Source organism: Neoarius graeffei, chromosome 7, assembly GCF_027579695.1.
Source record: "Neoarius graeffei isolate fNeoGra1 chromosome 7, fNeoGra1.pri, whole genome shotgun sequence".
In the NCBI taxonomy this organism is placed as follows: Eukaryota; Metazoa; Chordata; class Actinopteri; order Siluriformes; family Ariidae; genus Neoarius; species Neoarius graeffei.
In genome coordinates, this window is record NC_083575.1 from 31372882 (window position 1) to 31852881 (window position 480000).

General features: G+C 42.3%; 7 protein-coding genes and 1 long non-coding RNA gene across 28 annotated transcripts in view; 5 read left to right on the forward strand and 3 right to left on the reverse strand.

The window, feature by feature from the left end:
- The window catches only part of arid4b (AT-rich interaction domain 4B), a 201151-nt gene extending 154850 nt beyond the window's left edge, over window positions 1-46301 (forward strand). For 7 of the 8 annotated variants that reach the window (XM_060925500.1, XM_060925499.1, XM_060925501.1 and 4 more), the window contains 11 exons: window positions 1316-1413; window positions 1590-1779; window positions 5672-5883; window positions 16105-16287; window positions 21217-21301; window positions 21388-21592; window positions 38786-39973; window positions 40424-40537; window positions 40758-40985; window positions 41132-41278; window positions 45312-46301. In XM_060925500.1, the coding sequence (XP_060781483.1) occupies window positions 1316-1413; window positions 1590-1779; window positions 5672-5883; window positions 16105-16287; window positions 21217-21301; window positions 21388-21592; window positions 38786-39973; window positions 40424-40537; window positions 40758-40985; window positions 41132-41278; window positions 45312-45448 (2787 nt within the window). In that variant the 3' untranslated portion in view covers window positions 45449-46301. The remainder of the gene's footprint in view (window positions 1-1315; window positions 1414-1589; window positions 1780-5671; window positions 5884-16104; window positions 16288-21216; window positions 21302-21387; window positions 21593-38785; window positions 39974-40423; window positions 40538-40757; window positions 40986-41131; window positions 41279-45311) is intronic. The other variant, XM_060925504.1, reaches the window with a different exon arrangement.
- Window positions 46302-74091: 27790 nt separating this feature from the next.
- On the forward strand, window positions 74092-138325 carry mlh1 (mutL homolog 1, colon cancer, nonpolyposis type 2 (E. coli)). Of its 2 annotated transcripts, XM_060925507.1 has the most exons (19): window positions 74092-74407; window positions 76009-76099; window positions 78444-78542; window positions 78817-78890; window positions 90927-90999; window positions 112884-112975; window positions 113065-113107; window positions 113198-113286; window positions 120581-120693; window positions 120799-120892; window positions 124384-124537; window positions 124626-124930; window positions 129893-130023; window positions 130166-130274; window positions 130924-130987; window positions 132429-132593; window positions 136800-136892; window positions 136990-137103; window positions 137973-138325. In XM_060925507.1, the coding sequence occupies exons 1-19, from the start codon at window positions 74301-74303 to the stop codon at window positions 138120-138122; spliced, it is 2160 nt and encodes a 719-aa protein (XP_060781490.1). In that variant the 5' UTR covers window positions 74092-74300; the 3' UTR covers window positions 138123-138325. The 2 variants fall into 2 exon arrangements, 1 of the variants encoding a protein (XP_060781490.1); XR_009655024.1 differs by lacking the exon at window positions 137973-138325 and having other exon boundaries at window positions 132429-132597; window positions 136990-137077.
- A 17290-nt stretch (window positions 138326-155615) lies between these two features.
- On the reverse strand, window positions 155616-396477 carry lrrfip2 (leucine rich repeat (in FLII) interacting protein 2). 11 transcript variants are annotated; one of them, XM_060925518.1, is made up of 26 exons: window positions 396130-396477; window positions 332022-332186; window positions 310773-310859; window positions 288539-288592; window positions 288372-288422; window positions 283975-284049; window positions 278075-278116; window positions 274970-275032; window positions 267553-267648; window positions 263296-263340; window positions 261406-261453; window positions 251140-251196; window positions 245463-245531; window positions 245242-245355; window positions 244104-244148; window positions 212049-212183; window positions 208512-208583; window positions 202835-203005; window positions 198398-198490; window positions 175716-175817; window positions 168002-168134; window positions 167709-167758; window positions 164996-165116; window positions 162311-162390; window positions 160166-160270; window positions 155617-157702 (listed from the first exon to the last, which is right to left on the reverse strand). In XM_060925518.1, exons 2-26 carry the CDS (start codon window positions 332109-332111, stop codon window positions 157592-157594), a joined length of 2109 nt encoding a protein of 702 aa, XP_060781501.1. In that variant the 5' UTR covers window positions 332112-332186; window positions 396130-396477; the 3' UTR covers window positions 155617-157591. The 11 variants fall into 11 exon arrangements, with proteins under 11 accessions (XP_060781491.1, XP_060781501.1, XP_060781500.1 ...); XM_060925508.1 differs by lacking the exons at window positions 288372-288422; window positions 288539-288592; window positions 310773-310859; window positions 332022-332186; window positions 396130-396477 and adding an exon at window positions 196300-196392 and having other exon boundaries at window positions 155616-157702; window positions 283975-284094; XM_060925510.1 differs by lacking the exons at window positions 245242-245355; window positions 245463-245531; window positions 251140-251196; ... (6 more) ...; window positions 288372-288422; window positions 288539-288592 and adding exons at window positions 196300-196392; window positions 393964-394043 and having other exon boundaries at window positions 155621-157702.
- On the reverse strand, window positions 322144-324698 carry LOC132888591 (uncharacterized). The gene is made up of 3 exons (XR_009654953.1): window positions 322640-324698; window positions 322408-322525; window positions 322144-322262 (listed from the first exon to the last, which is right to left on the reverse strand). It is a non-coding gene; the product is annotated as an uncharacterized LOC132888591 (long non-coding RNA).
- A 5050-nt stretch (window positions 396478-401527) lies between the features above and the next one.
- On the forward strand, window positions 401528-402925 carry LOC132888834 (zinc finger BED domain-containing protein 5-like). The gene has a single exon (XM_060924928.1). It carries the CDS (start codon window positions 401528-401530, stop codon window positions 402923-402925), a length of 1398 nt encoding a protein of 465 aa, XP_060780911.1.
- A 30382-nt stretch (window positions 402926-433307) lies between these two features.
- Window positions 433308-437887, forward strand: mrpl14 (mitochondrial ribosomal protein L14). Of its 2 annotated transcripts, none has more exons than XM_060924641.1 (3): window positions 433308-433360; window positions 433544-433611; window positions 437366-437887. In XM_060924641.1, the coding sequence occupies exons 2-3, from the start codon at window positions 433550-433552 to the stop codon at window positions 437730-437732; spliced, it is 429 nt and encodes a 142-aa protein (XP_060780624.1). In that variant the 5' UTR covers window positions 433308-433360; window positions 433544-433549; the 3' UTR covers window positions 437733-437887. The 2 variants fall into 2 exon arrangements, with proteins under 2 accessions (XP_060780624.1, XP_060780625.1); XM_060924642.1 differs by having other exon boundaries at window positions 433359-433384.
- Window positions 437888-459593: 21706 nt separating this feature from the next.
- Window positions 459594-475718, forward strand: mgme1 (mitochondrial genome maintenance exonuclease 1). The gene is made up of 4 exons (XM_060925524.1): window positions 459594-460158; window positions 470914-471124; window positions 473376-473508; window positions 473604-475718. Exons 1-4 carry the CDS (start codon window positions 459675-459677, stop codon window positions 473739-473741), a joined length of 966 nt encoding a protein of 321 aa, XP_060781507.1. The 5' UTR covers window positions 459594-459674; the 3' UTR covers window positions 473742-475718.
- A 3375-nt stretch (window positions 475719-479093) lies between these two features.
- Window positions 479094-480000, reverse strand: part of kifc1 (kinesin family member C1) — a 38682-nt gene continuing 37775 nt past the window's right edge. For both annotated transcript variants that reach the window (XM_060925520.1, XM_060925521.1), the window contains 2 exons: window positions 479813-479888; window positions 479094-479706 (listed from right to left, as the gene is read on the reverse strand). In XM_060925520.1, coding sequence (XP_060781503.1) covers window positions 479662-479706; window positions 479813-479888 — 121 coding nt within the window. In that variant the 3' untranslated portion in view covers window positions 479094-479661. The remainder of the gene's footprint in view (window positions 479707-479812; window positions 479889-480000) is intronic.

Genomic DNA, 480000 nt, shown 5'->3' on the forward strand with positions numbered 1-480000 from the left:
CAAATGAGCATCAGAAATAGGCCATGGAGCAATGGAAGAAGGTGGTCTGGTATGATGAATCACATATTTTCTTTTACATCATGTGGTTGGTTGGGTGCATGTGTTTTGCGTACCTGGAGAAGAAATGGCACCAAGATGCACTATAGAAGAAAGGCAAGCCAGTAAGGGCAGTGTGATCCTCTGGGCAATGTTCTGCTAAGAAACCTTGGGTCCTGGCATTCATGTGGATGTTACATTGACACGGACTACCTACCTAAACCTGTTACCTATCTGCTTCGTGCCTTGTGGCACATAAGGCGTTCACAGAATCTCTCCACTTCTCCCGATTAGCCGCCACAACCAGCACCTCGTCCCATGTTCTCCAACCTGACACTTTCCTCTCTTTCTCTACAGTGCGCCTCCAGGTGGTCTCGGGCCATCCTCTCTTTCATTGTTCAGATGAGTGGCCACAGCACCCCTGAGATTTGATGGATTTTCTCTGTTTCCGGTTTCTGTAATAGTGTGTTTTTACGGGAGAGGGTGATCAGCCCTCAGCCCAACTCCCACCCTGGAGGACCAGGGGATCACTCTTTGTCTGGTCCCTACCCTTTGATCTGTTTGGCATGAATGACCCTGCCAGGAGTACAAAGACTCCACCCGACATAGCTCTAAGGCTCACTGGAACATTCAAGCTGCTCTACCACAAACAAGGTGGTGATCCTGATCAGAGTGGACCTACCTAAACATTTTTATCTTATCTTTTCTTCTCTTATCTTATGTTTCTGTAATTTCTGTGTATATCAAAAGAAAGTTCTGCCTGGAAGACCACGGAGAGTGTCTATCTGTCAAACAACCCCTGTGACCAGTGTTTTTATCATCATTTAGCAAAGATGTATATTGTGCTAGCTGTAAATGTTATCAGATTAAAGAGAATTGGGAACCATGAAGCAAACTACACAAATCCCACTTTTATTCCGGTCTCGTTTTTTGAAAATGACCGCAGCATGTTTAAATGTTAGCAGCAGCTAATAACCCCTAGTGGTAGCATGCTTATACACCCACATTTTAAGCAGTGCCTTTTTTTTCCTTCAGCTTATCATTTCCTTCAGTTTTTGTTCATTCAAATATACATGTATTATTAAATTAAAGAATATGTAGAAAACAAATTATATGTATTTTCTTTACTTTTAATTTATTTGAAATGAATAGTCTGAATTTGCTGATCATGCAGAGTTTTAACCAGTCAGATACCTTTCTGTTTTCTGGCTTCTGTCACATTCTGAGTCACTGTTCATTTCTCTCTTCCTGTTTTCTTTTGTCATTCTTTTCATGGCAGATTGAGAGTGGATCTATTTGGAAACAAGTGTATCAAGATTTGGGAATCCCAGTGTTGAACTCTGCTGCAGGCTACAATGTCAAATGCGCCTACAGAAAGTAGGTAGTCCAAGCCAGTTATCATCATACAATAAAAAGCAACTATACTGGATGTCTCCATTTCATAAACTTTCATTAATATGTCTAATTTAATTGACAGTCATTTGTTTTGCAGCCAAAGTTCAGTTTAGTTTAAAAACTTTCCTTTGCAAGTTAGACTTGTGCATGTTCCACAGGTATCTTTATGGGTTTGAGGACTACTGCACCTCAACGGGGATCACATTCCGCACGGACCTCCCATTTAAAGCAACAGAAAGGCCGAGTTCTCACACAGACAGCAGTATTGAAGGCCCAGCAGAGAGAACACACAGTGTTGAGCCAAAACCTGATCCAGAGATATCACTAAGCACAAAAAATATTGTCCAGGTATCAACACCACATCTCACTGCCTTTCAGCTACAGTGTTAACACAAAGGAAATGGACCCATTTAGTGTTTGTAAACAAAAAGAGATGCATGCTCAATCTGGTTGCAAAAAGCCCTGAGTAGCCTAGCAACTTGACACTACTATTATTTATAATCTGACTGAAGTATCTATTAAGAATTTTATTTAGGAATTGAATGGACATAAGCTAAAATGTTATCCACTTATTATTATGGATTAGTACTAAAAGACCAGGAGTGCCATTCGGCTAAACTAACACTTTCAGTTGTAACTCTAGAAGATCCTCATGGGTTGGTGCCCTATCAGTGGCAAAATGATCCAGAGCGGTGGCCTAGTCTGTATTGGTTGGACATATGTATATCTCATAGAAACTCTGAGTATTTATACTAGAGAGGAATTGAAGGATTACAAGTCTCTTGGTGTTTGTGGGCATGGTCAAAATATAATGTTTTATAGTTACATCATCTAGGACATCGTGGGACAGAAAGTAGAGGTGCTGCCCAACCAGACACAATAAACATCATAGTTAAGCTAGTCAAGTTAGCTAACTAAACGTCTTCATTATAGGAAATCACTCAGCAAGAATGTGATATAGCTATCGATCATTAGATAGCTAGTTTATTGTTGTAGGCAAGTTATGTAGATTTGTTAAAGCAATATAAATTTGGCATGTTGGTGAACATCATGTGCTAGCGAATCAGACTATATCTGGTTCTGTGAAGTGTTGTACCTACCAAGAAGGTCGGTCCACTGTTTCCTGAACAATAAACCATGGATTAACGAGCACTTTAAAGCCCTCCACAACAGGAAGAAGAGGGCTTTCATTGCAGGAGACAAGGAGGAGGTCAGGTCGGTCCAAAAAGAGCTGAGAAGGGAGCTGAGGAAGGACGAGAACAGCTAGAGGGCAAGCTACAAAAGAACAGCACCATGGAGGTTTGGGATGGATTAAACAAGATCACTGGACATTTAAAAAATAAAAAATCAGGTCCAGCCATGGAGGGGACCCAGGAATGTGCAAATGAGCTAAACCTGTTTTTCAACAAGTTCAACTCAACCCCCGCACCCCAGCTCCATATTCTAACCCCCTTTTGCTACTGAGGGTAACACAGGAGGCACCACAGCCCTCCTCCCCCCACCACCAGATATTTGCCACTGATATTTTCTTCCAAAACAATCTGTCCCTCACACCAGGCGACATCTTAACGACCGAATCCCCACCACCAGCCCATTCATCACATCCAGCCAGGGGACATGAGAGCTCTCCAAGCTTCAAATCAACAAAGCAATAGGTCCAGATATCAATTCCAGGGTGCCTAAGGCATGTGCCAGACAGCTTGCAGGAGTGTTCCAGCACCTATTCAATCTCTCCATGAGCTGTTGAAGATCTCCTGCACTTAGGAAAGGATGTTCTAGTACTCTCAATGACTACAGGCAAGTGGTACTGGCGTCACATGTCATAACTATCAAGAGACTGCTTCTGCAGCACCTTAGGCCCCTAGTGAGTGACTCCCTGGACCCTCTGCAGTTCATATACCAGGCCCAAATCGTGTGGATGTCACAATCATCTACCTGATGCACAAAGCTTACACCTGGAGAGGCTGGGAAGCACAGTGAGAAGAATCATATTCTTTGACTGTGCTTATGTGTTGAACACCATCCAGCCCCTATTGCTTGCAGAGAAACTATTAGCCATGCAGTTAGACCACAAAATAAAGGCCTGGATTACAGACCAACAGGCCACAGTTTGTCTGGCTGCAAGGCAGCTTGCCAGATGGGTAATACTGGTGCACCCCAAGGAACTGTACTTTCAACATTTCACCATTGTGGGCTGCATCATTGAGGAGGAGAACAGGGGCTGATAGAGCTTCACCACATGGTGCAGGGAGAACCACCTACAGCTCAATATTAGCAAGACCAAGGTGCTGGTGGTGGACCTCTGATCATTTCTTTTCTAAATATGGAAGAATGGTAATGATGACTTTCTTTACCTTTTATGAACATTATTGTGTAGTTATATTATTGCACAATAATGTTATTTGGCACATATATAATTGGCAACACCATGTGTTGTTAGTCTCCACAAAGCATTTGGAACGGTCATGAAATCCCCCTTCCCCAGCTATGCACTGGAGCATTGGCCTCAAGTGTGATTCATCAGTTGATTCCAAATCCCAAAATGTATCACCCATTACAGATGGCTATAATTATGATATAAAGGAAAAAAAAGTTGATGGCATGCAAAGACGAGGTTGATGGGAGAGTAAGGGCATGTATTTTCTTAAGTAGAGATAAGTGTGAGTTGTTCATAATTGTTTCTTATATGTTCAATATTAAACAGATTTTAAAAAAAAAAGGTATGTATGTATGTATGTATGTATGTATGTATGTATGTATACAGACGACTACTTGATAGTTCATACACTTGAATAGTTTGATCGCCCTTGTTTTTCCAAAAAAAAAGGGCCTTTTCTGTTTTTAGAGCTTAGGTTATTGGTGTTAATTGATAAAAAAAAAAACACAAATCAGCCATAACATTTAAAACCACTGACCGGTGACGTGAATAGGCTCATTATCTCATTGTCAAGGGGTGGGATATATTAGGAAGCAAGTGAATAGTCAGTTCTTGCAGTTGATTTGTTGTAATCAGGAAAAATGGGCAAACATAAGGATCTGCGTGACTTTAACAAGGGCTAAATTGTAATGGCTAGATAACTGGGTCAGTGCTTCTACAAAATGGCAGGTCTTTTGGGGTGTTCCAGGTATGCATTGGTTAGTACCTACCAAAAGTGGTCCAAGGAAGGACAACTGGTGAAATGGCAGAGTCATGGGCACCCAAGGCTCATTGGAGCGATAGCTAGCTCATCTGGTCTGATCCCACAGAAGAGTGCTCCTATTATAGCACAAATTGCTGAAAAAGTTAATACTGACTATGATAGAAAGGTATCAGAAAATGCAGTGCATCGCAGCTTTGCTGCATAGTTGCAGACTGGTCAGAGTGCCCATGCTGACCCCTGTCCACCGCCAAAAGTCAACAGTGGGCACATGGGTGTCAGAACCAGATCATGGAGCAATAGAAGAAGATGGCATAGTCTGATGAATCATGCTTTCTTTTACATCATGTGGATGGCTAGGGGCATGTGCATGTCTTACCTGGGGAAGAGATGGCACCAGGATGCACAATAGGAAGAAGGCAAGCTGGCAGAGGCAGTGTGATGCTCTGACCAATGTTCTACAGGAAACATTGGGTCCTGACATTCATGTGGACGTTACTTTGACATGTACCACCTATCTAAACATTATTGCAGACCAAGTACACCCCTTCATGGCAGCAGTATTCCCTAATGGCAGTGGTCTCTTTCAGCAGGATAATTCACTTTGCCACACTGCAAAAATTGTTTAGGAATAGTTTGAGGAACATGAGTAAGAGTTCAAGATGTTGACTTGGCTTCCAAATTCCCCAGCTCTCAGTCGGCTCAAGCATCCGTGAGATGTGCTTGACAAACGAATGAGATCCAGGGAGGCCCCACCTCGCAACTTACAGACTTCGGGGCAGAGCTGTTTTGGTGGCACAAGGGGAGCCTACACAATAGTAGGTAGGTAGTTGTAATGTTATGGCTGATATGTGTATGTTCAAAAGTGAATAGGTTTAGATTATAGCCCCTAAAAGACACTCAAAAATGCAGATATGGCCTGGGCAAAGTTTGACACTCCTGAATTAAAAACAAAGGGCCAAATTGTGATGGCTAGATAACTGGGTCAGAGCTTACACAAAATGGCAGGTCTTGTGGAGCGTTCCAGGTATGCATTGTCAAGGATACTTAAAACTATCAAGGGGAATTTAGATTTTTTTTTTTCTTTGGAAAATTACTTTTAGGAGGAGAAATCGGAAGAAGCAGGACTTTTTAGGAACAAAATGAACATCAGAAGTCTGAAGGAAGTAGACAGGATCTGTAGTGACGAGGAAGACACTGGTGTTGATAAAGAACCCCACAAGTTCAAATCTGAAGAAGCTGCACCAGCAGAAGATCCATGTACAGAGAATGTGAAGGTGGAAACATGTAAGGACCAGAACATGGAACTGTTACGGTAAGTGTAACTTGCAACACCAGGCTTAACTGTGATTGTCAGCACTATGGATTGTATCAAAAAGGCAAAGAGGAGACATATTTAAAAATGTTACAACTGGAAAAGAGTGAACAAAAGTAAAAGGGACTGTTCTGTAGAATTATACTCTGATAAACTTAGCAAAAGCAGTGACATTGCATAGGTCATTATTCAGTAAAAATATAAAGTAAGCGAGTAAGTTGTTGAAATACTGTAGTTGTTAATAAATGCATTAAAGCACGTTCACCTCCCTTTTATATAACAATTTATAGTTGGGTCAGAAAGTTTCCTCTGTATTGCTAAATTTAGCGTTTCTACACCACATAATGAAGGACCAACTCCTCAGGACCAGTTGTGCCATTGCTCAGTGATGTAAATTTTATATTCCATCATGCAATCAATCAGTTTCGCTTAATATGCAGATTCATATGCAAAATTTATTCTTATAAGAGTTCTACCATGCCATTCTATTGATGGCATAGAATTTTACTGAAAAGAGTGATAGTTTGCTGACAAAAAGCTGAGGGATCCTGCTGTAACGGTGAATGACTAGCTTTTCTCTTTGAGTCTGTTAAAACTAATACAAACTAATACAAAACATTCCACCATCCCCTGAACTTTCTCAGAAAACAAGGAATTGACAGCATCTTGGGTTGACCAGCTTATAATGTATCTTTTGAAATGTGCTTGTCTTTTGCCTTGCTCTTATTCTTCAAAAGGCAGTGGACCTTTTGTCAGATGTTGTATCACCCGTTCTCGATTTTGCAAGGATTTCTTCCTTCATCTGTCTCACTTATCTCTAACCTTGTTGAGAATATTAGCATCCATATGTTGGTGTGTTGTTTTCAGCAAGTGTGTTCACACACTTACCTCTTTTTGTGTTGAAGTCTGAAATAATGCGGCTGATTTGAGCGGACAGGTTTGTTTTAGACATGTATACAGGCATGTATTGTACCGTATGTTGTTGGGTATGATGGCTATCTGTTAGATTTTACTGGTGCTGATATTGCCCCACTTTATATTTAAGTGAAGAAATTAATCTTTGTTTTGAAGCTGCTTGTGGTGTTGTCCCCCTTTAGTCCCCTTCTTTGGTATAACTGTCTCAGGTTTCATGTTCATGTGGAACATTTGAAAATTATAGTTTAAGCACCATAAGAAGATCTTCCAATCAGCTAGCTTTTCATTTGATTTTGAAAGCTCTGAAACCAGGGTCCTGCCTAACACCTAACCTGTTGCTGCTAGTGTGTGGAAAAACTAGGGGTGTGTGTGTTTTTTTTTAATGGGGGGGATTGGGGGTGTGTGGTGGCAACAGTTAGTACAGGTACAGTAGTGCACTGCAGTACTGCCTTGGCTATCTTTTCTTTTGCTATTTAATATGATTGTGAGATTACATATGTTGTGCCCTACTGTGCTAAAGCTGTAGTTTCTTTTAACAAATGTCTACATGCAAGGTTGCTGCCTGTAGTGCCAGCTTAAATAGCTGTGTCACAAATCACAAACCTGTGTGTTATTCTACACAATTTTTGAATATATTGTTAACATCACATGCATTATTAATAATATTGTTCATACGTTTTGTTTATAAATAATATTTTAATCTAGCAATACTCTCATGTGTATATAAAAGTATGGATCTTTATGGATCCTTTAGATTAGTACAAAGTATAATAATAATAATAATAATAATAGCCACAAGCAGAGATTAACAATTCAATAAGTATGAAATAAGAAATGTTGCCAAGAGCCATTTGGCTGAATGTGGCCAACGATTTTGAAGTAACCTAATAGAAATTAAAATCCTGCCACACACACACACACACACACACACACACACAATTTTATATGAGAGAATATTACATGGTTGCGCGAAGATATGAAGTTTATCTTCCAGTGGCGAACGTATATATCATGTGTGAGCACAGCTATATACATTCACCACTCGAAGATAAACTTCATATCTTTGCACTACCATGTAATGTTCATTATATTATATGGACACATCCACAAAAAATACACAAGTTAATCAAAAGAATTTTAATTTTGAACCAGTTCACCATTTTGACAACATGCATCAAGTTAGTGGGAAAACGTTGGGAGTGACCTCATCGGAGTGAAATATCGGGAAGTATTGTCATTCAGATCTGCAATGTATTCCGTATGAAAAATGCGAGTTTTCAAGACGAGAAGATAAACTTCATATCTTCAAGCCAGTGTGTGATTTTCTTTTTATTATATAGACACTAACAAAAAGTACCCAAATTTATCAAAATAATTCATTGATATCCTCACGAGTGACATATAGAGACTATCACAGTGTTGGTCCTCCCTGTCCTGGATGTAGCACGTATGAAAAATACGAGTGGGGTATTTCCCAGTAAAACACTCGTCCATGTAATATTTTATATTTATGTATATACAGTGTGTGTATGTGTGTGTATATCAGGCCTAGAAATTCATATATTTTTTCACCAGCCAGCCGGACTAGTTACCTTCCAAAGTAACTCGCCAAACAGAAAATCAACTCAACAAAATTTGTTCATGTATGAATTTTACTTCTGTCAAAAATAACGCAAAAGAGAGTAGTTACCATTGTTCATGACTAATGTGCATTTATTTCAAGATCGGAGTATTTTGATACTGTTGTTAAATACATAAATGAGAACAACACAGAGCACCATAATATAATATCAACAAATAATAATATATTGGGAAAACTTGGCAACTTGGTATATGAGTATTGAAAACAAATATACTTACTATCATGACTGTAGCACCCAAAATATGTCCAACATGCTTTCTGTATTTAATCATTTATGAGCGAGAAAGCATTAGGAGCTTCATATTGACTAGGAATCAACTTGAAAAAAATTATTATTCCATAAAAATCGTATCGCAGCCAAGGCCTACCCTGCTCCCACGTTTGCTTATAAGTCCTTTGTCGTTTCTCCTCGTACGCTTTACCGGCGGCCTTTTTCTCCTCTTCAGACCGAGGTCGCTTTGTCCCCGTCTCTGGCGGTTTCTGTACACCTTTCAGAAAATTCCACATCGCAACATAGCTTTGGCAGATGTAGATGTAAACAACAACAAAAACACGTGTTTAAATGGGCGATAATGTGGCCACATCTATTGAATCTGATAACGTGATTACCGCGATATTCAATGAGATGCGTTATATGCATGCGCAGTAGTAAAAAAAAAACCGACAGCCTGACTCGTACACGATATGATTCGGAATCCTTCGGTATTTTCCGTCCTGCTGCTAAACACATCGATTAACACAGACATGGCACACGCTTAATATGTGGCAGCTTTAAGCCCCGTTTACACGTAGCCGGATATCTATGAAGACACATATTTATTTATGCGGTTGCACCTCTCATTTACAGGTAAACGGAGGTTTCAGTCACTGAAAACGGATATCTTTGAAAACTCCGGGCAAAGTGGAGATTTCTGAAAACTCTGTTTTCATGCCTGCGTGTAAGTAGTGGAAAACGGAGTTTTAGGTTTTCTCGACATCACGATATGCGTCACAGAACAATATTTGCGTCAGGCGCTCAATATTTTGGTTTGATGGTCTCATGGATGCAACATGGGTGGTCGTCCTTTTTACATATTTGCAAACACTTTTGGTTTGTTTGCATTTGCAAATAGGACTACAACTGCTTTATGAGGAGCAGAGGAGAAGGACTGCGAGGAGGGTCGCAGTTTTTCAGACGCTTTTCCTCCCACCAAGACAAAGGCTCGCTGCTTACCAACGTCGCCGTCGTCATGCCATTTGTATTTTCATGATTCTGATAGGCTAATATGGCTTTATACTTCTCCTTTTCTGCCACCTATATGTTTGGCATGTTCATAACAACGCTTAGCCACGTATCTATGTGGATCCGTGTAAATGCAGATATTTTGGAGAAGGGTCTGGTGTAATTGTGGATATTTTTGAAAACGGAGAGGCAGGGTTATCCATTTCTATACATACCCGGGTACGTGTAAACTAAGCATTAGTTGACTGTGTGTCTGAATCTTCGCTTCATATATATTTTTTATTTTCAACTAGCCAACCAGGCTGGCTAGTGACTAGCCTGGGAAATCCCATGCTGCTTTGCACAATCGTTCCGATCTGAAAAGACAGCATGGAAACTATGGTCTAAAGGCTCGCCTGAGTTAGGGAGCCAATCAGAGAGTGGGGAGGGGTGGAAAGATGGTGACGCGTACTACTCGACAAACGGAAGCTTGTAGCTTATTTGGGACTGTTTACGGATCACATTTAACATGGCGGCGAGCGATACGAACCAAACTTTCGATCAAGCTTTAGACACTGTTCTGAATAGTTTAGAGCGAAAGTTTGTTTTAAAACGGCAGTAATCGTTCGGTGCCATTGTTTTCCTATTTTTGTTTTGCCTTCTCTTTCCTTCTCTTCTTCGTCTTCTTCGTCGCTCTAACTATGTCACCGGGTACAACTGCCATGATTGGCCATGGGCCATGATTGGCCATATGCCAAATGATAGACATTCGCAACATCCAATAAACGGCCGTTGACGATCGTAAACCACACCTCCCCTACGAGAAATTCAATAGGCGGATTCCAGACCATATTTCACTTGTGATGTGGTCTGGTGTTAACCAGACTAGCTAGTGACAGGAATTACCCGCCAAATGACAAATTAAGTCGCCTCGGGCGACCGGACCACCGCAAATTTCGAGCCGTGTATACTGTATATGTGCGTGTGTTTATGTACTTGTTTAGTAAGCTGTTAATTGGTCCAAAAACACTTATTGGCACATGCTTAATATTCAAGTTTAAGAAACTTAAAATTCAAGTTTAAGTTTCGATAAATCCTGACGGATCATTGACATTACTCTTTAGATTGTTTCTGATGTGGGTTTTTTCCATGTAGGTCTGACCCGCCAAATGCAGTTCACTTGGGTGGTCTGCCATGTTTAAGCTAAAGCTTACCTTAACAGAGAAACTGTTCTAGGGAACACTATTCCATAGTTTTGCAGGGGGCAATGCAAAAACATCTTTTACATGCTCTTCCATTTTGCATGGTTATGGGAAAAGAAAGTACACCCTCCTTCACGTCTCTGTTTTTAATTTATCGGGCCGAAACAAGTGTACAGAGGCCTGTTTTTCCAAAAATTTTGCAAGATGAAAAAACGTAGATCTTACAAAATTTTTCATTCATTGGAGCTATTATGAACCTTTGCAAGATCTTACAAAGTTTTTCATTTTGGTCAGTGTACTTCTGGGTCAGTTCCATCACATGGAAACAGGGCTGTAGTGGAGGCTAGATACAGCGGGGAAAATAGGTATTGAACACTTCAACATTTTTCTCAGTAAATATATTTCTGATGGGGCTATTGACATGAAATTTTCACCAGATGTTGGTAACAAGCCAAGTAATTCTCACACACAAAGAAATCAAAACGTGTATGTCCATAAATTAAGTGTAATAAAGTGGAATGACACGGAATAAGTATTGAACACAAAGAAAAGGAGGTGCAAAAAGGCAAAGAAAGCCAATAAACCAGCTGAAATCTGTCAGTATTTAGAAAGCAATCCTGCCCCCTATCAGTGCAATATCAACTGGTTTAGTCCTAGTTGATGGCCTATAAAAAGGTTTCTCATTACCAAGGTATCACACAAGAAGCATCTCATGATGGGTAAAAGCAAAGAGCTCTCTCAAGACCTTCGCAACCTTATTGTTGCACAACATACTGATGGCATTGGTGACAGACGTATTTCTAAACTTCTGAATGTTCCAGTGAGCACCGTTGAGGGCCATTATCCGGAAGTGGAAAGAACATAATTTCACCATAAACTGGCCATGACCAGGTGCTCCTCGCAAAATTTGACAGAGGAGTCAAAAGAATAATCAGAAGAGTTATCCAAGAGCCAAGGACCATTCGCGGAGAGCTTCAGAAAGACCTGGAATTAGCAGGTACAGTTGTTTCAAAGAACACAATAAGTACTGCACTCAACTGCCATGGCCTCTATGCACGCTTACCGCACAATACTCCATTGCTGAAGAAAAAGCATGTTGAAGCTCGTTTAAAGTTTGCTGCACAACATTTGGACAAACCTATGAAATACTGGGAGAATATAGTCTGGTCAGATGAGACCAAAATTGAACTCTTTGGATGTCATAGCACACACCATGTTTGGAGGAGAAATGGCACTGCACATCACCCCAAAAACACCATACCAACAGTGAAGTTTGGAGGCGAGAACATCATGGTGTGGGGCTGTTTTTCAGCATATGGTGCTGGCAGACTTCATATAATAGAAGGAAGGATGAATGGAGAAATGTACCAAGACATAAGATAAGAATCTGCTGCCATCTACCAGGATGCTGAAGATGAAATGAGGGTGGACATTTCAGCAAGACAATGATCCCAAACACACAGCCAAGGAAACTCTCAGCTGGTTTCAGAGAGAGAAAATAAAGCTGCTAGAATGGCCCAGTCAGTCACCTGGCTTGAATCCAATTGAAATCTATGGAAAGAACTGAAGATCAGAGTTCATAGAAGAGGTCCCCGGAACCTTCAAGATTTGAAGACCGTTTGTGTGGAAGAATGGACCAAAATCACACCTGAGCAATGCATGCAGCTAGTTTCTCCATGCAGGAGACATCTTGAAGCTGTCATTACCAACAAAGGCTTTTCTACTAAGTATTAAATTAATTTCAGTAAGCATGTTCAATACTTGTCCCCTGTGTCATTCCACTTTATTACACTTAATTTATGGACATGTACGTTTTGATTTCTTTGTATATGTGAACTACTTGGGTTGTTACCGACATCTGGTGAAAATTTCATGCCAACAGCCCCATCAGAAATATATTTACTGAGAAAAATGTTGACATGTTCAATACTTATTTTCCCCACTGTACATGTAAACAGCATTTACACACCACCTACATTTCTGAAATAGCAGTATGCATCTCTAAATAGACTTTACACCCTTCTAAATAGAGTTTACACAACTTTCAAATTTGATAGTGTTAGTTTTTCTTATTGTTTTACCAACACAAGCCATAATATATTTTTATAATATATGCATTCTTAGCATTTACAGTATCTAGACTGTGTGACTAATCACATTGTCTCTTGCTAGAGGGTATGCATATGACATGACCGCATGTGGATGCGGTGTCATTGCAGTTATGGCAGAATTGCACTTATTGGGGAAACCATGGCCTAATGGTTAGAGAAGCAGCTTTGGGACCAAAAGGTCACTTGTTCGATTCCCTGGACCAGCAGGAACGGCTGAAGTGCCCTTGAGCAAGGCACCTGACCCCCAGCTGCTCCCCAGGCTGCTCTAGGTATGTTGTACATCGCTCTAGATAAGAGCGTCTGCTAAATGCCTGCAAGCATTCAAGTTGAATGCTATGAAAAAAACCACAAAAACGGACCTACAAAATGGATTTAATGTCTTTTTATATTTGAGACCAATCTAAAAATTCTATGAACCTCTCCTGCTGGTGTGTGCGTTCCATTGTTGTGTACTTTGCAAAAGTATTTATTTATTAATTTTAAAATAAAGCTCCATGTCCCTTCCAGAGTGCCATAAAATCGTGTGGTCCTCACCAGTTTCTATAAACAAACAAATAGCCTCAGGTGACGACAAAAAACACAACAGATTTCAATATGTAGTCATTTTTTCCCAAAATGTAAATCAACATTGAGAAACCAGGTGGAGAAAATAACTACAACCTATAATTCAGAAACATGCTGAACCACCTTGAGCAACAAAAGCCTGAAGTAAACGTAGAGTAGAGGAAAAAAATTATGGAATCACCTTGTAATTTGCATTTCTTAAACAAATACCAGCACAGCTCTAAAAATGCAAATTATTCTGCAGTTAAGCGTGCGTACAGACCTTAAAGCCAAACAAAACCCCAAAAATAAACTCCTATATACTGACAGATAATATCCATACAAGATATGTTCGAGTGTTCATTTGTTCATCTTTATACCTGTATACCATGGACAGATTTTATTTAAAAAAAAAAACACAATGTCCCTGGGCGCTGCCATCTTACTCTCTCCAAGGTTCAGATATCACGCTCTGAGGACAAATCGTGACGTCACAGACTCCAAACATGACTTTCCAACTTTCCAAGCTCGTGGACACATTGCTTCTAAATTGTTGTAAACAACCCTAAAGATGCCCGAGTGGCAAGCGTTTGGGTGTCAAAATAAGCCCCGATCATTGATCATTTTATGTGACCTGCTTTTGTTTGCTTTTTTCAGTGAATAAAAACAATCTTTTTAGACCGCAAGAATCATGTTGCTATCGCAACAGGATTGTTTACTAGTATCTGTTTCAGTACTGTGTATGCACTATATAGCTGGGTGAGATTTAAACTTCATAAAAGTGAAGTCTGTTGATTCACATATTTTGTTGCCAGTGAAAATCACATGGTTACAGAAAAATTCTGATTAGATTTTTAGAATTAGAAGCTTTTATTGGGGCGGCACGGTGGTGTAGTGGTTAGCACTGTCGCCTCACAGCAAGAAGGTCCGGGTTCGAGCCCCGTGGCCGGCGAGGGCCTTTCTGTGCGGAGTTTGCATGTTCTCCCCGTGTCCGCGTGGGTTTCCTCCGGGTGCTCCGGTTTCCCCCACAGTCCAAAGACATGCAGGTTAGGTTAACTGGTGACTCTAAATTGACCGTAGGTGTGAATGGTTGTCTGTGTCAGCCCTGTGATGACCTGGCGACTTGTCCAGGGTGTACCCCGCCTTTCGCCCGTAGTCAGCTGGGATAGGCTCCAGTTTGCCTGCGACCCTGTAGAAGGATAAAGCGTCTAGAGATAATGAGATAAGAAGCTTTTATTGCTCACGTATATTACAGCACAGTGAAATTCTTTCTCTGTGTTCAGCCCATCTGAAGCAGTGAATACAAAGAATTCTCTACTATTCTTTGTATGGTCATAGTATGCAATTTCGAGCATAGCATATTACAGTAGCAGAAAATTCCGAGCATAGACTAACAAGCCTTGTCCACATTTGTATGTCTTCTTGCTGCTCTAGGCAGCAAGCTTTGAATTTTAATATGGCTTACATATTTCATCTGAAATTGCTAACATATTACAGGTTGGTATGGAACCTGTCAGCTATTGATGCTTGGGTCTGCCTGCTAGTGGGTAGTACTTTTACTCCTGATTTACAAAGGCACAGAGGTTTGTGTACATAAGTAATTATCCATTCATTTTAACACCATCTTACTTTTCAGTCTGCACCCTGCCACTGCAACATGGGTGTACATGCAAATGTATACACTATGTTGGGTCTCTCCAGGCTTATCCACAAAGGGCTGTTGTAGCTGTCACTTTTCATTTAGGTCAAATAGAGGCCACACCTAATAATTGAAGACCAAGGTGAATTGATTGGTGGAATCAGTTGTTAAGCCTGCATTGTCGCTCAGAATAAATGGAGCAATAGCTGACATTGGCTAAGTTGCCAAAGGTCAACATTATGGATTTGGATACCCTTACCTGAAATTAAAGACAGTTACCTAGAACTAAACTGCTATACCTTTAGCTAGTATAGATTTTGATTGTTGATGAACCTACAGCAACTTTATTCTGACACAGAACCTATGCGTCAGTCACAGTCTGTTGAAACCAATAGGTGAATTTTAAATTTCAGCTTTGACTAATGCAAGCTGTGTAACTTTGAGTTGTCGAAGCTGAAGCCTGGCATTAAAAGAGCATTAATGAGACTGCAGCCACTTTGCTGTGAAACCAGATGCTAAGGATCAAGTGTTAATTAAAGATTAAAATACATGTAATCATTCAGCAGATTCTAATAATCAGAAAAGTGCTGTTTGATATGATGAGAAACACGAAGATAACAAAAATAAATGTAACTGCTAATCAAAGTAACTGATGAAAGAGTCAGTGATGATTAAACATATATGAATCTTTAATTTACCCTTGCTTCTTCAAATACAGAATCAAGAGATTCAAACAAGTGAAAACATTATTATTATTATTATTATTATTATTATTATTATTACAACAATAAGTGGATTCAATAAATTTAGGGCTGTAGGATATTCATATTCAACCAAGTGATTGTACTATAGAAGCTGATGGCTCAGTTGTTTATTTATTTATTTTTTTAAAGAGGGTGGAGATGGGTTCTTGTCTATATTCTGGGGCAGGCTTAGGGAAAGGAAGTGCTGAACTGTCTTTCTTGCAGGGATGACAGCAGTCAGGAGTGGGAGGAAGGGGAGGAGTTTGAGTGTTACCCCCCTGGGATGAAGGTGCAGGTGAGGTATGGGCGAGGTCGCAATCAGAAGACGTACGAAGCCACTGTGAAAGAGTCAGACCTGGAGGGGGGAGAGGTGCTCTACCTGGTACACTACTGTGGATGGAATGTCAGGTAAGGCAGGACCCTGGGAACTCCTTATGTATTACAAAAAAATATGGTCGCTCCTGAGAAAAGGATCCGGTTTCTAGTTCAACCCTGATGTTTCTGTCAGCTTTTTCTAGCCCAAGCTCAAAGCATCTTTCTTTCAGTGTGGTGTGTGTACAGAGTTTGTGTGGCCATCTAGTGGTTGATGAAATGAGTTGTGTGTTTCTGACATTTAATTAAACGGAGTACTGGCATTCTGATTATTCATAGGTTGAATTTGTCTGGAAATGGTCTGAGACCATTTAGAGTTATGGAAATGGTGAATCCCCAGCATGACTTTGGTGTCTGTTTCTGATGGATTAGCATCTCTTAGTAATAAGCGCTAGTGTTGGGGGGGGACCGCTTCTATTACATAGCGTGGGCAGGTGGACTAGGTTTTTGCACTGAAGTGTGGGAACACTGTGAAAGGGGTCACTTGTTTTACTTATAACATTTTTCACAAAGCACTAGGGCTTTACAGATTTAGATATTATTTGTGCAATATTGTTGAATACACTTACTATTTAAGGAATAGTTTAATCATAATTTTCTCTTTCAGGACAAAACTCTGCATAATCCTTTATATATTTGTTAATCAAGCTGTCATATTTTGTTCATGTTGAAAAAAGTCATGAACGTTTTCAGTACAGTTATACTGCCAGCTTCGTCTTGACCATGAATATAATGGTGTATTTTGAGAACTGTGTAATGTTTGTTTTAATGTTCTTAAGTTAATAGTTGTAACTAGGGATGCATCGATACAGATATATGGTATTTAATACTGTGCTCATTTACTTGTACTCATAAAATATTTGCCATACCAACAGTGATGCTATATACCGTAACATGAAATGCCAGTGACTTCACATATTTCATGAGTAATGAAGCAGCAGTCAAAGCAAAGCAGACTGCAAACTCTGTGCACTGTGAAAATATCAAGTAGAACGATAGCATCTTTAATAATAAAAGTAACCTGATGAAAGATCTTAAATATAAAACTCAGCCCAAGTACACTGCTAACAAATTACATGAGGTGAGGAAATGTCTACAAGCAAGCCTAGGTAAGTGAAAATAACAGTGCTTACCCAGTAGGTTGTTCTTGATGATCAGTCATTATTGGTCATTGACATGGGATTTCATTGCACTGAAAACAAACATGTTAATTACAACTGTACAGAAGTGCTTTTTTTGACCTAAATAATGTCTGTGACACACATACTTGAAAAACCTGATTGATTAATACTGTAGGCTAATTTATCTCATCTCATCTCATTATCTCTAGCCGTTTTATCCTGTTCTACAGGGTCGCAGGCAAGCTGGAGCCTATCCCAGCTGACTACGGGCGAAAGGCGGGGTACACCCTGGACAAGTCGCCAGGTCATCACAGGGCTAGGCTAATTTATGTCTGAAACATTGTTTAAAGATGTCATTGAATTCCCTTTTAAAAAGCATTTAAATCCATACTTCTATTAACGACTTACAGTGGTGCTTGAAAGTTTGTGAACCCTTTAGAATTTTCTATATTTCTGCATAAATCTGTCCTAAAACATCAGATTTTCACAAAAATCCTAAAAGTAGATAGAGAACCCAGTTAAACAAATGAGACAAATGTACTTGGCCATTTATTTATTGAGGAAAATGATCCAATATTACATATCTGTGAGTGGAAAAAGTATGTGATCCTTTGCTTTCAGTATTTGGTGTAACCCCCTTGTGCAGTAATAAATGCAACTAAACATTTCCGGTAACTGTTGATCAGTCCTGCACACTGCCTTGGAGAAATTTTAGGCTATTCCTCCATACAGAACAGCTTCAACTCTGGGATGTTGGTGGGTTTCCTCACATGAACTGCTCGCTTCAGGTCTTTCCGCAACATTTCAGTTGGATTAAGGTCAGGACTTTGACTTGGCTATTCCAAAACATTAACTTTATTCTTCTTAAACCATTCTTTGGTAGAACAACTTGTGTGCTTAGGGTCATTGTCTTGCTGCATGACCCACCTTCTCTTGAGATTCAGTTCATGGACAGATGTCCTGACATTTTCCTTTAGAATTTGCTGGTATAATTCAGAATTCATTGTTCCATCAATGATGGCAAGCTGTCCTGGCCCAGATGCAACAAAGCAGGCCCAAACCACGATACTACCACCACCATGTTTCACAGATGAGATAAGGTTCTTTTGCTGGAATGCAGTGTCTTCCTTTCTCCAAACATAACGCTTCTCATTTAAACCAAAAAGTTCTATTTTGGTCTCATCTGTCCACAAAAGATTTTTCCAATAGCCTTCTGGCTTGTCCACATGATCTTTAGCAAACTGCAGACGAGCAGCAATGTTCTTTTTGGAGAGCAGTGGCTTTCTCCTTGCAACCCTGCCATACACACCATTGTTGTTTGGTGCTCTCCTGACGGTTGACTCATGAACATTAACATTAGCAAATGTGAGAGAGGCCTTCAGTTGCTTAGAAGTTACCCTGGGGTCCTTTGTGACCTCGCCGACTATTACACGCCTTGCTCTTGGAGTGATCTTTATTGGTCGACCACTCCTGGGGAGGGTAACAATGGTCTTGAATTTCCTCCCTTTGTACACAATCTGTCTGACTGTGGATTGGTGGAGTCCAAACTCTTTAGAGATTGTTTTGTAACCTTTTCCAGCCTGATGAGCATCAACAACGCTTTTTCTGAGGTCCTCAGAAATCTCCTTTGTTCGTGCCATGATACACTTCCACAAATGTGGACTTGTGTGAAAATCTGATGTTGTTTTCGGTCATATTCATGCAGGAATATAGAAAATTCTAAAGGGTTCACAAACTTTCAAGCACCATTGTAGTAGAGGTGCTGCCTCTATTGTATGTTTCAGGCTTTCTCCCCCATTTATGAAGTCTAAACTCCATCGAGACCCACTGAGATCTCAAAATCACACTTTTTCTATACACTGTACACTTTTATTAAAAACCACAATCTACAAAGTTGTCATGATTGTGCAATCTGTAGTTGCAGAGCAAAGTGTTTTGTATGCTATGATACTCATTTTACACCAGCATGGGGAAACAAAATAAACACAAATACACTGCAACCCGGCTATAACAAACTCTTTTTCTACAATTGCATATGACAAACTATGTTCGTGTCACCCGCTTTTAATGATAATGAGTCTGACTCTTAAAAAAAAAAACATCACTGAGCCATGCATTCCTGTTCCCACCAGAGACAAACAATAAGTAATCAAGTCCAGAGTCAAGTTAACAATACATGTTAACACCTTAAAACAAAGACTTAACTAGCCTAGCTTAAGTGTCAGTCACTAACATTTATTGAGAACGGCAATCATTGACTTTAAAAAAAAATCCCTTAAAAGGACTTTATTTTATGAGCTAAAAGCAGTTTTATTTGAGTCTTTACTCTGTAAGCATTGTTGCCGTGGCTACTTGTCACATCTACACGCGCGCAGTGCCATTAGGTCTAATTACTATGCACCTGTTCCGGATTAGAGCGCAATCACAGCATGCGCTTATAAGGACTCCATAAACACACAGACTTTGTGAAGTATACACGCTGTACATAGTGTCTCACCTTACCAAGCCTTTGTTCTGTGTATTGCTTTCCTGGTTTTGACTTGCTTTTGTATTGGACTTTGCCTTTGTGATTACCTCTGATATTCTGTTTGTACCTCACTCAACCATTGTGCATTCCATGACCCTGCCATTGTCTTATGTTTTTGAACTGTTTGCCTGCCTGTTTTTAAATAAATACTCTTCCTGAAATTACATCCGTCATTCGCCTCCATTACATGACACTTGTAAACGTAAAATACTCTCCGTTGAAGACAAATTTCCTGTTCTGGACCATCTAAAGTGTGATGAGAAAGCAACAGATTTGTCTAAAGAATATGGTATCCTGAAAAATTCAATTTCGACTTTTAAAGAAAAAGAGCGCTGAGACTTTGTCTCATTCAGCATTATGGGCTGAAAAAAATGTGGCAAGGAAATGACAGCGAGTATGACTTATTTCCTTTACTTCATAAATATGTAAGTGAATTAAGCATAAATATAAATTAAACACAGTTGGTCTTGTTTTATGTAAGAGTGAGTGTTTGGTGTGACAGGTGGGTCCATTTCAGTATTACAAACTTTTCAGTATAAACTATTTGGTCATCCCCCAAGGAGTTTGTTATAGTGGGGTTGCGGTGTGTACACTTTCTTACTGTCTCACTTCATGTTCTTAAGCAAACATTTTTGTAATTGCTGCTAGCAGATTACTACACACAAAATAGGCTTAGCAATAAAGCCTTTTGAGCAAAGGACACTTAACAATTTGAATTGGACTTCTTTTGGTTTTTTTAAGGTGTTTTACATCCAGAATTGGCGCCGATTCAGAATTAGCTCCCAGTAGAACCTGACAGTTAGGCAAACATTTAAGTAATAAGTAAATGGGAGAGTTAGCGTGGCTTGACTGAGAGGGTGGCATGGTTTTTGATGGGGATTCTTTTGAACTAGGCTTATTCTGTTAATTATAAATATGAAACAGTTAATGTATCTCTTAAAACAAACAAAAAACTAAAATAAATAACCAGAAAAATAAATTCACTTATTCTTAACGGATATTAACAGTTGATTGAATAAAAGTTGCCAAAACAGATTGCAAGCAAAGTATGCTGTTTCTCTTCTCCTGCCAATGGACCTTATAGAAAGGCAGCTGATATGTATCTGGTGTGGACTAACTGAAGTCTTGACATGACTCTTACAAGTCGGTTATTCATTTAGGCATCATAAACTATCAAAAACATTCTCATTCTTAGTCTGAAAAAAAAGTATCGATACATCTCTAGTTGTCATGTATTGAATGTGTATTTTTTTCATGTCTTTTAGACTAGCTGAACTTTAGTGCAGAATATTCACATAACTACTTCTTTCTCAAAAGGTACGATGAGTGGATTAAAGCTGACAAGATTGTCCGACCAGCTAATAAGAATGTTCCAAAAATAAAGCATAGGAAAAAAATAAAGGTAAAAATGTCTAATGCTTACCTGTTTGCATCTTAAAAATTTTTTTCTAAAATGAAATGAAATGATTGGGACTTTCATTTTTTTAGAGCAAAACTGAAAGAGAAAGAGACCGAATAGAGAGTTTAAATGACAGAGAGGACCTTCCTCCTACAAACAGTCGCATCAACCGATCCTCAAAACCCATCTCTGGCAATGATGTTTTTCCCAAAATGGAAGAATTTAAAGACGCAGGTGGCCAGAGGAGTCCTGTTAAAGCCCTCAAGATCACCTCCAATCTCAATGGCCTTCCAGGTAATTTCTGAGATACTGGTCATCATTTACACTACATGCTTTATGTAATCTTTCTCTGTTTCAGTCACCTACATTTGTTTGTATTAGCATCACTGTGAAAACCTGGCATTGTGATCAGTTGGTCAGGCTCAACAGGAATAAATATGTCCTAGCAAGGAAGTCAATTTACTTGAATGTAAAAGGACAATAGATGTGATAAACAAGTTTGTTTCTGGTAGTCCTTCGTCTTGCTTTGTGCCATCCAGAATTATTGGCATGCTTCATGAAAATAAGCAAAAATGTCACTTGCAGTAAGTGATATTTTTGACATTTGTATAGTTTTAAACATTTTTGTGCATTTTATTCTACAAAAACTGTTTTCTAACCTATCGGCACCCATTACAAAATTAGGTTTTTGTTTGTTTTTTTGTTTTGTAATGTAAAATAAAATCCTAAAGCATTTTACATAATGCTTTCCCTAGGTAGAATAACAACACTGAGTTTTGTTGTTTTTTTTTTTTTTTTCCCCTGTACTAACTATAACAAACTATACTAACCGGAGTTGTTATAGTTTTGGAATTTTCATTAATTTTTAGTATTTAATTTTTTTTTTCAGTTTAGTTTTAGTTAGTTTTACAAATATATAATAGTTTTATTTTTATTTTGAGGAATTGACTAGTTTTAATTTAGGGGTTTTTTTTCCATGTTTTAGTTTTTCAGGTATTATGAGGAAAATCTTGATTTATAGAAGCTGAAAATGGTAGGAAGAAAGTATGCATGATCTCAAATATGATTTACAGAACCACTGTTAAAGGTCCCATGTCCTATATTGGGCAAAGCCATCTTATTCTTGTACACCATGAGTTATTAATTTGCTCAACTCACAGTAGAGTCTGGTAATTAACACCCGGAGGTAAATCAAAAGCAAAACTTTAAATGGTCTTTAAATGTTGCCCCGATGTCCCATCTTTCCAATATTAGGTTGATGCAGCAAGTAATCGACTCACCAGCGTGTGGATAAACGATGCAAATTGAACAATGTGTGCTGTGCCTTGCTGGTGGGAGGGTGGTAGAAGCAACCAGATACTCTAAGAAATGCTGCTGTTAGTCCTCGTTTGCGCAATCCATCAACACACAAAGTCAATCTTCTAGTCTCCATGACAATATCTCAGTTTGTTGGTGGCTGTTTTCATTTTTCTCCCCATTAGGCTATTAACTTGAGCAGACCTTGGAGTTTTAAACCTGTATTAAAACAATCAGTAGAAATACTTGAATGAAGTATTGTTGCACAGTCTTATGGAAAGCCTAGTGTCAATGAACATCTGAACCATTACCTCCTCATGCTTGTAATGCTCTTGTGTGGTAGCACATTGTACTGTCCTGTGCAAAGCACTGAGGTGAGGTTTTCTGTTTGTGGGGGTATTGATGTTGTGCAGCTGTCTGACTGAGCTTACGTTAGCAGTCTCCTGCTCTCTAGGTCCCTTGGAACTTTTACATGCTTCTCAGGTGAACTTCAACTTTGTGGGATCCCCCCCCCCCCAGTTTTAGCTGTATCCCACAAATGTCTGAATTTATCTGCAATTTTATTTCATTTTAGTGTGTTGCATTGCTCATTTAGGGTTTTTTCCCCCCAATAGACAATTTTTTCACTGCTAGTTTTATTTTTAGTCTTGATTTTCATTAACTATTTTAACCCTGGTACTAACAAGGTCTGATAAGGTTGGAGACCCGTGTAAATGGTCCGCTCACACATGTTAAACATTTTAAACGTAAGTGTGACGTAAGCTAAGTCTTCTGTCAGCTGAGGCTTTTGTTTATATGGTTATGTACAGCCATGCCCAGCTCTATGTTTATACTGTGGCATTTCTTTTGTCATAATTGAATGGCTAGTTTTATTTGTCTTAATTTGTGGGTTTGTGTTGGCTTACAACCTGGATTCCAAAAAAGTTGGGACAAAGTACAAATTGTAAATAAAAATGGAATGCAATAATTTACAAATCTCAAAAACTGATATTGTATTCACAATAGAACATAGACAACATATCAAATGTCGAAAGTGAGACATTTTGAAATTTCATGCCAAATATTGGCTCATTTGAATGTCATGACAGCAACACATCTCAAAGTTGGGACAGGGGCAATAAAAGGCTGGAAAAGTTAAAGGTACAAAAAAGGAACAGCTGGAGGACCAAATTGCAACTCATTAGGTCAATTGGCAATAGGTCATTAACATGACTGGGTATAAAAAGAGCATCTTGGAGTGGCAGCAGCTCTCAGAAGTAAAGATGGGAAGAGGATCACCAATCCCCCTAATTCTGCGCCGACAAATAGTGGATCAATATCAGAAAGGAGTTTGACAGTGTAAAATTGCAAAGAGTTTGAACATATCATCATCTACAGTGCATAATATTATTAAAAGATTCAGAGGATCTGGAAGAATCGCTGTGTGTAAGGGTCAAGGCTGGAAAACCATACTGGGTGCCCGTGATCTTCGGGCCCTTAGACGGCAGTGCATCACATACAGGCATGCTTCTGTATTGGAAATCACAAAATGGGCTCAGGAATATTTCCAGAGAACATTATCTGTGAACACAATTCACCGTGCCATCCGCCGTTGCCAGCTAAAACTCTATAGATCAAAGAAGAAGCCGTATCTAACCATGATCCAGAAGCTCAGACGTCTTCTCTGGGCCAAGACTCATTTACGGTAAAATGGACTGTGGCAAAGTGGAAAACTGTTCTGTGGTCAGACGAATCAAAATTTGAAGTTCTTTATGGAAATCAGGGACGCCGTGTCATTCGGACTAAAGAGGAGAAGGACGACCCAAGTTGTTATGAGCACTCAGTTCAGAAGCCTGCATCTCTGATGGTATGGGGTTGCATTAGTGCGTGTGGCATGGGCAGCTTACACATCTGGAAAGACACCATCAATGCTGAAAGGTATATCCAGGTTCTATAGCAACATATGCTCCCATCCAGATGACATCTCTTTCAGGGAAGACCTTGCATTTTCCAACATGACAATGCCAACCCACATACTGCATCAATTACAGCATCATGGCTGCGTAGAAGAAGGGTCCGGGTACTGAACTGGCCAGGCTGCAGTCCAGATCTTTCACCCATAGAAAACATTTGGCGCATCATAAAACAGAAGATACGCCAAAAAAGACCTAAGACATTTGAGCAACTAGAATCCTACATTAGACAAGAATGGGTTAACATTCCTATCCCTAAACTTGAGCAACTTGTCTCCTCAGTCCCCAGACATTTACAGACTGTTGTAAAGAGAAAAGGGGATGTCTCACAGTGGTAAACATGGCCTTGTCCCAACTTTTTTGAGATGTGTTGTTGTCATGAAATTTAAAATCACCTAATTTTTCTATTTAAATGAACTCAGTTTAAACATTTGATATATCATCTATGTTCTATTCTGAATAAAATATGGAATTTTGAAACTTCCACATCATTGCATTCCATTTTTATTTACAATTTGTACTTTGTCCCAACTTTTTTGGAATCGGGGTTGTACTTTATTTTTCATATCCTTTAAATAATGTGAATAATACAACACAACTGGTTTCACAAAATTTTCTCAATAGTATTCTCCATGCCTGACCTCGTAAACAAGCATGATATCTGTTTGATAGAGACTACAAAGCAGAAATAAGTTACTTGGATAAGGACATCTGCTAAATGTTGTAAACATTACATTACATTACATTACATTACTTTACATGGCATTTAGCAGATGCTCTTATCCAGAGTGATGTACTACAAGTGCAAAAGTTAGGTCCAAGAAGTGCTGAATTTCTGGAAAAGAAAGTTCTAGTGCCAACTGAACAAGTGACAGAATAACACTATGTGTAATATTCTGCTGAAGTACTAACAATCAGCAACCAGCCAAGGAAAACAAAACAATTCAACCATACAAATGAGCTGACAGAGTACAACTAAATATAGGGGGACCCTCCAACAGCTAACTCCAGGCTAGACAGTACGCAGCCTGGGTTGATCAAGACCGCTAGGCAATTACACAGTGGACAAGGAAGCAGAGGAGAGGTGCATCCTGAAGAGGTGGGTCTTCAGTCTGCACTTGAAGGTGGTCAGGGAATCCGCAGTTCTGACATCAATGGAGATTGGTCATTCAATCAATGGAGAGCCAGGACAGACAGCTGTCTTGAGGGAGCTGAGTAGGAGTGGAGGAAAGGAGGTGCCAGACGACCAATGGTAGCAAAGTGTATGGATCTGGCTGGCATGTAGGATTTGATCAGCTTCTGGAGGTATGCTGGACCCCTTGACTGCCTGGTAAGCTAGCGCCAATGTCTTAAATTTGATGTGAACTGCAACAGGTAGCCAGTGAAGGGCAGCAAGCAGAGGGGTAACGTGGGAGGAATGAGGGAGGTTGTAGACCAGGTGGGCTGCAGGGGTCTGATGGCAGATGCTGGAAGGGCAGCAAGGAGAGAGTTGCAGTCGTCCAAGTGGGAGAGGCTCAGCATTTGGACCTGGAGCTGAGTAGAGTGGGTGGTGAGGAAGAAGCGAATCCTTCAAATGTTATAGAGGAGAACTCTACATGTCTGGGTCACTGCAGCGATGTTTGCTGAGGAGGAGAGTGTGTCATCAAACACCACCCCTAGGTTATTCACACTGGGTCAAGGTGACACAGAGATGTCCCCCAGAGGGATGACAAAGTTCAGGGCTAGAGAGGATGGAGTGGGAATGTAGGTCACCTCCATCTCGCCTGGGTTGAGCTTCAGGTGATGGTTGTCTATCCAGCTCTGGATGTCATGCAGGCAAGCAGAGACCTGTGTGCTATAAGGAGGAAAATGGAGAAACAATTGAGTGTCATCAGCATAGCAGTGGTAGGATAGACCATAAGCAGAGATGATTGTGCTGAGAGACTGGGTGTAGAGGGAGACGAGAAGCGGACCATGGACTGAACCTTGAGGGACATCAGTGATAAGTGGGTGTAGTGCTGATACAGTACCAGACCAGCTAACCTGGAAGGAACAACTGGAGAGGTAGGGCTTGAACCAATCCAGGGCTGTCCTGCAGATCTCCAGAGCTGATGGGGATGACAGGAGGATGGGGTGATCAACAGTGTCAAATGCAGCAGAAAGGTCTAAGAGGATCAGGACAGAGCAAAGGGAAGTGGGACATGCTGCATAAAGTGCCTCACTGATGGAGAGAAGCACAGTCTTGGTTGAGTGTCTGGCTCAGAAGCCAAACTTGGTGAGGATCCAGGAGGTTGTTCTGAGAGAAAAAAAGAGGAGTGTTGGTTAGCAACAGCATGTTCAAGCATCTTTGATAGGAAGGAGAGAAGAGAAACCAGGCGGTAGTTCTGGATGACAAAGGAGTCTAAGGTGAGTTTTTTCAGCAGACTGGTGATGTGGGCCCATTTGAAGGTGGAGGGAAAGTATCCAGAGGACAAGGAGGAGTTGACAAGGGAGGTGATAAATGGGAGGATGTTGGGAGTGATAGTCTGGAGAAGAGATGGAGATTGGATCAAGGGCACAGGTGGTAGGATGGTAAGAAAGCAGGAGCTGGGAGACATCAGAAGTGGAAAGAGGGGGGGAGTGGAGATCAAGGGGGAGGAGACAGGGAGGGGGTGGGAGAGGGAGGCAGGGTTGGTGAAAGAGTTGCAGATGGCCACAGTCTTTTCCTCAAAGAAGACTGCAAAATCCTCTGCAGTGATGGAGGACTGAGATGCAGCTGGTGGAGAGAAGAGAAAATAGAAAACAGTTGACAAGGGTTAGAGATGGAGTTATGAATTTTGGAATGATAAAACTTGATTTTAGCTGATGAGTGAAGCTGTGAACTCAGACAGTCCCTCCTGATAGTGAGACAGGTCAGCTGGGGCTCTGGATTTTCTTCACTTCCTCTCCATTGCTCATAGGCTGCTTATGTTGAAGCAAAGTGTTTTGGACATTCAGGGACTAGGAAGGGAAAACCTTGCTGGCCTGGAAACAAGAGGAGAGTGAAACAAGAGTGTTAAGTGATGAGAGAGAGGAGGGCAGAGAAGATGCAGCAGATTCAGTGGGAAGATTGGAGAAATATTCAAAGGAGGGAGGGAAGCAGTGACCTAAAGGGCAAGAGAGGAGGAAGAGAGGGCGCGGAGGTTATGACGAACTGTAACAGTGGGGGTAGAAGGGGTGGAGAGGAAGAGGGAGGGAGAATGAAATGAAGTGGTGGTCAGACAGATGGAGAGGGGTTTCTGTGGGATCTGAGGCAGAGCAGTTTCTGAGGAAGACCAGGTCTAAAAGGTTGCCAGTTTTATGGGTTGGAGATGAGTGCAGCAGGGAGAGATCAAAAGAGTGGAGTAATGGAAGGAAGGTAGCAGAGTGGGAGGCTTCTAGGTGAAGATTGAAGTCTCCCAGGCCCCAGGAGCATCAGTGGGGTGCTATCATCTGGGAAGGAGCGGAGTAGGATGTCCAGTTCATCAGAGAACCATCACACAAGGCCTGGTGGGTGATGAACAACAATGACAAGCAGGTTAACAAGAGAGGAGACTGAATCAAAGTGAAATTCAAAGGAGGAGATGGAGAGGTGAGAGTGTGGAAGAGGTGAAAACTTCCACAACTGAGAGATTGACAAACCAGTACCACCACCTCAATGACCAGACAGTCAAGGGGTGTGAGAGAAGAAGGTGGAGAGGGCTGCAGGTGTTGTCGGGTGAAATCCAGGTCTCAGTCAGTGCAAGGGTGTGGAGGGACAAAAAGGAGGTGTAGGCAGAGATGAAGTCAGCCTTCCATGTGGCAGACTGGCAGTTCCATAATCCAGCAGTGATCCAGAAGGTGTCAGTGGAGGTAGCTGAAGGGTAGATGAGGTTGGAGACCAGGGCAGAGCTAAAGGGGGGTGGGTGGGGCCATTGCCCCTGGGCCTTGGGCCCTCACCATAGCCGTACAGGGCCCCACCCTTTGACATTTAGGCCCTCCCAATAAATGTGCCTTACGTGATTTCATTGGAAATTCCTTGAAACCTACAAGTTTTCACATGATTACAGACTAGTTGACCTATATATCTCTCATTTTTGCTACACATTCTTATCATGGTTAAAAAATAAATAAATAAACCCCTGTGAAATCAGGATAGTTGAGGCTTTTCTTGGATTCAAGATAACTGTGAACGCATCCGCTTCTGAACTGGAGGGCCAAATTATTAGCTGTATTGAAGGGAATGGCTTAGATCTCTCCAGATGCCGTGGACAGGGTTATGACGGTGCAGCGAGCATGAGCGGAATTTATTCTGGTGTTCAAGCGAGAATAGCAGAGCGGGAGCCCCTTGCTTTGTACGTGCACTGTGCGGCTCATTGTCTGAATTTGGTACTGAATGATTCTGTCAAAACTATCCCAGAGATTAGACAGTTTTATGATGTGGTTGCCAACAGTGTTAAGAGATGGGCATTACTTGCCTACTTATTGAGCCCAGAGAGCAGGGACATAACTTTGAAACGCCTCTGCCCAACCCGCTGGTCCTCCCACTACAATGTGCTTGTTGCGTTAAAGTACAGATATGGAGACCTCATTAAAGCTCTCACTTACAAGCGAGAAAACGAATGAACGAGATGAGGCAGATGCACTTAAAAAGGCCATTACTAAATTTCAGTTCATATTTTTAATCAGCCTTCAGACAAAGATTTTGGAGTGCACTAATGCCATTTCAGTTACTGCAGGAGAAGACCATTGATCTCCTCAAAACGTCTGCATTATTGCAGAATGCTGTATGAACTCTACAGGAGTACAGGGAGCAGTTTGATGAGGCAAAGGCTTCCACTCTGGCATTGGCTGTGAAATGGGGCAGTCAAACGCAATTTGTAGCCACCAGGTTGAAAAAAGTGAAGCGCCACTTTGATCACCTTAACGAAGACAGTCGGCTTTCCGATGCAGAACATTATTTTCGGGTGAATGTGTTCTATGCATGCCTTGATGTAATCATTCAGCAGCTGTCACAAAGGTTTGTCAGTTTAAATCGGACTGCTCATTTGTTTGAGGCTATTCATCCAAATGCGCTCCAGCATGCCAAGGACGAGGAGCCATACGAAGTGGCCCGTCGACTGTGTGATCCCTATAGTCGGGATATTGACTCCAGCTTTCCTGGTCAACTAGTGTCATTTAGGGCTTGTTTCAAGGAGCAGATAGCGAGACACACATCTGTGCTTAGCCTGGCCAGGTTGCTGGTAGTAGATCATCCAGCAGTAACTTCTACATTTAGTGAGGTGTGCACGGCCTTCTTGCTTTTTCTCACTCTCCCCATTTCAGTTGCAACAGCAGAGCTCTCTTTCTCCAAAGTAAATTGATAAATTATCTCAGGAGCGCAATGGGTCAAGAGAGACTCTGTGGAGTGGCCATTTTATCAATTGAGCATGAGCGAGTAAGAGCGCTTAACATCCCTCAAATAGTTGACGAATGCCTTTTTAATGACGAACGCAGGTTTCCGTGTCAGCTTTGTAGTTGAAGACGTGTTTACACAATGAGGGTGTATCATTCACGATTGCTGGATTTTTTTTGTTGTTGTTGTTTAGTGTCTATTTGGAACATAATAAAAAATGAATGGAAAATACAGGCTATGTAGACCTTTTAAAAAAATTTAAAAAAAAAATAATAATAAAAAAAAACTTTGTGCAAATTCTGTTCTAATATAGCCTGATTATATGCCGCAGGCCTTCTGTTTGTTTGCAATTTCGTCATGGCTAGGTCCAAAGGCTACGTTCTTAAAAACTGCTTTTTGTTAGATATAAAAAGCAATTTCGCCGTGTGTGTGGGGGGGCCCCTGATTGGTGTTTTGCCCCAGGGCCTTGTGTGCAGTTGTTCTGCCACTGGTTGGAGAGGCATCACTCCAACCTATATAGGAGGCTATAGCGATGGAAGCACCTTCGGTGGGTAAGAGCACAAACAGGAATGGGGTAGACACACGTATGCCCCTTTTCCACCAAAGCAGTTCCAGGGCTGGTTCGGGGCCAGTGCTTAGTTTGGAACTGGGTTTTCTGTTTCCACTGACAAAGAACTGGCTCTGGGACCAGAAAAACTGGTTCCAGGCTAGCACCAACTCTCTGCTGGGCCAGAGGAAAGAACCGCTTACGTCAGCGGGGGGGGGCGGAGTTGTTAAGACCAACAACAATAACAAGACTGTGAAAGATCGCCATTTTTAAGCGACGAGAAGCAGCAGCTGTACAAACGCGAAGTCATCCATTATTGTTGTTGTTGCCGCTGCTGCTTCTTCCGTGTTGTTTTTGCTTTGATATTCGCACCAAGGTTTATGTAAACGTAGCGCCGTAACTGACATATACAGCGACGTAATGACGTGGCTCCGCTTAGCACCGCGAGCTATGGAAAAGCAAACTGGTTCTCAGCTGGCTCGCAAGTTGAACGAGTTGTGAACCAGCACTGGCTCTGAACCAGCCCTGGAACTGATTTGGTGGAAAAGGGGTAATAATGAACAGGTTATGGCAGTGGTAGGAGAGGAGGAGAGATTTTGGGAAGGAGCATCACTCAAAATCACACTAAAAGCCCTGCTAATTAGCAAATGAAAAACAGCTGATCACTTGCGCAATTGAGGCCCTGTCCACACGGCAATGGATTCAGGTGAATCCGATACAATTGTTTATCGTTTCGGCCTGGCGTCCACACGGCACCGGCGTTTTGGGTGCCCCAAAACGCAATCTTTTGAGAACAGGTTCCAGAGTGGAAAGATCTGGCAACGTTGCCATTGCGAAGTTGTCTGGATGAGTAGAACGGATTTGTTTACGATGACGTCACAACCACATGACTGAGTGCTTCACGCCGGGTAGAAGTGTAACGAACTCGATGCGAGTTGTCAACAAATCCTATAACTTGGTTCATGAAATGCGCTTACAAAATATTTTCACTGTAAATATTTGTGTAATGGTGCAAAGTGAGAGAGAGAGAGAGAGAATAGCCCTTAGGGCAGAGTCAATCCTGCCAGCAAAAATAGGGGAAAAAAAAGGAGCGATCTCACCTCTTCAGATGTTGGTTTAAGTCCTACATTACATTCCTCAAAAAGGGAGTAGAAGAACAAATTAATCCATCAACATGTAGCATTCAATTTATTCCGGACCATTAAAGACGCTGCCTTCCGCGTAGAATCATACGTCATCCTCGCTGCCATATTGGATGGGTCAAAGCGGAGAATAAAGATGCCTCATTCATGTGCTGCGTTTAACTGTACCAACAGATTTACCGTCCAAACGAGATCACATGGGATTACCTTTCACAGGTGAGACTGGAAAAATACTTTTCATTGTATTTGGTCATTATAATGTAATTTTACAAACAGATTTTTCTGACTTTGTGGCTAATATGAAGTCTCGCGCATAATAGTTTATGCGCATGCGTCCTTACTTCTATTGTTCTGGTGTCTCCGAAGGGACCGTCTTACAGCGCCCCTAGAGGTGTGGCATGTGTATTGCATCGTTTTCAGTAAGCGTTGCGTTGCCATATGGACCTGATATTTTACTGATCGTTGCCCATTTGGACGCGATATTTTTTTAAATAACATCTCGTTGCCGTTGTCGTGTGGATGTAGCCTGAAACTGATGGGTGAATCCCATCTAGTAGCTAAGCAAATGTAAACACAAGGTAATGGAGTAGCACGTGCCTAACAAGCAACAGATAAACGCGGAGTATTCAACAGATACAAGCAGCAGATAAACAGAGTATTCTAATCACGAAAACAATCGGCAAAACAGAAAAAATTAGCCTGCTCTAGAAGTATTCCATAGCTCCTGTAGCCAACGACGAATGCACTCAACATTCGTAAATGTCAATAAATAAGCAATTTAAGCTTGGTAGTATAATCCATATATAAAAGTGCAGTAATCCCTGCAAATTATATTATTTGAAGTCAGTCAATCGAAGTTTACATTAGTTAGACGACTTGTGCGCAATTTTACACACAGGCACACACAATTAAGATTTTCCACAAATACCAAATTAAATGTAAATCATTCCTTCCTTTTCATTTCATACAATAATTCATGTGGTTTTGCTCAATTTTTATTATAAATTGCCATAATTCTGGATGCCACTGTACCCATTTGTGTTTAAGGCTGTGAATTTGCAAACCTTGGAAGCACAGGCCAAAAGAAAATAAGAGGGTGGACAGTGGTTTCTTCATACTGGAAAAATAAAAACAATTGGAAGAGCTGTTTACTTACTAAGTAGTGCACCCACCAGTGCACTACTTAACAACAATTTTGCCTACTCAGTGTTCCTAATGTTTCTCATCATAGTTGCTAAAAACTAAACTGATATAACTGGGGTCTCATTTATCAAAGCATGTGTGGAGCAAGTTCTAAATTTGAGCTGCCCATATGCACAAGAAAATTAGTACATCACACATACAGTGGTATGCAAAAGTTTGAGCACCCCTGGTCAAAATTACTGTTACTGTGAACAGTTAAGCAAGTTGAAGATGAAATGATCTCCAAAAGCCATAAAGTGAGATGACTCATTCCCTTTATATTTTAAGCAAAAACAATTTTTTATTTTCATCTTTTACATTTTCAAAATGGCAACAAAGGAAAAGGGCCTGAAGCAAAAGTTTGGGCACCCTGCATGGTTAGTACCTAGTAGCACCCCCTTTGACAAGTAATAGCAGCTTGTAAATGTTTTTTTGTAGCCAGCCAAGAGTCTTTCAATTCTTGTTTGAGGAATTTTCATTCATTCTTCCTTGCAAAAGTCTTCCAGTTCTGAGAGATTCCTGGGCCGTCTTGCATGCACTGCTCTTTTGAAGTCTATCCACAGATTTTCAATGATGTTCAGATTAGGGGACTGTGAGGGCCATGGTGTAAAACCTTCAGCTTGCACATCTTGAGGTAGTCTGTTGTGGATTTTGAGGTGTGTTTAGGATCATTATCCATTTGTAGAAGCCATCCTCTTTTCAGCTTCAGCTTTTTTTTTTTTTTTTTTTACAGATGGGGTTATGTTTGCTTCCAGAATTTGCTGGAATTTCATTGAATCCATTCTTCCATCTACCCATGAAATGTTCCCCGTGCCATTGGCTGCAACACAACCCCAAAGCATGATTGATCCACCCCCATGCTTAATGGTTGGAGAGGTGTTCTTTTCATGAAATTCTGTGCCCTTTTTTTTCTCCAAACATACTTTTGCTTGTTACTGCCAAAGAGTTCCATTTTAACCTCATCGGTCCACAGGACTTGTTTCCAAAATGCATCAGGCTTGTTTAGATGTTCTTTTGCAAACTTCTAACGCTAAATTTTGTGGTGAGGACACAGGTGAGGTTTTCTTCTGATGACTCTTCCATGAAGGCCATATTTGTGCAAGTGTCGCTGAACAGTAGAACAATGTACCACAACTCCAGAGTCTGCTAAATCTTCCTGAAGGTCTTTTGCAGTAGCAGGGGTTCTGATTTGCCTTTCTAGCAATCCTATGAGCAGCTCTCTCTGAAATTTTTCCTGGTCTTCCAGACCTTATCTTGACCTCCACTGTTCCTGTTAACTGCAATTTCTTAATTACATTTCGAACTGAGGAAATGGCAACCTGAAAATGTTTTGCTATCTTCTTATAGCCTTCTGCTTTGTGGGCCTCAACCATTTTCATTTTCAGGGTGGTAAGAAGCTGCTTAGAAGAACCCATGGCTGCTGATTTTCGGGACTAGGTTAGAGCAGCCTGGGTATTTATAAAGCTTTTGAAATTTGCATCACCTGGCCTTTCGTAATGATGAATGTGAACAAGCCATAACCCTAACAAACTAATTAAGGTCTGAGACCTTGGTCAAAGTGATCTGAATGCTCAAATCTCCTAGGGTTCCCATACTTTTGCAAGTTACTCCTTTCCTTTTTTCACTCTAAAATTGTACAAAACCAAAATAATACACCGATATTGCTTAAAATGTTGAAAAGTGTGTTTCATCTTTAACTTTATGCCTTTTGGAGTTAATTTCATCTTCAACTTGCTTAACTGTTCACAGTAACAGTAATTTTGACCAGGGGTGCCTAAACTTTTGCATACCACTGTACGTATGCAAAGCCGTATAATGACCAGTGATGAATCTTCACACATTCAAAAATGATGTGCTAATGCACTGCCACATTGATTTATATTTTTTAAAAAAAAAGCTTCCAAGTCGCTATGTATGGTCAACGACTTCCCTTTAAAAATCACAGTAGCCTGCTCATGGTGCTGCTTGTTATGGATAATATACAGTGGTGCTTGAAAGTTTGTGAACCCTTTAGAATTTTCTATATTTCTGCTTAAATATGACCTAAAACATCATCAGATTTTCACACAAGTCCTAAAAGTAGATAAGGAGAACCCACTTAAACAGATGAGACAAAAATATTATACTTGGTCATTTATTTATTGAGGAAAATGATCCAATATTACATATGTGAGTGGCAAAAGTATGTGAACCTTTGCTTTCAGTATCTGGTGTGACCCCCTTGTGCAGCAATAACTCCAACTAAACATTTCCGGTAACTGTTGATCAGTCCTGCACGTCAGCTTGGAGGAATTTTAGCCCATTCCTCCATACAGAACAGCTTCAACTCTGGGATGTTGGTGGGTTTCCTCACATGAACTGCTCACTTCAGGTCCTTCCACAACATTTCGATTGGATTAAGGTCAGGACTTTGACTTGGCCATTCCAAAACATTAACTTTTTATTCTTTTTTAACCATTATTTGGTAGAACAACTTGTGTGCTTAGGGTCGTTGTCTTGCTACATGACCCACCTCCTCTTGAGATTCAGTTCATGGACAGATGTCCTGACATTTTCCTTTAGAATTCGCTGGTATAATTCAGAATTCATTGTTCCATCAATGATGGCAAGCCGTCCTGGCCCAGATGCAGCAAAACAGGCCCAAACCATGATACTACTGCCACCATGCTTCACAGATGGGATAAGGTTCTTATGCTGGAATGCAGTGTTTTTTCCTTTCTCCAAACATAATGCTTCTCATTTAAACCAGAAAGTTCTATTTTGTTCTCATCCGTCCACAAAAGATTTTTCCAATAGCCTTCTGGCTTGTCCATGTGATCTTTAGCAAACTGCAGATGAGCAGCAATGTTCTTTTTGGAGAGCAGTGTTGGTTGACCTCTCCTGGGGAGGGTAACAATGGTCTTGAATTTTCTCCATTTGTACACTATCTGTCTGACTGTGGATTGGTGAAGTCCAAACTCTTTAGAGATTGTTTTATAACCTTTTCCAGCCTGATGAGCATCAACAACGCTTTTTCTGAGGTCCTCAGAAATCTCCTTTGTGCGTGCCATGATACACTTCCACAAACGTGTTGTGAAGATCAGACTTTGATAGATCCCTGTTCTTTAAATAAAACAGGGTGCCCACTCACACCTGATTGTCATCCCATTGATTGAAAACACCTGACTCTAATTTCACCTTCAAATGAACTGCTAATCCTAGAGGTTCACATATTTTTGTCACTCACAGATGTGTAATATTGGATACACAGATGTGTAATATCATTTTCCTCAATAAATAAATGACCAAGTATAATATTTTTGTCTCATTTGTTTAACTGGGTTCTCTTTATCTACTTTTAGGACTTGTGTGAAAATCTGATGTTTTAGGTCATATTTATGCAGAAATATAGAAAATTCTAAAGGGTTCACAAACTTTTAAGCACCACAGTAAAGCATGTCAAAAGGTCTAAAAATGTCATTACAGGCTTCAGTGACAGTATAAATACTGTTGTATGAAATAGCATAAAGTAGCACAAAGCAAAACTGGTTATTTTCGAATTTTGAGTTTTGTCTAATAAATAAATACAAAAAAATGAGTATGTTTGTGCATTGTATTTCCCCAATTACATTTAGAAACTCTCCAATGGCATGAAAATTCATCATTTTGCTCTTTTCCGCTGCTGCTTTTGGAAATGTAATGTATCACAGTGTGAGCGCTATGAATGAAGATATGACCTATCATTATTCAACTCCTAGTTGGTTGAGAAATCCCAGTATGGTCTCCAATTTCTGTTTGACATCTACAGTACCCATAATTAAAACTGCACTGTACAAACAATCAATTGAAGATTCTCTCCTTATTCTCAGCACTGAGTTTCCAGTGGTACTTACAAACATATTCCCTCAGCAAAGCTGCATGAGCCAAATTTTCAAACAAGACATAATCCCAGTCGATCTTTAAACGTGCCTTACATACAATTTTACTTTACATCCTGTCTGTGTCATCTGTCCATACAGTATCTTGTGAATACTGAAATCAGTAATTACTCTCACTTATGCCGATATAATTGACAATAGATAGTTTTCACTGACGTCACGGCATTCCGGGGAACGCCCTCCAGCCACCATATTGTGGGGCAAACAAAGGACCATCGCCATTACTGGCTACGTTATCTCGGATGAATTTACAAAGTTATATAGTCAGTTTTCTAAAATAAAGATCAATGTTGGCAAAATCAAGCAAACGGAAGTATATGGATACATTGGACGACATCTCACGACAACGGTATGCAGCCAAACTGGCCTTGATTGGGGGAATTGACCCCTACGAAGTGGACAAAGATGCATTTTCAAGTGACCATGCAGGGCTGCCATCCATATCGTACCCTGATATTGTGAACTATTTCGTGAATAGTAAAAGTGCCTACACACTTGACGACCTCAAAGCATACAAGTCGCTGGAGTCATACAATTATTTTGTCTGTGGCTGGGTCCGTGAAGTCCACCATATAAAAACAAGTGACAGTCGTGTCCTAATTATAGCCAAGGTATGTAAACATTGGAATTTTAGAGCTCTCAGCACTGCATATAAATATATGTGTGTATAATATCGAGTTGATTTAAGACTATTATGAATACTGTGCAATATTACTTTGCATCGGAAAGCTGCGCACATTTGCGCGAAGCTGCGCAAATGTGCGCAGCTTTCTGATTCACTGTTTTTTTTTCTCATCCTTATACTTCCTATGTTTCATGGACTGTAACGGATTTGCTTATTTAGTAATTTTAATACAGAATTTACTTTGAAATTATAATCAGACACTCCAACGCCCCCCCAAAAAAAAAAATCGGCTTTGCGCGATTCAGCCGTGAAAAAGGCGGCATCCACCAAAAGGCGCGCTGTTTGCATCCCTGCATACAGAATAGACCTAAAATGTTTTTCAAAAATGACCCTTGCGTGAGTGAAGTGACAAGTGTCAAATAGAAACGTGACAAACGAGCGATATTAAGTGTACATTACAATGTAAACGTACACTCAGCGGTTCCAGTTAGGCATTCTCAAGAGATTGTTTACACGATGTTTTGGTTTGCAAAAACAAACTTAAACACAATTGATTGTTTATTTAAACAACTTACCACTTATAAAATGATCGGAGCAGACTTTGCTGTGTTTGGAAGGCTGATAATCCTTGCAGTTGATTCTCGCAAGCCATAGATTTCTCCTTTGTATGCTGAGTTTATTTGTTTGCTCGCCTTCGTGCTCCCGTACAGTGGGAATTCCATAAAAGCTCCGCTTGACGTCATCATCTGACCTATTACGACAGCTGTGAATACAACAGGTGTGCACCATTGCTAGCTTTAAATAGCCTGCTTGGGTTCTTTTGAAGACTTTGTACTCGCGCGTTACAATGTGTGCTCAGTGACCCGTACGGTAAGCTTGACCCGCAAGATGGCCGCCACTAGGGAATCCCCGACTCTGTGACGTCATGTGAAAACTATCTACTGCAGGGGTGTCAAACCTGATCCATAAAGGGCCGTGTGGCTGCAGGTTTTCATTCCAGCCATGCAGCAGCACCCTGATTTGGCTTATTCAATCAACTGACACACCCACCCTTTAATCAAGGGTGGGTGTGGCTGCAAGTATTTGACTGTGTGAAGACAGTTCAGTTGATTGAATGAGCCAAGTCAGGTGTGCTGCTGCATGGCTGGAATGAAAACCTGCAGCCACAAGGCCCTTTATGGATCAGGTTTGACACCCCTGATCTACTGTATAAGTGGAATGGAAGCTCCTCATAATTACCTTGATATAACACTTTTCTTCCATGAGGTGTTCCTGCATACACATGATGAGGGTTATGCATATGTATGGTTGATAAATTAGGCTCTTGATTCCTGAACGACTATATTTCCTTTAAAATCACTTCACAACAGAGCCACCATTGTTGCTCCACTTTGATGAAGACAAAAGCCTACTCTGACTGTTACTTAAGTTTTGTGTGTGTGTGTGTGTGTGTGTGTGTGTGTGTGTGTGTGTTAGCCCCTGAGACCTCCAAAGATCACAGCAAACATGAGCAGTATGAAGAAGGTGACCATAATAGTGACCATCTAGCAGGCCAGCTAAGCCCTCAGAAAAGAGCTTCTCCAGAATGCCTATATACAGCCCTACAATGGGAAAGCGAGCCATCTAGTGAGAGGGACACAGATTCAGTGAATATGGGTACCACAGAGGTGTCATCCAGCCAGTACAGTCCAGAAACAAATAAACAGTTAGTAACAGAAGGAGAGGCCTCAAGCATCAGGAGAAAAAAAGCTGATGGAACTACTGAATGTACACACAAAATCCAACGTAAAGGCAAAACCAGGGGCAGCAAGTTGAGTGACTGGCTGTCAGAAAGTTCACTTAAGAAGCTGGAAGAGAGAAACATTAGTCCTCGGGATGGAGGCATGCATTCCAGTAGCAGTTCTGAGGATGAGGGTGGTCCTCTTATGGAATCCCAGGCCAAAGAAGAGTTACTAATTCACCACAAAGCCAAGGACGCAACCTCAAAGAAGTACAATGGCCTGAAGGAAAAGGCCAAGGGTGGCCAGTCTTTGGCATTCTGGGAAATCCCTGACAAGCGAGCTAAAATGATATCTGGAATGGATGACAGGACACCTGGCTGCCGTACCAAAGGCCAGAAGGATGTATGGTCCAGTATTCAGGCTCAATGGCCTAAGAAGACTCTGAAAGAATTGTTTTCTGATTCAGATACTGAAGCTGCAAATTCTCCTCCTCCAGTGGTACCTGGCCTGAGTGAGCCTGACCCTGAGCAGAAAAGTGAAACACCTGAGGAGTCACAGGAGAGCCAAGATAAGAACCAGGAGTATCCCAGCAGTGGAAGCAACTCCATCCTCAACACACCACCCACCACACCAGAGTCTGCTGAGGTGTTACGTGAGATGCACTCATCCTCACCACCTCCTCAGAATTCTGCCCTGGCATCCTGCTCTCCAGTCACATCCTCACCAGCTGGGCCTTTGATAGAAGAGTGTGTTGGTGGGCGCAGTGAGTCTGACACTAGTACAGTGGAGATGGATATTGTTAGCTGTGAGTTTCACATGCTGTCTCAGGAAGAGCAGTCAGGATCCCCATCCAAAGCTTTTGATGCAAACCTGTCCAGCAACAGCAGCTGTAGCCTGAGTTTGAGCAGCAGCAGTCAGCAGGAGAGTGAGCAGAAATCCAAAGGTAGGTAATGAGAATTTTATTTTTGCAGATTTTTCTTTTGCTCACATTGCTGCCACACAACTTCAGGGTCCTGGGGTTCAATTCTGAGTCCAGATTCCAGTCTGGGCAGAGTTTAAGTTCTCCCAATTTTTGCATGGGTTTCCTCCAGGTTCTCCTGTTTCACTGTCCAAAAACATACCAGTAGGTGGATTAGCAATGTTAAATTGGATGTAGTTGTGAATGAGGGGGTGTGCATGTGCATGTTGCCCTGTGATGAACTGGTGACACATCCAGGGTGATCTAGTGTTGCTGGGATTGGCTCTGGATTTGCCAGGATAATGAATGAACATATTAGTTTGCCCATCAGTATTATACATCAGTAAGCTACTTCAATAAACCCTCCAAGTCTTAAAAAGATTGAACATGTAACCTTATTGTTGCTTCTCTCTTGCTTGCTGGTTCATTACCTAGTCTCATCATCCAATCAGAAGCGGCCTAAAGACTCCCAGGGAGGTGGAGCATCAAAGAAACACAAACAAAGTCACAAGACCTTGAACTTGCATACCAAAAAGAACCACAAAATAGGTAACATCAATAAAATAATCAACTATTTACATTTGCTGCATATTTTGATGTAAATATTGATGAACAGAACATTTTTTGTAGTTCCTATAATCTTCTGTATGTACAACAGAGAGGGAGGTGGTGATAATAATCATTTGGAATCATGTGCCCAATTCAGTTATGTAAAAACTAATTTTACATCTGACCCAATCAGTTTTAAGAAACATTTCTTACTCTCTAGCCAACAGCAGTGACAGTGAGGACCAATGTCTCATTGAGAACACTGCCAAATCGCTCATGTCCAAGAGCAGCACACAGGATATGAAGGCCATAACTCCACCCAAGGGCTCTGCTCGGACACCCCCATCCCATAAATACCAGAAACAAGGGGACTCGGAGCATCTGTGTCCCAAAGAACAGTATAGCAGCAGCCAAGGTTCCCGTACTTACAAGTGGAGTTTTCAAATGTGTGAGTATTTTACACAGTTCAAGGTTATCCATTTAAAGAACTGAATGCAGTCCCACCTTTAGCTTAGTGAATTCTGTAATCAAATTGTGAATGTGAAATACTTTTAAATATTTGGCCTTATTTCTCTTTCAAACTTGCTTTTGCAGCTGATTTAGAAAAGATGAGTAGCCTAGAGAAGATAGCATTCCTTCAGGAGAAATTGCAAGACATCCGAAATCACTATCTATTGCTCAAATCTGAAGTGGCTTCCATTGACAGAAGACGAAAACGTATGAAGAAAAAGGAGCGGGAAAGTAAGTTTTCAGTTTTCCACGTTTATTTGGCTTTAAAATAACTTACTGTGAGTTTAAAGGGTACCGGTACAGCATTTAAACATGATTGATATTGATGATACAAGTCCTAAATATAATAATGTACACAAGTGCAGTCACCTGTTTAGCTATCATAAAATTAAAAGTCCAAGAGCACATCAAGTTTTATTGCACATGGTCAACCAATATGCGTCCGGGATGTGATGTAAATTTGTTGATAGCCAGGTGCACTTTGGTATACTTGAGTGAGCAGGAATACAAAAGAATTTTAATACAAAAGTGAGCAGGAATACAAAAGAATGTTGTTTTATGCAACACAGTGTGACAAAATAAAGTAGGCAAAATGCATTTGTGCAAAATGTATAATAAATGTATTTTTCACTGCAGGTACCCTTTAAAGAGCAGAATATTAGATTTAATTAAAGAGTATTTACTAATCCAATTTGTCTGAATTGTGTCTGAAATAGTGACTGCATTTCAGAGGATTAAAATTAAAGGAACCTTAAATTTTTTTTTTAAATTGGCATGTTTATTAGAGGCAGCATGGTGGTGTAGTGGTTAGTGCTGTCGCCTCACAGCAAGAAGGTCCGGGTTCGAGCCCCGTGGCCGGCGAGGGCCTTTCTGTGGAGAGTTTGCATGTTCTCCCCATGTCCGCGTGGGTTTCCTCCGGGTGCTCCGGTTTCCCCCACAGTCCAAAGACATGCAGGTTAGGTTAACTGGTGACTCTAAATTGACCGTAGGTGTGAATGTGAGTGTGAATGGTTGTCTGTGTCAGCCCTGCGATGACCTGGCGACTTGTCCAGGGTGTACCCTGCCTTTCGCCTGTAGTCAGCTGGGATAGGCTCCAGCTTGCCTGCGACCCTGTAGAAGGATAAAGTGGCTAGAGATAATGAGATGAGATGAGTATTTACTAATCCAATTTGTCTGAACTGTGTCTGAAATAGTGACTGCATTTCAGAGGATTAAAATTAAAGGAACCTTAAATTTTTTTTTAAATTGGCATGTTTATTAGAGGCAGCACGGTGGTGTAGTGGTTAGTGCTGTCGCCTCACAGCAAGAAGGTCCGGGTTCGAGCCCCGTGGCCGGCAAGGGCCTTTCTGTGTGGAGTTTGCATGTTCTCCCCGTGTCCACGTGGGTTTCCTCCGGGTGCTCCGGTTTCCCCCACAGTCCAAAGACATGCAGGTTAGGTTAACTGGTGACTCTAAATTGACCATAGGTGTGAATGTGAGTGTGAATGGTTGTCTGTGTCAGCCCTGCGATGACCTGGCGACTTGTCCAGGGTGTACCCCGCCTTTCGCCCGTAGTCAGCTGGGATAGGCTCCAGCTTGCCTGCGACCCTGTAGAACAGGATAAAGCGGCTAGAGATAATGAGATGAGATGTTTATTAGAAGTGCCTGAAATATGTGATCTCATGACATCAACAGACCATGGGTATTTTCTGGTAGTACATATTAGTCGTATGACTGTTCATTTTCCTGAGGTAGGAGTTATTCTTCTAGAATTTTGAGGAATAAGGTAGAAAAGTTCAAATTCGTCTCTCTAAAATGCTTATGTGATATCCATAGTTCAGTAAGTAGGCTTTTATTTTCATTCCTCTCATAACAGACAGATGTAAAGTTAGGAAAAAAAAAATTTAGTTCTGCCAGAATCATGGTGCGATAATTAACACGGGACACCATGACAAGAAGATAACACAGTGACGGACATGTCAACAAATACAATAAATACAGACAAGTATACAGTAGTCTCTGAACTATACAATAGACAATGCTGTGAACAAATGTCCGTACCCTCTGAAAATATTGAAACAGTAAGGTCAGTTCCTTTGTTTTTGCTATATACTGAAGACATTTGAATTCAAGATCAAAAGATGAACATGATAAAAGTCAGAAATTCAGCTTTCATTTCCTGATACACTGCCTGGCCAAAGAAAAGTCGCACACAATATTTCACTGGACTACCTTTAGCTTTGATTATGGCCTGTATTTGCCATGGCATTGTTTCAACAACCTTCAACACAGCATTTATTTCCATCCAGATTTGCATTAATTTTTCACTAAGATCTTGTATTGATGACAGGATAGTCAAACCATTCTGTAAAGTCTTCTCCAGCACATCCCAAAGACTTTCAATAGAGTCAAGGGCAGGGCCCTGTGGTGGCCAATTCATGTGTGAAAGTGATTCCTTATGATTTTTGAACCACTCTTTCACAACTTGAGCCTGATGAGTCCTGGCATTGTCATCCTGGAATATGCCCATGGCATCAGGGAAGAAAAAAAAATCCATTGATGGGATAACTTGTGAAAAACTGTGATTCCTGTAGGTTTTATCAGGTAGGGGTACTCCACTACCTAGTGGCAGGTAACGCCTAGTGACGGGTAGAGCCACTGCTTTTAAGCTACAAGGCAAAACGGTATGAATAAGGAAGTATCCGTCTCGTGCTTTGCAGCTGGCAAGCTAGCCTATATATCCTATAAAGGTGATGCTTGTTTATACAGTGGTTGAGTATATTCATATCATTGTAAACTGTGACCAGTGACAGCAGCTGGAGCTAAGGAGAATGTTTGCTTAGTCCCCAATAGCTGGAGACCAGACCTCTGGGGTAACTCAATAAATCTGGAGGGTACAGGACCCTCCTTGTTCCCTCCTTGTTCCATTGTTCCTTGTCTGAACATTATTCCAACAAATGTCACATATACCTTTCGAACAGTACAGGCGATTGAGGTCACAGAAAATACAAGTGCATCAGGTGGCATCTAAGCTTACCTTGGATAATCCAAAGTAAACTGGGTAGACATTGTGATGTTTTTTTTTTCTTCTGTAAGAAAAGCCACATCACTGAGGACAGGTTGGCTAGACCACAAGCTCTTGTTTAGAGACTCACAAGCTAAATTAGAAACTCACTACAGCAGGCAAAAAGTTTGACAAAAACTCTCAAAAGCAGTGTGCCTGTGGACTCACCAAATAAAGTATATTTGTTATTATAAAGCAGTGGAGCAAGTAGCTGATTTAAAAGTTTTAATGTATCAAAAACTTTGCACAAACTAGCTAGGTGAGACAGACATTGGGGAGAGAAATGAGGCTGGACCTCACAGCAGTCCTTATTTGATGATGAGCAACTGCTGAACTGAAAGGAGGTATATAGCTGGTGCCACCCCTTACATCACCAAATATCATATATGCACATTCTCCAAAATCACAAGAATAACCGCATTAAACCTTCTTATGCTTTCCTAAAACAGGGGAATCGTGTAATCAGTAGCCTCAAATTGTAGCTGTAATCCTGCAGCTGCTCACATTATCTCCAAAACTCCCTCATTCCACCACATTACCCGTCCTACAACGATTCCACTGGCTCCCAGTTAAGTACAGAATTGATTTCAAAATTCTCCTTTATACATTCAAGGCCATCCACAATCTTGCCCCCCCCCCCCCCCCCCCCCCAATCTGTCAAATCTCCTCCATATCGCAACTTCCACCCGTTCGCTCAGATCCTCCTCGTCCACTCATCTCACCGTGCCCTCTGCCCGCCTTAGCACCATGGGGAGCAGAGCTTTCAGCTGCTCTGCTCCCAAACTCTGGAACTCCCTCCCACCTGATATCTGCAATATTGATTCTCGTCCTCTTTTCAAATCTAGACTCAAAACTCACCTGTTCAAAATAGCCTATTTGTAATTTGCATTGTTTTTCTCTCTTTTTTTTTTTTAAATTTTGCTGTTTAGTTTCTATCTGCTGTTTAGCTTATTCCCTGTAAATTGCATTCCCCCCCTTTCCATTTTATATTGTGTAGTTTTTATCTGTTTTTTTTTTTTGTTTTATTCTTGTAAAGTGTCCTTGAGTGTCATGAAAGGCGCTTATAAATAAAATTAATTATTATTATTAAAATTGATGTATAGTCATATGTACTTATGTTTTGTATCTCTTAAATATTTAAGTTATAACTATTTTCTATCTCTAATCACATTACTTTGAAAGTGAAGCAAATTTTAAACTTGAGTACTTTTGACCTGAGCAGGTGTAGCAGCAGCGTTGTACTCCTCTGCTTCCTCGCCATCATCGAGTTCACTGACAGCAGCTGTTATGTTGACGCTTGCTGAGCCCACAGTCTCAGGCTCCTCACAGAACTCTGGGCTCTCACTTGAGTGCAGGTGACGGGAAAGATCCTCCTACAGCACATGGCACTTAACCAGCTCCCAGCGAAGCCCCTATACTATGGGACAGAACTAACTCTGATTAATAGTCACCTGACGTAAAGACCTGAGGCACAAAAACGGAGGATTCAAAACGGAGCCACAGGAAGCACTATTTTCTATTGACAACTGTTTCCTCTTCAAGCTAAATGCACTCAAGTGTACTTTTTTTCCTGATAAATTGGGTGGAATAGGGTGTCAGAATGCATACAACAATCTTTTTATGTGTTTTAAGTTTTGAGCAATAAACATGCCATATGTAGACTATATCCTTTCTGTGAAGTGGCAACAATACTGCATTTATAGACAGGAATAACAGTGGCTTAGTTTTTTGTCTGTCTGTCTGTCTGTCCCCTATTAAGACAAGAATGTCTTGATGAATGCCCTGCATATGAATGACCTGCATTCATAGATTAAATCAATTGTGGTGCTCTGTAAAAACGTCTCATGCTCTTATGCAATGCGTTTTACCTTTGTTTCCTTGAAAATGTTCCGACTCAATTAATTGGTTTGTCTGCCATTTCTTGACCAGGAAAAGGCTTGCCATGATGTAGATCTTTATTTATAATGAAAAATATGTATGTGTAAAATACTGAAGTCACCTCCAGTGTTTCCCCATTTGCAGGTGGGTGGCACTCATGTGGAGTCATCTGCCTTTGTAATACATTTGTATATTGAGAGTTGTGTTTTGAGGTAATCTATTTAATATCTTGCACTGTTAATAATATACTACTTTTTGTACAGTTTATACTTTTAAATGTATCGTCTGTGGTAAAACCCTTTTTTTTAATTAAATGGCTTTTTGTGGCACAGTTTTTAGTTTCTGATTTTCATACATGCTTTTTCTTTCCTGTTTTGTCCATCTTCTTTTAGTCTAAACTGTGCTTTTGCTTTTAATGTGATTTTAAAGTATTTTCCATTCTATATATGGACTGTAAAATTGAGACCATATTGAGAGTGCGAATGTGACAAATTCAATTGTATTGATCAAGTACATCACAGGACAGAAGTTGTGTAATTTATTGTATAAATGTAAGCAGCAAAACACCAGTTTTAAATAAATGCCAATAGTTTGTGAGTTCTAATTCTAATTTTGTTATATATTAAAACTCTAAAAGTAATGCATATTTTAAACCCACAGTTTTGCCCTCCAGTTATCCAGTATGTATCGGTACATCAGTTCACCTCAGAGCCAGCATTCTTTAGGATAGGGTCCAGATCTACTGTAACCCTGAGCATTGACTAAAATTGATAGTGACACATACACAGTTTAAACATTAGGGTTAAAACTTCTAGATACTTTCCTGTCCACGCTAAAATTCAGTAACTCTCAGATTACATTATCATTTCAACAGCTGATTTTTACCTATGAGTCTTCAGGCTCCCTTTACATACATTGCTTGCAACAATTGTCTGATAAATGCTGTGTTTCTTCTCCGTATAATTTTGTTTAAAGTTGGGACAGTAAAGTATTTATCACTTCATAAAGGTACCATTCCTTCTCACAGCAGGGGACTGAAGACACCATGTGACGAAGCATTTCAGGTGTTATTTTGTCCCATTCTTCCTGCAAACATGTCTTTAGATGTGCAAAAGCATGGAGTCATCTTTGTCATATTTTTTGTTTCAAAATTCACCACACGTTCTCGATTTGGGACAGAGGGGTCAAGTACCCTCTTCTTCCATAGCCATGCCTCTAATGTGTGCGGAACATGTTTTTGCATTGTCTTGTTAAAATATCCCTGGAAAAGATGTCTTGAAGGCAGTATATGTTACTCCAAAATTTAAGTGTCCGTTTATGCATTAATGCTGCCATCACAGAAGTGCAAGTTACCTTTGCCAAGGGCACTGACACAACCCCATACACACACCCTATATTTTGAACTTTTTGTGTGGGGTGGCCCTTTTCATCTTTGGTCCAAAGCGCACAGTTCGTACAAAAAAAAAAGATCTGGAATAATGATTTGTCTGTCTAGAGTACACATTTCCACTGTGTGATGGTCCATCCCAGATGCTTCCAAGCCCAGAGAAAAGTCAATAGCACTTCTGGATATCCACAAATGTCAGTTAAAACTTTGTAACATAAGGTTTTCTTTTTGTACAGTAAAGTTTTAACCAGCATTTGAGAATATAACTTGGTATTGTAGTGCTTGACAAAAGTTTGCCAAAGTACTCCCAAGCCCATGTGGTTACAGCGGCTTATATATGACTGACGGTTCTTGACACAGCACCGTCTGAGGCCTCAGGGATTATGTTCACCTTAGGTTTGTGTCCTTGCCCTTTGTACGCTGAATTTCCTTCAGATTCCTTGAATTGTTTAATGATATTATGCACGGCGGCACGGTGGTGTAGTGGATAGCGCTGTCAGCTCACAGCAAGAAGGTCCGGGTTCGAGCCCCGTGGCCGGCGAGGGCCTTTCTGTGTGGAGTTTGCATGTTCTCCCCGTGTCCGCGTGGGTTTCCTCCGGGTGCTCCGGTTTCCCCCACAGTCCAAAGACATGCAGGTTAGGTTAACTGGTGACTCTAAATTGAGCGTAGGTGTGAATGTGAGTGTGAATGGTTGTCTGTGTCTATGTGTCAGCCCTGTGATGACCTGGCGACTTGTCCAGGGTGTACCCCGCCTTTCACCCGTAGTCAGCTGGGATAGGCTCCAGCTTGCCTGCGACCCTGTAGAACAGGATAAAGCGGCTAGAGATAATGAGATGAGATGAGATATTATGCACCGTATAGGGTCAAATATCCAAATCCCTTACTGTCTGTCTTTGAGGAACATTTTAAACATTTCATTAAGCTTCTCATGCATTTGTTGCCAAACTGGAAATCATGCCAAAAAGTTGGAAGTGAGTCAATTCAGGGCAATAATAAGGTAAAACTCATTGAAATCACCCAATTTAAATCATGTCATTATTTAAGTATTCATGATTTGGTCCAAAATCAGTCAAAGACGAGGCCTTTTCCGGATACTAATTTTATATCAAATCATGGTCACAATCACCTGTTGATATCAAGCCTGAGTCCTGAACATTTCCAGATGTTTTAATACCAGATTTATTATTACAACTTTCTCAAGAACATAATCCCTAGTTAATTTATCATGCAGATTTCAGGCTATGGATTTACTATATTTATTTTACAGCTAGAGCTTTTTTTTTTTTTTTTTGGCTTTAATTCCAATTGTGCAGTTATTTTCTTTTGTACCTGACCATAGTATTTTCTAATATACATTTAGTTGGTTCTATTTATGTATTTTTTAAATGCAGTATATTCTAATAGCCGGGGCAGCATGGTGGTGTAGTGGTTAGCGCTGTCGCCTCACAGCAAGAAGGTCCTGGGTTCGAGCCCCGGGGCCGGCGAGGGCCTTTCTGTGCGGAGTTTGCATGTTCTCTCCGTGTCCGCGTGGGTTTCCTCCGGGTGCTCCGGTTTCCCCCACAGTCCAAAGACATGCAGGTTAGGTTAACTGGTGACTCTAAATTGACCGTAGGTGTGAATGTGAGTGTGAATGGTTGTCTGTGTCTATGTGTCAGCCCTGTGATGACCTGGCGACTTGTCCAGGGTGTACCCCGCCTTTCGCCCATAGTCAGCTGGGATAGGCTCCAGCTTGCCTGTGACCCTGTAGAAGGATAAAGCGGCTAGAGATGATGAGATGAGATTCTAATAGCCTTATTTAAACCACCACTTAGCATCATTTTACCACGTTCATGATTATGAATGTGGTCTTTATTTGTCTCATGAGCTTCGACCCTGACTGCTTATTTGTACTCCCATGAAAATAAAAATGCTAGTTACAAATGTAATGATGGTCCTATGAACACTTAATGAATAATACTTTATGCTTTTGGTATATGGTATGGTACATGCAAAAGCATAATCAAGTATTGTTCATCCCATGTTCATTGAATTCAACAAATTCACAAAGTGACCGTGATGCAATATTATAAACATCATACACTCGGTGCATCAGGTCCTGAAACTTACACCCTGTGACTCAAAAATGTCGTCCATACTCACACCCCTAGGAAAGGTGATGTTGACCTTGTTGAACCTGGAGAGGTACACAGTGATCAAGCCTAAGGCCCTGTCCACACGGCAACGGATTCAGGTGAATCTGATAAAATTGTTTATCGTTTCAGCCTGGCGTCCACACGGCACCGGTGTTTTGGGTGCCCCAAAACGAAATCTTTTGAGAACGGGTTCCAGAGTGGAAAAATCTGGCAACGGCGCCGTTGCGAAGTCGTCTGGATGAGTAGAACGGATTCGTTTACGATGATGTCACAACCACATGACTGTCAGTGCTTCACACCGGGTAGAAGTGTAACGAACTCGATGCAAGTTGTCAACAAATCCTATAACTTGGTTCATGAAACGCGCTTACAAAATATTTTCACTGCTTTCCAAAAACAAAAACAATCCCGCCAGCAAAAATAGGGGAAAAAAAAGGAGCGATCTCACCTCTTCAGATGTTGGTTCAAGTCCGACAATACATTCCTCAAAAAGGGCGTAGAAGAACAAAGTAATCCATCAACGTGTAGCATTCAATTTATTCCGGACCATTAAAGAATTCTGGAGGATATCAGAATGTTGGCGTATCGGCTTCCATCTACCCCCATTCATTCCTCTTTCCGCATCTTTTGTTTTACGCTACTGATTAATAATCAAAACTTTATGTGGCTGATACTACAGAAGAAGGGGTTTATGCGCATGCGTCTACTTCTTCTATTGTTCTGGTGTCTCCGATGGGACCGTCTTACAGCGCACGTAGAGGTGTGGCATGTGTATTGCATCGTTTTCAGCAAGCGTTGCGTTGCCATATGTACCTGATATTTTACTGATCCATTGCCCATGTGGACGCGATATTTAAAAAAAAAAATCTCGTTGCCGTTGTCGTGTGGATGTAGCCTAAGATACAGCCACAGCAACCATTGTTGACATCCTTTAATTCCAACAGGCCCAAGGGGGGTACTGTCATAACTGCAGTCAATTGACAGTAGTGGGATCAGTGACTACAGCCATACCAGTGGCTCAGTTACATCTTGGTGAGTGTTGTGACATCTGTAACACTTGGTGGCATGCATCACACAGAGTCATTAATGTGACTCAGTATGGTGGCTGCACAGTATTGTGCAGATGAGTAGCTAAGCAGTCTGCTTCCTCATTCGGGTCATGTGACCTGCCACCCTTCACAGTTTCAAAACTTTTAGTCCTTGATCACTGGGTGGTGATTCAGATCAACCCCCAGCCTAATCTACATGAGCAGTAGATTATGGAGTAACAAAATATTTAAATACCATGAGCAACAATGAAAAATATCAATACAACAATGAACTGTAATATTTTATTAGCCCACTTACAATCTAGTATTTTAATAAAATGACAAATGCAGTAATTTTGTGGATTTGTTACAAGTGTGGCTGAATAAAAGTGCCCTCGAGGTTCCATACCGTCTGTAATGCTTTGTATTTAAGTAGATCTACGTAATTTTTTTCATGATACCAAGTATGAATTTGGGCATATTTAAGTAATATTATCTTAATAATTAAGTATATATTAAACAAAATATTCAAAATGCTCATGCTTCTCAATTTGATGTTATTGGGTAGTCTTAAATATAATTCTGGGTTATTCTTGTAGTCTGGACAAATTTTAGTTGAGTTAAATCTACAAAACCTTTTTAAGCAAATGTACTTAAAAAGGCCATAAGTAATCTCAACTCAAAGTGAGTGTAAATTGTTCCTTATATAATTTTTTTAGTAGATTTAACATAACATTGTTACATTGCAGAAGTAGGGTTTCTAAAAATTGCTTTAGCAAGTTCACTTAAACTTATCTGAAGTACAGAAATCCAAAAAGTTAAGTCCATCATTTTCATCAAAATTCACAACTGTTTTCTTCACATAATGCATCCTATTTTTGCATACAAATCGAAGAGCATTTTATCAATTTCTTTTAGTAGCTTGTCGTCAAGATGCAAAGCCACTGATACATGTATGGCAAGCAAACATTTATTAGCTGGACTGAATATTCATTACTGATATCTGCAATGTCATTTTGCCTAGTCAAAAATCTAATTCTAGATATCTGTAATTACATTTTGCATAGTCAAAACTTGAATTTAAGATATTTGTCATAGTTAACATTAATTAAAGACTGTGAAAATCTCTGGGATGGGTATATAGTTTAGAATTATAGGCTGTTAAATTGTAGGCTAGCTGAAATAGATGTTTTAGACCCATGAAAGTAAATATATTAAATTAATTACCATATATACCACTAGTAATGGACAATGCATTTAAAAATATACAAAACACACAACACAATTTAAACAAACAGTTTACTTCAATCCAAGCAATTTCAAGGTATGGTAACTATTATTATTATTATTATTATTATTATTATTATTATTATTATTATTGAGGATACAAATGATTCCCAATCTCCCATAGCCTAAATTGTAGCCAAAGCTGACTTGATGACCTCGCCTAAATGAGTAGCCTTAATCAAAATGTGTAGTCCGCTACACATCACAACAAATTATACAAATTACTGACACTTTGGTAACATTACTATAAGCCTACAGCTTTACATAGCCAGCTACTCTATGGGATAACACACCAATTTGTGTATCAGTTAACTTATGTCATTGAACTGTTACAATTTTCCCTCAGCTGGGTTTCTGTTACAGCAACACTACATCTAGCAACAACTTCAGCTGACTGACTGGCGCTGCACTGAGCTTTCTCTTGCTAACTTTGGCTGCAGTAGGCAACGGTTTGTTAGGTCAACTCAATACAGTGTGACAAGCAATGTTACGTCATATGCATCACTACAAAATGTAGCTTACACATTTAAAGGTTAAATAACATAGATGACAAACAATGTCACGTAGATCTACAAGAAAAGACTACAGTTCACCTGTCCAGGAGCAGATGAAGCGATCTGTCAAAGCTGAATGAATGACTTTAGTTTAGGCAAAGATTCTAGCGCTCTGCTAAAAAGTTGTTCCTCAGCTCCACCAATCAAAATACTGGAAAGGCAGCCAGAGGTATTAGTATTAAAGAAAATAATTATTAATACACACCACTTGTTAGAATACTTTTATATTTCATCCTGACTTGTTGCCAGGTGGACTGGGGCTGCAAATGAGATAATTGTTAGAATTAAGTTATTCTTAACACAATAGAATTTCATTCAGCTTAGGTGCTTTAGAGATTAGATCATAATTTATTAACAGTGTTATATGGGTGCCCTTCAGTAGCATGGTGATGCAGTGGTTAGCACTGTCGCCTCACAGCAAGAAGGTTCTGGGTTCAAGCCCAGTGGCTGGTAGTGGCCTTTCTGTGTGGAGTTTTCATGTTCTCCCCATGTTTACAGTGGTGCTTGAAAGTTTGTGAACCCTTTAGAATTTTCTATATTTCTGCATAAATATGACCTAAAACATCATCAGATTTTCACGCAAGTCCTAAAAGTAAATAAAGAGAACCCAGTTAAACAAGACAAAAATATTATACTTGGTCATTTATTTATTGAGGAAAATGATCCAATATTACATATCTGTGAGTGACAATAGTATGTGAACCTTTGCTTTCAGTATCTGGTGCGAACCCCTTGTGCAGCAATAACTGCAACTAAACACTTCTAGTAACTGTTGATCAGTCCTGCACACTGGCTTGGAGGAATTTTAGCCCATTCCTCCATACAGAACAGCTTCAACTCTGGGAGGCTGGTGGGTTTCCTCACATGAGCTGCTCACTTCAGGTCCTTCCACAACATTTCTATTGGATTAAGGTCAGGACTTTGACTTGGCCATTCCAAAACATTCACTTTATTCTTCTTTAACCATTCTTTGCTAGAACAACTTGTGTGCTTAGGGTCGTTGTCTTGCTGCATGACCCACCTTCTCTTGAGATTCAGTTCATGGACAGATGTCCTGACATTTTCCTTTAGAATTCACTGGTATAATTCAGAATTCATTGTTCCATCAATGATGGCAAGCCGTCCTGACCCAGATGCAGCAAAACAGGCCTAAACCATGATACTACCACCACCATGTTTCACAGATGGGATAAGGTTCTTATGCTGGAATGCAGTGTTTTCCTTTCTCCAAACATAACGTTCTCATTTAAACCAAAAAGTTCTATTTTGGTCTCATCCATCCACAAAACGTTTTTCCAATAGCCTTCTGGCTTGTCCACGTGATCTTTAGCAAACTGCAGACGAGCAGCAATGTTCTTTTTGGAGAGCAGTGGCTTTCTCCTTGCAACCCTGCCATGCACACCATTGTTGTTCAGTGTTCTCCTGATGGTGGACTCATGAACATTAACATTAGCCAATGTGAGAGAGGCCTTCAGTTGCTTAGAAGTTACCCTGGGTTCCTTTGTGACCTTGCCGACTATTACACGCCTTGCTCTCGGAGTGATCTTTGTTGGTCACCCACTCCTGGGGAGGGTAACAATGGTCTTGAATTTTCTCCATTTGTACACAATCTGTCTGACTGTGGATTGGTGGAGTCCAAACTCTTTAGAGATGGTTTTGTAACCTTTTCCAGCCTGATGAACATCAACAACGCGTTTTCTTAGGTCCTCAGAAATCTCCTTTGTTCGTGCCATGATACACTTCCACAAATGTGTTGTGAAGATCAGACTTTGATAGATCCCTGTTCTTTAAATAAAACAGGGTGCCCACTCACACCTGATTGTCATCCCATTGATTGAAAACACCTGACTCTAATTTCACCTTCCAGTGGTCGAAATACTTTTTTCCAGTGTTCTGCAATATTGCAGAATGTCAAAATTTTGTTCTGCAATTTGGAAATATTTTCTGCAAATACACTAGCCTCCATACTACACCCTTCTCAACCTAATAATGCCTATATTTACATCATATATAGCTTTACAACTCATAGCATTACTGTAATTCTTTATTCTCTCACTCTAAAATTAAACGTGTTAACATGGCCACGATCTTTCCTGGTTCAATTGGATATAACAAGCTGAGAATCTTTTCAACCTAAATCAAATTAACACATTACCTTGTCACGATCTTCACTGAAAGTTCTCTGTTTCTGAGTCGGCACCGGCACACCCATGATCTTCGCGGAAAGTTCCCTCTATTTCTGGGTCACCATGATTGCGATTTTCTCTGTAGGCCTCGCTTGACTGCGATGTACCCGCCACAGCAATCCAACTATAACAGCAACTGTCTTCATTTTTGTCCCCCTCGCGGACGCGCGATCTGTCGCTGTTGTTGTTGGAGTCACGCTGGCTGCCGGTTTTGCCGAGATACGACAAAATCGTCCTTGTTTTCTTGGTGTTTTTGTCGGACTCTTGCCCCGAAGAAACAGTCCTCTTCTTGGGAGCCATGTTTGTTGTGCCGCATTGAATTCTGGGAGATGCATGGTGGAAACTGCCGAACACTGCCGAGGTAGTTGTCGGGTCCTCCCGGCGGGTATTAAAAGTGACGAAATCTTACATCGGAAAATGGCAACTGCCCTTATTTGGTTGTCGTCACCTTTTGTTGGTATTACGTAAATATTGATCAACTTTGACCTGGAAAACGCCGTCAGGTTCGCGCAGCGCAGGTTTCAGTTTATTTACAGCACCGCTAGTTTGCTAAATTGAGAACCATTGAATCCCGAGCCTGATTTTTTCATTCTGCAAAATTGCAGGTTGTTTAATTTTTTTTCTGCAATCTTGAAAATCATTCTGCAAAATGCAGACTGCAGACGGGTATTTCGAACACTGCCTTCAAATGAACTGCTAATCCTAGAGGTTCACATACATTTGCCACTCACAGATATGTAATATTGGATCATTTTCCTCAATAAATAAATGACCAAGTATAATATTTTGTCTCATTTGTTTAACTGGGTTCTCTTTAGGACTTGTGTGAAAATCTGATGTTGTTTTAGGTCATATTTATGCAGAAATATAGAAAATTCTAAAGGGTTCACAAACTTTCAAGCACCACTGTATGTGGGTTTCCTCCGGGTGCTCTGGTTTCCCTACAGTCCATCCATTCATTATCTGTAGCCGCTTTATCCTGTCCTACAGGGTCGCAGGCAAGCTGGAGCCTATCCCAGCTGACTATGGGCGAGAGGCGGGGTACACCCTGGACAAGTCGCCAGGTTATCGCAGGGCTGACACATAGACACAGACAACCATTCACACTCACATTCACACCTACGGTCAATTTAGAGCCACCAATTAACCTAACCTGCATGTCTTTGGACTGTGGGGGAAACCGGAGCACCCAGAGGAAACCCACACAGACACGGGGAGAACATGCAAACTCCACACAGAAAGGCCCTCGCCGGTCACGGGGCTCGAACCTGGACCTTCTTGCTGTGAGGCGACAGTGCTAACCACTACACCACCATGCCCCCCAGTCCAAAGACAAGTCAAAGTCTACTTTATTGTCAATACTGCAATATGTACAGGACATACAGAAGATGTAGTTAGGTTACTGGCTACTCTAAATTGTGACTGTTCCCCCCAAGCCTGGAAATGGGAGGGCTGTGGCACGAAGGGCATCTGGTATAAAACTATGCTCCAATTAATCCATGTGGATCAATCAGGCCCACAGGGTAGCGACCCCACACACATAAGTGGGACAAGCTGGAAGAAGTGAGTGAGGAATGGTCAATTTCAGAAACAGTCAGTGTATGACTGAATTATCTTAACAGTGTTCACATAATTAGATAGACGATTTGATGTGTCCTTACATCGCAATCATACTACAAATAAAAGAAGAGCCCTTAGGACAAAATGAAGAACGTACAACAAGAGTACTGTTCTTATGCCGACAGACCTCTCTGCCTTTATTGAGGCTTTGCACCATCATATGGCAATGGTAACTACGCTGCCATGACAGGAGACACGCTTGTAGTGTTTCATTCAGACGAGTTCAGAATCACAATCAGAATTACTTTATTAATCCCTGGAGGGAAATTCAAATTTGCTACCAAGCTCCTGAATCAGAGGAGAAGTAAACATGTCTAAAAATAGAAGAGAAAATCATCTGAAAAAAGAATAAATAAAATAAAATAAATTTAAATAAGTTCAATAACTTGAGTAAAAGCAAAATGAAGTGATTTTATATACAATGATTCCTATATACATATATTGCACCTGAGTTAAGGATACAGTACACATGGTAAGACAGTGTACCACAGTTACGTATACAGTGGCATTGTACAGCTTGACTGCAACAGGTAGGAATAATTTCCTGTGTCTCTCAGTTGTGCAGCATGGAAGAATCAACCGTTTACTGAACATGCTCCTGTGGCTGATCAGCTCCTCATGTTGAGGGTGGGAAGGACAGTCTAAGATTGTTTTTATTTTGGACAGTGTCCTCTTCTCCAACACCACTGTCAGAGAGTCCAGTTCCACGCCTACAACATGGCCGGCCTTCCTGATGGTCTTATTGAGTCTGTTAGTGTCCTTCACCTTCAAACCGCTGCCCCAGCAGACAACAGCGTACAGGATGGCACTGGCCACCACAGACTCATAGAACATCCACAGCATCATTCGGCAGATGTTGAAGGACCTCAGCCATCTCAGAAAATAGAGACGGCTCTGGCCCTTTTTGTATACCGTGTCCACGTTTTTGGACCAGTCCACATTTTACGGAGTCCATTTTACCAGTCCAGTTACAGATAAAACACAATAAAACACGGTGATTCACAGATAAAACACAATAAAATAAAACAAAACACAATACACTGTGAAATACCAATGAATATGAATATGAATATGAATGAATATGAATATGTCTTTATTGTCATTGCCACAAGTACAACGAAATTGAAAGTGCTATCCAGTCAGTGCAAAGAGTCAATAAATAGGGTAAAATAATAGGGTAAAAAGCAATAAACAGTGGCCTAAGCCCAAGACACACAGACCACACACTCACACATACCTACACAGTTCCAGTTGCCTCATTCACACAGTTCAGACATCAGACATCATGTAAACAAATTCTCTGTATGTAAGCAGAGTTCCTTAGTTTCTAGCAGCATTAAGGCAGGTGACTGCAGTGGGATAGAAACTGTTCTTAAATCTATTTGTCCTTGCCCTGATTGCTCTGTACCGCTTGCCTGAGGGCATCAGTTCAAACAGGGGATAGCCAGGGTGTGAGGTGTCTTTTATAATGTTCTGGGCTTTTTTCAAACACCGCAAGCGGTGAAGTTCTTCCAGTGTGGGGAGAGGGCATCCAACAATCTTTTGGGCGGTGTTGATGACGCCCTGAAGCGCTTTCCTCTGAGCTGCTGTGCTGCTTTTATACCAGATGCATATGCAGTATATTAGTATGCTTTCAATGGAGGCCCTGTAGAAACAGACCAGCAGTCTTTGTGTGATGTTGTTCTTTCTGAGTATTCAATTTAATTAATTAAAAGCTTTTCTGTATAAAAATGTCTTCAGCTGCTTTTTAAAAGAGTTACTGGAGTCAGTACAGCATAAGGAAAGTGGGAGAGAGTTCCACAGTCTTGGTGCCACTGCCTGAAACACCCGATCCCCATGAGTTTTGAACTGAGTACGTGGGGCAACCAACAACATCTGACCTGTCGACCTCAGAGCATGAGAAGAATGGGGTTTCAGCAGGTCAGCAATATACTGTGGAACTTGATCATGTAAGGCCCTAAAAGTAAAGACTAAAATCTTAAAATGAATTCTGAAATTTACTGGCAACCAATGAAGAGAAGCCAAGACTGGAGTAATGTGAGATCTTCTATTGGTGCCAGTTAAAAGTCTTGCTGCAGCATTTTGCATGGTCTGAAGACGGTCCAAAGCTGATTTATTTCAACAGGTTAAAAGACTGTTACAGTAATCTAAACGAGAAGAGATAAAAGCATGGATAATCATCTCAAGTTCAGCTTTTGACACCAGCAGTCTGAGTTTTGAAATGTTCCTTAGGTGATAAAAACAGTTCCCAACTAGTTGTTTGGAGTGATGCTCAAACGACATTGAACTATCAAATAAGACACCCAAATTTCTAGCATTTGATTTATCAGAAGAGCCTAGAAAGCTAACGTGTTTTCTGATGTCTGGGACCACTTTGTCTAGAGGTATTATTTCAGTGCACTATTGTTTCTATTGGAGCTATTGTTTCAATACACCCCCAGGTACTTATATTCCTCCACCACGTCCACACTGACCCCTTGGATGTTAACAGGGCTCACCGAAGCCCTGATTCTCTTCAGATCAACCACCAGTTCTTTCATCTTCATCACGTTGAGCTGTAGGTGGTTCTTCCTGCTCCACATGACAAAGTTGTCCACCACCGTCCTGTACTCGCTCTCATCACCACCAGTAATACGTCCAACCACTGCAGAGTCATCAGAAAATTTCTGGAGGTGGCAGGTTTTCTTGCAGTAGTTGAAATCAGTGGTGTAGAGAGTGAAAAGGAAAATAGAAAGGAGCCCCCATACTTGCCAATCCTCCCGATTTCGGCGGGAGGCTCCCGATTTTAGCCTCCGTCTCCCGCCTCCTGATCGGATTTGTTAAAAACTGGATAATCTCCCTGTTTGGGGAAATCCCTACCGCCAAGTTAAAAATACTCCCAATTATGTCCAATCAGAATCGTATGAGAAAAACTGCTGACGTCAACTGATTTTTAACCAATCAATGAACAGAATGACAGTCACTTCCGTAATGTAGGATTGACCCAGGTTGTCTGACATTTTTTACAAGCAGTCATTCATCATGGCCACTAAACCCAATACCACACGGCAAAAATGTGAATGCAAATACCAGGTTGCATGGGAGAATGAATTTCCATGGATAAGCAAATGTTCAACCAGCCAGTTACACATTCTAAGGTAAAGATACCTTAAATCAGAATATAATGGACATTTGAGTGTGAAATTAAATTAGTCTTCCCGACCATTTCAGAAACAAACTGTACAGCTTCTAAAGTGTTTAGTGAAATTTTGCATGACAGAGAATGTGTTTGGTGAGTGTATTTGAATAGTGTGGTAGTGTCTTAGTGCTATTTTGAATTTACGTTTGAAAGTTTTAAGGGAAAGTTTACAAGTGAATTATCTGGAAAGTAATTGATTTTGCTAGAGTTTTGAGGTTTTAAGTGAAAGATTACTAGTGAGTGTATTTTGGTAGTACTAAAATTTTGCATTCGAGTGAATTTCTTTTCGGAGTATATTTTGACAGTATGGTAGTATTTATAGTGCCATTTTTAAATTTTGTTTGAAAACTTTCAGTCAAAGTTTGCAAATGAGCAAATTCTTTTGATGCATTCCGATAGGATTTTGATAGGATTTCTAGTGCTTTTTAAAAATTCTGCTGGAAAGTGTTTAGAGAGAGAGATGCATTTTAGTAGTACTAAGACAGTGCAGTATTTATTTAATTGAGTTATTCTCATCTCATCTCATTATCTCTAGCCGCTTTATCCTTCTACAGGGTCGCAAGCAAGCTGGAGCCTATCCCAGCTGACTACGGGCGAAAGGCGGGGTACACCCTGGACAAGTCGCCAGGTCATCACAGGGCTGACACATAGACACAGACAACCATTCACACTCACATTCACACCTACGGTCAATTTAGAGTCACCAGTTAACCTAACCTGCATGTCTTTGGACTGTGGGGGAAACCGGAGCACCCGGAGGAAACCCACGCGGACACGGGGAGAACATGCAAACTCCACACAGAAAGGCCCTCGCCAGCCCCGGGGCTCGAACCCAGGACCTTCTTGCTGTGAGGTGACAGCGCTAACCACTACACCACCGTGCCGCCTAATTGAGTTATTATTTTGGTTAAAGCTTATTAAAATTTTATTTAATTTATATATGATATTATAGTTCTCTGTATTTTTACATGAGCTTACAGAAGGAAAACATATTTGATGCAATCCAATAATACTTTCATTCACTGTGACTATTTTAAGAAATGATAAACATTCTTCTAAAGCATCACTTGTGTTATTTTCTGTGGGTCTCTGTATGTAGACAATATTCAGGCATTATATTTTTCAGCTCAAAATCTGATTTAAGACTTCCCGTTCATTGTTATTATATTAAAATTCAAGACAAGAGTATTATTTCAGATTTTTCCACTCTGAGCTCTCTCATGCCTGATACATGAATCCCATAACCTATAGTAACTGATAGAACAATATCAACAATTCAAAAACTCTTTAATTGCATAAATTTCAAATGGTTTGCAATGAATTGGGATCCACTGTTTTTATCGTTTCAACCGCACATCATACCCTCGTCCAATTGAAAAGGTCGTTCACGCACTTTTCTCCCCCATGAGAATTTTGAAAAGTTGGCAAGTATGGACAGCCCCGGTGTTGCTGATCACTCTGTCCGACAAACAGCACTGCAAGCGCACGTACTGTGGTCTGCCAGTCAAATAATCCTGTAGCTGTTCTCGTGTAGGGGTGGAGCACAGAAGACGGCAGGACAGAGTTCAGGTTGGTACAGCATTTTATTGCTACACTTTTCAGTCTAACACTTAGTTCGAATTTTCACAGACACACACACACAGAATCGGCGTCTGGTTTGGGGGAGAGCCCCTCTGCTCTCGCTCTCCCTCCTTAAGTAGGGCGCGGTCACTGGGAAGACACACAAACAGGTTAATTGACATCAGGTGTAGTGATTCTGCCACTTACCTTCCCCGACTCCGCCCTCCTGTCACAGACCGGCACTTGACCACGCCCCCGCTGCCACATACCCCCACCGCCCGACTCAGGCCGGGCAGCCGTCCGGCCTGCAGCTGAATCCCCCCCCTTGACAGGAGAGGAAGTCCGCCACGACCATCCACGCCCCCGGCCTGTGGACCACCTTGAAATTAAAGGGTTGGAGTGCCAGATACCAACGGGTGATCTGCGCGTTGGCATCCTTCATGCGGTGGAGCCACTGGAGGGGCGTGTGGTCCAAACAGAGGGTGAAAGGGCGTCCCAGCAGTTAGTAACGGAGGGCGAGGACCGCCCACTTGATCGCCAAGCACTCTTTTTCGATGGTGCTGTAGCGCCCCTCACGCACCGACAGCTTCCTGCTGATGTACAATACTGGGCGGTCCTCCCCCTCCACCTCCTGGGACAACACAGCCCCCAGCCCTCTGTCCGACGTATCCGTCTGCAACATAAAAGGGAGAGAGAAGTCAGGGGAGCGTAAAAGCGGCCCCCCACACAGTGCAGCCTTTACCTCAGAGAAAGCCCGCTGGCTTTGCTCCGTCCACTGGACCGGATCTGGTGCCCCCTTTTTAGTCAGATCAGTCAGTGGGCTGGTGATGTCTGAATAATTAGGTATAAACCTACGATAATAGCCAGCCAGCCCCAGGAACTGTCTCACCCCCTTTTTGGTCTTGGGCCTCGGGCAGGCCGCAATTGCTGCTGTCTTGTTAATTTGGGGACGCACCTACCCATTGCCCAAGTGGAAGCCCAGATACCATACTTCCACCCGCCCAATCGCACACTTCTTTGGGTTGGCTGTGAGACCCGCTCGCCTCAGTGACCTAAGGACGGCCCTCAGATGTTCGAGGTGCCTTGGCCAGTCATTACTGTAGACGATAATGTCATCGAGGTAGGCGGCCGCATAAGTGGCGTGGGGGTGGAGGACCCTGTCCATCAGCCGCTGAAACGTAGTGGGCGCCCCAAACAGCCCAAAAGGAAGTGTGATGAATTGGTGTAATCCGAACGGTGTGGAAAAGGCCGTTTTTTCTCGGGATAGTGGAGTCAAGGGGATCTGCCAGTACCCCTTTGTTAAATTCAGTGTCAAATAAAAGCGAGCCATGCCTAGTCGATCGAGCAACTCATCAATATGAGGCACTGGGTAAGCGTCAAATTTAGACACTGCGTTAGACACTTTTCTATAGTCCACACAGAACCAGACCGACCTGTCGGCCTTGGGAACCAAGACCACCGGGCTGCTCCAGTCGCTGTGGGACTCCTCGATGATGCCCATTTCAAGCATGGCCTCGAGTTCTTCCCGAACCACCATTTTTTTGTGTTCGGGTAGCCTGTAAGGGCGGCTACGCACTACCACCCCTGGGGGCGTCTCAATGTGGTGCTCTATGAGGTTCGTGCAACCGGGCAGGGGCGAGAACACGTCCGAAAACTCGGTCTGCAACTGGGCGACCTCCGCGAGTTGGGTCGGGGAGAGATGGTCTCCACAGGGGACCGGAGAGGTATGTGACGCTAATGCCCCTTTTTGAACCTCCGGCCCCAGCTCCGCCTTCTCCGGAACCACCGACACCAACGCCACAGGGACCTCCTCATTCCAGAGTTTAAGCAGATTGAGGTGGTAAATCTGTAGGGCCCCACCCCTGTCCATTCGCCTCACCTCGTAGTCGACGTCCCCGACTCGCCATGTGACCTCAAAGGGTCCTTGCCACTTGGCGATCAATTTGGAGCTCGATGTGGGCAACAGTATGAGTACCTTATCTCCCGGTGCGAACTCCCTAAGGCACGTACCCTTGTTGTACAGGCGGGCTTGCCGTTCTTGGGCCTGCCGCAAATTCTCCTGGGTTAGGTGGGTGAGCGTGTGGAGTTTTGCGCGCAGGTCCATAACGTATTGAATTTCGTTTTTACTTTGTGAAGGTCCCTCCTCCCAATTTTCCCGCAGCACGTCTAGAATGCCGCGTGGCTTACGCCCATATAATAATTCAAATGGGGAGAACCCCGTGGAGGCTTGGGGGACCTCTTGCACTGAAAACAACAAGGGCTTGAGCCACTTATCCCAATTACGTGCATCCTCACTTACGAATTTTTAAATTATATTCTTGAGGGTGCGATTGAACCGTTCAACTAAACCGTCCGTTTGTGGGTGATACACACTGGTGCGGATCGGCTTAATCCCCAATAACCCATACAGTTCACGCAGTGTCCGTGACATAAACGTGGTGCCTTGATCAGTCAGAATCTCTTTCGGGATTCCAACTCGGGAGATAACGCGGAAGAGCGCCTCCGCAATACTGCGTGCTGAGATATTGCGCAGAGGCACTGGTTCCGGGTATCGCATTGCATAGTCCACCAGAACTAATATAAGGCGGTACCCTCGTGCTGACCGATCTAATGGCCCGACGAGATCCATCCCAATTCTTTTGAATGGGGTCTCGATTAATGGTAGAGGGCGCAAAGGCACTTTTGGAATGGCCGCTGGATTTACTAACTGGCATTCGCGACATGCCGTACACCACCTATGAACATTGCCGCGAATCCCCGGCCAATAGAATCGGGCCATTATTCGGGCTAGTGTCTTATCCTGCCCTAAGTGTCCAGCCATGGGATTAAAGTGAGTCGCCTGGAATACCAATTCCCGGTGGCTCTTTGGAATTAAAAGCTGCGTGATTTGCTCTTTCGTCTGAGTGTCCTGCGTCACTCGGTATAATCTATCCTTTATAATAGAAAAATAGGGGAAGGACGGGGTGGTGTTCGGCGGGAACATTTGACCATCTATTACTCTCACTTGGTCAAACGCATGCCACAGAGTCTCATCTCGTGACTGTTCTAATGGGAAATCCACAAGGGATTCCCCGAGAGAGAGAGGAGGAGCCTGTGGCTCCTCATTCTGACGCGGAGATGACGTAGACGGCTCTGTGACAGCTGCTTCCACCAAGGCGACACCGGGACCTCCCCCTGCTGAAGTATGGCAGGACCCACTTGTCACTAAACGGCTCATCAATTCCCTGAACCCCGGCCAATCAGTCCCCAAAATTATTGAGTGGGTGAGGCGAGGATTAACCGCCGCCTTTACTATAAATTTTTCCCCTCGGAAAAAATGTGGACCAACACCAAGGGGTAGCTGTGAACATCCCCATGCACACACAACACCTTCACCCCCTGTGCTCCCCCCAATGCCTCATTTTGCACCAGGCTTTGGTGAATGGAGGTTTGGTTACAACCGGAGTCCACCAACGCCTGATATGTATCCCCTTGAATACTCACCGGTATGCAATATGCTCCGGCCCGATCGAGGGCAGCTCCTGGCGCGTCGGGGATCCGAACCACCGCGTCCACCTCCATTACCGTGCACTGCTGTTGGAGGTGGCCCGGCTCCCCGCAGCGCCAGCAAACCGGCCCGGGCTTCCTCTCTGCACCGGTGTTCTGGGGCTCACTCACCTGAGGGGGGGGAGAGACAGACATGGAAGGGAGAAACAGGAGGGCACTGCGGGTGTGGTGGGCCGGCTGAGGTGGCGCCGGCCCCTGCCTCCGCGGTGGGGGAATGGGGCGAGGACGGGACACAGGAGGAGAGGGAGAGAGAGAGAGAGAAGAGGAGAGAAGAGAAGAGGCTGTCTGCTGTCCTGCCACCGGGACAGCCGCCAAATGGTCCTCCGCCAGCTCGATGACCTGATCCAGCGACACTGGGAGTTGCTGGCCAAACGCGAACGGCCGGCCGACTTCCTCCAAGCGCAAAGCGCGGAAGCGCTGGTGCTGCTGTTCGGGGGTGCACCCCACACGCTGGAGGACGGCCCAGCGAAGGTCCGCGTAGGCTAGCCGGCGGTCGGCGGGGAGCTGCAGCGTGGCCAGCTGCGCCTCTCCCATTAGCAGGGGGAGGAGGCGTGCCGCGCGCTGATCCATCGGCCACCCCGAGGTCTCCGCAACTTGCTCAAAGAGCGTGATAAATGCCTCGGGGTTGTCCTGCGGGCCCATCTTTGTTAGGGTGAGGGGGGACGGGCCCGTGGTGGGAGCGTTGGTGGACCCCGCCGATGCGAGGAGGTGCCGGAACGCCTGTCGATCCTCTTGCTGGGCCAACACTAGGGCCTCGAACCGCTGTTGCTGCTCCTTACAGAGAGTGACTAGCGCCTGGTGCTGGCTTTGCTGGGCCGTGGTGAGGGCGTGGACCAGGTCGGCGAACAGGGAAGACTCCATGGGGCTGTTTGGCTTCTGCGCTCCAGGTCCTGGGTTTCAGCACCACTGTAGCTGTTCTCGTGTAGGGGTGGAGCACAGAAGACGGCAGGACAGAGTTCAGGTTGGTACAGCATTTTATTGCTACACTTTTCAGTCTAACACTTAGTTCGAATTTTCACAGACACACACACACACAGAATCGGCGTCTGGTTTGGGGGAGAGCCCCTCTGCTCTCGCTCTCCCTCCTTAAGTAGGGCGCGGTCACTGGGAAGACACACAAACAGGTTAATTGACATCAGGTGTAGTGATTCTGCCACTTACCTTCCCCGACTCCGCCCTCCTGTCACAGACCGGTGCTTGACCACGCCCCCGCTGCCACAAATCCACAATCCAGGACCATGGCCAGGACTATGAGGCCACTGGGGTCCTGACCGTGGTCATTTTTAAGAGCTGAAAATACATTTGTATGCTAAATATTCGACTGGATAAAAAAAATAAAGAATAACATTAAAACGTCTCCGTAAAATGTGCATTTTTAATTATGTTAAACGTTGATTCTGTCTTCTGTGTCTGTTTCGTGCACGCGGCTCTGAGACCAAGAACACAAAAGCGAATGAGCGCGCGACTCGGGGGAAGAACGCAGTGCAGTAGACACTTTTTTTTCATGGTAACCATCAGTGCACTTTCAAGCTGTTAAATTTACATTTTTGAAGCAGTGCAGTTGTAGCCTACCTTGTTTGTGATTTTAAAATAAATCATTTGATAAGCCAAAGCAATAGAGTGGAAAGTTTCAAGTGATGTTTACCTTGGATAACTTTGCCTTGTGGGACGGCACGGTGGTGTAGTGGTTAGCGCTGTTGCCTCACAGCAAGAAGGTCCGGGTTTGAGCCCCATGGCCGGCGAGGGCCTTTCTGTGCGGAGTTTGCATGTTCTCCCCATGTCCGTGTGAGTTTCCTCCAGGTGGTTTCCCCCACAGTCCAAAGACATGCAGGTTAGGTTAACTGGTGGCTCTAAATTGACCGTAGGTGTGAATGTGAGTGTGAATGGTTGTCTGTGTCTATGTGTCAGCCCTGTGATGACCTGGCGACTTGTCCAGGGTGTACCCCGCCTTTCGCCCGTAGTCAGCTGGGATAGGCTCCAGCTTGCCTGCGACCCTGTAGAACAGGATAAAGCGGCTAGAGATAATGAGATGAGAACTTTGTCTTGTGATATTAGAGAGGGTAAGAGGATCTTGGTGGGATTGGGTCCTCTGTGTCTGTATCTTGCGTGCATGGGAGAGCAAGAACAGAAAAAAAACAACAAGATAGGGCAGGCTATGACAGTGTACGACCCCCAAAAGAACGCAGTTCTAGACACTGCGAGTGCTCATTCTAGAGCGTGTGCATGGTAACCATCAGCACACTTCCATAAAGCTGTTAAAATTTAGCCTACAGGTTTTCGAAGCAGTACAGCTTTGTTTGTGAACTTTAATAAATCATTCGGTAAGTCAAAGCAATATTTGTAAGAAGGGTTCTGACTTGATTTTGCTGTGATTTTTGTAAAGATAAAAGGCTCAGCCATGCAAAGGCTAAAAACATGGCTTAGGTCCACCATGTCCAATGACAGATTGACAGGCCTAGCATCAGAAAGTGGAAGTGGACCAGGAGAAAGTCCTTAGATGGTGGGATGCCTCTGGTCACAGGAGGATTCAGCTAGCCTTTGATGAAAGAGGTTGTTGTTGAGATTTCATCTCATCTCATTATCTCTAGCCGCTTTATCCTGTTCTACAGGGTTGCAGGCAAGCTGGAGCTTATCCCAGCTGACTACAGGCAAAAGGCAGGGTACACCCTGGACAAGTCGCCAGGCCATCACAGGGCTGACACATAGACACACACAACCATTCACACTCACATTCACACCTATGGTCAATTTAGAGTCACCAGTTAACCTAACCTGCATGTCTTTGGGGGAAACTGGAGCACCCGGAGAAAACCCACGCGGACAACATGCAAACTCCGCACAGAAAGGCCCTCGCCGGTCACGGGGTTCGAACCTGGACCTTCTTGCTGTGAGGCGACAGCACTAACCACTACACCACCATGCCACCCTGTTGTTGAGATTTGTAAACCAATTTTCTGTGGTGCCATTTGCACTAATAATCACTTATTTCTGCCTAAATATTCTTTTTTATTTTGTCATTTCAGTATGCTGAGCTGAAGAAACCAGGAATCTGGGAATCTGATACACAGGCAAACTGTTCAACAAGTTTAAAGTTACCCCTACTCTTTATTCAAACATGGTGGTGTATACTGATTTTTTTCCCAGAATTTTTTTTGTGTTTGTGTGTGTAACGGACGCCAGATTGTTAATGTATCTTAGTTCCATAGGCTACATGGTTAGGATATCTTTTGTCCTCATTGCTTGGGCCAAATCAAACCATTAAACAAGCTTAAATTATTCTTACTCTTGCCACATACGTGATTTTTTTTTCAAAACTGATGATATTCAGTTCAAACACCATTAAAAGTAATTTCAGGAATAGATCTCTTGTGTGACGTGTAATTCACCCCTCTCATTTGAATCTCGTCTCGTCTCGTCTTCTTCTGCTTTATCCGGGGCCAGGTCGCGGAGGCAGCAGTCTGAGCATGGAAGCCCAAACTTCCCTTTCCCCAGACACCTCGGCCAGCTCCACGGGAAGAACATCGAGGTGTTCCCAGGCCAGCCGAGAGACTTAGCCCCTCCAGCGTGTCCTGGGTCTTCCCCAGGGCCTCCTCCCGGGGGGACATGCCTGGAACACCTCCCAAGGGAAGCGTCCAGGAGGCATCCGAAAAAGATGCCCGAGCCACCTCAGCTGATTCCTCTCGATGTGGAGGAGCAGCGGCTCTACTCCGAGCTCCTCCCAAGTGACTGTGCTTCTCACCCTATCTCTAAAGGAGCGCCCAGACACCCTGCGAAGGAAACTCATTTCGGCCGCTTGTATGTATCCGCGATCTTGTTCTTTTGGTCATTACCCAAAGCTCATGACCATAGGTGAGAGTCGGAACGTAGATCGACCGGTAAATTGAGAGCTTCGCCTTTTGGCTCAGCTCCTTCTTCACCACGACGGACCGGTAAAGCGACCGCATCACTGCGGAGGCTGCACCGATCCACCTGTCGATCTCATGCTCCACCCTTCCCTCACTCGTGAACAAGATCCCGAGATACTTAAACTCCTCCACTTGAGGCAGGACTTCTCCACCAACCTGGAGAGGGCAAGCCACCCTTTTCCGGTCGAGAACCATGGCCTCGGACTTGGAGGTGCTGATTCTCATCCCAGCCGCTTCACACTCGACTGCAAACCGCCCCAGTGCATGCTGAAGGTCCTGGCTTGAAGAAGCCAACAGGACAACATCATCCGCAAAAAGCAGAGATGAAATCCTGTGGTTCCCAAACAGGATTCCTTCCAGCCCCTGGCTGCGCCTAGAAATTCTGTCCATAAAAATTATGAACAGAACCGGTGACAAAGGGCAGCCCTGCCAGAGTCCAACATGCACTGGGAACAGGTCTGACTTACTGCCGGCAATGCGAACCAGACTCCTGCTCCGTTCGTACAGGGACCGGACAGCCCTTAGCAAAGAGCCCCGAACCCCATACTCCCGAAGCACCCCCCACAGAATACCACGACGGACACGGTCGAATGCCTTCTCCAGATCCACAAAGCACATGTGGACTGGTTGGGCAAACTCCCATGAACCCTCGAGCACCCTATGAAGGGTATAGAGCTGGTCTAGTGTTCCGCAACCAGGACGAAAACCGCATTGTTCCTCTGGATCCGAGGTTCGACTATCGGTCGAATTCTCCTCTCCAGTACCCTGGAGCAAACCTTCCCTGGGAGGCTGAGAAGTGTGATTCCCCTATAATTGGAGCACACTCTCTGGTCCCCTTTCTTAAAAAGAGGGACCACCACCCCAGTCTGCCACTCCAGAGGCACTGTCCCCGACCACCATGCGATGTTGCAGAGGCATGTCAACCAAGACAGCCCCACAACATCCAGAGACTTGAGATACTCAGGGCGGATCTCATCCACCCCCGGTGCCTTGCCACCGAGGAGCTTGCAAACCACCTCAGTGACTTTGGCTTGGGTAATGGACGAGTCCACCTCTGAGTCATCAGCCTCAGTCTCCTCAATGGAAGACATGACGGTGGGATTGAGGAGATCCTCAAAGTATTCCTTCCACCGCCCGACAATGTCCCCAGTCAAGGTCAACAGCTCCCCACCCGCAATGTAAACAGTGTTGGCAGAGTACTGCTTCCCCCTCCTGAGGTGCCAGACGGTTTGCCAGAATTTCTTCGAGGCCGACCGATAGTCCTTCTCCATGGCCTCCCCGAACTCCTCCCAGTTCCGAGTTTTTGCCTCCGCAACTGCCCGAGCTGCGGCATGCCTGGCCTGCCGATACCCGTCAGCTGCCTCAGGAGTCCCGGAGGTCAACATGGCCCGATAGGACTCCTTCTTCAGCTTGACGGCATCCCTTACTTCTGGTGTCCACCAGTGGGTTCAGGGATTGCTGCCACAACAGGCACCGGAGACCTTGCGGCCACAGCTCTGAACAGCTGCGTCCACAGTGGAGGTAGAGAACATGGTCCACTCAGACTCAATGTCCCCCACCTCCCTCGGAAGCTGGGAAAAGCTCTCCCAGAGGTGGGAGTTAAAGACCTCCCCGACAGAGTGCTCGGCCAGATGTTCCCAGCAGACCCTCACCATACGTTTGGGCCTGCCAGGTCTGTCCGGCTTCCTCCTCTGCCAGCGGATCCAACTCACCACCAGGTGGTGATCAGTTGACAGCTCAGCCCCTCTCTTCACCCAAGTGTCCAAGACATAGGGCCGGAGATCAGATGAAACGACAACAAAGTCTATCATCAACCTCCAACCTAAGGTGTCCTGGTGTCACGTGCACTTATGGACATCCCTATGCTCGAACATGGTGTTTGTTATGGACAAACCATGACTAGCACAGAAGTCCAATAACAAAACACCACTCGGGTTCATCAAAACCCTTATGGAGAAACAATCAAGGACCGTGACGTCGCCCGGTATGGCGCAGCCGGGGCCCCACCCTGGAGCCAGGCCTGGGGTTGGGGCTTGTATGCGAGCGCTTGGTGGCTGGGCCTTTGCCCATGGGGCCCAGCCGGGCTCAGCCCGAAGAGGTGACGTGGGCCCGACCTCCTGTGGGTTCACCACCCACAGAGGTAGCAGTAGGGGGCTGGTGCAGTGTGGATTGGGCGGCAGTCGAAGGCAGGGGCCTCGACGACCTGATCCCCGGACACAGTGGCTAGCTGTTGGGACATGGAATGTCACTTCGCTGGGGGGGAAAGAGCCTGAGCTTGTGCGGGAGGTTGAGAGGTACCGGCTAGAGATAGTCGGGCTCACCTCCACGCACAGCTTGGGCTCTGGAACCCAGCTCCTCGAGAGGGGCTGGACTCTCCACTTCTCTGGAGTCGCCCATGGTGAGCGGCGGCGGGCTGGTGTGGGCTTGCTTATAGCTCCCCAGCTCAGCCGGCATGTGTTGGAGTTTACCCCAGTGAACGAGAGGGTCGCCTCTCTGTGCCTTTGGACTGGGGAGAGGGCTCTTGCTGTTGTTTGTGCCTACGGGCCGAATAGCAGTATAGAGTATCCGGCCTTCTTGGAGTCCCTGGGAGAGGTACTGAGGGGTGCTCAGACTGGGGACTCCATTGTGCTACTGGGGGACTTCAATGCTCACGTGGACGATGACAGTGACACCTGGAGGGGCGTGGTTGGGAGGAACGGCCTCTCATTTAAATATGTCGCAAATTTTTTGGCGCGCGCTTTGCACATCATGGACCTCAGGGATTTTAAAATGCTGCTCCGGCCCTTTCCAGGACACCAGTGGGGCCTCGACCCGCATCGCTGTCAACTTCTCACCCAGCACAGCCGGCCGGATGGTGTCAAAAGCACTGGAGAAATCAAAAAACATGATCCTCACAGTGCTGGCTGTCTTGTCTTGTTATTGATCGGTATGGAAAGGTTTTGCTGCGTTTTTGGATGTGCAGATCGTTTTGAACAAAACAAGGACAGCAGATTGTTTAATTTACCAAAAGCAGACCGCCAGGCTGTTAGAGTCAGTGTTGCCAGATACTGCTGACGTTTTCCAGCCCAAAATATGTTCAAAACCCGCCAAAATGCACTTAAAACCGCCCAAAATGTAAAATGTACTTGATGCCTATCTTGTAAAGTAAAAATATGCAGCTAAAGACCAGTATGCTATTTGTAAATCGAACAACAATGCAAACAACTTCTAAATGGCAACATGAGATCGTCAGTGCTGGAGGTGAAACATCTGCTGTCTGGTACTAGGCTACGTATGGTTGAATCAGATTATAACTTTGCAATCATCTGCTGTGTTCTGAATCCTACATGCACCAGTAGGTGACACACACGCATAATATTATGTAGGCTATGTTAGGCTACGATGCATATCTAACATCTGCATTGCTGAGGTTATTTATTTTCTATTTGTCTTTTATTTATTTATCTTTTAATTTATCCTGTTTGTTTTATTAATTTTATAGGCCTAGTTATTCTGCTTAATTTATTTTTGTCTACATCCATGTATTTTCTTCATCTGTTATCCTGATTTTTGTGGATTTGTTAGATTGTACCTGTTTTATATACTTCAATTAAAAAAAAAGTTAGGCTACGATGCATGGCTGAATGTAACATGAGAAGAGAAAATGGAGAATGGATTGCGTCATTCTTATTTACTAGTTTATGAGTTCAGTTTCTGCACTACATTACACACATTCATATTAGTCTTACAGTTACATCGACATTTTTTTGTTTAAATAATACTTAATGAGATTAATGTTTATTGTTAATGATTAATTTAGGCCAATGCTCGATTTTGGTTGTTTAAAATACCTAAGGGGTACTGGGTAAACTAGGTCTATGACTTGCCTCAGTTGACCAAAGATAGCTGTTTTTCCTGATTTCCTTCGCATTATCAAGAACATCATTCGGCTTAGTTTAATATGGATTGGATTGGATGTAGACTAGTGGACGTAGATAGTACATAGAATGTGCTGCATCAAAGTTCTTCTAAGGCTATACAGGTAGTTGTCGACTTACGACCTATGCGACTTACGACTGATCGACTTTATGACCGTCTGGTTATGACTGCCAAGTGTTTCCCAGCTGAGCTAGCTGAGCGTACAACAGTTTCTGCCCCAGCTCCCGGCAGCGCCTCTCGCCGCGTACAACAGTTTCCGCCCCAGCTCCAGGCACATACGCAGTCTCTCTCACGCTCCCTCGCGCACTCCGTCATACAGTTTCCGCCCCAGCTCCAGGCACATGTGCAGTCTCTCTCGCGCTCCCTCGCACAGTCCATCATACAGTTTCCACTCCAGCTCCAGGCACATGCGCAGTCTCTCTCGCGCTCCCTCGCGCACTCCGTCATACAGTTTCCGCTCCAGCTCCAGGCACATGCGCAGTCTCTCTCGCGTGCTCTCGCGTGCTCTCGCGCACTCCGTCATACAGTTTCCGCCCCAGCTCCAGGCACATGCGCAGTCTCTCTCGTGCGCCCTCGCGCACTCCGTCATACAGTTTCCGCCCCAGCTCCAGGCACATGCGCAGTCTCTCTCGTGCGCCCTCGCGCACTCCGTCATACAGTTTCCGCCCCAGCTCCAGGCACATGCGCAGTCTCTCTCACGCTCCCTCGCTCACTCTGTCATACAGTTTCCGCCCCAGCTCCAGGCACATGCGCAGTCTCTTTCGCGCTCCCTCGCGCACTCCATCATACAGTTTCCGCCCCAGCTCCTGGTTTATGAAATGAGCAAATGCTCCTGCCAGCCCGAGTGCTGCAACAGCTGATGATGACGTAGATGACCCACAGCCAAGCACCAGTGATGCCAGCGGTCACTAAATTTTGTATTTTGCTTTGTTTTACATTTGTATTTTGGTATGTTTCAAACTAAAATGTTTTTTTCTATTTTTCACACCTGTATTTTGTATTTTTTGTTTTGCACATATTAAACTAATTGTACTGTACAATTAACATAGGCCGACGTACAGCCAGATCGGTTTACGACCGGTCAGTCGTAACCAAACACAGTCGTAAGTCGACGACTACCTGTATAAGTGTCTCTGGCTGCATTCTCACACAGAACGTTGGTGCGAAATATTTATAAACATCTGATAAAAACCTGGGAGGCACGGTGGTGTAGTGGTTAGCACTGTCGCCTCACAGTAAGAAGGTCTGGGTTCGAGCTCTGTGGCCAGCGAGGGCCTTTCTGTGTGGAGTTTGCATGTTCTCCCCGTGTCCGCATGGGTTCCCTCCGGGTGCTCCGGTTTCCCCCACAGTCCAAAGACATGCAGGTTAGGTTAACTGGTGACTCTAAATTGACTGTAGGTGTGAATATGAGTGTGAATGGTTGTCTGTGTCTATGTGTCAGCCCTGTGATGACCTGGCGACTTGTCCAGGGTGTACCCCGCCTTTCGCCCGTAGTCAGCTGGGATAGGCTCCAGCTTGCCTGCGACCCTGTAGAACAGGATAAAGCGACTAGAGATAATGAGATGAGATGAGATGAGATGAGATGAGATGAGATGATAAAAACGCGCCGAACTAACGTCAAACCGGCCCAATTTTTGTCAACCAGCCCAGGCCATTTTTTGCCCGCAAAGTAAAATTCAAAAACGCCCAATCTGGCAACACTGGACTTAGAGCGAGGGAAGTATCGCTACCGAATGGGCGGGAAAATCGAGCGTCTGACAAACAGCCCTCCCGTAATCTGATTGGAGGAATCAGAAGGACCCACTTAGGTAGAAAGTTGTTTCTCCTGATTATAAAGAAAGTAAACGGTATAGCTGTAATTTGTTTACCACGGTTGATAGATGAAAATAAGTTTTGCAGCTTATTAGTTCTTTGGTCGCTTTTTTAACCTTTTCGGTAGTGCAACTTGTTCAGAATGAACTAAATAAGCAACTTTTAGTGGTTTTTAAAAAATAAAATAAACTGCCGAGGCTGTGTCTGTAAGTGAGGCGCGATGGCAGGAGTGATCCGGAGGCTGGATGAGATCGTTGTGAACCGCATCGCTGCTGGAGAAGTCATTCAGCGACCTGCAAATGCCATTAAAGAAATGATAGAGAACTGGTGAGATGCGCTGCACCACAGCCTGAGCCTGATGTGTTTATTTCGTTATTAAGCTGATATAACTATAGTTATATCTATACACGCGGGATAAAACTCAGCAACTGCAGAATATTCACATCCACTTTAGAGAATAACCATAATATATGATGTTAAAAATGTTCAGTATCTCTATTTGTGGAGTAAAGCTGTGGAACAGTTTGAATGTGGAGCTCATGAAATGTACAACTATAAACCAGTTCAAAAAAAGGTATAAGGAACAGATCTTTATGAGGTATAGGGAGGAGGAATTACAATAATATTCTATTGATAATATGTGTGTATGAGTACATACGAATATATATATTTGTGTGTGTATGTATATATGTCTCATCTCATCATCTCTAGCCGCTTTATCCTGTTCTACAGGGTCGCAGGCAAGCTGGAGCCTATCCCGGCTGACTACGGGCGAAAGGCGGGGTACACCCTGGACAAGTCGCCAGGTCATCACAGGGCTGACACATAGACACAGACAACCATTCACACTCACATTCACACCTACGCTCAATTTAGAGTCACCAGTTAACCTAACCTGCATGTCTTTGGACTGTGGGGGAAACCGGAGCACCCGGAGGAAACCCACGCGGACACGGGGAGAACATGCAAACTCCACACAGAAAGGCCCTCGCTGGCCGCGGGGCTCGAACCCGGACCTTCTTGCTGTGAGGCGACAGCGCTAACCACTACACCACCGTGCCACCTTTTTTATATATATATATATATATATATATATATATATATATATATATAATAAAATGTGTGTGTATGTATATATGTCTCATCTTATCTCATTATCTCTAGCCGCTTTATCCTGTTCTACAGGGTCGCAGGCAAGCTGGAGCCTATCCCAGCTGACTACGGGCGAGAAGCGGGGTACACCCTGGACAGGTCGCCAGGTCATCACAGGGCTGACACATAGACAACCATTCACACTCACACCTACGGTCAATTTAGAGTCACCAGTTAACCTAACCTGCATGTCTTTGGACTGTGGGGGAAACCGGAGCACCTGGAGGAAACCCACACGGACACGGGGAGAACATGCAAACTCCACACAGAGAGGCCCTCGTCGGTCACGGGGCTCGAACCCGGACCTTCTTGCTGTGAGGCGACAGCGCTAACCACTACACCACCGTGCCATCTCTATCTATCTCACACACATGATTATGATATGGATGTCTGTGTATGGATGGGTATGTGTATATGTATGTACTGTATATATGTATTGTATATGTGTGTATATATGTATAACATAAGTATCTGCATATATGATTTGATTTGGTCGATATTATACCATGTTAGTATGTTTTTTGTTTGTTGCTTTTGTTTTCTTTTGTATATATAGTTTATTATGGCAGAAAGTGACATTTGATTAGTGGTGGTATAGTGGGTTAGGATTTGATAAGCTATTTACTTCTTCCTAATCCTTTCCGAACATTGTTACTGCCTTGTGGCTACGCTATTCTGTTTATGACGATGTTTTGATTATTGCATTATTTTTTAATCTTCTTTACTTTTTGGAATAAATCAATCAATTATATTTATATATGGACATCATTTTACAGTCTGGATGCAAAGTCCACCAACATTCAGGTGACTGTCAAAGAGGGAGGACTGAAGCTGATCCAGATTCAGGATAATGGCTCTGGAATTAGGGTAAGGCCATTTGGATTATCCTGTTAATTTTTAATCGCGATATTTTAGAACTGCAAAGTGGGGAAAAAAATATCTGGACGCCTTTTGTAATAAGTTGGTCAGCTAACTGTGAGTGATGCGCGTTTACCTGCATGTGTATGTTGACTGATCTAAAGCAAATACCTTTACAGCATAACTAAGTTTAAAAATAAGTTCTTTGTTTATATCTGATGCTTTGCGCATCATATTGATTTGTAGTTGAGAACATGTTGACGAGTAGGAATTTCACCCCAAAACACCCAAACCAGCTTAAAGGGATCCTCCAGCAGACTTATTCTCAAACTTAACTTAAAGTAAAAGTTGTTGCAGATTTCAAAAATCAAACCCTCATTTTCGGGGACCAAACAGTGTTTGAGAAAAATGAATTTTCTTTAAAATGCCAGATGGACTTCCTGTGGTGGTGATGTATGTGATGACGTCAGGTAGGGGTCGTTTGGAGCAACTCATCAGTTTATATTCTCTGTTTGCATCGTAGTTTTACAAGTATTTTACTGAATTTGTCACTTTTTAAATAAGTATGCTTCATTGTGTAGCGTATAAATGCCTCAATGATGCTAAAAAGAAAGCACAAGCTGGAACTAGACTGGATTTCCATAGAGAAAATGCAGTGTGCTTGATCAGCTGTGGCAAAGGGTCACCGAAAGAAACTGGATCAGACATGAGACCTTACTCTGTAAAATCTTTTTCCATGATCTAAAGATTGTGTGTGTGTGTATGGCTGCATACTCTAAAATCTTGGTTTAAAATGGTTCAACTTGCAGCACGACATGACATTTCGCGGTCTAAAATCTTTTTTATTATTATTATTATTTACTTATTTTTTAAAAACATGATCTACATGATGCTGGGTAGATTAACAGAGAGAGTGGCATGGTTTAAAACTGATTTTAGAGCGCCCAGTGTGACACGACGCGAAGTTTTTCTCCCGAAACCCCATTCATTTGAATAGGGGAAAAATGAATGGAAGTGAATGGAGCAAAAAGGGATGAGCAGAAATGGAAAAGACGAGTGCGGGTCAGAACCGATTGGATGTATGTGTTGGGGGAGTTGGCCTGAGGTATCACGTGAAGTTTGATGGGTCTCTGATGAAGCGTGTCCAAGCAGGACGATTTGATTCGTGAGCCCCATTCATTCTATCTGGGGGGGAAGACAGGAAAATGATAGAGAGAATAGGTGTGTCGATCCAAAAGCTGCATACAAGCGCACTACACCAGTTCAGGACACTGTAGATCATGTAAAAAAAGATTTTAGAGCATGAAGTGTCATGTCACACTGCGTGTTGAGCCATTTTAAACCAAGATTTTAGAGCGCGCAGCCATGCACATTACGCACAGTACACACTCACTCACACACACTCTCTTTTTTTTTTTTTTTTTTAACTGTTGATCATGTAAAAAAAAAGATTTTGCAGCATGAGGTCTCATGTCTGATCCAGTTTCTGTCAGTGACACACTGCCACAGCTGATCAAGCACGCTTTGCATTTTCTCTATGGAAATGCAGTCTAATTCCACCTTGTGCTTTCTTTTTAGCATCATTGTGGCATTTATGTTATACAATGAGGCATACCTATTTAAAAACTGATAAATTTGGTAAAAGTACTTGTAAAACTAGCAAAACTACGATGTAAACGGAGAATATAAACAGCCGAGTTGTTCCAAGCGACCACTACCTGATGTCATCGCATACGTCACCACTGCAGGAAGCCCATCTGACATTTTAAAGAAAATTCATTTTTCTCAAACACTATTTGGTTTCTGAAAATAACAGTTTGATTTTTGAAATCTGTGACCTAACTTTACATAAAATACGTTTGAGAATAAATCTGCTGAAGGATCCCTTTAAAGCCAAACAAAACCCAAAAAATAAACTCGCTCTCACTGACCGATAATATCCATACAGTACATGTTCAAGTGTTCATTTTATTTTAAAAGAAAATCGCCATCCCTGGGCATTGCCCGCTTACTCTCTCCGAGGTCCAGATATCGCGCTCTGAGGACAAATTGTGACCTGACAGACTCCAAACATGGCTTTCTGACTTTCCGACACAATACTGGGTATTGGATCAGTGCCATGTCTAGCCGATGTGGTATCACCAATGCCTTAATTCCTTACTACATACATACATACATACATACATACATACATACATACATACATATTGTAAGTGTTAGATGTTACTGGCTACCGTATTCACAGTTCTTTATTTAAAACTTTTATTTCTTTTTCCTCTTGGTTTGCTTCTTTTTTCATCATCTTGTCTTATAAAATAGTTACATTTTCCCTCTTCAACTTTGTCTTTGGCAGAAAGAAGACCTGGAAATTGTTTGTGAGCGGTTTACAACAAGCAAGCTTCAGACTTTTGAGGATCTTGCATCTATTTCAACTTATGGTTTCAGAGGAGAGGTATGATTGTATCAGGGGTTTCTATTAGTGTTGGGATCTCACTGGTTTTTGCAATTATGATTTACAGTAAAAGAACCAGATGAGTAAAAATAGAGTAAGCGATACTGAAACTTAACTGACATTTACAGGAAGTCTGAATCCAGTGAAGTTCCAAAGCAAATGACTTTTTTTTTAATTATTATTATTTATTTATGTGTATCTTATTTTTTTAGAAAGAAACTTTTTTTTGGTTGAATTGCAATAAGCTAATTAAGTCTTTTGTTATTTATGGCAGGCACTTGCCAGCATAAGTCATGTAGCCCATGTTACAATTACCACAAAAACAGCAGATGGAAAATGTGCCTACCGGTGAGTACAGCTTCATGCGTAGGATATTTTTCTTCGTTTATCATATATTTAAGGGCAGATGCATTTTTAAACCATCTTTCTCATAATGCAAAACTAATTGATTATCTATGAGCATAGTTTTGTTTGACCTTGGATTTTCAGATGATCACTTTTAACTAGGCTTCCTCACCATAATGACTTGTGCTGCATGTGGGGCAAATTCACAGTACATAAACTGATCAGCTATCAGATCAGTGGTATTCCCTGATGTATTTAACCTGGCAGCACACTTCAAACTAAAGAAAAGTTAATGCAATGTCTTTTGAATGAGAGAGACACTGTGGTTTCAGTACATATGTGGCTGTGTGTAAGCTTTCATGCAAAACTCTTAAGCCCTCAGAATACTTCATGCTGGGACTACATTCAAAGATGCCATTTGAAAAAGCAAAAAAAAAAAAGTTCAAAAATACCTTTTTTTTTTTTTAAAACAATACAAATGGGGAAAAGCTAAGAAAATACCATACAATAGCTGAGAAAGGGATAAATTGGGGATAAAATTAGCTGATGTTTAACATCTTTAATTATATAGAAACCTGCTTTGCAACAATGTCTGTTAAAAATGCTGTTCAAATAAACTTAACATGTTGAGATGAATCAATCTGTAAAAGGTTACAAAGCCATCATTTCCAAACGGACTTGGAAGTGTGTTGAATCTTCCCGGGAGTGACCGACCTGCCAAAAATTTCTCCAATTTCATGTGTGAGAGCTAAAACTGAAGTATAATTGGATGGAACACTGAAGCAAATCCACAACTAAATGTTCTGTTGTGTAGGATTAGATGTCGATATCCCTCGTTACATACTTGAGGTACTGATGAGACTCTGTGGGGTGGTCGATTGAGTGATTGCATCCTTTGGGTTATCAAGTGGGTGCCCTCCTTCATGGGTGTTTTGCTGATAGACCCACGACACCTCCAGAGGGCTCAGCAGTGAATCCCAGCGTCCCAGGTTCACCCCCTAGATGCCATCAACTCCTTTGAGGGCCCAAGTGGAGCCCTTCCTCTTCATCCACAGCCACTGACTCCCCTTTTCAGTAGCCTTGGAGAGAGGTCTTTGACTGCCTGCTGGTGGGCCTTCCCTCGCACGGCCATCTCCCTGAGTAGCCTGGATGTAGAGGTGGCAGGGTTTCCGCTGAGTCTTAAGTCTAAAATTTGATAATCCTAATTTAAGGTCTTAAAAAGTCTAAAATACAAGCATATTTTGCATTGTAGGTCTTAAATGTAATTTTGTGAAGTCTTAAATCCTTACATCCATTTACCCCATTCGCTTTTTTTTGTTAAATGCGTTGGTGATATTCATAATTAGTCATATAGGCTAGGCCTACTTAGTATCAGTAGGCTACGCTGCAAACTACAAATGAGACACAGTGGAATCTGGCGTCTAGCCTGGTTGGCATGGTGATGCACAGGGCATGGTACGCGCTCATTTAGACAGTAGAGCCTAAAAGAAGCGAGAAAGATTGTCACGGTTTGTAGCAAAATGGGCAAATGCAAGTTTAACGACTGCTGGCTTGAACGCAATGATTTCATAGACTGGTTAAAACGTGTACCAAACAATCCGTTTGAGGCGTACTGCACACTGTGCAAAAGAACACTCAAACTCGGCACCCTGGGTGTAAAGGCACTGGAATCGCACGCGAAAGCGGAGAAGCACCAGGCTGCCCATAAAAGTCTGCAACAGTCGCATGCCATCACCCAATTTTGTTCACCATTGTCAGGTCCAAGCACATCTCGAGACGGTGTATCAGCTAACTCCGTGCGAACTGTCACGTTACAACACACAAACTGTATGGAATCGAATGCCTCATCCTCAAGTGATTTGCGGGATGTCTTTGGCTCCACTGCAACTTTAAAAGCCGAAGTGTTGTGGATTTTAAACACCGTGACAATGCATCACTCACATAAAAGCAATGACAAGATTGGGGAGCTTTTTCAGGCCATGTTTCCCGATTCTAACATTGCCCAAACGTTCCACTGCGGCAATGTAGTTCTCTCTCTCTCTCTCTCTCTCTCCATTTAATCAATTTGTTAATGATCTAGCGTAATGCAGTGGTTTTCAAACTTTTTCAAACCCTTTACTAACATCCCTTTCTCCCTCTCTGACCCCCCACCCCACACCCCCATTTTAGTCAGTTTGTCAATGATCTAATGCCATAATGTTCTACTTCATGTTGTGTTTCTGTTCCTCATTAATGCAAGAGCGCACCCTAGGGATGTAATGAGTTCATTGGTGAATGATAATAAATGTTGTTGTTTTGAAAGTAATTCAGGCTCTCCCAATTTTCTTTTTTTTTTTGTGCGGCATAAGTCTTAAATTTAACCTGTTATGGTCTTAAGTCTTAAATTGAACTTGTTCAAGCCTGCAGAAACCCTGGGTGGCTACGAACCCTCTGCAGCCTACTTCCACCAGGCATACCTTCGCTTTCCAGCCTTGTTGTTGCACATTGGCTGCAAGCTCAGCATACCTCAGCTTCTTCCGCTCATAGGCCTCCTCCCCTGCACTCTCCCAGGGCACAGTGAACTCGATGATGTAGACCAGCTTGAGTGAGGCTGACCACAGCACAAGGTCTGGTCACAGGTTGGTGGATGCGATCTCAGCTGGGAAGCAGAGCTTCTGGCCCATGTCTGCCAGCATCTTCCAGTCCCGTGCACCGCCTAGCTGCCCAGTGTCTGGTCTTATGGTGGCGAGGCTTGCTTGACCCTCGCCCTCCTGGACAAATGTTATTGCCTGCCAGTGGGATGACGGGGGTGGAAGGGCGTTGACACTTGTCCGTCGACTTTCCAGCACTGCTGCAAGACATTTTAACACCTGGTTGTGCCGCCAGGTGTAACAGCCTTGGGTGAGGTTGGTCTTGCAGCCCACTAAGATGTGGGGGGACCAAAAAAAAAAGTTTGAGTGGCCTAGCCAAGTCCTGACTTAAACCCAATAGGGATGATGCGGCACAGCCTGAAAAGAGCATTTCCTACCCCAGTGGTTCCCAAACTTTCTCTGCTGGGCCCACCTTTGGTAGATAAGAAAATTTTTGCGCCCCCTCCCCACCCCAGACAAAAAGAGAAAAAAAAGATAAACAGGACACACATACACATTTTGTTTTCAGACTCCATTGCAGTTTATTAATACAAACCTCAATCTTTTTTGAACAAATAAAAGTAAACTGCCATAAACTACAGGTTGCAATATAATAAGTATAACTGTTTTCAAGCACCTTAACTGTGTAACAGGTTTCTTTTTTTAATATTCAACATTATCAATGCAGTTTTCAAACATTGCCTCTCTGCAAAAATGGGTTTTAAAACATGACCAACTCCCTGAGAAGAAAAAAACAAAAACCTCAAGATTTGTTGTGTAAAAATGACACCTTTAATCCTCGCATCTTTTCAGTGACTGGTGTGGGCCTGCTTCATGCTGCAGATCTTCTCAAATCTGGGTTGCAGTTTTGAGATTGCCACTCTGAGTTCATTTTCAATGTTGATTTGTATTTTGTCTTGATTGAGGCCACAGCAGAAAAACCTCTCTCACATAGCTAGGATGTGGCAAAAGGAAGAAGTATGGCCAGGGCTCTCTTACCTAGCAGTGGGTAATCTTTCTCCACCCCAATCCAAAATGCAGCCAGTGTCTTTGACTGAAACTGCAGCCTCATTGTTGAATCAGAGGTGACATCAATGAACTGTTCCTCCTCTGATGTGCTGGAGTCGGCAGGTGGTGTTGCACTGAAGGGGTCACGGATCCAGTCATATTCTTTGGGATCCTGCATCAGGAAATATTTCTGGAAATGGTTCTGAAGGGCAGAGATGTCTGCTTTCATGCATGGGATCACTGTGTTCTGCAGTTTGTTGTCTTCAATGAATGACTTCAGGTTCTCAAATCAGTCCACATTTCCAACCTTCACTCGCTGCAGCCACATCTCAAGTTTTCTGGTGAATGATGCGATTTTATCTGCCAGATGTGGGAGGTGTGTATTTGTGCCCTGCAACTGCAAATTCACTTCATTGAGTTTCAGAAACATGTCACTGAGGTATGCAAGTTTCATGAGGAACTTGTTACAGTAAAATTTGTGGGCAAGATCATTGCCCTCTTCCTTCAAAAAGATGCAGATTTCATCTCGCAGTTCAAAGACCCTGGACAGCACCTTCCCACGTGACAGCCATCGGGACTCGCTGTGAAACAGAACAGCTGTGTGGTCGGAGCCCATTTCCTCGCACAGTGCCGAAAAAATCCGGGCTTTGACAGATCGTGTTTTGATGTAGTTGACGATGGCAATAACGTCGGTCATTACATCATTCAGCTCGGGACTCCACTGTTTAGATGCCAGGGCTTCACGGTGTATCATGCAGTGCATCCACTGCACATTGGGGGAGACGCGCTTGATGAGCGCTTGCAGCCCTGCCCGTTTCCCAGCCATAGCCTGCGCCCCGTCAGTGCAGATCCCCACACAGTCCTCCCATTTCAGGTTGGCCTCTTTCAAGTATGATTCAATGATTTTAAACAGTTCTTCTGCTGTGGCTCTGCCAGTAACTTTTTTGCAGAAAAGCAATTCCTCCCTCATGTCATCTCCATCTATGAATCTGACGTAAGTAATTAATAAACAGTCTTTGTTACTGTCAGTGGCTTCATCCATCTGAAGAGAAAAGCGTCTGTCACGCACTTTGTTATTAAGCCGCTCCTCTATGTCCTTTGACATGTCATAAATGCGCCTGCCGATGGTGTTGTTGGACAGAGGAATAGCCCTTAGTTTGCTGGCTGCAGTGTCATCAAGCATAGTTGATACCATGTCCATAGCACAGGGAAGTACTAATTCCTCCGCTATTGTGTGCGACTTTTTACACTGTGCCACCCGGTAGGCAACTTTTATGTGAGGCGAGTTGAGCATTTGCCGGCACGGATGCAGCTTTAGTAAATAGGGACTGTTGAGCATGGCAGTTTACGAGTTTTTGTCTGAAAAACTCAACTGGCTTGTCTTTGTGCTCTGGATGTTTTGTCTCCAAGTGGCGTCTTGGCTTGTTCGGCTTCAAGCTGTCACAAACTAGCACTTTAAGACAGACAACACACTGCGGTCTCTTGTCATTACCCACCGTTGTACAGGTGAAGCCAAAGACAAGATATGTGTTGTCATATTTTCTTGTCTTTGCCTTGGAATGAACTTGCTTTGGAAGCACATTTGGCGATGCTTCATCCTCTGATTTGCGTTTACGTGGGAGCCCCGCACCCCCCGCCAAAAACTTCTCCATGTTATGCTAGCAGTGTAATTTATTGATTGATTCATTCATTCATTCCATCCGCGCCCCGTGCCCCCCCGCAATGGCTCTGCGCCCCCCACTTTGGGAACCACTGTCCTACCCAAAGGTATACAAATCTGTCAGAATTAAAACAGTCCTCCCCCCCCCAAAAAAAAGTGGGCTAAGATTCTGCCACAGAAATGTGTAAGGATCCTACAAAAAATTTACTTGCCATTATTACCAGATATTAGGCTTTAGGGAATGTTTATTTTTTCAGAGGCGATATGGGTGTATGTGTGTGTGTGTGTGTGTGTGTGTGTGTGTGTATATATAAAATATAGTGTGTAAACTTTTATGATTAGTCAGGGTCACTTTGTGCAATATTGCATTTTGTCTGAAAATCGTGCGCCTCCATTTCCTATGCCAGCAGTAAACTAACAGGAAAATGGAGCCACTCCGGAACTGCCAGCGATGCTGCAACTTTTAATAAAGCCCCTGAAGTGGATGCTAGTATGCTGGCAGTTGAAATGAAAAGTGATTTAGGTAAGAAATGGGAACAAAAATACTCACATTAAAGCCAAACAAAGCCCAAAAAATAAACTCTTTACCGAGCACAGCAAGTGCCCCTGCATGTTTTAATTAAAAATAAGACTTTTTATAATTTATCAGTTTGAAAAGTTATGATATTTCTAAGAATGGGCTTCCCTGGGTGCAGCCGTTTGCACTGAAACCGGATATCCGCTTGTGACAGCTTACCCACTAGTACACTGTTCACCTTAGTACCACAGAGCTATTGAATAAAGGTATCTAATTCTTAAAGTCTCTGGGCACTTTAGCGCAGCTGCTCGTGTGTGTTCACTGCTTCAGATGGGTTAAAGCAGAGCCTATAAATCCCCAAGGGGGGAATTAAAGTATGCAAAAAAAAAAGTCACCAGTAATTATTGACAGGGCTGCTATGTCTGGGATTTAGATATTCTATGCATGTAAGCTTGGCCAAGTGCATTTGACAGATTGTATTACAGTTTATGGAAGAGTCTGAATTATCGCTCACCTCACTGCCTTTCTTTTCTTCCCGTATTTGTAATCTTTTCCCACGTGAAGCATTCCACTGTGAAGTGGTCTTCGTAAACCACCTTGTGCCTGCCGAAGCGAAATTTGTCCACAGTGTGGCCAGTGCCAATGAAATGAAGCCATTTCATCAATTGTAATATCAACTTGTAAAAGCAATATCCTTTGTAGGATTGGGGATGGCAAAAAACTCTTTGCTCTTTGCAGTGATCGGGCTTATTTTTGCACTCAGATATTTGACACTGGCATATTTAGTGTCGTTCCCAACAGTTTAGAACTGATGTATCCACTTGATCTAAGGAGTTTTTATTTTTTGGGTTTTGTTTGACTTTAAGGCATACTCTGGTTAATGACACCAGTGCGTGTTTAGTGACACAGTGGCTAGATTAGGTAGCTAACCATCTGTTAGCTGGTGATGGAAAGACCAGCTGAGTGAAAGGAGCAGGCTATTTCATTTGTTGGAGCTAAATTGTTGTAAAGAATGTAGGGAGAGTTTGTGTCAAATCATACGTGTAGTAAATGGTGATTTTTCTTTGAGTATTAAGCCCTATTCGCACGGGATAAGTATTACCTGTGGACCTCTGGTAATTCGGAATAATTACAGAGAATGTCTGAGTTCTTAGTCCCGTGCGAATGCGCCATGTCCGTAATTTGCCAAGTAATAAGTCCGGCGCGAATTACCTACTGTGTTTTGGCAAAACACAGACGTCCAGTGGTAATACAAGTCCCGTGTGAATGCGCATGTCTGTGTTTGTAATTATTAAACGCACATCTCTTGTACTTTTCTGGAGTGAATAATGGAGGATACGGGCGAAATTTTGATAAACAGCATTTCAGGGGCAAGTGGTAGTAGGCCTATCCCGTATTTGAACCAGATAAGCAGAAACAGCTCCAAGAAGAACTCCAAGAAGAAAGCACGAGGAATCTTCAACTGGATGGCTTGTGTGGCAGCATATGGTAAGGAGCCACGCTAACCCCCATGACACAGCAATACGAAGATATTTTGGTTAACGGAGGGAAGACAAATGTTCGTTTAGCAAAATACCCGGCTATGTGTAAACAGCACCATAAACTGCCTGTTCACTTACATTGTCATCTCGAGACTGTTTTCATTTGCAGTGACCCCGCCTTCTCATTTTGAGAGCGTGGAGCAAACATACTGCATCCCTATCATATGCGTTTCCCCTCTCTTAATTTGGATACAGTGCTATTCTTATGCCTACTGTGTTTTCATCCTACCTTATTAATGCACCATTAATGTACTACAGTAATATGTTGACACTTCCAACATGCTACAACTGTATTGATTGTCACAATCCGGTCACAATGTCTGGAAATTCAGTGAATTACAGACTTTTGCTTATCCCGTCCGAATGCACCACACAATAACACAGAGGTGCGGGGGTAATTGCCAATTACCAGAGGTCCATAGGTAATACTTATCCCGTGCGAATTGTACATTAGACCGTCTGAACTTGCTAGGACCCCCACACATAGGAAGACTGGCAACTGCCTTGAAGGGTCTGTCTTTGTAAACAGTCTTTCTCACTGTAGAAAAGCGCATTTCAAATTGTTTGGATTTGGCCTTATAACCCTTCCCAGATTTGAGTAGCAGCAATTGCCTCTTAGAAGTCATGGCTGATGTCCTTTCTTCTTTGCATGATGTAGACATACACCTGAGTACTCCCGAACACCACACCGCCAAAAGTTCTGCTTATGTAGAGGTCACACACCTGCTAATTACTGTCTTCATAGTTTTTTGGGAAGTTGAAAGGGTGCAAGGTTGTGTTTTTTTTTTTTTTTTTTTTTTTTTTAAGTCGTCACCTGAGGTTATCTGTTTGTATAAAAGTTGGTGAGGATGATGCAATTGTTAATTAGGGCCGATAATTGATAATTAGGGCTTGTTAGCCCCTTTTAATGACAATGAGTCAAAGTCTTTAAAAAATAAATAAATAAAAACACTGTTACGTCCACACATATTGGTGCTCAGACTACAGTACTATGCACCTGTTCTGGATAAGAGCACAATCACTCCGCATGCTTGTAAGGACTTTCTAAACACACAGACTTGGCAAAGTATATGCGCTGTACCTAGTGTTTCATGTTACCAAACCTTATACCTGTGTATTGCCTTATTGGTTTTGACTTTGTGTATTTGGACTCTGCCTTTTCGTCTTTGCCTCCGTCATTCTGTTTGTGCTTCATGTGACCATTGCCTGTTTCACGACCCTGCCTTTTTCTTAGATTTTTGAACTATTTGTCTGCCTATTTGTAAATAAACACCTTTTTTCCCTGCAATTACACCTGTCAATTGCCTGCTTGCATGATGCGCTGACCCATGCGCTCCTCTTCCCAGGAGAGACAAACAGTAAGAAAGTAAGTTCGCAGTCGAGGAAACAATATGTTATCGCTATCAAATGAAGGCTCAACTGGCCTAGTTTGTGTTGATCACCTAACAATTATTGAGAACGGTGATCAAAGGATCAATAAAAGGACAAAATGACTGCTGATACAGCTAAACTTAACATCGAGTTAAAGCACACTGCTGGCATTTTATACTCCCAGCCATGCAGTGCAACATAAATGACAACAACATTGGTAATTTGCAACACATGAATGAACTGAAGGGTGAAGATTTAGAAAACCTAGCGAGTCAGTGGATGGACATTGACAATGATACACCGGTAACCTTTGTCATTTTTGTAACAGACAAAGAAATCATTGCTTCCATTCATGATCCTTTAACTCAATGTATGTTCATTTATACACTCAGTACTTGGTTTGGGCTACTTTACCATGAATTACTGCATCAGTGCAGTGTGGCATGGAGGAACTCGGCCTGCGGCACTGCTGAGGTTACTGAAGTCCAGGTTGTTTTGATATTGGCCTGCAGTTCGTCTATATTTTTGGGTCAGGTGTTTCTCATCTTCCTCTTGACAATACTCCATAGATTCTCTATGGGGTTCAGGTCAGGCGAGTTGGCTGGCCAATCTTCTTTATTTACTGAATTAACTTGGATTGTTTTAATTGTCCTGTTGTGTTTATTAGTCTTAAATTCTGTGTTTATTTTTAGTTGTATAATATGTATGTATTTTTAACATCTTTGTTTGACCTATTGTTAAATCAACTCAATTCAGACAACGTCTGCAATGTTGATGAATAAAATATACGAATATACGATATGATTGGTCATAGTTTTGGCACTGTGGGCAGGTGCTAAGTCCTTCTGGAAAAAGAAATTGGCATCTCCATAAAGCTTGTGAGCAGATGGAAGCATGAAATGCTCTAAAATCTCCTGGTAGACGGCTGTGTTGACGTTGGACTTGATACCACACAGTGGACCAACACCAGCAGATGACATGGCACTCCAAATCATCACAGACTGTGGAAACTTCACACTGGACTTCAAACACCTTGCATTCTGTGCCTCTCCACTCTTCCTCCAGAGTGTTGGACCTTGATTTCCAAATGAAATGCAAAATTTACTTTCATCTGAAAAGAAGACTTTGGACCAGTGAGCAGCAGTCCAGTTCTTTCTCTCCTTAGCCCAGGTAAGACACTTCTGACGTTGTCTCTGGTTCAGGAGTGGCTTGATATTAGGATTGCAACAGTGGGTAGCCCCTTTATTGAAGATGTCTGTCAACGGCAGATAGCACAGTGAATTGTGTTCACAGATAATGTTCTCTGGAAATATTCCTGAGCCCATTTTGTCATTTCCAATACAGAAGCATTCCTGTATGTGATGCAGTGCCGTCTAAGGGCCCGAAGATCATGGGCACCCAGTATGGTTTTCCAGCCTTGACCCTTACGCACAGAGATTCTTCCAGATTCTCTGAATCTTTTGATATTATGCACTGTAGATGATGATATGTTCAAACTCTTTGCAATTTTACACTGTCGAACTCCTTTCTGATATTGCTCCGCTATTTGTCGGCGCAGAATTATGGAGATTGGTGATCCTCTTCCCATCTTTACTTCTGAGAGCTGCTGCCACTCCAAGATGCTCTTTTCATACCCAGTCATGTTAATGACCTATTGCCAATTGACCTAATGAGTTGCAATTTGGTCCTCCAGCTGTTCCTTTTTTGTACCTTTAACTTTTCCAGCCTCTTATTGCCCCTGTCCCAACTTTTTTGAGATGTGTTGCTGTCATGAAATTTCAAATGAGCCAATATTTGGCATGAAATTTCAAAATGTCTCACTTTCGACATTTGATATGTTGTCTATGTTCTATTGTGAATACAATATCAGTTTTTGAGATTTGTAAATTATTGCATTCCGTTTTTTATTTACAATTTGTACTTTGTCCCAACTTTTTTGGAATCGGGGTTGTACTCTCTTTTGAGATATTGTTTGTGAATGTGTTTGGGGGGGGTGGGGGTGTTTATTTTTTAAAATTATTATTTTTTGCGCTGTAGACCATAATTATTAAAATAGAAAAATGCTTGAAGTATTTCAGTTTGCATGTAATGGTCTAGAATGTTACATTTTTCACTTTCTTAAATGGAAAATATTTAACTTTTTTTCACGATATTCTAATTGTTTGAGGTGTGTATGCACACGCACACTCTACAAATTTTATTTATTTTTCCCCTTCTCACAACCTTTACAAATGTCTTCTCTGCAGTCAGTATGCCAAGGCATTTATCCCCGTTTTTTTTTTTTTTTCCCAGAGACCTCCCCCTCTCCATGATTGGTCAAATTTTCACATGGTTTTGTCACTGTGTGGTCACAGGGGCAGTTTAATTTCCTGCTCTGGTCTCTGTACATTGAACCAACACTGAGTACTGGACAACTCAATATACCTCCTCCTTGTCCATCTCTTCATTTTTTGCTTACCAGTATCACTGCCTCATCTCTTTCACAGGCAACTCTGATTTTTTTTCTCCCCCCCTCTGTGTAATTGTTCAATTGATCCTTGGTTTGATCCTCAGTTTGGGTTACTGACTTTGGAATTTCACATATTCATTGTGTTTATTCCCAGTTCTCCGGTTTCCTGCCACTGTCCAAAAACATGTAGGTAGGCAGGTTGGCTATGGTAAATTGCCCCCATGCGTGAGAGAATGGGTGCGTGCATGGTGCCTTGAGATCAAGCAGTTATTGAAGATGAATGAATGAATGTTCAGTTTGATAACTACTATGAAAAGAAGCCCACAACACAGTATTCAGTATTTAATATACCACACACTAGTTTTTGTTGGTAGTTGTATACAGAGTATGCTTTGAAAATGAGCCACTCCTCCAAGTTTCATGTGATTTTGCTGTTCACTCTAAATATCATGCTTTTGTGTTCCTGGTTATTTGAACCTGGATCAAAAGACAGTACGTTGTTGTTATTAGACACCCACAATTGCATTTGTCGGGCTGAAACTTGTCAGGCTCCATTACATTAAACTAGCATTTTAAGACAAGCCCCTGCAAATACAAAATGAGAAATTTGTTTACCTTTTATGACCAGCCACATGTTAAAAATTATTTAAATGATCTAACTGCTGTTGCTGTAGGATTTTTAATTCCCATGCCTCAAGTATAATGATGCAATATAAATGCATACAACAGACATTTTGTTTGTTAGCTGAATATATAAATTAGAGCATTATAATGTGGTGGTATAAAACATCAATATCATACTCAGTTGGCTTAATGTCTGGCTGAAAATATCAACACAAGTCATCAAAGACTCATTGCTTCCTTTTTTTTTTTTAAATGCACAGAGCAAGCTACTGTGATGGGAAACAAAAAGCACCAGCGAAACCTTGTGCTGGAAACCAAGGGACACTGATCTCAGTAAGTCACTATATTTCTTACAATAATAAGTTTGAAACCAACACCTGTTTGAACTGAATTAGTTTTATTGAGTGAGTTTGGGTAATGCAGTTATTACCAGTGGATCTCTAGGATTTTAGTCCCAGATCAAGTGCTAGTAAAGGTCAAAACTGTAATTTTGTAGTAATGATATTTACATTTACACTATTTAGCAGGTGCCCTTAGCCAGAGCAAATTCCAGAAGTATTTTGGATTGTATCAAAAAGATGTTCTCAATGCTAGTTTAGTTGACTTGCTCAGAGACTAACAGTACCATTTAATCTAAAAATCCTGCTGGGGAATGCAAGACAAGGATGTGGTGGGTGGGTGTTTTTTAAATTACAGATGAGCAAAACACTTACTTCAAGTGCTTGGTAAAGAAAGGTTTAGTCTTTGAAGACAGCCATTGATGCAGCTGTTTGAACAGCCAGTTAGGTTAAATTAAGGCCCTGTCCACACGGCAACGGATTCAGGTGAATCCGATACAATTGTTTATCGTTTCGGCCTGGCGTCCACACGGCACCGGCGTTTTGGGTGCCCCAAAACGCAATCTTTTGAGAACGGGTTCCAGAGTGGAAAGATCTGGCAACGTTGCCGTTGTGAAGTCGTCTGGATGAGTAGAACGGATTTGTTTACGATGACGTCACAACCACATGACTGTGAGTGCTTCACGCCGGGTAGAAGTGTAACGAACTCGATGCGAGTTGTCAACAAATCCTATAACTTGGTTCATGAAACGCGCTTACAAAATATTTTCACTGTGAATATTTATTGTGTAATGGTGCAAAGTGAGAGAGAGAGAGAGAGAGAATAGCCCTTAGGGCAGAGTCAATCCCGCCAGCAAAAATAGGGAAAAAAAGGAGCGATCTCACCTCTTCAGATGTTGGCTTAAGTCCTACAATACATTCCTCAAAAAGGGCGTAGAAGAACAAATTAATCCATCAACGTGTAGCATTCAATTTATTCCGGACCATTAAAGACGCCGCCTTCCGCGTAGAATCATACGTCATCCTCGCCGCCATATTGGATGGGTCAAAGCGGAGAATAAAGATGCCTCATTCATGTGCTGCGTTTAACTGTACCAACAGATTTACCGTCCAAACGAGATCACATGGGATTACCTTTCACAGGTGAGACTGGAAAAATACTTTTCATTGTATTTGGTCATTATAATGTAATTTTACGAACAGATTTTTCTGACTTTGTGGCTAATATGAAGTCTCGCGCATAATAGTTTATGCGCATGCGTCCTTACTTCTTCTATTGTTCTGGTGTCTCCGAAGGGACCGTCTTACAGCACCCCTAGAGGTGTGGCATGTGTATTGCATCGTTTTCAGCAAGCGTTGCGTTGCCATATGGACCTGATATTTTACTGATCGTTGCCCATTTGGACGCGATATTTTTTTAAATAACATCTCGTTGCCGTTGTCGTGTGGATGTAGCCTAAGTCTGTTTATTTGCCACATGCACACTCAAGCACAGTGAAATTCGTCCTCTACATTTAACCCATCTGAAGCAGTGAATACACACATGCGCACACCCACACCCAGAGCAGTGGGCAGCTATGCTACAGCGCCTGGGGAGCAGTTGGGAGTTATGTGCCTTGCTCAAGGGCACTTCAGCCCAAGGCCGCCCCATGTTAACCTAACCGCATGTCTTTTGAACTATGAGGAAACCCACGCAGACACAGGGAGAACATGCAAACTCCACACAGAAAGGCCCCCACTGGGCTCAAACCCAGAACCTTCTTGCAGTGCTAACTACTACACCACCATGCTGTCCATGGTGCTTTTAACAACAGACGTTGTCTCAAAGCAGTTTTACAGAAAAATAAATACTTTATGCACTAATTTTATCTCTAATAAATTTATTCATCCCTGATGAGCAAGTCTGGGGTGACGGTGGCAAGGGAAAAACTCCCTCAGACATTACATTACATTACATTACATTACATTACTGGCATTTGGCAAATGCTCTTATCCAGAGCAATGTACAATGAGTGCAAAAGTCAGGTACACAAAGTGTTGAACTTCTAGACAAGAAAGTTCTAATGCCAACTGAACAAGTGATAGAAATACCGAGTGTAATATGCTGTTGAAATACCAATACTCAAACAGCCAAGGAAACAAACCAACCATATAAAGTATCACTAAATGGAGAACTCAAAACCGCTAACCCCAGACCGTACACAGCCTGGGTTGGTCTAAACCGAAATGCAGTTACACAATGGGCAGGGAAGAAGGGGAGAGGTGCAGCCTGAAGAGGCGAGTCTTCAGTCTGCGCTTGAAGGTGGTCAGGGAGTCGGCAGTTCTAACCTCAGTGGGAAGGTCATTCCACCAACGGTGAACCAGGACAGACAGTAGTCTTGAGCGGGCTGGGCAGGAATGGAGAGGAGGAGAGGCCAGGTGAACAGTAGTAGCGGAGCGTAGGGATCTGGCTGGCGTGTAGGGGCGGCTCAGACTCTGGAGGTATGCTGGCTCTATGCTGACTCCAGCAAGATTAACTATGATGGCATAACTAAAAGGGAGAGCCAGAAGGTAACATGGACATGAGGGAGCCGTGGAACATAAAGCAGCCAACCACTCCACTGTCAACAAACCTGAGTGAACTTGTGAGAGTGGGGGGTGACAGCATCCACACATCCCAGTTTACCAAAACATTCTATGCCTGAGGACCCTCCAGATCTACTACTTTACCTAATAAAAAGTTATTAACAAAAGGCTTGATGAAGCATGTATGCTTTCAGTCTAGACTTAAACATTGAGACTGCCTGCGTCCTGAACACTGTTAACTTCCTTCTACTTCTGTCTTGTCCAATTTAAGTAGAAGTTAATAAGGATCCAGTGTCTAATGTCCTTTTACATATTCCTCCTTTTTATTAAGCTGGTTGTTTGCTGATTGTTCTGACTTCAACAGAATATTACCCTAGTTGTTATTCAGTCACTTGTTTATTTGGACTAGAAGTTCAGAACTTCTTGTCCCTGACTTTTGCACTTGTACGGTACGTTGCTCTGGATAAGAGCATCTGCTAAATGCCTGTAATGTAATGTAAAGTTGATGCAACTACTGGAACATTCAGACAGTATGGCATTGCAGTAATCCAACCTAGACGTAATAAAGGCATGAACTAGTTTTTGTGCATTGTGAGGTGAGAATTCATATTTTTATAATTTTATATTGTATCTTATTAGTTTATTATATTATCTGAACAATATTTCTGAGATGAAAGAAGGCTATCCTAGTAATATTATGTACATGAGCTTCAAATGAAAGACTGGGGTCAATAATCGCATAAAGGTTTTTACTGCTATACAAGATGAAACAGAAAGGCCATCCAGAGTTACTATGTAATCGGAAAGCTTGCTTCTATCTGCATGTGTTCCGAGTACAAGTACTTCTGTCTCGTCAGAATTAAGTAGAAGGAAGTTAATAAGCATCCAGTGTCTGTCCTTTTACATATTCCTCAGTTTTATTAAGCTGGTGTATCTGATATGGCTTTGCAGAAACCTACACCTGTATGTCATCAGCATAACAGTGAAAGCTAATACCATGCTTACAAATATTACTGTAGGTGCAATTGCACTCCTCACACGTGGCACCAAAATTATGTAGGTGCAATACCAGTCCTCACACGGGGCACCAAAATTATCTCATCTCATCTCATTATCTCTAGCCGCTTTATCCTGTTCTACAGGGTCGCAGGCAAGCTGGAGCCTATCCCAGCTGACTACGGGCGAAAGGCGGGGTACACCCTGGACAAGTCGCCAGGTCATCACAGGGCTGACACATAGACACAGACAACCATTCACACTCACATTCACACCTACGGTCAATTTAGAGTCACCAGTTAACCTAACCTGCATGTCTTTGGACTGTGGGGGAAACCAGAGCACCCGGAGGAAACCCATGCAGACACGGGGAGAACATGCAAACTCCACACAGAAAGGCCCTCGCCAGCCACGGGGCTCGAACCCAGACCTTCTTGCTGTGAGGCGACAGTGCCAACCACTACACCACCGTGCCGCCCTGATCTCATATCAGTTCATTAATTTTACTAATCAATATTTATATTAATTATTAAATTAACCCCTTCAATGCCCTTGGACGAGTCATGTACGTCATGAAATCTTTTACCACTGTGCCTTATGACATATGCTACTTGTTATAAACGCCTCCTTTTATGTACCTTACATGGCACATTACTTTTACTTCACAGTGGTGCATTACTGTGAGTTGGCCTAGTGGTTAGAGTGTCCGCCTCTCGATCGGGAGATCGGGAGTTCTATTCACGGTCGGGTCATACCATCATAAAAATGGTACTCCGTTGCTTGGAATACATGGACCCTTGGTGTACATTGTGTTTTCAAGAACTAGTAATTCAAGTTTATGGACAGGTTCTCATTGACAAGACCTGTTGCCTTGTTTTTGAAGTTGTTTTTGATTACTAAAGTTATTTTTACTCTACAACAGTGGGTTTTTTTAATTTTTATTTTATTTTAATTTTTTAAAAATATTTTTCAATAGACCCCTTCGCAGTAAACGTCATTCATACGTAAGAGGAAATTGCGTGCGCAGCCTGGACTCAAAAAAGACTCAGCGACGGTAGAGACGAGAAGAAATATTTGGAAGAAATGCCTAGTTGTTGTGTTGTCGGGTGTCAGAATCGTAGCAGTGATGGAGTTAAAATGTACAGAATTCCAGCAGGATCTCACCCATTCCAAAAAAATCGCCGACGTCTATGGCTACAAGCCATCAAACGTGTAGACTGGGATGAAAGCACTATCAAAAATGCGTGGGTTTGCAGCGCCCACTTCATCACAGGTAAGATCAGGCTATTTATTAAATCTTTTCTTTTTTATTCTTTCTAGTCTTCGTTTATTGATGTAGCAAAATACTTTGGTAACGTTTGTCTGATTAGCTGGGTCATATAGTTACACAATGTAATGAATATTGTTTGCATGTTAACTTAGCTTTGCATGCAATTTTGTTTGTAGGAGAGGTCTTGTTTGACTCAAGCAGTCCAGATTTTGTGCCATCATTATTTGTGTATGCCGAAAGTCACAATTTTAAAGCAAGGATGGAAAGGTAAAATTGTGTGCCCTCACTCTAAATGCCAACTTGCGTTGACTGCTCTAACCTAGCTCCCGCCCCGTTCAGTTTCATTTCTGGTCTCTGCCTCTCGCTTTTTACGCAGCTCTGATTTCTCTTAGCTGCACTCTTTACACTATCATTCCTTTCATGCCATTACCTCCTGCAAATTGCTGTTTAGTGTTGGTATTTGCTGTTGTAGCTAAAGCCACATTGCCATCACATCACTGGCATAATTTGATTAAAACAAAATGAGTATGAATGTCCCATTGTTAATCAAGTTGTAGTCTCACTGTAACCAGAATGTTGATGGCAGGCTACTTTTGTAAATAGTTTTTTTTTTTTTTGTTTGACATTTTTTGTAAATAGTATGACTGCCTTCAGGTATCAGAGGAAAACTTACTAACATCGTCCATCCACTCTTTAATTAAATACGGATCCGGTAGGCGATGTCCACTTGTTAGAGTTAACTTATTTATGTAGCATTCTCGATCTTGTAACGACAATTGTTTTGCATAATCTGACAGCTCATAATGCCGGTCTATGGGCAGCGCCATTGTTTCTGAGTCCAGGCTGCGCGCGCATCCTAGCAACGGTCGGTTTGTTTACAAACATGCGAAGGGGTCTATACAAATATTAAAAATTTAAAGTTCTGAACAAGTTGCAGAAAGATTATCAAAATATCCCAATTTTGACTTATTTTTGTCCTATATGCCCGGCACATTACAATTAATTATGGGTGGCAGCCAAGAATTATTCTAGTGATACACTAGATCAGTGAAGGCAATGCGAATTCTTTGATGGCACAGGATGGCTTCAAGTAATACTGCAGCAAAACAGACAAGACACAGTTTCTTTGTAAATATTTAATTTATTAAAATGACAATCAAATGAGGATAATACTGATTAGATACATTTCAATAATACTAGCAGCAGTTTAACAATCAAAGCACAACATGGTGATATGAGGTAGGAATATTGTGTGTTTTTTTGCAGGTAAGTGAAAGCATGCGAAAAAGGTGGGGGAGGGGACTGTAGGTGCTCTCTGTGACTGATTAGACAAAGGATTTTTTTTTTTTTTTAAAGATTTTTTTTGGGCTTTTTTCACCTTTATTGGATAGGACAGTGTAGAGACAGGACAGGAAATGAGCGGGAGAGAGAGACAGGGAGGGATCGGGAAACAACCTCAGGTCGGAATCGAACCCGGGTCCCCGGACTTATGGTATGGCGCCTTAGCCACCTGAGCCACGACGCCCCCTAGACAAAGGATTTTAACAAAAGGTGCATAAATAAACATTGGCCCGTACAGGGATCAAACCTGCAATCTTAGCATTATCAGCACCACGCGCTAACCAACCCTTAGTTTATTGAACTCTGAATGTTGAGATGTATATAATAGTGCGTGTTAAGAAAATGTTAGAGAGGGGAAAAATAAAAAGAGAGAGGGCATGCAAAATCTATCCACCAGAGTAAAACTGAGAAATACAATAACATGATCAAACCAAAACTATGTGATTATTGTGCGCACACTTGTTACCTTAGGTTTAAATGGCACTTTTCACATAAACTAATCAAACTAAGACTAATGTTGCCCAAATGCCAGCCTTACTTGGGACCACTCTCGCGTGGCAACATGAAGGAGTTCCTCAGTGATCTTCCGTTTCAGTGCACTTCTTCTGAAAAGTGTGGTGCACAGCTTCAGTTCAGTTTAATGCAGCTCTGCTATGTTGCAAAAATCCTTCCCAGGTGGCATCTCGTGATCCAGAAGGTCCTTGGTCGAACACTCGTTGGCTGAAGACGTGGAGGGAACCACTTGTCTCTAATCTTCCTGATTTGCGTTACTACGGTGTAGTAATAACGGTAGCGGTTTCAAACACCATGAAAGCGAAACAGCGCGACTGAGGTACTTAACAGTGGCCAGAGGTCTGTACACAACACGTGTTCGTTTCTTCGCGTCCGCAGGCCCTAGTGTCTCCTTTTAATACTGACAGAGCATCTGTCAGAGAGAGACCGCTGGGTTTGGGAGGATGGAGAGAGAGACACTTGCTCAGATTGCCCAATTTATGGGCGAGCTTGCGTCATGACCCACAAAGTGGTACACTACCCAATCATGGCGCAGTGAAAGATGAGATGAGGCGGGTATCATCTGGGGCAGGAACTGAGGGAGTTATGGGAAATGTAGTTGTGGAGATGTGCTGTACTTCCATTACCCAGAGGTAACACATAGGGGGGGGAAAAACAATGGGCCCAAGACAGAACTTTGTGGAAAACCAAACTTTACCTTAGTATGCATAGAAAAAAAATCACCATTTGCATCAGCAAACTGATCTGTTAAATAAGACCTGAGCCAGGAGAGGGCTGTTCCCTTGACTCCAACATTTTCTAGTCTATCAAGGAGAATGGTATGATCAGTGGTGTCAAAGGCTGCACTAAGGTCAAGCAAGGAGACAGCCCTGATCAGAGGCTAATAGTAGGTCATTTACTACTTTAACCAGTGCTGTCTCTGTGCTGTTGATGAGGTTTAAATCCTGACTGATACATTTCATGGATGTTATTCCTATGTAGATATGAGCATAAGTGCTGTGCCACAACTTTTTCTAGGATCTTCGAGATAAAGGGGAGTCTTTGATGTTGGTCTATAATTGGACAGCTAACATGGGTTGAGGTCAGGTTTTTTTAATCAGGGGTTTGATAAATGATAGTTTAAAGGATTTGGGTACATAGCCAATTCTAAGTGAAGAACTTTTTTTTTTTTAAAGAAGTTGTTTAATTTCTTCTGGTATTATCTGAAGAGTTGTGTAGGTAAGCGATCTAGTACAGAAGTTGAGGGTTTTGTTGTGGAAATTAGTGAAATTAATTCAATTTCTCTAAGGGGAGTAAAACTTTCTAATTGCTGATCTGATAGTTATATTGTTAGCTAAAGGGTTACTTTAAATTGTGTGGCCTTAAATTACTAGTTTGAATTTTTGTCAGATATTTTCTGTTATGATCCAGCCTGGAACTTCCAGATCCTGATCTGCGCCTTTGTGCTCCACTCTGCATTTTTTCCCCCCTTTTTCACCGTGTTGTTAGCACACCTGCTTCGTGTTTGTCATCAGCCACTCTATATGAACACAGCGAGGAGATTCACTCAGCGCGGATAAATACCCGCCGTAAGTTTTGTCTAGTTCACGCTCTGTTCCTTGACTTTGTTAATGTTTCTTGGATTACGATTTTTGCCTGCCATTTTTGGGACCCCTCGCTGTGACTTTGACTCGGGACTTTGTTTACGTTTTTGGATTACAATTTGGCCTGCCGTTTTTTGGGAGTAGTTGTTGAGACTCTGGCTCAGGACTTTGTTTACATTTTGGATTACGACTTTGCCTGCCGTTTTTTGGGACTTGTTGCTGTCACTCTGATTGGGGACTTTTTTTCCAGCTCCGTTTTTTTTCTCCCTGGGCTTATCAGTCACTCTGCCCTTGTGTCATCTTCCTGGATTTCACTGAGTGGGTTTTGGACTGTGTTGCTGCACCTGCCACTTGCCTGCCCTCCTCACGAGCCCATTCTTCAGGGATGTTTCTGCTCATTTCCTATAGCTGCACATTGCGTCCTATCTGTTTCCGTGACAGAAATTATCCACCAGACGACTGGAGCCGCCATCCCACCTGCACCTCCCGTTCCGTTCCCAGTCGGGAGCGTTGCAGAGAAGAGGACACTGACCCTATTACTTTGAAGGTTTCTGGCAATCATGCTGAGTCAGTTTTGTTCTATGCCATGAATGACTCCCTTGAGTTTTGTTGTCCTTGGTCTTCCCTGGTTACACCTCTACAATCTCCACATTAACTGGAGTGATGGGACCATCCTTTCTTGGAGTATTTGCTGCCTGGCCTCCTGCTTATCATCTGCTCAGACTCCCCTGGCCCCTCTTGTCACCAATCCTGATGAGATTATTGATCTTTCTAATGTGCATCCTGAATATCTGGACCTTTTATTTGGTGTTCAGCAAGGCTCGCGCCAGCTCTGTCCCTCCTCACCAACCCTACGATTGTGCCATAGAACTGTTACCTAGAACCACAACCACACCTCCCAGGGGTCGTATCTACTCTCTTTCCCCCTTAGAGTGGGAGGCCATGGATAAATTTATCTCTGAGTCTCTAGCAGCTGGCATCACTCACCCATCATCCTCTCCAGCTGGAACAGGGTTCTTCTTTTAGGAAAAGAAGTCACTCAGGCCCTGCATTGACTATCGAGGACTTAACGCCATCACTATCAGGAACTGTTACCCTCTATCACTCATGTCCACAGCCTTTGAATTGCTTCAGGGGGCTCAGGTTTTTTTTACCAAGCTGGATCTCTGCAATGCTTACCACCTGGTACGAATAAGAGAAGATGAATGGAAGCTGGCGTCTAACACTCCTACGGGCCACGATGAATATCTGGCTTTTCTGTTTGTATGTGCCTCCTTGCATGCATTCCCAAGTACTTCAGTGGGGGCACAGCTCCCTCCTAGCCAGTCACCCTGGGGCAGCCCGGACCCTTGCTGTCCTCAGGCCATGTTTCTGGTGTCTGACGATGCGGCGAGATGTTAGGACCTTTTGTGGCAGCCTGTGACATCTGCTCCAGGAACAAGACTAGCAAGCAACCTGCTGTCAGACTATTAAGGCCCCTACCTGTACCTCGCTGTCCTTGGTCCCACATTGCGGTGGATTTCATCACTGGCATTCCCAGCTCCAAGGGTAATGCTTGCATCATGACGATCGTTGATCACTTCTCTAAGGCGGCTTACTTCATTCCCCTCTCTAAGCTGCCTTCAGCTAGAGAGATGGTGGGACTGTTTGTCTACTATGCATTTCGGATTCATGGTCTGCCTACAGACGTTGTGTCCGACCAAGGTCCCCAGTTCTCCGCTCATTTCTGGAAAGAATTCTGTAAGCTCTTTGGGGCCACTTCCAGTCTCTCTTTTTGGGTTACCACCTCCAGACTAATGGGCAGACAGAGCACACCAATCAGAAGCTGGAGGTCATTCTACGGTGCTTAATGTCTGATTCATCTTCCTGGAGCCAGGCCCTCCCTTGGATCGAATACGCCCACAACAGCCTTCCCTCATCATCCATCCGGCTGACTCCCTTCCAGTGTTGCCTCAGTTACCAGCTGCCTCTTTTCCCCGAACAGGAGGAGGAGGCATCTGTTCCTTCAGCCCAAGCCTTTGTCCGACGCTGCCGCAGAGTTTGGGCACATGCCAGACGTGACCTATTACACGCCAGTCATGCATACAAAAGGATGGCAGATTGACATCGCAGGCCGGCTCCTGTCTACCGCCTGGGACAAAAGGTCATGCTGTGTACACAGCCAATCTCCCTCTCAGGGTCCCCTCATGTAAGCTGGCCCCTAGATTTGTTGGTCCCTTTCCCATTTCTAAGGTCACTAACCCTACGACTGTTAGTTTGGCATTGCCCAGATCTATGCGGTGACTCCACCCATCTTTTCATTTCTCTCAACTGAGACCCCTGGTCTCCAGCCCCTTAACCCCCTCCCACCCCCACACTTCCAAGACCCTTCCCTCTCCCAGGATCGTCGATGGAAGGGAGGCCTACATAGTCAGGAAACTATTAAAGGTCCATCAGTATCTGGTCGACTGGGAGGGCTGTAGTCCAGAAGAGAGGTGTTGGGTGCTGGTGCGTTTCATCCTTGACCCTGCGCTCATCAGGGATTTCCACCGCAAGAACCCAGGAACCCTGTCTGGGATGCCTAGAGGCGTCCGTAAGGGGGAAGGGGAGTACTGTCACGATCCAGCCCAGAACTTCCAGATCCTGATCTGTGCCTTTTGTGCTCTACTCTGTATTTTTCTCCCCGCGTTGCGTTAGCACACCTGCTTTGTGTTTGTCATCAGCCACTCTATATAAACACACCGAGGAGATTCGCTCAGCGTGGATAAATAAGTTTTGTCTAGTTCACATTCATGTTCTGTTCCTCGACTTTAACGTTTCTTGGATTACGATTTTTGCCTGCCATTTTTGGGACCTCTTGCTGTTACTTTGGCTCGGGACTTAGTTAACCTTTTTGGATTGATTTTGCCTGCCGTTTTTTTGGGACTTGTTGTCACTCTGATTGGGGACTTTATTTTTTCCGGTTCCATTTTGTTCTCCCTGTGCTTATCAGTCACTCTGCCCTCGTGCCATCTTTCTGGATTTCACTGGGTTTTGGACTGTGCTACTGCGCCTGTCGCCTCCCTGCCCTCCTCACGAGCCCGTTACTCAGGGACTCTTCTGCTCATTTCCTGTAGTTGCATATTGGGTCCTATCTGTTTGCGTGACCTCTGGGTCGTGACAGTTTTCAATTTTGTCATTGGAAAAATTCATGAAGTCATTGCTACGACATATTGCAGGTGTGCATGTGTTTGTGATGGTCTTTTTCCTTGATAATTTTACTACAGTATTAAATGAAACTCTTGGATTATTTTTATCATCTTCTACGAGGATGAACCGATGCATTGATCTAGCAGCACTAAGAGCTTTTCTATACTTCAGGAGGCTCTCTTTCCATGCTAATTTGAATACTACCAATTTTGTTTGATGCCATTTACATTTCTAATTTTTGAGTGGTCTGATTTAAGGTGCATGTGTAATCGTTATACCAGGGTGTTTTTTTAGTTTTTTCTCTCTAATCATTTTTCTTTTAAGTGGAGCTATATTATCTAAAGTATAGCAGGCCCTTGACTCTAAACATTCAGTTGCCTGATCAAGTTCTGTTGCATCTGACGGTGATCCAATCCAAGTTGATAACTCTGGGAGACTATTGATGATGATGATGATAATAATAATAATAATAATAATAATAATAATAATAATAATACATTTTATTTATAAGCACCTTTCAAGGTACCCAAGGACACTGAACAGTAAAAAACAAACAATAAAAGCAGAACAATAAAATAACAATAATAAAATAATAAAAAATCAATAATAAGAATAACAACGTTATTAAAAATCAGAGAAAAAGCCAAGCTAAAGAGATGTGTTGATAAAACAGGGAGCCTGTAAATAATAAGTAACAGAATTGACTGGGTAGATTTACATTTTTTGTAGCTACATATGTTGGTGTAAAGAACTTGAAATGCATTGAATTTATAACCAGGTTTTTGTGTTGTGCCTAGATAATCATCATAAATAACTGCAATGCCTCCTCCTCTGCCAGTTAGACGAGGCTGGTGTATAGAACTGTATCCAGAAGGACAAGCTTCATTTAAAGCAACATGCTCCTTTGGTTTAATCCATGTTTCTGTTAAACACAGTACATTATACTCCTGATCAGTAATAAGTTCATTAACAGTTGGCGCTTTAGACATGAGATCTAATATTCAATAGTCCTACCTTTAGCTCAAAGGTGCTGACTGTGCATTCAATATGATTTAATTAGGCTACGTTCACACTGCAGGCTGAAGTGACTCAAATCCGATCTTTTCGCCCATATGTGACCTGTATCCGATCTTTTATTGACAATATGAACGACACAGATCCGATTTTTTTCAAATCCGACCCAGGCCGTTTGGATATGTGGTCCTAATTCCGATTCCTATCCGCTCTTTTCATATGCGACTTCAGTCTGAACCGCCAGGTCGCATTCATCCGACTTACACGTCATCAACAAGCCACAAACGTCACTATTCTGCGCTGAAGTAGGCGGCGGGTCTCTCAAAAAAAGTTACAACAACATGGCGCATAATCACGGGCGCAGATAGAGGGGGGGACTCGTCCCACCCAGATTTAAATTCACCTCGCTCGGTCCCCCCCACTTATAGGGAGGAAAAAACGTCTATGCTGTCTTTCTTTGCATAAGGCAAACCTCACGGAAAAATCAAAAGACTAATTACCATTCGGTTTATTGAGGTGCACGGCAGTGTATACATAGTTGCAACAACTCACATAAAACAAAACAAAGACTGATATTCGGTTGGTTGAGCTGCGCAGACTGCACAGGTTGCGAGCTCGAGCTTGGTTGCTATGGTAACCCACAACAAGTTTGACAGGCATATCGGGGTTGGGGTTGGTTTGCTGGCAGCTTTGTCCCTCCCAGTTTTTTGTCCCTCCCAGTTCAAAAAACGTATCTGCGCCCCTGCGCATGACATCAATGCGAGGGACGCTTCGGGCTGTGAAGGTTCTGAATCTTCTCAATGGAAGGACGCAGAGGTTAGGGAGCCGATTTCCATTTGGGGGGATGCAGCTATTCAAGCTAGATTGGATGGGTCATACCGCAACCGGGCGGTTTTACTTCCGTAAACATTGGCCATGCTCACTGCGTGTGACGTCGTCGTATCCTGCAATGCGCATGCGGAACACTTTTAGGTCGCTTTTCATTCATACTGAGGATCACATACAAGTTGCATATATTTGTTAATGTGAACAACCTCACAAAAAAATAGGAATTGAGCATTAAGCCTTGCAGTGTGAACGTAGCGTTAGATTACTAGAACAAACTCTCTTAGTGTTTCAATACTTTTGTATAACTCTGAGAACAGACGGTCTCAATATAGTGGCATCTGAGTGACTACTCTGGGCAACTAGCAGACGGGTTTTTTTTTTGGGGGGGGGGGGGGGGGGGGCTTGTGGTCTTTGCCGTTCTTTGAGAAAAATGAAAATGCAGAAGAAGGGAAAGAGAAAATACAACAAATAAAAATGGATTTTTTGTAGAAAAGATGAAAAATGTAGATTAAACGCTGAAAGAAAAGAAGACTTGCTGCAAACAATTTGAAAACAGGAAATTTGCCATGTGAGGTAAGATGGAGCACCTGCGTAACACCTCCAGCAACTAAGGAGCAGTGTGAGAAGACTTCCTTAGTTGGAAGAGGGCAGAGGTCATCAATGGATGAAGAAAATGAAGAGAGGAATGTGTTATACAAATATTAGAAAAACAAAGTATCTTGTTTGAATAGTACTTTAGAGCTGCATAGAAGTAGCCTCAGGGTTTTTTGTTTGTTTGTTTATTTGTTTTTTAATATGATATTGAAGAAGGTGTGCTTGTGTGGGTTTTTTTTCCTCCTTTACGTTAAAGGGGATGTGCTATACATGTTTTTCATGCCATACATATTAAATATGAAATAGCTTCACTCTGATTGGCTAATGCCTTTAAAAAGCACTATCAGCCACATCCATGAAATTAGTGGTGTGCAGTTTGCCAAAGATTTCTTTTTAAATGACTCTTTTTATTTAATCATTTGCACTAGTTCACCAGCACGACGGAGTTGTTCTTTTATTCTAATTCAGCTGTTCCCGGTCAACTGCATGCAGTTGGTCGGAAAACTTTATCACTATATAGTGTGCACAACAGTGGGCTCCTAACGGTCAACAAAGAGCATGAAAGCGTGGACTCTAATGAAAATGCCCATTTCAGTTTCTCAAACTGTTCAAAAGTAGCAGTTCACTGAAACAAATCAGACTGCCACCCATTACACTACACGGTTTTCATGTTGCTGTTTTTAGGATGACCTCCAGATGCATGTGTACGTAAACAGTTATTTCTGAAACTATCAACGTTCTATCCATTATCCGTAACCGCTTATCCTATGCAGGGTCACAGGCAAGCTGGAGCCTATCCCAGCTGACTATGGGCGAGAGGTGGGGTACAGCCTGGACAAGTCACCAGGTCATTGCAGGGCTGACACACAAAGACAACCATTCACACCTACGGTCAATTTAGAACCACCAATTAACCTAACCTGCATGTCTTTGGACTGTGGGGGAAATTGGAGCACCCAGAGGAAACCCACACAGACACTGGGAGAACATGCAAACTCCACACAGAAAGGTCCCTGTTGGCCACTGGGCTTGAACCCAGAACTTTGAGCTTTTGATTGTTTGTTTGGAAATTGAGTGTTTTACTTATGGTTTGCAGACTGGCAGTTGACTCCAATGGAGTTGGCACTGCTCCATCTTTCAGTATCAGCTTTGGAGTAAATCCCGTCTGATATGGACCAAAGTTGACAACTGTATTCACTGAAATGTGCTGAGCACAACACAGATGTTGAGCTGAAATTTTCCAAGTTCAGCCAGTCTTTTTTTATTTATTAACTTCTTGTGGAAGAATATCCAGATTTTGTGCATCCTGGAATGGCGCACATGCATTTTCTCCATGACAACTCCGCTTGTTCCTTCTAGGTAGATGGCTTCTCCCCATCTTAATTCAGATTGCTATGAGTGGTCATAATGTTAATGAGGGAAATTTGTATGTCGGAAATATCCACTTTTCTAACTGGTCTGGGGTGAGTTTCCCAAAAGCCTCTTAACGTTAAAAGCATCTTAACGGAGTCACGTGACTGATTCATGGCGGTGCAGACGTGAATTTACTGAGCTCCACTTACCACTCGTTACTTTAATGTTTTCTGGAGGCAAACTATGCTGAACTACGTTAAAACATCGAAATCGGCAGTACCACACACCAGTGATCCCACCAAAGATGCCGAAAGTTCCCCGCAGAAGAAAAGATTCAAGGATTCATCGACTAGCATATCAAGAGCCGAGCTGGAAAGCGCCATCTTAACAGGAGTGAAGCAAGCGCTAGCTGAACAGAGAACGGAGCTAAACACCATTGTCACCACCGCGGTCAAAGCCGCTTTGGATGATGTTCTTCTACCGCAAATATCTGACCTAAGACTTGAATTGAAAAATACCAATGACACTTTAGCTACAACCACAGACCAAATCGAACAGCTTGAGAAATCTGTGAAGCGCGTTCAGTCAAGATGTGATTCTACACAGGCAGTGGCTAGGCAGGACAGGGACCAGGTCACAGCTATGAGGATGGCAATCGACGAGCTACGCAACAAACTGGCTGAAATGGAAGACCGGAGCAGGAGATCTAATCTTCGTCTAGTCGGACTGAGTGAAGGTGCGGAAGGTGACAACTGCATCGCATTCTTAAAGAAAAACCTGGCCAAATGGATCCCTGCTCTCATGGGGCAAGACATCAGGATAGAACGAGCACACCGCGTATACGGCGACAAGTCCGACCGGCCTCGTACAATCATATTCAAACTGCTGGATTACAACGACAGACAAGCCATCCTTAGCGGCACGAGAGCAGTGCCTTCAGTTAAGCATGGCTCGGACACTCTCCGTTTCTTTCCAGACTTCAGTGCTGACACCACCAAGAAGCGAAAGGCTTTCACTGAAGTGAGGAAGAGAATCGAGTCATTTGGGATCGAAACATTCCTCCAATATCCGGCCACCCTGAAGATCACTTACCACGGAAGACAAACACTGTGTCACTCACCAGCTGAAGCAGAGCAGTTCCTCCTCACCAACAACCTCACCTACAGACAGGCTGCCAGCGCTACACCAAGAGGAAAGAGGGGCGCAGCTGTGGACGCCCAGACCTCCGAGATGGATAAAAACGTAGAACTCCAGATGGACACACTCGAACAACCTGCCTTCACCGCAAGCAATGCTACTGAAGTAACATCTGTCTCTCCATCTAGCTAAGTCCGTGAGCTAGCTTAGCATATAGGTATCTGCGTTGACATTGAAAGGCTCTTGATGGTAAGCCGTTTTCTTTTTCTTTCTTGCCCCCCCTTTTTTTTTTTCTAATGATACAGTGCTTTCATTTCGCGTTGTTTGATTCATCATCCTCGCAACGACATTACGACAATGGACTTTTTTTGGCTGGCTTGTAGTAAGCTACAGTAATTTGTTTTATCATTCTGACGAAAAATGCAATATTAAGCCTATTTGCTTTCTTTTTCATTTCTCAACATAATGCCCATGTAACGAGTGGGGTGGGTGTGGGATTGCGCCGCTAGGAGGAGCCATGACTCAATGTTTTCTCTTTTTTTTTTACTGGCCAAAGGGGCTTTTCAAACAGACTCCTTGCGGCTCGTAAAACTTTTGTATATAGTTATGCGTGTTGTTGCTTTTGTTATTTGTTTAGTGTGTCTGGCAGCTGTTAACTTTTTTCTTGTCCGGCTTTGCACGATGTCCGAGGGCAATTTTGTATTACTGTTTCTCAATCCTATGACACTCTAATAGACTAAACCATGTCTAGCTTAAATATTATATCCTGGAATGTGCGCGGTCTTAACACGCCTGTGAAGAGAACGCGATGCTTAGAATTTTTGAACAGAAAATCAGTTTCCATAGCCCTAATTCAAGAATCCCACTTGAAAGAGGCAGATGTAAATCGCTTTCAGAACAAGAATTATAAGTTGTTGGCATACTCTTGTGCTTCCAATAAGACAAAAAGTGTACTGATATTGGCTAAAAGGTCTTTGCAGGTAGCTATAAATTTAGCAGGTGGAGATGACCTTGGTCGTTTTGTCTATGCAGTTATCACAGTACACCACACCAAATACCTACTGTCATCTATTTATGCTCCAAATGACCCCGACCAACATTTTTTTTTAACAATATCATAGAAACGTTACTACAATTCAGTGACCACAATACCATCATAGGGGGGGATTTTAATGCATCCATTCATTTAGGATTAGACCGCTCTTCTAATACACCCAACTCATCTGCCTCTCTGTCCTCTTCTCTCCTAAATACTTTTGTTACAGAAATGAATGTAGTCGACCCATGGCGTATTCAAAATCCCCTTGTGAAAGAATACACTTTTTATTCATCAAGACACAAATCATTTTCCAGAATTGATTATATTTTCGTCAGTACCCCCTTACTTCAGTGCTTCAATTCTATTGACATACTGCCCATCTTGATCTCTGACCACTCTCCCATTATCTGCACTATCACCCCTGTGTCCACAGCTGCCAAACCCTGTAGATGGCGCTTCAATGACTCATTGCTGTATGATAGAATGTTTCAAGATCAATTAAAAACAGGGCTTGTGGAATTCCTGGAACTTAATACAGAGCAATGCCCTAACCCCCAGATGCTGTGGGAAGTTACAAAATGCTTCATACGTGGGTACTGTATTGCCTTTTCTTCAAAAGCTAAAAGACTTAAAAACATACGCTTTATTGACCTGGAAGAAAAAATCAAATCTTTGGAACATGAGCAGGCCCAATCGTTCTCAGATGATGCATGTCAAAAGTTAATGTCCTTGAAACTAGAATATAACCGTCTGTCAATGTCCAAAGCTGAGTTTATTATTCATAGAACTAAACAGAAATATTACTTTCATTCAGATAGAGCTAGTCACCTACTTGCATTGAGGCTGAAAGACTCAGAGTCTAAAGCGAATATAGATCTAATAAGAAATAAAGATGGAAAAATCGACACTGATCCCAGAGCTATTAATAACACCTTCAAAGAATTCTACTCCAAATTGTACTCTTCTGAGGTGGTCCTTGACAAAGATTCATGCAAAAAATTCTTAAAAATCTTGACCTTCCTGTGCTCTCAGCAGAGGATCAAGAAATTCTTGAAAAACCTATAACCCTAGAGGAACTGTATAAGGCAGCCAAGTCACTTAAAAAGGGAAAATCCCCAGGCCCCTATGGCATCCCGCCAGAATTATACCTGGCCGTCTGGGATTTGGTACCGGTAGGTCCTCTCATACTGGGTTCCATGAATTATGCTATAGAACATGGTACCCCTCATCGAGATCAAAACACTGCACTTATTATTTTGTTACAGAAGAAAAATAAAGATCCATTAGATTGCTCTAGTTACCGCCCCATATCTTTAATCAATAGTGATATCAAAATTCTAGCTAAAGCTTTGGTCTCCCATATTGAGCTCATCATGGATAGTCTTATACATTATGACCAAACTGGGTTTCTTAGAGGGCGGCTAGCCTCCGACAATATGCGCCGCCTACTACACATTATCGAACACGCTCACACATATCCCAACACCTGCGCAGTTTTTTCCCTAGACGCGCTCAAGGCTTTCGACAGACTTGAACTTGACTACTTATGGACTGTATTGCATCACTTTGGTTTTGGCCCCAAGTTTATAGGTACTATCCAGACTCTTTACAAAAATCCTACAGCCTCCATTTCAACAGGCACTAAACATTCTGCACCCTTCCCACTTCGAAGAGGATGCCGTCAAGGCTGTCCTCTATCACCTCTCCTTTTTGCTCTGTCATTGGAACCATTAGCACAGGCCCTTAGGCAAAGCCCAGTTATTTCCCCTGTTACATTGTATGGTTCACATCATCACGTATCATTGTATGCAGATGACATAATTTTGTACCTATCCAACCTAAATGTATCTATACCAAGCGTGTTAGAATTATTTAATGAATTTAGTACTATGTCAGTTTACAAAATTAATTGGGATAAATCATCTCTAATGGCCCTTAATACCATCTCACAACACATTAGCCTCCCTACCAACATTGTATTTACTAAATCATTCACTTATCTTGGAATTAAAATAACGGATTCTTTGCCAAAGATCATCCATATGAACTGCAGTGAGATGAGTCAGAACATAAAACTTGATCTGCAGCGATGGACTAATCTTAAAATCTCAATGCAAGCTAGAATCAGTACAGTCAAAATGAATGTTCTACCAAGACTTAACTTTTTGTCTTTTATGATCCCATGCATACCGCCTCCAAAATATTTTGAAGATTTGAACTCAGCAGTATCTAAATTCATCTGGAGTGGCAAACAACCTAGGTTGCGTTTTTCAGTCTTGCAACGCATAAAATTAGATGGGGGGCTTGCACTTCCTAATTTTAAACTTTATTTCTGGGCATTTCAAATCAGAGCTATGCGCACTTGGGCAGACCCTGAAAGTGCAGTACCATGGAGAAGTATAGAATCTGCTCTAGTGCATCCCCACAGGCTCCAAGATTTACCTTTCACAGGGGTTGGGCATCGCAAATCTTATACTAAATTGGGTAGTATTGTTTCATCAACATTAGCTGCCTGGAATAGTGCTGAAAAAGCATCGGGTCTCTCAAAGAAATTATTTACACAATCACCGCTATGGAATAACTTCAACTTCCTGTCAGATCATAAACCTTTTGTTTATCCTCTGTGGTCATCCAGGGGTGTTTTCACGTTTTCTAATTTATTTGATGCAAATGGTTTGCGCACATTCCAGGATATCCAACAAGAATATAATTTACCAGGATTCTCATTCTTCTTGTACCTCAGGTTGCGTTCAGCCATGAAAGCTTATGGTGTCCCATGGAACTCAGCTTTAAATGACCACCCAATGTTTTGTTGGATTAATCCCATTAAGTGTTCAAGGGGTGCAGTCACTAGAATTTATAATTTTTTACTCACTAGCGTTCAAAAACCTATAGATTCTATCAAAATGGGACCTGGAACTTTCTTGGTTGGGATTCAAACCGGATTGGGAAACAGTGTGGTCAAATCTTTGCCTCACTTCTAAAAAATCTTAGTCATGTACTTATCCATTTTAAGACTATCCACCGTTTCTATCATACACCCTATAAACGATATCTCATGAAACATGTAACCCATCCTCACTGCAGCATCTGTAACACAGGAACTACTGGTACATTTCTACACATGTTCTGGGACTGTCCAGTTATTCAACGCTTTTGGAACTATGTCATCCGTGTGTTACGTGATCTCACAGGACTGGACTTTGACTTGGACCCTTGCTTACTTTTGCTTAATGATGATTCAATGTATGATTTTTCTCTGTGTGAAAAAAGAGTGTTGATGTCAGGGTTCACTGCTGCTAAGAAGACTATACTGCAGCAATGGATACACCCAGACACAAATCTTAGAAAATTTTGGATAGCTTCTTATTACTATATAGTTTGTTTGGAAGGTACAACTGCAAAGATTAACAAGGCAAAGGAAACCACTGTAAACACTTGGATGAGCATAGCTACTGCCCTTAACGACCTTCTATGAATACCTCTATCTCTTTGTGTTTGCTGCCAGCACAAGTTAAGTGTTCTGTATTTTTAATTTAATTTTATTTTATTTAGTGCTTTATCCTGAAAGTATCCGTCTTGGGTTTGTATGTATGTTTTAAAGAATATAATAAAAAGATGATCACAAAAAAAAAGCATCTTAACTAGGAGAGAGGGCATTCATTATGCTGCTTGGTCTACCATTTAACAATGATGTGCTGCGATGCTTTTCGGAAAGTCATTACAGACTAGGAAGGTAACAATCTGCTTTGAAAAGCTCAGTATGTCCCCAAGTCACATTGACACATTTCAAAAACAACAAAAATGTTCCACTTTGATATAATCTATAATATATACGTGATGGAGAGGATCACATTTAGGCTAAGACATCAAAGTGATATTTTTGAAGAAAATTGGTCAAAATGGCTCTCTTGTGTGTCAGGTGTAAGACCTGATTTTGTATAATTGGCATACCATTAGTAAGGTCATATCCTCCAAATTTAAAAGGTTTTTTCCCCTTTCCCAAGTGCAGAATCTGTTTTTTCGGTTTAGATGTAAGTGCCCATGCAAAAACAAAGATGTGGTATATAAAAACAGTAAGGGTGTGGGTACATGTGTGTATGCGGTATTTGTTGATTCTGTTGTCTTATTTAACACTTAGATCCTCCCCATGTTATGTGTTTTGTGCCCAGTTGGCGCATGTATGTTGTTTTGTACTAAAAGAAAAACAAATAAAAAGTAAATTACAAAAAAATAATTTTCCACAGCGTATCTGCTTTAAGATGTAAATAAAGCAAAAGCCATTGAGATTTCACAACTTCTGTTATGGTAGTTTTAATAAGGTTTTGGTTGTGTAAATCATCTAGGGTCATTGTGCTTTGCATTTAAATGTACTTTAACTAATGTGACCAGCTATTATTTGACACCTGTTTATTTGCAGGATGTCTGTTCACAATAAATATGATAAGTATATGAATAATGATTGGTACTGCTCATAGGTAGAAGACCTGTTCTATAATGTACAAACCCGAAGGAAAGCCCTCAGAAGCCCCAGTGAAGAATATTCCAGGATTGTGGAAGTAGTGAGTAGGTCTGTCCATTTTGATGCATTATTTCACAAATTGAATCAACAGGAATATATAAATGCATCTATAAGCTTTATAATTTCAATCCTTACAGATATGCCATTCACAATTCTGGGAAAAGCTTTACTGTCAAAAAGGTAAAAATGTCCTTTGTTGAGAATATTCATCATTTGTATATTTGTGTAACCTGTTGAGTAGTTAAAAAAAAATCTCTTGTATTGTTTCAGCAAGGAGAGATGGTGGCTGATGTGAAGACTTTTGCCAATGCCTCTGTTTTGGACAACATTCGTTTGGTGTTTGGAGTAGCACTAAGCAGGTATTAAAATAGTAAAAGGACTTTAATTATTTAAGCGATGGACTTATGATCACGTTTGCTCATGTCTGAGTGCTGGCATGGGCTGTGAAAATGGCATTGTTTAGTCCAAAAGGTTATAGTCAAATTTCTTATCTCTGCTTGAAAGAAAGAAAGAAAGCACAACTTTATTCATCACACACTTGTGAAATTTCCTCTCTGCATTTAACCCATCTGAAGCAGTGAACACACACATGCATACGTGAGCAATGAGCACACACACATACCTAGAGCAGTGGGCAGCCGTGCTAACAGCGCCCGGGGAGCAATTGGGAGTTACGTGCCTCGCTCAAGGGCACCTCAGCCCAAGGCCGTCCCATATTAACCTAACCGCATGTCTTTGAACTGTGGGGGAAACCGGAGCACCCGGAGGAAACCCACGCAGACACGGGGAGAACATGCAAACTCCACACAGAGGCCCTCGCCGGCCGCTGGGTTCGAACCTGGAACCTTCTTGCTGTGAGGCAACCGTGCTAACCACTACAAATAATTTGTAATATTTAGAGCCCTCCAGATTTTCACAAAAATGAAGATCTTGGAATAAAAAAAACCCAATGTGGTTGTTTCTCTCTGAAACTAGTGCCAGAATAATCTCTGCTGACATCAAGTTGAAGCCAAGCTTGTGCAGGTGGTGGAGAGCAACTGCAAATCCTGACTTTGAAAACTGCTGCCACTTTGCTCATGTGTGCCAGTTGTATAGAAACAAGTTTGACAAAAAAAATTCTAATAGTATGCATGACACCAAGCGAAGTGACTACTGTGCTGTGAAGGACTGTGTTTCACTGATCACACCTACTGATGAGCCTTTTCCTTCTTGCAGGGTGAAGCTAATTTCAGGTAGTGGGGGGGGGAATGGAATCTTTTGGATTATATCAGTTTTTCCAATGATAGCTTAAAAATGTAAATGAAGACTTCCGGGTGGGACGGTAGAGCAGCATGGACGTGTAAGACAGGAGCTCCCTCAGGCCAACATATTAAACTCCGCTAAAACCCGAGATAAACGACGGCAACTTTGAAACTGAGAATATGAGCGGAGTACCAACAAGAACAAAGAATAAAAAGAACCCAGACATCCAAGGTAAAGAAATAAATAGATCGATTAACGAGAGCAAGCTAACACCGGAAGCTGGCATGGCCTCGTTTCAAAGCAGCCTGGACGGCATTAGCAAGCAAATTCAAGCCCTGCAAAACGAAATGAAGACGGACCTAAAAGCATTCAAAGACGAAATTACAGTGCAAATGAGAAACGAACTGACAGAACTTAAGGGAGACATTGATCAAAAGTTTGCAAAAATGACCACGGATATTGGTGAACATGATGAGAAGATAAGCGCTGCTCTGACACGCACAGAAGAACTCGAGTCTTGGAGTTATGAAGCAAACGGTGCACTGCAGGACATAATGCAAGAGCAGAAAATGATCATGGTTAAACTAGACAACTTGGAATCGAGGTCCCATTGGAATAATTTACGGGTGTATGGCATACAAGAGGAGGCAGAGTCTGAGAGTGACTCGGTGGCACAGTTTATGGATAAGTGGCTCTGTGAGGAATTTTCCATAAACTCGGACCTTCAGATTCAGCGCGCTCACCGAGCCTTGGCTCCAAAGCCAAAAACGGACCAGCCTCCCAGATCGATTGTCATCAACTTCCATCAGTTTACTGTAAAGGAGATGATATTAAAAAAAGCTTGGGAGAAGAAAACAATCACCCTCGGAAGAAACAGGGTTTACTTCAATCACGATTACTCAGAGAGGACACTGAAACACCGTAAAGCGTACTCCAACATCAAGAAGATTTTAAAGAGAGAAGGCATCCGCTTTCAGACACCTCTCAACAAGATGCGCATCCACTGGTCCAGCGGCGTGAAAACCTACGGCAGTGCAGAGGAGGCAACTAGAGACCTGCGGGAGAGAGGATACGATGTTGATAACGCGGGGACCAACACCGGAGAAACCATAATCGTTGAGAGACTCCAATCGACCGGAACCGCGACATGGAGACGCACCAGGGAGGCTAGCAGATGCGCACGTGAAAAACTTCGTGATTTTCGTCTGAGGGGAAACAACGCTGGATAAGTAGCTCTCACTAAATCTGAGTTAAAATGAACAAGAAAATGATATAATTTGCTAAGGGTAGGTGAAGTTAAATGTAGTTTGCTTTGATGGGTTATAGATAAACGGACTGTTGGCTTAAGTAGGACTGAAACGCAGCTGCAGGGACTGGTACGAGTATATTAATCCTATATGGGTTGAATCTCATTACTGGATGGGGGCCCTTTCTCTGTGTGAGGCTTTCCCCCTCAAAACAAAAAGAGTGTCAGCAGAAGTGGAGGGTTGTTGACATCTCTTTATGGAGGTCCTTTTTTTATATATAGTTCAAATAAGCACTAAACAGTTTTGGAGAGTGTTGCTTGTTCCTAAATGTTTAACTGTAAGCTTGTGGATGAATCTCTACAAAGTTAACACAACTAAGATGGTTTATGGATACCAATCAAGAAGAAATTAATGTGCTTTCTTTGAATGTCAACGGCTTAGGAAACCCAGTCAAAAGAGCTAAAATAATGACCAAACTTAAAAAAAGAAAAGACACAGATAAATTTCCTACAAGAAACTCATTTATCAAAAGCAGAACATGAGAAATTAAAGAGATTTGGTTTCAAAAACACCTTTTATAGTTCACACTCCAGTGGTCGGAAAAGAGGAGTAGCAATACTGATGCCTAATACAACCAAATTTGAATGCCAAAAGGAAATAGACAAAGAGGGAACTTGTATTATTGTAAAAGGGATGATGGGCCAAACAGTGATAACGTTGGTGAACATATATGCCCCACCTGAGAGTAATAAGGAATTTTTCAAGTCACTATTTGACACCATTGCATTGGAAGCAGAGGGCATATGTATATGTGGGGGAGACCTTAATGTTTTAATGGATTATGACATGGATACATCTAGTTTTAAGAGAAATAAGAAATCTATCACAAAACTGGTCAGGAATACTTGGGAGGAGATGGGCTTTTTTGATGTGTGGAGAGATCTACATCCATTGCAGAGAGTTTTTAGTCATTACTCAACACACTCGGTGTACTCTAGAATTGACTACGTTTTTATGCAAAAGGAAAATAGAGATAACATAAAAGACTGTTGGATTGGAGTGGCAGATGTATCTGATCATAGTGCCATCTATCTGAAGATGCACTTAAAATGTAGACGGAAAGATACAATATGGAGATTGAACGTGGGGATATTAAATAATAAATCAGTAGTGGAGCAAATTAAGGCAGATATACGGACTTACCTGGAGGAAAACAATAATGGGGAAACAGATCCAGCTATATTGTGGGACGCTTTAAAAGCAGTGATGCGGGGAAAATTGATCGCAATTACAAGCAATCTCAAAAGAGAAAGAATAAAGCAATATAAAATCTATATAGCAGAATTGAGACATTTGGAACAAACATAAGGGGAGAGGCAAAGTTGAACCAAAAATCAAACAACGAATGAGCGAGGTGAGAAAGGAAATTAATAACCTACTCCAGTGTGAAACAGAAACAAAAGCAAGATATTTAAAGCAAAACTATTATGAATCAGGTCCCAAAGCTATGAAATTGTTAGCGAGACGTTTACGGAAACAACAGGCAGAAACTACAGTCAATAAAATACGCGACCCAAAAACAAACCAGCCCAAATTTGAACCAGTAGAAATTGAAAATATTTTTAGAGATTATTACAAAGAACTTTACACTGAGTCATCGGCTTTAGATCAGAATGATATAAAGACTTTCATCGACTCTCTGGACCTACCTTCAATAGGCACTAAACAAAATGAACACATTACAGCAAAGATAATAGATGAAATCCGGAAAACAATACAAAAATTAAAATCAAATAAGGCACCTGGTAGTGATGGATTTCCCTCTGAGTGGTATAAAAAATTCAGTGAGAAACTATTACCAGTGCTCCACACTACTTTTAATTGGATTATGACTAATGACAGAATACTCCCCTCCTGGTCGGAAGCAATTATTACTGCGCTCCCCAAACCCTTTAAAGACAAAGAATATTGCCAAAATTATAGGCCGATTTCAGTACTAAACGTCGACTACAAAATGTACACCTCAATTATATCAACTAGACTCCAATCATTTGTACCAGACTTAATAGATGAGGATCAAAGTGGGTTTGTTAGGAATAGACAAACACAAGATAATATTAGAACATTGCATATTATACATAAGATACATAAAGACAACATACAAGCAGCTTTGATCAGCTTAGATGCAGAAAAAGCTTTTGATAGAGTCAGTTGGGAATTTTTATATTTAACTTTGGGAAAATTTTGATTCAACATGAAGTCAATTCAATGCATCAAGTCTATATACGTATAACAAACCTACAGCTAGAGTAAAGGTCAATGGCTCTCTGTCAGAAAGATTTGTTTTGGAGAGAGGTACCAGACAGGGATGCTGTCTTAGCCCCACACTGTTTGCCCTATACATTGAGCCATTGGCCCAGATGATCAGACAAGACAGGTCAATAAAAGGTATAGAAATTAATAAAGAAGAGCACGTAATAAGCTTGTTCGCGGATGACATTGATTTATTTAAAAAACCCAGGGAATTCATTTAAGCAGCTTGCACAAACTCTTGACAAATTTGGTTTTTATTCAGGGTGTAAAGTAAATATATTGAAAACTCAAATCCTCATGTTTAACTGTTCATCAAACCAAGAACTTAGGGAATGGCAGATAAACTGGGAAGCAAAATCAATTAAATACTTCGGCATAAACATAACTAAAGATCTTTCCAAATTATATAGTAGTAACTATGAACACATTTAACAAAAACATAAGGGCAGATATTGACAGATGGTTCACTTACCCACTGGGATTAAATGACAGGTTAAATGTGGTAAAAATGAACATCCTACCACGTCTGCTATATTTGTTCCTATCTTTGCCTGTAGATATGTCTAAAGACCAATTTATTAAATGGGATAAGTGCACATCAAGATTTGTATGGGGAGGTAAACGGCCCAGAGTACGCTACACCACACTACAATTATCTAAAGACAGAGGGGGAATGGCACTCCCAAATCTAAAAAAATATTTTCTTTCCGCACAACTGCGTCAACTAATTTACTGGTGTGATGAGGTATATGTAGCTAGATGGAAAGATATTGAAATGTCTGCATTTAAATACCCGATTCAAATAAGTATTGGTGAAACAGAAATCCCCACTTATATTAAAGATGAGCATAATTTTAACCCAGTGATATCCTCTACTTTAGATATGTGGTATTCCACAGTGAAACAATTAAAAATAGGGAAGGAAATTGGACTATTAAAATGGATTGCATTTGATGACAAATTTGCACCAGGGAAATATGATGTTAGATTTAAATATTGGGCAGAAAAATGAATTACAGCTATATGTACAGCTATATGTACAACTATTAAAAGAGGTGAAATGAAAAGCTTTCAAGAACTAAAGAATACACATGATCTAACGAATCAGGACTTGTTTAGATATCTACAAATGAGGGATTATTATATCAAAAGTATTAAAACAGCTGAGGATAAAATACATCCCATCATAAAGCTACTTGTACAAGCTTGTAGCCAATCTATTCCAAAGGCTGTGGCGGTTCTGTATGAATGTTTGTTGGCTTCTAGAATAGATTCAACATTATATGTTAAAGTCAAATGGGAAAGAGAGCTGGGTGAGGAGAGTCCAGAGGGGATATGGTATGATATGTGGAAAACACATCAAATTACAACACAATCTTTGAAATGGAGGGAATTCAGTTGGAAGAATCTAATTCGGTACTTTATTACACCTAAAATTAGAAGTAAACAGATAAATGTTCAACAGCCATGTTGGAGATTATGCAACCACATGGATCCAGATCATACACACACTTTTTGGAATTGCACAAAAATACAACCCTTCTGGGGGAATATTCACTCAGTTCTCTGTGATGTTTTGGGATATATGATACCTAAATCCTGTCTTGTTTTGTACCTGGGTCATTTGGAGGGCACGGTGCATGAAAGTGACCAATATTTGGTCAGGATTCTTCTGGTGGCTGGGAAGAAGACTATTACTAAGAATTGGCTTAAGTCTGACACTCCAAGTTACAAACGGTGGATGACGATCATAGATGATATATTGGTGATGGAGCATCTCACATATAAGTTGAAAATGAGAGAAGATGTTTATATAAAAAGATGTGGGAAATGGTTGACATATATAAGGGAAGACATGATTAATCAGATGTCAGTAGCATTTACTAATACAATCTCACACAGGCTCTGTTTTTGTTTGTTTGTTTGAGTGATTCCACGCTTATGGGTACTGAAATGGGGACATGAACTTATTCACCTAAAACCATTTCTTTTTTTACCATCAGGTCACAAAACATGTAATCTTTAATGAATGATATGTTAAAAGATAACTTTAATTTTCTGAGATGTAATAAAAACATTTATATGCCAGAGTCAAGCCTATGAGTTCCAAAATGATGTCTGTTACATTACTTCTGTTACGATTGTCCAGCTCGCGTCTGTTACAAATTAATTACAATCTAGCTATATACCATGTTAATCTTATTGAAAGAATGTGTATGTTTATTCTACTACACATGTTTATTAATTATATTTGCTAAAACATCACCTTCCTATGTTTCAAAAAGTAATTCTACATTGTTAAAATTGAGAATCTATATGTCCACAACACTTCTGTTACGTTCTGACTTTGGCATATAAATATGTTTTTATTACATCTCAGAAAATTAAAGTTATCTTTTAACATATCATTCATTAAAGATTACATGTTTTGTGACCTGATGGTAAAAAAAAGAAATGGTTTTAGGTGAATTTTTAAAAATAAGTTCATGTCCCCATTTCAGTACCCATAAGCGTGGAATCACTCTTATAGCTTTTGTTATTGTCTTTTGTTTTTTTCCAATACTATTGAGGAGATTGTCTTGTATTGACAACTATGAAAACTAAATAAAGATTGATAAAAAAATGTAAATGAAAAGTGGAGTTGAAATGAAATGATTTACGGGTCTAGAATCTTATTTACATGTACTAAAACACATCACATCCTAAGTGTGATGGATTGTGATGTACTCTGAGGAAAAGCATTTGTTAGATTTCTGAACAGCGAACTCAAATCCTGCTATTGCAAACTAACATAACTTGGGAAGGGAAATGCTGATCTTTGTTCTGAAGGTTCATATCGTGTTATTTACAGGGAGATGATGGAAGTGGAGTGTGAGGATCAGAAGCTTGCTTTCAAATTGAAGGGTTATATCTCAAATGCCAACTACTCGGTCAAGAAGTGTATTCTCATCCTGTTCATTAACCGTGTGTATTTCCTGCATTCTTTTCATGGTTTATGATCATGCCTTATTTATTAACATTTCTTATCAGTAGACATTTGATCACTCTGACTGTGAGATGTTTTTACAGATCGTTTAGTGGAATCCAGTGCCTTGAAGAAAGCAATTGAGACTGTCTATACAGCATACCTTCCGAAAAACACGCATCCTTTTCTTTATCTCAGGTATTTATTTAATCAGGAGCTGGAGATCATAAGTGATCATTTGATTTGCTAAATATACACTTTAAAACAACTACAGAGGTCATTGCTCAGTATATTCAAAAGTTGCAGGATATTGTACTTAAACTAATGAATTTCCCAAAACAGTTCTCAACCACACAGTCTGATTTGATTGAATTGCAATGAAAAGTGTTCTTGCTGTGCTTGTATCCCTCACCAACACTTTCTGCTGACAGCAGGTTGCTAAGTAACAGCAGTGGATGTATTACTCCAAGTTTCTTATCATTACCCAGCAAAATACTATAGCATACAGCTTGTATCATTTTTAGCCTGTTTTGATCAGATCCAGAAGAAGTGTAATAATGATGTGACAGTTAGTTATGACCACACAATCACAACTGGTTTAGATGGGTATTTTAAGTTGTTTCCTCTCCTGCCCTTTATTGTTTTCCTGCTGACCACGGGTTGTTAAGTAACAGCAAAGGTCACGTTCTGTGTTACTCTAAGCACTTTTAGAATTGGTAACCGTATGTTAAACCATTATAAACTAGAAAAGCACTTGGAGAGCGCAGACCTCCGCCAAGAATCCTTTAAAAAAATCCGGGATCCAGAAGGTGATCCGGATCACCACCAAAATTTAATGGATTGTTACTTGTGCCAAGTCACACCTCTGGAAAAAATTTCAGAGCAATCCGTTCATTACTTTTTCCGTAATGTTGCTAAAAAACAAACCAACGCTGCCGAAAACATAACCTCCTTGGCGGAGGTAATAATAATAACTAGAATGCATTTCCGGAGAAAATGCGAAAGTGTGCTTGCTCAGGTGCGCCGCCATGGCGACCCGGCAAGAGAGGCGACCACATGCCCACACAACAAGTTTTGTGTCAACACGCGAAAGTTTGGCCAAGACACAAGGCGGATTCTCATACAGAGATGACAGCCTGGCAAGGTTCTTTACAGGGACATCCCAGAGCATCACTAACATGAAAATGTAGATGTAATTCTAAATCCGTAAAGAGATATGACCCAAAACATGTTTTTGCTCATTGTGGCGCCCCCTAGTGGCCAAATGACACCAAATTTGATGAGGGTACATGAACTGGTGCCGAAAGTCATCTCAACAAATATGGTCTTCATACGTCAAAGCGCTTCTGAGATGTGAGCCAAAATAAGTTTTTGCTAATTGTGACGCCCCCTAGTGGCCAAATGACACCATATTTGATAAGGGTAGTTTGGATGGTGTCCAAAGTCATGCCACTAAATATGGTCTTGATACATCAAAGCGTTTCCGTGATATGAGCTCACTTCCTGTTTGGTGGCTTCGCCATCTATTTTGATTGGCTGCCACGGACAAATGCTTCGACCTGTGAGAGCGAAACGAATATCATTCATTAGGCATGGACTGGAGATCATGTGTGCCAAGTTTCGTGATGATTGGACAAAACATGCAGCCAGGGTCACTCTACCTTCACTTTGGACAAAATTCAAAATAGCGGAAAATCTAATTAGGCGGAGAATGACGTCATAGGGTGCGTTGGAATTGTCTAGCTCCAAGGATTTCAACGGCACCAGACTTATGAAAATCGGACATACGGATCAAAAGTTACGTGCATGAACGCATGTAAGACTGTGATCAGTTGGTGGCGCTAGAGCGTGAGACGTACCAACATGAAACTTGATGAAATCAATCAGGGTCCACTCTATCAGTGTACCAAGTTTCATGACTTTACACCTTATGGTTTGGCCTACAGAAGGAAAAATCTGTTATTTGCGTCGCTTGCCCATTCATTTCAATGGGGAAAAAAATTAATCCTTTAAAAAAATCCAGGATCCAGAAGGTGATCCGGATCACTGCCACAATTTAAGGGTTTGTTACTTGTGCCCAGTCACACCTCTGGAAAAAAATTTCAGAGCAATCCGTTCATTACTTTTTCCATAATGTTGCTAACAGGCAAACAAACAAACAAACCAACGCTACCGAAAACATAACCTCCTTGGCGGAGGTAAAAAGATGCATTACCATTTAGGCTGCTGTGTTAGTTAATAAAAGCTTATAGGCTCTGCAAAATGTTTCACACATCAACGATAACAATATTGTTTCTTTGTTGCCAGTTGTGGTGTAGATATTAAAAACCTAGATCTAGATTTTAAGAATAGAGATTTGAAATGTTCATTGTTTCTTTGCTTTGTTTTCCTTACTTTTTAAACTGCCATATTAAAACATGAAAACAACAAAGTTTGTGGTAACACACTCCCTCTTGCATTCTGTTGCTTTATATTACATTAGCAAAGTATAATTTGCTAATGGAGCCATTGTGTCTTTTTGACCCATTATTAAGCTCTCTAGGCCAAAAATGTACGGAATTCTTCATAGCTTTCTTTTAATGATTACAAGTTCAGTATCAACATTTCAGTCAATATGCCATCCATCCATCTTCTACCGCTTATCCGGATCCGGGTCGCGGGGGTAGCAGCCTAAGCAGAGCAGCCCAGACTTCCCTCTCCCTGGCCACCTCCACCAGCTCTTCTGGGGAAATACCGAGGCGTTCCCAGGCCAGCCGAGAGATGTAATCTCTCCAGCGTGTCCTGGGTCTGCCCCGGGGTCTCCTCCCGGTGGGGCATGCCCAGAAAACCTCCCTTGGGAGGCATCCAGGGGGCATCCTAACAAGGTGCCCGAACCACCTCAACTGACTCCTTTCGATGTGGAGGAGCAGTGGTTTTACTCAGAGTCTCTCCCGAATGACCAAGCTTTTCACCCTTTCTCTAAGGGAGAGCCCAGCCACCCTGCGGAGAAAACTCATTTCTACCGTTTGTATCCGCGATCTCATTCGTTCGGTCACTACCCATAGCTCGTGACCATAGGTGAGAGTGGGAACGTAGATTGCCTTTTGGCTCAGCTCTCTCTTTACTACAACAGACCGGTTTAACATCCGCATCACTGCTGACGCTGCCCTGATCCTTCTGTCCAACTCCCGCTCCCCCTTACCCTCACTTGTGAACAAAACCCCAAGATACTTAAACTCCTCCACTTTAGGTAGCAACTCCCACTGACCTGAAGTAGGCGCTCCACCTGTTTCCGGCTGAGCGCCATGGCCACGGACTTGGAGGTGCTGATCCTCATCCCAGCAGCTTCGCACTCGGCTGCAAACCGTCCCAATATGCATTATTAGTAAATTTGACATGTAAATCTGATGTTTTTATTACACTTTAATTTTTCTTAATTAAGCAAAAGATGGGTTTTCTTTCATTGGTTGCTGTTCCTTTTAATAAAATCGTTATTTTAAGATTTAAAAATAAATCTTTGATTCAAAATATTCAGTTAAATGAGTGGATCTCCTCAGTGCTTAAAAAAAGAGCCATTTAGCTGACTTTACATAAAGTCACCAGTATCAAAATTGAGTAATTTAGGAAGGAAAAAAAAATCATAATTACAATGTGTACAGGTACACATGATAAAATAGTCCATTCAAAAAAAATTTTTTCTTATTTCTTAGTTTAGAAATCGCACCTCATAATGTTGACGTGAATGTGCATCCCACCAAGCATGAAGTGCACTTCCTCCATGAAGACTGCATCATTGCAAGTATTCAGAAACACATTGAGAGTAAACTACTTGGCTCCAATTCTTCTCGCACCTATTTTACACAGGTATACAAAGAAACATCTGTAACTGCATGTTCCTGTATTGTACACTGTGTTTAACTTAATGCATTATACTACTTTGTCTTTTCAACAGACTTTACTTCCTGGGCTTTCAGTATCTGTCAGTGATGTAAAAAGCTCAAGCAGTTCAACAGCTGGCCCCAGTGAGCGTGTCTATGCCAATCAAATGGTGCGAACTGACAGCAAGTCCCAAAAACTAGATGCTTTTATACAGCCAGTAAATAACCCTTCTTCAGTTCCCTGCCTCATAGCAAGTTCTCCAAAACCTGTCCCAGCTGTTGTTAATTCTGAAGCAGAAGTGAATGATGGTCCTGAGGAGTTGCTGGCTAGTGCTACAGACGACATTCAGACTGATGTCCAGTCAGAGGTTCCCCTGAGGTGAGGATGAATGTCTTTTTAAAAGTTGTAATGGTAAGTTAAAAAAAGTACTTTTTAATCACTTTTAAGATAAGCAGAAGCTGCCTTGTTTTAAATTGCTTGATATAGGCACATCTTTCTTCAGGATGAATTTTGCAACCAAAATATGAGAGACTGTAGGTGTCTTTTAAGGGATGCATCAGTTCGATCCTGTGAATCAATTAATTTGATGCAATTAATTTATATTAACTGACATAACAAAGAGCATGCAGATTAACTTGTCTTTAAACATGCCACCATTACGCTGCTTCTGTTTGGCAGAGCTTGGCATTAACTGTGCCAGGATTGAATCAGTTTTGGGTATCTGCCAGTACATACAGTAGTTTGATATTGGTGTCGCATAGAAAACAGACGTTAGGTGCTCTCTGATTTCTATTGTAATGAAATGTTTATTTAATAGTATTTGTAAGGCGAGTAATTTCCCCACAATCTTAAGACAAAAAGGGTTCTTCAAGAGCTTTTTGAATGGTTCATGTTCAAACTTTCTGAAGTGGTTTTATTTGGAACCTTTTCTGAAAAGGAAACCCTTTGTTGTAGTGTTTCTGTAGAACGTTCAACATAATTTTTCCTCTTTTAAGGTTGTAGACAGCGTTCCCCCCCCCCAAGAGTATAGCTTATATTTAGATATTATATTGATTAATCAAAATTCTTTTTTTTTATTGTTAGTCTCCCCCCCCCCCCCCCCCCCAAGATATTTTTGATTGTCTATTTGCAAAAAATAAACTGATACTTGTTGGCAACAACATTTTCATTGGATGCATTTATTTATTTTTAATTATTAATTATTCATTTTTAAAATTTCCTCTCATAATTTAAGTGCTTTAGAGTACTGTATATAAAGAGCTATATACATAGTTTGTTTGGTCGTATTTATTTATGAATGAAGCACATTGGCTAAAAGTATGTGGACACCTGCCCATCACACCTGTATAAGCTTGTTGGACACCCCATTCTAAAAACATTGAGTTTGTGGGTATTTGTGTCCCATTCAGTCAAAATTTGAGATCAGGCACTGATGGACAAGAAGGCCTGGCCGGTGTTCAGTGTAGATGGGGTCAGGGCTAGGCCAAACTCGTCAAACAGTCTTTTTATGAACCTTGATTTGTGCACAAGGGCCAGTCATGATGAAACAGGAAAGAGCCTTCCCCAAACTGTTGTCAAAAGTTGGAGGTGTACAATTGTGTAAAATGTTTGTATACTGTAGCATTAACTTTACCCTTCAGTGGAAATAAATAGGCCCCCCTAGCTGGAACTCTGAAAAATTGCCTCAGACCATTATCCCTCCTCCACCCATCTTGCATTTTTAAAATGCTTAGTGTTGGCTCAGCTATGTAAATTCCTTTCATGAAGATCCTGATGCCCCTCCTAGAACTGCCACCTTATTGTGGTGGAGGGGTTTGTGTGCTTGAATGATCCTAGGAGCTATGTTGTCGGGGGCATTACGCCCCTGTTAGGGTCTCCCAAGGCAGACAGGTCCTAGGTGACAGGCCAGACCAAGAGCAGTTCACCAAAACCCTTATGGAGAATAATCAATCAAGGACCGTGACGTCGCCCGGTATGGCGCAGCCAGAGCCCCACCCTGGAGCCAGGCCCGGGGTTGGGGCTCGTATGCGAGCGCTTGGTGACCGGGCCTTTGCCCACGGGGCCCGGCCGGGCTCAGCCTGAAGCGGTGACGTGGGCCCGACCTCCTGTGGGTTCACCACCCACAGAGGTAGCCGTAGGGGGCCGGTGCAGTGTGGATTGGGCGACAGTCGAAGGCAGGGGCCTCGACGACCTGATCCCCGAACACAGCGGCTAGCTGTTGGGACATAGAATGTCACTTCGCTGGGGGGGGGGTTGAGAGGTACCGGCTAGAGATGGTCGGGCTCACTTCCACGCACAGCTTGGGCTCTGGAACCCAGCTCCTCAAGAGGAGCTGGACTCTCCACTTTTCTGGAGTCGCCCATGGTGAGCGGTGGCGGGCTGGTGTGGGTTTGCTTATAGCTCCCCAGCTCAGCCGCCATGTGTTGGAGTTTACCCCAGTGAACAAGAGGGTCGCCTCTCTGCGCCTTCGGATTGGGGAGAGGGCTCTTGCTGTTTGTGCCTATGGGCCAAATAGCAGTATAGAGTATCCGGCCTTCTTGGAGTCCCTGGGAGAGGTACTGAGAGGTGCTCAGACTGGGGACTCCATTGTTCTACTGGGGGACTTCAATGCTCACGTGGGCTACGACAGTGACACCTGGAGGGGCGTGGTTGGGAAGAACGGCCTCCCCGATCTGAACCCGAGTGGTGTTTTGTTATTGGACTTCTGTGCTAGTCACGGTTTGTCCATAATGAACACCATGTTCGAGCATGGGGTGTCCATAAGTGCACGTGGCACCAGGACACCTTAGGTCGGAGGTCGATGATCAACTTTGTTGTCGTTTCATCTGATCTCCGGCCCTATGTCTTGGACACTCGGGTGAAGAGAGGGGCTGAGCTGTCAACTGATCACCACCTGGTGGTGAGTTGGATCCGCTGGCGGAGGAGGAAGCCGGACAGACCTGGCAGGCCCAAACGTATGGTGAGGGTCTGCTGGGAACGTCTGGCTGAGCACTCTGTCGGGGAGGTCTTTAACTCCCACCTCTGGGAGAGCTTCTCCCAGCTTCCGAGGGAGGCGGGGGACATTGAGTCCGAGTGGACCATGTTCTCTACCTCCATTGTAGATGCAGCTGTTCGGGGCTGTGGCTGCAAGGTCTCCGGTGCCTGTCATGGCGGCAATCCCCGAACCCAGTGGTGGACACCGGAAGTAAGGGATGCTGTCAAGCTGAAGAAGGAATCCTATCAGGCCATGTTGACCTCCAGGACTCCTGAGGCAGCTGACGGGTATCGGCAGGCCAGGCGTGCCGCAGCTCGGGCAGTTGCGGAGGCAAAAACTCAGAACTGGGAGGAGTTCGGGGAGGCCATGGAGAAGGACTGTCAGTCGGCCTCGGAGAAATTCTGGCAACCAGTCCGGCGCCTCAGGAGGGGGAAGCAGTACTCTGCCAACACTGTTTACAGTGCGGGTGGGGAGCTGTTGACCTTGACTGGGGACATTGTCGGGCGGTGGAAGGAATACTTTGAGGATCTCCTCAATCCCACCGTCATGTCTTCCATTGAGGAGGCGGAGGCTGAGGACTCAGAGGTGGACTCGTCCATTACCCCAGCCGAAGTCACTGAGGTGGTTTGCAAGCTCCTCGGTGGCAAGGCACCGGGGGTGGATGAGATCTGCCCTGAGTATCTCAAGTCTCTGGATGTTGTGGGGCTGTCTTGGCTGACATGCCTCTGCAACATCGCGTTGCGGTCGGGGACAGTGCCTCTGGAGTGGCAGACTGGGGTGGTGGTCCCTCTTTTTAAGAAAGGGGACCGGAGAGTGTGCTCCAATTATAGGGGAATCTCACTTCTCAGCCTCCCAGGGAAGGTTTACTCCAGGGTACTGGAGAGGAGAATTCAGCCAATAGTTGAACCTTGGATCCAGGAGGAACAATGCGGTTTTCGTCATGGTCGCGGAACACTGGACCAGCTCTATACCCTTCATAGGGTGCTTGAGGGTTCATGGGAGTTTGCCCAACCAGTCCACATGTGCTTTGTGGATCTGGAGAAGGCATTCGACCGTGTCCCTCGTGGTATTCTGTGGGGGGTGCTTTGGGAGTATGGGGTTCGGGGCTCTTTGCTAAGGGCTGTCCGGTCCCTGTACGAACGGAGCAGGAGTCTGGTTTGCATTGCTGGCAGTAAGTCAGACCTGTTCCCAGTGCATGTTGGACTCTGGCAGGGCTGCCCTTTGTCACCGGTTCTGTTCATAATTTTTATGGACAGAATTTCTAGGCGCAGCCAGGGGCCGGAAGGAATCCTGTTTGGGAACCACAGGATTTCATCTCTGCTTTTTGTGGATGATGTCCTGTTGGCTTCTTCAAACCAGGACCTTCAGCATGCACTGGGGCGGTTTGCAGCCGAGTGTGAAGCGGCTGGGATGAGAATCAGCACCTCCAAGTCCGAGGCCATGGTTCTCGACCGGAAAAGGGTGGCTTGCCCTCTCCAGGATGGTGGAGAAGTCCTACCTCAAGTGGAGGAGTTTAAGTATCTCGGGATCTTGTTCACGAGTGAGGGAAGGATAGAGTGTGAGGTTGACAGGCGGATCGGTGCAGCCTCCGCAGTGATGCGGTCGCTTTACTGGTCTGTTGTGGTGAAGAAGGAGCTGAGCCAAAAGGCGAAGCTCTCGATTTACCGATCGATCTACATTCTGACTCTTACCTATGGTCATGAGCTTTGGGTAATGACCGAAAGAACAAGATCGCGGATACAAGCAGCCGAAATGAGTTTCCTTCACAGGGTGGCTGGGCGCTCCCTTAGAGATAGGGTGAGAAGCACAGTCACTTGGGAGGAGCTCGGAGTAGAGCCGCTGCTCCTCCACATCGAGAGGAATCAGCTGAGGTGGCTCGGGCATCTCTTTCGGATGCCTCCTGGATGGACGCCTCCCTGGGGAGGTGTTCCAGGCATGTCCCCCTGGGAGGAGGCCCCGAGGAAGACCCAGGACACGCTGGAGGGACCATGTCTCTTGGCTGGCCTGAGAACGCCTCGGTGTTCTTCCTGAGGAGCTGGCCGAGGTGTCTGGGGAAAGGGAAGTTTGGGCTTCCATGCTCAGACTGCTGCCTCCCCGACCCGGCCCCGGATAAGCGGATGAAGACGAGACAAAGATCCTGATGCACAATTCTTGAAGAATTTAGTGAAGCTGTTCCAGCACCTTGTGGTGGCCTGACACCTTATTAATCCACTTCATGTTGGGTTTTCCTTTAATTTGACAACTGTTTGTAAATAAAATTTACTAGGTCTTTTGTACAGACTTACTTCACCAGGTATATTTCAGGTCTGTGGGGAAACGTATATTGTGAGTGACGCACAAATATCCACTTATTATTGCTGTACTAGGAAACGACCTCATGTTGATGTTGCTGAGGAAAAGGAGGATGTGACGGTGGCCTGCACTCCCCAGAGACGAGTCATCAAGCTAACCAGCGTGAAGGAGCTGCGAAATGAAATCGCAGAACAAGCTCATAAAGGTAAGATAGTAGAGCAATGCATAGTACATGCCAATTAGTTGTGACTAATTTGTAGTAAAGAGTTGCTAGTTTTTGGAACAGCATGCTTATAAATTATGACGCCTTGTATCTTCATTACCATTGTCTGTTTTTGTACCCACAGGTTTGCAAGAGATACTACATAATCATTCGTTTGTTGGATGTGTTAATCCTCAGTGGTCTCTGGTCCAACACCACACCAAACTGTACCTGTTAAACACCACCAAACTCAGGTTAGAAACTGAATCCACATTTAATCATGCATTAAATCTGTTTTTAATAGTAAAATGTAAAAAATGCTTTGAAAATGTTAATTGTAGAGGCTTTCTAGGCACAACAGAAAAGCATTCACCCTATTGTCTGGCGGTCCCTGTCCAATATGCCATAGCCATTTATTGCTGGGAGCAAAATGTGGTGTATTCTTTGACACTACGTGATTAACTAACCTCCCTCCCGGTCGTAGCAACATGAGCCAATCATGGCTATCTGTGCAGTCATGTATGCGGAAGAGAGCAGATGGTGTTTTCCTCAGAGTCTGACATTGCCCTGTGACCCTGTATGAGCAGCAAATGCAATTGGCTGGCTTCTAGCATGTGTTAGCCTTCAGTCTCTCTGGTTGGTAGCTATAGTATGAGGAGGGGTTGATCTGGCTGGTGGGTGGGAATTGTCAGATGCCAGATTAGGGAGAAAAGGTGGGTACTTTGTAGACAGCAGAGGACTTTCTGGTCTTAAGTTGGTCACTGAAAAGATTTGGCAGTTCATCTAAACAAGTCCTAATAATAAAAAGCCTGTAGTTTTGAATGGCTAAAACAAACATCCAAGAATTTGTATTATGTACATGCTTCATACAGTTGTTAGACTTTTTTTTTTTTTCCTCCCCAGTCAAGAGCTGTTTTACCAGATTTTGATGTATGATTTTGGTAACTTCGGTGTTCTCCAGTTGTCGGTAAGTGTATGGGCATTTTGCATTTGTAAACTGAACATTCTGTCAAAAATTGAGAAAGAAATGTTTAGGAAAACAATTTGGTTACTTCCTATAGAAAATCCTGTTTCTGCCTTTTCTCATTATGCCTTTGCTCCTCATTCTTATTGTGTGTGCAGTAGGGACACTACTAAGCCTTCATAAAAATCATATTAGATATTTAAAATGCCCAACAGATTCCATGAACCAAAGCTGCACGTTTTAAAGTGCATATCACGGGTAAATTCAGGAGCAAGATCAATGTAATTCTCCTATTTTATATTAAACTTTGGTCAAATATATGTAACATTCTGTATTCTCTGCAATTTTTTTACCTTGCGCAATACCAGAAAAATTCAGTTGAAATCAAGCCATTTGAGGCGAATTGGTCCGCCTCTGAAAAAACTTGGCATTTGGATTTCCCGGCAAACATTGATTTTCGTGACGTCGCGTGCGGGACGCCTCCCTCTGAATGCTACGTCAGCGCTGGTTTGTTTGAGAAAACGACCTGGTGGTTTTCTGCAAATTTCTTCAACGTTATCACGTAATTATTAAAATGGTTAACAGATGTATCGTAGGAGGGTGTAGCAACACCAATCATGATGGGATTAGTACTCATCGTTTCCCAAAAGACCGGACAGTGAGAGAGAAACGGGAGCGCTTGGTCTATACAGGCTGTGCACTGAAACCGTGCAAAGCTCGCGCAGCCTGCTGGTGCTTCCGCAGGTGACGCCACAAATCTGGCTCCAGACTCCCTTGGGATTTTTCCAGATGCGTTTTGTTATTTTTTTTTTTTTTTCTGCTGTAGACAGATGGCCTTGTGCAAAATTACCCTTCTGGATGAGTGTGTAAAGAGACGTACTTTCATATAAAAAAAACACGAAATTGGTCCAGAATATGCACTTTAATGTTAAAAGTGTGAAGTATTATTATTATTATTATTATTATTATTATTATTATTATTATTAGAATCTGTCCTTGCACATGACAGTTTAATTTGCTTTTAAAGGAATTTTTTTTTGATTGGGTCAATTATTAATGAATATTTGTACATTGTTTTGAGACAGTTTCATGCTGCAAGTATAGCATAATTTTTTTTTTTTTTTAACCATAAAATTTTGAATTAGAGTATTTATTTACTGGAGGATTTTATAATGTTAGTCCCTGCTGAACTGTTGATAATATACTGATTAAATGTCATCTTGCATTTAAGTATTTGGCTGATGTTTTTATCCAAAGGTACCTACAACTGAGACTAAAACAGGGTATGGTTGAGTTAGGGTCCAGCAATTTGGTGGTGCCAGATTTTGAACTTACTCAACCAAAGCTTTAACCACTGAGTCACCTCTGCCCTATAGGAAGAGCCCATTAAAATGTTTCTCTTCCTGGAGCAGAACAGTATGGATCCAAGTTGTGTTTATTACAGAATCCAGCCCCTCTGTATGACTTGGCCATCTTGGCACTGGACTCAACGGAGAGCGGCTGGACAGAGGAGGATGGGCCTAAAGAAGGATTGGCCCAGTATATAGTAGACTTCTTGAAGAAAAAAGCTGAAATGTTGGAAGATTATTTCTCCATGACGATAGATGAGGTGGGTGAGTTGCATTTATTTTTGAGAGTTTTATTTTTATGCCCAATATTTCAAACTTCTCCATCAGCTTAATCAGCTTTCCATCAGTTTGGCCCTTCACATACATAATCTCTTATAGGTTATGGCCCGAGAGTCCTTCTGGTGCGCACGCCAAAGCGTGCAGGACTGATACAGTGTAACTATTGAAAGAAAATATGAAGTGGGAGATAATGGGGGAATCGACGAACTGCCCAAATGTCAAATCAAATGCCATTTATTAAGTAAATGGGTTTCTTTTTTGCTCTAATAATTCTCTGGTCGTGATTCTTGATTTGGGTAGATGCAGTGGCATGGGGCAACAGCTGGAAAATTTAATTAGATTTGTATAAATCATGTACAGGTATATTTACCACTACATATACTAATAAATATTATAATTTTATCATGGATTGAAATATGCAAATATGAGTGTCCATTTCGTGCCTTGACTCGAACACCGATGTAAATATATTCTAATCAATCTAGATCATTAGCTGGTGGTTATTAACTGATAATTAAAAAAAAAGAAGCATATTTACACGGGTTGTCATCAACTTGTCCACAGCTCTCCTCTTCTTGACAGGGGATGTAAGTTTAGTTTGCACAAACCTCACTCACGGTCACTTTAGATTCGTGTCTTTTCTCGGAATTTCGTGAACTGAATGTCCTGTTGTATATGAATTTCAACATCAAAACACAACACAGCGCTTTCCCATCATTATTTTTGTAAGATTCCTACAACAATATCCAGTTTTGGTGAGTAAACAAGCACGGAGTCAGATGAACTGAAATGAGCCAGATAACCGGGGTTCCATGTGTAACGTCATGCGAGATTATCCCTGAGGCAAGGCTGCCTTTTTCTGGGATCCAAAAGCTGCAATTTATCGATAGTTTTGTGCTTGATAATAAAATGGCAAATTTATATTATTTTCCCCCCTGTTTTATTAATTCATTTTGGTCATTACTAATGATGTATATTCATTTTAAAGCATTGCAGTAAGGCATTACATACACTTTAACCCATCTGGGGATATGAGCACACGTACCCAGAGCAGTGGGCAGCTGTGCTGCAGCGCCCGTGGAGCAGTTGGGCTTTAGGTGCCTTGTTCAAGGGTACTTCAGCCATCAGGACTTTGCTGGTCCAGAGAACTGAACTAATTTTATATTTATATAAATAAAATACACAACACACACACAATTTTATATAGATTGTGTATAATATATAAATAAAAATGTGTGTGTATATGGGCAATTCTTCAGCAGAGAAGCCAAATTGATTAAATTATTGAGCTTGCCTTAACTTGTCAGCTCAGTGATGTTGCTGAAGTATGGAATCCACAGAAAAATCAACTGAAAACTATATTTAAAAAGCATCACCCAAATTATAGCAATGTTGCTTCAGAGAAATCTTGATTTGAATTTTAAGACATGAATTTTTTTTTCTGATGTAATTCCGTTACTTACTTTTCATTCCTCATAAAAGATTTTGCATTCAGAGCTAAACAGCCAATTTTGCCTTTTTTTTGGGTCAAAAGATCCTCCATACAGTGTGAAATTTTTATTTAATAAATCTTGAGTACTGCAACTAAAGAAGTTACCACGTTTTGCCGTGAATGTAATTCTGTTACCAAAGAACTACTCAAGTCTTTAGTAACTGCAGTATTTTTGGTACAGGGTTACTTGATATTGACATTGCACATTTTATTATTGTTGTTGTAAGTGAAGGGTTTATTCAAGCCTGCATTATAATAGCCCAGGGTGAACAATAGCGACAGATCTTCAAACCAATCATGAGTGACTTTTCTTGGTTGTTTCATCCAGTGCTAGTAGGACGTCAGTTCTAGCCATATTCTACAATGACCCTAACCCATAACGGTCATTGCTTGTTTACCGCAATGCATTATGGGTGATATCTGGGCTCAGCTCTGCTATATTGTTTACTTTCGCCTTTGTTAAACACTGCATTGTTCTGTCTCGCTGGTTTTAGTCGTGCCTAAAGTGAATTGTTGTGTCTTACTGTGTCTCCACAACAAAAAGAACACCAGCTAATTTGAGCTTTTATCAGCTGCCAGTCGAAGAGAAAGAAATGGATAAGTTTCATCCGCAATGAAAACCTTCAAACTGGATCGAAATGGACAAGTGTTTGTAGCTTACATTTCTCTGGTGGGGAAAAAGACGGACTTAAACTTTTTCATTTCCATGGTCTGTGGAACGGCCTTCGGTTATAGATGATTATAACAATCGACACTGTTCATCGTCTGAAACTAGCGATATTCCAAAGCCTGTAAAACGAAGAAGCATTCTTCAGCCTTTGCCTCTCAACGTACCGAAGCACTCGGCAGCCAAACGAGCCTGTTGGACCGATAAAACTCACAAACCATGAAGGGTTCTCTTTCGGGTATGTATAATGTTCAGTGTACCTCACTAGCAGCATTTATTGAAGTAAATGCATTTATACTGAACATCACATGGCAGATCAGTGGGTTTCCAAAGATTTTTTTTTTTGTAGTGTTTCCTGATACCTGTTAGCCCTGCGCACTTTGGTGCGTGCATCAGTGAGATTCTCAGGCGCGCTCTGGAGTGCACGCTCGCCAAGCAGACTCTCGCACGCGCGCTGTTAACTATGCACACTTGTGGATGATGAAAGCGCAAACTGTGCACCTCTGAGTATGGTCAACGCACATTCTGCACGAAGTATTACGCCACATCAGTGCGAATTACCGAGCCTTAGAGTCCCTATTTAGATTTCCTGGTTTCCGTTTTTCTTTTTGCCTGTGATATTCAGTTTGTGCCTCGCCCAACCACTTGCTAGATTCACGTTTGAGTTTGCTTGCCGATTTTGGATTGTTTGCCTGTTTGTTTGTTTTTCACTGTTGTAAATAAAGATTCCTTCTGCATTTGCATCCGTCTCCAACCGCGCCTCTGACAATATCAAGTTTTATTTAACTAATCATTAATTTATAAATGTTTTGATGCTGTTCATCTGGGCCCAGGATCACAATGCAATCTTAGACTGAAGTCAAAAGTTGATTTTTTTTTTTTCTTTTTTCTTCCTCTCCATAATAGTTTCCCTTACTGTATCTGTAACTTTCATTGTGCTGGATCAAGATAAAGTACAAGGCTAAGATTTCATCAGAACAAAGCTTCTTAGAAAATGGTACAGTATAACTGAAGATTAAAAGAAACAAATTTAGACTCAAGTCTAAGATTGCGTCGTGATCCTGGGACCTGTAGTCCAGAGGGGTGTTTTTAATAAATAAAAAAAAAAAACCTTACCTTCTCACCAAGCTTGATTTGAATTCCGATTTTCCTGCTGTAAACCCTTGACATGTTGTCCACCTCTTTAAATCCCCAATTTCATTGTCTTCCATGACAGAGCTCGGCAAAATTGCTCCTCATCTCATCTCATTATCTCTAGCCGCTTTATCCTTCTACAGGGTCGCAGGCAAGCTGGAGCCTATCCCAGCTGACTACGGGCAAAAGGCGGGGTACACCCTGGACAAGTCGCCAGGTCATCACAGGGCTGACACATAGACACAGACAACCATTCACACTCACATTCACACCTACGGTCAATTTAGAGTCACCAGTTAACCTAACCTGCATGTCTTTGGACTGGGGGAAACCGGAGCACCCGGAGGAAACCCACGCGGACACGGGGAGAACATGCAAACTCCGCACAGAAAGGCCCTCGCCGGCCCCGGGGCTCGAACCCGGACCTTCTTGCTGTGAGGCGACAGCGCTAACCACTACACCACCATGCTGCCCAAAATTGCTCCTCTCACGTAAAATTAATCTAATATCCTGCTATATCGCTCAACTACCGACCCCAGCGATCCCCCATAATGCATTACGGTAAACAAGTGATGACGTAGTTATGCTTGGGGTCTATTGACATGCTTATTAGGGTCATTCACACCTCTGCCCTCCACCCCTCCCCCTTCCTTCTGCCAGTGATTTTAATTCTCGGCATTTTATGGCACAGGCGAATGTGGGCTTCACAGGCTGTAAACAGCCACTAACTGCTGGGATATGCTGAGGTTTGCAGATGATCACAGGGCTGAACATCTGGTTTTTCATGCGGTGAAATGTGTTAAACTTTACTCCCTTGACGAGGGTAGGAGATCATATTAAAGACTGGAGTTAGATAACCTTGTGATTGTGTTGATTTGTATTTTATTTAATTAGGAAGGAAATCTGACTGGTTTACCACTTCTGCTGGATAACTATAGTCCTGCAATGGAGGGTCTGCCATTGTTCATCCTGCGCTTAGCCACAGAGGTTCGTCCCGTACTGGTTAAAATTGACCGATTTTTAAAACAATTGTGTTTAACTGTACAGTACATAGTGTACCTCAAACCTTATTTTTGTAATTCAGGTGAACTGGGACAATGAGAAGGATTGTTTCCGTGACTTCAGTAAAGAGTGCAGTTACTTCTACTCCATAAGAAAAGAGTACACACTGGAGCCAGAGGAAAGAACAGACCTTGAAGTAAGCAGACCCTGTAGTTGTTTGCTCTTAAGTGAAGCATAAATGGCAATAGCCCATCAAACAAAGTTGCGTAAGGTTGTAAATGATTTTACACAAATTCCACTGACCATTTCCTCATTTATTATATTTGTAATCGTGTATTTTTAATCTTTGGCCTCAGACTTGCATCAGGATGCTGCAAGATTTTCAGTTAATATCAGTATCATTTATAGTAATTTAAAGTAGTATAACTAGTACATGGCTAAAAAAAAAACAACTAAATAACTTAATTATGCATGCAGGAACCTTGTGTTTTACGATTTGTACATTTGAATAGGAATGCACAGATGTAATTGTTTATTCACTTTATTGTGGTGATGAATCCTGCAGCAATAAACATCTGCCTTTTTAAAAATGGCTACCAATAATTTCAACAAAAGGATTGCAAAAGACAAACCTCTTGAACCATCCTAAATCAAAAACTGTGTTCATAGTAATGTTTTTATTTCAGGTTTTCATTTTGTACAGACCTTTTTATGCCATTTTGGTGGCTTCCAAAACAAACCAACAAAAACAAACAATCTTTATTTGCAGCAACCTCAGAAGTAAATACCTTTAATGTGACATCACTCATTTCTCCTGTCTTCTTTTGTTACAACTTGCACTTTGCTGAATGTTTTCCTTTTATTGGCTTATTCACAAGTGTGTAAATTCAGCCTTGCTCCATGTGTTGGGGCATGTTGTATGCATGGAACAGTGGGAGGGAGCTCATCAATGTTCTAGTTTCAAGAAACCTTGTTCATGTGTCAGTCTGTGTGCTCAGATATGTGCTCATTTCAACGAAGTGTTGATGAATAAAGACCATTGATTTAAACTGAGTGTTCTTGTAGGAGGCAGAACCGAGCTGGCAGTGGAAGGTTGAGCATGTTCTCTTCAAAGCATTGCGCTCTTTCAGCCCACCACAACGCTGTAGTGAAGACGGCAGTGTCCTCCATATAGCCCATCTGCCCGACCTCTACAAAGTGTTTGAGAGATGCTAAAAACCCAGTGTTGAATAAATTTGTCACAGTCGTGTGCGTTAGGCTTCATGACTGCTTACTGTCTGTTTTATCCATATTCTGTTGTCATATTTGATGGGCTTTGTTACATGGATTTTGAAGATGAATTTGTTTAAGAAGGGGTTTATACTTGAGATGTTTTCACTTTACAATGTGTTTAAAACCAATAAATATTATTGAATATATTTCAGTGTTTGTATTTGATGGGTTTTGATCTGTCTGTACAGAAGAAAGTTGAATTGACGAAGTATGATCTAAGAATGTAGGCCTCTGCCACCTAGGAGATCTGGGAGCAACAGTCACTGATACAGACACAACTAGTCAGCAATATTTCCCGGGTTATTAAAAGACAAACATGAGTATATATAGTGTGTATATATCCACAGACGAGTGTGTTGTCACTAAAGATACGGTCACGCTACAGCTCGCGATGCTTTGCAATGGGTTATCGATGAAAATGAGGTATTTTGGTGACTATGCATGGCGATATACAGGGGCACTAAAAGTTGTCGTCACACAGCAGGCCTGTCATGTCTTCACACACTCCAGCCTGGTGTATAACTTATAGCTATCCTTACTTTACTGTTACTTACATGCTTGCTAATAACGTTTGAGGCGTTTGAAGAGAATACATCACATACAGCTAAAGTGTATTTTTAAACTGAACAATTTGGAATGTCTACACAAACGTGGGCGGCGCGGTGGTGTAGTGATTAGCACTGTCGCCTCACAGCAAGAAGGTTCAAGCCCAGCGGCTGACGAGGGCCTTTCTGTGTGGAGTTTGCATGTTCTCCCTGTGTCTGCGTGGGTTTCCTCCCACAGTCCAAAGACATGCAGGTTAGGTTAACTGGTGGCTCTAAATTGATCGTGAGTGTGAATGGTTGTTTGTGTCTCTGTGTGTGTCAGCCCTGCAATGATCTGGTGACTTGTCCAGGGTGTACCCCGCCTCTCGCCCATAGTCAGCTGGGATAGGCTCCAGCTTGCCTGTGACCCTGCATAGGATAAGCGGTTACGGATAATGGATAGAACGTTGATAGTTTCAGAAATAACTGTTTACGTACACATGCATCTGGAGGTCATCCTAAAAACAGCAACATGAAAACCGTGTAGTGTAATGGGTGGCAGTCTGATTTGTTTCAGTGAACTGCTACTTTTGAACAGTTTGAGAAACTGAAATGGGCATTTTCATTAGAGTCCACGCTTTCATGCTCTTTGTTGACCGTTAGGAACCCACTGCTGTGCACACTGTATAGTGATGTTTTCCGACCAACTGCATGCAGTTGACCGGGAACAGCTGAATTGGAATAAAAGAACAACTCCGTCGTGCTGGTGAACTAGTGCAAATGATTAAATAAAAAGAGTCATTTAAAAAGAAATCTTTGGCAAACTGCACACCACTAATTTCATGGATGTGGCTGATAGTGCTTTTTAAAGGCATTAGCCAATCAGAGTGAAGCTATTTCATATTTAATATGTATGGCATGAAAAACGTATAGCACATCCCCTTTAATGTAAAGGAGGGGAAAAGAAACCCACACAAACACACCACCTTCAATCTCATAAAAAAAATGAGGCTACTTCTATGCAGCTTTAAAGCACTATTCAAACAGGATACTTGTCCAGGGTGTACCCTGCCTCTCGCCCATGGTCAGCTGGGATAGGCTCCAGCTTGTCCCTTGCAACCCCACTGTTGGGACGGTGCAATGATGCTATATATGTATGTATGAATGATCAATAATTCCCCTCAAATGCATTAAAACAATGTAAGGGCAACAAAGTAAAAATGCTTTTAGAAAAATAAAGTGCAATTACCTGAAACTCTATACAAGTACAGCAGTTAAGTATTTGTTACTTCCCACCTCTGGCCACCATAAATCAATGATAAATATGGATTTGAACTAAAAGTTTGAAATTCATGTTTGTTAAAAGGATCTAAAGATGTCTGCGAAGGTTGGGGAATGGTCATTGAACCTAACTGCCCCTTTCAATAGGCTGTTTCTCAGGAACCAAAAGTCCTTTTTAGTGTGCTGCATCATTCTGCCAATCTGTAACTGAATTTTTAATCATCACTTAATTACTTAAAAACCACTGCTGAAAGCTGATTAGCTGAAGTCAGCTGTGGTTTTTAATTACTTAAAAACTATGGCTGACTTCAGCTAATCAGCTTTCAACAGACATTTCACATCCCGTTATCACAAAACTTGATAAGCACGTTCCTCTGTGGTCTTTTTGTTCTATCTATCTTGGTAAGAACTAATCATTAGGGGCACTATTTGCATTGTTATGATTCTTTGATCAAATGTGATGGGCAGCCCAAATAAGAAGTCATAGAAGTACCAAAATGGAAGCTTTATTATATGGAAGCTTTGTCATATATAGTGTAGAATTCTCACCACTACTCAGGGAACCAAAGGGATGGGCACTGGTCTGATGGTAGTGCTACAGCACAAGCATTTATGTTTTGTCCTATCTCTCAAGAACTGTAAATTGTACACTCAATTTCTTGTTGAATTATACCTCTTATTTCTTGGATAGACCCTGCCCACAAACTTTCTTCTAATTTGCAAAACCTACTTTTGAAAACTAGTCCTAGGATTTTCAGCCAAACTTCACAAATTTGGTGTCAAACTATTCAGGAGAGTCTGACCCTCAATAATTATCAAAAACGTTGATATTTGTAAATAATATGGCCACCACATGTCAAACAATTATAACAAGGCAAAGCATTGCTTCTGTGCATCCAGATGAAACTTGAAAGGTGCATATACGAGACAAGTTGCTGGGCTGATGTACAAAGTTTGGGTTGTGGTCATGCATGGGGGTGGGGCTAAGGTCAGAATTGTTTCTCAAGAACAGTAAGTCTGATCAAGCTGAATTCTCTTTATTGTTCTATGGACCTTGGCAAGGAGCGGCCCCTGGGGCTGATATTTGCTAAAATTGCTTGGACCCTGCAAATTGCTGCTATACTTATTTTTATTACAATAACTATCGTTATTATTGTTGTATGTTCTCTCTCATATTTATTTTTCTTCTTATTCTTCACAATTTTTGCCACCTTCCTCCACCTACAGTTTTTGTCCGAGGAACCTTGTTCCAGCTCTAAAACGTACAGCCCACTGCGAAGAAGTGTCCTTGTAGAATCTTTAATAATTAACATGCTAATGGATAAAAGCGGGCGGCACGGTGGTGTAGTGGTTAGCGCTGTCGCCTCACAGCAAGAAGGTCCTGGGTTCGAGCCCCGGGGCCGGCGAGGGCCTTTCTGTGTGGAGTTTGCATGTTCTCCCCGTGTCCGCGTGGGTTTCCTCTGGGTGCTCCGGTTTCCCCCACAGTCCAAAGACATGCAGGTTAGGCTAACTGGTGACTCTAAATTGAGCGTAGGTGTGAATGTGAGTGTGAATGGTTGTCTGTGTCCATGTGTCAGCCCTGTGATGACCTGGCGACTTGTCCAGGGTGTACCCCGCCTTTCGCCCGTAGTCAGCTGGGATAGGCTCCAGCTTGCCTGCGACCCTGTAGAAGGATAAAGCGGCTAGAGATAATGAGATGAGATGGATAAAAGCAGGCAGCACGGTTGGTGTAGTGGTTAGCGCTGTTGCCTCACAGTAAGAAGGTCCGGGTTCGAGCCCCGGGGCCGGCGAGGGCCTTTCTGTGTGGAGTTTGCCTGTTCTCCCCATGTCCGCGTGGGTTTCCTCCGGGTGCTCCGGTTTCCCCCACAGTCCAAAGACATGCAGGTTAGGTTAACTGGTAACTCTAAATTGACCGTAGGTGTGAATGTGAGTGTGAATGGTTGTCTGTGTCCATGTGTCAGCCCTGTGATGACCTGGCGACTTGTCCAGGGTGTACCCCGCCTTTCGCCCGTAGTCAGCTGGGATAGGCTCCAGCTTGCCTGTGACCCTGTAGAAGGATAAAGCGGCTAGAGGAGATGAGATGAGACGGATGGCACTCATGTATCTGACCTGGTATCTGGTTATTTAGCACAAGTCTTTTAGCACAAGTTCTAAAGTCTCTTAGCACAACTCTGGATTATGGTCACAATAATTGGGAAAAAACAAACAAACCCTCATCTTGATATAGGAAGGGGTTTAGGATGATTGCTTAGGGACTGGAAGCTGGAATTTCTGCTGCTGTGCATGTTAAGGATCAGTTGTTGATCCCTGAAACGTGGACTGAAAATCCGATTATTTGGTGTCTTTGGATATTTGTAGTTAAGCCACAACAAACCTTGAATTGTGGGCACCTTCATAGATAACTTCAGTCACTTCTGATATCACAAATTCAACTAATTGTCAATTATTACGTGTTTGCCAAATTAATTAACTGGGGGATTATGTCCCCCACGGCGGCAGGGGCTGATATCCCACTGTCGCAAGATCCTGTTTTAACCTTGTAGAGGTGTGGGGGCTGGTTCCAACCAAACACAAATGCTCGGGTCTCATATCAGGGGACCTGTAACCTTCGGGGAGCAGTGTTTGGAAGGTACAAATTGACAGGGTCGCACAACCTGCGACAGGCCTAGCAAGCCGGCGGGGAAGAAGAACCACGTGCTCAAGAAACGCAAGACGACACTCCGGATGGACATACACGATGCACATACACGCCGCCCCTTGGGCAACGGGCGCGTGAGTTGATGAACTGGAACTACAACGAACACTCTCAACGGAAACGGCGAACGATCAGAGCGGCAACCATAAATGTCTCTACTCTTAGAGAAAAGGAAGAGGAAATTATAGAAATGATGAAAATGCATAAATTAGAGATTCTTGGGATGTGTGAGACAAGACTTAGAGGCAATGGTGAGAAAATATTGCATGACAACTACAAGCTGATATACAGTGGTGAAGAGGACGGTAGGCACGGTGTAGCATTCATGCTGGCTCCCAACATAGCAGAAAGAGTAGACAGTGTGAGACGAAGAGGAGGAAGAAAGATCAATATATCCTTAAAATTGACGAATTACAGCATCAGTCTTATACAAGTTTATGCACCCCAGACTGGAAGGCCATTGGAAGAGAAGGAGAGTTTTTATGAGGAACTACAAGAGATGGTAGACGAGGCAAAGCATGGAGAAAACATGATAGTGATGGGAGATTGGAATGGGCATGTGGGAAGGGAGAGAGATGGCTATGAGGGAGTTGTTGGAGCACATGGTATTGGAGATAGAAACGACGATGGTAGAAGAATATTGGATTTCTGCTTAGTAAACAATGCTGCCATTATGAACACATTCTATGAGCATCAAGAATCGCATAAGTGGACCTGGTATGGGTGGAACCAAGAGGAGTTGAGGTATACAAGAAGATCGATGATAGACTTATTTATCACAAATAAAAAGAATATGTTTAAAGATGTAAAAGCCATACCATCTGTATCAGCAGACTCAGATCACCGGCTAGTGGTGGCTAAGCTAAATTTGACAAAGCCAAAACAGAATGCAAGACAAGGTAGACTGAGACTCAAGCTGGAAAACCTGAAAGATGAAAATAAGAAAAGAGAAATACAGAACAAAGTTGAAAACTATGCAAGAACACAGAGAGAAGACCAGGTGAATGCACAGTGGGAAACACTTAGAGGAACACTAATGCAGATATGCACTGAAACGTTGGGTACAAAAACCATAAAAGGAACAAAGAAGAAACAAACACCTTGGTGGACAGAAGAGCTTAAGGAGGTTATTAGACGAAAAATGCAGGCTTTCCGGAGATGGATGAAGACAAGGCAGTCACATGATAGAGCAGCATATATAGCTGAGAGGAAAACAGTTGAAGATGTAAAAAAGAGATGTAAGAGAGAGGCTTGGGAGAAGATCGGAAGAGACTTAGAAGAAGATGTAAACGGAACGAAAAAGTTGTTGTACAGTATGGCTAAAAATTACAGAAGAGGTGACGGAGGAAAAACATATGCTATCAACGATGAAAATGGAACCTTACTAGTAGAGGAAGAAAAAAATTGCGGAGCGTTGGAAGGAATATTTTGAACAATTGTTAAATGTAGAAGAGGAGTTGCAATATGAAGCTGAGGGAGAGGAAGAAGCAGCGGAAGAGGAAGAAACAGCAAGTATCAACGAACAGGAGGTGAGAACGGCACTCAGCAGAATGAAGAATGGGAAGGCAGCCGGGGAGGACGGAATACCAGTTGAAATATACAAGGCGGGCGGAAATGAAATGATTAGATGGTTAACATATATATACAACTTGGCTTATGAGCAAGAAGAAACACCAGATGAGTGGCAGTATGGTATAATATGTCCAATTTATAAGAAAAAGGGAAATAAAACAGATTGCAAGAACTACAGGGGAATAACACTACTAACACATGCAGGAAAGATATATGAAAGAATAATTGAGAACAGACTGAGAATACAGGTGGAGGATAAGATAGGAAACTGGCAGCATGGCTTTAGACCTGGAAGAAGTACTGTTGACTTGGTGTTTGCCCTAAAAATGTTGTTAGAGAAAGGATGGGAATGGAACCAAAATAAATACTTGGCCTTTATAGATCTAGAAAAGGCATTTGACAGAATCAACAGGGAAAGACTTTGGAAGATTCTGAAAGATGAACATTATGGCATACAACCTAAATTAGTGAGAATAATCAAGAGCATGTATAAAGAATGTAGAAATAAGGTAAAGAACAGTCAAGTGGATAGCAACTGGTTTGATGTTAAAACAGGGGTAAGGCAAGGAGGAGTGCTCTCCCCTCTGTTGTTCATTATATATATGGACAAATGTCTAAGACACATTTGCGAAGAAAGAACAGATGTAGAAACTTTTGTTTATGCAGATGACGTGGCTGTGATAGCTGACACGGCAGATCAGCTACAGGAGGAGATAGAGAGATGGAGTACAGGGCTAGAAAGAAATGGTTTGAAAATGAATAAAAATAAAACTGAAGTGATGTTTGTAGGACGCAGAAGAGAGGAGTTAAACATCAGGGCAGGGGAACATCAACTTATGCAAGGAGAAAATTATACATATCTAGGAGTATACTTTAATGAAAGAAATGAGCAAGAGGTGGAACTCAATAAAAGGATAGAAAAGTATAATGCCAATGTAAACATGCTGTATCCGATACTAAAAGATAAATACGTACCTAGAAAATGCAAGATAATAATATATAAAACCATATTAAAACCAATATTAACATATGCTGCGGAATGTTGGACACTGACCACCAAGACCAAGTCCAAGGTACAAGCTGCCGAAATGAGAGTTCTAAGACTAATAAGAGGGGTAACAAGAAGAGACAAAATGAGGAATGATAGAATAAGAGAGGAACTAGGAATTATATCACTGTTAGAGGAATTGGAAAAATCAAAACTGAGATGGTATGGACACGTTAAAAGAATGGAGGAAGACAGAAAACCAAGAAAATACCTAGAGTGGACGCCACAAGGAAGAAGACCTGTTGGCAGGCCGAGGAAGAGATGGATGGAGGGAGTGAAGGACGGACTGGAGAGGAGAGGCCTAGAGATGGAACAAGTGGATGAAGAACGGATATATGAAGACAGAACAAGATGGCGACAGATTGTGAGGAGTGACGTCTAGCTGACAGATGAACCAATCATCTACCTGGCGTATGGTGAGAAGAAGAAGGTGAGAAGGGGATTATGTCTCTTGCCCTGCTTGACAGCATGTGTTTTGCTAAGAGCGGAATCAATTTCTAAAAATTTACTCAAAGTCCATTCGATATCACATTACTGTTTTCATATCAAACATGGTGGTTTCAAGATGGCGGAGTGGGAAAATACAATTGCCCATTTTCAATCGGAATCTTGGCAACTTTCATTTAAAAAAACTCTATCAAACATCTTTAAACATGATCAGTAAGTAGTCCTAATAAATATTGTGTTCTTGGATCTTGTGCTAAAGAACATAGGTTTGTGCTAAAAGACTTGTGCTAAATAACCGTAAACCATCTGACATTTCCATTCTTTTTCACTCCTCCATCTTTCCATGCAAACCACTGATTTTTGCCACTCCTTCAGGTTTTAAGGTAGAACTGCCAAACTTTGTTTGTAGATTCAACTGCAGAAACAAAGCACACCCTTGTTATTCGTTCACATTTCCTTTCTCAATTGCTTCCTTTCTTGTTTGCATTAAACAGCCATCACATGCATTTTGTCAAGGAAATGCCCTTTTCTAGTTATTATTATTATTTAAAACACAATGGTCAGCCCAAACCATAAGTCACACCAAATTGAAACAAAAGCACCAAATTGTAACTTGGTGCAGAATTTCCTTTGCTGCCCAGGGAAGTACAGGGACCAGCACTGGCCTGATGGTGGTGCTACAGTGCTGGATTACCACTGAAATATAATAAATAAATTTACCTTTTGGTTTCTACATTCACGTGTAGGGAACAGAGTAAAGGTTGTTATACAATTACAATAGTACAATTCCTGAGTCCTCGAGTGCATCTTTTCACCATATGGTTTAATTACCTTTGGCTGATATCCTTTCTGATATTAATTTTCTGAAAAATGGGGATGCGGTTGAGCAATGAGTGGGTTTGATGCACAACCAGGTAGCTCCAGCAGATTTTAGTATACAATTCCATTTTGACAAAACCACACAAAGTGCTGACTTAACAAGTCAAGTCAATTTATTTGTATAACACTTTTAATAATAGACATTGTTGCAAAGCAGCTTTACAGAAAAGTAAAGATTTTAAACGTATGAATTACAACATTTATCCCTAATAAAGTTATCCCTGATGAGTAAGCCTGAGGTGATGGTGGTAAGGAAAAAAGTCCCTGAGTTAGAGGGATGAGGAAGAAACCTTGAGAGGAACCAGACTCACAAGGGAACCCATCCTCATTTGGATGATAATAGATCGAATGATTATATATAACTCACTTTTATAACTGTGTCCTATATGGTCAAAAAGTACAACTGTGTAACCAGGAAATTCATTATAGTTTTCACATGAAGTCTATTTTGTTGAATTTATCAACCGTTCATTGATGGAGACTTGGGTGCAAAACTGTTCATGACAACTGCAGTCCTATAGTTATCATGTCAGTTGTAGTCCTCAGACATAAATGCATTACTGTAAGTGTCCAGAGCCGTCTTCCAAGTGTCTGTTTAGACTGTCCTTATGGGGCCATCTTTCCACAGAAGTGAAGTGATAAGCATCAGGATGGATGAGTGGCTGTACTTACTAATTATACTTAATATACTAAATATACTGTACTTAATAAATTTACCAAGGAAGCAAATGGAAGAAGAAAGAAAACTGTGGGCAACTGCCCCCCCCCAAAAAAAAAGTAATGCAAAGTTGGACTCAAATGACAAAACAGGCTCAACCAAAGAAGAAAACGTGGGAGGAACCACTCGGACAGCGGACAACAATGATGTGCTGGGGGCTATAGTGTTGCATTGCTCAGAGGTGATGCGTGTCAAGTCAGAGATTTATAACAAAATCGAGGCTAAGATATCAGAAGTGACCACCGTGTTGAGAGGGGTGATAGCAATGGCAAAACTGACACAGATGGATGCACAAAACCAAACTTTGAAGGAGCTGACATGGCTAGAGGCTCTTCGGACGTGCTGCAGGAGCTAGAAAACAAAGTTAAGAAACTTTGTGAGCAAGTGGAAAAACTCTCAGGAAAATGCCTAGACCTAGAGGGTTGTCTGAAGCGACAGAACTTCAGAGTGGCTGGAAGAAAGGAGGGGAAAGAAAATGGCCAAAACCCAAGGGACTTTATAGCTCAGATGTTAAAAGAGGCACTGAACCTAGAAGAATCGCAGTGATTGATGGACTGAGCTCACAGAGCCCTGTGGACATGGCCTGGTGACAATCAGCCACGGCAACACTCGATTGCAGAGGATACACTATTGTCACATTTATGAAAACAGTGCAGAAAACAATGTCCACCTAGCATTTAACAATCCTCAGACAACGAATCCAAATCTTCAGAGACTGAAGTGATTAGGCACAGAGCTGCATTCACATTGGCCAGGAAGATGCTACACTGCAAACCCAGAGTCAGATTTGGACTACTTTTTTTTTTTTTAAACCCATCCAAGTGTCACACAATCGGTCCGAGATTGATTGACTGATTTTCTTTTCATTTCAGATTCAGAGGCGGCTCATCAGTATGTGGAATGCCATTTTGGACCTCCAGATAAGTCTGATAATAAGGATTTTCCATGCTGGACCTCTGAATAATGCAGAATTTCCAAATGGGAGCTGGGGAGAAAGACTGAGAATGAGGACTTTAATGAGATCTTCGTGTAGGTGACCATACAGAGTGGCCCTTGACGAAGGTTTATGTTGAAGGTTAAAAATTGCATTCTTTATTTACTGGTATTATTAGTATTCTTTACAAAGTTTGTTGGCCTAGTATGCTGAGTTCACTAATGTATCTCTGGTATTGAATCTATCTATATAGTTGGGCCTGCACTATGTTAACAGTTGCTTTAGTGTGTGTTATTGGACAGTCCACACACACAAACACACTAAACTTGATGGTAAGAGGCCAAGCTGACAAGTTTTACACAACAGAGAAAATAACACTAACAGAGGAATTCAATCCAAATAAGTGGTCTCATCTCATCTCATCTCTAGCTGCTTTATCCTGTTCTACAGGGTCGCGGGCAAGCTGGAGCCTATCCCAGCTGACTACGGGCGAAAGGCGGGGTACACCCTGGACAAGTCGCCAGGTCATCACAGGGCCGACACATAGACACAGACAACCATTCACACTCACATTCACACCTACGGTCAATTTAGAGTCACCAGTTAACCTAACCTGCATGTCTTTGGACTGTGGGGGAAACCGGAGCACCCGGAGGAAACCCACACGGACACGGGGAGAACATGCAAACTCCACACAGAAAGGCCCTCGCCGGCCCCGGGGCTCGAACCCGGACCTTCTTGCTGTGAGGCGACAGTGCTAACCACTACACCACCGTGCCGCCCCTATTAAATTATCCCCAGGAAAAAAATGATTAATTCATATGTTTAAATTCTATATTTTTCTGGGCAGCACAGTGGTGCACTATCGCCTCACGAAACAGCCAACAGGGGCCTTTCTGTATGGAGTTTGTATGTTCTCCCCGTATCTGTGCGGGTTTCCTCCAGGTGCTCTGGTTTCCCCCACAGTTCAAAGACATACAGATTAGGTAAAGTACCTAGCCACTGGGGTTGCACAAGCCAGTGCATGCTTAGTGCCGGTCCCAAGCCCAGATAGATTGGGGAGGGTTGTGTTACGAAGGGCATCCGGTGTAAAAACTACGCAAAATCAAATATGCGGAACAGATCCACTGTGGCGACCCCTACAGGGAGCAGCTGAAAGAAGAAGAAGAAAATTTATATTTTTCTGTAAAGCTGCTTTGTGACAGTGTCTACTGGGTCAATCCATGTGATATCACCGAAGGCCTCCCAACTGACCATACTGGATTTGTTTCATACTTCCAAAGATTAAATGTTATTAGGCCCAATAAACAGTGTGCAAAATTTCAGTCTTATATCTTTTTTAGTTTTTGAGATATAGGGGCATGAATAAGGGGGCGTGGCTCAAATTTTACCACAAAAAAGTGCAACAGAAAAACTCTGAAGTTCCATAAGCTATAAGTTTTGAACTACTTAACCTAGATGCATGAAAGTTTCAGGAATCATTCGAGCCACGCCACCTTACAATTCTGGAATGGTCAGGCAGGAACATTTCCTGAAATCTGGTGATTTGCAGGGGATTTACCTTATTGTTAAAAGCACTATATGAATAAATTTATTTTATTTTTTATTTTAAGTTAATCTACATACATTTTGGTTTTGGGCTCATTAAACAACCATGGAGCTACAGCCGAAGGACGGTGTGATAGTGATTAAGAATTGGTAGAGAGTTTGGACTTCTGGGAAAGAGGGCGAAGTCCCACTTCCAGAAGTTCAACTATAGGTTTGTTCAGGAGAAGATGAGTGTTTTTGTTCTTGTATTTGTTCCTTTGGGACTAGAGGGGGTGGAGGTTGGGGAGGAGTGCTTCCTAGACTATATCTCTTAATGATAAATGGCAGTGCATCAGGAAATATTACAGAAGCCCGATACTCCTATGGCTACAGTGACGTAATACAGTTGTGGTCAGAAGTTTACATACAGGGACATGAATGTCATCATGGATATGAATGTCATGGCAATTTAGGGCTTTCAATGATTTCTTTGAACTGTTCTTGTTCTGTAGCAACATACATCTTTAATAGAAAAAAGCAAATTTTAATTTATTTTGGGCTTTATGAAATCAACACAGGGTCGAAATTTTTCATACAGCACACCTAACATTTGATTGCATGTCCCTTAGTAAGTTTCACCTTGACCAGCCATCATCAAGCTTCTTGCACAATTCTGATTGGATATTTGACCACTCTTCTTGGCAGAAATGAAAGCATTCAAGTAAATTTGTGTATTTCCACATACTTTTAAACACAGTCCACATATTTTCGATAGGGTTGAAGTCAGGACTGGTTTTTTTTTTAAAGATTTTTTTTGGGCTTTTTTCACCTTTATTCGATAGGACAGTGTAGAGACAGGAAATTAGTGGGAGAGAGAGATGGGGAGGGATCGGGAAATGACCTCAGGTCGGAATCGAACCCGGGCCCCCGGATTTATGGTATGGCGCCTTATCCACCTGAGCCACGACGCCCCCAGGACTGGTTTTAAGCTTAATGTTAGCCTGCATTATCCATTCCACAACCAACTTTTGATGTGTATTTGGGGTCACTGTCCTGTTGGAACAACCATTGTGTCCAAGTTTCGGATTGTTTGAGGTTTAGAAATCATTGTTTTCAGATTTACTTTCACTTTCACCATACCGTCCCAACTTTTTCCTGATTTAGGGTTGTAGATGTAGAAAATGCTGCCCAACTATCCACTGAGATAGATAACAAAATCTCAGGTCTCAAATACAAACTCAATAAAATACTTTTAGAAAAAATTTTTCATTTTCCAAAACGGACATATTTTGAATTTGGGGATAAACCACACAAATTGCTAGCAAGACGGTTGTGGAAAAGGGAAAACAATAGGATTTTTCACGCAATAAAATCTGAATCTGGCACCCCTGAGGTATCACATATAAAAGCTTCAGTACAGGCCAAAATAGTATCCACTGATAAACCATTTTGATCAATATGATCTGCTAAGGATAGCATGGTATCCTGGAGCCCACTGAGGTCTTTCATACTGTCCGCACAACAGCTTGCATACAGTTAGGTCCATATATATTTGGACACTGACACAAATTTTGTTTTTTTACCTGTTTACTGAAACATTTTCAAGTTATAGTTATATAATGGACATGGACATAAAGTCCAGACTTTCAGCTTTCATTTGAGGGTATCCACATTAAAACTGGATGAAGGGTTTAGGAGTTTCAGCTCCTTAACATGTGCCACCCTGTTTTTAAAGGGACCAAAAGTAATTGGACAATTGACTCAAAGGCTATTTCATGGGCAGGTGTGGGCAATTCCTTCGTTATGTCATTCTCAATTAAGCAGATAAAAGGCCTGGAGTTGATTTGAGGTGTGGTGCTTGCATTTAGATTTTGCTGTGAAGAAAACATGCGGTCAAAGGAGCTCTCCATGCAGGTAAAACAAGCCATCCTTAAGCTGCGAAAACAGAAAAACCCCATCTGAGAAATTGCTACAATATTAGGAGTGGCAAAATCTACAGTTTGGTACATCCTGAGAAAGAAAGAAAGCACTGGTGAACTCATCAATGCAAAAAGACCTGGACACTCACAGAAGACAACAGTGGTGGATGATCGCAGAATAATTTCCATGGTGAAGAGAAACCCCTTCACAACAGCCAACCAAGTGAACAACACTCTCAAGGAAGTAGGCCTATCAATATCTAAATCTACCATAAAGAGAAGACTGCATGAAAATAAATACAGAGGGTTCACTGCATGGTGCAAGCCACTTATAAGCCTCAAGAATAAAAAGGCTAGATTGGACTTTGCTAAAAAAAACATCTAAAAAAGCCAGCACAGTTCTGGAAGAACATTCTTTGGACAGATGAAACCAAGATCAACCTCTACCAGAATGATGGAAAGAAAAAAGTATGGTGAAGGTGTGGTACAGCTCATGATCCAAAGCATACCACATCATCTGTAAAACACGGCGGAGGCAGTGTGATGGCTTGGGCATGCATGGCTGCCAGTGGCACTGGGTCACTAGTGTTTATTGATGATGTGACACAGGACAGAAGCAGCCGGATGAATTCTGAGGTATTCAGAGACATACTGTGTGCTCAAATCCAGCCAAACTGATTGGTCGGCGTTTCATAATACAATGACCCAAAACATAAAGCCAAAGCAACCCAGGAGTTTATTAAAGCAAAGAAGTGGAATATTCTTGAATGGCCAAGTCAGTCACCTGATCTCAACCCAATTGAGCATGCATTTCACTTGTTAAAGACTAAACTTCAGACAGAAAGGCCCACAAACAGACAGCAACTGAAAACCGCTGCAGTAAAGGCCTGGCAGAGCATTAAAAAGGAGGAAACACAGCGTCTGGTGATGTCCGTCAGTTCAAGACTTCAGGCAGTCATTGCCAACAAAGGGTTTTCAACCAAGTATTAGAAATGAACATTTTATTTACAATTATTTAATTTGTCCAATTACTTTTGAGCCCCTGAAATGAAGGGATTGTGTTTAAAAAATGCTTTAGTTCCTCACATTTTTATGCAATCATTTTGTTCAACCCACTGAATTAAAGCTGAAAGTCTGAACTTCAACTGCATCTGAATTGTTTTATTCACAATTCATTGTGGTAATGTACAGAACCAAAATTAGAAAAATGTTGCCTCTGTCCAAATATTTATGGACCTAACTGTATATAGATTCAATGCATTGTTGGCAAAAAAAAAAATTTCTCACCCGAAGTTGCTACTGGCTCACTGAAATGTCACTAAAATTGTCAACACTAATACATTGCTGTTCTGGTGCTTTGACCTGAATCTGTGAGATAACCATGCCCCATTTATTTGAACAGAACAGATGGAAGTAAAAAGAGCTGGGGAATAAATGCAGTATTGGAGCATAAAAGTCCCCTGAAATAAACAAATGTAGAATTATGAAATAAAAGTCCCCTTAGAAATGTCATTTTGAAAGAACAACCTATTTATTTATTGACATATATATATATATATATATATATATATATATATATATATATATATATATATATATGAATATGAGTGATTCCACGCTTATGGGTACTGAAATGGGGACATGAACTTATTTTTAAAAATTCACCTAAAACCATTTCTTTTTTTACCATCAGGTCACAAAACATGTAATCTTTAATGAATGATATGTTAAAAGATAACTTTAATTTTCTGAGATGTAATAAAAACATATTTTATGCCAAAGTCAAGCCTATGAGTTCCAAAATGATGTCTGTTACATTACTTCTGTTACGATTGTCCATCTCGCGTCTGTTACAAATTAATTACAATCTAGCTATATACCATGTTAATCTTATTGAAAGAATGTGTATGTTTATTCTACTACACATGTTTATTAATTATATTTGCTAAAACATCACCTTCCTATGTTTCAAAAAGTAATTCTACATTGTTAAAATTGAGAATATATATGTCCACAACACTTCTGTTACGTTCTGACTTTGGCATATAAATATGTTTTTATTACATCTCAGAAAATTAAAGTTATCTTTTAACATATCATTCATTAAAGATTACATGTTTTGTGACCTGATGGTAAAAAAAAAGAAATGGTTTTAGGTGAATTTTTAAAAATGAGTTCATGCCCCCATTTCAGTACCCATAAGCGTGGAATCACTCATATATATACAACCCCGATTCCAAAAAAGTTGGGACAAAGTACAAATTGTAAATAAAAATGGAATGCAATGATGTGGAAGTTTCAAAATTCTGTATTTTATTCAGAATAGAACATAGATGACATATCAAATGTTTAAACTGAGAAAATGTATCATTTAAAGAGAAAAATTAGGTGATTTTAAATTTCATGACAACAACACATCTCAAAAAAGTTGGGACAAGGCCATGTTTACCACTGTGAGACATCCCCTTTTCTCTTTACAACAGTCTGTAAACGTCTGGGGACTGACGAGACAAGTTGCTCAAGTTTAGGGATAGGAATGTTAACCCATTCTTGTCTAATGTAGGATTCTAGTTGTTCAACTGTTTTAGGTCTTTTTTGTCGTATCTTCCGTTTTATGATGCGCCAAATGTTTTCTATGGGTGAAAGATCTGGACTGCAGGCTGGCCAGTTCAGTACCCGGACCCTTCTTCTACGCAGCCATGATGCTGTAATTGATGCAGTATGTGGTTTGGCATTGTCATGTTGGAAAATGCAAGGTCTTCCCTGAAAGAGACGCCGTCTGGATGGGAGCATATGTTGCTCTAGAACCTGGATATACCTTTCAGCATTGATGGTGTCTTTCCAGATGCGTAAGCTGCCCATGCCACACGTACTAATGCAACCCCATACCATCAGAGATGCAGGCTTCTGAACTGAGCGCTGATAACAACTTGGGTCGTCCTTCTCCTCTTTAGTCCGAATGACACGGCGTCCGTGATTTCCATAAAGAACTTCAAATTTTGATTCGTCTGACCACAGAACAGTTTTCCACTTTGCCACAGTCCATTTTAAATGAGCCTTGGCCCAGAGAAGACGTCTGCGCTTCTGGATCATGTTTAGATACGGCTTCTTCTTTGAACTATAGAGTTTTAGCTGGCAACGGCGGATGGCACGGTGAATTGTGTTCACAGATAATGTTCTCTGGAAATATTCCTGAGCCCATTTTGTGATTTCCAATACAGAAGCATGCCTGTATGTGATGCAGTGCCGTCTAAGGGCCCGAAGATCACGGGCACCCAGTATGGTTTTCCGGCCTTGACCCTTACGCACAGAGATTCTTCCAGACTCTCTGAATCTTTTGATGATATTATGCACTGTAGATGATGATGATGATGATATGTTCAAACTCTTTGCAATTTTACACAGAATTAGGGGGATTGGTGATCCTCTTCCCATCTTTACTTCTGAGAGCCGCTGCCACTCCAAGATGCTCTTTTTATACCCAGTCATGTTAATGACCTATTGCCAATTGACCTAATGAGTTGCAATTTGGTCCTCCAGCTGTTCCTTTTTTGTACCTTTAACTTTTCCAGCCTCTTATTGCCCCTGTCCCAACTTTTTTGAGATGTGTTGCTGTCATGAAATTTCAAATGAGCCAATATTTGGCATGAAATTTCAAAATGTCTCACTTTCGACATTTGATATGTTGTCTATGTTCTATTGTGAATACAATATCAGTTTTTGAGATTTGTAAATTATTGCATTCCATTTTTATTTACAATTTGTACTTTGTCCCAACTTTTTTGGAATCGGGGTTGTATATATATATATATATATATATATATATATATATATATATATATATATATATATATGTCTTGTTTATTTCAGGATTTATTTCATAGCCTTATTTATTTATTTAATAGTCAGTCATATCTATTTATTTATTTGCTTGGGTTTTTTTTTATTTATGTTTTCTCTTTTTGACTTAAATGGTATTCCATAGCCACGCAAACCCATGCCATGACACCACCTCCACTGTGCTTGACCATTGATCTCGTATATTTGGAATCATGAGCACTTTTCTTCCTCCACAGTTTGGCCTTTTCATCACTTTGGCAGAGGTTAGTTCCAGGACTTTTGTGGGTCAATGGTGTATTTCTTTGCAAATTCCAATTTGGCCTCCTGATTCTCGCTGATGAGTGGTTTGGATCTTGTGGTATGGCCTCTATATTCCTGATCTTGAAGTCATCTTCAAACAGTGGAAGCCCTGCTAGCGTCCATGCCCTGTGGAGGTTGTTGTTGGCCTGAATGTTGTTTTTGGGTTTTTCTTCACAACTGTCACAATATTTCTTTCATCTACTACTGTTTTGCTTGGCCGACCTGTCTGATGTCTGTTAGTACACCAGCGGCTTCTTTATTTTTCAGGACATTCTATTGGCTATGCCCAATGCTTGGGTAATGGTTTTCCCTCTTTTCTCAGCTTCAAAATGGCTTGCTTTTCATAAACAGCTCTCCGGTCTTCATGTTGGATTATCATTTTTAACAACAAATGCAGTTTTTACAGGCAAAACCCAGGACTCAAACCAAGAGTTATTTAGAGCTATTAACTGATCAATCAATCTAACAGGGCAGACCCGGGCAACAAGAAACACTTGTCAATCACATGTTCCAATCTTTTTTATCACTTGGGGGGAAAAAAATGGTGTTCAAACTAAAGGTGCCATGTTCTAAGTTGTTTAACACAGCTAGATGTAAATATCAGGAAGTGAAAGCTGAAATTCTGTTGAACCGTCTCATATTCATCTTTTGATCTCAAACCCAAATGTCTTCAGTTGTATAGCAAAATAAAAGAATTGGCCTTGCTCTTCCAATATTTCAGAGGACTGTATGGTTATCATGTGATCATACCATGTGAATGTTAATTAATCCAAACTCATTTCAATACAGCCAAAAAAGAAATTAAACAGTACAACATTGCTGAAGAACATAAACTAAATCTGAATGAAACCCTCCATAATATTTCCAGACACACTCGATGGCCTCTTTACTCGTTACACCTGCACACCTACCCAGTATTAGTATGGTGTTACTAATAAAGTGGCCAGTAAGTGTAATCAGTAACTTTCAATGCTTTAAATATTTAATCAGGAAGACTTGGACATATGAAATGTTTGTTTTGCATTTTTAAATATTTTTAGAACCATTACTTCAAATAAAAACTCTAATGACTCCTAAATGTAGCTAAAACACTCATTTCATTCACACATCAATCCAATTTACTCTTTTATTTTAAATATTTTTGAAACCTCATTGAAACCATAGTAGAGAATTGGTTAATACCATCACATCAGGCTGAATCCCTATATTAAATATTTTCTGTACCAATACGATTTCTTTTTTTTTTTTATAATGCAAACCCTTAGTTCCCATGTGAACAAAGGCACATTGTTGCAAACACATATCAATGTGGACAGTTCTGTGAAAGTAATTTAAAATACACTTTTACACTCGTTCATGCAGCCTATTGCTGAAGCAGAAGACATTAGGAGGAATCAAGCACCCAATCCACACAATATAACCCAGATGAAAGCTATGATATACAAAGCTTTCAAAACACAATACCACGGGGGAAAAAAAGCCCTCAGGTTGAACAAAGGAAAAAATCAGTTTTAACCATGCTTATTCCCTTCAAGGCAAACTGAGGTGTGCATCAAACTTTATCTTTAGTGAAATAATGTAAAGTATTTGCTGTTGCTACCAAGTGTTTCTTTTGGATTTCCCATAGATATGAGGTGTTAGGTGGCAGAAGCAGCAATTGCAGTGTGTGGCAGAATAATCTGAGATATTTAAGGGCTGTTAAGGATGTAGTGTCCAAGGCTAATCTCATCACTGCTGAGAGAGGAGAGCATTGCGATTTGCTTTCATCTTCTCCAGTCGCTTCACCAAGTGGTTGTTGGTCATCTCCATTTCTTCAATTTTGTCCAGCGCGCTACGCAGCTATAGAATGAGTTAAAAAAAAACAAAAAAAAACAAATGAAGTTAAGCAGATTATAAAGGAATGTTTGTGCAGCTCTCCGTTTTGCACTGATACACTGGTAATTAATCATTTTAGCAGTAGCCCATTTCTCAGCCACCAGCTAGAAAGGTTCCCTTTCACTAACAGGAGGCTTACAAAACAACTATTCAGTCAGTTTTGCAGTTATTTGGATGAATTTCACTTTTACTTACATCACTGTTTTTAAGGTAACAGCACTTTGACTTGAGAAATGTATTAAGCAGAGTTGTTGGAGACTATAGTTGTACGATCCTGTCTGACCACCTCCAAAAGTGGTGTGAGGGACTGGATCATCCATTCCGTACTGTATTTATTTTATCAGATCACCCAAAATGAATGTCAGGCCTAGTTTAAATTTGCAGAAGCTAAAAGAATATGAAATACTTTAAAAGGTGTAGCCTACATCTACCTGGCTTCTAACAAACAAACTGCTATTCTCCACAAACAGAAGATATTAGCACAGTGGGGAAAAAAACTATACAAGAGTGGTGTTGTGCATCAGTGTAGAACGTGGATGCAGGATATGAGTTTTTGATAAAAATGTTTTGCATGTGTGGTGTAAATCAGGCAGGTAATGGTAGCTTCTGTGAGTTTGTCTTTAAGATTGTAAAACCTACATTATCCTGTTTTTAATTATATTAATAAACATCTTTATTTTTTAGGAGCTGCATTTTCGCTGTAGACATAAATACAGTGGGGCAAAAAAGTATTTAGTCAGTCACCAACTGTGCAAGTTCTCCCACTTAAAAAGATGAGAGAGGCCTGTAATGTTCATCAGAGGTATACCTCAACTATGAGAGACAGAATGAGAAAAAAAAAATCCAGAAAATCACACTGTCTGATTTTTAACGAATTTATTTGCAAATTATGGTGGAAAATAAGTATTTGGTCAATAACAAAAGTTCATCTCAATACTTTGTTATATACCCTTTGCTGGCAATGACAGAGGTCAAACGTTTTCTGTAAGTCTTCACAAGGTTTTCACACACTGTTGCTGGTATTTTGGCCCATTCCTCCATGCAGATCTCCTCTAGAGCAGTGATGTTTTGGGGCTGTCGCTGGGCAACACGGACTTTCAACTCCCTCCAAAGATTTTCTATGGGGTTGAGATCTGGAGACTGGCTAGGCCACTCCAGGACCTTGAAATGCTTCTTACGAAGCCACTCCTTCGTTGCCTGGGCGGTGTGTTTGGGATCATTGTCATGCTGAAAGACCCAGCCACGTTTCATCTTCAATGCCCTTGCTGATGGAAGGAGGTTTTCACTCAAAATCTCACGATACATGGCCCCATTCATTCTTTCCTTTACATGGATCAGTCGTCCTGGTCCCTTTGCAGAAAAACAGCCCCAAAGCATGATGTTTCCACCCCCATGCTTCACAGTAGGTATGGTGTTCTTTGGATCCAACTCAGCATTCTTTCTCCTCCAAACATGACAAGTTGAGTTTTTACCAAAAAGTTCTATTTTGGTTTCATCTGACCATATGACATTCTCCCAATCCTCTTCTGGATCATCCAAATGCTCTTTAGCAAACTTCAGACGGGCCTGGACATGTACTGGCTTAAGCAGGGGGACACGTCTGGCACTGCAGGATTTGAGTCCCTGGCGGCGTAGTGTGTTACTGATGGGAGCCTTTGTTACTTTGGTCCCAGCTCTCTGCAGGTCATTCACTAGGTCCCCCCATGTGGTTCTGGGATTTTTGCTCACCGTTCTTGTGATCATTTTGACCCCACGGGGTGAGATCTTGCGTGGAGCCCCAGATCGAGGGAGATTATCAGTGGTCTTGTATGTCTTCCATTTTCTAATAATTGCTCCCACAGTTGATTTCTTCACACCAAGCTGCTTACCTATTGCAGATTCAGTTTTCCCAGCCTGGTGCAGGTCTACAATTTTGTTTCTGGTGTCCTTTGACAGCTCTTTGGTCTTGGCCATAGTGGAGTTTGGAGTGTGACTGTTTGAGGTTGTGGACAGGTGTCTTTTATACTGATAAGTTCAAACAGGTGCCATTAATACAGGTAACGAGTGGAGGACAGAGGAGCCTCTTAAAGAAGAAGTTACAGGTCTGTGAGAGCCAGAAATCTTGCTTGTTTGTAGGTGACCAAATACTTATTTTACCGAGGAATTTACCAATTAAGTCATTAAAAATCCTACAGTGTGATTTCCTAGATTCTTTCCCCCATTCTGTCTCTGATAGTTGAAGTGTACCTATGATGAAAATTACAGGCCTCTCTCATCTTTTTAAGTGGGAGAACTTGCACAATTGGTGGCTGACTAAATACTTTTTTGCCCCACTGTATTTCTTAAAATAAATTAAAAATAAAAGTGTACTTTCCTATTGCTACACTCGAACATCAACAGCTCTGAAATTATACAGTATTTTCATCATAGATTCACTCGCATCCTTACCTCCCTTTGAAGTTTTCTTTTCTCTGCCTTTAGTTCATCTTCAATTTTCTCAGCGTTATCAGCTGCTGCTTTGTATCTTGAGACCTGACCTTCAAGTCTGTTTACCTACAGGGGGAATAGTGCACAGTATTAGAACGATTGTTTAATTAATTAAAGGCAATTTAACCATCATTAAGATCAAAAGATTACAGTCCAGTTTTACCTTCTATGCCACCATATCATGCATCCATTTTCAGCTTAAAATCTATGTATTTATATAAAGACAGCTAGTCTACAAGCCAAGTAACTTTGAATAGCATGGTCCAGCATTAGGGTGGAGCTTAAATGACAAATTGTTTTTCATTCATTTTATTTGGTCTTACCCCCTGAACACGTTCCATTTGTACTAAAAACCAAAGTTTGTGCATTCTTTCTTCAATTTTAATGGTAGCTCAATCAACTCAAAGATTACAAAAGTAACACAGTTTATGCAAATTTGCAATAAAATCGTAAATTGTGTACAAAGCTCAAAGATATTAAATATTTTGGGTATTTATAATGGCATGTGTACAAATTGCAAGTTATATTATTACATAGTTTGTATACAATTCTAGTCCTTTGCATTTCTCTGATAAAGCTCACTGCGATGGCTTCTTGTTTAATGTACGATTTATATAATTTTATTTTCTTTTATTTTGTGTATGTGTATAGTAAGTTTTAGAAAAATTAGACACGTGTTCTTGGGCAGCTCTGTATCTGTATGTATTGTACAGAACGACAGATTCAGAACATATTCGGATAATTGCACACAGACACATTCAAAAGAAGTATAAATTCTACAGGCTTTTTTTTAGCCTATTGGTACTTTCTTTTTGATATATTTTATCAGTAAAGTAAATTACAAAAATATTGTTCAACAAAACAGTTTAATTATACATTGACAATTATAGCAATGTATAACTTCTTTTTATACATATATCTTATTCTTTTTATATATTTGTATATGTAAATACTTAATTTATTTTTAATTTATCTAGAAGTTTTTCTCTCTTTCTTTTCTCTGTTTATCTGTAATGATGCTGCTGGAATCTTAATTTCCCTGAGGGAACCCGCCCAAAGGGATCAATAAAGTTTTATCTAATCTAATCTAATCTAATCTAATCTAATCTAATCTAATCTAATCTAATCTAATCTAATCTAATCTAATCTAATGTGGCGTATTTACCATGCACTAGTTCTGTATCCAGACTTCAGAGGTGCTCAAAAAAAGTGTCTTCAATCTGGGTATAGGTAGACCTAAGGCCGGTAGAGGCTTTTTTCCTAAGCATATTTTCAGCCACTGTGGGATGGGATCAGCCAGATCGGTTTGCTCCATAGTGATCAGTTTTTAAAATGATTAACAGTATAACTATTACACAGTGTACGTTTCACTGTATACATTGCAATAAACCCTGAATAAACTGATATTATTTTTTAGATTTTTTTGGGGCTTTTTGCACCTTTATTGGATAGGACAGTGTAGAGACAGGAAATGAGCGGGAGAGAGAGACGGGGAGGGATCGGGAAATGGCCTCGGGCTGGAATCGAACCCGGGTCCCCGGATTTATGGTATGGTGCCTTATCCACCTGAGCCACGACGCCCCAAACTGATATTATTTAATGCTGCCCCAATCCATTCCAGTGTAGTATTATTGTAGGCCCTATATTGAATAACACCTCTAATAACAGCAGTACTTAATTGTGGCGGACTTTGTGGCTTGGCTGCCAAACTTCATGCTGATTGAGCTACCAGTTAGATTTCTTCATTTTTGTTAATATTTCACCAGGATATATATATATATTACATATAATTAGGTGGTAAGATAGTCATATATAATAACTTTAAAAATTAGCTCCACCCTAACCAGCATGTTTCTGACTAGATATTCTTTAATTCTTACAAGAAAACATTTTATTGAAAAAAGCTCAAGCTCAGTACATCTAAACATGTAAACCTTTATAAATTATTGCATTTGTGTGTGTTTACATATGTATGTATGTATAAATAGTCATATATTAATTATGACAGTAGCAAAAGACTATGTTTAAATACATTCAATGCTTTTGCTCTTAACCAGAAAACATACCAAATAAGATTCAATTATAATTACAATTTTAGAAACTGACATTTTGTTCCATTGTACCCATTTCTTGTTCCGCCTTTGAAAGCTTGAATTTATATTCACTAATTTGTCGGTTAGCATCTCCTACAAAGAATAAAAGAAAAGGTTTTAATTAGAAGAATAAGAAAAAGATTTTCACACACACAAGAAGGTTTTTTTTTTCCTTCTCACATATACAAGCACAGTGAAATTTCTTTCTTTTTTTTTATTTTCCTCCAATTTTCTCCTGAATTTACTCATGGCCAATGTCTACATTGCAGTCAGGTCTCCCCTATTACATGACAGCAACTAACCAGAGAGAGGAAAGATCATCACATACTTCCACGTGAAGACGGCAGACTACATCTTTTTTGAACTGCTGCTCATGCAATCATGCGACTCTGCTTGCATGCTCGCTGAACTTGGCATAGTTTTACAAATGTGCCATAAAACCAGCTAATCACAGACTCGGAGAATGTAACGGCAGGCAGGCAGAGCCGAGAGTGCACAGAAACAGAGATCGAGCGAGCATGCAGGCAGAGTTGACCGCGCACACCCACTCAGACCACCATTCTCTCCCCAAAATCTATCTATCTATACTATTAAAGGAAGGCTGTCTGTCTCTGTCTGTTCACTTATGCAAATCGACATGGCCGGACGCACATACTCTATAGTTTGCATATGGATTGGTGACACCCCAGAGGGGCCCCAAGACAACATTTTCAATTTTCCAAAACATGGGATTAGTACTAATCCAACACACTATTCATTTCCTGTAGGCTACATGCCCGTCCTAACACACTGTGCTAATCCAAGACACTTTCATTTCCCGTAGGCTACATGCTTGCGCTAACACACTGCGCGCAGCCTCAGCGGGGAATCCCCTCCCCCACTTGCCTGACAGTTTCGATTGTACAGGACCTCGCAATCAGCGCTCCTCGCCAGAGACTTCTGCGAGGGCCGAGTCTACGTCACTGAGGAGATGCGGGGTGAGATTTACATCATTTTGACAGAACACAGTGAAAACATACATATCACGTGTGTTCACTCAACTCTCCACTACGCCATTCAGAGGAAATCAGGTTCATGGGCAATAACTACTAGTATAATATACAGTACTGTGCAAAAGTCTCAGGCACATGTAAAGAAATGCTGGCTTAAACAATAATGAAACGAAATGTTTCAACATAAAAATACTATAAACAGCAGTAAGCTATAATAAGTGAAACAAAGTCAATATTTGACTTTTAAAAAAAAATAGTAGTCTCAGGTACAATGAGTGCAGTATTATAAGGAAATGAGCTGTAAGTTTTACTGAGCATCTTGCAGAACCGGCCACAGTTCTTCTGGACACTTTGACTGTCACACCCATCCATCCATTATCCGTAACCGCTTTATCCTGTTCTACAGGGTCGCAGGCAAGCTGGAGCCTATCCCAGCTGACTACGGGCGAAAGGCGGGGTACACCCTGGACAAGTCGCCAGGTCATCACAGGGCTGACACATAGACACAGACAACCATTCACACTCACATTCACACCTACGCTCAATTTAGAGTCACCAGTTAACCTAACCTGCATGTCTTTGGACTGTGGGGGAAACCAGAGCACCCGGAGGAAACCCACGCGGACATGGGGAGAACATGCAAACTCCGCACAGAAAGGCCCTCGCCGGCCGCTGGACTCGAACTCAGGACCTTCTTGCTGTGAGGCGACAGCGCTAACCACTACACCACCGTGCCGCCCCTTGACTGTCACGCTCGCTTCTTAATTTTGTAGTAAAACCCAGCAGCCTTCATTATGTTTTCTTTTTTTAATCTGAAAAGTGCTCTCTTATGTAATATGCTACTCAGATATACATTTTTTTTCTGTAACATTTAATTTTGTGCTGGAAAACGAACATTTGGAATTCTAAAATGTTTTTGTACTGACTCGATAATGTAGAAGTCATAAAATAGAAATCTATAACAAAGTCTGGATGAAAAAATAGGGGGCCTAAGACTTTTGCACAGTACTGTATGTGACTGCGAAAGTCCCACTGTGCATCCGGGAACAAGGCCCAAAAACAATGCAATCCTCTCTGGCGTACATATACAAACATGGTGAAGAGAAATATCCATGACTGACAATTTCTTGACCCTCATGTCTGACGACACACAAGGACGTAAACAATTATTTGTTAGTGTTGCCAATCTTCTGGCCAAGACACGACAAGAATTTATGGCACAACGATTGCCTAATCTGAAATGGTGACCACTGTGAAAGACAAAAATGCTGTGGAGTCTGATCCTCGCACTAGTTACTTCTGGACACAATAAAGGTATGCACTCTTGGCAATCTGGAAAGCTCTGAAATAAGTGCAGTTGTCAGTATACTATCTGACAGGTCTTTGGGTAATTGAGAAATTCTGGACAAACTAAAATAATAATTCTGCTCCCACTATTTTTGACAATGAAGTACTGCATCGATTCCTGCTTTCAGACGTTTATGTTTACATCGATAAACTGATGTTGCTTTATGCAACATTTTTGCATTTTTTAAAAAATTACAGACCTTTTTGCAAACTTTTTAGATTGATTTATTAAACTCTACACTTCCGATGTTCAGATTTTTAGCCATTTTAAAGGCCTTTAATTGCTTCATGAAAAGGGAAATATGTAAATAACAAACAAACAAACAAAAAACCCCTTTCAACTGCTCACGTGTGCTTACTCTGCATTTCAATAAAGTTCAAGTCGGTGCCATTTTCTATTCGTTCTCCATCTGAGTAAACACTTTCCATCTTAGAATGTTTCTGTCTCTCCTCCTGTAGCTGCGTTTTTAGTTTCCTGATCTGTCAGGTGCAAAAGCAAGAAAAACGTCAGTAAATACCCTCCTTCTGGGCAAATACATACTTATGCTGATTAACTTAATATTTATTATTATATCCACATTCACTGGATATGAGCAATCGCACGCTCTAATTGGCTACTCTACTACTAGGATATCAGCTCATATACTGTCAGAAGAGAAAAACAAAATGGCGCCAGCGTGTTTTGCTGAACCAGCCGAGGATGAAATAAACGCTACTCGAAAACAAACCTCCCCCCCAAAAAAAAAAACACTAAAGTCAATTTGTGCAGCAACTGATAGGTTTTTAAGAAGTCCGCCTAAGAGGAAATTATTTTGTCTGACGTTTAGTACCGTATTTTTCGGACTATAGAGGGCTACTGCATGACGTCACCGCGCCGTGAGATTCTGTTAGGCGCCATATTGGAAGACCAAGTACACGCACTCACAATATAAAACAAAGTACGAGCGAGAGTAAAGTGACATGATGGATGATAATTCGGGTTATGTGAGTACGTTACCAGCTGCAGAAAGGGCGCGGTATGTGGAGAAACTGGCTGTGATTGATGGGTTTGACCCATATGATAAGACTCGGGGCAAGGGAGAATGGAAACATAAGGAGGACCTGACACCAATTCTGCCATCTGTTTGCTACCCAGACATTGTAAACTATTTGTTGTTTACACCCAGTGCCTACACTGCTGATGACCTGAAAGCCTACAAAGGGCTACAGGCTTACAATTATGTTGTTAGTGGCTTGGTTCGTGATATTACAGCTGTTGTTAAGAATAAACTACACATAGTTATGGCCAAGGTAATCTCATTGATATTTATCTTTTAATAATATATCTTTTCAGTTGAAAAATTAATACTTTTTGTTACTATTAAGGTATCCATAATTTAGGTTAATTTATCCAAATTATACATATGTATTTATGATATATGCCTACACAACTATGCTTTATTTATATAATAGGAGGGAGAGCAAGCCCCAAACCATCCTAAATTATTATTATTAAATTGTAGAAGTCTGGGAGGCTTGCTCCTCATACAGTTATCAACTTGGGGCCACTTTAGCATGTTTTAAATCTGAATTTCTTGCGTTTGCTTACCTCAAAGTGTCCGCAGATCATGCACAGACTTATCCATTATATCCACAGTTTTTTGCCAAGTCTCTCACAGGTTTCTTTCAAGTCTACTGTTGGGCCAATAAATCATAAATAAAACAGCTCAGATTTGTTTGTTTAAGTCGTTTGCCACTCCACTTTATTCTCGTGGGTTCACATACTGCTGCCGTTATTATCCCCTAATCACGAGTTTGTTGGTCTTCCAAAATGGCGCAGGGTCTGTTTACTTCCGGTTTCGGGTGACGTCAGTGAAATTCCTCTATAAGTCGCACTTTTTTTCATGGTTCGGCTGGCCATGCGACTTATACTCCGGTGCGACGTATATATGTTTTTTTTCACCGCGAGAGGGCGCTATGTAGCTTTGCATGCAAGTATGTGCCGTGTACTCTATTAATACCACTGAAAGAAAAAAAATACCGTTCCAACTGACGACAACAAAAAGCATTTTTAAAAATAACTCTCCTTCCAAGATGAACTTTATCCTTCGTCTCTGATGTTATGGTGTTAATGGTCTGAATAACGTTTAATGTTTTTATCTGATATGACGTTAACTGGCAGGCGCACTTTCTGCCTGTTTTTTTCTCTGAGTGGCTGTTGTTGTTTTTCACTAGATGGTTGTTTTTACTACCGTACCTGTCTTTGGAGATGATATACCTATAGCCTACTTGGCCTCTGATTTGATTAAATAAAATTCGACAAAAGTGAAGAATGACACTCCTCGATGATGACTACAGCTTTAATAACAAAGATGAAAGAGCCATGGGGCGATAATAAGCCCTACCGGTAAAAATAATCTAAAAGCAAACTGATTAATGCATCAGTAATAGGCTACTAATATTAGTTATAATAATAATATAGGCTATTAGTAATAACGGTAGTGATAGTATTAAAGATAGTAGTAGATATTTAAAATAATCAGACGAGGCTACTTACAGGGCAAAGGGCGCGTTATCACTGCTCAGCTGTTCGTTTATTAAATAAACAATGCAGTCGCGCAGTAACCACGCGCCGCTTATCAGATAGAATCACACATTCTATGGATAGAATAACCCTTCAAAAAAGTGCGACTTGTAGTCCGGTGCGACGTATATATGTTTTTTTCGTCTTCATAATGCATTTTTTGGCTGATGCGACTTAAACTCCGGAGCGACGTATAGTCCGGAAAATACGGTATAAAGCTTTTATTTATCGATTTGCAAAAAATAAAAATGCTGTTTCTCTAAATCAAGTGAATGTGGATAGAATAAAACAGTTATTCCACTCAATCTCGTCGTACATGGCTTATAGCCAACTCGGTGCTACGCGCCTTATCGGCTATCAGATCATGTACGACTCGATTTCGTGGAACAACTGGTAAATATGTATGGGCTGCAAAGAGACAGTAGTAATGTACTCATTCTTCTATTGCCAATACTTCTACTAAACAATTTAGATATACTACTACTAATAATAATAATCGATCATCATACTTGGGATAAAAGTTCTTCTTTTTCTTCAGCAAGCTTTCGTAGTCGAATATCTGTTGTGGAAAAAGAAAAGTATTTACGACTATGGCATAGTATTTGTCCCCTTAAAACAGTGCGTTTATAATCTCCTGCACAACAATACTTACAAGAATTTCTAATTACACTCGTTATACAAAAAAAAACAAAAAAAAACCATACCAAACTCGATTCTTTATTACACTGCTCTCTACACCTGCGTAATATCTCAAAGAATGTCTAACATAGTCACAAGTTTATTGGCTCAATATGTTTCATACCCAGAGGTCCATCTCCAGCTGACTCCAGAACTTGAGCAGCTTCCTGAGTGACGAGAGTGATCGCTGAGGTGTGGGAGTCAGGACTGACATCCCCATTGGGCATGCCCTCGGGAATGATAACCAGCCCATGTTTCTGTGGGGAGCGGGATAAAGACGTGAGATTTAATGCTTTTCAAACACAGAATATATGCAACACTAAAGATTATGCATCATCAAAGGGAGCCTTGTTAGGTTACAAGCCTTTTGGAAATTACAAGATCCCCAGCTTTATTAAAAAAAAAAAAAATACCGAGCCCCTGTTAACACCAACAAATCAATCAGATTTATTTATTAACTTATTTTTTTTAATTTAAATGTTAAATGTAAAAAAAAACCCAAACAAACAAAAAAACACATTACAAGAAATGAGCGCGCTGTTTGGGTTAATATTTGTGTTTATATCCTAGTTGCGAACTAGTTCATACTAATGATATGAAAAATTGACATGGGTAGTCTGGTGGTTTTTTGTTTTTCTTTTTCAATCTAACCTCGATATTTGTATCGACCACATCTGCAATGCATGTAAAATTACCATGGGCAGGTATTTCAACATACTTCCCTATAGAGGTTTTCGACGTGATGTCACAGGTGACGTGACGCCCCGGTGTCCACCATTTTGAAGGTCAAGCTAGCTAATGTCAACAACAGTAGCTAGTATGTTACTGTAGCAATGTTTATGTTCAGTCATTTGGATGACTGTTAAAACCTTTCAGTCTCAAGTTTTTCCTTTACTGGATTTACTAGTTTACTGAGCTAGCGCGCTCGGGCAGGCTGGGAGCTAGCGCGCGCTAGCTCAGTAAACTAGTAAATACAGTAAAGGAAAAACTTGAGACTGAAAGGTTTTAACAGTCATCCAAATGACTGAACATAAACATTGCTACAGTAACATACCAGCTATGATGTTGTTGACATTAGCTAGTGCTAACAGCTAGCTGCTAGTAAACTGCTACAACACAGACACCAACCCTAATAATACAGTTCTTGGTTATTGCCTGGTAACAGCAAATTTATAACGGGCCATGTCTCAACAGACTAAGAAGTTATTTCAATGACATTTAATAACATTTTGTTTATCCTGAGGACCGAAAGTAAATGAAAATGTGAACAAACCTTAGCTGTAATAAGATGGCGACCACCGGCTCCAGGGACAACCCGCTGATGTAGGCATGTTACCCAGCCTGGTTTTTAACGACATAGGTATACAGATCACGTGGGCCGAAGTCAGGTAAAGACGAGGGCTTGGTGTACTTCCGTACGTCAGTGAACAATCCTGGTGGAATCAGGTAAACGTCGTTCTCTAAGCCTGCTAACCTCAATTTTTGCAAATACCTCTCCCTCTGCTCGCCCTGTAAATGCCCTACGTCACTGGATAGTGAAGGTGTTTTCTGCATCTCGCTCCTTTTTCTTTTATGTTTTTTCCCTGGTATTTCCCACACGCCTGACTGCAGGTCAGGAAGATCACCCGCGCTGCAAAGCCAGAAAAAGATAGCCTGGTAACGTGTACGGATCACGTACACCAGCATCATTGATTTTCTGGTGATATCGCTTCTTACTCGCGTCATCTAGGCCGGATAAAATACTTGACAATGAGACTTCGTCATGATCAACAGTGTATCGCTACCGGTAGTCGCCATATTTGTGACCGTCAAAATGGCGCCGGCTACTTGTTGACATGGGAACGGTCACGTGGGTCGAAAACCTCTATACAGAGAAATACACCCATTTACCTCAAATTTACTCACAGTCCTGTGAAAAAGTAATTGCCCCTTCCCGAGTTCTTTATTTTTCGGATATTTTGCACTTAATTGTTTCAGATTTTCAAATAAAATTTAAGAAAAAGACAACCTGAGTAAAGACAAAATACAGTTTTTGAATGATCAATTCATTTATTAAAGGGAAAAAAAAGTTATTCAACACTAACTTCCCCTGTGTGAAAAAGTAACTGCCACTTAGTTACTCAATCAACCAATTAACCAAATTTGCTCGATTCAAAGTAGGGTTCAGTTAGAGTAGACACCACCAGGCTTGATTACTGCCAGTCCTGCTGAATCTTAATATCAAATAAATAGAACCTTTCCAGTAATGTCAAATTTATTTTTTATACAGCTTTTAACAATAGACATTGTCGCAAAGCAGCTTTACAGAATTTTAATGACTTTAAACATGAGCTAATTTTATCCCTAATCTATCCCCAATGAGCAAGCCTGTAGCGATGGTGGCAAGGAAAAACTCCCTCAGACGACATTAGGAAGAAACCTCGAGAGGAACCAGACTCAAAAGGGAACCCATCCTCATTTAGGTGATAACAGATAGCGTGATAACATTTTTACAGTTTTAACATGTGATGTAGGCTAAAAGGTCTCAACAAACAGCACTCTATGCTGTGATCAAAAGAAATTCCAGAACAGATGATAAAGATAATTATTCAAATACATCAGTCTGAAAAGGGTTACAAATGGAACAGTGGCCATCTTACCAAATTAACAGGTTGCAAGGTGAAAGTCACTGCTAACGATAAGGAATATAAAAACTTTTCACATTTGCCAAAGACACCTTGATAACCCTTTGACTTTGAGATAATGTTTTTGGACTGAGGAGTCAAAAATGTAACTTTTTTTTTTTAAGAAGACATGTCTGTGAAGGTTCTCAGTCATCCAGGTCGTCATAATCCGTAGGTGCTAAAGAAGGCAACTGGACTTGCTTGAAATCCTTGAAGACGTTTCACCTCTCATCCGAAAGCCTTCTTCAGTTCTGTCTGACTACTGGGGAGTTCTAGGTGTTTATCTTCTAGTGGACCAAAAGCAACCCTAAGGAGAGTCGTTGAGGTCACGAGTCATTGACCCTCTCAGGCTACATCCACACGACAACGGCAACGAGATTTTTTTTTTTTTAAATATCGCGTCCACATGGGCAACGGATCAGTAAAATATCAGGTTCATATGGCAACGCAACGCTTGCTGAAAACGATGCAATACATATGCCACACCTCTACGTGCGCTGTAAGACGGTCCCTTCGGAGACACCAGAACAACAGAAGTAGACACATGCGCATAACTGCGCATGCGCACAGTGACTATCCCTGTCACGGTCACACGCACACACTTTCTCACTCCCTATCCTATGGATATAGTCCCTTTAAATCACGTGCTTGTTTTTTGAATGGAGACGCGGAAAGAGGAATGAACGGGGGTAGATGGAAGGCGGTACGCCAACATTCTGATATCCTCCAGAATTCTTTAATGGTCCGGAATAAATTGAATGCTACACGTTGATGGATTACTTTGTTCTTCTACGCCCTTTTTGAGGAATGTATTGTCAGACTTAAACCAACATCTGAAGAGGTGAGATCGCTCCTTTTTTTCCCCTATTTTTGCTGGCAGGATTGACTCTGCCCTAAGGGCTATTCTCTCACCCTCTCTCTCTCTCTCTCACTTTGCACCATTACACAATAAATATTCACAGTGAAAATATTTTGTAAGCGCGTTTCATGAACCAAGTTATAGGATTTGTTGACAACTCGCATCGAGTTCGTTACACTTCTACCCAGCGTGAAGCACTGACAGTCATGCGGTTGTGACGTCATTGTAAACAAATCCGTTCTACTCATCCAGACGACTTCGCAACGGCTCCGTTGCCAGATTTTTTCACTCTGGAACCCGTTCTCAAAAGATTTCGTTTTGGGGCACCCAAAACACCGGTGCCGTGTGGACGCCAGGCCGAAACGATAAACAATTTTATCAGATTCACCTGAATCCGTTGCCGTGTGGACAGGGCCTCAGCCATCTTGTAAGGTGGTTAGGGTCACTGGAAGCCGGGTGTGAACGGTGTTAGCAACCTAGAGGGTCGTTAGGGTGATCTGTAGGTTGTTGGCCCTCTCTGCCATAATGTGAGTTGAAGTTTCTGTTACATCTAGAGTAGAGCGAACACCGCATTCCACAATAAGAACATGATACCTACAAGTCAAACAGGGTGGTGGTGTGACGGAGTGGGGATGCTTTGCTGCTTCAGAACCTGGGTAACTTGCTATAACTGACAGAACCATGAATTCTTTACCAGAAAAGAGCAATTGGGTTTGCTTGACAATGATCTGAAGCACAAGAGCAAGTCCAGCTCTGAATGGCTCAAAAGAAGGTTTGGGAGTGGTCAAGTCCTGACTTGATCCTCATTGAGATGCTGTGATGGAACCTTTCGTGCTTGAATGCCCATGACTTCATACGGTAGGGCAGTTCATGCACTTCAGTGTGGCTGAATTAAAACAATTCTGCAAAGAAGCATTCACAGCAATGGAAAGGTCACAGTTCAGAGCAATGTGAAAGACTGAAACATGTTTCAGTTGTTGCTGTGAAAGCTGCCACAACCAGTTATTAAGTTTAGTGGAGCAATTGCTTTTTCACACTGGGGGTAAAGGTGCTACACTTTGTGTTTTCTTCTGCTCTCTTTTTTTATATTACATTTTCTATAAAGATCTGAAACCATTTAGTTCGAAAAACATGCAAAAGTAGATTAAATCAGGAGGGGGCAAATACTTCATGGCACCATATGATGGAAGACTAAGGGCAGAGAAATCTGTTTATAAAAGCATTATTGTAGAACACTTTCATGAATTCTTACAACATATTTGTAAGTGAAACCTGAAATTTGTATAATTTGGGTCGGGATGCGACTGCTCTTCTAGAAGGAAGAACTGAAGAGTTTGGCTCCAAAACACGATTGCCATTGTCAAAAAATCGAGTTATCGCCAAAAGAAGTTTGGCATTTAATTGCTCTTCAAAGTTCTAAAATCAATTGTATGCAAAATATGACATCTAGCACAGTTCTCTGCATTTTATATCCCCTTTCTTTCCAAATCTACTGATTTTCAGCAGAATACGATTTCTCTGCTTGACCAATCAGCACACCATTCAAATACAGAAATAGTAATGACAGCTCCCGCTGACCATCAACATCGTAGAGAATACCTGTCTTTTAGTGATAATTTGAATGAAATAAATGAATGACTTTTATGGAATCAAATATTTCTTATCTTCATGTTTTATATTATTATTCCAGTAGAGAATGTAGTCTAATGTTATTTTCCTGATTCCTCCTGGGATCTAGCTCCCGATGAGTGTAAAATGTGTTAGTCAATAATCCCACATTATTTTTTAAAAAGCAAATTAAAAATAAGTGCTGGATAAAAACCCAACTATAAACTCAATCAATGTAATTTGGGAAAATCGTGGTCCAATATAAGAGATGGTCCACGTTCAGAGGCTGTCATATGTCTAGATCAACTTCACTTCTTGTTTCTAGTTATATATCACACAAAAAAATCGTTTTTATTGATGTAATGGATTTATTGCATTTTGGGAAAGATGTGTCACGGCTATATTGCATTTTGGAAAAAAAAAATTCTTTTTTCCCCAAAATCTAGATTTAACATTAATTTTAATATAGACATTTTTAACATTAAAAATCAAAATCTAGATTTGGATTTTTAATGTTAGTACAACTTCATAGGGTTATATTAACGTTTCAAACAGAATATAGTGGTTTTCGTGCTACCAATTTTTTTTGGAAAGAAAATACTTTTTTTCCCTCAAGTTTATTATAGTGGATTTATCGCATTTTGGAACCAAACTCTTCAATTATTGTGTTACCAGTGTAGCCATGTGTGTCTTTTGTTACACCGTCCCAACTTTTATGAAACGTGTTGCTGGCATCAAATTCAAAATGAGCATATATTTTTCAAAAAACAATAAAATCTCTCGGTTTCAACAGTTGATATGTTGTCTTTGTATTATTTTCAATGAAATGTAGGGTTTCCGTGATTTACAAATCTTCACATTCTGTTTTTACTTATGTTTTACACAGTGTCCCGAGTGTTTTGGAATTGGAGTTGTAAAGGACGGATAGGAGAAATCTAAAAAAGCTTTTAATTAATTTGCAAAACGTTCTAAAAACTTGGTTTTGCTTTGCCATTATGGGTTACTCCGTGTAGATTAATGGCAAAGAAGTCAATTTAATCAATTTAAAATAAACTAGAGTTACACATTAGGGTGGTCTGGAAATGTATGGGAAAAATTTTTTTTTTACCAAAACATTCCGACCACCCTACCATTTTTTTATATAGGCTAAAAGAAGGCAACAAGCAAAATTTCAGAAAAATTGGTTAATATTTAGAGGTGCCACACGAGGTTGCAAATCGGGTTAAGCCATTAACATTAGTTGGTGCGTAGACTGTTGCAGAGAAGATCTCAAACCCCCAAAAAGTCACAGTTCTAGAGGGAATATGCCACGTCTATGAAAAAGAAGAGGCAGGAAGAGTTTATAGACTGATAGAAGGTTAACTTTCATGCACTAAGGGCTTCTTAAACAATGAGCACTGATCGTAATATGCTGATGAAGTTGTGAATGTTTTTCTTTCTATGTTTTTCAGATGGCTAGCAACAGTAAGGTGGGGTTTACATTAGACCGTATCAGCGGATCATCAGATTAACGTTTTTAAAACGATTAGTGTGCACACAGCAACGCCAATACACGATTTGCGTGCACACAGCAACACCAATACACGGATACGCTCGGCTCCGCAGGCATCCTGCGCTCCAAATCACTCCGCCCTGAACAGCGAGTGCCCTCTGGAGGGTGCGCACTCCGGCCCTGCGCAGCTCACAGAGCGCGCGAGTGAAGTGCACAAGCAGTGATTCGGGACTGAGCCGCTGTGTGTGTGATCCCAGCGCATATCACTTACCACTTGCAAGTGGAAGGATGGCAAGCCTAAAGACAATCATAACTACACAATGGGCAGTATTTGCATCAGTATTTGCAGTATTTTCATACTTTTATACTCTTTAATGAAAGGTGATACAAGGCGGAAGTCCGCGCCGTTTTTCAGCAGTCGCGTCACATGACCAACGCCAGCGAATCAGGAAGGTGGATGTCACAGTGACGTTGTCCAATGACGACGCCAGCTAGAGCTCGGCACAGCATATCCACGTATTCTCAATGTTTACACAGCACCGGAGCTGACACGATCTGGATTGAATACGTGGACCCTGGCGGATTCCCGTTTCCCGGCGGTTTAATGTAAACGGACAGCGCATCCGCGAAGAAAACGAGACAGATACGGTCTAATGTAAACTTGGCCTAATACAAGTAGTACCGGTGGTGCAAAGCACAAAACCAGAAAGGACAATTATGTTTGGTTAATTGGTCCCACTTCCAAGGAACTGTCTGGGAGAAAGCGTCCTCCTGCTAGGGAAGTCCTTAGTGTGTTCTTTTATCTCCACAAGATACCATAATACCGAAGGGTTTAGAAAATCACAGACAAGTAATAGCTATTGTTACTTTGAACACAGGAAGTTATATTACTGTATTGTTTGTATTAATATGAAACAGTTAATAAGCCGCATTATTTTATATTGTGTCTTGAGTGAAAACTTTAACGGCTTTGTGGCACCTCTAAACATTGTTCAATCTTAACCAAATTTCGTGCAATAACTTCTTTTAGGCAATGTAAAAAAAAAAAAAAAAAAAAGGTAAGGTGGTCGTAACAAAATCCTAAAAAAAAAATTTTGGGACCACCCTATTACACATTAACTAGAATTCAAGGGGGAACATTTATAAATGTACAAAACCCATCATTAAGAAGTCTTTTATCCATTGCTCCATTTATTGGTCTTCAGCACTGACATACCTCTACTGTTTTGGATTTCCCCTTGAGGTCAGCCAGCTCATCTCTGAGCTCATCCCTCTCATTCCTAATGCAATCAAAGTACTCTTTCTGTCTCTCTAAAGCCTGGCCAAAAGCAGGGCAGGAAAGAGAGAAGAGCCATGAGGAGAACAAGTGGAGAAAGACAGGCCACGTTGATGCAGACAAGACATAACGGTCAGCATGCACAGACTGCATGGTTAACATGCAAAGTCGACATCGCAGAAAGTACAGAAAAGTGGCATGAACAAGATGACACATGCTTATTCACACAGCGTTACAGCTAAATTGGCAGAGTGAGAGAAAAGCTGAGGTTAAAGAGAAATATAAAGGTGTTTAATTCGCTCTGTTCACCTTTATTCATACATGTGTACTGGCGTGAGAAATTCTGTTCAAATACATCTGGCTAAAAACGGAGTTTTCTGCTGAATACACGCTTTGTCAAATCAAGTGCGATTTCTGCACCCAGTGAATGCAACACTTTGATCAAGTTGTTGCAGAGCTACTGGCATGAGAACAAGCAAGTACACTCGCCTTCAATTTTACGTTATTGACTTATCAGAGCCTAAACAACAATTCTGCCATCCTCACCAATGTCTATACACAAACAAATAACCTCAGGTGATGACAGCAACAACCGAGAGAGAGAAAAAAGATTTCAATATCTGAACTGCTCACCTACATAAAGAGAAACAACATTAATAACAATAAAGAAAAAAAAACATTGAATTACAGGGAATGTCCAAACTTTTGACTAATATTCTATAGAGTAGAACATTTTTAGATATAGTCAAAATGTGATTAATGAAGGGCTTCCTGGGCCACCACAGAAATGTTTATCTCAACTGATATACTTTATCCTCTTGTGTTTTTTGTAGATTTTGTCCTTCATAATATTGCATAATGTGTTCTCTGTCTACCAAACCCTCACCATAAACATTTCAATGCTCTTGATATACACTGCAAATTATAAATAAAAAATTTATTGCCCTACATTGTATCTGTGACCAATCTCAGTCATCCAAGTACATAGTAATCTGTGGTTGGTTGAAGAGAGCAACTGGACTTGCTTGAAGATTCTTGAAAACGTTTCACCTCTCATCCTAAAGGCATCCTCAGTTCTGACTGACTAATAGGGAGTATCCAGTATTTATCCTCTCATGGATCATCAGTCAGTGCGTTTACATGCACATCCAAATCGAGCTACTGTCGGTAATTGAGCTAAGGGTCCCAGCAGGGGTGCCAGAGGAATCCAATCCTACATGCACACAAGGAAATCGAGCTATTGTGTGAGGTACATTGTGCACCCGAGCCACAGGTGGCGCTACACGCCCCATCGTGTTGGTACACTTCCGGTTGTCGTCATGAAGAAGAGCTATTCAAGAGTATAAACAAAGTTATCAGTTCCGTGTTCACAAGAAGAACGACGACGAGGACAGCAACATCGAGAGATGATGTTCCTCCTGACCTCTTCTGCTGCTCGCTACTACTACTGTTGTCATGCCGACCGAGGCTGTTGTGTTTCCCGCTTGTGGCCTCGTCACTTCCGGAAGGGGCAGTGCTGAAGTAAATAGCTCGACTACGTAGCTCGATAGGGTTTACATGCACGAAGTAGCTCGGCTACAATCACATAATCTAGGTCGCGTAGCTCGATTACGAGAAATCCAGTTCGGTTCGATTTCAGCCGAGCTAAGGTGTTTCCATGGCATTTAGAACTTCGATTTCAGTCGAGCTACGGCAGAAATTCGATTTTCTCTATGTGCATGTAAACGCACTGATAGAATCCGAATCAGAATGCTGATGGCTGCATTGTAGGTGGCTGATAAAAGATGTCATAGACACCCACCTCTGTTCAATGGTGGTCGTTCCAGGTTGACAAAAATGAACGATCCTCTCTGGCTAAGATGTCTGCCAGTTTTCTGGAAGTCCTCTCATACTCCCACACCAGTCGAAGGGAACTCATCCCAAAGTGCGTAGAAACATATCTGTGACGAAGGATGCCTTTAGGATGAGAGGCGAAACGTTTTCAAGAATCTTCAAGCAAGTCCAGTTGCTCTCTTCAACCAACCACAGATTACTATGTACCTGGATGACTGAGATTCGTCACAGATATGTTTCTACGCACTTTGGGATGAGTTCCCTTCGACTGATGCGGGAGTATGAGAGGACTTCCAGAAAACTGGCAGACATCTTAGCCAGAGAGGATCGTTCTTTTTTGTCAACCTGGAACGACCATCATTGAACAGAGGTGGGTGTCTATGACATCTTTTATCAGCCACCTACAGTGCAGCCATCAGCATTCGGATTCTATGATGATCCATGAGAGGATAAATACTGGATACTCCCTATTAGACTACGTTCAGACTGCACCCTGAAACGACCCATATCCGATGTTTTTGCCCATATGCGACCTGTATCCGATTTGTTATTGACAATCTGAACGACACAGATCCGATTTTTTTCACATGTGACCCAGGCCGCTTGGATATGTGGTCCTAATTCCGATGCATATCCGTTATTTTCACATGCGACTGCAGTCTGACCGGACAGGTCGCATTCATGTGACCTACACGTCATCAACAAGAGACAAACGTCACTATTCTGCGTTGGCTAATCCCGCCTCTTTGGTGGAAACTTGGAGTGCGTTTTTTTTTTTGTTTACGTAGATGTGCTTATTACGTGTCAATTTGCGCATGCGGGACACTTTTGGGTCGTTTTCCGTTCATATTGGAGATCGCACACAAGTCTCATATAATTGGTAATGTGAACGGCCTAACAAAAAAATCGGATTTCACAACAAATCGGATATGGGTCGTTTCAGGTTGCAGTCTGAACGTAGTGTTAGTCAGACAGAACTGAGGAAGCCTTTAGGATGAGAGGCGAAACGTTTTCAAGAATCTTCAAGCAAGTCCAGTTGCTCTCTTCAACCAACCACAGTGCCCTACATTGTCTATATCTGATTAGGAAAGATACAAATTGTTCTTTAATAGTTGTCCGTATGTGACTCCCAGTAGATTTTCCAGCAGTAAACATTACTGCAGAACTCAAATTGCCTGCTACAGACACGACAAAACACTGACAGTTCTGGGGCCATTTAGCATCATTAGGTTACAATTCTGACTGAATATTTTGTGCTGTGTACTTGCTTATTAGAAAAGCGCACCACTCAGTCAATATAATGATAAAAAATTGTCTTCATGTGATTTAATCCCATGAAGTATTTTGTTTGTGCACCATTTGGTTTTACAAAGAATATTTTCAAGCAATAAATACGAGCAAGGTTTGCTTAATAATATTTATGATGATACGTCAACAACGTAAATGCAAACTAAGAAATTATAAAATAGAGAAAAAAACATTTTTTTAATGCATAGTAAAACATGCAATCTCGTTATGCTTGTTTTTAAAAAATTAGGATTACACACCAATATTTGACTAATACACACCGATCAGCCATAACATTATGACCACTGACAGGTGAAGTGAATAACATTGATTATTCTATCCACATTCACTGGATATGAGCAATCACGCGCTCCGATTGGCTACTCTACTAGTAGGATATCAGCTCATATACCGAGAGTAGAGAAAAACAAAATGGTGGCTTTGTCATCAAGTATTTAAAAGAAAGAGAAATAGCTATAGTTGCGTCTCCTCCGCCCCAATATCTCCTGCTCCACACTCCAACCCAGTCAGTGGCGGTAATGCACCTTTAAGTTGCCAGCCGCCAAAAAAACCCTAAAGAAGAAGACGACGACGAAGAAGAAGAAAAGGGCGGAGTGTGTTACTGAACCAACCGAGGATGAAATAAAAACTCTATTCGAAAACAAAACCCCCCAAAATTAAAAAAAAGCGCTCAAAATATGGAATTCTGATGGTAAGAACATATCTTCTTTTTTTATTTTTCAAGAATTATTATAGCATTTTTTTTTCCACAAATTGCTACTGTGATTTCGCCGGTTTGTTTACATTCTAAGTGGAAATGATTTTGTTGGACGTTTTGTATAAAGCTTTTATTTATCGATTTGCAAAAAATAAAAATGCTCTTGTTTCTCAAAATCCAGCGATTGTGGATAGAATAAAACAGCAATTCCACTCAATCTCGTCATACATGGCTTATAGCCAACTCGGTGCTACGCGCCGCATCGGCTATCAGCTCGTGTACGACTCGATTTCATGGAATAACTGTTAATTATTTCATTACAGTGGCACCTGTCAAAGGGTGGGATATATTAGCAAGAGAACAGTCAGTTCTCAAAGTTGATGTGTTAGAAGCAGGAAAAATGGGCAAGTATAAGGATCTGAGCCAAATTATGATGGTTGGATGACTGGGTCTGAGCATCTCCAAAATGGCACATCTTGTGGGGTGTTCCCGGTATGCAGTGGTTAGTACCCTACCAAAGGTGGTTTAAGGAAGGACAACCGGTGAACTAGCGAAAGGGTCATGGGTGGCCAAGGCTCACTGATTCACATGGGGGCACGAAGGCCACCCTATATGGTCTGATCTCACGGAAGAGCGACTGTTGCACAAACTGCTGAAAAAAAATCAATGCTGACGCCTTTCTGTTTTAACCAGCATTAACTTTTTCAGCAGTTTGTGCTACGGCAGCTCTTCTGTGGGATTGGACCATATAGGGTGGCCTTCGTGCCTCCATGCGAATCAATGACCCTTGCCGCCCATGACACTTTCGGTAGTTCACCAGTTGTCCTTCCTCAAACCACCTTTGGTAGGTACTAACCACTGCATACCGGGAACACCCCACAACACGTGCCATTAGGAGATACTCAGACCCAGTCATCTAGCCATCACTATTTATTTATTTATTTATTACACCGGGAGCCTATCCCGGTGTCTTTTTTTTTTTTCGTTTCCGTTTCCGGTTGAGAGTATGTCGTGCGCGTTCTGGCTGCCGCTTCTCACCGGAGCTTTTTTATTTTATTTTATTTCTTTTTCTATTTTTTTTTCTGTGTGTTTGTGTAGTTTGATGTTTGTTTGAGTGTTTTGTCTGCCGGTTGTGGTGTAGCTCTGGACCCAGTTTTGGGCGTCGGTTCCCTCCAGGCCTTGGTTCGCCGTGGACGATGCCTGTGCTCCCAGGGGTGGACTGCAGTGAGCTCGTTGCTCATTTTACATTGTGGTTGCCCAGCGCTCTGCGCTTTAACGCTTGGCGTGATGTTCTGAGCGATGTTGTTCGGTGGTGTCACGGCAGCTGTGCAGGCGGTTTGGGACACACCAGCGCTCTGCATGGCGGAGCTTCTCTGCTCACTTTGTGGATCCACGGCGTGGTGTTCGAGTGATCTTGCTGACGGCGGCGGTGCTGGAGATGTGGGACTTGTTTTCGTGCGCCTTTTGGTGGGACTGTGGCTGCTACACCACTGGAATTACATCCTGACCCCTACTTGGTGGACTTTTTACTTTTTATTTATTTATTCTCTTTCCTTGTCTATAATTGTAAAGTGTCCTTGGGTTTTTTGAAAGGCGCTATATAAATTTAACATTATTATTATTATTATTATTATTTGGCCCTTGTCAAAGTCGCTCAGATCATTACGCTTGCCCATTTTTCCTGCTTCCAACACATCGACTTTGAGAACTGACTGTTGTCTTGCTGCCTAATCTATCCCACCCCTTGACAGGTGCCATTGTAATAAGATAATGTTATTCACTTCACCTGTGAGTGGTCATAATGTTATGGCTAATCACTGTATATGCTAATATAGATACACTCACCGTCCATTTCATCAGGAACACCTGCATACTTGCACATTCATGCAGTTATCTAATATCAGTTGATTATGTGGCGACAGTGCATGGCATAAAAATCATGCAGATACAGACAAAGAGCTTCAGGTGTACAGATGTTCCTAATAAAGTGGCCGGTGAGTGTATATTAGACTGATAATAGGCATATCAGACGCTCGCTGGCCGTGCTGTGAAAATTGTGCTTACAGACGCACATTTAAATTTCCATATCGGTCATTGCTAAACTCTTGAAGATTTTCTATCGTCAATACCATCATCAGAAAGCTTATAACCTCTGCTTTCCAAAGAAATGTATCTCGTTACAATCTGTTCAGTACTTTGAGAGTAACGGCAGGTTGAAGTTGGGACAACAGGGCACACACTCTGCTCGCGTGACGTCGGGAAACTGCTGGTGCTTTTTGAGTCACGGGAAAGCGGTCAGGCTCGCTCTCTTCTGATCGGTTTCTGACTGGATTACTCACGGATATCAATCAATCAGATAACTTTTATAGGGACGTTCTCTAGTTCTCACTGTTTCGGATGAAATTCAGCAGAATTTTCTGTCGGTTAGTTCTGATGATTCACAGGAAACTCTGAAGTGAGTTTTCATAGCTTTATCTACTTATTTTTTCAAATCAAACTGATTTGTGTAAATAAATAACTATTTTAGAATATAACTGTAGTTGTTTTGATAAGAAATATTGAGATCTTAGTGGTCGGAATGATAGTTAAAAAAATGGAAGTCAGACACGTGAGTGTCAATTTCAAGTCAATCGATTGGAATTGTTTACTGGAGGTGGCTCACACAGTTTTTTCAAGGTTAGCCTTGAAAGCTGTGAATATTAATCAAAATAATCATTTATATTCTTGCATATAAACACTAGTAGGCCCTACTTAGAAATACAAAGGCCGACAGAGCACAAAGAGGGGATTAGAAATAATACTTGATTACTTTTTTATTTTGACAGAGAATGGTAGATATGAATGACAGTCAATGCTTACTTATGTATATTTTATAACTGTATTTCTAAGTTGTAATTGTAATTAACATCGATTGGGTGGTGTAGTGGTTAGCGCTGTCGCCTCACAGCAAGAAGGTCCTGGGTTCGAGCCCCGGGGCCGGCGAGGGCCTTTCTGTGTGGAGTTTGCATGTTCTCCCCGTGTCCGCGTGGGTTTCCTCCGGGTGCTCCGGTTTCCCCCACAGTCCAAAGACATGCAGGTTAGGTTAACTGGTGACTCTAAATTGAGCGTAGGTGTGAATGGTTGTCTGTCTATCACTATGTTCACACTGCAGGCTGAAGTGACTCAAATCCGATTTTTTCGCCCATATGTGACCTGTATCCGATCTTTTATTGACAATATGAACGACACAGATCCGATTTTTTCAAATCCGACCCAGGCCGTTTGGATATGTGGTCCTAATTCCGATTCCTATCCGATCTTTTCTTTTCATATGCGACTTCAGTCTGAACCGCCAGGTCGCATTCATCCGACTTACACGTCATCAACAAGCCACAAACGTCACTATTCTGCGCTGAAGTAGGCGGCGGGTCTCTCAAAAAAAGTTACAACAACATGGCTTTGATGTTCCTTTGAACGGAGGTTGCAGTCACTACCCCGCAGAACGCCTGAGCCAAAACCCTTGCCCTCTTCCTTCTCAACCTCCTCCTTAACATCAGGCTATTGTGCATGTTCTGGCTCCGTCGCAACAACAACTGCATCATCGCCAGGTACTCCATGCTGGCTACTGTCATAGACAGGAAACTTTAGGTTACTTCCGTAAACACTGGCCATGCTCACTGCGTGTGACGTCGTCGTATCCTGCAATGCGCATGCGGAACACTTTTAGGTCGCTTTTCGTTCATACTGAGGATCACATACAAGTCGCATATATTTGTTAATGTGAACGACCTCACAAAAAAATCGGATTTCACAAAAAAATCGGAATTGAGCATTAAGCCTTGCAGTGTGAACGTAGTGTCTGTGTCAGCCCTGTGATGACCTGGTGATTTGTCCAGGGTGTACCCCGCCTTTCGCCCGTAGTCAGCTGGGATAGGCTCCAGCTTGCCTGCGACCCTGCACAAGATAAGCGGCTACAGATAACGGATGGATGGATGGATTCTCCTTCTTTGTGATGTATAAATGAGAGTTAAGATCAGCTTTATATTGCACAAATAAAGCCATCTGGTGAAACTTTGAAGAAGAGAGTGTACCGGTTTAATGGTTTTACCTAATTAGCATAATTTTTTTTTTTTACTACTTTTTCAAATTTTGTACTCCGTATACAACCATCTCTGTGCCTGCCAATTTCCATGTAAATATCTTGAAAAATAAAAAAAGTTATTAAGAAAAAACATTTGATCTCATTCATTAAAGAGGCCCATTTTGGACCCTGTGATCTGAATGCATAACATTACAGCCGTTTTCTAAAAATTAAGCCGTTTCTTCAATCTTTGATTTGTAACATCTCAAGAATGGATAAACATATTTTAATTCTGTTAGAAGCATGTTGTTTTGCATTCAGTTCCGAATTCGACGAGAGCAGTTTCAAGCAATTTGGACTGAATTTGAATTTTCACCTGATATGCCTTCTGATAATGCACACTCATTGTTCACTTTGCTAGAAACACCTGTACACATGCACACTCGTGCCATTATCTAATCAGCTGATCTCCTGGGATTCTCTCACACACACATCTCTAGATAGGTTTTTTTTTCTCTTTTTTATCAGACATCTAGTTTTTAGGTTTGTTTACCTGACATGTTTCGACGCAAGACTGTCGTCTTCCTCAGAGTGTCACCGGATGTTATTGGTGACGCATCTTTTATCAGCTGATGTTTCCGAAGGCGTGGCCTTCCTGTCTGGTTTGACAGGTCGGTCACGCCTTCTACTGTCTGTTCGTCCCCTGCAAGATGGCACTCCAGGTATGGGAGAGCATGTATGCTCCCTCATCCCGGTTGATGGTCCTCGGGCTTCGCTTTCGGATCTCTATGGCCTCCCTGATCCAGCGCTGATGTTTGTTATCTTCTGTGCGGATGACTCTGGCATTCCCCCAGTCCATAATATGATTTTCCCTTTTGCAGTGATCTGTTATAGCTGACTTATAATTTTCCTGTTGTGCCTTTTCTTTTATTGTTTAATATGAGATTCCATGTCAATTATGCAACAAAACTTACATCGGCGAGACAGGAAGGAGTTTCAACACAATAAAAAATGAACATAAGAAAGAGTGCGAAAAGGAGACAGCTACAAGACAAACCTGAACAATAAAAGAAAAGGCACAACAGGAAAATTATAAGTCAGCTATAACAGATCACTGCAAAAGGGAAAATCATATTATGGACTGGGGGAATGCCAGAGTCATCTGCACAGAAGATAAACATCAGCGCTGGATCAGGGAGGCCATGGAGATCCGTAAGCGAAGCCCGAGGACCATCAACCGGGATGAGGGAGCATACATGCTCTCCCATACCTGGAGTGCCATCTTGCAGGGGACGAACAGACAGTAGAAGGCGTGACCGACCTGTCAAACCAGACAGGAAGGCCACGCCTTCGGAAACATCAGCTGATAAAAGATGCGTCACCAATAACATCCGGTGACGCTCTGAGGAAGACGACAGTCGTACGTCGAAACATGTCAGGTAAACAAACCTAAAAACTAGATGTCTGATAAAAAAGAAAAAAAAAACTAACTATATTTAATATAAGACATAATGAACGTAATCGAAAGAATACATCTCTAGAGTTTACACAAAATGGCACGAAAACAAAAACACTGACTGAGCAGCAATTTTGTGGGTGGAAATGACTTGCTGATAAAAGAGGTCGGAGGAAAATGCCCAGATTGGTTTGAACTGCCAGAAAGGGTATAGTAACTCAAACACTCTTTACAACCATGGTGAGCAGAAAAGCATCTCAGCATGCACAAAACATTGAACCTTGAGGTGGATGGGTTACAACAGCAGAAGACTACACTGCGTTCCTCTCCTGTCAGCCAAGAACAAGCATCTGAGGCTATCGTGGGCACAGGGTCACTGAAACTGGACAAATGAAGATAAGATTAAAAAAAAAAAAAAAAAATCAGCTGTTTTTTTATTTTTTACAGTCTTCAATTGTACAGTTTTGGTGAGTCTGTGCCCATGATAGCCTCAGATCCTTGTTCTTGTCTGACAGGACGGGAATCTGATGTGGTCTCATCCGCCTCGGGGTTTGATGTGTTATACTTTCTCAGACCATTTTCTGCTCACCACGGTTGTAAAGCACGATTATTTGAGTTACTACAGACTTTGTCAGCTCAGACCAGTCTGTTCATTCTTCTCGGATCTCTCATAAATAAGGCGTTTCAGCCTGCAGACCCTCTGCTCACGGGATGTTTTTTCTTTTTCGCATTATTCAGTGCAAACTCTACAGGTTATTGTGTGTGAAAATCCAAGGAGATCATTAGTTTCTGAAATACTCAAACCAGCCTATCTGGTACCAACAACGATGCCACAGTTTGTGTCACAGATATCACATATTCCCCATTCCACTGTTTGAAGTGAACATTACCTGAAGCTCTTGACCTGATTCTACATGATTTCTTTGTATTGCTCTGCTGCCATGTGATTGGCTGATGCAACAACAGCATTTTGAGGAAAATGGCGGGCGGTGTTTTTGACAACCTGGCAGGTGCTGTTGTCTCACCTAATATCTTCTGGGGGTACATCCTTAACTTTTACTACGATGAACAAAAAGTTGTCATCCTAGTTGCTCTACTTGATCAATAAAAGACCTTAAGAGCTATCACACGCTGCAATTCTGAACCTGCATTTGTTGACTATCGCGAGTTGGCCTAGTGATTAGCGTGTCCGCCTCTCGATCGGGAGATTGCGAGTTCTACTCACAGTCGGGTCATACCAAAGACCATCATAAAAAATGGTACGGTACCTTCTACCGTCTGGCAAGGCAGGCTGCAATACAGATGCGAGTGGGGAGTCAAACTCTCGTGGTTACCAGAGGACTAGCCCCCCACTGTAACTCTAGCTATGTAATAGGCGAGAGGCCGAGGGCTACGGAAACGGAGATCGGCGCCGCCCTATGTACCACGTGGCGTGGGAAGGACTTTGATTTGATTTGTTGACTGTTGCTGTCTTACCTCTGTGGGGAAGCTGGCATACTGCCTGCCTGCGTTCATCACGCTGTGTTGAGAAACTGGGAGAGTCTCTTGGGCTACATCCACACGACAATGGCAACGAGGTTTTATTAAAAAAAATATCGCGTCCACATGGGCAACGGATCAGTAAAATATCAGGTACATATGGCAACGCAACGCTTGCTGAAAACGATGCAATACACATGCCACACCTCTACGTGCGCTGTAAGACGGTCCCATCGGAGACACCAGAACAATAGAAGAAGTAGGACGCATGCACATAAACCCCTTCTTCTACTGGCACTCACAGGAACAAGCACACAACAACAAGATGGTTGCGACTACGCGAGGAAATCGTGCCTTCTGTGTGTACAAATTAGTTTTATTAGTGTGCATAGTTTTATATAACTTAATTTTCTTATTGTGTGTGAACATTTTGAAAAGCATTTTTATATAATTTATATAACTTTTTATATTGTGTGTGAACATTTTGAAAAGCAGTCTTATCCAATAAAAAAAAGAAATTCAAGAAATGGTTCAGTTACTTGTTTATTTAAAAGAAAAGCTGTATACAAAAATGAATGCAATGCAGTGGTTCATACAAAACAGCGAGAGTGCTGCTTGTTCTAGTCATGTGGTTGTGACGTCATCGTAAACAAATCCGTTCTACTCATCCAGACGACTTCGCAACGGCGCCGTTGCCAGATTTTTCCACTCTGGAACCCATTCTCGTTTTGGGGCACCCAAAACGCCGGTGCTGTGTGGACGCCAGGCCGAAACGATAAAAATTTTATCAGATTCACCTGAATCCGTTGCCGTGTGGACAGCCTCTTACTCTCCAGCCCCTACTCGACTCATGGAGCCATTACACCTCCATTACTCCATTGTGTTACCCAATGGGTGAGCCTCAGCTAAACACCATCAGCTTGGCCATGCTAATAGGAAAGGAGTTTCTCCCTCTGGAGACCGGAGGTTTGCCATTTTTCTCTGTATTATTCTCCTGCTCTCTGGGGATATCCAACTTAATTCTGGGCATGGAGAATACCAGTTAGCTTGAGGTGACAGCTTCCAAACCACACCTGGACCTGAAGACTAGCGACTAATAAGAGCAGATGACTTCCAACATGTATCGGTCATCTGCGGTCCTACGGTAGTTATGGAAACCATTTTTAATCATCTCTCCTGCGGAGAACAATCTGACATCGCTACGATATAATGGCCCTTTTCCACTACCCTTTTTCAGCTCACTTCAGCTCGCTTCAGCTCACTTCAGCCCGACACGGCTCGCGTTTCGACTACCAAAAACCAGCACGACTCAGCTCGCTTCAGCCGTGCTTAGCCCCTAAAACTCGCACCGTTTTGGAGTGGGGCTGAAGCGAGCCAAACCGTGCCGACTGAGGTTGGGGGCGTGAGCAGACACTCCCCTGTGCACTGATTGGTGAGGAGGCGTGTCCTCACATGCCCACACACGCCCCGCGAGCGCGCTGGGATCTGTAAACACCACAAACCCGGAAGAAGAATAATTATGAATTACGAGAATTTCTGAAGCCTTATGCGCCTCGCCTCATCTATACGCTCTTGCCAGTATCTGTCCGCGTTGTCGGTGACAACAAGCCACAGCACCGAGACCAGCAACACTAACGACTCCATGTCCTCCATGTTTATTGTTTACTATTCGGGTCGTGAGACTACCGCTTAAAAGCTCACTGAATCAGTGACATACAGAGCATCGTGGACGAGTTCGCGGAGCACAAGGCTCGTCGTATGCCCTTCAAATAATGCGCGCAGTAGGCTATTGATGTTTTATTATGAGCCATGTACAGTATGTCGCCTAATGTTTTTTTTGTTTCTGAGTTACATGTTCGTTTGAAGGACTTAATGTACAAACTAATAGTTGCACCCCGTAGTGTTGAAATTGGTAAACACAGTGCATTCAGTGAGGTTTGCACCGCCCTCCTTTTATTTCTGACTCTTCCTGTCAGCGTTGCAACCTCTGAGCGCTCATTCGTATGCCCTTCAAATAATGTGCGCAGTATAGGCTATTGATGTTTTATTATGAGCCATGTACAGTATCCTAATGTTTTTTGTTTCTGAGTTACATGTTCGTTTGAAGGACTTGATGTACTAAATAACATAGTTGCACCCGGTAGTGTTGAAATTGGTAAACACCGCAGTTGCGGACATTTTGTAGCCTAAAATGATGTTATGATAAGCTTTAATAAAGGGCCCGGTCATTTGCCCCGCCCCCGGCCCGGCTCTGACTTGTTCCGCCACTGTCACTGATGTCACTGTTTGCGCTGCTTAACGGCATCACATGACGTCCACCCACTTTCGCTAACTCCACCCAATGTGTCCACCCACTTCCAGCCAGCACGGTTCAGCGCGGTTGTAGTCGAAATGCAACTCCAACAGCCCCGCTCAGCCCGACTCAGCTCGACTCGGCACGGCACGGCTCAGCCGCGTTTGTAGTGGAAAAGCGGCATAAGATAACTCTGAAATTAATTCATATACCTAATTCATATACTGGACGACGCAAAGTACAGATTGCTAGCCACTGGTCCCTCAACTTCAACAAATATGCTATGCATAATCAATGCCACAATCATAAAACGACAGAAAACCAAGATGTTTCGGACTGTAAATCGTACAAACGTGCTGTGGGACCTGAAAGTAAAACCTAAGGGGATTCTTGGTGGACAGTGAAATATAAGGATCACCATCCTGGGTGGAGGACAGATGGAGGAAAGAATGGCAGATATGCAATACCAGCCTTTTATCCAAGAACCATCTAGCAAACCTGCTGGATGCCAGCTCCCACGTCAATCATGGGTCCGGCTGAACTGGCTACGCACTGGCTTTGGCAAAATCTGTTCCTTCCTCTTCAGAATTGGACCAGAGAGTTCAAATTTACGTACCTTTGGGAAACCGTAAACCACTGAACATGTGATTGACACCTGCCCGGTGTACAAGCCTCCTCATGGCCGCAAAAGTTTGATAGCCCTCGATGCTTCAATGGTTGGCACTTACCAACTGACATGATAAGGGATCACACAAATGATGATGAAACATAAGGAGTACTGTCTCAAAGACAGAACAACTTGAAGATTTATTGTCAGACCCTAACCTCGATTATCTGTGTAAACATGGTTAACTGAAACAACTCCATCAGGTGTTTTTAGTATTCCAGGTTATAGCATCTACAGTATCAATGAGATTGTACAGTGGGGAAAATAAGTATTTGATACACTGCCGATTTTGCAAGTTTTCCCCACTTACAAAGAATGGAGAGGTCTGTAATTTTTATCGTAGGTACACTTCAACTGTGAGAGACAGAATCTAAAAAAAAAAGAAAATCAGAAAATCACATTGTATGATTTTTAAAATAATTAATTTGCATTTTATTGCATGAAATACCGTAAAATACCAAATAATAGCCGAGTTCCAATTAACCGCCGAGTTCCCTTTAACGGCCGGGTGTACGCGTGTGTTGTGACAAATAAAGGCCGGTTCCGAATACTTGCCGGGGTCTAAAAAAAAAAAAAAAAAAGCGTCCGAACGTTCTATCTAGAATCTTGAGGCCCAGCACTTTTCTGGTTTTCTGGTGTTTAAACGATTTTGCATTGCATAGTTTTCTACCGAAACAATATGAATGAATGAATGAATGAATGAATGCAAAATGAAATTATTTCTATAATACTGTTTACAACATTTTGTTACGTGATAATAAACATGCCATTTCAATGTTATAATCTTGGTCTACCGTAATATTTCTTGAGGAATGCAACTCCGTAACTTTTGACAGATGTCTTAGCCAATTACGTTTGACATGGGTGTGTGGGATATCACTTACGTCATCGAATGAAGAATACCCCTTTGGGTATACCCAACGAAAGCCAGCGTGTGGGGTGACATTGAGGACTGCGGGTTTCCAAGGTTGGACTGCTGCTTCTGTTAAACGACCTAAATTGCCGAATGCATGCGTCAAAGCACACACTGAGTTTTATTAAAGACCTTATACCATTTCACTTGCCCTTACCCATTCGGATCTGGAAGACGCTTTACAAAAAAGGTGAGAGCGTTCTAACATGCATTTCAGTCTGCTCGCGGCCAATCTAATCCAAGGGGCCTTTTCAACAAGTAATCTGTCGTGCAAGTTGGGCAGAAGCACGCGTCAGGCAGGCAACATGTAGGCCTACAAGTCAGTAACCTATTCAACTAACTTTCATCCGAACTTTAAGTTTTCTACGGGGTCGAGCCACCGTACCAACTCACTCGGGGAATAGGCTCATATCGGCCAAATAGGGAGACGTCTTGGAGAGAAACGTGATGCAAGATGACAGGATGTAGCCACTGCAGGTCACTTATTTTTCAGCATAAGAAAAAACCCTTTGGTTTGACACTTCGCACCCTAATTATGTTGCTTCAACGTCGCGCCCTCCATGCAATTTCAGATTGACAGACATCGCGAAGCGCAAAGGGTGGAGGGAGGCTGCATGGGTGAGGGTGATAGCAAGTGACCATAACTTTGCAGAGTAATTAAATCACAGTGCTGCGCACAGACAATGGTGTGGTTTCTTGATTATTTTGTAAAGCATGCGCTTAACTAGTCATTAACAGGAAAAGGTGTGTGATTTATCCTTTATCCACCCCGACTGTGCCATGCGAAGATGCATTCTGCATCTTCAAAATTCCCCGAAGTCGGCACCGTGCTATCTGTAATCTAGCTCTAAACAAACTAAGTTATACTGGTTAAAAGTAGGCCTATCTGAGAATGATTTTTTCCCCGTTTTGAGGTAGATTTTGGGGAAGGTGTTTGTGAAGAAGGAATTAATCGCCTGTTCCAAATAGCTGCCTAGTCTCTAATACGCGCCGGGTCTCTTACGTGATTGAGACAAATAATAGCCCGGGCTATTATTTGGTATTTTACGGTAAGTATTTGATACAATAGAAAAACAGAACTTAATATTTGGTACAGAAACCTTTGTTTACAATTACAGAGGTCAGACGTTTCCTGTAGTTCTTGACCAGGTTTGCACACACTGCAGCAGGGATTTTGGACCACTCCTCCATACAGATCTTCTCCAGATCTTTCAGGTTTCGGGGCTGTCGCTGGGCAACACAGAGCTTCAGCTCCCTCCAAAGAGTTTCTATTGGGTTCGGGTCTGGAGACTGGCTAGGCCACTCCAGGACCTTGAAATGCTTCTTACGGAGCCACTCCTTAGTTGCCCTGGCTGTGTTTCGGGTCACTGTCATGCTGGAAGACCCAGCCACGACCCATCTTCAATGCTCTTACCGAGGGAAGGAGGTTGTTGCCCAAAATCTCACGATACATGGCCCCATCCATCCTCCCCTCAATACGGTGCAGTCGTCCTGTCCCCTTTGCAGAAAAGCACCCCCAAAGTATGATGTTTCTACCCCCATGCTTCACGGTTGGGATGGTGTTCTTGGGGTTGTACTCCTCCTTCTTCTTCCTCCAAACACGGCGAGTGGAGTTTATACCAAAAAACTCTATTTTGGTCTCATCTGACTACATGACCTTCTCCCATGCCTCCTCTGGATCATCCAGATGGTCACTGGCAAACTTCAGACGGGCCTGGACATGTGCTGGCTTGAGCAGGGGGACCTTGCGCGCGCTGCAGGATTTTAATCCATGATGGCGTAGTGTGTTACTAATGGTAATCTTTGAGACTGTGGTCCCAGCTCTCTTCAGGTCATTGACCAGGTCCTCCCGTGTAGTTCTGGGCTGATCCCTCACCTTTCTCATGATCACTGATACCCCACGAGGCGAGATCTTGCATGGAGCCCTAGACCGAGGGAGATTGACAGTCATCTTGGAGTTTTTTCTAATAATTGCGCCAACAGTTGTTGCCTTCTCACCAAGCTGCTTGCCTATTGTCCTGTAGCCCATCCCAGCCTTGTGCAGGTCTACAATTTTGTCCCTGGTGTCCTTAGACAGCTCTTTGGTCTTGCCCATGGTGGAGAGGTTGGAGTCTGATTGAGTGTGTGGACAGGTGTCTTTTATACAGGTAACGGGTTCAAACAGGTACAATTAATACAGGTAATGAGTGGAGAATAGGAGGGCTTCTTAAAGAAAAACTAACAGGTCTATGAGAGCCAGAATTCTTGCTGGTTGGTAGGTGATCAAATAGTTATTTCATGCAATGAAATGCAAATTAATTATTTAAAAATCATACAATGTGATTTTCTGGATTTTTTTTTTAGATTCTGTCTCTCACAGCTGAAGTGTACCTACGATAAAAATTACAGACCTCTCCATTCTTTGTAAGTGGGAAAACTTGCAAAATCGGCAGTGTATCAAATACTTATTTTCCCCACTGTAAATGTCGCAAGGGTAGTGTGGTTCTGATCTATGTTGAAAGAGACATTCAATGTAAATAAATTGTTTTTCCAAATGATATTCTGGAATGCTTTGGGTTTACCACTAGTCTCTCCCTTGTAATGTCTTTTAATGTAATTATACTGTATCAAGCATTGTCAGTAATCCCCGTATGAAGGAGCAGACTACAAACACTCAGGACTACAACTCCCATGATGCACAGTGCCCTCTATCCCCAGCCTACTGAACTACAGCTGTCACGCATTTCCTTAATCACCGCTTCCACTATTTAAGCCGCTCATTCACACCCCCTCCAGTGCGAAGTATTGTCCTGTCATTTCAATACATACTGAGCCTGGTATCTTTTCTGACTGTCTGTAGCGTTTCCTGACCTTTTGCTATTTCCTCTCCGTTTTTGCGCTGTCTTTTCCACATCACGTTGTTCACCGATTGCCTGACCCTCGCTAGTTTTCCGACACCGATTTCGGTCGCACGTTTTGGCTTTGCTGACAGTCTGCTGATCTGCTCCCTCCGTGTAATACCTGCACACTCTCAACCATCAGCTGAAATGGATAAGTTCTTAAAATGTAATTGCAAAGAAGTGCTCTTAATGGGCATTTTTAGTCTGAACCATTTCGATAAAATACGTAGAAAGAAGTTAAAGGATATTACCAATAAATTTCACTTGGCTCAGATGATCGCGAATCCAACAAGAATAACAAGATCTTAAAAAGCCTTGCTGAAGTTAAGGCCACACCAATTTAATTAGTTGGTTCTCTGATTTTTTTCAGGAAAAATATGAAGCGAGCGGGCGAAATAAAAATAAAATTTTAAAAATGCTCTGATGGTAAAATTAGCAGTGGAAATAGACCAAACAATACAGGCAAAACATTAAACAGAATTTCAACACACCTGTCAAAGATTTTATGCTTCTGTTCGCTGAATATCCTAACAATCACAAACACAGGCTTTGTAGGATTCCCCTCCACAGGCATGTTTCTTCCACAAGTCTTTATCGAAAGCAAAAGGGGCGATTTGATTGGTTTTCGGCGTCACGTGACCTCACGTCACATGACCTTTTCTGTTGGCGGGAGTTTGATTTCGATTTTTTTTTTTTTCAAGTGGCGATTCCGAGAACCAACTAATTAAATTGGTGTGGCCTAATTTTCACAAATAACGTTGGTCATATATCAAAAACATATACAGTAATCTAATTACTGGCATATCAGATCATAATCTCACTTTAGTTACAAGATAACTGGCAAAGATGATGCAATGACTTTTTTCTTCTTCTTCTTACTTTTATTATATCAAGTTGGTCACAGGCAAGCAAGGCTGTTTTAAAACCTATCAGAACGCTTCATAAAAAAGCCCTTAAAGTCCTAGACAGGAAATCCAGTACAGCATCATTGTGATATACTTGTTAAATAAAAAAAGTTAAGCTTTGACAAATTTATTTTGTACTCCGATAATCAATTAGTGCACAACATTCATAATGCTGCTCCTCCACCGTTGAAGAGCTTTATTCAGCTCTGCTCTGAGAAAACGAGCAAAGCGTCACGGTCTGCTTCAAGGAGAGACTGTAGCATGCCTAAACACGGTTCTGCCTTTGCACAATCTGCCTTTTCCTCCAAAGCCATTAAAGAACGGTATAAACTCCGCCAATTTGAAAACCTACAGAGACTTCTATATTTCCTCTTGAAGTTTAAAAAAAAAAAAAAAAAAAAAGGATTTTAAGTAACTGGTCTTGCCAGCATTAATATCACATTTCTGATTACCCGTTTTTATCATTTTGATATGTATCTAATTTTTTTATTTATTTCCATGAAGTGTGTTGGGGCGGCACGGTGGTGTAGTGGTTAGCGCTGTCGCCTCACAGCGAGAAGGTCCGGGTTCGAGCCCCGTGGCCGGCGAGGGCCTTTCTGTGTGGAGTTTGCATGTTCTCCCCGTGTCCGCGTGGGTTTCCTCCGGGTGCTCCGGTTTCCCCCACAGTCCAAAGACATGCAGGTTAGGTTAACTGGTGACTCTAAATTGACCGTAGGTGTGAATGTGAGTGTGAATGGTTGTCTGTGTCTATTGCCGCTTTTCCACTACCAACGCGGCTGAGTCGGGCTGAGCCATGCGGTGCTGAGTTGGGCTGAGTCGAGCTGAGTGGGGCTGTTGGAGTTGCATTTCGACTACAACCGCGCTGAACCGTGCTGGCTGGAAGTGGGTGGACACATTGGGTGGAGTTAGCGAAAGTGGGTGGACGTCACGTGATGTCGTTAGGCGGTGCAAACAGTGACATCAGTGACCTTTTAAGCGGTAGTCTCACGACCTGGATAGTAAACAATAAACATGGAGGACATGGAGTGGTTAGTGTTGCTGGTCTTGGTGCTGTGGCTTGTTGTCACCGACAACGCCAACAGATACTGGCAAGAGCGTATAGATGAGGCGAGGCGCATAAGGCTTCAGAAATTCTCATAATTCGTAATTCTTCTTCTTCCGGGTTTACGGTGTTTACAGATCCCAGCGTGCTCGCAGGGCGTGTGTGGGCATGTGAGGACACTCCTCCTCACCAATCAGTGCACAGGGGAGTGTCTCTTCACGCCCCTAGCCCCACTCGGCTCGGTTTGGCTCGCTTCAGCCCCACTCCAAAACCGTGCGAGTTTTGGGTGCTGAGTAAGGCTGAAGCGAGCTGAGTCGTGCTGCTCTGAGGTAGTCGAAACGCGAGCCGTGTCGGGCTGAAGCGAGCTGAAAAAGGGTAGTGGAAAAGGGCCATAAGTGTCAGCCCCGTGATGACCTGGCGACTTGTCCAGGGTGTACCCCGCCTTTCGCCCGTAGTCAGCTGGGATAGGCTCCAGCTTGCCTGTGACCCTGTAGAGCAGGATAAAGCGGCTAGAGATAATGAGATGAGAAGTGATGTGTGTTAGTGTGTGTGTTGGGGGGTGTTTATGAACTGTATGTTGGCCTATTTGTAGTGGTGATGTTAGGTTTTGTTCTGTGTTTTATTGCTCCCTTCACGTGTACAAAGCATCTCTTCTCCTTGTTTGAGATTAATGTACATGGTCCTCGATAGAAATAAATTTTAATACAATAATGTGCAGGTGTTTCTAATAAAGTGGACAATGAACGTAGATCAGTCTAATATACATTCTCTGTCTTCTTTATTAAGAACACCTGTATATTCACTGAAGTATCTATACGAGTTTGTGCTGTTGCCAAATATTTCGCTGATTAAGTAACTGTATATACAGGTGTTCCTAATAAAATGGGCAGTGAGTGTGCATCCACACACAGACAAACAAACAACCAACTCAAGTACTGAAGGTCCATTAAAGCATGCTTATAAAACCCCTGATGTTGCTCAGATCTTCATACCGCAATCTTTTTGTCCTTCCAGTTAACAGTTTCCTGTAGGTCAAACGCCTCCCTCGTGAGTGTATCTAACTTCAACTGAATATTCTGGTTTGCCTAGAAAAGTAGTGTTCAAATGGAGAGGCATGAAATGGAAGGGAATAAGCACTGGACAGAAGCAAGACAGAAGACACAAGAAGAGAGAAAGGGCCTGCATATGGACTCTGTTACTCATGGTTTTGCAAAAGAAAAACCTACAACAGGGGTTTTCAAAGTGTGGGAGAGTCATCCCCCCCTCGGAGAGCAAATAAACAACAGCGCCCCCCCCCCTAAAATTTTTGTTGTTGCTATACTTAATGTTCCATTCGTATTTTAAAAAAATGGTTGTTGTACACATTATTTTTTTCTTTTACACATCTTAAACATCTGTGCTTTTTTTTAAACATCTTGTTTTACACATTTTAAACATCTCATAGCATCGTTAGCTAGCACCTCTTGGCAGACAACACATTGTGGCAGTGGAGCATCTTCAGATCCAGTCCATGAAAATCCAAACTTTAAATAATCGTGGTCATACTTCCTTCTTTTTTCAGTCCCCCCAGGATTCCGCGGGCCTTTTTTGTGATTGTTGCGGGCTAAAATGTCTGATGTTGCGGGTTTTTTTCCAAAAAATCGCGATGAAAGTTGCGGTGTTTTTTAGGTTTTTGTTGCAATTACATTGCGGGAGGAAGTGAAAGTTGCGAGAAATTGTTGCGATTTTCTCTTTTTGTGATTAAAATTGAGTGATATGTTAAATATTAAGTTATTACTGAAAAACTATTGATTAAAAAAAACAAAGACACTGAGAAATGATCCTATAAACAACCTTTACCAATATAAAAGATTACCAGGACGACAAAAATGCAGAAAAATAGGCTTTACTGATCCAAATGCACCTGTTGGTTCAAAAGTTAAAGTGCAGAGAACCTCACAGCACAACATGAAGTTACCTTAAAATATAATATAAATGCCTCAGCTTTCATGTAAGAAAAAAAAACTATTAATACTAGTACTGTGTGCAGGCAGTCTCTCCTGAAGACTAAATTAAACAATAATTATAAACTAATAAAATAAATGGCTTCATAGAAGAAAAAAAAACAATTTGAGCAGAATCTCACAGTATGATGCTGAAGCTGCCTAAACAATGGAAAATAAAATGCCATTTTGGCAAAAATGTTGGCATCCATTAATTTCTTGTATTAAGTAAAAAAATAATGTAAAGTGCACACAGTCCTTCACTGTAAACATAACACACTTTCAGTAACAGAATTTAAGCCTATACAGCAGGGGTCTTCAATCCTATCCACAAAGGGCCAGTGTGGCTGCAGGCTTTCATTCCAACCAAGCAGGAGCTACACCTGATTTCACTTGTTTAATCATTTCACCCTCGTCTCCAGTCAACAATCAAGTGAGCCTTCAATTTGGCTGTAATGAAAGCCTGCAGCTACACCAGCCCTTTGCGGATAGGATTGAAGACCCCTGCTATACAGTATAAACACTGACTCGCACATGCAGTGTTGCCAGATACTGCTGACGTTTTCCAGTCCAAAATATGTTCAAAACCCGCCAAAATGCACTTGAAACCGCCCAATCTGGCAACACTGCGCGCATGCTGCTTCTCTTGAACGTATACACGGAAGTAAGGCGGAAGGTAGTTTGTCGACGTCACCTCAAGACGACGCCAACGATTGGTCAAATTTGCGGGAAGGTTGCGGTGATTGGATATAATTGCAACACCGCCCTGAATTCGCGGGGATTGGTTGAATTTGCAAATCGCAACATCCTGGAGGGTCTGGTTTTTTGCTTGGCCCAGACTCTGTCTCCTCACTCACTGTAGCTTTAGGTACTAAAAATCAGTTCATTTTGTCTCTGGCAAAGGCTAGCTGAAGTTCGCTAAATGTCTGCAATAGTAACTTATTCTGGTTTATTTTTCCTCACGTTGCGCCCCCCCGAAGAACTCTGGCGCCCCCTAGGGGAGGCGCGCCCCACACTTTGAAAAGCTCTGACCTACAACATTTATACCATCTGTGATTAAATGTATTCTACTAGTGTGAGCTCAATGTGAATCGAGAAGAAACCTCACCTCAATAAGTTCGTCTCGCTGACGGATTCCCTCTTTTAGCTCCTCTTGTTTATGCAGCAGGACTGAACATGTATGCTTTTGCCTCTCTGATTCCTGAGGACGATTTTTAAAAAAAGTTACTGTATATGTGAAATAAATTCAAATTTCTTTTTGAGAATTTCTACACACCATCATGAAAACTACAGTACATTTCAGTCAGAAGTTCTACAGTATGGGTAATGATAGCAGTCCACTCGAGGGTAAACAGCTTGTTAATATACACTTCCAGTGTTCTCCACGGGTGCTTTTAAAGTGGCGCACTGCCACGGTATAATTCTGGCCCGTCGCCCTTCCCTTGGCCAAAAAAAAAAAGTAACTTCATCAGTATACACCAAATACATTGTATTCACTTTATTATAAATTTATAACTATTTAACACGCAGAAGACCATTAAACGAATGCATATGGGGCTACTTGAAGTGGCCACGCGATTGCAATAGAAAACCATCCGGCCGGCTGCTACAGATTGTGATCCAGAGCTCTGCAGATTGAGGTCTATCCCTGTGTTACACTACACCGCACCACATTACACTACACTATACTGACACACAGTAACGTTGGAAGCTACAAGCTGCAGCTAGCCAACAGCTAAATAACTTTGCGGGTGTTTGTAGCGTTATTGTGCAACGGTTACGCTTATCTATTGCCTTTTCTGACCATACACGGTTACAGTAATCATATAACAGTGCGCACACACACATTAGTTAAGTTCAGGTCTTTTATTTTATGTATCTGTGATTGTATAGGCGAGAGCTGCATTCTCCCGTTGCTTCCCTGTGGTTCTTTACTGCAGGACTTCCGGGTTCCTGGGTCAAAGGACCCGAACTACGGAGGCCGGGGTGGCTTTGTAGTGCCAGTCTCGGGCACGCGCACCAGCTCGTGCATTGATTGGAGTGGTTTCACCCAATTAACCTTATATGTACTGTAAAAAAAATTATGTATTTATTGTAATTGGGTATTTTGTTTATGCATGGAAGTTCATTTATTTTTCTCACACAGAAAAAAATATAATTAATTCAGGGATACACAATAGGTGCATCAGTCTCAACTGAAATGTCAAATGAGTCTCACATTGACAAAGATATGTACAGTAAAGGCCAATTTATGCTGACAACCCAGTTCTCGCAGACGGCGTCGCAGATAGTGTCTGCGTAGCCCCCCCACCTTCGCAGACGCTCTGCGTGCACCTCCCAAAAATTGTGACCACCGCAGAAGCCTCGCAGACAGCGTCGCAGACAAGAGGGCTCTGATTGGTCCACTCTACATCCGCTGTACACGCACTTCCGCTTCCCTACTTTCCCGGTTTGGTTTGTTTTCACGCCGCCATTTTTAAAAACACGAGCGAAGATGGAGCAGCACGAAGAGCAGTTGATCGAGGAAGTACGTACATCTATACGACTCCAGTTCTAGTCATTATAAGTAACCGGAGGATAAACACTCCACTAACCACACCCACCAACTACTCCTAGCGATTTCGCGACTTCGCGCCCCCTTGCGTTGTGGCGGTGAATAACATCGCGCACGCCTATTACTCCCCGCTCAGCGATAAATTACAACTGTCTGCGAAAAGCTATCTGCGAAAGCCTTGTCGCAAGAGCATGCAGAGGCCCTGAGAATGTGGTTAATTTTTTGTAAAATGATTTTAACAATGATTTAGCACTTCCTATCCATTTATTGGCCAGTTTCAATCAATCAATCAATCAATCAATCAATCAATCAATCAATTAAATTTTATTTATATAGCCCTTTACAATAACCAAAAGGTACCCAAAGTGCTTTACCTCAAAGCCATAAAACAGAACACCAAAACGCATAAAAACACAGGTTTTGACTGCGGAAGGTGCCACTGTACTGCAGATTACCAAAAGCCTTTCAGAAGTACATGAAATAAAACCGACAAAACGAAGCACCCCTCAAAAACAAGACTCCCTTAGTCAGGATTGTATGCCAATCTAAAAAAGTAGGTCTTCAACTTTGATTTAAAAAGGCCGGGCTCAATAGTGGTGCGAATGTCAGGGGGCAGATTGTTCCACAGTCTGGGAGCAGCGACAGCAAAAGAACGATCACCCCACTGTTTATATCTCGACCTTGGAACTTCTAACAGAAGCTGACCCGAAGAACGCAGGGCCCTACCATGATCACGAATAGTTAAAATCTCAGACAAGTAAGAGGGAGCCAGGCCATTGATGGCATTAAAAACAAACAACAGAAGTTTAAAATCAATTCTCAAACGGACTGGAAGCCAATGGAGTGACGACAACACAGGAGTAATGTGTTCACGTCTAGACGTGCTTGTTAAAAATCGGGCCGCAGCGTTCTGTACAAGTTGAAGACGTAAAATTGAAGACTGGCTGAGGCCAACATACAGTGGTGCTTGAAAGTTTGTGAACCCTTTAGAATGTTCTATATTTCTGCATAAATATGACCTAAAACACCATCAGATTTTCACACAAGTCCTAAAAGTAGATAAAGAGAACCCAGTTAAACAAATGAGACAAAAAATATTATACTTGGTCATTTACTTATTGAGGAAAATGATCTGATATTACATATCTGTGAGTGGCAAAAGTATGTGAACCTCTAGGATTAGCAGTTAATTCGAAGGTGAAATTAGAGTCAGGTGTTTTCAATCAATGGGATGACAATCAGGTGTGAGTGGGCACCCTGTTTTATTTAAAGAACAGGGATCTATCAAAGTCTGATATTCACAACACGTGTTTGTGGAAGTGTATCTTGGCACGAACAAAGGAGATTTCTGAGGACCTCAGAAAAAGCATTGTTGATGCTCATCAGGCTGGAAACGGTTACAAAACCATCTCTAAAGAGTTTGGACTCCACCAATCCACAGTCAGACAGATTGTGTACAAATGGAGGAAATTCAAGACCATTGTTACCCTCCCCAGGAGTGGGTGACCAACAAAGATCACGCCAATAGCAAGGCACGTAATAGTCGGCGAGGTCACAAAGGACCCCAGGGTAACTTCTAAGCAACTGAAGGCCTCTCTCACATTGGCTAATGTTAATGTTCATAAGTCCACATCAGGAGGACACTGAACAACAATGGTGTGTATGGCAGGGTTGCAAGGAGAAAGCCACTGCTCTCCAAAAAGAACATTGCTGCTCATCTGCAGTTTGCTAAATATCACGTGGGCAAGCCAGAAGGCTATTGGAAAAATGTTTTGTGGATGGATGAGACCAAAATAGAACTTTTTGCTTTAAATGAGAAGCGTTATGTTTGGAGAAAGGAAAACACTGCATTCCAGCATAAGAACCTTATCCCATCTGTGAAACATGGTGGTGGCAGTATCATGGTTTGGGCCTGTTTTGCTGCATCTGGGCCAGGACGGCTTGCCATCATTGATGGAACAATGAATTCTGAATTATACCAGTGAATTCTAAAGGAAAATGTCAGGACATCTGTCCATGAACTGAATCTCAAGAGAAGGTGGGTCATGCAGCAAAACAATGACCCTAAGCACACGAGTTGTTCTACCAAAGAACGGTTAAAGAAGAATAAAGTTAATGTTTTGGAATGGCCAAGTCAAAGTCCTGACCTTAATCCAATCGAAATGTTGTGGAAGGACCTGAAGCGAGCAGTTCATGTGAGGAAACCCACCAACATCCCAGAGTTGAAGCTGTTCTGTACGGAGGAACGGGCTAAAATTCCTCCAAGCCGGTGTGCAGGACTGATCAACAGTTACCGCAAACGTTTAGTTGCAGTTATTGCTGCACAAGGGGGTCACACCAGATACTGAAAGCAAAGGTTCACATACTTTTGCCACTCACATATGTAATATTGGATCATTTTCCTCAGAAAATAAATGACCAAGTATAATATTTTTGTCTCATTTGTTTAACTGGGTTCTCTTTATCTACTTTTAGGACTTGTGTGAAAATCTGATGATGTTTTAGGTCATATTTATGCAGAAATATAGAACATTCTAAAGGGTTCACAAACTTTCAAGCACCACTGTACAGAGCATTACAATAGTCCAGTCTCGAATTGATAAATGCATGAATTGCCTTCTCGAGATCCTGCCGACTGAGAAACGGCTTCGCTTTGGCCAAGAGACATAGTTGAAAAAAGCTCGTTCTAACAACAGAACTAATCTGTTTATCAAATTTAAGCCCACTGTCAAACGTTACCCCAAGATTTTGTACAAATGGTTTAAAAAAAAGGGGGTCAAAAAAGCCCAAAGTCTGTCAGCCCAAAGTCCCCCAAACCCCCGCCACCACCTTTTATTTTTGAAAAGTGGAGAACACTGCACTTCATTTTGCTATCCCACAGAAACACTTGGTGATTTCATAAAATGATTTCAAACTAAAATGTAGAAGAAACCAATTTACCTACATTCAAAAGTTTGGTCAGGCCAGAGATTCACACACACGTACACACACCTTTGTCTTCTCCTCCGTTTCCCTGATCAGCTCTGACATCTGCTCTTCCATTTCCTCAATGACGTCCTTGAGAGTGTCTACCTGGTAGATGAGGTTTGCCTTGTCATTGTCAAGTTGTGCATTCGAAACCATGGCCTTCTTATACTTCTCTTCCACTTCAGTCAGAGATTCCTATAGGGAATACAATATTTGCTTCAAAATACAACTAATATAACACTATAATTCTAGGTACTATCGTTATAATGATGGAATAATTATATAGTGTAAATGTTCATTTATAAGCTTATTTTTAAACGGAATTGTCCTTTCATAACAGCTTTTCAAATAGGTAGTATTTTATCCAGTTAATTTCTGTTTTAAGAGCTAAACAGTAAGAGTGCAGTGTATATACCCGATTCCAAAAAACTTGGGACACTGTTAAACGTAAATAAAACAGAATGCAATGATTTGCAAATCCCGTTTAACCTATATTCAACCAAATACAATACAAAGACAAGATATTTAATGTCCAAACTGATAAACTTTGTTTTTTTGTAAATATACACTCATTCTGAGTTTGATGCCTGCAACGCGTTCCAAAAAATTTGAGACAGGCGCATGCTTACCACTGTGTTACATCACCTTTTCTTTTACCATCACTCAGTCGGCATTTGGGAAGTGAGGACACTAATTGTTGAGTTAAAAGTTTTAAAAGTGAAATTCTTTCCCATGGCGGCACGGTGGTGTAGTGGTTAGCGCTGTCGCCTCACAGCAAGAAGGTCCTGGGTTCGAGCCCCGGGGCCGGCGAGGGCCTTTCTGTGTGGAGTTTGCATGTTGTCCGCGTGGGTTTCCTCCGGGTGCTCCGGTTTCCCCCACAGTCCAAAGATATGCAGGTTAGGTTAACTGGTGACTCTAAATTGACCGTAGGTGTGAATGTGAATGTGAGTGTGAATGGTTGTCTATGTGTCGGCCCTGTGATGACCTGGCGACTTGTCCAGGGTGTACCCTGCCTTTCGCCCGTAGTCAGCTGGGATAGGCTCCAGCTTGCCTGCGACCCTGTAGAAGGATAAAGCGGCTAGAGATAATGAGATGAGATTCTTTCCCATTCTTGCTTAATGTACAACTTTGGTTGCTCAACAGTCCAAGGTCTCTGTTGTCATAATGCACTCAACCTTTTCAATGGGAGGCAGGCGGGTCAGTTTAGCACCCGCACTCTTTTACTACAAAAGTCTTGTTGTAGTAACACATGCAGAATGTTGTTTGGCATTGTCTTGCTGAAATGAGCAAGGATGTCCCTGAAAAAGACACTGGCTGGATAGCGGCATATGTTGCTCCAACACCTTACAGCATTAATGGTGACTTCACTATATGCATGTTACCCATGCCATGGGCATTAACACGCCCCTATACCATTACAGATTCTGGCTTTTGAACTTTGTGCTGGTAACAATCTGGATCCTTAGCCTAGAGGACATGACATCCATGATTTCCACAAACAATTCGAAATGTGGACTTATCAGACCACAGCAAACTTTTCCACTTTGCGTCAGTCCATCTCAGGCCAAGCGAATTCGGCAGCGTTTCTGGGTGTTTTTGATATGTGGCTTTCGCTTTGCGTGGCAAATGCAGCAATGAACTGGGTTTACTGAAAGTGGTTTTCCAAAGTGTTCATGAGCCCATGTAGCAATATCCTTTACACAATCATGTTGGATTTTAAAGCAGTACCACCTGAAGGATCGAAGGTCACAGGTGTTCAATGTTGGTTTTCGGCCTTGTCCATTACATGCAGAGATTTCTCTGAATATTTTGTTGACATTATGGCTTGTGAAATAACTAAATTCCTTGCAATTGTACATTGAGAAACGTTTTTCTTAAACTGCTGGACTATTTACCCACGCAGTTTTTCACAAAAGTAGTAAACCTCGCCTTATCATTGCTTGTGAACAACTAAGCCTTTCAAAATTTACCAACTTACCTGCTTACTTGTAGAATGTTCCAAGCTGGTGTTTTTTGAGCATTCCACAACTTTCCCAGTCTTTTGTTGCTACTAACACAACTTTTTTTGGAATGTGTTTCAGGCATCAAATTCAGCAGTGGCGTGCACAGATAGACACGAGGTGGTGCTCAAGCACCTGCCCCTCTGCCCAAAAAAGTGCCCTTTTGAATTTTTTTTTTTTTACAGTTTACTGAGGCCAATGTCGACATGATCTTTTAGAAAAGCCGCGGCATTAAAAGCGTGTGTGAAAATAATGTCCCGATGTGTGCCCCCTCCGCACACACACCGGACCTCTGTCTCTCTTGCTCTGTCACGTGAACAAGCGTGCAGTGCATTCAATGTGAGGTTGCAGCAGCATAGCGTCCTGGAAGCCACGGCCTTGTCGTAGCGCAGACAACACATCGGGCAGTCAGTCAGCTCTTCCCCTGCCCCACCAGCCAGGTAACACATGAATCGAGTGAAAATGTATTGTTTACCCTCTAAGCCCAAGCTGTAATTATTTTGTCGTGAAGTAGCCCGTCGCATACAGAAACAACTGCACATAAGTATTATATTTTTTGCTAGACCATTTTCAGATTTAAGAAAACAAAAATTTCTTTTTCTATTTTGTTCAACTAGAGATTCCTGGCAAAGTCAAAAAGACTTGATGTAATAAATTAACATTAAGTGGTTGTTTTACACCTTTAAAAACTAAAACAGGTCAGTGGCGACCCGAAAACAAGAGGAGGGTTAAATCTCAGACTTTTATAATAAGGTGTTCCACATGTGTAAAAAAGTGCCCTTTTTTCCCCCCAGAGCACTTGCCCCCCAAAATGTCTGTGCACGCCACTGAAATTCAGAATGAGTGTATATTTACAAAAAACAATAACATTTATCAGTTCAAACACTAAATATATTGTCTTTGAATTGTATTCAATTGAATATAGGTCAATAAGGATTTGTCAAATCATTGCATTGTTTTTATTTACATTTTATATAGCGTCCCAACTTTTTTGGACTCAAGATTGTATTAAAAAATATTTAGAATATATGTGAACATATTTAACATTTTTCACTGATTCCTCCTTAGTTTCATGCTAAATTGTTACAACTTGCATTTAACTAATTATGCCCAGGTCAGACGGCAGGCTGCAACTAGTTTTCAACTACTTGCGTCTACCTACAGTAATAAAATTGCAGGTAAACGCGAGACTGGTCTTGCATCGACGACGCAGATAATGGCAGTGTGTTGCAGGGGGTCTTTAGTAGAGGCAGGTTGATGCAAGTGTGTCACGATCTGTTCGCATTTCAGCTGCGATTCGCTTCCAATCGGTGCAAATAGCAGGTTGACGCATATAGAGGCAGGCAGCCGTGCAACGCTTGAGCGACCAATCGCAGGTTGAAGCAGGTAGGGGCAGCTAGACGCAGGCTGACGCAGGGGAACACAAGTCTTTAGAGATGGCTGCGATTCATCGCAGATAGACGCAGACTGCACCTGCAAATAGTTTACAACAATCTGTAAGCAGTCTTATGGCCTTATATTTTTTTTAAAGGTTTTTTCTGTGCGCTGCGTCAACCTGCTTCTGACTGGTTACGTCCTGTCGTAACAGCTTAAAAACTCTGCGGCTTGCAATACGTCTGACCACAACGAAAGATTTGACGCAAAACGCCTGCGTCCACCTGACCGATCGCAGGTCGCAGCATGCGTCTTTCTGCCATCTGACCTGGGCATTTCTTGCTTCCTAAAGCAATTATATTATTCAGAAAGACATTAGGATCTATTCTGTGTCTATAATATTTTTAAAATCACTATTTAATTTCTCATCTGTTGGGTGTGATATTGGATGGATGGCCTGCGAGTCTTAAGAATGATGAGCTTGTATTTTAGGCCCACTTTACACGGGGACGGTCTGAAACAAAAACGCAAAAGTCCGTTTTCGTTCTCACTTTCTTCCGCGTCTACACGACCGTTTTCAAGGAGGAAATCTGCGTCTATACGGTGACGCATAAATGTGTGGAATTCAATTGGATGTGCATGCCAGGCGGCTAGGTGGTGCTGTGAAAGACCTCCGCTATGTCTGCACGCATGCGCAACGTCTTCCGTCTTGTCTGATCTGCACATCTGCGCCGCGAAAACTTTGACTACTCTGGCTATGGTAAGTAAGAAAGTAAGTAAAAAAGTAAGAGCATACTATACCCGCCTCTGTTCATTAACGGTATATGTGCAGATTCGGTATAGATGTTCGAAGGACTCCTGGATGTTTATTAAAGCTGCCAGAGCAGCTTGAAGGTCCGTTGGATCGATGTAATCAGACATGCTCTTACTTTTTTACTTACTTTCTTACTTCCCGGGCTGGCATGTACAGTATATGACATATGTATGACGTAAACGCGTACCCGACGTGAGCAGATCCGAGCAGAGTTTGGCGTATTGGGTAGTTTAGACGGATATGCAATGGGGGCTGTTTTTAACTTATCCACTCTGGAAGGCGTTTTCAATTTTTTCCGTTTTTCAGCCTCAGAAACGCCGTCCCCGTGTAGACGAAAGGCACTTCCAATAAAATATTTAGTCGTTTTTACCCGACAGCGTCCTCGTGTAAACGGGCCCTTAAAGGAACAGTCCACCGTAATTCCATAATGAAATATGCTCTTATCTGAATTGAGACGAGCTGCTCCGTACCTATCCGAGCTTTGCACGACCTCCCAGTCAGTCAGACGCAGTCAGATGCGCTGTCACTCCTGTTAGCAATGTAGCTAGGCTCAGCATGGTCAATGGTATTTTTTGGGGCTGTAATTAGATGCGACCAAACTCTTCCGCGTTTTTCCTGTTTACATAGGTTTATATGACCAGTGATATGAAACAAGTTCAGTTACACAAATTGAACCGTAGCGATTTTCTATGCTATGGAAAGTCCGCACTATAATGACAGGCGTACTAACACCTTCTGCGCGCTTCGGCAGCGCATTGATGTCTGAGCTCCGTATCAATGCGCTGCCGAACGCGCAGAGTACGCCTGTCATTATAGTGCGGACTTTCCATAGCATAGAAAATCGCTACGGTTCAATTTGTGTAACTGAACTTGTTTCATATCACTGGTCATATAAACCTATGTAAACAGGAAAAACGCGGAAGAGTTTGGTCGCATCTAACTACAGCCCCAAAAAATACCATTGGCCATGCTGAGCCTAGCTACATTGCTAACAGGAGTGACAGCGCGTCTGACTGCGTCTGACTGACTGGGAGGTCGCGCAAAGCTCGGATAGGTACGGAGCAGCTCGTCTCAATTCAGATAAGAGCATATTTCATTATGGAATTACGGTGGACTGTTCCTTTAATGAGAGTTTGTTCCACGTATCAAAATAAGATATTGCAGAACAGATGACAAGTCTCCAAACAATTTCTGAGCTAAACTTGGCTACAGCCAGGTTAGGAAGGCAAACCTTCTTCACCACACTTCATCATATTTTCTCTCCTAAGCATGCATGTTGTAAAGCTCTTACCTAAACACAAGTTAGCATACAGGCGAGAATTATTAAAGACAAAATTCAGTCAGAATAAACGGAATTCTGATATACACAGAAGAGAGGGACAATAGACAGTTTTTGTGCAAGCCTCATGCTTCCATACAAAATACCAGTAAGGTTTGGGTGTGAGTAAAAACACGCAGCCAGGGAGAGATAGAGAAGAAAAAGATGGCATGCACTGGACATAAGGCTCTCTACCTTCAGCTCTTTAAGACCCTGCATATATCGCCCCTCTACATCCTGAATCTGGTCCTTTAGATCATAGATGTCCTATTGAGGAGGGATTGAAATGAGTTTTGGAGAAAAGTAGAAGAAATGAAAGAAGAATATGAAAAATCGGAAGAAATTTCCCCAGAGGCACTGACGGAACAGACAGTACTGTAATTAGACAGCAGAAACACGTACCAGGGAATTTTAAATCATCTACTAAGATCAATGAGGCAGTTACTAATCTTATGCATTTTTCAAACTGCATAAGCATTTATGGGGTTTTCCCTTGCAAATCATAAAACCCTACAAAGCAGATTGTCATTAAGCACCTATTTAGATTCATTAAGCCTGATAATGGATGGATGTTTGGTTAATCCCACTAGCTGAACAGAAAGCAGCTTGAATGTGATTTCAAAAATGTTAATAATGACAGTGACGCTGCTAATAATAATAATAATAATAATAATAATAATAATAATGAGTGGCAATATAGTCTCGTTTTGCTGATAAGATATGGAATCAATTTCGTGCCAAAATGTTCATACAATACTTTTGAAATATCAAACAAAAACGACAAATCAAAATACAAAAAAAGGAAAAAAAGTCAATTTTTTTAGACTGGCAAACAAATTATTCACGTAATCGTGCAAAATATCAGTCCATTACTCTTCAGAAACCTTTTATTTTTGTTCCGCGTCTTTCTCAGTTTTGTTTGACGCAATTTATTTTGGTTGCGATTCCAGCTTTCTCGTTTGCGCTCCCTGACTTTTTGCTTGCAGTTTTGGCACAAACTTCACGTGTGGGCGGGCTGTCCAGGAACGCATTCCCATTGGCTAACTTGTGTTTGACTGACAGCTCCGCTCAGCCATTCCCTACTCGGATTCTGGCGGACTGTTTGACGAGTGACCAAGGTAAACAAGGTAAACAAGGATCGAGTGGACTTCAGTGGCGACTATGATATTGAATTTACACTTTGTTGAATTAATTCAATATCATAGTCGCCACTGAAGTCCACTCGATCCTTGTTTACCGTCAGTGGATCGGTCACTCGCCAAACAGTCCGCCAGAATCCGAGTAGGGAATGGCTGAGCGTAGCTGTCAGTCAAACACAAGTTAGCCAATGGGAATGCATTCCTGGACAGCCCGCCCACACGGGAAGTTTGTGCCAAAACTGCAAGCAGAAAGTCAGGGAGCGCAAACGAGAAAGCTGGAATCGCAACCAAAATAAATTTACGTCAAACAAAACTGAGAAAGACGCGGAACAAAAATAAAGGGTTTCTGAAGAGTAATAGACTGATATTTTGCACGATTACGCGAATAATTTGTTTGCCAGTCTAAAAAAATTGACTTTTTTTCTTTTTTTGTATTTTGATTTGTCGTTTTTGTTTGATATTTCAAAAGTATTGTATGAACATTTTGGCACGAAATTGATTCCATAATAACAAGGCATACAAAGTGGGTATATACTGTGCCAGCTGTTTGATAGGTGGGCAAGTTGAAATAAAGGGTTAAACAGGTCTGTGTAATTATGGACTTGTAAGTATGTGTCTAAAACTATAATAGGTCGTGTATTGCTGAATAAACTGCCTTGACTAAAAATAAAGCACAAACGAAATCCCAAAGACAAATAAAAGAAATTAAATTTACGAAGACTGGCCCATTTAGGACAATCCATATAAAGAATAACAACCCTCAGGGTTGTGTATAAAGATCTGACATCAGTGTAAAAAAAAAATTCATGTTATAAAGTAATGACTATAAAGAGAATTATTTTACGACCAAAATATGAATCAGAGTTGAAACAAAATTCTAAGATTATTTTTAATTAATTAAATAACATGCTGATATGACAAACAGAAGAAAGCTATTAAAGAAACTATTTCAGACATTTGACAGTGACCCTGTTTGGATCAATTCCAAAATCTAATCCGCTGATTGGCTGATCATTCTATATGAATCTTAAACATTCAATCACTCATTCTTGAGATATCGCACTAAAGGGAATCGAAAATCTCGGAAAGACACACAGATGGGCTGACAAACGAATAGACTGATAGCAAAAAAAAATTGTAACTAGCCAATAGAGATCTTGCATGTGACGTCACAGCCGATCCAGATTGTGACAGACGCCATCTTGTAGGTCAAACGTCATATTCCGCCTTCTACTTCTGGTTCTACTTCTGCTTTTACTTCTACCTTTTCTTCTGGAAAACCCTACTATATACAATTCTACTACAACGGCTGCGGCTACAAGCTCTCCCTACCTGTGCACGGTTTTTATGTTTTTTGTGTGTATTTTTGCGTGTTGTTCGTCTGTACCGGACTTCAATATTCACTACAACCGTATGGACTTACTGGACATTGGTTTCCAGCAGAAAATGACGGTTTGTAGCGATTTCCATCGCATGCACAACATTCCGGACGAGAAAAAAAAAAAACATTCCGGACGAGACCAGATTGTGAGACCAGCGAGGTCTCCGTGGATTGTTATTGGAAGCAAAGCGAAGGAGGCGGCGCCGGGAGCCGAAGCAAAAGCGAGGCTACAGGCAGAGCCGGCCTGTTGACTAAGCTCAGAAAACAGCTACTCAAATCTCCACTGCCAAGCCTCTACCTCTCCAACGCCAGATCCATGTAAACAACACGGACGATTTGGAATTACCTTATTCTATTCTATAATCGGCTGGTCAGTGCTATACTCAATACTTAAGTGACTTACCCATCCAGTGAGGATCATTTTCTTGTTTACAAGATGCCACATCTGAGTTGCTGACAAATCCTGAATTTCTGTAAAGAAAACTGTCCAGAGATTTATAAGCACGCAGTGCTTCACCACTGAACAGCGAGGGAAAGTGAATGAGGTAATCATACACGTCCGGGTATTCCGCTGGCAGTTCAAAATCCGGTCGTGAAAACTCCGTCCGGAAAGCCATAAGGGTCACAAATCTGTAGATCGTTTATTTTAGACATATATCTAGTTATCTGTTCATTAGAAAAATGAGCCGTGTAGTCCGTCGGTTGAAATTGATCCATTCTGTACACGAGTGCAGCAGTATTCAGCGGTGTTTTTGACCGACATGATGGCGGTTGTGTACTTTCCGGTCACGTGACTGCAAGATCTCTATAATGGGCCTTCAGTTCCTGAACAAGACTGCGTAAGTAACATCTTTGTATGATAAACAGGAAGGAAGCTATTGAAGAAAAACTATTTCAGACATTTGATCTTGCTGTGACCTTGATCCGGTTGAGATCAGTTCCAAAATCTAATCAGTTCATCTGCTGTTTATACTGATAAGTCCATACATTCATACATACATACATACAGTCCACACATACATTCAACCACACATTCTTGAGATGTCATGCTAAAGACAATCCTGGATGGACAGACAGACAACCCAGAAACATAATGCCTTCCTTACACAGTGGAGGAGACAATAAAAACAGTGTTGGCCACTTGTAATTTTCCGGGAAATGTATATTAATGAAAACTGTTAATAATAAAGATGACTGCATATCATGCTTTACCCTCAGTTCACTGAGAGAGGCATCTGGTTCGATGATCATACTCGTCATGTCCCCACTGCCTCGTCTGGATGAAGTACCACCAAGAGAGGCCAATGCGGCCGCAGAGAGGCCTGGAGTGGCACATCGAGATGATGGCTGTAACACACAACATTAAATACATTTGAGTGTACAGTGACATTTTCATAAATGACTACACCATTTACTCCCAGGACCTCAGAAGATACTATAAGGTCAAAAGCTATAGCAATAAAGCTGAATTAGGTTTACTTTTGCTGCTAATGCTAAGGTCCAGTTTCTACTTTTAAACAAATAGAATTGCTTATAGTTTAGAATTGTTGGCCCCATCTAAATTTGCTCTGCTTCTCTTTACCAACAAGTAAAATGGTGTTGACATGGATGTCTCCGCCTGTAAAAACTGTAGTCCGTCTTGTTAGTAAATTGTATGCTCTGAAATACCCATAAAATATTCTTTAAATATGAAGGAACTAGAAGGCTAGAGAAGAAACTTTTGACGTAGCTATGACCATGACTCCATTTGGCTCAATTCCAACATCTAATCAGTTCATCTACTGGTTACCATGATAACTGATGATAATTCCATATAAATCCTACATTCACCAACTTGTTTTTGATATATTGTGTTAAAGGTGGGGTATGAGATTTTTTTCAGGAGTATTTTTTACCATATTGCTTGAAAAGCTCCTCACACCCATGTTGCAAGCAGTACAATAGAAGGTTTGACCCAAAAACGAAATATTTTAATCCAGTCTACAGTGTAAAATAAAGGAAAAACGCCATCCAATCATATCGAGGTCAAGTCAAGTCAAAGTCCTTCCCACGCCTTACAGTACCTGCTATTCCTAGGCAGTCTCCCACTCAAGTACTAACCAGGCCCAACCTGTATGTGGCGCATCAGGCGGCGCCGATCTCCGTTTCCATAGCCCTCGGCCTCTCGCCTATTACATAGCTAGGGTTACAGTGGGGGGCTAGAATCATATCGAGGTACCACCTCAAAATGATTGGATACTGACACGTCAATCAGACTGAAGCCCGTGAGCAGCCCGGCCCTTCTCTGTGTGTGTGTGTGTGTGTGTGTGTGTGAGAGAGAGAGAGAGAGCGAGCAGAGCGTCACAGGATTTTCTCAGAGCGCTCCCTCCAAACAACGGGGATTTACACGAAAATGGAAGGAGATATTCACAAAATTCTTTTACAGTGAGTGCCACAAGGATCTCCTGAACACACTGATGTAATTTTTTTGTCTGTAGTGTAAAAAATGAGGTCGCTAAAGTGAGTTAAAAACGAGTGACTTTTCTGTCAGGATTTGAATGGGAGTCAATGGTGCAGCTCGCCTGCCCTTTCCTCACTTTGAGGCTTCTCATTCAAAAATTGTAAATCCTATCGTGTAGGTAGACACATTGTGTGAATCAGGACAAGTGTGGCTACTACTTTTGAGAAAATTGTGTGTGTGGAGTGGAAATTGGGGCTGAAAACACAGTTTAAATGAGAAAGTTTGAGCTATTTTTCCAAGCTCTCTACACTCTCCACTGGTGTGTAACGCAATAGACACCCGTTATAAAGGCTGATTTTCTCAGGCTTTATAAGGGGGAGGAGCATGGCGAGGGCAGGCGTGTTTCTTTTCAAAATATGGCTTGCGGGAACCGTTATTCCAAAATCTTGTACCCCACCTTTAATCAGGATCTCAGACCGATGGGATGCTGGATGGTAAAAGTCATACATAGCCAGAAAATTGGCCTTGAGTTCCTGAACAGGAACAAGTAAGTAACATCACTATATGACAAACAGGAAGAAAGCTACTGGAAAAAAAAAAATCTCATCTCATCTCATTATCTCTAGCCGCTTTATCCTGTTCTACAGGGTCGCAGGCAAGCTGGAGCCTATCCCAGCTGACTACGGGTGAAAGGCGGGGTACACCCTGGACAAGTCGCCAGGTCATCACAGGGCTGACACATAGACACAGACAACCATTCACACTCACATTCACACCTACGGTCAATTTAGAGCCACCAGTTAACCTAACCTGCATGTCTTTGGACTGTGGGGGAAACCGGAGCACCCGGAGGAAACCCACGCGGACAACATGCAAACTCCGCACAGAAAGACCCTCGCCGGCCACGGGGCTCGAATCCGGACCTTCTTGCTGTGAGGTGACAGCGCTAACCACTACACCACCATGCCACCCCTGACCTTACAATCTCAATTCCTTGTGTGTCCTACAAATGCCCAACCACATGTTCAAGATATCACACTGATGAGAATCTCAGACAGATGCACAGATGGATAGACACAACCAGAAAACATAATGCCTCCACCATCAAATGGTGGAGACACAAAAATGACTGTTCTTCTAGTGGGACGAGGTGGGATTCTTGAGTGTCTTGCCTTTGTAACGCCATTTTGGCCAGTGACTCCATCTTAACGGCCCAAAATATTATATTTTGTAGTGTTTCTGGCTAGAAACGCCAACGGCATACAGAAACATGCTTATTTTTATTTTAAAATCCCAGCTCTGTGTGCAGCCAGTGTTCGGAGTGAAAGGTCACTTTGATTAACACGACAATATGTTGCATGTGCCGCCACTGCAGTCTTGTGTGAAACAGGCTTAAGAGGAGCTGCACATTGAAAGACAGCTTATGGAATATTAATAATAAACAGACAATTTTAATATTTTTAAATAGCGCAAATCATGTACATACAAACATGTTGGTTAAAAATCTCCTCTATCTCCATCCACATCTAAGGCCATGCCGAGTGGAGTTGTGCCCCCAAGAAGAACCTGTGGGCTTAGGTTACTGAGAAAATCATTATCAAATTTGAATTCTCTCATCAGTAAATAATTTTTTTAAATGCTTGCTCTGCGAAAATGGATCGAAGCTAAACCAGTTTGTCACATCTCAGCAGAGGCAGACTGATTTTGCTTTAAACCGTAAACATAAAAGATACCATGATCTTATGATGTTAAAATCTCCTGGTAGACGGCTGCATTGACTTTGGACTCGATAAAACACAGTGGACCAACACCAGCAGATGACATGGCACCCCAAATCATCATAGACTGCAGAAACTTCACATGCCCCTTTTCCACCAAAGCAGTTCCAGGGCTGGTTCGGGGCCAGTGCTTAGTTTGGAACCGGGTTTTCTGTTTCCACTGACAAAGAACTGGCTCTGGGGCCAGAAAAACCGGTTCCAGGCTAGCACCAACTCTCTGCTGGGCCAGAGGAAAGAACCGCTTACGTCAGCGGGGGGACGGAGTTGTTAAGACCAACAACAATAACAAGACCGCGAAAGATCGCCATTTTTAAGCGACGAGAAGCAGCAGCTGTACAAACGCGAAGTCATCCATTATTATTATTGTTGTTGTTGCTGCTGCTGCTTCTTCCGTGTTGTTTTTGCTTCAATATTCACGCCAAGGTTTATGCAAATGTAGCGGCGTAACTGACGTATACAACGACATAACTGACGTATACAGCAACGTAATGATGTGGCTTCCCTTAGCACCTCGAGCTATGGAAAAGCAAACTGGTTCTCAGCTGGCTCGCAAGTTGAACGAGTTGTGCACCAGCACTGGCCCCGAACCAGCCCTGGAACTGATTTGGTGGAAAAGGGGTAACACTGGACTTCAAACACCTTGGATTCTGTGCCTCTCCACTCTTCAGACTCTAGGACCTTGATTTCCAAATGAAATGCCAAATTTACTTTCATCTGAAAAGAGGACTTTGGACCACCGACCAACAGTCCAGTTCTTTCTCTCCTTAGCCCAGGTAAGACACTTCTGACGACATCTCTGGTTCAGGAATGGCTTGATATTAGGAATGCGACAGTTGTAGCCCCTTTCCTGAAGGCATCTGTGCATGGTGCCTCTTGATGCACTGACACCAGCCTCAGTCCACTCCTTGTGACGCTCTCCCAAGTTCTTGAATCGACTTTTCTTGACAATCCTCTCAATCCCTGTTGCTTGTGCACCTTTTCCAGCCAGCCTTTTCAGCAATGACCTTCTGTGGCTTACCCTCCTTATGGAGAGTGTCGATGATTGTCTTCTGGACAATTGTCAAAGCAGCAGTCTTCCCCGTGTTTGTGGTTGCGTGTAATGAACTAAATCGAGAGATACACGATAGTTATACCGTTTTACTGAAACTCAAAATGAAACTAACATTTTGAGGGGGGTTTTTTGTGCTGTAATTATCAAAATTAAAACTGAAAAATGCTTGAAACATTTTGGTTTACATGTTATGAGCCTAGAATATATTGAATTTCCACTTTCTTAAATAACTGATGGAAAATATTGAACTTTTTCACAATATTCTAATTGTATGAGATGCACTATTATCTGAGACTGGTGAAGTTAATTTCAGTGGTAGATCAACAATTCTTGTGAAGGGTATGAATGATCATTAAAATTTGACAAACAAGGGAATAAATGAAAAATTAGTACACTTCTACAAAATCACTGGCAATCTGGTGGAGTAGTATTTTAATTTTAGCAGCATTTATGATTTTTGATAGCATTTAATTTTGGTATAAATTTGATAAACTACAAAAACTAATTTTACATTTACAGTTGCAATTAGGGCGGCACGGTGGTGGAGTGGTTAGCGCTGTCGCCTCACAGCAAGAAGGTCCGGGTTCGAGCCCCGTGGCCGGCGAGGGCCTTTCTGTGTGGAGTTTGCATGTTCTCCCCGTGTCCGCGTGGGTTTCCTCCGGGTGCTCCGGTTTCCCCCACAGTCCAAAGACATGCAGGTTAGGTTAACTGGTGACTCTAAATTGACCGTAGGTGTGAATGAGAGTGTGAATGGTTGTCTGTGTCTATGTGTCAGCCCTGTGATGACCTGGCGACTTGTCCAGGGTGTACCCCGCCTTTCGCCCGTAGTCAGCTGGGATAGGCTCCAGCTTGCCTGCGACCCTGTAGAACAGGATAAAGCGGCTACAGATGATGAGATGAGTTGCAATTAATTTTTAAACCCCAAGTATGTTCAATGCTCCCCACTCCTATATCTCACATGTAATAATACCTCAATGGGGATTTGAACCCTGTCTTTTGTAGAATTTAAAATAAATAATCATTTTTATAAATGTATAAATAATTTAAAAATATATGTATAATATGTATAGCTTTCTGACAGAAGACTACAGCATTAGAGGTGCACATCCAGACCAGAGAGGGTTAATGAGAGTGACAGCAGTGTAGTTTCTGTAGGGAAAAGTCTGGGATGCCCTAAGAGGGAGTTAGCAACCTTCCAACACTAGAGCAGGGCAAATGGGTGACGACTCGGCGGCATAATCGCAAAACCAAAGGTAACACTCCTCTCCAGCTTTGCTCTCCCCAGTGAAGCACCTGCTGAGAAACCCGAAAGGGTTACAGAAAATTATCCTATTGCACGTGAAATTAGCTAGGCCTTTAGGGGCACCAGTAGCACTAGTTAGATACGGTATATACCAGGAGCCAGGGCACTAGATATAGCAGGTAATCTTAGGGTCTTAGGCAAGCATAGGTTTTCAGAGGTAGGTTTTTTTTTTTCATGCATAAACTAATGATATACACCATTGTCAGTCAGAGGTTACTAAGAGTAACATTGTAGAGATATGTAAATTAGGGAAGGCAATATAAATGGAGTAATATGCTCTGGCACTATCCCAGAGTGGCATGGTGACGTACTGTAGCTCGCAGCAAGTTATAATCACTGAACTGCTGGATGTCCAGGTGGTGCTCTAAAAAAAAAAAATGTGGGTTTTATTGATGAATGGAGTAGTTTTGAGGGCAAGGCTGACTTGTTTGGGCGGGACAGTATCCATCCCACTTGGGAAGGCGCTGCTCTCCTTTCTTGCAGCATGGTTCAAAGTCTCATCATAGGCCTAGTTAACTGGTGACAATTCAGAGCCAAGGCCAGGGAGCAGCCAAGCAGGCTAAACCTATCTTCTGATAACGCCATTCAGATTCCGCCATATTGAAACTGTCAGTTTTCAGAGTGAAACAAAAATGTAAAAACGCTCACAGTTCGTTTTAGTAATGTAATTAACATGAAATTAGATCATACTGAATGCACAGCTAGCACCTTTGGTCTGAAGCTAGGACTGTTAAATATTAGACCTCTTACTTCAGCACTGTCTAACTGGCAGCGGAAGAGGTGTTGCAGTTGTTTATAATGACAATCTACACTGCAAAAAATGGCCTTTCAAAAATAAGAAATAAAAGATTAAAACAAAGCATATTTGCTTGAATCAGGTGAAAAAAAAATCTGCCAATGGAACTAGTCAAATTTGACTTGTGCCGCTTTTCCACTTCCAACGCGGCTGAGTTGGGCTGAGCCGTGCGGTGCTGAGTCGAGCTGAGTCGGGCTGAGCGGGGCTGTTGGAGTTGCATTTCGACTACAACCGCGCTGAACCGTGCTGGCTGGAAGTGGGTGGACACATTGGGTGGAGTTAGCGAAAGTGGGTGGACGTCACGTGATGTCGTTAGGCGGCGCAAACAGTGACATCAGTGACCTTTTAAGTGGTAGTCTCACGACCTGGATAGTAAACAATAAACATGGAGGACATGGAGTCGTTAGTGTTGCTGGTCTTGGTGCTGTGGCTTGTTGTCACCGACAACGCCAACAGATACTGGCAAGAGCGTATAGATGAGGCGAGGCGCATAAGGCTTCAGAAATTCTCGTAATTCTTCTTCTTCCGGGTTTACGGTGTTTACAGATCCCAGCGTGCTCGCGGGGCGTGTGTGGGCATGTGAGGACACTCCTCCTCACCAATCAGTGCACAGGGGAGTGTCTCCTCACGCCCCTAGCCCCACTCGGCTCGGTTTGGCTCGCTTCAGCCCCACTCCAAAACCGTGCGAGTTTTGGGTGCTAAGCAGGGCTGAAGCGAGCTGAGTCGTGCTGCTCTGAGGTAGTCGAAACGCGAGCCGTGTCGGGCTGAAGCGAGCTGAAAAAGGGTAGTGGAAAAGGGCCATTGGTAAGATTTCTTAAAGTAAGATGAAAAATCTAACCTGTTTTTAGATGAAATAATTCCAAAATAAGATTGGGGAACTTATTATGCGAGATCTGATTAACGCAAAATAATCAAAATAGTTCTTATAACAAGATCGTACTTCTTACATTTAGCCATTCAAGTCATTTTTATTTATTTCATTTTAAGGGTATTTCACTTAAATTCATGACAAAGTCTTAGCAGTAAAAACTGAATTTAAGATAAATATACTAATATTAGGATTGTTAAATTTTACAACTAAGCATTGCTAGCTTAAAAGATTCTCCTTTTGTGACCTGTAATTAGTAAAATACTCTAGATATGAGACCAGAGACTATCTTGAATCAAGTTGACGACACGTGTAGCATTGCAACAAGTTTTTTTTTTTCCCCCCCATTTCAACATTCAAACATTAAAACATCTCTTAAGGCCCACTTTACACGGGGACGGTATAAAACAAAAACGCAAAAGTCCGTTTTCGTCCTCACTTTTTTCCGCGTCTACACGACCGTTTTCAAGGAGGAAATCTGCGTCTATACGGTGACGCATAAATGTCTCCGCTATGTCTGCACGCATGCGCAACATCTTCCGTCTTGTCTGATCTGCACATCTGCGCCGCTGTTCTGTCAAGTTATCCTACCAAGCCTACTACGCATGCGCGAAATCCAGGAGGGTAGGAAAATTTAACAGTAGTTTTGTCCCACCGATCAGCTGGGCTGATAGAAAATCGGTGAGAATTTCACGCATTTGCCGATTTTTATGTTTTGTGCGTATTGGTCGAGTCTTTGGCCGAGTCAAATAATTTGTAATGACTTGTTTTAAATAATAAAACGGTCTGTATGAGAACTTGCTCGGATAACTTTACAGAACACCGGTCCGGCTGAGGTACTGTAGTGCTCGAGGGAGGAGCAGGACCAAACCGAAACTCTTTTAATCTGCCTTTATTAAGTAACACTCACTCTTGTTTCGGTGAAGAAGAGAAAAGGCAGTGTCCATCTCAGCAAAATAAACCCGTTCGGCTGCTGGTTTTGTTTTCAGTCTCGGGTTTATGGTTCCACGAGCGGCTTGAATAGGCGGCGCGCGCGCGCGTGTGTGTAACTTGGCGACACCAAACTGAGGAGCTCCAGCTGGGCGAGTGAGCAGGAAAACACATCTACTGCATTAAAACACGGAGCAGCTTGAAGGTCCGTTGGATCGATGTAATCAGACATGCTCTTACTTTTTTACTTACTTTCTTACTTCCCGGGCTGGCATGTGCAGTATATGACATATGTATGACGTAAACGCGTACCCGACGTGAGCAGATCCGAGCAGAGTTTGGCGTATTGGGTAGTTTAGACGGATATGCAACGGGAGCTGTTTTTAACTTATCCACTCTGGAAGGCATTTTCAATTTTATCCGTTTTTCAGCCTCGGAAACGCCGTCCCCGTGTAAACGAAAGGCACTTCTGATAAAATATTTAGTCGTTTTTACCCGACAGCGTCCTCGTGTAAACGGGCCCTAAGATTCCACTTCCCCAGGACCTCAGGCACCAAAAAATAAAAAAAAATAAAGTCTATGCATTTTGACTTGCAGTGCTTACACAACGCCAAAGCAACAGTGCATTTTGGGGGCACTGACTATTCATGTGTACGAGGGGTTTACAAGATCAGGCACAAAAAAAACAAAACAAAACAAAACAAAAAAAAACACTGAACTTAACTCACAGCATTCCAAAAAGACCTCACTAAAACGCCCTCCACTTACTCAAACTTTTTGAAGGCACTTGTCTGGTCTAGAGTATGTACAGCATCTAGAACAGAGGTGGGCAATTATTTTTTTCATGGGGCCACATGAGAAACAGAAAATTTTGTGGAGGGCCGGACCAAAAGGCTGAACTAAATTCTGCATAATATTAATTGTATTTCTTTATATAAAGCAGTAAATAACATTGTTTTTACAAGCTGCTAAGACTGGTAAGAGTATGGAAAAACGAGGTTGCCTTATAAAAAATGTCATTTATTCAATCAAATTTCCCAAAACAATGGTTAACAAAATGTGAACGTTTGTACCTTTTTTTTCAGTCACATTCACCCCAAAACACAATAAAGACATCACAATATTGTCTTTCTACTCCAAATATCAAGCAAGATACATCATATAATAATGATGCCCACATTTGTAGTCTAATCACCTCATTTGGTGTTTTTCAGTTTTTTATTTGTTCAGTGAGAGAAATCTAGTCTCCGTTGGTCTTTAACGAGCGCATCAGAGTCAGGTTGAATGTCTGAGGTGGAGATGCGAAGCACAGCTGACAGATGATCATCGGTGAGAGAGGATCTATACCTGGATTTGTTAAACTTAATCACTGAAAACGTCGATTCGGTGTAGGTATCAGATCTACAGATCGGCTCCGGCGCCTGCTGGTGACGTCACACTATGCGATTGGCTGGACCGTTTGAAGGATGACGTACAAGTTTGTGGTTGGTCTGGACAAATTACGGAAGTAGTTATCGCGGGATTAGGTTTCGTGGGATTTCATGTCGTGTTCATGTCGCGCGCATTGCGTTTTTGTTGAACACAACTTCAAAATAAAAGCAATGCACATTCAGTCCATGCATGAGGTAAAATTAGAAAATACGTTTATTTTGTAATTTCTAATTAACCTTACGCGGGCCGGTCAGAATGAACCAAAGGGCCGGATGCGGCCCGCGGGCCGTAAAATGCCCAGGTCTGATCTAGAAGGAGCTCAATTTGAATGACTAAGAAAACAGTCGCAGTAAACTAAAGATATGCAAGGTGACCAAACGTCTACGCATTTTGATTTAAGATTCAAAGATTTCAGTAAAGTTCATTTATTCCCAAAACAAGCATACTTTTTTTTCTTGAAACAAGATGAACTGCATTTGACAAATGTCCAAAATGTACTTACTTGTTTTTAAAAAAAACTTGTTTTATTTTCAAAGGTGCTCCAAATAAGACTTTTTCAAGACATTTTGTCGATACAAGATTTTCAAGATGGACTGTCTAAAAACTAGCCTTTCTAGCTAAATGAGGTTTTGCTTGTTGGGCAATTATGTCTTATAATAAGGGTGGCTAGATGTTTTGACTTGAAAATAGACAAATAAACTTCCTAAGATTTTTATTTTTTGCAGTGTAGGAGTTACATAAAAACGCAGACATAAGTTCAGTGGCCCTGATTTATCAATCTAACGTTGAAACCAGTTCAGATCCAAGTGCAGAAATCAGGGTCTGACGTGTTCATGTGTGGTTCATGAAACGTTTGTAGCTCACCAATCAAAGTGCAAGAAAACTATAGTCATATAAATATCTCATCTCATCTCATTATCTCTAGCCGCTTTATCCTTCTACAGGGTCGCAGGCAAGCTGGAGCCTATCCCAGCTGACTACGGGCGAAAGGCGGGGTACACCCTGGACAAGTCGCCAGGTCATCACAGGGCTGACACATAGACACAGACAACCATTCACACTCACATTCACACCTACGGTCAATTTAGAGTCACCAGTTAACCTAACCTGCATGTCTTTGGACTGTGGGGGAAACCGGAGCACCCGGAGGAAACCCACGCGGACACGGGGAGAACATGCAAACTCCACACAGAAAGGCCCTCGCCGGCCCCGGGGCTCGAACCCAGGACCTTCTTGCTGTGAGGCGACAGCGCTAATCACTACACCACCGTGCCGCCCCCATATAAATATCAGAACCCTTAATATTCTCCGTTTAGAGGCTGCACCCCAAAACTTTACAAGATGGACAGGCATAAAAGAGGCAACGTACAACGAGCGCACACACATACCGGTACATACTATATATACACATACACCTAGCGCCTGGGGAGCAGTTGGGGGTTCGGTGCCCTGCTTATGGGGAATTCAGCCATGGACTTCCTGACGGTCGAACCAGGTGGTGTTTACATTAGACCGTATCCGTCCCGTTTTCGTCGCGGATGCACTGTCCGTGCACATTAAAACGCCGGGAAACGACTCCACAGGCGGAACAACTTGAATCCGCCAGGGCCCACGTATTCAACCCAGTTCGTATCCGATCCGGTGCTGTGTAAACATTGAGGAACGAGGAAACGCAGTGCTGAGCTCTAGCTGACATCGTCATTGGACAACGTCACTGTGACATCCACCTTCCTGATTCGCTGGCGTTGTTCATGCCACGTTGGTCATGTGACGCAACTGCTGAAAAACGGCGCGGACTACAGGAAACGACACACAGCGGCTCAGTCCCGAATCACTGCTCGTGCGCTTCACTCGCGCGCTCTGTGAGCTGCGCAGGGCCGGAGTGCGCACCCTCCAGAGGGCACTCGCTGTTCAGGGCGGAGTGATTTGGAGCGCAGGAGGAAGCGCTGAGCCGCACTGAGGTTTATTTACACATTTCAACTTATTTACCTCCTTCAGGCGCTTAAACTCAGTGAGAACATGAACATCACAGCCAGGTGTGTTTATCTGCTGGAGAAGGTGTTCGCTTGCCATCCTTCCACTTGCAAGTGGTGAGTGACTTGCGCATGCCCGATATGCACTGGGATCATGTGACGTGCCGTCTAATTAGTCATGTGATTAGCGTATCCGTGTATTGGCGTTGCTGTGTGCACGCGAATCGTTTTAAAAACGTTAATCTGATGATCCGCTGATACGGTCTAATGTAAACACCACCCCAGTAACCCTTTGGGCCCAAGGCTGCTTCTCTAACCTTTAAGCCATGGCTGCCCCTTGAGAGACGAAAGCGACCTAATAGCCACTTGTCACTCTCCATGAAAAAAAATCCCTGCGCTCTCAAAAACCCTCTCACGTCTTACTGATGTGCAGAAGTCTCCTGAGCCAGATGGGCCATTACTGAGATTTCATGACTGGCAAAGCTCATACACTACCGTTTAAAAGTTTGGGGTCACCCAGACAATTTTGTGTTTTCCATGAAAAGTCACTCTTTTATTTACCACCATAAGTTGTAAAATGAATAGAAAATATAGTCGAGACATTTTTCTGGCCATTTTGAGCATTTAATCGACCCCACAAATGTGATGCTCCAGAAACTCAATCTGCTCAAAGGAAGGTCAGTTTTATAGCTTCTCTAAAGAGCTCAACTGTTTTCAGCTGTGCTAACATGATTGTACAAGGGTTTTCTAATCATCCATTAGCCTTCTGAGGCAATGAGCAAACACATTGTACCATTAGGGCCAAGTTTACATTAGACCGTATCTGTCTCGTTTTCTTCGCGGATGCACTGTCCGTTTACATTAAACCGCCTGGAAACGCCAGGAAACGGGAATCCGCCAGCGTCCATGTATTCAATCCAGATCGTGTCAGCTCCGGTGCTGTGTAAACATTGAGAATACGCGGATACGCTGTGCTGAGCTCTAGCTGGCGTCGTCATTGGACAACGTCACTGTGACATCCACCTTCCTGATTCGCTGGCGTTGGTCATGTGACGCGACTGCTGAAAAACGGCGCGGACTTCCGCCTTGTATCACCTTTCATTAAAGAGTATAAAAGTATGAAAATACTGCAAATACTGATACAAATACTGCCCATTGTGTAGTTATGATTGTCTTTAGGCTTGCCATCCTTCCACTTGCAAGTGGTAAGTGATGTGCGCTGGGATCACACACACAGCGGCTCAGTCCCGAATCACAGCTTGTTCACTTCACTCGCGCGCTGTGTGAGCTGTGCAGGGCCGGAGTGCGCACCCTCCAGAGGGCACTCGCTGTTCAGGGCGGAGTGATTTGGAGCGCAGGATGCCTGCGGAGCCGAGCGTATCCGTGTATTGGTGTTGCTGTGTGCACGCGAATCGTGTATTGGAGTTGCTGTGTGCACACTAATCGTTTTAAAAACGTTAATCTGATGATCCGCTGATACGGTCTAATGTAAACCCCACCTAGAACACTGGAGTGAGAGTTGCTGGAAATGGGCCTCTATACACCTATGGAGATATTGCACCAAAACCCAGACATTTGCAGCTAGAATAGTCATTTACCACATTAGCAATGTATAGAGTGGATTTCTGATTAGTTTAAAGTGATCTTCATTGAAAAGAACAGTGCTTTTCTTTCAAAAATAAGGACATTTCAAAGTGACCCCAAACTTTTGAACGGTAGTGTAGGTTAGATGATTATTCAGTCACCTATCACACTGCAAACTGGTTCGTCTACCCACTGCTTTTAATTGCTTTCATTTGATTTGTAATTATATAAGTAACCTAACAAGCAGGCTACCTCAAAATGAAAGAGAAACTAATCTCATGCCAAAAAAGCCTGTTAATTTGAAAACAATTTGAAAATATCGATTTAGCCTATGTTAGGGACATACAGTATGACACATAGTTGACGTAGGCCTTTACAAAATAAAATATTTTGCCATAGACCACATATTTTTAAGTAATGAATATGTTTAGATGCTAGTCAGAATATATGGTCTAGTAACAATTCTCCACACTGCCAGATCTGCTATGCTGCAGCGCATGTCCGTGCTGGCTCAACTTGCGTACACAAGTGTCCCTTTTCCACCAAAGCAGTTCCAGGGCTGGTTCGGGGCCAGTGCTTAGTTTGGAACCGGGTTTTCTGTTTCCACTGACAAAGAACTGGCTCTGGGGCCAGAAAAACCGGTTCCAGGCTAGCACCAACTCTCTGCTGGGCCAGAGGAAAGAACCGCTTACGTCAGCGGGGGGCGGAGTTGTTAAGACCAACAACAATAACAAGACCGCGGAAGATCGCCATTTTTAAGCGGCGAGAAGCAGCAGCTGTACAAACACGAAGTCATCCATTATTATTATTATTATTGTTGTTGCTGCTGCTGCTTCTTCCGTGTTGTTTTTGCTTTGATATTCGCACCAAGGTTTAAGCAAACGTAGCGACGTAACTGACGTATACAGCGACGTAATGACGTATACAGCGACGTAATGATGTATACAGCGACGTAATGACGTGGCACCGCGAGCGATGGAAAAGCAAACTGGTTCTCAGCTGGCTTGCAAGTTGAACGAGTTGTGAACCAGCACCAGCACCGGCCCCGAACCAGCCCTGGAACTGATTTGGTGGAAAAGGGGTAAAGGTGAAACTTAGCCTTTGTAGCCTCCGCTCACATCCACATAGCAGAAGCCTGCTTCTGCGTGATGGGCCACAACTTGGTTGCACTCCGTGCTATTCATACTGCCTTATCATGCATTTTGTATGAATGAAAGAATGGAAATATTGTTTATTTTTTTCATTTACCTCTTCAACTAATACCAAGTTTAGCTCACAGACTAATAGTTCATTCAGTGAACTGCTGACTGTTGGATATACAGACCTTTTTTTTCTTTACATCTTCACCGGTTTGATATACAACAGAGACAGCCGAGCGTATATGACAAGGTAATGTTAATGGTCATTGCTATTTTGAGACCTACAGGGTAATGGTTTATTATAAACAGTACGCTCCCTTTTTCTTCATATAGACAGAGTTAAAAGTGTCAAAAGTGCGAACTAAAAGTAAGCACAAGTGCATAAGGGTAACTGGGATGGGGCTCAGAGGTACACTGTTTATTCTCCTTTTTTTCCCCCCTCTCCTCTTTTCCTTTGTCTTTTCTATCTTTTCCTCCCCTCTGTCTTCCAACTCTGCTTCTCTTATTATCCCCCTTTTTAGATCACAATGATGAGGAGATCTACCAAGGTCATGGGCAACCCCATTAGGTTCATATCCTGGAATGTAAAATGGGTCAATGACCCAATTAAAAGACAGAGTCATGTCTCATCTCCAACAGTTGAAGGTGGACACAGTGTTTTTACAAGAAACCCATTTTTGTAATAACAATATTGCTGGTCTGAAGCAACACTGGGTTGGTCAGGTGTTCCACTCTACATTTAATGCAAAAGCAAGAGGTACAGCCATTTTAATAAATAAAAACATCTCTTTTCAGTCTGAAGAGATCATTAATGATCCTAATGGACGATACACTATAGTAGTTGGACAACGCTTTGCCAAATCCTGTGATTCTGGTTAATATATACTGTATGCACCTAACTTTGATGACACTCAGTCTCATCTCATCATCTCTAGCCGCTTTATCCTGTTCTACAGGGTTGCAGGCAAGCTGGAGCCTATCCCAGCTGACTACGGGCGAAAGGCGGGGTACGCCCTGGACAAGTCGCCAGGTCATCACAGGGCTGACACATATGGCCCTTTTCCACTACCCTTTTTCAGCTCACTTCAGCCCGACACGGCTCGCGTTTCGACTACCTCAGAGCAGCACGACTCAGCTCACTTCAGCCCTACTCAGCACCCAAAACTCGCACGGTTTTGGAGTGGGGCTGAAGCGAGCCAAACCGAGCCGAGTGGGGCTAGGGGCGTGAGGAGACACTCCCCTGTGCACTGATTGGTGAGGAGGTGTGTCCTCACATGCCCACACACGCCCCGCGAGCACGCTGGGATCTATAAACACCGTAAACCCGGAAGAAGAAGAATTACGAATTACAAGAATTTCTGAAGCCTTATGCGCCTCGCCTCATCTATACGCTCTTGCCAGTATCTGTTGGCGTTGTCGGTGACAACAAGCCACAGCACCAAGACCAGCAACACTAACGACTCCATGTCCTCCATGTTTATTGTTTACTATCCGGGTCGTGAGACTACCGCTTAAAAGGTCACTGATGTCACTGTTTGCGCCGCCTAACGACATCACGTGACGTCCACCCACTTTCGCTAACTCCACCCAATGTGTCCACCCACTTCCAGCCAGCACGGTTCAGCGCGGTTGTAGTCGAAATGCAACTCCAACAGCCCCACTCAGCCCAACTCAGCACGGCACGGCTCAGCCGCGTTGGTAGTGGAAAAGCGGCATATGTGTCAGCCCTGTGATGACCTGGCGACTTGTCCAGGGTGTACCCCGCCTTTCGCCCGTAGTCAGCTGGGATGGGCTCCAGCTTGCCTGCGACCCTGTAGAACAGGATAAAGCAGCTAGAGATAATGAGATGAGATTCTTCACCGTTAGCATCTGTTTCCAATAGCACACAGTCTTGTTACTTTTCACAAGGAAGAGGGACGAGACAAGGATGCCCCCTTTCCCCACTCCTATTTGCACTGGCTATTGAGCCCCTAGCGATAGCTCTTTGACTCTGCAAGGACTTTAAAGGTGTGCAGCGGAGGGGGCAAGAGTTTAAAGTTTCTCTGTATGCGGATGACTTGCTTTTATATGTATCTAATCCAGCCTTATCACTTCCTTATATTTTAGATATCCTGAATCAATTTGGGAAAATATCTGGATATAAAATAAATCTGCAAAAGAGTGAACTTTTGCCTCTCAACTCAATAGCAGCTGCGCTCCCCTCTGACCTTTTCCCCTTTAAAAGGGTCCAAGAGGGCTTCCGATATCTAGGTGTTGAGGTTACTCCTACACTACGTTCACACTGCAAGGCTTAATGCTCAATTCCGATTTTTTTGTGAAATCTGATTTTTTTGTGAGGTCATTCACATTAACAAATATATGCGACTTGTATGTGATCCTCAGTATGAAAGAAAAGCGACCTAAAAGTGTTCCGCATGCGCATTGCAGGATACGACGACGTCACACGCAGTGAGCATGGCCAGTGTTTACGGAAGTAACCTAAAGTTTCCTGTGTATGACAGTAGCCAGCATGGAGTACCTGGCGATGATGCAGTTGTTGTTGCGACGGAGCCAGAACATGCACAATAGCCTGATGTTAAGGAGGAGGTTGAGAAGGAAGAGGGCAAGGGTTTTGGCTCAGGCGTTCTGCGGGGTAGTGACTGCAACCTCCGTTCAAAGGAACATCAAAGCCATGTTGTTGTAACTTTTTTTGAGAGACCCGCCGCCTACTTCAGCGCAGAATAGTGACGTTTGTGGCTTGTTGATGACGTGTAAGTCGGATGAATGCGACCTGGTGGTTCAGACTGAAGTCGCATATGAAAAGAAAAGATCGGATAGGAATGGGAATTAGGACCACATATCTAAACGGCCTGGGTCGGATTTGAAAAAATCGGATCTGTGTCGTTCATATTGTCAATAAAAGATCGGATACAGGTCACATATAGGCGAAAAGATCGGATTTGAGTCACTTCAGCCTGCAGTGTGAACGTAGTGTTAGTCTTTCAACTACCTTCACTTACACTACGTTCAGACTGCAACCTGAAACGACCCATATCCAATTTGTTGTGAAATCCGATTTTTTTGTTAGGCCGTTCACATTACCAATTATATGAGACTTGTGTGCGATCCCCAATATGAACGGAAAACGACCCAAAAGTGTCCCGCATGCGCAAATTGACACGTAATAAGCACATCTACGTAATACGTAAACAAAAAAAGCGCACTCTTCATGTTTAATGATTTCTCTTTTGTTTGTTTGTTTGTTTAATTATCTGGTTAGTGTTAAAGTGTGAGGTCTCGTGTGTGTTTTTGTTTCTGAACTGAAATGAAAACGTGTAGCCTGGTAACGAGGGTTGACTCCTAAATGTCTCTCTAATTTCTATATAAGTGCACTACATGTTACTAGGAAGTAATGGATTTTTAAACTCTATATAGTGCACTCGAGCTTCAGTAGGCAGTCATTTGGGATACGGCCGCTGTATTACCAAACTCTTAATTCAGGCTTAATAATTAGCACATATTTATTTCGTCATATTAATAAACTTTTTCGACATTTTTATAAATATTTATTTAGATTGTTTATAGCCAGCTGAATTCTGCAACTTCTCTCAGCGCTGGCTCAAGGTGCAGAAACACCAGTGCAGTTTGCTATGGAGATGAGGCGAGACCTGGCGATGTGGTTTTTGCGGCGGCGGCGGAACTCACACAATAATCTGATTAATGTGGGCAGCAGACTAATGAGACCGAAGGTGTCAAATTACTGGAAATTTCCAGAACAATCTTATAATCTTGTAATACAGGATGGTTTAAGTTATAAATCAGTTATAGAAACTGTTTTATTTAATCAGGCTAACAGATCAACATCCAGGTCCCTACCAAATCCACCATTAGCTTGATCAATTCTATAAAAGTCTATTTAAATTCTGAAAACTGTACAAATGTTGTTGCTTTCCACCAAAGAGGCGGGATTAGCCAACGCAGATTAGTGACGTTTGTCTCTTGTTGATGACGTGTAGGTCGCATGAATGCGACCTGTCCGGTCAGACTGCAGTCGCATGTGAAAATATCGGATATGCATCGGATTTAGGACCACATATCCAAGCGGCCTGGGTCGCATGTGAAAAAATCGGATCTGTGTCGTTCAGATTGTCAATAACAAATCGGATACAGGTCGCATATGGGCAGAAACATCGGATATGGGTCGTTTCAGGGTGCAGTCTGAACGTAGTCAAAGAATTTCACTGCCCTTTTAAAAAAGTGTAAACAGGATATGACCCGCTGGGCCTCATTATCATTAGCGGGGCGAGTCAGTCTGATTAAAATGATGATACTGCCAAAGTTTTTATATCTTTTCCAAAATATCCCCATCTTAATTAAAAAATCTTTTTTCAAAACACTAGATAAAACTATTATCCCTTTTATTTGGGGGAATAAATCCAGCCGAATCAGCAAGACCATGCTCCAGAGATCAAAGCGCACTGGAGGTCTGGCGTTACCTAACTTTTCTTTTTTATTACTGGGCATGTAATATTCAGAAGTTAATTCATTGGGTGGAAGATGCACCCAGCACTAAAAAGGCAGATTGGGTGCAACCCGAATTTGCATCATGTCCCACGCTCACCTCACTAGTGTGTTCAAGTTTACCTCTGCTTAGCAGTAATCTGAGTCCAAATGTAATAGTTAACAACTCAATACGAATTTGGGCGCAATTCAGAAGACATTTTGGGCTCCGAGGAGCTTCTACCCTCTCTATCACATCAAACCATATGTTCACCCTCTCATGTATAGATTAGGGTGCATCAGTTGCCCCCTAAAAATGAAAAGTTCCTCCGATCATGATGCATTTTTGTTTTTATGTTCCTTTTGGTAAGAAAACACACTGGGTGAAATATTTTGACAAAATTCAGAAGTTTAATGGTGGCACCAGGAGCTCAAATTTATGGAAAAAGCTGCTGTTTTATGACTTTTATGACAAAATTTCGATCACTTTTCATGAAACATTATGGCACCTTATAGAGTATACCAGATATCTTAGATCCACATTTTTAGTACATATTCTAAATATATTATCAAGCACAGTTTGAGTTTTAGCTGTGCATTGAATCATTGTTCAACTACTTTTAAACAATACAAATGTATTATGAATCACATTAATGCTTCTCAATCCCTTGCAAAGGTTCTTAACATGATCTCTGGCTCACAAGAAATCAATAAATGGAGTCCAACATTGTGATTCAAACCTTATGCGAAAACATAAAATAAGTGTTTTTTGGCAAAAAAATGAACCTCATGGTGCCACCATTAGACTTTTGAATATGGTCAAAACATTTTACAGGATGTCTTTATTGGTGAAAAGGAACACCCAAACAAAAATGCATCAGATTTTATGAAAGTGAGGGTAACTAATGCACCCTAGTATAGACCCTGCATTTAATTTATGGTTTGACAAAGGGATTAAAGCAATCCATAGCCTGTATACAGAAGATGTATTTGCATCTTTTTCTCAACTGTCCCAAAACTATGATTTACCCAAAACACATTTCTTTCAGGGCGGCACGGTGGTGTAGTGGTTAGCGCTGTCGCCTCACAGCAAGAAGGTCCGGGTTCGAGCCCCGTGGCCGGCGAGGGCCTTCCTGTGTGGAGTTTGCATGTTCTCCCCGTGTCCGCGTGGGTTTCCTCCGGGTGCTCCGGTTTCCCCCACAGTCCAAAGACATGCAGGTTAGGTTAACTGGTGACTCTAAATTGACCGTAGGTGTGAATGTGAGTGTGAATGGTTGTCTGTGTCTATGTGTCAGCCCTGTGATGACCTGGCGACTTGTCCAGGGTGTACCCCGCCTTTCGCCCGTAGTCAGCTGGGATAGGCTCCAGCTTGCCTGCGACCCTGTACGACAGGATAAAGCGGCTACAGATAATGAGATGACACATTTCTTTCGTTACCTTCAGATTAGAAGTTTTGTGAAGACGACATTCACCTCATTCCCAGAGAAACCACTAAAGACACAGTATGATTCTATTCTTGAGCTGAATTCAAACTGGAAAGGACTGATATCATGAATTTGAGTCTATTAGTAACATTAATCCACATTCAACTGGACATTTAAAAAGGGCCAGGGACAATGATCTGGGAGTAGTCCTGACAGAGGACCAATGGGAGTCAATCTTAGACCTAGTACATACATCTACATCTGCCCTACATGGTTTATTACAATTGAAAGTAGTATAGGGTTCATTTAACCGATGCTAGATTGGCAAGAATTATCCGAAAGTTGAACCGTTATGCCCTAGATGTAGAGGTCAGCCAGCAGATTCAATACATACGGTATGTTTTGGTTATGCCCAAACCTCTCCTCCTTTTGGCTAGATATTTTTAAAGCTTTTAGTGAGATGTTTGGAATACAGTCTGACCCTGACCCTATCTGTGCCCTCTTTGGAGTAATACCAGTGGAATCCCAAGATCTTTTACCAAATAAACTAAAGCCTATGTGGTCATAGCTTTCACAACACTTCTCGCAAGGCATCCGATTCTTTTAAAATGGAAGCAACAGGCTCTCCCATCCTTTTCAAAGTGGATCAAAGATGTGTTTTTTTTTTTTTGAAGTTGGAGCAAATTAAACACACACTCAAAGGGTCTTCACAAACTTTTGATAGAACTTGGAGACCTTTTTGGAACTACTATGACTCCCTACAAGAACCTCTTGATGTAAAGGCCAATTTATGCTGACAATGCAGTCCTCGCAGACGGTGTTGCAGATAGCGTCTGCGTAGCCCCCCCACCTTCGCAGACGCTCTGCGCGCACCTCCCAAAAATTATGACCACCGCAGAAGCCTCGCAGACAGCGTCGCAGACAAGAGGGCTCTGATTGGTCCACTCTACATCCGCTGTACACGCACTTCCGCTTCCCTACTTTCCCGGTTTGTTTTGTTTTCACGACCGCCATTTTTAAAAACACGAGCGAAGATGGAGCAGCACGAAGAGCGGTTGATCGAGGAAGTGAGGAAGTACGTACATCTATACGACTCCAGTTCTAGTCATTATAAGTAACCGGAGGATAAACACTCCACTAACCACACCCACCAACTACTCCTAGCGATTTCGCGACTTCGCGCCCCCTTGCGTTGTGGCGGTGAATAACATCGCGCACGCCTATTACTCCCTGCTCAACGATAAATTACAACTGTCTGCGAAAAGCTATCTGCGAAAGCCTTGTCGCAAGAGCATGCAGAGGCCTTAATGCAACACTGCCCCCTCCCCATTTTTCTTATTCAGAGAATGCAGCAGAGAGCACCCACACCCACACACTACTTTTCTCTCTTCTTTCTTCCTCCTTTTTTTTTTTAAATTGTTTAGTCTTGTTTCGTGGATATACAGTTGTGTTCAAAATTATTCAACCCCCAATGCTGTAAAGGGTTTTAGGGAATTCAGTGTACATTTGTAATTGTGTTCATAATGACATCTTACAAGGACTTGTTAAAGAACCAAATGCAACTAAAATGACATCAATTGCTTTTGTAATAAAGTATTAAATGGCCTTTTTGTGATTTCTTCATTGACACAATTATTCAACCCCTTTAAGGCTACATCCACACGACAACGGCAACAAGATGTTATTAAAAAAAATATCGCGTCCACATGGGCAACGGATCAGTAAAATATCAGGTACATATGGCAACGCAACGCTTGCTGAAAACGATGCAATACACATGCCACACCTCCAGGTGCGCTGTAAGACAGTCCCTTCGGAGACACCAGAACAACAGAAGAAGTAAGGACACATGCGCATAAACTATTATGCGCGAGACTTCATATTAGCCACAAAGTCAGAAAAATCTGTTCGTAAAATTACATTATAATGACCAAATACAATGAAAAGTATTTTTCCAGTCTCACCTGTGAAAGGTAATCCCATGTGATCTCGTTTGGACGGCAAACCTGTTGGTACAGTTAAACGCAGCACATGAATGAGGCATCTTTATTCTCCGCTTTGCCCCATCCAATATGGCGGCGAGAATGACGTATGATTCTACACGGAAGGCGGCGTCTTTAATGGTCCGGAATAAATTGAATGCTACACGTTGATGGATTAATTTGTTCTTCTACACCCTTGTGAAAAGGCAGCGACAGCGACAGCAGTACCATCTCCCGTGATGCCATCCTGGTCACCACCTCCTGTACCACCTGCAGCAGCGACAGCAGTATCACCAGCACCAGTGTATCCAGCTCCATCAGCAGCACCACCCGCAGCACCATCAGCACCCCCTGGGATGCCGGTGAGGCCTCCGGCAGCTCCTCTAGTCTTTCCACCATCCCTGTGTTCCGATCCAGCAGCCCCAGCACCAACGACATGGACTCGAGTAGCAGTGCCTAGGCTAGAGGACGGTGATGATGTGGAGCAGTATATGACCACCTTTGAACGTCTAGCTACAGCCTACAGGTGGCCTCCAGCTGAGTGGGCCACATTCCTTGTGCCATACTTGACTGGTAAGGCTCGGGCTGCCTATGTCGCTATGGACCCGTACGAGGCAGCGGATTACTACAAGGTCAAGGAGGCCATCTTGGCCAAGTATGAAATCAGCGCTGAGAGCTACCGGTCACGATTCAGGGAGCCGGACGTTCAACCTGGTGAGACTCCAAAAGAGTTTTACAACCGTCTGAAGGACCTGTACCAAAAATGGATACGGCCAGCTGAGCGCACCGTTGAGGAGATTGGTGAGATCCTCATCTTGGAGCAGTTTTTACGTTCTCTTGCTCCAGAGTTGAGGGTGTGGGTCAAAGAGCACAACCCCAACACCGGCCTGAAGGCAGCAGACCTGGTGGATGCCTTCCTGGCAGCCCGCCGAGGACCAAAGGACTTCCGGTTCCATGGCAGCAGCAGAGCACCTCAGAAGGGTAAGTCTGGGGGAAATGGGAGTGGAGTTGGTTCTGGTCCGGGGAGTAGTATTCAGAGTAGGGGTCCATCCCACAGACAGTACTCACCACAACACCATCCTCAGTCTAAACCTTTTGACACATCCACCAACATACCTGCTAACATACATACTGTTTGTCATTTTTGTGGTAAACCTGGTCATTGGGCGAGAGTTTGTCCGGTGAAGAAAGTGAAAGGGGCTAGTACAGTTTCTGGGCCTAGACCTATGACTGAGACCATGCATGCCAGCAGATTGCCAGTAATGGAGGTCACGGTAAATGATAAATCGGCGATGGCTCTCCTGGACACAGGCAGCACCCACACCCTGGTGCGACCCTACCTGGTTCAGCAGCCTGATGCCATGACGGGCAGAAAATTGAGAGTGGTATGTGTGAATGGTGATGAGCACGAGTACCCCATAGCACTAGTGTCCTTAAAAGTGCAAGACCAAATGTTCCACTTAGAAGCTGGTGTGGTTAAAAGTCTAAATCATCCTGTGGTCTTAGGCCAGGATGTGTGGATTCTGCCAGACCTGGTGCAGGCTACTCTACCAGTGAGTTGCGTTGCTACCAGGGCACAGGCTAAAAAGACTCAGGCTGAGGAGTTAGCCGCTAAGGACTTAAGTGAAATGCCATTCAGTGGAGAAATTATTCCGTCCCCTGTAAAAGTAAGAACCCGGAAGACACGCCGACAGCGTAGATATGACAAACTGGTTGGTACAGTTAAAGTCCTGTCTGCTGGAGAGCTAGAGGCCGTTCCTGAGGCAGGGGAGGATGTATGGAAAGTGCCTGAGAACTTGAAAGAGTTGCAGGAAAAGGATGACACCCTGAAAGAGCTTTTCAGCAAAGTGGTGGAGGTTGATGGTGTGAGCACAGGCCAGAAGAAGTCTTTGCTGGGAGAGTTTTACTTTGTGCGTGATGGCTTGTTGTATCATCAGCCTGAGGGTGGCAGTGTAGAGCAGCTGGTGATACCCCATTGTCTGAGGCAGAAGATTTTGTGTTTGGGCCATGATATTCCTTGGTCTGCTCATTTGGGAAGTGTAAAGACTCTAGAAAGAATCTCTGACAGATTTTACTGGCCGGGGTTGTATACTGATGTACAGAAACACTGCAAAACATGCTCCACCTGCCAGCTATGCAGCAAACACACAGTCAAGCCATATTCACTTCAGCCACTTCCATTGATAGAGGTCCCATTTACCAGAATAGGTATGGACATTGTAGGACCCTTGCAACGCACACAGTCAGGCTACCAGTACATTTTGGTCATTTGTGATTATGCCACCCGCTATCCTGAAGCATTCCCCCTACGTAAAGTCACTGCTAGATCCATTGCCCTTGCACTATTACAGTTGTTTTCGAGGGTAGGGATTCCCCAAGAAATACTCACTGATCAGGGAACCGCCTTCCTGTCAAACACCTTAAAACAAGTTTATGGGCTATTGGGTATTAGAGGGATCAGGACCACTCCTTACCATCCTCAGACTGATGGCCTCGTGGAGAGGTACAACCAGACGTTGAAAGGCATGCTGAGGAAGTTTGTCTCGGCCAATGGAAAAGACTGGGACCGCTGGCTGCCGTACCTGATGTTTGCCTACCGGGAAGTCCCTCAGGCATCCACGGGGTTTTCGCCATTCGAGCTCCTGTATGGCCGGCAGGTGCGTGGACCTCTTGACCTGCTGAAGGATGTCTGGGAGTCACCCAAGTCCACCACCTCCAGTGTGATCTCCTATGTCATGGCCATGAGGGAGAAGATGGAGGAGATGGCCAGCCTGGTGCGCAACAACCTCCAGCGTGCCCAGGAGACTCAGATCACCTGGTACGACCGGAGTGCACGTCGAAGAACTTTTCAGCCAGGCCAGAAAGTCCTTCTTCTCCTGCCCACTGAGGAAAACAAGTTGCTGGCTAAGTGGCAGGGACCCTACTGCATCACCAGGCAGTTGGGACCAACCACGTACGAGCTGGAAAAGCCAGAGAGAAGGAAACGGCGGCAGGCGTTCCACGTCAACCTCCTCAAAGAGTGGCACGAACGGGAGACGCCACTCAGTCCACAGCTGTTGGTGCAGGCTGTGAAGGAAGAAGAGGACACCCCAGAACAGTTCTTCCCCATAGACCAACCAGCTGGGACATTGGATCTTGCTCACCTAACTCCTCAGCAGCAGCAAGAACTACGGGCCATTGTCCCTGAAGGCCTGTTCAGTGACCAACCGGGGTACACATCAGTGGCCGAGCACTCCATCCGTCTTAAGGATTCTACACCCGCCAGGCAACGGATGTATAGAGTCCCAGAGCGCTTGTTACCTGCTCTCCAGGAGGAGCTGCAGGTGATGCAGAGACTGGGGGTGATTGAGCGTTCGGAGAGTGCCTGGAGCAGTCCAGTGGTTCTGGTGCCAAAGAAAGATGGCACCATGCGCTTCTGCATTGACTTTCGGCAGGTGAACGCTCAGTCACACTTCGACGCCTACCCCATGCCCAGACTGGAGGACCTTATCGAGCGTCTGGGGGGTGCCCACTACATCACCACGCTGGACCTGAGCAAGGGCTACTGGCAGGTGCCGCTGGCTAAAGAGGCGAGACCGTATACGGCCTTTAGGACACCTCAGGGCCCGTTTCAGTTTACCGTGATGCCCTTTGGCCTACAGGGGGCGCCTGCTACCTTCCAGCGTCTGATGGACCGTGTGCTGGATGGCACCGCCAGCTTCGCGGGGGCCTATCTGGATGACATTATAGTCTACAGCAGCAGTTGGGCAGAGCATGTGCAGCACCTGGCTGAAGTGTTGCGTCGCATTCACGAGGCGGGGCTGACCATTCAGCCCAACAAGTGTGCGTTTGTTCAGCAGGAGGTACGCTACCTGGGACACATTGTTGGATGTGGGGTGATCAAGCCTCAGCAGGACAAGATCGAGGCTATCCGGGACTGCTTGCGACCAGAGACCAAGAAGGGGGTTCGATCCTTCTTGGGGCTTGCGGGGTGGTACCGGAGGTTTGTCCCTAACTTTGCCACCAGAGCTGCACCCCTCACAGATCTCACCAGAAAGGCTGGCTCTGTCCGAGTCAGATGGGAGGAGCAGCATGACAAGGCCTTCAGAGACCTGAAGGAGGCTCTCTGCAGTGGGCCAGTGCTGCAGAGTCCGGACTTCAAGCAGCCGATGACTGTCCAGACTGATGCCTCGGGGGTCGGTCTGGGGGCAGTTCTGCTTCAAGGGGAAGGAGATCAGCAGCGCCCTGTGGCTTATATCAGCTGCAAACTCTTTCCCAGAGAGACCAGGTACTCAGCTGTTGAGCTAGAGTGCCTTGCTGTTAAATGGGCCCTTGACGCTTTTCGTTACTACCTTTTAGGTAGACAATTTGTTTTAGAGACTGACCACCGGGCCTTGAAGTGGCTTGGGCAGATGAAGGACACAAATGCCCGTATCACCCGATGGTTTTTGGCTTTGCAGCCCTACAGTTTCCAGGTCCGCTATCGGGCGGGCAAGCAGAACACAGTGGCGGATTACTTGTCTCGCCACCCCAGTGGCGAGTCTCCAGAGGAAGGGGGAAATGTGAAAAGGCAGCCCTGCCTTTCCACAAACGTGTCAGACTTTTGCGTTACAATTTAGTCTGCTAATGTTATCTGGCAGACATTAACACGGACACCTGCACACACACACACACACACACACACACACAAATATTGGACTCTCAATCGCGGAGCCGGCAACCGCATTTGGAGTTCTTTGCAGCACTAAACATTTCAAGAACTTTTAGTACTCACCCAATGGACTAATCAGCACAGCGCTCGGTGAGGTACCCGCCGAGATTGCTCCATACTCCCATTCCATTCCGTTTAACACATTGCATACACAAACACAAACACTCACACTTCCTGGTGCACAAACTTTCTTTCCCCTGGAAAACACAAGCTGTGGGAACTGGGATGTTTTATTTCCCAAATAGCCAATCAGAGACATTTATGACCGTAGGGATGAAAGTAAAATGATTATGGGTTAAATGTGCATTTGGGATGCCATAATGATGATTTGATGTGATGTATGTTTTATACCAAGAATATATTTTTCTTAATAGTAATGTAGAATGTACATGCATGTATTTTAACAGGGATTTAGAGTAGTATAATTTTGTTGTTTCACCTTTTTTGTTTTGTCAGAATGGTTTCAACCACTTCAGTTAATTAGGTAATTTTTCAATTAGGCAGTGTATAAAAACAGCAGTTTTCTCAGTCTGGGTGTGGGAGCTTAGGAGAAAGATTGGTGTTGGAGACTGTCTGTTGAAAGCTGGTTTTTTGTGCTTATTGTAGAGTTATAGGTAGTTTTATTTGACAACCATTGTGTTGATTTTTTTTTTCTTTTTTGTTTATTTTTGAAAAGTTTTTTTTTGTTATTGCACTGTAGAGTACTGCAAATAAATCTGCTCCGCCGCATTTGCACCGTACGTTCCCGTTGTGCTTCCTTTTCTTCAGTTTGGTGACCACCCTGCAGTGAAGGCTGAGCTGGACGGCTCAGCTACTTCACAACCCTTTTTGAGGAATGTATTGTAGGACTTAAACCAACATCTGAAGAGGTGAGATCGCTCCTTTTTTTCCCTATTTTTGCTGGCGGGATTGACTCTGCCCTAAGAGCTATTCTCTCTCTCTCTCTCTCTCTCTCACTTTGCACCATTACACAATAAATATTCACAGTGAAAATATTTTGTAAGCGCGTTTCATGAACCAAGTTATAGGATTTGTTGACAACTCGCATCGAGTTCGTTACACTTCTACCCGGCGTGAAGCACGTGGTTGTGACGTCATCGTAAACAAATCCGTTCTACTCATCCAGACGACTTCACAATGGCGCCGTTGCCAGATCTTTCCACTCTGGAACCCGTTCTCAAAAGATTTCGTTTTGGGGCACCCAAAACGCCGGTGCCGTGTGGACGCCAGGCCGAAACGATAAACAATTTTATCAGATTCACCTGAATCCATTGCCGTGTGGACAGGGCCTAAGACTACCACTCTTAAGAACAGAGGTTCATTCAAGTGTTTTCAATCAGGTATTGAAAACACCTGTGGATGTCAACGAGCATCAATCAAGCATAATAAGCACCAATTAGGCAGATTTAAAAGGACTGTGATACTCAGCTCCTTCTAGACATTTACTGGTGTGTTGACAAACATGGTGAAGGCAAGAGAATGGTCCCAGAAGACAAGAGAAGAGGTTATTTCTCTTCACAAGAATGGTAATGGATATAAGAAGATTTCCAAAATGTTAAACATTCCAAGAGATACTATCGGAAGCATCATCTGTAAATTCAAGGCAAAGGGCACAGTGGAAACGCTACCTGGTCGTGGCAGAAAGAAGATCCTGACGGCGACTGCTGTGCGCTACCTGAAGCGCCAGGTGGATAAAAATCCCCGTGTGACTGGTGAGGAACTGAAAAAAGATCTGTCAGATGTGGGCATTGAGGTTTCAGCACAGACAATAAAGGCGCACAATGCGTAATGACGGCCTCTATGCCAGAACTCCCAGGCACACCCCCTTGCTGACTCCAAAGAGTAAGAAAAGTCGACTGCAGTGTGCCAAAAGTCATGTGGACAAGCCACAAAAGTTTTGGGAAAGTGTTCTGTGGACTGATGAAACTAAATTAGAACTGTTTGGGCCCATGGACCAGCACTATGTTTGGAGGAGGAAGAACCAGGCCTATGAAGAAAAGAACACCTTGCCTACTGTGAAGCATGGCGGGGGGTCAATTATGCTTTGGGGCTGTTTTGCTTCTAATGGTACAGGGAAGCTTCATCGTGTGCAGGGTACCATGAATTCTCTTCAGTACCAGGAAATCTTGGAAGAAAATGTGATGGAGTCCGTCACAAACCTGCGGCTTGGGAGACGTTGGACCTTTCAACAGGACAATGATCCTAAGCACACATCCAAGCCCACTAGAGCATGGCTGAAGATGAAGGACTGGAACATTCTGGAGTGGCCATCGCAGTCACCAGACTTAAATCCGATTGAGAACCTCTGGTGGGACCTCAAGAAGGCAGTTGCAGCGCGCAAGCCTAAGAATATGACTGAACTGGAGGCTTTTGCCCATGAAGAATGGGCTAAGATACCCGTTGGTCGCTGCAAGACACTTGTGTCAAGCTATGCTTCACGCTTGAAAGATGTTATAACTGGAAAAGGATGTTGTACTAAGTACTAAGAATGAATGTCACTTGGGGGTTGAATAAAACTGATAATGATGTGAGCACAGAAAAGACATTTGTGGTCATTTTATTATAAATGTTATGTTATATTTGTCTAATTTACAAGTGCCTCTTGGATTTAATTGTAAATAAGATGACTGAAATGATCAAAATCAATGTCAAACTGGCCAAAACACTTCATTTCAGTGGGGGTTGAATAATTGTGAACACAACTGTACAACCTGTGTCCATTTTCTCTTACACTAAAGTATGAAAATGCTGTTTTCATACATATTTCCATCTAGACTGCTATCTCAAGTATCTGTGTTAATAAAGCGTTCATGTTAAAAGGAAACAAGTATCTGTGAACAATTTTTTTCTGTCGTGTTTGTGCATATTTTGTAACTGAAGCTGAGTTTTTAAAGTGCATATTCTGGACCAAATTCATGTTTTTTTTTTTAATATGAAAGTATGTCCCTTTACACACTCATCCAGAAGGGTAATTTTGCACAAGGCCATCTGTCTACAGCAGAAAAAACTAAAATAAAACGCGTCTGGGAAAATCCCAAGGGAGTCTGGAGCCGGATTCGTGACGTCACCTGCGGAAGCGCCAGCAGGCTGCGAGAGCTTTGCACGGTTTCAGTGCACAGCCTGTGTAGACGAATTTAATTGTAAATAAGATGACTGAAATGATCAAAATCAATGTCAAACTGGCCAAAACACTTCATTTCAGTGGGGGTTGAATAATTGTGAACACAACTGTATTCTACAATCTGTAGTCCTATACTGGGTGATAGCGAAGGTGGGTGGGTGGTAGGGAGGGAGGGACGGAGAGATTTGTGATTTGTAACACCATATTTGACAGATGTTATGATTCTGTACGTACAGATTGAAGACAATTATATGACTTTGTATGTGAGATTTATTGGAAATCAATTAAAAAAAAAGAAGAAACCAAAGGTCATAACCCAAGAATAGGTGTTCCAGGCACCAAATGCACTGACACACAATGCACAGAAAAATAAGAATATGAAGAAATTCAGTAGTGTTTCTATGCGCTTTTGGTACTTGGCCCCCTCATAATAAATTGAGAATAAATGATGTTGAATACAAATTTAGGTGCCAGTTTAAAAGATAAAGTGAACAGAATTGACCTTTACATCAAAAAAAGGCAAATGCTAATCTTTGTTAAGGGTGCCATAATTGCAGAATGGACTGTTCATCACAGACAGTCCTAACGCCATAGTGGGAACAACTGCAGGGATGAGAGTGGGTCCTGATGAAAATAGCAGAAAATCTGTAAAATGTCCTGAGGGGGCCGAAGGCGCCCGAAGTAATAAGGGGGGTCCAGGGGGACACCCCCTGTGAAATTTTTTTCAAAATGAGACCTTACACACCCTATTTCCTGCAATCTGAGCTGTACAGGGATGAGAATGGGACATTTAAAAAAAACTCTGAAATGCCTGGCCGGTCTAGGGGGCATTTGCCCAATTCACAATCCCCCTTTCCCACATAAAAAAAAAAAATGTATATATATATATATATATATATATATATATATATATATATATATATAAAAAACTCGGAATTCCGCAGATCCGCGGAAAATTCTCATCCCTGGCTGTAGTTAATTAAAACACCTGATGCCCATTTTCATACTTATTGAAATAAAAACACTATTATATAGAACAATATGTATCAAAATTCAGAATAATATGTACATTTTATGGGGACTGGTTATTACTCATTGTCAACATCACTTGTTTTTCTAAAAAATGTCCATTAAAATCCATAGTTATTTACAGTTCCATTAATAATTCAAATTTTCATATATTCAGTATATTGAATTGAATAAACATTTATATATCTTATCGAGACTGACCTTTTCCTAATGTCCACGTTACTTGTATATGATTTCTTCACAATGTCTATTTAAACTTTAAAGTTATCAACACTGTCAGCTATAATTCAAATTATCATATATTCAATGTATTGAATCAAACAAATGCATATTTTATGGGGACTGTCTTTATCTTATTGCCCACATCACTTGTATGTTTTCTTCAAAACGAAGCGCACATGTCTATTCACACTTTTTACAGTTAAGTTGTTTACAGTTCCCAGTTATTTTTGAAACAAATTTTCATTAGATCATTTAGAATTATTCAGCTTCTTGGCCAAAGCCAAAAGCTCATCAGTCCTCTCTTTTTTCCTTTTTCTTTCATTAGCTAGCTCCTCCTGTGTTTTTACATGCTCGAACCTGGCTCTCTCTCACACTCCTCTTTTGCTTTGCTAAACTTGTTTTTTATACCAGCATCAATTTCACGTACTTTCGCTTCATCTCGCTTGTCAATAGTATTCGGCATCTTGAGAAAACACGCCGATTAGAGGAAAGTATTTTTGATATGCAGCTCACGAACATGTGCAAGTTTTGATAAAAGAAAGCGGATGTGGGGGTCTTTTTGTAAAAACTGTTTTGATTGGCTATTATGGTCTCGACATCGATGTTTTGACCAATAACAATGTAGATAACACGAATTTTACATCACATTCAATGAGATTAAACGAGACTAAAGATGGCGACTTACAAATAATGTGTAAACATCGTTGGAGTTAAGTTTGAACAGCATGAAGGAACATACTGTACCCCAACCCCCCCGAAATTAATTAAAAAAAAATTCCTCAACGGATTTGGCATAATATAAAAAGGTTGTTTTTTACTCAGAAAAAGCGGAAATCCGCCGAAAAGCGGAAAACTCATCCCTGCAACTGTGAAAGTGATCCCCAACAAACGCCTTTAGGCTCCACTGAACTGTGGAATATGCACATGAAATGTAACTTTAGTCCCGTGCCTAAGTTTTATGCATCGGGTTGCTGATCACAGACACAAATATAGTCAGCTCAATCAAACAGTATCGCTGTTCACTCACCCGACTGAAGGAATCCGAGTACTGCTTGTCACATTTTTCGTCCAACTAGAAGAAAAAAGAAAAGAAAAAAAAAACGTCATTAGAATGTCTCTCATATAAAATTTTGCAATGCTGGTCCTTTCTACCTGCAAATGAGAAGAGGAAAGTGGATCAGGTTCTGTTTAGGGATTGTGTAAAAGGCATCGCAACTCCGTTCCAACATTTACAGCACCTCAACATACTGTTTGCCCAAAACGCAGCCAAAAAGCAAGAAAGAACAGACTTTACAGCCTTTGCTGTCCAAAGCATGGAAGACATTCTCTCTTATGCTGTGTTCACACTTATACCGGTACGAAAGTGGTATAACTGTATCGATACAAAGTATACCGGTACAGTTTAGTGCATCTGTCCACACTAGCGAGAAATGTTTGCGGTTTTCTTTCACGGTAGTTGAAATGCGCGTGTGCGAAATGTTTCCGTGGTTACCGAGTAACTTCCTTCCGAGAATATGGCGGATGAAACAACGTGTGTGCGCTTTTTGTTCTCAGTGTACAGTCTGTATTTCTGGTGGTCGTTTATTCAGTCGAATCGTATAAAACGCGCGAGGCAGTTGAGAAAGAAACAAAGAAAACGAATCTCCGTTCTTCACTATTTTATTCAGCGAAGACATCGATTGAGGTGTGTGACTTTGCGCATGCGCATTATATTTGTATCGATACAGAGCCGCTTCATCTGTCCACACTACAGCGAAGCGCTACTGTACCGGTACGAAACCCATACATTTGTGGGTTTCGTACTGATACAGTTATACCGCTACAGTACCGGTATAGCTGCTAGTGTGGACAGGTGTTGCGGTACGAAAGTAGTTTCGTACCGGTATAAAATCCCTAGTGTGGACAGGGTATTAGAGTCACATCACACAAGTTATGCCTCATAATTCTCATTACTGCAGTGGCCAAGTGTGGGATAACTGTCAGACAGTTGGCATGTTAATATCATGTAAATATTCATACACAATTAGGAAACCCAAACTGTACATTAAGTAGCATACATTTAAAAAAAAAAAAAAGAAAAAAATTGTTTAGCCTTGACACACTCTTATGCAAGACATGCAGTACATTAATGAGTACATGCAGCAGGTCACTGTGCCATAACTTACAATGTCCAGATCTGGGATGCTCTGATCATCTAGGTCAGAAACAATACTACCTCTGCGGTTCGAACGGCTGAAATAGTCAGCAGCAGTCTCACTCATGTCAGAAAGTTCAGATGACTACGAGGTAAAAAAAAAAATAAAAAATGAGCAGGAATGTAAACAAAAACAAAGGCAGTAAGTTTGTCGAGTTCAAAGAATTGGGTCTGCGGCCATATTTAGCTCACCACACTATCCCTCCTTCCACGTTTGTGATCCTGAGATGTAGTGCTGGCAGAATCATCATCAGAAGAGGACTTTGACATTGAAAAAAATAAATAAATAAATAAATAAATAAATAAATAAATGTAGTACATTTTGTGTATGGACCCTTTTCACGTGACGTCACGACAAACGCGGCCGCCATTTTGGACATGTACTACCAGTAGTTTACCACAGCCAGCACTGAGGAACGGCAGCAAAGAAAGTGTTTATTTTCAGCAAGACTTCCATCATGCCACTATATTGTTGTGCACCTGGATGTAGTAACCATCAACAAACAAGGCAAGGGTTATCATTTTATCGGATCCCGACGGAGAAGATGGATAGCGGCCATTAACAGATTGGCAGCCCTCGGCATACCAGCGCTTGTGTAGTGACCACTTTGTTGGAGGTAAGACGAATAAAATTAGCCAGAAAAGGCATTACATTGCTGTTAACATTCCATTCTAGTTTACTGTAATTATGATCTGGCAGCTATTTACACCGGATCCAGTGTAAATAGCCGCCGGAGCCAACGTCCGAGGTTCCGGAGCGCGCTTGCTCGCGGCCCGGCCAGAGCCGGCGGCCGCGGAGCCAGTGCGCGCTCGCTCGCGGCCCGGCCGGACCTTGGCTCCGGCAGCTATTTACACTGGATCCGGTGTAAATAGCTGCCAGATCATAATTACAGTAAACTAGTAAATACAGTTTTCTGCATCTCGCTCCTTTTTCTTTTATGTTTGTCGCCTTCCTCGCATTCAAACCGATTTGAGCCGAAGTCCACTACATGTCCAAAATGGCGGTCGCATTTACGAAGGTCACGTGACTGAAAAGGGTCCATAGTTAAGTAACAGAACATGGGCGACTCACTGAACGTTAAAGTGCCATTCCACCGTTGGATGTATTTTTTGGCATAAAATACAATATATTTTATGACATGACTAGACAGAGAAATCTTTTAGCTTCAAAATGATATATCAAACAATGTTTTGACAACGACAAGTATATTAATTTTGCGACCAAAGTCACCTACCCTTTTAATTTCCGCGTGTGATGTCATCAGCAGGTTCCCCTTCTTGTGTACCACGTCACGTGTGACGTGGCACAGATTATCAGCGATGGCGGATAGAACGCGATTGTCAGCTTCGGAAAAGAGGCGAAGGAAAATAGCGAGTGATGCCCGAAGGAGACGGTCGATGGTGAATATCGGCACAGCAATCGACAAGTGGAAATCGCGTTCTATCCGCCATTGCTGATAACCTGTGCCACGTCGTACACAAGAAGGGGAACCTGCCGATGACATCACGTTTCACTACCGCGCGGAAATTAAAAGGGTCGGTGACTTTGGTCGCAAAATTAATATACTTGTCGTTGTCAAAAAATTATGTTTGATGTATCATTTTGAAGCTAAAAGATTTCTCTGTCTAGTCATGTTGTCATAAAATATATTGTATTTTATGCCAAAGAATACATCCAATGGTGGAATGGCACTTTAAGGGTGCTTTGACAAATTCAGTCCATTTCAATCGTGTCCTGGTGTGTTTTCGGAGTGTCCAAACACATGTTTCTAAACAAACCTATAGTTTTAATGGAGCAGCTTTGTCTAGAAGTATGTTTCGTAGTTAATGCACAGACTCTGCAACAGCACGTTTTCCAAGATAAGTACAGAAACAGTAAGTACCATGACAAAAACACACTTGTTCTTGGTTTCTCTTCAAAGATACCTGCATAATGTTCACAATCACTAATTGATTTTGCAACTATTAAGTTTTATATTAACCCTCTGGGGTCAAGGTTTAGAATGAGTAGGTCATGTATTTAGATACATTTCTTCACGAGTTTTTATCATACAAGCATGATAAACATATTGACAGAAACTTTATACTTTACACTTTCCTATGTGCCCACTGCCAAATAAATATTATAGTTTTTAAATGACCTAAATTAGATGAAACATAAAACTTGTCCCTTTACTCAGTAGGGCTGGGAATCGATCCAGATTTCCTGGATCGATTCGATTCCGATTCATAAGGTCACGATCCGATTCGATATCGATTTACTTAGACATTGCTGGATTGTCACTTTAAAGTAAAAACTGTCCCTATTGACAGGAACAGCCCCATGTGTGTTTGTGCATGTAATTTAACACCGAATGCCTTCTCCAGTGCAGTTTGATTCGCCGCAGGTTTAGCTGAAACTGTGTCGGCGTGGTGCCTGGATAAGTGGTTGCGGAGATTGGTTGTATTGCCACTATATTTTACCTCTATGTGGCACAGTTTGCACACTGCTTTTGTTCTGTCGACTTCGTCTCTGTCCTCGTAACGTTTGAATCCAAAGTAATGCCATCCATCAGCTTTCAGGCCAGGCGGTAATTTTAGCTGTGCAGCTTCAGCCATCTCGCGTTCTTAAGTTTCGGTTTCGTTTGCCAGCACCCGCTTTTTATAGCGGCCCTTGCGCGGTCGAGAAAATAGTGCCTATAGCCACCTGGAAGAGATCGATCCACACATTTTTGAATCGATCTCGTATTTTCTGAACGTGAATCGATATCGGATCGTGAATCGATCTTTTGAACCCAGCCCTGTTACTCAGTCACATCGGAGTCGGAGCGCTGAGTGCACATGGACACATTCATAAAAGACTATTCACGTGGTAACGGCATGATAATTACTTTCACTCCTTCGGTTTCGATTGGTTTCTCTTTCGTGGTGGGAACGCCCCTCGTAAACAGGATACAATCTGTCAGCCATAGTTTAGGCTATTTGGAGGTAAAACTTGTTGCAAGATGGCACACGGATTTTATGCGCTTTGGATGATTCAGTACAGCCATTCAATTCATGATTCAGGACAGTGATTCAATTCAGTCTTGAAAACTGCAACACTGATGATGAGCAGTGCCTTTTATTTATTTTACTACTTCGACTCGATCCAGCCAAAGTTCAACTTGAGTAAGTGTAAAAATTTCCTCTATTTCTTATTAGCATATCGGTTGATATGCGTGTGCTATAGCGCATACGCAGGAAAAATGACTGAGCATTTTTTCCAGAGTTAAAAGTATTTTCCTCAAAAATAGTTAATTTTGCTCTACTTTGAGTTTAGAGAAAATATGAAGTTGGAATGGGAGCAAAATTACAGAGTAAGGCCATTATTAAAAAATGTTCTGTTTCCGGTCCACCGGCCGGGTGAGTGCCGTTTGTGCGGTTGAAAATTTTTTTTTTAACGCCGGTTTTTCGACATTTTTTTCGGGTTTGTAAATCTAAAATCGAACTTGACATTTCCGCATTCCCAGGGCTTTCCACTAAGGCTCATACTAGCCAGCCATGACAAATAAGTAGCCGGGGGGAGTAAACACAAAATAAACTCCTGTGCACGCAGTTCCCAGGATTAAATGTATTTTCCACAGACCATTTATTTATTCACTTTACTCAAATACAAAGTAAAATGGCAGTAAATCATCTTTCTTTTCTTGCGTATTGCATCATGAGGCGTTCCTGGCTTGCAAATCTCTTATTTTCGGTGCATGACACATTCACGCAGCTGAGCATGCTATGAATTAACAACAACGGTCTGCAGTGGTGCTACACAATTACACACTCAGCGAACATTTCTCCATTTGTGTATGAAAATACACTCCAAGGACTCAGTTTGGGTTCATTTACAACCAACGGTGTCTTTTGATGCCAGCACGTAATTGAACGAGAGAAGACTGGTTTACCGGAGACAAAATAAGCGTCATCTCTGCTTCTGTTCCCTCCAACACACTACTGCCTCCGCCGAGCGTGTGCGCACTCTGAACTGAATCAGCTCTGCGCATGCGCCGTGCGGCACAAAAAAACGGCAGCCACCATGAAGGAAGCAGATCCGGAGTTTTTAAACATTTGCTTAAAGGGGAACAGAGGGCAATATATAGAGTAAATATAACAATAAAACACACATTAACGAACCTTATTCAAGACTTACAAAAGTTTTTTGTTCTAAGGTTGGAAAGTTATAGTGTTTTGAAAGTAGCTCGAGCAAACTATTTCCGCAGTTTGAACAGCCCGCCATGATATTCATTTTATCCAATCAGAATGCATGTTCATTTTCTCTGCGTAACACTCATGACGTATGTATGTGCCCAGTTGTGTTGGCTCATTGAGGTTGGGAATAGCACGTGTGAATCGGAAAGTAGGATGAATTGTAAGTGATCGGCTACACAATGCCACAGTGTGTTGCTTTCGGGTGTAATAACAGGACCGATGGAAAGCATAACGATCCTCCAGACGTGTCTTTTGCGGGATCTCTTCGTATGATTCGACAGAGCTGTCGCTTTCACTTGATGCGCCCGACGCCATGATTACACGCTTTTCTCCTAGTGCAGTGGGTAGGGCTGACGTCACGGTCTTTTAAAAATGGTGACTCTTGTGCCGTTTAGCATACCGACTATTATATTTACAATTACCAAGATATTTCATTGTTTTCTAGTATATAAATTTGATAGAATACGTTACTTTGTCACATCAGCAACTGTATATATTATATTTGGTACCCCTTTAAGTGTGAAATCGCAAAATGGTATTCTAGCGAACAACAAAATAGTAAAGATTCAGAAAAACAAATCGTTCAGTGATCATTTTAATAGTGTAATTTCATCCGAACTAGGCCTAACGGTCGATTTAGAACTACAAAAAGTCCGTGTGTCGGACATTTTAAGTACCTTTGTAAAAGTTTTGCAAATGTTGCAGTCAGCATTTAAAATGCTAACTTAAAGTTTTTGTACAAGTTTCAGTTGATTAAACTGTCATTTTATTAAATGTGTCTGCTTTTGTAATAAAAAAGTACTGAAAGAAAAAGCAAACACAGCATTGCGATTTCTTATCCATCCATAAAAATAAAAAAAAAATCCCTCTCTCCCGACTGAAAATTTTTTTGCTCACCCAGTGGACAGGAAACGGATTTTTTTTTAAGGATGGCCTAATTTGTTGTGGCCCTGAACTGAGTAAAATAGTACGAGAGTTCATTTCAAGACACACTGAATAGAGTCAAATACCAAATGAAAGTCAAATACCAGATAAATGAAGCTGTTGTAAAAAAAAACAGCTTTAGAATTGTGTTGGAATGTGTGAAAAACATGACTTTACTCATTGTGACGAACCGTTTCGATCACTTGACCTGATGGGATTAAGAGTTGGCAGTGGGAGGGGGTTTCACTCTTCTCATTGAATGGAATGGAATTTTTTACTCTTCTCGTTGAATACCCTTCCCACTGCCAACCCTTTATCCCAAAACAATAGGACATAATTTTTTGATGGCCAGTTAATTATCCAAATCAATGTAGCAGATTTAAGTTTTTGTGCTTGATCCATTCCTAAGACTGAACAGAATCACCTCAAGTGATCAAAACGGTAGTTTAGATTTGTTGAACTTGACAACAAAATCAGAGCATACTAAAATCATTAGAGTGCCAGAAAATACCCTCAGACCCCAGAGGGTTAAAAAGTTATTTAAGAACACTGCAATTTTGGGAAACTATGGACCCTACAGACGTCCTGGCTGAGCTATAGTTTCTTGTCATTTAATGACCAAATACACAAAGCCTGTAATCTACTGCCACATGTTAGAGACATTCGCAGTGTATAACTACATGCTGGTTTGGCATGTGGTCGTTAATGCATGGTGCAATGTGCTTACCACTGAACTACTGCGGGTGGAACTAGCCCCAGAAGAGCACCAGCTGTATTCGGACGTCTGTGAATACAAGCAGCCCATTCAGACTGACTCCAAACTGGGGCCTTATTTTCGAAGGTTGAAATAATCTTGTACAGTGAAAAGTTCAAGTATTGGGACACTCATGCTGTATATTCATGAAACTGGCTTCATATGAATGTCTTAAATACACAAAGACAGCTTGCAAAGGTACTGGCACAAACTAGCACTTCATTTTAGATTTGAAATACAAATTTCATCTCCATGCCAGAGTTTCTTTTAGAAATTTGTGTGTCCATCAGTGCCCACGAATTATGCAGTTTACCAGACAATGATTGTAGTTTATTATATGGCACAAGCTACTTCTGATAAAATCGTGCACTCTGATTCCTTGATGGGCAGAATTTTCCAGTAATGCCCATGGGCGATTACGGACTTTCTTTCCAAGGTGCTGGCTTTCAACGTTGCAAAAAAACAAACAAAAACAAAACGACAAAAAAAGATTAACTGGAAATCAAAACGGAATCAAAAACAGCCGAAACACAAAAGACAAATAAGAGTCACTGAGTTATTCAAGAATTGAGCAACGAAGAGCATTCGGAAACCGCTAACCACTGACAGAAATTTAGTTTTGAAACCGCTAGCCGTTTATTCTGCATGCGTGTCTCAAGTACGTTACAAATATGACGTGACTGAAAGCAGCGTCACGTCTCGTTATAATCACCGTCTATTTTAATTTTAGAAATAAAAAAAAAACAGCCATATAATAAACTCCTTATTAACTTCGCTTGCTTGGTCTTTACAGGAAAATATCAGACCAAGGTCTTTCTGTACGGACCGAGCCGTAAGTGAGACCTCGGTCTGATATTTTCCTGTAAAGGCCGAGCAAGCGAGGTTAATAAGTGGTTAATAATTTTGAGTACAGTGGAATATAATTTTGGTCATATTCATAATTAACACTGCTGTGAGAAAACTGTGAAAGGTTGGGCTATATAAGAATGACACTATCAAATAAAATTAATGTTCAATTAGCAACTTTTGGGGAAAAAAAAAAAGTCAACATGTAAATAAACATAAATAAAGTAGGCACCATTCCTATGTTTAGCTGCTTATATATCTGGGGTTGTGTGTTTTTTCTTTTGATTTGTTTCATATTTGATATTGTGTTTTATACTTGTGATGAGGGCGGCACGGTGGTGTAGTGGTTAGCGCTGTCGCCTCACAGCAAGAAGGTCCGGGTTTGAGCCCCGGGGCCGGCGAGGGCCTTTCTGTGTGGAGTTTGCATGTTCTCCCCGTGTCCGCGTGGGTTTCCTCCGGGTGCTCCGGTTTCCCCCACAGTCCAAAGACATGCAGGTTAGGTTAACTGGTGACTCTAAATTGAGCGTAGGTGTGAATGTGAGTGTGAATGGTTGTCTGTGTCTATGTGTCAGCCCTGTGATGACCTGGCGACTTGTCCAGGGTGTACCCCACCTCTCGCCCGTAGTCAGCTGGGATAGGCTCCAGCTTGCCTGCGACCCTGTAGAAGGATAAAGCGGCTACAGATAATGAGATGAGATGAGATTTGTGATGAGATGTGTACTGGCTGTCATGTTATTTCTATTTGATGTTAATGGGATGTGACGTTGCATGGGTTGGGTTTCACACGGACCCTTTTTATTGTTGCACGCTTACTCTGAAGTGGACGAAGCCAGTAGCTGATTAGCGGCTATGCCGGTATGCCGCATAGTCTAAAGTTTGTTTTACCTTGTTGTATGCCTGAAAGTCCTACTCATTTCCCTCTGAGTGATATGCAGCCAGCGAGGTATGTGTGTGGTTTTTTTGTATTATGCTTTCTGGTGTTTGTTGGTTGGAATTGTATGTGTTGTTACTATTTTAAACAGTTCGACGGTGGATAATGAAATTAAAGGAAGAAAATAAATCCATCAGTAACTGAAGAACTTGTGTCGCGTGTTTCCTGGAGGGGAGTGATACTATGAATGCTACAAACAACCAAGAACCAAAACTTTTTGATATATAAAAATGACACGGCTGATCGCAACATATTATTTATCTTTGTTTTAACTAGACTTACATTTTACATTGCCACACATAATTTTAAATGTAGGACTTTTCTGCTTCTTTGCAGGGGGATCAGGATCCTACGTCTCCATGACCTCAATACGTCTCGGTTAGGGTGATCAGAATCACCTGCTTTTAGCAAGACACTTTTAAGAGTCAACTGTTTTGCCATTGTTCGTTCAACCACATGAGTGTGCAGTGACCTATTTACTGGGAGAAAGAGGAAACTCTGGAATTGAATCAGGTAGTAACTAGGCATGGCGAAAACTAAAAAAAATCTTGACCGACCACCGAGCCTCATTAGCCGGTTAAAGTCGGTTAACCTATGAGTTTAAAATTCTAGAATTGGAATTATTAGAATCTATTCTAAATCTAACCGCGAGCATCCGCACATTCAGTCCCAGTCGCTGCCCTCCACTCACATTCCCTTTTCTACAGCGCGAAACATTTAGTCAAACGTGGCACTGATGTCGAGGGGTTTGTATTGGAGCGGAGGACAAATGGCTCCAGCTTAGAGACAGTTTCAGTTGGCCATGATGGCGTTGAAAATAAAGTCAAGTGCTAGAAGTAGTACAGAACATTCAGTGATGGGAATAACGGCGTTAAAATAAAGGCTGTTATAACGCCGGGTAATCTAATTAATTAGCTACAATCGTTATAACGCCGTTACCAATATCGACACGCCATTACTGCATGGTATTGAAGTTGCTCTGAAGCCGTCACCGACTTGGCTCACAGACACAAAAGCTGCGTTTGTCACTCCCCCTCCAGACACCGCTGTCATTTCATTCTCTCCCCTTCCCTCCAAAAGTCGGCATCTGCGCCTTTAGTTTGTGTGGAGAGATATGATCTGCAATAACATGCATTGTTGGCTACAGACCGAAACATACTTTCAGAATGCACTGGCCAAGGCAGGACTAAACTCCATGTGCCTTCTAATAATAATTAAAAAAAAAAAAAAAACAGAATAGTAATTTGTAAGCTAAAAAGTCTAGCCTGATACTTTTTGAGACTTTTCTTTCGCCGAGTGGCAGCTGTCTTCAACAGGGGCGGGAGATGACTGAATGGGTGTTTCTGATTTGTCAGCTGTCGTCCTTACACCGCATGGCATGCCCCAAGCGTTTACAAACACAGAATTCTAGGTTCTCCGCTCCAAAATCGGCAGCTTCAAAACGATTGATTTTTTTTTTTTTAACTGACAACCAAAAAAAAATTAACCGGTTGACGTTGATTCGGTCAACCATCGGTCAAACGGTCATCGGTTAACATCCGTAGTAGTAACATAATTTTCTCATTAATCAATCAATTCTGTAACTGAATAATGAATCTGGACTTTGTGTGCATGTCCGCAAGAATGTTCCACCTATAAGACAACCCAGAGAATCCATCCCATAAGCCACCCCATAACAGGGCTTTGAACCGGTTCAAGGAACGAAAACGAAAACCGGGAACTTTTTCTATTTCACATGGAACAGAAACGAAACCAGAAACTTTGTTATTTTTTATGCTCCAGAACAGAAACGCTTATTAAAAATAATGGTAACCGGTTAATACCGGTTTTTATTTCGTTCCTCAAAGTTTCCGTAGCCTACAAATAAAAAAGTCATTCTTCTCCTGTGCAAGTTTCTATGACCCGCTGGGGTTCACTTCCTGTGTGACGTTCGCTGACTGAATGGAGAGAGCGGGAGGGTGGACTACTATCACGTCTCCACATCTTAAATAAGAGGTAAATATTGCAGTCTATCGTTATTCAAAAACATCAGTTTCAAACACGATATCAATATATTTGTCCACGTTAATGAGAGGCTCGCGAACATTAAATGACGTTAACCTCTGTTAGCCTATCAATGCATAGGGCCTGACTAGCCTTTGGTAACACACTAAACAAATTATCTTTCATTTTTGGCACTTTTTCTGTTTGTGTAGATGGGAAGACATACTGAGAATCCAAATCGCCAACATTTGAAATAATAATTGTTTTGAATTATGTCTTGTCTTATTTAATGAAGGTTGTAATAGAATTAGCCTACATTTGGCTTAAGCTGGATGAGACAGAGACATAATTTTATAGCCATTTGTTAAACAGCTGACAGGGAACGTAATTAACCGTTCCGGGAACGAAATTTTTTTGTTCTAACCGGTTCGGGAACGTCTATTTAATGGTGGAACCCAAAACCGGAAACGTTAAAATTCTGTTTCTGTTCGGAACGAACCAATAGGAAAAAAATTCTGGTTCAAAGCCCTGCCCCATAACCAGCGGTGGTATCATTGTTTAGCTAAGGCAGCAGTCTAACTCTCTCAGGTAGAAAAACGGATATGAAAGAGAACTGTGAACCAATTACATACTACATGAATCCTCTTTTCATTCCTGTCTCTTCCCCCCCAACACAACCACTGTAGCTGTGACACCTCTCTGGTGACTCATATGTGGAACAATCTCCCCACAGAACTGAGACAACCTGATTCTCTGATCAAGTTTAAAAGTGCTACAAAGAAAACGAATCTTACTAGTGGCACATTGTGCAAATGTAATATCTGTGATCAAAAGAGTTAAATTGCATTTAGTTATATTTTCAACTTAACGACATTTTAAATTTAATCGAGCGGCGGCGACAATTATCAACAGTCCATAATGAGACACCTTTTCAGACTTACCAATAAAAAACAATTTTACAAAGGTGAGTTTCAGTTACAGTAGTTATTACTGGTTAATTAATTGACCGGAAGACCCGCCTCACCCTTTGAGCTTGTCGTTTGATGACACAGCTTGTTACCTGAGATGGAATTTTTTTTTTCAGCATTATCAGCAATTTGAAGGAAATCCGGACGTTATCATCGCAGGTAAGCATGGTGGAAAGATCATAGACATGCTTTTACTGCTCAAATTCACAGAGATTTCATGATATCCTTGTCCAAACCGACAACCCCAATTCCAAAAAAGTTGGGATGCTGTGCAAACTATAAATAAAAACATAGTATGAAAATTTGTAAATCGTGGAAACCCTATATTTCGTTGAAAATAGTACAAATATAACATATCAAATGTTGAAACTGAAACATTTTTATTGTTTTTTGAAAAACATATGCTCATTTTAAATTTGATGTCAGCAACACGTTTCAGAAAAGTTGGGACAGGGGTAACAAAAGACTGAAAAAGTTGTGTAATGTGAAAAAACAAACACAAAGCCTAATTTGGTTAATTGGCAACAGGTCAGTAACATGATTGGGTATAAAAAGAGCATCCCAGAGAGGCGGAGTCTCTCAGAAGTAAAGATGGGGAGGGGTTCACCGCTCTGTGAAAGACTGCGTAGGCAAACAGTGCAACAATTGAAGAATAACGTTCCTCAATGTAAAATTGCAAAGGATTTGGGAATCACGTCATCTATGGTACATAATATCATTAAAAGATTCAGAGAATCTGGAGAAATCTCTGTATGCAAGACACAAGGCTGAAAACTGACACTGGTCGCCTGTGATCTTCAGGCCCTCAGGAGACACTGCATTAAAAGCAGACACTTGTCTGTAGTGGAAATCACTGTATGGGCTCAGGAACACTTCAGAAAACCATCATCTGTGAAAACAGTTCATTACTGCATCCACAAATGCAAGTTAAAACCAGATATAAACAATATCCAGAAACACCACCACCTTCTCTGGGCCCGAGCTCTTTTACGATAGACTGAGGCGAAATGGAAAATTGTCCCGAGGTTTGACAAATCAAAAGTAGAAATTCTTTTTAGAAATCATGGACACCACATCCTCCAGGCTAAAGAGGAGAGGAACCATCCGGCTTGTTATCAGTGCACAGTTCAAAAGCCAGCATCTGTGATGATATGAGGGGGCATTAGTGCACATGACATGGGTAGCTTGTACATCTGGGAAGACAGAATTAATGCTGAATGATCTATACATGTTTCAGAGCGATATGCTGCCATCCAGACAAAATCTTTTTCAGGGAAGGCCTTCCTTCTTTCAGCAAGACAATGCCGAACCGCTTTCTGCACATATTAAAACTGCATGGCTCTGTAGTAAAAGAGTCCAGGTGCTCAACTGGCCTGCCTGCAGTCCAGACCTGTCTCCTATTTAAAACATTTGGCGCATTATGAAGCGCAAAATACGACATAGGAAACCCCAAACTGTTGGGCAACTGAAATTATATATCAGGGAAGAATGGGACAACATTTCTCTTTCAAAACTACAGCAACTGGTCTCCTCAGTTCCTAAACATTTACAGAGTGTTGTTAAAAGTAGAGGTAATGCAACACAGTGGTAAACCTGCCTCTGTCCCAACTTTTCTGAAAAGTGTTGCTGACATCAAACTCAAAATGAGCATATATTTTTAAAAAAACAAAAAAATTGGTCAGTTTCAACATTTGATATGTAGTCTTTGTACTATTTTCAATGAAATATAAGGTTTCCATGATTCTGTTTTTATTTACAGTTTACAAAGCATCCCAACTTTTTTGGAACTGGGGTTGTACTTTGTTTCTTACTCTTTCATTTGACAGTCGCCATTTTGTATCTAAATGCGTCTTTGAGAAGTCACGTGAGGTGTCGATAATCGTGATCACTTTCAATGGTGTCCACCATTATCGACACCCTGTGGAATTAAGTGACATTTACAACTGTTACAGTGGGGCAAGAAAGTATTTAGTCAGCCACCAATTGTGCAAGTTCTCCCACTTAAAAAGATGAGAGAGGCCTGTAATTTTCATCAGAGGTATACCTCAACTATGAGAGACAGAATGGGGGGAAAGAATCCAGGAAATCACATTGTAGGTTTTTTAATGAATTAATTGGTAAATTCCTCGGTAAAATAAGTATTTGGTCACCTACAAACAAGCAAGACTTCTGGCTCTCACAGACCTGTAACAACTTCTTTAAGAGGCTCCGCCGTCCTCCACTTGTTACCTGTATTAATGGCACCTGTTTGAATTCGTTATCAGTATAAAAGACACCTGTCCCCAACCTCAAACAGTCACACTCCAAACTCCACTATGGCCAAGACCAAAGAGCTGTCAAAGGACACCAGAAACAAAATTGTAGACCTGCACCAGGCTGGGAAGACTGAATCTGCAATAGGTAAGCAGCTTGGTGTGAAGAAATCAACTGTGGGAGCAATTATTAGAAAATGGAAGACATACAAGACCACTGATAATCTCCCTCGATCTGGGGCTCCACGCAAGATCTCACCCCGTGGGGTCAAAATGATCACAAGAATGGTGAGCAAAAATCCCAGAACCACACGGGGGGACCTAGTGAATGACCTGCAGAGAGCTGGGACCAAAGTAACAAAGGCTACCATCAGTAACACACTACGCCGCCAGGGACTCAAATCCTGCAGTGCCAGACGTGTCCCCCTGCTTAAGCCAGTACATGTCCAGGCCCGTCTGAAGTTTGCTAGAGAGCATTTGGATGATCCAGAAGAGGATTGGGAGAATGTCATATGGTCAGATGAAACCAAAATAGAACTTTTTGGTAAAAACTCAACTTGTCGTGTTTGGAGGAGAAAGAATGCTGAGTTGCATCCAAAGAACACCATACCTACTGTGAAGCATGGGGGTGGAAACATCATGCTTTGGGGCTGTTTTTCTGCAAAGGGACCAGGACGACTGATCCGTGTAAAGGAAAGAATGAATGGGGCCATGTATCGTGAGATTTTGAGTGAAAACCTCCTTCCATCAGCAAGGGCATTGAAGATGAAACGTGGCTGGGTCTTTCAGCATGACAATGATCCCAAACACACCGCCCGGGCAATGAAGGAGTGGCTTCGTAAGAAGCATTTCAAGGTCCTGGAGTGGCCTAGCCAGTCTCCAGATCTCAACCCCATAGAAAATCTTTGGGGGGAGTTGAAAGTCCGTGTTGCCCAGCGACAGCCCCAAAACATCACTGCTCTAGAGGAGATCTGCATGGAGGAATGGGCCAAAATACCAGCAACAGTGTGTGAAAACCTTGTGAAGACTTACAGAAAACGTTTGACCTCTGTCATTGCCAACAAAGGGTATATAACAAAGTATTGAGATGAACTTTTGTTATTGACCAAATACTTATTTTCCACCATAATTTGCAAATAAATTCTTTAAAAATCAGACAAATGTGATTTTCTGGATTTTTTTTTCTCATTCTGTCTCTCATAGTTGAGGTATAATTATGATGAAAATTACAGGCCTCTCTCATCTTTTTAAGTGGGAGAACTTGCACAATTGGTGACTGACTAAATACTTTTTTGCCCCACTGTATTTATCGATCTTTGTGTAACATTGTTGAAGTAGATGAAGTACTTTCAAAAAATAAGTGCTGAGACAAGAATTAAATTCCTAGCATATAAAAAATGACATGCTTGAAATATTCAGATTTTTCTATTCCATTCAGAAAATATTTTTTTTGCAGTTTGTTGTAAATACCTTCTACATATTACAATATTAACAGACATTTTATATTTTGGTTCGAGGAATAATATGCGACCTTTGACCTGGATTTTCATGCGGTTACAATGTCAATCGTCTGTTGGCATTTATTAGTAAACTACAAAACTAGAAATTAATACAAACAACGACGAATGATTAACTAAATGTGATCTACGAAAAAACTTAGAAAGTGGAACAAAAAGATTTTCTGACACAGGTTAAACATTATCAGTTCATTTGTTTACAAACATTAGAATTACTTCCTCATTTACGTAAACACCGACATCGATATATTTATATAAAAGATACTGTGTACTAAATATGTCTATGTAAAACAAATTTTAAATAAAACTGCTTTGTTAACTTAATACCACATACTGATTTTTTTCTCTTTTTTTAAATAAATAAATAAATAAATAATCATCTGGATGTCGATAATTGTGGAACGCTGTTGATAACTGTGGACAAAAGTGTTGATAATTGTGGAACAGTGTCACATGATCTGATACACTAATGCCGCTTTTCCACTACAAACGCGGTTGAGTCGGGCTGAGCCGTGCCGTGCTGAGTCGGGCTGAGCGGGGCTGTTGGAGTTGCATTTCGACTACAACCGTGCTGAACCGTGCTGGCTGGAAGTGGGTGGACACATTGGGTGGAGTTAGCGAAAGTGGGTGGACGTCACGTGATGTCGTTAAGCAGCGCAAACAGTGACATCAGTGATCTTTTAAGCGGTAGTCTCACGACCCGAATAGTAAACAATAAACATGGAGGACATGGAGTCGTTAGTGTTGCTGGTCTTGGTGCTGTGGCTTGTTGTCACCGACAACACCAACAGATACTGGCAAGAGCGTATAGATGAGGCGAGGCGCATAAGGCTTCAGAAATTCTCGTAATTCGTAATTATTCTCCTTCCGGGTTTGCGGTGTTTACAGATCCCAGCGCGCTCGCGGGGCGTGTGTGGGCATGTGAGGACACTCCTCCTCACCAATCAGTGCACAGGGGAGTGTCTGCTCACGCCCCCAGCCTCACTCGGCTCGCTTTGGCTCGCTTCAGCCCCACTCCAAAACGGTGCGAGTTTTAGGGGCTAAGCAGGGCTGAAACAAGCCGAGTCGTGCTGGTTTTTGGTAGTCGAAACGCGAGCCGTGTCGGGCTGAAGTGAGCTGAAGTGAGCTGAAAAAGGGTAGTGGAAAAGGGCCAAAAGTAATCGGGAATCAACTCGTTTTTTTTCCAATGGAAGTTTGAGTAATTATTCGTGCACGATTTATATATTGAAAGTCTTTTCTACTTTTGCAATGGCCAAAAGATTGTTAAGGTGTCGATAATTGTCGCCGCCGCCCTACTATGTCTTATATAAAGACCTTGATATAATGATATATATTTGATATTTATCTATTATAGTAATTTAATGCTTGTTTTTTTTCTATTTTTAATTTAGATCTTTTATTAGTTCGAATGTATTTGTTACGAGCCTTGTACATATCAACGATAAATAAAGCCATGATTGATTGATCTGGCTATATGAATTGCACTAGCAGCAAGTAAACAACCCCCAGCAGCGGTGCACTTAAACATCTACTTAAAAATCACTGATTTTTTTTTTCCTTCAGAATATCTATATTCATTTGCAGAGACATGCATTATGAAATAAAACCAAGTCTAGAAAGGATCTTTAATTACTGTAGTATTTTTACTGAGGAAATCCTGTTCCATGCAACAAAACTGTTCTGTATTACTTCACTGGCCAATACCTCCCACTGTACTTTAAACTGTAATTTGCAACACTTACTGCTCTGGAACCATACGGCCCATAGAGACCCGCATCACAAATTGAGGCCTAAGGACAAAAATAGAGGGCCACTATTCAGTAAAACCATTTTTAATAAATGACATGTCTCCTTTATTTGTGTGATTAAAAAAAAATTGTTGTGTACATAAAAGCATGCACACTATTCTTAACTGCATGAGAAAAATGCATTTCGTTTAGTACAGAAGTTTGTACAGACTATAGGGGTGTTCACACGGCAACTTTTACTCCGGTGTAGCACCGGGGCTGCCCCGGTAGAGCGTTCACACGGTGCAAAGTTATACCGGTGTAGCCCCTGAAAGCTGCTTAAACCGGTGCAAATCTAACCCTGCTCGGGAGGTGGTTTAAGAAATTTACTCCGGAGTAAATGCTAGTCATGGCCTAATGGTTAGAGAAACAGCTTTGGGACCAAAAGGTTGCTGGTTCGATTCCCCAGACTAGCAGGATTGACTTAAGTGCCCTTGAGCAAGGCACCTAACCCCCAACCGCTCCGGCAAGAGTGGTGGCGTACCTTGTGTCTGATTAGCCAAAGAAAAACTGATGTGATCATCAGTTCGGGCATTGAACCCGACCAACAGACTGACAATGCTAGTTTGCGGGGCAGCACCGATATAAAATGGGACGTCTGAACGCTACAGTGGTCGACTCGCTACGCGTGAGGAGAGCTGATTACATACGGGCATTGCATAATTTGCATCCTGGTATTTTGCGCTTCCAAAATGGCGAATATCAACAACAACAGAACTGCGTGTCTTCCAGTGTTGCCAGATTGGGCGGTTTTAAGTGCATTTTGGCGGATTTGAACATTATTTTGGGCTGGAAAACGTTAGCAGTATCTGGCAATACTGGTGTCTTCATCCACGTTGTTTTCCCGGCGCTTGGTGATGCCATGACAACCGGGAAAAGGAAGTACATTTTCACGCATGCGCATATTTCATTTCCGCATTATTACTATCGTATAGCATGGTCGCAAAAACTGCCGTGTGAACGCAAGTGGGGCTGCACCGGTGCTAACACGCTTCTCTCTAGTAAGCAGGTTTGTGACGTGTGAACGCGCCACAAAATTTACACCGGTGTAAGATATATCGCAACAAAATACATCGGTGCAGCATCGATGCAAATATGTGCCGTGTGAACACCCCTTATGAGGTGAGAAACAAAACTGAGAACATATTCAAGGTAGACAAATCAGCAGCCAAGGGGCCATGGACTAGCAGATATGTGTCTGGGCTCACTTTTTTTCCCCCCTCCCCAATTAGCCATTGCTTGGGGAACAAATGACTCTGTTGTGGTCACCATCAACTTTTAATATAGTACTAAAAATAATCGAGTGCTGATGTGCCAGAAGATTAAATGTTTCTTAATTTGGAAAATATTTATTTTCATTGCTCTGATATATAGCATACATTATCAGTGTATTCTCCCCGGGCGCTGTAGTATGGCTGCCCACTGCTCTGGGTATACGTGTGTGTGCTCATTGCTCGTGTGTGTGTATGCATGTGTTCACTGCTTCAGATGGGTTAAATGCAGAGGTGGAATTTCGCTGTGCTCGAGTGTACACGTGACAAAAATAAAGGCTTCTTCTTTTAAATTGTTTCCCTAATATTATAGCCATCCTTTGTAGCCTAGTTGGTAATGTACACTGGAACATTAGTCTGTTGCACTCGCGAATTAATTTATGATTTGTCCACCTTGATATTCCTAGTAGAAACATTTATTAGAAATAATACACCCATTTTGTTCCATTATACCCATTTTCTTTGTGGTGGCACAGGGTCTGACAAAAACAACATAGCTTACAACATGGCGCGCTCCTATACAACAGCACGCCATCACTTACATACATGCAAAAGCATTTAAGGATAAACTGACCGCACTGTAGCTACGCATCAGCCCAGTGGAGGGAGTGCTGGAAGCCTGTAAGGGGTGGGGGGGTGAGGCTCAGAGTACAACATGATTACTGTGCAAAAGGCTTAGGCACTTATATACACACACACACACACACACACTCATGCTGTCTTAGATCTTTTATTTTATGACTTGTACATTATTGGGTCTGTAAAAATGTTTTAGATTTCCAAAACTCTGAGACTACTAAGAAATTTAGAATTAATTATTAGAAACTAGTGCTGTCAAAAATGTCGCGTTATTAACGCGTTAACTTGACTCAATTTTAACGGCGATAATTTTTTTATCGCGAGATTAACGCTCTGTGACATGATGCCATGCCCCGCACAGCCAGAGTCCTCTGCCCTCCCCCGAAGAGCCACGGTGCTCGGCTTAGGTTTCGTTTTCCCATCGGCGGCTCCAGCCCCACTTTGCAGTGGCTGTGACAAGACATGTTATGCTCTGCAATAAAAAAAAAACCATTGGTACAACCAGTGTTCGAACTATGCCGATATTTTCAGGGGGGTCCCTTATTTTCCCTTGGGGGGTGGGTGCTTGCGCTTGTCTCAGAGCGCGGCTCTCCATCGCGCGCTCACTTCGGATATGCAAATGCTTCCCGTTACACACGATTGCTATGTCAATAAACATCATTTTGCCAATATTTTAGAGACCCCCCAACATTTCCCAAATCATGTTTTCAAGGGATCTCATGTCTGTTTCAGGGGATCTCGGATCCCCCGAGTACCCCCGTAGTTCGAACGGTGAGCAAGCCCATTCACTTTTTTATGCTGATAAGAGAATTACAATGGTTTTTCATGTGACAAAAATGTGCGATTAAATTGCGATTAATCGCGAGTTAACTATGACAGTCGCGACATTAATCGCGATTAAATATTTTAATCGCTTGACAGCACTAATATATATATATATATATATATATATATATATATATATATATATATATATAAGCGATGTTTACAAACAGAAAGAAAAGCAAAACGAATGTTGTAAGGGACGACATGCAGCTGTGACAGTGGCAGATTATCCAAGATACACTACCGTTCAAAAGTTTGGGGTCACCCAGACAATTTTGTGTTTTCCATGCAAAGTCACACTTTTATTTACCACCATAAGTTGTAAAACGAATAGAAAATATAGTCAAGACATTTTTCTGGCCATTTTGAGCATTTAATCGACCCCACAAATGTGATGCTCCAGAAACTCAATCTGCTCAAAGGAAGGTTAGTTTTATACAGTTGTGCTTGAAAGTTTGTGAACCCTTTAGAATTTTCTACATTTCTGCATAAATATGACCTAAAACAACATCAGATTTTCACACAAGTCCTAAAAGTAGATAAAGAGAACCCAGTTAAACAAATGAGACAAAAATATTATACTTGGTCATGTATTTATTGAGGAAAATTATCCAACATTACATATCTGTGAGTGGCAAAAGTATGTGAACCTTTGCTTTCAGTATCTGGTGTGACCCCCTTGTGCAGCAATAACTGCAACTAAACGTTTGCGGTAACTGTTGATCAGTCCTGCACCCCAGCTTGGAGGAATTTTAGCCCATTCCTCCGTACAGAACAGCTTCAGCTCTGGGATGTTGGTGGGTTTCCTCACATGAACTGTTCGCTTCAGGTCCTTCCACAACATTTCAATTGGATTAAGGTCAGGACTTTGACTTGGCCGTTCCAAAACATTCACTTTATTCTTCTTTAACCATTCTTTGGTAGAACGACTTGTGTGCTTAGGGTCGTTGTCTTGCTGCATGACCCACCTTCTCTTGAGATTCAGTTCATGGACAGATGTCCTGACATTTTCCTTTAGACTTCAAGGGTATAATTCAGAATTCATTGTTCCATCAATGATGACAAGCCGTCCTGGCCCAGATGCAGCAAAAGGGCCCAAACCATGATACTACCACCACCATGTTTCACAGATGGGATAAGGTTCTTATGCTGGAATGCAGTGTTTTCTTTTCTCCAAACATTTAAACCAAAAAGTTCTATTTTGGTCTCATCCATCCACAAAACATTTTTCCAATAGCCTTCTGGCTTGTCCACGTGATCTTTAGCAAACTGCAGACAAGCAGCAATGTTCTATTTGGAGAGCAGTGGATTTCTCCTTGCAACCCTGCCATGCACACCATTGTTGTTCAGTGTTCTCCTGATGGTGGACTCATGAACATTAACATTCGCCAATGTGAGAGAGGCCTTCAGTTGCTTAGAAGTTACCCTGGGGTCTTTTGTGACCTTGCCGACTATTACACGCCTTGCTCTTGGAGTGATCTTTGTTGGTCAACCACTCCTGGGGAGGGTAACAATGGTCTTGAATTTCCTTCATTTGTACACAATCTGTCTGACTGTGGATTGGTGGAGTCCAAACTCTTTAGAGATGGTTTTGGAACCTTTTCCAGCCTGATGAGCATCAGCAACGCTTTTTCTGAGCTCCTCAGAAATCTCCTTTGTTCATGCCATGATACACTTCCACAAACGTGTTGTGAAGATCAGACTTTGATAGATCCCTGTTCTTTAAATAAAACAGGGTGCCCACCCACACCTGATTGTCATCCCATTGATTGAAAACACCTGACTCTAATTTCACCTTCAAATTAACTGCTAATCCTTGAGGTTCACATACTTTTGCCACTCACAGATATGTAATATTGGATCATTTTCCTCAGTAAATAAATGACCAAGTATAATATTTTTGTCTCATTTGTTTAACTGGGTTCTCTTTATCTACTTTTAGGACTTGTGTGAAAATCTGATGATGTTTTCGATCATATTTATGCAGAAATATAGAAAATTCTCAAGGGTTCATAAACTTTCAAGCACCACTGTAGCTTCTCTAAAGAGCTCAACTGTTTTCAGCTGTGCTAACATGATTGTACAAGGGTTTTCTAATCATCCATTAGCCTTCTGAGGCAATGAGCAAACACATTGTACCATTAGAACACTGGAGTGAGAGTTGCTGGAAATGGGCCTCTATACACCTATGGAGATATTGCACCAAAAACCAGACATTTGCAGCTAGAATAGTCGTTTACCACATTAGCAATGTATAGAGTGCATTTCTGATTAGTTTAACGTGATCTTCATTGAAAAGAACAGTGCTTTTCTTTCAAAAATAAGGACATTTCAAAGTGACCCCAAACTTTTGAACGGCAGTGTAGATGCTTTAAAAAAATCTTTATAAAACTGCACAAAATGAGTACTGATGCAGTTTTAAAGGAGAACTGAAGAAATTTTGATAAATTATCAAAATTCTATTTCTCTATTTTTTTTAATTAAATATAGGAATGCATTTTTGATCGCTATTTTGTCGCTGCTATAGCAATTTTATGAGTGTTTGAAATACGCTCTGTAATATATCAGTCCACATGTCAAAGCGATAGCCGTAAACGAGATTTGTTGAGACCTGTGCGAGACATCGTAGGACGGAAGTAAAACATACAGCAGAAATCGAAGTGACCGACGTCTGCCGACGTTGTCAAAAGATGCCCGCGCCCTCTTTCGAATGCTGACGTAATCGAGCTGGAAGTTTTGTTTGTTTTGATAGCAATCAGGAAAGTTTGAAAAAAGGAGGCAGTAATCGTCATTTAAACTCGTTTTTGTGCAAGAGTTCATTTGGAAAAAAAAAAAAAAGTTCATTTGGTGGGATAAATATGACACAAGATGCCGAGGACACCTGGCTGACACTTCAAGTTTCGAAGTCTCGCACAAGTCCGGTGAAGATCGTGCGGATAAACGACGCCTGCCGTGGACCAAACGAACTACATTCAGCATGGCTAAAAACCGAATAGGCCGATTGCGATTAGCTGCCAATACGAGTCACGATATAAGGTTACTAAAACCGAAAACGGAATTGAATAACACGTTGATTAAGAAATAAAGCAAGTTTAAACATGACTTCAGTTCTCCTTTAAACACACGGCTTTGTCATGCCCAATACTGACTCTGTTTAGTTTGTGTTTACTGCGCTTTATATTTTTTATGTATAAAACGTTTAAGATCATAAAGTTTGAAGGCATCTTTGCTTTAAAAGATTTCTTTACATGTGCCCAAGACTTTTGCATAGCACTGTACGTACTTGCACATGAATACTCACACGCACCTCTACTCATAAAACAAGTGCTGAAATACTTCTGGCCTTGAAACGACAATGTCTGACGACAAAACAGTCTTTCAACATAAAGACAGTGTATGTGGACAACAGACAGAAGGAAAGACAAACCAGCGGCTGATGGGTCGAGACAGTGGAGGAGAGAGGAGAAGATGGTTTGGAGCTCTTTAGAGTGCTGTATTTCCTTTGGTCATAATACAATCCTGTCTATGGTGAGGATATATCAAAACAAAACAAAAATCAAGTGTGCAAATTTGTACAAAAATATAAACAGACTAGGAAAGAAAACACTGAATATATAAAATGTTCAAGGGGATTGATGCAATGTCAAGAAAAATTACACTGTGATTATAATGCTTCACATTGCTTCTTGTAGCAGTTCTATAAAAATCATCCTGAAGCAACAGAAATCGGGAACAGATAAGTTTTACCTCATCGTTAAATCCAGAGTCCATGCATACGCAAAAACGTTCTCAACTTTATACGTCCCATCCCCTTCCTCTTGCAAACTGATGTAATAACAGAAGCAGCTTCTATTTATTTTTAATTAGTATAAATACGGAGGTGATTAGAGGAAATTGCACGCGCTGATTGGTTGAAAGATTCGGACTATTTCTCGATGAGCGACTCGACAAAATGGCAGCCGATCGCTTTGTCACACTGAGGAAGAATTAGAAATTATGAAAGAAAACGCTGTTCCTAAAAGCACGAAAGATGCTCCGAAGTTTAGTCTAAAACTATTCAAAGGTAAGGTGGAACTGTGATTTATTTGATCTATTTCAAAACAAAGTATTTTATGTGACTCGCCACAGATAAAGCCTAGGTCACAACCGGACGTACGATTTTTTGGCCGTGCGATTTTTGGCGTTTCCCCAAATCGCTGCGTTTTTTTTTTGTTCGTGGAGAAAGACGCACGTTGGCCGTAAGTTTGTCTTGCAACCTGAAAAAAACGTAAGCGCCCGTAGAGTTTGTATGACATCGCCAGTCTACGGCTTGAAAATCAGCACGTCACACGCGCGCCCTCCGTGCGTTTCACGCGCGTCCTCCATGCATTTCTTGCGTTTTTTGCATGTAGACCGGCTGTAGGAGCACGTACGGCTGGTTGTGACCAAGGCTTATGTGACAAGTCTGCTCGCATTACATTTGCATACCACTTTAAGATATTTTTTGGGCTTTTTTCACCTTTTTTATTGGATAGGACAGTGTAGAGACAGGAAATGAGTGGGAGAGAGAGCCGGGGAGGGATCGGGAAATGACCTCGGGTCGGAATCGAACCCGGGTCCCCGGATTTATGGTATGGCGCCTTATCCAATTGAGCCACGACGCCCCCATGCATACCACTTTTGAAATTAGAAATAAATTATTTTTAATATGATTTTTAAAGGGTGGCACGGTGGTGTAGTGGTTAGCGCTGTCGCCTCACAGCAAGAAGGTCCGGGTTCGAGCCCCGTGGCCGGCGAGGACCTTTCTGTGTGGAGTTTGCATGTTCTCCCCGTGTCCGCGTGGGTTTCCTCCGGGTGCTCCGGTTTCCCCCACAGTCCAAAGACATGCAGGTTAGGTTAACTGGTGACTCTAAATTGACCGTAGGTGTGAATGTGAGTGTGAATGGTTGTCTGTGTCTATGTGTCAGCCCTGTGATGACCTGGCGACTTGTCCAGGGTGTACCCCGCCTTTCGCCCGTAGTCAGCTGGGATAGGCTCCAGCTTGCCTGCGACCCTGTAGAACAGGATAAAGCGGCTAGAGATAATGAGATGAGATTTAAAAAAAAAATTTAACAATCACCTGTGTATTTATACTAAAACAATTGAGGCTCAGTGAATAATAACCTCGACTTCGTCTGGGATATTATTCATGGATATTTTCACTTCACATTTGAAGTGTAGTATTTTATGACCTCCTTGGCCTCACACCAGACATTACGGTTAATCAGATCTTTGACAGAAAATATATCAAGGACCTCTGAGATGGTCAGAACACAAATGATCTCTGTTCGAGTGCTCTTTTCTGTCTTTTCCCGCTCATTAATGTGAATGCAGGGTAAGACGTAAGCTGCCTACAACCAACCAATAAATCCATGCAGCTAGCAAGAAAAGCGCGCACTGTTCACATGAATTATTTTCACTTAAGGACCAACGACTGCGAAGCAATACAAAGCAAGGAGACCTGGGAAAAGCTGTTGGAATACATGGCAATCTGGTTACTTCTACAAAGGAGCTACAACTGGGTTGTGGTTGAATCTTCCAGAAAAAACAATGATCCAAATCATGCATCGAAAATCCACACAAAATGGTTCAATAACCACAGAATCAAGCTTGTAACATGGCCATCCCCATCTGCTTATCTGAACCCAAATGAAAACCTGTGAATTGAAAAAGAGACGACCTAGACCACGGAAGATCAAGAGATCATCTGTAATAAGGATTGGCCCCAGATTCCTTGCTCTGCATTTTCCAATTATCAAATATTATAGGCGAAGATCTTTTTTTTTTTAAATAAAATCCTTTTTCATTTTTTATAATAAATTTTACTGAAATTATATTTTTCCTCATATTTTCAATGTAAGATTAAGTTAATTAACCAAAAACATTTTTCATAACCTTTTTCTAATCTAACAATCTTACAATGGATGTTACAACCCCGATTCCAAAAAAGTTGGGACAAAGTACAAATTGTAAATAAAAACGGAATGCAATGATGTGGAAGTTTCAAAATTCCATATTTTATTCAGAATAGAACATAGATGACATATCAAATGTTTAAACTGAGAAAATGTATCATTTAAAGAGAAAAATTAGGTGATTTTAAATTTCATGACAACAACACATCTCAAAAAAGTTGGGACAAGGCCATGTTTACCACTGTGAGACATCCCCTTTTCTCTTTACAACAGTCTGTAAACGTCTGGGGACTGAGGAGACAAGTTGCTCAAGTTTAGGGATAGGAATGTTAACCCATTCTTGTCTAATGTAGGATTCTAGTTGCTCAACTGTCTTAGGTCTTTTTTGTCGTATCTTCCGTTTTATGATGCGCCAAATGTTTTCTATGGGTGAAAGATCTGGACTGCAGGCTGGCCAGTTCAGTACCCGGACCCTTCTTCTACGCAGCCATGATGCTGTAATTGATGCAGTATGTGGTTTGGCATTGTCATGTTGGAAAATGCAAGGTCTTCCCTGAAAGAGACGTCGTCTGGATGGGAGCATATGTTGCTCTAGAACCTGGATATACCTTTCAGCATTGATGGTGTCTTTCCAGATGTGTAAGCTGCCCATGCCACACGCACTAATGCAACCCCATACCATCAGAGATGCAGGCTTCTGAACTGAGCGCTGATAACAACTCGGGTCGTCCTTCTGCTCTTTAGTCCGAATGACACGGCGTCCCTGATTTCCATAAAGAACTTCAAATTTTGACTTGTCTGACCACAGAACAGTTTTCCACTTTGCCACAGTCCATTTTAAATGAGCCTTGGCCCAGAGAAGACGTCTGCGCTTCTGGATCATGTTTAGATACGGCTTCTTCTTTGAACTATAGAGTTTTAGCTGGCAACGGCGGATGACACGGTGAATTGTGTTCACAGATAATGTTCTCTGGAAATATTCCTGAGCCCATTTTGTGATTTCCAATACAGAAGCATGCCTGTATGTGATGCAGTGCCGTCTAAGGGCCCGAAGATCACGGGCACCCAGTATGGTTTTCCGGCCTCGACCCTTACGCACAGAGATTCTTCCAGATTCTCTGAATCTTTTGATGATATTATGCACTGTAGATGATGATATGTTCAAACTCTTTGCAATTTTACACTGTCGAACTCCTTTCTGATATTGCTCCACTATTTGTTGGCGCAGAATTAGGGGGATTGGTGATCCTCTTCCCATCTTTACTTCTGAGAGCCACTGCCACTCCAAGATGCTCTTTTTATACCCAGTCATGTTAATGACCTATTGCCAATTGACCTAATGAGTTGCAATTTGATCCTCCAGCTGTTCCTTTTTTGTACCTTTAACTTTTCCAGCCTCTTATTGCCCCCGTCCCAACTTTTTTGAGATGTGTTGCTGTCATGAAATTTCAAATGAGCCAATATTTGGCATGAAATTTCAAAATGTCTCACTTTCGACATTTGATATGTTGTCTATGTTCTATTGTGAATACAATATCAGTTTTTGAGATTTGTAAATTATTGCATTCCGTTTTTATTTACATTTTGTACTTTGTCCCAACTTTTTTGGAATCGGGGTTGTAAAATTCTGGAGATGAGTGGAGTTTTCATGTAAAAGTCAATGGATACTTTGAGCTAACCTAGATGGAAGAAAATACATGATAAATGTTGATCAAAAGCTGTCTATTTAAAATAAATATTTTAAGTTATATTGTTCCTAAAAGGAATCATGAAACACTACATTAACATACTACAATGTAATTACATTTATGACACTACAGAAAGCAGCGTTACATGCCATACAGCCGGTATCACACTATTGTGGCAGGTCTATCTTGTCCTTATTAAACAATAGGATACTGTAGTCCTGTAAAAATGGCAAGCAAAGCTGTGAGGTTATATTCTTACAGAAGAAATAGAGGAAAAACTGCAAAACACACAGGAATGTAACTGACCAATTCACAAGCTGCAGAACACAAATGCAAGTTTCCGATCACTGTGGATGTGGCTAAAGCATTATATATGGCTTGGAAAACAGCACACACATTTTAGAAAGTGTGCGCGCGCGCGTGCACACACACACACACAGAGGGTGTTTCAAAAAATTTTATATTATTTGAGACGTTAATAGCCCAGAAACTACAGTGGGGCAAAAAAGTATTTAGTCAGCCACCAATTGTGCAAGTTCTCCCACTTAAAAAGATGAGAGAGGCCTGTAATTTTCATCATAGGTACACTTCAACTATGAGAGACAGAATGGGGGGAAAGAATCCAGGAAATCACATTGTAGGATTTTTAATGAATTAATTGGTAAATTCCTCGGTAAAATAAGTATTTGGTCACCTACAAACAAGCAAGATTTCTGGCTCTCACAGACCTGTAACAACTTCTTTAAGAGGCTCCTCTGTCCTCCACTCGTTACCTGTATTAATGGCACCTGTTTGAACTCGTTATCAGTATAAAAGACACCTGTCCACAACCTCAAACAGTCACACTCCAAACTCCACTATGGCCAAGACCAAAGAGCTGTCAAAGGACACCAGAAACAAAATTGTAGACCTGCACCAGGCTGGGAAGACTGAATCTGCAATAGGTAAGCAGCTTGGTGTGAAGAAATCAACTGTGGGAGCAATTATTAGAAAATGGAAGGCATACAAGACCACTGATAATCTCCCTCGATCTGGGGCTCCACGCAAGATCTCACCCTGTGGGGTCAAAATGATCACAAGAACGGTGAGCAAAAATCCCAGAACCACACGGGGGGACCTAGTGAATGACCTGCAGAGAGCTGGGACCAAAGTAACAAAGGCTACCATCAGTAACACACTACGCCGCCAGGGACTCAAATCCTGCAGTGCCAGACGTGTCCCCCTGCTTAAGCCAGTACATGTCCAGGCCCGTCTGAAGTTTACTAGAGAGCATTTGGATGATCCAGAAGAAGATTGGGAGAATGTCATATGGTCAGACGAAACCAAAATAGAACTTTTTGGTAAAAACTCAACTTGTCGTGTTTGGAGGAGAAAGAATGCTGAGTTGCATCCAAAGAACACCATACCTACTGTGAAGCATGGGTGTGGAAACATCATGCTTTGGGGCTGTTTTTCTGCAAAGGGACCAGGACGACTGATCCGTGTAAAGGAAAGAATGAATGGCGCCATGTATCGTGAGATTTTGAGTGAAAACCTCCTTCCATCAGCAAGGGCATTGAAGATTAAACGTGGCAGGGTCTTTCAGCATGACAATGATCCCAAACGCACCGCCCGGGCAACGAAGGAGTGGCTTTGTAAGAAGCATTTCAAGGTCCTGGAGTGGCCTAGCCAGTCTCCAGATCTCAACCCCATAGAAAATCTTTGGAGGGAGTTGAAAGTCCGTGTTGCCCAGCGACAGCCCCAAAACATCACTGCTCTAGAGGAGATCTGCATGGAGGAATGGGCCAAAATACCAGCAACAGTGTGTGAAAACCTTGTGAAGACTTACAGAAAACGTTTGACCTCTGTCATTGCCAACAAAGGGTATATAACAAAGGGTATATAACAAAGTACTGAGATGAACTTTTGTTATTGACCAAATACTTATTTTCCACCATAATTTGCAAATAAATTCTTTAAAAATCAGACAATGTGATTTTCTGGATTCTTTCCCCCCATTCTGTCTCTCATAGTTGAAGTGTACCTATGATGAAAATTACAGGCCTCTCTCATCTTTTTAAGTGGGAGAACTTGCACAATTGGTGACTGACTAAATACTTTTTTGCCCCACTGTACATAGTTTAGGCAAATGAAACTGAACAGGCTTAATGTTGAGCAATCGAAGATGTATTCCTCAAAATTTGAATGAGAAATTCAAACATATGTAGATTCCATGAACGATTTCACAAATGTTCAATATGCACGCCTAACCCTAACCCAGCCTTCCTCTTTGAACTTTCTGTGCCGTGTCCAAATCTGCATTGCAGTTGGTGCATTTTTACAGAATTCTCTCATAAATGCACGCTGCACAGTCTTGTTCGACTGTGTTCAAGCGTACTCTAACACACAAAACGCCTTTTCTTTTCCAGCGAATGGCGTTTCTATACCTAAAAAGATCAAAACAAAAAACATTCAACATAAAATTTTGACGTGTTTCCACACGTGCTGTTAAAATTTGAGGTCAATTGGACGAGAATTGGCAAAGTTATTAGGTTGTGAAATTATATCTCATTTTTTAAAATCACCCTGTATGTATGTATGGATATATTCACTCACACACACACACACACACACACACACACTACTGTGCAAAAGTCTTAGACCCCCCCTATTTTTTTTTCATCCAAACTTTGTTATAGATTTCTATTTTATGACTTCTACATTATCAAGTCGGTACAAAAACAGTTTAGCATTCCAAACGTTTGTTTTCCAGCACAAAAAAAAAGTTTGTATCTGAGCAGCATATTCCGTAAGAGAGCACGTTTCAGATTTAAAAAGAAAACATAATGAAGGCTACTGGGTTTTGCTGCAAAATGAAGAAGCGAGTGTGACGGTCAAAGTGTTCAGAAGAACTGTGGCTGGTTCTGGAAGATGCTCAGTAAAACCTACAGCTCATTTCCGCATCAAACTGCACTCACTGGACCTCAGACTAATATATATATTTTTTTTTAAAGCAAAAGGTCGTCTCGCACCAAATATTGACTTTGTTTCACTTATTATGGCTTACTGCTGTTTATAGTATTTTTTTTTAATGTTGAAACATTTCATTTCATTATTTTTAAGCCATTTTGGTCTACAGCATTTCTTTACACGTGCCTAAGACTTTGGCACAGTACTACACACACACACACACACACACACGTTTTACTTTGAGAAATTTTTACTCAGAGTCAGAAGCACTGACCAGTAGGTCAGGTTTTTTCCTGTAGGAAGCAGACTTCCTATGAAGGTCATTATACACTGAGCTCTAAAAGGAAGAGAGCATATAATTAACTCGTGCTACGTGGGACAGATGAGTCTATGCTATACAGAAAAACAGAAACCACCAGTAGACTGAATGTTATGAATGACGGTCACTGAAGTGATCAGGTCAGTTAAAACTGATACAGTATTTACGCTTCTTATCACATTATACAAGAGACAAATACAGCATTTCCATTCATATTAAAGCAAGTTATTTAACAGTTATTCCACGAAATTGAGTCGAGTTGGCTATAAGCCATGTACGATGAGATTGAGTGGAATGACTCTTTATTCTATCCACAGTCACTGGATTTTGAGAAACGGAGCATTTTTATTTTTTGCAAATTTTGATAAATAAAAACTTTATACAAAACGTCCGACAAAACCATTTCTGCTTAGAATGCAAACAAACCGGCGAAATGACAGTAGCAATTTGTGAAAAATGCTATAAAACAATACTTGAAAAAAAAAATGTTCTTACCATCAAATACTTTTATTCCATATTTTGTTGCTTTTTTGTGTGTAGATTTTTTTTTTTGGGGGGGGAAGGTTCTTCTTCTTTAGGGTGTTTTGGTGGTTGGCAAACCAACTTAAAAGTGCATTACCGCCACCAACTGGGCTGGAGTGTGGAACAGGAGATATTGGGGGGGGACAAACAAAAACAAACAAAAAACTATATTCTATTCTATTCTATAAACTATTTCTGTTTCTTTTAAATTCTTGTTAACATTTTTTGGGGTTTTGTTTTCAAGCAGTTTTTATTTCGCCCTGGGTTGGTTCAGCAACACGCTCCGCCATTTTGTTTTTCTCTACTCATGGTATATGAGCTAATATCCTAGTAGTAGAGTAGCCAATCAGAGCGTGTGATTGCTCAAATCCAGTGAATGTGGATAGAATAAAAACAGATACACTGAACTGTAATTATTTACACTATACTACAACCCCGATTCCAAAAAAGTTGGGACAAAGTACAAATTGTTAAAAAAAAAACGGAATGCAATAATTTACAAATCTCAAAAACTGATATTGTATTCACAATAGAACATAGACAACATATCAAATGTCGAAAGTGAGACATTTTGAAATTTCATGCCAAATATTGGCTCACTTGAAATTTCATGACAGCAACACATCTCAAAAAAGTTGGGACAGGGCAATAAGAGGCTGGAAAAGTTAAAGGTACAAAAAAGGAACAGCTGGAGGACCAAATTGCAACTCATTAGGTCAATTGGCAATAGGTCATTAACATGACTGGGTATAAAAAGAGCATCTTGGAGTGGCAGCGACTTTCAGAAGTAAAGATGGGAAGAGGATCACCAATCCCCCTAATTCTGCACCGACAAATAGTGGAGCAATATCAGAAAGGAGTTCGACAGTGTAAAATTGCAAAGAGTTTGAACATATCATCATCTACAGTGCATAATATCATCAAAAGATTCAGAGAATCTGGAAGAATCTCTGTGAGTAAGGGTCGAGGCCGGAAAACCATACTGGGTGCCCGTGATCTTCGGGCTCTTAGACGGCACTGCATCACATACAGGCATGCTTCTGTAGTGAAAATCACAAAATGGGCTCAGGAATATTTCCAGAGAACATTATCTGTGAACACAATTCACCGTGTCATCCGCCATTGCCAGCTAAAACTCTATAGTTCAAAGAAGAAGCCGTATCTAAACACGATCCAGAAGTGCAGACGTCTTCTCTGGGCCAAGGCTCATTTAAAATGGACTGTGGCAAAGTGGAAAACTGTTCTGTGGTCAGACAAGTCAAAATTTGAAGTTCTTTATGGAAATCAGGGACGCCGTGTCATTCGGACTAAAGAGGAGAAGGACGACCCAAGTTGTTATCAGCGCTCAGTTCAGAAGCCTGCATCTCTGATGGTATGGGGTTGCATTAGTGCGTGTGGCATGGGCAGCTTACACATCTGGAAAGACACCAATGCTGAAAGGTATATCCAGGTTCTAGAGCAACATATGCTCCCATCCAGACGACGTCTCTTTCAGGGAAGACCTTGCATTTTCCAACATGACAATGCCAAACCACATACTGCATCAATTACAGCATCATGGCTGCGTAGAAGAAGGGTCCGGGTACTGAACTGGCCAGCCTGCAGTCCAGATCTTTCACCCACAGAAAACATTTGGCGCATCATAAAACGGAAGATACAACAAAAAAGACCTAAGACAGTTGAGCAACTAGAATCCTACATTAGACAAGAATGGGTTAACATTCCTATCCCTAAACTTGAGCAACTTGTCTCCTCAGTCCCCAGACGTTTACAGACTGTTGTAAAGAGAAAAGGGGATGTCTCACAGTGGTAAACATGGCCTTGTCCCAACTTTTTTGAGATGTGTTGTTGTCATGAAATTTAAAATCACCTAATTTTTCTCTTTAAATGATATATTTTCTCAATTTAAACATCTGATATGTCATCTATGTTCTATTCTGAATAAAATATGGAGTTTTGAAACTTCCACATCATTGCATTCCGTTTTTATTTACAATTTGTACTTTGTCCCAACTTTCTTGGAATCGGGGTTGTACATGGTGGCAAGTGTGAAAACTGTACACGGTAGTATATAAAAACTAATCTTCACAATTAAATCAGACTCGATTATAAATTAGTACTCTATTTCTGAAGCTTCATCTTGAGCTCCTTAATCTCCAATAAGGTCTTGAGCAAAACTGAAAGCTTAATAAAATGGGAAACATGATCACACTTATACATTACAAACATCATGAATAATTCTCTCTTTCCATGTCATTAATGATATACATTAGAAAATACATGTGGAATCTAAATTTTAAAACCACTGCTCATTTCTTTTTAAATTACACAGTGAAGAAATAGAACTAATTTGGACAACTTCACACTTTTCCATGAATTGAATTTCAATGATGATAAAAATGAATGAATGGCAATGATGATAGAATCAAGTGATTTCTGAGGAGGAAAGTATTGCATAACCTATCACAAAGAACCTATAAAGCCTATTTTGACCATCAATTACAGTCTTCTAAATTATACCACACGAATTATACATACAGTGGAATGAGAGCTCTTCAGAGAGGAACTACTGCCATCCGACTGCAAAGAGATCAAGACGTTGTGAAGCACGTAAAAATATTCTTTCAAAAACACCACCCATCTCAGCGTGCAGTTAGAGTTGACTGAACATTTAGAGGATTAGTCAAACCAGACCACTCCAAACATGTGTCTCAGCTAATGTGATTATCTAAGCAATATGATGAGTGATGAAAATTAAATTAGATATTTTTGTACTAAATTGTTCTTTCAGCAGTGACTTGGTTAACCAGAGCCTTGTTCATGATCGTTTCAGCTGTCACCTAGGGTAAGTAAGATGAAAATTCTATAACAAACTCTAAATCACATGCTTTTTTAATACTTATAAAATGGGCATGTCTCACACTTCCTTACATGTACATTCAGGTGTTCATGCTAAAAATATATTAGTAGTTACTGAAAACTGCTTAGAGACTCAAATTTCTTAAGATTAAGAGTCACCTTAACCCTTTGGGGTCGAGAACTTCACCAGTGAAGCTCGGCAGGTTTAGAATGAGTAGGTCGTGTATTTAGATAAATATCTTTGCGAGTTTTTATCACACAAGCATGATAAACATGTTGAAACTTTATACTTTACACTTTCCTATGTGCCCACTGCCAAACAATATTATATTTTTTAAATTACCTAAATTAGATGAAACATAAAACTTGTCCCCTTACTCAGTCACACCGGAGTCGGCGCATTGAGCACACAATTACACACTCATAAAAGACTATTCACATGGTAATGGCATGATGATCACTTTCACTCTTTTGGTTTCGATTGGTTTCTCTTTCGTGGTGGGAACGCCCACCGTAAACAGGATAAAATCTGTCAGCCTTAGTTTAGGCTATTTGGAGGTAAAACTTGTTGCGAGATGGCACACGGGTTTTATGCGCTTTGGATGATTCAGTACAGCCATTCAATTTCAGGACAGCGATTCAATTCATGATTCAGGACAACGATTCAATTCAGTCTTGAGAACTGAGACACTGATGATGAGCAGTGCCTTTTTTTTTTTTTTTTTTTGTACTTCGACACGATCCAGCCGAAGATCAACTTAAATATTTCTTATGAGCAGATCAGTTTATATGTGTATGCTGTAGTGCATACACAGGAAGAATGACTGAGCAATTTTTCCAGAGTTAAAAGTATTTTCCTTCAGAATAGTTTATTTTGCTCCATTTTGAGTTTACAGAGTAAAATTTGAGTTGCAGTGGGAGCAAAATTACAGAGTAATTGTGTAACAAAGTAGGTTGTGGCTCTGAACTGAGTAAAATAGTATGAGAATTAATTTCAAGACACAATGAATAGAGTCAAATACCAAAATAATGTCAAATACCAGATGAATGAAGATGTTGTAAAAAGCAGTTTTAGAACTGTGTTGGAATGTGTGAAAAACATGACTTTACCCATTGGGACAAACCATTTTGATCACTTGACCTGATGGGATTAAGAGTTGGCAGTGGGAGGGGTTTTCACTCCTCTCATTGAATGGAATGGAATTTTTTACTCTTTTCATTGAATACCCTTCCCATTGCCAACCCTTTATCCCAAAACAATAGGACATAAAATTTTTGATGGTCAATTAATTGTCCAAATCAATGCAGCAGATTTAAGTTTTTGTGCTTGATCCATTCCTAAGACCAGTAGCTCTCACTTCACATCTGATGAAGATGTTGGAGCGGCCCCTTCCTCAGCCTCCTCAGACCCCAGGTACAACATGCCCAGGACTGTCTGCAGTTTGTGTACCAGGCAGGTGTTGGTGTGGAAGACGCCATCCTCTACCTGCTACATCGAGCCCACTTGCATCTGGATAAGGGAAATGGCACAGTGAGGATCCTCTTCTTGGACTTCTCGAGTGCGTTCAACACCATACAGCCCCTTTTGCTTCAGGACAAACTGAACAGGATGCAAGTGGACCCCTGCCTGGTCACCTGGATCTCCAGCTACCTCACAGACAGGCCGCAGTACGTCAGGCTGAAAGACATCACGTCTGACACTGTGATTAGCAGCACCGGAGCACCCCAGGGAACGGTGCTGGCACCTCTTCTCTTCACCCTGTACACCGCGGACTTCTGCTACAACTTGGAGCTGTGTCACATTCAGAAGTTTGCCGATGACACAGCCATCGTTGGGTGCATCAGTGATGACAGAGGAGGAGTATAGGAGCCTGGTGAGGGACTTTGCTGTGTGGTGCAACAGGAACCATCTGCAGATCAACACCTCGAAGACCAAGGAGCTGTTCATTGACTTTGGGAGGTCCAGACCAAGGTCACGACCAGTTCTGATCGAGGGAGTCGAGGTGGAGGCTGTGGATTTCTACAAGTACCTCGGGCTGTGGCTGGACAGCAAGCTGGACTGGACTTGCAACACCAAACACTTATACAGGAAGGGACAGAGCAGGCTATACTTCCTTAGGAGACTGTGGTCCTTTAACATCTGCAGGAAACTCCTGTGGATGTTCTATCAGTCTGTGGTCACCAGTGTCCTGTTTTACACCGTGGTGTGCTGGGGGGGCAGCACATCCAAGGAGGACACATCCAGGCTGGACAAACTGATCAGGCGGGCCGGCTCTGTGGTCGGCATGAAGCTGGACTCTCTGGTGATGGTGGCAGAGAAGAGGTCCATGGACAAACTATTGAACATCATGGACGATGCCAGTCACCCTCCGCACACCATCAGCAGCAACCAGAGGAGCCTGTTCAGTGACAGAATGCTCCTTCCCAAGTGCAGGACGAACAGACTTAAAAACTCCTTTGTCCCTCACGCCATCAGACTGTACAATTCCTCTCTGGGGGGGGAGGAGGGGCAACAGGAGGACAGAGGACAGGAAGGAGCAGTAGCCTAGCCGAACAATAAGCAATACTGGACAATGTGCAATATAAAGTGCAATATCTCTCCTGCTGCCCTCCTTCCTCTCTTCCCCATATCTTATTCTTTTTATATCTGTATATGTAAATACTTAATTTAATTTATCTAGAAGTTTTTTCTCTATTTTCTGTTCTTTGTTTATCCTATAATGATGCTGCTAGAATCTTAATTTCCCTGAGGGAACCCTCTCAAAGGGATCAATAAAGTTCTATCTCATCTAATCTAATCTAATCTAATCTAATCTAATTTAAGACTGAACAGAATCACCTCAAGTGATCAAAATGGTTCGTTACAATGGGCAAGGTCATGTTTTTCACACATTCCAACACAGTTCCAAAACTGCTTTTTACAACAACTTCATTTATGTTTTTTTTTTTTTAAGTACAATCAAGACATACATACTACATAGATATTATTGTGTCTAAACTTGTGCTAAATACAAAAAAGGTCATATGACTTTGAAAATACTGCTTAGATTTGTTGAAACCGACAACAAAATCAGAGCATACCAAAATCATTAGAGTGCCAAAAAATACCCTCAGACCCCAGAGGGTTAAAGCAGCTGTAAGCAATGTTGCCAAGAGTCCACCATGTTAGCCAACCAAAAAGCTAAAAAAAAAAAAAAAAAAACCCTACCAAGAAAACAGTTGCTTCAAGCAAATCAAGATCTTTTTCCTTCAAGCAAGGCAAACTGGTTTTCTGTTGTTCCAGCATCTAAAAGGACCTGGAGGACGCTCTGGACTCTTACAGTAATGCTTTTATGGCTGAGGACTACAGTTGACTTGCTAACTTTAGGACTGCAGTTGTCATGAATAGTTTTGCACTCAAGTTTCCATCAACGAAGAGTTTATAACATCAACGAAACTGACTTCATGTTAAAACTGTTAATGTTATAGTCATGCTGTCTGTTGTTGCCCAAATGAGGATGGGTTCCCTTTTGAGTCTGGTTCCTCTCGAGGTTTCTTCTTCATGTCGTCTGAGGGAGTTTTTCCTTGCCACCGTCGCCACAGGCTTGCTCATTGGGGATAGATTAGGGACAAAATTAGCTCATGTTTTAAGTCGTTCAAATTCTGTAAAGCTGCTTTGCGACAATGTTTATTGTTAAAAGCGCTATACAAATAAACTTGACTTTTCAGAATGATTTCTGAAAACCTCTGTTGTCGGGTCCGACATAGACCTTCTGAGCATTCCTCCACTGAAAAACCCTTTTCTAACTATGTATGGACCCTTTTCACGTGACGTCACGACAAACGCGGCCGCCATTTTGGACATGTACTACCAGTAGTTTACCACAGCCAACATTGAGGAACGGCAGCAAAGAAAGTGTTTATTTTCAGCAAGACTTCCATCATGCCACTATATTGTTGTGCACCTGGATGTAGTAACCATCAACAAACAAGGCAAGGGTTATCATTTTATCGGATCCCGGTAGATGCTGACCGACGGAGAAGATGGATAGCGGCATACCAACACTTGTGTAGTGACCACTTTGTTGGAGGTAAGACGAATAAAATTAGCCAGAAAAGGCATTACATTGCTGTTAACATTCTGTGGCGGCGAGTGTGTAACCAAATAGGCTAAAATAACCCATTGTAACCTCTTTGTTCTTCTGTAGTAGCTATTAGTTAGTGTTGTGTTCCTTTGCTGTTGGTAGGACAGATCAGAGGCAGTGTCCTACAAACAGCGCTTAATTTGAGGGGGAGCAAGCCGGAGCGCGCTCCGGAACCTCGGGCGTTGGCTCCGGCAGCTATTTACACTGGATCCGGTGATCCGACACCTCTTTTGACTATGTAACAAAAATAATAATAATTAAATAAAAAAAATGCAAGTTTATTTACTGTTAATGTCTGATTTTGATATCTGTCTTGTTGGTGATTTCTGTCATGAAACGACATCCACAAAATATCTGCAGATGAACTTAATTTGCAGTGTTATTACAAAACATGCCCAGAAGCGCAGCGCAGCGCCGCGCCCCTCTCCTCTCCTCTTTTTTTCCGCACCGGAGCCGCTCATCCTCTGCGCTCCGGGACCTCCCACTTTACAAATTAAGCACTGCCTACAAATAAGTGTTCAAAATAAGAGGAACATGTATTTGTCTCTTAAATCCAGGCCGTTCCCTGTAATCTGTAACACTGGGTTGGAGAAAGTAATGGCAACTAGCGAGTGCACAAACCATAGAAGGTAAACTGTACACAGCGCCAGGGCAGTGTGATGGTATGTCTACTTTTAGATTGTGTTAGTTTATCAATGAACACACTCGTCACTCGACGAGTTTCACGTCTTTACGACGGATACTTAAATGTGTGTTAGGTATTATTGTTGCAGTCTAAGCAGTCATTGTAGCAGCTAGATGAGCGAGAACCGAAAGGGTCTGTGCCATAAACCGTTATTTCTGTACGGCGTTGCTAATGTGTCGTTACTGTTGTTGTTTCTCCCTCTGCTCGCCCTGTAAATGCCCTACGTCGCTGGATAGCGAAGGTGTTTTCTGCATCTCGCTCCTTTTTCTTGTATGTTCTCTGTTTGTCGCCTTCCTCGCATTCAAACCAATTCGAGCCGAAGTCCGCTACATGTCCAAAATGGTGGTCGCGTTTACGAAGGTCACGTGACTGAAAAGGGTCTATACACAAAGTAGCTGACAAACCAGGAAGACTGCCTCCTTGCAAAGAAGTTTCCTGATTAAGACAGCTAGAATTCAGGACAGTCGAAGACGCACATTTTCCTCAAAGCACTGGTTTTACAACGTGTTCTTAAAAATTGATTGCAGAAGCTTTAAACAAGCTAAAATTCTTCAGTCATGAATCTTTGCGTTAATGGCGGTGTACTTTGTGTTCCTAAGTTCAAAATATCTAAATTTTCTATAGATTTTGGTAGCTGCTAGGAGGTTGCTCTCAGACTTAGTGAGTTAGAAATGAACACAGATGCAAGTCCCACACACTCATTCCAAAAGGTTAAAACTTTTACAAAACACCACGAACAGGAAAAAAGAAGTGCACAAACAGGGACGCACCACCAAGCTTTTTTTCCTCGAGCTGGTCGTGAGGCTTGAGTACTGCGAGTTGCCTCGCAGCGATGACGCAGAAGACTTTAAGATAAGGAAGAAAGTCAACATATAAGCACGTCTATTTTACATTCGGTTCTTTAAACAAAGGGTACGATTGCTCTTAACTTGACTATTCTCCATTTTAAATCTTTGTTTGGAAGTGGGAACAGATTATTTGGAAGAAAGATTGTTCGAATCAGCTCCATGACACCTTAAACCGCTACAGTTACTCAGAAAATACGCATTTTAAAAAGCAAAATCTCAAAAATAACATGAATATGATATCTTGACAGTGATGGTAGTAAAGGAAATGAATCAAAGTGTACACAGAAATTATTTTTGCAAACTCAGAGTAACCCAAGATATAAATTATGGAACTGAACTGTATCTGAATTAATTGGAGATTTAAAAAAAAAACAAAAAAAACTTGCATGTAATGAAAAATGAAAAGAAAAACACTCAGTAAATTATGCATATGGTCGAGCCTAGCCTAGACCTTAAATCTAGATTTTAAACCACTCATACAGCTTACATCTTTAATATATGGAACAGAGTTTCAGAGCTTAATAGTGATAATTAAAATTAGCTGGAGATTAACGATTAGTCTCTGAAACCCCCTTACTTGCATTCCTCATCTTGTAACTAAACATGCTCCTGTTACTTCACTGCAGTTACTGAATAATTCATAGTACTAACTAGGCTTGTGTGATATCATGATATTGTCATCCCTACATTATATTAAGTTGCCTGGGCGGCACGGTGGTGTAGTGGTTAGCACCGTCACCTCACAGCAAAAAGGTTCCAGGTTCGAACCTCACGGCTAAAGGCCAATTTATGCTGACAATACAGTCCTCGCAGATGGCGTCTGCATAGCCCCCCTTCGCAGACGCTCTGCGCGCACCTCCCAAAAATTGTGACCACCGCAGAAGCCTCGCAGACAGCGTCGCAGACAAGAGGGCTCTGATTGGTCCACTCTACATCCGCTGTACACGCACTTCCACTTCCCTACTTTCCCGGTTTGGTTTGTTTTCACGACCGCCATTTTTAAAAACACGAGCGAAGATGCAGCAGCACGAAGAGCGGTTGATTGAGGAAGTGAGGAAGTACGTACATCTATACGACTCCAGTTCTAGTCATTATAAGTAACCGGAGGATAAACACTCCACTAACCACACCCACCAACTACTCCTAGCGATTTCGCGACTTCGCGCCCCCTTGCGTTGTGGCGGTGAATAACATTGTGCACGCCTATTACTCCCCGCTCAACGATAAATTACAACTGTCTGCGAAAAGCTATCTGCGAAAGCCTTGTCGCAAGAGCATGCAGAGGCCCTAACGGGGGCCTTTCTGTGTGGGTTTCCTCCACAGTCCAAAGACATGCAGGTTAGGTTAACTGGTGACTCTAAATTGACCGTAGGTGTGAATGTGAGTGTGAATGGTTGTCTGTGTCTATGTGTCAGCCCTGTGATGACCTGGCGACTTGTCCAGGGTGTACCCCGCCTTTCGCCCGTAGTCGGCTGGGATAGACTCCAGCTTGCCTGCGACCCTGTAGAACAGGATAAAGCGGCTACAGATAATGAGATGAGATTATTATTTGTCTGAGGAAGTAACACCAACTGGAATAAATGCCATCCATTCAGCAGCATTCTCTTCGGACTCATTATTGTGAAAGAAAAAGACCCAAAAATATAGAAAGTATCCCAGAGTTGCAGAAAGTTCAGCATGCTCCGCCCCTGGAGCTCTTCACGAACAGCTCCCCGACCATGGAAGTAGAAATCAAGAAAGGTTACACCAGGGTGTATTATCACTCAAAAATATGCCAAAGAGCAGTCTTATCTCTCTCCCCAAGAAAATGGGAGATTACAAAGCAACATATGAATCCGGAGTGATGTGCACAGGTGTTTTGAACTCAGTGATATGAACAGACACCTCATGGAAGTCCCGCCCCGTTACTCCTGCGCGCTCATCTCCCGCAGAGACGCTTGTGCAGTTCCTTCACTTAAACTGATAATCTTTTAACTTTATTAAAGTTCAATAAAATCTATCAGCGTATGCCCAACTTAGGTACCACGAGATGCACATCAACATCAGTTAACTCGAACCACGATGACACTTAAAAATTTCAGCTAATAATAGTCAAAACAGCTCGTTCGTTTTTCAGAAGAAAGAAAAATAGATCCAAAATATTAAATAGGCCTACAATGATGTGTCAAATATAACTCTTTACATACAGTGGGGCAAAAAAGTATTTAGTCAGTCACCAATTGTGCAAGTTCTCCCACTTAAAAAGATGAGAGGCCTGTAATTTTCATCAGAGGTATACTTCAACTATGAGAGACAGAATGGGGGAAAGAATCCAGGAAAATCACATTGTAGGATTTTTAAAGAATTTATTTGCAAATTATGGTGGAAAACAAGTATTTGGTCAATAACAAAAGTTCATCTCAGTACTTTGTTATATACCCTTTGTTATATACCCTTTGTTGGCAATGACGGAGGTCAAACGTTTTCTGTAAGTCTTCACAAGGTTTTCACACACTGTTGCTGGTATTCTGGCCCATTCCTCCATGCAGATCTCCTCTAGAGCAGTGATGTTTTGGGGCTGTCGCTGGGCAACACGCACTTTCAACTCCCTCCAAAGATTTTCTATGGGGTTGAGATCTGGAGACTGGCTAGGCCACTTCAGGACCTTGAAATGCTTCTTACGAAGCCACTCCTTCGTTGCCCGGGCGGTGTGTTTGGGATCATTGTCATGCTGAAAGACCCAGCCACGTTTCATCTTCAATGCCCTTGCTGATGGAAGGAGGTTTTCACTCAAAATCCACGATACATAGCCCCATTCATTCTTTCCTTTACACGGATCAGTCGTCCTGGTCCCTTTGCAGAAAAACAGCCCCAAAGTATGATGTTTCCACCCCCATGCTTCACAGTAGGTATGGTGTTCTTTGGATCCAACTCAGCATTCTTTCTCCTCCAAACACGACAAGTTGAGTTTTTACCAAAAAGTTCTATTTTGGTTTCATCTGACCATATGACATTCTCCCAATCCTCTTCTGGATCATCCAAATGCTCTCTAGCAAACTTCAGACGGGCCTGGACATGTACTGGCTTAAGCAGGGGGACACGTCTGGCACTGCAGGATTTGAGTCCCTGGCGGCGTAGTGTGTTACTGATGGTAGTCTTTGTTACTTTGGTCCCAGCTCTCTGCAGGTCATTCACTAGGTCCCCCCGTGTGGTTCTGGGATTTTTGCTCACCGTTCTTGTGATCATTTTAACCCCACGGGGTGAGATCTTGCGTGGAGCCCCAGATCGAGGGAGATTATCAGTGGTCTTGTATGTCTTCCATTTTCTAATAATTGCTCCCACAGTTGATTTCTTCACACCAAGCTGCTTACCTATTGCAGATTCAGTCTTCCCAGCCTGGTGCAGGTCTACAATTTTGTTTCTGGTGTCCTTTGACAGCTCTTTGGTCTTGGCCATAGTGGAGTTTGGAGTGTGACTGTTTGAGGTTGTGGACAGGTGTCTTTTATACTGATAACGAATTCAAACAGGCGCCATTAATACAGGTAACGAGTGGAGGACAGAGGAGCCTCTTAAAGAAGAAGTTACAGGTCTGTGAGAGCCAGAAATCTTGCTTGTTTGTAGGTGACCAAATACTTATTTTACCGAGGAATTTACCAATTAATTCATTAAAAATCCTACAATGTGATTTCCTGGATTCTTTCCCCCCATTCTGTCTCTCATAGTTGAAGTGTACCTATGATGAAAATTACAGGCCTCTCTCATCTTTTTAAGTGGGAGAACTTGCACAATTGGTGGCTGACTAAATACTTTTTTGCCCCACTGTATAATGGTGATGACTAATGATTAAACACCCCATTTTTGGTTTTGTTTTGAAACTGGTGCTCTCTCTCTCTGTGTTGAGCAATCTCCTGCTTGACACTGAGCAGCATCAACAGAGAAAAATTTCACAACATGAACATTACACAAATGCCTTGTAAAAGAATTATACTGAAATACCATCAAGTTTTCACCACCATTATAAAAAATATCCCAAACTTTGAATATCTCCCGGAGCACCATTAAATCCATTATGGCTGATAGCATTATTACATTTCCATGAGTCCCCTTAAATCGGAAATTATTTAGGCAACTGTCTCCATGATATTTTAAAATGGAAAAATCACAATCTGGAAAGATATATACAGATACCGCACAAGCCTAGTAGGAATTGAATAACAGAATTTAACACGAATAACACAATAATAAGCTGGGAGTTGAAGACGTTGAAGGATACCCAGAATGCTTCACATACAGTAAAAGTTGTAGGGACAAAACGTTAGATTCATCAAACTGTTACAAACCCTGAAACTTCCACTGCTGTGGACTGACACGGCATCATCTTCCAGGCCCTTCTGAGGAAAACAGATGGATTGGGGTGGGGTTAGAGAGCAAAGCTGAAGAACAGAGGGGGGAAAAGCAGTGAAAATGGAAACAACTATAGAAAAGACAGGAAAGAGGAGATACAAACTCTGCGACTCCGGCTTCTGGATTGATTGCTGTAGCGGGCCTTGTCTGTATCAGCCTGAAGTGGGGAAGAGGACAGATCAGGAACCAAGCAAAGGAGTGGAGGAAATAGAGAAATTAACTTAAAATGATAAACATACAATGAACAAAACCTATTAAAGATTCCCAAAGTTTTCAAAAACATGCTGCAACAGAATAAACAAAACAGATTTGCACTTCCTGAAGAAAATACTAGTGCTTGCAAAGCAAAAATTTCTACATTCAAAATAGACAGACAGATAGACAGCTACAGGGGAGAGAGAGAGAGAGAGAGAGAGAGAGAGAGAGAGAGAGAGAGAGAGAGAGAGAGAGAGCTGTAGTAGTAACGACTGGCTGTTGACAACTGACCGTTATAGAATGTTAACACATGAAAATTTCAACATTCATATTGATTACTGTTAGGTAGGTTGAAAGATATAGAGAAAGGGAGAGAGAGACAGAAAAAACAGAATGTCAAGGCTGTAGTAGCTCATCTGGCCTGCCATCAGAACAACCATGACCACTAGGGCTGTAACGATACACCCAACTCACGATTCGATTCGTATCGCGATTTTTGACCCACGATTCGATACACCCATGATTTTTTTAAAAATGTTTTTTTAAAGTAGTAAATTTGACTTATTAACATTTACTTACTTACATTAACTATTTAATAACAAATAATTCAGACCACTGCAGAGAATGAGTAATATGTATGCAAAAATGAACAAATGTATATCCAAAGATTGTTTTATTTCTCAAAATAATACTGTTGAGCCGGAAGCTCTGTTTTTTTCGGTTCTGAAAAAGTCATTTTTCCAAATCGTGTAAATCCGTTAAGATTTTTTTTTTGGGGGGTGGCTCTCTCACTGTCTCACTCTCATAGGGCCAATGATTTTCTGTGATCGCAGAAAACAGATGGAAATTATGGAATTTTTATGGTGAAACATTGCTCGCGTGTCAAAATGTAACTACCGCAGAAGGCTTCCGCCCAAGCAGACATGCCTTCAGTGTTGCCAGATATTGCTAACATTTTCCACCCTAAAATATGTTCAAAACCAGCCAAAAAGCACCTAAACCTGCCCAATCTGGCAACACTGCATGCCTTTCCGGTCAAGTGATTGTGATTGGCATGTGGCACACCTAGCCAGCCAATGAGCTCCTTGTTTACAGATTCGCTCCCCGCGTCGCAACCAGAATGACGACCACTTAAAAGAAATGAATGCTCTGCCAGTGGCGAGTGTGGACGTTGCGTGACTCGCAGAAGATTGTCGCAGGTCGGCGAAAAAAATGACTTACTAATAGATATAAAAAGATAAAAGTAATTTAAGCAAGTTTAAAATGTAATTTAAATAAAAAGTAAAGTATTCATAAATTGAAGTTTGGAAGCGCCTCTGTTTTTGGGCTGAGGAGAAGTTTGAAAGGGTGTACCGCGATTCTGCCTTCTTGTATCGCGACACGGATCGTAGCTCTGCGTATCGCGATTTCGATACGCATATTGTTACAGCCCTAATGACCACCAAAACATCAAACAGAACTGAAATGTGACACTCAGTGCGTTTACATGCACATAGAGAAAATCGAATTTCTGCCGTAGCTCGACTGAAATCGAAGTTCTAAATGCCATGGAAACACCTTAGCTCGGCTGAAATCGAACCGAACTGGATTTCTCGTAATCGAGCTACGCGACCTAGATTATGCGATTGTAGCCGAGCTACTTAGTGCATGTAAACCCTAGCCTGGGCCCGCCCATCCTAAGTGTGACGCAACACGGGGGGCTGTTGCGAACTTAGTCTGGCAAGGCAAGCTATCTCCAGCTCTTCCAAGCTCCTGAAAAATCGGGAACCAATCAACTTTGAGCATCTCCAACGGCCCTGGGTAGAGGCGTGTTCAAGGCAGTGACGTAGTAGAACTGCGACCAGAAGCCATAGATTGTTTACAGAATCTATGCCGGAAGCGCTTCATTCACTAGAAACATTACGAACATGGAGCAGCGGCAAGCCTTTGACACAGCGGTAGATGCTGTATTGAAAGCATTCAACAGGAAGTTCTCATTGAAAACGGAGCAAAGAGCAGCCCTGGAGGTATTTATTGAAAGGAAGGACGTTTTCGCCTTGCTCCCGACCGGCTTCGATAAGAGTTTAATCTACCAGTTAGCCTGGGCCCGCCCATCCTAAGTGTGACGCAACACGGGGGGCTGTTGCGAAGTTTCCGTCGCGTCACATAAGTCAGAGGAAAGAGTGATGTGATTGGTTTAAGCTTCATCACAGCCTTTTCTGGCTTCGACCAGTAGCAAACTGAGGCATTTCAGGGAGGCGGGTCAACCACGCGCTTTGGGAAACGGTTGGGTTTAATATCTTTGCCAGACCTGTGCTCGCAGAGCTTTGAAGTTGCGTTAGCCAGACTATGTAAACCCTATCGAGCTACGTAGTCGAGCTACTTACTTCAGCACTGCCCCTTCCGGAAGTGACGAGTGACGAGACCACAAGCAGGAAACACAACAGCCTCGGTCGGCATGACAACAGTAGTAGTAGTGAGCAGCAGAAGAGGTCAGGAGGAACAAGGAGAACGAACGAACGAAGAAGAGAAAATGGCGAGCAGAAACGTGCACTTCTGGAAACACGGAACTGATAACTTTGTTTATACTCTTGAATAGCTCTTCTTCATGACGACAACAGGAAGTGTACCAACACGATGGGGCGTGTAGCGCCACCTGTGGCTCGGGTGCACAATGTACCTCACACAATAGCTCGATTTCCTTGCGTGCATGTAGGATTGGATTTCTCTGGCACCCCTGCTGGGACCCTTAGCTCGATTACCGACAGCAGCTCAATTACCGACAGTAGCTCGATTTGGATGTGCATGTAAATGCACTGAATGTGAGAGAGGACCGACATCCACGACAAATTGTTTACAACATGAATATCAACAAAGGACTAAATTTTGTTCCCCAATGGAAGATCTAACCAAAGCATCGATCAGAAATAAATTCGCATGATAAATGAGAGAGGAGATACAATTCTAGTCAGAAGAAAATGTGTTCAGTTGACCTAATTACGAATTTGTTAGCAAAAATTTGACAATACAATGACCAAGTTTTGTGCAGAAGGTCGAGTTCTTTCAAATAAAACAATCAGAACTGACATCCATTGAGAACTGAGGGAGGGAGGAGACACGATTTAACTGAAAATAAACAAAGGTGTAAACAAATTGTTTACAACAAGAAACTGAACAAACAAACGACCAAGGTTTGTTCCCCGAGGGAAGATCTACCCAAAACAATGATCAGAACTGAAATCAGGTGAGAACTGCGAGAGGAGATACAATTCTAATGAGAAGTCCCAAAATGTGTTAAGTTGACCTAATTAGCAGCTCTTTAGCAAAAATTTGACAGTCCAATGACCAAGTGCTATGCAGACGGACTAGTTCTTTAAAACGAAACAATCAGAACTGTAATCCGTTGAGAACAGAGGGAGGAGGTACAATTTAACTGGAAATAAACATAGTTGTAAACAAATTGTTTACAACAGGAAAAAATCAACAAGCAAACGAACAAGTTTTGTTCCTCGAGGGAAGATCGACCCAAAATATCGATTGGAACTGGAATCGACAAGAAATGAGAGGGGAGATAAAATTCTAGTGAGAGGTCTGGAAAATTCATTAATGTGGCCTAATTACTAACTTGCTAGCAAAAAAAATTTGACAAAACACCAACCAAGTTTTGTGCGGGGTGATGAGTTCTTTCAAACAAAACAATCGGAATGGAAATCCGTGGAGAATTGACGGAGGAGATACAATTTAACTGTATTGTGGATGATGGACGCCACACCAAGGCAACAGCTCATCGGCCTTACCGCCAGATGATATATATACACACAGTGTTTCCCTTAAAGTGTATATCACGGGTAAATTCAGGAGCGAGATCAATGTAATTCTCCTATTTTTTATATTAAAAGTTGGTCAAATATTTGTCACATTTTGCGCAATTTTTTTTAAACCTTGCGCAATACCAGAAAAATTCAGTTGAAATCAAGCCATTTGAGGCGAATTGGTCCGCCTCTGAAAAAACTTGGCATTTGGATTTCCCGGGAAACACTGATTTTCGTGACGTCGCGTGCGGGACGCCTCCCTCTGAATCCTACGTCAGCGCTGGTTTGTTTATGAGAAAACGACCTGGTGGTTTTCGGCAAATTTCTTCAACGTTATTGCGTAATTATTAAAATGGTTAACAGATGTATCGTGGGACGGTGTAGCAACACCAATCTTGATGGGATTAGTACTCATTTACCCTGTCCACACTAGGGATTTTGTACCGAGACGAAACCACTTTCGTACCGCAACACCTGTCCACACTAGCAACTATTGAGGTATTTCACCCACGTGACCAAGTCATGTGATGCTGCCATTTTGGACGTCATGGCTCGAATCAGTTTGAATGCGACAAACGAAAAACATAAAAGAAAAAGGAGCGAGATGCAGAAAACACCTTCACTATCCAGCGACGTAGGGCATTTACAGGGCGAGCAGAGGGAGAGGTATTTGCAAAAATTGAGGTTAGCAGGCTTAGGGAACGACGTTTACCTGCTTCCACCAGGATTGTTCACTGACGTACGGAAGTACACCAAGCCCTCGTCTTTACCTGACTTCGGCCCACATGATCTGTATACCTATGTCGTTAAAAACCCATCGCCATACACAGGTATTGATCTGAAAGCGTACAGTGGTGCTGGAAAGTTTGTGAACCCTTTAGAATTTTCTATATTTCTGCATAAATATGACCTAAAACATCATCAGATTTTCACACAAGTCCTAAAAGTAGATAAAGAGAACCCAGTTAAACAAATGAGACAAAAATATTATACTTGGTCATTTATTTACTGAGGAAAATGATCCAACATTACATATCTGTGAGTGGCAAAAGTATGTGAACCTCTAGGATTAGCAGTTAATTTGAAGGTGAAATTAGAGTCAGGTGTTTTCAATCAATGGGATGACAATCAGGTGTGAGTGGGCACCCTGTTTTATTTAAAGAACAGGGATCTATCAAAGTCTGATCTTCACAACACACGTTTGTGGAAGTGTATCATGGCACGAACAAAGGAGATTTCTGAGGACCTCAGAAAAAGCGTTGTTGATGCTCATCAGGCTGGAAAAGGTTACAAAACCATCTCTAAAGAGTTTGGACTCCACCAATCCACAGTCAGACAGATTGTGTACAAATGGAGGAAATTCAAGACCATTGTTACCCTCCCAGGAGTGGTTGACCAACAAAGATCACTCCGAGAGCAAGGCATGTAATAGTTGGCGAGGTCACAAAGGACCCCAGGGTAACTTCTAAGCAACTGAAGGCCTCTCTCATATTGGCTAATGTTAATGTTCATGAGTCCACCATCAGGAGAACACTGAACAACAATGGTGTGCATGACAGGGTTGGAAGGAGAAAGCCACTGCTCTCTAAAAAGAACATTGCTGCTCATCTGCAGTTTGCTAAAGATCACATGGACAAGCCAGAAGGCTATTGGAAAAATGTTTTGTGGACAGATGAGACCAAAATAGAACTTTTTGGTTTAAATGAGAAGTGTTATGTTTGGGGAAAGGAAAACACTGCATTCCAGCATAAGAACCTTATCCCATCTGTGAAACATGGTGGTGGTAGTATCATGGTTTGGGCCTGTTTTGCTGCATCTGGGCCAGGACGGCTTGCCATCATTGATGGAACAATTAATTCTGAATTATACCAGCGAATTCTAAAGGAAAATGGTCAGGACATCTGTCCATGAACTGAATCTCAAGAGAAGGTGGGTCATGCAGCAAGACAACGACCCTAAGCACACAAGTCGTTCTACCAAAGAATGGTTAAAGAAGAATGAAGTTAATGTTTTGGAATGGCCAATTCAAAGTCCTGACCTTAATCCAATCGAAATGTTGTGGAAGAACTTGAAGTGAGCAGTTCATGTGAGGAAACCCACCAAAATCCCAGAGTTGAAGCGGTTCTGTATGGAGGAACGGACTAAAATTCCTCCAAGCCGGTGTGCAGGACTGATCAACAGTTACCAGAAACGTTTATTTGCAGTTATTGCTGCACAAGGGGATCACACCAGATACTGAAAGCAAAGGTTCACATACTTTTGCCACTCACAGATATGTAATATTGGATCATTTTCTTCAATAAATAAATGACCAAGTATAATATTTTTGTCTCATTTGTTTAACTGGGTTCTCTTTATCTACTTTTAGGACTTGTGTGAAAATCTGATGATGTTTTAGGTCATATTTATGCAGAAATATAGAAAATTCTAAAGGGTTCACAAACTTTCAAGCGCCACTGTATAAGAGTTTGGATGCCTACAAATATTTTGTGTCAGGCTGGGTAACATGCCTACATCAGCGGGTCGTCCCTGGAGCCGGTGGTCGCCATCTGATTACAGCTAAGGTTTGTTCACATTTTCATTTACTTTCGGTCCTCAGGATAAACAAAATGTTATTAAATGTCACTGAAATAACTTCGGCGGCACGGTGGTGTAGTGGTTAGCGCTGTCGCCTCACAGCAAGAAGGTCCTGGGTTCGAGCCCCGGGGCCGGCGAGGGCCTTTCTATGCGGAGTTTGCATGTTCTCCCCGTGTCCGCGTGGGTTTCCTCCGGGTGCTCCGGTTTCCCCCACAGTCCAAAGACATGCAGGTTAGGGTAACTGGTGACTCTAAATTGACCGTAGGTGTGAATGTGAGTGTGAATGGTTGTCTGTGTCTATGTGTCAGCCCTGTGATGACCTGGCGACTTGTCCAGGGTGTACCCCGCCTTTCGCCCATAGTCAGCTGGGATAGGCTCCAGCTTGCCTGCGACCCTGTAGAAGGATAAAGAGGCTAGAGATATTGTGATTTGTGATGTGAAATAACTTCTTAGTCTGTTGAGACATGGCCCGTTATAAATTTGCTGTTACCAGGCAATGACCAAGAACTGTATTATTAGGGTCGGTGTAGTTGTAGCAGTTTACTAGCAGCTAGCTGTTAGCACTAGCTAATGTCAACAACAGTAGCTGGTATGTTACTGTAGCAATGTTTACGTTCAGTCATTTGGATGACTGTTAAAACCTTTCAGTCTCAAGTTTTTCCTTTACTGGATTTACTAGTTTACTGAGCTAGCGCGCGCTAGCTCCCAGCCTGCCCGAGCGCGCTAGCTCAGTAAACTAGTAAATACAGTAAAGGAAAAACTTGAGACTGAAAGGTTTTAACAGTCATCCAAATGACTGAACGTAAACATTGCTACAGTAACATACCAGCTACTGTTGTTGACATTAGCTAGCTTGACGTTCAAAATGGCGAACACCGGGGCGTCACGTGACCCTGTGACGTCAGGTGAAATACCTCAATACTGGTACTGTAGCGGTATAACTGTATCGGTATGAAATCCACAAATGTATGGGTTTCGTACCGGTACAGTATCGGTACTGTAGCGCTTCGCTGTAGTGTGGACAGATGAAGCGGCTCTGTATCGATACAAATATAACGCGCATGCGCAAAGTCACACACCTCAATCGATGTCTTCGCTGAATAAAATAGTGAAGAACGGAGATTCGTTTGTTTCTTTCTCAACTGCCTCGCGTGTTTTATACAATTCGACTGAATAAATGACGACCAGAAATACAGACTGTACACTGACAACAAAAAGCACACACACGTTGTTTCATCCGTATGGAAGCCGCGAGAGGCCCTTCATATAATCCTTTTTTTTTTATTCACCTTGTTATCCCGAGATAACGACATAATTAGGATCTCGAGAAAACAACACAACTAATTCGAGATCTCGAGAAAACAAAACCGTTATTTCGAGATCTCAAGAAAACAAAAAAATTATTCCGTGATCTCGAGAAAACAAAACAATTATTTCATGATCTCGAGTAAACAGCTGAGAAATGGTTCATTCAGGTACACCAAGAGACTTGTGATATGCTGACTTTGGGGCTATTTCTCATTCTGTATAGACGCAACTTTGGTCATTAGAATGTCTGGAATAATTGATCACCTAATAAGGCAATATTTTGATCAGGGGTTGACACAGGGAGAGATTGCATTAAGTCTTTTAATAAGGGATAATTTCAAAATTAGTCCGCGGCACCTCCGCAGAAGACTGGCCCGGCTTCGCCTCTACCGACGGAGATACAGTGATCCAGCTGAGATCATGAAATAATTGTTTTGTTTTCTCGAGATCTCGAAATAACGGATGCCATATATTCTCGGAAGGAAGTTACTCGGTAACCACGGAAACACTTCGCGCACGCGCATTTCAACTACCGTGAAAGAAAACCGCAAACATTTCTCGCTAGTGTGGACAGATGCACTAAACTGCACCGGTATACTTTGTATCAATACAGTTATACCACTTTCGTACCGGTATAAGTGTGAACACAGCAATTGTTTTCCCAAAGACCGGACAATGAGAGAGAAATGGGAGGCTTGGTCTACACAGGCTGTGCACTGAAACCGTACAAGCTCACGCAGCCTGCTGGCGCTTCCGCAGGTGACGTCACGAATCTGGCTCCAGACTCCCTTGGGATTTTTCCAGACACGTTTTGTTTTTTTTTTCTGCTGTAGACAGATGGCCTTGTGCAAAATTACCCTTCTGGATGAGTGTGTAAAGGGACATACTTTCATATAAAAAACAAAACAAAACACAAAATTGGTCCAGGATATGCCCTTTAAGTTTACTGGTTGGGGGGGTCACCAGCAGGACCCCTCCCCGCGGCTCCTATTACAGAGCACTTGTACCTGAACAAACAGTTAAAGGAGTCATATTTAACTCTTCACATTTATTTTAGAACAATAATTAGAACAATTTTTACCTAATGTGCTGAGTTATAGACAAGAAATTATTTTTTTTTTAAAAACTTTCATGAATGAAAGTGTTATACTGTAGTGATTTCAAGATGAAAATGGTATATGAGCCATTTATAATTCTAACTGATTTATAATTCTAATTAGAAAGTCGGATAGCTCATTTCTTCTTTCTGTAATTTGTTCTCACTCACCTCTCCATCGCCCATCACTACTCTGATTTACGTGTAGAGTGAAAAAGTGCAGTAGTAGACTGCGCTCATTCCCTGAGGAACTCGTAGCATGAACGCCAGAGCTTCATTCATTTACAACCTGTGTCCATTTTCTCTTACACTAAAGTATGAAAATGTTGTTTTCATACATATTTCCATCTAGACTGCTATCTAAAGTATCTGTGTTAATAAAGCGTTCATGTTAAAAGGAAACAAGTATCTATCTGTGAACAATTTTTTTCTGTCGTGTTTGTGCATATTGTGTAACTGAAGCTGAGTTTTTAAAGTGCATATTCTGGACCAAATTCATGGTTTTTTATATGAAAGTACGTCTCTTTACACACTCATCCAGAAGGGTAATTTTGCACAAGGCCATCTGTCTACAGCAGAAAAAAAAAATAAAATAACAAAACGCATCTGGAAAAATCCCAAGGGAGTCTGGAGCCAGATTCGTGACGTCACCTGCGGAAGCGTGAGCAGGCTGCGAGAGCTTTGCACGGTTTCAGTGCACAGCCTGTGTAGACCAAGCGCTCCCATTTCTCTCTCATTGTCCGGTCTTTTGGAAAACGATGAGTACTAATCCCATCAAGATTGGTGTTGCTACACCCTCCTACGATACATCTGTTAACCATTTTAATAATTACGTGATAACGTTGAAGAAATTTGCAGAAAACCACCAGGTCGTTTTCTCATAAACAAGCCAGCGCTGACGTAGCATTCAGAGGGAGGCGTCCCGCACGCGACGTCACGAAAATCAACGTTTGCCGGGAAATCCAAATGCCGAGTTTTTCCAGAGACGGACCAATTCACCTCAAATGGCTTGATTTCAACTGAATTTTTCTGGTATTGCGCAAGGTTAAAAAAAAATTGCACAAAATGCAGAATGTTACAGATATTTGACCAAAGTTTAATATAAAATAGGAGAATTACATTGATCTCGCTTCTGAATTTACCCGTGATATGCACTTTAAGCTTAACTGAGCAAATGTATATTTGATGCCATTTCAAACTTTGCACAAAATTTGTGGAGTAATTTTACTTCTTCACTTTTGTTAGCACTCGGGAATGTAGGAAAACATGAATCAGATGCAATAGAATGCTCTCTCTGAATGATTACTCATGCATGTTATTACAAGCTCTCCAGCCCATTAAGATTTTTAATCGTTCTGCTTCGCACTGCTCATGAAGCTTAGTGCGTAGGTATTTTGAATATTTTATGCATTTCTTAACAGACATTAAGCACAAGCATTTGATTATATTTAGTAGATCATTATCATGGCTCGAAATTCGTGGTGGTCCGGTCGCCCGAGGCGACTTAATTTGTCATTTGGTGGGTAATTCCTGTCACTAGCCAGCCTGGCTAGCTAGTTGAAAATAAAAAAATATATATGAAGTGAAGATTCAGACACACAGTCAACTAAAGCCGCTACATATTAAGCGTGTGCCGCGTCTGTGTTCATCGACGTGTTTATCGGCAGGACGGAAAATACCGAAGAATTCCAAATCCTATCGTGTATGAGTCAGGCTGTCAGTTTTTTCACTACTGCGCATGCATATAACGCATCTCACTGAATATCGCGGTAATCACGTTATCAAATTCAATAGATGTGGCGACATTATCGCCCATTTAAACACGTGTTTTTGTTGTTGTTTACATCTACATCTGCCAAAGCTACGTTGCGATGTGGAATTTTCTGAAAGGTGTACAGAAACCGCCAGAGACGGGGACAAAGTGACCTCGGTCTGAAGAGGAGAAAAAGGCCGCCGGTAAAGCGTACGAGAAGGAGAAACGACAAGGGACTTCTAAGCAAACATGGGAGCAGGGTAGGCCTTGGCTGCGATACCATTTTTATGGAATAATTAATTTTTTTCAAGTTGATTCCTCGTCAATATGAAGCTCCTAATGCTTTCTCTCTCATAAATGGTTAAATACAGAAAGCATGTTGGACATATTTTGGGTGCTATAGTCATGATAGTAAGTATATTTGTTTTCAATACTCATACACCAAGTTGCCAAGTTTTCCAATATATTATTATTTGTTGATATTATATTATGGTGCTCTGTGTTGTTCTCATTTATGTATTTAACAACAGTATCAAAATACTCGGGTCTTGAAATAAATGCACATTAGTCATGAACAATGGTAACTACTCTCTTTTGCGTTATTTCTGACAGAAGTAAAATTCATACATGAACAAATTTTGGCGAGTGGATTTTCTGTTTGGCGAGTTACTTTGGAAGGTAACTAGTCTGGCTGGCTGGTGAAAAAAATATATGAATTTCTAGGCCTGATTATGTTGGGACTGTAAATGTTTTGGATATTATTTTTTTTTAGTTGATTTTATTTTGTAATTCTTTTTCTTCTGATATTTTGATGCTGATCAAATGTCGTGTGCATGTCAATAAATGATTCCAGGGCTTTATTTACTTTAACACCTGCATCCGTTTTCTCTTCTACTAAGGGGAAAAGATTGTCCTGTGCCCAGGTACCCTGAGGTCTGAGACCAGGAACACTGACACATGCAGCAAATCCATCTGAATCAGAAGTGCACTCCTGCACTTAATATGGTAAATATTTTTTACCATATTAACATGCCATTGTTGTGTGTTATGCCTGATGTAAAGACTCTCGTCTCTGCGAGCCTACCACACAGATTTAATACTTGTCATTTTTAGGGCATACCTAACATCATGTGTTTTCTTTCTCTCCCCCCCCAATCTGTCCCTCTGAGTTACATGTTGGTCCTGGGATTGAGATGCTGGCCTCTTCTGCCCCTCGGACCTGCTTGATCCATCCTGGTGCCCTGTGTCTGGTCGGAGTTTTATCACGTCGCTCCTGTGAAGGACGGCCCCATGAGGACAGTTGAGGGTTATACCTGGAGGACACTCTGGACTCTTACAGTAATGTGTTTATGGCTGAGGACTACAGTTGACTTGCTAACTTTAGGACTGCAGTTGTCATGAACAGTTTTGCACTCAAGTTTCCATCAATGAAGAGTTTATAACATCAATGAAACTGACTTCATGTTAAAACTGTTAATATTATAGTCAGGCTGTCTGTTGTTGCCCAAATGAGGATGGGTTCCCTTTTGAGTCTGGTTCCTCTCGAGGTTTCTTCCTCATGTCGTCTGAGGGAGTTTTTCCTTGCCACCGTCGCCACAGGCTTCTCATTGGGGATAGATTAGGGACAAAATTAGCTCATGTTTTAAGTCGTTCAAATTCTGTAAAGCTGCTTTGCGACAATGTTTATTGTTAAAAGCGCTATACAAATAAACTTGACTTGACTCCTGTATGCTTCACTCATTCTGCTGGTGGAGTTGTTTTAGGCGATCATTTCGTTCACCAGGGATGAGAATGGGACATTTAAAAAAACTCTGAAATGTCTGTCAAGGACAGACATAATGCACGCAAAGCGTGCATGGGGGGTTTCAAAGGGGGGTGCGCCTTTATATATATATATATATATATATATATATATATATATATGAATGTTTTCAAATTCAATGATGGTTTAAAACGTTTATAAACTTTAAGATAACAAATATATCGTGAGCGTTAATGGAGGTAACCGTAACGATATATTAGATTCCTCCTGACTCTATCTTTGACAATTTAAGTAAAACGTACCTTTGTGCTTTTTTGTTTTGATGTGCTCCTGGATGTTTCTAGCTCCTCTGTTTCCATAATTGATGATATCTGAGCACAGAATACACAGAGCCTTTCCCGGCACGTCCACTTTTCGGATATGTTCCGTCAGGCACGTCGTCACAGTTTGTGTCCCTATCTGCACGGTAACGCTACTATCGAGCCATGCCCATCGGCAACAGTTCTTTATCCCGTTCGATTTATCGATTTCCCTGGCACAATCCTCATTTTTGCGGTCCAAAACTTTCGCCACATTGGCGAAGTAACTTTGAAAACTAACCAAAATAACTAGAACTTAAGAAGTGATCAAAACCGTGTATGTCAGGGGCGATTTCTCAGAGACAACAAGGGAAGCCGAGCTTCCCCTAAAATTCTCTCCCCAAACTGCGGCGTCTACGACGTTGAATTCTCATTAAAACAATAACTTGCATAACATATGCCCAAGATTGTATTTATGTTCATAACTATCCTGTAACTTATTTGAGTGATGTCTGATGAACTTGCAGTTCGCTACAAGAATCACCTTTGCTGCCAGGCTGTAACCTTTCTTATTTCAATGGGCTCTATGGACTGGCAGCAGTGTTGCCAGATTGGGTGGTTTTAAGTGCATTTTGGCAGGTTTTGAACATATTTTGGGATGGAAAACGTCAGCAGTATCTGGCAACACTGACTGGCAGCCGGGTATCCGTTGCAGTCTACGAGATGGCTCTGAACAGCCAATTTCGACTAGTTGTTATTGGTTAAAATCAACAAAATCATCACTTCCAGGGAAGCCGGGCTTCTCTGGGACTAAACGAGACAGTGGGAGGGACAAGAAGCTGGGCTGATGAAGGATTATTGGCGGTAGTGTTTGAAAGACATGAGGAGGGCGGTACTTCGGCGAGGAACATGGAAGTATGATCAGTCAGTCCCTAGCGGATGTCGAGAAAGTGCAGTCGTGTGCCAAAGTGCTGTCCGAATTTCTTTTCATATAAACGGTTCTTCTCATTGATGTCTCTGTACATTACTCTGTGAATAAATGTAAATATTACTCGTTGTGCTCCGTTAACTTTCATCCATTCTATCAGTTTGATCATTCGTGAATTCACTCGTTTATTTCATTTGTAGTTCAATCTGGTTGTAGGCTAGCTTGAGCCTTATTGGGATCTGCAGTGCTAGCTGCTAACAGAAATTGGTGAAGTCTCTGGAAAGCACAACCAGCTAGTATGACAGGGTCACAGACCATTTTCTGGAAAAGGAGCGGAGGGCAGAATTTGTGTATAAATAGTGTTCATGTTCATGAATCTGAAGTGTGTATATTGTTCAGTAATGTTAAGAGAATGGTGGGCTCTGTGTTATAGGTTATACCTGGGTATAATATTCAAGGTTCTGTGTGTTGCATAGCCTACCTGGTTATGAATTTCCAGACTGTGTTGCAGAAGATGTTCAAGGATGTGTTGCACAGCTGGGTGTTGTGTTAAAGACTCTGTGTTGCATATCAGGGTATGATGTTCAAGGCTCTTCGTTGAATAGCCAGTGATTTTTGGATGTTTGATATTTTTGATTAAGGATATGAGGCACTAGCCTGGCAAGCCAGACTATAACATGAAATGTACAAGCAAAAATACTTTCTGCCACTAGGTAGGGTTGTCTAGTTCACTATGCTAATGGGGCACACCTTTTGATGCTTTGATATCCGGCCTACAGGTTTTACGATGAATGCGTAAAATGGGCTTCCCCTGTTTTAAAAACCAGCAGCCGCCACTGGTGTATGTATAGCTTGTTTCTCTGTGAATTGTAGAAGTGAGATGAAACTAGCGCCAAAACGTTGCCGGAAATCGTCGTGAGTTGTCGTTAGCATAAATATTGAAGAAAGCAATGACGATTTCCGTTATCACAGCTGCAACTAATTTTGCGATGAGCGTTGCCGAAAGATGCGGGCGGTCGGTCGGTCCTGCCTGCTTGTGCCACCACAAGCCTCGCCTCGCGCTGACCCCCTGAAATTTTCTCAACGGATTTACACGTTTCACAAAAATGACATTTTCAGCGGGAAAAACTCGGAATTCCGCAGATCCGCGGAAAATTCTCATCTCTGATTCACTCACTGTCGTTTGCTAGTTATGAGTACAATGAGCTGGCTTAGACATCAAACTGAGCAACATAGCGAAAATACTACAAAGAAATCCCCGCTGAGAGTCCGTTAGAACAGTTTACAGAAAAACAAGACATGGCTTTGCTACAGAACTGTCCAAAGCTTTAGGTGCCTGTTGGAAACATTCAAGAGGCTCAACCTCATCAGCCACACCCTTTTATTTATCAACAAATAACTCCTATAAAACACATTCATCATTAGGAAAAACACTGGAAGACAGACCAAGGTCGACTGAACATGTAACAATAACAGAACGCTGTTCCCGAAAATAATTTGTGGAGGTGTAACTTAAAATGTGCGTGTGGGTCTCTTCCTATTCACTAACATGGGAATGTAGGAAAGTGATTCGAGTACCTCAGAGATATTTTCACTTCACTTTTGAAACCCAGTTACGGCACCCACATACAGTCAATGGAATTAACCTAATGTTTGTGAACAAGCTTCACCCTCAGAAAACTTCCTTATGTCATTAATGAATTTATGTGCAACAGGATTTAATATACACTACCTGTGGTTGGTTGAAGGGAGCAACTGGACTTGCTTGAAAAGTCTTGAAGACGTTTCGCCTCTCGTCCTAAAGGCTTCCTCAGTTCTGTCTGTCTAATAGGGAGTATCAAGTTTTTATCCTCTCATGGATCATCATAGAATCCGAATCAGAATGCTGATGGCTGCACTGTAGGTGGCTGATAGATGTCATAGACACCCACCTCTGTTCAGTGATGGTCGTTCCAGGTTGACAAAAATGAACGATCCTCTCTGGCTAAGATGTCTGCCAGTTTTCTGGAAGTTCTCTCATACTCCCGCACCAGTCGAAGGGATCTCATCCCAAAGTGCGTAGAAACATATCTGTGAAGATACTCAGTCATCCAGGTACATAGTAATCTGTGGTTGGTAGACTGGTGCGGGAGTATGAGAGGACTTCCAGGAAACTGGCAGACATCTTATGACATATTCACACCTACGTTGTTTGGTCCGGACCAAACGAACCAAATTTCCCTTGGTCCGGACCTTTTGGGTTGGTCCGAATACAAACCACCGAACTCTGGTCCGGACCAAACAAGCGGACCGAGACCGAGCTGCAAGGTCGGACTCGGTCCGGACCAAAGGAACCCTGGTGCGGATCTTTTGGAGGTGTGAAAGCAGACCGGACCTAATCCGACAGTTTTGCTTTTTTGTACCTCGGGAGCTTCCGTCGTTTGTCGAGCATTATGGGAAACAGAGTCTTGACACTCCACCGCAAAGTGCAAATACTGTTTCGGTTGTCAAGGAAACCTTACAACAGTTGTTCAGTCATTCAGACCAGTGGTAGGCTAGACTACAGAGTACAAAAAATGAGTAGGTGGCAAACGTGGGCCGAAGAAGAAACGCGTACCCTTGTGGATATATGGGCAGATGTCCACATATCTGAGCTTTTGGAGAGAACACACAAAAATGCCGACGTGTTTGCTGTATTCAGTGAGAAAATGAAGGAGAAGGGGTTCACGCGCTCCCCAGAACAATGTCGGCTAAAAGTGAAGAAACTCCGTCAGACCTACATTAAATCAGGGACATTCTTTCAAAAAGTGGCGGTACTAGCGACGCAAAAAAGAAATTCATCTATTGTGTGAAGAGCCAGAACTGTCACAACATGATGTGCGCTCATCAGCGCTATCCTCCGTAGCCGCCTTGCCCTTTGTTGTCGTCGTTGATAAACTACTTGTACAACAGCATAGTAATCGCACAATTGTGAAAACAGTAAAAACTGGAAAAAACATATAGCTTTGATGACATTAAAAAGAATAACAGCACGGAAAGCCTCCGTGACTACTTTTGAACTTAACGCTTTGTGCGCGTGTCGTCTCTGACCAATAGCTGAACGACCTCAGGGCGCGTGGCTTTGTTGACAGATTTTGGTCCGCTTACTAAAACGTACAGTGTGAAAGCGAACCGCACCAAAATGAAAAAATAAAAAAAACATTTGGTTCGGACCAAAGCAAGTGAACTACTGAACTATCCTGGTCTGAATACACCCTTAGCCAGAGAGGATCGTTCATTTTTGTCAACCTGGAACGACCATCACTGAACAGAGGTGGGTGTCTATGACATCTACCAGCCACCTACAATGCAGCCATCAGCATTCTGATTCGGATTCTATGATGATCCATGAGAGGATAAATACTTGATACTCCCTATTAGACAGACAGAACTGAGGATGCCTTTCGGATGAGAGGTGAAACGTCTTCAAGACTTTTCAAGCAAGTCCAGTTGCTCTCTTCTACCAACCACAGATTACTATGTACCTGGATGACTGAGTATCTTCACAGATAAATATACACCACCGTTCAAAAGTTTGGGGTCACTTTGAAATGTCCTTATTTTTGAAAGAAAAGCACTGTTCTTTTCAATGAAGATCACTTTAAACTAATCAGAAATGCACTCTATACATTGCTAATGTGGTAAATGACTATTCTAGCTGCAAATGTGTGGTTTTTGGTGCAATATCTCCATAGGTGTATAGAGGCCCATTTCCAGCAACTCTCACTCCAGTGTTCTAATGGTACAATGTGTTTGCTCATTGCCTCAGAAGGCTAATGGATGATTAGAAAACCCTTGTACAATCATGTTAGCACAGCTGAAAACAGTTGAGCTCTTTAGAGAAGCTATAAAACTGACCTTCCTTTGAGCAGATTGAGTTTCTGGAGCATCACATTTGTGGGGTCGATTAAATGCTCAAAATGGCCAGAAAAATGTCTTGACTATATTTTCTATTCATTTGACAACTTATGGTGGTAAATAAAAGTGTGACTTTTCATGGAAAACACAAAATTGTCTGGGTGACCCCAAACTTTTGAACGGTAGTGTATTTCTCCAAAAAAGGGAATCAAACAAAAATAAATTTGTGACTATATAAAGTTTTGCGACAACATATCATTCTGACTGAGAGTCACGCTATATTCTTCACACTGCATGCAAGTACACATGCTGACAAAGTGCACTCAAGCTCTTCACACCATTAATGACGGTGGGATTGCCGATTCTTGTATATACCAGATTTGTTAGAGGCTCTCAGAATGTGTCCAGTTGTTAGTGAACAAACACGTGCATTCCAAAATTAATGCCATACCATCCACTGCTGGATTTGCCCCCACTTTTTACTAGAGGAGGAGCGGTGGTATGTGAACTGTAATGGAAAAAAAATTATTTTTTTTAAAAATCACAGAAGAACAATCTTTCTGCAGATCACTGGAACAAATGTGGCTTGTGATTTTATAAAAAGAAAAATGAAAATCATTTCAGGTTTCATTACACAAAATATAAAGAAGAAAATTAAATATACGATCTGAGATTTTATGAAACACAAACTTACAAAATGTTCTCCAACTGCAACACAAGACACTTGACAATGTAAACCACATCATATTTAAACAGGTACGTTCAGATGCACATTAAAAGACTCCAGAGGTTGACTTAACTGTAACCATATATTTTGAATCGTCAGAAAATAACGAAAGAATACACAATGCAGGCTTGTAGTACGCGAGTCCGACTCGTGCGCTAATTATAAGGACTTGTGACTTGACTTGAGCACTGGTGACTCAGACTCGTGCATTAAAGGTGTCATTGCATCGTTTTTTCATTAATTGTGTGGTGGTCTCCAGTACGAATGAACGCCCTGTGAGCCGGTTTTGGTGAAAAAAAATGCTGTGGTGCTCCTGTTTTAGGTGGTGTTTACATTAGACCGTATCCGTATTGTTTTCGTCGCGGATGCACTGTCCGTGCACATTAAAACGCCGGGAAACGACTCCACAGGCGGAACAGTTTGAATCCGCCAGGGCCCACGTATTCAACCCAGTTCATATCTGGTCCGGTGCTGTGTAAACATTGAGATACACGGATACGCTGTGCTGAGCTCTAGCTGACGTCGTCATTGGACGACGTCACTGTGACATCCACCTTCCTGATTTGCTGGCGTTGGTCATGCCACGTTGGTCATGTGACGCGACTGCTGAAAAACGGCGCGGACTTCACTTCCTGCTATTTGTCCCGAATCACTGCTCGTGCGCTTCACTCGCGCGCTCTGTGAGCTGCGCAGGGCCGGAGTACGCACCCTCCAGAGGGCACTCGCTGTTCAGGGCGGAGTGATTTGGAGCACAGGGATGCCTGCGGAGCCGAGCGTATCCATGTATTGGCATTGCTGTGTGCACGCGAATCGTGTATTGGCGTTGCTGTGTGCACGCAAATCGTTTTAAAAACGTTAATCTGATGATCCGCTGATACGGTCTAATGTAAACACCACCTCAGGCTGTTCTAGTTTGGCAGGGCTCTACATTAACTTTTGAAACTACTTGTCATGTCGGGCAAGTTGAAAGGAAATTTACTTGACCGAATGTGAAGTTGACTTGTCCGAAGAAAAATTTGAGAAAAAAAAAAACCCCACAAATAAACTATTTGTAATAAACTAATTTCACCAGAATTACTTTAACACAAAAATCTATTCACTGCAGAAAAAAATTGGACTCCATCAATCATTAATTTATTTATGAGAAATTGAAAACCAGAAAATTAAAATGATATATACTTTCATTTTTAAATTAACAACTTTGAATATATATCCTCCACTGATTAATTGTTGTTGTCTAATTATTCGGTATGGCTCCTGTATGGTATTTAATGGTTGCGATGAAATTTGCAGTGTTTTTTAGGTTTTTGTTGCGATTACATTGTGGGAGGAAGTGAAAGTTGCGAGAAATTGTTGCGATTTTTTCTTTTTGTGATTAAAATTGAGTGATATGTTAAATATTAAGTTACTACTGAAAAACTATTGATTAAAAAAACAAAGACACTGAGAAATGGTCCTATAAACAACTTTACCAATATAAAAGATTACCAGGACGACAAAAATGCAGAAAAATAGGCTTTACTTATCCAAATGCACCTGTTGGTTCAAAAGTTAAAGTGCACAGAACTTCACAGCACAACATGAAGTTACCTTAAAATATAATATAAATGCCTCAGCTTTCATGTAAGAAAAGAAAACTATTAATACTAGTACTGTGTGCAGGCAGTCTCTCCTGAAGACAATAATTATAAACTAATAAAATAAATGGCTCAGGCTTCATAGAAGAAAAAAAAAAAAACAATCTGAACAGAATCTCACAGTATGATGCTGAAGCTGCCTAAACAATGGAAAATAAAATACCATTTTGGCAAAAATGTTGGCATCCATTAATTTCTTGTATTAAGTAAAAAAATAATGTAAAGTGCACACAGTCCTTCACTGTAAACATCACACTTTCAGTAACAGAATTTAAGCCTACATAAACACTGACTCGCACATGCTGCTTCTCTTGAACATATACACGGAAGTAAGGCGGAAGGTAGTTTGTCGACGTCACCTCAAGACGACGCCAACGATTGGTCAAATTTGCAGGAAGGTTGGGGTGATTGGATATAATTGCAACACCGCCCTGAATTCACGGGGATTGGTTGAATTTGCGTTGATGTTGCAAATCGCAACATCGCGAAATCCTGGAGGGTCTGGTAAACGACCGTTTACTTTTCAGCTCAAATACACGAAGCGGTATTGGCCGGTTTTGCAAGCGCAATATTGCACATGCGCACATCGCTCTTTCCGAAGAGAAACATCCGGCGATTCATCAAAACAATATGTCGAGTGAGATGCTTCGGAAATCATGTGAATAAACTGATAAATTTGATATGTAACCCAAATATCGGCGTATTTTGGCACTTGTCCGATCGGACAAGTAACTGAGATGATGAACTTGTCCGACATAAAGGATCACTTGTCCCGGACAAGCGGACAACCGTTAATGTCGAGCCCTGTTTAGTGGAGGAGTGGGTGGCGGGAGAACGACAGGATTTCAGCTCTTGCTCATGAATATTCATGACATGTAAACATATCGCTTCTGATTGGCTAACAGCACTGTGACGCTCCCTCCAGTGGGTTATGGGCGAGGCCATGACTACTAATTTTCGAAGTGACGCAAGTTCGTAGGGCTTTTTCTGATTCACTCGTTTTTCCGTCAATTTTCTTTCATAGGCTAATAAAGGGAATGGGGGGTAGAACAACATTTTCACGTGCAGCATGCATATGCAACTCGGAGTGACCTATAGTATTTCAAAAAGAGCAAGTATGAAACGGTTTGTCGTGGAATGACACCTTTAATTGCATTCGGACTCGGAAATGGGAGATGAGGACTCGGATTTTTTTTTTTTTGGTAACATGCCATAATAATTTGGCATAAGATATTTATATCGACATTAAATTTTGTACTAATTTCGTGCAAGAGCGTCACACCTGCGCACCTTGGCGTGTGCATCAGATAGACTCTTGGGCGCACTTCAGACAGCGCGAGCGCCAAGTGGACTCTTGCGCGTGCCACATAAACGACTCGCACCTGCACAGGATTAAGGCGCAATCAGCGCACCTGTATAAAAACTGTGAAAACGCACTTACTTTGCGAAGTATTGAGTTGTGTTGCTGACACATTACCGAGCCTTATTTCCTTGTTTGGGTTCCTGACTTCCTGTTTCTCGTCTTTGATTCTGCCTAGTCTATGAGAGCCTGTTTGTGCCTCGCTCAACCTATTGCCTGTTTCACTGTTTTACAATTTTGCCTGCCATTCTGGATTGTTTACCCGTCTTCACTTGTATTAATAAACACACCTTCTGCATTTACATCCATCTCCCAACCATCACTGACAGAATACTTCACACTCTCTCACAAAGAGAAGCACAGTCACCTGTTCATACGTCATATTCAGGAACAAACTAACGTTAATGGCGCTGAAACAGCCGCCGTCAAATGGTGCGGTTGGAGTCTTGTTCTCAGACTCGACTTGAAATTTTCTTTAATGACCTGGACTTGAACACTGGGGACTCGAGACTGGATTCGGACTCGAGGTTTAGTGACTCGACTACAACGCTGACAATGCAAAACCATCATTAAAATGTTTATATAGATAAAGATTCAGACTCCTTTCTGACTCCCCTCTCAGTCAGACGCTTTGGAAAGAACACCGCTTCCACCATTTTTCCAGCCATTTCACATTTTTAGTAAAACTCCACCCGGCAATCAGGGTTATTTGGAGAAAAATCGTTCCATGCAACACATTTTTCATAGCTTATTTAAGAAAAGTTTCAAGAAGAAAATTTGCAAAAAAAAAAAGGGAAGAAAACAGACTTTATCCCACAGAAGAATGCAAGAAGCTCAAGAAAACATCATACAACTAATCGGAAATTTCAGACGCATGTGAATATTTTACCATAATGTGCAGAAAGTTTTTGCACTTCTGTTGCGAGTATATTTGAGTACGTCAGAAGAAATGACATTTGGAATTTTCTCCCTTTCCGATACACACTTGGCATTTTTACCACACCAGTCTAACAGCAGAGAAGAATTACCTCTTTCTGTTGCCGCTCCAGTTCTCTCATTCTGATGTCTCGGGCTTCTGCCCTAGCAGCTCGCTTTGCTGCAAGTCTGGCCTCTGCCTACAGAACAGAAGAAACCAAAATGGCACAATAAGCAAACTTTTGACCTACAATGACATTTATATTGCATGGACTAGGAGCACTGATCTTTCTAAAAATGTGGCCACCAGAATCACAAATGAACGCTTTCAAAATTACATTTGATCATACCTTAACTCTTAGTACAGATATATTTGAAATAATTTAATCGTCCCAACATGGTCTTACACTGTCACAATATCCAGTGACATTTCCAATGAGTACACATTTTGTGTAGGAACTGTCACTCAAAAATGTGTCAAAAAAAGCGCACTTTTCCTGCCCGATAAAAACAGGCAACGAACCAAATGACATGTGAATCTGGAAAGATTGTAATAGATGTTTTTGAACTCTCTGGCGTTAAAAGACAACACTAGGAAGCCAATTCAAATCAATTTTATTTGTAAAGCGCTTTAGACATTGTTGCAAAGCAGCTTTACAGAAAATATATCTCATCTCATCATCTCTAGCCGCTTTATCCTGTTCTACAGGGTCGCAGGTAAGCTGGAGTCTATCCCAGCTGACTACGGGCGAAAGGCGGGGTACACCCTGGACAAGTCGCCAGGTCATCACAGGGCCGACACATAGACACAGACAACCATTCACACTCACATTCACACCTACGCTCAATTTAGAGTCACCAGTTAACCTAACCTGCATGTCTTTGGACTGTGGGGGAAACCGGAGCACCCGGAGGAAACCCACGCGGACACGGGGAGAACATGCAAACTCCGCACAGAAAGGCCCTCGCCGGCCATGGGGCTCGAACCCGGACCTTCTTGCTGTGAGGCGACAGCGCTAACCACTACACCACCGTGCCACCCACAGAAAATATATAAATTTTAAAAATATGAATTTATAAATGTATCCCTAATGAGCAAGCCTGAGGTGATGGTGACAAGGAAAAACTCCCAGAGATGACAAGAAGAAACCCTGAGAGGAACCAGACTCAAGAGGGAACCCATCCTCATTTTGGTGATAACAGATGGCATGATATTAATAACTCACTTCTCTCATTGTGTCCGACAATATATGATCAAAAAGCGCAACGGTATAACCAGGAAATTCATTATAGCTTGAAAGGAAGTCAATGTTGGTGACGTTATCAACTGTTCATTGATGGAGACTTGAGTGCCAAACTGTTCATGACGACTGCAGTCCTAAAATTATCATGGCAATTACAGACATAAGCCTTCGTAGCAAAACTGTTTGTATTAACTGCCTAAAGCCATCTTCAGGCTGTTCATATGGGGACATCCTCCACAAGAGTGAGGCAATGAGAACTCCAGCCAGAAGTAAGGCATCAGGATGGATCTGGGGCTGCACAACTGAAGCTATCCTCACAGGAACAAAGTAATGAGAACAGAAAGGCCAATCCAGAGTTACTATCCGTCCATCATCTGTAGCTGCTTATCCTGTGCAGGGTCGCAGGTAAGCTGGAGCCTATCCCAGCTGACTATGAGCGAGAGGCAGGGTACACCCTGGACAAGTCACCAGGTCATCGCAGGGCTAACACATACAGACAAACAACCATTCATACTCACGGTCAATTTAGAGCCACCAATTAGCCTAACCTGCATGTCTTTGGACTGTAGAGGAAACCCACACAGACACGGGGAGAACATGCAAACTCTACACAGAAAGGCCCGTCAGCCGCTGGGCTCAAACCCAGGACCTTCTTGCTGTGAGGCGACAGCACTAACCACTACACCACCAACAAGGAGCAACATGCGCAATAAATCCTGAAAGAACAGAACAGATTAAGAGCAGAGAGAGCTGGAGCGTTGCTTCTGTTATCAGAACAACACAGTCCTGTGCAAAATTTATATATCTTTTTTTTTGTTATATCATTCACCTGTAGATTTATTTAAAAAAAAAAAAAAAAAAACACCCCGCCCTGCATCATGACAGACCGGTTCCACTGACTCAGTTACAGGTTGCCAGGTCTGTATAAATAGATTTAAGTGTAGATCATAAAAATATTTTTCCCTGACATCCAATTATTTTTGTTTAGTGGACCGAAAGCTATTGAAAAATATCGAATACTGAAATCTGGAGTGTGCGTAAGTATCCCCCCACCCCCAAAAAAGTCAATAGTTTGTAGAGCCACCTTTTGCTATGATTACAGCTGCAAGTCTCTTGGGGTATGTTTCTATTAGCTTAGCACATCTAGCCACTGGGATTTTTGCCCATTCCTCAAGGAAAAACTGCTTCAACTCCTTCAAATTAGATGGGTTGCGTTGGTGAACAGCAATTTTTAAGTTATGCCACAGGTTCTCAATTGGACTGAAATGGCTTTGATTAGGCCATTTCAAGACATTTACGCTACGTTCACACTGCAAGGCTTAATGCTCAATTCCGATTTTTTTGTGAAATCCGATTTTTTTGTGAGGTCGTTCACATTAACAAATATATGCGACTTGTATGTGATCCTCAGTATGAACGAAAAGCGACCTAAAAGTGTTCCGCATGTGCATTGCAGGATACGACGACGTCACACGCAGTGAGCATGGCCAGTGTTTACGGAAGTAAAACCGCCCGGTTGCGGTATGACCCATCCAATCTAGCTTGAATAGCTGCATCCCCCCAAATGGAAATCAGCTCCCTAACCTCTGCGTCCTTCCATTGAGAAGATTCAGAACCTTCATAGCCCGAAGCGTCCCTCGCATTGATGTCATGCGCCATGTTGTTGTAACTTTTTTTGAGAGACCCGCCGCCTACTTCAGCGCAGAATAGTGACGTTTGTGGCTTGTTGATGACGTGTAAGTCGGATGAATGCGACCTGGCGGTTCAGACTGAAGTCGTATATGAAAAGAGCGGATAGGAATCGGAATTAGGACCACATATCCAAACGGCCTGGGTCGGATTTGAAAAAAATCGGATCTGTGTCGTTCATATTGTGAATAAAAGATTGGATACAGGTCACATATGGGCGAAAAGATCGGATTTGAGTCACTTCAGCCTGCAGTGTGAATGTAGCCTCAAATGTTTCCCTTTAAACCACTCTAGTGTAGCTTTAGCAGTATGTTTAGGGTCATTGTCCTGCTAGACCGTGAATCTTCATCCCAGTCTCAAACCTCTGGCTGACAAACAGGTTTTCCTCCAGAATTGCCCTGTATTTAGTACCATCCATCTTTCCTTCAGTCCTGACCAGCTTTCCTGTCCCTGCAGATGAAAAACATCCCCACAGCATGATGCTGCCACCACCATGCTTCATTACAGGGATGGTGTTCTCAGGGTGTTGGGTTTGCGCCACACATGGCGTTTAAAGTGGTAGGCATGTTGTGTAAATCAAATGGTGCTAACCCCCCAAAGATCCATTTTAATTCCAGCTTGTAATGCAACAAAACAGGACAAATACCAAGGGGGATGAATACTTTTGCAAGGCACTGTAGAATAATCACAGAATAATTTTCCTAGGTGAGATCCTGAGACATCATAACGTATTGCATTTCATATCACACTATGAAAGTTACATTTTTGCTAATTATCCCTGCTTCTGTTGAGTGAGCACCGTTCACTCTCACTAGAGTGAAAGGCACTCACACGTTTAGTTGCAGACTGATTTGTTCAGTTCACCAAAAATATGAGCACATTCAATGAACAGCACTCATTTAGAGCGTTCATAAACAACACTGTTCATTTTATAAATATTCCCTATAATTCAGTGACATGAAGAGCTACCTTTAAGCCAGTATCTCACTGGGCTGCGACAGCTTGCGACAAATTGCGAACGTCATTTGCGAGAGAGTTTCAAAAGTGTCTTGAAATATTCGCGGGGCTTCTCAATTTCCTCGCTTGAGTCGCAAAGTGTCGCTCCTTCGTCGCTGAAATTTTGAACATGTTCAAAAAATTTGTGCGACAAAATTTCTCTCAAAACAGCTGCAAATGCGTCGCTGGCGTCGCAAAGCTGTCACGAACCCTTCTCAAGTCAGTTTCCGTGAGACAGGAAGTGCGAGTGTATCTCACTGGGCTGCGACAGCCTGCGACTAGTTGGAGACACGCGATAAAATATGCGAATATCAATTCAGTGCGATTCCAAGTGAAAATGGTCGCTAATTCGCATACTTTATCGCGATTGTTGCGTCTCCAACTAGTCGCAGGCTGTCGCAGCCCAGTGAGATACTACTCTTAGCAACAATAACTTGAAGTAAATGTTTTGTGCCAGAATTAATTTGGAGTAATTTTGACCCAATCTTCTTTAGAACACTGCTTCAGTTCATTGGTACTTGAGGTTTTTTTTTTAGATGGCTATGCATTTTTTTTAATGCACAGCTCTCTTAAGATTTCATAACAGCATCTCAATGGGTTGAGATCTTGTCCTTAAATTGTCCATTGCAACACCTTAATTTATGTCTTCTTTAGCCATATCAATTTGCTCGCATGCTTGGGACCTTTGTCCTGTTGTACAACCCAATTTCAGCCCAGCATAAGTTCCTGGACGGATGGCTTCACATTTAAGAGAAGATTTGTCTCAATAATACTGGTATGAAGGAGAGTTCATCAGTGACTCAATGACTGCAAGTTTTCCAGGCTCTTCAGCTGCAAAACAAGCCAAAATCATCACCCCTCCACAATCATGCTTGACAGTTGGCATGAGGTGTTTGTGGTGATATATTGTTTGTTTTTCACCAAACATTTCCACCTTGGTCTGATCAGTCCAAAAGACATTGTTCCAGAACTTTTGTGGTTTGTTCAGATGCAATTCTGCAAACCTAAGTTGTGCTGCCATATTCTTTTTGGAGAGAAGGGCTTTTTCCCTCTTCACCCTTCCCCGAAAGCCATACTTGTGTCATACTATTTCTGATTGTACGGTCATGAACATAATGTGTTACAGACGCCTATAGTTAACATGATATGGCTATTGAGTTTTTCTTTGTATCTCTGAGAATTAGTCTGGCTTTGTACTGAATCTGCTGGTATATCCACTCCTGTGAAGATTAGCAACTGTCTTGAAGGCTCTTTATTTATAAACAATCCTTCTTAGTGGAGAATGGTGAGGTTTAAATTGTTTGGGGAAGTCATGGCCTAATGGTTAAGAGAAGCAGTTTTGGGACCAAAAGGTTGCCGGTTTGATTTCCTGGATTGGCAGCAATGGTTGAAGTGCTCCTGAGCAAGGCACCTAACCCCCAACTGTTCCCCAAGCTGCTCAAGCTATGTTGTACATTGCTCTGGACAAGAGCATCTGCTAAATGCTATTAATGTCTGGAGATGGCCTTATAACCCTTCCCAGATTGTTGAACAGCAACAATTGCTTCTCTTACCCCTTTTCCACCAAATCAGTTCTAGGGCTGGTTCGGGGCCAGTGCTGGTACTGGTTCACAACTCATTCAACTTGCGAGCCAGCTGAGAATCAGTTTGCTTTTCCATAACTCGCGGTGCTAAGTGGAGCCACGTCAGTTACGTCGCTGTATACGTCAGTTACGGCGCTACGTTTGCATAAACCTTGGCACGAATATCAAAGCAAAAACAACACGGAAGAAGCAGCAGCAGCAACAACAACAATAATAATGGATGACTTCGCGTTTGTACAGCTGCTGCTTCTCGTTGCTTAAAAATGGCGATCTTTCGCGGTCTTGTTATTGTCTTGTTATGCATCTGAGGTCATGGCAAATGTCCTTTCTTCTTGGCAGGATGTAGACACAAACCTGAGTGCTCCAGAACACCAAACTGCCATCACTTCTACTTTTATAGTCACACTTCTTGATGCACTTTAATACTAATACCTGGCTGCTAATTACTTTAATGATTATGGAACTAGGAAGTGTACAAGTCCACCTGGTTTACGAATGTTGGTTTGGGTGATTCTCATGAAGACCTTCACATTAACAAAGTTTTTCACCTCATTTCAGTATTTTTTCAAGTTGAGAGCCTAAAATAGAGTGTGAATTTTACTATGCTGATCTTTTTTTAATGGAAAAATATTTTAATGGAATTTTATTCTTATTTGAGGCTTACATGATCCAGAATAATTCTCATCACCGTTACAGTAAATGATGACGCTAGATCATGAGTTAAAAACATTTTTTGACAATTTATTTCATATTTCCACAAAATATCCCATTAAATGAACAGCGCAGTCCATGACAATTACTTTTTTTTTTTTTGACATTTATTTATTGCCCTCACAGTGCATGGTAATGAGAATATTGAGTAACGGTAATGAGATACTCTTGGCTAATTTCACAAATAACCTGAAATGCTAGCATGCTAGCAACCTATAACTTTGCCACATGTTAAAGCCTTATATTGTGAAAATAATATATTTTTTTATTTTTAAAAGTAATGAGCATTAAACCATAACGGTAATGATAATACACAGTGTAACTGAGGACAGATTTAGCAACATTAACATAAATATCACAAAGTAAGAGAAGAGTGAGCAACTGACCTTGTCACCATTTTGAATCTTGTATCTGAAGTGATGCATCATGGGATAGCTGATCAATTTAAAATGTATTCACTTTTTATAGGGGGGTGAAATCATGAAACGGTAATGAGAAACATTTGGTGCGGACACAGTTGTTTTGTTTAAAATCAAGTACCTTTTTTTGTTCAACACAAAAAATATTAATATTATGCATAAATATAGATGTTTTAAAATAATTTTACACTGTTATTTTTTTATATAATTAGGAATTTTTATATGATTTAAAGTGGGCGGCACGGTGGTGTAGTGGTTAGCGCTGTCACCTCACAGCAAGAAGGTCCTGGGTTCGAGCCCCGGGGCCGGCGAGGGCCTTCCTGTGCGGAGTTTGCATGTTCTCCCCGTGTCCGCGTGGGTTTCCTCCGGGTGCTCCGGTTTCCCCCACAGTCCAAAGACATGCAGGTTAGGTTAACTGGTGACTCTAAATTGACCGTAGGTGTGAATGTGAGTGTGAATGGTTGTCTGTGTCTATGTGTCAGCCCTGTGATGACCTGGCGACTTGTCCAGGGTGTACCCCGCCTTTCGCCCATAGTCAGCTGGGATAGGCTCCAGCTTGCCTGCGACCCTGTAGAAGGATAAAGCGGCTAGAGATAATGAGATGAGATGAGAATGAGATTTAAAGTAAACATTAAAAAAAGGGATGCGGACACATAACGGTAATGAGAATTTCCATAGATTTTTTGTTTAATTGATATAAAAATTAGTTTATATGATGATGAAAACCATTTGTCCATACAGTGCTCCCTATTTTCTTTGCACAAAATATCAGAGTTTATGTGAATTAAGTATTGATTTTGGAAAATGCGTCCTGGACATGTTCACTGCAGCTTCATGAGAATCACCCGTTTACCTTTTGGGGGAAAATGATTACATATTTAAATCTGTTGGTTTTTGTTGTTACCTGAGGTTATTTGTTTGTATAAAGAAGTTGGTGAGGTCCACCCAATTATTTAGGCACTGATGGATAAAAACAGGGAATTGGAGGGTGTACTTTCTTTTTCCCCCCATGACTGCATTCTTTCATTTCTGTGTTTGTTGTCCTTCTCTGACTCTGCTTAACAGTGTCCTCCAAATCAGAAACAGGCTTATAACTCTCAATATACATTCATTCACAAATGATTTGACGTTACGAGAGGTCTACAGTTAATGCATCATATCATTGATGAAGATGTGGACTGAAGTTTGTTAACTGGAATGTCAGGGGCTCAAACCATCTAATTAAAATGCAGTAAAATATTACCTCTTAAACAACGGGGAACACATCACTTCCAAGAAAACCACTTAAGGATATCTGATCGTGTAAGCCTTTGCAGGAGGCCAAATGTATTCTAGCACATTTAATGCCAAATTTAGAGTAGCAGCAATCCTAAAACGCAAGACAGACAGTCTTATTTACTGCCTCTAATATTACTGCAGATTCATGCGAGAGGTACTTCATGGTCGGGAGGAAAATCTACAACCCACATTATTTTAGCCAACGTCTATGAACCACACTAGGACGATGAAAATTGTTTCGTCCTTTTCTTTTCACCAAGGTGAATCCGTTTTCACATTCCTGGATAGTAGATGGTGATTTTAACTTCTGCCTGGAAGCAAAACTAGATCGATCCTTTTCTAGAGTGCATACACTCAAAAGGTCAGCCAGAACTATTCAAGTGTTGACCGAATATGCAACAACTGATTGTTGGAGTCACAATCTGCTCGGTAAAGAGTATTAGTTTCCATGTTCAGTGCACATACACGAGTTGATTACTTTTCTACAGACAACAGGCTTGTGTCACATGTACAAGACTGCACCAATAATACAGCAGCCCTATCACACCATGCCCCTACTAGAAGGGCATTAAAAACCAGATTTTTCAGGCTCATAAATGCATGCAAACCTTGCTAAATTTCAGTATTTAATGGCTATAAAGAGGGGCGGCACAGTGGTGTAGTGGTCATCACTGTCACCTCACAGCAAGAAGGTTCTGGGTTTGAGCCCAGTAGCCGGCAGGGGCTTTTCTGTGTGGAGTTTGCATGTTCTCCCCGTGTCCGCGTGGGTTTCCTCCGGGTGCTCCGGTTTCCCCCACAGTCCAAAGACATGCAGGTTAGGCTAACTGGTGACTCTAAATTGACCGTAGGTGTGAATGTGAGTGTGAATGGTTGTCTGTGTCTATGTGTCAGCCCTGTGATGACCTGGCGACTTGTCCAGGGTGTACCCCGCCTTTCACCCGTAGTCAGCTGGGATAGGCTCCAGCTTGCCTGCGACCCTACACAGGATAAGTGGTTACAGATAATGGATGGATGGATGGACAGTTGTAAAGAACAGATTTGTCTATGCCATTGTTGAGGAAAAAAAAAAATCACTTGAGGGCAGAATGGAAGAGATATGAATGACTAATTAGTATCTGAATAGCAGTGAAACTAGCTAGAACTTGCCTCACTCCAGCACTGGATGAAACCATCAAGAAAGGAAAAGAAAAAAAAAAAAATCACTTGTGGTTATTTGGTAGGATCCATCACTATTGGACACCCTCAGCCATTATAATACAAACTTGGGTAAACCCATCCCTTACAACAACAAAATTTTAAGTTACATGTATAATTAGCAAGCCTATATTAAAAAATACTGCAGTTACTGAAGACTGCATGTGATACATATATACATACACACACACATTTTATATATATATATATATATATATATATATATATATATATATATATATATATACACACACACACACAATATATACACACTATATACACATATATATATGTATGTATATAGAATATATATAAAATCTCCCCTGTTCTACATGGTTGCAGGCAAGCTGGAGCCTATCCCAGCTGACTACGGGCGAAAGGCGGGGTACACCCTGGACAAGTCGCCAGGTCATCACAGGGCTGACACATAGACACAGACAACCATTCACACTCACATTCACACCTACGGTCAATTTAGAGTCACCAGTTAACCTAACCTGCATGTCTTTGGACTGTGGGGGAAACCGGAGCACCCGGAGGAAACCCACGCGGACACGGGGAGAACATGCAAACTCCACACAGAAAGGCCCTCGCCGGCCACGGGGCTCGAACCCGGACCTTCTTGCTACAAGGCAACAGCGCTAACCACTACACCACCATGCCGCCCCCACATATACACACACACAGTGCCTTGAAAAAGTATTCATACCCCTTGAACTTTTTCACATTTTTCCACCTTATAACCACGAACTTAAATGTTTTTTATTGAGATTTTATGTGATAGACCAACACAGAGTAGCACATAATTGTGAAGTGAAACGAAAATGATAAATGGTCTTCAAAATTTCAAAAAAAAAAAAAACTTGAAAAATGTGGTATGCATTAGTATTCAGCCCACCTGCGTCAATACTTTGTAGAGCCACCTTTTGCTGCAATTACAGCTGCAAGTCTTTTGTGGTATGTCTCTACCAGCTTTGCACATCTAGACACTGAAATTTTTGCCCATTCTTCTTTGCAAAATAGCTCAAGCTCAGCCAGATTGGATGGAGAGCGTCTGTGAACAGCAATTTTCAAGTCTTGCCACAGATGCTCAATGGGATTTAGGTCTGGACTTTGACTGGGCCATTCTAACACATGAATATTCTTTGATCTAAACCATTCATTTGTAGCTAATGCCTGTATGTTTAGGGTTATTGTCTTGCTGGAAGGTGAATCTCCTTCCCAGTCTCAAGTCCAACAGGTTTTCTTCCAGGATTGCCCTGTATTTAGCTCCATCCATCTTCCCATCAACTCTGACCAGCTTCCCTGTCCCTGCTGAAGAAAAGCATCCCCATAGCATGATGCTGCCACCACCATGTTTCACAGTGGGGATGGTGTGTGCAGGGTGATGAGCAGTGTTAGTTTTCCGCCACACATGGCGCTTTGCATTTAGGCCAAAAAGTTCAACTTTGGTCTCATCTGACCAAAGCACCTTCTTCCACATGTTTGCTGTGTCCCCTACATGGCTTCTGGCAAACTGCAAACGGGACTTCTTATGCCTGTCTTTCAACAATGGCTTTCTTCTTGCCACTCTTCCAAAAAGGCCAGATTTGTGGAGTGTACGACTTATAGTTGTCCTGTGCACAGATTCTCCCACCTGAGCTGTGGATTTCTGCAGCTCCTCCAGAGTGATCATGGGCCTCTTGGCTGCTTCTCTGACCAGTGCTCTCCTTGCTCGCTCGGTCAGTTTAGGTGGACGGCCATGTCTTGGTAGGTTTGCAGTTGTGCCATACTTTTTCCATTTCTGAATGATGGATTGAACAGCGCTTCTTGAGATGTTCAGAGCTTGGGATATTTTTTTTTATAACCTAACCCTGCTTTAAACTTCTCCAGAACTTTATCCCTGACCTGTCTGGTGAGTTCTTTGGTCTTCATGATGCAGTTTGTTCTTCAGTGTTCTCTAACAAACCACTGAGGCCTTCACAGAACAAGTGTATTTATGCTGAGAGTAAATTACACACAGTAGGACTCTAACTAATTAGATGACTTCTGAAGGCAATTGATTGCACTGGATTGTATTTAGAGGTATCAGAGGACAGGGGGCTGAATACTAATGCACACCACATTTTTCAGATTTTTATTTGTTTAAAATTTTGAAGACCATTTATCATTTTCGTTTCATTTCGCAATTATGTGCTACTCTGTGTTGGTCTGTCACATAAAATCTCAATAAAAAACTTTTAAGTTCGTGGTTGTAAGGTGGAAAAATGTGAAGTTATATATATATAAAAAAAAAAAAAACACGTTTCCCCCCCCGATGTTATTCTATGGGCTGCATTATAATCAAGGATATGAAAATATTAATTTGCAAATAAACATTTGCAAGGAACGTGTTGACTAAAAGTAAGAGCTTTATTGATACATGGCAGAAACAGCAAATGCAAAAACATCATATCAGTCATAATGCCCCTCCAGAAGTCCATTTCATCACTCTGCCTCACCTCCAGCAGCTGTAAACACAATCAGTGCAGAAAATTAGGACTGCATAATGCACTACATGTTGATAACACATCTACAAATGTAACTGAAAAATAATGTCACATTGACCAACAATGACTTTGAATCAAACTCAATGAATCTAATCTAATATCTTACCCTCGTCCTTCTCTGTCGACTCCAGGCTGAACCCTTCATGCTGCCACTTGAGCTGCAAGGTCCAGCTGGCTGTACTGGAACTTCCTGCGTACTCTCATATATCAGGTCTTACAGGCAGCTGGAAAACAATTAAAGTAATAGGTTATAAATAAAAAATTGAAACAGCTACAGCAAGTGTTTATAAATTAATTAATTTAAAAAAAAAAGAAAAAATCCAGCGAAAGTTACTTACACAGAATGGCGTCATAATCCACACTGCAAATCCGGACTCACTGCTAGCGCTTCGTCTAAATAAAAAAAATGACTGCTTTCTTCTGAGTAAAGCTCAGTCCGTTAAAACAAAACGTAAATAGATTAGGGAACATTTATTTACTATATGTAACAGATGTCCTCTGCTATGCCACCTTTGAACGCATTTGAGGCTCCATTTTAAACTTTGACTAGACTTTTTTTTTTTAACCTTTTGGAATAAAAACTCTTAGTCAGGAATGTTCGCAAAAACATTCCAGTCTAGGACCTGGATTGCATCCTCCCTATGTCTAAGCACCCGGCTTGTTACTACAGTATAAGTGCCGTTTTTTGTCTCTATTTTACGTTGAACAATGTCAAGTTGTTTAAACTTGTTAATTAGGGTACACCCATGTTCATTTTAAAATGTGCCTGCACAATAAATATAGCCATATGAAAAAAAATAAGTACATCCTATGGAAATTATAGACTTTTCTCAACATATTTAAACAAGCAAACATTTCACTCTCTTTAGTGCAATGCCTACAGATAAAAGGTCATACACTACCGTTCAAAAGTTTGGTGTCACCCAGACAATTTTGTGTTTTCCATGAAAAGTCACACTTTTATTTACCACCATAAGTTGTAAAATGAATAGAAAGATTTTTCTGGCCATTTTGAGCATTTAATCGACCCCACAAATCAGGGCTCGAAATTAACTTTTTTCTTTGTGTCCCCCAGTGGTCCCGAATTCTGTGTTGTATTGTCCCGAATGGAAGCAATAGTGTCCCCATTTTTTTCCTCTCTGAAATAACCAGTGGTTAATATTATCATATGAAGTTACTATTATATTTGTAACTATGCGATTTTGAACCCTTTATATCATTTTTACAATAAGTCACAAGACACAAGCGACACATGTCCAATACATCATCTACTTCAAAATTACAGTTATTGCATTTTCAGTTTATTAAACTTTGGCGATCTCACTGTATGAATAGATACCCGTTTATTTAAAGGGGCCAACTAGCTCATTCAGAAAATGTTTCAACTCACTACATCTGCAGTACACTTTAGTTGAAAATAAGACCCCTTTTATGTTCATTTCATCTACTTATACCTTGAATATCTGTTGGCACTTATAAGGCCAACTTATAATTTTCACCATTACCGTTATCCATTTTTATGAACTTTCCGTTATCCATTTTATGAACTTTCCGTTATCCATTTTATGAACTTTCCATTATCCATTTTTATGAACTTTCCGTTATCCATTTTATGAACTTTCCGTTATCCATTTTATGAACTTTCGCTGCCGAAACGTGGGTGCAAATGTTAGCAACATCAGCATAGTGGCAGGTCCGAGCCTAGTTGTGCTGCTGACTGACTAAACTTTCTGAACTAGAAAGACACCAAGAAAACTCACTTATTCTGTTGAACGGTATCTTCCGTCAGTATCATCCACATCATTCCTGTTGTATTTTATAACGTGTCTAACAGTGTTCATTAAGTTCATTCAGTTGCTCGCGTTGCCTGCAGACCAGGCGATGACACTGTGGATCCTGAAGGTCCCGGAGACGTTATGTCTGGGCTTTCGGTTTCTTCCCCGCGGTCGGTCCGCTTCAACTACTTAAGCATTTTTGTTCTGGCAAGAGTCGGCGCAGCGTGTGCAGTAGCAATTCCAAGTCCATATAATGCGGACTCCGGCCGAAGATTCTAGAACAGAATGCGCTGCTCTGTAGCCTACGGATGCAGGTGCATCGAAAGTGTAGCTACTATGTATTTTTCGCTGTTAACGTTTTAAAATTAAAATTGACAAATTAGGTGAATGTCTACGTATGTGTTACGGCTTTGTAAATAATATTAATGTAGAACTTTTTTTTCCTAGATCTATTTTTTTCCATTGTCCCGGGATTGTCCCAGATATGATGATTTTGTGTCCCGACAACATCTTTTATGGTCCCCGGGACGTCGGGACACCGTTAGTTTCGAGCGCTGCCACAAATGTGATGCTCCAGAAACTCAGGCTACATCCACATGACAACGGCAACGAGATTTTTTTTAGCGGGTTAAAAAAAAAAATTATATATATATATATATATATATATATATATATATATATATATATATATATATATAGTGTCCACATGGGCAACGGATCAGTAAAATATCAGGTTCATATGGCAACACAACACTTGTTGAAAACGATGCAATACACATGCCACACCTCTATGTGCGCTGTAAGACGGTCCCATCGGAGACACCAGAACAATAGAAGTAGTAGGATGCATGCGCTTAAACCGCTTCTTCTACCCGGCGTGAAGCACTCCCAGGAACAAGCACACAACAACAAGATGGCGGCTGCGACTACGCGAGGAAATCGTGCCTCCTGTGTGTACAAATTAGTTTTATATAACTTAATTTTCTTATTGTGTGTGAACATTCTGAAAAGCATTTTTATATAACTTTTTATACTGTGTGTGAACATTTTGAAAAGCAGTCTCATCCAATAAAAAAAAGAAATTCAAGGAAAGGTTCAGTTACTTGTTTATTTAAAAGAAAAGCTGTATACAAAAGTGAATGCAATGCAGTGGTTCATACAAAACAGTCTGTTGAAGTCTGTTTTAGTCATGTGGTTGTGACGTCATTGTAAACAAATCCGTTCTACTCATCCAGACGACTTCGCAACGGCGCCGTTGCCAGATTTTTCCACTCTGGAACCCGTTCTCAAAAAATATCGTTTTGGGGCACCCAAAACGCCGGTGCCGTGTGGACGCCAGGCCGAAACGATAAAAAATTTTATCAGATTCACCTGAATCCGTTGCCGTGTGGACAGGGCCTCAATCTGCTCAAAGGAAGGTCAGTTTTATAGCTTCTCTAAAGAGCTCAACTGTTTTCAGCTGTGCTAACATGATTGTACAAGGGTTTTCTAATCATCCATTAGCCTTCTGAGGCAATGAGCAAACACATTGTACCATTAGAACACTGGAGTGAGAGTTGCTGGAAATGGGCCTCTATACACCTATGGAGATATTGCACCAAAAACCACACATTTGCAGCTAGAATAGTCATTTACCACATTAGCAATGTATAGAGTGGATTTCTGATTAGTTTAAAATGATCTTCATTGAAAAGAACAGTGCTTTTCTTTCAAAAATAAGGAAACTTCAAAAGTGACCCCAAACTTTTGAACGGTAGTGTATATACAACAAATGACAAAAAATAAATAAATAAAAACACACATTTTGTAGTAATTTTCATTATTTAAACACATTTTTAAAAAAAACACAAGTCAAAAAAAGTAAGGACACCCTTTCAAGTCCATAAAATTACAATCCGGTGTTCCAGATTAGGTGCCATTCAGGAGAACCTCCGGTAGATGGAGGTTCAGGTGGAACCAGTCTTATTTAAACATGACTTTCTAGGGTCCATCTTCTCTTTGCTATTTAAGTGTGTGTGGTGCCACCATGCCAAGCTCTAAAGAGCTCTCCAAGGACCTCAGAAAAAAGGTTGTGGACGCCTATGAATGTGGCAAGGGATTTAAAAAGATCTCTAAGTTATAAGAAATAAGTCATTCCGCTGTAAGGAAAATCATCTACAAGTGGTATAGATTTCAAAACAACTATTCAGGACTGGCCGCCCCAACAGATTCAGCCCAAGAGCAGACCACCTGATGTGAAAAGCCTCCAAGAACCCCAAAATTGCATCACTGGATCTGCAGGTAACTCTTGCAACTGCTGGTGTGAAAGTGCATACATAAGAGATTTGACCTACATGGAAAAAGCCTTTGCTGTCCAAACGGAACACTAAAGCAAGACTACAGTTTGCCAATGAACATGTAGGCAAAAGACCAGGCCTTTTGGAATAACATGCTCTGGACAGACGAATCAAAGGTAGAGTTGTTTGACCGCAGTAAGAGTACATGTGGTGCAGACCAAAAGATGGTTTTTCAGGAGAACCACCTCATACCAACCATGAAGCATGGTGGTGGAAATCTTATGGTTTGGGGTTGCTTTGCTGCCTCAGGGACTGGGAAGCTTGCATTCATTGATTCAACTATGAATTCAGAATCATATCAAAAGTGTGTTTGAAGAGAATGTGAGGCCATCTGTTCAAAAGTTGAACCAGAGGTGGACCTTTCAACAAGATAATGATCCTAAGCACACTAGCAAATCCATCAAGGAACGGCACAAAAAGAAGAAATGGAGGGTTATGAAATGGCCGAGTGGTCAATTATTTCATTTTAAAAAAGAGCGGTATCTAATTTTTAATGACGCTGCCTTTATTTTGCTTTTTCTTTCCATTAGGGAAACCAGTTAATCTCTACAATTTTATGGATCCAGACTGGGCTCCAACACAAAACACAGGCCACGCAAATGCAATGATTTGGAAATCTCATCTCATCTCATTATCTGTAGCCGCTGTATCCTGTTCTACAGGGTCGCAGGCAAGCTGGAGCCTATCCCAGCTGACTACAGGCGAAAGGCGGGGTACACCCTGGACAAGTCACCAGGTCGTCACAGGGCCGACACACAGACAACCATTCACACCTACGGTCAATTTAGTCTCACCAGTTAACCTAACCTAACCTGCATGTCTTTGGACTGTGGGGGAAACCGGAGCATCTGGAGGAAACCCACGCGGACTCGGGGAGAACATGCAAACTCCGCACAGAAAGGCCCTCACCGGCCACGGGCCTCGATCCCGGACCTTCTTGCTGTGAGGCGACAGCGCTAACCACTACACCACTGTGCCGCCCATTTGGAAATCACAGAAACCATATATTTAATTGAAAATAGTACAAAGACAACATAATGAACTAGAAGAGTTATTGCTTGAAAACGTGCTGACGCCAGCAACACACCAAAAAATTTGGGACGGGGCACGTTTACCACTGTGTTGCATCACCTCTACTTTTAACAACACTCTGTATACATTGGGTACAAGTGAAATGGTCACTTTCTTGCCTGACATACAATCTCAGTTGCTCAACAGTTTAAGGTCTGTGGTCGTATTTAATGCTTCATAATGCGCCAGATATTTTCAGTGGGAGACAGATCTGGACACAGGCCAGTTTAGCACCCAAACTCCAACTATGGACCCATGCAGTCATAATACGTGCAGAACGAGGTTTGGCATCTTGCTGAAATAAGCAAGGCCTCCCCTGAAAAAGATGTCACTTGGATGGTAGCATATTGCTCCAAAACCTGTGTGTATGTGTGTGTGTGTGTGTGTATATATATATATATATATTTTTTTTTTTTTTTTTTTTTTTTCAGCATTAATGGTGCCTTCCCAGATGTGCAAGTGACTCATGCCATGTGCACTAATGTACCGCCATACAATCACAGATGCTGGCTTTTGAACTGTGAGCTGATAAGCCAGACATGCCCCATCCTCTTTAGCCTGGTGGATGTGGGATCTGATTTCCAAAAAGAATTTCAAATTTCAATTTATCAGACCACAGGACAAGTTTCCACTTTGCCTCAGTCCATCATAATGGAGTTCGGGCCTATAGAAGGTGGTGTTGTTTCGGCATATTGTTTATATATAGTTTTAACTTGCGTTTGTGGATGCTTTCAATACAATAATCCGACAGAAACTGGTCGCAAAATTCAACCTGCTGGGGTTTACTCCCTCCATCTGCAAGTGAATGCCTGGATTGCATTCTTGACTCAAATTGGATTGAGTTTTTGACTCCATGACCACAGACTGTTCAGAGTTGCAACACCTGTAGCACCATCACAATGATCAGCGGCACACCCCAGGGCTGTGTACTCAGCCCCTTATGATCAGGTTTGCAGAGGACACCACAGTATAGTGCAGATACAGGTCTTGTACTTTTGGCAGGTTGGTTTTCTCTTCCTGTCTGCCTCATCGATTATAGGTAGACTAAATGAAGAGTGCACTCTGACAAGGGTCAAACTGTAATTGCTAAACAACTGGTTCAGAGCAGGTCTTTTGGGGCATTCATAGTATGCAATGGTTGGTACCTACGAAAAGTTATCCAAGGAAAAACAACTGACAACTGATGAACCAGCAACAGAGTCATGGGCACCCAAGGGACATTGATGCGTGCGCTGAGTGAAGGCTAGTCCGTCTTGTCTGATCCAGCAGAAGAGTTAATGTAGCACAAACTGCTGAAAAGGTTAATGCTGGCTATGATAGAAAGGTGTCCGAACACACAGTGCACTGTAGCTTGCTGCATAGCCATAGGCTAGAGGTCTGCGCGGGACAGAATTTTCAGTCCCGCTCCCGCATTGTGCAGTCCCACTCCCGCAAAGAATTATGATTTTCAGTCCCGCTTCCGCCTGCCATATTTTGTCCCACTCCCGCCCGCAAATCCCACATGATGCAGACGTTCGCGTTATTTCTCACAAAAGTTCTTGTCATTGGCTTGGGGAATTAAACATGCTGAGCTTAGCTGAGCTCTCCACTGACCGATCCTTCACCTAGCGCACATAGCGAGGGTGTGCGTTGCCAGGCAGCATGCGCAGCTGAGGCTTTACAGAGAGGCTTTTCACTTTTGTGTTGTTCCCTCTGAACTCCAACAACTGTTGTCCTTTTAAGACTGTACATACATGGCGATTCAGGCCAAGTTTACATTAGACCGTATCTGTCTCGTTTTCTTCGCGGATGCACTGTCCGTTTACATTAAAACGCCTGGAAACGCCGGGAAACGGGAATCCGCCAGGGTCCACGTATTCAATCCAGATCGTGTCAGGTCCGGTGCTGTGTAAACATTGAGAATACGCGGATACGCTGTGCTGAGCTCTAGCTGGCGTCGTCATTGGACAACGTCACTGTGACATCCACCTTCCTGATTCGCTGGCGTTGGTCATGTGACACGACTGCTGAAAAACGGCACGGACTTCCGCCTTGTATCACCTTTCATTAAAGAGTATAAAAGTATGAAAATACTGCAAATACTGATGCAAATACTGCCCATTGTGTAGTTATGATTGTCTTTAGGCTTGCCATCCTTCCACTTGCAAGTGGTAAGTGACGCGCATGCCCGATATGCACTAGGATCTCACACACAGCAGCTCAGTCCCGAATCACTGCTCGTGCACTTCACTCGCGCGCTCTGTGAGTTGCGCAGGGCCGGAGTGCGCACCCTCCAGAGGGCACTCGCTGTTCAGGGCGGAGTGATTTGGAGTGCAGGATGCCTGCGGAGCCGAACGTATCCGTGTATTGGCGTTGCTGTGTGCACGCGAATCGTGTATTGGCGTTGCTGTGTGCACGCTAATCGTTTTAAAAACGTTAATCTGATGATCCGCTGATACGGTCTAATGTAAACCCCACCTCAGGCCTGATGTGCCTGATTTATGGCCGTTGTATGTCAGAACCTTTTGGCACTTATCACAACAAGCAAAGGGCAGCTGATTTCCCTCTGCATCGTACACAAGTGAGAACGACTTCCAAATGTCTGATTTCAGGACTCTTGACTTAACGGTAAATGTACCTCTTTTTAAAGCAGCACTTGCTTCTGAAGCACTGTGAGCTTCACTAGAGGAGCTCTGCTCTTCTGCCATGATCAGAGATCTCAAACACGGAAGAGCGGAAAGGAATCGGAAACGTACGCGAGATTAGACCACATCTGCAAATTTAGGCATCTTAAAATGTTATTAATGCCAAATAAAATATCCAGCACAAATTATATATGATAGACATAAATTTTATTTTAAACACGTTTTTAGTTAGCGGGACTGCAGCTTATCACCTCTCCCGCCCGCTCCCGCATTGTGCACTCCCCCTCCCGCCCGCAATGAGCTTTCAAAATTTGTCCCGCGCCGCACTGCTTTGCATCGGGTCCCGCGGGAGTGCAGGGCTCTACCATAGACCAGTCAGAGTGCTCATGCTGACCCACGTCCACTGCCAAAAGTGCCTACAATAGGCACAGGAGCATCAGAACTGGACCAGAGAGTAATGGAAGAACGTGGCCTTGTCTGATGAATCATGTTTTCTTTTACAGCATGTGGATGGCTGTGTCCATGTGCATCACTTATCTGGGGAAAAGATGGCACTAGGATGCACTATAGGAAAAAGGAAAGCCGGCAGAGGCAGTGTGATTCTCTCTCTGGGCAATGTTCTGCTGGGAATCCTTGGCATTCAGGTGAATGTTGCTTTGACACGTACCATCTACCAAAATATTGTTGCAGACCAAGTACACCCCTTCATGGCAGCAGTATTCCCAAATGGCAGTAGCCTCTTTCAGCAGTCTATAGTCCATATTTGTCGCATGAAACCAACATTCGCTAGGAAGCTGTATGTGTTGAGAGCCTGTTTCATTTCTCTTTTTATTAATTGTGTATATTAGGAAGACAGAAAATACGATAAAAGTAACCTTTGTCTTATTCTTCATTAACAAGTAAATTAGTGTTTTTCCTCTTTCTTTCTCAGAGATTTTGGCTGTGATGAACCTTGAAAAGATTGATTCCTTAAAATAAACTATTGGTAACACTTATTATATGGGTATAAAACAGGGCTTTGAACCGGTTCAAGGAACGAAAACGAAAACCGGGAACTTTTTCTATTTCACATGGAACAGAAACGAAACCAGAAGCTTTATTATTTTTTATGTTCCGGAACAGAAACGCTTATTAAAAATAATGGTAACCGGATAATACCAGTTTTTATTTCGTTCCTCAAAGTTTCCGTAGCCTACAAATAAAAAAGTCATTCTTCTCCTGCGCAAGTTTCTATGACCCGCTGGGGTTCACTTCCTGTGTGACGTTCGCTGACTGAATGGAGAGAGCGGGAGGGTGGACTACTATCACGTCTCCACATCTTAAATAAGAGGTAAATATTGCAGTCTATCGTTATTCAAAAATGTTAATTTCAAACACGATATCAATATATTTGTCCACGTTAATGAGAGGCTCGCGAACATTAAATGATGTTAACCTCTGTTAGCCTATCAATGCATAGGGCCTGACTAGCCTTTGGTAACACACTAAACGAATTATCTTTCATTTTTGGCACTTTTTCTGTTTGTGTAGATGGGGAGACATACTGAGAATCCAAATCGCCAACATTTGAAATAATAATTGTTTTGAATTATTTCTTGTCTTATTTAATGAAGGTTGTAATAGAATTAGCCTACATTTGGCTTAAGCTGGATGAGACAGAGACATCATTTTATAGCCATTTGTTAAACAGCTGACAGGGAACGTAATTAACCGTTCCGGGAACAAAATTTTTTTGTTCTAACCGGTTCGGGAACGTCTATTTAAATGGTGGAACCCAAAACCGGAAACGTTAAAATTCTGTTTCTGTTCGGAACGAACCAATAGGAAAAAAATTCTGGTTCCAAGCCCTGGTATAAAAGTTCCCAAATCTAATCTTACCACACATACACTCCCACCATCAGATTAACAACTTACCTCTCGTGCTATGCTATTTAAGGCCTCATCCTCAGCAGAGAATCGGTCCTTGATAGGTGCACGTTTTCGCCCTGAACCTGGTGTACCCATGTCAGTTCTGGTGTTGCTAGTTCCACACAGAATGGTGCTCAGGGTAAATCTGATCTATGTTGAATTTGGAGTGTTCTGAAAGATAGAAAGAAAAACAGACATTTGATCAGACTCCAGGAAAATTTTAAAAATAAATAAATAAATAAATAAATAAACCCCTAAAAAAAATTTTTTTTTCAAAATAGGGGTGTTCACACGGCACATATTTGCATCGATGCTGCACCGATGTATTTTGTTGCGATATATCTTACACCGGTGTAAATTTTGTGGCGTGTTCACACGTCACAACCCTGCTTACTAGAGAGAAGCGTGTTAGCACCGGTGCAGCCCCACTGGCGTTCACACGGCAGTTTTTGCGACCGTGCTATACGATAGTAATAATGCGGAAACGAAATATGTGCATGCGTGAAAATGTACTTCCTTTTCCCGGTTGTCATGGCATCACCAAGCGCCGGGAAAACAACGTGGATGAAGACACCAGTATTGCCAGATACTGCTGACGTTTTCCAGCCCAAAATATGTTCAAATCCGCCAAAATGCACTTAAAACCGCCCAATCTGGCAACACTGGAAGGCACGCAGTCCTGTTGTTGATATTCGCCATTTTGGAAGCGCAAAATACCAGGATGCAAATTATGCAATGCCCGTATGTAATCAACTCTTCTCACGCGTAGCAAGTCTACCCCGTAGCGTTCAGACGTCCCATTTTATAAATCGGTGCTGCCCCGCAAACTAGCATTTACTCCGGAGTAAATTTATTAAACCACCTCCCGAGCAGGGTTAGATTTGCACCGGTTTAAGCAGCTTTCAGGGGCTACACCGGTATAACTTTGTACCGTGTGAACGCTCTACCGGGGCAGCCCTGGTGCTACACCGGAGTAAAAGTTGCCATGTGAACACCCCTAGTAAGAACTGCATGAAAAATTCAAATCATGACCACAATATAAGCTTCTTTCTGGCATTTTGATTGAGAAAGAAAAGTCCAAAGTCCTTCCCGCACCATGCAATTGAGCGTCTTGGGCGGCTCCAATCTCTGTTTCCACAGCCCTCAGCCTCATGCCTGTACAGCTAGGGTTACAGTGGGGGGCTAGTCCTCTGGTAACCGCAAGGGAGTTTGACTCCCCACTCACATCTACTGCCACCTTGCCAGACAGCAGTAGGTAGGTACCATTTTTATGATGGTCTTTTGGTGTGACCCAACCACGAGTAGAACTCTCAGCCTCTTGATCAGGACACGCTAACAACTAGGCCAACTCGCGGTTGATTGAGAATTAATTAACCACGTAAACTTGATTATTTTTGGATATTTTATTACCCTTTGGTGTGATTGTTCTGTCAACCAATCATCCAGGATGAACACATGAGGGGGAAAAAAAAAAAAAAAAACAACAAACACAACATAGGCTAGCCTGGGCCCGCCCATCCTAAGTGTGATGCAACACGAGGGCCTGTTGCGAGCTTAGTCTGGCCAGGCAAGCTATCTACAGCTCTTCCAAGTTCCCGAAAAATCGGGAACCAATCAACTTTGAGCATCTCCAATGGCCCTGGGTAGAGGCGTGTTCAAGGCACTGACGTAGTAGAACTGCGACTGGAAGCCATAGATTGTTTACAGAATCTATGCCGGAAGCGCTTCATTCACGCTTCCGCATCTATTACGCATAGATGCTGTACTGAAAGCATTCAACGGGAAGTTGTCATTGAAAACGGAGCAAAGAGCAGCCCTAGAGGTATTTATTGAAAGGAAGGACGTTTTCGCCTTGCTCCCGACCGGCTTCGGTAAGAGTTTAATCTACCAGTTAGCCCTGTCGCGTCGCATACGTCAGAGGAAAGAGTGATGTGATTGGTTTAAGCTTCGTCACAGCTTTTTCTGGCTTCGACCAGTAGCAAACTGAGGCATTTCAGGGAGGCGGGTCAACCACGGGCTCTGGGAAACGGTTGGGCTTAATATCTTGGCCAGACCAATAGCTCGGAGAGCTTTGAAGTCGCGTTAGTCAGGCTAAACATAGGCAGCCTTGGAGACTCAATATCCATGTTCCAATTACACTTTGACATAAGAACAAGCTTGAAGCCTTGATACGGCAAGGTGCAGAAGAAAGCTACAGTACTTTTAGATGTACAACTGCAATTCCAAAAAAGTTGGGATGCTGTGTAAAACATTAGGCGACAGCAGGTATACCTAACGATCTGCGTTATTCTCCCTCCCTCTCGGTCAAGTTACACGTCAATCCTGAGATACCAGTGATGCTGGCCTCTCCTGCTCTTCAGACCTGCCTGATCCATCCTGATGCCCTACTTCTGGCTGGAGGTCTCATCACCGCGCTCCTGTGGAGGATGGACCCATATGAACAATCTAAAGATACACTTAGATGATGACTCTGGACACTTACAGCTTTGCTATGATGGCTTAAGATTACAATTGCCATGATAACTTTAGGGCTGCAGTCATCATCAAACAGTCTTGCACTCAAATCACCATCAGTGAACAGTTGATAACTTCAACAAAACAGACTTCATGCTAATACTATAATGAAGTTTGTGGTTACACAATTGCACTTTATATGGTCAAAGACACAGAGAAGAAAGTCTCGTCTCGTCTTCTTCCGCTTATCCGGGACCGGGTCACGGAGGCAGCAGTCTAAGCATGGAAGCCCAAACTTCCCTTTCCCCAGACACCTCGGCCAGCTTCTCGGGAAGAACACTGAGGAGTTCCCAGGCCAGCCGAGAGACATAGTCCCTCCAGCGTGTCCTGGGTCTTCCCCAGGGCCTCCTCCAGTGTTGCCAGATTGGGCGGTTTCCCGCCCAAGTTGGGCGGTTTCAAGTGCATTTTGGCGGGTTTTGAACATAATTTGGGCTGGAAAACGTCAGCAGTATCTGGCAACACTGGCCTCCTCCCGGGGGGACATGCCTGGAACACCTCCCCAGGGAGGCGTCCAGGAGGCATCCGAAAAAGATGCCCGAGCCACCTCAGCTGATTCCTCTCGATGTGGAGGAGCAGCGGCTCTACTCCGAGCTCCTCCCGAGTGACTGTGCTTCTCACCCTATCTCTAAGGGAGCACCCAGCCACCCTGTGAAGGAAACTCATTTCGGCCGCTTGTATCCGCGATCTTGTTCTTTCGGTCATTACCCAAAGCTCATGACCATAGGTGAGAGTCGGAACGTAGATCGACCGCTAAATTGAGAGCTTCGCCTTTTGGTTCAGCTCCTTCACCACGATGGACCGGTAAAGCGACCACATCACTGCGGAGGCTGATGCGGTCGCTTTACCGGTCCGCCAAAAGGCGTGCCATTTGCATCCATGTTTTTATGAATAACTTTCTTCTATTGTGTAATTTTGTGGTTACACAATAGAAGAAAGTTATTCATAAAAACATGGATGCAAACGGCATGCCTTTTGGCGGATGCCGCCTTTTTCATGGCTGTCTGGGGGACTTGTGTGAATCGCGCAGATCCGATGAGGTTTTTTTTTTCGGGGGGGGGGGGGGGGGGGGGGGCGTTGGAGTGTCTGATTATAATTTCATCAAAATAAATTCTGTATTAAAATTACTAAATAAGCAAATGCCGTTACAGTCCATGAAACATAGGAAGTAGAAGTATGAGAAGAAAACAATAAATCAGAAAGCTGCGCACGTAAAGCGAATTGGCTGCGCGCCATTATCTGCTGCTGGCTGCACTTCACTGCACACGCAAGGATTTCCATCAGTCCAACGTAAGTTACGTAATTGGCTTTACGTGCGCAGCTTTCTGATTTACTGTTTTCTTCTCATACTTATACTTCCTATGTTTCATGGACTGTAACGGCATTTGCTTATTTAGTAATTTTAATGTAGAATTTAGTTTGATGAAATTATAATCAGACACTCCAACGCCCCCCCCCCCCCCCCAAAAAAAAAACTCATCGGATCTGCACGATTCACACAAGTCCCCCAGACAGCCGTGAAAAAGGCGGCATCCGCCAAAAGGCGTGCCGTTTGCATCCATGATAAAAATCACACAGTTATCACCCAAATGAGGGCGAGTTCCCTTTCGGGTCTGGTTCCTCTCAAGGGTTCTTCCTCATGTTGTCTAAGGGAGTTTTCCCCTTGCCACAGACACCTCAGGCTTGCTCATTAGGGATCAATTTAGTAGTTTCCATGTTTAGAATCTATTGTTTGTAAAGCTGCTTTGCAACAATGTCTACTGTTAAAAGTGCTATACAAATAAATTCAGGCTTTCGTCTAAACGGGGGAACGGGGGCGCTGCGCCCTCTTACTCTCGGCGTGCGCCCCCTTACCGACTCCGTGAAAACATCCCAGTAACACTACGTGACAATGTGTCTGATCATCAAATACGTTATAATTGCTCCAAAAATATTCCAGTCATAGTAGATACACCGCCAGACGGTGCAAAAACAATCCGAATTGGCGTTTTCCAGACTGAGGCGCCATGTTGTTTACTTGTCGCTGCTGCTCTCGCGAGATTTGACATGGGTTACATGCAAGGTCAGCTGACTTGTAGAGCGAGATTTCTCGAGACTGAATGACCTTTCACCCACCGGCGCGGGAGTTTTTGACAGAAGTAGTTCGCGAGTTGTTTTTGTTGACACTTGGGCATTTAAAGATGTCATCCCGCGGCACGAAACGGAAGAAAGCCAAAGACTGTCCAGGGCAGAAGAAGATTACTTCTTTCTTTTTCAATGTTGACAGACAATTTGTTACAATTTCCCTCTCAGATACTCAATGTCCCATTGGAGCATTTTTCAAAGGCTTTGCACGGCGGGGGGGGACAACCAGCACCATCCCCCCCCTGCTTCGCTCCCTCGCCATGGTGAGCACCCTCATACTAAATTTTTCTAGAAAAAACCCTGAAATTGATTGGATTTAAAACAAATAACAGAATGCAATGATTTGCAAAATCATAGAAACCCCGTATTTCATTAAAAATAGTACAAGGACGTAAAATGTGGCGGCACGGTGGTGTAGTGGTTAGCGCTGTCGCCTCACAGCAAGAAGGTCCGGGTTCGAGCCCCGTGGCCGGCGAGGGCCTTTCTGTGCGGAGTTTGCATGTTCTCCCCGTGTCCGCGTGGGTTTCCTCCGGGTGCTCCGGTTTCCCCCACAGTCCAAAGACATGCAGGTTAGGTTAACTGGTGACTCTAAATTGACCGTAGGTGTGAATGTGAGTGTGAATGGTTGTCTGTGTCTGTGTGTCAGCCCTGCGATGACCTGGCGACTTGTCCAGGGTGTACCCCGCCTTTCACCCGTAGTCAGCTGGGATAGGCTCCAGCTTGCCTGCGACCCTGTAGAACAGGATAAAGCGGCTAGAGATGATGAGATGAGACATAAAACGTTGTAACTGTTTAAATATAATGCACACTTTGAATTAGATACCAGAAACCTGTTTCAAAAAAGTAGGATGGGGCATGTTTACCCCCTTCTCCCCTCTACCTTTAACACCACCGCAAATGTTTGGGAATGGAGAACAAATCGATGTAGTTTTGAAAGTGAAATGCCAGCAACATGTTTCAAAAGAGTTGGGACTGGGGAAACAAAAACATTGGTTCGAAGCACTGTTTCCCGGTATCATGTTGCATAATTTACTAATACAAAGCATTTGTACCTTTTATCATTGACATTCCCTTAGAAAGAACTGGTATGGATCTAGTCAGGCCATTAGACTGGACTATACGAGGGCATCGCTTTGTATTAGTCTGAGGAGATTATGCAATGCGATACCCGGGGAAGCAGTGCCTTTACGCCACATTACTGCGTGCAGTGTTGTAGAGGCATGCTTACGTTTCCGAAGAGATTGTGACTGATCAAAACACAACATTAAATGTCGTGTACACTTCATGATCTGTACAAATTAAGAGCAATTCCAGCGTTATGGACGTGACACTTGAACTCAAAATGGCAACAAATGACCCAGTGCATGTTTTATTGTCTCCCAGTATTTAAACAGGTGTTGCATATTTTAAGGCTGTACCATACTGGAGAAGTGATAGAACAAGAACAATTCCCATAGTACATCTAGGGCATGCCAGAAAACGCCAATAAAAGATGCGTTATGGATGTGACAGAAAAAGTATCACTTTTCTTGGGTGACTGTACATTTTTATCAAACTCTGTGAAATTGTAAACCTAATGTCGAAATGGAGATATCCATTTGATAGAGGGGTCCAAGGTGAATATTAAAAAATCTTTGTTTAAAATATTTTGTATTTCATGCAGAGTTTCGGAAGGAAAAGTCAGCGTTATGGATGTGATGAAATTCCGTTATGGATGTGACGCGTCTGAAATAGACATGGCATATGTTTAGAAAATCAGCAATTTAACCACCATAACCCTTTGAAAAACTCTCTAAATATCAGCTAAAACTATCAAAGTTCTTAAATAATATTTAGGATGGCTATTGTTTTGCTGTTTTGTGGATTTTAGCATACATTTCTGTGGCTTGTGGCAATAATATAGAATTGTACATGATCAAAGTTGATTTTAGCTTGGGGTTTACATTATAAGAAAGAAAGACTGACAGTGACATATTAGGTTGGTTACAAATTGGTTCAACTTATTCACATCTGTAAAATACAGGCCTAGGTGATATCTCTGGTGCCCCTTTTCCACCAAAGCAGTTCCAGGGCTGGTTCGGGGCCAGTGCCTAGTTTGGAACCGGGTTTTCTGTTTCCACTGACAAAGAACTGGCTCTGGGGCCAGAAAAACCAGTTCCAGGCTAGCACCAACTCTCTGCTGGGCCAGAGGAAAGAACCGCTTACATCATCGGGGGGGCGGAGTTGTTAAGACCAACAACAATAAGACCGCGAAAGATCACCATTTTTAAGCAACGAGAAGCAGCGGCTGTACAAACGTGAAGTCATTCATTATTATTATTGTTGTTGTTGCTGCTGCTTCTTCCGTGTTGTTTTTGCTTTGATATTCATGCCAAGGTTTATGCAAACGTAGCACCGTAACTGACGTATACAGCGACGTAACTGACGTGGCTACGCTTAGCACCGCGAGCTATGGAAAAGCAAACTGGTTCTCAGCTGGCTCGCAAGTTGAACGAGTTGTGAACCAGCACCAGCACTGGCCCCGAACCAGCCCTGGAACTGATTTGGTGGAAAAGGGGTATGGGAGTGGTTTTGATGTATTACATGTTGCTTTATTTTTGCATGCTGAGGTTGACATTTACATGGAATTGCCTTTAATGAGAATTAAAATCAATTTGTACACATTTATCATCCATGGATAAATGGACTGGTTGGACAGTTTAATCAAATGTTTAGAAACATGATTCGTAAGCTCATTCACTGGGATGCACAGTATTGGGATAAATGGCTCAAACCACTATTATTTGCATGATGGGCGGTCCCGCAAGCCTCCACGGGGTTCTCCCCATTTGAATTATAGTATAGGCACAAGCCTTGTGACAGCTTGGATGTCATAAGGGAAATTTGAGAGGAGGAACTTTCTACTAGGAAAAACGAAATTCAGCACGTTCTTCACCCAAGATCAAAACTCCACACATCGAGTCACCCAAAACAGGAGAATAGCAATCCTGGTTGTATAATTGGGTACTCAGCTATGGGAATTTGCATCAGGAAATACAGTCTTTGCTTTACTACCCACATCGCGCTCTAAAATTACCCACGGAGTGGCAAGGACCCTTTGAGGTCACATGGCGAGTCGGAGACACCAACTATGAGATCAGGCAAACCGAGGAGATGTGCTTCAAATATACCACTTATCTCCTGAATCTGTGTAGAAGGGAGGTTCCTGTGGCTTTGCCAACATTGGTTCCTGAGAGGGAGGAGCTGGGACCAGATACATTACATTAAAGGCATTTAGCAGATGCTCTTATCCAGAGCGATGTATAATAAGTACAAAGGTCAGGTACCAGAAGTGCTGAACTTCGAGATAAGAAAGTTCTAGTGCCAGATGTACAAGTGACAGAATAACACCTTGTGTAATATTCTGTTGTAGTAACAAATCAGCCAAAGAAAACAAGCCAACAAAGCACAACTAAATAGACAAAAAGTCCAAAAAGTGTGACCCAATTCATCCTGGTCCCCTGTGGAGACCACCTCCCACCAAGCACAGGTTTCCCAGTTGCAAGAGGAATTTTCCAAATGGCGTTCTTGCCTCCAGTCACAATAACCTTCTAGAGCACCACACTGAGATTCCTGCAGGTGTGGCCTTACACAGTCACCAGTGTGCACACACACACACACACACACACACACACACACACACACACACGTAATCTTGGTGACCAAAGCCGATCGGCCGGTCTGGTTCTGTGTGAACTTTAAAAATGTCAATGCAGCGTCCACACTTGTCACACATCTGTTGTGTTGCCTCGCATATATGAACCGCTCAATTGGTTAGGCGTGGCTCGCTTTTAGTGAGTCATTTATATACCTGGTTTTGTAATCTATGCCTCTATTAAAAAAAAAAACAAAAAAAAACATGGGAAGCTTGAGGAAAACAGTATTTCAATGCATACTGTATCCTAGTATATGGACGTACCGACGAAGCTAAACGGCCTTTTGACTTCATAAAATCGATGAAATTTAATTCCCTCTGAAATTTGGTCATTGTGACGCATGTTTATTTCTGTAATCTCAAAACATACCACAGGCCATTCTGTGGCTGGGAAGTTATTTAATTTGAGGGGATTCCCTAGCAAATAACATGCATGAAATCGCTCGCTTTCCTGCAGTCAAGCAGACAGAGGAAGTCCGTGTGCGCATGCGCAGGTTTACCTTCTTCTTCTGGGTGTTACGGCAGCTGGCGTTCACAGTGTTGCATTACTCCCATCTTCAGGTTTACCTTCGACCGTGCACTGACGGTTACATCATTCTGTCGCTAAACGAACAGCTGATCACACCGAGGTGCTCGCTGACCGCCGATATTCAGTAGTTTGGTCCTGCGTTTCCTTTCCTTTGCAACATAACCCCTTTTCTTCTCTCTTTCCATTACTGTAGTCGGTCTTTCACGTTTCACTCACGTCCTCCGTTTTTCTCTCCCGTTTCAAATGTGTATCCCCACAATGCCTTGCGCGAACGGGGAAAGCCCACCACGTGATGCATGACGTAGTATCTTGAATTGGGTCATGGTGAAGCAAGGAAAAAAAAAAAAAAATTGCAGAGAATTTAGGGCTACGTGGTCTTAAATTCATTAATTGTTCCATTTTTTTAAAAAAACCTGATAAAATTGGAGGTCTGTGATTCGAATTTAGTTGCTTTCAGTCCACTAAACAAAAATAATTGGGTGTTGGGGAAAATTATTTTTATTAAACCCCTGGGGGGTGGGGTGGGGTGGGGGGGGTTATACTAGTTTACCTCTATATTTCTACATTGAAGCACATCAAATCTTCCAAATTTTGGTATTTATTTCTCATGTTATACTACTATTTTGGTGACCAAGTATTTTTCTAAAAGAAATAAAAATGTGATTTATGAGGCATTAAAAATGAAAAACAGGTACGAAATGATTTTTCAAATGCATATTGCTCATGTATGACAAGGTGGTCCGTGTACTTTTTCGTTCATTCATTATTCTATTTCGGAAGTCACATGAGAAATGAAAAAGGACTCGTTTATGAATTTTTACACTTGTGTATGACTTGTGAAATGGAATCCAGAGCCATGTTTTGATGTATTTTTAGTTATTGAAAATGAGTCATTGAACAGCAGAAAAAGGGAAAAAGAAATTTTGAAAAATGCCGTTCTGAATTGCATTTTAGTTTATTTAGAACTTAGGTTTTGGGTGACCTGGAAGCCTAAGCTTGTGGGCGGGTTGGGAGCGTTATGGTTTGTTTATTCTCATCCGCATGACATGGCGTCTTTGGAGGCATATTCCGACTTAATTTGCGAAATGTTGCGAAGGCATGCTATGCATGCAGATATTTCACAGCACCTCAAAGACATTGGCGCTAGGGATGTTAACCGATGACCGTTTGACCGGTGGTTGACCGAATCAACGTCAACCGGTTAATTTTTTTTTTGGTTGTCTGTTAAAAAAAATAAATAAATAAAAAAATCAATCGTTTTGAAGCTGCCAATTTTGGAGCGGAGAACCTGGAATTCTGTGTTGTAAATGCTTGGGGCATGCCATGCGGTGTAAGGATGACAGCTGACAAATCAGAAACACCCATTCAGTCATGTCCCGCCCTCCCGCCCCAGTTGAAAACAGCTGCCACTCGGCGAGAGAAAAGTGTAGACACAGGCTTTTTAGCTTACAAATTACTATTCTGTTTTTTTTTTTTTTTTAATTATTATTAGAAGGCACATGGAGTTTAGTCCTGCCTTGGCCAGTGCATTCTGAAAGTATGTTTCGGTCTGTAGCCAACAATGCATGTTATTGCAGATCATATCTCTCCACACAAACTAAAGGCGCAGATGCCGACTTTTTCACGGCTGAATCGTGCAGATCCGATTTTTTTTTGGGGGGGGGGGGGGGGGGGGGGGGGGCGCGTTGGAGTGTCTGAATAATTTCATCAGAGTAAATTCTGTATTAAAATTACTAAATAAGCAAATGCCGTTGAAATTATTCAGACACTCCAACGCCCCCCCCCCCCCAAAAAAAATCGGATCTGCACGATTCAGCCGTGAAAAAGGCGGCATCCGCCAAAAGGCGCGCCGTTTGCATCCCTGTTAAACTCATAGGTTAACTGACTTTAACCGGCTAATGAGGCTCGGTGGTCGGTCAAGATTTTTTTTTTTAGTTTTCGCCATCCCTAATTGGCGCAGGACATGGCTGTTCTGTTATGAGTGTACGGAGCTTTTGTGAAGCTCACAACCTTACGAAAGTGGTATCTGATGCACAATTGGAAGTCGCCGTTTCCTCAGCTGTTGATGAGGTAGGATTTCTTTCGTGTTTTGACATTGCCCCAAATAGGGTATTAGGCAGAAAAAGAAATTTACCAGTCAAAAATAATATTTTATATAATCCTGATAAGCGCCGCAGGTGCGAAGACGAGCGCCGCAGGCGCGAAGTCCCTCTAGGGGGGTCTGGGGGCATGCCCCCCCAGAAAATTTTTGAAATTTAGACTTCATTTCCTGCATTCTAGGACATTTTCAGGGTGAAATGGCGTGTAATTTTTGATCAGAAATATTGCATATTTTTACTTTGTATTTTTTTCAGTTTCACTCCTGAATGTATCAGATGTATGTATGGTGTTTGATTTGGTAACAAAAGTGAAAAGAAAATAAACAACAATGAATTGTATATAATCTTTTGATCTAGTTACAGTATTTAATAAAAAAAAAAAACCAACAGTATTCTATTTTACCATACCCCAATGAACCCCCCTTGTTAATCAATGTATCACACATACCTTTTCTGTCTTTTTGTGGAAAAACGAATCAGTTTTTGTCACATTCAATTTGGGGCGTTTGTTGGGATTCATCTTGATCCAGAAGAGTGAGTCAGCAAAAAAAAATGCGGTTCTCCCGCCAAGAAAGAGGAAACTACAACGCAGGGTGTTTGGCAATTTTCGACCAATCAGAATTCGCGATTTATTCAGTCCGCATGTTACAAGATTCAGTGCGGGCCAAAATGGCGGAAACGATGAAATATTCTGATTTTTCATTTCAAGTTTTCAGTATTTTTCGTATTAAACTGTGTTTCTTACGATTTGTAAATGATGGCGGAACCACACACGGACTGGCCATCGGGAGTAGCGGGAGTTTTCCCAGTGGGCCGGTGGTTCAGTGTGGGCCAGCGGAGAAAAAAAAAAAAAAAAAACAGTTGCGCGCTGGCCTTTAATATGATAAGCAATGTTAACAGTTTCTTTAACAAACTGTTAACATTGCTTATCATATTAAAGGCCAGCGCGCAACTGTAATAAGCAATGTTAACAGTTTGTTAAAGAAACTGTTAACATTGCTTATCATATTAAAGGCCAGCGCGCAACTGTTTTTTTTTTTTTTTTTTCTCCGCCGGCCCACACTGAACCACCGGCCCACCGGGAAAACTCCCGCTACTCCCGATGGCCAGTCCGTGTGTGGGCGGAACATAACTGGATTTATCGGATGACATGTGGGAGTATTCATGTGCGAAAATTTTCGGCATTATCGTCCGTTTCAGTATCCGTCTGTGTGTATACTTGCCCGTTGAAATCGGCAATTGCCCGTCAAATTTACGGGTGGACGGGTCTCTGCCTAATACCTTAGCCCCAAATGAAATTCAATAAAGGAATAAATGAATATTACAAAATAAGAAAACGATCAGAAATGTTGTCCACTTTTCTAATACTACTATTTGATGATGGCAATACATTTCGAAAACAAAATAGAGCCATTTCTGCTTGTATTGTTTTAAATAAAACACCAAGTTGCACCCTTTTTTAATTTTCATCTTTCATTCCAAATTAGAATAATGAATGAACGAAAAAGTACACGGACCCAAGGTCTACCATAAAAAGAATTATACTCCTGAAAAGAGCATGTCTTCATTAATATATTCACAAAATATGAAGTTGGTATCTTGAACTATATTTATACTACATTTAAGGTATCAAATATGCCATGTTTCACCACAAACAGAAATGTTAAATATAGAGCCACTGTACTTAAAATACAATCACAAAATTGTATCCGAAAACTAAATATTTGTATTTTATCCATCTAAATATTCAGCTTCTTTATTCTGCAAGTTTTATCATACCCAATTCTACAATTTAAACAAACTAGTGTCAGTAGAAGCAAAACTTCAAAACATCAGCCACTGTATCTACAGTAGATAGCAAGTAGAAGCACACAGCCATACGCTTCTGAAGGATGCTAATAATAGCCCAATATTAAAAATCGATATGAATGTGTCAGTTTCCAGGTTTTATGTATTACTTGGAGCATATATCATATGCCTTGAAACGGCATTTCTGGCTGTAGCAAAACATGGCGTATTTGTAGCCTGGGCCCGCTCATCCTAAGCGTGACGCAACACGAGGGCCTGTTGCGAGCTTAGTCTGGCCAGGCAAGCTATCTACAGCTCTTCCAAGCTCCCAAAAAATCGGGAGCCAATCAACTCTGAGCATCTCCAACAGCCCTGGGTAGAGGCGTGTTCAAGGCACTGACGTAGTAGAACTGCGACCGGAAGCCATAGATTGTTTACAGAATCTATGCCGGAAGCGCTTCATTCACGCTTCCGCATCTATTACGCATAGATGCTGTATTGAAAGCATTCAACGGGAAGTTCTCATTGAAAACGGAGCAAAGAGCAGCCCTGGAGGTATTTATTGAAAGGAAGGACGTTTTCGCCTTGCTCCCGACCGGCTTCGGTAAGAGTTTAATCTACCAGTTAGCCCCGTCGCGTCGCATACGTCAGAGGAAAGAGTGATGTGATTGGTTTAAGCTTCGTCACAGCCTTTTCTGGCTTTGACCAGTAGCAAACTGAAGCATTTCAGGGAGGTGGGTCAACCACGGGCTCTGGGAAACGGTTGGGCTTAATATCTTGGCCAGACCAATAGCTCGGAGAGCTTTGAAGTCGCGTTAGCCAGGCTAGCGTATTTGAGGCCATTATTAAAAAATGTTCTGTTTCCGGTCCACCGGCTGGGTGAGTGCCGTTGAAATTTTTTTTTTAACGACAGTTTGACATTTTTTTCGGGTTCGTAAATCTAAAATCAAACTTGACATTTATGCATTCCGCGCAGAATATAGAATCGAATCAGCTCTGCGCATGCGCCGTGCGGCACAAAAAAAAAAAAAAAGGCAGCCGCCATGAAGGAAGGAGATCCGGAGTTTTCAAACATTTGCTTAAGTGTGAAATTGCAAAATAGTATTCTAGCGAACAACAAAATAGTAAAGATTCAGAATGTCAAACGAGTGCAGTGCAGTACAAAGTTTAGTATTCAAAACATTTTAAGTACCTTTGTAAAAGTTTTGCATGTTGCAGTCAGCATTTAAAATGCTAACTTAAAGTTTTTGTACAAGTTTCAGTTGATTAAACTGTCATTTGTCGCAAACAGCATTGCGATTTCTTATCCATCCATATTAAAAAATATATCTATAAAATATATATAATAAAAAAAAAAAAAAAATCCCTCCCTCCCGAAAATTTTTTTGCTCACCTGGTGGACAGGAAACGGATTTTTTTTAAGGATGGCCTGATACCTTAAATATAGTTTGGTTCAAGATACAAACTTCATATTTTGTGAATATGTTAATGAAGACATGCTCTTTCCAGTGGTATAATTCTTTTTATGGGAGACCTTGTCATACAGGAGCAATATGCATTTGAAATCTAGGCGTAAAATGATTTTTTTCCCTTTCATTTTTAACACCTCATAAGTCAGAACATTTTATTGCTTTTCGAAAAATATTTAGCCACCAAAATAGTACTACAACACGAGAAATAAATAACATTTGAAAGATCTGATGTGCTTCAATGTGGAAATACAGAGGGCCAAAACTGCTCCAAAGCACAAACTAATTTTTTTTTTTAAACAGTTTAGCAAGCTATAAACTGACAAATATGTAACTGTGGATCTTTTATGGTAGTTAAAGACCCCTAATACCCAAGAACAACTCCTGAAAATTTCATGCATCTAGCATGAATAGCTCAAAAGTAATGACTGATTGAACTTTGCATCTTTTTCTGTACAACTCGTTTTTACAGTAAAATCAGTGTCATGCTAGCCTAGTAAACTAGACCCACCTGCCTAGCGGCCAAAAATATTTTTTGTCTAGCGAGTGGGTCTAGCCTCGCACCATATAAACAAAAACACCCCGGGCATCAAATCGTGCCCGCCAATCACAACGCAAGGTTTTTGTTTGGATTCTTTGGGCGGGCTTTTGCAAGAGTGACGACAAAGCTGCGCGACGCTGGAGAAAGCACAGCAGGAAAGATGGCTGCGGCTAGTGAACAGCGTGCGTTTGACTCCGCTTTGGAATCAGTTTTAGAAGAATTAGACTTGGAGTTTTCGTTGAAACATGAGCAGGAAGAGGCTCTCCGCTCATTCCTTTTCAAGAAGGACGTTTTCGCTGTTTTGCCGACCGGCTATGGCTAAGTCTGATCTACCAGCTGGCTCCGCTCGTAGCCAAAAGGATGGGGCTAGTTTTATTCACATTTAGTCTGGCTTGCCAGGCTAGTGTCATGCCCCATTTTCAAAGCCCCAATATCTCAAAAACAAAGATATAAGGCTGAAATTGTGTATGGTGTTTACTGGGAATAATAACATTAGTTTGTGAAAGTATGAAACAAATCGGAGATGGTCAGTCAGGGGGCCTCCGGTGATTTCATATGGTCTGACCCCCTTTTTCTCTGCAACCACAAATCATAGCCATTTGGTACCAACATCAGCTTGGGGCTCTATACCGTGTAGACCGTTTTCAGGTCTTTCGCACATCGACTTCCTGTTTACCGACTGAATGTATTTACAAAAACATATAGGGTGGATTTTGACGCTATTTCAAGAATCAAAATGCTGTTTCAAAATGACAGTTTACCAGGATGCTATCTGAAATCCCTGGGGAGAGACACCGCTCTTTCTGAGCTATGCATCTCATCTCATTATCTCTAGCCGCTTTATCCTGTTCTACAGGGTCGCAGGCAAGCTGGAGCCTATCCCAGCTGACTACGGGCGAAAGGCGGGGTACACCCTGGACAAGTTGCCAGGTCATCACAGGGCTGACACATAGATTGAACTTCGCATCTTCCCTGCATGTCTTTGGACTGTGGGGGAAACCGGAGCACCCGGAGGAAACACACGCGGACACGGGGAGAACATGCAAACTCCACACAGAAAGGCCCTCGCCGGCCACGGGGCTCGAACCCGGACCTCCTTGCTGTGAGGAGACAGCGCTAACCACTACACCACCGTGCCGCCCCTGAGCTATGCATTTCAGTTAAAATGATAATTTACAGATTTCACAAAGTGTTTGCATGCTATGACGAGTGAGTGAATTGTAATACCATGTCAGCACCCGAGGCTATATCATGGCAAAAACATTTTCAGCAGGTATTACAATTAATTAATTAATAAATAAATAAAATTAATTAAAAATAAAAAACAAAATGAGCTGCTGATGATTTCAATTTCAGAAAACTGCCAGTTCAGTCCCCCCCCCATCTCGATTAATCCAGTAAAACCTGAAGTATCAATTAATTTAAAGAAATGAAACCGAAATAAAACAAGTTGGACATGATGAGGGTGACAATGACGTTGTGAACGGGGGGGGGACCCCACCCACGCAAGTGAGTTTGGCACTGTTGTAAAATTCCTGCAAAATATTACCTCACTTGCGATGTTTAATGTGTACCATACAAAAGATAAAATACAATGAACGTCCGAATGAAGATTCACCATAAATGTTTATTTTACTGACGCATTTGATCACCATTTATCTGATTTCAATGAATTCAAAGTCTAATAATCCATCATTAGATATTACAACATGGTTTGGTTGTTTTTTAAACAAAAACACATGCACCTGCTGTGCTCAGCTTCCCCGGAATTTCATAAACAACAACACAGCCAAATTGAGGTGATTGAATTAGTTTGGTTGGAACTTTATTGATGAAACTCTTGAATAATTACTGTAAAAATGTAGCCTAGTAAACTAGACCCACCCGCCTAGCGGCCAAAAATATTTTTGCCTACGAGTGGGTCTAGCCTCGCACCATATAAACAAAAACACCCCGGGCATCAAATCGTGCCCGCCAATCACAACGCAAGGTTTTTGTTTGGATTCTTTGGGCGGGCTTTTGCAGGAGTGACGACAAAGCTGAGCGACGCTGGAGAAAGCACAACAGGAAAGATGGCTACGGCTAGTGAACAGCGCGCGTTTGACTCCGCTTTGGAATCAGTTTTAGAAGAATTAGACTTGGAGCTTTCGTTGAAACATGAGCAGGAAGAGGCTCTCCGCTCATTCCTTTTCAAGAAGGACGTTTTCGCTGTTTTGCCGACCGGCTATGGCAAAAGTCTGATCTACCAGCTGGCTCCGCTCGTAGCCAAAAGGATGGGGCTAGTTTGTGCAGTACGAAGAATTAATAAACAGCTTTGAAACATTACTTTTTGATTGTTTCTTATTTTCCCGTTATTTTAAATTTAAGGGAAATTATTTCACCAAACACCACTAAATAAAAACTCTCAAAAACAGTTTAAGCAAACCCTTGAAAAAAATAAGTGTATGTTAAGTATGTGGTACTGACTCCAAACTTGTGGTCATTATCTCCAAACTTCTTAATATCTAGAACCTGTTTATTAATTAATACGCATTTTGAAAAATTATTTCAAGGCCTCCCCCACTGCTTTCTGTCGCTCTGACTACGTCACAGTCACTGTTGTGCTGATTGGTCAGAGCGTTGGCCTATACGCACAGAGACAGTTTGAAAGACAGCGGGTTGTTCCACCCCCACCCTTCAGAAATGTCTACAGATCGAGGCCAGACTAAATATTCACATTTAGTCTGGCTTGCCAGGCTAGTAAAAATGGTCATTTTCAACAAATATTCAACTTCTCCCACTGGACAGGCAGATGTGGATTTGATTTGTCTGGACCAAACATTTGGTTGTCGCGGACAGTCGGACTACCGTTAAATGTCAAGCCCTACATGCGCATGATAAAAGGTCACCATAAATTCACAAAGTACTCAAGTCACTGAAATAGCAATGAACATTAACTGATAACTGATGAACAAACAGACGGGAGACAGCTTCAGCAAGATTCACCGAAACTGAGCCTCAATATCATCATGGTACTTTAGCATTATGAGCTGCTTCATATTTTCTGGGATGAGGTGTTCCCGCTTATAATCCCCGGATGTCTTTTTATCCGATCAGCGTGCACACTGATCATAAGCCCTCGCGTCATTTACAACATGGCCGGAAGTTGGAAGTTTGTTGACAACCTGGTTTACACCAAGATTCAATTCCCCCCCCAATAAATAAATAAATTCTCACCATATTGCTACATGAATTGAGTTTCTTGGGTTTTGAAACTGAATGCCAACAAAAACCCGTTTTCCGTTTCAGAATGACCTCCATTTCGGGCAAGCAATTCTGTAATTTCCGTGTTTTTCTCCGTGATCATGGAAAATCATCCCTACTTGCAGTATTTTTTTCCAGCCTTTTATGGGAAGAGGAAATTTCACTCTTCTTTTCCATCTTTGCACCAATTGTTTATAGATAAATTAGTGCCAAAATTGACAGTATTTAATTGGATGCACAACATGACAATCAAATTTTTCACTGGCTAAAACAATGACCGGGAACGTTCCTTTTTCATCATTACTTAATTATATTTTTTCCTCCGCTTTATGTAACAATTTGCTTCACTGTTACAGTTTTCAGTGGTTTTCTGTGTTATCATTTGCATTCAGCAACATTTTTTTTTTCTTCTTCCCAGCAGTCCGTCCCTTTAAGCAATCTTAAAGGGTGCGACCCAGCAATTGAGAAATGCTGCTTCAGAGTTCTTGTCGCATTGTGCAAGTGGAAATGCTCTTACTTTCACAACTAGACATAAGGGGTGTTCACACGGCAACTTTTACTCCGGTGTAGCACCGGGGCTGCCCCGGTAGAGCGTTCACACGGTACAAAGTTATACCGGTGTAGCCCCTGAAAGCTGCTTAAACCAGTGTAAATCTAACCCTGCTCGGGAGGTGGTTTAAGAAATTTACTCCGGAGTAAATGCTAGTTTGCGGGGCAGCACCGATATAAAATGGGACGTCTGAACGCTACAGTGGTCGACTCGCTACGTGTGAGGAGAGTTGATTACATACGGGCATTGCATAATTTGCATCCTGGTATTTTGCGTTTCCAAAATGGCGAATATCAACAACAACAGAACTGCGTGTCTTCCAGTGTTGCCAGATTGGGCGGTTTTAAGTGCATTTTGGTGGATCTGAACATATTTTGGGCTGGAAAACGTCAGCGGTATCTGGCAACACTGGTGTCTTCATCCACGTCTGAGACACCTCCCGGCGAAGCCCATTCTCTCTCAGAACTCTCTTGAGGTGTCTCAGACTTCTAATAAAGCCATGTTGGGATGCAAGTGCATCGAGGATTTCTGTGTATCCGAGTCCAATATTAAAAAAGAATAAAATAGCATCTAGTATTTCCGGAGCTACCATGGTGAGCTACAGCCTGTGTGTACAGGCAACGAGATCAACGAAAACAAGGATATTGTGGGAATATTTTAATAAGTCGAGGGAACGACATAGGATATCATTCCCACGCCTTGGATATAAACCGAGGGAAGGCGTTTTAAGACGTTCCCTCACTTTTTAATAACCCGTGAGCACGCCTTTATAACTCGAGCGCACGTATTAATATCTCGTGCACGCACCTTAATGAAAGCGAGGGAACGATTTGTAACTCGTCCCCTCACTTAACTACCCGAGCGCACGCCTTAACGCAAAGCGTGCGCACGGGTTATAACTCGTGCGCGCGCATTAATATCTCGTGCACACGCCTTATAAGTCGTTCCCACGCTTTGTTATTTTTTTATTCACCATGTCCCCTCTACGGCTCCGTAGATTATTACGAAGACAACAAGAAAAAAAAATGCTCGTTTCAATTAAAAGAATTACACAATACATTGACTTTTTTTTTTTTTTAAATCCTTCGTGACTTTGTGGACATACGAGTGTTTGTCCAAGAGATTTGATACTCAGCAACTCAAAAATTGAGCCTGTTAATGAGTATACGCAGCGGTTTGCTCAATCCTTCATGTTGCATGGGGGTTATGCAACGATAAAGACCATCTCTGATGTTCTGGCTTCAATCTATCCAGTGGGCAGATGGACTCATTAGACCTCCATAAAAAGTTTTGCAATTTTAAAATCTGACTGACTGGCACCAAGTGAAGATGGGCAAGCTTTGAGATTATCGCCGAATACGAGAGAGAGATCATTTTTCGGCTGCTCCCATTAGGGGTCGCCACAGCAGATCATCCGCAATTTATAACCTGCATATTTGATTTGGCATAGGTTTTACACTGGATGCCCTTCCTGACACAACCCTCCCCAATCTGTCTGGGCTTGGGACCAGCACCAAGTATGTACTGGCTTGTGTAGCCCCAGTGACTAGGTATTTTTACGAAAGAGATACTAATATAAAAACGTGTCTGTTACAGTGCAAGCTGCTGCTAATATGAGTACAGTTCACATTCAGTCCGCCCCTGCTCAGAGAGATGTGTGTTGGTATAGTCATAAAACTAGTCACTGCAAGCAAAACTACTGTAAGACGCTTGAGCTTAAGAATGCTTTCTTTAAATAGAACTAACACACACGTGACGTGATGGGATATGATTCGAACACTTGTAGAATTGAAGGTTTGTGTTTCGGTCCTAAAGTAAGCGACATCTTCGTTATGGCAGCAAGCATTAATACCTCTCCCATCTTGGGTGCTGATGTCAGTTTACAATTACACATACACTAGCGTTCAAAAGTTTGGGGTCACTTTGAAATGTCCTTATTTTTGAAAGAAAAGCACTGTTCTTTTCAATGAAGATCACTTTAAACTAATCAGAAATACACTCTATCCATTGCTAATGTGGTAAACGACTATTCTAGCTGCAAATGTCTGGTTTTTGGTGCAATATCTCCATAGGTGTATAGAGGCCCATTTCCAGCAACTCTCACTCCAGTGTTCTAATGGTACAATGTGTTTGCTCATTGCCTCAGAAGGCTAATGGAGGATTAGAAAACCCTTGTACAATCATGTTAGCACAGCTGAAAACAGTTGAGCTCTTTAGAGAAGCTATAAAACTGACCTTCCTTTGAGCAGATTGAGGTGGGGTTTACATTAGACCGTATCAGCGGATCATCAGATTAACGTTTTTAAAGCGATTCGCGTGCACACAGCAACGCCAATACACGATTCGCATGCACACAGCAACGGGCAATACACAGATACGCTAATCACATGACTAATTAGACGACACGTAGGTTGAAATGTGTCAGTGCGGCTCAGCGCTTCCTCCTCGGCGGCTGCGCTCCAAATCACTCCGCCCTGAACAGCGAGTGCCCTCTGGAGGGTGCGCACTCCGGCCCTGCGCAGCTCACAGAGCGCGCGAGTGAAGTGCGCGAGCAGTGATTCGGGACTGAGCCGCTGTGTGTGTGATCCCAGTGCATATCGGGCATGCGCAAGTCACTCACCACTTGCAAGTGGAAGGATGGCGAGCCTAAAGACAATCATAACTACACAATGGGCAGTATTTGCATCTTACCATGAACAACATTAAGAATGACAAAGCAAAGCATTATATTCATACTTTTATACTCTTTAATGAAAAACAAAAAGGTGATACAAGGCGGAAACAATAGCAGGAAGTGAAGTCCGCGCCGTTTTTCAGCAGTCGTGTCACATGACCAACGTGGCATGACCAATGCCAGCGAATCAGGAAGGTGGATGTCACAGTGACGTTGTCCAAAGACGACGTCAGCTAGAGCTCAGCACAGCGTTTCCTCGTTCCTCAATGTTTACACAGCACCGGATCAGATACGAACTGGGTTGAATACGTGGGCCCTGGCGGATTCAAGTTGTTCCGCCGGTGGAGTCGTTTCCCGGCGTTTTAATGTGCACGGACAGTGCATCCGCGACGAAAACGAGACGGATACGGTCTAATGTAAACACCACCTGAGTTTCTGGAGCATCACATTTGTGGGGTCGATTAAATGCTCAAAATGGCCAGAAAAATGTCTTGACTATATTTTCTATTCATTTTACAACTTATGGTGGTAAATAAAAGTGTGACTTTTCATGGAAAACACAAAATTGTCTGGGTGACCCCAAACTTTTGAACGGTAGTGTACAATTGAATTTTAAGCCAGCTGTGTCTAAACACTCTGTGCTTGCATTACAGGTGATGGACCTTACGATTGCTAATCATCCAATCTGGGCCAAGGATAAAAATGACTGGCTTACTGGACATTGAACCAGTACAACCCACAGGTAGCAAACCCCCCCCCCCCAATGACAAAGCAGTAGCCCATTTCTCAGGAAGCTACTGATGGGATTCGGCCTATAATTGCTCTTTTGGTTAAAAGGATAGTTCGGGATTTTTGACATCAATAGTGTCGTGCAAACACACTGACTTACCCCTGACAGCATCCTGAGAGTCCAGTTCTTGTCCAGTTTTGGTCCAGACGAAAGTAGTCCGGCAAGTTTGTTGGGGTCACGAAAGTAAAACGTTTTTCGTCTCAAAACAGTATGTGTTCAAAAGAGTGATATATTTGCATCACAAAACCGTTGCCAAATAAAAAGTCAGACCTCGAAATCGCTTGGCACTATTTTCTCTCCCTCGGTATCACTGCGCGCTGCCGCCAGGTGACAGCCATGGCTGTTTCATTCATTGTTTACTAGTGATGGGAATTTCGGCTCTTTTTCGGGAGCCGGCTCTTTCGGCTCCTGAGATTTTATTTTTGATTTAAAGGAGTACGCCACCCCCAGATGAAATTGAGTCAGTCCCTGCAGTCCCTAGAGTTGGATGAGTGAGCCAAAGCGTTTTGTAGCCGACCCAGCCATTGTCCTGATCTATAAACGCCCAGGTTAGCTTAGCTTAGCGTAGTTGCTGTAATCCGGCGTGTCCAGCTAGCATTGCCGTTACAAAAGTGAATTAAATAACTCAAGATTTTTTATAATTATTTCTCATGACTTGTACAGTCACATCGAGTACACATCAATGCAAATTAACACGAAGGGATTTACTAGACCAATTTATATCTGGAACTATTTTCAGCCACAGCACAGGCAAAGCACCGCTGCAGGCGCAAAGACCCCGCGCAGCGCCTGAAAACGGGTGCGCAGCGCCTGAAAACCCGTTTTCAGGCGCTGCGCGGTGTCTTTGCGCCTTCCTTTTCCTACCTATTCCTTTAATTGCTGCAATTAACTAGTTAATTCTGATTCTATTTCTCCTCTCAGTTATAATCTGTCCTGCTTTTGAAAAGATCCTCTCTGGGGGGACAGATGCTGCCACTATACACATCCTCCGTGCCATCACATGTGTAAGCCGTGGATAGAGTGCAGCCTTGGTCTCCCACCAGCTTAGTGGGTCTGCGTTTCGCTGTCACCTGGTGGCAGCGCGCAGTGATAAGAAGGGAGAGAAAATAGTGCCAAGCGATTTCGAGGTCTGACTTTTTATTTGGCAACGGTTTTGTGATGCAAATATATCACTCTTTTGAACACATACTGTTTTGAGACAAAAAACGTTTTACTTTCGTGACCCCAACAAACTTGCCGGACTACTTTCGTCTGGACCAAAACTGGACTCACAGGATGCTGTCAGGGGTAAGTCAGTGTGTTTGCACGACACTATTGATGGGGATGCCATACAGATTCATGTCAAAAATCCCGAACTATCCCTTTAACGGAGACATTCTAGTGAAAAGCATTCGGTTCCTCTTGTTCTCGTCTTTGGCCTGTGAAAAGTGGGCCACTTACGGAAGAAGCAGGAAGTGCACCTAAAAACCTTTGGCGGATGACAGTTGATTATCGTGTTGATAAATGTATCGATCGCATTCCACCAAGTGTAGCTGACCCAAGCACCACTTTTAATGGGATTCCAAACTTATACACAGTAATTCCAGTTACTGAGATGGCTAATGGGTTTGGTCTGCTCCTCTACATCCAGATAGCCAGCCTTCGCAACAGCCCTACATTTGCATCATCAGGCATTAAGACGTCTGTCGAAGCCTGGATGTCCAGTTAAAGAATCAATAATCAGCAATATACTGATGTTCTTTTGATGCCTCACCTGTTCTAGAAGTGCATAACAGAGATACTGGCATTACTGGCATTACTCAGTGTCACAAAGCTAATATTGCTAAAGCTCAATTAGCTGTTTTAAGTGCAGTTTTTGGGACTATTGAGAACAGCTGGACAGAGATCCATTCTTTCTGACTGTGCTGCCACAGTGGAGATCAGCATTCCACACAGTGTCAAAGGGCATCGCTCATTCCATGGGCATGTGTAATTACTGTGGTCTATGGATCACAAATCACTGGTTGTTCAGTACATTCATTAACATGTCTACTGGTCCCTTAGCCAGGATTGGGACGGTTGGGAGTGTTTTTCTGAAAAGTAGGGAATGTAACTTCTTTGGGGCGATTTTTTTTAATTAATTACACAGGTGGACTCCAATTAAGTTGTAGAAACCTCTCAAGCAGTATCGGTGGAAACAAAATGCACCTCAGCTCACCTACTCATTCTAAACCTGCCGAGCTTTGCCGGCGAAGCTCTCAAAACTCGTAGTATTTGGCTTCCATTCAAGCCTCACTTAGAAGTCGGACCAATAAGAACGCTAAACTTTTATGGTAAATTTGATTTTCTCGATGTAGCCTCCATATATGGAAAGAATGCCCGCCGGGCACGCCCTGGGAAACTGCTGACAAAAACGTCCACAGAAATGCACAAAAATTACTTCACAAAAAATTTCACAAAATTCTGGTTAGCACGGGTTAGTATAACATTTATAGGCCGTGTTTTTTGAGAACTGGCCATGTAAAACGGCTTGCTAGCTAAGCCTATGTGCCTGGGGTTATCGGATTAAATCTATTGGGAACCTAACTGAGGATAAGGAAAGGCCAAGAGCTGCTTCTTGTTCATTCTTCGCTTCCTTAGATCCAGGAGATATGGGTTTATCAGTTCAATTCTCAACTTAAAGTGCATATTACGGGTAAATTCAGGCGCAAGATCAATCAAATTCTCCTATTTTATATTAAACTTTGGTCAAATATCGGTCACATTCTGCGTTCTCTACAATTTTTTTACCTTGCGCAATACGAGAACAATTCAGTTGAAATCAAGCCATTTGGGGCGAATTGGTCCGCCTCTGAAAAAACTCGCCATTTGGATTTCCCGGCAAACATTGATTTTCGTGACGTCGCGTGCGGGACGCCTCCCTCTGAATACTACATCAGCGCTGGTTTGTTTATGAGAAAATGACCTGGTGGTTTTCTGAAAATTTCTTCAACGTTATCACGTAATTATTAAAATGGTTAACAGATGTATCGTAGGAGGGTGTAGTAACACCAATCTTGATGGGATTAGTACTCATCGTTTTCCAAAAGACCGGACAATGAGAGAGAAATGGGAGCGCTTCGTGTGAGGCACCCAGAAGTCAAGGACCAAAGCAGAGCCGAGAAAAAGACCAAGAAAACCTGTGATTCACAAGTTGACTGTTGCCAGGGTAAGAAATAAGAGAGACTATACTCTAAATTAGGTGTTCCTGGGTTTGTGTGGTACACGGATAATATCTTATTTATTGACACACAAAAGTAAAACACGAAAACACTGGGCGATAATACACTTACTTAGATTAGACAGAACTTTATTGATCCCTTTGGGAGGTTTCCCCTCAGGGAAATGAAAAAGATACAGTCCACAGCCTGCTAAAAAGCAGCCAAAGTGGAGTCCAAAGCAACGTGTTTAAAGTCCCCAGAAATTATGATAAATGCCTCAGGGTGCTGTGTCTGCAGCCTTGCTGTGACCGCGTGAATTCCCTCACATGCAGCGGCTGCGGCTGCCCTCGGAGGGATGTAAAACACAGATGGTGATGCTAGCAGCTCCAAGTCTGTGCAACATAAGACTGTCCTTACGGAGAAATGTCCCGGGTTACACCAGCAGCTGTTCACGTAAATGATGAGTCCCCCACCTTTGCCTTTCCCGCATGCTTTAGTGTCTGTCGGCTCTCACAGCAGTGAATCCCTGCAGGTCCACATTAGCATCCGGTACAAGGCGTGTTAGCCATGTCTCCGTAAAAAGAAATAAGCTGCTCTCCCGGTAGATCCGCTGGTTGTTCAGTGCGGATAGCTCGTCGACCTTATTCGGCAGAGAGTTCACATTCCCTGTGATAACGTAGGGAATGGATGGTTTGTAGCGCTGCCGGTTGTCTGCTACCCTAGCCTTTAGCTTAGCCCCGGCTTTGCAGCACCCTGGGTTTCCTCCTCAGCTCCGCCGGGATGGGGTGTCGTATCCCGGCTCGTCCCATTGTTTTCAGGGCCAGCAGCTCCTCTCTCGAATAAGCGACAAAACTGCCTCCTGGTTGCATGTTAAAAGTTAAAAATATCCATGGGATATGAAGAAAAACACACTTCATAAGGAGAGCAGAAAAGTAAAAAGGTGGAGGAAAAAAAAAGGTTTAAAGAGCTAAACGCTACAGAGCTACTGGAGAGGCAGCCGTCTCACACAGCGCCCAAGGTCACATTTTCTTTACATTTTACTTCACGTGCATCAAGGGATATGCGCAGGGCTCGAAATTAACTTTTTTTCTTTGTGTCCCCCAGTGGTCCCGAATTCTGTGTTGTATTGTCCCGAATGGAAGCAATAGTGTCCCCATTTTTTTCCTCTCTGAAATAACCAGTGGTTAATATTATCATATGAAGTTACTATTATATTTGTAACTATATGATTTTGAACCCTTTATATCATTTTTACAATAAGTCACAAAACACAAGTGACATGTCCAATACATCATCTACTTCAAAATTACAGTTATTGCATTTTCAGTTGATTAAACTTTGGCGATCTCACTGTATGAATAGATACCTGTTTATTTAAAGGGGCCAACTAGCTCATTCAGAAAATGTTTCAACTCCCTACATCTGCAGTACACTTTAGCTGAAAATAAGACCCCTTTTATGTTCGTTTCATCTACTTATACCTTGAATATCTGTTGGCATATATAAGGCCAACTTATCATTCACCATTACCGTTATCCATTTTTATGTAATATACCTGTTGCCCCATTCAGAGATGTTTTGAAAGCCATCAGCCATACCATCAATGGATGAAATGCACACCCATGTTGCAAGCAGTACAATAGAAGGTTTGACCCAAAAACGAAATTTTAATCCACTCTACAGTGTAAAATAAAGGAAAAACGCCATCCAATCATATCGAGGTACCACCTCAAAATGATTGGATACTGACACGTCAATCAGACTGAAGCCCGCGAGCAGCCCGGCCCTTCTGTGTGTGTGAGAGAGAGTGAGCAGAGTGTCACACAGAGCGCAGGATTCTGTCAGTGCGCTCCCTCCAAACAACGGGGATTTACACGAAAACGGAAGGAGATATTCACAAAATTATTTCACAGTGAGCGCCACAAGGCTCTCCTGAACACACAGATGTAATTTTTTTTGTCTGTAGTGTAAAAAATGAGGTCACTAGAGCGAGTTAAAAACGAGTGACTTTTCTGCCATGTTTATAATGGGAGTCTATGAGGCTGCACGGCTGTGCTCTCATTACTTTGAGGCTTCTCATTCAAAAACTGTAAATCCTATCGCTCAGGTAGACACATTGTGTGAATCAGGACAAGTGTGGCTACTACTTTTGAGAAAATTGTGTGTGTGGAGTGAAAATTGGGGCTGAAAACACAGTTTAAATGAGAAAGTTTGAGCTATTTTTCCAAGCTCTCTACACTCTAACTTTAACAAGCTCCACTGGTGTGTAACGCAATAGACACCCATTATAAAGCCGGACTTTCTCAGGCTTTATGAGGGGGAGGAGGGGTGGAGACGCGGGGGGTGGGAGTGTTTCTTTTCAAAATATGGCTTGCGGGAACCGTTATTCCAAAATCTCGTACTGCACCTTTAATGTAGAACTTTTTTTCTAGATCTATTTTTTTTCCATTGTCCCGGGATTGTCCCAGATATGATAATTTTGTGTCCCGATGACTTTTTTATGGTCCCCGGGACGTCGGGACACCGTCAGTTTCGAGCGCTGGATATGCGTGTCAGGGCTTGAGATCTCGGGACCTGTCAAACACATTAAATGTATATAAAACCCTGCTTAGCCGATTCCATGTGTGTAGCTTATCAAGTCTTTCTCCTACAGTAGCCAGCACTCTTCTAAATGAAGAAATATATAAATACATAATAGTAATTAGAAAAAATATGATTTATGTAACAATAGATAGATGAGCATTAATACATAAATCCATGGGTTTAGAAGCTGACAATTCCATATTTAAATGCAAAATCGCTAGCTGCTAAACTTGGTCTACACAGGCTGTGCACTGAAACCGTGCAAAGCTCTCGCAGCCTGCTGGCGCTTCCGCAGGTGACGTCACGAATCTGGCTCCAGACTCCCTTGGGATTTTTCCAGACGCATTTTGTTATTTTATTTTTTTCTGCTGTAGACAGATGGCCTTGTGCAAAATTACCCTTCTGGATGAGTGTGTAAGGGGGCATACTTTCATATAAAATAAATAAATAAAACAACAAGTCCAGGATATTCACTTTAAGCTTTTAGTGTGTACATTTATTATACAAGTAGTAGGCTGCTCTGGAATTTGTGGCAGCAAGACTAATGCTAGGGGAGTTTGGGTGCATGCCCCCCCCAGAAAATTTTGAAGTTTACATGCCTTCTGGGGCATCCTCAGCTAATAAATTACTAACCATTTCCCTGTAAAATATTTGCAAAACATGTACGAAATTTCCCTCCAGATGTGTGCGCGCTTGGCTTTCTCAGTTACCCTCTGTAGTACGCTGCCTGGCCCTATAACATAACTACATACGCTATGGCTCATCCAATCAGAGCACGAGAAACGAGCAACAAATATGGTGTCGCTTCCGGTCATGTTAGACCCGAATTGAATTCGAAGACCATTTCATGGTGGAATAATTGGATTTGCAGCAAATTAGTATAGGCAGCGGAAACTCATATCATCTGTAGCCGCTTTATCCTTCTACAGGGTCGCAGGCAAGCTGGAGCCTATCCCAGCTGACTACGGGTGAAAGGCGGGGTACACCCTGGACAAGTCGCCAGGTCATCACAGGGCTGACACAGACAACCATTCACACTCACATTCACACCTACGCTCAATTTAGAGTCACCAGTTAACCTAACCTGCATGTCTTTGGACTGTGGGGGAAACCGGAGCACCCGGAGGAAACCCACGCGGACAACATGCAAACTCCACACAGAAAGGCCCTCACCGGCCACGGGGCTCGAACCCGGACCTTCTTGCTGTGAGGAGACAGCGCTAACCACTACACCACCGTGCCGCCCGCAGCGGAAGCTATATAAAAAAAATAATCAATCAATCATCGCTTGAACACTGAAAGGCAAGCTTTTTTTTTTTTTTCTGGGATCGAGTAGCCGGTGTATACATCTCCCTCTCACACACACACACACACACACACACTTGTTTATTACTGTTAGAAGTCAAGATTTGAGCTTACCTTTGTCATAATAAAGTATTTTTCTTTATGGGGAATTTCCCATAACATTTCAGCATGAAACCTGCCTCAAATTATTGGCATCTGTACTTTTGTATGCCATTAGCATCTCTCCAGTGTATTTAGGAGTCCCAAATACTAAATAGTTCAGGATGTCATAGTATCCCAAATCCAGTAGCTGCTTTGCTGTACACTTTTCAAGTGGAATGAATACATTTGTGCATAAATTCAAAAGAAGCCTTTGTCACATGTAAACTCAAGCACAGCAAAATTTCTCTTCTGCATTTAATCCATCTGAAGCGGTAAACATGCGCACAGAGACAGACAGACAGAGAGAGAGAGAGAGCAGAATAAATAAATACATTCCTCACGCACATGCAGGGCTCAACATTAACGGTAGTCCGACTGTCCGGGACAACCAAATGTTTGGTCTGGACAAGTCAAATCCGCAGCGGTCTGTCTGGAAAAATTTAAATTATTCCCAACTCTCCTGGAAGTTCCAGGAGTCTCCTGCATATTGATAGCAGCTCCCTGATGCCCACAAATTACATACAATAATCGTGGAAGCTAACTCGTGCACACAAGAGAGAGAACGCGCATCCTGATTGGTCTACTTAGCAAGACAAAGCAATCAGTGTTCTGTGTGGGTAGGCTTTACATCTTCTCTCCCAGACCAAAAGTCCATCAGTTCAGTGTATCCAGAAGCATCATGGCTGAGTGCACCCCACCCCCCCACCCCCCAAAAAAAAAAAAAAACACCCCACTTCACCTCAGACCACACAAGTGTGCCCTTGCCTAATAGAGGTTAAAAAATAATGAGTGTTGCGTGCTGTACTGGTTATAACAGTGACTTTAGTATTGCCCATGGCGGGGTAAATGATTGTAAAAGACATGTTGAGGAGAGTTTAATGGTCATTTGTTTATGTACAGATTATTTATATTCGCTGGCTCGTGGTTAAAGGTCTGATGACACGTTTTTGACATCTTTGGCGATGTTTTATAACATAAAAAGTAATTCCCGATGATCCATATATTAATTCACGAAGGTGCCTATTTTACAAGTTATGATGATAAACGCGGCTATTTGGGCAAATTTGACAGGGCTGCAGCCAGGGCTCGAAATTAACTTTTTTTCTTTGTCCCCCCCAGTGGTCCCGAATTCTGTGTTGTATTGTCCCGAATGGAAGCAATAGTGTCCCCATTTTTTTCCTCTCTGAAATAACCAGTGGTTAATATTATCATATGAAGTTACTATTATATTTGTAACTATGCGATTTTGAACCCTTTATATCATTTTTACAATAAGTCACAAGACACAAGCGACACATGTCCAATACATCATCTACTTCAAAATTACAGTTATTGCATTTTCAGTTTATTAAACTTTGGCGATCTCACTGTATGAATAGATACCCGTTTATTTAAAGGGGCCAACTAGCTCATTCAGAAAATGTTTCAACTCACTACATCTGCAGTACACTTTAGCTGAAAATAAGACCCCTTTTATGTTCGTTTCATCTACTTATACCTTGAATATCTGTTGGCACTTATAAGGCCAACTTATAATTTTCACCATTACCGTTATCCATAGCCCTGTGATGACCTGGCGACTTGTCCAGGGTGTACCCCGCCTTTCGCCCGTAGTCAGCTGGGATAGGCTCCAGCTTGCCTGCGACCCTGTAGAACAGGATAAAGGGGCTAGAAATAATGAGATGAGATGAGACCGTTATCCATTTTTATGAACTTTCCGTTATCCATTACCGTTATCCATTTTTATGAACTTTCCGTTATCCATTTTATGAACTTTCGCTGCCGAAAGCAACATCAACATAGTGCCAGCCAGGTCCGAGCCTAGTTGTGCTGCTGACTGACTAAACTTTCTGAACTAGAAAGACACCAAGAAAACTCACTTATTCTGTTGAACGGTATCTTCCGTCAATATCATCCACATCATTCCTGTTGTATTTTATAACGTGTCTAACAGTGTTCATTAAGTTCATTCAGTTGCTAGCGTTGCCTGCAGACCAGGCGATGACACTTGGGATCCTGAAGGTCGCGGAGACGTTATGTCTGGGCTTTCAGTTTCTTCCCCGCGGTCGGTCCGCTTCAACCACTAGAGCATTTTTGTTCTGGCAAGAGTCAGCGCAGCGTGTGCGGTAGCAATTCCATTCCAAGTCCATTTAATGCGGACTCCGGCCGAAGATTCTAGAACAGAATGCGCTGCTCTGTGGCCTACGGATGCAGGTGCATCAAAAGTGTAGCTACGATGTATTTTTCGCTGTTAACGTTTTAAAATTAAAATTGACAAATTAGGTGAATGTCTACGTATGTGTTACGGCTTTGTAAATAATATTAATGTAAAACTTTTTTTCTAGATCTATTTTTTTCCATTGTCCCGGGATTGTCCCAGATATGATAATTTTGTGTCCCGATGACATTTTTTATGGTCCCCGGGACGTCGGGACACCGTTAGTTTCGAGCGCTGGCTGCAGCACCCAGGAGACGAAGGAGGAGGAGGAGCTATATGACATCAGCGAAAGAACCTTCCTCCTAACTTACCAGTTTGTTGTTGATGCGACAGGTGTTCAGTTTATCATTATTAGTATTTTTATTAGACATTATTATACATTATATATAGTTATTATGCCTTCGCGTTGTGTTGCCGGCTTTTGCTCCAAACCCCACAAGGATGGGGTAAGTTTATTCAAGTTTCCCAGAGATCCCGAGCTGCATGCGAAGTGGGTGAAGCAAGTCAGGCGCACTCGTGACAAGTGGGAGCCCTCACCAACATCTGTCCTGTGCTCTGAACACTTCGATTTGGATTGTTTTGACACCCTTCCCAGCTTAAAAGAATCTCTTGGGTGTTCAGTTCAGCACAAACGTGTGTTACTACCATCAGCAGTGCCTACACGGTGTTGCCAGATTGGGAGGTTTCCCTCCCAGTTGGGCGGTTTCAAGTGCATTTTGGTGGGTTTTGAACATATTTTGGGCTGGAAAACATCAGCAGTATCTGTTGCCAGATACTGCTGACGTTTTCCAGCCCAAAATATGTTCAAAACCCACCAAAATGCACTTGAAACCGCCCAACAGGGCGGGAAACCTCCCAATCTGGCAACACTGCCAGTATTCCGGAGGGGGTCTACTAGTAGCTATGCCAGATCCAAAGACAGTCTGCCTGTCAGAACGTGTTGTGAAACAACATAAGATAAAGGTACGTAGAGCTATAGATTCTACATGATAATCATAAATGTAATCATAAAGTCGGCATGATATCAGTCATGTATTTGCTTGTGAAAGCTTGCGGCTTTCATGTAACTGCCGCCTAGCAACAAGAGGCAAAGAGGGTAGGCTATCATAGATTCTATTCAGAAGAGATCAACACAATTCTAGACTCCCAGAAGAGGAAGAGCTAGCACTAGAGAGTTCACCGGCGTTTTCATGCGCCATTTCCATTGAGTAGAACCAGAGTAGAACAGCCAGTGAACCGCAGCGTGTTCTTCCGCTGACGTCACAGCATGGCCGCGAGCCACGGACCCAGTTTTCTTGCGCTGTGCAATTAAAAGTTGGATATTTGCGTAACAGCTTCTTTTCACGTAATTATAAACAGAAATCTAACATGTTTGCCATGTTGTATAGTTTATTTAAGAAATTGCATAGTGTCATGTTCGTGTCATCAGACCTTTAAGGATACATGATAAGGTCAGACTCCTTGAAGACTTCAAGTTGCAATCGAATATTTAAAAAGAAAAAAAGCTAAATAATAGTAATAAGCAGTTTGCATAAATAGTATAAATAGTCTACAAATTTTACTGTCACGTTTTCTACATATAGGCCAATCTAATTTGCCTTACAGACTTGAGAAAATTACTCAAGAGTATTACATATAACCGCTCCAGACAATATATTAAATTATACCTTATGCTTTTATATCTTTTAGGGATTGTTGAAAATCACCTTTTATATAGTAATTATTCAAGAGTTACATCAATAAAGTTCCAACAAAACTAGTTCAATCCCCTCAATGATCTGGCTGTGTTATTGTTTATGAAATTCCGAAAAAGCGGAATACAGCAAATGCACGTGTAAAAATAGCCACGTCGTAATATCCAATTATTAGACTCCGAATTCATTGAAATTGAAGAAAATTGTAGTCAAATACATCAATAAAACAATTATCTGTGGTAAATGTTCATTTCATTCAGACATTCATTGTATGGTACACATTATAATAAAATATTTTGGTCGAATTTTACGACAGTTCCGAACTCACTTAGGTTTGCTTTCTTTCACAATGCGATTGTCACCCTTATGTCCAACTTGTTTTCATTTCTTTAAATTATACTAGTTTTACTGTATAAATCAAGATGTAACTTTATTTCCTTCAGAAGCTTTGAATTTGAGTGAGTCTAACTCTTAAAACTGCAGATCAGGTAATGAGTTATAAACACACACACACACCATAACGGGACACTGGATAGTTTGTGCTTATTGTTACAGTTAAAGTTTTATTGAAAAATTATAAAATCACTAAAGCATAATCATAACTACCTGTTTTTTGATAAACTTTGTTAACGACTTTCCTTTCATTGAACTAGTAAAATACATAGTAATCACAAGGTTATAGTCAGGACAAGTGAGAAATCTTACTGCTTGTCCAACTGGATTCAAAAGTTAATGTCAAGCCCTGATATAGACTATCAGTGTAACCTATCAAATTATGATGATGCACAGAAACCGCTCCATGTAGTCCGATTATACTGAATTTACAGCGTAGTATGATTAGTGTGCCAGGCCAGGCAAGCTCAAAAGTTTGAGTAGTTTAATGAATATATACAGTGGTGGTCTATTTGCCCCGAGTAAGTTTATTTAACAGGTCAACAACAACGCGTGTTCGACAGCAGTAGGTGCCCTGACATAATTTAAATCAGATGTTTTAAATGCTACATGTAGCTTACACAGAACCAGCCAGCCGACCATCCCATAGCCAGCCTTTGGCATATTAGGGCACATATAGGGATAAAAATAGTTTTTTGGTTTTTTTGCAATGCAATATTAAATGTCAACTGTCCAGACATCACAAATGAGCTGCTGCAGCCAACTGAGCATGGATGCACTGGAGAAAATGGTGTGTGTGTGCACACGTGTGAGAGAAACTTTGGAAGACATATGATCATCAGGGCTTTTCCCAGGAGGAATAAATAAATAAAAGAAATATCAGAGCAGTGCTGCTGATGCAGGGGGGTCCGAGGGCACGCTGCCCCGGAAAATTTTGAAATAAGAGACTTCAAATGGTGGATTCTGGTGGCATCTAGGGCTGATTTAGGCACAATTCAACATTGTCAAATATGTAAGCAGAAAAATTAGATTTTAAATGAAAACCCGGGGGGGGGGGGGGGGGGGGGGTCAATTCAGAAAAATTTAAAAAAAAAAAAAATCCCCCCCCCAATAAAACAATATTGAACAACATAGCAGCTGAAATTTTATATTAGCAATACGGCTGTCAACTACATTTTGGGCAGCTTTGTAGCACGCCTCTTCATTTTCCAATTCCAGGACGCCAGGGACAGAATCCAAGTCAAATCATGCAACGACGCCATTTAGAACATGGATTTACGTCTGGTTGCAAATGGCAGTCAGTACATGCAGTGAAGCCCTTTATTTTCACTTCTGGGTTGAGAACCAAGATAGTCTAGACTGCATAATATATTTTATATACACTATATTGCCAAAAGTATTTGCTCACCCATCCAAATTATCGGAATCAGGTGTTCCAATCAGTTCCATGGCCACAGGTGTATAAAATCAAGCACCTCGGCATGCAGACTGTTTTTACAGTTTGGAGCTGGCCCCTTCCTCTTCCAACATGACTGTGCACCAGTGCACAAAGCAAGGGCCATAAAGACATGGATGACAGAGTCTGGTGTGGATGAACTTGACTGGCCTGCACAGAGTCCTGACCTCAACCCGATAGAACACCTTTGGGATGAATTAGAGCAGAGACTGAGAGCCAGGCCTTCTCGTCCAACATCAGTGTGTGACCTCACAAATGCGCTTCTGGAGGAATGGTGAAAAATTCCCATAAACGCACTCCTAAACCTTGTGGACAGCCTTCCCAGAAGAGTTGAAGCTGTTCTAGCTGCAAATGGTGGACCGACGTCATATTGAACCCTATGGATTAGGAATGGGATGTCACTTAAGCTCATATGTGAATCAAGGCAGGTGAGCGAATACTTTTGGCAATATCTCTCATCTCTAGCCGCTTTATCCTTCTACAGGGTCGCAGGCAAGCTGGATCCTATCCCAGCTGACTACGGGCGAAAGGCGGGGTACACCCTGGACAAGTCGCCAGGTCATCACAGGGCTGACACATAGACACAGACAACCATTCACACTCACATTCACACCTACGGTCAATTTAGAGTCACCAGTTAACCTAACCTGCATGTCTTTGGACTGTGGGGGAAACCGGAGCACCCGGAGGAAACCCACGCGGACACGGGGAGAACAGGCAAACTCCGCACAGAAAGGCCCTCGCCGGCCACGGGGCTCGAACCCGGACCTTCTTGCTGTGAGGCGACAGTGCTAACCACTACACCACCGTGCCGCCCACTTTTGGCAATATAGTGTATATAAAAATAAAAAACACCATCTTCCTATTTCTATAGTTCTTGCTCATTTTCAGAACGGAATAGGAGACAGTTAGTTGCGGAAAGTACTCTGCATTACTTAATTTATGATATAGAGGCTTTGCACCATCATGTGACCCCGTAGCAACAGTAGCCACGCTGCCATGACAGGGGGCACACTTGTAGTGCTTCATTCAGCCAAGTTAGTTGTTACTGATCAGTATGGGAAGGTTTTGCTGCATTTTTGGATGTGCAAATTGCTTTTAATGAAACAAAAGACATCAGATTTTTTAAAATTTACCAATAGTAATTCATCACGGGGGGGGGGACAGCCCAAAAACATTCAGTGGGACTGTGTTGAGTGTAGAGGTCAAAACCCCTATGGTATGCTCACTTCATTTCCATGAAGGTAAGAATTTAAATAAATAAATAAATAAATAAATAAAATAATTTAAATTAATTTCACAACTGCAGCAAGGTGATCATTCTTATACACTGACATGAACATGAGCATCAACACAGCAGTTCGACATCTAACCTTCACCGAGACTTAAACTGCATTTACATTAGGGGATCCTTTAGAGCGAGTCGTGCGCACGCTTGGGACCCAGTCATTATGGGAAATGCCTGATGATGATCTGAGCACAATCAGCACGCTATTTTCACAGAGACTTTGTGAAGTATTGTATCAGGTATGTGGCTGTAGATGGGTCTAAGTGCAGGAAGAGAGTGTTTATTAGCAGGCGGGATATTTACAAAAACAAAATGAAACCGAAAGTCGTGTCAAACATGGCGAGAAACAAATGTGACCATGATAATACTTCCCAAAACCTCTGTGTCCTTACAGCGTGTGCTGATTGCGCTCAAATCAGTATCAGGTGTTTCCCATAATGACTGGGTCCCAAGCGCACACAACACACTCCGAAGGATCCCTGAATGCAAATGCACTTTGAGTCTGGGGGAAGGTTAGGCTGTGCAGAGCCGCTATGTTAAGGCTCATGTTCACTTCATGTATGAGAATGAGCACCACACTGCAGTTAGGAAATTACTTTTTTTTTTTTTTTTGGAATTCTTACCTTCGTGGAAATGAAGGAAGCATACCATAGGGGTTTTTGACATCGAGTCCCGCTGGATATGTTCTCCCCCATTTTTCCCCTTCCACATAAAGAAATTTCTCTATCCCCCCCCCAGTGATGAATTACTTTTGGTAAATTAAAAAAAAAACTGATGTCTTTTTGTTCAGAACAATCTGCACATCTAAAAATGCAGCAAAACTTTCCCACACCAACTAATAACAACTAACTCGGCTGAATGAAGCACTACAAGCGTACCCTCTGTCATGGCGGCGTAATTACTGCTGCTATGAGGTCATGTGATGGTACAAAGCCTCTACTGATTTTTCTTTTTTGGTGTGCAAGTGACAGCGCGGCGCATCCGCGCTCTCGGGAAAGCCCTGATCATAGTCTTGTGAGATGGGATGCCATCTGGGATTCTGAATGTTGTACTATAATAATGCAGCTTAGAATTTGTGTCTTTGTGGTCCTAAAGGAGAGATATGGAGAGTGAGAAATTATATTTTTATTAAACTGATAAATTTTGCTAGTGGCATTTAATAGTCAATTGGCACATGCCTCAGTTTCCTGAGACAGTATGGGTGTTGATGATAACTTAATAATAAGGAGACAGAAATTGAAGTGAACTACATACATTTAAAAAAAAAAAAAAAAATGCAGTGCAAAAATCACTAATAAAGATGTCATTACCTTTGAATGTGTGTGGGTGATAATATTTCTTGTAAAGTTAGATATAACCTCGCCAACCTATCCATGACAATCTCCCTTAAAAAAATAAATAAAAAAGCCCCAGGAAAACGACTTAGCTCCTGGTCTTTTCAATAGCTAGAAACACCCTTGCTGTTACATGTACAACCACTTTTCACTACCACTGTCTGTTTATAGCACCATTGAGGTCTGTACCTTAAAAGTTCATTGTACTGTGTACAGTGACAAAGCAGTCTAGTCTAGTCTCGGGATGGGCCAGCTGCCAATCTTGGGCGGCACTGGCCCACCCCGGCTCTCATATGGCCTCCCTACGGTCACAGACTGTAAACAAATGAATGTGAACGCAGTGTGGAATGTTTGCTCAGAAATGCAGGTTATTCACATGATAAAGGCTTAGCTGCTTGTCATATTAGATGAAACACAATGTAGTTGATTGCAGAGTAGGCTATTTGTGCATTTCAAATGCAGCAAACAACCGATTAAGCTGACCTCACATGAACAACTTTAGGCTACTAGTCTATTTAAATGGACTTTCAGAAGATGTGACCCCACTTTTACTTGGGAGAAAATGCCTGACACACCAACCAAACTGCTTCAAGTGATTTATCTGCCCTTCCGATGTATAAATAAAAATTGTCATCACTCTGGTCAGCAGCTGGACCCAAGCACAAGGGGCCACATATTTTAATAGCTGTTGTCAGAATACATGACTCACTCCACTGTTACTTGGGAGAAAATGACCAACACACCAAACAATTTCAGGTGACTTATCTGCCTTCACATGTACAACCCCGATTCCAAAACAAGTTGGGACAAAGTACAAATTGTAAATAAAAACGGAATGCAATGATGTGGAAGTTTCAGAATTCCATATTTTATTCAGAATAGAACATAGATGACATATCAAATGTTTAAACTGAGAAAATGTATCATTTAAAGAGAAAAATTAGGTGATTTTAAATTTCATGACAACAACACATCTCAAAAAAGTTGGGACAAGGCCATGTTTACCACTGTGAGACATCCCCTTTTCTCTTTACAACAGTCTGTAAACATCTGGGGACTGACGAGACAAGTTGCTCAACTTTAGGGATAGGAACGTTAACCCATTCTTGTCTAATGTAGGATTCTAGTTGCTCAACTGTCTTAGGTCTTTTTTGTCGTATCTTCCGTTTTATGATGCGCCGAATGTTTTCTATGGGTGAAAGATCTGGACTGCAGGCTGGCCAGTTCAGTACCCGGACCCTTCTTCTACGCAGCCATGATGCTGTAATTGATGCAGTATGTGGTTTGGCATTGTCATGTTGGAAAATGCAAGGTCTTCCCTGAAAGAGACGTCGTCTGGATGGGAGCATATGTTGCTCTAGAACCTGGATATACCTTTCAGCATTGATGGTGTCTTTCCAGATGTGTTAGCTGCCCATGCCACACGCACTAATGCAACCCCATACCATCAGAGATGCAGGCTTCTGAACTGAGCGCTGATGATAACTTGGGTCGTCCTTCTCCTCTTTAGTCCGAATGACACGGCGTCCCTGATTTCCATAAAGAACTGCAAATTTTGATTCGTCTGACCACAGAACAGTTTTCCACTTTGCCACAGTCCATTTTAAATGAGCCTTGGCCCAGAGAAGACGTCTGCACTTCTGGATCGTGTTTAGATACGGCTTCTTCTTTGAACTATAGAGTTTTAGCTGGCAACGGCGGATGGCACGGTGAATTGCGTTCACAGATAATGTTCTCTGGAAATATTCCTGAGCCCATTTTGTGATTTCCAATACAGAAGCATGCCTGTATGTGATGCAGTGCCGTCTAAGGGCCCGAAGATCACAGGCACCCAGTAAGGTTTTCCGGCCTTGACCCTAACGCACAGAGATTCTTCCAGATTCTCGGAATCTTTTGATGATATTATGCACTGTAGATGATATGTTCAAACTCTTTGCAATTTTACACTGTCGAACTCCTTTCTGATATTGCTCCACTATTTGTCGGTGCAGAATTAGGGGGATTGGTGATCCTCTTCCCATCTTTACTTCTGAGAGCCGCTGCCACTCCAAGATGCTCTTTTTATACCCAGTCATGTTAATGACCTATTGCCAATTGACCTAATGAGTTGCAATTTGGTCCTCCAGCTGTTCCTTTTTTGTACCTTTAACTTTTCCAGCCTCTTATTGCCCCTGTCCCAACTTTTTTGAGATGTGTTGCTGTCATGAAATTTCAAATGAGCCAATATTTGGCATGAAATTTCAAAATGTCTCACTTTCGACATTTAATATGTTGTCTATGTTCTATTGTGAATACAATATCAGTTTTTGAGATTTGTAAATTATTGCATTCCGTTTTTATTTACAATTTGTACTTTGTCCCAACTTTTTTGGAATTGGGGTTGTATAACAAACATTTTTTACCACAAACATTAAATAAAAGGGACCATTTAGTTCCATTGTATCATGTAATATACATGCACTGATATACAGTACCAGTCAAAAGTTTGGACACGCTCATTCACAGGTTTTTCTGTATTTTGACCATTTTCTAGATTGTAGAACAATACTCAAGACGTCACAACTATGTAAGAACATATGGAACAATGTGGCAAACAAAAAGTGCTATTAAAAAAAAAAAAAAAACCACGTTTCATAGTTTACATTCTTCAAAGTAGGCACAGTTTACCTTGACGCTTTGCACACTATTGATAATTATCTTAACCAGCTTCATGAGGTCGTCACCTGGAATGCTTTTCAATTAGCAGGTATGCCTCGTCAGAAGTTTTTTTTATATATATATATATATATATATATATATATATATATATATATATATGTATGTCACTGCCTAAAAGCAGAGCTCCTGAGGAGTGTAAAATGTATGTTAGGAAATAAATAATCCACGTTATTTTGTCAAAAAACAAATTTAACATAAGCGCTGAATAAACCCATTTATGTAAATAAGAGAGACAAAATTGTTGTCGGGTGGTCAAGTACTTATGAGAAACATTGCCTTGCACTCATGATTTGGTACCCTGTGGTGGCAGATGTACGTCATTTGTACGTACACTACCGTTCAAAAGTTTGGGGTCACCCAGAATTTTGTGTTTTCCATTAAAAGTCACACTTTTATTTACCACCATAAGTTGTAAAATGAATAGAAAATATAGTCAAGACCTTTTTCTGGCCATTTTGAGCATTTAATCGACCCCACAAATGTGGTGCTCCAGAAACTCAATCTGCTCAAAGGAAGGTCAGTTTTATAGCTTCTCTAAAGAGCTCAACTGTTTTCAGCTGTGCTAACATGATTGTACAAGGGTTTTCTAATCATCCATAAGGGCCTCTGCATGCTCTTGCGACAAGGCTTTCGCAGATAGCTTTTCGCAGACAGTTGTAATTTATCGTTGAGCGGGGAGTAATAGGCGTGCGCGATGTTATTCACCGCCACAACGCAAGGGGGCGCGAAGTCGCTAGGAGTAGTTGGTGGGTGTGGTTAGTGGAGTGTTTATCCTCCGGTTACTTATAATGACTAGAACTGGAGTCGTATAGATGTACGTACTTCCTCACTTCCTCGATCAACCGCTCTTCGTGCTGCTCCATCTTCACTCGTGTTTTTAAAAATGGCGGCCGTGAAAACAAACCAAACCGGGAAAGTAGAGAAGCGGAAGTGCGTGTACAGCGGATGTAGAGTGGACCAATCAGAGCCCTCTTGTCTGCGAGGCTGTCTGCGGTGGTCACAATTTTTGGGAGGTGTGCGCAGAGCGTCTGCGAAGGGGGGGGGGGCTTCGCAGACGCCATCTGCGAGGACTGGGTTGTCAGCATAAATTGGCCTTTAGCCTTCTGAGGCAATGAGCAAACACATTGTACCATTAGAACACTGGAGTGAGAGTTGCTGGAAATGGGCCTCTATACACCTATGGAGATATTGCACCAAAAACCAGACATTTGCAGCTAGAATAGTCATTTACCACAATAAATATCTGTGGTGAATCTTCATTCCATTCAGACATTGATTGTAATTTTTTTTTTTTTTTTGGTATGGTACACATTATCATAAAATACTTTGCGGGAATTTTACGACAGTTCCGAACTCACTCACGCTTTGTTTTCATTCACAACGTGACTGTCACCCTTATGTCCAACTTGTTTTCTTTGTTTCATTTCTTTAAAATAATTTATACTTCAAATTTTACTGGATTAATCAAGACGTAACTATTTCCTCCAGAAGCTTTGAATTTGGGCGAGTCTAACTCTTAAAACTGCAGATCAGGTAATGAGTTATAACACACGCACCATAAAGGGACACTGGATAGTTTGTGTTTGTTAGTTTGAGTTTTATTGAAAATTATAAGTCATTAAAATCATATTGATTATCATCTCTATACCTGCTTTTTGATGAACTTTTTTCACCACTTTCCTTTCACTGAACTAGTAAATACACAGTAATAAGGTGGTTATGGTCAGGACAAGTGAGAAATCTTACTGCTTGTCCGACTGGACAAGTGGATTGAAACGTTAATGTTGAACTCTGATGTCTTTCAGCAGAGCTGACACTGTGCATTGCTTCAGCTTCTCTCTCTCACACTCCCAATTCGAACTTGAAAGTCTATAATTACGGAGAAATTACAGAAAACAGGAAAAAAAAGAACTGACAATTTTCTGAAATGGAAAATCATCCCAATAAAAGCTGCGTCCCATGAGCATATGGGACGCCTTTTACCAAAATAGCGTTTCAAAACACCACTTTTGTGCCGTTTTGACAGTTTGAACAGCATATTTTACACCAGTCTTAACGCAATGCCTTAGAAACATGACAAATTGTGGCAACTTTGGTTCGTCATCATCCCCCCCCACACACACACACCACCACATATCCCTGATGGACTGATCCACCCCTGGTCTAGGAGTTTACACCGTTTGTGTAACGTATTTTCCGGACTATACGTCGCTCCGGAGTTTAAGTCGCATCAGCCAAAAAATGCATTATGAAGACGAAAAAAAAAAACATATATACATCGCACCGGACTACAAGTCGCACTTTTCTGAAGGGTTATTCTATCCATAGAATCTGTGATTCTATCTGATAAGCGGCGCGTGGTTACTACGCAACTGCATTGTTTATTTAATAAACGAACAGCTGAGCAGTGATAACGCGCCCTTTGCCCTGTAAGTAGCCTAGTCTGATTATTTTAAATATCTACTACTATCTTTAATACTATCACTATCATTATTACTAATAGCCTATATTATTATTATAACTAATATTAGTAGCCTATTACCAGTGCTTAATTTGTGAAGTGGGAGGTCCCGGAACGCAGGAGGTGGGTGGGTCCAGCGACTCAAAAAAAAAAAAAAAGGCGGGGGGGGGTTTACTATAACTTTACGCACACGCGCCTATTGTGTGTGTAAAAAAATAAATAATAATAATAATAATATCAGACATTATGATCTTAGAAAACGCTTTAGTGACGAACAGTTACAGACAGTAATATGTCGTGATGTTATAAAATATTTATTAGGCTATATATTAAATTTATCTTCTAAAATAACAGACTGTACTCATATCACAACCGGTTTATTTCACCATTGGAGATCAGATCACACAAGACATGAGTTAAATTTCGTGGCTCAGGTGGATAAGGCGCCATACCATAAATCCGGGGACCCGGGTTCGATTCCGACCTGCGGTCTTTTTCCGAGCCCTCCCTGTTTTTCTCATGCTCACTTCCTGTCTCTACACTGTCCTATCCAATAAAGGTGGAAAAAGCCCAAAAAAAAAAAAAGAGAATAATTTAAAAGCAGTGCCAGCAAACATAAGTGCAATCAATTCAAGTAATAGTTAAGAAATAAAGGGTTTACAAAACAAGTTGGAGAATTCATTTTAAAAATTTTAGTAACCTTTCTTGGTTTGCCGCCATTTTTTCCACAGCGCAAGCTAACGGCTACAAAAAACCCAGTGTTCTATTGAGGGGAAGTATACACCCCATGTCCCCCCCCCCGTTCCCCTTTCGCATAGATTTTGTGGATGTCATAGGAGAGAAATCAACAACAGATATCAAAACCAAACACTAAACAAATTTTTATTTATTTATTTATTTAATTTATTGTTTGATTTTTTTCCCCTTTGTGATGGTCACGGAGGTGATCTGATCCATTTAAATAGCTGCCGGAACACCGAATGAAATGAAAATAGCTGCCGGATCTGACGACGGAGGTTCCGGATCTTGTTCCGTCATGTTCCGGCTCAAATTAAGCCCTGCCTATTACTGATGCATTAATCAGTTTGCTTTTAGAATATTTTTTACCGGTAGGGCTTATTATCGCCCCATGGCTCTTTCATCTTTGTTATTAAAGCTGTAGTCATCATCGAGGAGTGTCATTCTTCATTTTTGTCGAATTTAATTTCATCAAATCAGAGGCCAAGTAGACTATAGGTATATCTCCAAAGACAGGTACGGTAGTAAAAACAACAGTCTAGTGAGGAAAAAAAAAAAAAAAAAAAAAAAAAACCGCACACAACAACTGCTGAGAGAAAAAAAGAAAAAAAAAAAAAAAAAAAAAAAACACCGGCAGAAAGCTACATAGCGCCTTCTCGCGATGAAAAAATATATATATATATATATATATATATATATATATATATATATGTCGCACCGGAGTATAAGTCGCATGGCCAGCCGAACCATGAAAAAAAAAAAAAAAAAGTGCGACTTATAGTCCGAAAAATACGGTATTTTATTCAGCTGTATAAATGAGTTCACGCTATCCAGGGGCAACAGCACCTACGGTACTCGAGTCACAATACGATGGTCACAGAATTCAGTGTTACATCAACAACCGCAAAACGGCTGCATACTTGCCAACTCCCAGAGAATTAAAAGCAGTAGATCAGATTGTGTGACGCAATCGCGCTCTTCTCAGGGGTTCCGCCCCCGGAAAATTTTGGAAAAATTTCAGACCAGGGTACTTCACAAAACACATGCTTCTCATCTTACCTTGATGCAGGGATGACCCGATGACCAAGTTGCCTTGAACTTGTCATCATAGCAAATATGTTTTTTTCCCCCGAGTTTTCATTGTTCACATTCACCAGAGCATGTCTGGTTTTTACGAATACTATCGCCATTTGCTGTAATGTGTGATCTCATGGGGCGGCACGGTAGTGTAGTGGTTAGCGCTGTCGCCTCACAGCAAGAAGGTCCTGGGTTCGAGCCCCGGGGCCGGCGAGGGCCTTTCTGTGCGGAGTTTGCATGTTCTCCCCGTGTCCACGTGGGTTTCCTCCGGGTGCTCCGGTTTCCCCCACAGTCCAAAGACATGCAGGTTAGGTTAACTGGTGACTCTAAATTGACCGTAGGTGTGAATGTGAATGGTTGCCTGTGTCTATGTGTCAGCCCTGTGATGACCTGGCGACTTGTCCAGGGTGTACCCCGCCTTTCGCCCGTAGTCAGCTGGGATAGGCTCCAGCTTGCCTGCGACCCTGTAGAACAGGATAAAGCGGCTACAGATAATGAGATAAGGTGTGATCTCATTGCCAATTGGCTAGAATCATAACAAGAACCACTGTAATGGCGTAACAGTGCGAGACAGTTTAGATTCATCATAGTTATCGCGCCGTTCCACTGGCTCTCAGCTTCACTTCATGTGACTATTTGACGCTACAGTTGTGGTCAGAAGTTTAAATACAGTGACATGAATGTCATCTTGGATGTGAATGTCATGGCAATATTTGGGCTTTCAGTAATTTCTTTGAACTGTTCTTTCTGTGGCAGAATATACAGCATCTCTAATTTAAAAAAAAAAACTAGAATTTGGTGCACAAGTTTTAATTTTCTTTGGTTTTTTTTTTTTTAAATTAGCACAGGGTCAAAATTATACATACAGCACACCTAATATTTGGGTAAAATGTCTCTTTGCAAGATTCACTTTGACCAAACATTTTTGTTTACCATGAACAAGCTTCTGGCAGAATTATGGTTGGCTATTTCATGACTTCATGGTAGAATTGGTGGAGTTCAATTAAATTTTTTTTCTTGGCAAGGACTCAACTTATAAGCACGGTCCATATGTTTTCAATAGGCGTGAAGTCAGGACTTGTTTTAAGCTTAAATGTTAGTCTGCTTTATCCTCCACAACCAGCTCTGATGCATGTTTGGGTTCATTGTCCTGTTGTAACTCCCAAGTCGTGTTCAAGTTTCTGATGCTTTGTGCTGAAGAATTCTGAGGTAGTCCTCCTTCTTCATTATTCCATCCACTTTGTGCAATGAACCAGTTCCACTGGCAGCAAAACAGCCCCAGAGCATGATGATCCTACCACCACCACCAGCTGGTACAGTGTCCCTCTGTACATGGTGGTCACTGTGGCCAAACAACCCAATCTTTGTCTCATCTGACCATACAGCTTTCCTCCAGAAGGCTTTTTCTTTGTCTGTGTGGTCAGTTTCAAACTTTAGTTAAGCTTGAAGGTGTCAATTTTGGAGCAGGGAGTTATTTCTTAGATAGCAGCCTCTTAGTCCACGGTGATCTGAACTGTAGACAGTGATCCATCAGCTTCCAGTTCATGGCAGGGCTGTGCCATAGTGGTTCCCAAGTTGTTCCTGACCATCCAAACCAATTTCCTTTCAGCTGAGGGTGACAGTTTGGGTTTTCTTGAAGCAAAGTGACTACACCTCACAATAACTTGGATACAATTGTTTGAACTGATCTCGGAATTTGCAGTTGTTTAGAAATGGCTCCAAGAGACATTCCAGAGTTGTGTACATCTGCGATCCTCTTTCTCAGATCTGCACTGAGCTCCTTGGAGTTTCCCATTGTATTGTGTGTTGGTCAACCTAATGAGTGCTGTAAGCAAACCCTTTTTATGAAGGCACAGAGAAGCTACTAGCTGTAGTCAGTCAATCATGATCACTAACAGGAAGTTAAGAGACCTCGGCCTTAGCAAGATAAGAGACATTTTGGAAGTTTCAGCACCTCTGAATTAATAATCTAAGTGAGCGTTTGTAAATTTTTGACCCTGTGTTGATTTCAGAAAACCCAAAAAGAAAATTAAAACTTGTGCACCAAATTCTAGTATTTTTTTTTAAAGATCTATGCTGTACGATCATTCTGCCACAGAAAAAGAACAGTTCAAAGAAATTACTGAAAGCCCAAATATTGCCATGACATTCATATCCAAGATGACATTCATGCCACTGTATGTGACATGAATGGACATTCAAGTCAACTGCATCTTTTCATCACTAACATTCTCATAATGTTATTATAAAAAAAAAAAAAAGTGTCAGACAATATGGAAAGGTTCCCTAAAGAAATACACCCATGTCTGTTTACCTCAATAACTAAAGAAACTGTAGAAAATGACTTTATACAGTAAATTGTTTACCGCTCTCTGACGTACCATAACTGAATACTGGACTGATTTTAATCGTTTTTGTCCCTAGTAAATATTTAGACACAAAGGTATGGTAAAATAGGGCCCAGATTTAAAACAAAATCCCAGAATTTTCTTTTAAGGCATAACGCAGATTAACGTTAACTCTCCTAGAGCGGCGGCTACAATTAGACACCTTTTCAGATTTACCAATAAAAAGTTATTTTACAAATGTGAGTTTCAGTTACAGTAGTTATTATTGGCTAATTAAGCAACTGGAAGACACCCCCCCCCAGCTTGTCATCTGATGACACAGCTCGTGACCCGAGATGGAATTTTTTTTTTTAGCACAATCAGCAATTTGAGGAAAACCCAGACTCATCATTAAAGGTAAGCACGGTGGAAAGATCATGGACATGTTTTTACTTACTTATCAAGTTCACAGATATTTCATGATATCCTTGTCAGAACCTATTTTGTTTCTTCCTCTTATTTGACAGTCGCCATTTTGTATCTAAACACACATTTGAGAAGAAGTCACATGAGGTGTCGATAATCGTGATCACTTTCACCGGTGTCCACCATTATCGACACCCTGTGGAATTAAGTGTCATTTACAACTGTTATGTATCGATCTTTGTGTAACATTGTTAAAGTAGATGAAGTACTTTCAAAAAATGTGTTGTAATTTATAATAATTTATTTTCTGATTCATAACAGAATGCTTAGAGAGTATTTGGAATCCTATTGCAATAAATAGAATTAGACCATAATTAAATTCCTAGCATATATATATACACATTTAAAAAAAAAAGAAAAAAATATTTACACACTTGGAAATATTCAGATTTTTCTATTCCATTCAGAAAATATTTATTTTTTGCAGTTTGTTGCAAATATCTACCACATATTACAATATCAGCAGACATTTTATATTTTGGTTCGAGGAATAACAAACGAACTTTGACCTGGATTTTCATGTGGTTACAATGCACGGCTCGAAATTCGCGGTGGTCCGGTCGCCCGAGGCGACTTAATTTGTCATTTGGCGGGTAATTCCTGTCACTAGCCAGCCCGGCTGGCTAGTTGAAAATAAAAAAAATACATATGAAGCAAAGATTCAGACTAGGGCTGTGCGATATATCGAATATACTCGATATATCTCCGAAAATTCTGTGTGAGATACATATAATTAATTATCATATCGTAACTATCGAGTATTTTATGGTCATCTGCCGACTTGCGTTTGTTGCATTTGTTTAAAACCTTTTCCGGTGGTTTTCTCCCTGTCCCTCAGGCAGTAACGTGAGAGGCTGCCAAAGGGTAATAAATAAATAAATAAATAAATAAATAAATAACGTCACGCACTTGCCAACCAATCCCGGGCGACATCTTGGTGCTGAAAGGAACTTGCGGGAAGATTTCCTAGTTTCGGTTTACAGCCAGCGCTCGAAACTAACGGTGTCCCGATGTCCCGGGGACCATAAAAAATGTCATCGGGACACAAAATTATCATATCTGGGACAATCCCGGGACAATGGAAAAAAAATAGATATAGAAAAAAAGTTCTACATTAAAGGTGCAGTACAAGATTTTGGAATAACGGTTCCCGCAAGCCATATTTTGAAAAGAAACACTCCCACCCCCCGCGTCTCCACCCCTCCTCCCCCTCCTAAAGCCTGAGAAAGTCCGGCTTTATAATGGGTGTCTATTGCGTTACACACTAGTGGAGCTCGTTAAGTTAGAGTGTAAAGAGCTTGGAAAAATAGCTCAAACTTTCTCATTTAAACTGTGTTTTCAGCCCCAATTTTCACTCCACACACAATTTTCTCAAAAGTAGTAGCCACACTTGTCCTGATTCACACAATGTGTCTACCTGAGCGATAGGATTTACAGTTTTTGAATGAGAAGCCTCAAAGTAACGAGAGCACAGCCGCGCAGCCTCATAGACTCTCATTATAAACGTGGCAGAAAAGTCACTCGTTTTTAACTCGCTCTAGTGACCTCATTTTTTACACTACAGACAAAAAAAATTACATCCGTGTGTTCAGGAGAGCCTTGTGGCGCTCACTGTGAAAGAATTTTGTGAATATCTCCTTCCGTTTTCGTGTAAATCCCCGTTGTTTGGAGGGAGCGCACTGAGAGAATCCTGCGCTCTGTGTGACACTCTGCTCGCTCTCACACACACCCACACACAGAAGGGACGGGCTGCTCGCGGGCTTCAGTCTGATTGACGTGTCAGTATCCAATCATTTTGAGGTGGTACCTCGATATGATTGGATGGCGTTTTTCCTTTATTTTACACTGTAGACTGGATTAAAATATTTCGTTTTTTGGGTCAAACCTTCTATTGTACTGCTTGCAACATGGGTGTGCATTTCATCCATTGATGGTATGGCTGATGGCTTTCAAAACATCTCTGAATGGGGCAACAGGTATATTACATAAAAATGGATAACGGTAATGGTGAAAATGATAAGTTGGCCTTATATATGCCAACAGATATTCAAGGTATAAGTAGATGAAACAAACATAAAAGGGGTCTTATTTTCAGCTAAAGTGTACTGCAGATGTAGTGAGTTGAAACATTTTCTGAATGAGCTAGTTGGCCCCTTTTAAATAAACGGGTATCTATTCATACAGTGAGATCACCAAAGTTTAATAAACTGAAAATGCAATAACTGTAATTTTGAAGTAGATGATGTATTGGACATGTGTCACTTGTGTTTTGTGACTTATTGTAAAAATGATATAGAGGGTTCAAAATCGTATAGTTACAAATATAATAGAAACTTCATATGATAATATTAACCACTGGTTATTTCAGAGAGGAAAAAAATGGGGACACTATTGCTTCCATTCGGGACAATACAACACAGAATTCGGGACCACTGGGGGACACAAAGAAAAAAAGTTAATTTCGAGCCCTGTTTACAGCGCTGACTCAGTTCGTGCAATCGCTGGTGTTGCATAGGCTACTGTGTAAGCTCTGTCAATTTCAGCGACAAATTAAAAATGGAAGCGGACGAAATGGTTCCTAAAAGAACTAGTAAGGGCAGGGCTCGAAATTAACTTTTTTTCTTTGTGTCCCCCAGTGGTCCCGAATTCTGTGTTGTATTGTCCCGAATGGAAGCAATAGTGTCCCCATTTTTTTCCTCTCTGAAATAACCAGTGGTTAATATTATCATATGAAGTTACTATTATATTTGTAACTGTGATTTTGAACCCTATTATTTTTACAATAAGTCACAAGACACAAGTGACACATGTCCTATACATCATCTACTTCAAAATTACAGTTATTGCATTTTCAGTTTATTAAACTTTGGCGATCTCACTGTATGAATAGATACCCGTTTATTTAAAGGGGCCAACTAGCTCATTCAGAAAATGTTTCAACTCCCTACATCTGCAGTACACTTTAGTTGAAAACAAGACCCCTTTTATGTTCATTTCATCTACTTATACCTTGAATATCTGTTGGCACTTATAAGGCCAACTTATCATTTTCACCATTACCGTTATCCATTTTTATGAACTTTCCGTTATCCATTACCGTTATCCATTTTTATGAACTTTCCGTTATCCATTTTTATGAACTTTCCGTTATCCATTTTTATGAACTTTCCGTTATCCATTACCGTTATCCATTTTTATGAACTTTCCGTTATCCATTTTTATGAACTTTCCGTTATCCATTACCGTTATCCATTTTTATGAACTTTCCGTTATCCATTTTTATGAACTTTCCGTTATCCATTTTTATGAACTTTCCGTTATCCATTTTTATGAACTTTCCGTTATCCATTACCGTTATCCATTTTTATGAACTTTCCGTTATCCATTTTTATGAACTTTCCGTTATCCATTTTTATGAACTTTCCGTTATCCATTTTATGAACTTTCCGTTATCCATTTTATGAACTTTCGCTGCCGAAACGTGGGTGCAAATGTTAGCACCATCAGCATAGTGGCAGGTCCGAGCCTAGTTGTGCTGCTGACTGACTAAACTTTCTGAACTAGAAAGACACCAAGAAAACTCACTTATTCTGTTGAACGGTATCTTCCGTCAATATCATCCACATCATTCCTGTTGTATTTTATAACGTGTCTAACAGTGTTCATTCAGTTAATTCAGTTGCTCGCGTTGCCTGCAGACCAGGCGATGACACTTTGGATCCTGAAGGTCCCGGAGACGTTATGTCTGGGCTTTCGGTTTCTTCCCCGCGGTCGGTCCGCTTCAACCACTTCAGCATTTTTGTTCTGGCAAGAGTCGGCGCAGCGTGTGCGCTAGCAATTCCATTCCAAGTCCATATAATGCGGACTCCGGCCGAAGATTCTAGAACAGAATGCGCTGCTCTGTAGCCTACGGATGCAGGTGCATCGAAAGTGTAGCTACTAATGTATTTTTCGCTGTTAACGTTTTAAAATTAAAATTGACAAATTAGGTGAATGTCTACGTATGTGTTACGGCTTTGTAAATAATATTAATGTAGAACTTTTTTTCTAGATCTATTTTTTTTCCATTGTCCCGGGATTGTCCCAGATATGATAATTTTGTGTCCCGATGACATTTTTTATGGTCCCCGGGACGTCGGGACACCGTTAGTTTCGAGCGCTGAGTAAGGGGTCAGTCATCTGGCATTTTTTTGGATATCGCGAGGAGGACGTGGAACAGCAAATGCCAATTTATAAAGTGTGCAAAAAAAAAAAAAAACAGTATCAAAATACTCGGGTCTTGAAATAAATGCACATTAGTCATGAACAATGGTAACTACTCTCTTTTGTGTTATTTTTGACAGAAGTAAAATCCATACATGAACAAATTTTGGCGAGTTGATTTTCTGTTTGGCGAGTTACTTTGGAAGGTAACTAGTCCGGCTGGCTGGTGAAAAAAAACATGAATTTCGAGCCCTGCAATGTCAATCGCCCGTTGACATTTATTAGTAAACTATAAAACTAGAAATTAATACAAACAAGTGAATAATAAAAAGTCATCTATGAAAATACTTAGAAAGTGGAACAAAAAGATTTGACACAGGTTGAACATTATCAGTTCATTTGTTTACAAACATTAGAATTACTCTCTCATTTACACAAACACCAACATCGATATATTTATATAAAAGATATTTTGTACTAAATATCTGGGGGGGAGGAGGGGTAACAGGAGGACAGAGGACGGGAAGGAGCAGTAGCCTAGCCTAACAATAAGCAATACCGGACAATGTGCAATATAATGTGCAATATCTCTCCTGCTGCCCCCCCTTTTCCTTTTTCCCCTCCTCTCTTCCCCATATCTTATTCTTTTTTATATTTGTATATGTAAATACCTAATTTATTTTAATTTATCTAGAAGTTTTCCCCTATTTCTTTTCTCTGCTTATCTGTAATGATGCTGCTGGAATCTTAATTTCCCTGAGGGAACCCTCCCAAAGGGATCAATAAAGTTTTATCTAATCTAAAGTCTGTGTAAAACAAATTTTAAATAAAAACCTGTTTTGTTAACTTAATACTGCATACTGATTTTTTTTTTAATCATCTGGATGTTGATAATTGTGGACAAAGATGTCATGTGATCTAATACACTAAGTAATCGGGAATCCACTCATTTTGTTTCCAGTGGAAGTTTGCGTAATTATTCATGCACAATTTACGTATTGAAAGTCTTTTCTATTTTTGTAATGGCAAAATTATAACAAGTATTATAATTAATACTAATTAGTGTGCTTGCAAAGCAAGCACACTATTGTTCTCCGATCGTTTATTATCTCATCTCATTATCTCTAGTCGCTTTATCCTGTTCTACAGGGTCGCAGGCAAGCTGGAGCCTATCCCAGCTGACTACGGGCGAAAGGCGGGGTACACCCTGGACAAGTCGCCAGGTCATCACAGGGCTCGTTTTTTATTATTACTATTATTATTATTATTATTATTATGAATCTTTTTTTAATTCTTTTCCACCCACTTTTTTGAGCCGCTACTCCTCCCGGAGCATTCGAGGTAGAGATGCCGTTCCACTTCTCACTTGTCCGGCCTGTACTGCAGATGTGTGGTGTATGCAGCTTTTCGATACGCCTTGTCGTTCTCCCGTAATTCACGTTTTACGAAAAAAAAATTTTTCCCCATTGAAATGAATAGGCGCTCGACGCAAAAAACAGATTTTCCCTTCGGGAGGCCAAACCGTAAGGTGTAAAGTCATGAAACGTGGTACACTGATAGAGGAGTGGACGCTGATTGATTTCATCAAGTTTCATGTTGGTACGTCTCACACTCTAGTGCCACCAACTGATCAAAGTCTTACAAAGTCTCCGTTGGAATCCTTGGAGCTAGACGATTCCAACGCACCCTATGACATCATTTTCCACCCGATTAGATTTTCCGCCATTTTGAATTTTGTCCAAAGTGAGAATAAAGTGACCCTGGCCGCATGTTTTGTCCGATCATCACGGAACTTGGCACACATGATCTCCAGTCCATACCTAATAAATGATATTCGTTTCGCTCTCATACGCCGCAGCGTTCGCCCATGGCAGCCAATCAAAATCAATGGTGGAGCCACCAGACAGGACGTGAGCTCATATCTCGGAAACGCTCTAACGCAGGAGTGTCCAAACTGATCCATAAAGGGCCGTGTGGCTGCAGGTTTTCATTCCAGCCATGCAGCAGCACACCTGATTTGGCTTATTCAATCAACTGACACACCCACCCTTTAATCAAGGGTGGGTGTGGCTGCAAGTATTTGACTGTGTGAAGACAGTTCAGTTGATTGAATGAGCCAAGTCAGGTGTGCTGCTGCATGGCTGGAATGAAAACCTGCAGCCACAAGGCCCTTTATGGATCAGTTTGGACACCCCTGCTCTAACGTATCAAGACCATATTTCGTGGCATGACTTTGGACAGCATCCGAAGTACCCTCATCAAATATGGTGTCATTTGGCCACTAGGGGGCGTCACAATTGGCAAAACCGTATTTTGGCTCATATCTCGGAAACGCTTCGACGGTTCAAGACCATATTTGTTGACATGACTTTGGGCACCAGTTCATGTACCCTCATCAAATTTGGTGTCATTTGGCCACTAGGGGGTGCCACAATGAGCAAAAACGTGTTTTGGGTCATATCTCTTTACGGATTTAGAATTACATCTAAATTTTCATGTTAGTGATGCTCTGGGATGTCCCTGTAAAGAATCTTGCCAGCCTGTCATCTCCGTATGAGAATTCGCCTTGTGTCTTGGCCAAACTTTTGCATGTGGACACAGAACTTGTCGTGTGGGCGTGCGGTCGCCTCTCTTGCCGGTGTCACGGTCTGAATTTACCACCAGTCTGAATTTACCAGGTAAATTTAAACTGTAGCAGCCACGGTCTGAATTTACCACAGTATAAATTTATCAACTTGGTATAATTTGGCCTAGTCTGAATTTACCAGCCTAATATGAGATTTATGTTCATACTTGAATTATTTACACTTTATCTTGATGAATATTGATTTGTTTAAGTAAGACTCCTCATGATTATAATAATTTAGTTATTCTCTCAAATTTACCAACTTGGTATAATTAGACTGCTGTCATTGGGCCTAGTCAGAATTTACCAGCCCAATATGATAGGAGATTTATGATCATACTTGATCCACAAATAAATTATTTTCACTTTATCTTGACGAATGAATGAATGACCCGTGTTTTAGTTCCAGTTTATGCACCAAGTAGGCTGATCAGGACCAGCCAGCAGCCAGGAATGATCAACTTTATCTTCATGAATATTGATTTGTTTAAGTATGAAAGAACGAAGTCAGAATGTAAAAAGTGTTTTGAACAACTTTATTAACTTCATTTACACATACACTTAAAATTCAATCCAAACCATTCTTGTGTACTGATAATCAACACCGGGTCACCATGGCAGCGCACCTGAGCAAGCACACTTTCGCATTTTCTCCGGAAATGCATTCTAGTTATTAATAACAAACAATCGCCACTTCTGGTGGTAGGATTGTTAAGGTGTCGATAATTGTAGCCGCGGATCAGTGCAAGAAAAGTACGAACGATATTTGAGGTACCTCATAAAATTCGACTTTAACTTGATTAAAGGTCTGATGACACGAACATGACTCTATGCAATTTCTTAAATAAACTATACAACATGGCAAACATGTTAGATTTCTGTTATAATTACGTGAAAAGAAGCTGTTGTTACGCGAATATCCAACTTTTAATTGCACAGTGCAAGAAAACTGGGTCCGTGGCTCGCGGCCATGCTGTGACGTCAGCGGAAGAACACGCTGCGGTTCACTGGCTGTTCTACTCTGGTTCTACTCAATGGAAATGGCGCATGAAAACGCCGGTGAACTCTCTAGTGCTAGCTCGTCCTCTTCTGGGAGTCTAGAATTGTGTTGTGAGTGGGATAGATCGGAAGAATCAAGTGATGACGAACATGGGTGCATCCAACCGTACAGGTTTGAACCTGTTACTGTGCACCAATCTGAGAGCGACTCCGAAAAGGACAGCAGACAGGCAGACAGCCCAGCATTGACGAACACCACAAGGTTGGATAACAAGGATTGGTAGGTCAACCCGTATTTGTTCAAAATGTTACGGAATCAATATTTTAATATTGTGTATTGTTGTCTTGCATGTGTAAACACTGCTTATATCATGTAAGCCGTATGCTACACTGAATACATAGTTCCTAATGGAGCATGCAAACGGCTAACATAAGACATACAGTTCTATATAACACACAAGTGTCACGATAATCACAAAACAGATGCAAATTGTTAAAATACCTAATTTTTAAACAATCATGTGTTGATCTCTTCCGAATCGAATCTATGATAGCCTACCCTCTTTACCCTTTGCCTCTCGTTGCTAGGCAGCAGTTACATGAAAGCCGCAAGCTTGCACAAGCAAATACATGACTGATATCACGCCGACTTTATGATTACATTTATGATTATCATGAATATGTACTCTATGAGCGCTCTGGAGCGAGTGGCTTCCAAGATGGCCGCGCAGACCGCAGTGTTACTATTTTTAGCATCATGTCAGAGCACTCTATAGCTCTACGTACCTTTATCTTATGTCGTTTCTCAACACATGTTCTGACAGTTGGACTGTCTTTGGAGGAGTCGCCTTGTCCCAGGCGACTGCTGGATCCGGCATAGCTACTAGTAGACCCCCTCCGGAATACTGTAGGCACTGCTGATGGTAGTAACACACGTCTGTGCTGAACTGAACACCCAAAAGATTCTTTTAAGCTGGGAAGGGTGTCAAAACAATCCAAATCGAAGTGTTCAGAGCACAGGACGGATGTTGGTGAGGGCTCCCACTTGTCACGAGTGCGCCTGACTTGCTTCATCCACTTCGCATGCAGCTCGGGATCTCTGGGAAACTTGAATAAACTTACCCCATCCTTGTGGGGTTTGGAGCAAAAGCCGGCAACACAACGCGAAGGCATAATAACTATAGACCCCTTTCACTGATGTCACCCGAAACCGGAAGTAAACAGACCCTGCGCCATTTTGGAAGACCAACAAACTCGTGATTAGGGGGAAATAAGTGAACCCACGAGAATAAAGTGGAGTGGCAAACGACTTAAACAAACAAATCTGAGCTGTTTTATTTATGATTTATTGGCCCAACAGTAGACTTGAAAGAAACCTGTGTGAGACTTGGCAAAAAACTGTGGATATAATGGATAAGTCTGTGCATGATCTGCGGACACTTTGAGGTAAGCAAACGCAAGAAATTCAAATTTAAAACATGCTAAAGTGGCCCCGAGTTGATAACTGTATGAGGAGCAAGCCTCCCAGACTTCTACAATTTAGGATGGTTTGGGGCTTGCTCGCTGCTGCCAGGTTGGTTGTTGAGTAGCCTGGCTGTTTTTTTTTTTTTTCCTTGCGTGTGGTATCATTGTTGACGCGAGGTTGTTTTTTGAACATGCCAATGCGGACACGATTTCCCCTGATGAGTTATGACTTCAGACACGATGCGTGTGTGGAGGTGTGGAGTCCGCGTGATATGTGCGTAAGATAGGCTTCTCATGTGTTTGGAGATCCGCGCTCCGAGACAAGCGCCCCCCCCCCAAGGGAAAAAAAGGGACCCCCCGAAAATATCGGCATAGTTCGAACACTGAGTGTAGGCACTGGGTGTAAACAACAAATAGTTTACAATGTCTGGGTAGCAAACAGATGGCAGAATTGGTGTCAGGTCCTCCTTATGTTTCCATTCTCCCTTGCCCCGAGTCTTATCATATGGGTCAAACCCATCAATCACAGCCAGTTTCTCCACATACCGTGCCCTTTCTGCAGCTGGTAATGTACTCACATAACCCGAATTATCAGCCATCGTGTCACTTTACTCTCGCTCGTACTTTGTTTTATATTGTGAGTGCATGTACTTGGTCTTCCAATATGGCGCCTAACAAAATCTCGCGGCGCAGTGACGTCATGTGAAAGGGGTATTATATATATATATATATATATATATATATATATAAAAAAAATGTATAATAACAATGACAAACTGAACACCTGTCGCTGACACCAACACTACCGATTTGTGCGGTAAACTACCGGTTTTTAACTTCTGTCAACGCCTACCGCTTTTGTACATAATGTCAACGTTTTTTAGATTTCTCAGAAAAAAAAAAATCCCACACTAAGTTCTGAACATGCTTTGCCGGTGGTTCGTGCGTCATTTTGGCATCACGAATACCGGAAATGCGCAAGACCAACCATTTATTCGTTCGGTGCCGTTTGCTCACTTCTCCATTTCCGGTTTCGTTGGCAGTGTGCATGTGGTGTGTTCGTCTCTCTCTCTCTCTCAAATTATGTTGCATTGCCAAAGCATTCAGGTAACAATTATAATTTAAAAAAAAAAATCTCTCTCTCCCCAAGGTACGCCTAGTGCGTACGGCCGTACGCCTGGCGGCGCCACTGGCAACATCTTTAAAAACAATTGTCCGCCAAAATTTGAAATTGCCAATTTGTGCAACGGTACCGTGCGCGAGTAAAATCTACCTCTTTTTCTTGTGAAAAGGTTGGCATGTATGCGTGTTAGTGGTGTGTCGTTCACGAACGAACCGTTCTTTTTGAACGAGTCTTCGAAGTGAACGACTAGAACTAGTTCGCGCTGCCTCTCGTTCTCGGTCGTTCGCGAATCAGCAGTCTCTGCTCGCTGGCAGCAGGGCGGTCGCTGAATCTCGGTTGTTGGCGAATCAGCAGGATCTGTTCAGTAGCAGAAGGGCGTCCACCTTGCATTTTGATCTGTGCAGAGCAGCGCCACTTTACTTCTTTAAGGGCTATCTGAGTCCTATTATCAGAGCGTTGACACATGCCAGGTCTTTAGTTTACAATTTAGAGCTCTCACTCAGCAATACATTTCAGTTCACAGCGAACGAGCTCAGCAGTTCACGAACGAACGAACAGCCAGCAGCCAGCCTGCCTGCTGCCATACTGGGCTGGGCGCATAGCAACAGTTTCCATGACTGTGACAAACAATGAAGAACGTGGCTCTGGAGATCATGGCATACTGTGTTCGTTTTTTTAAATGTTAATGCAATTTGTAATAAAGTGGTTTGTTCTTTGTAATGAGCATTGCTGTTGAATATGAGCAAAATGGGTGTTACTTAATGGGTTTGAACAACTGCATGAAACAGTCTGCAAGGAGGTCTCTTGCTCGAACAGCTGGAAAAGGTCTCGCTAGATGTGACGTCAATCGAATGTTCGTGCATAACAACCGTTTCCATGTCCATGACCAGGCCAAACAATGAATGATCATGAATGCAGCAGAGAGACATCGCAGGCTACCGTTCGCTGAATACGATGACTTGTAAAGTTGTTTATTCTCTGAAATGAGTGTTGCTGTTAAATAAGCAAATTTTTTTTTTGCTTAATGGGTTTGAGAGAACAACTGCATAGCCGGCAGACCATCTCATCTCATCTCATTATCTCTAGCCGCTTTATCCTTCTACAGGGTCGCAGGCAAGCTGGAGCCTATCCCAGCTGACTACGGGCGAAAGGCGGGGTACACCCTGGACAAGTCGCCAGGTCATCACAGGGCTGACACATAGACACAGACAACCATTCACACTCACATTCACACCTACGCTCAATTTAGAGTCACCAGTTAACCTAACCTGCATGTCTTTGGACTGTGGGGGAAACCGGAGCACCCGGAGGAAACCCACGCGGACACGGGGAGAACATGCAAACTCCGCACAGAAAGGCCCTCGCCGGCCCCGGGGCTCGAACCCAGGACCTTCTTGCTGTGAGGCGACAGCGCTAACCACTACACCACCGTGCCGCCCGCCGGCAGACCATGGCTCTACTAAAATAAATATAAAAACAGCTGGGCGGCACGGTGGTGTAGTGGTTAGCGCTGTCGCCTCACAGCAAGAAGGTCCTGGGTTCGAGCCCCGGGGCCGGCGAGGGCCTTTCTGTGTGGAGTTTGCATGTTCTCCCCGTGTCCGCGTGGGTTTCCTCCGGGTGCTCCGGTTTCCCCCACAGTCCAAAGACATGCAGGTTAGGTTAACTGGTGACTCTAAATTGACCGTAGGTGTGAATGTGAATGGTTGTCTGTGTCTATGTGTCAGCCCTGTGATGACCTGGCGACTTGTCCAGGGTGTACCCCGCCTTTCGCCCGTAGTCAGCTGGGATAGGCTCCAGCTTGCCTGCGACCCTGTAGAAGGATAAAGCGGCTAGAGATAATGAGATGAGATGAGATAAAAACAGCTTTATTCTCATCTACATTTAATTAACTTTCAGAGCTTTGTTTATGTAGTCTTTTTCAGATAATGCTAGGATAATGTTTTTCTTCCATCTTTTTCTCAAGCACATTGTAATGTATGAAAATCTATTGTGGATGGCACCTCTGCCGCCTCTCGTTCACTCAAGATGAACTAAACTTCGGACGACAGCCATTGTTGTGCCGCTTTGGTGTGACGTCATCAAAATGAACGAGTGAACGAACTGAACGAACGAATTTCTTTGCTGAACTGACCGACATGAACGAACTGGCGGAAATGAATCGCCATGTCCCACCAATAATGCGTGTCGCATCAACAACAAACTGGTAAGTTAGGAGGAAGGTTCTTTCGCTGACGTCATATAGCTCCTCCTCCTCTTTCGTCTCCTGGGTGCTGCAGCCCCGTCAAATTTGCCCAAATAGCCGCGTTTATCATAACTTGTAAAATAGGCGCCTTCGTGAATTATCATCATCAAGTTTTTATTGCAGACTCCAACGTCCAACACTGACATAAAAAAAAAACACATACAATACAAATACACAACATACAGTACAGTGTATCAGGTACAAAATCACCTCGTATTAAAAAGTACTGGCACAAGTTCATTACTACAAAAGATACATACATTAGGAAAAGTACAATTATTAAAAACAAAATTAAATATCATTTTACCTCTCCTACAATAGACACAGATACCAGTGTTTCCATATATAGGATTGATATCTTACAGAACTGCACCTAGGATTGGTCAACTCTATAAGGAGATTATTCTGGGACCCCTGCAACCTGCCTATGAATTTATACATCAGTCCTCTCAGGGTGGCGTGAAAGGTGGCTACCCTTACTTCACAGAACAGCTCGCTGGCACTACTACCCCTGGGCTTCTTAAGCAGGATTCTAAGACAATCGTTATACGCAACCTGAAGTTTGCGCAGACTCTCCTTCTTATACCTTATCCAGAGGTGAGCTGTGTACATAGGGGTGCAGTATGCTCTGAACAAGTTCACCTTCACCTCATCAGAGCAGTAGTAAAATTTTCTCACCAACACATTGGCTTGGACATACAAAGTCCTTCTCTGTCTAAGCATATCAGCATCATCCTCCATTTTATCATCATTAATGATATGGCCTAAATATTTAGCACTGGAGCACACAGACAAGATTTGCCCAGATAATTGGAACGGTGGAAAGTTAAGGTGTTTATCCTCCTTGGTCCTACAGATCATTACTATACTCTTCTTAGCATTATACTTTATGTCAAACTTGACCCCATAGTCTGAACATATATTGAGGAGCAGTTGGAATCCTGCACTACTGGGAGATATAATAGCTAAGTCATCAGCATACATGATATGATTGATTAAGGTGTTCCCTATTATACACCCTGTTCTGCATTCTCTCAGCTGCCTTGACAGGTCATCCATGTACAGGCTAAATAGGCTTGGGGATAGAAGCCCACCCTGTCGCACCCCATTGCCTACTTTAAAGGGAGAGGATAATACATTACCCCATTTAACCTGCATAGCTTGCCTGTCGTACCTCATCTCATCTCATTATCTCTAGCCGCTTTATCCTTCTACAGGGTCACAGGCAAGCTGGAGCCTATCCCAGCTGACTACGGGCGAAAGGCGGGGTACACCCTGGACAAGTCGCCAGGTCATCACAGGGCTGACACATAGACACAGACAACCATTCACACTCACATTCACACCTACAGTCAATTTAGAGTCACCAGTTAACCTAACCTGCATGTCTTTGGACTGTGGGGGAAACCGGAGCACCCGGAGGAAACCCACACGGACACGGGGAGAACATGCAAACTCCGCACAGAAAGGCCCTCGCCGGCCCCGGGGCTCGAACCCAGGACCTTCTTGCTGTGAGGCGACAGCGCTAACCACTACACCACCGTGCCGCCGCCTGTCGTACCAATATGCCAAAATATGTATTATGCATCTTGGGACACCCCTTTGCTCCAACTTAGCGAAGAGTTTATGATGGTTCACTCGATCGAACGCCTTAGAAGCGTCAATAAAGCCCGCCAGCATTGTTGACCCCTGCCCTCTGTACTTTTCCACAGCTTCTTTTAGTGCATAAATACACATATCCGTACTGTGCTTACTCTTAAAGCCAAATTGGTTATCAGTAGTGCAGATAAGGTCCCCAAGTTTGTAAATTAAGACCCTTTCTAGCACTTTAGACAGTATGCTGGCCAGAGCAATAGGCCGATAATTGTCCATACTCCCTACCTTGCCAGCCTTGTCTTTAATAACTGGAACAAGGACAACGGTCAGCATAGAATCTGGAAGGATGCCGTGTGTCATCAACCCTGTAAGACATATGGATAGTAAGGCCCAATCCCAATTCTAATTTCTACCCCTACCCCTCCCCCTTCCCCTCCCCTCGGCCCTTCCCCTTGAAACTGAGCTACAAGGGATAGGGCTTGAAATTCAACCCTTACGTATTGGGATAGCCCTTCAACGATCGCATACGTCATCGCGTACCTCTGTCAGCGTTTACGTTAGCAAAACGCGACCAAATGCGTCATTGGCTGCGACCAGCCGCTACAGTCAGAGCCAGAGGCAGAACCAGAAATCTCTGCTGGCAGGGTGTGATTTGTTAACTAACACCACTGAATGGGATATCTTTGGCGCTTCGTGCACCACATCCGACCGAATGAGGTGTCAGAACACTCATGTAAACAATAAAAGCGAGAATAACAGAACAAAACGTACGCAGTCAAGCAACCGAAAACAATACTCACTCCCAAAGCTTTTTAGCAGCAGCTTGGATTTCAGAAATCGCTGCTCATTCTCAGCTCGAAAGCGAATCAAGCGGCGTGTTTCCTCTGGATAACAACTTAAAACACGTAAATAATGGAGAAAATACATTTATGACAATCTTTCGCCGCGGGAACCGCCATCTTTCTGAAATCCGCATGAAATCTTGCTGAAATCCGCATGGCATTGTGGGAAATCACTCAAACCCCTTCGTTCGGAGTCAGCTCCAGGAAAATCTCCGTTTGGAGGGGTACAGAAGCCCTACCCCTTCCCCTACCCCTCCGCGTTAACTGGGATTTGGATACCCCTACCCCTTCACGTGAACGCGCAAAATGGAGGGGAAGGGCCAAGGGGTTGGTCCAAGGGGTGAAATGGGATTCGGCCTAACACTGCTACCCTAGGGCTAGCTAGCTTCAGGTGCTCTGCAGTGATATTATCCAAACCACATGCTTTGCCATCAGTTAGCTGCTTTATAGCTTGGAAAACCTCAGCGGGGCAGATGTGTACCACCTCCTCCTCTATATTACCTGTACAGTAAGGTTCACTTTTAATGCAGTTGAATAGAGCAGCATAATGCTGCCTCCATAGTTCTGTGATGTTTTCCACACCGGATACCCCTTCAATGTTACATGGCAGTGGTGTTTTCCCCCTATTTATGTTTTTGACTTCTTTCCAAAAACCAATGACATTATTGTCAAGCAGTTCCCCAGCCATGAGGTCTGCTCTCAGGGCTTGCTCATGTTTACCCACATAACGCACTGCATATTTGTATCTAGAATTAATATATGGATCATCGGGAATTACTTTTTATATGTTATAAAACATCGCCAAAGATGTCAAAAACGTGTCATCAGACCTTTAACCGCGATTTCGATATCTTACCGCCATATCGCCCAACACTAGCATACCTAACTTAACACGACACTCACAACTATAGCACAGAGTCATGCAGTTCAGCCCGGGGTCAAACAAACAAACAAACAAACAAACTCCCGAAAATAAAACTAACAGACTAGACGTCTCTATCAACATAAATGTCCAGGAGATTTAAATAAATAAAGACACAGACAGACAAAGCAAAAAGTGTCCAAAGTTGTAGGTGCAGCATTAAAGACTTCGATGACTAAAGACTTACAGATGAAAATCAAATCGACTCCCACAGAGTTACACCGATGAGGGATTTAGATTTACACAAGAGAAATACACACACGAACACATTTTCTCCTCTTTACATCACTAGACGAGTTGATATGACACTCAAGCAGCTCTTGTGTGTCCTAATATAGCCGCCTAGCTTTTTATGAACCTGTACTGGGACAAGTCGGGACACCAAGTTACAGCCACAAACTACACAAGAATTTCACAAAGAAGAAGAAATAAATAAACTGGCCAAATTCCCTGACTGAGGACTTTGCACCTGGTTTTTCGCCTCATCAACCAGTGGTGTCTCCAGCTATTATTAGCGAGCTAGCTACCCAGTTTAGCTGTACACACCAAGATATAAATAGCGATAGGTAGTACAGGGAAAAACATGGATTACGGTAAGAGTAACGAGATTTCCGTCCAACCCTATCATTACAAAACTTCACAGGGAAATGGAAACCTTTAAAACATTCAGGAAAGAAGAAGTTTTACCTTTTTCCGGCACTCCAGTTAAATTAGACGTTTATATCCATCCAGTACTGGCCTGTCCAACGAAATGTCGGCTCAATCCCACAAAAGAGGTTAGCAATAGTTAGCTGGCTGGCTAACGTTCGCTCCAACTGGCCTAATACTCCAAAGCAGTGTGTGTGAGAGTTACACTCCTGAAGTAAACTGGCTCTTTTGACTTCCGACGCCTTCAGAGTGTCCTGTCTGTCCTCTTGAGAAGGCTAATCACCCGGATATTTATGTGGTTTCAGAACATGCCTGGACCAACAAACACTTCTTCCTTCCCCCTGCCTGAGACTTGCCCGATGCAAGGGACAGATACACTGTACCGGAAGTAGGTTGAAGCCTGAGGAGCATTTTTTGTGTGTGTGTGTTCACGCATGCGCGCGTTTGTGAGTCTCCACTGTTTGACAGGTTTGGAGATAAAGAGGACAGAGAGCTGTGGCTAATTATAGACAGGACAGTGTTGGTTTTTAATGAATAAAGTTCATTCATTCATTATCTCTAGCCGCTTTATCCTGTTCTACAGGGTCGCAGGCGAGCTGGAGCCTATCCCAGCTGACTACGGGCGAAAGGCGGGGTACACCCTGGACAAGTCGCCAAGTCATCACAGGGCTGACACATAGACACAGACAACCATTCACACTCACATTCACACCTACGGTCAATTTAGAGTCACCAGTTAACCTAACCTGCATGTCTTTGGACTGTGGGGGAAACCGGAGCACCCGGAGGAAACCCACACAGACACGGGGAGAACATGCAAACTCCGCACAGAAAGGCCCTCGCCGGCCACGGGGCTCGAACCCAGGACCTTCTTGCTGTGAGGCGACAGCGCTAACCACTACACCACCGTGCCGCCATGAATAAAGTTGTATTTTAATAATAGAAAATAATATACAGTGCCATCCACAATATTGGCACTAAAGATGAGTAAAAATGGTTAGAAAAAATCCACCTTTTACTGAAGCAGCTTCATCTCACACTGAGAAAATGGAGGGGGATCCAACCTTTATCCACCCATCATCGCTTATCCTTTTCTACAGGGTCGCAGGCAAGCTGGAGCCTACCGGTATCCCAGCTGACTATGGGCAAGATAAGTCACCAGGTTATCGCAGGGCTGACACATAGAGACAAACAACCATTCACACCTACGGTCAATTTAGAGCCATCAATTAGCCTAACTGCATGTCTTTGGACTGTGGGGGAAACCGGAGCACCCGGAGGAAACCCACGCGGACACGCGGACAACATGCAAACTCCGCACAGAAAGGCCCTCGCCGGCCCCGGGACTCGAACCCAGGACCTTCTTGCTGTGAGGCGACAGCGCTAACCACTACACCACTGTGCCGCCATGAATAAAGTTGTATTTTAATAATATAAAATAATATACAGTGCCATCCACAATATTGGCACTAAAGATGAGTAAAAATGGTTAGAAAAAAATCCACCTTTTACTGAAGCAGCTTCATCTCACACTGAGAAAATGGGGGGGGATCCAACCTTTATCCACCCATCCATCCATCATCGCTTATCCTTTTCTACAGGGTCGCAGGTAAGCTGGAGCCTACCGGTATCCCAGCTGACTATGGGCAAGATAAGTCACCAGGTTATCGCAGGGCTGACACATAGAGACAAACAACCATTCACACCTACGGTCAATTTAGAGCCATCAATTAGCCTAACTGCATGTCTTTGGACTGTGGGGGAAACCGGAGCACCCGGAGGAAACCCACGCAGACACGGGGAGAACATGCAAACTCCGCACAGAAAGGCCCTCGCTGGCTGCTGGGCTCGAACCCAGGACCTTCTTGCTGTGAGGTGACAGTGCTAACCACTACACCACTGTGCCGCCCGATCCAAATCTGTGAAGAAACTCAGTCGTCCAGGTACATAGTAATCTGTGGTTGGTTGAAGAGAGCAACTGGACTTGCTTGACGATTCTTGAAAACGTTTCGCCTCTCCTCCGAAAGGCATCCTCAGTTCTGTCTGACTACTAGGGAGTATCCAGTATTTATCCTCTCATGGATCATCATAGAATCCGAATCAGAATGCTGATGGCTGCATTGTAGGTGGCTGATAAGATGTCATAGACACCCACCTCTGTTCAATGATGGTCATTCCAGGTTGGCAAAAATGAACGATCCACTCTGGCTAAGATGTCTGCCAGTTTTCTGGAAGTCCTCTCATACTCCCACACCAGTCGAAGGGATCTCATCCCAAAGTGCGTAGAAACATATCTGTGAAGAAACTCAGTCGTCCAGGTACATAGTAATCTGTGGTTGGTAGACTGGTGCGGGAGTATGAGAGGACTTCCAGAAAACTGGCAGACATCTTAGCCAGAGTGGATCGTTCATTTTTGTCAACCTGGAACGACCATCATTGAACAGAGGTGGGGGTCTATGACATCTTATCAGCCACCCACAATGCAGCCATCAGCATTCTGATTCGGATTCTATGATGATCCATGAGAGGATAAATACTGGATACTCCCTATTAGTCAGACAGAACTGAGGATGCCTTTCGGAGGAGAGGCGAAACGTTTTCAAGAATCATCGCCCGATCCAAACTTTAATTGAAATAAATTTATCCATGGGTGGCACGGTGGTGTAGTGGTTAGCGCTGTCGCCTCACAGCAAGAAGGTCCTGGGTTCGAGCCCCGGGGCCAGCGAGGGTCTTTCTGTGTGGAGTTTGCATGTTCTCCCCGTGTCCGCGTGGGTTTCCTCCGGGTGCTCTGGTTTCCCCCACAGTCCAAAGACATGCAGGTTAGGTTAACTGGTGACTCTAAATTGAGCGTAGGTGTGAGTGTGAATGGTTGTCTGTGTCTATGTGTCAGCCCTGTGATGACCTGGCGACTTGTCCAGGGTGTACCCCGCCTTTCACCCGTAGTCAGCTGGGATAGGCTCCAGCTTGCCTGCGACCCTGTAGAAGGATAAAGCGGCTAGAGATAATGAGATGAGATGAAATTTATCCATTCATCCATTATCTGTAGCCGCTTATCCTGTTCTACAGGATCGCAGGCAAGCTGGAGTCTATCCCAGCTGACTATGGGTGAGAGGCGGGGTACACCCTGAACAAGTCGCCAGGTTATCGCAGGGCTGACACATAGAGACAAACAACCATTCACACTTACATTCACACCTACGGTCAATTTAGAGCCACCAATTAGCCTAACCTGCGTGTCTTTGGACTGTGGAGGAAACCCACACAGACACAGGGAGAACGTGCAAACTCCATACAGAAAGGCCCTCGCTGGCCACTGGGCTCTAACCCAGGACCTTCTTGCTGTGAGGTGACAGTGCTAACCACTACACCACCGTGCCGCCCAATCCAACCTTTAATTTAAATAAATTTATTCAGAGAAAAACAAATCCCTCTTCAATAAATGGTTATTTTCAACAAAAAAAGTGCCCCTATTATTGGCACCCCTTGAAATTTGATACATTTGAGTTGACTGGAGTGTGTAGAAACTTTCAAGCTGTAATCCATGACTTCCTGATTAACTGGGGAACAAAGATGAGGTGACACAGAGGACAAATTCCCTTAGTCATCCATCGACATGGGAAAGATAAACGAACACACAAACCAAATGAGGGAGAAGTGTGTTGAACTTCATAACTCAGGGAATGGTTATTTAAAAAAATACTCACCTGCCAATGCCAGTTTCTACTATTAGAGCAATAATAATAAAAATAAAAGTGGACGTCAACTGAAAAGGTTATAAACTTGTCTGGAAGAGGACCCAAGTTTATTTTGCTCCTATGTACAGTGAGGATGGCAAGAAGGGGGGAAAAAAGGATGACTGTTGGTCAATTACAAGAAAAAAATAAAAATCTTGGGGTTTCCAAGTCTCCAAAATCACCATCAAACACCACCTCCATGCCAACAGAGTATTTGGAAAGTATGCCAGGAAAAAAAAGTCTCAGTTAACTACAAACGTAAGTGTCTGAAGTTTGCAAAATGCTACTACAACTTCAACTGGAACTGTGTTCTATGGTCTGATGAAACAAAAATGGAGCTTTTTACCAATAAACACTCAAGGTGGGTTTGGTGCAAAAAGAAGGATGGCTATAATGAAAAGAACCCTATCCCAACTGTAAAATATGGTGGGGTTCTGTGGTGTTGTGGGACTGTTTTTCCTCCAAAGGCCCTGGAAATCTTGTTAGGGTACATGGCATCATGGGCGTCACCACCATTGAATGTGAAGGAGACGTGTCCCCTTCACATTTCATAATTCTTCGTTTGGACACCCCCCCACACACATTTAACATAAAATATTAGTTCACCCAGTGCCATTTCTATTGCTTCATGAAAGAATCCATTCCACTTGATTGATAAGAGAATACACATACCACTGAAAATCCACTCCGGGTTTTCCGGGCATTACCTACAACAACTCACCGCACGCAAGTGAAGTGAATCTCAGTGCGGGCAGAGAAATGTTGGTGCAGCTGCTCGAAAGTGGAGGAGGTAACGTCCGCCCCACTGCCACCTCACAATGTCTAGCTTTTGCTAAAACCTTATTCTTTTGTTATATGCCCTCAAAATTAACCCTAGGCCACGTTAATTAATGTTCAACTAAACAATGAAATAAGCTTAGCCTAATGGGGTGTTCTTGGTTGATGATGAATTGTTTGCAATATTTGCTCCCTCCCCAGACACAATGGACATAAGGAAATTCTTTACAAAGAAGCGGAAAGTCAGTCAAAATTTTTCCAAAGGACAGGGTTTTTTTTTTTGTCCCAATGGAAATGTTAGTGCAGTTAGCTGGCTAGTCAATGTTAGGCGATGTATCAGCTAGCTCAGGGCTTTTCAAAGTGTGCCCCCCCCCCCCCCCCCCGGGGGGGCGCCAGAGTTTTTCAGGGGGGGCGTAATGTGAGGAAAAATAAACCAGAATAAGTTACTATTGCGGACATTTAGTGAACTTCAGCTAGCCTTTGCCAGAGACAAAATGGATAGGTTTTTAGTACCTAAAGCTACAGTGAGTGAGGAGACAGAGTCTGGGCCAAGCAAAAAAAGAAGGAAGTATGACCACGATTATTTAAAGCTTGGATTTTCATGGACTGGATCTGAAGATACTCCACTGCCACAGTGTGTTGTCTGCCAAGAGGTGCTAGCTAATGATGCTATGAGACCATGTCAACTCTGGCGTCATAATGAGACCAAACACCCAAGTTTGGTGACCAAGCCCTGGGAGTTTTTTGACAGGAGGCTAAATGAACTGCGGTCACAGCAGAAAGTAATTCATACTTTTAGAACTGTAAATGACAAGGCAACTGAAGCATCATATCATGTGGCGTTACACATAGCTAAAGCAGGTAAGCCCCACAACATCGGCGAAACATTAATCTTACCTGCTGCTAAAGATATGTGTTCAGTGATGATGGGAAATGCTGCTGCTGTCAAGCTGAATGCCATACCGATGTCTGATAACACCATCCAGCGCCGCATCTCAGACATGGTATCAGATGTTAAGGAACAGGTTCTGGATGCTATTCGTGAGAGCCCTCTCTTCTCCATTCAGCTGGATGAGTCTACCGACGTCGCTAACTGTGCTCAGTTAATGGTGTATGTGCGCTATATTAAAGAGCTCAGTGTCGAGGAGGAGTTTTTGTTTTGTTATCCTCTGCCAACTCGCACTACAGCAGGAGAAATATTCAAGGCTTTGAATGATTTCATGCAGGAGAATCGTATTGATTGGAGCCGATGTTGTGGAATATGTACTGATGGCGCAAGGGCAATGACAGGCCGCCACAGTGGTTTGGTGAAGCAGGTGCAAGCGGTTGCCCCGGCCGTTGTTTGGAAGCACTGTATCATCCATCGCCAGGCTTTGGTGACCAAGAAGATGCCAAAAGAGTTGCGCGCGGTGCTGGACGAGGCAGTAAAAATTGTTAATCTAATTAAATCACGTGCCATGAATGCTCGTCTCTTCTCCGTCCTCTGCAATGAGATGGATGCTCACTTCCAACAGCTGCTGCTGCACTCCGAGGCCCGATGGCTGTCCCGGGGCAAGGTCCTCACCCGCTTGTGTGATTTGCGCGAGGAAGTGCTCCTATTCCTTGCCGAAATCAGTTCTCCACTGGTGAAGCATATGCGGGACATGAACTGGATTGCAATGTTGGCATATCTTTCTGATATCTTTGACCGAATAAACGCACTGAACACCTCTCTGCAAGGCAAAGAGAGCCATGTCTTTTTGGCACACAATCGAGTCTCTGCATTTAGGAAAAAGTTGGACTTGTGGTGTGCTCATGTTAAACGGGGCTCGGTGGAAATGTTCCCGACGTTGGAAGATGTTGTGGAGAAGGCAGGGCTGCAACTGGACACTGTACAACAGGTGATCATTGCGCATTTGGAGGGGCTGCGTGAGCAGTTTGCAGAGTATTCTGGAGAGGAGACCTTAGCAAATCAGTGGGTGAGAAATCCATTCTCATTCCCAGCGACATCCAGTGATGCACTAACAGTGCAAGAGGAAGAGGCCCTTGTCGAACTGAACTCTAATATGGACTTGAAAAAAAAGACAAGTGAAGTGTCACTTGCGCACTTCTGGCTGTCTGTGGAGACCGAGTTCCCCCACCTCTCCAAAAAAGCGCTTCAGGTACTCATCCCGTTCACATCTACATACCTGTGTGAATGCGGTTTTTCCGCATTAACATTGATCAAAAACAAGTACCGGTCTAGCCTGCAGGTAGAGGATGATATACGTTTATTCCTGTCAACAGTGCGTCCCCGCATCAGGCGCCTGTGCATATCAAAGAAGCAAACTCATTGCTCCCACTAAGATGAGGCAAGAAAAGGGGTTGTGGTGATGTGAGGTGTTAAAAAAGAAAATGTATTAAATGTGGGGTTTTTTAAAGCACATGTTTAAAATGTGTAAAAAAAAGAATGTTTTTAGCACATGTTTAAAATGTGTAAAACAATATGTTCTAAAAAAGCACAGATGTTTAAAATGTGTAAAAAAAAGATGTTCTAAAAAAGCACAGATGTTTAAAATGTGTAAAAAAGATGTTCTAAAAAAGCACAAATGTTTAAAATGTGTAAAAAAGATGTTCTAAAAAAGCACAGATGTTTAAAATGTGTAAAAAAAAATGTTCTAAAAAAGCACAGATGTTTAAAATGTGTAAAAAAGATGTTCTAAAAAAGCACGTTTAAAATGTGTAAAAAAGATGTTCTAAAAAAGCACAGATGTTTAAAATGTGTAAAAAAAAGATGTTCTAAAAAAGCACAGATGTTTAAAATGTGTAAAAAAAGATGTTCTAAAAAAGCACAGATGTTTAAAATGTGTAAAAAAGATGTTCTAAAAAAGCACAGATGTTTAAAATGTGTAAAAAAGATGTTCTAAAAAAGCACAGATGTTTTAAATGTGTAAAAAAGATGTTCTAAAAAAGCACAGATGTTTAAAATGTGTAAAAAAAAGATGTTCTAAAAAAGCACAGATGTTTAAAATGTGTAAAAGAAAAAAATAAAAATGTGTACAACAACCTCATCTCTCAAGCCACTTTATCCTTCTAGAGGGTCGCAGGCAAGCTGGAGCCTATCCCAGCTGACTACGGGTGAAAGGCGGGGTACACCCTGGACAAGTCGCCAGGTCATCACAGGGCTGACACATAGACACAGACAACCATTCACACTCACACCTACGCTCAATTTAGAGTCACCAGTTAACCTAACCTGCATGTCTTTGGACTGTGGGGGAAACCGGAGCGCCCGGAGGAAACCCACGCGGACACGGGGAGAACATGCAAACTCCGCACAGAAAGGCCCTCGCCGGCCCCGGGGCTCGAACCCAGGACCTTCTTGCTGTGAGGCGACAGCGCTAACCACTACACCACTGTGCCGCCCATGTACAACAACCATTTTTTTAAATATGAATGGAACATCAAGTATAGCAACAACAAAAATTGTAAGGGGGCGCTGTTGTTTATTTGCTCTCTGAGGGGGGGCTGACTCTCCCACACTTTGAAAACCCCTGAGCTAGCTTAATGTTAGCTATCATTTAATTCAAACCCAGTAGGCCTGCCTTATTGTAATGCCAAGAATGAGGTCAAGTCTGCTCTGATGATATTTATTGATTCCCTGTTGTGATTTGAAGAACTTGTTTTGTCTGGTCTTTGCCAGTTTTCTGGAAAGTAAGATGGGAAATCGGTGTATGGGGAAGGAATAGTAGAAAGGAAAGCAATGGAGAGAGATGGATGTTATTCCAGGTGGATTGTGAAGGAAAGGGGGATAAAAGTGATGAAGTGGTAGAAATTGTGGTGGCACCAATGTAAGAAGGCGTTATATCTATAAATGTATTTGTTATACTAATCTGTAAATGTTACTGTCGTACCACCATTGCATGTAGGTTGACGAAACTGCACTTGTTCATTGTGTGAAGTTCTCTTTTATGTGTCGTTGCTTGACACAGTGTAATTTTGTGTTATGAAGACTGCATGATGCCATGTCATTTTTGTTATGAGTATCACTAAATCGGAAAAAAGTAAAATGCATGCACTGAAGTCACTGTTGGTGGTGAACAAAATTGCAACTGTTCATTGTGTGAAATTATGAATATTCTTATTTTTAAACATACAGTTGAGTGTCACTATTGCTTGGCCCAGTGGCATGTTGTGTTACATCTAAAACTAAATAAAAAAGGAAACACAAAATAAAAAGTACTGGCTAGTGGCCTAGTGGTAGTGTGTCCGCCTCTCGATCGTGAGTTCTATTCACGGTCGGGTCATACCAAAGCCCATCATAAAAATGGTACCTACTACCATCTGGCAAGGCACACTGCAATACAGATGCCAGTGGGGAGTTAAACTGTCGTGGTTACCAGAGGACTAGCCCCCCACTGTAATGCTAGCTAGCTATGTAATAGGCGAGAGGCTGAGGGCTGCGGAAATGGAGATCGGCACTGCCCGATGCGCCACATGGCGTGGGAAGGACTTGACTTGATGAGATGAAAATAAAAAGTAAAATGCACCCATAAAGTTATTGTTGGTGATAAATTGTGTCACATTCATCTCGTTATCTTAGGCGTAGCGGTGGGTTTAAAAACAGGCTGATGAATATATGGACTAGTTGAATGAGGACTTATTGTTGAGTCTCTAAAATAGTCATTGAATTAAGTGACTTTTGTAGGTAAAATTAGGTGTTTAACAACCTGTTAAAAATACACCAGAATGCAGGAAATGGCATCTAATTAATTAAAAATGTTCTGGGGGAGGACAGTGTGTGTCCCCCCCCACACACACACATTAAAAATGCTTCTAACGCCCCTGCATGGCATCATGGACTCTATGAAAAAAAACAGGACATTTTAAATTAAAATCTGGCTGCCTCTGCCAGTAAACTAAAACTGGGTCGCCACTGGATCTTTCAGCAGGACAATGATCTGAAGCATATGTACCAATCAACACATAAATGGTTAGTTGACCACAGAATCAAGCTTCTGCCATGGCCATCTCAGTCCCCTGAACCCCATTGAAAACCTGGGGGGTGAACTGAAGAGGAGAGTGCAGAAGGGAAGGCCGAGGACCCTGGATGATCTGGAGAGATTGTGTGAAGAGGAATGGTCTCAGATACCCTGCTCTATATCTCTAACCTTATAAAATGTGATAGGAGAAGGCTCAGTGCTGTTTTACTGGCAAAGGAAGGTTGTACAAAGTATTAAATGCAGGGGTGCCAATAATTGTGAAGCATGTCTTTTTCATCTCATCTCATTATCTCTAGCCGCTTTATCCTTCTACAGGGTCACAGGCAAGCTGGAGCCTATCCCAGCTGACTACGGGCGAAAGGCAGGGTACACCCTGGACAAGTCGCCAGGTCATCACAGGGCTGACACATAGACAACCATTCACAGTCACCAGTTAACCTAACCTTCATGTCTTTGGGGGAAACCGGAGCACCCGGAGGAAACCCACACGGACACAGGGAGAACATGCAAACTCCACACAGAAAGGCCCTTGCCAGCCCCGGGGCTCGAACCCAGGACCTTCTTGCTGTGAGGCAACAGCGCTAACCACTACACCACCATATGTCTTTTAAAATTTATTTCAGTTGAAAGGTTGGATTTTTCTTCTTTTTTTTCAGTGTGAGATGAAGCTACTTCACCAAAAGGTGTCAAGGACCAGACAGGAGAGGAGATCAAATGCACTCAAACCACAGTTTAATAATAACAGGGGAAAAGGGAGAATGTGTGTGAAGTTCAGTGGCAGGAGGACTGAGAGGCAGGGATGGCTGGTGGGAGCATCTGAGGTCTCCCATCCAAGTACTGACCAGGCCCGACCCTGCCTAGCTTTTGAGATCAGACAGGATCAGGCATTGTCAGAGAGGTGTGGCTGTAGGCTGACAGCACTTGGGTATCAGGCAGTCTCCCAGCAGTAGTCCCTCAGCAAGCTGGAGATCAGGCGAAGGTACAGGAGAGGCAGGCAAGAGGCAGAGTTGACAGGACAGAAGGCAGATCAGGTTACCGGGGCTGGAGAGCAGACAGAGTCAGACGGAACAGAATATCGTCAAGAGTCAGAGTAGTAGGAACACAGAGCAGGTTATCACGCTGGAAGTTGCAGACGATCTGACACTGAGGCTTGGGAGAACTGCAGCTTAAATACACACGGGGGGAAGCAGGTGATCGGTAACAGCCAATGACAGTCACTGAAAGTTAATAAGAGGAAGTGAGAGCGGGCGTGGCCGGTAATGCTGAGTGGAGATGTACCTGAAGAGAGAAGCCCACAGGTAGGACCATGACAAAAGGTGGATTTTTTTCTAACTCTTTTTACTAATCTTTACAAGGGGTGCCAATAATTGTGTAGGGCACTGTACTTTAATAATATTTGGTACATTGCTCATTTTGATGTCTAGCTTGTTGTACTCATATTATAACTAACAGTCCAATATGAGTGAATGAAGTGATGGCATAAACCAAGGCAGCTAACACTAGATAATTTCACAATAATGTACGATTAACTGTATCACCTTGGTGAATATTTGTGAGTTTGTTATGGTTAGCCAGTTACTCCTTTTTATAAGGCTGTTTTTATTCAGATTTTCACAAGAAAGAGAATGTGATCAACTGCAGAATTACAATTAAACTGCAAACATCCATGACCACATTCAAACGTGCACAAAGACCCTGCCTACCCTCAGTCATCCTCACCCCAGTGAACCCCCCATCCACCACACAAGGACAGAGAGAGAGGAGTAGTGGAGAGAAGAACAACAAAAACTAACTAACCAAACAAACAAACTGGCAAATAAATTAATTAAATATTTTTAAAGCAGCCATGTACAGTCAAATAGAAATAGAACAAATAAAATTTTTGTTAGTTATTTGGAAGTTCAAGGACTATTGTCCTTGAACTTCCAAATAACTAGCAAAAATAACTAACCTTTGAAAAAAAATTGTAAGGAAAAGGTTCTCAAGTCTGAGGAAAGTCTTGTGTGTTTGATCTGAACAAGAATCTAAGTTTATCTAAACAAAGAAAATCAACAAATTGCAGCTAACCAGCAGTCATGAGATGGAGGAGCAAGGTGTTTCCATTTCATTCAAATAGTGATTGCCAGAAATACATGATATCAGGGCAGTCACAAAACATGTGCTATATCAGCAAGAGTCTAGGGAAATAGTAGGCTCATGAGGAGAACATGCAGGAATCAGGTGTAGCAGCACAGTCTGAAAATGTCTTAGACCCTGTCCACACGTAGCCGGGTATCTGCTAAATCGAAGATATTTTTCTACGTTTTGGCCTGTCATCCACATGAAAACACATCAAAAACGAATATTTAAAAAAACTCCGGGCAAAGTGAAGATTTTTGAAAACTCCGTGTATGCCTTTTCGTGTAGACAGAGATAACCTGAGTTTTGCGTTTTAGAACGTCACAATCTGCGCCAAAAAAATGACAACAAATCTGCCCTGACGTCAAACGTGCGACCTTTGTTTACTGCAGAAGCCAGATTAAGCATGGACAAAGAGTAATGGATCGGAGTAGTGCCTTGAAAGCGTTAATTATTGTGCAGGCAGCATGAGAGGCTGGGAGTGGCCCCAATGAGCTTGCAGAACTTCTTCCAGAGGTGAGTGGAGAACTGGGGACCTTCGTCAGACACAATGTTCATAGGCAGACCGTGAATCCGGAACACATGGTTGATAAACAGTTCTGCTGTCTCTTTAGCTGAAGGCAGCTTAGGGAGGGGAACAAAATGAGTAGCCTTAGAGAAGCGATCGATGATCGTCATGGTGCAAGTATTTCCCTTGGAACTGGGGAGGCCAGTGACGAAATCCACCACAATGTGGGACCAAGGATGCCGAGGTACAGGTTAAGGTCTTAATAGTCTGACAGCAGGTTGGTTGCTTGTCTTGTTTCTGGAGCAGACATCACAGGCCATCACAAAGGTCCTAACATCTCGCTGCATGGTCAGACACCAGAAGCATTGCTTGAGGACAGCAAGGGTCCAGGCTGCCCCAGAGTGACAGGCAAGGAGGGAGCTGTCCCCCCACTGAAGCACCTGGGAGCACATGCAAGGAGGCATACACAGACAGTTGGGTGGACCATTACCTGGTCCTCAATCGCCAGGCAGGGCATTTTGGACATCAGTTTCTATGTCAAGCTGGGTGGCGGCCACGAGACAATGGGCAGGGAGGTACCTTGTTGAGAATCTAGAGAAGACTGCTTAGAAAGAGCATCTGGCTTGACGTTCTCAGAGCTTGGTCTAAAGGAGAGTACAAAGTTGAAGTGGGAGAAAAGCAATGACCACCTGGCTTGACGTGCGTTGAGGCATTTAGCAGACCTGAGGTACTCGAGGTTCTTATGATCAGTCCATATGATGAATGGAATCTCAGTCCCCTCCAACCATTGTCTCCACTCTTCCAGGGCCAGCCTGATAGATAGTAGTTCTCGATCACCAATGCCATAGTTGCATTCTACTGGAGTCATGAGATGAGAGAAAAATGTGCAGGGGTGCACCTTGTTATCCCTGGCTGACCTCTGGGACAGGACAGCTCCAATGCCCATGTCTGAGGCGTCCACTTCGAGGATGAACTGAATGGTATGGCCTGGGATGATGAGAACTGGCGCTGTGGTGAATCCGCTCTTAAGAGAAGAGAAGGCACTCTCAGCATGGTTGGTCCATGAGAAGGGGTGCTTACAGGATGTGAGTTCGGTCAGGGGAGCAGCGATGGTGCTATAGTTCCTGATAAACTTCCGATAAAAGTTAGCAAACAACAAAAAGCGCTGCAGTTCCTTACAGGAAGAGGGAACAGGCCACTTAGAGACTGCTTTGACCTTGTTGGGGTCCATTTGGACCACCCCAGGAGAAATCATAAAGCCCAAGAAGGACACAATGTGCTTGTGAAACTCACACTTCTCTGCTTTGGCAAAGAGTTGGCTCTCAAGGAGTCATTGCAGGACCTGTCTGATGTGGACCCAATGGACTTCCAATGAGGGGGAGAAGATGAGGATATCATTGAGATAAACAAAGGCAAACTGGTTAATGAAATCTCATCTCATCTCATTCATCTCATTATCTCTAGCCGCTTTATCCTGTTCTACAGGGTCGCAGGCAAGCTGGAGCCTATCCCAGCTGACTACGGGCGAAAGGCGGGGTACACCCTGGACAAGTCGCCAGGTCATCACAGGGCTGACACATAGACACAGACAACCATTCACACTCACATTCACACCTACGGTCAATTTAGAGTCACCAGTTAACCTAACCTGCATGTCTTTGGACTGTGGGGGAAACCGGAGCACCCGGAGGAAACCCACGCGGACACGGGGAGAACATGCAAACTCCACACAGAAAGGCCCTTGCCGGCCGCGGGGCTCGAACCCGGACCTTCTTGCTGTGAGGCGACAGCGCTAACCACTACACCACCGTGCCGTCCTAATGAAATCTCATAAGACATCATTGATCAGGGTTTGAAAGACAGCAGGGGCGTTAGTGAGGCCAAACGGAAGAACTAGATATTCATAATGGCCCATAGGAGTGTTAAACGCTGTCTTCCATTTGTCTCCTTCTCTTATTCGCACGAGGTGGTAGGCCTTGCAGGAGGTCCAACTTGGTAAAAAACTGAGCCCCGTGAAGTAGCTTGAAGGCAGTGGGCATGAGTGGTAGGGGATAGCAGTTCTTGACAGTGATCGCATTAAGTCCCCAATAGTCAATGTAGGGCTTGAGAGATTTGTCTTTCTTCTCCACAAAAAAGAACCCTGCTCCAGCTGGAGAGGATAATGGATGAATAATGTCAGCTGCTAGAGACTCTGAGATGTATTTATCCATGGCCTCCTGTTCCAAGGAGAAAAGAGAATAGATACAACCAGGCCTGGAATTTCATCATTTTAGGGGCAAGGCCACTTGGCCTTTTGTGCTGTCAATTTTTTGAGGGCACCAAGGCCAAAAGCCAGGTCACCAAGGCCATAAAATAAAACAATGATTTTAAGTTCACGTCTATAATGAATTTAATTTAAGGACTAATGACTCTTCTGAGGAAGACTGGAGTCTCAGTCAAAACTATCAAGCAGGTAAAGAAACATCTCCTACACTATTATGCCTGAAGATAAGAAAATATTGAACACATCTAAACTTATCAATCCATCACCCACTTCAAAAATTGTAAAACTTATTAAACCTATATCCTCCCATAATTTTGTTCAATTGACACCGAATGTGCAAGAGCATCTTCAGACTGTACTACTACGCAGATTTTTGATTAATCAAAATTGAGCCTGGAGTACATCAAAATGTTTGCCTGTAAATGGAACATATACTAGCATGCAGGCTACTGATTAACCCATAAGAGCCCAGACCGATTTCTCAATCAAGGAAAATTATTGAGGAAATAAAATGAACTAAATAGACGACAAAGAAAACATTTCCGACCTTTTATTTTTTTAAATAGCACTTTCATGTCTCAAGATCTGAAATATTAAATTGCAAATTTGCAGAACACTGCAACACTGTTACACTGTTAACCCGAAAGTTCATTCTATGCAAACAGTTTGAGTAAATTCCACTTTTAAAGATTATTTTTATTGCATTACTTAAACAGTATGAGTATATGAAGAGTATATGAGACAGTCTTTGGGTGTACTCATTTTTATATTTTTAGCATAATTATTACTGGGGGGGTAAATGAATAAAAGTAAATGTTAATGTTGTAATGACGCCAAAAATAATGAGAGAAAATCTCTTGCGATGGTGATCTTGTCAAGATGGCAGCAGTTACACTTCAGTTAAACAGCAAAAAGAAACATACAATACTAGTAACAAAACAATGCTAACTGCATAGATTAAAAAAGTGGCTATGAACAGACAATAGCACATATCACGTATCATATTACGGCAGGAACAAGCAGTAGTAACATTCATGACCTTAAGCTTAAAGCTCGACAAAGGAAAAACTTGACAGCAAGCTAATTAGCATTTGTTACCGGCTACAGTCGGTACTCGGCACGTTAAAAGTGGGTCAACATTGTAACGACATAACGTTACTGTACAAGCAATGCTTATTTAACGTTAACAAACTTAAGCCCTATATGTTTAAATTCCTATCTTATTCGTTTGTTAATTTATCACACAGTCTTACCTCAGTCAACTTCTTCCCTCCTTCTGTGAAAATTCAACGTCTCAGACGCGGACACAAGTGGGCGGGGATGCGTTTGATTAAGTCTCCTGATTGGCTGGTGATAGATTGGTGTCAGTATAGCACGTCGGAGCGGTTCATGCCAGGCTCGAGTCCGATCCACCACTGATGAGTTGCCCAATAAGAATCCAGAATGTCATCAAAAGACGTAATTTTTTCTCAATAGACGCAGGTGATGTTAAAGCCTATTGGCAATCATGAGGCAGACTACAAAACTGCAGGGCATCAAGGCCACTGTGGCCTTACGGCAGATATTTTTTTCCAAGGGCACAAGGCCAAATTGAGAGGGCACGAGGGCCATGGCCCTCGTGGCCCTCGTGAAATTCCTGCCCTGGATACAACCCCTAGGAGATGTAGTTCCAGGTAACAGCTCGATGGCGCAATCATAGGGCCGATGTGGAGGATGAGAGGTGGCGTGAGCCATGGCTAAGGAGCACTGTGAGAGGAATGAATGGCAGGTACTGGGTGCACCATCATACAGCTGTATAACAGGTACTCGAAGCTCACGGGGGGAGGCAGGAGCGGCCACTTGACTGGTTGGAGCTGATACTGATTGGTCTGTGATTGAAGCCTGAAGGCTCTCCATCTGTGAGGAGAGTCTTCATAGGATATTGGTGATAGAGGACATGCTGTGGCGAACAGCTATGATCTCTTGCTGATGGGATCCAAGAACGGAGCCCTGCTTAGCCAATGCAGATTTGAGAGCATCGTAGTCTGCTGGGTCCATGATGTGGTGGATAAATTCTGTCACAACCTGGAGGTCATGGGAACAGATTGGACCCAATGAGCAACTACTAGAAATGAATTGAGGCATACCTGATGAGTAAGCTCGTGAGGAGAACAGACAGGAAGCAGGAGCAGCAGCACAGTCCAAAAATCTCTTCGCGAAATCCCGGGAAGGCAGAGTAACAGATGACAATAATCCCAGAGGAAAAACGGAGCCAGAAAGAACAGAGTCCTGAGTCAAAGTCTCAGTCACAAATATCAAAAATTGGCAGGCAAAAATCTTAGTCCAAAAAGCATAATCCAAGTCGGGAAACTGAACCTGAGCGTGAACTTAACAAAACTTACGGCAAGTATTTATCTGCGTTGTGTAATTATCCTCGGTGTGTTTATATAGAGTGGATAATAGCAAATGTCTAGCAGGTGTGCTAATGTAGCGCAGGGAGAACAGGGAAAACATGGAGTGGAGCGCCAAGATGCAGACCAGGATTTGGAAGTTCCGGGTTGGATCGTGACATGGGGTGACAGTGGCAAGGAAAAACTCCCTCAGACAACATGAGGAAGAAATCTTGAGAGGAACCAGAATCAAAAGGGAACCCATCCTCATTTGGGTGATAACAGATAGCGTGATTATAAGTAACTTGCTTCTATAACGGTGTCCTATGTAGTCACAAAGTACAACTGTGTAACCAGGAAATTCATTATAATTTTAACATGAAGTCTGTTTTATTGAAGTTATAAAATGTTCATTGATGGAGACTTTAGTGCAAAACTGTTCATGACAATTGCAGTCCTAAAGTTATCATGATAATTGCAGTCCTAAAGTTATCATGGCAATTGTAGTCCTCAGTCATTATTGCAAAACTGTAAGTGTCCAGAGCCATCTTCCAAGTGAGACTTTCGACTGTGCATATGGGGCCATCTTCCACAAGAGCAATATGATGAGACTCCAGCCAAATGTAGGGCATCAAGATGGATCAGGCAGGTCAGGTCATTAACAAGCATGATAATGTGGTTGCTGTGATGTTTACTGATACAGATGTGGGTGAGCAGTGTGTACAGCAGAAGACTCTGTACATAGCCCTGGGGGGTTCCGGGTGACTGAGATGGATGATCTGTGGTAGATCCTGACTTTGTAGTCATCAGATCTCAACCTAGTTGAACACCTCAGTGGGGGATTTGGGGACTGATTTGTTAGACAGCACTGTCTAGCATCATCATCAAAACACTAACTGAGATTACTAGAACAAACTCTCTGAGTATTTCCACTTTTTTGTATAGCTCAAGGAACAGACAGTCTCAATATAATGGAACCTGAGTGATGACTCTGTGCAACTAGCAGACAGTTGGTTTAGCTTGTTTGTCTGCTCCCTGGCCTCGGCTCTGGATTATCTCAAATTAACTAGGCCTGTTCTGAGACTATGAGCTATGCTGCAAGAAATGAGAGCAGCACCTTCCCGAGTGGATGGATACCTTCCTGAGTGGGATGGATACCATCCCGCTCTAACAGGCCAGCCTTGCCTGCGAAACTACTGCAATTATCTATAAAGCCCACACTGAAAACAATCTCATTACAATAGCATCTGTCAAGGGGTGGGATATACAAGTGTTTCAAAAAATTTTGTTATTATTCCACAACAGAAAGAATGGCAGGAAGAACTGAAAATAGTATTTACAAAAAATACATAATTGAATACAGAAATAAATGCAGAAACTAAACTAAAAGAAAACTGTACCGAACACTATTGTTACCAAATATAGGATAGGCCTAGATATCATCTCCAGTGCTCATGGCTCGTATACTATAGGTTTTATAGGAACACTCTTCTGCCAAAAAATTTTTTGTCTACCCTGAAAAGAATAATAATAAAAGAATAACTCTTACCACTTTCTTCAAGATTCAAGATTCCTTTATTGTCACTGCACCATACAGTACAGTGAAACTGAAGCGTGCAATCCGGTCAGTGTATTCATACAAACAAGCAGAACTCCAACCGTTCAGCCTTTTGCAGACTTTCTCAGGTTCTGATACCAATCTCTCTTCAGCAAGGGTCTCGCTACATGACGTTCTCTCTCTCTCTCTCTCTCTCTCACACACACACACACACACACACTCTTCCCCACGTATGCAACTCTATGAGCCTGACCTTTGTGACCTTAGGCAGGCAAAGGATATTAACCAGATATTAGGTATGTGGAATACCCCAGCGTTATGATGTCATTGCACAAGCACTTTCCTGCATGTTTACAGTATGACGGGATTTTATTTTTTTCAGGGTCGAGAAAATTTTTGATGGGGGGACCAGGCTGAGACACAGACTCAGAGAAGGGTGGCACATTTAAAGAACATGGAAAAAGTAAAACAGTACAAATTACAGCTCTAGGTTCTAGGTAATAAAAAATAGCCTCAATGAGGTTGTAGCTCATACCGGCCAAGATGCACATAAAATCATAAATATGACAGGTGGCACCACCACCTTGACAACTTTTATGCACACCCACCTGGGAAACATTGTATGTGAGTTTGATTGAAATCTGATCAATCCTGTAGGAGAAGTAGCAATTTTTATGTGGATGGACAATGATGACATGTGATCGCATAAGCTCATCCAGCCTGGCCTGCGGCTGGATGAGCTAAAAACTGTACATTTATAACCAAACTGTTCATTGTGAACACTTTCACACCCATACATTTTTTAATTTCTCTTTTTGTGTTCACTTCTTTTTCTGTCATTGTAACATAGTGTTCCATGACTCTCCACATTAAACTTACCCAACTTCAAGTTTACTTATTTATGCCTTTGTTGTCCTTTCCTGCACCAGCAAAATTATCTAAATAACACCATCTTGTTAACTTTGGGTGTGCTCTATATTTATTCCAATAACCACATGGTGCAGGTACTGTACAGTGGTTCTAACTTAATATTAGGTCAGATCTTCCACAACCAACAATCAGAAGGATGAATGCAGATTACATTACATTAACGGCATTTATCCAGAGTGATGTACAACATACCCAGAGCCACCTGGGGGTTAGGTGCCTTGTTTGAGGGCACTTCAGCCATTCCTGCTGGTCCAGGGAATCAAACCAGCAACCTTTTAGTCCTTTTATTTATTTATAGGGAACTGGAGACAAGGGGTTTGACTTGAGAGACATGGAAAGTTGGGTGAATATGGTGCATGGTTATGGGCAGAAACAGTCTTACAGAGCAGGGATTAATTACCTTGGAGACGGGGAACGGTCCTATGAACCTGGGAGCCAATTTGCAGGAGACCATCTTGAGGGGCAGGTGGCGAGTGGAGAGCATTACTCACTGCCCCACCTGATAGATGGGAGCTGCCGAGTGGTGTTTGTCAGCTTGCTCTTTAAACATCTTAACAGAATGTAGGAGCTTTTTCCTAGTCAATGCCCACGTTCTCCTGCAGTGGTGCACAAACACCTGGGCAGAGGGCATGGCGACGACTTCTTCTTGGATGGGGAAGAGTGGTGGCTGGTAACCCAGAGAGCACTGGAAGGGGGAAAGACCTGTAGCAGAGGTGGGTAAGGAGTTGTGAGCGTACTCTATCCAAGGAAGGGTCTTGCTCCAGGAGGCAACATCCTTGGACACCATGCACCTGAGAGCCACTTCCAGCTCCTGGTTGGTCCGTTCCGTCTATCCATTGGTCTGAGGGTGAAAACCTGAAGACAGACTGTGAGAAGCACCAATGAGTTTACAGAAGGCCTTCCAGAATTGAGCAGAGAACTGGGGTTTGCGGTCTGATGCGATGTCTGAGGGGAGTCTGTGTAGACAGAAAACATGGAGTATCAGCAATTTGGCGGTCTCCTTGGCAGTGGGAAGCTTGGGCAGAGGGATAAAATGAACAGCTTTAGAAAAAACGTCAACAACAGTGAGGATACAAGTATTGCCACCTGAATTAGGGAGTCCTGTGATGAAATCCAGGGCTATGTGTGACCATGGCCGGTAGGGAACAGGAAGGGGTCTCAGCAGGCCGGCAGGGGGTCTGTTGCCAGTCTTGTTCCTGGCACAGATGTCGCAAGCTGCCACAAACCTCTGGACATCCTCCTTGATGGACGGCCACCAAAAGCATTGTCGGATGAGGGCCAGAGTCTGGGCTGCTCCTAGGTGGCACACCATTCTGGAACCATGACCCCACTGCAGCATCTGTGCCCACACAGAAACAAGAACAAAAAGATGGTTAGGAAGTGCATCACTGGGCCTTGGGTCCTGCTCATGGGCCTTCTGGACCAGGGTTTCCACCTCTAACAGAGCGGCCCCCATTAGACACCGTGGAGGAAGGATGGTCTCAGGGGAGGTTGGTTCCTCCTGGAGGAGAGAAAATATTCTGGACAAGGCATCGGGCTTACCATTCTTTGAGCCTGGGCGGAGGGAAAGTGTGAACTTGAAGTGAGAAAAGAAGAGAGACCATCAGGCCTGATGAGAATTGAAGCGGTTGGCAGTTCTGAGGTATTCAAGATTCTTGTGATCTGTCCATACGATGAAGGGAAGGTCTGACCCCTCCAACCAATGTCTCCATTCTTCCAAGGCCAGTTTAACAGCCAACAGTTCCCTATTGCCAATGTCATAGTTTCTCTCAGAGGGGGAAAGCCGATGAGAGAAGAAGGAGCAAGGATGAAGCTTGTTGTCACTAGCTGATCTTTGGGACAATATAGCCCCGACCCCTGACTCCGAAGCATCGACCTCAACTACAAACTACCTAGACGGATCTGGAATGGTGAGTATAGGTGCTGACGTGACCCTTCGTTTGAGCTCAGAGAATGTCTTCTCAGCCCCTTCCCCCCAGCTGAAAGGGACCTTGGTGGAAGTTAGAGCTGTGAGGGGCCCAGCCACCATACTAAAGTTCCTGATGAATCGCCTGTAGAAATCCATAAACCCAAGAAACTGCTGGAGTTCTCGCCGAGAGAACGGGGTGGGCCAGTCAGCAACTGCCTTGAGTTTCAGGGGGTCCATCTGAATCTGTGTAGGGGAGATAATGAAACCCAGAAAGGAGACAGAACTTCTATGGAACTCACATTTCTCAGCCTTAACAAAGAGTTTATTTTCCAGGAGTTGTTGAAGGACCTGCCTGATGTGGATGCGGTGTTCATCAAGGGAGCAGGAAAAAAATCAATATATCGTCCAGATAAACAAAAAGGTTAAGGTAGTCCCTCAGGACATCATTAACAAGGGCCTGGAAAACCGTGGGAGTGTTAGTCAGGCCGAACGGAACCACAAGATATTCGTAGTGGCCCATGGGGGTGTTGAACACCGTCTTCCATTCATCCCCTTCCCTGATCCTCATGAGGTGGTAAGCATTGTGCAGGTCTAGTTTGGTGAAAATCTGGGCTCCCTGGAGTAACTCAAACGCCGTAGACATGAGAGGTAGGGGGTAACGGTTCTTGATGGTGATGTCATTTAGCCCCCGGTAATCAATGCAAGGGCGCAAGGATTTGTCCTTCTTCTCCACAAAAAAGAATCCTGCCCCTGCAGGAGAAGAGGAGGGATGAATAATTCCAGCTGCTAAGGACTCTGTGATGTATTTATCCATGGCTTGCCTTTCAGAAGGAGAGAGAGAGTAAAGTCACCCCTTAGGTGGTGCAGTCCCAGGGAGAAGGTCAATTCCACAGTCATAGGGCCTATGGGGAGGAAGGGAAACAGCTTGAGACTTGCTGAACACAGGTTTTAAGTCATTATACTTGGGAGGCATGCTAGAGAGGTCAGGATATTCACCAGTGGTGGGCTGGAGCAGCTCAGCATGAGGGAGGGCAGGTCTCAGGCATGACGATAAACAGAATTGACTCCATCCTAAAATGGTGTTGTTAGTCCAGTTGACATGGGGGTTATGTAGAGTTAGCCAGGGCAGACCAAGAACTATGGGCACATGGGGATTACTCATGACAAAAAACTGGATGGATTCAGAATTGTTGCCAGAAATTCTTAAGGTGACCAGGGCTGTTTTATGGGTGATAGTGGTCAGACCAGTACCGTTAAGGGTCAGGACAGTGAGGGATGGGTTCAGAGCCAGTAGTGGAATCCCCAGGCACTTGGCGGTGGTCGAGCAGATCAGGTTTCTGTCAACCCCTGAATCAATGAGTGCCTGGAGGTCATGGGACTGATTGCCATGGATAATGACCACTGGGAGTAACGGTCAACCGGTAGGGGGCTGATTTTGGACATTGCCCACCAGGCCCCTAAACTCACTGGTGGGCTCTTCCCTTTAGAGGGCAAGATTGGCAGAAGTGCCCCAGCTGTCCGCAATAAAAACATGCCCTCATATCCCTACAGCGCTGTTGTTCCTCAGGTGAGATGCGGGCTCGGTCTACCTGCATGGGCTCAGCGGAAGAAATGGGGGGCTGAGGGGGAGCAAGACAAGTCCGAGTTCTCTCTTTCAACCGCTGTTTGATCCGTGAGTCAATACGACTGGCTAGGTCCATGAGACTGGGGAGATCAGGTGGCAGTTCTCGTGAGACCAGCTCATCCTTGATGGAGTCTGACAGCCCATTCAAAAATGCATCAGACAAGGCATTCTCATTCCAGCCACAAGATGCCGCCAAAGTGCGAAACTTGATCGCATAGACAAAAGTGGACCAGGCACCCTGCCACAGCCCCATGATTTTTCTTGCTCCCTCTCTGCCAGACAGGGAGTGATCGAAGGTTCACCTCATCTCCTCTGTGAAACCCTTGAAGCTGGCGCAGCATGGTGCATTGGCATCCCACATAGCTGTTCCCCACTCCCTAGCTTTGCCAGTGAGGAAAGTGATGGTGTAGGCCACTCGGGAATGCTCTGTAGGGAAGGCCAGTGGTTGAAGCTCAAGGGTTAGCGAACATTGAGATAAAAATGAACTGCAGGTACCTGGTTCTCCATCGTATGGCTGTGGGGCGGGAAGTCTTGGCTCTCTGAAGAGGGCTGGAGCAGGAGCTGGAAGAGCGGTAGGTGGAGGGGGTTGTGTAGGAGCAGACGTTACTTGAAGCTGTTGTAGCTGAGTGGCAAGAAGATTGAGAGTGTCAGAGATGGCGACAAGGTTTTGATTCACCTGTTGGATGTCCTGTTGGTGGGTCCCAAAGAGAGCTCCCTGTCTCTGCACCGCTGCTCTTAGCTGGGCAAAATCTGCTGGGTCCATGTTGGCCAGACTGTGCTGTCAGAAATAGCGAGCTGAGGTGAAGTGAGGATCCAAGAGCAGACTCAAGACAGGCAGTGTACAGAGAAAAGCTTCTTTAATGAAGTAGAGGGCAGAGGTACAGTAGGGCTCAGGCAAAAATCAGTGGTCAAAAAATGGGCCAGGAGGTCAAAAACACAGAGGAGCAGGTGGGCACGGTCAGGGACAAAAACAGGACAGAAAAATCTTAACAAAAATCGAAGAACACAGGGGCAAGGGAAATCCACACAGAGGAAGCAAAAACACAATCCAAAGGAACAAGCAGGTAAAACAGGGGCAAAAACTAGACATAAAACTAGACAAAAAACAAGGAACAATTCAGGCAGGGGGAATCAAGAAGACACAATACCAAAGGGTTGTAGCAAGGCGAGGAAAGTCTACGAGAGACATTCTGGCAACTGAAGTAGCTCCAAACAGTTCTTCAGAAGGCCCTGGCTGATGGGAGAGGAATGGTAGCAGGTGTGGGAGTGCTGCTTCAGAGAAAATGGCCTTCAGCAGGGCAGGACTGAATTCCTGTCCCGGATCTGGCCTGGAGCTGGCATGGAAGTCCCACAAACTCAGGCATGGATGGACTGGACTGTGACAAGAGGTGTGGATGTGAGTGTGAATGGTTGCTTGTCTCTGTGTCAGCCCTGCGATGATCTGGCGACTTGTCCAGGGTGTACCCTGCCTTTCGCCCATAGTCAGCTGGGACAAGCTCCAGCTTGCCCGCGACCCTGCACAGGATAAGTGGTTATGGAAAATGGAATAATTTAGCCAACATCAAAGCACTATAAAACGTTAGTTTAAGAAAACAATTCTACTTATAGATAAATTAATAATACTGACAACACCAGTGACCTATCAATGACCTATGATCTATGATTCATGGGTGGGCACTTGGGGTGGCCACTTAGATTCTAGGGGTGGCCTGTGCCATCCCCAGCCACCTTGTTGACCCTGCCCATGTTCATGCAGATACTCTCCCATGTTGCAGCAGAGTTATTCATGCATTATGAGAAAATTCATTTACATTACATTTACATTTATTCATTTAGCAGACGCTTTTATCCAAAGCGACTTACAAAAAGAAAATTAACAATCAAGATACATAAAAGAAGTCTTAAAAGAAATATCACTAAAGGGAGCTTTAGAGTGTGAGTCCAAAAGTGGAATCAAGTGCAAGATGAGTTCAGTAGAGAGGAGGGGAGGTGTAAAGTCTAAGTGCAGGACAGGAGGTGTTCTCTGAAGAGCTGAGTCTTCAAGAGTTTCTTGAAGACAGACAGGGACGCCCCTGCTCTGGTAGCGCTCGGTAGATCATTCCACCAGTGCGGGACGACACATGAAAAGAGTCTGGATTGTTTTGTGCGCGGTGCTGGAACTGTCAAATGGCGTTCTTTTGATATCTGGAGTTGAGAAAGAGTAACCTTAGCCTTTATTAGAGCACTCAAGTAAATAGGTGCAGACCCATTAAGCACTTTGTAGGCTAGCATTAATGATTTGAATTTGATACGTGCAGCCAGGGTTAACCAATGTAATTCAATTAGCAGAGGGGTCACATGTGCCCTTTTGGGCTGATTGAAGACCAGGCGCGCTGCTGCATTGTGGACCATCTGAAGTGGCTTCACTACACAGGCTGGGAGGCCTGTTAGAAGGGCATTGCAGTAGTCATGGCAGGAGATGGCCATTGTCTGCACCAGCAGTTGGGTGGCCTGTTGGGTTAAATATGGTCTAATCTTCCTTATATTAAATAATGCAAAGCGGTAAGACTGGGCTACAGAGGCAACATGATCTTTGAAGGGCAGCTGATCATCAATCATGACACCCAAGTTCCTTGCTACTTTAGTAGGAGCAAGAGCTAAGGAGTCAGTCTTGATACAGATGTTATGATGTATGGTTGGCTTAGCAGGGAAGACCAGTATTTCAGTTTTTGAGAGGTTTAACTGGAGATGATGGTCTTTCATCCATGCAGATATATCAGAGAGTGTTAGGGTTTTGCTGGGATTCGAACCTGGTTCGTTGGTGTGATAATCCAGCAAACCCCCACTAGGCCACCAGGGGGATGACTCAAATGCAGAGGCGTGAGGCGGAAGTAGAAAAAGAATCAAAAGGTTTATTTATACTATATACACTATATACAGGGCAAAACAAAAGACAAAAAAAAAAACCAAAGAGTATAATCCAAAAGCAAAGCAAAGTGCAAAACAAAGAACACAGTACAGAGGAAACTGGAGATAAACATAACAGCACAAAGACTCCGTGACAAGAGGACTGAACTCAGGGGTATAAATACACAAACTAATTAAGGACACAGGTGAAGATAATCAGGACAAACAGGCAATTAACAAAAACACAAAACACAGGAACAGTGGCGGCCTCTAGAGGCCAAAATAAACATGACATGAAAAGGAAATAACAGCGGCCTCTAGAGGCCAAAACAGTCCTAGTCCTAACAGGACCCCCCCCCCTCTAGGAGCGTCTCCTGACGTTCCCAGGGCGATCCGGATGGGCCGAATGGAAGTCCCGACATAGTTCTTTATCAAGGACATCCCGAGCAGGAACCCAGCAGCGCTCCTCAGGACCATAGCCCTCCCAGTCCACCAGATATTGCAACCCGCTGCGGACCTGGCGGGAGTCAAGCAGGCGATGCACAGTGAACACAGTCTGCCCCTGGAAGATGCGGGGGGGGGGGGGGGGGGTTCCTAGGGGCAGGGGCATACGTAGACGTCAGTACGGGCCGCAACAGGGAAACATGGAAAGTGGGGTTGATCCTCAGAGTCCGGGGCAACTGGAGCCGGTAGGAGACAGGGTTCACCCTGCTCACCACCTTGAAGGGGCCAATGTAGCGAGGAGCAAGCTTGCGGTTCTCCACCCGCAGCGGAAGGTCCTTAGTGGACAGCCAAACCCGCTGCCCAGGGCAGAAAGTGTGTGCAGGTCTTCTATGGCGGTTGGCCTGAGTCTGGTTGGTTCTGGAGGTCTGTATGAGGGTCTTCCTGACCTTGCTCCAGGTCTTGCGACACCGTCTCACATATTAGTTGACCGAGGGCACCCCCGCGTCCTCCTCCTGGTCTGGGAACAGAGGTGGCTGGAACCCGAATTGGCACTGGAATGGCGACAGCTTGGTGGCCGATGACTGCAGGGTGTTGTGGGCGTACTCCGCCCATGGCAGCCAGGTGCTCCACGATGTCGGGTTATCCATAGCCAGGCCTCGCAGGGTGGTTTCCAGGTCCTGGTTGAGCCTCTCCGTCTGACCATTGGACTGTGGGTGAAACCCAGAGGAGAGGCTGGCAGTGGCTCCAGTGACCTTGCAGAACCCGTGCCACACTCGGGAGGAGAACTGGGGCCCTCGGTCTGAGACGATGTCCTGTGGAAGACCAAAGACTCGGAAGACATGATTGAACATAAGTTTAGCTGTTTCAAGAGCAGAGGGGAGTTTGCACAGTGGTATGAAGCGGCAGGCCTTGGAGAATCTGTCAACTATGACCAAAATAACCGTGTTACCTTGTGACTCAGGGAGACCCGTGATGAAGTCGACTGCCACGTGGGACCAGGGACGCCGGGGAATGGTCAGAGGATGCAGGAGACCCTGGGGACGCTGTCGTGGGTTCTACGTTCTGGTGCAAACCTCACAGAACAGGACAAATGACCTTACTTCCTTCTCCATGTTAGGCCACCAGAAGCGTCTTTTCAGGAAGTCCAGGGTCCTCCGAGCTCCCGGGTGGGCGGTGAGAGGGGAAGAGTGACCCCACTGGAGAACCTTGGCCCGGGCTTGATGTGGGACATACAAGAGGCCCGGTGGCCCCGTCCCAGGACCGGGGTCCTGGCGTTGGGCTCGTCGAACAGCCTCCTCAATACCCCAGCGGACAGGGGCCACAATCCGGGACACCAGGATAATAGGCCCAACTTCATTCTCCCTGTTAGTGGCAGAGAACAGCCTGGACAGTGCGTCAGGTTTGGTGTTCTTGGAGCCGGGGCGGTACGAGAGGGTGAAGTCAAACCGACTGAAAAACAGGGCCCACCTAGCCTGTCGAGGGTTCAGTCTCTTGGCTTGCTGGAGGTACTCCAGGTTCTTGTGGTCAGTCCAAACCAGGAATGGATGTTGCGCTCCCTCCAGCCAGTGCCTCCACTCCTCAAGGGCCAGTTTGACCGCTAGCAGTTCTCGATCCCCCACATCGTACCGGGACTCCGCAGGACTTAGGCGGTGGGAGAAGTAAGCGCAGGGGTGCAGCTTTCCTTCTGAACGTTGAGAGAGCACCACGCTGACACCACTGTCCGAGGCGTCCACCTCCACGATGAATGGTTGGGAGGTGTCCGGGAGGACCAGAATGGGTGCCGTGCAGAAGCGGTCCTTGAGGTCTTTGAACGCCTTTTCCACCTGAGGAGACCAGACATAAGATCCACCTGTCCTTTTGGTGAGGTCTGACATGGGTGCTGCTACAGAACTGAAGTTCCTGATGAACTTGCGGTAGAAGTTAGCGAATCCTAAGAACCGCTGAACCTCCTTAACGGACTTGGGAGTAGGCCAATCCCAGACGGCCAGGGTCTTGGCAGGGTCCATTTGGAGTTGGCCTGTCCGTACAATAAATCCCAGAAAGGAGACCTCGGGAACATGAAATTCGCATTTCTGGGCCTTGGCGAACAGATTGTTCTGTAGCAGCCTCTGGAGAACCTGGCGGACATGGTGGCGGTGCTCCTGCACGGTCTTGGAAAAGATAAGGATGTCGTCGAGGTAGACAAAAACGTACAGGTTAATCATGTCCCTTAAGACGTCGTTGATTAGGGCCTGAAAAACAGCTGGTGCGTTGGTGAGTCCGAAGGGCATCACCTGGTATTCGTAGTGCCCAGACGGGGTGTTAAAGGCAGTCTTCCACTCGTCTCCCTGTCGGATACGGATGAGGTGGTATGCGTTCCGTAGGTCCAACTTGGTGAAGACGGTGGAGCCTTGGAGCAGGTCGAAAGCAGTGGACATCAGCGGAAGGGGATAACGGTTGCGCACAGTGATCTTGTTCAGGCCCCTGTAGTCAATGCATGGTCGGAGCCCCCATCCTTCTTGCCGACAAAGAAGAAGCCGGCTCCAGCAGGTGAGGTGGAGGGTCGAATGAACCCAGAGACCAGGGCATCTTTGAGGTATTCCTCCATGGCCTTGCGTTCTGGCTGAGAGAGGGAAAACAGTCTGCCACGAGGAGGGGTAGTCCCAGGGAGCAAGTCGATGGCACAGTCGTAGGCCCGGTGCGGAGGAAGGACAGCGGCCCTGCTCTTGCTGAATACCTCCTTGAGATCCCAGTACTCTGTGGGAACTTGAGATAACTCGGTGAGATCAGGGGGCTCGGCAGGAGACACAGGAGAGCTAGAGAGCAGACAAGAGGCATGGCATGCAGGGCCCCATTCCACAACCTGGCTTGTTACCCAGTCTATGCGAGGGTTGTGGCGAGTAAGCCAAGGAAGGCCTAGAATAACTGGGAACTCAGGTGAAGGAATCAGGTGCAGGGATATTTCTTCCTTGTGACCTTGAGACTGGAGGAAGACTGGAGAAGTAACTTGGGTGACTCTTCCATCACCTAACGCTTGGCCATCGAGGGCAGACACAGACAGTGGGACTTCAAGAGGTGCAGTAGAAATATTGATGCTTTGGGCGAAGTGAATATCCATAAAGTTCCCAGCCGCCCCTGAGTCTAACAAAGCTTGACAAGAGTGGACAGACTCACCCCAGGAGATGGAGACCGGGATGTAGATTCCTTGGCCAGGGAGTCCGGGAGAGAGGGTAGGCCCCGTCACAACCCTCCCTCGGCTGGACGGGGCGGTCCTTTTCCCAAGAGTTCAGGACATGATGCTCGGAAGTGACCAGGCTTGCCACAGTAGATGCAGCACTTGTCCCTCCTTCTGCGCTCCCTCTCAGATGTGGAGAGGCGAGTACGACCCACTTGCATGGGTTCTGGACAGTCACTGAAGGAGGTGGACGGTTTCCAGGTAGAGGTAGGGAGGCTGGGGGGGCTCAAGGCTTGGTGGCGTTCTCTCATCCTGTTGTCCAGATGAATAGCATGTGAGATGAGGGTTTCGAGGTCACTTGGGCATCCAATAGAGGCCAGACCATCCTTGATGGGGTCAGACAGACCATGGTGGAAGGCTGACACCAGGGCAGTCTCGTTCCATCCACTTACTGCTGCGAGCGTTCAGAACAAGATGGCGTAATCTGCGACGCTTCCTCCTTGCCGGATGGACATGAGCTTTCGGGCTGCGTCGGTACTGATGTCCGCCTGATCGAAGACCCGAAGCATCTCTTCAGAAAACAGCTGGAAATCAAGGCACTCAGGTCCCTGTCTTTGCCAGATAGCAGTAGCCCAGGCTCGCGCCTTACCAGCTAATAAGGTTATCACAAAGGCAATCTTGCGGCGATCCGTAGTGTAGGTGGTAGGCTGAAGCTCAAAGGTGAGTTGACACTGGGTAAGGAACTCTCGGCACTCACTGTGCTTGCCATCGTACCTCTGTGGTGCAGGAAGGCTGGGTTCGCGAGGTGAAGAAGGCAGCATGGCAGGAGGCACAGGAGCAGGAGCGGGAGCTGGATCAGGAGATGCAGGCAGAGATGTCAGCTGTGCCAGGGTTTTCCCGATTTGCTGAAGCAGTTCCTCGTGGCGAGCAAGGGCCTCACGTTGGCTGGTGAGCGTACATCCATGAGCATCCATGGTCGCTCCGAAGCGTGTCAAAGCTGCCATAATTCCCTGAAGGTTGGCCGGGTAGACAGTTGAAGTAGCCTCTGCTGAGTCGGTCATGACGGAGTCTTTCTGTTAGGGTTTTGCTGGGATTCGAACCTGGTTCGTTGGTGTGATAATCCAGCAAACCCCCACTAGGCCACCAGGGGGATGACTCAAATGCAGAGGCGTGAGGCGGAAGTAGAAAAAGAATCAAAAGGTTTATTTATACTATATACACTATATACAGGGCAAAACAAAAGACAAAAAAAAAAACCAAAGAGTATAATCCAAAAGCAAAGCAAAGTGCAAAACAAAGAACACAGTACAGAGGAAACTGGAGATAAACATAACAGCACAAAGACTCCGTGACAAGAGGACTGAACTCAGGGGTATAAATACACAAACTAATTAAGGACACAGGTGAAGATAATCAGGACAAACAGGCAATTAACAAAAACACAAAACACAGGAACAGTGGCGGCCTCTAGAGGCCAAAATAAACATGACATGAAAAGGAAATAACAGCGGCCTCTAGAGGCCGAAACAGTCCTAGTCCTAACAGAGAGACAATCTGAGATTCGCGCTGAGACCATATGATCGTCAGGTGGGAATGAAAGATAGAGCTGGGTATCATCAGCATAGCAGTGATATGATAAGCCATGTGAGTGGATGATCTGGCTCAATGAGGTGGTATATATGGCAAACAGGAGGGGCCCCAGCACTGATCCTTGGGGCACCCCTGTGACAGAGGTGCAGTTCAGATCTGTGCCCTAACCAGGACACTTTGAATGACCTCTCTGTGAGATAGGATTCAATCCAGGAGTGTGCTTTACCTGTGATGCCCATATTTGTGAGTATATTTAATAGGATTCTGTGATTTACTGTGTCGAATGCTGCTGATAGGTCAAGCAGGATGAGTACCGAGGACTTCATAGCCGCCCTGGCTTCTTTTAGGGCTTCAGTCACAGACAACAAAGCCGTTTCAATGGAGTGGCCACTTTTAAAACCAGATTGGTTGGAGTCAAGGAGGTTGTTTTGGAAAGGGAATTCTGTGACCTGTTTGAAAACTGCCCTTTCAATGATCTTAGAAAGGAAAGAGAGGAAAGAGACCGGCCGATAGTTCTCCACTTGAATGGGAGCAAGAGAAGGTTTTTTGAGTAATGGTATTACCTGAGCCTGTTTAAATTCAGTAGGAAATATTCCTGATGTCAATGAAGCATTAATCACATGTGTGATTGCTGGTATAACAACGGGAGCTATGGATAGCAGGAGATTGGTTGGGATAGGGTCCAGTAGACATGTAGTAGGACGGCTACATGCAAAGAGTTTGGACACATCGCTATCAGTAAGAGGAGTAAATGAAGAAAAAGATGCAGTAAGACTTCTGCATATTGGGTTAGTGGGCGATTCAGTAAACTGGCTGCTGATGGTGGCCACTTTGTCAACAAAAAATGAAGCAAAATTATCTGCTGTCAGATTGGTAATGGGTGGTGGCAGTGGCGGGTTTAGTAGAGTTTTGAAGGTGGAGAATAGTTTCCATGTGTCAGTGGCATTCTGAATTTTGTCAATGTAGAAAGCCTTTTTTGCAGCAGTGATGCTGGATGAAAAGGATGATAGCAGCGACTGGAATGTATTCAAGTCAGAAGGACCTTTCGTTTTGTGCCATTTTCTCTCAGCAGCTCTGAGGTTGATAAGCAGTGACCGGAGGGAATCATCAAGCCAAGGGTGGGACTGGGAGGATCGAGCAGGTCTGGTGGATAGGGGACACAGCCTATCCAGAAAAGAGCTCAGTGTAGAGCACAAGGCCTCAGTGGCATCATTTACCTCTAATGAGGAAAATGTGCTAGATGGTGGAAGAGCAGACTCTACAAGAGAGGAAAAGTGTGTTGGAGACAGATTGCGGAGGTTGCGGCGAAAGGAAACCCTAGGGGTTGGGGCAGAGGTTGGTTCTGGTAGGCTCACCCTGAACTGAACAAAATAGTGGTCAGAAAGGTGTAAAGGAGTAACAGTGAGGGTATCTATGGCACAATTTCGGGCAAAAACAAGATCAAGCTCTTTGCCAGCTTCATGAGTTGGAGGACTGGGAACCTGCTGTAGCTCAAATGAGTGCATTAATGACAGGAATTCTGTAGAGCTTGGATTGTCTAAATGTATATTCATATCGCCAAGGACAAGCATGGGGCAGTCATGTTCTGGGATGGAAGAGAGCAGTGTGTCTAGTTCATCTAGAAAATCACCCATTTGACCTGGAGGACGATAGATGACAATCAAGTTTATTTTGACTGGAGCAGTCACCAGAATGGCATGGTATTAAAAAAAACTGTATTTAACTGAGGGTACAAGTTGATTGTATTTCCATACATTGGAAATTAACAAACCAGTCCCACCCCCTCGTCCAAAAGGACGAGAGGTATGGGAAAATGTATAGTTTATTGAAAGTGCAGCTGAGGTAGCATTGTTTTCAGGTTTAATCCAGGTCTCAGTGAGAGCCAAGATGTCCAGTGCTAAATGATTAATATAGGCAGCAATAAAATCTGCTTTGTTCACAGCAGACTGACAGTTCCATAGCCCTATAGAAAGGGAAGGGGGAGAGCCATTGACTGAGGTTTGCTTTAATGTACGGAGATAAGTATGGTTACGATGCCATTTGGCAACATAAAACCTTCTGCGTAAGCCAGAGATAACAGGAATAGGGTAAAGACACAATTCAGAGCAGTCTTTTTAAGTTGGTAAAGACACAATTCAGAGCAGTCTTTTTAAGTTGGTGAAATGTAGTTGGGTTTTTTTTGTTAAATTTGTTTTTTTAATTGCCTCAAAATTGCATTGGTGACACTCAGGCAGGGAGATGCTCTTTTACATGGCAGGAGACTTATTTATTCCTATATTATGGGAAAATTCAGAGAAACCGCTACTGAAATGTAGCCTCTGTATTTGGTTATATATAACCATTCATGGGGCGGCATGGTGGTGTAGTGGTTAGCGCTGTCGCCTCACAGCAAGAAGGTCCGGGTTCGAGTCCCGTGGCCGGCGAGGGCCTTTCTGTGCGGAGTTTACATGTTCTCCCCGTGTCCACGTGGGTTTCCTCCGGGTGCTCCGGTTTCCCCCACAGTCCAAAGACATGCAGGTTAGGTTAACTGGTGACTCTAAATTGACCGTAGGTGTGAATGTGAGTGTGAATGGTTGTCTGTGTCTATGTGTCAGCCCTGTGATGACCTGGCGACTTGTCCAGGGTGTACCCCGCCTCTCGCCTGTAGTCAGCTGGGATAGGCTCCAGCTTGCCTGCGACCCTGTAGAACAGGATAAAGCGGCTAGAGATAATGAGATGAATGAGATGTGATAACCATTCATACAAAGGAAAGTAATGTGAATTTGCCTTACAATGGTACAGTAAATTTCCCCAAAATTGCACTGGTGACACTCACACAGATGCTTTTTCACATGGCAGTAGAGTTATTCAAACATTTTGGGAAAATTTCTGAGAGACAGCTGCTGAAATGGAGCTAATTTTTATTTACTTGAAAATAGTACAGTAAAATTGCCCCAAAATGGCACTACTGATTGTTAGGCAGGTTCTTCTTTAGTTGATGCCAGACAATTATGAGAAACAACTACCCATATATAAAGTCACTGAAATGCAATATCATCCATCCATCATCTGTAGCCACTTATCTTGTACAGGATCATAGGTAAGCTGGAGCCTATCCCAGCTGACTATGGGCAAGAGGCATCTATGTGTTTCTATATCATCACAGGGCTGACACATAGAGCTTCTTCTCCGTGCTCTCACGGAAGACGGTCGCATTCTCTGTCTCTCCCTTCCCTTATCTTTCCTGCTTCTGCTTCTGCTGTCTCGTCTGTCTAGTGCCTATACTTTTGAGAGACTCTCTCCGCACTGCTCTCCAAACTAAAAACCATGGAATTGATAAACTGGCCTCTTCATGCAATTGACACAATCTTCTCAACGAGAAGCCTGGGTTCGGGGGAACCAGCCTGTCCTGCTGGAACGTTTGCAGCTGGCTACACGATGGATGCGTGGGCGCAGTGGCGGGTCGTGTGCCTGGCGGTTCTTTCTGTGGAGGACATTGAAGACATCTACCTATTCGGAACCATGATTACAGGACTTTTGCTGATCGGATTAGGCATTGCCCTGGTTTATCGAGGAAATCAGAAAATGGTGACAGCTGTTCAAAGCCCCATAAAGCCGCCCAACATGATTGAAGCGGTGGGCAGAGCTGTCGGCACTCAGACTGTGGCTATTCAGAACTTGAACTGCAACATGGATAACATCATGGAGAAAGCTTTTGGCTTTGCAGAGGAAAATGGATTTGAGAGGCCAGTATGGACAATCACAGTAGTCGTGTAAAGGAATGCGTCTGCTCGACCCAAACAAGCCCAATCTTATCTGCTTTCGGCTCCCTTAGACAGCACTGGCCTTGGCCAAGGCTGTTGCTGGGTAAACAATTCCCCCCGGAGGTCACTGCTGTTAGGCTCTCTCGTATTCCTCCCCCCTCTTCCCGTGGTCGCTGCTTCACCCCCAGTGTGACAAGCGCCATCATGGCTGCAGGAGCGGACGGCTGCTTACTTGCGCTGGGTTACCTCTACCTCCTCCCCTATAGGAGGAATCTGAATATTTCAAGCATGTCATTTTTTATATGCTAGGAATTTAATTCTGGTCTAATTCGATTTATTACAATAGGATTCCAAATACTCTATAAGCATTCCATTCTGTTATGAATCAGAAAAAAATTATTATAAATCACAGCACTTTTATTTTTTTAAAAGTACTTCATCTACTTCAACAATGTTACACAAAGATTGATATATAACAGTTGTAAATGTCACTTAATTCTACAGGGTGTTGATAATGGTGGACACCACTGAAAGTGATCCCTATTATCGACACCTCACGTGACTTCTCAAACGCGCATTTAGATACAAAATGGTGACTGTCAAATGAAAGAGTAAGAAATAAAATAGGTTTCGACAAGGATATCATGAAATATCGGTGAATTTGGTCAGTAAAAACATGTCCATGATCTTTCCACCGTGCTTACCTGCGATGATAATGTCCGGGTTTTCCTCAAATTGCTGATCGTCCTGAAAAAATTCCATCTCGGGTAACAAGCTGTGTCATCAGATGACAAGATCAAAGGGCGAGGGGGGTCTTCTGGTTGCTTAATTAACCAATAATAACTGCTGAACTGAAACTCACCTTTGTAAAATTGTTTTTTATTGGTAACTCTGAAAAGGTGTCGATAATTATGGACTGTCGATAATTGTAGCCGCTGCTTTATAATTATAATTATTTCAATGGAGATTATTTCAGTTTTCTCATATACACTGTATCTTTCTCTTTCATATTTCATTCATTCATTCATTTATTTATTTGATATCTATCTATCTATCTATCTATCTATCTATCTATCTATCTATCTATCTATCTATCTATCTATCTATCTATCTATCTATCTATCTATTAACCTACACAAAGACTGTACAATGCTTCCTTTCTCTTTAGGACAGTTGTTGAAACAGGATTATTTTCTCATGTTATTTGCCATTTTCACTTCATTCTCACAGTCATGTCTTAACAGTATTTACTGGTCACATAATTCATTGTCACAATATTCATACAGCTTGCAACCAATATGACCAAGAAATACTGTTAAGACATGACTGTGAGAATGAAGTGAAAATGGCAAATAACATGACAGTTATTGAAACAGAATCCTGTTTCAATAACTGTCCTAAAGAGAAAGGAAGTATTGTACAGCCTTTGTGTTTGGATGGATGGATGGATGGATGGATGGATGGATAGATAGATAGATAGATAGATAGATAGATAGATAGATAGATAGATAGATAGATAGATAGATAGATAGATAAACTATACAACAGAGAAAAACCTGAAATAATCTCCCTAAAAATAATTATAGTCATAAAAGAGCTGTTCAAAAAATGATCAGAGACTGGAAAAGGAAAAAAACAATAACAGTGAAAGGGAGCACGATAAAGATATGTAAGTAATGTGGGTAAAGCTGAGAAAATAAGAGGAGGTAATGAAAGGGGGCGGGAAGTCAGGAGATACTTTTCTTGGGGGCGGCACGGTGGTGTAGTGGTTAGCACTGTTGCCTCACAGCAAGAAGGTCCTGGGTTTGAGCCCCGTGGCCGACGGGGGCTTTTCTGTGCGGAGTTTGCATGCTGTCTGCGTGGGTTTCCTCCGGGTGCTCCGGTTTCCCCCACAGTCCAAAGACATGCAGGTTAGGTTAACTGGTGACTCTAAATTGACCGTAGGTGTGAATGTGAGTGTGAATGGTTGTCTGTGTCTATGTGTCAGCCCTGTGATGACCTGGCGACTTGTCCAGGGTGTACCCCGCCTTTCGCCCATAGTCAGCTGGGATAGGCTCCAGCTTGCCTGCGACCCTGTAGAAGGATAAAGCGGCTACAGATAATGGATGGATGGATGGATACTTTTCTTGGGGCAAGTTTGATCACATAGACAATTTAACACATAAGCGATGAGAGTGGTAAGATGGCGGCCAGATGGCGTCACTCTGACGAGCCTATGAGATCTCCAGATTAGTGATTTCTGAGGGTTGCGCGATCCTTTACCGTGAATTCGGGTATATACGCGCACTAACAAAACCCAAGCGTGGATGGCTTGACCACAGTCATAACTCAGAGCTTATTTTATCAATAAATCAGTAAACTGCAGCCAAATAGAGATGAACACAAAAACAACCAGGCCTAGTTTATTTTAAAATGGTAGTTTCACGAAGAAACAACAGTATGTGCCATGTTCCCTGTATTTTTTTTTAATATAAAAAACAACTAGATGGAGGTTTTATACATGACAAAGTGAGAGTTTTAATAAGGACTTTAGAATGTATTTTGACCTATTTATCAAAAAATACATTGAATTTTTTTTAAGTTATTATATACATTTTGTACCTCAAAACATAGGTTTACATCGAACTTTTATTTTGAAATACGGAAATATGGGTGAATGCAGCCGGAAGTAGTTCTATTGGCATGGCTGGTTCTCGTTGAAGGTAAGGTGATGAACGCATAAAAGGGTATTTAGCTTATTTATGGTAACGTGGACTATTTTTTTAAGCATTCTGTATGTTAACGTTGTTAACTAGCAGGGATGAGTATATATATATGGACAAAAAGTCATAAAAGAAAGCTGATAGAAATGTAATGCCTTTATTTTGACATGCTTCTTTTAACAGAGCACTATGGCCTTTTCATCAGTGGCACTTCCAAAGACATTATCGACAATACACTACAGGGCTTTCAGGTAACAGATATTAGTTTTATGTCTGCCATGAATCTGTAATCCAGGAGGCTGTTTGGGATCTAGACCCTGTCCACACATATGCAGATATTTTTGAGAACAGATTTTTCCCCTTCATTTTGGCATCCTATCCACATGAAAACTGTGGTTTTGGTGACTAAAAATCTTCTTCAACCACCATCCAAGCTGGAGAAATGTCAAAACTTCATCGTCATTGTTTCCGTGTGGATGGGAGTTTTGTTTTTGAATACAGTGCTGTCACGACACCAACCTGCACATGCCTGTTGTGGGGTTGTGCATATTACAAATGTGCTGGGACTCAACTGATCTGGCCTAAGTTTCCCAAAAGCATCACAATACAAAGAGCATCGTTAAGTGGTACAACAGGCAGCACAATGAACACTCTCTCTCTCTCTCATCTTAAGATGCTCTTAGCAGGGTGGCATGGCGGTGTAGTAGTTAGCACAGTCGCCTCACAGCAAGAAGGTTCTGGGTTCGAGTCCAGCGGCCGGCGAGGGCCTTTCTGTGTGGAGTTTGCATGTTCTCCCCGTGTCCGTGTGGGTTTCCTCCGGGTGCTCCGGTTTCCCCCACAGTCCAAAGACATGCAGGTTAGGTTAACTGGTGACTCTAAATTGACCGTAGGTGTGAATGTGAGTGTGAATGGTTGTCTGTGTCAAATGCCGCTTTTCCACTACCAACGCGGCTGAGTTGGGCTGAGCCGTGCTGTGCTGAGTCGAGCTGAGTGGGGCTGTTGGAGTTGCATTTCGACTACAACCGCGCTGAACCGTGCTGGCTGGAAGTGGGTGGACACATTGGGTGGAGTTAGCGAAAGTGGGTGGACGTCACGTGATGTCGTTAGGCGGCGCAAACAGTGACATCAGTGATCTTTTAAGCGGTAGTCTCACGACCCGGATAGTAAACAATAAACATGGAGGACATGGAGTCGTTAGTGTTGCTGGTCTTGGTGCTGTGGCTTGTTGTCACCGACAACGCCAACAGATACTGGCAAGAGCGTATAGATGAGGCGAAGCGCATAACGCTTCAGAAATTCTCGTAATTATTCTTCTTCCGGGTTTACGGTGTTTACAGATCCCAGCGTGCTCGCGGGGCGTGTGTGGGCATGTGAGGACACTCCTCCTCACCAATCAGTGCACAGGGGAGTGTCCCCTCATGCCCCTAGCCCCACTCGGCTCGGTTTGGCTCGCTTCAGCCCCACTCCAAAACCGTGCGAGTTTTGGGTGCTAAGCAGGGCTGAAGCGAGCTGAGTCGTGCTGCTCTGAGGTAGTCGAAACGCGAGCCGTGTCGGGCTGAAGTGAGCTGAAAAAGGGTAGTGGAAAAGGGCCATATGTGTCGGCCCTGTGATGACCTGGCGACTTGTCCAGGGTGTACCCCGCCTTTCGCCCGGAGTCAGCTGGGATAGGCTCCAGCTTGCCTGCGACCCTGTAGAACAGGATAAAGCGGCTAGAGATAATGAGATGAAGTGTGCATGTTACAAATAAAGGTTCCTTCTTCTGCTTTTGGGGAACCCACCCCAGGTAATTTGTTTTATTGTTACACCCTCATGTGGAGGCACCTGAATATGATATGTGCTGTACTGCTTCTAAATCCATTGCTCAGGTGCTGTAATCTCTACTGCAAAATGAGATTTTGGATCAAGCCCAAGTGTAACATTTAAAGGTAGACTGCCTTTCAGATTCTTCAAGTTTAGGTCATAAAAAGAATTTTCCCCGACACCCAGTTATTTTTGTTTAATGGACTGAAAGCTACTGAATTTGAATCACAGATTTCCAATTTCGTTAGGTTTTTAAATAGAACAATTAATGAATTTAAGGCCACGTGGCCTTAAATTCTCTGCTATTTTTTCCTGCTTCACCATGACCCAATTCAAGATACTACATCATGCATCACATGGTGGGCTTTCCCTGTTCGCACAAGGCGTTGTGGGATACAAATTTGAAACATGAGAGAAAAATGGAGGATGTGAGTGTGCGAATGAAATGTGAAAGACCGACTACAGTAACGGAAAGTGAGAAGAAAAGATGTTATGTTGCGAAGGAAAGGAAACGCAGGACCAAACTAATAAATATCGGTGGACAGTGAGCACCTCGGTGTTATCAGCTGTTCATTTAGCGACAGAATGATGTAACGGTCAGTGCACAGTCAAGGTAAACCTGTAGATGGTGGCAATGCAACACTGTGGATGCCAGCTGCCATAAAACCCAGAAGAAGAAGAAAAAGAAGAAGGTAAACCTGCGTACACGGACTTCCTCTGTCTGCTTGACTGCATGAAGCGAGCGATTTCATGCACATTATTTGCTAGGGAATCCCCTCAAATTAAATAACTTCCCAGCCACAGAATGGCCCGATTTGTTTTTTTTTTTAAATGTTACAGAAATAAACATGTCACAATGACTGAATTTCAGTGGGAACTATTGTAAATTTCACCGATTTTATGAAATTGAAAGGCTGTCTAGCTTTAAAGGAACAGTCCACCGTACTTCCATAATGAAATATGCTCTTATCTGAATTGAGACGAGCTGCTCCGTACCTCTCCGAGCTTTGCGCGACCTCCCAGTCAGTCAGATGCGCTGTCACTCCTGTTAGCAATGTAGCTAGGCTCAGCATGGCCAATGATATTTTTGGGGGCTGTAGTTAGATGCGACCAAACTCTTCCGTGTTTTTCCTGTTTACATAGGTTTATATGACCAGTGATATGAAACAAGTTCAGTTACACAAATTGAAACGTAGCGATTTTCTATGCTATGGAAAGTCCGCACTATAATGACAGGCGTACTAACACCTTCTGCGCGCTTCGGCAGCGCATTGATATCTGAGCTCCGTATCAATGCGCTGCCGAAGCGCGCAGAGTACGCCTGTCATTATAGTGCGGACTTTCCATAGCATAGAAAATCGCTACGTTTCAATTTGTGTAACTGAACTTGTTTCATATCACTGGTCATATAAACCTATGTAAACAGGAAAAACGCGGAAGAGTTTGGTCGCATCTAACTACAGCCCCAAAAAATACCATTGGCCATGCTGAGCCTAGCTACATTGCTAACAGGAGTGACAGCGCGTCTGACTGCGTCTGACTGACTGGGAGGTCGCGCAAAGCTTGGAGAGGTACGGAGCAGCTCGTCTCAATTCAGATAAGAGCATATTTCATTATGGAAGTACGGTGGACTGTTCCTTTAAGAAGTAGTTCCAGCTCATCCTGTTGGACATATGAATCCTTGTGTTTTATTATTTCCCCATTTTCGAACATTTGACCACCTGCTTCTCTGACCAGGATAAATCAGTTACTGAAGAGGAATGAAGGAGCTTTTGACCATGTTGGTGTTTTTTTTTTTTTCTGCATTTCACCTTTTCTGCTACTCAGTACACGTTTTTAACGTCAAATCACTTTGTGATAACGTGCACCGAAGCACAAATTCTTCATTCCTCAATGCTACACATAACAATGAAGACAAATTGGACATATTCACAGCTACAGAAAGTCTGACATACTATCGCCATCTAACTGGCTTGCATGCATATGTCAGTAGTTTCAAATCACTTTTGTGTTTTCATGTGGATGGAGATCTTTTCAGAAACACTGTTCATTTTTAATTTTTTTTTAAATGGAGCTGTAAAAACCATGTTTTCAAAAATGCCTACATACATATGGACAGGGCTTGAAGATGCTCTTCCTTTTTGATTTGTCATGGTTGTGACGTGAATCAGAATGTTTCCCAATACCATCATACCATTTGTTCAGTGTTTCAGCAGTTGCGGCAGCTCTTCAGAAGCTGACGAGAGTACGGGTTGTCGACAACAGCAGTCTTGGAAACACCCCCTATCACCGTCCTCCTAGAGTCATTCATGTATACACCAAGAATGGAGTGGGCAAAGTGGGCGACACTGTCCTGTTGGCTATTAAAGGACAGAAAAAGAAAGCACTGATTGTGGGTCACAAGATGCCTGGACCAAGAATGTCACCTAGGTTTGATTCAAATAATGTTGTTTTGATCGAAGAAAATGGGAACCCAACAGGAACAAGGATTAAAGCTCCCATACCTACACATTTACGCAAGCTGGAGGGTGATTACTCCAAATTATTAGCTATTGCACAACACTTTGTGTAGGTAGTGTTACTGTGCTGTAAATTACCATTTGTCTGAGAGGACTTCTGCTACTACTGCTGATTGTTACAATGCTTCGAAATAAACAAAAGAAAGAAAAGTATATTAATATCTCCAAAACTTGGCAAACAGAAGTTAATAAAATAATATAAAAAGTCTGTTTTTATTCTGTTGTAAATAAATATATAAGATAAATTACACTTTGATTTAACAGATATTTTACAAAAGAATTCAATAAATTGGAGTTATGGAGTCCTATTTAATTATCTTAGAGTAACTGTTAGGTTTTGATCTGTCTGTACCAAAGGAGGTTGAATTGACGAAGTATGATCTAGGAATGTAGGCCTCTGCCACCTGAGATTTTGCCTCATGGATTGATTCTGGAGCAAACAGTCACTGATACAGACACAGCTGCTCAGAGATGTTTTTCAGTTTATTGTAGGACAAACATGAGTATATATTCACATTCAAGAGTGTGTTGTAGTTATGTGACTGAATGATGATTTAATTGACAAAGCTAAGTTATGTATATATAACGTAAATGGGTGATGAACACTGAGCTCTATATAACATCTGGAGAGCTCATGGCCTGAAACCATCTGGCTGCCATCTTACCACTCCCATCATGTGTATTTAACTTTGGTGTTAAACCGTCATATCCGATCAAACTTGCCCCAAGAAAAGTATCTCCTGACTTTTTTCCCCTTTCATTACCTCCCCTTATTTTCTCCACTTTACCCACATTCCTTACATATCTTTATAGCGCTCCCTTTCACTGTTATGTTTTTTTTTTTCCTTTTCCAGTCCAGTCTGGTCATTTTTTGAATGGCTCTTTTACTGCTATAATTATTTCAATGGAGATTATTAAAGTTTTTCTCTTATAGGTGTATCTTTCTCTTCCATATAGTTCTTTTATCTATCTATCTATCTATCTATCTATCTATCTATCTATCTATCTATCTATCTATCTATCTATCATACCAACACAAAGACTGTACAATACTTTGTTTCTGTTTAGGACAGTTGTCGAAACAGGATTATTTCCTCATGTTATTTGCCATTTTCACGTCATTCTCACAGTCATGTCTTAACAGTATTTATTGGTCATATTGGTTGGAAGCTACATGAATATTGTGACAGTGAATTATGTGACCAATAAATACTGTTAAGACACGACTGTGAGAATGACGTGAAAATGGCAAATAACATGAGGAAATAATCCTGTTTCGACAACTGTCCTAAACAGAAACAAAGTATTGTACAATCTTTGTGTTGGTATGATAGATAGATAGATAGATTACTGTTCAAAAGTTTGGGGTCACCCAGACAATTTTGTGTTTTCCATGAAAAGTCACACTTTTATTTACCACCATAAGTTGTAAAATGAATAGAAAATATAGTCAAGACATTTTTCTGGCCATTTTGAGCATTTAATCGACCCCACAAATGTGATGCTCCAGAAACTCAATCTGCTCAAAGGAAGGTCAGTTTTATAGCTTCTCTAAAGAGCTCAACTGTTTTCAGCTGTGCTAACATGATTGTACAAGGGTTTTCTAATCATCCATTAGCCTTCTGAGGCAATGAGCAAACACATTGTACCATTAGAACACTGGACCGAGAGTTGCTGGAAATGGGCCTCTATACACCTATGGAGATATTGCACCAAAAACCACACATTTGCAGCTAGAATAGTCATTTACCACATTAGCAATGTATAGAGTGGATTTCTGATTAGTTTAAAGTGATCTTCATTGAAAAGAACAGTGCTTTTCTTTCAAAAATAAGGACATTTCAAAGTGACCCCAACCTTTTGAATGGTAGTATAGATAGATAGATAGATAGATAGATAGATAGATAGATAGAAAGGGAGAAGAACTATATGGAAGAGAAAGATACACTGTATAAGAGAAAAACTGAAATAATCTCCATTGAAATAATTATAGTAGTAAAAGAGCCGTTCAAAAGTGATCAGAATGGACTGGAAAGAGGAGGGTACAATAACAGTGAAGGGGAGCGCTATAAAGATATGTAAGGAATGTGGGTAAAGTTGAGACAAAGTACAAATTGTAAATAAAAACAGAATGCAATAATTTACAAATCTCAAAAACTGATATTGTATTCACAGTAGAACATAGACAACATATCAAATGTCGAAAGTGAGACATTTTGAAATTTCATGCCAAATATTGGCTCATTTGAAATTTCATGACAGCAACACATCTCAAAAAAGTTGGGACAGGGGCAATAAGAGGCTGGAAAAGTTAAAGGTACAAAAAAGGAACAGCTGGAGGACCAAATTGCAACTCATTAGGTCAATTGGCAATAGGTCATTAACATGACTGGGTATAAAAAGAGCATCTTGGAGTGGCAGCGGCTCTCAGAAGTAAAGATGGGAAGAGGATCACCAATCCCCCTAATTCTGCGCCGACAAATAGTGGAGCAATATCAGAAAGGAGTTTGACAGTGTAAAATTGCAAAGAGTTTGAACATATCATCATCTACAGTGCATAATATCATCAAAAGATTCAGAGAATCTGGAAGAATCTCTGTGCGTAAGGGTCAAGGCCGGAAAACCGTACTGGGTGCCCGTGATCTTCGGGCCCTTAGACGGTACTGCATCACATACAGGCATGCTTCTGTATTGGAAATCACAAAATGGGCTCAGGAATATTTCCAGAGAACATTATCTATGAACACAATTCACCGTGCCATCCGCCGTTGCCAGCTAAAACTCTATAGTTCAAAGAAGAAGCCGTATCTAAACATGATCCAGAAGCACAGACGTCTTCTCTGGGCCAAGGCTCATTTAAAATGGACTGTGGCAAAGTGGAAAACTGTTTTGTGGTCAGACGAATCAAAATTTGAAGTTCTTTATGGAAATCAGGGACGCAATGTTATTCGGACTAAAGAGGAGAAGGACGACCCAAGTTGTTATCAGCGCTCAGTTCAGAAGCCTGCATCTCTGATGGTATGGGGTTGCATTAGTGCGTGTGGCATGGGCAGCTTACACATCTGGAAAGACACCATCAATGCTGAAAGGTATATCCAGGTTCTAGAGCAACATATGCTCCCATCCAGACGACGTCTCTTTCAGGGAAGGCCTTGCATTTTCCAACATGACAATGCCAAACCACATACTGCATCAATTACAGCATCATGGCTGCGTAGAAGAAGGGTCCGGGTACTGAACTGGCCAGCCTGCAGTCCAGATCTTTCACCCATAGAAAACATTTGGCGCATCATAAAACGGAAGATACGACAAAAAAGACCTAAGACAGTTGAGCAACTAGAATCCTACATTAGACAAGAATGGGTTAACATTCCTATCCCTAAACTTGAGCAACTTGTCTCCTCAGTCCCCAGACGTTTACAGACTGTTGTAAAGAGAAAAGGGGATGTCTCACAGTGGTAAACATGGCCTTGTCCCAACTTTTTTGAGATGTGTTGTTGTCATGAAATTTAAAATCACCTAATTTTTCTCTTTAAATGATACATTTTCTCAGTTTAAACATTTGATGTGCCATCTATGTTCTATTCTGAATAAAATATAGAATTTTGAAACTTCCATATTATTGCATTGCGTTTTTATTTACAATTTGTACTTTGTCCCAACTTTTTTGGAATTAGGGTTGTAAGAGGAGGTAATGAAAGGAAAAAAGTCAGGAGATACTTTTCTTGGGGAAAGTTTGATCGATACGACAGTTTAACACGTGAGCCAAATACACGCGATGGAAGTGGTAAGATGGCGGCCAGATGGCTTCACTTGTCTCTCCAGTGGGGAATGGGGTATGAGCTCTCCAGATTTTATATAGAGCACAGTGGTGAAGCATTACATTACTGGTTTAAGCTACACTACAGGGCTCTACATTAACTTTTGAAACCACTTGTCCTGTCGGGCAAGCTGAAAGGAAATTTACTTGTCCGAATGTGAAGCTGACTTGTCCAAAGAAATATTTGCGAACCCCCCCCCACACAAATAAACTATTTGTAACCCAACAATCTTTATTGCATTTGTTTCTGAATTCACAACATATGCATAATATCTATGAATCAAAAGTAATCAATACTTAATATACTGAGGCAAAAGTTCAAAAATATAGTAAAACAGACTGATTGACACCATAATTCACCAAATATTATGCTGAAGTTCAGAAGCAATATATTCCAGTAGAGTAGAAATTATGAACATAAAATTTTAAGAACAAAATAACTATACTATGAGATCCAGAAACACTAACCATTATATACACACAAATCAGTACTCTGCAGTTCAGTAACAAAAGTAACATTATCATAAAATTTATGACTTGATGAGATATCACTAGTTTGGACAAGAGAAACAAATAACAACAATGCTACAAATAAAAACAACTGATAACAAAATTGACTAATACTGTAAATCACTGATTATTATACACTGAAATCTAGTTATCAAATGACAAGATAATATATCTTGTTATGAAAACCTCCACACCTCTATTGACTCACAATAAAGAAATAATTTCACCAGAATTACTTTAACACAATCTATTCACTGCAGAAAAAAATTGGACTCCATCAATCATTAATTTATGAGAAATTGAAAACCAGAAAATTTAAATTATATATATTTTCATTTTTAAATTATTAACTTTGAACATATATCCTTCACTGATTAATTGTTGTTGTCTAATTATTCAGTGTGGCTCCTGTCTGGTATTTAATGGTAAAAAAAAAAAAAAGATAATTTCAAATAATCCATAATTATATCTAAATTATAGAGCCCTATGTTTCAAATCCCTAAACTCCCATTACTAATCAGTTAATTAATACAGCCGGTAACCTAATTAGCAGCCATTTGACAGCTTGGTATTTCATAGATAACTTTCCCCACTCCTACCTCACTCCCTGTCAATCCACACGCATGCAGGCGCACATTCCAAGCCCAGCACACCCCGCCACACACGCTCGGCTATATAATGAACACCATCAACAACAATTCAAAGATTTGGAAATTACCACACACTCAATGTAAATATACAGTTGAATAATGATCCCGCCAACAAATCCACGTGTATGACACGATTAAACCAATAATAAACGACCGTTTACTTTTCAGCTCAAATACACGAAGCGGTATTGGCCGGTTTTGCAAGTGGAATATTGTGCATGCGCACATCACTCTTTCCAAAGAGAAACATCCGGCGATTCATCAAAACAATATGTCGAGTGAGATGCTTCGGAAATCATGTGAATAAACTGATAAATTTGATATGTAACCCGAATATCGGCGTATTTTAACACTTGTCCGATTGGACAAGTAACTGAGATGATGAACTTGTCCGACATAAAGTATCACTTGTCGCGGACAAGCGTTAATGTCGAGCCCTGCACTACTTCATGAAAGAAGAGAGACATTATGTACCATTACATCATCCATAGTCTTATGAAAGAAGAAAGACATTACTGGTCAAAGTAACCTTCATTAAGCAGAGAGCAGAATGGGTGAGTGAGGATAAATCTCAAGGATTTGGCTAATGAAAACAAGCAGCAATCAGGAGTGTCTGTACCAGTTTCAAGAACAATTGAAACAAATATCTCTATCAAAAAGCTAATTGAAAAGATGGTTTTTTTTTTAAGATTAGGAATAATAGACATGCTGGTTGGGCGGCATGGTGGTGTATTAGCCTCACAGCTGTCAACTGTCACCTCACAGCAAGAAGGTTCTGGGTTTGAGCCCAGTGGTTGACGAGGGCCTTTCTGTGTGGAGTTTGCATGTTCTCCCTGTGTCTGTATAGGTTTCCTCTGGGTGCGCCGGTTTTCCCCACAGTCCAAAGACATGCAGTTAAGTTAACTGACTACTCTAAATTGTCCATAGGTGTGAATGTTTTTTTTCCAAGCCCAGAAATGGGAGGGCTGTGGCAGGAAGGACATCCATCCATTTTTCATAACCGCTTATCCTGTGCAGGGTCGCCTATCCCAGCTGACTACGGGCGAAAGGCGAGGTACACCCTGGACAAGTCGCCAGGTCATCACAGGGCTGACACATAGACACAGACAACCATTCACACTCACATTCACACCTACGGTCAATTTAGAGTCACCAGTTAACCTAACCTGCATGTCTTTGGACTGTGGGGGAAACTGGAGCACCCGGAGGAAACCCACGCGGACATGGGGAGAACATGCAAACTCCACACAGAAAGGCCCTCGCCGGCCACGGGGCTCGAACCCGGACCTTCTTGCTGTGAGGCGACAGCACTAACCACTACACCACTGTGTAAAATTAATGCTATTATACTGTCGTATAATAGCGTTAATTTTACAGCATGGATAGCGATAACGACAGTGTTCACAGCGAAAGCGAGTTTTACTACCCTGATGAAGGCAAAATGAAAGAAAACATTTCAAGAGAAAGCCGAGTACCAGGTTTGTTCTAAATATGGTTTCCTTTTTGGGCGCTCTCATTTTCTGTTAGAATTTAGTAAAGGAAAAAAATATATTATTTACCAGCTTAAGTCAAGTCAAGTCAACTTTATTGTCAAATATGCTATACATGCTTGACATACAGCACAGACGAAATTTCAGTCCTCTCTGACCCACGGTGCAAACAGGCAATGCAATAAATAAAAATAGAATAATTGAAAAAACAAAACAATATAAACAGTATAAACACTCTAGATAAGAACTAGACATAGACTAAACACTCAGACAACAATATAAACAGTATAAACACTCAGACAATAGATAGTTTTCACATGACGTCACAGAGTCGGGGATTCCCTGGTGGCGGCCATCTTGGAGGGCAAGCTTACTGTACGGGTCACTGAGCACACATTGTAGCGCGCGAGTTACATTCATTTATATATTATTTACATTTATTTAAAGCTAGCAATGGTGCAAACTTGTTGTATTCACGGCTGTCGTAATAGGTCAGATGATGAAGTCAAGCAGAGCTTTTATGGAATTCCCACTGTACGGGAGCACGAAGGCGAGCAAACAAAGAAACTCAGCATACAAAGGAGAAATCTATGGCTTGCGAGAATCAACCGCAAGGATTATCAGCCTTCCAAACACAGCAAAGTCTGCTCCGATCATTTTATAAGTGGTAAGTTGTTTAAATAAACAATCAATTGTGTTTAAGTTTGTTTTTGGAAACCAAAACATCATGTGAACAATCTCTGGAGAATGCCTAACTGGAACCACTGAGTGTACGTTTACATTGTAATGTACACTTAATATCGCTCGTTTGTCACGTTTCTATTTGAAACTTGTCACTTCACTCACGCAAGGGTCATTTTTGAAAAACATTTTAGGTCTATTCTGTAGTCCTGAGCGGTGTGCAGGACTGCGCAAATGTGCGCAGCTTCCCGATTTAAACTGTTTTTTTCTCATCCTTATACTTCCTGTTTCATGGACTGTAACGGATTTGCTTATTTAGTAATTTTAATACAGAATTTACTTTGGAATTATAATCAGACACTCCAATGCCCCCCCTAAAAAAAAAAAATCGGATCTGCGCGATTCAGGCGGCATCCGCCAAAAGGCGCGCTGTGAATATATAAAGTTGTATAGATCAGACAGCCTTTAAAGTTTGATGAAGTCACTTTCAGGCTTTGGAGCAGGCTTTGGCAGTTTCAGGCTTTGGCAGCCCTGCATAGTCACTTGAAAATGCATCTTTGTCCACTTCGTAGGGGTCAATTCCCCCAATCAAGGCCAGTTTGGCTGCATACCGTGAGATGTGTATCTACAGTATATACTTCTGTTTGCTTGATTTTGCCGACATTGATCTTTATTTTAAAAAACTGACTATATAACTTCATAAATTCATCCGAGATAATGTAGCCAGTAGTGGCGATGGTCCGTTTTGTTTGCCCTCCAAGATGGCGGCTGGGGGGTGTTCCCCGGAATGCCGTGACGTCAGTGAAAACTATCTATATAAACTTTAAACACTAGATAAGAACTAGACAGACTAAACACTCATATGTATACTTTATTTGATTCCACATTACAAGTTAATATCAATAGGAACCAAATATGGTGAATAATCCAAACACTATCAGGACCAAAAACATCCTGTTATGGCGATGCAGTCTCAGGGATACAGGAAGCATCTTCTCTTCCAGATGAACATGCTCCCTATAACTGTTGATATGGAGCAGTATTTAGCTAGCTGTCTGGCACTTCTTTTACTTAGTCCACTGATGTTAAGTCCACTGACCACCAGCCTATGTACATGGCCTAGACTCCCAAAGACAAGCACAATGAGCAAGCATTTGTAACCATAGCTCTCAATGGCAGATACTAGAGGTTGGTACTTTAGTTTTTTTGTACAGTAGAATTCCTCCATGAACAGGTCAAAAGCACAGGCTACTTCAAAGAGTCTAAGTGTTTTGTTGTCATGTGACAAGCAAATGATATCCGGTGTGTTTGCTATTCCTGAGAAAGAGTTTGTGGATGAGTTAAACCAATGTGGCTTTACAGAGGTGTGTTTGTAGATCTGTTCCTGTGGAGTACGGGGGATCTGGGCGGCGATGAGGTCCACCAGTCATGTCTGGCAGTATACAGTCCTTTGTATAATGAACAACTGTTCATAATGTAGGCTACTGACTCCAGATGTTGTGGATGGTCGTGTAGTATACAGAAAGGGGAATGGTTAGAGGGGAACCACAGAGAGAGATTGTATTTGGTGGGGAGAACCTGTAAGCGAGCCTTCACACAGAAGGTGATGATCTCGTCACTGATAGAGTTATTGTTGTATATGGCATGTGATACAGAGTGGTCTGCACAGGTGAGTTTAGCCAGCTTTCCCTGGAGCTTCAGGCTGGACCAATACTCCATGTTGCGCTCCCTTTGAATGGATAGAAGGGTTTGCCTTGATGTTTTAGGCAGCAGGAGATAGGTAATGTTGTTATAATGCAGCCTGGCTTGAACCGTGATTGATGGGTCATCCACCAGTGCATCGGTGACCTCTACAGGTTGAAGGTGGGACTCCCACCTTCAACCTGTAGAGGTCACCGATGCACTGGTGGATGACCCACCGTGGGAGGTCCATTTTAGTTCAGTGCCTGTTCTCCAGCACAAGTCATTAAGTCAGGCCAGTCTGATGACACTCCAAATCCCTGTGCCCTGGTATCCAGCTTACCACTGCTCTTCCTTCTGACTAAACACTCATATGTACATACATATATACACACACACACACACACACACACACACACACACACGGTCGGTCCGTATCGTGAAATACCGTGACCGAGGTCTTGAAAATACTGACCGAGGCCTCTGGTCTCGGTTATATATAAATAATATATATTTATTTTTTCGCGCTCCGGTTTCCATCAAATCCTGCGCTCTGATTGGCTGGTGAGCGGGTCTGTATCCTACGGTACGGACCCTGGTTACGGATCTCTGGCGACTCGCTCGTTCACAACAACAAACATAGTAGTATTTCTTGTCAATATTTATCTTTTTTTTAATAAGATTTATTTATAAGATTATCAAAAATCTTATACATTTTTGCCAGCATTTTTCAGGAGAATAGCATTAATTTTACATCATGGATAGCGATAACGACAGTGTTCACAGCGAAAGCGAGTTTTACTACCCTGAGGAAGAAGAAATAAAAGAAAACATTTCAGGAGAAAGCTAAAAACCTCTAACTTGCTAACGCCGAGCAAAAACACGGCTGAATCCTGAATGACTCCTATTTGTATAAATAGGGGACTACATAGGCGCCAAAATGTAGTTGTTTTCCAGCCATGGAAGTGCACTTGTATACCGAGGAGGAAGTAATTGCATTACAGCCATGAATGAGGATTCAAAATGGCGGCTCGGCTCGGTTTTCTCTTTCGGGTGCTCTCGTTTTCTGTTAGAATTTGGTAAAGAAAAAAATAAATATATTATTTATCAGGAGAATAGCATTAATTTTACATCATGGATAGCGATAACGACAGTGTTCACAGCGAAAGCGAGTTTTACTACCCTGAGGAAGAAGAAATAAAAGAAAACATTTCAGGAGAAAGCTAAAAACCTCTAACTTGCTAACAGTTTGATTTCATTAGTTAATGAGGCCCATTTTGGACCATGTTATCCTCATACATAATATCATGTTAGGTAAAAACTTTAAACCAGTACAATCTCTTCTTCAAAGTTTTACCAAATGATTTTATTTATGCAATATAAAGGTCATAATACTGTATAACTTTGGTCGAGCAAAAACATGGCTGAATCCTGAATGACTCCTATTTGTATAAATCGGGGACTACATAGGCGGCAAAATGTAGTTTTTTTTTTCCTGCCATGGAAGTGCACTTGTATACTGAGGAGGAAGTAATTTGCATTACAGCCGTGAATGAGGATTCAAAGGGAAACTAATGGAAAAGATGATAGTAGCGAGGTTGGATTACTATCTTCAATATAATCAGTTACTTCATGACTATCAAACAGGGTTCAGGAAGCAAAGGTCAACAACAGATGCGCTATCCAAACTCACCAATGAAATTGAGAAATCTCTTATCATGAAAGAAACTATGGTGGCAGTCTTCCTTGATATTGAGAAGGTGTATGATACCATGTGGAGGGAAGGGTTGTTGATCAAATTAAGGAAGTTAGGTATTGAAGGTAGGATGTATAATTACATATTAGACTTCCTTTCGCAGCGTACCTTGAGGGTTAGAGTTGGTCAAGCTGTATCAGAGGAATTTGTGGTGGAAAATGGATTACCCCAGGGGAGTGTAATTAGCCCTATACTGTTTAATATTATGATTAATGATATTTTTGAGAGAATGGGGCCAACAAATGTAGGACTACTTTATGCAGATGATGCAGTTATCTGGAGAAGGGGAAGTAATATACCACACATTACCAAAACAATCCAGAAGGACATACGCTGGAACAATGGGGAATGGATTTGGGTTTTAAATTTTCTGTTCCAAAGTCACAAGTAACATATTTTACTAGGAAAAAAGTTCCTGACAGCCCTAAAGTTCTGCTCTATAATGTCCCACTTGGAAGAGGAGAGAAATTTAAATACTTGGGCCTTTGGTTAGATTCCAAACTCACTTGGAAATTCCATATTGAGTATGTAGAAACAAAGTGTAAAAAGGCTCTGAATCTTATGAGAATGGTATCTGGCCTGTCCTGGGGAGCAGATAGGCAGTCCCTGATCAATATTTATAAGGCATTGATAAGGTCGACCATTGACTATGGTAGTGTAGCATATGGTGCAGCTTGTAAAACAGCCCTACTTAAGTTAGAAAAAGTGCAATATAAGGCTCTGAGGATAGCTCTGGGAGCTATCAAAACAACGCCCACAAGTGCGCTATTAGTGGAAGCAGAGGAAACACCACTTCATCTAAGGTTTACGAAACTTGCCTTGATATACTGGGTCAGGCTGAAGGGTAGTGATGACAATCCAGCCTCACCAGTACTCAGAGACTGTTGGGAATATTATAAAGTAGGTAAGGGGTTTGGCTGGAATATTAACGAGACCGCAAGTCAATATGGCTTAACAGATATAGAGTTTAGCCCTGCTTTGCCTCTGAGTAGTGTTCCTCCATGGATCCTTCCTGCTCCTAACATTAATATTGAATTGCTGGCAGAAAAGAATGAACACCCGCATGAACAGAGTTTTTCTGTATATTGCAAAAACTACTTAGCTACTACCTTTCATGGATATCTACAACTTTTTACAGATGGCTCAAAGAATACGGAAAATGGCAAATGTGGCATAGGACTTTACATTCCAAAGTTCCACAGGTCCTATGGGTACAGACTGACAAACTTCCTATCAATTTACTCAATAGAACTTACTGGAATAATCACTGCTTTACGTTGCCTTGAGGAAATCAAACCCTTAAAATCAATTATATGTACAGACTCACTGTCAGTTCTACAAAGCTTCTCATCAGGTAAAACAGCAAGGGATGACTTGCTTCTTGAATCGAAACATTTGTTAGCTCAACTTAGAAGTCTAGGGCTACATCCACACGACAACGGCAACGAGATGTTATTTAAAAATATATCGCGTCCAAATGGGCAACGATCAGTAAAATATCAGGTCCATATGGCAACGCAACGCTTGCTGAAAACGATGCAATACACATGCCACACCTCTAGGGGCGCTGTAAGACGGTCCCTTCGGAGACAACAGAACAATAGAAGAAGTAAGGACGCATGCGCATAAACTATTATGCGTGAGACTTCATATTAGCCACAAAGTCAGGAAAATCTGTTCGTAAAATTACATTATAATGACCAAATACAATGAAAAGTATTTTTCCAGTCTCACCTGTGAAAGGTAATCCCATGTGATCTCGTTTGGACGGCAAACCTGTTGGTACAGTTAAACGCAGCTAATCTTTATTCTCCGCTTTGACCTATCCAATATGGTGGCGAGGATGACGTATGATTCTACGCGGAAGGCGGCGTCTTTAATGGTCCGGAATAAATTGAATGCTACACGTTGATGGATTAATTTGCTCTTCTACGCCCTTTTTGAGGAATGTACTTTAGGACTTAAATCAACATCTGAAGAGGTGAGATCGCTCCTTTTTTTCCCTATTTTTGCTGGCGGGATTGACTCTGCCCTAAGGGCAGAGTCTCTCTCTCTCTCTGTCTCTCACTTTGCACCATTACACAATAAATATTCACAGTAAAAATATTTTGTAAGCGCGTTTCATGAACCAAGTTATAGGATTTGTTGACAACTCGCATCGAGTTCGTTACACTTCTACCCGGCGTGAAGCACTCACAGTCATGTGGTTGTGACGTCATCGTAAACAAATCCGTTCTACTCATCCAGACGACTTCGCAACGGCAACGTTGCCAGATCTTTCCACTCTGGAACCCGTTCTCAAAAAGATTGCGTTTTGGGCACCCAAAACGCCGGTGCTGTGTGGACGCCAGGCCTAAACGATAAGCAATTGTATCGGAGTCACCTGAATCCATTGCCGTGTGGACAGGGCCTAGGACTTACTGTCCAATTTTGTTGGGTTCCAGCTCATACAGGACTCAAAGGCAATGAAATAGCAGACAAAACTGCCAAGGAAGCATTAGACCATGACAATGTTGAAATTCATGTTCCACTTGGGAAAAGGGAAGTTAAGTCTATCATTAAGTCGGAGATTATAACTAGATGGCAAGATGAATGGGAGGCTGACACTAAGGGTAGACAGTACTTTAATATACAACAGCAAGTTGGGGGGAGGAGAATAACATCCATGGGACTTAACAGAAAAGAGAAAGTGACCTACACAAGGTTAAGGTTAGGACACACTGGTCTCAACGCCACACTTCAAATACTTGGGAAAACTGATGGGCTTTGTGCTGAGTGTCAAGTCAAGGAAGACGTAGAACACATTCTCTTCAGCTGTAAGAAGTAAAATGATCATAGGGGAAAATGGTTAGAACAAGAAGGAGATATTCATAACATTCTGAAGGAGGAGGGAATACAAGGAAAGAGGATTAAAACCCTTATGATGTATCTAACAGACACTGGACTAATGGGAAGAATTTAGTTTGTATACTTTCCTATTCCCTTTTTTTTTTCCTCATGCTGATGACTTGACCTGACCCACTCACACACTCCTGTACACTAGGTGGCGATATACAATTAAATATTGTGAAACGCCAATAATCGAAAGAAGAAGAGGATTCAAAATGGCGGCTCGGTTTTCTGTTAGCGTTTGGTAAAGAAAAAAAAATTACCAGCTTAAGGTCGGTCCGTATGGTGAAATACCGTGACCTCGGCCTTGAATACTGACCGAGGCCGACCTCCCAGCTGGTAAATAACATATATGCATTCATTATGTTGAAAACCCACCAGCCGACTGATCTGTCACGTTTTAATTGTGCGACAGTAATGACGTAAATACCAGCGCGACGGACTAGTGTCCGGAAGCGTTTTTTCATTTTACCAGTGAGCTCACTATATAGTCCTCTATATAGTAATTCCCTATATAGGGAGTAGGGAACGAGTGAGTGATTTCGGACACAGAGAAGGTATACTATAGTTAGATACATAGATTTACATAGGCGGCACGGTGGTGTAGTGGTTAGCGCTGTCGCCTCACAGCAAGAAGGTCCTGGGTTCGAGCCCCGTGGCCGGCGAGGGCCTTTCTGTGTGGAGTTTGCATGTTCTCCCCGTGTCCACGTGGGTTTCCTCCGGGTGCTCCGGTTTCCCCCACAGTCCAAAGACATGCAGGTTAGGTTAACTGGTGACTCTAAATTGACCGTAGGTGTGAATGTGAGTGTGAATGGTTGTCTGTGTCTATGTGTCAGCCCTGTGATGACCTGGCGACTTGTCCAGGGTGTACCCCGCCCTTCGCCCGTAGTCAGCTTGCCTGTGACCCTGTAGAAGGATAAAGCGGCTAGAGATAATGAGATGAGATAGATTTACATAGAAGACTAGATGCCTCGTCCCCGTTGCCCGTCAACGAAGTCGAACGTCCGCACATGGCGGCCATCTTACCTCAGACAGCTGGCTTACCCATTACATTGTGTTGGTAGCGATATGTACTTTTCAGATGACCGTAACTTCCTCAAATTTCAATCGATATTCAAACAGTTTGGTTTATTATATAAAAACAAACAAACGGAAGTATGTATTTATGATATTAATGATGAATAATCATTTTATGTTTTAAAAAAATACGCATAGCTTGGCGAAAATATTTCAGTATACTACAGACTGTAAGACAGGATGCATGCTGAAATTCCTATGCTGTGAGAAGCCTAACACTGCATACTTCTGGATAACTGCGGCCTTAGGACAAATAACCATACAATTTATTATCATGTGATAGGGCCGTAGGGGGAAGCTAAAGTTAAATAAACAGCTTACTCACTTCTGAAACTTCAGAAATACTTCATCCACCTCAAAAACCTAATGCACTCACATCATAGCATAATAACAAATGCAAACTCACATCATAGCATAATAACAAATGCAAACTCACATCATAGCATAATGCACTGCCCAAGTAAGTAATAGTATAAAACAGTGACAGCGACTCATGGTAGTTTGTGACAAAAAAAAGCATTTAATCAATCACATGTGGTTATACTTCCAAGGATAAAAAGATAGCTTTACATTTACAAAAAGAACATTCAAAGCTGATTATCGTGTCAAAGTCAATATATGTTAGCACAGAAGATTGAAATTTCATTTGACTAGGCTCCAATGTGCAGTTAAAACTAAACATACTGATATAAACATCTACAATTAAAACAGACACACATCATATTGTCATCAAAGTCAGTACTTTGATTTCCTGTAAATCATAATGTGAGTGCTGTGCTGTGCTTGCGTAAGTCTTCATCCCCCTTGTCTGTGGTAAGATGGCCGCCCTGTGCGGACGTTCTGGAATACGCGGTGAGGAATCTAGTCTTCTATGTAATGGTGCGTTCATGTGCTATGGGAAATATGGTATACCAAACGCCGACATGGAAAGCACACATGAACGCCCCCTCTTGTGGTATTTTCCAACTCGTAGAAAATTTTGATACACGAGTTGCCGAGATGAGATGAACTTTAACCTTTTCAACATGGCGGCGAGTGGTACAAGACTAGCTTATGAACCAAGAAAGAAGTGGTTTTCACCTACGGAAAGCTGACTCTCACCTTTTAAACGAGTCATGTTATGTATATTATATTATTATAATCAAGGCCGGATTAACTATATGGGCCTGCGGCACAGTGCCCAGGGGCACTAACCACTCACAGCCAGTGGGGGGGGCACCACATGACAGAAACTTTAAAAATATTTTTCGTGAATGTTTGTACACTTAAAATGGTTATACACTTGACATTGTTAAATAGTCATATATGATTCATTATGAACACTAATTTCATAAGAACAACAACAATAATCATAATTCTGAGCAAGAGTGGCCTGTGACCATTAACCCCCCTTTCCTCAACCTGTCAGTTGAGCCAGTCCACCTACGGTGAAATGTATCATTTTTTTAAAAACCGCGGTAGAAATGAAAAATGGACAGACATCAATTGAGTGGTTGTGCGAAGAGAAAATTAAAAAAAGAGACTCCAGGCGTGTAGCTGCAATTAAAAATGTTCCAGTGTTAGATCGTTTTTTTTATAAAAACATCGACAACTGCTGTCACTACCAGCGCTGAAGCCGGGGAGGAGGATATGTGCGAAGCCACTTTAAGCCAGGTAGAGATCAGTTCACACCATGGTGACGAGAAGGAAGACGAGGGTGTTATGGATGTCAACCCAGCGCAGCCGACGCCGGTAGAACACTTCTCTATTTCAACTGATCCTGCGCTATGGGGAGAACATGTCTAGGTTCATACAGAACAGATACTCTTTGAATTGATACACATATGTACATTGTAGGGGCGGCACGGTGGTGTAGTGGTTAGCGCTGTCGCCTCACAGCAAGAAGGTCCTGGGTTCGAGCCCCGGGGCCGGCGAGGGCCTTTCTGTGCGGAGTTTGCATGTTCTCCCCGTGTCCGCGTGGGTTTCCTCCGGGTGCTCCGGTTTCCCCCACAGTCCAAAGACATGCAGGTTAGGTTAACTGGTGACTCTAAATTGACCGTAGGTGTGAATGTGAATGGTTGCCTGTGTCTATGTGTCAGCCCTGTGATGACCTGGCGACTTGTCCAGGGTGTACCCCGCCTTTCGCCCATAGTCAGCTGGGATAGGCTCCAGCTTGCCTGCGACCCTGTAGAACAGGATAAAGCGGCTACAGATAATGAGATGAGATGTACATTGTACATCTGAATATGCCGTACTGGATGTTATTTGAATTTATATTTCGAATTGAGACATTTGAATATGTTGCCTAGATCGATGCTATTTTAATTGATACACATTTTGAATTGACACATTTGAATATGCTGTATTGTATATAGATGGATGCTGTTTAAATTGCTGATACCGTTTGACTTGATACACATTTTGAATTGAGACATTTTAATATGGATAGAATAGAGTATGGATGCTTTGAAGGTTTTTATTGAGACATACAAATATATGCTGCTCATTTTTGAATAAGACATTTCAATATGCCTACATGCATATCGTTGGTTGTTTTCAGTGAATTTGATGGGCTGATGTAGCCTACTTAATACATTTTCATTGAGGAAGAATGACCTTGTTTATGTGTACTATTGTTTATGTATATGCTACTATTTTTGACAGCAAAGGGCAAGGTTTGTGAGTGTGTGCAGGAGGTTACTGAACGCGTGCGCGCAGGGTGGTGGTGGTGGGGGGCACTTGAGGTATAGTGCCCAGGGGCACCGCATTGGCTTAATACGGCACTGATTATAATATGTATATTATAGCCTAATACAAAATATTCTGTGGCTGTCCAAAGAATGCCAACAATGATCTAGATACTGGCTACTCTCATTGTGGCTACAGCCAAATTTCCAAAAACTGCGTGGCATTCAATGTGTTAAGAAAATCTCTACTTGTCATGATCAGGAAATATTCAGCATTTTTTGACTTTTGATAACTCATATTCCTGCTGCAGCTGATGAACAAGGCAATCTATAATTGTTTTAGCCAAATAACAGGCCTGATTCTGAATCTGGTCCACCATCTTTAATTTGTCAACAACAACAAAAGCATGTGAACACAACACACTGGTAAATACCACTTCCCAACTGGAAAATATCATCTTCCCATAGCACATGAACAGAGGCGATTCTAGGGTCTGGTGGGGCCCCAAGCAGAAATCCCCCCCCCCCCCCTCCCCTCCATCCCACCCACACAACAGAAATTCACTAGGACAAACTCTTTATTTTAATAAAACATCAACAAATTCTAAGCAATATAGTTTTTTTATTTCACAAGTTACAAATTGTGAAGTTACGAACACATGCAGTTCAATAAATCAACAACAAATTGTGAACAGTAATGTTTTTTTTTATTTCACACGCTACAAAAAGTGAAGTTACAAAAAGTTACAAATAGATGTCAGCATTTTCATAAATGTTTCATAAAAACAACAATTTGTGAGCAGCGTTTTCTATATTTCTTAAGTTAGTGTAAGTTTCTGTTCATTTTAAAGGCCCGGTCACACAGCGCTTTACGGCTTTATCACGGCCAAAACCCGTCAAAAAGTGCTCTCCCGTGAAGCAGACGATATTGTTCGTGTTGATGTCGAAGTTAAGACGTGTTACAGTCGATATACAGACGTGACAGGACGCAGGGGAAAATCGGAACGGCGTCGGACGCGGCAAAAAGTTTTGGACTGCTCAAAACTTTAGACCGCGGACAACCACGGCCGGCACACGTGGTAAAGACGTGCAACACAGGTGAAAAACACGTGATAATCAGTGTCCCGGCCGTTATTAAAACTTGGGGAGACGTGGTAAGACGCGAAAGTTTGGCGGTCTATCACGGGCAGAGCACGGTCATCGGACGGGTGTTACGCGTTGGTATCACGGGATATAGCGTGTGTTTAGCGGCTTATCACTGAGAAATGGATTTTTCCGCGTACATAGCACTGTCTAAGCCCGTTAAACGACGTCTCAAACAAGTTCTAAATTCGATTGATCACTGTCTAATCACTTCTGCATCACTTCTGATTTGCGGCATGTAAATACCGTAATTTTCTGAGACCTCGGCACTTGCAGTCTAGATGTCAAGGGGTGAACATGAACCCTCAACGCTGTGATGTCCTCATCTTAATGCTCTAGCACCAACAGAACCAACTGATACAGGCTCAACATATCCTACCGCTTTTATATGCGCAGCAAGCCGCTCTTCCAACGATGCTGAGCCGCGGTTACCCGTGATTTGGCAGTGCTATGGCAGTGAAACAGCCGCCGACGGCCATACCCCGTACAAAGCACGGCAAAGCCAAAATTGACCAAAAATTACCACTTACGACCACGTCCACCAGATTTTTGTATCTTTTTGTACGTGATATAGACGCGGAGTGCTGTGTGACCGGGCCTTTACAGACAGTGCAAGGTAATTGCCAATTATATTAAAACAAACAAACAAAACAAAAAACTTTAAAGGCTTTTAGCCTTTGTGTAAGGGATATCTTCACAGTATCTGTTTCCGGGCCTTGGCTTGTGCAAATGCGGTGACCATGTCCTCAAGATCCAAAGACCATAGCACTACATCATTCATTATTATTTCGACTAACTTACCACTGTCTTGCTTTCTTCTCTTCTCTTCCTCTTTTTTCTTTTTACATTCCCGGGTGGATAGCTCCTCTTCATTTTCTTCTTGACGTCGTAATTAGAAGAATAGCTGGTTTATGTACGACAGGCACAATTTTCTATTTGCAGGTTAATACGCGGGGCGGCATGGTGGTGTAGTGGTTAGCGCTGTCGCCTCACAGCAAGAAGGTCCTGAGTTCGAGCCCTGGGGCCGGCGAGGGCCTTTCTGTGTGGAGTTTGCATGTTCTCCCCGTGTCCGCGTGGGTTTCCTCCGGGTGCTCCGGTTTCCTCCACAGTCCAAAGACATGCAGGTTAGGTTAACTGGTGACTCTAAATTGAGCGTAGGTGTGAATGTGAGTGTGAATGGTTGTCTGTGTCTATGTGTCAGCCCTGTGATGACCTGGCGACTTGTCCAGGGTGTACCCCGCCTTTCGCCCGTAGTCAGCTGGGATAGGCTCCAGCTTGCCTGCGACCCTGTAGAAGGATAAAGCGGCTAGAGATAATGAGATGAGATGAGGTTAATACGCGCAATGACTTTTCAAAACGCAAGTGTCAAATCTCGACTCTCTTTCGCCACCTAGTGGATCAGGGGCCCCAAGCAGCTGCCTGCCTTGACTGGTGACAAGATGCGCCTCTGCTAGTGTTGCCACACGTCCCGGTTTTTTTGTGGAAAATGGAAAATGTCCAGGAAAATGGAATAACCTTCCCGGGACACGTTTTGTCCCGGTTTTTTTACTTCCTCACATTATCCCCCATTGAAATAAACACAAATCATTAATGTTTCTCGCAGCCACTTAACATATTAATAGTTTTCACGTAAGCGGGCATATTGTAGGCAGCTGCTTGTGCGGCCTCACCGAATGTTTGCGCACGCAGCCAGTCGCCGTTGCTAGGTGATCGTGGTCAATACAACGGCGGCCGCGCGAAATCAAAGCTACTGGAATACCGTAATACCAAACAATAGGTGAGAGTTCCCTTGGTCGGTGCGCGAGTAGGCTGGCTGTCTACTTCCTATGTTCTGATTCTGATAAAGGCTGGTTCTAAAGCCTGGGCCAATTTCATCAATAAATGAATCATTAAATAAATCATTAAATATATCAAAAAAGAATGCCTGAACACTGGCGTGAGAAATGAATAAATCAGTTGTCCCAATAACATAGCACCTCTCTCTTGTGATTAAAACAAAGGATTAGGGCTATTTGGTATGATACGGTAGTCTAACTTTTAAAGTTCAGTTCTCCAGAGAAAAGGCTAAAACAACAACGAAGCAGACTGAGAGAAATTATATTGATTATATTTGTATTATTTTGATTTGGAAACGGAATGGGAGGAGAGACAGACGATGAGGGAGTCGGACAGAATGAAGTAGAAGATCCGGTACCTGTCAAAAAGAAAAAAAGACATGTGACATTCAACATTGTTCAAAACCTGCACTGATAAAGAAGGGAGGGGGGCAAAAAAGATTATCCCTATAAAAATAACTGTTTACTCTGTTAACCCCTACTATTGTTATGAAGAGACAAATGTCAAAGCTTGTTTATGGAGTCAAATGTATTTTCTTTTATTTTTGTATGTAATTAAAACTTGGCCTAAAGCTTCAAAGTAAGATGCATGCTCTTCAGGGGGCGGTTAGCCTACTATTAAATATTTGTTAAATAAATATTGGCGTCCAAATAAGATCATTCCTATATGAAATTATTTTTTGTAATAATATTTGTGGTAGTGCCCATTTAAGGGTTAAGAAGACAAAATGAATTTTAACTAAACGCCTAACTGCACCAGTTGAACTGTTTTATTTTTAAACGTGAACATTCACATAAGGCATAGGCAGCTGGGCCATAGAAGGTTCACGCTGCACGCTACACGCGTGTAAAGAAAAGTGGACAAACGTAGCATGACTTGCTCTGGGCCATAGAACGGCGTTCACGTTGCACGCTGCACACTTCACGCGTGAAGCGAGAAATGAACATGCACACTTTTTTCTAGGCGTGAAGATGGAAATTCCAGTCAATGCATGCGGTCACCGCCGCGCCAGCCAATCAGAACGGGTCTAGGGAGATAACGCTATGCTTTCAGGGGAAAACTTCAGAAAAAATATAATTGAATGGTATAATTGAAAAATAGTTCTTCATCGGGATTGTCAAGCAGATTATAGAATGTTCGGTGAAATTCACCACGGGTTTCTCTCAGAAGGAAGTGTTCTCGGCTCCAAATTCTGTTCCTTTTTCTCTTCCTCTGTCTCAGTAAAAGCAGAATGAGGCAATCGTCGTCATCCGAAGAGTCCATATTGTTGGTTACTCGGTCAAAGTAGAACAGACGCAACACGTGAACATCCAAGCATGAAGTTTAATGGCCCAGGGTCCGGTTCTTCACGTGTAGCGTGCAGCGTGAACCTTCTATGGCCCAGCTGCCTTAGGCATCGTAGATGTGCGTGTCCGCAGCCCTCAACCCCCGCGCTCGTACGTGCGCGCAGGCGCGGCCGCCGACCGATGTGTCCCGGTTTTTTACAACTCAGATGTGGCAACCCTACTCTGCACATGAACGCAAAACTAATCCATGGTTGATAATATTGTCTGATGTACTGTATATTGTAAATGAAAGGATTTATATAATAATAAAAAAAAGTAAAAAAAAAACCCCTAATCCATGGTTAGATATCCCGAGCCACACTCCGTACCAGTTGGTGGCGATAATGCACCATAACGTTGTTTGCCAACCGCCATAAAACGCCAAGAAGAAGAAGACGCCATTGAAAGAGTGAAAGTTTGTGACACATTTAATGCCCTGTGAGACAGGATTTAGCGCAACGCAGGCGCTCCGATGCGTGTTTACAGGTCGTGGCTGCGGCCGTTCAGTGTGAGCGCTGCGCTCTCGGGACGCTTCTCCTGCTTCCCCGGTTTGCGCGCGCGCAAGAAGAGCAGCCGGTACAGCGATGTGGACTCTGAGTACTACTCCTCACTGCTGAAGGCGGTCACGTGTCCGAGATCGCGGACTCCAGAAAGTATTGAAAACGAAGACCAGTGGCTTTACGGCCCTGTCGTAAAATCCAAAGCCCGCGTGTGCAGAACGCTGAGAAACCCGTGGCCTCTGTTAAACGACGCCAAACGTGTCCTTGATGGAGAGAACGTGGAGGGAAGCATGACTCGGATAAGCTTACAGAGAGATGCAGAGCACGCCTCTATACCAAGTGTAACAAGAATACTCCAAAAGACAATGTCAGCCCAGAAAGCGTTTTATTTGGAGAGATGGAAGAAAAGGAAGATTGCAGAGCTTGGAGAGGAAGGCTTCAAAGAATACAGCAACAGTAGGCCTCCTATGGTGTCCATTTACCTGATCTCATCTCATTATCTGTAGCCGCTTTATCCTTCTACAGGGTCGCAGGCAAGCTGGAGCCTATCCCGGCTGACTACGGGTGAAAGGCGGGGTACACCCTGGACAAGTCGCCAGGTCATCACAGGGCTGACACATAGACACAGACAACCATTCACACTCACATTCACACCTACGCTCAATTTAGAGTCACCAGTTAACCTAACCTGCATGTCTTTGGACTGTGGGGGAAACCGGAGCACCCGGAGGAAACCCATGCGGACACGGGGAGAACATGCAAACTCCACACAGAAAGGCCCTCGCCGGCCACGGGGCTCGAACCCAGGACCTTCTTGCTGTGAGGCGACAGCGCTAACCACTACACCACCGTGCCGCCCTACCATTTACCTGATGTTATTGAAATTTTATTTTGTGCCCAAGAAAACCTAATAGTCAGGGAGTCTATGTAACCTACTTTGCAAAATTTGCCAAGTCTGGTTTCTCAGTATTAACCCTTTATTTACATCCCAAACAAATTATTTTTACTTGTTGTAATGTCAGCAATCACCATTTTCACCAAAAAAAAAGGAAATGCTAAATATCACATGTTAAAAAACAAAACAAAACACGTATTCGTATCACTTAAGTCCATTATAACATCCATCCATCCGTATTCTACCACTTATCCGGGTCGCGGGGGTAGCAGCCTAAAGGCCTCTGCATGCTCTTGCGACAAGGCTTTCGCAGATAGCTTTTCGCAGACAGTTGTAATTTATCGTTGAGCGGGGAGTAATAGGCGTGCGCGATGTTATTCACCGCCACAATGCAAGGGGGCGCGAAGTCGCTAGGAGTAGTTGGTGGGTGTGGTTAGTGGAGTGTTTATCCTCTGGTTACTTATAATGACTAGAACTTTTTTTTAATAATGACTAGAACTGGAGTCGTATAGATGTACGTACTTCCTCGATCAACCGCTCTTCATGCTGCTCCATCGTCGCTCGTGTTTTTAAAAATGCCGGTCGTGAAAACAAACCAAACCGGGAAAGTAGGGAAGCGGAAGTGCGTGTACAGCAGATGTAGAGTGGACCAATCAGAGCCCTCTTGTCTGCGAGGCTTCTGCAGTGGTCACAATTTTTGGGAGGTGCGCGCAGAGCGTCTGCGAAGGTGGGGGGGGGGGGGCTACGCAGACACTGTCTGCGACGCTATCTGCGAGGACTGGGTTGTCAGCATAAATTGGCCTTAAGCAGAGTAGCCCAGGCTTCCCTCTCCCTGACCACCTCCACCAGCTCTTCCAGGGGTTATACCGAGGTGTTCTCAGGCCAGCCGAGAGATGTAATCTCTCCAGCATGTCCTGGGTCTGCCCCAGGGTCTCCTCCCGGTGGGGCATGCCCAGAAAACCTCCCTTGGGAGGTGTCCGGGGGCATCCTAACAAGGTGCCTGAACCACCTCAACTGACCTTTCGATGTGGAGGAGCAGCGGTTCTACTCTGAGTCTCTCCCGAATGACCAAGCTTTTCACCCTTTCTCTAAGGGAGAGCCCAGCCACCCTGCGGAGAAAACAAATTTTTACTGCTTGTATCCGCGATCTCATTCGTTCGGTCACTACCTATAGCTCGTGACCATAGGTGAGAGTGGGAATGTAGATGGACCAGTAAATTGAGAGCTTTGCTTTTTGGCTCAGCTCTCTCTTTACCACAACAGACCGGTTTAGCATCTACATCACTGCTGACGCTGCCCCGATCCTTCTGTCCAACTCCCGCTCCCCCTTACCCTCACTCTTGAATAAAACCCTGAGATACTTAATCTTCTCCACTTTAGGTAGCAACTCCACCCATTTCCGGCTGAGCGCCATGGCCACGGAATTGGAGGTGCTGCAAATCATCCCAGCGCACGTTGTAAGTCACAGATTGATGAAGCCAACAGGACCACATCATCCGCAAAAAGCAGAGACATGATCGTGATGCCACCAAACCAGACACCCTCCGCCCCTTGGCTGTGCCTACAGAGATGCCTACTAGTACGGATTGGCCATATTTTGTACGGAAAAGTTACGTAAATACGATGTTACGGCAAACAGTGTTATTCTGTACGGAATTATTATAAAGTCTTAACAAATTCCAGTGAGTTGTTTTTAAATGTCCAAGCGACTTTTTCAATCCATGCGCAATTCACGGCTATTTATTTTTACGACAACCGCACGTGCTGTGTGTGACATGCGCAGATTCCGCACATTTGTTCGCACTATTGAGGTATTTCACCCACGTGACCAAGTCACGTGACGCAGCCATTTTGGACAGCACGCTTAAGTCCTTCAGTGCAAGGCGGTATGAGATGGTGGAGACCTTTGCACATTTTAACAAGAAAGTAAGCTTTGATTCGTGTTAAATTGGATCTGTCTTTTATCACAAACACTGTACCCAGCCTTGGTATGGAGCTCTGTTTATTTATTTCTGTGTCCCGTTTCTTTCTAGCCTCTGTTATTGCGTTTTATGTCTGATGTCTGCTATATGCAACCCTGGACAAATTAACACTGCCTTGTTTCACTGCTCAGATGGGTTAACAAACACTGACCCATTTAATATTTTGCTATATATTTTATCAAAATTGCGTTAACTGATAAACGAACCTGAAATGAAATGATCACTGCAAAGTCTGGAGTACTCTGTTGGCTCCCAATCCTGTCTCTTCACAGCTGCAATCCATTTGGCCCTCTTGTCTGGGTCAGTAGGAAACCGGTAGTGATGTGTCAGTCGCGAACGATCCGGTTCAGAGAGCCGGCTCTTTGAAGTGAACGACGGGAGCCGGCTCTTCGGTGGGAGCCGAGTCGGGGAGCCGAATTAGTTTTTTGTCCTTGGGTGCCTCAGAGAGAGAGACTTTCACAAAAAAAGTTGCTGTCCGATTGCGTCTTTGTGTTGTCTATTACCATTCAAAGGAAAAAAGTAGCATGGTGTACGCCTACTTTTTTTGGTTGGGGGGGTTGATGTCATTCACAGCTGCGAAAATAGGAAAATTGGTGTAATGCTTAAAGCTGTGGAGCGCAGGGGAGAGGAGTCTGTGAGGCACCTGAGGAGGGGAAAATCAGCTGCGTATTTTATATTGGTAATATAACACAGTTTTGCATTATGTTTGTGAGAAAATAATTTATTAATTGGTAAGTAAGTTTTATTTCTATAGCTAGAACATTGTTACACTGCTATACTTTACAAAGCTTTACAATGGCTACAAAAACTAAAAAATAAAATGGAAAACATCCTATTGATAAAATATAAATAATAATGTAATTAATTAACTAGTTAATTGCAGCAATTAAATCAAAAATAAAATCTCAGGAGCCGTTTGGGAGCCGAAAGAGCTGGCTCCTTATAGTAAGAAGAGCCAAAAGAGCCGAAATTCCCATCACTAGAAACCGGTAAAAGGAGCGTCCTGCACGCTGTCCCTGTCTGTTGTGGCAGCCCACAGCACAACAAGCAAACACCATGGTTATTTATAGAGTGCTTACTGACAAATTAATCTATTCTAGGTGTCTGTAACACGTTTTTTTTCAAGCTGGTTCTCCCTCTCTGTCTGCAGCGTTAGTATGTAGCTTGACGTTCAAAACGGCGGACACCGGGGCGTCACGTGACCCTGTGACGTCAGGTGAAATACCTCAATTTTCGCTCGGCATCACACACGCATGGTGCTGCTTCTCAATGGTGGAAATGAAACGCTCAGTATCGGGACAAGTGAAGCACAGGTCTCAGGTGTTCCTCCCACGATATGCGGTAGAATGGCCGTGCATTACACCCAGTCAAAAGGGCAATGGATACGCGCACTGCAAACTGTGTAGAACTGACATTAACATGGTGGTCGCGATGACTGCAGGCGGCATGTCAGCTCCAGAAAACATATGGAGTATGCTGAAATGGCGAGTCAGGCGGAAAGTAAATCTGGGGGTATCCAGCATTTTTTTACGAAATCTGTGGATGAAAAGACACGGAACGTGACACGTGCTGAAGCAGTGATGGTTGACCTATGCTTGGAGTTGAACTTGCCAATTACGCTACGTTCACACTGCAAGGCTTAATGCTCAATTCCGATTTTTTTGTGAAATCCGATTTTTTTTGTGAGGTCGTTCACATTAACAAATATATGCGACTTGTATGTGATCCTCAGTATGAACGAAAAGCGACCTAAAAGTGTTCCGCATGCGCACTGCAGGATACGACGATGTCACACGCAGTGAGCATGGCCAGTGTTTACGTAAGTAAAACCGCCCGGTTGCGGTATGACCCATCCAATCTAGCTTGAATAGCTGTATCCCCCCAAATGGAAATCAGCTCCCTAACCTCTGCGTCCTTCTATTGAGAAGATTCAGAACCTTCACAGCCCGAAGCGTCCCTCGCATTGATGTCATGCGCAGGGGCGCAGATACGTTTTTTGAACTGGGGGGGACAAAAAACTGGGGGGGACAAAGCTGCCAGCAAACCAACCCCGATATGCCTGTCAAACTTGTTGTGGGTTACCATAGCAACCAAGCTCGAGCTCGCAACCTGTGCAGTCTGCGCAGCTCAACCAACCGAATATCAGTCTTTGTTTTGTTTTATGTGAGTTGTTGCAATATGTATACACTGCCGTGCACCTCAATAAACCGAATGGTAATTAGTCTTTTGATTTTTCCGTGAGGTTTGCCTTATGCAAAGAAAGACAGCATAGACGTTTTTTCCTCCCTATAGACCCTTTTCAGTCACGTGACCTTCGTAAACGCGACCACCATTTTGGACATGTAGCGGACTTCGGCTCGAATTGGTTTGAATGCGAGGAAGGCGACAAACGGAGAACATACAAGAAAAAGGAGCGAGATACAGAAAACACCTTCGCTATCCAGCGACGTAGGGCATTTACAGGGCGAGCAGAGGGAGAAATAACAGTAACGACACATTAGCAACGCCGTACAGAAATAACGGTTTATGGCACAGACCCTTTCGGTTCTCGCTCATCTAGCTGCTACAATGACTGCTTAGACTGCAACAATAATACCTAACACACATTTAAGTATCCGTCGTAAAGACGTGAAACTCGTCGAGTGACGAGTGTGTTCATTGATAAGCTAACACAATCTAAAAGTAGACATACCATCACACTGCCCTGGCGCTGTGTACAGTTTACCTTCTACGGTTTGTGCACTCACTATTTGCCATTACTTTCTCCAACCATTGTGACAGATTACAGGGAACGGCCTGGATTTAAGAGACAAATACATGTTCCTCTTGTTTTGAACACTTATTTGTAGGCAGTGCTTAATTTGTAAAGTGGGAGGTCCGGAGCGCAGAGGATGAGTGGCTCCGGTGCGGAAAAAAAGAGGAGAGGGGAGGGGGGCGCGGCGCTGCGCTTCTGGGCATGTTTTGTAATAACACTGCAAATTAAGTTCATCTGCAGATATTTTGTGGATGTCGTTTCATGAGAGAAATCACCAACAAGACAGATATCAAAATCAGACATTAACACTAAATAAACTTGCATTTATTTAATTATTATTATTATTATTATTATTATTTTTTGTTACATAGTCAAAAGAGGTGTCAGATCACCGGATCCAGTGTAAATAGCTGCCGGAGCCAACGCCCGAGGTTCCGGAGCGCGCTCCGGCTTGCTCCCCCTCAAATTAAGCGCTGTTTGTAGGACACTGCCTCTGATCTGTCCTACAGTCTACCAACAGCAAAGGAACACAACGCTAGCTAATAGCTACTACAGAAGAAAAAAAGAGGTTACAATGGGTTATTTTAGCCTATTTGGTTACACACTCGCCGCCACAGAATGTTAACAGCAATGTAATGCCTTTTCTGGCTAATTTTATTCGTCTTACCTCCAACAAAGTGGTCACTGCACAAGCGTTGGTATGCCGCTATCCATCTTCTCCGTCGGTCAGCATCTACCGGGATCTGATAAAATGATAACCCTTGCCTTGTTTGTTGATGGTTACTACCTCCAGGTGCACAACAATATAGTGGCATGATGGAAGTCTTGCTGAAAATAAACACTTTCTTTGCTGCCGTTCCTCAATGTTGGCTGTGGTAAACTACTGGTAGTACATGTCCAAAATGGCGGCCGCGTTTGTCGTGACGTCACGTGAAAAGGGTCCATAAGTGGGGGGGACCGAACGAAGTGAATTTAAATCTGGGTGGGACGAATCCCACCCTCTATCTGCACCCGTGATTATGCGCCATGTTGTTGTAACTTTTTTTTTGAGAGACTCGCCGCCTACTTCAGCGCAGAATAGTGACGTTTGTGGCTTGTTGATGACGTGTAAGTCGGATGAATGCGACCTGGCGGTTCAGACTGAAGTCGCATATGAAACGATCGGATAGGAATCGGAATTAGGACCACATATCCAAACGGCCTGGGTCGGATTTGAAAAAATCGGATCTGTGTCGTTCATATTGTCAATAAAAGATCGGATACAGGTCACATATGGGCGAAAAGATCGGATTTGAGTCACTTCAGCCTGCAGTGTGAACGTAGCCTTAGTGCCATGAAATGTAAGTTAAACTTATTCAGTTTCTTTTTACGTGTATGATTTTTATTCACTGAAATATCACACACTGGCTGTACTTCTTTAATTCAAAGTCTTTTCAGTGTTGCAAGTACAAATGTACATGTAGTATGATCAAAAACAGAATTTTATGATTAGTGTTGTTGGGATTGTGGCAAAAAATGGATCATTCCACTGTTTTAAATACAATTATAAATGGCATTTTATTCAATGTCTCTTCTGAAGCATTATGCTGAAGTGTTTATATATTGGGACATTAAGATAATGTCGGACTCTCTTTGGCATGAAATAAGAAATTTTTTAAAAATTTTATTAGAATCCGTTAACAGGTAGAACATTTTGCCAGGCAATATAATATAATACTTTTGAGGAGTTACATTCAATACCAATGATTGGTAGTCAACCGTAATGTCTGCAAACAGGGAACACTATTGTATTTAGAAAAATGTGATAAATTGTATGCTCTAGAAATTTGTTGAGTGGAAATTCAATTGAGATGGCTGCTCGCGTTTTGTTTGTTCAATTCACACAAAACAGTACTTTTTAATAATTTAAATGTTAAACATATTGGTATAGAGATCTTGCAGTCACGTGACCGGAAAGTACACAACCGCCATCTTGTCGGTCAAAAACACCGCTGAATACTGCTGCACTCGTGTACAGAATGGATCAATTTCAACTGACGGACTACACGGCTCATTTTTCTAATGAACAGATAACTAGATATATGTCTAAAATAAATGATCTACAGATTTGTGACCCTTATGGCTTATCGGACGGAGTTTTCACGACCGGATGTTGAACTGCCAGCGGAATACCCAGACGTGTATAATTACCTCATTAACTTTCCCTCGCTGTTCAGTGGTGAAGCACTGCGTGCCTATAAATCTCTGGACAGTTATCTTTACAGAAATTCAGGATTTGTCAGCGGCTCAGATGTGGCATCTTGTAACCAAGAATCCTCATTGGATGGGTAAGTCACTTAAGTATTGAGTATAGCACTGACCAGCCGATTATAGAATAGAATAAGGTAATTCCAAATTGTCCGTCTTGTTTACATGGATCTGGTGTTGGAGAGGTAGAGGCTTAGCAGTGGAGGTTTGAGTGGCTGTTTTCTGAGCTTAGTCAACAGGCCGGCTCTGCAGCCTCGCTTTTGCTTCCGCTCCCGGCGCCGCCTCCTTCGCTTTGCTTCCGATAACAATCCACGGAGACCCTGCTGGTCTCGCTATCTCGTCCGGAATGTTTTTTTTTTTTTTCTCGTCCGGAATGTTGTGCATGCGATGGAAATCGCTACAAACCGTCATTTTCTGCTGGAAACCCATGTCCAGTAAGTCCATACGGTTGTAGTGGATATTGAAGTCCGGTACAGACGAACAACACGCAAAAATACATGCAAAAAACGTGCACAGGTAGGGAGAGCTTGTAGCTGCAGCCGTTGTAGTAGAATTGTATATAGTAGGTTTTTCCAGAAGAAAAGGTAGAAGTAAAAGCAGAAGTAGAACCAGAAGTAGAAGGCGGAATATGGCGTTTGACCGACAAGATGGCGTCTGTCACAATCTGGATTGGCTGTGACGTCACATGCAAGTGCTCCATATACACCTCTTTATAATGGAAATGCGCATAAATTAATGTTACTGAAAGTCATTCCAAAATACTGAAAAATGTTTTCAAGAATACCGAAATTCAAAATTTGGGGTAGGCATCTCTGTGCCTAGAAATTCTGTCCATAAAAGTTATGAACAGAACCGGTGACAAAGGCTGTCCATTATAACATCTGTATTTTTTATTTTTATTTTTTTAAATTACCCATTTACTAACTTTATGTGAATAGAAATCATGCATTTACATGATATCAAGTTAAGTTTAAAATGAGATGTTTAAGTACATAGAGAGCATAAAAAGCCAGAAATATTTTACACTATTGCTACAGAACTTGAGAATATTTATAGCTTATCTACATTCCAGAACTCAGCTCACAATCTCTCATTTCAGAATTTTCTGTGATACATTTATTACTAAGCTGCTAGCAGTTTCTGTTTTTTTTTTTATGTCCAAACTACATCAAGAAGTAACACTTTGCCTAAGCATTCAAACACACAACACGAAGATAAAAGCAGTTATTGGTAACACATTATGACCAGAACAGCCACTGGACTATTTTCAAAAGTAGACAATGTCACTTTCACAACTAGACAATGTCAGTTTCCTCTGTATCTGCTGGGCTGTCTGTTGTTCTGTTTTGGCATGCATCACCACATCCACAAAGGTCTGTACATGGCAGTTGATGTTTCTGGCAGCCACAGCTCCTTCTTACAGTTGCATTTTCCTGAGCTCAAGTAGAGCTTCCAGAACTGGAGCTTTAAGACAGAAGACTGGCTTCAGTTTGTCTTCAACTGATGAACCATGCTTTTGACCTGAGTAAAAAGGTTGTGTGCCACAAATAATACCTATTATGGATATGATAATTGCATATTAATGATGTAATACTTTTATGCCAATTTCCTATATGTGGTTTCAGGGCTCTTTTTCTGCGCAAAGTTCCCCTGCATAATTAGCTATGAAACAGCAGCCTCCAAACATTACAAGAATGGATTTATATCTGAACTTGTATATTATTACCAAAAACAAGACTTGGCAAATTTTGCAAAGTAGCCTCCAAATATAAATAAATATTGCCCGACTATAAGTGAAATTAGAAATCATAGGTTTGGAAGGCAGGGCGGCACGGTGGTGTAGTGGTTAGCGCTGTTGCCTCACAGCAAGAAGGTCCGGGTTCGAGCCCCGTGGCCGGCGAGGGCCTTTCTGTGTGGAGTTTGCATGTTCTCCCCGTGTCCGCGTGGGTTTCCTCCGGGTGTTCCGGTTTCCCCCACAGTCCAAAGACATGCAGGTTAGGTTAACTGGTGACTCTAAATTGATCGTAGGTGTGAGTGTGAATGGTTGTCTGTGTCTATGTGTCAGCCCTGTGATGACCTGGCGACTTGTCCAGGGTGTACCCCGCCTTTCGCCCGTGGTCAGCTGGGATAGGCTCCAGCTTGCCTGCGACCCTGTAGAACAGGATAAAGCGGCTAGAGATGATGAGATGAGGTTTGGAAGGCACTTTTTAAATTTAATAACACTTGTTCCCTCAAATATTTGCCTGACGTTAACTACTGGAAACACAATTATTCCCTTTTCTTGTCTCTTGCTTCACTTGGCATTGTAATTCCAAGTCTAAACATTCAAAAAGATTAACATCTCAAATGGTACTATTTTTAGAGCTGAGTTACTAGCAATTACAAAGGCTTTGGAACTTCTTATTGATAAACCTCCCTTTCAAAGTGTGATATTTTCTGATTCCTTGTCTGTCATACAAAAAATTCCAAAGGAAGATAATGACAGAATTATTAGATTTCCGATATCTTATGTACCAGCTTTATCTTATGGGTGGTGAGGTTGTTTTTTGTTCAGTTCCAGCTCATGTGGGTATTAAAGGAAATGGCTGATAAATTGGCCAAAAGATCTGTAAATAAAACCTATTATGACATTCATTACCCTTTTACCACTTCTGCCATCGCAAAATGTTTCAAAGATGTTGCTTTTATAATATGGCAAGACAGATGGGAAAATTCCCAAACTGGTAGATTCTTCTACCAACTTGAACCAAATATTACAACATATACCACATATTCTGACAGAAACATCCATCCATCCATTATCTTTAGCTGCTTTATCCTGTTCTACATAGTCGCAGGCAAGCTGGAGCCTATCCCAGCTGACTATGGGCGAGAGGCGGGGTACACCCTGGACAAGTCGCCAAGTTATCGCAGGCATGCTGAGCCACAGACAACCATTCACACTCTCATTCACACCTACGGTCAATTTAGAGTCACCAGTTAACCTAACCTGCATGTCTTTGTTGGAGGTTAGGTTAACTGGTTAACAGTTAACAGTTGGAGATTTAATATAAAAAAAAATTTACTTTTACATAAATAATTGTATGATATAAGTTTATTATTGAAAAAAAAAAGAAACTCGTATTTAATGTGTGTGCTTGGTCACAATATGTGAACTAGTAGTTCCAATCCTTATAGGACGCCAAATCACTTCGAGTGGGATCGTCCCGAAAAGCTCCTCAAGCTTACTTTAGTTCATATTTGTAAAACACTTGGATGGAAACCTGTGTGCCTCTTGTTGAACCTTCCAGATGGAAATGATTCTCCTGTCATCATCTTGTTTTTTTTTTTAGATCTTTTCACACAGGGGAGACTATTGCATGTCGCTCTTGAAGGAATTTTAAGTGGAGAACAAACCTTAAATGAAAATGAAACCGTGTCTGGGTATTTGCAAAGTATCAGTCACGGGTTGGAAGATGTTACAGGAGTGAAAGCCATTGAGAGTGTTGTGCAACATCAGCCTCTGCAGTACCTGGGCGTTGTGGATTGTGTTGCCATGTACAAGTGAGAATTGGTTGTTTTTTGTACAGCATTTTTAAAATTAGAACAAGTGTCACTGGTTAAGTGGTGAGCTATTGATTAAAAAAATTGACTGCTTGGGGCTAGTTTGACCAAGATGTTTTTTTTTTTTTTTTTTTCCTGACTCGTAGTATTGCCAAGCAAAACTGTTTTATAGAACACAAGCTTCTATAGTTCTTCGATTGAAAGAAAATAAACGGGTATGGTGGTAACAATAATACTGGAATTCTTTGTATTGTGTAACCAAGTACACTGCAAACCCCCTATAATGAACTCTTTTACTATGAACTTTTGCATATAATGAACCAAGTTTGTGTCCCACCACCTTTAAAGTGCATATCCTGGACCAAATTCTTTTTTTTTTTTTTATATGAATGTCCCTTTACACACTCCTCCAGAAGGGTAATTTTGCACAAGGCCATCTGTCTACAGCAGAAAAAAAAAAAAATAACAAAACATGCCTGGAAAAATCCCAAGGGAGTCTGGAGCCAGATTCGTGACGTTACCTGCGGAAGCGCCAGCAGGCTGTGAGAGCTTTGCACGGTTTCAGTGCACAGCCTGTGTAGACCAAGCACTCCCATTTCTTTCATTGTCCGGTCTTTTGGGAAACGGAGTACTAATCCCAACAAGATCGGTGTTGCTACACCCTCCTATGATACATCTGTTAACCATTTTAATAATTATGCGATAACGAAGAAATTTGCAGAAAACCACCAGGTCGTTTTCTCATAAACAAACCAGTGCTGACGTAGGATTCAGAGGGAGGCGTCCCGCATGCAACGTCACGAAAATCAGTGTTTGCCGGGAAATCCAAATGCCAAGTTTTTTCAGAGGCAGACGAATTCGGATCAAATGGCTTGATTTCAACTGAATTTTTCTGGTATTGCGCAAGGTAAAAAAATTGCAGAGAATGCAGAATGTTAGATATTTGACCAAAGTTTAATATAAAATAGAATTACATTGATCTTGCTCCTGAATTTACCCATGATATGCACTTTAAAGACTGAGTCAGAGTCTTCAAAAAATAGTCACTGAGCCATGCGCTTCTCTTCATACCAGAGATAAGTAATCAAATCCACCGTCAAGTTGACAATACGCGTTAATGCCATAAAGGCTTAACTAGGTTCACTTCGGTGTCAATCACTAACAGTTATTGAGAATGATGATCAAAGGATTGATAAACTGATGAAATGACTGCTGACATCGTTGGTGATTTGCAGCACATGAATGAACTGAATGCTGAAGACTTAAGGCCAATTTATGCTAACAACCCAGTCCTCGCAGATAGCGTCTGCGTAGCCCCCCCCCTTCGCAGACGCTCTGCGCGCACCTCCCAAAAATTGTGACCACTGCAGAAGCCTCACAGACAAGAGAGCTCTGATTGGTCCACTCTACATCCGCTGTACACGCACTTCCGCTTCTCTACTTTCCCGGTTTGGTTTGTGTTCACGACCGCCATTTTTAAAAACACGAGTGAAGATGGAGCAGCACGAAGAGCGGTTGATCGAGGAAGTGAGGAAGTACGTACATCTATACGACTCCAGTTCTAGTCATTATAAGTACCCGGAGGATAAACACTCCACTAACCACACCCACCAACTACTCCTAGCGACTTCGCGCCCCCTTGCGTTATGGACCCGGTGAATAACATCGCGCACGCCTATTACTCCCCGCTCTACGATAAATTACAACTGTCTGCGAAAAGCTATCTGCGAAAGCCTTGTCGCAAGAGCATGCAGAGGCCCTTAGAAAACATCATGAGTCAGTGGGTAGACATTGACAGTGATACACCGGTAACCTCCATCATTTCTCTAACAGATGAAAAAATCCTCACCTCCATTTGTGATCTTTTAACTCAGTCAGTGAACTGTGATGAACTCCTCACGTTACCTGCTTGTTCAACCTCACTCCTTGTTGTGCACGGTTGAAACTTGGCCACGCCCTCACTGCCACATGTACCTTTACAAAGTTTATTGTATTCACATTTTTATGGCATTGAAAAGTGACATTTACTCTGTAAATGTGTAAGTGAATTATGTGTAAATATAAATTAAACACAGTTGGTAATAGTGAGTGTTTGGTGTAACAAGTGGGTCCATTTCAGTATTACAAACTATTTGGACACCCCCTAAGGAGTTCATTATAGCGGGTTTGTAGTGTACATCACATAACAGCACTTTTTTGTTGACGTTTCAGCTTTTACCATAAACAACAATTTTCCTTTTTTAATATACAGGAATTCACTGTGTGTCATAGAGTGGAAGACATCAGAAAAGCCAAAACCTTTCCTTTACAACACGTATGACAACCCCTTGCAGGTGGCTGCCTACATTGGAGCCTTAAACAGTGACAAAAACTACAACTACCAGGTATATCAATTCATATTTGCATGAGCTAATACCCCCCCCACCCAATTTACAGGTGTTAATACAGTTAAACTCCAAATGTTTGTCTCCATCTGCAGGTGGACAGTGGATTGATTGTGGTTGCCTACAAAGATGGCTCACCAGCCCACTATCACTTCCTGAAAGCGGACCAAGTGGTGCAGTATTGGGATGAATGGCTTTTCAGACTGGAAGAATACATGGAGAAAAATGAGTGACTCAGATCTTGCTGATGGATCAAAAACCAACACTTCAATAATTTTCTAACTCTTTGTTCTGTTGGTCTTCCTTTCTGTTCCAAGAAAGCATCTGAGATCCGTGGAAAGCGGTGCTTTGTATGATTAACGTATCTGGAATTTTGTGTAATCTCCTATTTATACTTTATAAAAGAAGCTTGCATTGTCTGTACAACCCCAAATCAGAAAAAGTTGGGATGGTATGGAAAATGCAAATAAAATAAAAAGTAGTGATTTCCTAAATTTATTATGACTTGTATTTCATTGCAGACAGTACGAGTCCAAAATATTTCATGTTTTGTCTGGTCAAGTTCATTAAAAAAAAAAATTTCCTGTTTTTCAGGCCTGCAACACATTCCAAAAAATTGGGATGGGGCAATTTAGGGCTAGTAATGAGGTAAAACAATTAATGTGATTTACGAATGGGTGATGTCAGCAGGTGATTCTGATCATGGTTTGGTACAAAATCAGTATCCAGGAAAGGCCTAGTCTTTGAGAAGCAAAGATGGGCTGGAGATCTCCAGTTTATAAACAACTGTGTCAGAAAATTATGGAACTACTTAATGTTCCTGATAGGAAGGGATTTGGGTATTTCACTCTTTATTATAATTCAACCATCTATTACAATTAAAGGATTCAGTTAATTGGAGGAATGCACCAGATATTTTCAATAGGAGACAGGTCTAAACTGCAGGCAGGCCAGTTTAGCACCTGGACTCATTACAGAGCCATGCAGTTGTAATGTATACAGAATGTAGTTTGGCATTATTTTGCTGAAAACTCTTTCAATACCTTAGCCTTGATTAGAAATTTGAGATCCCTTATCACCCATAACCTTCAGGGATTGTTGAAAAAATGAACTGAATGCAGGGTGGCACAGTAGTTAGCACTGTCGCCTCACAGTAAGCAGGTTCCGGGTTTGAGCCCAGGGGTCTTTCTGTGTGGAGTTTGCATGTCTGCGTGGGTTTCCTCCAGGTGCTCTGGTTATCCCCCCCTCGTCCAAAGACATGCAGGTTAGGCTAACTGGTGGCTCTAAATTGACCGTTGGTGTGAACGAGAGTGTGAATGGTTGTCTCTATGTGTCAGCCCTGCGATGATCTGGTGACTTGTCCAGGGTGTACCCTGCCTCTTGCCCAACGACAGCAGGGATAGGCTCCAGCTTGCCTGTGACCCTGCACAGGATAAGCACTTGTGGATAACGGATAGATGAACTGAATGCTCATGCAGATTGACAAAAGCATTGTTTCAACAACTGTCTGCAACATTTATTTCCATTCGGAGTTGCATTATCCCCCCCCCCCAAGAGCTTGTATTAACAACGGGAGAGTCGAACCTCCTGCAAAATGCCTTTTCCTGCACATCCCAAAGACTTTCAATGGGGTTAAGGTCAGGACTTTCTGGAGGCCAATTCATGTGTGAAAATGATCCCTCATGCTCCTTGAATTGCTTTCAGAATTTGAGCCAGGGGAATCCTTGCATTGTCATCTTGGAATATGCCTGTGCCATTAGGGAAGGGAAAAAAAAGTCAATTGATGTGAAAACCTGGTCATTCAGTAGTCAGGTAGTTCAGCTGACTTGATTTTATTGCCTTATAACACTGCTGAGCCTAGACTTGTTAAACTATAGCAACCTCAGATCATAACTGTTTCTAGAGGTTTGTACAATAGCCACTATTCATGATGGGTACATCGCTTTATGCACTTCCCTCCTTACCCTGACATGCCTATTACTCTGGGATAGGGTAAATTTGGATTCAGATGACATGACATTTTTCCACTGCTTCAGAGTCCAATCTTCAGTTGGCTAGGGAACATAAAAAGACTTGTTCCAATTAGTTTCACTAACAACTGGTTTTCTTATGGCCGCACAGCTGGTTAGTCCTAATCCTGTGAGCTCTTGTCACATTGTGTGTAAATGCTTTTACTTTCACTATTAAAATAGGCATGAGTTCTAGTGTTATTTATCTCTCACACTGATTTCAAACATTTAAGTGATCTCCAATCATGGTCAGTCAATATTTTTTCCCTGACCACAAAGCTGACAGTTCACCACTATCCTTTTAGGGTTTAAATAATGCATTGGACAGTTCTTTATCCAATTTCAGTAATTTAAGAAACCTCTGTAGTTGTTTTGTTTGATGCATGCAGGCCAGTAATTTGACCCTTCTGAAACAGTAACATTTTTTTCCATGAGCACAGGATACATCTTTCTGACCTGTTTTTTTTTTAAGAAAGGAGAAGCTACTCACTGCATCAGTTAGTGTTAAAAGACTGATTAATATGTTTCAGCTGGTAATAAATCACTGCAGTAATTATCCAATCAAAGGCTCTTAATTTAAGTCCAGTGACTTCTTTTGGCCAGGCAATGCATCGTTTTATTTATTTACCAAAAAAAAAAAAGTGTGAAATAGCTCAGATTTACATTAAAATCTGTTTTGCACAAAAATTCATAAATTATGCCAAGCAGGTTTTCCAAAATGAAAAAAAAAAAAAAAAAGTGTTACACGAATTGCATTCAAGGTAAATTTTTAATTAACACATTTCTTACAGAGGGATATAGCATCACCTTGTGTAATGTATCCAGTGCAGATAAGGGACATTAAGGCTGGTAGTATGAATAATTTACTGCTGCTAAACCTTGTCCACAGACCTCCGTACTGGTGGGATGTTTAAGTTTGAATGAAGGCTACTCTCAGAGTGGAAGGGAGCCACAAGATCCAGCTCTCTTCAAAAGAGCCATCATCCTCATTGCTATATACAAGCCACAAAATGCAGCAAGAGGAGAAAACGTCATGATTTCACATGTGCATGTGTGGAGGAAACAGCAACTGGATTCTCTGGCATACCAAGACGTTTGCACACTATAGCCTATCAGCATGTGATGTTCATTAAAACGTGCTGTGTGTAAGAAATTTGGTCACCTGGCAAATTTATACTCCAAATTTCAAACAAATACTGGGTAGTATATCCCCATAACGCTGTTATGAGAGACAAGAAACTACACAAATTGTTGAAACGGACAGCCAGTCAGGACGGCACTGCTATCTCATAACCTTCATGTATGCTGACAGCCTGTATAGTTTACTTGGCTCAGTTTTTAAGCAAGAAAACATCAGCAACTTGCACATCAGTAGTGGCTCATGATACAGCAGATATGCAACTGAACCTGAGGGACAGATTGTGTCCAAATTCATATATCCTTTCTACTCTAATTGCTCATGAGTATTCATTGCTGGGAGGTGTAACGCAGCTCATGAAACAGCACGACCACGTTGTTGAAAATGATAAGTGCAATGCTAGTGCTGTCGAGAAAAATTATTTTGAATTTACATCAAATCTAATTATAGTTACAACCTGCATACAGTGCTGCATCCATCTCCACACCCATCTTGTTTTATTTCCTCACGAGTCATTGTAATTGATGCTCGTCGCATTTGTACATAAAAGTAAATGTTAAATACAGATCACATTTCTGCAAAGTAATATCTTTTCAAATTACTTCACCCATTTTCACAATCCTGATTCTCAGCTGAATAAGTCCCTATTGCTTCACAACACATATCAAAACAGACAGCAGAACTTGCCTTTTCTGATGATACTAGCTATTTCTGTGCACCAAATCAGTGTCAAGTAATCTGGTTTTAAAAAGTCATAGCATATAAAACCATGACATTTATAGAAATTATACACAATTTCTTTCTTTAGCAAAGGGCCAAGTCAGCTTGTGAATTAGCATCAGAGCTTCCCCAGAGCCACCGCGAAACTATTCATGAGTTACCCGATTTGTAAACCTCATACAGCGTGTCCGCACTCAACCCTGAAGCAAGATCAGAGTCTGTAATCCACTATAACTATTGTAGAGCCTGTCAAAATACCATTGCTTGGCACTGATATTCAGTTGCTCCTGATTAAGTGCCTGATCCACCCCTTTTCCCATCTCCAAAATAATCACAAATCCAGAGCCTGTATCCTGACTGTGTATCGTCTCCTCATTACGAACAGCAGGCAGATTCCACATTACAGTGACTACCTCAGGAGGTGGGATTAGCGTAACTTAAAGAGACATTTCTGCACCGTAGTGACTTTGACAAAGCTTATTTCTTTATTCTACCAATTTTTATTTTGAACTTAAAATTCTTACACGTAGGATGTTTAAAGGATATACAATTGATGTTTTGAGTTAACATGTACAATGTTACAGCGGTGTTTGTTTAAACAATTAAATAATTGGCTTTTGGGTATGTGACTGGTTAACAGGTTTTACACTTTAGGGCCACTACTAAAAAAAAAAAAAAAAAAAAAAAAAAAAATCATTTCAGTGCCACATTTTAATGAAGTTTTAGGGGCAGATGGGGTTCCTATGTAGTTTTAAAAACAATTGCTTATGATTAGTTGAAAGTTCACCTCTCCCACACAGTGTTAAAAATGTTGGAGGGGGGAGAGAGAGAGAGAGAAAACAAACAAACAAACAAACAAAAAAACCCTACCCACAACAACCACAACCCCACCACAAACCTTTACCCTGTCCACACTAGGGATTTTGTACCGATACGAAACTACTTTCGTACCGCAACACCTGTTCACACTAGCAACTATACCGGTACTGTAGCGGTATAACTATCAGTACGAAACCCACAAATGTATGGGTTTCGTACTGGTACAGTAGCGCTTCGCTGTAGTGTGGACAGATGAAGCTGTTCTGTATCGATACAAATAGAATGCACATGTGAAAACGAAACGACTGTGGAGCTACATGGAGCAAAGAAAGGGGGGAGAAAGGGAGAGGAGGAGGAGGGAGGGGGAAAGGGAGAGGAAGTGAGGGGAAGAGAAGGAAAGAGGGAGAAAGGGAAATTTGTTTTTTGTTTCTTTCTCAACTGCCTCGCGCATTTTATACGATTCAACTGAATAAACGACCACCAGAAATACAGACTGTACATTGACAAAAAGCACACACACGTCGTTTCATCCGCCATATTCTCGGAAGGAAGTTACTCGGTAACCACGGAAATATTTCGCGCACGCGCATTTCAACTACCGTGAAAGAAAACCACAAACATTTCTCGCTAGTGTGGACAGATGCACTAAACTGTACCGGTATACCTTGTATCGATACAGTTATACCACTTTCGTACCGGTATAAGTGTGAACACAGCAGTGTTGCCACAACACCGATCAATCACATGATGCAGTTCAAACAGGAGGTTGTGTACAAGTCCCCTATATTAGTTCCCCTTCATTACAACCTGAGCATACTCTCAGCCATTTTCCAATTTATTTATATTTAAAAAAATAAATAAATAAAATAAAAATACCCCCACCCCAAAAACAACCACACTACATTTTATTCAATTTATTTGCAAGGATTCATCCCAACTTCTGGGGCTTTTTGTGGTACACGGTCATTCTGACTGCAAGGATTTTCTTCTTGAGTAATATTAGCAAATCTGAATATTACCCATTTGGCAACTAATTAGCAAGTATCCCCATTACAAATTGGCTTGTAATAATGTTCACTGAATTATTAAGAGAACATAGCTAGCAGACAGACAGACTGAGACAGGACAGACAGCAGAATAGTCAAGTGGGAGAAAAGAAAAAAAAAGCATACTGTACTTCATGTACTATGATTTAAAATTGTACATAGTTATTATAAAAACAATGCGATCCATATTTTTATGATGAATGCATTGATTAAATGTATTCATGCTAGTTGAGATGTCCAATATAACAAACAAAATTAAAGTTGTAGTACACCAACATTTAAAAAGTATAAAAGTAATTAAATGGATTAAAATATTTAATCTTAAAGTTTCAAAATGCAAAATATAAAAAGGCATACTGAAAAGATTAAAATATTGATGGCTTCAGATGGACAAAAAGAAGAAACAAACAAACAAAAAAAGCTACTTCTTATTGGCTGTGGCAGTTCCAATCACGCAGTCATTCACCTGGAAGATTACACAACAGACAGACAATGCAAACTGGTCAAAATGCATCACGCAGGCATCATCCCAATAACATTCAACATAAGCCACTGGAAGGTAAAACACTGACCTTACTGGCGAAGCGCAGCGAATTAAGTGACTCACTGAAACTCTCTTCTTCAGGTGAAATGTTCACAAACATCAAACTAGACATCAAAGGGAACAAAAGTCAGACATCATTCACCAGACCTTAGGGTTAATCTACATCTCAACAAATAAACTACAGAATTTAAGTACCCATAAACATGGAATTGCTTG

Coding starts and splice junctions, on each gene's coding strand:
- mlh1 (XM_060925507.1), top strand. CDS start 74,301: ATGGCAGGAGTGATCCGGAGGCTGGATGAGATCGTTGTGAACCGCATC. Junction 76,100..78,443: donor ATAATGGCTCTGGAATTAGG/GTAAGGCCATTT, acceptor TGTCTTTGGCAG/AAAGAAGACCTGGAAATTGT. Junction 120,893..124,383: donor CATCCTTTTCTTTATCTCAG/GTATTTATTTAA, acceptor CTTATTTCTTAG/TTTAGAAATCGCACCTCATA.
- lrrfip2 (XM_060925518.1), bottom strand. CDS start 332,111: ATGGGTACACCAGGTTCAGGGCGAAAACGTGCACCTATCAAGGACCGA. Junction 275,033..278,074: donor TGAAGAGCTCTCATTCCACT/GTATGTATAATT, acceptor TCTTCCTTTTAG/AGCTCAGTGTATAATGACCT. Junction 251,197..261,405: donor GGCCGTATGGTTCCAGAGCA/GTAAGTGTTGCA, acceptor TTGTATTCACAG/ACGTCCGAATACAGCTGGTG.
- LOC132888834 (XM_060924928.1), top strand. CDS start 401,528: ATGGGAAATGCTGCTGCTGTCAAGCTGAATGCCATACCGATGTCTGAT.
- mrpl14 (XM_060924641.1), top strand. CDS start 433,550: ATGGCCTTTTCATCAGTGGCACTTCCAAAGACATTATCGACAATACAC. Junction 433,612..437,365: donor ATACACTACAGGGCTTTCAG/GTAACAGATATT, acceptor CCATTTGTTCAG/TGTTTCAGCAGTTGCGGCAG.
- mgme1 (XM_060925524.1), top strand. CDS start 459,675: ATGCGTGTTTACAGGTCGTGGCTGCGGCCGTTCAGTGTGAGCGCTGCG. Junction 460,159..470,913: donor CTTCAAAGAATACAGCAACA/GTAGGCCTCCTA, acceptor TTTTTTTTTTAG/ATCTTTTCACACAGGGGAGA. Junction 473,509..473,603: donor ACAAAAACTACAACTACCAG/GTATATCAATTC, acceptor CTCCATCTGCAG/GTGGACAGTGGATTGATTGT.